Source organism: Pseudophryne corroboree, chromosome 1 (genome assembly GCF_028390025.1).
Source record: "Pseudophryne corroboree isolate aPseCor3 chromosome 1, aPseCor3.hap2, whole genome shotgun sequence".
Taxonomy (NCBI): domain Eukaryota; kingdom Metazoa; phylum Chordata; class Amphibia; order Anura; family Myobatrachidae; genus Pseudophryne; species Pseudophryne corroboree.
The window spans coordinates 895,770,900-896,347,615 of NC_086444.1; the positions used below are offsets into that span (position 1 = coordinate 895,770,900).

The 576,716-nt window shown below is 43.0% G+C and overlaps 1 protein-coding gene and 4 pseudogenes across 6 annotated transcripts; 3 read left to right on the forward strand and 2 right to left on the reverse strand.

Moving 5' to 3' along the window:
- The first annotated feature begins 4,791 nt into the window (after positions 1 to 4,791).
- LOC134916465 (bifunctional heparan sulfate N-deacetylase/N-sulfotransferase 3-like) lies at positions 4,792 to 479,684 on the forward strand. Of its 6 annotated transcripts, XM_063920215.1 has the most exons (15): positions 80,707 to 80,824; positions 123,064 to 123,141; positions 144,835 to 145,949; positions 279,165 to 279,252; positions 281,099 to 281,253; positions 315,390 to 315,575; positions 358,871 to 358,999; positions 411,221 to 411,403; positions 417,335 to 417,431; positions 437,477 to 437,600; positions 442,977 to 443,151; positions 461,615 to 461,785; positions 468,698 to 468,831; positions 470,200 to 470,302; positions 479,235 to 479,684. In XM_063920215.1, exons 3-15 carry the CDS (start codon positions 144,918 to 144,920, stop codon positions 479,403 to 479,405), a joined length of 2,748 nt encoding a protein of 915 aa, XP_063776285.1. In that variant the 5' UTR covers positions 80,707 to 80,824; positions 123,064 to 123,141; positions 144,835 to 144,917; the 3' UTR covers positions 479,406 to 479,684. The 6 variants fall into 6 exon arrangements, with proteins under 6 accessions (XP_063776286.1, XP_063776288.1, XP_063776284.1 ...); XM_063920216.1 differs by lacking the exons at positions 80,707 to 80,824; positions 123,064 to 123,141 and adding an exon at positions 4,792 to 4,862; XM_063920218.1 differs by lacking the exons at positions 80,707 to 80,824; positions 123,064 to 123,141 and adding an exon at positions 4,869 to 5,318 and having other exon boundaries at positions 479,230 to 479,684.
- A 58,091-nt stretch (positions 479,685 to 537,775) lies between these two features.
- On the reverse strand, positions 537,776 to 537,895 carry LOC134934261 (5S ribosomal RNA; annotated as a pseudogene).
- Positions 537,896 to 538,055: 160 nt separating this feature from the next.
- On the reverse strand, positions 538,056 to 538,175 carry LOC134945407 (5S ribosomal RNA; annotated as a pseudogene).
- Positions 538,176 to 540,113: 1,938 nt separating this feature from the next.
- LOC134945411 (5S ribosomal RNA) lies at positions 540,114 to 540,233 on the forward strand (annotated as a pseudogene).
- Positions 540,234 to 540,393: 160 nt separating this feature from the next.
- Positions 540,394 to 540,513, forward strand: LOC134934984 (5S ribosomal RNA; annotated as a pseudogene).
- The last annotated feature ends 36,203 nt before the right edge of the window (positions 540,514 to 576,716 follow it).

The window sequence follows — 576,716 nt, forward strand, 5'->3', positions numbered from 1 at the left end:
ACCTTAAAATAAAACTTATCTTATGGAAAATAAATTTTGGCCCAGGACAGGTTCAGGATTATGATGATGTCATATTTAATGAGAGGTTCAGGAACTCAGTTCCTGCTGGTTCCTGCTGAAAAATAGAACTGTATCGTATATATATCTAAAAAATGGGTGTGGTTCATAGGCTCGACCACACTTAGGTCGGGTCGACCACGATTGGTCGACAGTAACTAGATCGACACGCAAAACAGGTCGCTGCAAGCATTATGTCGACCTGAGCAAGGTCGACATGACAAATGGTTGACATGAGGTTTTATTATATTTTTAGTGACATTTTCTTTGTAGAGTGATCGGGAACCACAATTAGTGCATCATGTTCCCTTACATGGCTTGATTCTGTCGCCATGCTTCAGGCAAGGTACCTTGCTCCACTACTATTGTTCTTGGCACAGGTTACCATTCCCAATTGTAGTCCACGTGGATCGTAAAGTATGAAAAAGTTCAAGAAATGAAAAAAATTGTGAAAAACTCATGACAACCTTTTGTCATGTTGACCTAGAACATGTCGACCTAGAAACCCTGTCGACCTTATGCATGTTGACCAATAGTGATCAACCTAATGACTGTTGACCCAAGTGAGGTCGACCAAGAGACCGGATACCATAAAAAATGTGGGAAGAGGCATCATAGCATGGGCTTTCTCTGGGATCAATCTTGTCATGCCCCTTCCCTGCAAGGCATGCGCCTTATGTCTCTATTGTAAAAATGGGGAGGGGGGTGCCAATTCTCTCTCTGGCACAGGGTACCAAAAGGTCTAGATACGGCTCTGCTATCAGGCTTTCAATTGCTCAGGATCCCGGCATCGTTTTATTGACCGCCGGTTACATAACTACATCCCATTATTTTTTGTTTTGTTTTTAAAGTAGTGCTCTGTGCATGGGGACTGTTTCATTACATGTAGTATTTTTTTGGGGGGGTGAAGTGTGTACAGTAGCAATTGGATATGCTCTTCTCTACCAAACATGTTCCATTAAAAGTATAGGATGAAGTACATTGCTAGGTTCACTCCATGTTTTTAATCAAAAGATACAGACACAATACAGACAAAAGTGGCATATATGATGTCATTAAATTAAGTATACCATCACTTTACTGTACCCAGGCACAGTTGTAACATAGAAGTTAATTATCAATGTTACAGTGTGATCTATAAGTACCAGAGGTGGATTTAGACCTCATGGGGCCCTAAGCAAGACACCGACTTGGGGCCCCCCTTCCTCAAACAATCCTCAGTGTGCCCCCCCACCCCACCAATTGTAGCAGACAGGTTCTGCTGGCCCCCAGTGTGTATGCTCCCCAATCTGCCCATAGCTGATTATAGCAGACGGATGGTAGTTTTACTAGTGTATTGATTACTATTCATTACCAGTTATTTATATAGGGGGTCATTCCGAGTTGTTCGCTCGTTATTTTTTTCTCGCAACGGAGCGATTAGTCGCTAATGCGCATGCGCAATGTCCGCAGTGCGACTGCGCCAAGTAAATTTGCTATGCAGTTAGGAATTTTACTCACGGCATTACGAGGTTTTTTCTTCGTTCTGGTGATCGTAATGTGATTGACAGGAAATGGGTGTTTCTGGGCGGAAACTGGCCGTTTTATGGGTGTGTGTGAAAAAACGCTACCGTTTCTGGGAAAAACGCGGGAGTGGCTGGAGAAACGGGGGAGTGCCTGGGCGAACGCTGGGTGTGTTTGTGACGTCAAACCAGGAACGAAACTGACTGAACTGATCGCAGATGCCGAGTAAGTCTGGAGCTACTCAGAAACTGCTAAGAAGTGTCTATTCGCAATTCTGCTAATCTTTCGTTCACAATTTTGATAAGCTAAGATTCACTCCCAGTAGGCGGCGGCTTAGCGTGTGCAAAGCTGCTAAAAGCAGCTTGCGAGCGAACAACTCGGAATGACCCCCATAGTGCGCACATATTCTGTAGCACTTTACAGAGAATATTTGGCCATTCACATCAGTCTCTTCCTCAGTGGAGCTTACAATCTATGGGGGTAATTCTGAGTTGATCGCAGCAGGAACTTTGTTAGCAGTTGGGCAAAACCATGGCCCTCATTCCGAGTTGATCGGTTGCAAGGCGATTTTAGCAGAGTTACACACGCTAAGCCGCCGCCTACTGGGAGTGAATCTTAGCTTCTTAAAATTGCGAACGATGTATTCGCAATATTGCGATTACAAACTTCTTAGCAGTTTCAGAGTAGCTCCACACTTACTCGGCATCTGCGATCAGTTCAGTGCTTGTCGTTCCTGGTTTGACGTCACAAACACACCCAGCGTTCGCCCAGACACTCCTCCGTTTCTCCAGCCACTCCCGCGTTTTTTCCGGAAACGGTAGCGTTTTTATCCACACGCCCATAAAACGCCGTGTTTCCGCCCAGTAACACCCATTTCCTGTCAATCACACTACGATCGCCGGAGCGATGAAAAAGCCGTGAGTAAAAATACTATCTTCATTGTAAAATTACTTGGCGCAGTCGCAGTGCGAATATTGCGCATGCGTACTAAGCGGATTTTCACTGCGATGCGATGAAAAATACAGAACGAACGACTCGGAATGAGGGCCCATGTGCACTGCAGGGGAGGCAGATATAACATTTGCAGAGAGAGTTAGATTTGGGTGGGTTAATTTGTTTCTGTGCAGGGTAAATACTGGCTGCTTTATTTTTACACTGCAATTTAGATTGCAGATTGAACACACCCCACCCAAATCTAACTCTCTCTGCACATGTTATATCTGCCTCCCCTGCAGTGCACATGGTTTTGCCCAGTTGCTATCAAAAATCCTGCTGCGATCAACTTGGAATTACCCCCTATATTCGCTATCACATGTACACATTCACGCAAGGATTAATTTTTTGGGGAGCCAATTAACCTATCAGTATATTTTTGGATTGTGGGAGGAAACCGGAGTACCCGGAGGAAACCCACGCAAGTACAGGGAGAATATACAATTTCCACACAGTTAGGGCCATGGTGGGAATTGAACCCATGACCTGAGCACTGTGAGGCAGTAATGCTAACCATTACACCATCCGTGCTGCCCTTAAAATCACACCTGGCAGCTATCTAGTCACTGACAGCCTGCTGGGAGTATTCAGCCAGACCAGCACTCGGACATTTTCGGCGAAAATCAGAAATGCCCTCCCGACTCCATGATCTGTCGGCGAGCACCTTGGGACCTGTCTACTGGTAAATCTGCTACTGCACGGTGGCCAGTTTTGACTTAATTGTCAGACCTTGTAAGGGATGAGAGACCTGCTACTAGGGGATGGGTGATGTGCTACAATCAGTATATGTGTGTGTGTGTGTGTGGGGGGGGGGGAGGCACTGATGTATAATGCAGCCACCCATACCTTATAATACTTATTATTACACCTGATAACATTAGTGTTGACTGCATTATAGTGCCTCCCCCCTTACTGATCGTAGCAGCCTGATAGGTCCCCATCCCTTATACTACACATTATTACACCCCTTAGCCAGTATGACTGTATTGATTATATATCTGTGCCCCATTGATTGTAGCAGGCATCTCCCATACACAGTAGTACTTAAAACAGAGTATAATAGCAAATTGATACTGCATATCACCAGTCAGTATGTGCTCCTGCCCAGCCATGACTGTCGCAGGCAGATGTTAAACACTGTACTTAAAATAACACTGTCTACCCCACCCACCCCGATCATCCCCCACTCACACATGATTGGAATTTGAAGTAGGTGGTGGATGTTAAATAAAATGCAAAATACTGTTATAAAGTACACTGGAAGAAATTATGTGTTTATTTTCTGTGCACATCCTGGCTCTTCTCTCTAAGCATCTTACATCATACACACGTGTCATGACTCATGGCTGGTCACATGCACAGTACTGCAGGACTGGAGACACCAGCATGCGCTGGAACCATCACACATCAACTGTCTAATTACTGACAGCCTGCTGGTAGTATTCAGCCAGCTCAGATTTTGGACAATTTCGGTGAACCTCATGGTCTACCAGAAAAGCCCTATATACAGCCTTGTTGGCAGGCCACCTGGGACCAGCAGGGCACCCTGAGATCAACAGGGCCCTAAGCAGCTGCTTTGGTTGCCTTGTGGGAAATCCTCCTCTGATAAGTACATTAAAAATAATACCAAGTAAAACATTAAAAATAATAGCAATTTGCATCCGTTTTTATTTGGCAGTGGTTTAGTTAGCCTCCAATTACCAGAGTTCATCAGTTTTCTAGTAACCAAGCTTTACCTACCGTATAGTTAACATTCACTACAATACTCAAGCTTGAAAAAGTTAAATTCACACCTCATTGGTTTTAAATATTATTATTATTATTATTATTATTATTATTATTATTAGATGATGAATGTAATAATATCTGCTAATTTATTACAGAAAGCCCATTTGGATACTTTATTTCTCATACTTTGGTGAAATTTATTTGAAACAAAGGAAATAGTAAAGTTATTGCACATCCACGAACCCTTTTTTCACAATCATATTCCCATAGACTCTGACACAATAAATGGAGTGAAATGAATGACCTCAAGTTGCTCCTCTAACTCGGAGTTGCTCATTTTCACTGACTCATTGCAGAAACATAGAGTGTAAACAGTACGCTAGACCCTAACAAAAGCACAACTCTTTCTCTTCAGGCCCCCTGCCTTCTGGCAAGAATAGACTAGACACAAAAAAAGTGTCTGTCATTACTAGTCAGCCAAACAGAGCTGCAGTGTTGGATCCAGCAACTCCCTTCCCCCTCTGCACGGACTCCTGACAGAAGGAGGAGAGAAAGCAGCAGAGGAGGAGAGGATACTGAAGGTACAATGAACAGACTGAAATCAGCAGTAGCAGACAGTCCCCCGTTTTACAGCTCAGTCTTCCACGTCCAGTAGCTGTGAGGTGTCTTGTTGGTATGGAGCTTCTAAATGTTTTTTTCAGTCATTCCATGACTGTAAATCACATTATTTTTTTATCTCCATGAATGATTTATTTGATGCTGCACGGTTATCTTGCTCATTGCGACTGTGTACATTAAAGTGAGAGTGGAAGGCTGTGACTGTGGCTAGGCAGCATGGGTCAGGCAAGCAGCGTTGTAGCTGCCCCTCCCCACTCTTACTAGCAGGCGCTGTCCCTGGTGCTGACTGGAGGACTCTATGCAGGTCTGACTGTCCCAGGAAGACTGGAATAGACCCACATCACTTAGCACATCTCTGCAGACGTACATCATCACCGACACCAGTGCAAGTTTGACATGTTGACACAGAGAATTTCCAGGTATTAACTTCCCACAGCTTATCTCACCTACTTCAATATGCTAGCAGCTTAATGCCAAGAAAGTTTGATGTCAGCTTGCCACCTGTTTAGTTTTTATTTTAAGGCATGTGTTATATTGTTCAGTGGATGTGTATATATATATATATATATATTATATATATACATGGATGACTGCAGATTGATTTTTTGTGATCCATTTAGGTATCAACGATATTTTTGCAATTGTGTAAATAACAATTTTAAATATAAAAAAATGCATTATAGTTTTTTTATCATTCATTATAATTTTGTTTCATATTTTTAAATGAATGCATCAATGATTCATGCATGTAGCTTTGCAATGAGTGTTAAGATTCTCTATTGTTTTTAATAAATTCCTCTAGTTTTTTTTTTAATTAGCTTCTGCGGTCAATAAATTAATTGCAAGAAATCATTTGCTCACATGTGTTTGATGATGCTGCTGCTTTTATTATTATTATTATTATTATTATTATTATTATTATTTCTATTCTTCATCTGTAAGTGTACTTTCTTTTCTACTGCCATGATTCAAATATCTTAAGTGAAGCATGGATGCCCTCTTGTGTTTTATGATCCATATTATTGTGATTGATTGTTCTGATAATTAATATACAGCTCAAAGCATTATACATGCATCTCTATTTAATAACATAGGGTTTCATATAGACCTTTGAGTTTAAATATTGAGACATCAGACTTCATAAAAAATATGTGTGTGTGTGTGTGTGTGTGTGTGTGTGTGTGTGTGTGTGTGTGTGTGTGTGTGTTTGCCCTGTATGTGTGTTCCTTAAAGATCACAAATAAATCAGGCAATTGATTTTCTAGGTTCCTCTTCTCAGAAGTAGATGTATTGCTCCAAGGGAGACAAAATTTACAGTTGCCAAAAATATGTCGCTTGTCTTAAGAATGCTTTCTTCACTTGATAATTATAACAATGATTTATTGCAGACTGAGCTCTTATTGCTGTATTTCGGAGGCAATTGCACAGGAGACAAAATCATTCACTGGTTTTAAGGATGATATTTCTGCCAGTGTACCACATATCTGTGGAAATGAATGCTAGAAGATCAATATAAGCTAGTGAAGTGTTGTGATCATCAGACACATTGCAATTGCTAGTAAAAAAAAAATCAATCAATTTAGCAAATGTCAAAACAAGCTTCCTATTTTTAGTGGGAATATATTTCCTCATATAATGAGTTCTATAATAACAATGGAGTAAAGGAGTAAGTTATCACAGAATATTGCTTTAAAGTTTGCATTATGAGCAAAGTTTAATAGGTTTATAGCTAGACATGTGTAGTTTAGTATAATCTAGTTGCCAGATATGTTGGACACTTGGTTTATGTTTGTCATTTGTCAGATGTAGTGTAATAAATCCAGAAAACGTTGTTAGAAACCAATTGGTGATTCAGAATGCAGCTGTAAATACTACTTGGGCTACCTTGAGATTTATCACCTTTCCTCAATAAGCAGATTCTTGTCATAGACTTTGATATATAGACACGGTAAATTCATTAATTAACAAAAGTGACACTCAGTCAAGTTCCTCATACTGTAGCTATAGATAAATAATAATGTATGCGGGGCAACTAAAGCATAATCAGACCCACAAGTTGTTAAGAAGTAGATGTTAAAATAGATATGCAGCATGACATGGATATCTATGTTTCTATGGATATCAATAAAGTTGTGTCAAAAGTTTGTGCTACTGTAATAACCATTTACAATAACAATGCATTGAATATACATATATTTTATTTGTTGTGTTTTATATATTTTTAAATCTGGCATATTTTAATAAAATGCATGATTGTGTACCATTATGACTACGGTTACAGTATCCTTTCTTGAATTAATAAAATAATGATTTTTTTTCTTTGGGTGGGGAGGGGGGGGGGGGGTTGCATCAATTAATCTATTTACTATAAAATACCACACCAAGACCAACAGTATCACACCATAGAGTAGTAATTGTTCTCTATGACTGTGATGGTGTGAATCATATATGGCATGGTCTAGCAAAGATGCTCCATGATTGTTGATTGACTTGCAGTGATGTTTAGGTACTTATCTGGAATGTTAGGCATCCATTTGACTTCATATGTGCTATGTGTGACTATACTGAGTTAGTGATTAACAGGTGTGCATTCATTATGAATTCATAATATTTCTGTATCACTTTTATTTTTCCAGTTTTACTCTTCATACATTTGTTAATATGAATCCATGTGTATATGTTTCTGGTTTCTACTTTTATTGTTATTTCTCGTATGTCACCTATATAATGATATATTAGTTATGTATTGTCTTTTGCATTCAAAGATAGTTGCCAATCAGCCCCTAACTGTCATCTTTCAAACACAGCCTGGAACGTAGCAGTTAGGAACTGACTGGATGGTACTTTATCTCTCTCCACTTTATGACTCGCCAAGGCTTAGTACATCTCCCCCTTAGCCAGTGCCGTTTCTTGCGGCGGGCGAGCCGTGCAACCGCACGGGGTGCCCGCCGTGGCACTTCTTGAACACTTTAAAGTCCATTCCCACCTCCTCCGTGCTCCCGAGTACCCAGCTCGGGGGCGGAGTTTCGTGGAATGATGCGGTGCGTCGTGACGTCACAACGCAATCGCGTCATTCCACGAAACTCCGCCCCCCGAGCTGGGTACTCGGGAGGACGGAGGAGGGGGAGCCAAGCCGGCGGCGCCGCGAAGAGGAGGGAGAGGCAGCGAAGAGCGAGAAGAACCACTTCAACTGTAAGTCAGCCTCTCCCTCTCTCTCTCTCTACCCCCCCTCTGCCACCTGCCATCATGTATACAAAGGGGACACTTACCTGCCATAATATGTTAAATGGGGACACTTGCCTGCCATAATGTGTTAAATGGGGACACCTGCCTGCGTACTGTGTAAAATGGGGACACCTGCCTGCGTACTGTGTAAAATGGGGACACCTGTCTGCGTACTGTGTAAAATGGGGACACCGGTCTGCGTACTGTGTAAAATGGGGACACCTGTCTGCGTACTGTGTAAAATGGGGACACCTGTCTGCGTACTGTGTAAAATGGGGACACCTGTCTGCGTACTGTGTAAAATGGGGACACCTGCCTGCGTACTGTGTAAAATGGGGACGCGTGCCTGCCATACTGTGTAAAATGGGGGCACGTGCCTGCCGTACTGTGTAAAATGGGGGCACGTGCCTGCCGTACTGTGTAAAATCGGGGCACGTGCCTGCCACAATGTGTAAAATGGGGACACTTTCCTGCCGCAATGTGTAAAATGGGGGCACGTGCCTGCCGCAATGTGTAAAATGGGGACACTTTCCTGCCGCATAATGTGTAAAATGGGGACACTTTCCTGCCGCAATGTGTAAAATGGGGACACTTTCCTGCCGCAATGTGTAAAATGGGGGCACGTGCCTGCCGCAATGTGTAAAATGGGCACACTTTCCTGCCGCAATGTGTAAAATGGGGACACTTGCCTACCGTGCTGTGTAAAATGGGGACACTTGCCTGCCGTGCTGTGTAAAATGGGGTCGCATGCCTGCTGTAATGTGTAAAATGAGGACTTTTTTTTTTTTATCCTGTGGTGGCCGTGATGAGATCAGATGAGGCCACGCCCATCTTAACAAAACCACGCCCATTTTAACGAGGCCACGCCCCTTTGCCGGGAGCGCGCATGCTTTTACTCTTTATATCTATGGGGGCGCATTTTTTTATGTGAATGGGGGGGGCGCATTTTTAAATCTCGCACTGGGAGCCAAATTGGCTAGAAACGGCCCTGCCCTTAGCGAATTCAGACCAACATCCCATAGGTCTCTTAACAAAGGTTTGGAAAACATGCCAGGGAATAGATTTTTATATTGCCATTTGTAATTTAAGTCTATATAAAATGTATTATATGTTGTTTATATAAAGAGTAGGTAGGCATTTCTTTACCCAATCTATTATGATAGGCATCAGATAAGGCAGTGATTTGAACTTTGTCAAAACATGGAGGGTAATTCAGAGTTGATCGCAGCAGCAAATTTGTTAGCAGTTGGGCAAAACCATGTGCACTGCAGGTGGGGCAGATGTCACAAGTGCAGAGAGAGTTAGATTTGGGTTGGGTGTGTTCAAACTGAAATCTGAATTGCAGTGTAAAAATTAAGCATCCAGTATTTACCCTGCACAGAAACAAAATAACCAACCAAAATCTGACTCTCTCTGCACATTTTATATCTGCCCCCTCCCCCCTGCAGTGCACATGGTTTTGCCCAACTGGTAACAAATTTGCTGCTGCAATCAACTCTGAATTACCCCCATGGTACAGTATATGCTGACTTTGTAATATGTTTAGAAGAACCTGAAGTGTAATACTTGCTAGCTTTTGCCATCAAAATTATTCTGTCAAGTTACATTTAAATAAAATGAAGCTCATTTTATAGGTACTTTCTGAAATAACTTAAAGCATGCACATTTAAAAGGCTCTACTAAAACTTGTTTTCTGTCAACTGTGATTAGAAAAGTGTTTTTTCCTAGAAAACTACTTTGGGCCTGATGGAGATTTTGAAGCCAACAAAAAAATAACAGCAAATCTGCACATTTGAAAAACCATGTTTCACTGCAGGTGTGGCAAATTCAACATGTGCAGAGAGATACATATAGTAGGTGCGTGGAGAGTTTTTCAAATGACATTGTAAAAATAAAGTTGTCAAGTATTTGTGAGTTACATGCAATAACCGACAGTATTTACCATGTCTACAAAAAATGAAGTGTGTTTACACTTCTAGTAATGCAGTATGGTTTATCTAGGGGCCTAACTGCTCCTTGTTTTTTTTAAAGTTTGCTTCCAACTGTAAAATAGCCTTTTTATGTAGTCATCTATAAAATACATAAAACTTTCATCTTGATAAAGCCTGTATGGCTATATGTACATCACTAGTCTATGTAACACAAATAACAGACAGACATGCAGAATAAAAGGTTATTAATATACTATTGTAACAATACAACATAGCAGTGAAGAGTTTACAATCAAAATTATAACATTTAGAAAAACAGACACATTAGGGAATATTTTAAGTTAAATTCTGAAAATAAGTGCACATAGATGATTATTCAGTGCGGGAGTTTTAGTGTAAAGTCTCTCAGGAGTCTATAACAGAGATTTGATCAAGGTGATGGAACTTGCTTGGCAAATCTTCAGTACGAAAGTATTCCAGAAGAATGGAGCAGTGAGAGAAAAGTCCTCAGGCACGTAGAGCAGTAGTACTGATAGGTGTGAACAAGAAGCTGTTAGGGTTGTTGCAGAGTGAAATCCTAGTTTATATTTAGAAATACATGAAGAAATGTGTGCTATTAACAAGGTGTCATTGGAAAGAGCAGTAATAGATGCAGAATACAGTAAAACAAGTCTTCTGGAGAATTGAGGGTGGATTGTAGTGGATAAAATGCATGCTGTACCCATTCCTTATTTGTAAACCAGAAGAGATATTGTGCCACCTGGTCCAACCCTACAGTATCGATTTCCCATGTGGTCATGATCTATTTCTACAGGCATCCCTATTTATAACATCCGAAAATGTACCAATTGGAGTAAGAAAAAAAGAAGCCAGGAGACAAGATAAAAGAAGATTATAATAGTCTGCACAGGAAAAATGTGCTGTACACATTTGTAGTTTATGTAAAAGAAATGGCTCATACCAACATTCTAGAAGTCGCAAAATTATTTTGAAATTCTTTTATTTGAGATTCTTTTGATATGAGGTTTGAAAATTAAACTAAACAACATGACTCCTAGACATCAAGTTTGTGACAGTGACTCACTTGTGGGGGTGTCGACTGTAAGAGATTCTGGAACTTCAAGTCCACGTTTAGGAGAAACCAATTTTATTTGTATACTAAAGATAAGAAGGTGTTCTTATATATAATTTACTAAGGTGTCCACTGTTAGTTCTGACATTGGGATCTATGTAAGGAACCTATAAGTCCCCACATATAGTCCATTCTTCTGGCACCAAATATTTAGACTACATCTTGTTATATCTTGTAAAACTGCAAACAATCCAGTGCCCTCTGAAGTTTCATGATTAGTAGCAATCAAATCTATATAGCCAAAGAATACTGTACCTTGCATTGAAAGGCTGGCCATCCTGGATAAGTGCTTACTGTAAACTGGTTCACAAGGTCAAGGTTTTTCTTTTGAAATCAAACTCCATATATGGGATTCAGTCAAGATCCCGGGGGTCAGGATCTTGGCAGTCGAGATACCGATGCTGAAATTATGACACAGAGCAAAATGCCAGCACCGAAATCCTGACTGATGAGATCCCAATGAGCATGGACCGGGCATCCAGGGTGGAGTTAGGTTTAGGCTGCAGGGGGAGGACTAGGATTAGGCTGCGGGGAAGGGAGGGTTAGGGTGAGGCTGCAGGGAGGGGTGGTTAGAGTTAGACACTCCCAGGAAAGGTTATGGTTAGGCTGGGGGGGGGGGGGGGGGGGGCAGGGAGGGTTAGGTTTAAGCGAAGGGAAGGAGGGTGTTAGGTTTAGGCACCACTGGGGAAGGTTAGGGTTAGGCTGTGGGGGGGGGGGGCAGGTTTAGACTGCAGGGAGGGCAGGTTAGGAGGGCATTGGGGTAAGGTAAATGTCAGGATTCTAAGCATTGGGTCGGTCTTCTGACTGGCGGCATCCCAAATGCCACCATTTCCTGTATGTATATATATAAATCTGGGATACATAAAAGTTGTGACACAATTATCATATATTACTTTCTGCAGCGGGGTACACTGGGGTTGCACAGGGAATAACATTGGGGTGTAGAGTAGGATCTTGATCTGAGACACTAACAGGCTAAAAGCTTTGACTGTTCCCAAGATGCTCAGTGCCGCCTCCTCTATAACACCGCCTCCATGCACAGGAGCTCAGTTTGTAAGTTGGTGCCCTGCAGGCAGGACACTAACAGGCCGGGCTGCTCCAGCAGCCCTGAAAAGAGATTTTTTAAAAGAAGAAAGAAGACTTCAAGGGCTGCAGCAGAGGCACTCTTAGTGCTAGATGTCATTCTGACATCTCCTGCTGCAGCTCCATCACCTCCCCCGGCGGCGTTGTATACTCCCATGTCCCTGGTTGCTGGGTACTTACAGCAGAGGCTCCGGTTCTTCATGTAGGGCACACACACCGCAGCTCTCCCCAGATCGCAATGCCGCATTAAGGTAAATGGGTCCCCCAGGTGGGAACCGCCGAAAATCGCGATCCGGCATGGCCATTAGGAGGTGGGCGCGCGCGCTAGTGTGGACACTGTGTTGGTACAGGGAACCCACTAGACCACCAGGGCAGGGGCACAGGTCGGTTTTGTATATAAACCATTTTATTATGGCCCACAGTACCCGGTGGTGAAGTCCAGCAAGAGGATAAGGCTCTGACCTGTAGCCCCTCCCCCAGCCCTTGGGCGAAATTTAGAGTAAATGTTCCCGCCCTGGAGCTGCATTTGTCTGTCTCCTTCACTCCCTGTCAGTGTTTGGGTGCCATTACACACATGGTACACTGACTTTGGGACTAGCGGGCAATACCTTCTCTGTAATGCCGCCTGCTTCATCAGTGCTCTGCATTTACAGGACACTTAAGTATTCTACATGTCGTCTAGACAGTGTTAGTTAAGATCAAGTACATACATTCATGGTTATTTAGTACAAATACCTTGTGATATACATGCAGTCTTTACTGTGCATTGTTATATCTCTATATCTACATAGCTTTACTCAGTGGTATAGTTACTTAGTATTGCTGGTCCAGTGCAGTTTTATAGTTGGTAATAATTTCTGCATTGTATATGTAACCGAGTGTGTGCCAATGGCTGCTGTGTGGTCTCTATTTCGTGTATCTCACACATATGGCTATCCCTATATTCTGTACCCTGAGGGGGGGCTAAGTGCATCAGGGTTATCATATAATATAGTGTTTCGCAGGATATACTACTTTGGTATTTTTCTCTGTGTTTTTCAGTCACCACATACCTCTTAAATCCTCAGTTTGTGCTCTGCCTTGCAGTCACGCCATACAGGGGATTTTTGTCAGGTAGTTTGTCTGCTTATCTTGTACTATTACACCCTAGGGTTACGCTTACATATCATGTCTGCTACACAGGGTGATAAATCCATGACTGATCCTGCACCATGCAGTGTTGATGCCACGGATTTCTCGGTTAAAAACGTAGCAGCTGAGGTTTCAGGTACTGAGGGTTCTATACCCCATGGTCAGTCTGCAGCAACGGGGGCAAATCAAGACCCACTTTAGGCTGTTTTCTCTAATTTACTGACTACACTAGTAATTAGACTTGCGCCGCCTGTGGTACCTCCTATGCCATTACAGTCACATAATGTCCCTGCAGTTAACCCGCCATGGGCAGGTACTCTGTTCTCTCGGTTACAGACATTACATCAGTCACTAGCTAAGCAAAATCCTGACTCTCGCCCGCCTAAGACCAGGGGGTCATCTAAATGGGCCATTACTTCCTCACAATCCACACATGTTTTGGATAACTCATCCGATGTAGGTGGCGCTTTCACTGACCCTTCAGAATCTGATGCAGATGCATCTGATGGGGAATTTCAGCCTGCTTTCAAAACAGACAAGTCTGTGGCATGACGGGGCGGGCCTCCCTCTGGGGGATCCCAGGGTAGGAGGCCGACTTCTACAGTTTACCCAGGTATGGTTAAAGACAACTTCAGATGCCTGAGTACGGGAAGTCGTCACTCACGGATACACCATATCCTTCAAGAAACGTCCCCCTCATCACTTTTGCCTGACAGACATCCCTTCGGATCAGGTAAAGGCAAAGACTCTTTGTTCGGTGGTTCAGTCCCTCCTGGACACGGGAGTGGTAGTGCCGGTGCCTCTGGCTCGGAGAGGCAGGAGGTACTATTCAACGCTGTTCCTAGTCCCGATACCGAATGGTTCCTCTCATGATGATACCTCAAGTATTTGAATACGTTTGTGAGGGTCTCCAAGTTTTGTGTGGAAACCCTTCGCTCTATTGTCCTGGCTTTGGAGCCAGGGGATTATATGGTATCCCTGGAAATACAGGATGCTTACCAGCATATACCTATTGCCGTGTCGCATCAGCTGTTTCCTGCAGTTTGCTATTGGCAACCTCCATTATCAATTCCAGGTCTTACCCTTTGGACTGACTACGGCTCTGCAAATCTTCATCAAGGTCATGGCGGTGATGACGGCCCTGCTCCGCCGTCAGGGCATCAGGATCCTACCGTATATTGACGTCTAGCTGATCCTGGAAAATTCCCCAGACGTTCTCCTCCATCATCTAGATCTGACGGTCCAGTTTCTGCAAGCCCCCAGGTGGCTCATCAACTGGAAGAAATCATCCCTGGTCCCTGCTCAGAGCATGGTGCACCTGGGGACATTGTTGGACACACACAACCAGTGGTTGTTCTTGTCTCAGGACAGGATACGGATACAATCCTTCCTCTCTCGTCCGCAAGTGTCGATACACTCGGCGATGCAAGTACTAGGCCTCATGGTGTCAGCTTTCAACATGGTAGAGTACGCTCAATTTCATTCCCACTCTCTGCAAAAGCTGATTCTTGCCAAGTGGGAGGCCCTGCCTAACTGGATCAGGTCTCACATGATCTCCTTGTCTCCGGAGGTTCGTCTGTCACTGAGCTGGTAGCTACAGGACCAACAATTGTGCAGGGGTCGTCCCTTCTGGATCTCCAAATGGATCCTCCTGACGACGGATGCCAGTCTGAGGGGTTGGGGCGTGGTTTTGAGTAGCACTCTCTTCAGGGTCGGTGGGCCAGGGAGGAGTCTCTCCTCCTGATAAACATTCTGGAATTGCGGCCAGTGTTCCATGCTCTGAAACTGGTCCAGAATCTGGTACAGAACAGGCCTGTTTATGTACAGTCGGATAACGCCACCATGGTAGCGTACATAAATAATCAATGCGGCACTCGAAGCTGCATGGCAATGATGGAAGTGTCAAAGATTCTTCAATGGGTGGAATGCCGTCTGCCAGCCATATTGGTCGTATACATTCCGGGGGTCCTCAACTGGGAAGCGGACTTCCTCAGTCATCAGGATGTACATGCCAGAGAGTGGAGCCTTCATCCTGATGTATTTCAACTCCTAGTGTACAAGTGGGGTCTAGGTTCCGGTCTACAGAGCAAGAACAAGGGATACTCCAGCGGCATTCGTGGACACACTGGCAATTCCATGGAACTTTCGGCTGCTGTACGTGTTCCCTCCGGTGTCACTCCTGCCCAGAATAGTGAGGAGGTGAAAGCAAGAAGGAGGAATCCTACTTCAGATAGCTCTGACGTGGCCAAGACGGCATTGATACTCAGACCTACAGGATCTCTTGCTAGAGCGTCCTCTTCTGCTTCCACAATGACCAGACCTCTTCGTTCAGGGCCCTTGTGTCTATGAGGATTTGGCCTGGCTGGCTTTGACGGCGTGGCTCTTGAAGCTTCTGTTCTGAGGTCCAAAGGATTTTCTGAGGTGGTCATTCTAATGAAGGCACGTAAGCCAGCTTCTGCTCGGATTTACCATAGGGTCTGGAATTCTTACTTTTCTTGGTGCGCATCTAACAATCATGATGTTTAATAGTTTAGTGTGGCCTATTTTTTGGCCTTCCTACAACAGGGCCTGGACTTGGGCCTTCGGATGGCCTCCCTCAAGGTTCATTTTTCTGCCTTGTCGGTATGGTTTCAGAGAAAAATTGCAACTCTGCCTGATATTCATAGATTCACTCAGGGTGTTTTACGGATTCAATCTCCCTATGTCCCTCCGGTGGCTTCTTGGGATTTGTCAGTGGTTCTGGAAGCCTTGAAAGAGTCTCCGTTTGAACCTCTTGAATCTGCGGACCTTAAGTGGCTTTCTCTTAAGGTCTTCTTTCTGCTGGCTATTGTCTCTGCTAGACAGGTATCAGATTTGGGTGCTTTGTCTTGTAGGTCCCCCTATCTGATTTTTCACCATGACCAGGCGGTTCTAAGACCACGGCCTGGTTATCTACCTAAGGTGGTGTCTTCTTTCTGCCTTAACCAGGAGATTGTGGTTCCGACCTTTGTCTCTCCTGAATTGTCTTCCAAAGAGAGGTCTTTGGATGTGGTCCAGGCTCTCCGTATCTGTGTGAAGAGGACAGCCTTTATTAGAAAGTCTGATTCTCTCTTTGTACTGTTTGGCCATCTGGCTGGCCTGCTAACAAGCAGACCTTGGCCAGATGGATTAGAATGGTGATTGCACATGCTTATGTACAGGCTGGCCTTCCAGCTCCTGCTACAATCAAAGCTCATTCTGCTCGGTCTGTTGGACCTTCTTGGGTGGCACGCCATGGTGCGACCCTTGAGCAATTGTGCAAGATGGCTACGTGGTCCTCAGTGAACACATTCATAAGGTTCTATGCCTTCGATACTTCCGCCTCCCAAGATGCTTCCTTTGGACGCCGGGTTCTTGTGCCTGCTACAGTGCGTCCCCTCCCTTGAGGAACTGCTTTAGGACATCCCAATGTTATTCCATGTGGAACCGCAGTGTACCCCGCTGCAGAAAAGGATATTTATGGTAAGAACTTTCCTTTGTTAATTCTCTTTCTGCGAGGTACACTGGGTTCCAAAGGGCACCCACCCTGACGCACTTAGCTTCTTTGTGTTTGTATGGCATTAGCCGCTGATACCTTCTCCTGTTGTGAGAATGTGGGGTATGTGGCTACTAACGGTTGTTGTCTCTTTTACCTGCTACTGCATTGGACTGGTTAACAAAACTGAGCTCCTGTGCACGGAGACCGGGTTATAGAGGAGGCGGCGCTGAGCATCTTGGGAACAGTCAAAGCTTTTAGCCTGTTGGTGCCTCGGATCAAGATCCTACTCTACAGCCCAATGTTATTTCCTGTGGAACCCAGTGTACCTCGCAGAAAGAGATTTAACAAAGGTAAGTTCTTACCATAAATCTACTTTTTATACCAAATCACACAGACATAAAACTCAATCCACTTAAAGCAACAAAGACCTGATCAACTTCTTTAATATTTTAGATATGAAGTAAGACAGAATTACCCTGCATTATTCTACAGTAACCTTACCAATCATTGTTAGTTGTTTGCAGTAAAATATGACACTATTATTTCCATAAAACCTGGAAATTTTCATTTAAAGAGGGGTATGCAATTAGTGGCGATTTTTTCGACAAGTCGATAAAAACTGCACTTTTGCTATTTTTAGGGCGAATTTGTATTTGCTCTATTCAATTACAGTGCCATTTTTTCGACTTGTCAAAAAATGCCGGCACTGGCGAAAAACACGTGGATCGGTGTAATCACCGCAGATCCACATGTTTTGTCGAATTTACAGGGGTTTTACTCCGGATTTTGGGTCTGTTTTCACCCATGCCAATTCAACTAAAAAAAAGATGAAAAGGTATGGCAAAAATGTATTAAAAAACTGGCAAAAATGCCTGCAATTAACTACAGTGGGTTGAATTAGTTCCTTTTTTCTGGCTAACCGAAAAACTTGGCACTAATTACATACCACCCAAAGACTTTAAAAATATCTATTTCTATTTGTGTAAATAGTGCTCAAAGTGGGAATTTAGAAGTTGGGGTATGGAAATTTCAAGAATATTGTCAGGGGTCGGAGGCCACCTCAGGCCTCAGTAGCATTCTGGATTTTGATAATATGAGATTAATTTTAGTTTGTTTTTAGTACTATATAGTATGACTTTAAATATATTCCTGCTTCCCTCTCTCTGCCCTGCACCTCTCACTCCCTGCTTCCCTCTCTCATCCCCTGCACTGTTCACACCCAGCTTCCCTCTCTCATCACCTGAGCATACTTTCTGCTAACACCTACTGTCTGATCTTGGGGCTGCAGATGCCACATCCAGCCTCCTTCTGTCTCCAGCCCCCCAGTGACTCTCCAACACAAGACCCTTTCTTTCTCTCCAGCCCTCCAGTGTCTCTCCAGCACCCTTCTGTCTCGTCAGGCACCCAGTGTCTCTCCAGCTCCAGCCCCCTTTTGTTTCTCCAGTCCCCCAGTGTCTCTCAGCTACCCCATGTCTCTCAAGCTACAATCTTCCAGTGTATCTCTGGCTCCAGCTCCCTTCTGTCTCTCCAGCACTCTAGTTTATCTCCAGCCCTCTATATACTCTGGTTCCAATCTGGGAAATTGTTTTATTCAGGGAACTAGTTTTCTGGTAATAGTTATAGTCATATGGATTTATCATTATCATTCATATATATATACTCCCAATGACAAGGTTAGAGCAAATGCCTCTATTTAACATTATCAGCAGAGGTTTCTCTCAAAACAGATGAAGGCTTAACAAAGAAATGTATAGGTTGCCGTCATAAATGGATCTAGATCCTATTCATTAGTCATTGATTACGTAAGTTATTACATATTAAAAACAGAAATTTGGGGGCATGATGGCAATTTGAACAGATGCTGCAATTACACAATATTGCTATTCAGACTTTTTGATATGCTTTTAAAGACATTACATAATTTTTTATATAGAGTTTTATTAGCACAGCAACTCCAGTCTCATGTTTTTTTTTAAACAGTTTTTTTAGTACTGTGGACCCGATTCAAAGATGGACGCAGAACACACAGCAGCTGTGTCTGAGGATGCAGCTGCTCTATGTAATTACAAAAATGCTGCGTAAATAGACGCCTCTTGCATGCTTCTGTGTTCCACTGCTGCCTCTAAAATAAATAGCATCAGATCATTGCATAAATCTTGGCCATCTGAGTAACCCTCAGGTTATGCAGGATTGGTGGTTTTCACTGTGCCTGGACCAAGAAATCTGCATCAGAAGATGCAAAGACATTCGGCTACCTTATGAAGTAGTATGATGGAGTAAATAAAACTTACTCTTTATTTCCTGAAGGCAAAAAGTTACCTGGCAGCAAATCATTATGCTTTACCGACTCCTCCGGCTCCATCAATTCTTGCATTTACAGACTATAGTCAGAACTGAGATAGAAAATGAGGCCTTCTTTTTAGTGTACTGCACAATGGATTGTACTTGTTGCTGTCTACCTATTAACTGCACCTTTCTAGTCTATACTTGATTCCAGAGCCGGCCCTAACCAATTTGATGCCCTAGGCAAAATTTTGGCTGGTGCCCCCTAGCATCGCCGCTAGTTCTGCATCTGACCCAGCAACACTCAGTGGGGCCCACCAGGGGTTTGCCCTGTGCCCCTGTGGGCCAGTTCAACCCTGCATAATGCCCATAATACACATAATTCCAGACAGTAATGCACCTTACACATATGCCCAACATTAGTAATGCCCGTAATACACAAAATTCCACACAATTATGCACCTTACACATATGAACCACATTAGTAATGCACATAATATACATAATTCCACATAGCAATTCACCTTACACATAAGCCCCACATTAGTATATAACGCAATGCAATTTACTGACCACGTTACAAAACTGGATGGCAGGGGAATTTTACGGCATGGACTGACTGAGAAATAAAGTGTGTGGAGAACACTGCCCATGTTATATCCCTGCAGACACCTGGGGTTTGCACAGGGATAAGGGATACAGGATACCAGGGTCCCCCTCCCCCATGTGCACAAGCAGTATAGGTGATGTAAGATTTATGTGGATCAGTCTTCCACAATACACATGTGGTATCATAAGGAGCCATCCAGTAATAACCTTATATAATCAATGAAAGTGTCACAGGTCCAGGAATTGCAGTTACTGGGCTTCTGCTGTCTAAGGTCTCATAAGTCTGGGGCATTCAAGCATGTCGGAGGGAGTTCAAGGGAGTGTGTACTCTATTTGATAAATGTAAACAGCAGTGTATACAAGTACTGATTGAATACATTTGGAAAGTAACAGTTAGTTTGCAGACTGTCCCTCCCAACATGAGATACTGCAGGGACATGCTTGGATGCCCCTAGACATGCTTGGATGCCCTAGGCAAATGCCTAGTCTGCCTATAGCTAAGGCCGGCTCTGCTTGATTCGATGTAGGCAGTTACACCAAAAGTAATAAAGGAATAAATCATATTCATAACTAGCAGAAAAACACTGACACCAATTTATTAGTCGCTAATTTTGATGAACACTTAGTTAATAATCCTAAATACTAGATATATTGATGTTGTGCAGCATCCTGGTCAACTTAAGCTGGCCATACACCTAAAGATTTATTGTCCGATCTGGTTGATTGGAATGAAAATCTGGTAATGGATGACAATCGACCATTTATTCCCAAACACTGGAAAATAGAAAAAATGGTATATCAGACAATACATTTAATTTAACCAATTTGCCCGTTTTACGACGACGCAGTTTTATGACATTAAGCAACAAATGGTCAGTTGTCATTTGCTCCCATACATTACCAGATTTTTATTCCAACCAGCCAGATCTGACAATAAATCTTTACTTGTTGAAATCTCAAAGCTCAAAGTTTGTCAACCTTTTCCTGTATGTGCTGTAAAACTACAAAAAGATTTATTCCTAGCTGAGCAAGACAAGCCATGTTACGGTGAGGAATTTCTGTATATGCCAATGGTGCTCATATTTGAAAACGTTAAAATGCAAGATAATCCTAATAATTAACAATATATTTTTCAGTTGTTACTGAATAACTACATACTGTAAGTACCATGCTATCAGCTTGTTCCAAGATTTTTTTATATTTACAAAAATCGATCTCTCTTTGCTTATGCTAGTGACTTTAATAAATATGATAACTGATCTGAAAAAAAAATAAAGTTCTGATCTGAAAAAAAATAAAGTTTTCCATTTCTGTATGTACAGAGATGGTCAACAATGCGTATGATCAATTCATGTTTTTTTGGAGGGGTTTCACTTTAAGACATACCCACATAGCCACCGTAAATGACAGTAGCCGATTTATCCCTGAGGGTTATTCAATTGCCCGTAATAGCCAGCATTATCTGGGATTTTTTTTCACATGCCCGGGAGCAGGGAAAAAAAAATCCCTGATAACTGACCCATTTTCGCCATCGCTGTAGTGAAAACTATTCAGTTTTGAAATGAGCAAAATGGGCTGCAATTGGATTGTCAAGACCCAAAAAATGGCGGTAAAGCCTTTTTTTCAAATGGAAATTTTTCAGGCACAATTGAATTCCCTCCATGTCATCAAATATGTAATTTGCACTTGTTAACTTCTAAGACTATTTACTGGTTGTTACATTCTGATTATAAGTAAAAAATATTTTAGTGCAAAAATAAATATATTTCTGTAGCAAGATGTAGAAAAAATAATTCTATCAGGTATAAACTGAGGGAAATAAGTAAAATGAGCATACAGTAAGTGTCTTTTAATGCTACAGTAAAATAACAGTGTGCAGTCTGACCCAGCACTCGGCACTCTCCTTGTTAAATATAGTCAGCGGAAAATATTTTTGTAGAGAATCAAACAACACATTTGACTGAGTCCATGAGGACTATTTGTATCCTGTGAATCACACAATCTGATTATGCGTTGTTCCCATTGAGAAAGCTTGTTGCACTTTTGGCTGACAAATTAACAACCTAGGATGTAACAGCTGTTTGCTCATATTTTGCCTCTGTGCATAAACTTACAGTTTTAAAATATAAAGTGTTGTGAATTATGCAAAGCAGTAAAAATACAACACTATAGCAATCTACAGAATATTGTACTCATGGATATCTATATTCAGTACATAGTTGTCTACTGTACTTCCCAAGACTCACAAATTAGGCAATACTTAGTTGCCTGTGATGAGCAGGTCCATGATAGCATGTCCACCCCAAAAATTCCTAGTACTAGGGAATAATGTGATTGCTTTGCATATATAAGGTAATATTTAATTCTATTTTGCAATGCAATTCAATTTACTTTTGATCTTATCTCATAAATAATTTAGTGTACCAATTACAATTACTGTGTAAATGGTTCCACATATGCAGTGGTGTAACAAGGGGGTTGTGAGGGTGGCACATGCCCTGGGCACCATGGCAGGGATGGCAGAGGGGGGCATCACTGACCATGCCCCACTTGCATCCCCAACAGTCCCCCATCCCCCCATCGTTTCCAGCATATTTTTTATACTAAATGGAGAGCAGCGGCACATAGAACTGGTTGTGCAGTAGAAGCAGGTGGTGGGCCAGCTGATGCAGCCCCTCCACTTTCCTCCCCTTCTCTGACACTTCTGCTGCCGGGTGTGGTATGGTATGCCGGCGGCCGGGCTCCCGGCAACCAGCATACCGGCGCCGGATGCGCGACCGCTGGCATACCGACAGCGTGGTAAGCGCAAATGAGCCCCTTGCAGGCTCGCTACACTCGCCACACTATTTATTCTCCCTCCAGGGGGGTCGTGGAGCCCCACGAGGGAGAAAAACTGTCGGTATGCCGGCTGTCGGAATTCCAGCGCCGGTATACTGTGCGCCGGGATCCCGACAGTCGGCAACCTGAAGACCACCCCTGCTGCCATAGCTCGATTTCACGATCGGCCCTTGCACAAACAGGAAAAGACAGGACCTGGTGCCTGGATTGCTGCCGGCGTGAAGGGCACCCGATGATCCTGGCGATGGTAACAGTGGGAGCGATGCAGCTGGCACTAAAAGGGGACATGCCCCTGCTGGAGATACAAAAAGTGCTGCTTCCCTCTCTCCTGCCCCTCTGTCTCTCTCCCGATGTTGTCTCGCTTCTCAGTCTTGCTGTTTCCCCCACTTGCTCTTCTGCCCCACCATCTCTCTCCTGCTACTCTGTCTTTCACTTGCCTCCTATCTCTCCTCCATTTTGCTACTTCCCTCACTCTCCTGCCCCACGTCTCTCTCTCTCTCTCTCTTCTGCTACTGTCTCACCTCTTCCATCTTGCTGCTTCTCACTCTCCTGCCCCTTTGCACAAATGAAACGTCTGGTCTATAATGCTCACCCGCTGTTAGCAAATACTGTAAAACTCTGCTGTGAGCTCAGCTGGGGGGTGTTGTGCTATAACTAAGAATGGCCATCGACCACCAATGATTCCTAATCATCACTGGTTTAAGCCCAATGTTGAATGGTTTTGCCATCGATGGGAGAGAACCAGATAGTTTCCCCCCTTTAATGGCTTAGCATAAACTAATATTTTTTTTCTGTAAGGTCCTGGGACAAGAAGCTTAGCTCCGCCCCAACATCTGCAAAACCCCGCCCCCAGGCTGTGATTGGCCTGTTCGGTCATTCACTGTAATAACAGGGATGACCACCAATGGGTGAATCCATCGATGGTAACCCATAGCATAGTTGGTGATCATCGATGGTCACTCACAGTTTTGCCATTGATGGCCATCCCTAGCTATAACCCTACTTACACTAAGGTGGGGAAGGGATTAGGTGGTGCACAGTGATGCCTGTCTTAACCCTTTCACATTTCCCTCTCTCTCTCACTCTCTTTTTCTCTCTCCCCTGGCCCCTATTAACCCCCTTTGTCACATCTCTCACTCGCTTTCTCTCTGCCACTGGTTGCTCTCTCCATGCCCTCTCCCCTATGTATCTCTCCTCATGCCTTCCCCTCTCTCTCTCTTCCCATGCCTTCCCCCTCTCTCTTCTCTTTCCCACCCCATGCTTCTCCTCCCCATGCCCACATGTGTACATTGCGAAACCCCCAGTGGCCCCACCCCCTCATCTAGGGAACAGTGCACAGACTAGAACCTGATCACAGTGCACAGTCTGGAACCATAGTCCAGTGCAGTCTAATGTTTCATTATACAGGACTATGGTGTAGTATAAGACTCTGTGGAGGCTGGCCACCCCTCTAAGAATGGGCCTCTGTCAGTGCATTCCCTGGTGGGCCCTTCCTAACCTACTCTGACACTGGACTACACCATTTTTGCGGGAGCACGCCAGCCTTCGGTGTGTGCTTGGGTACTGTTTTATTTTTTGTTGGTGGGGCATTGTTCCTTATCATGCCCTAGGTGCCGAAGACCCTTGTTACTCCTGTGCACATACAGATGGAGCCTCCCTCATCATTGTTGTTTCTCTGCCTAAACAGTGGATTAGTCATGCCTAAGTGATAGCTCAGGTTGTTCAGTTGTTGCACAGAGAGGCACAGAGAGGCATGACTTCATATACAGCATGCAATACACATCTTCACCACTGGGTGGCTAATGCTCCACTAATCCAGTACTAAATGCTGAATAGCGGTGGAGTGATCTAAAAGCTCTTGCAAATGGTCAGTGACGACTGTAATGTTACTGTATACTGTACACACAGACCAATGGTCAGACGGAGAGAGTCAATTTAAAAAAAATGAAACCAATAAATCAATCAATAAAATTAGTGTATACAGACGCAAGTAAACATGTTAAAGCAATGGTCCGTTGACGTTAGGGTTATATAAGTGTCCATGTCCTGTAGACTAATCAATAAATAAAAAAGTGTATACAGATGCAAATGAATGTGTTAAAGCAATGGTCCATTGACGTTAGGATTATATAAGTGTCCAAGTCCTGTAGACTAATCAATAAATAAAAAAGTGTATACAGATGCAAATGAATGTGTTCAAGCAATGGTCCATTGATGTTAGGGTTATATGAGTGTCCAAGTCCTGTAGACTAATCAATAAATAAAAAAAGTATACAGATGCAAATTAATTTGTTAAAGCAATGGTCGATTGACGTTTGGCATACAATACTGTATGTGAGCATCCAAGTCTCGTAGCTAATGCAGCAAACCCCATGGGAAGGGACCACTGCTTACATTTACACATGAGTTTGTGTCTCTATCACCAAGCGTCATGGCCAAGCGGTGAAGTGTCCTGCGTCCCATGGTCAGAGTCCTGGGTTAGATTCCCAAAGTGCAAATGTCTTTGTTGTTTTGTTTTTTTTCTTCTTGACACTTTTTATTAATTATTTTTATATAACATTCATATATTTAAGAATCTTACATTCAATAGAATTATGTACACAGGAAAAGACATGTTTCCATAACTAACTGTCAGGCAAATCCGTAGCATAGTACTGTACTGTATAATGTACATTCACTCTGGCCCTCTCTAGTCCTTTCCCCAGCTAAAGCGGCTGTAGTATCTTCATTTACATAGTAGCCCTTCATTTACATACAGTACTGTGTTGGCAATTTATTGACTAAAATAGCCTCTTTGACAAGATCAGTCTCTCAGGGGAGTGGGAATAGTGAAGGGGGAGGTGGGGATTAACCAGCGGAGTTCAGAGACGCTGTCAAAAATATTAATTCTCTGTCGAAACCCAAAAAAAGAAACCAATAAATCAATCAATAAAAATAGTGTATACAGACACAAATGAACGTGTTAAAGCAATGGTCCATTGACATTCGGTTTATATGAGCTATTAAATTAAATTAAAATGGGTTTAAAGCTTAATATCTCCGGTCATGGTGGTCTAGTCTGCTCAGAACTGTGTTGGTATGAAAGGAGAGATGATTAGCATTCAGAGGATATCGACCCCAAGTTTCTGTAAACCCCAAAAGGCTAACGGCAAATGTCAGAACCCATGGTGGCTCTGAATTAACAGGCTCATTATGTTCCGGTTCCGGCTTCATGGAGACCTGAGCTCCGTTTTGAGCTCCGTCCCCCGCTCCTCAATAAACACCTTTTACTAGGCTTTTAAAGCCTCGTTTGGCGCCCGGAGTCCTCCCGCAGTGACCTTGCACCCCTACAGCCGATATGGACCGCTTTTTAACTCCGCCGACGCCGCAACCCCAGATGGACCAGCAGCAGCAGCCGCAGCCTCCACGCCAGGAGAAGCGGCGGGCCGCAGGGACCTTGCAGGCAGACTCTGCAGCAGAGAGTGCACCTCCCCTACACAAGAAAACCGCGGCCGAAGGACCTGGGGGACACGTGAGTGCGGGCTGCGATGCCCCTGTGACTTACTCAGAGGTGGTGGCAGCCATTACAGCTACTATGACCCCACTCCTATCCAAAGCAGTGGCTGATATTACTAGCCAGCTACAACACTTAACCCACAGGGTTTCCAGCGCAGAACAACAGATCAGCGTGGCCTCCCACGATATAGGAAACTTGCAACACACCGTGAAACGTCTCACTAATGACTCTTACCAGCTGTGGAACAAGATAGATGATATTGAAAACAGATCGCGTCGGAATAATATTAGGCTGGTCGGCCTCCCTGAATCTATCAAGGGGCCCGCTATGGCCCATTTTGTCCGCAACACTCTACCCTCGCTTTTAGGCATAGAGGCGGTTTGCCAAGACATGGTAATAGAGAGGGTCCATAGGGTGGGCCCGACTCCGACCCCCAACAGGCCGAGACCCCGTGTTACCCTGTTTCGCTGCTTAAATTACCTACACAAAATGGAGATATGGTCAGCCTCTCGCAAAGCAAAATCCCTATCGTGGGAAGGTCATAAGCTTCATATCTTTCAAGATTACTCCGCTGAACTATCACGGGCCAGGAAATCCTTTTCCCCTGTTTGCTCTCAATTAGTCGCTGAAGGGCGCAAATTTGGCCAGTTACATCCTGCCAGGCTTCGCATTTATGACGGGTCTTCATTTAAGGACTTCTCCACCCCGCCTGACGCTTTGGCTTACCTCCAGGAGCTGTCCCAGGCCAAGGATGCAGACATCTCTGACTCAGCTAAATGAAGAACTGTGCTCCATGTTCTAAAATTGCCTCGTTAAGTTCTCACTGTTTTGCATGATTTCATGTCTGTTTACTGATCTCAGAATTTATACCACTATTTCTTTTTTCTCCATACTTAGTGGCTCATATTCTCATATTCTCTATATTACATGTTATCTCAATGTTCTTAGGTGTAACGCGCTGTCGGGACCTACGGGCCCCAGTTAAACAATTTCACGTTAGTATCTTGTAGCACTTTGAGGATCGGGGGCGGACACGCCCTTCCGTGCTGGATGTGTGTCCTTTTTGACATGTTACTCTATGTGCTATTGCTTGGAAGTCTGGCATCAAATGCTAGCGTTTGTATGCCTCTTTTCATATATGCTCCCTATCTCCCCTCCCGTACACCCCTCCCCTCCCTCACTGCCTGGTACCTCACTCCATTTCATGAGGGCGCTGTCCTACCCTATACAAACTGGCCAGAATGTATGATACCCTTTGACATTGTTATACTAAAAGTTCCCCCTTTTGTCTTTTTATGGTTTAAGATGATGTTTCTTTTTCTCCCTGTTTCCTGCAGGGATGCCTAGTCTACGCTATGCAACCTGGAACGTTGGAGGAATTAACTCTCCAGCGAAACGCAGGAAAATTTTGATTTTCTTACAAAAATCTGGCGTGGACGTGGCATTCCTCCAGGAAACTCACCTGACTCCCTCTGAATCTGCTAAACTAGGAATGCTGGGTTGGTCTGTATTGGCATCTTCTTCCTACGGCTCCAAGGCAAAAGGAGTGGTTATCCTGGTAAAACGCAATCTGACTCATGAGGTACACCGCATTGTTACTGATGATACAGGTAGATATGTGGTGGTCTCGGTGGATATACTGGGCAAGAGGCTCACGCTGGCTAATGTATACATTCCCCCTCCCTATTCTAAGTCATACTTTCAGAGCTTGATTACCCTCCTGACCCCCTTCATGGGGGACAATTTGATTATTGGTGGAGATTTTAATCTGATCTCTTCCTCCATATTAGACAGATCAAACACCCGCGGGACCCCCCCTCCTCTCCCTAAGGTTGGCATCCCCCTTCTTACCTCCACCCTACAGGTTATTGACCTATGGAGAGCCCTGTACCCAACAGAACGAGAATACACCTGTCTCTCAGCGGCGCATGGCTCTCTCTCTCGCATTGACTATTTCTTCATCTCTCATGCTCTTTTCCCTCAGGTCACAGACTGCTCTATTGCCCTCATCTCTCTGTCAGACCATGCTATGATTTCATTGACTATCCATTTCCCAGATGACAGAGACACGACTAGGCTATGGAAATTCCCAACTAGACTCTGCCATTCTGATACTTTCAAATCCTTCTTGGAGGCTGCTTGGGACGACTACTACACTACCAATTCTGAACACCTCCAGACGAATCCCTTTCTGTTCTGGATGGCAGCGAAAGCAGTACTCAGAGGGGCGATTATGTCCTTTACCGCAGCCTCCAACAAGAATTTCTCAAAGCAATATCTGGCACTCCAGAACGCTCTCACTTCAGCCTTTCAGGCATACAAACAAGCACCTTCATCAGCTACTAAGCAAGCATATTTACTTACTAAAACCCACTTTGACGAACACATTTCCGAAATGGGAAATAAATACCTTTTTTCTGTCCACTACAAGTTCCACAAATTCGGGAACAAGTCTGGCCGCTTACTCTCTAACTTACTTCGTGGCACATTCTCACATGCAGTGGTTCACCCTCTCTGCACACAGCAAGGCACACTGACTTCCTCAAACAAGCAGATTGCACACATTATGCAGTCTTACTTCTCCCAACTATACTCATCCTCCCTCCCAAACACCCCGCAACCGCCTTCACCTGCTTCACATCCACTGACATCATGCTCTCAACCACCACACCCTCACCCCATTCCCATAGCTAACTCTCTCAACCCCCCATTCTTTTGGGAAGCACTACCTTACCCTACTCTTACAGATGATATGACTTCTCAACTTCTATCCCCGATCACCATCACTGAAGTCCGATCAGCGATCAAACAATTAAAACCTAATAAGGCCCCAGGTCCTGACGGCTATAGTGGAGAGTTCTATAAACTCCTCTCCCACAAATTTGACTCCAGCCTGGTAGACATTTTCAACTCCTTATTACTAGCTAAGACACCCCCACCACACTTTAATTCGGCACTCCTCAAATTGCTCCCTAAACCAGGCAGAGATCTATCCCACCCAGGCTCCTATCGACCAATATCTTTGCTAAACATAGATGTCAAGTTATTCGCCAAGATATTGGCCGACTGTCTGAAACTCATACTCCCCCACATTGTTCACCCCGATCAGACAGGCTTTATCGCAGGCAGACACTCGGTGGTCAATGTGAGAAGGGTAATAGCGGCCCTACATTCCTGTCATGGTGACATGTCCACTTCAGGATATGCCATTATATCCTTGGACGCGGAAAAGGCCTTCGACCTCGACGAATGGCCACACCTCTACGCAACCTTGTCACGATTTAAATTCCCCGATGCGTTTATTAAAGCTATCCGCGCACTGTATACGTCCCCGGCCACTCAAATTTCCTGCAACGGTTTCCTTTCCAACCCCTTCTATATAGAAAAAGGCACTAGACAGGGATGCCCTCTCTCCCCACTCCTCTTTGCCATCGCTCTAGAACCTCTAGCATTAGCTCTTAGGCTTTCCCCTTCCTTTACTGGCATCTCTGTCGGCAACACTGAGCTTAAAGTCGCCCTGTTCGCCGACGACATGTTATTATTCGTCTCGAACCCTCTCACGTCAGTCCCGGAAATCCTGCGTTTGATTTCAGACTTTGGTGAAACGGCTGGCTATAAGATCAATGTCACAAAATCAGAATTACTTCCTATACACGTTCCCCCCGCCACACTATCCTCTCTCACTCAAGCATCACCCTTCACGATCACTCAGTCTCATTTTAAATACCTAGGGGTAAATATCACACGAGATATTTCACGTACCTACGAAACAAATTTCACCCCGGCCATTAAAGCCGTACTTTCTAAACTAGAAGGTTGGGCTACCCTACCGCTCTCATTGCTAGGGAGGATTGCAGTCCTTAAATCTGTAATATTTCCCAAAATCTTCTATATTATGCAATCTCTCCCATTCAGCCTCAGAGAAGCGGATGGCGCTGTATTGCGCAAAGCTATGACCCGATTTATATGGCATGGGAAGAAACCAAAAGTGGCCTTTGCAAAACTAGTAATGGACAAGTCAATGGGCGGACTGGGTGTCCCAGACTTTCTTTCCTACTCTCTTACAATTTTTCTCAGATATGCAGCGGACTGGCTTTTGGGAAAAAGCACGTATACTGACTTGGCTCTAGATACTGATGCTTTTCGACCTTATTCGCCATGCGCTCTCCTACACACCAAAAAAGCTGACATACCTTCACCAATCCTGCAACACCCTCTATTTCGAGACACGTACTTAAGCTGGGTAAAAATACATAAGAAACTCAAAGCTGACCACACTGTTTCCTCTTATATATCCCTTTGGGGAAACCCTTCTTTTCCTCCTTCCCTTAACAATGCTCTTTTTGTCCGATGGCGGGAGAGGGGGCTGTGCTCCGCTTCACAGGTCTTCGACCCGGGTGGCCATATTGCTCAATTTACAACACTGAGAGACAGGTACTCTATTCCGTCCTCCCATTTCTTTATGTATCTACAAGAGAGACATTACCTCCATTCATTACGCCTCGACTCTATCCTCTCGTCTCCCTCTTCCCCACTAGCAAAGATTCTAAAGCACTGGGAGTCCCATCCCTATAAACTAAAACAAATCTACTCACTCATTGTTAATATCCCATCCATGCCATACATTCCCAGAATGGTTGCCTCCTGGCAAACAGACATTACAAGTGTGACCTCCTATGACCTCCTCTTAGACCACCACCACCGGACCATGTCAATTCTTAGTTCTGCGTACCTACAAGAGGTACATATAAAGTCCATCCACAGAGCATACTTGCCTCCTTATGAACAGATACCCAGTGATCCTGCAATCCCCAATAGATGCCCTAAATGCAAAGGAGCTAGAGCCTCTTTCTACCATTGCCTCTGGAGCTGTACCAAGATCCAACGCTTTTGGAATAAACTATTTGTATTCATAAACACCCATTTCCTCACGGCATTAAGACCCGATCCGTTGGCATGTCTCTGCATAAATTTTTCTATATGGAGATCGAGGAAAGGGATTAGCCTACTTTTCCCTATGCTGACCATGCTATTTACCATAGCCAAAAAAGCAATTCTGAAACACTGGGTTGTCAGATCGACCCCCTCCTTCCCTCCTTAGCCGAAGTTCTGAAAACTATGTTACAATATTTATATTTCGACCGAAGGTCCACTCTCCTTATGGGTCCCTCTGGCCTTGCCGGGTTCAACAAAAAATGGGGCCCTTATATGGCTACTCTAGACCAGACCACTCAATCCACAATAAATGCAGCTTTTGAAAACTCTCAGTGGACACTGTCCAGATAACCTGGCTTCCTTCTTCTCCTTTTCCTATTCCTCTCTTTATCTTCTCGTCAATCTTACAGATTTCTGCTTCTCTCTTGTCTCTCTGTATAATATACATACCTAACCTGTCACCTTATTTAATAATGTAATATTATACCAGTTCAGTTACAATAACTTGATTAAAATCTAGGTATAATGATGTATGATTATTTGTGCATGACTCTACCCTAATATGGTATTTCTGGCTTGGATGGGCGGACAGCCCCCCCCCTTCCCCTGACCTTTCACCCCCCCTCCCCCCACCTAACTATATTTTCATATCTTCCTACTGCATATTGTCGTTTGACTTGATATTCTTGAAATGTTCCATTCTTCAAGCGATCCTTTTCTTCTAGGGATCGTCACATTATGATTAAGATGTTGATGTTTTATTGTCAAACGCATATTTCATATATTTGGAAAACCTCAATAAAAATCAGTTCTTTAAAAAAAAAAACAGGCTCATTATAGTCTATGGGAAAATTGGTCCACTTTGCATCCTGATATATCCGGTTATGGGTGTTCCAGAGACTTGAGACCAGTAAAATACAAAAGAGGAGACTCTTGGCTTTCGGGGCAGACCAATCACTACTTTACGTGACACCGAAAAGGGAAACGGCAAGCAACTGTGTGTCGGGTCCCCTCCAGTTGTCCGCCCAACTTGCACGGGGTGCAGGGTTTCTGGCCAGATAGGAAATACTGTACAGAGATGCTAAGCACTGTTTTGGCATCCAGGAACTTAGAGAAGAGCTTTTATCTCTCTCCATTATACTTAGCAAGATAACACTTGCTGCTGTAGCGTTTACAGCAGAGTATGTTACAAGCTGTTCATGCTATTAGTACTCAAATAGAAAATACCGTACAGAGATGCTAAGCACAGTGATTTGGCATCCAGATACTTAGAGAGGAGCAATAATCTCTCCCTATTATACTTAGAAAGATAACACTTGCCGCTGTAGCCATTAGAGCAGAGTACGTTACAAGCTGTTCATGCTATTTAGTACTCAAATAGAAAATACTCTACAGAGATGCTAAGTGTGGTGATTTGGCATCCAGGAACTTAGGGAGGAGCTTTTATCTCTCCCCATTATACTTAGAAAGATAACACTTGCCGCTTCTAGCCATTACAGCAGAGTACGTTACAAGCTGTTCGTGCTATTTAGTACTCAAAAAGAAAATATTGTACAGAGATGCTAAGGATGGTGTTTTGGCATCCAGGAACTTAGGGAGGAGCTTTCATCTCTCCCTATTATACTTAGAAAAACCACACTTGCCGCCGTAGCCTTTAGAGCAGAGTATGTTACAAGCTGTTCTTGCTATTTAGTACTCAAATAGAAAATACTGTACAGAGATGCTAAGGACAGCAATTTGGAACCCAGGAAATTAGGGAGGAGCTTTTATCTCTCTCCACTATACTTAGAAAGATAACACTTGCCGCTTCTAGCCATTACAGCAGAGTACATTACAAGCTGTTCGTGCTATTTAGTACTCAACTAGAAAATACTGTACAGAGATGCTAAGCACAGTGATTTGGCATCCAGAAACAGAGAGGAGCAATAATCTCTCCCTATTATACTTAGAAAGATAACACTTGCCGCTGTAGCCTTTAGAGCAGAGTACATCACAAGCTGTTCGTGCTATTTAGTACTCAAGTAGAAAATACTGTACAAAGATGATAAGCTCAGTGATTTGGCATCCTGGAACTTAAGGAGGAGCTTTTATCCCTCTCCACTATACTTAGAAAGATAACACTTGCCGCTGTAGACATTACAGCAGAGTACGTTACAAGCTGTTCGTGCTATTTAGTACTGAAATAGAAAATATTGTACAGAGATGCTAAACACAGTGATATTAGCATCCAGGAACTTAGGTTAGGAGCTTTTATCTCTCCCCATTATACTTAGAAAGATAACACTTGCTGCTGTATCCATTACAGCAGAGTTGGTTACAAGCTGCTCAAGCTATTTAGTACTCAAATAGAAAATACTGTACAGAGATGATAAGCATGGTGACTTGGCATTCAGAAACTTAGGGAGGAGCTTTCATCTCTCTCCATTATACTTCGAAAGATAACACTTGCCGCTTTAGCCATTACAGTAGAGTATGCTACAAACTGTTTGTGCTATTTAGTACTCAAATAGAAAATAATGTACAGAGATGCTAAATGTGGTGATTTTGCTTCCAGGAACTTAGGGAGGAGCTTTTATCTCCTCCCATTATACTTATGTTACAAGCTGTTCGAGCTATTTAGTACTCAAATACAATATACTGTACAGATATGCTAAGCACAGTGATTTGGCATCCAGGAACTTAGGGAGGAGCTTTTATCTCTCCCTATTATACTTAAAATTACAGGATTTGGATGCTCACATATCCCTTACATCAATAGACCATACCTGTAACACGTTCGTTTACGTCTGTATGCACTACTATTTTTATTTATTGATTTGTCTGCGGGACTTGGACTCTCACATATTTCTAATGTCAATGGACTATACTGTGGCTTTATCACATTCGTTTGCATCTGTATATACTGTACTATTTGCATCTGTACTGTATATACTTTAATATACTGTATGACATACTGTAGCATATTGTAGCGTAATGAGATGCACCAGTAAAGTAGTTCTTACACTGTAGTTCAGTATTGTATTTTAATGGAGTCCACATGCATGCGCAATGGTGATTTTTAAAAGCGATATCTGGTGGATGATCGCAGGTATTACACTCAAAGATAACTCCAAACGATCTGTGCACCTCCCTATGACTAGGCAAGCCTCCTTGCGCCCAGGCACACTGCGTATGCCTGATCGCGACTAACGCCTCAGCCAGCTAAGATAACAGAGGCTCCATCTATATGAACACAAAATAGCATGTTGACAAATAGGATAATTACCTATTACTTAGAAACAGTCAATTCATTAATGATTATATATTGTTTTCAATTTATTTAAAGTATAGACCTATGTGCTATGCCTCAACATAATCTATAAATTAATTTATGCTAGTTTGGAAGAATTCTATTTCAAACTTCTAACACTATTTCTGTGAAGTAATATAGTCTGATGTGAAGACTAATTTGCTTGGGTACAACTAGTTTATTACACTGTGTAATGGTGGTCATTTCGAGTTGTTCGCTCGCTAGCAGTTTTTAGCAGCCATGCAAACGCTACGCCGCCGCCCTCTGGGAGTGTATTGTAGCTTAGCAGAAGAGCAAACGAAAGGATCACAGAGCGACTACAAAAAAAATTGTGCAGTTTCAGAGTAGCTCCAGACCTACTCCTAGCTTGCGATCACTTCAGACCATTCAGTTCCGGATTTGATGTCACAAACACGCCCTGCGTTCGGCCAGCCACGCCTGCATTTTTCCTGGCACGCCTGCATTTTTTCGAACACTCCCTGAAAACGGTCAGTTCACACCCAGAAATGCACCTTTCCTGTCAATCACTTTGCGGCTGCCATTGCGACTGAAAAGCTTCGCTAGACCTTGTGTAAAAATACTTTGGCAATTGTGAAAGTACATCACGCGTGCGCACTGCACCACATACGCATGCACAGAAGTGCCACTTTTTCACCTAATCACTGTGCAGCGAACATTTTTATCTAGCAATCAACATTGTGCTTTTGCTATTCTTTTTCCTTAAATAATTCCCAATCCACTATTCTACCAAATGAAGCCTTTCTAAAATAAAATAAAAAAAATAAACATGCATAAAAACTGACTGTGCCGTAAAAAAAAAAAGAAAAATACTTATTACAGTTATTTCCAAAATATGAGAATTGGTTGAGTCATGATGTGGTTAATGTTTAAAGATGGCTAGCTACAGTACATAAGATTTGTTAATGACTGGTAGAACATATTGAACACTGCAATAACACATACTGTAAATTAATGTTAGATTCTAAAAATGATAAGATGGTTCAACCTTATGTAAATAATAAAAAAAACCTCCACAAGTTATGGTTAAAATTAGTGATGAGCGGGTTCGGTTCCTCGGAAACCGAACCCCCCCCGAACTTCACCCATTTTACACGGGTCCAAGGCATACTCGGATTCTCCCGTATGGCTCGGTTAATCCGAGCGCGCCCGAACGTCATCGTCTCGCTGTCGGATTCTCGCGAGATTCAGATTCTATATAAGGAGCCGCGTGTCGCCGCCATTTTCACTCGGGCATTGGAAATGTTAAGGAGAGGACGTGGCTGGCGTCCTCTCCGTTTGTGCTTATTGCTTAATTGTGGGGACTGGGGAGCAGCTGTATTATATAGGAGGAGTAAAGTGCAGAATTTTGCTGATCAGTGACCACCAGTTTTATCCGTTCTCCTCCTGAAAAACGCTCCATATCTGTGCTCAGTGTGCTGCATATATCTGTGCTCACACTGCTTTATTGTGGGGACTGGGGACCAGCAGTATTATATAGGAGGAGTACAGTGCAGAGTTTTGCTGACCAGTGACCACCAGTAATCGTTGTCTGCCTAAAAAACGCTCCATATCTGTGCTCAGTGTGCTGCATATATCTGTGCTCACACTGTGGGTACTGGGGACCACCAGTATATTATATAGGAGGAGTACAGTGCAGAGTTTTGCTGACCAGTGACCACCAGTATACGTTGTCTGCCTGAAAAATGCTCCATATCTGTGCTCAGTGTGCTGCATATATCTGTGCTCACACTGCTTTATTGTGGGTACTGGGGACCACCAGTATATTATATAGGAGGAGTACAGTGCAGAGTTTTGCTGACCAGTGACCACCAGTATATATAGCAGTACGGTACGGAAGGCCACTGCTCTACCTACCTCTGTGTCGTCAAGTATACTATCCATCTAGATTCTATACCTGTGGTGCATTTTAGTTTTGCAGTTTGCTGACAGTGACCACCAGGATATAGAGCAGTACGGTACAGAAGGCCCCTGCTCTACCTACCTCTGTGTCGTCAAGTATACTATCCATCTAGATTCTATACCTGTGGTGCATTTTAGTTTTGCAGTTTGCTGACAGTGACCACCAGTATATATAGCAGTACGGTACGGAAGGCCACTGCTCTGCCTACCTCTGTGTCGTCAAGTATACTATCCATCTAGATTCTATACCTGTGGTGCATTTTAGTTTTGCAGTTTGCTGACAGTGACCACCTGTATATATAGCAGTACGGTACGGCAGGCCACTGCTCTACCTACCTCTGTGTCGTCAAGTATACTATCCATCTAGATTCTATACCTGTGGTGCATTTTAGTTTTGCAGTTTGCTGACAGTGACCACCAGTATATATAGCAGTACGGTACGGAAGGCCACTGCTCTACCTACCTCTGTGTCGTCAAGTATACTATCCATCCATTTCTGTGGTGCATTTCAGTTGAGCGCAGTATATATAGTAGTAGGCCATTGCTATTGATACTGGCATATAATTCCACACATTAAAAAATGGAGAACAAAAATGTGGAGGTTAAAATAGGGAAAGATCAAGATCCACTTCCACCTCGTGCTGAAGCTGCTGCCACTAGTCATGGCCGAGACGATGAAATGCCATCAACGTCGTCTGCCAAGGCCGATGCCCAATGTCATAGTAGAGAGCATGTAAAATACAAAAAACAAAAGTTCAGTAAAATGACCCAAAAATCAAAATTGAAAGCGTCTGATGAGAAGCGCAAACTTGCCAATATGTCATTTACGACACGGAGTGGCAAGGAATGGCTGAGGCCCTGGCCTATGTTCATGGCTAGTGGTTCAGCTTCACATGAGGATGGAAGCACTCATCCTCTCACTAGAAAACTGCAGTGCCACTCCTAGATGGGCCAGGTGTTTGTGTCGGCCACTTGGGTCGCTTAGCTTAGTCACACAGCGACCTTGGTGCGCCTCTTTTTTTCTTTGCATCATGTGCTGTTTGGGGACTATTTTTTTTGAAGTGCCATACTGCCTGACACTGCAGTGCCACTCCTAGATGGGCCAGGTGTTTGTGTCGGCCACTTGGGTCGCTTAGCTTAGTCACACAGTGACCTTGGTGCGCCTCTTTTTTTCTTTGCATCATGTGCTGTTTGTGGACTATTTTTTTGAAGTGCCATCCTGCCTGACACTGCAGTGCCACTCCAAAATGGGCCAGGTGTTTGTGTCGGCCACTTGGGTCGCTTAGCTTAGTCACACAGCTACCTCATTGCGCCTCTTTTTTTCTCTGCATCATGTGCTGTTTGGGGACTATTTTTTTGAAGTGCCATCCTGCCTGACACTGCGGTGCCACTCCTAGATGGGCCAGGTGTTTGTGTCGGCCACTTGGGTCGCTTAGCTTAGTCACACAGCTACCTCATTGTGCCTCTTTTTTTTTCTTTGCATCATGTGCTGTTTGGGGACTATTTTTTTGAAGTGCCATCTTGTCTGACACTGCAGTGCCACTCCTAGATGGGCCAGGTGTTTGTGTCGGCCACTTGGGTCGCTTAGCTTAGTCACACAGATACCTCATTGCGCCTCTTTTTTTCTTTGCATCATGTGCTGTTTGGGCACTATTTTTTGAAGTGCCATCCTGTCTGACACTGCAGTGCCACTCCTAGATGGGCCAGGTGTTTGTGTCGGCCACTTGAGTCGATTAGCTTAGTCACACAGCTACCTCATTGCGCCTCTTTTTTTCTCTGCATCATGTGCTGTTTGGGGACTATTTTTTTGAAGTGCCATCCTGTCTGACACTGCAGTGCCACTCCTAGATGGGCCAGGTGTTTGTGTCGGCCACTTGGGTCGCTTAGCTTAGTCACACAGCGACCTTGGTGCGCCTCTTTTTTTCTTTGCATCATGTGCTGTTTGGGGACTATTTTTTTGAAGTGCCATCCTGCCTGACACTGCAGTGCCACTCCTAGATGGGCCAGGTGTTTGTGTCGGCCACTTGGGTCGCTTAGCTTAGTCACACAGCTACCTCATTGCGCCTCTTTTTTTCTTTGCATCATGTGCTGTTTGGGGACTATTTTTTTGAAGTGCTATCTTGTCTGACACTGCAGTGCCACTCCTAGATGGGCCAGGTGTTTGTGTCGGCCACTTGGGTCGCTTAGCTTAGTCACACAGCTACCTCATTGCGCCTCTTTTTTTCTTTGCATCATGTGCTGTTTGGGGACTATTTTTTTGAAGTGCCATCTTGTCTGACACTGCAGTGACACTCCTAGATGGGCCAGGTGTTTGTGTCGGCCACTTGGGTCGCTTAGCTTAGTCACACAGCTACCTCATTGCACCTCTTTTTTTCTCTGCATCATGTGCTGTTTGGGGACTATTTTTTTGAAGTGCCATCCTGCCTGACACTGCAGTGTCACTCCTAGATGGGCCAGGTGTTTGTGTCGGCCACTTGGGTCACTTAGCTTAGTCACACAGCTACCTCATTGCGCCTCTTTTTTTCTTTGCATCATGTGCTGTTTGGGGACTATTTTTTTGAAGTGCCATCCTGTCTGACACTGCAGTGCCACTCCTAGATGGGCCAGGTGTTTGTGTCGGCCACTTCAGTCGCTTAGCTTAGTCACACAGCTACCTCATTGCGCCTCTTTTTTTCTTTGAATCATGTGCTGTTTGGGGACTATTTTTTGAAGTGCCATTCTGTCTGACACTGCAGTGCCACTCCTAGATGGGCCAGGTGTTTGTGTCGGCCACTTGAGTCGCTTAGCTTAGTCACACAGCTACCTCATTGCGCCTCTTTTTTTCTCTGCATCATGTGCTGTTTGGGGACTATTTTTTTGAAGTGCCATCCTGTCTGACACTGCAGTGCCACTCCTAGATGGGCCAGGTGTTTGTGTCGGCCACTTGTGTCGCTTAGCTTAGTCACACAGCGACCTTGGTGCGCCTCTTTTTTTCTTTGCATCATGTGCTGTTTGGGGACTATTTTTTTGAAGTGCCATCCTGCCTGACACTGCAGTGCCACTCCAAGATGGACCAGGTGTTTGTGTCGGCCACTTGGGTTGCTTAGCTTAGTCACACAGCTACCTCATTGCGCCTCTTTTTTTCTTTGCATCATGTGCTGTTTGGGGACTATTTTTTGAAGTGCCATCTTGTCTGACACTGCAGTGCCACTCCTAGATGGGCCAGGTGTTTGTGTCGGCCACTTGGGTCGCTTAGCTTAGTCACACAGCTACCTCATTGCACCTCTTTTTTTCTCTGCATCATGTGCTGTTTGGGGACTATTTTTTTGAAGTGCCATCCTGCCTGACATTGCAGTGCTACTCCTAGATGGGCCAGGTGTTTGTGTCGGCCACTTGGGTCGCTTAGCTTAGTCACACAGCTACCTCATTGCGCCTCTTTTTTTCTTTGCATCATGTGCTGTTTGGGGACTATTTTTTTGAAGTGCCATCCTGTCTGACACTGCAGTGCCTCTCCTAGATGGGCCAGGTGTTTGTGTCGGCCACTTGAGTCGCTTAGCTTAGTCACACAGCTACCTCATTGCGCCTCTTTTTTTCTCTGCATCATGTGCTGTTTGGGGACTATTTTTTTGAAGTGCCATCCTGTCTGACACTGCAGTGCCACTCCTAGATGGGCCAGGTGTTTGTGTTGGCCACTTGTGTCGCTTAGCTTAGTCACACAGCGACCTTGGTGCGCCTCTTTTTTTCTTTGCATCATGTGCTGTTTGGGGACTATTTTTTTGAAGTGCCATCCTGCCTGACACTGCAGTGCCACTCCTAGATGGGCCAGGTGTTTGTGTCGGCCACTTGGGTCGCTTAGCTTAGTCACACAGCTACCTCATTGCGCCTCTTTTTTTCTTTGCATCATGTGCTGTTTGGGGACTATTTTTTGAAGTGCCATCTTGTCTGACACTGCAGTGCCACTCCTAGATGGGCCAGGTGTTTGTGTCGGCCACTTGGGTCGCTTAGCTTAGTCACACAGCTACCTCATTGTGCCTCTTTTTTTTTCTTTGCATCATGTGATGTTTGGGGACTATTTTTTTGAAGTGCCATCTTGTCTGACACTGCAGTGTCACTCCTAGATGGGCCAGGTGTTTGTGTCGGCCACTTGGGTCGCTTAGCTTAGTCACACAGCTACCTCATTGCGCCTCTTTTTTTCTTTGCATCATGTGCTGTTTGGGGACTATTTTTTTGAAGTGCCATCCTGTCTGACACTGCAGTGCCACTCCTAGATGGGCCAGGTGTTTGTGACGGCCACTTGTGTCGCTTAGCTTAGTCACACAGCGACCTTGGTGCGCCTCTTTTTTTCTTTGCATCATGTGCTGTTTGGGGACTATTTTTTTGAAGTGCCATCCTGCCTGACACTGCAGTGCCACTCCTAGATGGGCCAGGTGTTTGTGTCGGCCACTTGGGTCGCTTAGCTTAGTCACACTGCTACCTCATTGCGCCTCTTTTTTTCTTTGCATCATGTGCTGTTTGGGGACTATTTTTTTTAAGTGTTATCTTGTCTGACACTGCAGTGCCACTCCTAGATGGGCCAGGTGTTTGTGTCGGCCACTTGGGTCGCTTAGCTTAGTCACACAGCTACCTCATTGCACCTCTTTTTTTCTCTGCATCATGTGCTGTTTGGGGACTATTTTTTTTGAAGTGCCAACCTGCCTGACACTGCAGTGCCACTCCTAGATTGGCCAGGTGTTTGTGTCGGCCACTTGGGTCGCTTAGCTTAGTCACACAGCTACCTCATTGCGCCTCTTTTTTTCTTTGCATCATGTGCTGTTTGGGGACTATTTTTTTGAAGTGCCATCTTGTCTGACACTGCAGTGCCACTCCTAGATGGGCCAGGTGTTTGTGTCGGCCACTTGGGTCGCTTAGCTTAGTCACACAGCTACCTCATTGCACCTCTTTTTTTCTCTGCATCATGTGCTGTTTGGGGACTATTTTTTTGAAGTGCCATCCTGCCTGACATTGCAGTGCTACTCCTAGATGGGCCAGGTGTTTGTGTCGGCCACTTGGGTCGCTTAGCTTAGTCACACAGCTACCTCATTGCGCCTCTTTTTTTCTTTGCATCATGTGCTGTTTGGGGACTATTTTTTTGAAGTGCCATCCTGTCTGACACTGCAGTGCCTCTCCTAGATGGGCCAGGTGTTTGTGTCGGCCACTTGAGTCGCTTAGCTTAGTCACACAGCTACCTCATTGCGCCTCTTTTTTTCTCTGCATCATGTGCTGTTTGGGGACTATTTTTTTGAAGTGCCATCCTGTCTGACACTGCAGTGCCACTCCTAGATGGGCCAGGTGTTTGTGTTGGCCACTTGTGTCGCTTAGCTTAGTCACACAGCGACCTTGGTGCGCCTCTTTTTTTCTTTGCATCATGTGCTGTTTGGGGACTATTTTTTTGAAGTGCCATCCTGCCTGACACTGCAGTGCCACTCCTAGATGGGCCAGGTGTTTGTGTCGGCCACTTGGGTCGCTTAGCTTAGTCACACAGCTACCTCATTGCGCCTCTTTTTTTCTTTGCATCATGTGCTGTTTGGGGACTATTTTTTTGAAGTGCCATCTTGTCTGACACTGCAGTGCCACTCCTAGATGGGCCAGGTGTTTGTGTCGGCCACTTGGGTCGCTTAGCTTAGTCACACAGCTACCTCATTGCACCTCTTTTTTTCTCTGCATCATGTGCTGTTTGGGGACTATTTTTTTGAAGTGCCATCCTGCCTGACATTGCAGTGCTACTCCTAGATGGGCCAGGTGTTTGTGTCGGCCACTTGGGTCGCTTAGCTTAGTCACACAGCTACCTCATTGCGCCTCTTTTTTTCTTTGCATCATGTGCTGTTTGGGGACTATTTTTTTGAAGTGCCATCCTGTCTGACACTGCAGTGCCTCTCCTAGATGGGCCAGGTGTTTGTGTCGGCCACTTGAGTCGCTTAGCTTAGTCACACAGCTACCTCATTGCGCCTCTTTTTTTCTCTGCATCATGTGCTGTTTGGGGACTATTTTTTTGAAGTGCCATCCTGTCTGACACTGCAGTGCCACTCCTAGATGGGCCAGGTGTTTGTGTTGGCCACTTGTGTCGCTTAGCTTAGTCACACAGCGACCTTGGTGCGCCTCTTTTTTTCTTTGCATCATGTGCTGTTTGGGGACTATTTTTTTGAAGTGCCATCCTGCCTGACACTGCAGTGCCACTCCTAGATGGGCCAGGTGTTTGTGTCGGCCACTTGGGTCGCTTAGCTTAGTCACACAGCTACCTCATTGCGCCTCTTTTTTTCTTTGCATCATGTGCTGTTTGGGGACTATTTTTTGAAGTGCCATCTTGTCTGACACTGCAGTGCCACTCCTAGATGGGCCAGGTGTTTGTGTCGGCCACTTGGGTCGCTTAGCTTAGTCACACAGCTACCTCATTGTGCCTCTTTTTTTTTCTTTGCATCATGTGATGTTTGGGGACTATTTTTTTGAAGTGCCATCTTGTCTGACACTGCAGTGTCACTCCTAGATGGGCCAGGTGTTTGTGTCGGCCACTTGGGTCGCTTAGCTTAGTCACACAGCTACCTCATTGCGCCTCTTTTTTTCTTTGCATCATGTGCTGTTTGGGGACTATTTTTTTGAAGTGCCATCCTGTCTGACACTGCAGTGCCACTCCTAGATGGGCCAGGTGTTTGTGACGGCCACTTGTGTCGCTTAGCTTAGTCACACAGCGACCTTGGTGCGCCTCTTTTTTTCTTTGCATCATGTGCTGTTTGGGGACTATTTTTTTGAAGTGCCATCCTGCCTGACACTGCAGTGCCACTCCTAGATGGGCCAGGTGTTTGTGTCGGCCACTTGGGTCGCTTAGCTTAGTCACACTGCTACCTCATTGCGCCTCTTTTTTTCTTTGCATCATGTGCTGTTTGGGGACTATTTTTTTTAAGTGTTATCTTGTCTGACACTGCAGTGCCACTCCTAGATGGGCCAGGTGTTTGTGTCGGCCACTTGGGTCGCTTAGCTTAGTCACACAGCTACCTCATTGCACCTCTTTTTTTCTCTGCATCATGTGCTGTTTGGGGACTATTTTTTTTGAAGTGCCAACCTGCCTGACACTGCAGTGCCACTCCTAGATTGGCCAGGTGTTTGTGTCGGCCACTTGGGTCGCTTAGCTTAGTCACACAGCTACCTCATTGCGCCTCTTTTTTTCTTTGCATCATGTGCTGTTTGGGGACTATTTTTTTGAAGTGCCATCTTGTCTGACACTGCAGTGCCACTCCTAGATGGGCCAGGTGTTTGTGTCGGCCACTTGGGTCGCTTAGCTTAGTCACACAGCTACCTCATTGCACCTCTTTTTTTCTCTGCATCATGTGCTGTTTGGGGACTATTTTTTTGAAGTGCCATCCTGTCTGACACTGCAGTGCCACTCCTAGATGGGCCAGGTGTTTGTGTCGGCCACTTGTGTCACTTAGCTTAGCCATCCAGCGACCTCAGTGCAAATTTTAGGACTAAAAATAATATTGTGAGGTGTTAGGTGTTCAGAATAGACTGAAAATCAGTGTAAATTATGGTTATTGAGGTTAATAATACTATGGGATCAAAATGACCCCCAAATTCTATGATTTAAGCTGTTTTTGAAGGTTTTTTGTAAAAAACACCCGAATCCAAAACACACCCGAATCCGACAAAAAAACATTTCAGGGAGGTTTTGGCAAAACGCGTCCGAATCCAAAACACGGCCGTGGAACCGAATCCAAAACCAAAACACAAAACCCGAAAGATTTCCGGTGCACATCTCTAGTTAAAATATAAAAACACTGCTGTAATAATGTTCCGCGGAATGTAGAATCAAATATGTCTCTGTTATTTAATTAGTCAGATATATTTGGCTCTGATTCTGCATTATATATGTTATTGAAATCCTGGATACAAATACCAAATATACTGTATTATACTGTATGATACAATATACTGTATTGTTCATTCCATGGTTAATTTTCTGCATGAAGAGAGATAGAATGAAGCTGAAAAGTTTTCTCCAAGGTCTTCATATTTTGTGGCTGGTTGGTTTAATCAAAAGACCTTCAGTTTCCCAGGAGCAAATCTAACTGACAATCTGAAACTGAATGTTTTTTCTATGCTACTGTATATGTGTTTTCATGGTAAGGTTTTATGATTTACTGGCACATCCCATATTGGAGAATCATATATATAGTCAGACAATACAATATATGAGAGCATATAAAAAAAATCTAAATATAATAATCAAAAGAATATTAATTGCCAGAGCTGAATCTAGCACTGTTTATCTCTTAGCTGCAAATAATATTAAAGAATGAAACACTCAAGTGGACAATTATTCCATTGTTGTAAAGTTGCAGCAGAACAGGTTGTATAATATGATGATTAATTCTGCATCATGACAGGCAATTTATTGAGACCTACACACATGCTGCTCGAGGCACAGTATGGTTCGTGATTGAAATTGTTGCTGGCTCAGTGAAAAGTATGGCTCATGTAAATAGGATTTCACATATGACACAGTGGTAGTATTAATGTATGATATATTGTACTGAAGCAATGGAGGTAGTGATTCTAATGACAACAAATTCAGAACTGTATAAATTACCTTTCACTGCAAAGATTTTGTGCTTACTTTCGTAATAGTTAATAACTGAAAGCTGAATGACTAATTACTTATTTCCCTGTTATTTACTAAAATGTAAATGTTATTTCTGAAAGAGTATAATTAGATTTTGTTGAAGTGGATGCTGTCAGTAGTCAATATGTTGACGGGAGATGGTCAGCACTGTTTTAATGTTATTTAAAGCTTTGCAATGGTGTCAGAATTCTAACTTTAAAAATAATGATTTATGATCATTTTTAAACTTATAATGCAATTAACGTTACAATGATTTAAATAAAATTGTGTCAGCAATTTCCAATCGATATAATTCTGATGACATATTGACTGTCGACAGCATTTACCTTAACAAACAAACTACTTCCTGTTATAAGCATTGTGTCATGAAGAAGTATAAATATCACTTTGGTGGGTTTAGTAATATTATTTTCAGTGTAGTCAATTCATGGGCAATTATGATATGGGCCGGAAAGAGATTTTGGCAGATTACAGTTTTGGCCTTTTTTCATGTATCATGTGCCAATGTATCAGCCTGCAATAGAAGCTTTGTCTGCTCCACTAACTGGTTCCACGTTTTATACTGACTTAATGTACAGGCTCAACATGGTCTTGACTTTTCATTGAGGTATAAATACAGCAGGGCTGTTCACATTAGCGTATCCCTTCTCCCAGCACTCAGGGGTGCATTCTAAAGCTCGTAGTGAAAGGAAATTTTGACATGTGCTTCAATGTTTCACAGAGCACAGTGACAACTGTAAGACTATTCTGACGGTATTTATATTGATTTAGTTTTGCATCTTTTGTAACCAATGCTGTTTTACTTTGAATTTTATATAATTTTATATTTTATTATATTTAACTTGAAATGGACTGCCTTATTTCTTTTTACTAAAGCTGATATGTGAATTGCTAACACCTGTGGATTTAAAATATATGTGTCTGCAATAGGGGTAACAATAACTTCAGGACACAGAAATGTACATGTTCTTTTGTATATCCTAATAAAACCATTAATATTTAAGGAAAATCTACACTAAATGGACAGTCTCTCATTCTACAGTATACAGTATATAAAGCTCATTACTGAGTAAGGAAGATTGCATATCTGTGGTTTCAAATAACTTGGGTAATCAAGATCTCATACATCTGTCAGAAGTAATCTGTTTCTCTGTATGTTTGTTGACTGCAGACCTAGAAGCAGCTGCAACTCCTACCTTTTGTGGACAGGGGAGCTGCCACTGTCCATGCTGGAGAGGTAGAAGAGAGGGCCCAGGTCCAGGCGCCTGGGCAGTGATCTGACAGTGGATCTGCCTAGGAGTCTACTGGGTGAAAGATAATGTATATTAGTTCAGTGGTTCCCACACTTGTTTGAACCACAGTGCCCTAGAGAATCAGATTTTTCTCTTACATCCTAGGGGATACTGGGAATCCAATTAGTACCATGGGGTATAGCCGGGTCCACTTGGAACCATGGGCACTATAGAAGTTTGATTACGTGTGTTGGCTCCTCTCTCTATGCCCCTCCTACTAGACTAAGTTTATAAAATGTGCCCGGAGGAGCCGGTCACGTCTCTGGAAGCTCCTGAAGCATTTTCTACATTTATTTTTAAATTTTGTTATTTTCAGGCAGGTCTGGATGGCACCAGCCTGCCTGCACCTTGGGACTTAGGGTGGCGAACAACTCAACCCCACTAAGGTGTAGTGTCCCTTCCCAGGCTAGTGGGGCAGAACCAGCATGGCTGGACTCCATTAGGGGAATGATTTCCACCATTTCTACAAAATTATCTCGTATTTGAAAGGAAAAAAATAAAATGATCCCATATTTACTTCCCCACAAACACAATGCCAGTCCTTATTTCATAGGTACTGCACTGTTCACAGACCTTTATATTTGACTGGATTTCTTCAGTAGAGATATGCACTTGTAGACACACTTATTGCATTTGCATGTAATAAATGGTGTAACAATGAGCTCCCCTATATGGTACTTTGTTTATAAATAAATAATAAAAATAATTTCCCTGTCTTCCCCAAATACTAACCATGCATTAGACAACATGGACTAGAATGCCAATTGGAAAGCTGCCAAAAAAGTAATATTTTCCAGGGTGTCATGAATTATTTGACTAATCAATTTGGGTGGCAAAACATACACAAATTAATTTGGTTACAAACTTCTTATTCTTCAGTATTTACAGTAATACTTTGTAGATTATGGTGATTACAGTATCTTTTGGAGATTAGAGTCTAGCTTTATGTATCTGTAACACAGTCTTGTCCAAGGTTGCAAGGAGGTGGTTCTGTAATTTTATAGCATAACTCCCAAAACTATACTAGGAAAATATCAGCACAGCTAATATCATAATGTAATATTAAAAATGTAAAGAAAACTGCATTCCATCTTTAAAAAAACAATTGTAAAATGTCACAACAAATACATATATAGTAAACACTTTTTTGGAAGTTTCATTTTGCAAATTGTTAGTCATATTTTAAATATATCCCATTTGGCCTTAAATCTTTGTAACTATGACCTTGATATGGCAGCAACAAAAAGTGGAACTTTTTTCACTTGTGCTTTCAATACTGCATCACTCAACAAATAACAGAATGATTTGACCAGTCTATTAACAGCATTGTGTTATGTGTCAGGGTGAAATCTGAGAAAATATTACCCTTATATTACTGTCAGTACAGTACATCTAACAGACCTGTCTTCATCTTTTTCTGTCCATAATCAGATTCATAGCTTCATCCCAGCCATATCAGACTTCATAAGCTTTGTGTGTTGACTACCACATCCTAAAGATTATTATTAAGTGGATTCCCATAGCTCTGGGTTTAACAAGTTTAGTGTGGATAATATTTTGCTCATACGTTGTTCTGACAGATAGTTGATCATTTCTATTCCAAGACACAATTGCTGTGCAGATTATCTTTCAACACAGGGACTTGTCCAGAACTGAATGATGTGTGGTGTAAGATAATTTCCATTAATGGTACATGATATAGTTGTATTTCCATCTATCAGTTTGGACAATATGCAGCTTGGTTTTTTTTTTTGTTTATTAATATTATTATTATCAATGTGTGTGTGCATAAAACTATTTTTTTATTATTATATTCTTTATCTCTGGAACAATGTACATACCATAAGCTGCCACACACCCTGCACTCATATATTTATACTTACCCCTCCAAAGTCCCATGGCGACGGCCGGCATTGCAGACAAAAATCAGTGAGAAAATGGGAGCTGTCAGAGCCGGGATCCGGTCTGAAGATCGACAGTGTCTAGGTCGACAATGTTTAGGTCGACCACTATAGGTCGACAGTCACTAGGTCGACATGGATGGAAGGTCGACAGGGTTTCTAGGTCGACATGTGCTAGGTCGACAGGTCTAAAGGTCAACATGAGTTTTTCACATTTTTTTCTTTTTTTGAATTTTTTCATACTTAACGATCCACGTGGACTACGATTGGAACGGTAAAGTGTGCCCAGCGAAGCGGTAGCGGAGCGAAGGCACCATGCCCGAAGCATGGTGAGCGAAGCGAGCCATGCGAGGGGACGCGGTGCACTAATTTGGGATCCCGGTCACTCTACGAAGAAAACGACACCAAAAAAATAAATCCTCATGTCGACCTTTAGACCTATCGACCTAGCACATGTCGACCTAGAAACCCTGTCGACCTTCCATCCATGTCGACCTAGTGACTGTCGACCTATAGTGGTCAACCTAAACATTGTCGACCTAGACACTGTCGATTTGATGAACCACACCCGTCAGAGCCTACCCACCTGCAGAGAAGAGGAAGCTACATGGAGCCTGCACGCAGGCATTCTTCTCATTTAACTTGCCCCTGGTATTCTCCCACTTACTGTACCTACTAGAGATGAGTGGTCTGAATTACCTGGAATCTCTCACTCTCATCAGGCACTGTCCCTTCTGCCTTCAAGCATGCACTTGTCTCCCCTATTCTTAAAAAACCTACCCTTGATTCAACCAATCTTTCTTCTCCCTTTTGCCTCCAAACTCCTTGAGCATATTGTCTACAACCATCTCACTGTCTTTCTTTTCATCCCACTCACTGCTTGAACCTTTCCAGTCTGGTTTCCGTCCTCAGCACTCCACTGAAACTGCCCTCATGAAAGTCTGCAATGACCTCCTTGCTGCTAAATCCAGGGGCCACTACTCTCTGCTTATTCTCCTTGACCTCTCTGCTGCTTTTGACACTGTAGACCACCCTTTCCTCCTGCAAATCCTTTACTCCGTTGGTTTGCATGATACTGCTCTCTCCTGGCTGTCCTCCTACCTTTCTGACTGTTCCTTCTACCAAGTTTGCTGTGAATGTGGGATCTGACCCTCAATCAGTGCCCTGGACCTGAGAGTAGTTGTCAGGAAAAAGAGACTGGACTCTTACCATGAGGTGGGAGAATGTGTGCTTAGAAAGTGCAGTTCTGTCTCTACCAGTTCTATTATGTTTGTGTATTTATTTATTATGGGATGCTTAATCTTTTCCTGGCCACGCATTTAAATTATATTAAATATGTTTAATATAGCCTATACTATGCACCATCTATAGTGTTAAATACAAATACTGTATTCTATACAGTGTCCACTGTATAAAAAGATTAATGTGTACTAAGTTCTTCTGCCGCTTCTCCAGACTCTCACACTTGCTCCAATGTTCCGCAGAGTGGGAGGTTGTGGACAGCATTTGGAAACCCCCTTCTTGAAATCCTGCATTTGCCCGTGCTGTCCACTAAGGGGTTGTTTCCACTAAGGGGCTGTGTCTATTAAAGGGCTGTGTTTACTAAGGGGCTTTATTCGTCAAGTGGCTGTGTCCATAAAATGTGTCTACTGCTGCAGTGACTCCATACAATTATATATATATATATATTTTGTATGTTATATATGTTTGGTTTGTGCACCATATCCCAGTATGCCGTTCCTCAGAGCATTGCATAAAATCAGTCTGAAGCCAGGCTGTCTGACCCAAGCTCCTACCCAGTTGTGTTAAACAAAAATATTAATAGAAATAGTTACACTATAAGCCCTGTGATCTGCGCAGTTTGAACCAAGTAGCACGTTTAAAAATATAAATACAAAAAATATATCTGTATTGTTTTTGTACTGGATTGTTGGTGCACTTTATTCAAGTGCATTTTGTTCACGTGCCTCTGTAAGCCCTGTATAAGCCTCGAACTGAGCTGCAAGTTTAAAAAAAGAAGAAAAAAAAATATATATATATATATATATGTATATACATATATATATATATATATATATATATATATACACATGTATATTTACACACATGTATATTTACACATATATCATACCTCCCAACATGACCCTCTCCAGGAGGGACACAATGCTCTGCTTCTGGACTTTTCTCTTAACTTGTGATTGCCAGCACCTGTTTTGAACAGGTTAATAGATAAAGAAAGGTCTTACAGCACAGGTGATGGCAATCATAAATTAAGAGGAAAGTCCAGGAGCAGAGCATTTTGTCCCTCCTGGAGAGGGTCATGTTGGGAGGTATGCATATATAGCTATTGTTTGTACTAGTTGGTGCGCTTTACCCTAGTACACTTTGGTCACATGCATCTGTAAGCCCTGTGATCCATGCAGTTTGAACCTAGCTGAAAATTGAAAAATAGAAAAATAATAATAAAAATGATAAATAGCTATTGTTTGTACTTGTTAGTGTGCTTTGTTCACGAGCATCTACAGTATAAACCCTGTGATCCACGCAGTGTGTGGCAATGTTTCATAGATGTGCTGTAAACTGCCATATGTTTGTGCCGCTGCTCTGTCACTTAGTGACTAAACAGCTCACTGCAGCCTTTGGCCAATATTAGTGAAACTACTCTGCTTCTATAGAGTTTGTTGTGTGGGGCACAAAAGCAAATAAAAAAAAGAGAAATATAAATATTTTCAATGCAGTTTTGTTTTATTATTTACTGTATGTCCTAGTTAAGTGAAATAAAAAGTTTGTTTTCATTGCTGTCAAAGAACTTTTTTAATTTTTAAGTCCATTTCTTTTCTTGTTTCAGTTTATATTTTATGACATTGTTTAAATTGGGGTGTAGTTTCTGAACCTAAAACTCCATGCAGCCTTTCCCTTTTTATTTTATATTCCCCGCCCCGTGCCAAGTTTGTAGAGAGACTAACACCACACTTGGTTCCGAGTTGTACACAATGCTGGTGTTCATGAAGATAAGCTAATTACTGTATTCATTACTGCATGTGCGTGAATATCCATAAAGACTCTTATGGTGCATGTGTTACACAGAGTGGTGCTGCTGTAGTTGAATGTTAACAGAAATGCCTCAGAAAAGTACTGGATGTTCTTGAGCTGTTTATAGGTATTTGGTATGATATAGGGGCAGACGGAATGCCGGCTGTCAGTATACCAACAGTGGCAGTCTGTCTACCAGAATTACTCAGCAAGGCAGCGAGTCCCTTTGTGGGCTTGCTGCACTATCCACTCTTCAGGCCGGTGGCTCACTTTGCTTGCCACAAGTTCTATTCCCACTTGGTTGGTGGCGTGGACCCACCAACTGAGTGTGAATACTGGGCGGGTGTCGGGCTTCCATCTGTCGGTAAAATGCTGGCTGTCAGAATTCCTGCATTGGTCTCCTGAATGCCGGTGTCCCGACAGTCAACATTTTAACTGCATCCTGTTAGAGATGAGCGGGTTCCGTTTTATTTGAATCCGAACCCGCACGAACTTCACTTTTTTTTTCACGGGTCCGAGCGACTCGGATCTTCCCGCCTTGCTCGGTTAACCCGAGCGCGCCCGAACGTCATCATGACGCTGTCGGATTCTCGCGAGACTCGGATTCTATATAAGGAGCCGCGCGTCGCCGCCATTTTCACACGTGCATTGAGATTGATAGGGAGAGGACGTGGCTGGCGTCCTCTCCATTAGAATAGATTAGAAGAGAGAGAGAGAGAGATTGTGCAGACAGAGTTTACCACAGTGACCAGTGCAGTTGTTGTTAAGTTAACTTTTATTTAATATATCCGTTCTCTGCTATATCCGTTCTCTGCCTGAAAAAAACGATACACAGCAGTCACACAGTGTGACTCAGTCTGTGTGCACTCAGCTCAGCCCAGTGTGCTGCACATCAATGTATAAAAGCTTATAATAATTGTGGGGGAGACTGGGGAGCACTGCAGGTTGTTATAGCAGGAGCCAGGAGTACATAATATTATATTAATTTAAAATTAAACAGTGCACACTTTTGCTGCAGGAGTGCCACTGCCAGTGTGACTAGTGGTGACCAGTGCCTGACCACCAGTATAGTAGTATATTGTTGTATACTATCTCTTTATCAACCAGTCTATATTAGCAGCAGACACAGTACAGTGCGGTAGTTCACGGCTGTGGCTACCTCTGTGTCGGCAGTCGGCACTCGGCAGGCAGTCCGTCCATCCATAATTGTATAATTATATACCACCTAACCGTGGTATTTTTTTTTCTTTCTTTATACCGTCGTCATAGTCATACTAGTTGTTACGAGTATACTACTATCTCTTTATCAACCAGTGTACAGTGCGGTAGTTCACGGCTGTGGCTACCTCTGTGTCGGCAGTCGGCAGGCAGTCCGTCCATCCATAATTGTATTATTATAATATATACCACCTAACCGTGGTTTTTTTTTCATTCTTTATACCGTCATAGTGTCATACTAGTTGTTACGAGTATACTACTATCTCTTTATCAACCAGTGTACAGTGCGGTAGTTCACGGCTGTGGCTACCTCTGTGTCGGCAGTCGGCAGGCAGTCCGTCCATCCATAATTGTATTATAATATATACCACCTAACCGTGGTTTTTTTTTCATTCTTTATACCGTCATAGTGTCATACTAGTTGTTACGAGTATACTACTATCTCTTTATCAACCAGTGTACAGTGCGGTAGTTCACGGCTGTGGCTACCTCTGTGTCGGCAGTCGGCAGGCAGTCCGTCCATCCATAATTGTATTATAATATATACCACCTAACCGTGGTTTTTTTTTCATTATTTATACCGTCATAGTCAGTCATACTAGTTGTTACGAGTATACTACTATCTCTTTATCAACCAGTGTACAGTGCGGTAGTTCACGGCTGTGGCTACCTCTGTGTCGGCACTCGGCAGGCAGTCCGTCCATCCATAATTGTATTATAATATATACCACCTAACCGTGGTTTTTTTTTCATTCTTTATACCGTCATAGTCAGTCATACTAGTTGTTACGAGTATACTACTATCTCTTTATCAACCAGTGTACAGTGCGGTAGTTCACGGCTGTGGCTACCTCTGTGTCGGAACTCGGCAGGCAGTCCGTCCATCCATAATTGTATTACAATATATACCACCTAACCGTGGTTTTTTTTTCATTCTTTATACCGTCATAGTCAGTCATACTAGTTGTTACGAGTATACTACTATCTCTTTATCAACCAGTGTACAGTGCGGTAGTTCACGGCTGTGGCTACCTCTGTGTCGGCACTCGGCAGGCAGTCCGTCCATCCATAATTGTATTACAATATATACCACCTAACCGTGGTTTTTTTATACCACCTAACCGCGGCAGTCCGTCCATAATTGTATACTAGTTTCCAATCCATCCATCTCCATTGTTTACCTGAGGTGCCTTTTAGTTCTGCCTATAAAATATGGAGAACAAAAAAGTTGAGGTTCCAAAATTAGGGAAAGATCAAGATCCACTTCCACCTCGTGCTGAAGCTGCTGCCACTAGTCATGGCCGAGACGATGAAATGCCAGCAACGTCGTCTGCCAAGGCCGATGCCCAATGTCATAGTACAGAGCATGTCAAATCCAAAACACCAAATATCAGAAAAAAAAGGACTCCAAAACCTAAAATAAAATTGTCGGAGGAGAAGCGTAAACTTGCCAATATGCCATTTACCACACGGAGTGGCAAGGAACGGCTGAGGCCCTGGCCTATGTTCATGGCTAGTGGTTCAGCTTCACATGAGGATGGAAGCACTCAGCCTCTCGCTAGAAAACTGAAAAGACTCAAGCTGGCAAAAGCACCGCAAAGAACTGTGCGTTCTTTGAAATCCCAAATCCACAAGGAGAGTCCAATTGTGTCGGTTGCGATGCCTGACCTTCCCAACACTGGACGTGAAGAGCATGCGCCTTCCACTATTTGCATGCCCCCTGCAAGTGCTGGAAGGAGCACCCGCAGTCCAGTTCCTGATAGTCAGATTGAAGATGTCAGTGTTGAAGTACACCAGGATGAGGAGGATATGGGTGTTGCTGGCGCTGGGGAGGAAATTGACCAGAAGGATTCTGATGGTGAGGTGGTTTGTTTAAGTCAGGCACCCGGGGAGACACCTGTTGTCCGTGGGAGGAATATGGCCGTTGACATGCCAGGTGAAAATACCAAAAAAATCAGCTCTTCGGTGTGGAGGTATTTCACCAGAAATGCGGACAACAGGTGTCAAGCCGTGTGTTCCCTTTGTCAAGCTGTAATAAGTAGGGGTAAGGACGTTAACCACCTCGGAACATCCTCCCTTATACGTCACCTGCAGCGCATTCATAATAAGTCAGTGACAAGTTCAAAAACTTTGGGTGACAGCGGAAGCAGTCCACTGACCAGTAAATCCCTTCCTCTTGTAACCAAGCTCACGCAAACCACCCCACCAACTCCCTCAGTGTCAATTTCCTCCTTCCCCAGGAATGCCAATAGTCCTGCAGGCCATGTCACTGGCAAGTCTGACGAGTCCTCTCCTGCCTGGGATTCCTCCGATGCATCCTTGCGTGTAACGCCTACTGCTGCTGGCGCTGCTGTTGTTGCCGCTGGGAGTCGATGGTCATCCCAGAGGGGAAGTCGTAAGCCCACTTGTACTACTTCCAGTAAGCAATTGACTGTTCAACAGTCCTTTGCGAGGAAGATGAAATATCACAGCAGTCATCCTACTGCAAAGCGGATAACTGAGTCCTTGACAACTATGTTGGTGTTAGACGTGCGTCCGGTATCCGCCGTTAGTTCACAGGGAACTAGACAATTTATTGAGGCAGTGTGCCCCCGTTACCAAATACCATCTAGGTTCCACTTCTCTAGGCAGGCGATACCGAGAATGTACACGGACGTCAGAAAAAGACTCACCAGTGTCCTAAAAAATGCAGTTGTACCCAATGTCCACTTAACCACGGACATGTGGACAAGTGGAGCAGGGCAGGGTCAGGACTATATGACTGTGACAGCCCACTGGGTAGATGTATGGACTCCCGCCGCAAGAACAGCAGCGGCGGCACCAGTAGCAGCATCTCGCAAACGCCAACTCTTTCCTAGGCAGGCTACGCTTTGTATCACCGCTTTCCAGAATACGCACACAGCTGAAAACCTCTTACGGCAACTGAGGAAGATCATCGCGGAATGGCTTACCCCAATTGGACTCTCCTGTGGATTTGTGGCATCGGACAACGCCAGCAATATTGTGTGTGCATTAAATATGGGCAAATTCCAGCACGTCCCATGTTTTGCACATACCTTGAATTTGGTGGTGCAGAATTTTTTAAAAAACGACAGGGGCGTGCAAGAGATGCTGTCGGTGGCCAGAAAAATTGCGGGACACTTTCGGCGTACAGGCACCACGTACAGAAGACTGGAGCACCACCAAAAACTACTGAACCTGCCCTGCCATCATCTGAAGCAAGAAGTGGTAACGAGGTGGAATTCAACCCTCTATATGCTTCAGAGGTTGGAGGAGCAGCAAAAGGCCATTCAAGCCTATACAATTGAGCACGATATAGGAGATGGAATGCACCTGTCTCAAGTGCAGTGGAGAATGATTTCAACGTTGTGCAAGGTTCTGATGCCCTTTGAACTTGCCACACGTGAAGTCAGTTCAGACACTGCCAGCCTGAGTCAGGTCATTCCCCTCATCAGGCTTTTGCAGAAGAAGCTGGAGGCATTGAAGAAGGAGCTAACACGGAGCGATTCCGCTAGGCATGTGGGACTTGTGGATGCAGCCCTTAATTCGCTTAACAAGGATTCACGGGTGGTCAATCTGTTGAAATCAGAGCACTACATTTTGGCCACCGTGCTCGATCCTAGATTTAAAGCCTACCTTGGATCTCTCTTTCCGGCAGACACAGGTCTGCTGGGGTTGAAAGACCTGCTGGTGACAAAATTGTCAAGTCAAGCGGAACGCGACCTGTCAACATCTCCTCCTTCACATTCTCCCGCAACTGGGGGTGCGAGGAAAAGGCTCAGAATTCCGAGCCCACCCGCTGGCGGTGATGCAGGGCAGTCTGGAGCGACTGCTGATGCTGACATCTGGTCCGGACTGAAGGACCTGACAACGATTACGGACATGTCGTCTACTGTCACTGCATATGATTCTCTCAACATTGATAGAATGGTGGAGGATTATATGAGTGACCGCATCCAAGTAGGCACGTCACACAGTCCGTACTTATACTGGCAGGAAAAAGAGGCAATTTGGAGGCCCTTGCACAAACTGGCTTTATTCTACCTAAGTTGCCCTCCCACAAGTGTGTACTCCGAAAGAGTGTTTAGTGCCGCCGCTCACCTTGTCAGCAATCGGCGTACGAGGTTACATCCAGAAAATGTGGAGAAGATGATGTTCATTAAAATGAATTATAATCAATTCCTCCGCGGAGACATTGACCAGCAGCAATTGCCTCCACAAAGTACACAGGGAGCTGAGATGGTGGATTCCAGTGGGGACGAATTGATAATATGTGAGGAGGGGGATGTACACGGTGATATATCGGAGGGTGAAGATGAGGTGGACATCTTGCCTCTGTAGAGCCAGTTTGTGCAAGGAGAGATTAATTGCTTCTTTTTTGGGGGGGGTCCAAACCAACCCGTCATATCAGTCACAGTCGTGTGGCAGACCCTGTCACTGAAATGATGGGTTGGTTAAAGTGTGCATGTCCTGTTTTGTTTATACAACATAAGGGTGGGTGGGAGGGCCCAAGGATAATTCCATCTTGCACCTCTTTTTTCTTTTCTTTTTCTTTGCATCATGTGCTGATTGGGGAGGGTTTTTTGGAAGGGACATCCTGCGTGACACTGCAGTGCCACTCCTAGATGGGCCCGGTGTTTGTGTCGGCCACTAGGGTCGCTAATCTTACTCACACAGCTACCTCATTGCGCCTCTTTTTTTCTTTGCGTCATGTGCTGTTTGGGGAGGGTTTTTTGGAAGGGACATCCTGCGTGACACTGCAGTGCCACTCCTAGATGTGCCCGGTGTTTGTGTCGGCCACTAGGGTCGCTAATCTTACTCACACAGTCAGCTACCTCATTGCGCCTCTTTTTTTCTTTGCGTCATGTGCTGTTTGGGGAGGGTTTTTTGGAAGGGCCATCCTGCGTGACACTGCAGTGCCACTCCTAGATGGGCCCGGTGTTTGTGTCGGCCACTAGGGTCGCTAATCTTACTCACACAGCTACCTCATTGCGCCTCTTTTTTTCTTTGCGTCATGTGCTGTTTGGGGAGGGTTTTTTGGAAGGGACATCCTGCGTGACACTGCAGTGCCACTCCTAGATGGGCCCGGTGTTTGTGTCGGCCACTAGGGTCGCTTATCTTACTCACACAGCGACCTCGGTGCAAATTTTAGGACTAAGAATAATATTGTGAGGTGTGAGGTATTCAGAATAGACTGAAAATGAGTGTAAATTATGGTTTTTGAAGTTAATAATACTTTGGGATCAAAATGACCCCCAAATTCTATGATTTAAGCTGTTTTTTAGTGTTTTTGGAAAAAAACACCCGAATCCAAAACACACCCGAATCCGACAAAAATAATTCGGTGAGGTTTTGCCAAAACGCGTTCGAACCCAAAACACGGCCGTGGAACCGAACCCAAAACCAAAACACAAAACCCGAAAAATTTCAGGCGCTCATCTCTACATCCTGTGTATAGGGGGTGGCAAAACTGATGCATGGGCAACACATGTTATGAGAGTGTCATCTGCATGTTGCAGTAGTTGTGTACACAGACCCTCAGTCTTTCACTCTGAAGGCCATAATCAGATGGAGAAACTGTACCTGCCATAGGAATGGTGCAAGTTTTGATGTTGCTGCTGCTGTTGCCATTTAAAGATGCGCTAGGCATTATTAGAGGGTTTACAGTTGCACAGTGGGCATATCACTCCTTGCACATTCATACACATACAGTAGATGTGTAACAGGGAAGGACTTTGTAGCTGCATTTGCATGAAGTCACAGACAGGTAACTGCCAAAAGACACAGACAGAGGCATGATTAGACATGGTTTCCCTAATGTACATGCAAGGTCACCAGGCTCTGCATGTTTCCAAAGTAAAAAAGTGGGTGCATAATCAAGGGTCTAAAGGGACAGGTTGCAGCTGTCAAAAAGGGAAAAGTACAGTATCACACAATGATGAATCAGAAAATTTTGTCTGCACACATATCTGCCCTGTAAATAAAAAGTGTCTCAAATTATCACAGAATGAACAAGAAACAATTTATTTAGGGAGAAAATCAAAGGGGGTTAAATATATACACAATGATAATTATTTGAAAAATCTAAAGATAAAAAGACATGTTACAAAACTGTAACTGGTAATTTTAATGAATGGATTATACTTGATTGTTGAATGAATGAACTGACTGCAGACTCATGAGATAAATTAGACTACAATAATTCAATTACTAAGTAAATTAATCTGTAACTGGACTAAGGGGGTAATTCAAACTTGATCGCTAGGGTGCGTTTTTTGCAACCCTGCGATCAGGTAGTCGCCGCTTACAGGGGGACTTTATTACCTATGTGCAGGAATGCGTTTCCTTTTGTTGGAGACCTGCACAAACATCAGTTTGTGTGTCTCTGCACTGGCCAGAACTTAGTCAGCCACTGCGTTGATCGGGGCCAGACACCTTCCCTCAAAACGCTGGGTCCCTCCTGCGTTTTCCCAGACACTCCTATAAAATGGTCAGTTGCCACCCACAAATGGCCTCTTCCTGTCAAACCCCTTGTGATCGCCTGTGTGATTGCTTTTTTCGCACCATCGCGTCGCTATGCACCAATGCCCGATGCTGTCGTCCAACTCGCAGGCGCATTGCAGTGCATATGCATGCGCAGTTCTGATCTGATCGCAGGCTGTGAGAAAACGCAGCCTAGTGATCAGGTCTGAGTCAGCCCCTAGGTTGGCAGATGGTAGAACATTCAGTTTGCATGTGTGCAGTTTATCCAAATATTGTTGCTGGGAGAGTGGACCCAATAAACAGTCTGTTCTTGGGAAGAGTAAATAGTAAACCAAGGTATCACTTTATTTTTAGCTTTTTACCAAGCTTGCCTACTACACATACAGGTACATGGCAATTGAGCTGCCGATGTGCAAATATGCATTCCGCAAAAAATCATGAAAATATAGCTTACAGGTTTAGAAGGGTTTGGTAGAGAATGCTGGTGGTCGTATAATCAAAATCCCGACAGTGGAAGGTAAGTATACACGTGGACTACATGGCCCCTTAACCCTAACTCTCCCTCCTGCATCCTAAATTCCCCCTCCCCCTGCAGCCTAACCCCCCTCCCCACAGCCTAACCATAACCCCCCACCAGGCCGCACCCTAACCCTTCCCCCACAGTCTAAACCTAAACCCCCCCAGTGGCTTCCCTCTCCACAGTCCCGTCACTTAATCAGTTGGGATCCTGGCGGACGGAATTCTGGCACCGGTCAGGTGATCCCATTTAGTGTGGCAGTGTCGGCATTCTGAGTAGTGTCCGGATCCCAGCGTTGATATTTCAACTGTCGTGATTGCGACCGCCGGGATCTTGATTGGATCCCATTTAGAGGCATAGCCAGGGGACTGCAAGGGGAGGGGCTGTAAAATCTTAAATGGTGCCTTTGTAGCTGGCCATAAGAGGTATATATAAAGTATGCAATTGTCTTTAACTCTGCTACAGATATGTCTTCATACTGTACATCATTGCTGGAATCATGCAAAACAGCCCATCTCAGTGTGCCAGGTCCCCCTGAAACTCTGCTAACATAGGGCATCTTTAGGCAAAGTGATGCAACTAGGATGCACAAGGAGACTGATAATTATTTTGTTATTTGACAGTTGTTTATGTGTGTGCAACTGAGTCTCTGAATCTGTATACATAGTGCTACAATGCAGTGGTTGTGGCTTTTTTCCATGCCAAGTTCCTTTGAGCTTCGTGTACAGACTCAGTCATACATAGATATAAAAGTGTCACATATCAAATTAATCAGCACAGTCTCTTGGTGTGTCCTAATCATATTGTGTTGCAACTAAGATGCCTTTTAAGCAAAGAAAGGACACCAGATGGTAGAAGAGTTGCACGGGACCTGGCAGCTATCTCATGCTGCATGGCATATTAAGGCTAGATGTACGGTATGTGGAAAAATCTGTTAAGTATATTTTTTACCTGAAAATCAGAGTGACAGCAGAGACATAATAGAAAAAAAAATGGGTCCCACATGATGTTCTTCAGTCACTCATCAGTAGTCACAAGTCTGATGTTCCTAACAAGAGTTGCTGCCCATCAGATTAGCGGAGAAAGAGGAGGAGACTCTGTAGAGTATGTGCTCCAACTTTCCCTTCTGCACCACAGCACAATGGGGTTTATTCAGAGTTGTTAGCAAACCAAGAAAGTTATCAATTGGGCAAAACCATGTTGCACTGCAGGTGTGGTAGATGTAACATGTGTATAGCAATTTAGATTTTGGTGGGTTATATTGTTTCTGTGCAGGATAAATACTGGCTGATTTATTTTTACACTGCAATTTAGATTTCAGTTTGAACACACCCCACCCAAATCTAACTCTCTCTGCACTTGTTACATCTGCCCACATGACATGCAACATGTTTTCGCCCAATTACTAACATTTTTGATTTGCTAACAACTCTGAATAACCTCTAATATCTAGTATCTCACCAAGCCGGATATCAGGGTGTTTACGACTCTTTGGGGGTAATTCCAAGTTGATCGCAGCAGGATTTTTGATAGCAATTGGGCAAAACCATGTGCACTGCAGGGGAGGCAGATTTAACATGTGCAGAGAGAGTTAGATTTGGGTGGGTTATTTTATTTCTGTGCAGGGTAAATACTGGCTGCTTTATTTTTACACTGCAAATTAGATTGCAGATTGAACACACACCACCCAAATCTAACTCTCTCTGCACATGTTATATCTGCCTCCCCTGCAGTGCACATGGTTTTGCCCAATTGCTAACAAAAATCCTGCTGCGATCAACTTGGAATTACCCCCCTTGATGCATAAATGAAATGCAGCAGTGAGTACTTTGGGTACCCACCTTAGATTGACATCTACTGCAGTACCATCCTAATAAATATCATGCATACTTTAATGAGACATAAAAATTCTTTAATAAATAAAGTACTACTTTATATAGTTTGCTGATGTAGCCAGTTGACCCTGGCTGTGTACATTTATAAAACAGTTGGGCAATGAAAGCAAGTTCTAACCTTATAGCATGATTACAAACTGTCTACTCAATGCATCTGGGATATATTATAAACATACTGTAGTATTACAGTGTACATTTTACTGTATCTTGTAGCAAAATGCACATTTTATTACAAGTACATTTATTGAGCTTGTAAAAAGGCTTTATGTTTCATGTTACTGAATAATAAATATGAAGAGTTTGTGCAGTCAATTAGCACTTTTGCCTGTGAAGCAGATTTGATTTTATGCTACGACACACCGGGCAGTTTTTATTTTATTTTTTTACTTTTTTAATGAAAGTAATAGCATAGTGCTAAAAATAAAGCCTGCTGAATTATACATATCTTAAAAGAGTGGCATTTTTCTTAAAAGACTTTCAACATTTAAAATTTTTTTTTGGGTAATTTACATGTTAATTATCAGTCATTTAGCCTGATATAAAATATAATGTTAATTCTATAAATACAGGATCAGCTAATTACAAGGAAATGTATTACATTCTAAATTCTTATTCTATCAGTGCTCCAAAGCGCCAAGACTATTTTGCTACTGCAGTTTGTAAAGTACATAATACATAAATACAATGGGTTTATTATATTTTCTCATATGCAGACCTTTCAAAAAACATAGATTGTGTTGTATCTAGTGAAATACTGTAGGCAGCTGAATGTTTAAACTTTTGGATTAGAGACTATCGGGTACATTTACTAAGCAATGATAAGAGCGGAGAAGTGAGCCAGTGGAGAAGTTGCCCATGGCAACCAATCAGCACTGAAGTAACATTTATAATTTGCATACTATAAAATGATACAGAGCTGCTGATTGGTTGATGGGGAAATTTCTCCACTGGCTCACTTCTCCGCTCTTATCATTGCTTAGCAAATGTTCCCCTATGTGTGCGCTATATAAATAACTGGTAAATAATAATAAAATATTCTGACTGGCATACCTCCCAACTGTACTGTTGTTGTGCCCACTGGCTGCAGTGTCACATGGTGTGGGGCGGGGAGGTTGGGAGGCCCCACTCTCTCGATGCTCAAGTGAACAGTTGGTGTGCACATGCGTATGCCATCTATTCACGGAAGGACTGGGGGCATATTCAGCAGCTCCCGGATCATTTGGGCATGCCCCCACAGTGCTGAAAAATAAGGGGTGGTTGCTCGTGGGCATGACATATCACATGAGGTATTTCTCTCATGGCATAACTACAAGACCACCCCCCCTATTTTGGGAACATGTCTTCAGCATGTGCATATTTCCCTCTCTCTTCGCCGATGAAAAGTTGGAAGGTATGGACTGGCTATAGGTTGATTCAGCCTAGGGAATTCAATCCCAGGATACCGTCCGTGGGATCCCTGCGGCGTAAATACCGGTGGGTTGAGCACAACAAGCCCTTGTGGGCTTGGTGGCGAGTTCCCACCCTATGGGTGTCGTGAACACCCACGAGTGGGAATAGTCCCTGCTAGTTGGCATGCCGGCTGCAGGATTTTGAGGGATCAGGATGTAGCCATCGGTATTGTGACTGGTGGTCTCCTGACCACCAGTCACATAACTACATCCCACTATATTAATACCTGCAGACTGTAATAAACATAGCATGTACAAAAAATGTAAACCACATAAGCTATTTTCTTGTGGAATGCATTTCAAAGTGTGGCAGTACCCTTGTGGAATTTTACATAATAGACGCAAATAGATATTAAAAACTAATACTTAAACTGCCTCTGGATACAGTACTGTTACCGTAACATACATACTTACTGTCTAATTTAAATAAAGGTGTGTTAGTGTATAAAAGAAGCAAACTTTATTGTTGCATTCCAAAGTGCCACTGTGGAATTTTATAAGAGTATTATGGAAACAGTACAAAAAAGTGTCCAACTTTGCAGGTTACTCATAAAAAGATGTGTGACACGTATGTTTGGTTTCATTTTTTGACAACTGTTGACAACACTGCTCCACAGCCATTTTGCATTTGACATTCTACTCCATGTGCTGGTACTGGGGCAGAACCCTCCTCAGTGCAGGATGCCATGTTGCTTTCTGTTTTCTGTGTTTACGGAACAGCAGAAAATCTAAAAATCATTATATATCACAAAGAACTTACCAGAGAGAGAACCCTATGTGGCTGGAAGAGAACTATGTCAACTACACTCCATTGGTTGAGCTGTATGAAATCATTTTACTTCTGTTCCACATTAAGTTGGGCTTAATGAATAATTTTGCATGTATGTTTACCTCTGAAATGGCTTGGGTAGATTAAATATTTAACTCTAAATGACGGAAATTGAGTCTGCTCCTCCTTCAAGGCTGCTGTGCGTGGATTCTTAGGTAATAAAAAAGAGGCCAACTACATGTTCATTGTGAATGAACTATTGGACAACTACAAGAATATGGGTTGTAGAATGTTACTTAAAATTAATTTTTTACAGTCCCATCTAGACTTTTTTCCTGACAACCTGGTAGTGTCAGTAATGAACAGGTGGGAACGTTTTCACCAAGACATCATGACAATGGAGCACCGCTACCAAGGACACTGGGACCCTGAAATGATGAGGGACTTCTGCTGATTCCTTTTTAGAGAGCTCAATGAGACACTCCAGTTTTTAAGCATTTCTGTAGTATTATTAGTATTTTGTAAAAGAATTTGAGAAGAATATTTAAATTCTGTAGAGCTTAATTGAAATTTTTACCTGTCTTTTTTCTGATATTGCTATTATCGCTTTTTTGTATGTACAGTGTCTGATACATGTGATGAGAAAGAGAAAATCTGATTTTTCCACTGTATTCCATAAAATTAGGTGAACGCACATATTTACATTGCCAGTAGCAAAGAATTAAAAAAAACTGGAGTTAGACTCTTGCTTGTTTTTTTCACTGGTGCTGATTGGATGTTTCAGCCCTTATAGGGAAACTCCCTGGACACTTATGGGTTCTAATTAGTAAGGTTTTCAAGACCCACTCACTTAAAAATAGAGGACACAATGACTTCAATAACATGAAAATGAATACATGTGCTCTGATCATAGACAAATGCAGGTACAATTTGTGCAGAAGGCTTATATTCCCACTGATACCAGTGTTGATAGTATCTCATATAAAGCAATAAGACAGTTTCCAAACTTTCTGTTACAATGTATTGTATACAGTACAGTACACATCTATTATGGCAGCTGTTAGCAGCTATCCTGGCAAAACAATGAAAGTCTCAAAGAGGCAAATGGGAAGTTCACCTGGTAGTTAGGAGGGGAGTGAGGCACAAAGATATGTAAATGATGCATAAAAGCAGAGCACAAATTCGGGAGAGATAAGGGCGGTACTCACGGAGCGATATTCTAAGCAATCTGACTAGATTGCTTAGAATTTAAGCATTATCGCTCCGTGTGTACCCCCTACAGTGACAGCGATGCGCAGCCCCACGCATCGCTATCGCTGGTGCTAGATTGGCCTGCATGCAGGCCAATCTAGCGGGTCGCTCACTTCGCCCGCTGGGTGAAATGAGCGCCCCCCCCATCTCCCCCTGCACGCTCAGCACACATCGCGCTGTGCTGAGCGGGGAGAGAGATGTGTGTTGAGCGGTTCGTTCATCTCTCCCACATCGGCCCGTCTATATGGGCCTATACATACAGTAGCAAGGAATAGACTTGGTAAGTCTGTACAGCAGTATTTTTTAAAGGGCAAAACAGATATACTAACAGAATTTTACAGTTATAGCCTACATATTATTTATTTAAAAAAAAATCTGTGATGTTATTTTCATTCGATTTAATAGCTATATACTGAATAATGTCGCTAGCAATATTAATAATGTTTCACATTTCTACTACAGCTTTATATAGTGTGCATTGTGTTATTCTGCTAACAATCCCCTTGATTCTAATGGTAAACATAAGAGTTAGTGTGTGTCTCAGACTAATACTATCTAAAATATATGCGTTTATTCATGGTACCGTCACCACTGACAAACTGCAATTTATGCAGAAGAAAAATGCAGTTTCCAGTGTACGACTCTCTTAATGGTGTTCAGATGGAGAAGGCAAGTAGAAATTACCTGAGGGTAAAAAGTCTCTATGACTGCTGCAATTTTGCTCCAATTTCCTGTGCTTTGTCCAAGCCCTAAAAGCAATGTAATAAAAAACTTTACTATTTAACATCGTAATATATCAGTTTTAATAATAATCCAACCGTTGCTTTACAGGTTGTTTTTTTAACTAGTCTAAATGATCACATTAATGAAGTGGCAGCAAAACGTATCCATGTAGACTTTTATCTGTTTATAATAAAATGCAAAAATAAAGAATGGATCAGCATATCAATACAGAGTTCAGATAGTGAACATTAATGCATTACAGCTTTAATTACATGAAATTAATGTTTTTTGTTTTTTTTTATCTGTTTATTGGTGTTTTTTCATAATATGAGTTCAAAATAGAAACAATGGATTAGCAAACAATGGAGAACATGAAGAGAAGAATAAATTGACATATACATTATGCTATGTTAAAAGGAGAACAGCTCAGATCCGCAGAATATAGACTTGTTCATTACAAACCATATTCTGCTTTTTATCTCAATATTATTGAACCAACTCTGATCTAGAGATATTGTATTTTGGTGGTACCGCCGTATACATCAAACTTGTGGAGTCAAAACAACAGAGATCTCCATCTACGCTATATCAACAGAATAATAGAGAAAGGTATAATTACCTCTATGACCAGATAACCGATTAGCAAATAACAATAATCACGATAATCAAATTCAATTCTTTTGGAATTCGGTATCCTGGCATGTAAATAATATTAAACAGAGGAGAGAGAAAAAGAAGAGAAGTAGCAATTGAGTGCCAAAGAGAGAAGAGAGTGGGGAAGAGGGGGGTAACACATAAGGTTGGCTGGTTGGGGATATGGGGATGTCCTATCTATATATATATATGATGAAAAGAATCGTAATTGATGCAGTAGTATAATTATGAGCAGCAGGGGGATCTCATCCTTCAGGTACCAATATATATTAGTGTGGTGTGTCACGATAAGGTGTCTTCCAGTAATTTCCTATGCAAGAACCATTCTGTGTGTTCGAAAACCTTAAATATTTGAGTCTGAGTGGTCTGATCCCGTGAATCAATATAAAGACCCCATTTTTTATAAAAGGTTTTAATCCCTGATTCAATGTTGATTTGGGCCGATTTTCTGTCGTAGTATAAGATCTGCAGAAGTTTACTGTGTACCTCTGTTAGAGTCGGAGATGTGGACAAGAGCCAGTGGGTCAAGATAATTTTTTTAGATACCGTTACTAGGACGGTTAGGAATGGTTGTATCTTCCGTCTTCCTGGTCCTAAGTCCCATTCTGAGAAATTTGCACACAGGCAAGACAGCGGTGTCGCTTCCGCATGGATATGTAATAGCTGATTAATAAAGGCCATTACTTTATGCCAGAAGCGGCGGATCAGACCACACTCCCAAAACATGTGATAAAATGAAGCTACACTGATATGACATTTAGGGCATTCCCCGGATTCCGTAGGGTTAAATCGAGCATGTTGTATGGGGGATATGTATGCCCTCTGTAGGGTGCGAAGATGGACCTCCTGTAAGTACGGGGAGGCTAAGGCTTTCAGGGAGGAGATATAGTGATCACTGAGTTGTTGATGGGAAGTCAGACTAGGTATGTCCTTACGCCATTGATCAAGTAATCTATTCCATCTATGTTCTGTTGATCTGGAGGTCAGAATGTTATATATCTGTCTGATACGGGTGGGTCCAGCTTTGTGTGCAGCAAGTGAGAGCAATAATGGAGTAGAAAAAGAAGAATTGTCCTGGGGGTGGACATGTTTAAGAGTTGTGTGGTGTAAATAATGCCTGGTTTGGAGGTACATGTAAAAGTGAGTGTGGGGTAGGTTGAACTTTTCTCGAAGGAAGGAGAAAGACAGTATAGAGCCTCCCGGATCAAAGACCTTGGAGGAATTGGAGAGACCCTTCTCTTTCCAGAGTCGGTAATTAGGGTTAATGAGTGATGGAGGAAAGGCAGGGTTGCCCCATAGTGGAATGCATGATGATATCTCTGGATTACTCCTGAATTTTTTGTGTAGAGAGCGCCAGTTATAGTAGATATCATGGAAAAGGGGGTTATTGCGAATCGAGGAGGGGATCAGGGAGGGTCCACAAAGTAGCAAAGCTCCCGGGGAATAGGGAGCAAACAAGGCCTCGTCCAATGCGGAGTCAGTGAAGAGTTCCCTGTCGAACAGCCAGTCAGCAGCGCAGCGAAACAGGGAAGCCATTGAGTAAGACGCGTAGTCAGGGACCCCGAAACCACCTGCCAATTTAGGAGCCATTAATTTGTCTAGAGCAATGAATGATTTCTTCCCTTTCCACAGGAATTTCGACATAATTTTCCGTAGGTATTGAATGTCTCGATTATTAAGTCGTACTGGGAGCATTTGCATAAGGTAAAATAGTTTGGGGAAGACTATACTTTGTAATACAGCTATCCTCCCCAATAATGATAAGGGAAGTAATTTCCAACTGTCCAAAAGTGTTGTCACCCGTGCAAGACCAGAAGAGTAATTTTCTTCATATAATCTAGACAAATTTGCCGGTATTTGGATCCCTAAGTATGTAATTTTTGTGGGAACAATTTTAAAGGAGAGGGATGAAAGAAAGTCTGATATGATGTTTGTAGTGGGGCCTAAGAGTAAAATTTCTGACTTGGCTACATTAATCCTATATCCCGCCCTGTTCCCAAATGCCTGAATCAGACCCAGGATCTCCGGAATGGAGCTCACTGGGTCCGAGACAAACAAGAGCATGTCATCCGCAAAAAGGGCCAGGCGGAGATCAATATCTCCTATTTTGATTCCTTTAAACACTGGGGATTGTCGTTAGGCTATCGCCAGAGGTTCCAGCGCTATGGCAAAAAGTAAGGGAGACAGAGGGCATCCCTGTCTGGTACCTCTGTGTATCTCAAAAGCTGGGGATAGAACTCCATTACATGACACCTGTGTCAGAGGAGTAGTATAAAGAAGTTTCAGGAGATTTACAAAAGAGTCAGGAAAGCCAAAAAGTGAAAGAGAAGAGAAAAGATGGTCCCAGTCGACCAGGTCGAGCGCTTTTTCTGCGTCAAGAGAGAGTATAACTGGGTGTGTGGTGTGAGATAAAGAGGAGGAGGAAGCATAGATAGCTGACAGGACCCGTCTTACGTTGACCTCAGAGTGTCTTCCCCAGATAAATCCCGTTTGGTCCTTGTGTATAATATGAGGGAGTAAATGTTTAATCCGATCTGCTAATATTTTGGTAAGTAACTTATAATCGAGGTTCAGTAAAGAGATTGGGCGATATGATCCCGGCTGAGAGAGGTCCTTCCCAGGTTTAGGAAGAACCTTGAGAATGGCTGTATTAAAATGTCTGGGAAGAGTGTCAGAGGCCAAAACCGCATTCAGGACCGACACTAAAGTTCCACCAATGCGTGGTAGAAGAAACTTATAAAAATCAGCACTGAAGCCATCAGGACCCGGTGCCTTGTCCCTGCCGAATTGTCCAATGACCTTCTTGACTTCTTCAAGTGTGATGGGTTCTAGTAATGATTGGACCATAGTGGGGAGTAGCTGTGGAACAGGGAGAGTATCCCAGAAAGTAGAGGGCCATGGGGAGCCAATAGGAGAAGTCATAGACAAAGGAGGAGGGGTTGGGGAGTATAGGCCTTCATAAAAGGATCTCATCACGTCAGAAATTTCTTGGTTAGTGGTGGTTAGCGCGCCAGTGGATGTTTGGAGCGGGTGTGTGACCATAGGAGGACGAGAACCATTTAGTAAAGTCGTCAATAATTTACCAGTTCTATTGCCAAATTTATAGAATCTATAACTTACTGAGAAGGAGAATCTACTGCCCATAGCAGACATAAATTCATCAAAATGAGTTTTGGCATTAAGATAGGCGAGGCGGTTTTGCGAGGTAGGGGAGGATTTGTATTGCTGGTAGGCTGTCGACAGGGGCCTCTGAAACTCCAAATATTGAGTGGCATATTTTTTATTGTTGGCTGAGACGTAAGATATGATATCACCCTGGAGAACTGATTTCGCAGTCATCCAGAATAATATAGGGTCTTCTTCTAGATGGGATGCATTATTAGTCTCGAAAGATTCCCAGGAGGATTCCAATTTCTGTTGAAATTTTAGGGAGTTTGCGAGATATGACGGGAATCGCCACAGTTTAGGAGATGGGGAGGAGACATTTGGAAAGTGAAGGGTCGCTGTTACCAGGGCATGGTCCGAGAGGGCTATGGTCTCAATTTGGGAATCAGACACATGAGGTAGTAGAGAGTGGGATAGTAGAATGTAGTCTATCCTAGATAGTGTGTGGTGGGCAGCGGAGAGGCATGTGTATTCCTTTTCCGTGGGGTGTAGAGCCCTCTAGATATCTACTGCTTGCAGTCTTTCTGCTAAAAAGGGGACCCCAAGTTTGGGCAGTGAAAGATGTCTCGTGGGGGGATGTGACCTATCTAGGTAGGAGGAAGAAATAAGGTTAAAATCACCACCTAGGAGCAAGGGCTCTGTTAGAAGGGGGGTCAATTTGGCTAGTAGAGTCTGAAAGAACATCTTGTTGTAAGCATTAGGAGCGTAAACATTGCATATAGTGTACATTTTACCATTAATTTTAGCCGATAATATGACATAACGACCATCTGGGTCATCTATAGCTGTTTATTAAGATAAAGGAGTATTTTCCGTCTCTTCGCTGGGGAGTTAAATCCCCCTACATTCCAAGTTCCCACTACTAAATCAGGCATGTTGTCATGATAAAGATAAAACATATGCACCAACTACTATCAGCTTTATACTAATAAAGACAGTCACATCCTAGGAGGGGGGTGGGAGAGAGGGGGGAGGAAGGAGACAATACAAGGGAGGGAGAAGTATTAGAAAAGAAAAAAGTAGGCAACAGGTCATACAATATGAAAAGCATTACCGTACTAATAATCATGCTAGCAATGACCAGCGACCTCCGGCCAACGGTCATGCACAAGGACCAACAACAGTGGTCTCGTGCATGAGCGTTAAAGAACATAAATGCAATAGTAAGGAAGGAATTCCTCCTCGCCGTCGTCTTATAAGTAGTTACGCCCGCCCGAGAAGAAGAGTAGAGAATTATATATTAACTAAATTGTGAGAAGCAGAATGTCATGAGTGACAATCAGGGAGTGGGGGTTACCGAAAAGTAGCTTCCGGAATCATTATAAACTTGAAATATGTCAAACTAAATTATAAAACAACATGAATGAGTAAATCTCGCATCTAAATGAGCTAAGTTATCAATGACATAAGATGTAATCGAATGAAGAAAATATAGAGAAGTGGGTACATATGACTGAGGATATGTATAATCAGTGTTCAGCAGTGACAGTCATTGAACGGCCTGCAGACGGCATTAAGATGACACTGTCAGTGAAGGGGTGCTTGAGAGCGTTCCAGTGGGTTCAATGGATTATAGCGTCGCTGCCGGTGAAGGACGATCTGTGATGTCCACGCTATCCTCTCGTGCAACATTACGTAGGTATGCTGCTGCATCAGCGGGTGACAAAAAGTCCTTGTGGGAGGTACCCTCATAAATACGCAAGCGTGCGGGATAGAGCAGGCCAAACTTGCGGCCCTCTGACACGAGTTGCGTGCAAATTGGGGAAAAAGCCTTACGGGCCCGGGTCAGTTCCACTGAGTAATCCTGGAATATGTAAAGCTTATTACCCTCCCATTGTAAATCTTTCACTTTACGGGAAGCAGACCAAAATGTCATTTTATGAAGATAGTTCAGACATCGGAACAAAGTCACACGTGGGCGCGGTCTGTTGGGGGTAGGGACTGGCCCCACTCGGTGCACTCTCTCGATTACGAGATCATTACAGTCCCGTTCAATGCCCAATAGTGAAGGAAGAGTGGTGCGCACGAAATGTGCCAGTGCTGTGCCTTTTATAGATTCTGGTAGTCCCACTAATCTTATATTGTTTCTTCTCGAACGATTTTCAATATCGTCTAATTTATTCCATATTTGGTAATTTTCTGTAGTGAGAGTTTTTACGGAATGTTGAAGCCCTTCAATGTCATGGGCGGCTGCTTGAAGTTGTGTTTCAGTATGGGTAACCCTCTGTGTCAGGTGCTGCAGTTGTTTGGATATATCACAAACTGCTTGGGACAGGAGGGGTGCCATAGTAGCTGTGATAGCTGCCACTACGTCTCCATATGTGACAGGGGCTGTGGGATCCCGGCATACCTGGGAGCCTTTGTTGTCTGTGCCCTCAGCTGCGGATTTCTTGGACGCTAGGGAGATCACCTCAGGTCCGGTGTCCGGCGCCATGACACTTGTCGCGCGGCGCTTCACCTGCCTGTTCGGCGCTGCTGCGGGAGCCTGTGGAGCCGCTGTCACGGCTGTCACAAAGCGATCCATTGTGATCGCGGATGCTGGCAAGGGTGTTCCAGGCGGTGTGGAGGCTGATATAGCCTTGAAAAGGTGTCTTACAACGGGCGGCGGGGACGGAGCTCCTGCAGTGAGCTTCCTACTCCATGCGTCCCGGAACCGGAAGTCCTGAAATTAATGTTTAATGTAAAGTTTAAAATGTAAGGTTTGCTTTCCTGCTACATTCTTGTAAATAGTCCTATGAGCTGACAATGTGCTGCTTCATTCATCATATAGGGAAATAACTCTCAGGCTTGTATATTCTTATAATAAGAACTTATTTACTGACTATGTTTAATTGAAAGTGATAATCCAGTTGTCTGGAGGAAATGTTCTGTCCATTAAAATGTCCCATATTTTTAAATTTTACTGTAATACTATGTTTATGCTTGTTAATATCTTTCAAATGTGTTTTTACAATCTATGTAATAAGGCTAGAGAGATAAAGCGGAGAGAGATAAAGTACCAGTCAATCAGCTCCTAACTGCCATGTTACAGGCTGTGTTTGAAAAATGACAGGAGATGGCTGGCTGGTCTTTTATCTCCGCCCTCTTTATCTGTCTCTGAGTCTTATTATATAGATGCCTATCTTTGAAAAATGTCAGCTAGGAGTTGATTGGTACTTTATCTCTCTCCCCTTTATCACTCTCCAAGACTTAGTACATCTGCCCGATATGTTTTAACTACTAAGGGGTATATTCAATTGAAGTCGGATCCATTCCGACATTCATTAGTCGGAATGGATCCGACCTGGGCTATTCAATGACATCTCAATTCGACTTTTAAAAAAGTCGAATTGAGAAGCAGGAGGGTAGACGGGGGAGAGCCGTAGGCAGATGGGGGAGAGCAGCGCTACAGCAGTGGCTATAGCGCTGCTCTCCCCCGTCTACCCGCGGCTCTTCTCTGTCTCCCCCCCGTCTCTCTGCCTCTCCCTATCCCTGCTTCACAGCCGCCACTCATGGCAGCATCCACTCACACCTGGCTCCAGCAAACGAGGTCTCGCTTGCTGGAGCCGAGTGGACGCTGCTGTGAGCGGCGTCTGTGACATCCTCCGGCGCTGCTCTCCCCGTCCCCGGTGCGGCTCTCCCCATCTCCGGCGCTGCTCTCCCCGTCTCCGGCGCTGCTCTCCCCATCTCACTTTTACTTTTTTAAAGTCGAACTGAGATGGTTGAAAAGGGGGCCAAAACCTATCGGTTTTGGCCCCGTTTTCGACACAAGCACGTGGATCGGCAACTATTCCGCCGATCCACATGCTTTTCAACAAGTCGAATTCCTTAACTTGTCAAAAAATTTGGGGTTAGATTGAATAGGTCGGAACTCCTTCTGACCTGAAAAAGTCGAAAACAGCAGCTTTCAACTTCAATTGAATATACCCCTATATGTAAAATAACATAAAATCATGTAATAGAAATTCACGTGATCATGTCGTCTTTAGGCAACTATCCACCATTACCAGAGCCAGACTTCTGAAATAGTATTTTAGTTAGAATGAATTTGTCAGTCTCATGTTTCTTGGTTCAGCTTTTCAATGAACTATATCTATTTTTTCATTGACCTCACTATTATCCCCATGGACCATATTAAAGTATTGTTAACAAAATTAAGAATTTGGAGTTATAGTCAAAATACTGTTATACAGATGTGTCCTCTTGCATCTTTGCTCTGAACGTGGCATTCGGGCCACTGAATCCCGTCATGTAGAGTTATAGCATCTTAGTACGGACAAGTCATGGCGTGGCATGAATCCATGCCATGCAGTACACAGTTTAACCGCTGGGTGGCGAATGCTCCACGGATGAAAACTACAGTACTAATAACAATACAGTATTGTGTCACTAATACTGAACAGCTGAAAATACATACTCTCCCCCTCCTACCCAGCAGCATTACACTCTAAACCCCTATTCATGATTTCAGTACTACAGTATCTATGATATTGCATTGTGTACACCCTCCGTGGCGTAAGGCGCACGCTTCACCTCATATTCCAAATAGGTGTCGAGTCTCCTATGGCTGGTTAGTGTGGCCGAGTGGTTAAAGTCAGTGCACTATGTAGCTGGCATCTCAGGTTTGACATCAGGTAACAACATTTTATGGATGGTCCGGTAAAGTGTTGAATACAACATCCAGAGTGGTTTAGCATATTGTTAGTAAACAAAGGACGCACACACCAAATGACTAAATTCTTTATTACACAGTCAACTGCAGCACTGAATTCATGACAAAATGCTGTTAAGTATTAGTGTATAGTGTAATGAATGACAGGTTGCATCAGCCAATCGGCAAGTGGCGCTACAGAGGCTTCATTGGTTATTTGATGAATGTGCTGTGCAATTTAGGAAAAGTGACAACTGGTGGACAGAAAGCTGTATTAAAGTCTCCATCTTTTCCAGAGCCTCAGTATGTTATGTTACAACATTCTGTTACAGGCAGCGGCACTGCAAGGAGTGACTAGCAAGGTCTGCTACAGTTAGAAATTCGTTTGATGAACATATGTCAAAATAAAAGGTTAACCATGGTGACGCACTATAAACTACATGGAGATCTATTTTTTTAGGTTCAAACACCATGTTAATATTCTATAACCTTAAGTCTATTCATGATATGCGAGACAACCAAAATGTTAATGAAATTGCATTTAACTGCTAAGTGTACCCCATCTTGAGACGTACCGTCTTATTAATTTTGATTAGAGAAGAAATATACATATGTAGCTTACTTCTGTGAGACCCCCTTTTGTGAAGCCCTCCTGCCATTACCATTAATCAACCCATCTAGCATGCTAGACAGTATGGCCAGCATGCTAGTCGATTGTGGGCACTCTTTTCGCCCTTCTGCCCATAACAGCAACATGAAATAGAGATGTGCCTATTTCCCTATAGATTGTATGCTTGCGAGCAGGGCCTTCCTACCTCTGTCTGTCTGTTTTTACCCAGTTTTGTTCTATTACTGTTGTTCTAATTGTAAAGCGCAACGGAATATGCTGCGCTATATAAGAAACTGTTAATAAATAAATAAATAAAGATGTGGGTGTAGGTAGGGACATTTTGGCATTCTGTATTTCAGGTTTTTGGGGGAGTTTTTTGCTTCTTGCGTTAAATATCCTGTATCCAGCAGGCCGAGAACTAAGGATAGCACCATATACAGTACAAATAAATACGCATTATCATGCATAAATGAATCTTAAAGTGTCCTTTCCTCCTAGGTATTCAAATAAACCCTGGAAACAGGAAAATATATCTTCCTTTACCCTCTCTAATATAATATTACAAACACTATTTATTTCAGCCACATATTTTATATAGTAATATTAATCTTACATAGAAGCACACATTTTGGAGCTTGCAATACCTTACTTTAAAATTAGACATACAGACCAAGAAAGATTGACATGAAGAAATGGTGATGACATATTCATAACTACTTTTTCTATTAATACTTACCAACAAATCTTCACTACTAATATGGTCTGGCTGTTTATCTTACAGTGCTTTTGTTTCTTCTGAAAACATGAATAAAAAGTAAATGTTGAAAATGTCTAGTCTGATCGGGACATTAATTTAGTCGTTGGCTGACTTGCATGGTCTTTTACCCCCCCCCCTTTACACGCACATGCACAAACACCCCCACACCATGTAAGTCCCAGAGCTATTCAGTTAGAGACCCGTTATCAGCCCACTAGCAGCCCTAAGGCAGCAGTTAATGCTCATCTCTGCTTACACCTCTAGAGGGTGTGAACAGAAATAAACATTAAAACCTGCCTCAGGGCTGCTTGTGGGTTGATCGCAGGTCTCTAATTGAATAGATCCTGGCACTTTACACAAGGAAACAGTCCGGGCAAGTCAACCTGCTGTTAATTGAATCTGCCCATAAATGTTTATTTGTTAAAATACATCATCGTCCACTAAAACAAAAAAGTTAATGAACCTGTTATCAACCGGGATATTTGTTTCTAAACATATTTTTTCAAATATTAAGGCAGAAATACATTGTGGTAATAGACTATATTTATACACACTCATTGATGCAAAACTAGTTTTCTTCTTCATGGAAAAATATACAGATGTAAAAATACACAGACAGTTGATTGTGTTATTAACTGGATTATTCATTAAGCACACACAATTGGCAGATTTTTTACCAAAGTTAGACAACGCTTTTGCGTTACTAAAGAATGCTCAAATTATCTCTTCATTCATTCATTCATTCATTCATTCATTCATTCATTCATATAGGTAGAAAGTAGAAGAAAATATGTTGGAGATAAAAAAGGCATCAGTTTGTTCACAGTCTCCTGTCACTGGTAATGAACATAATAATGGAATTCAGTAAAGTGTCATCAAGATTTCCTCTCAGGGAAAGAGAAAATCTATTAACAATCCTAAAAAAAAAAATCTTTCTTGATGGGAATGAAGCAGCAGTTGTTTTTTTTTATTTTATTTGAAAAAGAGGATGAATAGCCCCCAGTGCTCCATGTATTGATAGAAAGCAAAGGAAGCATACATAAATTATACTATAGTACTTCCACCTGATAGTAATCTGCTGCAATATTGGCAGTAGAAGCTATACTAGTGGCCAGAGTGATCACATTTTGTCATGTAAATGCTTTTCTAACCATGTTCTAATGTATTGCCTGAATGCGTGCTCAGTGCCATTGGTGAAATTGTCAACAAAAAGTGCAGCCAGGTACCCCACAAATGGAGAAATGCTGACATTTATAAAGATGAATAAGCATTAGCAGTGGGTAACCGCTACTGTATATTCACATTTCATACTGGATTTTAAAGAATAATCCATGTGCTGCACAAGATATACTGTACAATGCACACTGATGTGGAAAAAATAAAACTACATTTTATAAGGTACAGTATTTAACTTCAAATACTTATTAAGCTTTCCATATATGGTGCCAACATATTGCAAAGCAGTTTTCAGAGAGTTTTAATCATTCAAGTCACTCCCTGCTCCAGAGGAGTTTACAATCGTATTTATCTACCACAAACATGCACACACAAGGGTCAATGTCATTCAATGCCAGTTAACCTATTAATATTTTATTGGACTGTCAAAGCCATGGGCCCAACATTGTAAGACAGCAATGCTAACCAGTGCCCCACTATGCCACCCTGTATAAGGAAATGTTTCCAGTTTTAGCAAGACCTTTACACATATAGGGTAATTTATGATGCTTGATTCACCCTGATGCATGATACATTGGTTTGCAGGGACAGATGGTGGTGTTGGCAGAGATATAAGTCTCAGTAGACCAATGGCAGGAGTAGGTCTGAGTAAGTACAATACTAGGAGTAAGTATGCACTGAATTTGGAGGCTCATACATTTAAGTGATAAAGGGATTGAAAATATGTATTTTAAGAGCATTTTGCATCAGCTCTGAGCTGGTGTTTTTCATTCTGCAATCAGAGCTGTTGAGACAACCCCGGGTACTGAGGGGGTGTGACCAAATCTGGGAGATTTGGCCCCATCAATCCACCAAAAAAATGTAAAAATTCTATGCATGGCACCAAGAGGAGAGATGTGTGATGCAAAAGGGGTAAGCAACTAACCCGGGCCACTATGGGCGGCAGCTCTGCAAAGGGGCACAATGTACCCCTAAGAAACTGATCCAGGACCCAAAGGGCCTCTCCAACAAGACCAGTCCCAAGAAAAGAGTACCCTCCCCTTTTCTTTCTCTCTGCACCGCTGACTACAATACCCTTTACACTGTTATGTAGATGTATCACAGTAGCTCAATGTTATGAAAGGCTCAAACATTCAATGTCATACTGTAATATATTTAAGTCATAAAAGAGGTTAAATTGAGCTATATTTAAATTTCACTAAATTAACAGAGGGATTCAGAAGTCATGGTTGGACTTTGATGTGAAGGGTACACTTTTGCAAAGTGTTCATCTTCATTTTCCCACCTACTTACAAATATAAGTGCACTCTAATTTGCAAAGTGACCTCCAAAGACCAGAAAATTACCCTTTACCATGATGTGTGAATGCTGGCCCAGTGAGGGGCAATAGTAAAAAACAAAGCATTTTACGGGGTATATTTTTTGTTTGGAAAATGACTTACAGTACTTTTTTCTAAACTTTGCCCATATGTCTCAAATAAAATATGGTTATCCAGACCAGTAAAACCAGTAAAGACCAGACCAGTAAAAGTTAGATACTCCAGTATAAATCTTGATTTTGAGCACAAATTCCATTGAATTAGAGTAAAACTTATTTTACAGTAAAAAAGTTTTCATCTCCTTATGTTGTATCATAGCTCATTGGCATTCTGTTTCTCCATGTTGTGATTATTACCCTACATAACAATAATTTTAATGTTGTAATGCTCAACCAAGGTAATGTTCTAGTGTACGTTTCAGCAAGTGCTCATTTTTTGCAACAAGTAACACATCTCTATTATTATCTATTTGCATTATTTAATTGACATTTCCATTTGGACTACTGTCAGAAAAACTATTTTTTAAATGGGTAAAGTACAGATGAGGAGGTGTGTGTGTTTAAATACATTTTATATTGAACATGTTGCATTTATCAAGACCATGGGTGAATTTAGGGGTCCAGCCTCCCCTAGGCACAATATTATTTGTTACTCCCCTATCACATCACTGCCCTCTTCAAGTCGGGGCCGGTCCCAAAACAGCCCCATCCTCACCAACCCTCCACCACTGACCACTGTCTCCCTCCGCACCAGTTACTAAATAAAAAAATAAGTTGTAATGGCAAAGACAAACAAAATGAATCACCTGGACTCATCTGGACAACATCCTAGCAGGGCTCTCATGCAGGAGAGCATGCTGTGCCACCCCATGTCCGTAACATGCCTAATGGGAAATCTACCACTGATCAAGACACATTTCATTATATTATAATATTGCATTAAAATAGGGCAATGCAGCTTTAACATTTACTACTTACATTAAAAAATTAAATTTTTATGCTATCAGGATTTTTTTCGGACTACTCAATCAGCCCCCATTTTTCTGATCCCAAAAATGTTCACTTTGAATGAAAAAGCACAATGGATTCATGTAAAGTCATGGACCTATGTTTTCTTGGCCGTGATCAGGAAAAAATCCTTGCTTATCATGGATTTGGTTAAGCCCCAATAAATGGTTGCATTAGGGCTAATTGAATAGTACCGGGTGAGTAAATTACTGCAGCTAATTGGGGCAGTATCCTATTAGATGCAATTTCAGTCGATCAAAATGGATGGATATTGCGATGTTTACCCGATGGGCTTTATCATGGTATCCAATTAGAGGCTGTTCTTTATTGCTAAGGCACTCGAAGCATAAACCTCATTAAGTGTCGTCATCGGTTGAAAAGGATGCCAGCATGGGGGCTAATAGGATTGCCCCTGTGATCCTATTATCAGCGGGAAAGTAATGCTGCTAATAGTATAACGCCCTTTGTGTTTAACTGTGATAAGTTGCAGATTAGTCCAGTGGTTATCAAACATTTTTGAATTATTGTGCCCTAGAGTATCAGAATTTTTTTTCACAGCTCCCTAAGCCAAAAGTTTCTTACTGAGAAATATAGAACTAAGGCCCTCATTCCGAGTTGTTCGCTCGTTATTTTTTATCGCATTGGTGCGATTAGTCGCAAACTGCGCATGCGCAATGTTCGCAGTGCGTCTGCGCCAAGTAAATTTGCTAAAAAGTTTGGTATTTTACTCACGGCTTAACGAAGAAATCTCTTCATTCTGGTGATCGGAGTGTGATTGACAGGAAGTGGGTGTTTCTGGGCGGAAACTAGCCGTTTTATGGGTGTGTGCGAAAAACGCAGCCGTTTCTGGGAAAAATGCGGGAGTGTCTGGAGAAACGGGGGAGTGTCTGGGCGAACGCTGGGTGTGTTTGTGACGTCAAACCAGGAACGAAACTGACTGAACTGATCGCAGTGGCAGAGTAAGTCTCGAGCTACTCAGAAACTGCTAAGAAATTTCTATTCGCGATTCTGCGAATCTTTCGTTCGCAATTCTGCTATGCTAAAATACACTCCCAGTAGGTGGCGGCTTAGCATGTGCAAAGCTGCTAAAAGCAGCTAGCGAGCGAACAACTCGGAATGAGGGCCTAAATATTAAATTAAGAAAATTGTGTTTATATGTCATCCTTAGGTCCAGTTATCTGGTGAGGGACAAGATTTGCCTCTGTTTATCCATATATTTATTTGAGTAGCAGCCACCAGCTATGGTTTTGCCTATTACATTGACCATAAATAATTTATATTGGTCCTGGACCACCAATCCGAGGCATCCCTGCAAGTGTACTGAGGCACCCAGGGTGCCACCGCTCACAGTTTGAGAACCTCTGGATTAATCCCGTTATCTAAATTTTAATATTAAAACAATTTGTAGAAAAGTAGATGGTTGCGATGAGACAGCTAGTTACTAACCACACCCACCGTCCGAGTCACCCATTGTATATTCTGATTATGCTTATATTGGAATATGCATTTTGGTGACATACAGTAAGTGAAATAGTAGATACATATTTTTGCACTGCTTATGCTGATTATACAGGGTGTTTCACTCTCTGTAGGCCCCAAAGATTTTCTTATAATCAAAAGTAATCAAAGTAATTGACGTCATTTAGTGAAATTTGACATAGATATACTGTACCTTGGTCTATGAGAAACATGAGGAAGTCATATGAAGTGCTCGCCATTAGCATCCAGGTCATCTGTTCACACATGTGCAAAGTGAAGGCCAGCTGTTCACCACTCTAGTCAGTAGGTGTTCCTGTTTCTGACAGTGGTGTTGTGTACTATGGCGTCCAGTGCCAGCTCCATAGGTGGGGCTGCAGCACAGTTCAAAGTTCAAATAGGGGAGCCACACCTACTGCCACCAACTGTCTTCCCAAACTGACTCACTGGCAGTTAGTGTGACTCCCGTGTTTGAACTTTGGACTGCGCTACAATTAGTTAAAACTCTCCATAACATGGAGCAATGCATTCAAGTTGGCCTGGATGCCAATTGCAAACACTTTCAACACTTGCTACGGCTTCCTCATGTTAATCATAAACCAAGGTACTGTATGTCTATGCCAAATTTCCCTAAATTACAACAATTACTTTGAAAGTTATAAGAAAAACTTTGGGGTTTATGGTGAGTGAAACACCCTGTATATTGAATAATCTGTTCCATTATTAGATTAATGTGATTAGATTTGTTTTTACAACACCCACAGGCATACAATATCCTTATTATGAAATGTATAATATAACATCCACCTTGCTGACTAAAGGTAGTTTTAAACTGATGTTTGCAAATAATATGTAGTAGAATAGATATGTAAAATGACTGTCACTTTCTTGTGTGTCTAGCAGAAAGTGATTGACAGAGACAGAACTGTGCTCAGGGGAATAACAGTGTTATAGATGTGGATTGAGATATGACAATAGACATGTTAAATCTGCCAAAATGAGGATTATAACTTGAATGAGTGTTTGCAGGAGACTGGTAGTGCATGTGGCTAGTAGAGGATCTTGATTGCATAGCAAAGTTACATCATCTGAACATTTTAAAAATACAAATCTGTAAAAAATAAGACCCAACGGCCTATTTGACCAAAACATGTCCCTGATGTCAGTGCACTCCTGTATCAGTGCAAACCCATAGCAATGTTTTGCTATGCCATACCTTATTGGGGTATTATAATTGATACTTTCCAGAATAGGTCCTGTATACAATTACTTTAGGAGCACTAGTGTCAATAATTGTAACTTTTCCATTTTTTTCAATTATGGGGTAAAATTGCTAAGGTGGGTTTTTTTTTTAGAACTGGTGATGTTGCCCATAGCAACCAATCAGATTGTATCTATTATCTTCTAGAAGCAGCTAGATAAATGTTAAGTAGAATTGGTTGCTATGAGCAACATCACCAGTTCTAAAAAAAACCTCCCACCTTAGTAAATGTACCCCTTTGTCTTAAATCATTGTTTTTCAAATTCATCCTCATGGAACCCTAATTGGGTGTTTTCAAGGTCTCCTCAGGAATAATTAGTACCACATGTAGATCTATTGTTTTAGTCAATTAACACAACAGCTAGATAATCTGGAAAACATGCGCTATTAGGCTTTCATGAGGTGTGTGGCATGATTTGCAGACAGTAATAATGTTGACATTTGTCATGTCAACATTCATCATGTAGACACTTGTTAGGGTAATTTAACCTCTTCTGGTCTGGTCTATAAACTCTCTGCAGTCATCAGTCAGAATTCTGTGCATTTAGCAACCGGTTGGGGGTCAGTGAATGAAAAGATGACACAGGATTATGTGTAACCTAAGCAAATCATAATTGACCTGCTAGGGGCAGTCACAGGTTTATTTTTATAGCTTAGAAAAAGAATCATGCTTGCCAATACATTTAGCCAATCAGAATACACCATGTATGTCTCAGACCCTGAAATACATCAATTGTCATACAATGTTCCAATTGGCAACTAGAACATCCTTGAAAATGGTTATTGTTTTGTGATTATCAGTCTTTCGGACATAAACTCAAAACATTCTTCAACATTCTTCCCAATTAGCCTTGGATACATCTGGTGTTGCCTTGTCCTTGAACAATTCATGCTTTAAACAAGATATTCTGAGTATATAGTTTTCTGAATATCTGTGCAATATATTTAAGGATACATGAACACATTTTGTGATTAACAGTAAATATCTTAATAAATGCGAAAAAGCGTGAATCAATATTTTTGCTATACTGCGGAAGCTCCTACACCATCATTTCCCCTCTTTTTGATTCCACTTTTTCTCCCTATTCTACCTACACTAGGCCTGAACTATCCCCTTTCAGTAAACCAGTCCCCTGGACTTATAGCCCAAACCTTGGGGATTACCCCTAACAACAACCAAAGGATAAGCAACTTCATTCTTCTGGCTGGAGAGTCACTGTCAACTTCTTCGAGTGGGAGGCGTGTAATCAGGTATCACGACCTTTCACCTTAATTTGAGGTAGGCATGGTTAGCAGCACTTGATATGGACCATCATATCTTGGTTCAAAGGTCTTTCTCACATGTCTCTTTAAATAGACCCAATCTCCTGGATTTAGCTTATGCGTAGCTGATCCTTCTGGGTCTGGAATGGAAGAAAACACTTGGCAATGGAGGTTAGTCAATGTTTTACAGACCTCCTGTACATAACCTGTTAAATCACCATGATTATGTTGTAACTGTTGTGGATAATAACAACCTGTTCTTGGAGCTGACCCAAACAATATTTTATATGGAGTCAGCTTACTAGGTCTCATAGGTGTGGTCCTAATATTGAACAAGACTATAGGTAGGCATTCTTGCCAAGTTCTTTTGGTTTCTGTCATCATTTTCTGTAGTTTTAGCTTAAGGTCAAAGTTCAGATGTTCCCCCCTCCCACTCGCCTGGGGACGGTAAGGCACGTGGAAGGCCTGCTGTACCCCCAAATCTTTCATTATATGCTGCATGACTTCTCCTGTGAAATGTGTACCTCTATCTGATTCTATAACCTCAGGTACCCCAAATCTACATACTACTTCTGCTATCAGTTTCTTTGCAGTGGTTTTTGCTGTGGCTTTGCTTACTGGCTAGGCTTCGGCCCAGTGACTAAACATGTCCGTTGCTACTAGTACATATTCATATGGACCGCTTCGTGGCAACTGTATATAGTCGATTTGTAGTCTTTGAAATGGATAAGAGGCTTTGGGTATAGTTCCTAGAGGTGTCTTGGTTCTTTGTCCTGGATTGCTGATTCCACAGATCCAGCATCCTGCTACAAAGTTTGTTGCAGCTTTACTGAAGCCTGGAGCTATCCAATGCTCTTGTACTCTATTCACCATGGCTTCCTTTGAATGATGTACTTGTCCATGAGCTACTTGCAACATAGGTGGAAATAGAGCTGCTGGTAGACAGTACTTTAATTCTCTTGACTTCCAAAGTCCATGTTCATCTTCTTCTGCCCCCGATCGTGTCCATTTTTCCTTTTCTCCTTGTGATGCTTGTTGTTGAATTTTGATCAACTCCTCTTCACTGGGCATTTGCTTCACATCTTGAGCTACTAAGACTTGCTCAGGTTCTTTTGATTGTAAAGCAATTCTCTTGGCTTCTGCATCTGCAAATGCATTTCCTTTAGCTTCCATGGTTTGGCTCTTAGTATGTGCTTGTACCTTGATTATGCCAATCCTTTTAGGTAGTTCCAATGCTCTGAAGAGTTCCATAATCAAACTGGCATGTTTGATGGGTTTTCCATTTGCACCTTTGAAGTCCCTACTTTTCCAAATAGCGTAATCCTGGGACACCCCCCAAGCATAGCATGAATCCGTGTAGATGTTAGCGGTCATGTTTTCAGCATGTATGCAGGCTTTGGTCATTGCTATGAGTTCTGCTTCTTGTGCTGACATGCTTGGTGGCAATGGACCAGAATCTATGACTTCAGTTTCAGTTGTTACTGCATATCCTGTCCTTGCGGATCCATTATCATAATATCTTGATCCATCGATGAACAGGTTCATGTCTGGATTGTCCAGTGGTGTATCTTGGACATTAGGAAGAGGTAAAGTCTCTAATTCCATGAGGGCTAGGCAATCATGTAGAGATGATTGTGTTGTATTTTCTGCGTCTGTAGCAGCATTTTCCTCCTCATCTGACGATTCACCATCATTACCATTTCCCACTCTCCTCCCCTCTTTTGAATCGTTGATGGGAAGGAGTGTAGCTGGGTTTAGTACAGTGCATCTTGTGATGGTGACATGGGAGGCGCTTAATAGCGCTACTTTATATTTGGTAAGTCTGGCTGCAGAAAGATGCTTGGTTTTTGCTTGACTTAGTATTTCTGTTACAGCGTGAGGTACTTGTATACATAGTGGATGATCAAGCACAATGTCTGCCACCTTTTCCTTGAGTATCGCTGCTGCTGCTGCCACTGCTCGGACACAGGATGGTGCTCCTCTGATAATCGGATCCAGCTGGGCTGAATAGTATGCCACTGGTCTTTGTTTTGGTCCGTATTTCTGGGTGAGCACCCCTAAAGAATGCCCTCTGTTTTCATGGCAGAATAGGTTAAAAGGCTTTTTGTAATCAGGCAATCCCAATGCTGGGGCTGTTATTATGGCTTGCTTTAGTTTTCTTACTGCTTCTTCAATGGTGTCCCTGTTTTCTGCTGACGCCTCCTTTTTTGTTAATTCATATAGGGGTTGCATCAGTAATGAGACTGAGGGTATCCATTCTCTGCAATAACCAATAAGGCCCAGGAAAGCTCTGATTTCTTTTTATGTTCTTGGAGTTTTTTGCTTGAGTTATTGCTTTTGTTCTTTCATCAGTAAGATGCCTTGTTCCTTGGGATATGCAGTGTCCTAAAAAGATAACTTTTTTTGTACTAGCTGTAGTTTGTCTTTTGACACTCTGCAATCTTCTTCTGCCAAAAAGATGAGTAGTGATGCTGTTTCCTTTTTGCACTTCTCTTCTGTCTGTGCAGCAATAAGTGTTATGAGCCACGGCTGTGGCTCATTTCCATTTTGCATTTTACATAGTAACATAGTAACATAGTATCTGAGGTTGAAAAAAAGACAATTGTCCATCGAGTTCAACCTATTTGTGGTGTCCTATGCATGATGATTTGACTAAAATTTCTGACTGATGCTGCTGTCAGCCATTGCATTTTATCCCTATTTATAGTAACTATAATGCATGACTATGCACCATACCCCTGGATATCCTTTTCCAATAGGAATTTATCTAACCCATTCTTAAAGGTGTTGACAGATTCCGCCATTACAACTCCCTCGGGCAGGGAATTCCAAACACGTATTGTCCTTACCGTGAAAAAGCCTTTACGCCGTATTGTGCGGAATCTCCTCTCCTCTAACCTGAGCGAGTGTCCACGAGTCCTCTGTGTTGATCTAACCAAAAACAGGTCCCGCGCAAGCTCTGTGTATTGTCCCCTTATATATTTGTAGATGTTGATCATATCCCCTCTTAGTCTCCGCTTTTCCAATGTAAACATGCCTAGTCTTTCAAGCCTTTCCTTGTATTCCATCGTCTCCATGCCCTTAATTAGTTTGGTCGCCCTCCTCTGTACCTTTTCAAGCTCCAGGATATCCTTTTTGTAGTACGGTGCCCAGAACTGTACACAGTATCCAAGGTGTGGCCTCACTAGTGATTTATATAACGGGAGTATAATACTCTCGTCCCTAGCATCAATACCCCGTTTTATGCATGCTAATATCTTATTAGCCTTCTTTGCTGCAGTCCTACTTTGGACACTACTTCTTAGCTTGCTATCTATGAGGACACCTAAGTCCTTTTCCAGTACAGAATCCCCTAATTTTACCCCATTTAGTAGGTAGGTGTAATTTTTGTTCTAGTTACCACAGTGCATTACCTTACACTTGTCTGTGTTGAAGCGCATTCTCCATTTGGCTGCCCATGCTTCTAATTTAACTAAGTCGTTCTGAAGAGACTCGGCATCCTCCTCTGTATTTATAGCCTTACACAATTTGGTATCATCTGCAAAAATTGACACCATGCTCTCTAGACCTTCTGTTAGGTCGTTAATGAAAATATTGAACAATAGCGGTCCTAATACTGAGCCTTGCGGCACACCACTTAGCACTTCAGTCCAAGTTGAAAAAGATCCATTAACCACAACGCGCTGCTTCCTATTATCTAACCAGTTTTTGACCCAAGTGCATATTGTGCTTCCTAGCCCTGATTCTTGTAGCTTGTATATAAGTCTCATGTGTGGTACAGTATTGAACGCTTTGGCAAAGTCTAAAAAGATTACATCCACGTCTTTACCCTGATCTAGGTTTGCGCTTACTGTTTCATAAAAGCCAAGTAAGTTGGTTTGACAGGATCTGTCCTTCATAAACCCATGTTGATTCCTTTTAATGACCTTATTGGTTTCAAGGAACTTCTGAATACTATCTCTTAGAATACCTTCCAATACTTTCCCCACTATAGATGTAAGACTAACTGGTCTATAATTACCTGGTTCAGCTTTACTTCCCTTTTTGAATATAGGCACTACTTCCGCTATACGCCAGTCTTTGGGAACCATACCTGATATAACTGAATCCTCAAAGATCAAAGATAGTGGTTTTGCCAGTTCAGAGTGAAGCTCCATTAGAACCCTTGGATGAATACCATCGGGCCCTGGTGATTTATTATTCTTTAAATGTTTTAATCGGTCACAGACTACTTCCTCGCTTAAATAAGTACCTATCAGTGTGATATTGTCATTATTGAGATTGTGTGTCAGTCCCTGAATTGGGTCCTCTCTAGTGAATACTGTTGAAAAAACTCATTTAGTGTGTACGCTATGTCATTATCATTTTTGCTTAAGACTCCCAACTTGTCATTCAAAGGGCCTATACTCTCCTTTTTTAATCTCTTGCTATTAATGTATTTAAATAATTTTTTGGGATTCACTTTGCTTTCCTTTGCTACTAGTTTTTCAGTTTCTACTTTAGCCGCTCTTATTTCCTTTTTGCAATTTTTGTTACATTCCTTATATTGCTGAAATGACTCTGCATCCCCGTCAGATTTGTATTTTTTAAATGCTCGCCTTTTCTTGCCCATAAGTTCCTTAATCTTTTTGTTAAGCCACATCGGTTTATGATTTTTATTCCCTTTTTTGCTACTCATAGGAATATATTTGAGTGTATTTTTAGCTAGTAGGAATTTTAGTACCTCCCATTTCTCCGTAGTATTTTTTCCTAAAAACAAACCTTCCCATTCAATATCTCTGAAAAATACCCTCATCATTTCAAAGTTGGCTTTGCTAAAGTTTAAAGTCCTAGTTGAGCCAGTATAGGGCTGTTTGTAGAAACTGATATTGAATGTGACCATATTGTGGTCGCTGTTTCCTATGGGTTCCCCTACTATAATACCCGATACCAAATCCTGATTGTTTGTTAATACCAGGTCTAAGATTGCATTGTACCTAGTTGGTTCCTCAATTAGTTGGACTAGGTAGTTATCGTTTAGTGTGTTTAAAAACATACTGCCCCTAGCAGTATCACATGAAGTGTTTTTCCAGTTTATCTCTGGATATTTAAAATCTCCCATCACTACTATGTCTCCTACTCCTGCTGCTTTTTCAATTTGCTTTAGTAACAATTCATCATCAGATGCGTTGATACCAGGCGGCCTATAGCATACACCCAATACTAACTTTTTTGTTCCTTTTTCCCCGCATGCAATTTCTACCCATAATGTCTCAACAGTGTCTACAGTCCCCTCCTGACGATCTTCCCATATATTAGGTTTTAAAAACGGCTTTACGTACAGACACACCCCTCCACCCTTTTTATTTAGTCTGTCTCTCCTAAACAGTGTATAGCCCTCTAGATTGACTGTCCAGTCATGAGATTCATCCCACCAAGTTTCAGTAATGCCTATAATATCATACTGTTTGCTTGCTGCAAGTATTTCTAGTTCACCCTTTTTACCAGTAATGCTTCTGGCGTTTACATACATACAACTAAGATAAGTATTTTCCCTTGCGTTAGGGACATCTTTCATCTTATGTGGCAAGGATGACCTGTAATCGTCATTGGTTAGTGCTTTGGTAAAATCCCTTTTAGTACCCATGTTAGTAACCTTACCGCCTGCTCTTACCCTCCCCCCAACTTCTCCCCCATTTCGTTTACTACTGCCGTCCCCACTATTCTCACTGCATGACCCGTAGTTTCTAGCTAAACCCTCCCCCCAGGCTCCTAGTTTAAAATCTCCTCCAACCTTCTAACCATCCTTCCCCCCAGCACCGCTGCCCCCTCCTCAGTCAGGTGCAATCCGTCACGACAAAAGAGATGGCGCCTGACTGAGAAGTCCGCCCAGTGTTCCAAGAACACAAACCCCTCTTTCCTGCACCAATCCCTAAGCCACACATTTACCTCCCTAATCTCCCTCTGCCTCCCTGGACTAGCGCGTGGCACTGGTAATAATTCCGAGAATATTACCTTAGATGTCCTTGCCTTCAGTTTCTTTCCTAAGTCCCTATAGTCTTTCTTAAGGACATCCCACCCTCCGCTAACTTTGTCATTGGTGCCAACGTGCACCAAGACCGCCGGGTCTTTGCCAGCTCCTCCCAACAATCTATCTACCCGGTCCGCGATGTGCCGTACCCGAGCACCCGGGAGACAACAGACTGTACGGCGATCACGGTCCCGGTAGCAGATTGCCCTATCTGCCTTCCTGATGATAGAATCCCCTACCACCACCATTTGACTAGGTACCTCTCTATCTTTTATCCCAACCGCGCCAGAGGGACCGCACCTCTGGATGCTAGAGGGAGCAGTCTCCTCCGGCACCGTCATTTCTTCACTATCATCCTCCGATTCCTCGTCCAATCGGGCAAATTTGTTCGGGTTTGATAGTTCGGAGATGTCGTGCCTCCCCCTCTTTTTCTTCCTTCTAACTGTGACCCAACTGGCTACCTGATCATCATCCTCTTCTACCAGTGAACCCTCCCGCAACTCCTCCACCGTTCTGTCTAAACTACGCTCGAGATTGTGAATCTCCCTCAGTCGCGTAACGGTTTGCTCTAGATCAGTTACCTGGGCTTCCAGGGCAACCGTTCGCACACACCTCGTGCAGATGTATTCACACTGGGCCGGTAGCTCCAGGTGTGCATACATCTTGCACGACATGCACTGAGTGAGGTCCTCAATCACAGCCCCTCCCATATTGTTTGCAAGGTCTAACTCCCTGTTACACTCAAAGAAAAAGCAGCAAAAATAAAAAATAGAAGACAAGCAATATCACTTATACAATAATTAAGCTGGCTTATACTTATCTATCTTTGAGCGGTTCTTGGTCCTTCACTTTTATGCAGCCGTAGTACTCTCTCCTGTGGCACCTATACTCCACTTAGCAGTTGCAGTTGTTCCAGCTCACTGCTCCTCCTTTTCACTCAGCTTCCAGCTCCTGCTAAAAAAAAAAAAAAATGCTCCTCACACCCGCACAATCACAGCCCCTCTGCAACTCCAAGTAAGAGACCCTCTCACTCACTCACAAGGTCAGCCCCTTGCAGCCTCACCAGAAGTTTACTGGCACTGCAAATGTGTGTTCCTGATTGTGTATTATAAAACTCACCTTTTTCTGTATTCTAACTCACCTTTTTACTGTTTCCAACTCTCACTTAGAAATCCCAGCAGCACTTGGAAGAGACCAGCCCCACAGAGCAGGCTCAAAGAGTCTAGTCACTGCTTATAAAGGCTCACCCAGCTGCTTCAATCAGCCCCTCCCCTCCTGATTACTCACACCTGAGTTAACCCCTCTGGCTATCACCTCACACTTTATTTGCTTTTTTTATTTTTTTCCCTCCAAAAGGAAAAAAAAAACAACAAAAAAACCCAGTACAGATATATTAAAACAAAAAGAAACAGTATAGATACAAACAATCAATCAGAATCAGATTACTTTCTCTCACAAAATTACTATCTTTATATGGATAGACAGAGATTAATAAGAGTTCACCTTTTTACTGTTTCCAACTCTCACTTAGAAATCCCAGCAGCACTTGGAAGAGACCAGCCCCACAGAGCAGCAAATTTTGGTTATGTATTTTATGTTATACTTCTGTTTATGTTCCCCGTGGGTGTCATGGGGTGCTCGGATCTCACCCTTAAGGAGAGGATACTGTTATGAACCACAGGTAGTGGTTCATTCCTATTTTATGTTTATAAGTTGTCTTGCAGGCCAGGATTTCCCGTTACTCTGTTTAAGAATACTCTTGTTTGCTGCCGGTGGTGAGCCTGTGTAATTGCAGCTTGTTCCCATGTGTTCAGCCTCACCTGGCTGCTAATTGCATCTTGTCAGTTTGGAGTCATGCAACAGGGCAGCTGCATGACATAATTAATTATGCCTCTCTGTTATATGCTGGCTGAGTGCAATTCACAGACGCTGGTGATATTTCTAGGTATCCAGTCTTCCAGAGTGCTTGAGTTCTGAGCTTGTTCCTGCCAGTTCCTGAGCTCCTGTCTAGCAGTGTCAGTCTAGCTGCTTCCTGTGTCGATTCCTGTGTCAGTCCCTGTGTCGATTCCTGTGTCTGATCCCGTGTCCTGCCGTGAAGCGTTACTGTCCAGAAGTCCTGTGGCTTTACCTATGCCTGGTCGAGTTTCTGGCTTCTTGGTGTCCACCGGCCTGTCGTTTGGGATTCTGCCTGTCCTCCAGTTCTGAGAGTCTGTGTCGGCAGCATTGGGGGTTCCTGTCCATTTGCCAGTATTTGTACCGGTTCCGTGAGTAGCGGCTTTGCCGCGTCCGTCGATCTAGGCCGCTGTATTCCTTGGTTGTATCTGTCACTGGTGTTTTTCAGAGGGTTCTGCTTATGCTGTCACCGCCGGTAAACAAAAGCATTGTGTCGGCGTGTGGTCAGCATTTCCTTAGTTGTTCTTTTCCTTTGGCGGCGGGCCGCACATACATTTCGTTTTAGCCTAGTTAGTAGCCCCTGGCTTTGGTTCTTTCAGTTAGAGGGCCCCTTGTTATTACCCTGTCTCAGTTCACTCTTTGTCTCTCCTTAAGACCTGAGGGGGCATCGGAGTTGGGCAGACCTAATCCGCCCTTCAAACGCGGCTGCCATGGGCCCAAGAAACCATAGTCTCGCAAGAGTGAATTGACAGCACGGGTAAAACAACGGAGGTAGGGTGCCAGGGGCTATTCCCATTCCCTTTCCCTTTCCCAGCATTACGTCCTGGTGCTCTGGACTCACTTCATAACATCTCCCTTGTTCTGAGCACCAGGAACCTAACAATAAGCAGATCATCGACATATTGAACTAACTGGGTGTCTGTGGGTGCGGTCTCCATTTCTGCAGGATTAATGCCATTGCCTCTGAGAAATCTGATGGACTGGTTGCTCCCCCCTGGGGTAATCGTGTCCAACAGTATTGTTTACCTTCGTGAGTGAATGTTAGAAACTTCTCGCTTTCTTCTGTAATAGGGACTGAAAAAAATGCGTTCGCGAGATCGATTGTCGAAAACCATGCAGCTTAAGTCGGAATCTGATTGAGTAAAGTGTGAGGATTGGGTACTATTGGAGTATTGACAACCAGTCTTTTATTGATTTCTCTTAAATCATGAACAAGCCTATATTGAACTTCATTTGTATTAGTTCGTTTTTTCACGGGAAACAAAGTAAAATTAAAAGGGGATCTGCATTCTTTAATAACCCCCACCTTCTTGTATTGTTCCACTTGCTGGGTTATGGCTTTTGATTGTGCTTCTGTAAGAGGATATTGTCTGATTGATACTGGTTGCGTTCCTGGTTTCAGCTGTAGCTGTACTGGCTGAACCCGCATGTGTCCAACATCATTCTTTCCTTTGGATCAGAGTTTTTCTGGTACTGCCTTTAACCAGTCAGGTACATCAGCCAAATCTTGTTTTGGTGCTGGGTTGGAATCTTGTCTTATATGATATATCTGTATGGCTGCTTCCATCTGTTGATGAACCTTCTCTGGTAATTTAATTCCTTTTGGTGTATACTGTATGCAAGCTTGAATCAACTTTAGAACATCTGCTCCTAATAAGTTTACTGGGCAAGTACTAGAGGTGAGGAATTGGACCGGAATGGGAGTTTCAACGTCTTCAATGGTTAATACCATAGGTTTACTTTCCTTTAATTTCACTGTAGTTCCTTCTAAACCAGTTGCTAGAAGTGTTTCAGTGGTCATTAATTCACTTGGTACCTCCTGCTACTGTAAAATTGTTCGGCTTGCTCCCGAGTCTATAATGCATTGATATTGGTGACCTGTTGGCAGTACAAGGGTCACTTGATCATTTTCTTGTTCAGATGGTGTTTTGGCAGGGAGGTACCTCGGGAAGCCACTTCTTCATGCTTTAGGTTTTTCTTGCTGGTTTTCACACCATTCCTTGTATTTTCTGCAATTCTTCTTGAAATGTCCTTCTTGCTTGCAGAAATAACACTTTCTGTCATCTTGCTTGGTTCCTTCTTTTGAGTTCCTTCCTGTGGCCCCTTGTGTTGGGCTTCTGATTTTCCACTTGCTTTGTTCCTGGACAACGTGAACTGTTACCTTCGGTATGGCATTCTTTTCTTTGGCTTTTCTTATTTTTTCTATCTCCCTTTCCTCCATTCCTTCTAGCACCTGAACTATTGCTTCAAGTTCCATATAAGAAGTTTCTGGCCTAACCTGGAACAACTGAGTTCTATAGGCTTCTGACAACCCATTTAGGAATTTAGTTTTTAACAGTCTTTTGTGTTGAGGGTTATCTGTTGCATATCCTTCATCAGTGTGTCGTATAGTGACTTTATCATAGTAAGTTCTGATGGACTCAGTCTTCTCCTGTTTCAAGCCTGGGGCTGCTGGTGCCCTGAGTGTCTGTGCATGACACCATCTCTTAAGTCTTGTCATGTACATCTTTCCACTTTCGAACGTTGTTCTATTTTCCTCTGCCGGGGAGGCCTCTATGGCTGGGTAATCATTTGCTGCAATTGCTACTGCCATGGTGCTCACTGCTGGAGCTGTTCCTGGTCCTAGTATAGCCTCACACAACTAATGATAGTCGACCCATGCTGGTGTCCATATGGCTTGAATTCTTTCCATATAGGCATAAAATGCTGCTGGGTTTTTTCTAGGATCTGGGGACTCTGCAACTATATTTGCGAGGTCATTGCCATACCATGGTTTGTGGTGTTGGCTCTGTACGATGTATGGTTCATCCACCCTGGTTGCATCATTTGTGTTGTGTATTCTCTGCACTTGTACTGGATACAGAGAAATAGGCAATGATGACCGTCTTTCAGCATTTCTAGTTGCATAGTTATCTTGGCATGGCGGTTCATGGGGTGAAATCCAGTTTCCACAATTTGGGCAATGTTCATATCCTTCTGGAATGCAAAACTGACATACCGGACACAATCTTTCTGGAAAATATATCACTTTATTCTGTACATTATGTACCTGGGCATGAAAAGCTGTAGAGGCTGTGTCTTGACCCCTTGCTTCTCCTCTCCGCCTGATTTGCACCCTTTCGCCTATAGTTCCTGATTGTGGACTATTGTTTACTGGACTCATAGCTTGATTCCAGGTGTCCACCACTCGTTTAAACATGAGGGGAGCTTTAGGTTGCCAGTTTCTTTGGTTTGATCTTGTTGGGGTTTCTTGTGATAAAGTATCAGGACACTGGGGCATACTCTGTACACATAGCTCAGGTAAATCATTCGGGTTTTCAACCACAGATCCTTTCAAGATAGGGCTGATTATTCGCCACTCTTTTCCTGGTTCATCTCTTTTCAATTTCACTGTTAGTGAGCTTGCAGATGATTCAATTCTGTTCATACTAGGGGTACCTGGGTGTGCATGCATGTCTGAGTATAGGGGTGGGGTATGGTGTGGAGGTGCTGTTACTGGAATCACAGGCAGTGAATTTAACACTGGTTGTGGTGCTATTGGGTACTCTGGTACAAAGGGGAAATCATTTTCCTCATCTCTTCTTCTATTTTCTGCTTGTAATTCTTTTGCTACAGTGATCCAGATGGATACTTGATCTCTACAATTATGCTTAATTATCCAACTCTTGTTACAGGAGGCAAATTTTTCCCATTTCTCTAAGTCTAGTGTCCCTTCTGACGGAAAACCTGCTCTTTTGAAAATTTTACTTATTCCTTTCAGAGCTTTTCCTCCCCTCCCTGTTACTAACAATATCCACGGGTTTGTCGGGCCCTGACATCTTTACAGACTGCGCTACCATGCCTGGGTGTGTGTGCGCAGAACCCCTCCTGATGTGGTATTAAAGTAACCCCTAATGAGGGACTTAAAATCTCCTTTCAGAGCTTTCCTCCCCTCCCTGTTACTAACAATATCCACGGGTTTGTCGGGCCCTGACATCTTTATAGACTGCGCTCCTATGCCTGGGTGTGTGTGCGCAGAACCCCTCCTGATGTGGCATTTTAGTAACCCCTTATGAGGGAATTAAAATCTCCTTGTGAGACGCTGACTCTGAAGAATCTCTTCTATCCTTGTACCTAAAGAGCTCCTTAAATCCGTCTGTGGACAAATGACTGGGGTTGTAGTGTTGTTCCTTCCTCCCTGTATTGGTGGAAAATCTATTAGTACTGCTCCCCAAGTGAGACCTGCATAATAGATTATTTCTTCTGGATCACTGAGATGCGTCCCTAATATTATTGTTAAGTCACTCCAAGGGTCTATCCCCCTGCCTATATAGACTCCTGCTTGTACCAGTACCCCTGTTGTTCCTTGTGTTCTTGGTAAACTCCCCACTATTCTTGGAATACGTTCACCTTGTGTCTGGAGAATTATGTATCCTGTGCACCTTGGGCAATCATACCTGAGTCTCCTTGCTATTGGGTCCACCATTTAAGTTTATTCCTTGTTTCCTTTCAGACAGTAGCTGTTCTTTGTTACTGACCCAATCCTACCCCTTAACTGTCTTGCATAGGGACATACATTATATACAGTACAATGTGTGCAGGAGAATCTAGTTACTGGCACTGGTTTCACTGTTTAGCAGACACCCGACTCCCCCCACCTTTTCAAAAGCATATTGGCAGAGTACATACAACAGTGCAAGGATCCAAAAACAAGGATGACAATAAGTGCTATCTTCTGACAGACAAACTGAATAACCCCTTGCGCTATTTAATTGGAGGCAACATGACATGAATACACTCAATAGAATAATTATAAGGTAATTTTAATATCTATAAAATCAATCATGTATAGGTTACATAGACATAATCATAAAAAATTGAGTTAATTAGTATGCGCATACAAGTAAAAAAGCTGAATGCTAAACCTACTAATTGAGCATAAGAGGTGGATCATATAGCTACTAGTGACCACATAGGGCTAATTCAATAATCATAAGTTGACAATGTCCTTATTTTTGTTCTCAGAATAGGACAGTCCCATTAGATGTGCTCATAAAAATTTCATGATTAAATATCATGTGGTGTGATAAAAAATAAATATGGAGCCTTTGTTTAGGTATATACCGATAAATGAGTTTAACCAATTGCTCATATATATGAATAGTTCTTTACATGTGTAAAAGCTATCCAGAATACATGGAAGAAATTTGTATATCACCCGGGGCTTGGTGCACAGCAAGCACCTGTAGAAGAAAGCTCCCGTCTTCCACAGTCCGTAAGTGGCGTCCTCCGTCTCCCACTGTGTCTGGCTCTCGTGCACACACCTTTGATCGCTTTGAGAGAGAGAGGTTGGTCCGGCTCCCGGAGCTCTGCGCACCGCAGGCGCTGATCAGTTGATTTTGCTCCCGTCTTCAAGCCGCCGCATATAGCATCCTCCCGTCTCCCGCTTGTCAATCTCGAGCAGCGCTGCACATCAATATGGACCTATAGGAAATGTCCACTGGGTCACATAGGGCACCTTCTCTGATGCGTTTCGCTTCTAATTGAAGCTTCCTCATAGAGTAAGGTTTTACTCAAAGGTGATCAAAGGTGTGTGCACGAGAGCCAGACACAGTGGGAGACGGTGGACGCCACTTACGGACTGTGGAAGACGGGTTCTTTCTTCTACAGGTGCTTGCTGTGCACCAAGCCCCGGGTGATATACAAATTTCCTCCATGTATTCTGGATAGCTTTTCCACATGTAAATCACTATTCATATATATGAGCAATTGGTTAAACTCATTTATCTGTATATACCTAAACAAAGGCTCCATATTTATTTTTTTATCACACCACATGATATTTAATCATGAAATTTTTATGAGCACATCTAATGGGACTGTCCTATTCTGAGAACAAAAATAAGGACATTGTCAACTTATGATTATTGAATTAGCCCTATGTGGTCACTAGTAGCTATATGATCCACCTCTTATGCTCAATTAGTAGGTTTAGCATTCAGCTTTTTTACTTGTATGCGCATACTAATTAACTCAATTTTTTATGATTATGTCTATGTAACCTATACATGATTGATTTTATAGATATTAAAATTACCTTATAATTATTCTATTGAGTGTATTCATGTCATGTTGCCTCCAATTAAATAGCGCAAGGGGTTATTCAGTTTGTTTTTGGTACACCTGGTTTCAATCAGGTGAGATTGTGTTGGCCATATCCACAGGCCATTATACCCTGCTTGCGGCTATCTAGATTGCATGAGTTGCGAGAGCAAGTTTAGATTTTTGTGTGGAGTGGGTGTGATTATAGATATAGACACCCATCCGCAATTGTTCAAATTTAACCAATATTAGTAGCGCCTGACATTAGTATTAGTATCTTCTGACAGACGACCACTTCTTATATCTGGTTTCTCTGTCTTCTGGATACCCTCTCACTGCTATGTCTGTTATCTGTGTACACGGCAGCTGTTTGAGGCTGTACAGGCAAATGGGTCTTAGACTTTGGATTATGTGGTTCCTAGGCCAATAGGTTATGATGTTAGACCAATCATTCTCAATGTAATGTTCCAACAATTCCCTTTTTAAATGACAACCTATTGTACAATAAAATTCATCATCATTTTCCACATAACCAAATGAGACTTCAGTGCTTGTAATTGCCACCAATCTCGGTGCTACAGACCCTTTGTATTTTCTTAACACAACAACACAGGTACAAGATTTACATACACCTCTTTGGTTATTTATCAATTCCAACTGTTTATCAGCATTAGAATACACCTTGGCCATACGCCACCTTTTTTGTAAATGTAAAAGTTTCCTGGATATTTGATTAATTCCCCCTGTACACTTGTGACAAATTAGCTGAAGATATTTACTCACAATTCAACAATATAACATACATGTATGGTACCTTAAAAAAAATTTCTTCTGACTGACACTGGGCTCTTTAAGATATTCTCTGATCTTCCTAACTGGACTTCCCCAGATCCATTCAAGAAGCGCTGAGTCAAGTGAGCAGGTAGAAATCTACACATTAAATCTCACTTACCGTTTTTTTTTTTATCAGCGATTCCTGAAAGATCAGAGGATTTGTTGCCAGTGGAGGAGATGCTGGAATATCCCGGACGAGCACCCAAAATGTTAGGGTAATTTAACCTCTTCTGGTCTGGTCTATAAACTCTCTGCAGTCATCAGTCAGAATTCTGTTCCTTTAGCAACCGGTTGGAGGTCAGTGAATGAAAAGATGACACAGGATTATGTGTAACCTAAGCAAATCATAATTGACCTGCTAGGGGCCGTCACAGGTTTATTTTTATAGCTTAGAAAAAGAATCATGCTTGCCAATACATTTAACCAATCAGAATACACCATGTATGTCTCAGACCCTGAAATACATCAATTGTCATACAATGTTCCAATTGGCAACTAAAACATCCTTGAAAATGGTTATTGTTTTGTGATTATCAGTCTTTCGGACATAAACTCAAAACATTCTTCAACATTCTTCCCAATTAGCCTTGGATACATCTGGTGTTGCCTTGTCCTTGAACAATTCATGCTTTAAACAAGATATTCGGAGTATATAGTTTTCTGAATATCTGTGCAATATATTTAAGGATATATGAACACATTTTGTGATTAACAGTAAATATCTTAATAAATGCGAAAAAGCGTGAATCAATATTTTTGCTATACTGCGGAAGCTCCTACACCATCACACTGATGGAGTGATGACATGTTAAAATGCCGACATATTGTCCCTGGAGATCCAGCGGTGACTTACCTGATCCTTATGGCTGCAGCGGCTCCAGTGCAGCTTCCAGGTCCCATAAGTCATGTGACCATCACGTCCGAGTCATACCTCCGATCCCCAAGCACTGCAGTAATTATTATTCCCCTATCCCTAACCACAATCCCCCCTCCACACAGCTTTACTTAGTCCTCCCCCAGTGCCTAATCCTATCCTCCCCCCTAGTACCTGCAGCCTAACCCCATCCTCCCCCTACTGCCTTCTCCTAACTGCCCCCTAGTGCCAGCAGCCTAACCCTAATACTGACTAGAGATGAGCGGGTTCGGTTTCTCTGAATCCGAACCCGCCAGAACTTCATGTTTTTTTTCACGGGTCCGAGCGACTCGGATCTTCCCGCCTTGCTCGGTTAACCCGAGCGCGCCCGAACGTCATCATGACGCTGTCGGATTCTCGCGAGGCTCGGATTCTATCGCGAGACTCGGATTCAATATAAGGAGCCGCGCGTCGCCGCCATTTTCACACGTGCATTGAGATTGATAGGGAGAGGACGTGGCTGGCGTCCTCTCCGTTTAGAATTAGAATAGATTAGAGAGACACTTGATTTACTAATTTTGGGGAGCATTAGGAGTACTCAGTAGTGTACAGTGCAGAGTTTTGCTGATAGTGACCAGTGACCACCACTTTTATTTATAATCCGTTCTCTGCCTGAAAAAAGCGATACACAGCACACAGTGACTCAGTCACATACCATATCTGTGTGCACTGCTCAGGCTCAGGCCAGTGTGCTGCTTCATCTATTATCTATATATAATATTATATATATCTGTCTGACTGCTCAGCTCACACAGCTTATAATTGTGGGGGAGACTGGGGAGCACTACTGCAGTGCCAGTTATAGGTTATAGCAGGAGCCAGGAGTACATAATATAATCCGTTCTCTGCCTGAAAAAAGCGATACACAGCACACAGTGACTCAGTCACATACCATATCTGTGTGCACTGCTCAGGCTCAGGCCAGTGTGCTGCATCATCTATTATCTATATATAATATTATATATATCTGTCTGACTGCTCAGCTCACACAGCTTATAATTGTGGGGGAGACTGGGGAGCACTACTGCAGTGCCAGTTATAGGTTATAGCAGGAGCCAGGAGTACATAATATATTATATAGTGAGTGACCACCAGACACACAGTGCAGTTAATTTAATATATCCGTTCTCTGCCTGAAAAAAGCGATACACACAGTGACTCAGTCAGTCACATACCATATCTGTGTGCACTGCTCAGGCTCAGGCCAGTGTGCTGCATCATCTATATATATTATATATCTGTCTGACTGCTCAGCTCACACAGCTTATAATTGTGGGGGAGACTGGGGAGCACTACTGCAGTGCCAGTTATAGGTTATAGCAGGAGCCAGGAGTACATAATATTATATTAAAATTAAACAGTGCACACTTTTGCTGCAGGAGTGCCACTGCCAGTGTGACTAGTGACCAGTGACCTGACCACCAGTATATAATATTAGTAGTATACTATCTCTTTATCAACCAGTCTATATATTAGCAGCAGACACAGTACAGTGCGGTAGTTCACGGCTGTGGCTACCTCTGTGTCGGCACTCGGCAGCCCGTCCATAATTGTATATACCACCTAACCGTGGATTTTTTTTCTTTCTTTATACATACATACTAGTTACGAGTATACTATCTCTTTATCAACCAGTCTATATATTAGCAGCAGACACAGTACAGTGCGGTAGTTCACGGCTGTGGCTACCTCTGTGTCGGCACTCGGCAGCCCGTCCATAATTGTATATACCAGTGACCTAACCGTGGTTTTTTTTTCTTTCTTTATACATACATACTAGTTACGAGTATACTATCTCTTTATCAACCAGTCTATATATTAGCAGCAGACACAGTACAGTGCGGTAGTTCACGGCTGTGGCTACCTCTGTGTCGGCACTCGGCAGCCCGTCCATAATTGTATATACCACCTAACCGTGGTTTTTTTTTCATTCTTTATACATACATACTAGTTACGAGTATACTATCTCTTTATCAACCAGTCTATATTAGCAGCAGACACAGTACAGTGCGGTAGTTCACGGCTGTGGCTACCTCTGTGTCGGCACTCGGCAGCCCGTCCATAATTGTATATACCACCTAACCGTGGTTTTTTTTTCTTTCTTTATACATACATACTAGTTACGAGTATACTATCTCTTTATCAACCAGTCTATATATTAGCAGCAGACACAGTACAGTGCGGTAGTTCACGGCTGTGGCTACCTCTGTGTCGGCACTCGGCAGCCCGTCCATAATTGTATATACCACCTAACCGTGTTTTTTTTTTCTTTCTTTATACATACATACTAGTTACGAGTATACTATCTCTTTATCAACCAGTCTATATATTAGCAGCAGACACAGTACAGTGCGGTAGTTCACGGCTGTGGCTACCTCTGTGTCGGCACTCGGCAGCCCGTCCATAATTGTATATACCACCTAACCGTGGTTTTTTTTTCTTTCTTTATACATACATACTAGTTACGAGTATACTATCTCTTTATCAACCAGTCTATTTATTAGCAGCAGACACAGTACAGTGCGGTAGTTCACGGCTGTGGCTACCTCTGTGTCGGCACTCGGCAGCCCGTCCATAATTGTATATACCACCTAACCGTGGTTTTTTTTTCTTTCTTTATACATACATACTAGTTACGAGTATACTATCTCTTTATCAACCAGTCTATATATTAGCAGCAGACACAGTACAGTGCGGTAGTTCACGGCTGTGGCTACCTCTGTGTCGGCACTCGGCAGCCCGTCCATAATTGTATATACCACCTAACCGTGTTTTTTTTTTCTTTCTTTATACATACATACTAGTTACGAGTATACTATCTCTTTATCAACCAGTCTATATATTATCAGCAGACACAGTACAGTGCGGTAGTTCACGGCTGTGGCTACCTCTGTGTCGGCACTCGGCAGCCCGTCCATAATTGTATATACCACCTAACCGTGGTTTTTTTTTCTTTCTTTATACATACATACTAGTTACGAGTATACTATCTCTTTATCAACCAGTCTATATATTAGCAGCAGACACAGTACAGTGCGGTAGTTCACGGCTGTGGCTACCTCTGTGTCGGCACTCGGCAGCCCGTCCATAATTGTATATACCACCTAACCGTGGTTTTTTTTTCTTTCTTTATACATACATACTAGTTACGAGTATACTATCTCTTTATCAACCAGTCTATATATTAGCAGCAGACACAGTACAGTGCGGTAGTTCACGGCTGTGGCTACCTCTGTGTCGGCACTCGGCAGCCCGTCCATAATTGTATATACCACCTAACCGTGGTTTTTTTTTCTTTCTTTATACATACATACTAGTTACGAGTATACTATCTCTTTATCAACCAGTCTATATATTAGCAGCAGACACAGTACAGTGCGGTAGTTCACGGCTGTGGCTACCTCTGTGTCGGCACTCGGCAGCCCGTCCATAATTGTATATACCACCTAACCGTGGTTTTTTTTTCTTTCTTTATACATACATACTAGTTACGAGTATACTATCTCTTTATCAACCAGTCTATATATTAGCAGCAGACACAGTACAGTGCGGTAGTTCACGGCTGTGGCTACCTCTGTGTCGGCACTCGGCAGCCCGTCCATAATTGTATATACCACCTAACCGTGGTTTTTTTTTCTTTCTTTATACATACATACTAGTTACGAGTATACTATCTCTTTATCAACCAGTCTATATATTAGCAGCAGACACAGTACAGTGCGGTAGTTCACGGCTGTGGCTACCTCTGTGTCGGCACTCGGCAGCCCGTCCATAATTGTATATACCACCTAACCGTGGTTTTTTTTCTTTCTTTATACATACATACTAGTTACGAGTATACTATCTCTTTATCAACCAGTCTATATATTAGCAGCAGACACAGTACAGTGCGGTAGTTCACGTCTGTGGCTACCTCTGTGTCGGCACTCGGCAGCCCGTCCATAATTGTATATACCACCTAACCGTGGGTTTTTTTTCTTTCTTTATACATACATACTAGTTACGAGTATACTATCTCTTTATCAACCAGTCTATATATTAGCAGCAGACACAGTACAGTGTGGTAGTTCACGGCTGTGGCTACCTCTGTGTCGGCACTCGGCAGCCCGTCCATAATTGTATATACCACCTAACCGTGGTTTTTTTTTCTTTCTTTATACATACATACTAGTTACGAGTATACTATCTCTTTATCAACCAGTCTATATATTAGCAGCAGACACAGTACAGTGCGGTAGTTCACGGCTGTGGCTACCTCTGTGTCGGCACTCGGCAGCCCGTCCATAATTGTATACTAGTATCCAATCCATCCATCTCCATTGTTTACCTGAGGTGCCTTTTAGTTGTGCCTATTAAAATATGGAGAACAAAAATGTTGAGGTTCCAAAATTAGGGAAAGATCAAGATCCACTTCCACCTCGTGCTGAAGCTGCTGCCACTAGTCATGGCCGAGACGATGAAATGCCAGCAATGTCGTCTGCCAAGGCCGATGCCCAATGGCATAGTACAGAGCATGTCAAAACCAAAACACCAAATATCAGTAAAAAAAGGACTCCAAAACCTAAAATAAAATTGTCGGAGGAGAAGCGTAAACTTGCCAATATGCCATTTACCACACGGAGTGGCAAGGAACGGCTGAGGCCCTGGCCTATGTTCATGGCTAGTGGTTCAGCTTCACATGAGGATGGAAGCACTCAGCCTCTCGCTAGAAAACTGAAAAGACTCAAGCTGGCAAAAGCACAGCAAAGAACTGTGCGTTCTTTGAAATCCCAAATCCACAAGGAGAGTCCAATTGTGTCGGTTGCGATGCCTGACCTTCCCAACACTGGACGTGAAGAGCATGCGCCTTCCACCATTTGCACGCCCCCTGCAAGTGCTGGAAGGAGCACCCGCAGTCCAGTTCCTGATAGTCAGATTGAAGATGTCAGTGTTGAAGTACACCAGGATGAGGAGGATATGGGTGTTGCTGGCGCTGGGGAGGAAATTGACCAGGAGGATTCTGATGGTGAGGTGGTTTGTTTAAGTCAGGCACCCGGGGAGACACCTGTTGTCCGTGGGAGGAATATGGCCGTTGACATGCCAGGTGAAAATACCAAAAAAATCAGCTCTTCGGTGTGGAGGTATTTCACCAGAAATGCGGACAACAGGTGTCAAGCCGTGTGTTCCCTTTGTCAAGCTGTAATAAGTAGGGGTAAGGACGTTAACCACCTCGGAACATCCTCCCTTATACGTCACCTGCAGCGCATTCATAATAAGTCAGTGACAAGTTCAAAAACTTTGGGTGACAGCGGAAGCAGTCCACTGACCAGTAAATCCCTTCCTCTTGTAACCAAGCTCACGCAAACCACCCCACCAACTCCCTCAGTGTCAATTTCCTCCTTCCCCAGGAATGCCAATAGTCCTGCAGGCCATGTCACTGGCAATTCTGACGAGTCCTCTCCTGCCTGGGATTCCTCCGATGCATCCTTGCGTGTAACGCCTACTGCTGCTGGCGCTGCTGTTGTTGCCGCTGGGAGTCGATGGTCATCCCAGAGGGGAAGTCGTAAGCCCACTTGTACTACTTCCAGTAAGCAATTGACTGTTCAACAGTCCTTTGCGAGGAAGATGAAATATCACAGCAGTCATCCTACTGCAAAGCGGATAACTGAGTCCTTGACAACTATGTTGGTGTTAGACGTGCGTCCGGTATCCGCCGTTAGTTCACAGGGAACTAGACAATTTATTGAGGCAGTGTGCCCCCGTTACCAAATACCATCTAGGTTCCACTTCTCTAGGCAGGCGATACCGAGAATGTACACGGACGTCAGAAAAAGACTCACCAGTGTCCTAAAAAATGCAGTTGTACCCAATGTCCACTTAACCACGGACATGTGGACAAGTGGAGCAGGGCAGGGTCAGGACTATATGACTGTGACAGCCCACTGGGTAGATGTATGGACTCCCGCCGCAAGAACAGCAGCGGCGGCACCAGTAGCAGCATCTCGCAAACGCCAACTCTTTCCTAGGCAGGCTACGCTTTGTATCACCGCTTTCCAGAATACGCACACAGCTGAAAACCTCTTACGGCAACTGAGGAAGATCATCGCAGAATGGCTTACCCCAATTGGACTCTCCTGTGGATTTGTGGCATCGGACAACGCCAGCAATATTGTGTGTGCATTAAATATGGGCAAATTCCAGCACGTCCCATGTTTTGCACATACCTTGAATTTGGTGGTGCAGAATTTTTAAAAAAACGACAGGGGCGTGCAAGAGATGCTGTCGGTGGCCAGAAAAATTGCGGGACACTTTCGGCGTACAGGCACCACGTACAGAAGACTGGAGCACCACCAAAAACTACTGAACCTGCCCTGCCATCATCTGAAGCAAGAAGTGGTAACGAGGTGGAATTCAACCCTCTATATGCTTCAGAGGTTGGAGGAGCAGCAAAAGGCCATTCAAGCCTATACAATTGAGCACGATATAGTAGGTGGAATGCACCTGTCTCAAGTGCAGTGGAGAATGATTTCAACGTTGTGCAAGGTTCTGATGCCCTTTGAACTTGCCACACGTGAAGTCAGTTCAGACACTGCCAGCCTGAGTCAGGTCATTCCCCTCATCAGGCTTTTGCAGAAGAAGCTGGAGGCATTGAAGAAGGAGCTAAAAGGGAGCGATTCCGCTAGGCATGTGGGACTTGTGGATGCAGCCCTTAATTCGCTTAACAAGGATTCACGGGTGGTCAATCTGTTGAAATCAGAGCACTACATTTTGGCCACCGTGCTCGATCCTAGATTTAAAGCCTACCTTGGATCTCTCTTTCCGGCAGACACAGGTCTGCTGGGGTTGAAAGACCTGCTGGTGACAAAATTGTCAAGTCAAGCGGAACGCGACCTGTCAACATCTCCTCCTTCACATTCTCCCGCAACTGGGGGTGCGAGGAAAAGGCTCAGAATTCCGAGCCCACCCGCTGGCGGTGATGCAGGGCAGTCTGGAGCGACTGCTGATGCTGACATCTGGTCCGGACTGAAGGACCTGACAACGATTACGGACATGTCGTCTACTGTCACTGCATATGATTCTCTCAACATTGATAGAATGGTGGAGGATTATATGAGTGACCGCATCCAAGTAGGCACGTCACACAGTCCGTACTTATACTGGCAGGAAAAAGAGGCAATTTGGAGGCCCTTGCACAAACTGGCTTTATTCTACCTAAGTTGCCCTCCCACAAGTGTGTACTCCGAAAGAGTGTTTAGTGCCGCCGCTCACCTTGTCAGCAATCGGCGTACGAGGTTACATCCAGAAAATGTGGAGAAGATGATGTTCATTAAAATGAATTATAATCAATTCCTCCGCGGAGACATTGACCAGCAGCAATTGCCTCCACAAAGTACACAGGGAGCTGAGATGGTGGATTCCAGTGGGGACGAATTGATAATCTGTGAGGAGGGGGATGTACACGGTGATATATCGGAGGGTGAAGATGAGGTGGACATCTTGCCTCTGTAGAGCCAGTTTGTGCAAGGAGAGATTAATCGCTTCTTTTTTGGGGGGGGTCCAAACCAACCCGTCATATCAGTCACAGTCGTGTGGCAGACCCTGTCACTGAAATGATGGGTTGGTTAAAGTGTGCATGTCCTGTTTTGTTTATACAACATAAGGGTGGGTGGGAGGGCCCAAGGACAATTCCATCTTGCACCTCTTTTTTCTTTTCTTTTTCTTTGCATCATGTGCTGATTGGGGAGGGTTTTTTGGAAGGGACATCCTGCGTGACACTGCAGTGCCACTCCTAGATGGGCCCGGTGTTTGTGTCGGCCACTAGGGTCGCTAATCTTACTCACACAGTCAGCTACCTCATTGCGCCTCTTTTTTTCTTTGCGTCATGTGCTGTTTGGGGAGGGTTTTTTGGAAGGGACATCCTGCGTGACACTGCAGTGCCACTCCTAGATGGGCCCGGTGTTTGTGTCGGCCACTAGGGTCGCTAATCTTACTCACACAGTCAGCTACCTCATTGCGCCTCTTTTTTTCTTTGCGTCATGTGCTGTTTGGGGAGGGTTTTTTGGAAGGGACATCCTGCGTGACACTGCAGTGCCACTCCTAGATGGGCCCGGTGTTTGTGTCGGCCACTAGGGTCGCTAATCTTACTCACACAGCTACCTCATTGCGCCTCTTTTTTTCTTTGCGTCATGTGCTGTTTGGGGAGGGTTTTTTGGAAGGGACATCCTGCGTGACACTGCAGTGCCACTCCTAGATGGGCCCGGTGTTTGTGTCGGCCACTAGGGTCGCTAATCTTACTCACACAGTCAGCTACCTCATTGCGCCTCTTTTTTTCTTTGCGTCATGTGCTGTTTGGGGAGGGTTTTTTGGAAGGGCCATCCTGCGTGACACTGCAGTGCCACTCCTAGATGGGCCCGGTGTTTGTGTCGGCCACTAGGGTCGCTAATCTTACTCACACAGCTACCTCATTGCGCCTCTTTTTTTCTTTGCGTCATGTGCTGTTTGGGGAGGGTTTTTTGGAAGGGCCATCCTGCGTGACACTGCAGTGCCACTCCTAGATGGGCCCGGTGTTTGTGTCGGCCACTAGGGTCGCTAATCTTACTCACACAGCTACCTCATTGCGCCTCTTTTTTTCTTTGCGTCATGTGCTGTTTGGGGAGGGTTTTTTGGAAGGGACATCCTGCGTAACACTGCAGTGCCACTCCTAGATGGGCCCGGTGTTTGTGTCGGCCACTAGGGTCGCTTATCTTACTCACACAGCGACCTCGGTGCAAATTTTAGGACTAAAAATAATATTGTGAGGTGTGAGGTATTCAGAATAGACTGAAAATGAGTGTAAATTATGGTTTTTGAGGTTAATAATACTTTGGGATCAAAATGACCTCCAAATTCTATGATTTAAGCTGTTTTTTAGTGTTTTTGGAAAAAAACACCCGAATCCAAAACACACCCGAATCCGACAAAAAAAATTCGGTGAGGTTTTGCCAAAACGCGTTCGAACCCAAAACACGGCCGCGGAACCGAACCCAAAACCAAAACACAAAACCCGAAAAATTTCAGGCGCTCATCTCTAATACTGACATTGGTAATTCAGAGTTGATTGCAGCAGCAAATTTGTTAGCAGTTGGGCAAAACCATGTGCACTGCAGAGGGGGGGGGGGGGCAGATAGAGTTAGATTTGGGTGGGTTATTTTGTTTCTGTGCAGGGTAAATGCTGGCTGCTTTATTTTTACACTGCAATTTAGATTTCAGATTGAATACACCCGACCCAAATCTAACTCTCTCTGCCCCCCCTGCTGTGATCAACTCTGAATTAGGCCCACTGTGACATGTCATCATTGTAAATGTCAACCTAATGACTACATCCCTCTATGATGACTGGGTGTGGTCTAGATATTAGTAAGATATCTGGACTGACTTCATTTCTTGCTAAGCTCTCTGAAGGCATCTAATAATTATATTACTGTACAGGGGAAGAGATGTGGTGCAGCAATAAATAAAACTTGAGGACTGACATGGCTTAGGTATAAAACAAGGTGCATCTACCAGTGTCCTTTCATTTAAAGAGGAATCTTTTATCCCCACATTTTTTGCCAAATCAAAATTGACCCTTTAAAACAGAAAAACAACTAAAAGTTATTTTTTGTGTAAGTTTCATCACCAGGCAATTATAGTGATGCCAAGAAGTGGCAATCCTTCACTGTAATAGAAAATGTTGACACATCAGTATCTATGGAAACTGCACAGAATCATTCTTATCTGTGATTATCTGAATAAGCCTATGTTCCTTAGGCATACAGTGTTAGCTATTGAGAAATGCTGCAAAAATACTGCAAGTAAAAATGTATTTGTTTTTTTAACCAAGCTATATTTAGTATCTGTAATACAGAATGCAAACCGTTTTGGCTGGGTATACAGTATGTATTCGCTCTATGGGACTGTCTGTTTAACAGAAGCGTAAGCCACTTCAGTGTTAATTAAGCCTATATTTACCATGTTTCCATTGTGTGACAATTATTTAAAATCAATTAATGTTATATGTTTGTTATATATGACATGGTAGAAGCTTATGTTGCTCTAGTTTAACACTTTGAAACACAATTTTGCAAAACTGTATGCCTATTTTTTTTAAATGCATTTATTAAGCAATTATTGTTATTATGCTATTCTTCATAATTATTTGCATTAAAAAAAATCTACTTGTACTTACCTACAACTTACTGAGGGTAATTTAACCTTAAAATTTAAATCGTCTCCTTAAACCTTCCAAAAATTATGTATTGTCCCATCACTTTTGTAAAAGGGATTAATCATAATTAACTTTCCAAGATCCCATGTCCATTATATCAAAAGTATATAGAGTTTGGCGGTTGGATTTTTTATGGGGAGATTTCAGACCCAAAAAAATATGGTTCCCATGGTTTCTTAATCACTTTCAATGGAATAACTTTAAGAAGTTTCCCAAAACTTATATAGTTAAAAAATTGATCTATGCATAAAACTTTAGCAGTATGATGCCATTCGATGTAGGCTGTTCCCTTTTAAGGTACACACTAAATGATTCACATTAAAACTTTTTTGGGGTTTTAATTTTTGTTTTTAAATACTAAGGACCAGATTTATCAAGCCTTGGAGAGTGATAAATAGTGCGGTGATAAAGTACCAACCAACCAGGTCCTAACTACCATTTTCCAAACACAGCCTGTACCTTGGCAGTTAGGAGCTGATTGGCTGATAATTTATCCCTGTGCAATTTATAAATCTGGGCCAATATAATCTTTTTAACACCTTAGCTGCTAAGTAACTAACTAACTAACCTTAATTAGTGGAAGCCAGAATGAAGGAGACCATCCCCATCCCTGGACTCCAAAAATATTCTGTAGTGTAAAGTTATTGTCTGATGACTACACTGATCACAAGAAATACAATTTTAATAATTAACCTATTTTTAAAGAAGGGACTCCCCTCTTTCAAATCAGGGAGCCCTCAAATTTCTAGATATGATTATGGGGTCTCTAGGGGGATAAAGGGAATTAAGTTCCATCCTCTTCAGCAGTGAAAGGGTTAAATTATTATAAAGCACTTTAACTTTTTTACTTCTAACTTCAAACAGAAAGAGATTCAAAGTTTAACATGTTAAACATATCAATTTAACCACATGAGATTCTACCACGCCAAGCTGGGCTTTCCTTAACATGGTCGCATCTGATGAAACCATGTGATAGGAGCCTGCCGGTGGCTGCTGGAAGTTAAGGTGGGTACACAATTGCCGATAAAGTAAATGATGTTGCTCATTTTGTGCTTCCTGAGTGACATCATTTAACAAATCGACTAGTGTGTACACTGCCCAGTGATGAGCGATACGCAGCCCCTGCAGATTGTAAACAACCCTCACTGTTGGCCTTGTATCCAGCTCAATTTGGACTGTCATCCAAAAACTGCATGCACGGCCTGTCCGCGGCATGACTTCACTGAGCAATATCAATTGCATATCGCTCACTGTTTAAGCACTACCGACAACCACCCCGGCAGTGAAGGGAACACACTAGGCGATGTCACTCATAGAGCTCATCGCCTAGTGTCTACCCACCCTTAATCTTCCAGCATCTGCTGAGCTGGCCCCTCAGTTGCCACAGCATCCTTCCCCTATAGAAGGGAGGGGGGCTGGGGGCATGATTCTAAAAGGATTGCCCATCTGTGTATGCAGCTTCCCTTCTCTCCTCTGGCTCCAGGCACTGCTGGAGGTGGCTGCAACCAGGGATCCTAATAAGATTGCCCACCAACCTGGGCTGGATACACTGTCCTCTCTCGACCTCCTAGCTAGCAGTGAGTCATGGGCGATCTTTAGGATCCCCCACGCCCTGCTGCTGGCTGTTCTGTGGGATTGAATTCTTGCAAGAAGTGTAATTAAATTATGTTTATATAGATTTAGAAAGTTTATTGGTGTCTATCTATCTACAGTATCTTTCCTGTATAACACTTTTCCCCAAGTAACGGGAAAATTGGGTTTTCAAAGTGGCCCTGGAAATATTTTTAGAAGTGGCCTTATGTAGGCAGATCCAAAAACAGTGGGTGTGGCTAACACAGAAGTAGGCAGGATTAGCACATAATTAGTAGTCAAGGCTAAAGAAAAACATTCAATAGTATCTGGCGTTACAGCAACACAAGGGGTAGCATATGACAGTAGGCAGACCCGACACACAAAAAAGTCTACAAAGTATAGCACTATACAGTACCCCAAGTATTTGATGTAATGGTATTGTACAGTATGCTACAGTATGTGCCATTTTGTTGTTACTTTTAAAACACTCCCTGGACCTACTTCTGCCTATATGTACCTTGTTCTGCCACCAGCCCAGTTCTACTCTACCACCTCTGCCCTCATATCCTCCAGCCCAGCTCTGTCATCTCAGCCTAGGGAGGCAAATCCCGGGATCAAGATCGGCAGGATTCCAGGATTTAGGCAAAAAAATCCAGGCTTCAATCCCGGGATTAGAAACAACAATCCTGGGGATTGCGGGATTTACCTGCGTCATCCACAGGAGGCTCACACGCCGCCCGAATCCCACCTCCCAGCTCCGCCTGCCGCTGGCAGTACGTACTGTGCAGCATGATATAATGTCAGAGGTCATGCTGCGCAGTCTGATGCTAGCTGTCCATGCTGCCCCGGACAGCACCTCTCTGCCCGCACCTCACAGCCCGTGAGCCCTCCCACCCATGATGGTGAGTCTAACGCCAGCCACCCACGCTGCCCGGACCATACCTCGCAGCCCACGAGCCCGGCTCCCACCTACAATGGTGAGCATTTGTGTATTCTGGGCTTGGCTGGGGTGGGTGGGCCTTCAACCCAATTTTGGGTATCCCGGGAATCCCGGGATTTACCTTTTTTCAACCCTGATACCCAGGATTGAAAAAAAGGCCCGGGATTGGCCTCCCTACCTCAGCCCTTGTACCCTGCTCTGCCTCCAGACCTGCTGTGCTCTGCTGCCTATTACCCTTATACCCTGCTCTGCCTCCAGCCCAGCTCTGCCACCTCAGCCCTTACACCCTGCCCCAGCTCAGCATTGCCACCTCAGCCCTTATATACCCAGGTCTACCTACAGCCCAGCACTGTCACCTCAGCCCTTATTCCCTGTTCTGCTTCCAGTCAAGCTCTGCCACCTAAGCACTTATACCATACTTATTTGAGCAGTCCCAAAGTCGTCTGGTCTGCCAGGAAAACCTCATGTAAGGTCAATGGGCAATCTGACCCTGAATGATATTCTTCAAATGTAATAGCAGTGTCATTTCATATAGGCCAGGAACTAGGTACTAAGCCTTGAAAAGTAATTAATACCCCTTTCACACTGCCAATGCTGGCTCCCACCCGGGAATTAAAAACGGGTCCTTCCCGGGTGGGATCCAGCATTGGAGCCTAAGCGCTGGCTTCCTGACCCGGCAATTTTCTGGGCCGGTTGCCATAGTGGTGGTGGTGGGGGGTGGGGGTGGAGCCGGCAGCAGGAGCGGAGGCTGCACTGGGAGATTGGCTCATACGTTATTTCTCTCCACTTTATCACTCTCCAATGCTTAGTACATCTCCCCCATAGTACCAGTGGAATGTATTATATTGGCAGCATCAGACATCACCTAGAGAGTGCTTGACTTACTATTGCTGGCAGCTCTCTGATCCCTGTTGTCTCCCAGTGGTGCAGTTCTGTCTGGGAGGAGCTCGGGGATGATGACTGGAGGACCTTTGTCTCGTCTACTCTCCCAAATTTAGAAGCTCAGAGCTCCTCCGGGCTGCATGCCTCTGACAGAGGCTGGCAGCAGCACAATGGTGAGTGACGCGCCGCTGGAGGCAAAGCTACATGTGCTGCTGGGTGTGGAGCTAGACACTGCTAGGGGCGGAGTCACACACTGCATTGGGCCCTCACAGTCGACAGGCCTCCTGGGAAACTTCCTGGTGATTTTAGCCACTAATCTGCCACTGCTCCAAGTAAATAGGAGTTATTTAACCATTGTTCATTATAATTTTATTAACACATTTGCATATTAATAAAATTATACTGAGTTGGTTTTAATAGATCTTATGTACATAATTTCATAATAATAAAATTTAAATTTTGGGGACAATTTTAGAAAAAATATTAGCAACTTAAGTGATTAAAGTTTAAACATGTTTGAAACTGCTTGAATAGAGTTAAACTAGTTTGACTTTATTGAATGAGGTTCAATTTTATTAATACATTTTTAAAAAAATGAGAACGTCAGGAGATTTTCTGAAGTTAAACACCACTTCATTAAAAAAGCCATAGTAGTTTATTCAAGCATCTCTATTCAGGAGAGAAATGTAATGTTCAGAGTGATCCTGGACTATGGCTGTAGATGAAAGCTCTCTGCTTTTTACTGCAGAGGAAGGATTTAAAAAATATATATGAATGATGCAATAGTAATATACAGTTATACTATGATAACTTAAAATCTACATAGTATATGACAAATAAAATACAAATAAAAACATTACTAAGCCTATCAATGGATCAGAATCAGCAGAGTGGGTTAGACTATCTAAACTATCATACTGTGAGCAAAGTTCTACACTTCTGAAGTTCTACAGTTTACACAATCTGTTGTAAAGGGTATACTGTTACTTTCATCTTTCTCTTCATAGATCACAGCTTTTATCAAACTGTGACTATTATGCAAGTGCTTTTTGTAAAGCGTCCCTACTGTCATTATATTTTCCTCCCTGTGCATTAACATTTGCTGACTATGAGAAAAGATGCCATCACTTCACATCAGCTTTCAAACTTCTCATTACCTCTTTCCAAATTAATCTACAGTAATTCTTAGATATAAAATACAATATAATAGAGCAGTATATATCTTATTATGGTACAGTTCCATTGTTTGCACAATTTTTGCATACCATAATGTGTATAAATAAGCTTGTATTATGCATATTCTCGGGATAGGTCATTTACTGATATTTATCAAATGAGAAGCATTCTAAAAGGTCAGTTTCACAGCTTTTTACATAATGAGTTTCTATGGAAACTTATGATATTTCATTTTCTTCTTTTTTTCAATTTAATTCAGACATCTGGAATTATATTTTACCAACTGTTGTCATAATATTGATCTATGTACAGTATGTATATATCTATCTATCTGTGACCAATAACTGAGTAATTAATGTAATAGAAGTGTAGGGTTTATTTAAAGCCATGGATACAATACAGAATACTGCTGTCACTGGTTTATTTTTATATATGTTTGTTTTTTTATCTCTGATATCCCAAAATGCTCCAATAGGTAGATTCAGTGTAACCCTTTGCTAACTGAGCTGTACATATCATTTACTTGAACACTGGGTTTTGAGTAAAATACAAATGGGCACTCACGGCATGTCCGTACACATATTCATCTCATATACACTTGCATCTCTTTACGTTTTGAAAGGCCGACATGGGTACGCACAGGTCGAATATTGTACATGTGTGTTTCTGCCTATGAGAGTGGAGTCAATCTGGATGCAGACACATATATACTTCAGATGGGAGGGATATCTCCTGCTAATACTTCAGGGCTAGATCAAAGATCTGTGCTGCTGCTGATCATCATAATCAGCACTGATCTTTATAAAGTAAAACAAGAAATGAGTAACAATAAATAAATAATAAATATAAAAAAGAACAGTATGGTTTAACCTAGCTCAAAAGTGAACTTAGCACAGACATTTGTAGCTTTGGCTTGTTAACTTTAATGCAGGAAAAAAAGGACATGATGTCCCCATCGCATAAGACACAATCAGTAGCAGGACATGATTGGCTGGCAGGGGCGGATTGGGATGGAAAACCAGCCTGGGAAATTTATGGAAGCAGTCCTAATGGGGGCGGGGTCAATGGGGGGGGGGTCTGTCGAGGTGGTGAGTTTCCTCCTCATAGGGACTGTCTGAGTTGGACGCAGTTATGGCCCACCTTGCATCCTTTGCTGAATTTCCGTATGTGACTTTTTGCAAATGACTTTACAATACAGTTACCTAGTGTACATCCATGCATCCAAATATGCAAGGACTGAGACGCCCACTGTCAGTGTCTACAGATTCTGCAATCATGCTTTGTGAGTCTTTAGACGCCACCATTAGTCGCACTATTGAAACTTTCACCAGCGCTATGCAAGGTGCAGATTATTAGTTTGAGTATGGTCTCCAATTCAACGTCTCTATATGCAACCACTTTCAGCAACATACCCATATCACTCCAATAAAAAGTCCATACTACGTTTCATCTACATGTGATTAGCCAACGCCCTGTAACTATACAGGAATTCCCGACACATTTCTAATACACTTCTTGGTGCATGTGTCTGTCTCTGTACTGCTATACTGTATGAACACTATCGCGATGCATTCATGCGCGGTTCAACTCAGACACAAGTGCAGATGAAAATAAATAAATGTAAAATATAGCTTTTGATATTACAATTTGTTTCACATTTCCACTGCTGTTTGAAAGGCCAAGTCACACCAAGAGGTTTTATAATGCTTGGCTTTAGCATATATATATATATATATATATATATATATATATATATATATTAAAATGTATTAACATTTATGTGGCACTAGAATATTCCATTGCACTTTCTTTCAAAGTTGGGCAGGGGCAGATTGGGAACTGAAAGTGGCACTGGAAAAATTTATAGACGTTGCATTACTTGGGCAGCACCACCCCAGTTACCATGTAACCATAGCAGCAGCACCACCCCTCACATGTCAACAAACAAAACATTCCCCACATGCACATCGGCCCACTGGGTATCTTCCTTGTCAGTCCTATGGCCAATCTACCCCTGTTGGCTGGTATCACTATAACATAGAAACCCACAGCATAGGGTCCTCCTGTCATAGTGGGACATGACCCTAGCCTTTTCAGAATGGGGCTGAATGTTATAAGGAAACAGGAATGCAGAAACAATGCATACCACCCTTTAAAGAAAAACAGCCCTAAGCTGATAGCTAGATATAGATCCATATGGGATATCAGTGGCCTTCATTGTATTCATGAGGTTTACTTGCTCACGTTGCGAATTTTGAATGTTACTTGTGTTGTCAGTGTCTTCAATTTATTTATTATTTTATTTACAGTTTCTTATATAGCGCAGCTACTATTAACTAACTACTCTTGGCTGGCAGGAATATAATTAATTATGTTTTGGAAATGTTGAGTTTGAGGTGGTGAGATGACAGCCAGGATGAAATGGCAGACAGGCATTCAGTGACATGGACCACTATAGATGGTGATAAATCAGGGGAGGATAGGTAGATTTGAGTATCATCAGCGTACAAATGATACTGAAATCCGAAGGAGCTGATTAGTTTACCAAGAGATGAGATATAAATTGAGAAAAGCAGAGTACCTAAGTCTGAGCCTTGCAGTACTCCAACTGATAGAGGTAGGAAAGAGGAGGTGGAATCAGAGAAGTAAACACTGAAAGAGCAATTAGATAGGTAGGATGAGAACCAAGAAGGGGCTGTGTCCAGAAGTCCTAAGGATTGTAGTGTTTGTATGAGAAGAGAGTGGTCAAGTGTCAAAAGCAGCAGAGAGATCTAGAAGAATAAGAAGTGAGTAATGACCTTTCGATCTAGCAGTGACCAGATCATTTACCACTTTGGTCAGTGCTGTCTCTGTGGAGTGTTGGGCATGAAAGCCTGACTGATGTGGGTCCAGTAAGTTGTAACGTAGTAACATAGTTATTGTAACACAGTAATTGAGGTTGAATAGAGGCAAAATGCCCATTGTGTTCAAACTGTATTCTGTATTAAGTTGAGTTGATTATAATGTCCTGCTGAAGTAATGTTTTATGACTAGTTAACAACTATAAACCATGTTTCACCCGGATTATCAACATCGATATTTTAAATGTTATAACCTTGGATATCATTTTCAATCAGAAATTTATCCAATCCAATTTTAAATACAATTACAGAGTCCGCCATTACCACCTTCCCTGGCAGGGAATTCCAAATCCTTATTGCTCTAACAGTGAAGAACGCTTTCCTCCGTTGCGTACGGAATTTTCTCTCCTCCAGCCTCAGCGAGTGCCCACGTGTCCTAGAGTTCTTTTAATAAATAATTTCTCTGATTACTCTTTGTAATGTCCCTTTATATATTTGAAGATATTAATAATGTCTCCTCTTAGACGCCTCTTTTCCAGTGTGTATATATTCATCTTAGTAAGACTTTCCTTGTAATCCAATCCCTCTAGCCCTTTAATCTAATTTGTAGCTCGCCTTTGAACCCTATCGAGTTCACTAATATCTTTTTTATACAGTGTTGCCCAAAACTGAACACAATATTCCAGGTGCGGACGTACCAATGATTTGTACAGTGGCAGGATTACATCCTGGTCCCTTGTCTCAATTCCCTATTTTATGCACGCTAGCACCTTACTTGCCTTCTTTACTGCACTTTGACATTGTATATGGTTTATTAAGCCTATTATCAATGAGTACCCCAAAATCTTTTTCCAATACTGTTACCCCTAGACTTTCCGAATTTAATATGTAGGATGCAAGTTTGTTTTTAGTCCCAAAATTCATAACCTTGCATTTTTCTATATTGAACCTCATTCTCCATTTAGACACCCAGATTTCAAGTTTAGATAGATAATTCTTCAGAGACTCCACATCTATTTCCGAATTAATTACCCTACACAGTTTAGTATCATCTGCAAAGATTGACTCTGTGTTTTCCAGGCCTATTTCTAGGTCATTGATAAATATGTTGAACAGTAGTGGCCCGAGTACGGACCCCTGTGGTATTCCGCTGACTACTGGTGTCCAGCTGGAGAACTTCCCATTGACCACTACTCGCTTTTCCCTGTTATCCAGCCAGTTACTTATCCATGTACAAAGAGTTTTTCCTAGGCCAAACTCCTTTAATTTGATGATCAGTCTCCTGTGAGGCACTGCATTGAAGGTTTTTGCAAAATCTAATTAGACCACATCCACTGCTTTTCCCTGGTCAAGATTATCGCTCACTTCCTTGTATAAGCTAATTAAGTTAGTTTGACATGAACTGTCCCTCACAAACCCATGCTGGTTCTTGCTAATAATCTTAGCAGTCTGTAGATACTCCTGTATGCTATCCCTTAGAATTCCTTCCAATATTTTCCCCACTATAGACGTGAAACTAACTGGTCTGTAGTTACCCAGATGATTTTTGGATCCCTTTTTAAATAATGGCACTATCTCAGCTATACGACAGTCCTTCGGCACCATGCCTGATCTAATTGAACCAATGAAATCAAGTATAGGGGTCTTACTAGTTGTGACCTAAACTCCATAAGAACCCTTGGGTGAAGTCTATTAAGATCAGGTGATTTATTCATCTTAATTTTGCTTGGTCTCTCCTGGACTACTTCTTCACTTAAACAAGATCTAACCACGAATCATTACTGCCACTATCATTATGCACTACTGCCACCATGGTGAAATCAATTCACATTAAGTATTTTGAGAACAGCTAGATTAAGAAAGAAGGGCAAAGGGAAGAAAAAGAAAAAAAGGATGGAGTAGAAGCAGTAGCTGACGCCCATGGGCCTGAGGATGGAGCTAAGAATAAGAGGGGGGGTGGTGATCTACGTTCTGCAACGAGCCAAGGGGCCCAGACCTGCTCAAAAATGTGACCTCGATCATGGATGTAATATGTAATCCTCTCCATTGATGCAATATGCTAGATTTTGGCTTTAAGGGAAGGGAGAGAGGGGGGAGAAGGATTTTTCCAATTAAGAGCAATCAGTGATTTTGCCACAGTTAGAATGTGTGTAGTCAATTTTTTGGAGAATTTATCAGGGATCGGGGGAGCAAAAAGATCCAGGGGTCTTTCAACACGGGAGATTCCAGAAGGGAGTTCAGGAGGGAATGAACTAGGTTCCAGAAGGGAACAATGATTGGGCAGGTCCACCATATATGAAGCATCCACAGTTCCTCCAGCAGTTAGGGGAGGGAGATGGGAAGAGTTTACGGAGTCTATCAGGGGTATAGTGCTAGCGATAGTAAATCTTGTAAGCAGTCTCTTTGAAAGCAGTAGCAATAGAGCTTTTAGCTATCTCCAGTCTCATGTCTTCCCAGTCTTCACTCTCCAGGGGGGACCCAAGGTCACGCTCCCAAGCGAGTTCGTGGGACCAGGAAGAGGGAAGGGAAGAATCTAGTAGGAGCGAGTAAACTTGGGATATTAAGCCTTTGGAGAGGTGGGAGTTTTTACATAGACTTTCAAAGGGGGTAAGGTCATGGAGCAAAGCAGAGGAGGGCAACGAACCTAAAAAGTGGCAAATTTGTAGGAATTGAAAGGGATTAAGCATGTGCGAAGGGGTCTTCTGTTGGAGATCAGATAGGGACAACCATTGGCCTCGATCGGCAAAATCAATCGGGAATTTAAAGCCCAACTGTGTCCATGCACAGAACCTCGTAATCGAGAATCCAGGAGGAAACAGAGGGTACTGCCAGATAGGGGTCAAGGGTGAGGGAGTAGTGGTAAGGCCCATCTTCAGAGAGTGAAAGTCCCAAATTTTAAGAATAAATTTAATGGTGGGGAGTAGAATGGACTTTGGGGGCCGGAAGGTAGAGGACAAACCCCACAGGGGGGTCAGGTCGGGAAAGTTGACATAGGCTGATTCGATATCCAACCAGGAGACGGACCCAGGAGGAGCATAAGAGGTGACAATATGGGAGAAATAGGAGGCTAGGTAATAAAGTTTGATATCGGGAAGACCCCTACCGCCAGCGGAGGTCGGTCTTTTCAGAATGTTGGCAGCGATGCCGGGGGGTCTGTGATTCCAGATAAAACAAACAAGGGCTCGCTGAATATTACGAAGGAAGGAGGCAGGGACAGCCACAGGGAGGGTCTGAAAAAGATAGAGCCATTTGGGGACTATATTCATTTTAACCGCTATGATCCTACTCAGCCACGAAATGAAGAGACTGTTCCAGGACGTTAAGTCAGCATGTGTTTTGGTGAGAAGAGGTGGAAAATTTTCATGAAAGAGAGAGTCGTAGCGGGAGGTCAAATAAATACCCAAATATTTGATATTTGTAGGCTGCCATTTAAAGTTGAAGTTGGTGCGGAGGGATTCAGCTTCCCTGTGGGGGACATGAAGCGGCATAGCCTCTGATTTGGAGTAATTGATCTTGTAGGCTGATATAAGACTATAAGATTGGAGGACCGAGAATAAATTTGGGAGTGAGATAAGCGGCTGAGTCAGGGAAAGTAGAATGTCATCAGCGAAGAGGGAGATTTTGGAATCGGTACGGCCTACTTCTATACCATGTATACCCTGGTGAGCTCTAATTTGGGAGGGTAGCGGTTCAATAATGAGGGCGAATATTAATGGTGATAGGGGGCATCCCTGACGTGTACCATTAGAGATGTGTACCGGGGCAGATGGGACATTATTGATAAAGACTGTGGCGGAGGGGGTGGAGTATAGTGCCAGAACACCAGTGAGAAAGACACCAGACAAGCCATAGGCCTCCAGGGCAGCTCTCATAAAACTCCATAAGATCTGATCGAAAGCTTTTTCAGCATCTAAGGAGAGCATGATAGTAGGGGACCCCCTGGAATTCGAGATATAGATAAGATCGATAGCACGTCTGGTGTTGTCCCTCGCCTGGCGTCCCGGAATAAACCCCACTTAGTCGTAGTGGACAAGGGAAGGGAGAGATGGGTTAAGGCGGTTGGCCAGAATTTTAGCAAATATTTTTAAGTCCAGGTTTAGGAGGGAGATAGGTCGATAACTAGCACAGTTAAGGGTGTCCTTTCCTTCCTTAGGGATCACCACAATCCTAGCCTCTAACATCTCAGGAGGGAGTCACCATGGATAATCCTATTAAACAGGGACTGAAGGTGGGGGGAGAGAAGGTCGGATAATTTTTTTAGTAGAGAGCTGTAAACCCATCTGGGCTAGGGGATTTACCAATCTTTTGCATGAGTATAGTCTGGGCAATTTCTTCCACTGAGATCTCACTGTTAAGATGATCCATGGCGTCCTGAGGAAGTTTAGGCAAGTTGGAAGCAGAGAGAAAATGAGAGACCAGGTCAGAGTGGGACGGAGAGGATGAAGCAGTCGAGGGGGGTAGTAGGTTGTACAAGTCATCATAGTAGGATTGGAAGACGGCCCTAATGGCAGCAGGGTCATGAACTAACTGATTGTGGGGGTCTCTAATAGAGATAATATTAGTTTTGGCCCCCGCGGATCGGAGTCGTGCCGCCAGGATTTTGTCTGTTTTATCCCCCTTCTCATAAAAAGACTGGCATAGCCATTTAAGGCGTTTAGCCACTTGTCTGGAGATAAGGAGATCGAGTTCCACTTTGACTGTATGGAGTTGAGACAAAATAACCTGGTAAGAGGATGCCTTATGCTGGGCCTCAAGGGTATGGAGTTTAATAGAAAGTTTGGTAAACTGGGTGAGAGACTGATGTGCCCACGGAGAACTGCCTTGTGTGCCAACCAGAGAATGTTCTACTTTTTTAACCTTTTACTCTTTGTGTATTTAAAAAAACTTTTTAGGATTGGTTTTACTCTCTATAGCGATTTGCTTTTCATTTTCAATTTTAGCTGCTCTTATTGCTTTTTTGCATTTTTATTGCATTCCTTGTAATACTAGAATAACTCCTCCTTTCCATTAGTTTTAAATGCTTTGAAAGCACACTTCTTTTTATTCATATCTGCCTTGACCTTTTTGTTAAGCTACATTGGTTTGAGTTTAGTACTCCTGCGTTTACTGCCCATGGGAATAAATTTGTGAATATTGCTATCTAGCAACCCTTTTAAAGCATCTCACATTTCCAAAGTGTTCTTGTTATGAAACAAAATTTCACACTCAATGTCGTTAAGTGCACATCTCAGCATACTAAAATTAGCCTTCCTAAATGTAAATGTTTTGGTTGAACCCTTATAGCTATGTTTCCTGAAACTGACGTCGAATGTGATCATATAGTGATCACTGTTACCCAAAGTCTCCCCAACTTTACTGTTTGACATAATGTCCATATTACTAGTAATTACTAGATCCAGAGTAGTTTTACCCCTAGTTGGGTCCTCGACTAATTGAGACAAGTAGTGATCCTTTAACATATTTAAGAACCTGTTGCCCCTAGCTTAAACACATGAATCGTTACTCCAATTTATATCAGGATAATTAAAATCCCCAATCACTAAGATGTCCCCCAATCCCGCAGCCCTTTTGATTTGCTGCAAGAGTTGTTCTTCCTCATGTATACTAATATCTGGCTGTTTGTAGCATGTGCCTATGGCTAGTTTTTTTGCATCAATACCCCCACTTGAGATTTCAACCCATAGTGACTCCACATTATCGCCAGTTCCCTAATAAATAACCTCCTTTAAGTATGGTTTAAGAGATTGTTTAACATAAAGACATACACCTCCTCCTATTTTGCTTGCCCTGCCCCTCCTGAAAAGAGAATACCCCTCCAAGTTTGCAACCCAGTTGTGAGAGTCATCCCACAATGTTTCCGTAATACCTATAATTTCATGCTCAGCCTTTGATGCTAACAATTCCAATTCCCTCATTTTACCTGCTAGGCTTCTTGCATTTGCAAGCATACATTTTAGTTTAGCAGTTGCCTTGTCTGTTTGTTTTTTTTAAAGGTATCCTATCATGGTTTACTAGTGCCTCCCTAGAGTTACTCTTACTGACTGTCCTTCTCACTCCCTCTTCACCCCCACCATAGTTAATACTGCCACCTTACTCTTCTCTTTGATCAACACAATGTTTCCATCTAAACTCTCCGCCCTGACATACTGTAAGTATTTTCCCTCTTGCTCTGTAGATCATTTTCCATATGCTGTAATGATGACACATGATTGTTGTTGGTTAATGTTTTGGCAATACCTTTGTTAACACCCTTTTTAGAACCCATTTAAATACCCTTGCCCTTGCTGGCAGCTCTTTCCCTCCCCCCTTTCTCTACCCCCATTTAGTTCACTACCACCATCCTTACTATTCTCACTGCATGACCCATAGTTTCTAGCTAATCCCTCCCCACAGGCTCCTAGTTTAAAAGCTCCTCCAACCTACTAACCATCCTTCCCCCCAGCACCGCAGCCCCCTTCTCATTCAGGTAGGAGTTACAAAAGTGTGTGAGGCGAGTGTAGGCAAGTCTCTCAAGTAGCTTGGAGAGACATGGGAACTGAGAGATGGGACGGTAATTAGAGAAAGCGTTTGGGTCAAAATTGGGCAGTACAGGTGGTGTAATGGTCAACATTACTGCCTCACAGCATGGAGGCCATGGGTTCGATTCGCACCATGGCTCTATCTGTGCGGAGTTTGCATATTCTCCCCATACTTGCATGGGTTTCCTCCAGGTACTCCGGTTTCCTCACACAATCCAAAAATATACTGGTAGGTTAATTGGATCCCAACAAAATTAACCCTAGCGTGAATGTGTGTGCGTGTACATGTGGTAGGGAATATAGATTATAAATTCCATTGGGGCAGGGACTGATGTGAATGGCCAAATAATCTTTGTAAAACGATACGGAATACGTGTGCGCTATATAAATAACTGGTAATAATAGTAATAATAATAATAATTGTGTTTTTTTCAGAATGGGAGTAATCACTGCATGCCTGAACAGTGACGGGAAAGATACCAGTTGAGAGAGAGATTACAGATTATAGTTGAGGTTGGTATAAGCACAGGAGATACCGTTTTACTGACTTGTGAGGGTACAGGATCAAGAGAAGAGGTAGTGGAGTAGGAGGATGAGTAGAGTGTTGATACTTCATCTTCACTTGTGGGATCAAATGAAGAGAAAGTGCCAGAGGGTTCAGGTAGGAAATTGAACAGGTCACTGGCTGAGTTAAAGCATACCATTTCATCTCAGATTTTATAAATTTTATCCTTGAAGTAGGAAGCAAGTTCTTGTGCACTGATAGTAGCTAGTGGGTGGGGGTAAATAAGTGATTTAAACATATTAAAAAGTAGCTTGGGGTTGGTGGCATGAAAAGAGATGAGAGATTGGAAATATGTTTGTTTGGCAGTGTCCAAGGCCTGACAATAGGAGTGGTAGGTGGTCTTATATGTGAGAAAGTTACTTGGATTATGACATTTACGCCACTGATGTTACACTTTACATTACATTTTTGTTGGTGTCTTATAGATTTAGAGAGCCACTGTTGGCATCTAAGCCTACGTGGAGTGTAATGGGTAGCTGGAGTCACTTCATAAAGGGCTCTCTCTAGAGTCTGGTTCAGGTGGGATACAGCAACTGGTGAGAGCAGTTGTTGCAGAGAGGTGGAACGTTGTTGAAAATGTATATTTTTAGTATTTCTGTGGGATAGAGGAGGCTTGCTTGGTTTTAGTGTCATAGAGTTTGGAGTAATGGAAGAGATTGAGAAGGTGATCAGGTTGTGATCAGAGAGAGGAAAAGGAGTGTTAATGAATTCAGAAACTGAGCAGAGCCTGGTGAATACAAGATCAAGGCAATGGCCCTCCTGATGAGTAAAGGAGTAAGACCATTGGGTGAGGCCAAGAGAAGAGGTTAGGGAGAAGAGTTCGGAGGCATGAATAGATTGTGGGCTGTCAAGAGCGATGTCGAAATCACCCATGATGATGGTGGAGAAGGCAGAGGATAAGAAGTGTGGGAGCCAGGCAGAAAAATCTTCTAGAAATTGTTTTTTGGGTTGCCCAGGTGGGCTATAGATGGCTGCAACACACAGAGAGAAGGGGGTGAAAATCCTGATAGAGTGAACTTCAAACGATGTGAATGTGAGTGATGGAACCTGTGGTAGAACTGTGTATGTAAGAAATTGGGACAGTAATATTCCAACCCCACCTCCTTTACCATTTTATGTTTATGAGTTTGAGCTAACAATAATACTAATTTTATTTCTATGGCACTCTTATTCAATAAGAGTCAAAGCACTTTACAGTTAGCTCATCATAAATCATTTCTCCTGATGAAGTTATGATGACCACAGTATGTACAAATGGCAGCAAATACAGGATAAGAGGTTTATTTACTAAGACTTGGATTGAGATAAATCCAACGGAGACAAAGTACCAGCCAATCGGCTCCTAACTGCTATGTTACAGGCTGGGTTTGAAAAATGACAGGAGGTGATTGGCTGGTACTTTATCTTCTATAATAGGATTTAGTCCTTAAGGTGGTAAACAGTAACTCAATAACCATTGATGTAAAATCACATGTAAATATTTATTATTAAAAACATACAATACGTGAACACTGAAAGTGCAAGGTGACCATGGGTAATTCAAAAAAAGTGACTTGTGCTTTTTTTCTTTAAAACCCACAAAGATGCTCTCACCCTCTTACTGTGGTGCGGTGGGCTAGCTTATGAATAAGCTGGTGTGGTCCTAGGCTGAGCTAGCCAAGCACCACCGCAGAAGGATTATCAGCATGGATTCACTTCCAGTTCACCTGTATTTCTCCTCAGTCCAAAGCAACGCGTTTCGGTTCCACAGAACCTTTCTCAAGAATTGGATGAGGATTTCATATCCTGTAGTGTCTTTTATACCTGGTTAATGAGCTACTCAATTGATTAATCAGTTATGATGTCACTTCCTGTCTCTGAAACCGGAAGTGACGTGTATGCGTTCCAGTGCCGTTTTTTCATAAGTTCTTTCCCTTAAAACACTTTTCTCCACTCTTATGTAGTATGCCACCTCACTGTCTGACATACCCACTTCGTAGTGTTTGGAAAAATGTCCAGATAAGCCAAAGTTTCGTCGCGCCTACGCTTCCGTTTACGCTAGCCGGAAGTCACGTGGGCGCTGTCTCACATCCGCTTCCTGTCGTGGTTATGCCGCGTGTATCTCCTCCCTCCGGAAGTGAATATAATGCGGTCCATACATGCGTTCCACACGGAGCCACAGGGATCCATTACAGGGAAGCCTCTTCAGCCATCTTGTTTCAGGGATAAAGTGCTGGCGTGCATGTACTGGAAGCGGCCGGGAACACCCACTCGTTACCTTTCTTAGTGGTACTTCGTATTCCAAGCCTGTCCATCCCTTTTACCCGAATGGGGTCCCATACCAGCTTCGTTAGTTCCACATTAGGATACATATGGAGATGGTGTTGTGGAATAAAAGATAAACAAGAAAAAAAGAGAAGAATATGAATTAAAACCATGACATAGTGGACCTATAATTGAAAACTAAAAAGGACATATAATGAATCAATACCAGCAAATCATATTAAAATATCAGTGGATAATTTAAAATATCAGTGGATAATTTAAAATAATTTAAAATAACTCCTGGGACATGCACCTCGCCAACGAATATATGTTAATCTAAAAACCACTTTAGTTCGAAGTCCACATTATGCCTCCTGGGTTTCAAAGTATCTAAATTAAAAATCCACTTCATTTCACATTGTGCAAGTCGCTTTTCCAAATTTTTATTCTTCCAATTTGGTTTGATTTGCTGTAGTCCTAAAAATCGTTTAAGATGACCTTCACATTTGTTATGTGTGGTCCTGAAATGGTCAGATAGGGGATGGGTTTCCAACCTCTTGCGAATATTGTATATATGCTCCGCAGCTCGAGTTTTCAGAGGGCGCGAGGTCTTTCCTACATATATCAATCCGCATTTACATTCCAGTAAATATACAATATTTCGGGAATGACAGGTCACGAAGTCATTAATCCTATATTTAGAACCATTCACTTCTAATTCAGTGATTTTGCGCGGTATGTCCTTCTTACTAGTAGTGCGGCACATCAGACACTCTCCACATCTGTGGAAACCCTTGTTACAACTTCTGACCCCTGTATTCTCCGTAAGGCTACTCTGGACCAAATGGTCCTTCAAACATTTGGCTTTTTTGTAGATAAACAACGGTTTGGGTGGTAAATGGTCCCCAAGTACCGGGTCATCTTTCAATATACGCCAATTGTTCCTAAATATATTTTCAATCTTCTTGTGATAGCCCCCATATCTCGTGATGAAGGCCCATTGATACGGATTCTCTCCTTGATGCTCCTTTACTTTCTCTACAAGCAAATCCTTTCTGTCTATTCTCTCGACCTTCTCTTTTGCTTTTTCCAGAAGTACATCGTCATATCCTTTTTCCCGAAAACGATCTGTCATTTCATCCATCTGTATGTCCAAGATTGCCTTATTGGTGCAATTTCTTTTCAATCTTTTGTACTGGCCAACAGGAATATTCTCTAGCCACCTATGGTGGTGTTCACTGTTTATATTCAGGTAGGCATTAGAGTCCGTTGGCTTACGATGGGTTTTAGTACAGATCTCGTTGTTTTCTATGTATATACTCAAATCCAAGAAGGGTAATTCTTCTTTACTCTGAGTGTACGTAAGCACAATGTTAAACTGATTACAGTTGAGAAGGTCCTGAAATTTGCAAAGAGATACCTCACTACCTTTCCAGACCATCAAGATATCATCAATGAACCGCCACCAGCATACCAGGCCCGCCCCCAGCTCTCTCAAAGGGTCCACTGTAGATGCCTCCCAGTAGGCCATATAGAGGTTGGCATAGCTGGGGGCAAACCTGGTGCCCATGGCGGTCCCCCTGATCTGCAGATAGTAGGTGCCCTGGAAATAAAAATAATTATTTCTCAAAATGAGGTCAATCGCCTCTAAGATGAATTCCTTTGTAGTGTTGTTATAGGGGCTTTTTTCAAGGAAAAATTCCACTGCTCTCTTGCCTTTATCCCAATCAATGATCGTGTATAGTGAGCTTACGTCTGCACTCACTAGAGTGCAGTCCGTACCCCAATCAATGCGGTCTAATTTTCTAAGAACATCTCCTGTGTCCTTCAAGAACGCTAGTGTGTTAGTAACCAATGGTTGTAAAAAGGAATCCACCATAGCCGACAAGTTGGATGTAACACTGTTGGTGCCCGTGATAATGGGGCGTCCGGGGGGGTTGGATAAGTCCTTATGGACTTTTGGCAACACGTAAATAGTGGGTGTAGATGGCTCATCAATGAGAATGAAATTTTTCTCCTCCTCCGTGAGGGCCCCATGGTTTACCGCCTTTTGTATTAGATCCTCTATTTTCTTAATGATGTTAGCAAGAGGATCTGATTTTAATTTCTTATACGTGTTCTCATCGCCCAGTTGTCTCTCTATCTCCTTGATGTAATTATCATGATTCATGATAACTACCCCCCCCCCCCTTGTCTGCAGGTTTTACTACAATGGTTTTGTTCTCCTGTAGATTCTGTACTGCAAGGAATTCCTTTCTAGAGAGATTTTTCTTTTTCGTTCTTGGTATTTTTCTTAATTCTTTAGTGACAATGGAATTAAAGCAGTCAATGCTGCCTCCTTTCACATGTTTGGGATAGAAATGTGACTTCTTCCTAAACTTGGATCGTTCTACAGGGTCCTCCTTATTGGCACTTTCTTTCCCCATGAAAAATTTCTTTAGGGAGATTTTGCGGATATACTTCTGCAGGTCCACAAATAATTCAAAAGGGTTGGGATCACTAGATGGTGCAAATTTCAACCCCTTTAATAACACCCTCTGTTCCTCTGAAGTTAGCACATGGGAACTGAGGTTGAATATCTTGCTCTGCATATTCTGACTATCTTCCTTATCGTTTGGAGAGGGTCCCTCCTTGGTAGATCTTCTAGATTTGGATCTGGGTTTTTTTGTGGTTATTTTCCCACCTCTTTTCCCCCGTTTAGTACGTTTGGGGATCGAAAAAGTTATTCTCTTCTTGGGATCCAGTGTCCTCTCTCTAAAAAAGAACGACCGGATTGTGGGGTGGACACATGGCCAGATCTAATATTCACTATATTTCTTTCCCTAGGGATATATTCTGGCTCAAGATGAGGATCATATCCTCTTCTTGTATTGGTTTCAATTCTTCTAGAATAATACCCTGCATTTTTCCAGGATGTAGATGAGAATTCATCTCCATATTTTTTCCTTGGTGTTTTCTCATGGCCTCCTACTCTACCCCGAGTCGATCCCTCTATGCCGTCTCTCTCCTGGGATTTTGGTTTATTTCTATTTCTTCTCTGAAAAGTTGTCTTTTCCTCATCACCATTTCTTCCCCTCCCTGTTTGTCCAAAGTGGGGTTTATTGGGTCTCTTGCGCCAAGTGGGAGTAGATTTGCCCCCCCGCCCATTATTTGGTGCCCTAAATTTTTTAATATTTGGTGCAAAAAGTTGGGGTTCTGGCACCTCCTGGGTTTCTTCTGAATCGCGTAGTAATTTTCTTTTCTTCCTTGCTTTCAGTTCTTTGGTTTCCCTTTCTAGTTTCTGTGTAATGAGTTTCTCCTTCTCCTTTACTTCTTCTACCTCCAGATATGGGTCCACTAGAATTTTTAAGGAATCAATATCTTTATTTATTTCTATGAGGTTTTTCTTCCTCTCTTTTATTATTAATTCCATCAGGGACAGGCTACAGTGGGTTAAAATTTTATCCCATTCCATGATGAATGCCTCATTATCATTGGTGAAAGAGGATTTTTTAATGATCTTAAGACCTTTCGGAACTAGGTGGTGCACTAGGTAATGTTCTAACGTGGTTACCTCCCACCAAATCCTATTCTCTTTCACCATCAATTTCTCTAATTTATTTAATACAGTAGTGAGGTCTTCATCCTCCACATTGGAGTCTATTGCGGATTCATCAAAGAATCCTTTAGATAAATTCCTCCTTGTTTCCCTAAATGTGAACATCCCTGCTGCAGACTAATATGTACAGGTGTTTAAAAGGACTAATCAACAAAAGAAAATTAGTACAATACCAGAGTTGCACAGTGAAACAGAAAAAGCTGCCCAGACACACTGTTCAGTGGGGGAAAAAACACCAATTCCCAATGTTACAGAGAGAAAAGAATGGTGAACAGAGTACCACTGGCGCTGGATCCGTATGGATGTATATGGGCCCCCAATAACGGGATCCTGTACCCCTATAATAGGATTTAGTCCTTAAGGTGGTAAACAGTAACTCAATAACCATTGATGTAAAATCACATGTAAATATTTATTATTAAAAACATACAATACGTGAACACTGAAAGTGCAAGGTGACCATGGGTAATTCAAAAAAAGTGACTTGTGCTTTTTTTCTTTAAAACCGACAAAGATGCTCTCACCCTCTTACTGTGGTGCGGTGGGCTAGCTTATGAATAAGCTGGTGTGGTCCTAGGCTGAGTTAGCCAAGCACCACCGCAGAAGGATTATCAGCATGGATTCACTTCCAGTTCACCTGTATTTCTCCTCAGTCCAAAGCAACGCGTTTCGGTTCCACAGAACCTTTCTCAAGAATTGGATGAGGATTTCATATCCTGTAGTGTCTTTTATACCTGGTTAATGAGCTACTCAATTGATTAATCAGTTATGATGTCACTTCCTGTCTCTGAAACCGGAAGTGACGTGTATGCGTTCCAGTGCCGTTTTTTCATAAGTTCTTTCCCTTAAAACACTTTTCTCCACTCTTATGTAGTATGCCACCTCACTGTCTGACAGTGAAGAAATAGAAATAAACCAAAATCCCAGGAGAGAGACCGCATAGAGTAGGGGTGGGCAAAATGCGGCCCGCGGGCCGGATGCGGCCCGCAAACCGATCCTGCCCGGCCCACTGCCTCCCACCAGCGAGCAATGACAAGCGGCCCGACCGGCTGAGCTGCTTGTCATTGCTCTGCACTGCAGTACCTCCAAGCTGCCAGCGGCGCCTCTCTCCCCTGCTGCTCCTGCTGCTGCGTTGTAGCAGCCTCCTCCAGAGTCCCCAGTGACAACGGCTGTGTTCAGCCGAGAAGGGGGCGGGGCTACGTGCCAATGAGGGGGCGGGGCTACACGGGACCTCAGGGGGCGGGGCTACACGGGACAAGAGCCAGACTGCTACAGATCCATCTTTCCTGCCACTGCCAGCCAGATCAGTAAGTTACTGGGAAAAGTGAAAGAAAGTGTGTGTGTGTGTGTGTGTGTGTGTGTGTGTGTGTGTGTGTGTGTGATAGTGTGTGTATATTTTTGTGTGCGGGCAGTGGCGTCAGACTGTTTTTAGGTTTGGGGGAGAGATCTTTAGCTCTCGCTGTACCAACCCCTCCCGTGTTCTGTCACCATGTCACCCCCGTGTTCTGTCACTGTATCACACCCCCCGTGATCTGTCACTGTGTTTCCCCCCCCCGTGTTCTGTCACTGTTTAACCCCCCCTGTGTTCTGTCACTGTTTAACCCCCCCGTGTTCTGTCACTGTGTCACCCCCCCCGTGTTCTGTCACTGTCAACCCCCCCGTGTTCTGTCACCGTGTCACACCCCCCGTGTTCTGTCACTGTGTCACCTCCCCGTGTTCTGTCACTGTCACCCCCCCGTGTTCTGTCACTATGTCACCCCCCCGTGTTCTGTCACTGTGTCACCTCCTCGTGTTCTGTCACTGTGTCACACCCCCCGTGTTCTGTCATTGTGTCACCTCCCCGTGTTCTGTCACTGTCACCGCCCCCCGTGTTCTGTCACTATGTCACACCCCCCATGTTCTGTCACTGTGTCACCTCCCCGTGTTCTGTCACTGTCACCCCCCCCGTGTTCTGTCACTATGTCACACTCCCCATGTTCTGTCACTGTGTCACCTCCCCGTGTTCTGTCGCTGTCAACCCCACCATGTTCTGTCACCATGTCACACCCCACGTGTTCTGTCACTGTCACCCCCACCGTGTTCTGTCACCCCCCCCCTCCCCGTGTTCTTTTACTGTGTCACACCCCCCGTGTTCTGTCACCGTGTCACACATCCGTGTTCTGTCACTGTCACCCCCCCCTCCCCATGTTCTGTCACTGTGTCACCCCCACCGTTTTCTGTCACTGTGTCACACACCCGTGTTCTGTCACTGTCACCCCCCTCCCCGTGTTCTGTCACCGTGTCACCCCCACCGTGTTCTGTCACCGTGTCACACACCCGTGTTCTGTCACTGTCACCCCCCCTCCCCGTGTTCTGTCACCGTGTCACCCCCCCCATGTTCTGTCACCGTGTCACCCCCACCGTGTTCTGTCACTGTGTCACACCCCCTGTGTTCTGTCGACCCCACCGTGTTCTGTCACCGTGTCACCCCCACCGTGTTCTGTCACTGTGTCACCCCCACCGTGTTCTGTCACCGTGTCACACCTTTCCCCAGGGGCCATAAGACACTGGATAATTTGCTTGCTGCACAATAATTATCCTAAATAAAATGTTAATGTGTAAAAAGGCTCTCTACCTGCCGTAATGTGTGTAAAAGGGGCTCTACCTGGTGTAATGTGTGTAAGTGGCGCTGTGTGGCGCAATTTGAATAATGGAGACTATTGTGCAGCATAATATGAATCTGTATTATTTTTTGACCACACCCATTCCACATGAAGCCACGCCCCTATATTTTTGGCAAGTGGGGCGAGCTGCTATTTTGTATGTGGCCCTCGGATACTGACAGGAAATGTCAAGTGGCCCCTCAGCTGAAATAATTGCCCACCCCTGGCATAGAGGGATCGACTCGGGGTAGAGTAGGAGGCCATGAGAAAACACCAAGGAAAAAATATGGAGATGAATTCTCATCTACATCCTGGAAAAATGCAGGGTATTATTTTAGAAGAATTGAAACCAATACAAGAAGAGGATATGATCCTCGTCTTGAGCCAGAATATATCCCTAGGGAAAGAAATATAGGGAATATTAGATCTGGCCATGTGTCCACCCCACAATCCGGTCGTTCTTTTTTAGAGAGAGGACACTGGATCCCAAGAAGAGAATAACTTTTTCGATCCCCAAACGTACAAAACGGGGGAAAAGAGGTGGGAAAATAACCACAAAAAAACCCAGATCCAAATCTAGAAGATCTACCAAGGAGGGACCCTCTCCAAACGATAAGGAAGATAGTCAGAATATGCAGAGCAAGATATTCAACCTCAGTTCCCATGTGCTAACTTCAGAGGAACAGAGGGTGTTATTAAAGGGGTTGAAATTTGCACCATCTAGTGATCCCAACCCTTTTGAATTATTTGTGGACCTGCAGAAGTATATCCGCAAAATCTCCCTAAAGAAATTTTTCATGGGGAAAGAAAGTGCCAATAAGGAGGACCCTGTAGAACGATCCAAGTTTAGGAAGAAGTCACATTTCTATCCCAAACATGTGAAAGGAGGCAGCATTGACTGCTTTAATTCCATTGTCACTAAAGAATTAAGAAAAATACCAAGAACGAAAAAGAAAAATCTCTCTAGAAAGGAATTCCTTGCAGTACAGAATCTACAGGAGAACCAAACCATTGTAGTAAAACCTGCAGACAAGGGGGTGGTGGGGGGTAGTTATCATGAATCATGATAATTACATCAAGGAGATAGAGAGACAACTGGGCGATGAGAACACGTATAAGAAATTAAAATCAGATCCTCTTGCTAACATCATTAAGAAAATAGAGGATCTAATACAAAAGGCGGTAAACCATGGGGCCATCACGGAGGAGGAGAAAAATTTCATTCTCATTGATGAGCCATCTACACCCACTATTTACGTGTTGCCAAAAGTCCATAAGGACTTATCCAACCCCCCCGGACGCCCCATTATCACGGGCACCAACAATGTTACATCCAACTTGTCGGCTATGGTGGATTCCTTTTTACAACCATTGGTTACTAACACACTAGCGTTCTTGAAGGACACAGGAGATGTTCTTAGAAAATTAGACCGCATTGATTGGGGTACGGACTGCACTCTAGTGAGTGCAGACGTAAGCTCACTATACACGATCATTGATTGGGATAAAGGCAAGAGAGCAGTGGAATTTTTCCTTGAAAAAAGCCCCTATAACAACACTACAAAGGAATTCATCTTAGAGGCGATTGACTTCATTTTGAGAAATAATTATTTTTATTTCCAGGGCACCTACTATCTGCAGATCAGGGGGACCGCCATGGGCACCAGGTTTGCCCCCAGCTATGCCAACCTCTATATGGCCTACTGGGAGGCATCTACAGTGGACCCTTTGAGAGAGCTGGGGGCGGGCCTGGTATGCTGGTGGCGGTTCATTGATGATATCTTGATGGTCTGGAAAGGTAGTGAGGTATCTCTTTGCAAATTCCAGGACCTTCTCAACTGTAATCAGTTTAACATTGTGCTTACGTACACTCAGAGTAAAGAAGAATTACCCTTCTTGGATTTGAGTATATACATAGAAAACAACGAGATCTGTACTAAAACCCATCGTAAGCCAACGGACTCTAATGCCTACCTGAATATAAACAGTGAACACCACCATAGGTGGCTAGAGAATATTCCTGTTGGCCAGTACAAAAGATTGAAAAGAAATTGCACCAATAAGGCGATCTTGGACATACAGATGGATGAAATGACAGATCGTTTTCGGGAAAAAGGATATGACGATGTACTTCTGGAAAAAGCAAAAGAGAAGGTCGAGAGAATAGACAGAAAGGATTTGCTTGTAGAGAAAGTGAAGGAGCACCAAGGAGAGAATCCGTATCAATGGGCCTTCATCACGAGATATGGGGGCTATCACAAGAAGATTGAAAATATATTTAGGAACAATTGGCGTATATTGAAAGATGACCCGGTACTTGGGGACCATTTACCACCCAAACCGTTGTTTATCTACAAAAAAGCCAAATGTTTGAAGGACCATTTGGTCCAGAGTAGCCTTACGGAGAATACAGGGGTCAGAAGTTGTAACAAGGGTTTCCACAGATGTGGAGAGTGTCTGATGTGCCGCACTACTAGTAAGAAGGACATACCGCGCAAAATCACTGAACTAGAATTGAATGGTTCTAAATATAGGATTAATGACTTCGTGACCTGTCATTCCCGAAATATTGTATATTTACTGGAATGTAAATGCGGATTGATATATGTAGGAAAGACCTCGCGCCCTCTGAAAACTCGAGCTGCGGAGCATATATACAATATTCGCAAGGGGTTGGAAACCCATCCCCTATCTGACCATTTCAGGACCACACATAACAAATGTGAAGGACATCTTAAATGATTTTTAGGACTACAGCAAATCAAACCAAATTGGAAGAATAAAAATTTGGAAAAGCGACTTGCACAATGTGAAATGAAGTGGATTTTTAATTTAGATACTTTGAAACCCAGGGGGCATAATGTGGACTTCGAACTAAAGTGGTTTTTAGATTAACATATATTCGTTGGCGAGGTGCATGTCCCAGGAGTTATTTTAAATTATTTTAAATTATCCACTGATATTTTAAATTATCCACTGATATTTTAATATGATTTGCTGGTATTGAATCATTATATGTCCTTTTTAGTTTTCAATTATAGGTCCACTATGTCATGGTTTTAATTAATATTCTTCTCTTTTTTTCTTGTTTATCTTTTATTCCACAACACCATCTCCATATGTATCCTAATGTGGAACTAACGAAGCTGGTATGGGACCCCACTCGGGTAAAAGGGATGGACAGGCTGGGAATACGAAGTACCACTAAGAAAGGTAACGAGTGGGTGTTCCCGGCCGCTTCCAGTACATGCACGCCAGCACTTTATCCCTGAAACAAGATGGCTGAAGAGGCTTCCCTGTAATGGATCCCTGTGGCTCCGTGTGGAACGCATGTATGGACCGCATTATTATCACTTCCGGAGGGAGGAGATATACGCGGCATAACCACGACAGGAAGCGGATGTGAGACAGCGCCCATGTGACTTCCGGTTAGCGTAAACGGAAGCGTAGGCGCGACGAAACTTTGGCTTATCTGGACATTTTTCCAAACACTACGAAGTGGGTATGTCAGACAGTGAGGTGGCATACTACATAAGAGTGGAGAAAAGTGTTTTAAGGGAAAGAACTTATGAAAAAACGGCACTGGAACGCATACACGTCACTTCCGGTTTCAGAGACAGGAAGTGACATCATAACTGATTAATCAATTGAGTAGCTCATTAACCAGGTATAAAAGACACTACAGGATATGAAATCCTCATCCAATTCTTGAGAAAGGTTCTGTGGAACCGAAACGCGTTGCTTTGGACTGAGGAGAAATACAGGTGAACTGGAAGTGAATCCATGCTGATAATCCTTCTGCGGTGGTGCTTGGCTAACTCAGCCTAGGACCACACCAGCTTATTCATAAGCTAGCCCACCGCACCACAGTAAGAGGGTGAGAGCATCTTTGTGGGTTTTAAAGAAAAAAAGCACAAGTCACTTTTTTTGAATTACCCATGGTCACCTTGCACTTTCAGTGTTCACGTATTGTATGTTTTTAATAATAAATATTTACATGTGATTTTACATCAATGGTTATTGAGTTACTGTTTACCACCTTAAGGACTAAATCCTATTATAGGGGTACAGGATCCCGTTATTGGGGGCCCATATACATCCATACGGATCCAGCGCCAGTGGTACTCTGTTCACCATTCTTTTCTCTCTGTAACATTGGGAATTGGTGTTTTTTCCCCCACTGAACAGTGTGTCTGGGCAGCTTTTTCTGTTTCACTGCGCAACTCTGGTATTGTACTAATTTTCTTTTGTTGGTACTTTATCTTCGTTGGCTTTATCTCCATCCAAGGCTTAGTAAATAGACCCTTAAGTCTCTTGTGCGTTCACATTGATATTGGTGAGCATCTCAACTAAAATCTTCTAATATACTACTGTACATGGTCAATTTCCATGTTAAGCCTAATCCTGTATGAATTTTTCTCATGATGTCAGGCATATTGAAAAAAATCTTTAGGCATTAAGAGATGTAGGGGGGAATTTGGTTGTGGGCGAATCCATTTGCCTTGCCGAAAATGAGCAGAGCCACTGTACTTTTACGGTAGTGGGATTTCACCCAAAAGTGTTCGCTACCTCATATGATAGCAAGCACTTTTAAGCAAATTGTGGTACGAATCGGCCGGGGGAAGGGTGCGAGAAGAGATGTGCTTGCCGGCATTTAAACACCATGGCAACATTATTTTGAACCCTTCGTCCACAATTGAATCCCCACATAATATAATATCCATAAGAACAAAACAATTCAATAGATATTAATAACATAATTGATCTGAAACATCAATGAAATATGCCTAATGTAAAATGGAATAATATATATATATATTATTTTTTTATTTTTTATTTTTCTCTGTAACAAGCATGAAAAATATCTTCTGAACAATTAAATATTTATGATCATGACCAAGCAATAATATTGCAGTCATTAATATCATAAGAAGTTACTGATTAGGGCAGCAGAGGGATCTCTCTTGCACAATGTAGTAATGTACCACTTAGAAGCACCCATCAATCCCAATGCTCCCAAATCATCATGCAAATCAATCTACCACTTCCCCTTGGGAGCAATTACAAGTGCTACAGACATTTTTCTGAAGGTAAAGTGGATGTTTGAATGAAAGACTATCTATTGCATACCAGTTACTTACAAGTGTCATGGGCAGAATATGTATGTATGTATTTTAAATATTTAAGATGATCTGTCTAATAGGCGACAAATACATACTATATTATTCTCTTTTACATAATCTTAGCCCTGATTATGTAATCATAACCACAGTAACAATAGATTTTTATATGGTCGCAACATGTAATATAAAGAACAGAATGGAGCTGCTGCGCATGCCCAGTGGCAGCAGCTTTTACTATTAAGTTTGCTTTAGGTAGGGCCGTAACAAGGGTTGTCCGAGCCAGTGGCGGAACTAGCGAGCGGTGGGCCCAGGTGCGACAAAATGCTTTGGGCCCCCCACATCCCCCCCCACACACATCCCATCCAAGTCCACCCCCTCACCCCTGGAGAGGATCTGGTGAGGGGGACCTGCTCAGGGCCAGAGAAATGGATACCTAGCAACAGTGCCGTAACTAGACATTTTAGCACTGTGTGCAAGAAACGGCATCGGAGCCCCACCCCTGCATGCTAAACAGGGGCAGTGCGCGCCGTAGGTGCGCGCAAAAATACATAGTGGCGTGGCTTCGTGGGGAAGGGGTGTGGCCACAAAATAATACCAATTCATAAAACGGTACACAGTAGTCTCCATTATTCAAATTACGCCGCACAGTAGCACCACTACACCAGGTAGAGACCCTTTTACACCTTACAGATTCCTCTTTTTACACATTACAGCAGACAGCGTGCACTTTTTACACATAACGACAGACAGCGTGCCCTTTTTACACATAACGGCAGACAGCGTGCACTTTTTACACATAACGGCAGACAGCGTGCCATTTTTACACAACAGCAGACAGCGTGCCCTTTTTACACATAACGGCAGACCGCGTGCCCTTGTTACACATAGCGGCAGACAGCATCCCCGTTTTACACATAACGGCAGACAGCGTCCCCTTTTTACACATTACGGCAGACAGCGTGCCCTTGTTACACATTACGGCAGACAGCGTCCCCATTTTGACACATTACGGCAGGCAGATTCCCCATTTTTACACATTGCGGCAGGCAGATTACCCCTTTTTACACATAGCGGCAGGCAGATTACCCCTTTTTACACATAGCGGCAGGCAGCCCTACATTTTTACACATTGCGGCAGGCTGATTCCCCCTTTTTACACATTACGTCAGGCAGTCCCCCCTTTTTACACATTGCGGCAGGCTGATTCCCCCTTTTTACACATTACGTCAGGCAGTCCCCCCTTTTTACACATTGCGGCAGGCAGTCCCCCATTTTTACACATAGCGGCAGGCAGGCCCAAGAAAGAAAGAAAAAGAGAAAAAGAAAGAAAGAAGAATTATACTTACCCTCTCCGCCGGCTCAGGCTCCTCGGTGCAGCCGCGTCAGACGATTCCCGGGCAGTAGAGGAGGTGCAGGACGGAGGTAAAGAAGGGAGCCGCAGCAGCGCTTTGTTACTGGTGGAGGCGCTGCTGCTGCTGCCCCTCTGCTTCCCTATAGGCTGTTTTCGGAAGACAGCCTATAGTGAAGCAGAGGGGCAGCAGCGCCTCCACCAGTAACAAAGCGCTGCTGTGGCTCCCTCCTTCACCTCCCTCCTCCTCCTTCCCCCGTCAGTGCCGCTGCTCCTCTCCTCTCCGGGTGGCTGTGCACTGCGGGCAGCGGTTGCCCGCAGCGCACAGCGGCATGTAATGAGTCAGTTTGACTCATTACATGCTTGGGCCCCTGGACAGAGGCGGGCCCCAGTGCAACGCACTGCTTGCACTGCCGGTAGTTCCGCCTCTGGTCCGAGCAATGCCATCACTCCTGCCACAGGGCCCTGCGGACGGCACTATTGTTGTCCCATGGCATTTCACAAAACTTGCATTTGGTTTACAGGGTGCCTGGAATGGCACCCTGCAGAGCCAGTGGCGTAAGTATGCCCCAGTCACCCGTAGGCATGATAAATGTTGGTGCCCCCCTACATACTGTATATACACACACACCATACGTATCTATCCGGCATTCAGGGTAAACAGTAGCAGCATGCTCAGGTGCTTTTCCCAATAGTAATATAGATACACAAGCAAAGTGGATGGCACTCCAAGTCAGTCATCACAATAATATAGACACCAGCATACCTTTATAGCACAACCACAGTACTCCCTCACCCACCAGTGGGTCCCAATGGAGATGCTTTAGCGCAGTGGTGTGCCAGTATATATATATATATATATATATATATATAGATATATATATATATATAGATATATATATATAGATATGTATATATATATAGATATATATATAGATAGATAGATAGATGGTTGGGCAGTACGGATGGTGTAATGGTTAGCATTACTGCCTCACAGCACTGAGGTTATGGGTTCGATTCCTACCATGGCCCTAACTGTGTGGAGTTTGTATATTCTCCCCGTACTTGCGTGGGTTTCCTCCGGGTTCTCCGGTTTCCTCCCACAATCCAAAAATATACTGGTAGGTTAATTGGCTTCCAACAAAAATTAACCCTAGTGTGAATGTGTCTGTGTGTACATGTGATAGGGAATATAGAGTGTAAGCTCCACTGGGGCAGGGACTGATGTGAAAGGCCAAATATTCTCTGTAAAGCGCTGCGGAATATGTGTGCGCTATATAAATAACTGGTAATAATAATAATAATAGATAGATAGATAGATAGATAGATAGATAGATAGATAGATAGATAAATGTAGAAAAGGGCGCCTGCTAGTGTCTAATAAAATTGTATAAGGTGTATACCCAGTGTGAGTGAGAACAGGACACTACTTATCTGGTATGTAAAAGGCTTTTTCCTTTGGTCATAAGACCAATACAGGTACATGAAAAAGATAAGAACAAGGTAACATAGCACGTACAGTTTTCACGCACTTTTCAATCCAAAGATCAAATGAACCAGTTGTATATAAAAAAACATTGTGGGTATAAGCAAAGCCCACAATTTAAAATTCACAGCCAGGGATCTTTTAAAAAGTTTTTCACAAAATTTAATACAACACATAAAACACATAAAATGGAAGAAATGCAAGCGTACAGGATAACAGAGTATGACAAGCTTATCTATCCATATCAGGAATAAGATACATCTGATTTTCCATAAGTGTCCAAATGAATGGTAAAAATTCAAACGTACAAGAAATAAATATTAACAAGCTTATCTGTCCATAAAAGAAGTTCAGGTGCATCAGTTCCAACGCGTTTCGTCAGTAATTAGACTTCATCATATTTACTGACTTTCACTTAAACTTACATATGACTCACACACCTCTCTCACACACACACGCCTCTCACAAGCCTCCTTCACTTAAACACACACACCTCACTTACACACACACACCTCACTTAAAAACATGCACACACAAAACAGTGCTGTCAACATTTATTAAATACCCCCCAGCACCCCCCTTCCCCTCCCACTACTAACACCCCCCAGTGCAGCTTGAGGCAAGTGCTGCCAGTGCCTACCTGCTGCTATCAGCCCAACGGAGGAACAGAGATGAACAGAGAGCTTCACTGAGGGAGGAGATGCACTCTGTCTGGAGCTCCCCTTAGCTGCAGCCAGAGTCAGCTCTGTATATATGACGAGGAGGCAGCTTCCATGTCACTGGCACAGCTCCTCCGCAGCGAACGATTTAGGCTGCAGAAGGTAATGGGGAAGATGTGCCCCCTTGAGGTCAGGAGCCCGGCGGCAGCCGACTCCACTGCCTCCCACAGTTCCGCCACTGTGCAGAGCCACCTCTAGTTTCTTAGGGATTCTGTGGCAGTGATCTTCTTCCTGGTGTGGGCACAGAATTTGGGAGAGGGACTGGCACTGGGTGGCACAGAACACTGCTCCAGCACTGGGTGTGTTCGTGGTCTGAGTGCCCAATCAGTGCACCAGACCAGGTAGCAGTTAATCAGCAAGAAGAGACTAGCATCTTAAAACGAGGTGGAGTAATGTATGATTAGAAAGCTCAGTTCTGTCTCTTACTGCTTATATTATGTATGTATGTATTTATATTATGTGACATTTAACCTGTTCCTGTCAACTTAAGCTAGTTACACACTGGCTGATCTATCGTCCATTCTATTGAACGACCGATATATTGCGGGTCCGATGGCCAGTGTGTACGGGTGATATGTCTGTAAACTCTGTCATTCACAGACCTATCACGTCTGCCCTGCTGCACAGCCAATAAGCCAATGGACAATATATCGTTAAATATATTGGCACGTGGGTGTGTGTGTACGGGTGGTTGGCCGACTGCCCGTACATAAGCTGCAAGAGCTGGTGGTGACTGACAGCTGAACTGGGCGGGTGTGTGTAAATGCCCACCCAGTTTGTGACATCAGTCCCCGATGGATCGGGCGGTGTGTATGCACAGCACCCTGCCCGATCCGGATTTAGCTATACCTGCAGATAAATTGATCTGCAGATATATCATTAGGTGTGTAGCACAGAGCCGGCCATAGGCATAGGCAAACTAGGCAATTGCCTAGGGCATTTGATATGCCTAGGGGCATCAGCAGCTTCTGCTGATTAAAATGATATGCAGCATGCCTATATTCTGTTTGTAGAATTTTATATGCAGATACAGCCACAGTCTCACACAGTATATAGGCACGCTACATATCATTTTAACCAGAAGAAGCTGCTTGTGCATCCTAGCAACATAGCAATGCACATAAGCTGCATTTTCATAAGAAAAAAGGTGCCCGATGTTAGCATTGAGGCAAGATTTATGAGGACACATCTGTATCCAAGCAGAGGCAGAGGTCACAGGGTTAGTGGCAGTGTGAGTGCTGTGTGCATGTGAATGAGTTGGTTGTGCAGTAGTGTTCAGAATATGTGTAAGGAGCATTATGTGTGTCATGTAAAAATGCATTAATAATGTGCAACATATGTGTAAGGGGCACTGTGTGTGTCATTATGTGTATAAGGGCATTAATAATGTGTGGCATATGTGTAACAGGGTACTACTGCATGTGTGTCATGTGTATAGGGGCACTAATTATGTGCAGTCATTATGTGTATAAGGGCATTAATAATGTGCGGCATATGTGTAAGGGACATTATGTGTAAATGGGCATTAATAAAGGTTGTCATAATGTGTAAGGCGCATTATGTTTATAAGGACATTAATAATGTGTCTCAGATGTGTAAGGGGCATTACTCTGTGGCATTATGTGTATAAGGTGCTCTACTATGTGGCGTTGCGTATAGAAAGGGCACTACTGTGTCGTCTAATGTGAATAAAGAGGAATAGGGTGTGGTGTAATGTGAATAATGAGCAATTCAGTGTGATGTAATGTGAATAAGGGGCTCTACTGTGAGGAGTAACGTTTATAAGGTAAAGTGATACTACTGTTGGATGTAATATAAATTATGGACACTATTGCATGATCAAATGTGAATAAAGTTGCAGTACTGTGTGGCGTAATTGGAATTGGGGTTACTATTGTCTGGCCATGCCCCTTGCCAGCAAAAACACACCCCTTTTTGGGCTGAGCACCAAATGTGCAAACTGTTCCAATTTTAAAAATGGGGGGTACAAACACCAAAATAAGGACTGCTGTGGGTGAGGGGTGATGGTGCTGGGAAAGAGGTGCAAGGTCAGAGGCGGAACCAGCGGTGGTGCTAGGGGGCGCCAGCCAAAATCTTGCCTAGGGCATCATATTGGTTGGGGCCGGCTCTGGTGTAGCGTGTACCCAACAAGACTATGCCATAGACCATCTACAGTATAGTGTTAATTAATAATGGTGTATTACATACACTGCCAAGTGTATACGGAGGTAAATATGTACAGTACATAAATGTCCTGGGCTGGTACTAGGTTCTTCTGACTCGATCTAATGCTCCACATAACATGGGTTGTATTGTATAATGCACAGGTTCTCAAACTCGGTCCACAGGACCCCACACGGTTCATGTTTTGCAGGTCACCTGTAGATTTAAAAAATGTGACAGTTGGTGATGCACAGTGCACCTGCTGGGGGACATGGAAAACGTGAACTGTGTGGGGTCCCGAGGACCGAGTTTGAGAACCACTGGTATAATGGGTCTAACCAGGGGCGGCTCCAGAGCTGGGGCTGCAGCACAGTTCAAAATGCAAATGGAGGAGCCATACCTGCTGCCAGTGTGTCCCAGCAGCGGAGTTTGGTGGCATTTGAAATGGCAGTTGGCGGCTAAACCCTATTTACATTTGAAACTGTGCTGCAGCCCCACCTCTGGATCCGCCACTGGATCTAACATCTGAAAAAAAAGGGTCTAGCCCCACTGTCACCAGCCAAGTTAAGGCTGGTGAGGGCCCCGGGTATCAAACATGTTGGGGCGCTACTACTAAAATTGCAAAGACACCCCACTGAATGCGCACGCGCTTACACAGACATGCACACTCTCTCACACACACACTCACAGAGCAGCATCAGCTTGGCCAGCGACAGCAGCGGCTCAGTCAATTTCTCGCGGGCTAGTGAAAGAAAATCTTGCAAGACACTGACTTGCCGACGGCTTGTGTTACTTACTGTACACGAAGCTCCTCGGCGGCATCTGAAGGAGACTGCTCCTATTTAAAAGCAGTCTGTGGGGGCCCCGGGATGTCGCCCCTCCCTTAATCCAGCTTTGCATGGCCTAATTACAGAGGCTTAGCCATGCTCCGTCTAAAAAAATCTTGAAAAAACTCATTGTTTGTGAGCCACGGTGCAACGCTAACCTGTACCGGGGTGCTGTACGCCCCACTGATTGCTAATACCCAATGCAGGCAGAAGAGACTGCTGCACTCAGCAGTTGCCTCCCTAAAACCACTGTAGCCCAATATACAGAAGCTTGTGCTGGGCTGAAAAGAGAGGCTGCAGTTCTGCAGGCTGACAGGTAAAAAGGGGGGAGGGGGTGCATATCCAGGCCCTGCCAGACCCTTTAAACATGACCTTGCTGGATAATTAGTACCTGCTCCCCCTTCCTCTCTCGGTGCCACTGACTGCCACATTGCATACCTCCCAACATGACCCTCTTCAGGAGCGACACAATGCTCTGCTCCTGGACTTCCCTCTTACTTTATTAATGACTTCACCTGTGCTGAAACACCTTTCTTATCCATGAACCTGTTCAACACAGGTGCAGACAATCATATATTAAGAAAAAAGTCCAGTAGCAGAGCATTATGTTCCCTCCTGGAGAGGGTCATGTTGGGAGGTATGCACATTGTACTGTGATTATAGGCCTAGTATATGGCTGAAGTATTTTATACATTACAATTTACTTGAGGCGGACTGTACCTTCAGTGCTAATTATGCTCCCTGAATATTCTCAGTGAAAAATGGGGAGCACCACATTTTTTCTCTCTAGTTATACAGTATATAACAGATGACAGAAAAAAAAATTCTAAATTTCTTTATTGATTTTCATTAAGAGAGTACAATAAAAACACATGTACGAAAAGATGCAGTAAGGTAAACAAAAAACATAACGTCATTTTAAAGTTTACATGGCTCTCCCCACATGCCATCACTGATAATTGAAATGGATAGATGGCATAAAACAGATGCAAACACAATTTGTAGCAGTCATGGCAGAATTGACAAACCAATTAAAATGATCATTTACATTTTTGGGAATGTGATCTATTTAGGTGAGCAACTCTTTTGTTTCGCTACAACCCTCAAATGCAAATAGACAGTATCCTGTTGATACATATAACATCATTAGTTAAATGTTTTAAAAAATGTATCTTCCTGTCTTTGCCACATGCAACCTCTCTCAACTGTTACATGTACCTTTATTTTTCTATTACACATGGCATTTTATTCAAAGCGATAATGATAAATAAATAAAGGAATATATAATTTACTATTTACCTACTACAGTTAACATCCATATGATTTTAACTACCCTTGTTCTCCCCTACTGCAATGGCTTGTTGCAGTGAGGTTCCACAGCTTATATGTTTCATATATTTACAAGCTGGCAGCTGTTTCACACCAGAAACACATAAAATGTAAGTATGGTGTAAATAGAATAATGTGTTTTTCTCTCTCTCTCTCTTCTAGTATTCACATTCTTTGAAGTGTTTTGGAAAAGTGACAGATGTGCTGCAATGGTTACATAAATTATTTGGCTTGCCCGGAATGAGATGCTAATTCCTATTTGTTCCCTGACGCTTCTTTACAACATTCAGCCCAGAATGAATTATATCATGAAATTTCACAGACATTTTCAAAGAACAATCCTCCTGCTTGCCACTTTTTGCATGGTAAGCATTGTAATTTCTGCATACTATTTGTACACTGGTTATAAGCAAGACAATGACATTTCCGAAGCATCGATGGAAGTAGAGTGTGGCGATATTGAATCTCTACCGTATAAACTGCTAGAACAGAAAACTGGAAAACCATCAGTTTCATTGTCAACAGATACCATAATCTTGGTTTTTATAGAGAGTCAATACTCTCAACTTGGTCAAGACATTATTGGTATTCTAGAATCAAGCAGATTTAAATTCCATGCAGAAATTGCTCCCGGAAAAGGTGACCTCCCGCCGCTAACAGAAAATCACATTGGAAAATATGCACTAATTGTATATGAAAACTTTATGAAATATGTAAACATGGACACATGGAATAAGGAACTTCTGGATAAGTACTGTCTCCAGTATGGAGTTAATGTTATTGGATTCCTTAAAGGCATGGAAAACAACATTCAGACTTTTCACTTAAAGGGCTTCCCATTTATGTTACACAATAATATGGCTGTCAAAAACTTTTGTATTAATCCCAAAGCACCCTTACTTCATATAACGAAACCTTCAAAAACAACAAAAGGTGCTTTGCTTGGAAATGAATGGAATGTTTTTGAGGTAAATCACTCATCTTACCAACCCATAGTTTTTACAAAAGTAAAAATGCCTATTGGTGTCCCACCCCAGCTGTCTAAAATGTCCTTATTTGCCACAGTTATTCATGATTTGGGACTTCATGATGGAATTCAAAGGATCTTCTTTGGCAATAACTTGAATTTTTGGCTGCACAAGCTAATTTTTGTGGATGCTCTATCTTTCCTCTCGGAGAAGAAATTTACCCTGTCTCTTGAAAGGTACATCCTTGTGGATATAGATGATATTTTTGTGGGTAAAGAAGGGACCAGAATGAACATCAATGATGTTAAGGTAAGTCTTACAGTCATTATTCTCTTTCTTATTTCCAGTTGATATACTTTGTACAGTATAATGAATTGGCTCTCCAGTTTTTTAATGAGCAATTTATTACAATCTATTATATCACACAATTACTGTAAAATATTTTAGTTTATATAAAAACAGGACAGTGTAGGTACTGTATAACATGTATACATGGAATAAAACATACATTGTGGCAAAGGTTACAATAATAATAATAATAATAATAATAATAATAATAATAAAAGAAATTACTGTATAGAAACTAAATGTGATTATTTAGTAATTGTTAATGTATATCAATAGCAATAAAAAAATGATTTACATTTTATTTAACACAGAGCCATCAGATATTATGTATACATCACTCCACACATCATGCTGTAAAAAATTATTTGCTCTGATTTAATATTGGTTTATTATTTAAACTCTAGTTTTCAGTTTTTTCTGTAAACGAATTAAATGAATGACAGATCACATCATACTGTGCAGTAATTATAGATTTTTATATTAAATCATCATTTACTCCATCATATTTCAGAAAGTTCCCATGTGACTTTTCAGTGTGGATGACTTTTACATAAAATTGTGCCAAACCAAATTTCGCAATTAAAACTTTTTTAGTGCAATTACAAATGAATGATACTATTTGGCTACTTTAAGAATTAACGTGATATACCGCAGGACTAGGTTGTTTTGGAGGCTTCAAAACAACCATAATCACAGGTTGAAACAATTCTAAAATGTGCTACAAACTGCATATATGTATTCAAATTTACCTAAATGCCAATGATCATCACTACAGTCAAATTTAATTATGTAATGATGGTGCTAGAAGTGGGTGAAGAGCGAGAGAGTCCCTGAGCCTAGAAGCAGCCATGGTGAATATTTTAAAATGTAATTTGACAGTGAGAGATAATGGTGTAGAAATAATAGAAGAAGGAATGGAGAATCCACCTAGGAACACATTGAGAAATAACAGTTTAACATTTTCTAAATATAGAGAAATATAGCAAACTAAAAATATAGACTGTAGCAAAGTGTGAGTTTGAGGAGTGATTATTAGAAGCTGAATATAGGACAGATTGTAGAAGGCAAAGCTGACAAACTGATAAAGGAAGATAATGCAGTAGTGAAAGTGACATAAAATGACCCGTGCATGAGCGTTTTAGCTGTGTGAAAACTGCAGATGTTATCACCAGAGCTCTTACAAAGATAAAATTGATTTATTTTAACACCTTCAGGTTCATTTGTTTTCTTAAGACACACCATTATACTTTATGTAGAATTGGCAACATGCATCTCTTTACACCTAGAGAGGCAGATTGAGGGTAGAAGGGTGGACAAGTGAAGGTCAATACAGTAAAGACATGTTCACGCAAGTACAACTCAATTATAGGTGATATGTGAGTGTCATAAGGTGTATTTGTTACTGGTTCTGGTGGGTCTTGGAACATTATGCCATCATGATGATGTCTCTCAGCAGCGCTATCTAGCGGCTTCTGAATGGCATTGACTTATCCAGGTGAGGAGTTTTATTAATTGGCATTGTCACTGTATTATATAAACCTGTGACTATCTATTCTTATTAAGTATGTGTATTTTCCATTTGGAATGCTACAAAAAAATGTTTTTATTTAATTTCACTTGACTGTGTTTGTATTTAATTACAAATAAAATATAAAGCGTAGGTATCATGTATTAATAATACCGCAATGTGAATGTCACTGTATTTCATTTTTAAATTGCTTACAAAAAGGGTAATATATTTTACCACTAATATTATCAAGCCATATCTTTATGGTATCCGTGAGCTTTCTCTATATTATCACTACATTAATGTGAGAAATACAAATGTGTCATCATTCATCTTTGCTGCAGTCATGACAAACAGCCTCCTGGCACGCCAGGTCACATGAGAATCTTCTAGCGTTTGGTGCCTTTTTGCCAAAACCGCATTCTTGGTCACAAAACACAATGCAACTAGTATGCACGAGGAGACTGTACTGATGAATTTGATAGTTGACACTAGAATATCTGTGTGTGACTGAGTTACTAAGGGGTCTATTTACTAAGCCTTGAATGGAGATAAAGAGGACGAAAAAAAATTACCAGCCAATCAGCTCCTTACTGCCATGTCACAGGCTGGGTTTGCAAAATGACAATTAGGAGCTGATTGGTTGGTACTTTATCTCCATCCACTTTATCGCCATCCAAGGCTTAGTAAATAGACCCCTTAATCTGTACACAAAGTGCTACAATGTAGCAGCCACAGTTTTTTTTCCAATACAAATTCTGTTCTGCTCCATATACAGACTTGGTCACACACAATATACAAGTGTCACATATCAAATTAATCAGCACAGTCTCCTCATGTATCCTAAACATGACATGGTGGCTCACTCAGGCCAGGCATCTCTCACTAAATCTTGCATATTTAGGCTAGATGTATGTGGACACATCTGTAAGTATACACAATTGCGACACCTTATATTCGCCTGGGGAAAATAGACTTGAGTTGAACAGAAACACAGCATACAGTATGTGTCTTTTTCTTATGTATGTTCTGGCAGTAGCACTGAGAGAGGGGGTGGTACTAATTACCTGGGCCCAGGTCTGATGGATGGAACTTAAAATACATTTTTTTCTGCATTTATTTCAAAGGGTCATGACCACACCTCCTGTGATTAGGCCACACCCCCTTGAAAGTACCTGGGCCCAGCCAGGCTCAGTATTGCCCTGTGTTCTGAGCCTATATGCATCCAACTATAAATGAGCCCTATCGTATTAAAAAAATGGTTTTAAAAAAATATGCCTTAAACAGTATACACATATAGTATTATTGAAACTGTACTAAAACAGCACTCAGCTTCAGAGGTATGTACTGTATACTGTATATGTAGCCTATAAAACAATTTATTTGTCTGACTTGATGTAGCATCAATGTCTTTCTAATTACATTACACGCCAGGGCAACAAAAATAAAAAGACTTGTAAGAAACCATTTAGCACAGTCACAATATTGTTTATTAGATTCCATTTCTTCACATCTGGTTAATGACCTTTCATGTTAATCTATGTAGAAGTGTTCTTTGCTAGGCTATTCTCAGGCTGCCGTCTGAATCAATTTAAAAGCCAAAGCAAAATTGGCAACTCAGACACAAAACAAAAGATCCATATTTGTCAAAGTGTAAACAACAATATTCTAGCTTTTGTAGTGTTATGTTGTTTTTGGAAGCAAAGTGTTATGAGCTCTGAAGATTACCCTGTCTGTAAGGCTCCCACAGCGAACATCTGACCTTTTGCATGGATGTAGTGTAGACTGTATGGAAACCGATAGCTGGTCTTGGCTCTATGATCAGCGTTTAGTACTACAGTAGATCCAGTGATGAAAAGCTGTTTGCAGAAAGGACACTATAAAAAGCCAGTGCCCCTAGCAATACTCACAAATACAATGGGATATTGCATTATTTCCGTGCACAAATTGAAAGAAAAAAAAACATACTGTATATTGTATATTAAGTAATGTACCTCTAAAAACTACAATATTCTCTTTATTTATAAGAATAAGTAGAAAAGATGTACAGTTAATAAAGAAAGACGTGTTTTGTCATTATTTCTGCTCTATTGTTATATTATTTTTATAGTAAATATAATTTCAGCATAACCATTTCTGAATTATAGAACTTCATTTCCAGTGCTCCCTAATATTCTTAGTGCAAAATGGAGAGTGCCATATTCTTCTCCCTAGTTATACTGTTACAGATGCCAGGAATGTCATTATGGAGTTTGCATGGCTCTCCCCATATTCCACCACTGATTATAGTTACATTTATAGATGACATAAAACAGATGCAAACACAGTTTGTAGCAGTCATGACAGAATTGATAAGCCAATTAAAATAATAATTTACATTTTTGGGAATGTGATCTTTTTAGGTGACCAACTGTTTTGTTTAGCTACAATCCTCAAATGCAAATTAGCCGTGTCCTGTTGATACACATAACATCATTAGTTGAATAAAAAAAATATGGATGCTCCTCTGTCTTTGCCACACGTAGCCTCTATTATGTACCTTTTACTTCTCTACTTACACATGGCATTTTGTACATCCCCCCTCCACTTTCAGCCATTCAGGTGGGAGCCTATAGAAGCTGCTTTATGTGTCACTGTGCAATAATAATGATAAGCATACTGATTATATGAACAAGTCAATCATTGCTATCAGTGTCGCTGCTATGGGTAATGCTTACTCAATGAATAAAACCCTAAAATAAATGACCCTGGGGCGGTATTAATATTGGCGATGACAATGAAGTGCTCCCATTCTGACTATTGCTCTTCCATGTCGTGACCACTAATAACCCAGATTTTTGTTGTTGTACCCCATAGATGTTGCTATACCTTAATTATTGGCAAAGGGGCTGATTCTAATTATTGGTATCCGGCACTGGATAGAGTCAAAAAGTAATTCTGCCTGTGCAGACAGGACCCCAACCAGCATCAGATCATAATCAGCTTGCCCCCCCAGCTTTGGCTGCCAACAGACTTCTAGTGGCTAGATAACCTTCTGCCTGCCATATCTATCACACATAATCTGGGGTCGGGCAGAAGGTTAGGAAACCAATAGATTCTATTGACAGTAGAGTCTGAGGGGCAGGCTCATCATGATCCAACGCTGGTCGTGTCCTGTCTGCTATGCTGCTATTGTTCCCAGCTAGTTCCTGTTGACTTCACACTGACAGTGGGTCCCGGTTGGCAGTGTTGGGCAGTGTTTGGGGGAGCTGTTGCTGTGGCTCCCATAGTTCAAATTTGGTTTGTGTTGCAGCCTCCCTACAGCAACCACCACTAGACGGCAATGCTCTCTCTATGAGGGTACTAATCCCCTTCTTTGCTAGAGGTGCTCAAACCCCTATATATACCCCTGCTGGGGCATGTGCCGATGCTAATAAGATGATTGTGGCAGTTTGTGTAAAATCTATGGGCTTCTCATTTGCAGATGCACAGACCCCCGCTTTAGCTGAATAGATTCTCAAATTAGCATTAGGTAGTAATTAGGCTTTCCCGGCTGCCTGCAACTACAGTCACTATGGGGCATATTCATTATCCTTAAAATGTAAAAATTTCTACCCTCCTAATGTACTAATTGTGACATTCATCAAACTCAGAAAAAGCATTTTTTTTGTGAGTTTGAGAATCTGCCATCCAGAGATTGCGAACAGCCCCCTAATCCCTTCACAAGCTGCCATTTACATGGCAGCTTGTGCAGCAGAGGAGGGAGAGGGGGTCTGCAGCTGCAGTGTGAATTCTGCAGCCTGACTGCCCCCAGTAATAAAGTGCTAGTGGTGGGGGGTAGAGGGGGCCACGGCTGCAATAATCCTGTCTGCAGCCAAGCGACCCTGGCAATTAGGAGCCACCAGTGCTGATAGTAGGGTGGTATAGGGTGGTACAGAGTACCATAAATAAATATGGTGGTGGTACGCAGTACCACCAGCCCACCACTGGGGCATAATTTATAAGGGGGATTTTTGAAAACAGTGTCTGTGTGTGGCATAATATGTAATAGGCATTACAGTGTGTGGTATAATATGTAATAGACATTACAGTGTGTGACATAATGCGTAATGGGCATTATGGTGTGTGGCATGTGTAATGGGCATTACGGTGTCTGGCATAATGTGTAATGGGCATTACGTGTGTGGCATAATGTGTAAGGAGCATTACGGTGCGTGGATCTTGGCCGCCGGCCACCCATACTACACCCATGTGGTATAATATGTAATAGGCATTACTGTGTGTGCCATAATGCGTAATGGGCATTATGGTGTGTGTCATAATGTGTAATGGGCATTACGGTGTGTGGCATAATGTGTAATAGGTGTTACGTGTCTGGCATAATGTGTACGGAGCATTACGGTGTGTGGTATAATATGTAATATGCATTGCTGTGTGTGCCATAATGTGTAATGGGCATTACGGTGTGTGGCATAATGTGTAATGGGCATTACGGTGTGTGGCATAATGTGTAATGGGTGTTATGGTGTCTGACATAATGTGTTATGCGTGTTACGGTGTGTGGCATAAAGTGTAAGGAGCATTACAGCGTGTGGCATAATGTGGCCTTGCCCACTAAGAAAAAAAATTCTACTTGCACCACTGGGAGCCACCCACAGTGATCAGCAACCCGGCAATACTGGGGGGCGGCCACTGCACTCTCACTTTTTATTTTTTCGAAAGTGATAGTTTTCTTATGGGGCATCATCATGAAAAAATTGTGTGAGAATACAATGAGAATTGAAGACTAAATATTGTCATTGCACAATTTTTTCATGATGAATATTCCCCATTGTGTGAGACTGAGAATCTTGCCCAATGTGTGCAAATGCACATCACTAATAAGTGTTAAGCCCCCTTACAATGTAGAGATGTTGATAGCTGAGAATAACTAAAAGCTGAAAATAAAGTGTCAAAATAGATGAGGTTCTTTGCAATATAGCTGGGGTTCTGTGATGTAAGACTGGAGGTGTTAGTTGTGTATGGCTACATACCGGGGGAAAAGAAACAAAGCTGCTACCTTGCCTGTGGCACCTTTTTGGTCTTAGGCTAACCCTTCTCTGGTGATGTGCGTGTATGTATGTGTAGGTATGTAGTGAGTTGGGACGTAAGCTGAGAATTCTAATCACATGTATATATAAAAAATACAGTTAGTGCTGCTCCTCATGACTGCAAATCTGTACATACCACACTGCATCTTGCAAAATGAAGGTATGAGGTATTAGGTCATACTTTCATTTTGTTTTTTTGTTTGTTTACATTTTGCTGGGTCACCTGCAAAATATAAGCATGTATTGAAAGGATGATGGGGTAACACAACAGCAGATGTACAGTATCTGCTGCCATTTCCCTGTTTCCAATCACAATAGCAGCCCCTATAAATTTCTATGAAAGCTGGTATATTGTGAAAATGACCATGCTCTAGAATGTGAAGCATTCTGGAGCTTAGTCCGGGTAGCTAATGTCATATTTACATGGTGTTCTATAGGCTATATTGGCTAATGTCCACCCCGGTAATGGCCACTTGCCCATGCACAGTAACGTATCAGAGTCCTGTGGCTCAAAGTAAAGTGATTACTTTACACATTGTATATCACACACAGAATATAACAGCATAACATTTTAATCAGCAGAAGCTGCTTGTGCATCCTATGGCATTATATTTAGAGATGAGCGGGTTCGGTTTCTCTGAATCCGAACCCGCCCGAACTTCATGTTTTTTTTCACGGGTCCGAGCGACTCGGATCTTCCCGCCTTGCTCGGTTAACCCGAGCGCGCCCGAACGTCATCATGACGCTGTCGGATTCTCGCGAGGCTCGGATTCTATCGCGAGACTCGGATTCTATATAAGGAGCCGCGCGTCGCCGCCATTTTCACACGTGCATTGAGATTGATAGGGAGAGGACGTGGCTGGCGTCCTCTCCATTTAGATTATAAGAGAGAGAGATTTACTGGAGCTTAGGACTAGGAGGAGTACTGTAGAAGTGTAGAGAGTGCAGAGAGTTTACTAGTGAGTGACCACCAGACAGTGCAGTTTATTTAATATATCCGTTCTCTGCCTGAAAAAAGCGATACACACAGTGACTCAGTCACATACCATATCTGTGTGCACTGCTCAGGCTCAGCCCAGTGTGCTGCATCATCTATATATATTATATATCTGTCTGACTGCTCAGCTCACACAGCTTATAATTGTGGGGGAGACTGGGGAGCACTGCAGTGCCAGTTATAGGTTATAGCAGGAGCCAGGAGTACATAATATTATATAGTGAGTGACCACCAGACAGTGCAGTTTATTTAATATATCCGTTCTCCTCCTGAAAAAAGCGATACACACAGTGAATCAGTCACATACCATATCTGTGTGCACTGCTCAGGCTCAGCCCAGTGTGCTGCATCATCTATATATATTATATATCTGTCTGACTGCTCAGCTCACACAGCTTATAATTGTGGGGGAGACTGGGGAGCACTGCAGTGCCAGTTATAGGTTATAGCAGGAGCCAGGAGTACATAATATTATATAGTGAGTGACCACCAGACAGTGCAGTTTATTTAATATATCCGTTCTCTGCCTGAAAAAAGCGATACACACAGTGACTCAGTCACATACCATATCTGTGTGCACTGCTCAGGCTCAGCCCAGTGTGCTGCATCATCTATATATATTATATATCTGTCTGACTGCTCAGCTCACACAGCTTATAATTGTGGGGGAGACTGGGGAGCACTGCAGTGCCAGTTATAGGTTATAGCAGGAGCCAGGAGTACATAATATTATATTAAAATTAAACAGTGCACACTTTTGCTGCAGGAGTGCCACTGCCAGTGTGACTGACCAGTGACCTGACCACACTGACCACCAGTATAGTTAGTAGTATACTTATATTGTGATTGCCTGAAAAAGTTAAACACTCGTCGTGTGACTTCACTTGTGTGTTGTTGTTGTTGTTTTTTATTCTATAAAAATAAAACTCATTCTGCTGACAGACAGTGTCCAGCAGGTCCGTCATTATATAATATATAATATATACCTGTCCGGCTGCAGTAGTGATATATATATATTTTTTATATCATTTATCATCCAGTCGCAGCAGACACAGTACGGTAGTTCACGGCTGTGGCTACCTCTGTGTCTGCACTCGGCAGGCAGTCCGTCCATAATTGTATACCACCTAACCGTGGTTTTTTTTTCTTCTTTATACATACATACTACTACGACATCTCTTTATCAACCAGTCTATATTAGCAGCAGACACAGTACAGTACGGTAGTTCACGGCTGTGGCTACCTCTGTGTCTGCACTCGGCAGGCAGTCCGTCCATAATTGTATACCACCTAACCGTGGTTTTTTTTTCTTTCTTCTTTATACATACATAGTTACATAGACATCTCTTTATCAACCAGTCTATATTAGCAGCAGACACAGTACAGTACGGTAGTTCACGGCTGTGGCTACCTCTGTGTCTGCACTCGGCAGGCAGTCCGTCCATAATTGTATACCACCTAACCGTGGTTTTTTTTTCTTTCTTCTTTATACATACATAGTTACATAGACATCTCTTTATCAACCAGTCTATATTAGCAGCAGACACAGTACAGTACGGTAGTTCACGGCTGTGGCTACCTCTGTGTCTGCACTCGGCAGGCAGTCCGTCCATAATTGTATACCACCTAACCGTGGTTTTTTTTTCTTCTTTATACATACATACTACTACGACATCTCTTTATCAACCAGTCTATATTAGCAGCAGACACAGTACAGTACGGTAGTTCACGGCTGTGGCTACCTCTGTGTCTGCACTCGGCAGGCAGTCCGTCCATAATTGTATACCACCTAACCGTGTTTTTTTTTTCTTTCTTCTTTATACATACATAGTTACATAGACATCTCTTTATCAACCAGTCTATATTAGCAGCAGACACAGTACAGTACGGTAGTTCACGGCTGTGGCTACCTCTGTGTCTGCACTCGGCAGGCAGTCCATAATTGTATACTAGTATCCATCTCCATTGTTTACCTGAGGTGCCTTTTAGTTGTGCCTATTAAAATATGGAGAACAAAAATGTTGAGGTTCCAAAATTAGGGAAAGATCAAGATCCACTTCCACCTCGTGCTGAAGCTGCTGCCACTAGTCATGGCCGAGACGATGAAATGCCAGCAACGTCGTCTGCCAAGGCCGATGCCCAATGTCATAGTACAGAGCATGTCAAATCCAAAACACCAAATATCAGTAAAAAAAGGACTCCAAAACCTAAAATAAAATTGTCGGAGGAGAAGCGTAAACTTGCCAATATGCCATTTACCACACAGAGTGGCAAGGAACGGCTGAGGCCCTGGCTTATGTTCATGGCTAGTGGTTCAGCTTCACATGAGGATGGAAGCACTCAGCCTCTCGCTAGAAAACTGAAAAGACTCAAGCTGGCAAAAGCACCGCAAAGAACTGTGCGTTCTTCGAAATCCCAAATCCACAAGGAGAGTCCAATTGTGTCGGTTGCGATGCCTGACCTTCCCAACACTGGACGTGAAGAGCATGCGCCTTCCACCATTTGCACGCCCCCTGCAAGTGCTGGAAGGAGCACCCGCAGTCCAGTTCCTGATAGTCAGATTGAAGATGAAGATGTTGAAGTACACCAGGATGAGGAGGATATGGGTGTTGCTGGCGCTGGGGAGGAAATTGACCAGGAGGATTCTGATGGTGAGGTGGTTTGTTTAAGTCAGGCACCCGGGGAGACACCTGTTGTCCGTGGGAGGAATATGGCCGTTGACATGCCTGGTGAAAATACCAAAAAAATCAGCTCTTCAGTGTGGAGGTATTTCAACAGAAAAGCGGACAACAGGTGTCAAGCCGTGTGTTGCCTTTGTCAAGCTGTAATAAGTAGGGGTAAGGACGTTAACCACCTCGGAACATCCTCCCTTATACGTCACCTGCAGCGCATTCATAATAAGTCAGTGACAAGTTCAAAAACTTTGGGCGACAGCGGAAGCAGTCCACTGACCAGTAAATCCCTTCCTCTTGTAACCAAGCTCACGCAAACCACCCCACCAACTCCCTCAGTGTCAATTTCCTCCTTCCCCAGGAATGCCAATAGTCCTGCAGGCCATGTCACTGGCAATTCTGACGAGTCCTCTCCTGCCTGGGATTCCTCCAATGCATCCTTGCGTGTAACGCCTACTGCTGCTGGCGCTGCTGTTGTTGCTGCTGGGAGTCGATGGTCATCCCAGAGGGGAAGTCGTAAGCCCACTTGTACTACTTCCAGTAAGCAATTGACTGTCCAACAGTCCTTTGCGAGGAAGATGAAATATCACAGCAGTCATCCTGCTGCAAAGCGGATAACTGAGGCCTTGACAACTATGTTGGTGTTAGACGTGCGTCCGGTATCCGCCGTTAGTTCACAGGGAACTAGACAATTTATTGAGGCAGTGTGCCCCCGTTACCAAATACCATCTAGGTTCCACTTCTGTAGGCAGGCGATACCGAGAATGTACACGGACGTCAGAAAAAGACTCACCAGTGTCCTAAAAAATGCAGTTGTACCCAATGTCCACTTAACCACGGACATGTGGACAAGTGGAGCAGGGCAGGGTCAGGACTATATGACTGTGACAGCCCACTGGGTAGATGTATGGACTCCCGCCGCAAGAACAGCAGCGGCGGCACCAGTAGCAGCATCTCGCAAACGCCAACTCTTTCCTAGGCAGGCTACGCTTTGTATCACCGCTTTCCAGAATACGCACACAGCTGAAAACCTCTTACGGCAACTGAGGAAGATCATCGCGGAATGGCTTACCCCAATTGGACCGTCCTGTGGATTTGTGGCATCGGACAACGCCAGCAATATTGTGTGTGCATTAAATATGGGCAAATTCCAGCACGTCCCATGTTTTGCACATACCTTGAATTTGGTGGTGCAGAATTTTTTAAAAAACGACAGGGGCGTGCAAGAGATGCTGTCGGTGGCCAGAAGAATTGCGGGACACTTTCGGCGTACAGGCACCACGTACAGAAGACTGGAGCACCACCAAAAACTACTGAACCTGCCCTGCCATCATCTGAAGCAAGAAGTGGTAACGAGGTGGAATTCAACCCTCTATATGCTTCAGAGGTTGGAGGAGCAGCAAAAGGCCATTCAAGCCTATACAATTGAGCACGATATAGTAGGTGGAATGCACCTGTCTCAAGCGCAGTGGAGAATGATTTCAACGTTGTGCAAGGTTCTGATGCCCTTTGAACTTGCCACACGTGAAGTCAGTTCAGACACTGCCAGCCTGAGTCAGGTCATTCCCCTCATCAGGCTTTTGCAGAAGAAGCTGGAGACATTGAAGGAGGAGCTAACACGGAGCGATTCCGCTAGGCATGTGGGACTTGTGGATGGAGCCCTTAATTCGCTTAACAAGGATTCACGGGTGGTCAATCTGTTGAAATCAGAGCACTACATTTTGGCCACCGTGCTCGATCCTAGATTTAAAGCCTACCTTGGATCTCTCTTTCCGGCAGACACAAGTCTGCTGGGGTTGAAAGACCTGCTGGTGACAAAATTGTCAAGTCAAGCGGAACGCGACCTGTCAACATCTCCTCCTTCACATTCTCCCGCAACTGGGGGTGCGAGGAAAAGGCTCAGAATTCCGAGCCCACCCGCTGGCGGTGATGCAGGGCAGTCTGGAGCGACTGCTGATGCTGACATCTGGTCCGGACTGAAGGACCTGACAACGATTACGGACATGTCGTCTACTGTCACTGCATATGATTCTCTCAACATTGATAGAATGGTGGAGGATTATATGAGTGACCGCATCCAAGTAGGCACGTCACACAGTCCGTACTTATACTGGCAGGAAAAAGAGGCAATTTGGAGGCCCTTGCACAAACTGGCTTTATTCTACCTAAGTTGCCCTCCCACAAGTGTGTACTCCGAAAGAGTGTTTAGTGCCGCCGCTCACCTTGTCAGCAATCGGCGTACGAGGTTACATCCAGAAAATGTGGAGAAGATGATGTTCATTAAAATGAATTATAATCAATTCCTCCGCGGAGACATTGACCAGCAGCAATTGCCTCCACAAAGTACACAGGGAGCTGAGATGGTGGATTCCAGTGGGGACGAATTGATAATCTGTGAGGAGGGGGATGTACACGGTGATATATCGGAGGGTGATGATGAGGTGGACATCTTGCCTCTGTAGAGCCAGTTTGTGCAAGGAGAGATTAATTGCTTCTTTTTTGGGGGGGGTCCAAACCAACCCGTCATATCAGTCACAGTCGTGTGGCAGACCCTGTCACTGAAATGATGGGTTGGTTAAAGTGTGCATGTCCTGTTTTGTTTATACAACATAAGGGTGGGTGGGAGGGCCCAAGGACAATTCCATCTTGCACCTCTTTTTTCTTTTCTTTTTCTTTGCATCATGTGCTGATTGGGGAGGGTTTTTTGGAAGGGACATCCTGCGTGACACTGCAGTGCCACTCCTAAATGGGCCCGGTGTTTGTGTCGGCCACTAGGGTCGCTAATCTTACTCACACAGTCAGCTACCTCATTGCGCCTCTTTTTTTCTTAGCGTCATGTGCTGTTTGGGGAGGGTTTTTTGGAAGGGACATCCTGCGTGACACTGCAGTGCCACTCCTAGATGGGCCCGGTGTTTGTGTCGGCCACTAGGGTCGCTAATCTTACTCACACAGCTACCTCATTGCGCCTCTTTTTTTCTTTGCGTCATGTGCTGTTTGGGGAGGGTTTTTTGGAAGGGCCATCCTGCGTGACACTGCAGTGCCACTCCTAGATGGGCCCGGTGTTTTTGTCGGCCACTAGGGTCGCTAATCTTACTCACACAGCTACCTCATTGCGCCTCTTTTTTTCTTTGCGTCATGTGCTGTTTGGGGAGGGTTTTTTGGAAGGGACATCCTGCGTGACACTGCAGTGCCACTCCTAGATGGGCCCGGTGTTTGTGTCGGCCACTAGGGTCGCTTATCTTACTCACACAGCGACCTCGGTGCAAATTTTAGGACTAAAAATAATATTGTGAGGTGTGAGGTATTCAGAATAGACTGAAAATGAGTGGAAATTATGGTTATTGAGGTTAATAATACTATGGGATCAAAATGACCCCCAAATTCTATGATTTAAGCTGTTTTTTAGGGTTTTTTGAAAAAAAACACCCGAATCCAAAACACACCCGAATCCGACAAAAAAAATTCGGTGAGGTTTTGCCAAAACGCGTTCGAACCCAAAACACGGCCGCGGAACCGAACCCAAAACCAAAACACAAAACCCGAAAAATTTCAGGCGCTCATCTCTTTATTGCATCTAAAACACAAAACTAGTTGCTCTGCGCTACCAAGTTACGTGGCACTCGCGTTATGTGTAATGCGGCTTTGTAGCGTATGGAGCAAAGTTGTAAGATGACACATCTGTAGATAGTTATATAGGGGGACACAGGGATAAAAAGTACATATTCAACAGGCTTTGTGGACATGGGAAATAAGGCATAACTATAGTAATTGTCACAGACCTCTCATTTCTTCACAACCAATGCAACTTCACTTTACTGGCGCCTGCTTCTCTCTGTATCCTCCGGGGTCCAGAGGAAAGGTAAGGGGCTGCTTTTTCACATTTCCCCAGTGGCTGCTAATGTCTGCAGACGCTTGGTGAGTAGTGCTGCCGGGCTGACTGATCAGCAATGATCAGCAACATGGCATGGAATGGGGATATAGAGGGAAAATATTTATAACCATTGGATATCCAGGTCCACGTTGTAAAGGAAGCCGAAAATTGGTTTATTATAATAATTTTTATTAATTGTTTTATATTGTACATATTATTAACGCCCACTTTATTGTCATTTCTTGTATCCTGCAGTATTCCAGAGTTTGCTCAGCCTTGCTTCACTCTCTGACCTAGGGTTTGTTGTGAATGCTAGTTTCCAATCTGCAGCACCTTCCCAGACTGATTGCACAGGTGCACAGACTTCAGATCCCAGCAGTGTTCTCAGACCAGTCGTTAACTACTTGTGTGCCTGAGGTTTATTCAAGTTCCTGTGTGCAGTCTATGATATTCCCTGACATTGCTGCCTTCCATGATTTCCAGCTGATCTCTTCTCCAACCTAAGTCTCTGTTCAGCCAGCCAGCTTTTTTTGCAGCCAATCACAGTCCGATAGGAGGTTTAAAGGAAGTAATCTGGGCCTGTGCAACTAGTCACATAGTGTTACAAGTGAACCTGTATTTCTTCTTTGTGGCACTATCAGGCCCAGCATATCCTCAGCCAGTAACCAGTCTGGTCCTGCATATCCTCAGCCGGTAACCAGTCCGGTCCTGAATATCGTCAGCCAGTGACCAGTCCTGTCCTGCAAATCCTCAGCAAGTAACCAGTCTGGTCCTGCATATCCTAAGTCGGTAACCAGGCCAGTCCTGCTGTATTCCTCAGCTGGTAGCCAGTCTGGTCCAGCAGCCTCTCTTCAGTGGGTAACCAGTCTGGTCAAGCTGTATTCCTCAGCAGGTAGCCAGTCTGGTCCAGCAGCATCTCTTTAGCCGGAAGCCAGTCCGGTGCATCTGCATTCCTCAGCCGGTAGCCAGTCCAGTCGCATCTCTTCAGCAGGTACCCAGTCTGGTCCAGCTGTATTCCTCAACCGGTAGCCAGTTCGGTCCAGCTTTCTTCAGCCGGTGACCAGTTTGGTACATTACCACTGCGTGGTTCATAACCTTGAACTCCTATCAAAGGCAGTTCTCACTACTACCCAAACCCCATGCGAAAGAGCTATATTCAGCCTCCTCGACTCCAGCTCCAAGCCTCAGACCCTACACATCTCATCACCTGACCCAGATAACCTTGTGCACAAAACCATGACAGGGGCTGCTTGGGACTGCAGCATTAACATCTATAACTGTTGCCCCTGGCTGCTCTGCCAGTTCAAGGAGAGCAGCACTCCTGATGGACAGCAGTACTGCAGTGGATGCGGTTCGTGACACAAGGTGGGGTAAATAGGTCATGTTGTCATGTTTCTAGCTCCCCCTTCTTGCTTTCATTGTGGTCTTTGCAGCCAGTTACTGCTGAGGTTTCCATATTCATCACGTAAGATCTCAGTTTTAATGTTCTTTTTTATTTTAGCGAGTATTTGCTGCACTGTCCACACCATTTCTGATCCATCTGATTTTACAGGTGTTGAGGATGTAGAAAGATTGGTGCTAGCTTGTATTATCAAATATGGAAAGCCAGTGATCCTGCCGTAAAATTCCAGTAATCCTGCCGTAAAATTCCAGTAATCCTGCCGTATAATTCCAGTGGTACTGGTGTAATTACAGTAATCCTGCCATATAATTACAGTAATCCTGCCATATAATTACAGTGGTACTGACGTATAATTCCAGTAATCCTGCCGTATAATTCCAGTAATCCTTCCGTATAATTCCAGTAATCCTGACGTATAATTCCAGTAATCCTGCCGTGCAATTCAAGTGGTACTGTCGTATAATTCCAGTAATCCTGTCATATAATTCCAGTGATCCTGCCATATAAATCCAGTGATCCTGCCGTATAAATCCAGCAGTACTGCCGTATATGTCCAGCGGTACTGCCGTACATGTCCAGCGGTACTGCCGTATATGTCCAGCGGTACTGCCATATAAATCCAGTGATCCTGCCGTATAATTCCAGTGGTACTGGCGTATAAATCCAGTGATCCTGCTGTATAATTACAGTGGTACTGGCGAATAATTCCAGTAATCCTGCCGTATAATTCCAGTAATCCTGCCATATAATTCCAGTGATATTGGCGTATAATTCCAGTAATCTTGCCGTATAATTCCAGTGATCCTGCCGTATAATTCCAGTGATCCTGCCATATAATTCAAGTTATCCTGCCGTATAATTCCATATAAATCCATATAATTCTGTATATGTCCTGTCCAGTGGTGCTGCCATATAAATTCAGTGGTGCTGTCCTGTGCTGTATATCATTTATTCCAAATAAAGGGGTTATTCATATTTAGTCAAAATAGTATTTACAGGGTTTGCCCTGTGAGGTGTAGGGGTATGCTCTCCTGTGCCGCATATTGTGTTATATAACTCCAGAAAAATAATGGAGAACAAAACTTTGGAGGATAAAATAGGGAAAGATCAAGAAACACTCCCTCTTAGTGCTGAAGCTGCTGCCACTAGCCATGACATAGACAATGAAATACCATCAACGTTGTCTGCCAAGGCCGATGCCCAATGTGATAGTAGAGGGCATGTAAAATCCAAAAAGCCAAAGTTCAGTAAAAAGACCCAAAAAAGATTTTTAAATAGTCTGAGGAGAAACCTAAACTTGCCAATATGCCATTTAGGACACGGGGTGGCAAGGAACGGCTAAGGCCTTGGCCTATGTTCATGACTAGTGGTTCAGCTTCACATGACTATGGAAGCCCTCATCCTCCAGCTAGAAAAATTATAAGAGTTAAGATGGCAAAAGCACAGCAAAGAACTGTGCGTTCTAAGATGGTATCACAAATCCCCAAAGAGAGTCCTTGTATGTCGGCGGTTGCGATGCCTGACCTTCCCAACACTGGATGGGAAGAGGTGGCTTCTTCCACCATTTGCACGCCCCCTGCAAGTGCTGAAAGGAGCACCCACAGTCCAGTTTCTGATGTTCAAATTGAAGATGTCACTGATGAAGTTCACCAGGATGAGGATATTGGTGTTGCTGGCACTGAGGAGGAATTTGACAATGAGGATTCTGATGGTGATGTGGTTTGTTTAAATGAGGCACCAGGGGAGACACCTATTGTCCATGGGATGAAGAAGCCCATTGTGATGCCTGGGCAAAATACCAAAAAAGCCACCTCTTTGGTGTGGAATTATTTCTCCACAAATCCGGACAACAGGTGTCAAGCCATGTGTTGCCTCTGTCAATCTGTAATAAGTAGGGGTAAGGATCTTAACCACCTAGGAACATCCTCCCTTATACGTCACCTGCAGGGCATTCATCAGAAGCCAGTTTCAAGTTGTGAAACTTTGGGTAAGAGCGTAAGCAGTCCACTGATACCGAAATCCCTTATTCCTCTTGTACCCAAGCTCCTGCAAGCCACACCACCAACTCCCTCAACGTCAACTTCCTCCTCAGTCAGGAACATCAGTAGTCCTGCAGGCCATGTCACTGTCAAGACTGAGGAGTCCTCTCCTAACCGGGATTACTCCAGAGGATCCTTGAGTAGTATGCCTGCTGTTGTGCCGCTGCTGTTGTTGCTGCTGGGAGTCAATCGTCATCCCAGAGGGGAAGTCAGAAGACCACTTGTACTACCTCAACTAAGCAATTGACTGTCCATCAGTCCTTTGTGAGGAAGATGAAATATGACAGCAGTCATCCTTTTGCAAAGTGGATAACTGAGGCCTTGACAGCTATGTTGATGTTAAACGTGCGTCCGGTATCCGCCATTAGTTCAGTGGGACTTAGAGAATTGTTTGAGGTACTGTGTCCCTGGTAACAAATCCCATCTAGGCTCCACTTCACTAGGCAGGCGATACCGAGAATGTGCAGAGACGTTAGAAAAAGTGTCCTCAGTGTCCTACAAAATGCAGTTGTACCCATTGTCCACCTAACCACGGACATATGGACAAGTGCAACAGGGCAGACTAAGGACTATATGACTGTGACAGGCCACTGGGTAGATGTATTGCCTCCCGCAGAAACAACACAGTAGCGGCACCAGTAGCAGCATCTTGCAAACGTCAACTCATTTCTTGACAGGCTATGCTATGTATCACTGCTTTCCATAAGAGGCACACCACTGACAACCTCTTACGGAAACTCAGGGACATCACTGCACATTGGCTTACCCCAATTAGACTCTCCTGGGGATTTGTGATATCAGACAATGCCACCAATATTGTGCGTGCATTACAACTGGTCAAATTCCAGCACGTCCCATGTTTTGCACATACAATTAATTTGGTCGTGCAGAATTTTTTTTAAATGACAGGGGCATGCAGGAGATGCTATTGGTGTCCCGAAAAATTGTGGGCCACTTTCGGCATTCAGCCACCATGTGCTGAAGTCTGGAGCGCCATTGAGCACGCCTGAACCTGCCCTGCCATCACCTGAAGCAAGAGGTGGTAACGAGGTGGAATTCAACACTCTATATGCTTCAGAGGATGGAGGAGCAGCAAAAGTCTTTCAAGCCTATACATCCACCTACGATATAGGCAAAGGAGGGGGAATGCACCTGACTCAAGTGCAGTGGAAAATGATTTTCATCTTGTGCAAGGCTCTCCAACCCTTTGAACTTGCCACATGTGAAGTCAGTTCAGACACTGCCAGCTTTAGTCAGGTCATTCCCCTCATCAGGCTTTTGCATAAGTAGCTGGAGAAATTGAAGGAGGTGCTAAGACTGAGCGATTCCGCAAAGTATGTGGGACTTGTGGATGGAGCCCTTCATTCACTTTGCCAGGATTCAAGTGTGGTCAATCTGTTGAAATCAGAGCACTACATTTTGGACACCGTGCTCGATCCTAGGTTTAAAGCCTATGATGAATCTCTCTATATGGCAGACACAAGTCTGCAGAGGTTCAAAGAGCTGCCGGTGAGAAAATTGTCAACTCAATTGGAACGTGACCCATCAACAGCTCCTCCTTCACTTTCTCCAGCAACTGGGGCTGCGAGGAAAAGGATAAGATTTCCAAGCCCACCTGCTGGTGGTGATGCAGGGCAGTCAGGAGCGAGTGCTGACATCTGGTCCAGACTGAAGGACCTGCCAACAATTACTGACAGCATCATAGTAGGCATGTCAGACAGTCCGTAAGTATACTGGCAGGAAAAAGAGGCAATTTGGATGCCCTTGCACAAACTGGCTTTATTTTACCTAAGTTTCCACCCCTCCAGTGTGTACTCTGAAAGAGTGTTTAGTGCAGCTGGTAACCTTGTCAGTTATCTGCATAGGAGGTTACTTCCACAAAATGTGGAGAAGATGATGTTTATCAAATGAATTATAAATTCCTCCGGAAAGACCTTTACCAGCAATTGCCTCCAGAAAGTACACAGGAACCTGTGATGGTGGATTCCAGGGGGACAAATTAATACTCTGTGAGGAGGTGGATGTACACAGTGAAAGGGGTGAGGAAACTGAGGATGAGGTCGACATCTTGCCTCTGTAGAGCCAGTTTGTGCAAGGAGAGATTGATTGCTTCTTTTTTGGTGGGGGCCTAAACAAACCAGTTATTTCAGCCACAGTCATGCGCCAGACCCTGTCATTGAAATGATTGGTTTCTTAAAGTGTGCATGTCCTGTTTATAGAATTCCATCTTGCACCTCTTTTTCTTCTTTGCATCATGTGCTGTTTGGGACCTAGTTTTTAAAGTGCCATCCTGTCTGGCACTGCCGTACAACTCCAAGGGTACTGCCGTATAAGTCCAGTCCAGTGGTGCAGTCTTGTGCTGCATCCGTCCAGTGGTGGTGTCTTGTGCTGCCATAAGTCCAGTGGTGGTGTCCTGTGCTGTATATTATTTACTCCAAATAAAAGGGTTATATACATTACTCATATTATTATCCAAATAATTTTTACAGGGTTTGCCCTGTGTGGTTTAGGGGTATGCTCGCCTGTGCTGCATATTATTTTAATAGATCCAAATAAAAGGGTTATTATTATCCAAATACATTTTACAGGCTTTGCTGTGTGTGTGTTTGGTTTAGGGGTACGCTCTCCTGTGCCACCAATATTGTGCGTGTATTACATCTGGGCAAATTCCAGCACATCCCTTGTTGTTTGTGCCGCACACTTGTGTCGCTTAGCTTAGTCATACAGCTACCTCATTGCACCTCTTTTTCTTCTTTGCATGATGTGCTGTTTGGGCCTTGTTTTTGAATAGTGCCATCCTGTCTGCCACTGCAGTGCCACTCCTAGATGGGCCAGGTGTTTATGCTGCCCACTTGTGTCGCTTAGCTTAGTCATTCAGCTACCTCATCGCGCCTCTTTTTCATCTTTGCGTGATGTGCTGTTTGGGGCCTTTTTTATATCTGCCATCCTGTCTGACATTGCAGAGAAATTCCTAGATGGGCCAGGTGTTTGTGCTGCACACTTGTGTCGCTTAGCTTACTCATCCAGCAACCTTGGTGCATCCTTTTGGCCTAAAAACAATATTGTGACGTGTGAGGTGTTCAGAATAGGCTGGAAATGAGTGGAAATAATGTTATTAAGGTTAATAATACCGTAGGATCAAAATTACCCCCAAATTCTGTGATTTTAGCTGTTTTTATGTTTTTTTCAAAAATCATCCAGATCCAAAACCAAAACGTAAAAGGGTGGTTTTGGCAAAACCAATCCAAAACCAAAACACGAGCGGGGAATTAGAACCAAAATCAAAACACGAAAAGTGCCCGCCGCACATCTCTATTCTAAGGTATCTCATTTAAGATGAGGCAAATGTATTATGCCTTGGAGAGTGATAACGTGGAGAGAGATAAAGTACCAACCAACCAGTTCCTGCTTGTCATTTTGTCAAACATGGCAGTTAGGAGCTAATTGGCTGGTGCTTTATCTCTCTCCACTTTATCACTCTACAAGGCTTGGTACATCAGCCCCTGTATGTGAAGTACAGTATTCATTAGTTAATACAGTACATGACTTGTGATTTTAAATTGTTTAGTGACATACCCCTATTTCCTTACCATCCTTTTTCTTTCCGTATACCTCCCATTGAATATTTGCTTGAAAACCTAATAAAAACATGACATCAAAAGATTTAAAAAAAACTATAGTGGAACATAAGGGTGAGATGAAGCTAATTGTATACTGTGGGCCAGATGTAGTGCCGCCCGAGTTCTTAAGTGAGTGTTCCTTTTAAAAAAAGTCAGAGTTCAGCCGTCATCTCACATGGCCGCAGCAGCATTACATCCGGCCTTGTATGTGAAAATTTAGTTTTTAGTCTCTCATTAAAGAAATGGCAAATGTAATTATACCACATTTTACTGAAGAGGGTGTTTTGAAATAAATATATATTTATATACAACAGTTTCTTTTAAATAACAAACCAATTTATAATAGATATGATTTTAATGCAAATGTACAATAGAATTATTTATGGAATGGGGGTGTTTGCATTAGAAAAACATTGGCATAAATGAAGGCTTGTAAGCAGCTTGCATTCACTACAGTAATGGTGACATCTAGTCAGTGAAGCATCAACTAATATTCAATTAAATGTATATTAGCATTCTGCTAACAAGGCTATAATCACTTTATAGCATATCTGATATAGACCTTTGCGAGAACATAAAATAGCAGTGACACTGATAACCAAATAATGGAGACACGCCATAAACCAGTGTAAATGATTAACATTACTATATTTTACAATATGTTATCTAAAGTAAATATGAAATATTATGCCTTGATGATGCAGATAAAAGACACAGATCATGTTTATTGGGAGGAATTCTGTGCCAGGCGACAGATATATTAGGCTATGTGGAAGACCATTGTAATGCCCTCATTATTTTATATCTTAAGAGAGATAACACAACGCTGGTGAAGGAATTGCTAGAGAATGAAAATAATTCCTTCCTTGTCACTTGCCCTCTTTAATAAGCTATAATGCTTCTCTTTTATGATTTTTCGCTATTATGGTTTAATTGTGCAATGTATTAGCTGCCTACAGTTCGGTATTGGAAAGATAAGTAGTAGTGCAGTGTGACAACAGGATGTACTTTATTTGAAGCCAGTTTCTCAACATTTGTGTCATGTAACCCTTAAGGCTCAAAATGTTTTTCAAACCCCACTGATATGTATACATTTCTGCTAAGAAACCAGTTATTTAAGTGTTGAAAACCACCCCTTCCAGTTTATTGTGTATAAATAGTATTCACTACTAATACAAATAAAATTATATTTGTGTTTAATTTAAGTAAAATGGACTCTTGAATATGTACTCTTGAATATGTACCTGCAAAGGGTGCACTTTACATAGGTTGAGAAACTAATGCTGCTGTGTGTGTTCGTTTGCTAAAGTGGATTTTTACACAGATATAAATTAAATGCATTTATTTCTCTGTGGAATGGTATTAAAAAGCAAAATTCGCCCCAGCAAATGGCAATACAAAAGTTCCACTTTGCTTTCCATTCCATTTAATGATATTACACACTGTGAGGCTGATTCTGAGTTGGCTACATGTATGTTATTATTATAATTATAATAAAATAAGCATCTACCCAGTGTGGAAACTTCCATAAATCTTGTAAAAACTTGTAATTGTATAAATCTTGTGTACACTGGTAATTGTAGGTACCAGCCCCTCTATTCACAGAAAAAAGCACTGTAAGAGGTAGACATAAAAGCAAAGCATAAATACAATGCAACTCAGTGAGTACAGAGCATGTATACAAACATTGCAATAAAACCATTAACAAGGAGGGACAAAAACAGAGAAAAGGGTTAAGGAACTTGCTGTAGCTAAAGTACAGTCAGCAGGCAGTGATGTACCAGAGCCGAAACAAGGATTTTCGGCACCTGGGGCAAGGAGGTTATTTGGCACTTCCACTCCAAAAAAAAAAAAAGAAAAAGAAAAAATAATAAAAATACAAATTAACGGTTTAAAAAAAAAAGAAAGACAACTGCGCCACACAGTAGTCTAAACATATTCTAATTACACTGCACAGTAGTACCCCTCATTACACCACTCCATGGGGGAGAAAGGGAGAGAGAGTAATCACACACATAAGTACATACAGTGCCCCTTCCCTGAGTCACACTCACCATTTAGGCAGGCTCAGGCTGATGCTGGATAGTGAGGTCTCCACTCTCCTCCCCTCCTCTTTCCCATGCTGGCTGGGTTTGTTGTTCTGACACTGACAGTGCAGTGCCTTGTAACCCCCACCCTCTTTCTTGATTGCACCTCCGGCAGCACTGTTACTGGACGTGGCTGATGAACGACTTGGGGGACTAAGGTAACATGTGGAGGTGGTGCCCTGCCTACGCAGCCATGCCACATAGCTAAGGGTCAATCTCTATTTCAGGATTTTGTGAGGTAGTTGCAACTAATTTGCAATTGCATCGCTGGGCGTTGCTACACAAGCTAGGTGGCCTTGCCCTGTGCTGGACAACCCCCAGCATGCGATTTTAGTGGTTGCAGATTTTGCTAAATTAGCAAAATCTGCAACCAACTCTGAATAACCCCTTCAGTGCGGATGAGACAGCAGTCATTGGAGGAGTAGATTGAATAAGAGGCACTGTGGACAAAGATATAGGTGGTCATTCCGAGTTGATCGCAGCCAGCAACTTTTAGCTGCTGCTGCGATCAATAGTCCACGCCTATGGGGGAGTGTATATTAGCTTAGCAGGGCTGTGATCGCTTGTGCAGCCCTGCTAAGCTAAAAAAAAATCAAGCAGAAGTAGACTAGGCCTGGACATACTGTACTTACCCTGTGCGATGGATCCAGCGATGATGGGCCCGGCTTTGACGTCACACCTCCGCCCTCCGTTGTCCTGGACACGCCTGCATTTTACTCACCACTCCCCGAAAGCGGTCTCCAACGGTCCACGCCTCCTTCCTGTCAATCTACTTAGCGGTCGCCGCTGCGACCGCTTCCGTCGGTAGCCGCGACGTAACCCGGCGCCCCCTGTCGCCGGGAAATGTTGAGCATGCGCACAGTGGCCGCTGCGCATGCGCATTCCGCACCCATTCGCACCACAGCGAAAAACCGCTGCGTGCGAACAGGGCGGAATGACCCCCATGGTTGGAGATGCAGGTCTCTCACAATTCTGGGTCAAATACAGTGGAGTCACACTATCAGCTGGGATTCGCACTACAAAACATCAGGGAAATAGAGTTTAACAGCTGGTGATTTTCAGAGGGATCCCCTGCATAGGAGGTTTGGACTTCACTGCGCCCATCATGCAGGTCGCAGCCCCCTATGTAATGCTATGATGCAAAGTTACAGTAGTTCTGTTGAGCAAAATTTGGGAGATACAGTCATCAGGTCGACCACACTTAGGTCGACAGTCATTAGATCGACTACTATTGGTCAACGTGCAATAGGTCGACATGGTCACTAGGTCGATGTGAACAAAGTCAACATGGAAAAAGTTTTTCACCTTTTTTTATTTTTTTGAACTTTTTCATACTTTACGATCCACGTGAACTACGATTGGAAATAGTAACCTGTGTCAAGTGCAGCGGTAGCGGAGTGAAGCACATTGCCCGAAGCATGGCGAGCGGACACAGTGCACTAATCGGAGTTCCCCATCACTTTACGAAGAAAACAACACCAAAAAAAAAAAAACTCATGTCGAACTTGTTCCATGTTGACCTTGTTCATGTCGACCTAATGACAATGTCGACCTAGTGACCATGTCGACCTAAAGCATGCTGACCAATAGTGGTCGATCTAATGACCGTCAGCCTAAGTGTGGTCAACCTAATGACCCATACCCAAATTTGGTTCCCAGTTTGATAAAGAGTAGTTAGCAAGAAAGGTTTTGTAATGGCAATAAAACCAAGGAATATCTTGAGGGCCCTATTGGATGCTAATTCACTCCTTACTTAAAACATGAATATTCTACATTCATAAAACTGCCACTACCATACACATTGCAAATGGATAGTAAATATGGGCCTAATTCAGACCTGATCGTAGATGTGCTAAATTTAGCACATCTCTGATCAGTCAGACAGACATGCGGGGGGACGCCTAGCATAGGGCTAGTCCGCCCCGCATGTCAGGCCCGACCCTCTTTCCGCACAAATACAAAAGCATCACACAGTGGCGATGCTTTTGCACTGGAAGAGTAGCTCCCAGCCAGCGCAGCTCCTGCGCGCTGGCAGGGAGCTACTCGTCGCTGCATGTGTATCAGCGGCTGCATGTGACGTCACACAGCCGCAGTGGCCCGCCCCCCCCCCCCAATGGTCCGGGAACGCCTGCGTTGCCCCAACCACGCCCCATAAATGGTGACCAAATGCCGCCGGCCAGCCCCTCCCGCCCAGTGACCGCCTCTGTCTGTCAATCAGACAGGCGAAAATGCACAGCAGCAATCAGGTCTGAATTGGCCCCTCTATCCCTTGGTCTCATCAGTAATGTTTGCTATTTGGTACAGTGGGTATACTCTTGTTTATAAGAGGGGAGTCCTTCTTAATAGAAGATAATAGTCTTACCTGACAATACAATCAGTACACTACAGGAAATATAAAAAGAACAAGGGCAGTATCCATAAAAATTAACAAGCAATAAAATGCAGAAAATAACTATTGAGCTACTGTATACAGCAATGCATAGTTATTAATTGGTAGATATAAAAACAAAAGATACAGTATTTAGCTATTTTACTTTCTTAAACCAACTGTGCATTCAATACATAAAATTGTATTTGATTTAAATATATATACAGTAGTTTGTGGGGGAAAAAGGTATGCATTGCATACTGTACTGGACAGAAAGTACTGGTAGATTGATATTAGAATGTGAAAAGCCCCAAAAGTGCCCAAATCATTTCAATACAAAGGTGAAAAAAGCCTCAGCAGTGAAGTCATTCCATTTAATTCATGTGTATGCTCAAGTTAGGGAGTGGCCCACAATGGGACAGGTGAAAACTAGTGATGAGCGGGTTCGGTATCTCGGAAACCGAACCCCCCCGAACTTCACGCTTTTTACACGGGTCCGAGGCAGACTCGGATCTTCCTGCCTTGCTCGGCTAACCCGAGCGCGCCCGAACGTCATCATCCCGCTGTCGGATTCTCGCGAGGCTCGTATTCTATCGCGAGACTCGGATTCTATATAAGGAGCCGCGCGTCGCCGCCATTTTCACACGTGCATTGAGATTGATAGGGAGAGGACGTGGCTGGCGTCCTCTCCGTTTAGAATAGAAATAGATAGTGAGAGTGAGACACTTGATTTACTGGAGCTTAGGAGTACTCAGAGAGTGCAGAGTTTACTAGTGACTGACCAGTGACCACCAGTGCAGTTTTATTATTATTTAATATAATCCGTTCTCTGCCTGAAAAAAAACGATACACAGTGACACAGTATACCATATCTGTGCTCAGCCTCAGTGTGCTGCATCATCTATGTATATCTGACTGTGCTGAGTGCTCACTGCTCACACAGCTTAATTGTGGGGGAGACTGGGGAGCAGTTATAGCAGGAGTACATATATTTAACAGTGCACACTTTTGCTGCCAGAGTGCTACTGCCAGTGTGACTGACCAGTGACCAGTGACCACCAGTATATTGTGATTGTCTGCCTGAAAAATTTAAACACTCGTCGTGTGGTGTTTTTATTCTATAAACGCATTCTGCTGACAGTGTCCAGCAGGTCCGTCATTATATAATATATACCTGTCCTGCAGTAGTGATATATATATATTTTTTATATCATTATCATCCAGTCTATACTAGCAGCAGACGCAGTACGGTAGTCCACGGCTGTAGCTACCTCTGTGTCGGCAGTCGCTCGTCCATAATTGTATACCTACCTGTGGTGTTTTTTTTTTTTCTATCTTCTTCATACTAGTAGTTAACTTTAGGAGTCTGCAGTGCTGACAGTGTCCAGCAGGTCCGTCATTATATAATATATACCTGTCCGGCTGCAGTAGTGATATATATATATGTTTTATATCATTATCATCCAGTCTATATTAGCAGCAGACGCAGTACGGTAGTCCACGGCTGTAGCTACCTCTGTGTCGGCAGTCGCTCGTCCATCCATAATTGTATACCACCTACCTGTGGTGTTTTTTTTTCTATCTTCTTGATACTAGTAGCTTACTTTAGGAGTCTGCAGTGCTGACAGTGTCCAGCAGGTCCGTCATTATATAATATATACCTGTCCGGCTGCAGTAGTGATATATATATATGTTTTATATCATTATCATCCAGTCTATATTAGCAGCAGACGCAGTACGGTAGTCCACGGCTGTAGCTACCTCTGTGTCGGCAGTCGCTCGTCCATCCATAATTGTATACCACCTACCTGTGGTATTTTTTTTTCTATCTTCTTGATACTAGTAGCTTACTTTAGGAGTCTGCAGTGCTGACAGTGTCCAGCAGGTCCGTCATTATATAATATATACCTGTCCGGCTGCAGTAGTGATATATATATATTTTTTATATCATTATCATCCAGTCTATATTAGCAGCAGACGCAGTATGGTAGTCCACGGCTGTAGCTACCTCTGTGTCGGCAGTCGCTCGTCCATCCATAATTGTATACCACCTACCTGTTGTGTGTTTTTTTTTTCTATCTTCTTGATACTAGTAGCTTACTTTAGGAGTCTGCAGTGCTGACAGTGTCCAGCAGGTCCGTCATTATATAATATATACCTGTCCGGCTGCAGTAGTGATATATATATATTTTTTATATCATTATCATCCAGTCTATATTAGCAGCAGACGCAGTACGGTAGTCCACGGCTGTAGCTACCTCTGTGTCGGCAGTCGCTCGTCCATCCATAAGTATACTAGTATCCATCCATCTCCATTGTTTACCTGAGGTGCCTTTTAGTTGTGCCTATGAAAATATGGAGAACAAAAATGTTGAGGTTCCAAAAATAGGGAAAGATCAAGATCGACTTCCACCTCGTGCTGAAGCTGCTGCCACTAGTCATGGCCGAGATGATGAAATGCCATCAAAGTCGTCTGCCAAGGCCGATGCCCAATGTCATAGTACAGAGCATGTAAAATCCAAAACACCAAATATCAGTAAAAAAAGGACTCAAAAATCTAAAATAAAATTGTCGGAGGAGAAGCGTAAACTTGCCAATATGCCATTTACCACACGGAGTGGCAATGAACGGCTGAGGCCCTGGCCTATGTTCATGGCTAGTGGTTCAGCTTCACATGAGGATGGAAGCACTCAGCCTCTCGCTAGAAAAATGAAAAGACTCAAGCTGGCAAAAGCACAGCAAAGAACTGTGCGTTTTTCGAAATCACAAATCCACAAGGAGAGTCCAATTGTGTCGTTTGCGATGCCTGACCTTCCCAACACTGGACGTGAAGAGCATGCGCCTTCCACCATTTGCACGCCCCCTGCAAGTGCTGGAAGGAGCACCCGCAGTCCAGTTCCTGATAGTCAGATTGAAGATGTCAGTGTTGAAGTACACCAGGATGAGGAGGATATGGGTGTTGCTGGCGCTGGGGAGGAAATTGACCAGGAGGATTCTGATGGTGAGGTGGTTTGTTTAAGTCAGGCACCCGGGGAGACACCTGTTGTCCGTGGGAGGAATAGGGCCATTGACATGCCTGGTGAAAATACCAAAAAAATCAGCTCTTCGGTGTGGAAGTATTTCAACAGAAATGCGGACAACATTTGTCAAGCCGTGTGTTGCCTTTGTCAAGCTGTAATAAGTAGGGGTAAGGACGTTAACCACCTCGGAACATCCTCCCTTATACGTCACCTGCAGCGCATTCATCATAAGTCAGTGACAAGTTCAAAAACTTTGGGCGACAGCGGAAGCAGTCCACTGACCAGTAAATCCCTTCCTCTTGTAACCAAGCTCACGCAAACCACCCCACCAACTCCCTCAGTGTCAATTTCCTCCTTCCCCAGGAATGCCAATAGTCCTGCAGGCCATGTCACTGGCAATTCTGACGAGTCCTCTCCTGCCTGGGATTCCTCCGATGCATCCTTGCGTGTAACGCCTACTGCTGCTGGCGCTGCTGTTGTTGCTGCTGGGAGTCGATGGTCATCCCAGAGGGGAAGTCGTACTCGTAAGACCACTTTTACTACTTCCACCAAGCAATTGACTGTCCAACAGTCCTTTGCGAGGAAGATGAAATATCACAGCAGTCATCCTGCTGCAAAGCGGATAACTGAGGCCTTGGCATCCTGGGCGGTGAGAAACATGGTTCCGGTATCCATCATTACTGCAGAGCCAACTAGAGACTTGTTGGAGGTACTGTGTCCCCGGTACCAAATACCATCTAGGTTCCATTTCTCTAGGCAGGCGATACCGAAAATGTACACAGACCTCAGAAAAAGACTCACCAGTGTCCTAAAAAATGCAGTTGTACCCAATGTCCACTTAACCACGGACATGTGGACAAGTGGAGCAGGGCAGGTTCAGGACTATATGACTGTGACAGCCCACTGGGTAGATGTATGGACTCCCGCCGCAAGAACAGCAGCGGCGGCACCAGTAGCAGCATCTCGCAAACGCCAACTCTTTCCTAGGCAGGCTACGCTTTGTATCACCGCTTTCCAGAATACTCACACAGCTAAAAACCTCTTACGGCAACTGAGGAAGATCATCGCAGAATGGCTTACCCCAATTGGACTCTCCTGTGGATTTGTGGCATCGGACAACGCCAGCAATATTGTGTGTGCATTAAATATGGGCAAATTCCAGCACGTCCCATGTTTTGCACATACCTTGAATTTGGTGGTGCAGAATTATTTAAAAAACGAGAGGGGCGTGCAAAAGATGCTGTCGGTGGCCAGAAGAATTGCGGGACACTTTCGGCGTACAGGCACCACGTACAGAAGACTGGAGCACCACCAAAAACGCCTGAACCTGCCCTGCCATCATCTGAAGCAAGAAGTGGTAACGAGGTGGAATTCAACCCTCTATATGCTTCAGAGGTTGGAGGAGCAGCAAAAGGCCATTCAAGCCTATACAACTGAGCACGATATAGGAGGTGGAATGCACCTGTCTCAAGCGCAGTAGAGAATGATTTTAATGTTGTGCAAGATTCTGCAACCTTTTGAACTTGCCACACGTGAAGTCAGTTCAGACACTGCCAGCCTGAGTCAGGTCATTCCCCTCATCAGGCTTTTGCAGAAGAAGCTGGAGACATTGAAGGAGGAGCTAACACAGAGCGATTCCGCTAGGCATGTGGGACTTGTGGATGGAGCCCTTAATTCGCTTAACAAGGATTCACGGGTGGTCAATCTGTTGAAATCAGAGCACTACATTTTGTCCACCGTGCTCGATCCTAGATTTAAAACCTACCTTGGATCTCTCTTTCCGGCAGACACAAGTCTGCTGGGGTTCAAAGAACTGCTGGTGACAAAATTGTCAAGTCAAGCGGAACGCGACCTGTCAACATCTCCTCCTTCACATTCTCCCGCAACTGGGGGTGCGAGGAAAAGGCTCAGAATTCCGAGCCCACCCGCTGGCGGTGATGCAGGGCAGTCTGGAGCGACTGCTGATGCTGACATCTGGTCCGGACTGAAGGACCTGACAACGATTACGGACATGTCGTCTACTGTCACTGCATATGATTCTCTCCCCATTGAAAGAATGGTGGAGGATTATATGAGTGACCGCATCCAAGTAGGCACGTCAGACAGTCCGTACTTATACTGGCAGGAAAAAGAGGCAATTTGGAGGCCCTTGCACAAACTGGCTTTATTCTACCTAAGTTGCCCTCCCACAAGTGTGTACTCCGAAAGAGTGTTTAGTGCCGCCGCTCACCTTGTCAGCAATCGGCGTACGAGGTTACATCCAGAAAATGTGGAGAAGATGATGTTCATTAAAATGAATTATAATCAATTCCTCCGTGGAGACATTCACCAGCAGCAATTGCCTCCACAAAGTACACAGGGAGCTGAGATGGTGGATTCCAGTGGGGACGAATTGATAATCTGTGAGGAGGGGGATGTACACGGTGATATATCGGAGGATGATGATGAGGTGGACATCTTGCCTCTGTAGATCCAGTTTGTGCAAGGAGAGATTAATTGCTTCTTTTTTGGTGGGGGTCCAAACCAACCCGTCATTTCAGTCACAGTCGTGTGGCAGACCCTGTCACTGAAATGATGGGTTGGTTAAAGTGTGCATGTCCTGTTTATACAACATAAGGGTGGGTGGGAGGGCCCAAGGACAATTCCATCTTGCACCTCTTTTTTCTTTCATTTTTTTTGCGTCATGTGCTGTTTGGGGAGTAGTTTTTGGAAGGGCCATCCTGCGTGACACTGCAGTGCCACTCCTAGATGGGCCAGGTGTTTGTGTCGGCCACTTGGGTCGCTTATCTTAGTCACACAGCTACCTCATTGCGCCTCTTTTTTTCTTTGCGTCATGTGCTGTTTGGGGGGTGTTTTTTGGAAGGGCCATCCTGCGTGACACTGCAGTGCCACTCCTAGATGGGCCAGGTGTTTGTGTCGGCCACTTGGGTCGCTTATCTTAGTCACACAGCTACCTCATTGCGCCTCTTTTTTTCTTTGCGTCATGTGCTGTTTGGGGGGTGTTTTTTGGAAGGGCCATCCTGCGTGACACTGCAGTGCCACTCCTAGATGGGCCAGGTGTTTGTGTCGGCCACTAGGGTCGCTTATCTTAGTCACACAGCTACCTCATTGCGCCTCTTTTTTTTCTTCTTTGCGTCATGTGCTGTTTGGGGAGTAGTTTTTTGAAGGGCCATCCTGCGTGACACTGCAGTGCCACTCCTAGATGGGCCAGGTGTTTGTGTCGGCCACTTGGGTCGCTGAGCTTAGTCATCCAGCGACCTCGGTGCAAATTTTAGGACTAAAAATAATATTGTGAGGTGTGAGGTGTTCAGAATAGACTGAAAATGAGTGGAAATTATGGTTATTGAGGTTAATAATACTTTGGGATCAAAATGACCCCCAAATTCTATGATTTAAGCTGTTTTTTAGGGTTTTTTGAAAATAACACCCGAATCCAAAACACACCCGAATCCGACAAAAAAAATTCGGTGAGGTTTTGCCAAAACGCGTTCGAACCCAAAACACGGCCGCGGAACCGAACCCAAAACCAAAACACAAAACCCGAAAAATTTCCGGTGCTCATCACTAGTGAAAACCCCAGCGGGCCCCACTGCCTGGGGCCCACCTCCTCCTCTAAGGATCAGGTTCCAGGCTGTGCACATAATACATATGTTACTTTATACTGCAGAGGACTATGGTGTATTCTCTACAGTGCATTAATCTGGTAAATGATAATGCATGGAATATACAGTATTAATAAAGGCGCACAGACCATGTACTCTCTAATGTTTATCTAAACCTTTGTGGAGACTGGCCACACCCCTACATATGGGCCCTACCACTGCATTCCCCCGCTGGGCCCTTCGTACCCCAGTCCGACACTGGCTCCAGCTAAAGTATATTTTATTATTAGCCCACCTGCTGAAATTCTCATATGCCCAGATCAGTACTCTTCTGAGTTCTCCACTGCATCTGTTCATATTAAAGCCAGTCAATCTTCATTCGTTACATGTGTTGATTAGATATTAGTAACATCTGTTTAATCAGTTAATGTAAACTAGTCCAAAAATTAAATAAATCAGCTCAGTAAATGAAAGAATCATCTTCAGTTGCAGTTCTGTCCCTCCATATATAACAATCAAAAATTCATATGACAGTTCTTCTAACATCTGGGGTGAGATAGCTGGTACCCAAGGCTGCAATCAGCAGAAAGCATCCTGTGCAAGCTGTAAACATCTAATAGATCAGATGCCAAAATGTATTCAATAGCAAAATGAAACAAAAGCTTAAACAAGAGATGGGGAAATGGCAGAATGTGGCTAATGGGTTTATTTATGAAAGGGAGAATAAGTCTGCTCCCTGGTTATCTGGCCTATCCTCTCTTTAAAAAAAATCATTGCTGATGACAACAAAGGTTAATTGAAAAAAAAAAAGTTTAATTGAATAAATGTATAAAAAGGGAAAAGAGACTAGCACTTCAACCAAAAGTGCAGCAATAATGCAGGAGTGGTCACCAACACACTTTGTAGTATACAAAGTCAAAAGTTTGCAATCATGCGCACCCATGAGATCTTAGATCAAGGGGTCATTCCGACCTTTTGCACTTTTTCACAGCGGTGCGATTGGATCTGAACTGCGCATGCGCGGCGGCCACAATGCGCAAGCCCGTCGCTGCCCGGCGACGGGAAATGCCGGGCAGCGTGGGACCTTACAAAGAATGCAATCGCAAGGTGATTGACAGCAAGAAGGCATTTCTGGGTGGCAACTGACCATTTTCTGAGAGTGCCGTGGAAAACGCAGGCGTGTCCAGGCGTTTGCAGGGCGGGTGTCTGACATCAATTCCGGGACCTGACAGGCTGAGGTGATCGCAAGGGCTAACTAAGTTCTGAGCTACTCAGAAACTGCACAAAAACTTTTTGCACAGCTCCCCTGCACATGCGATCGCACACTTGCTATGCTAAAATACACTCCCCCATAGGCGGCGACTATCTGATCGCACGGCTGCAAAAAACTGCTACCATGCGATCAACTCAAAATGAGGGCCCAAGTCCAACAGCAATTCTTCAAAGGGATGATTTAAAGTGCACACATCGAGGATTACTGTCCTCTCCACTCAAAATTTCTTCTTTAATTAAATTAACTCTATTCCACCGTTGGTGTGACCTTTTTGCAGGCTTTTTGGTCCACACTCGTCCAATTCATATAATAAAAAAAAGGAAAGGGGTATACTGTATATAGTGAAATACTGCTTAATTTTTTAATAGAAAATGCTTATAAAAACATAGAAACATCTCTTCAAAGCAAGAAATCCACCAATAGCATAAACCAGCTTGCGTACCTTATGGTGTGGGGTGTCAAGAGTGCCCACCCTAAATCAGCGCAATGATGTATTCAGTACCCTCCCGGGTTTAGGACACTGAATATGCGCTGCGATGGTACCTCCTTGTTCTCCTTACACTAGGATTGGTAGGTCTGTCTGGTCACCAATGCGTTTCAGCTCTCATGGAGCCTTTTTCAAGGTATATGGTGGACTTGAGAGGTATACCCTCAAAAATGATCTGATTGGTCAGACCAGACGGAAACCAATTTTCACATCTCAAGTGTATAATAGTGGATATAACAATACATTTACAATCATATTCATCATATACAATATTTCTATGCAATAATAAAATTATTTTTGGTCCCAAATATCCAAAAATGCTCTTAAATGATATAAACAAGGCGTGCGTTCCAAATCCTGTGGAATGCACGCTACTTCTGGGTTTTGACTTCCTCTAGTACCAGAAGTTAACCGAACTTCCAGTAATGTAAGCACACCTGTGAATATTCTGAGCTGTATGGTGTGCATCCTCCCACTTCCGCTCCCTGGAATGCACACTTGTGTGTGTTTCACACAAGGTAGTCCGTATTCCCATGTTTGTTCCAGTGAGCTTAAATGGGAGGATGCGCCCCATACAGCGGAGCCTATTTGCACGCCTTGTTTGCTGAAGAATATACTGTACACAGGGGCAGATTTAACAGTGAGTATTATTCTTGTTATCACTCGTAACTAATATTAAATTGTTCTCCAGCCAAAGAGCTCTTGTCATGTTAAATGACAGTTACAATAGGAGCTAATTGGTTGGAGCACCATTTATCAAACATAACTAATGATAACAAGGATATCACTCATTGTTAAATGTGCACCATAATCTTTTTTAAGTTAACAAGCAGAACTGAAAGCCAATGTCAGGTTTGTTAGCAACTGGGCAAAACCATGTTACACTGCAGGTGGGGCAGATGTAACAAGTGCAGAGAGAGTTAGATTATTTTTTTTTGGGGGGGGGTATATTGTTTCTGTGCATGGTAAATACTGGCTGCTTAATTTCTACACTGTAATTTAGATTTTAGTTTAAACACACCCCACGTAAATCTAACGCTCTCTGCACATATTACATCTGTCCCATCTGCGGTGCACGTGGTTTTGCCTAATTGCTAACTTTTTTTGTTTGCTAACATGCCTGAATAAGGCCCAAATTCACTAATTACAGAAGTTCTGGTTGGAATATTTGGTGCAATATGACAACATTTTAAGTTTTATCTTGATTGCAACATTGTATTAAAAAGTAGATAGGGTAAACTTTCACTAATGTTTATTATTATTATTTTTTTTTGCAAACATATTTATAGCTTGCTCATGTGTAACATGATAAAATTGCTTCAGAAATATTGCGAGCACTCCGATTATTCATCCCTATACTGTATCTGCAGGCGTCTGATTTTCACCTTTTTGCAATTGTGACCTGCTGGTTAAAAGAAAGTGTTGAATGCATTGTTTTCCAGTGTTTTAGTCCTGACCTACTGTATGCTTAGATTGTCTCCATGTAAACAGCAGACACCTGCAGGCAGGAAGAGCAATTTTCCTATGTGTTTTCAGCTGTATATTCCTATGGGAGTTGTTCAGTTTGCCGGTTGTCGGGATTCTGGCGGTCAAGATACAGACGGCGGAATCCCGACAGCCGACAATGCCGCCAGCCAGAATCCCTGAAAAACAGGACTATTCCCACTTCCATAGAGTGGGAATAGATCCTGTGGCGAGCACAGCGAGCCACCGAGCCCGCAGCGTGGTGAGGGCACAGAGCCCACAAGGGGACTTCTATCGCTCACCCCGCTGCCAGCATTCTGGTGGATGCAATGCCGCTGTCGGCACTCGGCATCCCGTCGGCCTGTAAATGGTATGTATTCCATTCCTATAGCTCTTGAATTGCATTCCATACAAAATATAAATAGAACATTGTGGGAACATCTTATATGTGCTAGCTGTTATAAGGATTTTTTATGTGAGAAATTAAGCCTTAGTGGTATGGGGCAGTATTTACCAAACAATGGGTTTGACCTTAAAATGTAAAATGGCACAAATTCTAAAGCCCACTGTGTTATGACTTTAGTATTGTATTAGTGATACTTTTGTGGTCATTTTGTGGTCATAACAGCTGAGAAACTGTCACTTTAAGAAGCTTCGGATTCTGAACTGTAACAATTAAGGTGTGTACACACGGTGAGATATTTCTTTGCAATTTTGACTAAGGTGAAAGTCACTTTGCGATACCGATGTGCAGTCAGTATCGCATGCCTAGATAGACTGTGCAGGCAAGTAAGTTTTGACTATCTCGTGTGAAAGATAGTCAAAATTGAAACTTAGCCAAAATCGGACAAAGCCAGTATCGCAAGCACAGTCATTATATGTTTGTGATACCAACCTAGTCCCTGTCGCATAGTGAGAATAAAGTATAGCCCGAATCTCACAATGTGTATGCACGTTTAGAGTCAATTTACAAATCCATATAAAATTTGTCTTAAAATTGGTTATACCTAAGATGAAAAACAGTGATTTTTGGTAATGTTTCATATTTATTTGTTTCAAATAAGACAAAAACGTTTATTTAGTGAATTTAGGGGGTCATTCCAACCCGTTCGCACGCAGCGGTTCTTCACTGCGGTGCAAACAGGTCGGAACTGCACATGTGCGGTGGCCGCAATGCGCATGCGTGCCGTTGCCCAGCTACAGCCGTCGCCGGGCAACGACAGGAAGAGAGAAGAAAGTGATTGCTAGCGCGATCGCAAGAAGATTGACAGCGGGGAGGCGTTCTGGGGCGGATACTCACCGTTTTCCAGGCATGGAGATCTTAACGAAGGTGTGTCCAGGCGTTTGGAGGGCGGATGTCTGACGTCAATCCCGGGACCTTCGTCACTGGATCCATCGCACTGGATAAGTAAGTCTGATACTAGTCTTAGCATAGCAGGGCTGCACAAGCGATCGCAGCCCTGCTGTGCTAAAATACACTCCCCCATAGGCGGCGTCAAGTTGATCGCACGAGCAGCAAAAAGTTGATACGTGCGATCAACTCGGAATGAGGGCCTTAGTCTCCATATAGACTGAATTATTTAATACTATGTGATTTATGATTTCAATCACTCTCTGAGCAAGTTTTATTATTTATGATAAATAAGTCATTAATATGCTTTTACTCATTATTCTATAGTGACATACCTACGTGCAATACTTGACAAAGGTCTACTGACTAAAGGCCCTATTTATCAAGTGTTTTCTAATAAAATGATGTAAAAATAGCAAAATTCACAGACATTTCATTTCATGCAGAAGGCTAATTAGCGCTACAGATCGCAGTCCCCTTATTATCAAAGGGGACTACAATCTGTCCCCTGTGTACCAAACTCCAAAAAGTGAAGCTTTTTGGCGTTTGACCCCATTAGTTTACAACATCTTCAGATGATGTAATCTGCTTTAACCCTATGAAGGTATACCTGCAGGAGGGAGATTCCTCCATGTAGCCTCCATCCAGCGCCGATTCCAGAAACTGACACAGTGCGCATGTACAGTGTCAGATTGCCCTGGAGGAGTCTTTCACAAAACTTCTCCAAAATGCTAGGGAAATATCTCACAATGGGGCAGATGTATTAACCTGGAGAAGGGATAAAGAAGTGATAAATCAGTGATAAGCGCAAGGTGATAATGCACCAGCCAATCATTACGGATTTGAAAAATAACAGGAGCTGACTGGCTGGTGCGTTATCACCTTGCACTTATCACTACTTTATCACTTCTTTATCCCTTCTCCAGGATTAATACATCTGCCCCAAGGACAGCAGTTATCATCAGTGCTGCGATTATTAATGCATAGGCCCCTACATGATTGGAGTATCATTGTCACCCAAAGTAAGAGGACTATACAGATTTCAGGATCAGACCATTTCAAAGAACTTTGTAACATATAAAAACATTGGGTATACAGTATATAATATGTAAAATATCAAAATAACATTGACAGTACTCTCAGATATGAAATCTACTGTTCTCTGCAACTCTGAAAAAATAATTCTATCAGTCTATTATTTGTACAGTAAATCATTTCTATTTGATATAATGTGGAAGATACCGGAACCACCTATCCCTTTGCACATTGCCAGAAAAGGTTATAAACATTTTCTCTAATAAGTCAATTCATTTGCACTACTAACATACCAAAAACTCTGATTAATTGGTTATAAAAATTGCTTGCTCAAACTAAAATTATGTAAATGTTCAAGGTGGGTTTTTTTTCCAGTTAGCTTTTTTTAATTAGTTTACAGGTTTATAACCTACAATTAAAGAATAAAAGGATGTGAACAAGTTTATCTTCACTAACAGCAGAATAATGAAATCACTTGGTGGAAATAATTGGGTTTTAAGCAAAGCAATGTTTTAACAAAAAGCTAATGATGCAGAGCCCCAAGATTTAGCATGTATGGATTAAACAGCTAATTATATTACCTTGTTAGAAAACCAGTAACAAGACATGTATGTAAATCATTTGAACAATTTGAAAACCCACACCAATTAATACTTTTGAAATTGGTTTCAATTTAAATAGATGTTTATTCTCAATATATTTCTCAACGCTGTGAAAATGATCATTAAAAACTAGAGATGTGCACCGGAAATTTTTCGGGTTTTGTGTTTTGATTTTGGATTCGGTTCCGCGGCCGTGTTTTGGATTCGGACGCGTTTTGGCAAAACCTCCCTTAAAAATTTTTGTCGGATTCGGGTGTGTTTTGGATTCAGGTGTTTTTTTTTTTAAAAACCCTCAAAAACAGCTTAAATCATAGAATGTGGGGGTAATTTTGATCCTATAGTATTATTAACCTCAATAACCATAATTTACACTCATTTCCAGTCTATTCTGAACACCTCACATCTCACAATATTATTTTTAGTCCTAAAATTTGCACCGAGGTCGCTGGATGACTAAGCTAAGCGACCCAAGAGGCCGGCACAAAACAATTGGCCCATCTAGGAGTGGCACTGCAGTGTCAGACAGTATGGTACTTAAAAAAATTGGCCCCAAACAGCACATGATGCAAAGAAAAGAGAAACAGAGGTGCACTGTGGTCGCTGGATGGCTAAGCTAAGTGACACAAACACCTCAATATCACAGGAATTATTAATTCTAATCAATGGTATTATTGGTCCAAATCACTGGAAGAAAATGACAAAATCACTGGAATTAAATGGCAGTAATGTCGGGAATTATATCAAATGGCAGTACCACTGGACATATACGGAAGTGTCAGACAGGATGGCACTTTAAAAAATAGTCCCCAAACAGCACATGATGCAAAGAAAAGAGAAAAGAGGTGCACTGTGGTTGCTGGATGGCTAAGCTATGCGACACAAACACCTCAATATCACAGGAATTATTCGCTCTAATCAATGGTATTATTGGTCCAAATCACTGGAAGAAAATGACAAAATCACTGGAATTATTCGTTCTAATCAATGGTATTATTGGTCCAAATCACTGGAAGAAAATGACAAAATCACTGGAATTATTTGGCAAGATACCTGTAATTAATAATTATAAATCACTGATATTAATGGGTAAAATCTCGCTATCACCTGCCTAATGAAGTGGAATCTAGATGGGATTTTGTACCGGGGACAAAATAACTTCATCAATTGTCTAAATTCTAATGCACTAATGGCGTGAAACGGGCACACGTCTAACAGCACACTGATTATACTGAGCACTGATTATACTGAGAACTGATTATACTGATCACTGATGATACTACAGAGTACTGACACTGAGCAGCGAGAACAGCGCTGGACTATTGTACTGTAGTATACTGGTCCCCACAATGCAGCAAAGATATTGAGCACTGATCCGGAGAATAGAACTGAGTCTGACACGGAGCTGCAAGATACAGCAATGGCCTACTGTACTGTACAACTATATACTGGTGGTCACCAAAATGCTGCACTGTACTACTATATACTGGTCACAACAATGCAGCACAAATATGGATACTTGCAGTGACATGGAGCTGCAAGATACAGCAATGGCCTACTGTACTGTACAACTATATACTGTTGGTCACCAAAATGCTGCACTGTACTACTATATATACTGCTCACAACAATGCAGCACATATATGGATACTTGAAGTGACATGGAGCTGCAAGATACAGAAATGGACTACTGTACTGTACTACTATACTGGTGGTCACCAAAATGCTGCACTGTACTACTATATATTATATATATATATATATATATATATATATATATATATATATATAGTATATACTGGTCACACAACAATGCAGCAGATATTGAGCACTGATGATCAGGATACTGTCTAGAACTTAGTCTGACACGGAGCTGCAAGATACAGCAATGGCCTACTGTACTGTACTTCTATAATTATATACTGGTGGTCCCCACAATGCAGCTCACAGAGCACAGATATTTGCAGCACACTGAGCACAGATATGGAGCTCTTCAGGCAGAGAACGTAGATATTTGCAGCACACTGAGCACAGATATTTGCAGCACACTGAGCACAGATATTTGCAGCACACTGAGCACAGATATGGAGCTTTTCAGGGAGAGAACGTAGCCACGTCCTATCCGTTCAATCTCCGATGCACGAGTGAAAATGGCGGTGACACGCGGCTCTTTATATGGAAACGAATCTCGCTAGAATCCGACAGCGGGTTGATAACGTTCAGCCTCGTTGGGGTTAACCGAGCAAGGCGGGAAGATCCGAGGCTGCCTCGGACCCGTGTAAAATAGGTGAAGTTTGAGGGGGTTCGGATCTCAACGAACTGAACCCGCTCATCTCTATTAAAAACAGACTATACATACACCTGACCATAATTCTGGAGAGCCACCATTGATATATGTACAGTACATACCAGTGGCGTGCGGTGAGGTCAGTGGCTGGTGAGGCACTGCAGCCATAATGTTCGCTGAGTCCCGCTGATGACCCCTACCGCTGCCGCGCTGATACCCGCTACCACCCCCAAGCCGATGCCAGTTACCGCCGACGTCCCTGATGCATCAGCTTGTGCAGGTGAGGGATCTTTTCAGATCCCTCCCCGCTGTCAGAGACAGACAGGCAGAGGATGTGAGAGGATGGTGGAAAGAGTCACATAGAGGAAAGAGACAGGCAGACAGACAGGCAGAGGATGTGAGAGGATGGTGGAAAGAGACACATAGAGGAAAGAGACAGGCAGACAGACAGGCAGAGAATGTGAGAGGATGGTGGAAAGAGACACACAGAGGAAAGAGACGGACAGGCAGAGGATGTGAGAGGATGGTGGAAAGAGACACACAGAGGAAAGAGACGGACAGGCAGAGGATGTGAGAGGATGGTGGTAAAACATATTTTACTGTAGCTTGTGACTAAAAGACCAGTGACCACTACCCAATCAGAGCACCGATCGCAGTAGCCATATGGCCCTGCGCACAGTGTGAACCGGCCCAACAGAAGGGGGCATGGGACCAACCTGGGGGGGGGGGACTAGCTTGGCTCCCAGTGTCACAGGCACACAGTGCTACAGATTACCTTGGATCCAACACTGTCCCAGATGTGCTAGGCAATTGCTAGGGGCCGTCTCTGGGGGGGTCACCATGGCTGTAGACATGCCCCCTTCCTCACATAGAACCTTTCTCATGCTGACAGACAGACTCAGCAGCGGTCCCTCCTTGCAAGAAAGCCTTCTCACCCTGCGGGGCTCCCAGCACCTGTAGAGATCCCCCCTGTCACAGAGTCCGACCATGGATCCATGAACCTCCCCTCCATGACACTCCCGGCTGACCTGGACACCTGTCAGTGGTGCAGTTTACAGAGAGGATCTGGATAGGGTGCAAACAACTCTGTAATCAGGCACCCTCCTAACTGTGGCGCCCGCGCCTTACACAGCCTTGTACGCAGAACCAGCCCTAACCAATTTGATGCCCAAGGCAAGCTTTTGGCTGGTGCCCCCCTAGCACTAACTCTTTACGCAGCATTACATCACTACACTACATACCTACCCACTATACACTGCACTACATCAGTACATGATATCCCCACAGTATGAGGCACTAAATCACTACTGTACACCCCCCTATATGTCGCAGTACATTTCTACACTAAATCACTACACTAAATACCACCATATACGCTGAACTACATCACTACACTAAATACCCCCTTATACGCCGCACTACATCACTACACTAAATACCCCCTTATACGTGCACTACATCACTACACTAAACACGCCCTTATATGCGCACTACATCCCTACCCTAAATACGCCCTTATACGCACACTACATCACTACCCTAATTACGCCCTTATATGCGCACAACACTAAATACGCCCTATACGCGCACTACACCTCTACACTTAATACGCCCTTATACGTGCACTACATCACTACAATAAATACGCCCTTATATGCGCACTACATCACTACACTAAATACGCCATTAGGGTTCTTCACTGTTAGGGCAATCAGGATGTAGAATTCCCTGTCAGGGAAGGTGGTAATGGCGGACTCTGTAATTGGATTGAAAAAAGGAATAGATACATTTCTGAATGAAAAAGCTAGCCAAGGTTATAATACTTAAAATATCAGCGTGGTTAATCCGGGGGTAACATGAGTTATAGTAGCTAACTAGTCATAAAACATTATTTAGCAAGTATGTAGAATCATCACAACTTAAAACAGGTTGAACACGATGGTCAATTTGCCTCTATTCAACCTCAAATACTATGTTACTATGTTACTATGTTATATGCGCACTACATCACTACACTAAATACGCCCTTATACGCGTGCTACATCACTACACTAAATACGCCCTTATACGCGCACTACATCACTACACTAAATACGCCCGTATACGCCGCACTACATCACTACACTAAATACGCCGCACTACATCCCTACACTAAATACGCCCTTATATGCCGCACTACATCACTACACTAAATATGCCCTTATACGCCGCACTACATCACTACACTAAGTACACTGCACTAAATGACTGCACTGCACTACATTCCGCACAATAACATTTTACACATCCTTGTGCCACCCTCCACATGAACTTACTATGATGAAGTCCTCTCTCTGTCCACCGGAGCTTTAAAGTCAGTCAAGGGCGATACTGCGACATGGTAGAGTGGTAGGAGGAGACAGCTGGATAAATCAAAAGAGAAGAAGTGGAAGGAGGGGGCGGGATTTGGTCCTTCAGCTGGGACAGTGCTGGGTAGAGGGTAAGTGAGGACTGACTGATGGGAAGTAGAGGGCGGAGCCTGATCCACAGGCCGGGACAGAGCAGGGTAGAGGGATAGTTTCAGGGCTGTCTGTGTGGAAGAAAGGGCAGGGTCTGATCCACAGGCCAGGACAGAGCAGGGTAGAGGGATAGTTGCAGGGCTGTCTGTGTGGAAGAAAGGGACGGGGCCTGATCCTCAGGCCGGGACAGAGCAGGGTAGAGGCATAGTTACATGGCTGTCTGTGAGAAAGAAGGGGGCGGGGCCTGATCCTCAGGCCAGGACAGAGCAGATTAGAGGGATAGTTGCAGGACTGGCTGTGAGGAAGAAGGGGGCAGAGCTTGGTCCTCCAGCAGGGACAGATCAGGGAAAAGGGAACTGGGGACTGCTGGGGGAAGAAGGGACGGTGTCTGATCCTCCATCCAGACCAGAGCAGGTTAGAAGGGAATCGGGGACTGGGCTGGCTGAGCGGAAGAAGGGGGCGGGGCTTGATCTTTCAGCCTGGATAGACTGAGGGGAATCGAGGACAGGAAGAAGTGTTGCGGGGCTTGGTCCTCTGGCTGGGAGAGAGCACACCCCGCACAGGGCTTAAGGGGTCTGGCCTAGTCATATTAACAAGAGATAGTGGGGTAGAGGGGAAGAAGGGGGCTGGCTTGCTCCTGTGGATAGGAGGGAGCACTGGCATAGATTAAAGAAAGGGGGCAATTCTGTCTTGCAGTAGATGTTAACTAAGAGGAGGAGACCCGTTCTCTTCGTCCTCACCACGACCACACTGCATTCCTGGTAATGACCCCGCAGCATCTCAGCAGTGTCTAGGGCCATCTCTGCTTGTACCAGGTCCAGATGTAATGACAGGGTCGACCCTGCCCACTGCCTTATCACAGCTTCCTCAGTGACAGTGGTGTGCTTTCATGTGAGCTGACAGCACGCCCCTGTCAAAGCAGCACTCCTAGTAAGTGCCGCTTCTACTGCTTTTTTTAATGGGCTTTCACTGCCCAGTGCTTGGCTCCGCCCCCAGCTTCCATCCCTTTACACTGATAGCAGGAGGCACCGACAGCGGTGCCTCCGACACACATTTAAATCAGGATTTTGGTACTTACCGATAAATTCCTTTCTCCGATTCCACAGGGGCCACTGGAGCGTAGTTACAATGGGGAAATAGTAGGCAGTAATTGGGAGCTGGCACTTTAAAACTCTCACACTGTGGCTAGCTCCTCCCCTACTATCTTCCCTCCAAGCCAGTCTAAGTAAAACTGTGCCCGAGGAGAGCTGGAATAAACAAAACCTTAAGGTAGAGGAGGTTAATGACGCCCTGTAAACCAGGATAACACAACCCAAACCTGGAACAGAACCTAACAAACAACAGGCTAGCCCCAACTCAATCAGCAGTCATATGGTGATCTGCAAACCGTTAAGCAAAAAACAAGGAGGAACAGCGCTGGGCGGGCGTCCAGTGGCCTCTGTGGAATCGGAGAAAGGGATTTATCGGTAAGTACCAAAATCCTGATTTCTCCTTCATCCACTAGGGGCCACTGGAGCGTAGTTACAATGGGGATGTCCCAGAGCTCCCAAAATGGGTGGGAGAGCGCTGAGAGTCCTGTAAAACCGCTCGGCCAAACTGTGATGCAGAGGCCGCAAAAGTGTCAAACTTATAGAATTTGACAAAACAAATGTCGGTCCGACCAAGTAGCCGCCCGACAAAGTATTCATGGAGACCCCACGGGCAGCCGCCCACGAAGGTTCCACAACGCGCGTAGAGTGCGCTGAAATGGAAAACGGAGGCTCCCGAGCAACCGCCAAGAAGACTGTCTGATGGTTAGATGTATCCAACGGCCCAGGGTATGCTGGGACCCCGGCTATTTAGTACGGGAGCCTCATACAGAAGAACTTCGTCGAATAGCCTAAGATCTCTGTAGAGAGAGTCGGTGAGCCCTGACAACCTTCAAAGAGGGCCGAAAACACTGGGGTCAGATTTATAGGAAAAACGGACATCCCCTCTGGAAGAAACGACCGCTGAGTCTGAAGCTCAGCCGGGGGAGTTGCCAATAAAGTACTCCCTGAAAGAGAGCCCAAACTTACGGCCGGCAGGCTGATCTCTTTTGGAAGAAAAACCGAAAGGGCAGAGACCTAGATTTCAGGTCAATGTATTTTGAAGCGCAGCCGAGCAAAACTTTCCAGAGAAACCAAAGATGACGGCTGAATGGTAACTGAAAGAAGGGGAAAACCCCTGTTATCCTCACTATGCCCTATAAAGTTTTCCAAAAGTGGCAAAAGCGAGAAGAGGTAACAGACTTCTGAAATCGGGGCCCAGTAGGCATAACTGAACTAGGGAACTCCTCCCTTCTGAGGTCTGGTGAACAGTCACACGGTTAAACTGAACCAGTTTAAGATGAACAAAGAAAAGGACCCTGTTGAAGTAGACAGTCTAGTCGAGGTAGGAGCCAAGGCTCCTGTACTGACAACAGGTGTAGCTGTATCTTCAAGTCATGTGCGGCCCAACCGGAGCCACCGAGAGGACTAGCGCGCATATTCCCGTCCTGTGTTACCGAAGTGAGGTAGGAATAAAAAAGGGAGGCAGGATAGAAAAACCCGAAACTCCAAGGAGCCCTGAGGGTATCCTCGGCTACTACCGCTAGAGCTCACGTCCGAGAGCAGTAAAGGGTTAAAGAGTCAGACAGAACGCCCTGAGGTCGATCCGAAATCTCCGCCAACAGCGGACCAGCTGAGAAAACTCCGGGAAATTAACCCTCACCCGGGAGTCTGACCTGGCGGCTTGACCTGGAAAGAAGAATGTTGTCCTTCGCTCAGAGGGGAGTGTAGGCGACCACTCATTGCGTCGCAACCTGACTTAAGAAATAGAGTACCTGGTGCCGAGGAAGGAAAAATCCTCTGACGGACCGTGTTGAGAAAAGTCTACGAGGAGCATAAAGTGGATCCGTGTCGAACCAGAAGCTCCTGGATCCTCTGGAAATTCAGAAGCCACCTAATGTACAGAGTTGGATTGTAGCAGTAGATTGTCCCATTAGGGAACAAACCTCACTTCCTGCCCTTGAAAAAGAGTTATTCTGTGATCTTCCTGAACCCTGTGGGAGCGGAAGAGAGACTGAATGGAAAGGACCGACAGTGAAAATGAGAATCCTGTAATGCAAATCTGAGAAAAGCCCGATGAGGAAACCCAACGGAACTCAGTAAACAGGCATCTCTGAAGACAAGGGACGCGTAAAACCCCCTTTTTGTCTGTTTAAAACTAGCAATCACAGACTGAAAGGATTCTAAGGACAGAATAGGCGTGGCCGAGCCATCTGGCTTCGGAACGTGAAAAGAAAACAAAGGCCTGAGAACTTTCCCGATTCAAATGATATGTGAAAAACAGGGATCAACACCCTTTGCGGTTAGAAGCATATGGAGCGCCGCCTGTATTATGACTCTCTTGTCCTTGTAAATCGGCCGACCCATGCCGAAGGACTCCTGAGACGGCTGTACTCCAAAATCTAATCTGTAACCGCCCAAGCCTTCTCAGTTCTCCCCGTAGGACCACCGACCTGCGCCTACCCTGGGACCCTCCAGGTGGTAGGAAGGTCTAACCTGTAGTGGGTGTATAGGATGACCTAAAATCAGACTGGACCGAGGATGCTGAGCCTCTGCTTCAGCCTGTTACCCTGAGATCCCCTGGCGACGGAGATATCGCCCGTGTGGAGTGGAAGCCTGAAAGGGCACGGAAAGATCTAAAGGAAAGACCGGTAAAGGTCCGTCTTGGAGCTGAGGCTAGTAGTAGGAGAAAGAAAAGTGGACTTACCTCCAATGGTTCAAGAAATCCTGCAGAAGTTTCTTCCCCTGAACCATCTGCCCCGTAGAATTTCATATTCACCTGTCACTGTCGCAGCCCCAGCGGTCTTTGGTTTAAGACAGCCCAGGCGAAAATGCAGGTTCCGAGTCTGCAGACCTCAAAAGAACATAAAAGCAGAATCCTGATTCTGATCTGTCCCAAAGTATCAATTGATCCTGATGCGAAATATCCTGTAACCTAGAGGACAATTGTTCCACAACCTACCTGCTCCGGACAAGGTAGAACCCCGCTGCCGTATATGTCTCTTCGATGGATACCTGAGCAATGTTGCCTCAGGAAAATGGCAGCTTGTTGGACCGGTGATACATTGAGGGGTATACCTGGAAAGGTTCTGATGCCATTTCCTTCCATCTGCGGGGAAAGGATAGGAAAACCAACATTGTTTGATATATGAAACTTTGTATTCGGGTGTCTGCAAGCAGCCTACCGGAGCCTGCCTAGCCCATCCGAAACTGGACCATTTCGTCATTGGCGTCGAACCCTGATGGACTTGACGTGTCCGCCTCCCTTACCTGCAGTATCAAGACGAACTGCTGTATAATGCACCTGGATATTCTGAGACACAGGTTCAGACTGCACCGAAACCGGACATCCTCCGTATCCTGGACATCTCTCGCCTCCTCCCAGAGAGGCCTTTCCACCGCTGAGTCGTGTAACATGGAAGGCTATCAAGGTTCATTTAGAAACCTGGAGAGGGGAAATGACGTACAAGGTCTCTGGTTAACAGTGACATTACCGGCATAATCTGAGCTGTTCAAACAGGAGTGTCCTGCAGGTGCGTGGAGGGCTAAGCAGATGGCTCCACCGCATACTTCACACCTAAGAGGGAATTCTTTTTGACTATCCAAGGTGAGACAAACGAAAGGAGAAAAGGTGGGTTAAATAAACCGAGCCCTATGTAAGGTCTGCACTATAACGTGTAGTGACCGACACAATTTAAATAAACTTTCTGGAGCAGCGGAGACCTGAACCAGTAGCGCTGCGCTGTGGGACAGGATTCCTAGCCACTAGGCTATAAGAGCTCCCTTTAAAGTTGTTTTTTTTTTTTTTGGGATTCAAACCCTGGTCCCCCTGTTCAGATACCCGCTACTAGCGTACTGAGCCGCAGCGCTATTTGTCTGATGCCTTAAAGTATCTGTTGTGGTACTTGAACCCCGGCCTCTGTGGTTGGGTGTTTAGGGGATTAGTGTGCTGAGCCACACTGTTTCATATATACACATTCCCCAAATTACCAATATCATTAGTACCCAGTGACACCAAGGAATAATAAAGGGAAGGCAACACCCCGTCCTGTATGTAGTGTACCGCTAATTTAGGTGCACCAGATGTTTTCGGTACTTTATTATTATAAAACATTGTGGAAGTGGTTTTACCCCCTATATATATGGTATTGTATGCATATACATACATATACACACATATATATACATATACACACACACACACACACACACATATATATATATATATATATATATATATATATGCATCACACACACAGTGAACCCAACAGGGTAGATAAATACTGTCTATGTGAAATACTGTAGGGTAAATAAATATTGCATACCAGATTTTAATCATTAATGAGCTGAGCCCCAGCTCCTGTTTGAACTACAGCCTCTATGAAATGCCTGGCTGAGGACTCCCCTGCAGGGAGGGATGTAGCCAAAGTGAGGTAAAATAAATATGTCCGCATCTCCCTGCACAGAGAAAACTAACATCCCCCTAAGACAGGCTCTGCTGCCTGACCCTGAGCGCTGGGAACCGCCGCCGGGAGCCCGCTGTAAGCTTTACCCCCACCATTACCTCCTTGCAGCGGCCCAGGGAGCCGAGGACCTGTAATCGGTGCTGTAGCGGCCCGGGGTCCGGAGAGCAGAGGTGCTCCGGAGAGTGGAGGCGGAGGTGTTCCAGAGAGCGGAGGCGGAGGTGCTGTAGCGGCCGTGTACACGCTGCTGCAGCGGCCGGGGAGCGGAGGCGCTGTAGCGGCCGGGGGGCGGAGAGCCCTGAGCCCGCCGTACAGAGCGGGAGTTAGCTCCGCCCCCCCCGCTTTGGCGCCAAATTTAAAATGAAAAACCCGCTGCTGTGCAGAGTAAGCGGGAAGCGCCCTGTATCTCCCCGGCCGCCTGTATGCTGCGGCCGGGGAGCGGAGAGCGCCAAGCCCGCAGTACGGAGCGGGAGTTAGCTCCGCCCCTCCCCTTTTCTGTGAGATCTACAAAATACATAAGAACAATGCTATTGTATATGGCACATGCACACATAGCTTTTCCACAGATACTCTCTTACTGTGTAAAATACAAAGTGCGCCTTTGATACCCCCCAGCCTTCTATGACTGGGGAGTATAGGGGAGCCGTCCAACCACCACATAATACCACTAAAACTGACAGTATAAAATATAAATCAGTCTGGAGGAGGGGGGAGATTGTACTCACCGCTGTCCTGTAGTTCCGTCAGGCGTCGTTCACTGCTCGACAGAACGGCCCCGACACGCGTCGCACGCAGCGGTGTCCGGCCCCTTTTTAGATTTACCGCTCTGGTGGAGCGGCCCCGACACGCGCCGCACGCAGCGGTGTCCTCTCTTATACTCACCGCTGCCATGCTGCCGGAATCTTCTGCTGGTGGAGCGGCCCCGACACGCGCCGCACGCAGCGGTGTCCGGCCAACTCAGGAGAGCTCAGTGTCTCCCTCAGCCGGGGCCCATCCCGAGCCGCACGCAGCTGCGATGGGACCCCGCCGGCAGCTCCCGCGGTGCAGACTGGCAGTGGCAGAGCTGTCAGTCTGTGTGTAAGAAAGAAAAATAAAATAATAAAGAAAAAAGAAAAATTTCTTCAGCTAAACCCAAGTGAACCAGCTCCCTTGGGCACTAAACTAAGACTGGCTTGGAGGGAAGATAGTAGGGGAGGAGCTAGCCACAGTGTGAGAGTTTTAAAGTGCCAGCTCCCAATTACTGCCTACTATTTCCCCATTGTAACTACGCTCCAGTGGCCCCTAGTGGATGAAGGAGAAACACAGATATTTAAAGGGTAAAAATTATTAAAATAATGTGAAGGCTAAAGCAGATACTTATGACACAGAATATGTGTCATAAGTATCTTCTTTGTATTATTTTAATCAGTAATGACAGGGAAGGTACTGCCTCCCCTGACTGCACGTCCCTGGTACACGCCCTTTAATAAACTGTGATGTTATTTTGATTAAAACATAGCAATTCACAGCATACTTTAAAAACAGCAATAAAATTACAATATTGATAACATAAAGTACATGGACTGTATCATCAAATTATGCTCAAATTAAGATTGATTTAGTTGAATTTGTATTAAACACACCAAATACTTTTTTTATTTAGTTGCAAAATTTGCATTGGACCATATCAACCAATCAGAATTTAGCACTGGTCTCTCTAGTGTTCCTTAGAACATAAAACATTATTCTTATTGTTATGGTTTAATGCAAAGTTTTCTGCTAATAAGTACTGTACAATGAACAACATTGGTTTTCGGAATGCCTCTATTTTAACAAATCTTGTAAGGGGCAACAGAGTTGATAACCTGGAAATTTAATGAAGGTCATTACTGAAAACTGTCATATACTGTAGTGTCAGAAATACACTACAGTTTTTCTTAATGAAATTCCAAACAGATTTTATTTATTTTTTTATTTTATTTTTTGGGGGGAGAGGCAGGGGCCCATTATTGTTTTTCAATGTGCTTTGAGATTAATATTGCCCAAACTGCCTTGCTTATGTAATTAGTGGACATCTTTCAAGGTCTGCCTATTCAATACTCTCAGTATGATAGCACGTTCAGTGACTGCAAATCTGTAATTGTGTCTCCTTTTTGTTTGTGCATCTGACCTTTTGCCTTGATCCTCTACTCTCTGAAGTCTATAAACTATCAGTTACTGAAACTAAGGCTATGACATGAATATATAAAGTACTTGGGGGCCTATTTATCAAATTCGTTTTTCATAAACTTATTCCAAGACTGGAGTTTCTGCATAATTCTATGTACTCCAGCTATGTAGCAACAGCTTAATGGAGAAAGGCTAACTACCACTGCAGCCCGCTGTCTACATTAATGTCAATTCCTTTGGGTTTCACTATCTTCAGGTGGAAATAACTGCTTTATGCTTATGGAAGCAATTTAGCAGGAGAGGATTTTACAATACCTTTATCGTAGTATCTGCTCAGCATCCATATCTGACAATGGACCTCATTCATCTTGGACTGATAGTGAAACAGAAATTTAGATTTTCTCAGAACAGCTTCTACTAAAAAATGCATGTGAAGAACAAGGTGAAGAGATGCCCACCGATGCATTCGCATAATTGCGATGCATGCCCAGAAATCGAGTACCATCATCAGTTTCATTGACCACAGGATATATGCAGTCACAGTGGCGACATGTTTTTAATCGCAGCTGCCATCAGATGCACTCCAGGAAGACGTCCCTGACACACCTGCGTTATTCTGACAACTCCTTACAAACGCTACATAACCTCCCACAAACTATCACTTCATGGCAATCGTTATCGTGGTTGCAGCGCATGCACAGCTGTCTGATAATTGGACTATTTGCAAATTTGCAATTTTGCAACTGAAGCTGAATAAGGCCGACAGTGCAGATTCACAGTGTCAGATTCTCTGGAGGAATCTTTCACAATTGAGAGACTCCTGACACCCCGGCAATGTAACTCGTTGGTTAGTGCTACTGCTGTCCCTGTCAGTTACACTTAGTACATAGCTGTGATAATCATGTTAAAATATATATATATATATATATATATATATATATATATATATATATTATCCTCGCTGTGTTGTACAATTAAAAAAATCATGGCACTTTCGCCGTTTTTAGTACATGTTCCCTCTGGACGGGAAAATTAGTAATAAATCTACCTCCCTGCTTATGCAGGTGTTTTCTAAAAGGACTACTCAAGTCATTATGTCCTGCATTAATTACAGAGGGCTTTATATCACCATTAAAATTCCCTTCCTTTAATATCAGCTATATTTGATCCTATTCATTTTGCATCAATGTTTACAAAATTCAATTTACATGAAGACAATTACTTAACCTAGATGAAAGAGGGCAAAGAATGTAAAACATTTAAAACATAGGATGGGCAATATGAGTGCATTCTAATGCATTCCAGGTTTAGTGATGCCCTAAAAGTATTTTAAAATTGTGTTTCTATTACATATTTATAGACCTTTTTTAATCAGTGTTTCATTGTCTAGTAAGCAGCATTGTAATATTTCGTTCTAACCCAGACCACGGGCTGGATGTAATGACGCCTGAGTTCAGCGGCTGTGCGGGATGCCGAACGAACTCGGACGTTTTTTCTAAAGGGGCAATCACTTACATGGTATGCTTTTGTCTTGTAAGTGATTGCCCCTTTAAAAAAAACATCCGAGTTCAGCCGGTATCCTACACTGCTGCTGAACTCGGGGCGACATTACACCCGGCCCCATATGTCAGTACTCTTCTACACTAGACACACAACTGATGGTAAATTTTTAGAAATGCCAGGTTTCCTGTTCGGGTACATTGCCTGCTGACAGATAAAGTTGTGCAGGGATCCAGCCAGTGTGGTCAGCTGATCACTGTAAAAAAAAAAAACATGCTTATCAGACCCAGGGGCCGGTGAGGGCTACTGTCATCCAGTCCTCCTGAGATGATGTGTGACCCAGGTGCAGTAAAGTGATGCTGTGAAGCAGCAGGAGGAGGATCTGAAGACCGGCAGCCCTCTATTCACCAGTCCCTAGTCTGGAATGAGCATGGGGGAGGTCGCGGTGTGGAGCGGTGGTCAGTTGCGATGTGGGGGAGACACGATGATGGCAACAGCGGCGATGTCAGCAGCAGCACATGTGCATTACATACTTGGGGTAATTTTCACAAAAAATACCTTGATATGTCTGTAAAGTGGCATCACATGCTCTGTCCCTGCGATTATTGATAGAGATGAGCGGGTTCGGTTTCTCTGAATCCGAACCCGCACGAACTTCATGTTTTTTTCACGGGTCCGAGCAGACTCGGATCCTCCCGCCTTGCTCGGTTAACCCGAGCGCGCCCGAACGTCATCATGACGCTGTCGGATTCTCGCGAGACTCGGATTCTATATAAGGAGCCGCGCGTCGCCGCCATTTTCACACGTGCATTGAGATTGATAGGGAGAGGACGTGGCTGGCGTCCTCTCCATTTAGATTAGGGTTGAGAGAGAGAGAGAGAGATTGACCTGAGGCTGTGATACTGTAGAAGAGAGTGCAGAGTTTAGTGACTGACGACCACAGTGACCACCAGACAGTGCAGTTGTTTGTTTTATTTAATATATCCGTTCTCTGCCTGAAAAAAACGATACACACAGTGACTCAGTCACATACCATATCTGTGTGCACTGCTCAGCCCAGTGTGCTGCATCAATGTATATATATATCTGACTGTGCTCAGCTCACACAGCTTATAATTGTGGGGGAGACTGGGGAGCACTGCAGTGCCAGTTATAGGTTATAGCAGGAGCCAGGAGTACATAATATTATATTAAAATTAAACAGTGCACACTTTTGCTGCAGGAGTGCCACTGCCAGTGTGACTAGTGACCAGTGACCTGACCACCAGTATATATAATATTAGTAGTATACTATCTCTTTATCAACCAGTCTATATTAGCAGCAGACACAGTACAGTGCGGTAGTTCACGGCTGTGGCTACCTCTGTGTCGGCACTCGGCAGCCCGTCCATAATTGTATATACCACCTAACCGTGGTTTTTTTTTCTTTCTTTATACATACATACTAGTTACGAGTATACTATCTCTTTATCAACCAGTCTATATTAGCAGCAGACACAGTACAGTGCGGTAGTTCACGGCTGTGGCTACCTCTGTGTCGGCACTCGGCAGCCCGTCCATAATTGTATATACCACCTAACCGTGGTTTTTTTTTTCTTTCTTTATACATACATACTAGTTACGAGTATACTATCTCTTTATCAACCAGTCTATATATTAGCAGCAGACACAGTACAGTGCGGTAGTTCACGGCTGTGGCTACCTCTGTGTCGGCACTCGGCAGCCCGTCCATAATTGTATATACCACCTAACCGTGGTTTTTTTTTCTTTCTTTATACATACATACTAGTTACGAGTATACTATCTCTTTATCAACCAGTCTATATATTAGCAGCAGACACAGTACAGTGCGGTAGTTCACGGCTGTGGCTACCTCTGTGTCGGCACTCGGCAGCCCGTCCATAATTGTATATACCACCTAACCGTGGTTTTTTTTTCTTTCTTTATACATACATACTAGTTACGAGTATACTATCTCTTTATCAACCAGTCTATATTAGCAGCAGACACAGTACAGTGCGGTAGTTCACGGCTGTGGCTACCTCTGTGTCGGCACTCGGCAGCCCGTCCATAATTGTATATACCACCTAACCGTGGTTTTTTTTTCTTTCTTTATACATACATACTAGTTACGAGTATACTATCTCTTTATCAACCAGTCTATATATTAGCAGCAGACACAGTACAGTGCGGTAGTTCACGGCTGTGGCTACCTCTGTGTCGGCACTCGGCAGCCCGTCCATAATTGTATATACCACCTAACCGTGGTTTTTTTTTCTTTCTTTATACATACATACTAGTTACGAGTATACTATCTCTTTATCAACCAGTCTATATATTAGCAGCAGACACAGTACAGTGCGGTAGTTCACGGCTGTGGCTACCTCTGTGTCGGCACTCGGCAGCCCGTCCATAATTGTATATACCACCTAACCGTGGTTTTTTTTTCTTTCTTTATACATACATACTAGTTACGAGTATACTATCTCTTTATCAACCAGTCTATATTAGCAGCAGACACAGTACAGTGCGGTAGTTCACGGCTGTGGCTACCTCTGTGTCGGCACTCGGCAGCCCGTCCATAATTGTATATACCACCTAACTGTGGTTTTTTTTTCTTTCTTTATACATACATACTAGTTACGAGTATACTATCTATTTATCAACCAGTCTATATATTAGCAGCAGACACAGTACAGTGCGGTAGTTCACGGCTGTGGCTACCTCTGTGTCGGCACTCGGCAGCCCGTCCATAATTGTATATACCACCTAACCGTGGTTTTTTTTTCTTTCTTTATACATACATACTAGTTACGAGTATACTATCTCTTTATCAACCAGTCTATATATTAGCAGCAGACACAGTACAGTGCGGTAGTTCACGGCTGTGGCTACCTCTGTGTCGGCACTCGGCAGCCCGTCCATAATTGTATATACCACCTAACCGTGGTTTTTTTTTCTTTCTTTATACATACATACTAGTTACGAGTATACTATCTCTTTATCAACCAGTCTATATTAGCAGCAGACACAGTACAGTGCGGTAGTTCACGGCTGTGGCTACCTCTGTGTCGGCACTCGGCAGCCCGTCCATAATTGTATATACCACCTAACCGTGGTTTTTTTTTCTTTCTTTATACATACATACTAGTTACGAGTATACTATCTCTTTATCAACCAGTCTATATATTAGCAGCAGACACAGTACAGTGCGGTAGTTCACGGCTGTGGCTACCTCTGTGTCGGCACTCGGCAGCCCGTCCATAATTGTATATACCACCTAACCGTGGTTTTTTTTTCTTTCTTTATACATACATACTAGTTACGAGTATACTATCTCTTTATCAACCAGTCTATATATTAGCAGCAGACACAGTACAGTGCGGTAGTTCACGGCTGTGGCTACCTCTGTGTCGGCACTCGGCAGCCCGTCCATAATTGTATATACCACCTAACCGTGGTTTTTTTTTCTTTCTTTATACATACATACTAGTTACGAGTATACTATCTCTTTATCAACCAGTCTATATATTAGCAGCAGACACAGTACAGTGCGGTAGTTCACGGCTGTGGCTACCTCTGTGTCGGCACTCGGCAGCCCGTCCATAATTGTATATACCACCTAACCGTGGTTTTTTTTTCTTTCTTTATACATACATACTAGTTACGAGTATACTATCTCTTTATCAACCAGTCTATATTAGCAGCAGACACAGTACAGTGCGGTAGTTCACGGCTGTGGCTACCTCTGTGTCGGCACTCGGCAGCCCGTCCATAATTGTATATACCACCTAACCGTGGTTTTTTTTTCTTTCTTTATACATACATACTAGTTACGAGTATACTATCTCTTTATCAACCAGTCTATATATTAGCAGCAGACACAGTACAGTGCGGTAGTTCACGGCTGTGGCTACCTCTGTGTCGGCACTCGGCAGCCCGTCCATAATTGTATATACCACCTAACCGTGGTTTTTTTTTCTTTCTTTATACATACATACTAGTTACGAGTATACTATCTCTTTATCAACCAGTCTATATATTAGCAGCAGACACAGTACAGTGCGGTAGTTCACGGCTGTGGCTACCTCTGTGTCGGCACTCAGCAGCCCGTCCATAATTGTATATACCACCTAACCGTGGTTTTTTTTTCTTTCTTTATACATACATACTAGTTACGAGTATACTATCTATTTATCAACCAGTCTATATATTAGCAGCAGACACAGTACAGTGCGGTAGTTCACGGCTGTGGCTACCTCTGTGTCGGCACTCGGCAGCCCGTCCATAATTGTATATACCACCTAACCGTGGTTTTTTTTTCTTCTTTATACATACATACTACTACGACATCTCTTTATCAACCAGTCTATATTAGCAGCAGACACAGTACAGTACGGTAGTTCACGGCTGTGGCTACCTCTGTGTCTGCACTCGGCAGGCAGTCCGTCCATAATTGTATACCACCTAACCGTGGTTTTTTTTTCTTTCTTCTTTATACATACATAGTTACATAGACATCTCTTTATCAACCAGTCTATATTAGCAGCAGACACAGTACAGTACGGTAGTTCAAGGCTGTGGCTACCTCTGTGTCTGCACTCGGCAGGCAGTCCGTCCATAATTGTATACCACCTAACCGTGGTTTTTTTTTCTTTCTTCTTTATACATACATAGTTACATAGACATCTCTTTATCAACCAGTCTATATTAGCAGCAGACACAGTACAGTACGGTAGTTCACGGCTGTGGCTACCTCTGTGTCTGCACTCGGCAGGCAGTCCGTCCATAATTGTATACCACCTAACCGTGGTTTTTTTTTCTTTCTTCTTTATACATACATAGTTACATAGACATCTCTTTATCAACCAGTCTATATTAGCAGCAGACACAGTACAGTACGGTAGTTCACGGCTGTGGCTACCTCTGTGTCTGCACTCGGCAGGCAGTCCATAATTGTATACTAGTATCCATCTCCATTGTTTACCTGAGGTGCCTTTTAGTTGTGCCTATTAAAATATGGAGAACAAAAATGTTGAGGTTCCAAAATTAGGGAAAGATCAAGATCCACTTCCACCTCGTGCTGAAGCTGCTGCCACTAGTCATGGCCGAGACGATGAAATGCCAGCAACGTCGTCTGCCAAGGCCGATGCCCAATGTCATAGTACAGAGCATGTCAAATCCAAAACACCAAATATCAGAAAAAAAAGGACTCCAAAACCTAAAATAAAATTGTCGGAGGAGAAGCGTAAACTTGCCAATATGCCATTTACGACACGGAGTGGCAAGGAACGGCTGAGGCCCTGGCCTATGTTCATGGCTAGTGGTTCAGCTTCACATGAGGATGGAAGCACTCAGCCTCTCGCTAGAAAAATGAAAAGACTCAAGCTGGCAAAAGCAGCACAGCAAAGAACTGTGCATTCTTCGAAATCCCAAATCCACAAGGAGAGTCCAATTGTGTCGGTTGCGATGCCTGACCTTCCCAACACTGGACGTGAAGAGCATGCGCCTTCCACCATTTGCACGCCCCCTGCAAGTGCTGGAAGGAGCACCCGCAGTCCAGTTCCTGATAGTCAGATTGAAGATGTCAGTGTTGAAGTACACCAGGATGAGGAGGATATGGGTGTTGCTGGCGCTGGGGAGGAAATTGACCAGGAGGATTCTGATGGTGAGGTGGTTTGTTTAAGTCAGGCACCCGGGGAGACACCTGTTGTCCGTGGGAGGAATATGGCCGTTGACATGCCAGGTGAAAATACCAAAAAAATCAGCTCTTCGGTGTGGAGGTATTTCACCAGAAATGCGGACAACAGGTGTCAAGCCGTGTGTTCCCTTTGTCAAGCTGTAATAAGTAGGGGTAAGGACGTTAACCACCTCGGAACATCCTCCCTTATACGTCACCTGCAGCGCATTCATAATAAGTCAGTGACAAGTTCAAAAACTTTGGGTGACAGCGGAAGCAGTCCACTGACCAGTAAATCCCTTCCTCTTGTAACCAAGCTCACGCAAACCACCCCACCAACTCCCTCAGTGTCAATTTCCTCCTTCCCCAGGAATGCCAATAGTCCTGCAGGCCATGTCACTGGCAATTCTGACGATTCCTCTCCTGCCTGGGATTCCTCCGATGCATCCTTGCGTGTAACGCCTACTGCTGCTGGCGCTGCTGTTGTTGCTGCTGGGAGTCGATGGTCATCCCAGAGGGGAAGTCGTAAGCCCACTTGTACTACTTTCAGTAAGCAATTGACTGTTCAACAGTCCTTTGCGAGGAAGATGAAATATCACAGCAGTCATCCTGCTGCAAAGCGGATAACTGAGGCCTTGACAACTATGTTGGTGTTAGACGTGCGTCCGGTATCCGCCGTTAGTTCACAGGGAACTAGACAATTTATTGAGGCAGTGTGCCCCCGTTACCAAATACCATCTAGGTTCCACTTCTCTAGGCAGGCGATACCGAGAATGTACACGGACGTCAGAAAAAGACTCACCAGTGTCCTAAAAAATGCAGTTGTACCCAATGTCCACTTAACCACGGACATGTGGACAAGTGGAGCAGGGCAGGGTCAGGACTATATGACTGTGACAGCCCACTGGGTAGATGTATGGACTCCCGCCGCAAGAACAGCAGCGGCGGCACCAGTAGCAGCATCTCGCAAACGCCAACTCTTTCCTAGGCAGGCTACGCTTTGTATCACCGCTTTCCAGAATACGCACACAGCTGAAAACCTCTTACGGCAACTGAGGAAGATCATCGCGGAATGGCTTACCCCAATTGGACTCTCCTGTGGATTTGTGGCATCGGACAACGCCAGCAATATTGTGTGTGCATTAAATATGGGCAAATTCCAGCACGTCCCATGTTTTGCACATACCTTGAATTTGGTGGTGCAGAATTTTTTAAAAAACGACAGGGGCGTGCAAGAGATGCTGTCGGTGGCCAGAAGAATTGCGGGACACTTTCGGCGTACAGGCACCACGTACAGAAGACTGGAGCACCACCAAAAACTACTGAACCTGCCCTGCCATCATCTGAAGCAAGAAGTGGTAACGAGGTGGAATTCAACCCTCTATATGCTTCAGAGGTTGGAGGAGCAGCAAAAGGCCATTCAAGCCTATACAATTGAGCACGATATAGTAGGTGGAATGCACCTGTCTCAGGCGCAGTGGAGAATGATTTCAACGTTGTGCAAGGTTCTGATGCCCTTTGAACTTGCCACACGTGAAGTCAGTTCAGACACTGCCAGCCTGAGTCAGGTCATTCCCCTCATCAGGCTTTTGCAGAAGAAGCTGGAGACATTGAAGGAGGAGCTAACACGGAGCGATTCCGCTAGGCATGTGGGACTTGTGGATGGAGCCCTTAATTCGCTTAACAAGGATTCACGGGTGGTCAATCTGTTGAAATCAGAGCACTACATTTTGGCCACCGTGCTCGATCCTAGATTTAAAGCCTACCTTGGATCTCTCTTTCCGGCAGACACAAGTCTGCTGGGGTTGAAAGACCTGCTGGTGACAAAATTGTCAAGTCAAGCGGAACGCGACCTGTCAACAACATCTCCTCCTTCACATTCTCCCGCAACTGGGGGTGCGAGGAAAAGGCTCAGAATTCCGAGCCCACCCGCTGGCGGTGATGCAGGGCAGTCTGGAGCGACTGCTGATGCTGACATCTGGTCCGGACTGAAGGACCTGACAACGATTACGGACATGTCGTCTACTGTCACTGCATATGATTCTCTCAACATTGATAGAATGGTGGAGGATTATATGAGTGACCGCATCCAAGTAGGCACGTCACACAGTCCGTACTTATACTGGCAGGAAAAAGAGGCAATTTGGAGGCCCTTGCACAAACTGGCTTTATTCTACCTAAGTTGCCTTCCCACAAGTGTGTACTCCGAAAGAGTGTTTAGTGCCGCCGCTCACCTTGTCAGCAATCGGCGTACGAAGTTACATCCAGAAAATGTGGAGAAGATGATGTTCATTAAAATGAATTATAATCAATTCCTCCGCGGAGACATTGACCAGCAGCAATTGCCTCCACAAAGTACACAGGGAGCTGAGATGGAGGATTCCAGTGGGGACGAATTGATAATCTGTGAGGAGGGGGATGTACACGGTGATATATCGGAGGGTGATGATGAGGTGGACATCTTGCCTCTGTAGAGCCAGTTTGTGCAAGGAGAGATTAATTGCTTCTTTTTTGGGGGGGGTCCAAACCAACCCGTCATATCAGTCACAGTCGTGTGGCAGACCCTGTCACTGAAATGATGGGTTGGTTAAAGTGTGCATGTCCTGTTTTGTTTATACAACATAAGGGTGGGTGGGAGGGCCCAAGGACAATTCCATCTTGCACCTCTTTTTTCTTTTCTTTTTCTTTGCATCATGTGCTGATTGGGGAGGGTTTTTTGGAAGGGACATCCTGCGTGACACTGCAGTGCCACTCCTAAATGGGCCCGGTGTTTGTGTCGGCCACTAGGGTCGCTAATCTTACTCACACAGTCAGCTACCTCATTGCGCCTCTTTTTTTCTTTGCGTCATGTGCTGTTTGGGGAGGGTTTTTTGGAAGGGACATCCTGCGTGACACTGCAGTGCCACTCCTAGATGGGCCCGGTGTTTGTGTCGGCCACTAGGGTCGCTAATCTTACTCACACAGCTACCTCATTGCGCCTCTTTTTTTCTTTGCGTCATGTGCTGTTTGGGGAGGGTTTTTTGGAAGGGACATCCTGCGTGACACTGCAGTGCCACTCCTAGATGGGCCCGGTGTTTGTGTCGGCCACTAGGGTCGCTAATCTTACTCACACAGCTACCTCATTGCGCCTCTTTTTTTCTTTGCGTCATGTGCTGTTTGGGGAGGGTTTTTTGGAAGGGCCATCCTGCGTGACACTGCAGTGCCACTCCTAGATGGGCCCGGTGTTTGTGTCGGCCACTAGGGTCGCTAATCTTACTCACACAGCTACCTCATTGCGCCTCTTTTTTTCTTTGCGTCATGTGCTGTTTGGGGAGGGTTTTTTGGAAGGGACATCCTGTGTGACACTGCAGTGCCACTCCTAGATGGGCCCGGTGTTTGTGTCGGCCACTAGGGTCGCTTATCTTACTCATACAGCGACCTCGGTGCAAATTTTAGGACTAAAAATAATATTGTGAGGTGTGAGGTATTCAGAATAGACTGAAAATGAGTGTAAATTATGGTTTTTGAGGTTAATAATACTTTGGGATCAAAATGACCCCCAAATTCTATGATTTAAGCTGTTTTTTAGTGTTTTTTGAAAAAAACACCCGAATCCAAAACACACCCGAATCCGACAAAAAAAATTCGGTGAGGTTTTGCCAAAACGCGTTCGAACCCAAAACACGGCCGCGGAACCGAACCCAAAACCAAAACACAAAACCCGAAAAATTTCAGGCGCTCATCTCTAATTATTGATACATCCATGCAATGTAGTCAAAATCGCATTGCGAATTGGGTCAGTTTTGTCACAACACATCCACATCCCCAGATGCAGATTGTGATAAATCGCACCCTGTAAAAGAAGCTTTATATTTTGCTCCAGTGCTACAATATATGTATTCTTCTTGCCTATTCTTATGAGAGGTGGTTGGCTTGACTCATATGTTGAATTTGGATCTATGATGTTTCAATTAGAGATGAGCGGGTTCGGTTCCTCGGAATCCGAACCCGCCCGAACTTCATGTTTTTTTTCACGGGTCCGAGCGACTCGGATCTTCCCGCCTTGCTCGGTTAACCCGAGCGCGCCCGAACGTCATCATGACGCTGTCGGATTCTCGCGAGGCTCGGATTCTATCGCGAGACTCGGATTCTATATAAGGAGCCGCGCGTCGCCGCCATTTTCACACGTGCATTGAGATTGATAGGGAGAGGACGTGGCTGGCGTCCTCTCCATTTAGATTAGAAGAGAGAGAGTGAGATTGATTTGAGACAGAGACACTTGATTTACTGGAGCTTAGGAGTACTGTAGAGAGTGCAGAGTTTAGTAGTGACTGACCACAGTGACCACCAGACAGTGCAGTTTTATTTAATATAATCCGTTCTCTGCCTGAAAAAAACGATACACAGTGACTCAGTCACATACCATATCTGTGTGCACTGCTCAGCCCAGTGTGCTGCATCATCTATGTATATATCTGACTGTGCTCACACAGCTTATAATTGTGGGGGAGACTGGGGAGCAGTGCCAGTTATAGGTTATAGCAGGAGCCAGGAGTACATATTATTAAAATTAAACAGTGCACACTTTTGCTGCAGGAGTGCCACTGCCAGTGTGACTGACCAGTGACCTGACCACACTGACCACCAGTATAGTTAGTAGTATACTATATTGTGATTGCCTGAAAAAGTTAAACACTCGTCGTGTGACTTGTGTGGTGTTTTTTTTTTTATTCTATAAAAAACTCATTCTGCTGACAGACAGTGTCCAGCAGGTCCGTCATTATATAATATATACCTGTCAGGCTGCAGTAGTGATATATATATATTTTTTATATCATTATTTATCATCCAGTCGCAGCAGACACAGTACGGTAGTTCACGGCTGTAGCTACCTCTGTGTCGGCACTCGGCAGTCCATCCATAATTGTATACCACCTACCCGTGGTTTTTTTTTCTTTCTTCTTTATACATACATACTACATCTCATTATCAACCAGTCTATATTAGCAGCAGACACAGTACAGTAGTCCACGGCTGTAGCTACCTCTGTGTCGGCACTCGGCAGTCCGTCCATAATTGTATACCACCTACCCGTGGTTTTTTTTTCTTTCTTCTTTATACATACATACTACATCTCTTTATCAACCAGTCTATATTAGCAGCAGACACAGTACAGTAGTCCACGGCTGTAGCTACCTCTGTGTCGGCACTCGGCAGTCCATCCATAATTGTATACCACCTACCCATGGTTTTTTTTTCTTTCTTCTTTATACATACATACTACATCTCATTATCAACCAGTCTATATTAGCAGCAGACACAGTACAGTACGGTAGTCCACGGCTGTAGCTACCTCTGTGTCGGCACTCGGCAGTCCGTCCATAATTGTATACCACCTACCCGTGGTTTTTTTTTTCTTTCTTCTTTATACATACATACTACATCTCTTTATCAACCAGTCTATATTAGCAGCAGACACAGTACAGTAGTCCACGGCTGTAGCTACCTCTGTGTCGGCACTCGGCAGTCCATCCATAATTGTATACCACCTACCCGTGGTTTTTTTTTCTTTCTTCTTTATACATACATACTACATCTCTTTATCAACCAGTCTATATTAGCAGCAGACACAGTACAGTAGTCCACGGCTGTAGCTACCTCTGTGTCGGCACTCGGCAGTCCATCCATAATTGTATACCACCTACCCGTGGTTTTTTCTTTCTTTCTTCTTTATACATACATACTACATCTCTTTATCAACCAGTCTATATTAGCAGCAGACACAGTACAGTAGTCCACGGCTGTAGCTACCTCTGTGTCGGCACTCGGCAGTCCATCCATAATTGTATACCACCTACCCGTGTTTTTTTTTTCTTTCTTCTTTATACATACATACTACATCTCTTTATTAACCAGTCTATATTAGCAGCAGACACAGTACAGTAGTCCACGGCTGTAGCTACCTCTGTGTCGGCACTCGGCAGTCCATCCATAATTGTATACCACCTACCCGTGGTTTTTTTTTCTTTCTTCTTTATACATACATACTACATCTCTTTATCAACCAGTCTATATTAGCAGCAGACACAGTACAGTAGTCCACGGCTGTAGCTACCTCTGTGTCGGCACTCGGCAGTCCGTCCATAATTGTATACCACCTACCCGTGGTTTTTTTTTCTTTCTTCTTTATACATACATACTACATCTCTTTATCAACCAGTCTATATTAGCAGCAGACACAGTACAGTACGGTAATCCACGGCTGTAGCTACCTCTGTGTCGGCACTCGGCAATCCATCCATAATTGTATACCACCTACCCGTGGTTTTTTTTTCTTTCTTCTTTATACATACATACTACGACATCTCTTTATCAACCAGTCTATATTAGCAGCAGACACAGTACAGTAGTCCACGGCTGTAGCTACCTCTGTGTCGGCACTCGGCAGTCCATCCATAATTGTATACTAGTATCCATCCATCTCCATTGTTTACCTGAGGTGCCTTTTAGTTGTGCCTATTAAAATATGGAGAACAAAAATGTTGAGGTTCCAAAATTAGGGAAAGATCAAGATCCACTTCCACCTCGTGCTGAAGCTGCTGCCACTAGTCATGGCCGAGACGATGAAATGCCAGCAACGTCGTCTGCCAAGGCCGATGCCCAATGTCATAGTACAGAGCATGTCAAATCCAAAACACCAAATATCAGTAAAAAAAAGGACTCCAAAACCTAAAATAAAATTGTCGGAGGAGAAGCGTAAACTTGCCAATATGCCATTTACCACACGGAGTGGCAAGGAACGGCTGAGGCCCTGGCCTATGTTCATGGCTAGTGGTTCAGCTTCACATGAGGATGGAAGCACTCAGCCTCTCGCTAGAAAAATGAAAAGACTCAAGCTGGCAAAAGCAGTAGCACCGCAAAGAACTGTGCGTTCTTCGAAATCCCAAATCCACAAGGAGAGTCCGACTCCAATTGTGTCGGTTGCGATGCCTGACCTTCCCAACACTGGACGTGAAGAGCATGCGCCTTCCACCATTTGCACGCCCCCTGCAAGTGATGGAAGGAGCACCCGCAGTCCAGTTCCTGATAGTCAGATTGAAGATGTCAGTGTTGAAGTACACCAGGATGAGGAGGATATGGGTGTTGCTGGCGCTGGGGAGGAAATTGACCAGGAGGATTCTGATGGTGAGGTGGTTTGTTTAAGTCAGGCACCCGGGGAGACACCTGTTGTCCGTGGGAGGAATATGGCCGTTGACATGCCTGGTGAAAATACCAAAAAAATCAGCTCTTCGGTGTGGAAGTATTTCACCAGAAATGCGGACAACAGGTGTCAAGCCGTGTGTTCCCTTTGTCAAGCTGTAATAAGTAGGGGTAAGGACGTTAACCACCTCGGAACATCCTCCCTTATACGTCACCTGCAGCGCATTCATAATAAGTCAGTGACAAGTTCAAAAACTTGGGCCGACAGCGGAAGCAGTCCACTGACCAGTAAATCCCTTCCTCTTGTAACCAAGCTCACGCAAACCACCCCACCAACTCCCTCAGTGTCAATTTCCTCCTTCCCCAGGAATGCCAATAGTCCTGCAGGCCATGTCACTGGCAATTCTGATGATTCCTCTCCTGCCTGGGATTCCTCCGATGCATCCTTGCGTGTAACGCCTACTGCTGCTGGCGCTGCTGTTGTTGCTGCTGGGAGTCGATGGTCATCCCAGAGGGGAAGTCGTAAGACCACTTGTACTACTTCCACCAAGCAATTGACTGTCCAACAGTCCTTTGCGAGGAAGATGAAATATCACAGCAGTCATCCTACTGCAAAGCGGATAACTGAGGCCTTGACATCCTGGGTGGTGAGAAACGTGGTTCCGGTATCCATCATTACTGCAGAGCCAACTAGAGACTTGTTGGAGGTACTGTGTCCCCGGTACCAAATACCATCTAGGTTCCATTTCTCTAGGCAGGCGATACCGAAAATGTACACAGACCTCAGAAAAAGAGTCACCAGTGTCCTAAAAAATGCAGCTGTACCCAATGTCCACTTAACCACGGACATGTGGACAAGTGGAGCAGGGCAGGGTCAGGACTATATGACTGTGACAGCCCACTGGGTAGATGTATGGACTCCCGCCGCAACAACAGCAGCGGCGGCACCAGTAGCAGCATCTCGCAAACGCCAACTCTTTCCTAGGCAGGCTACGCTTTGTATCACCGGTTTCCAGAATACGCACACAGCTGAAAACCTCTTACGGCAACTGAGGAAGATCATCGTGGAATGGCTTACCCCAATTGGACTCTCCTGTGGATTTGTGGCATCGGACAACGCCAGCAATATTGTGTGTGCATTAAATCTGGGCAAATTCCAGCACGTCCCATGTTTTGCACATACCTTGAATTTGGTGGTGCAGAATTTTTTAAAAAACGACAGGGGCGTGCAAGAGATGCTGTCGGTGGCCAGAAGAATTGCGGGACACTTTCGGCGTACAGGCACCACGTACAGAAAACTGGAGCACCACCAAAAACTACTGAACCTGCCCTGCCATCATCTGAAGCAAGAAGTGGTAACGAGGTGGAATTCAACCCTCTATATGCTTCAGAGGTTGGAGGAGCAGCAAAAGGCCATTCAAGCCTATACAATTGAGCACGATATAGGAGGTGGAATGCACCTGTCTCAAGCGCAGTGGAGAATGATTTCAACGTTGTGCAAGGTTCTGATGCCCTTTGAACTTGCCACACGTGAAGTCAGTTCAGACACTGCCAGCCTGAGTCAGGTCATTCCCCTCATCAGGCTTTTGCAGAAGAAGCTGGAGACATTGAAGGAGGAGCTAACACGGAGCGATTCCGCTAGGCATGTGGGACTTGTGGATGGAGCCCTTAATTCGCTTAACAAGGATTCACGGGTGGTCAATCTGTTGAAATCAGAGCACTACATTTTGGCCACCGTGCTCGATCCTAGATTTAAAGCCTACCTTGGATCTCTCTTTCCGGCAGACACAAGTCTGCTGGGGTTGAAAGACCTGCTGGTGAGAAAATTGTCAAGTCAAGCGGAACGCGACCTGTCAACAACATCTCCTCCTTCACATTCTCCCGCAACTGGGGGTGCGAGGAAAAGGCTCAGAATTCCGAGCCCACCCGCTGGCGGTGATGCAGGGCAGTCTGGAGCGACTGCTGATGCTGACATCTGGTCCGGACTGAAGGACCTGACAACGATTACGGACATGTCGTCTACTGTCACTGCATATGATTCTCTCACCATTGAAAGAATGGTGGAGGATTATATGAGTGACCGCATCCAAGTAGGCACGTCACACAGTCCGCACTTATACTGGCAGGAAAAAGAGGCAATTTGGAGGCCCTTGCACAAACTGGCTTTATTCTACCTAAGTTGCCCTCCCACAAGTGTGTACTCCGAAAGAGTGTTTAGTGCCGCCGCTCACCTTGTCAGCAATCGGCGTACGAGGTTACATCCAGAAAATGTGGAGAAGATGATGTTCATTAAAATGAATTATAATCAATTCCTCCGTGGAGACATTCACCAGCAGCAATTGCCTCCACAAAGTACACAGGGTGCTGAGATGGTGGATTCCAGTGGGGACGAATTGATAATCTGTGAGGAGGGGGATGTACACGGTGATATATCGGAGGATGATGATGAGGTGGACATCTTGCCTCTGTAGAGCCAGTTTGTGCAAGGAGAGATTAATTGCTTCTTTTTTGGGGGGGGTCCAAACCAACCCGTCATATCAGTCACAGTCGTGTGGCAGACCCTGTCACTGAAATGATGGGTTGGTTAAAGTGTGCATGTCCTGTTTATACAACATAAGGGTGGGTGGGAGGGCCCAAGGACAATTCCATCTTGCACCTCTTTTTTCTTTTCTTTTTCTTTGCGTCATGTGCTGTTTGGGGAGGGTTTTTTGGAAGGGCCATCCTGCGTGACACTGCAGTGCCACTCCTAAATGGGCCCGGTGTTTGTGTCGGCCACTAGGGTCGCTTATCTTACTCACACAGTCAGCTACCTCATTGCGCCTCTTTTTTTCTTTGCGTCATGTGCTGTTTGGGGAGGGTTTTTTGGAAGGGACATCCTGCGTGACACTGCAGTGCCACTCCTAGATGGGCCCGGTGTTTGTGTCGGCCACTAGGGTCGCTTATCTTACTCACACAGTCAGCTACCTCATTGCGCCTCTTTTTTTCTTTGCGTCATGTGCTGTTTGGGGAGGGTTTTTTGGAAGGGACATCCTGCGTGACACTGCAGTGCCACTCCTAGATGGGCCCGGTGTTTGTGTCGGCCACTAGGGTCGCTTATCTTACTCATACAGTCAGCTACCTCATTGCGCCTCTTTTTTTCTTTGCGTCATGTGCTGTTTGGGGAGGGTTTTTTGGAAGGGACATCCTGCGTGACACTGCAGTGCCACTCCTAGATGGGCCCGGTGTTTGTGTCGGCCACTAGGGTCGCTTATCTTACTCACACAGCGACCTCGGTGCAAATTTTAGGACTAAAAATAATATTGTGAGGTGTGAGGTATTCAGAATAGACTGAAAATGAGTGTAAATTATGGTTTTTGAGGTTAATAATACTTTGGGATCAAAATGACCCCCAAATTCTATGATTTAAGCTGTTTTTTAGGGTTTTTTGAAAAAAAACACCCGAATCCAAAACACACCCGAATCCGACAAAAAAAATTCGGTGAGGTTTTGCCAAAACGCGGTCGAACCCAAAACACGGCCGCGGAACCGAACCCAAAACCAAAACACAAAACCCGAAAAATTTCAGGCGCTCATCTCTAGTTTCAATGCAATAAAACCAGCACCAATCTTATAAATTCTTCACCAAATATCTCTTGCCGCAGAAAATAATTATTGTTGGCAGAGTGTCCAGGGTTACCTGGTGCAGTGATGTCAGTCCACACACTTAGTGACTTAAACAGTAATGCAGGTTTATTTAGTGTACACAGGTGACTCAGATATAACACTGATAGCTGTAATCAGGAGCACATATATCACACAAGTAACAGCATTAGGTAGTGGTACTTATCAGGAGATGTCTGTGGTGGTAAAGCATAGAGGACTGCACAGCCATGCAGTCTGACTCCTGCTGTAGAGAAGATGATGCATGCACTGGAACACTGAGTCTCTGTAGCTGAAACTCTGTCTCTCAGTCTCTCACTGTGTGTCACACTCTCCTCACTCATCACTAGTTGGAGGAACAGTAACTTACATCGTATAACTCTGCCTCCCAGTGACTCCTGGCACTAGAGGTCTATCACTATGGTATGCACCCATAGACTGATACACAGCAGGAGACAGGTACAGAGTGCACCATATCCTAACACCCTCCCTCGCTCAAGACTGTCTCTGGTTAAAGAACATGACATTTTATCAAATAAATCAACAAAGTCACTCCTGCAACTGAAAACATAACGTGAAGCAAAAACAGTAAGAATAAATCAACATTAACCATATTCTAGTCCACATTCCATCAAGAATGCAAGTAGCAAGAGTGATGACAGTCCTTTGGTCAACATGTTGGCAATATATTCTTCACTTGCAACATATTCCACATTGACTGACTTGTTTTCCACCAACTCACAAATTAAATTATGTCTTATAGCAATATGCTTAGACCATTCATGATGCTTTGTGCTACAAGAACATCAGTTGCTCCCTTGTTATCACACTTTAGGTTGACGATCTCACTGTGGTAAAGAAGACCTAATTCTCTTATCCAAAGCACTTCTTTTGAAGTTTCTGTGAGCGCCATGTACTCTGCATCTCTTGTAGAAAGAGCAACTGTGGGTTGTTTCGAACTTGCCAAGCTTACGGCTGAGCCTGCCAGTGCAAACAGGTATCCAGTATAAGAACATCTATCATCCTCATCTGATCCCCAGTCGGCGTCACAGAATACTTTTAGGCTGGTATCTAATGATCTTGTAATTTTCAGCTTTATTGAACTTTGAGGTACTTTAGTATTCTCTTTACTGCAACCCAGTATTGTCTTCCAGGATTATTTGCAAGCTGCCTTGCCCGACTCACTGCATGTGTGATGTCAGGTCGTGTCCCAATACTTGCATACATCAAACTACCAATAGCATTTTGATAAAGGATTTCTTGCATTTCCTCTATCTGCATCTTGCTACTTGGTGACATGGCCTTGAAACGTCTTTTCCATGACAGCATCACTTAACATAGTCCGTGCTCTCTCAACAATTGTGCAGTTTGCCCACTCACTCACGCCATTCTATTCCGGTGTGTAGGCAATTGTTAGCTGATGCTTTATGCCATATTTTCTAAGGAATGCAGCTAAGACTTTGTTATCATACTCTCCACCATTTTCTGATCTCAGTATCTTTAGTTTCAAACCTGTCTAATTCTCCACTATGTTTTTGTATTCCTCAATTTTGTTGACAACTTCACTCTTCTCCTTAAGGAAGTGTAATTTTTGTGGCGTCATCAATGAGAGTCATAAAATACCTGTAGCCACTGATTGATTCTTCCTCCATTGGACCACACATGTTTGTGTGCACTAGAGCTAACTGTGTCTCTGCTCTAATAACTGACTTTGGAAATGGGTTGTGAGTTTGCTTGCCTTTTAAGCAACTCTCACACATGGGTCTTTCAGCGTTGCTCATGGTGATCCCTGTTACCATTCCATCTAGCAGTTTCTGGACATTGTCATAACCCAAATAACCAAGCATTTGTTCCACAGCTCCATTGGCTGTTTTCTTCAATAGCCATCATTGCAGTACACTCATCAGCGTCCAGGACATATAATTGGTTGCACCTGGTTGCTGAAGCAATAACAGTCCCTCTTTTATTATGCACCATACACTTGCCCTTCTGAAATTGGACTTTGGTGCCTTTTTTCTCTAGGACGCTGATAGCAATGAGATTACTTCCTAAAGCTGCACGTACAACACATCTTGGATATCTGTAACAACTGTCTCACCTCCAATTCTTAAATGTACTGTGATTGTCCCAGCTTATACAGTAATGCAGTTAGGGCCTTATTTCCAATTCTTGTAACTGTAGTGGGAACACACGGTGTTAAAGAATTGAACCAATGCTTATTGATTATTGGCCCTCGAGTCCATGTACCAGCAATCCTTCCTATGACTGTCTGCTACATTCAGTGCTGATACATTCTTGGAACTGCAGCAACTTGGCTCTTACAATCTCCATTGTTAGTTTAGTGTAGTTTGATTATAACTAGAGATGAGCGGGTTCGGTTCTCTGAGATCGGAACCCCTGAACTTCACCTATTTTACACGGTTCCGAGGCAGCCTCGGATCTTACCGCCTTTGCTCGGTTAACCCGAACATCATCATCCCGCTGTCGGATTCTCGCGAGATTCGTATTCTATATAAAAAGCCGTGCGTCGCCACCATTTTCACTTGTGCATTGGAGATTGAATGGAGAGAATGTGGCTGCGTTCTCTCCCAGAAAAGCTCAGTAATCTGTGCTCAGTGTGCTGCAAATATCTGGGCTCAGTGTGCTGCAATTATCTGTGCTCAGTGTGCTGAAAATATCTACGTTCTCTGCCTGAAAACACTCCATATCTGTGCTCAGTGTGCTGCAAATATCTGTGCTCAGTGTGCTTTATTGTGGGGACTGGGGACCACCAGTATATAATTATACTTATAGTAGTACAGTACAGTAGGCCATTGCTGTATGTTGCAGCTCTGTGTCACTGCAAGTATCCATTCCATATCTGTGCTGCATTTTTGTGAGCAGTATATATAGTATTACAGTGCAGCATTTTGGTGACCCAACAGTATATAGTTGTGTACAGTAGGCCATTGCTGTATCTTGCAGCTCTGTGTCACTGCAAGTATCCATTCCATATCTGTGCTGCATTATTGTGAGCAGTATATAGTAGGATAGTGCAGCATTTTGGTGACCAGCAGCATATATATATAGTACAGTACAGTAGGCCATTGCTGTATCTTGCAGCTCTGTGTCGCTTCTAGTATCCTGATCAGTGCTCAATATCTGCTGCATTGTTGTGACCAGTATGTATACTGTACTGTGCGACGTGTGTTATACACCTGGAGATTATACATCCTGTAATCTGTACTGAGCGATGTGTGAGATACACCTGGGGATTATACATCCTATATACTGTACTGTGTGATGTGTGAGATACACCTGGGGATTATACACCCTATATTATTATTATTATCCTTAATTTATATGGCATCACAAGGGTTCTGCAGCGCCCAATTACAGAGTACATAAATAATCAAATAGGAAAACAGCAACTTACAGTTGATGACAGTATAGGACAAGTACAGGGTAAATACACATAGTTACATCAGCAGATGACACTGGAATAATGATCAGGTGGCAGAAGACTGCTGGATGTGGTACAGTTGAAGAGGGTGGTCTTCTGTATACCGGCAGTCGGGCTCCCGGCGCTCAGTATACCGGCGCCGGGAGCCCGACCGCCGGCATACCGTCACTTATTTTCCCTCGTGGGGGTCCACGACCCCCATAGAGGGAGAATAAAATAGTGTGGCGCGCGTAGCGCGCCACCGTGCCCGTAGCGTGGCGAGCGCAGCGAGCCCGCAAGGGGCTCATTTGCGCTCGCCACACTGTCGGTCAGCCGGCGGTCGGGCTCCCGGCGCCGGTATGCTGGGCGCCGGGAGCCCGACCGCCGGCCAGCCGTAGTGAACCCGTTGAAGATTATTAAAGTAAGACAAAAGATAAGCACATGAGGGAAGAGGGCCCTGCTCGTGAGAGCTTACAATCTAAAGGGGAGGGGTAGACAGACATGGGAGACACAGATGGGGTACATAGAGAACGTGGAACAGAGGGTTAGGATGAGATTTGGCTGGGTTTGGTGAAGAAGTGGACCCCCAGAAGGCACAAGTCAATACTTAACATAGCAACATTTTACTGGGCTATGCAGGAGAAAATTAAAAATAGGGGAAAATAAAAATTTAAAAAAAGAATTGATAACTTCTACCACTTTCAGAAAGGTCAATGGAAGCTGAAATAATGGACAACTACCTCATGGAAGCCAGATACAGTATACCAAACAGTACTTAGCAGAGTTAGGAATGAGTGCTTATGAAATACAGTAACATTTTGTCATAATATTTCAGAAGCTGCATGGCTGGTCTCTTGCACTCTTTTGCTCTAATACACCACCTGCTTTAGGATTTATATTCAAAAACATTATGTCTCCATAATCCCAAAAAGTCAGTCTTCTTGGAAAGTGGTTTGTTCCTTTGTAAGGGAAAGAGAACAAACGTTCTCAAACAACGGTTTCTCAATTTCTTTTTCCTCTGGGAAGGGATTGTGGATTCGCAGGAATATCTGAGCATTTCTGTAATCAGAAAGCAGCGACTTTCTACAAATGTTTACGAATAATTCCAGTGATTTTGTCATTTTCTTCCAGTGATTTGGACCAATAATACCATTGATTAGAACGAATAATTCCAGTTATTTTGTCATTTTCTTCCAGTGATTTGGACCAATAATACCATTGATTAGAACGAATAATTCCAGTGATTTTGACATTTTCTTCCAGTGATTTGAACTAATAATACCATTGATTAGAATGAATAATTCCTGTGATATTGAGGTGTTTGTGTCGCTTAGCTTAGCCATCCAGCAACCACAGTGCACCTCTTTTTCTCTTTCCTTTGCATCATGTGCTGTTTGGGGCCAATTTTGTTGAAGTGCCATCCTGTCTGACACTGCAGTGCCACTCCTAGATGGGCCAGGTGTTTGTGCCGCCCTCTTGGGTTGCTTTGCTTAGTCGTCCAGCAACCTCTATGCAAATTTTAGGACTAAAAATAGTATTGTGAGGTGTTCAGAATAGACTGGAAATGAGTGGAAATTGTGGTTATTGAGATTAATAATACTATAGGATCAAAATTACCCCCAAATTCTATGATTTAAGCTGTTTTTGAGGGTTTTTTGTAAAAAAACACCCAAATCCGACAAAAAAATTTCAGGGAGGTTTTGCCAAAACGCGTCCGAATCCAAAACATTGCCGCGGAACTGAATCCAAAACCAAAACACAAAAAAATTCCGGTGCACATCTCTAATTATAACGCACAGGGCTGCCATCAGAAACTGTGGGGCCATAGACTGACAAAATAGTCAGGGCCCCCCTCCCCCATAAAAAATGGTGGGTGGAGCTACAATGGGCATAGGGCATCAATTAGTGTGTAAAACTATTTTTTCTTTAATTTTTGTAAAGTTTGGGATGTGGGTGTGGGGAATCCATAAAAAATATATAGTGATGAGGCAGGATGAGGGGCAGGGCAAGAGGAAAAGTGGTTTGTGAAGGGCACAGGGAAAAGGTGGGTGGCGGGGGCAATATATGAGAGATCAGTAATGTATGGATATGGGGGGACTAAAACTGGAAAGTCACAGGACAGGGAAGACAGGACCAAAGGGGGAAGCAGGGATGGGAGGTTTGGACCTATTGGGAGCACAGGGATGGTTGACATGGTGGGGGTGGCACATGGCAGGGAGGGACAGACATTAAGAAGGTGTGCAGGGCAGGGGAGGCTGTACCTTTGGGCACAAGAATGAGAAGGCTTGACCTTAATGGGGGACACAGAACAGGGATATCTGGACCTTAATGGAGGGGCACAGGGTAGGGGAGGCTAGACCTTGGATGAGGGCACAGGGCAGAGAAGGCTGGCTCTTAATGGGGGGAGGGGGCACAGGGCAGGAGAGGCTGGACCTTGGATGAGGGCACAGAAAGCTGGCTCTTAATGGGGAGGCACAGGGCAGGGCAGGCTGGACTTAAGTGAGGAAAGCACAGGGCAAAGAATGCTGGCCTCATGGCATGCCTTAGATATGAAGACGGATTGTTGATGGATGATGGTGGGAGGCGACCACCGCTGCTGTTGCTCCCGCTGCCTCCTAGGGCTCCCTTTCCCCTGCAGACAGATGGTCCCTGTTGCACATTGTGGTCCGGAAGCCTGTCAAGCATGAACACAGCACTGTGGCATTTTAGAGTTCCTGCTGTCCATGAACCAATCACAACTCGTGGACTGGCAGCCAATCAGAAGTGGCCACATCGGCCGCTCCTGATGCAGGCTGCTGGACTACAGTCTGCTAGCGGACATCAGGAAATTCAAAATGGTGCCACAGCAGTACTGTCTTCACGCTGCTGGCCCACAGTCGGCTCTCGGACCCCCCTGTCTATCCGGGTCCGGGACGCCAGTACCCCCTGATGGCAGCCCTGATAACACAGCCACCAAAAAATCAAATTCTGGTGCCAGATTCTGTAACGTAGCCATTGCAACTTCTTCCTCATCCACTTGTGCCCCCACAGATGCCAACTGCTGAGCTATAAAAGATAACTTATTAATATAATCGTTCATGTCCTTGCAGGCACTTAGTTTCGTTCCATATAGCATGCGTCTTAAACTTATCCTTCTCAAAAGACCTTTATCTTCATAAGCATTTTGCAGGGCTGTCTAAATGTCCTTAGCTGACACTTTTCCACTGACTATTGAATAGACATGCTCCTCCACAGCTAAACCTATCATACCGATGGCTCTGTCTATGTCATCTGGGTTTGGACCTGCTCCCGGGTCTATAGTAACCTTCCACAACTTCTCCTGCTTAAGCTGCATTTCCATTGCAAACTTCCATATAGCATAGTTTTATGAACCTTTCAGCTTAGCAAAGCTCAAGCTGTGTCCTGTGTTATACATCCTTTCTGTACTTATAAAAATTGTCACTTTAAACTGTGTCACTGTGATTATTCAACAGCACTCAGGGGGTTAATCATCAAGTACATACGGGTCTAGATGCGGGGCTGAGCCCATAACCTGTTGGCAGAGTGTCCTGGGCTATCTGGTGTAGTGACGTCAGTTCACACACTTAGTGACTTAAACAGTAATGCAGGTTTATTAGTGTACACAGGTGACTCAGATATAACACTGATCGCTGTAATCAGGAGCCAATATATCACACAAGGTAACAGCATTAGGTAGTGATACTTATCAGGAGATGTCTGTGGTGGTAAAGCATGGAGTCTGACTCCTGCTGTAGAGAAGATGATGCATGCAATGGAACACTGAGTCTCTGTAGCTCACGCTCACGGCTCAGCTCTGCACACTTGTACACAGGACTCTCTTTCTCAGTCTCTCACTGTGTGTCACAATCTCCTCACTCTCTCACTAGATGGAGGAACAGTAACTTACATCGTATAACTGCGCCTCCCAGTGACTCCTGGCACTAGAGGTCTAATACTAGGGGATGCAGTGCCGTAACTAGACATTTTAGCGCTGTGTGCAAGAAACGGCATCGGCGCCCCCCCTAACATAAACCGGTGGCAGTGCATGCCGTAGACGCGTGCAAAAAATATAGGGGTGTGGCTTAATTGGAAAGGGGTGTGGCCACAAAATAATACCATTTCATAATGGTGCACAGTAGTCTCCATTATTCAAATGACGCCACACAGTAGCGCCACGACACCAGGTAGAGCCCCTTTTTACACATTACGGCAGACAGCGTCCCCTTTTTACACATTAAGGCAGACAGCTTCCCCTTTTTACACATTACGGCAGACAGCGCCTCCTTTTTTCCACATTACGGCAGACTGCGTCCCCTTTTTTACACATTACGGCAGATAGCGTCCCCTTTTTACACATTACGGCAGACAGCGTCCTCTTTTAACACATTACGGCAGACAGAGTCCCCTTTTTACACATTTCAGCAGACAGCGCCTCCTTTTTACACATTATGGCGGACAGCGTGCCCTTTTAACACATTACGGCAGACAGCGTCCCCTTTTTTACACATTACGGCAATATAGTAATATGTCACAAACAGATATATGGGGGGATGGTCACACACAGATAGTGGGGAAGTATACCATGATTTACTAGTTACTCAGCCAATCAGGAGAGCTGAGCTGAGCCCCTTGATCTGAAGACAGTAACAGGTTAATGATAGCGCCCCAACATGGGAGCCACTTACTCAGTGCCAGGCGCAGTAGGGGAAGCAGCAGGATGCTGATCCAGGGCAGCTCATCTTTCCCAAGCTGACCTCTATCTGCTTCAGACGCCTGTGTGCAGACAATGGATTCCGGAGCCTGACTCTGATGCTGGAAGCTGCACTGGACAGGTGAGGAGGACTGCGGGCGGGTGGAAGAGCCTCTCCGTCTCCTGGGCGGCTGTGTCCCTCACTGCCTGCCGCAGCTACTGCCTGACATCAAAAGGCTCTCCCCGCTGCTGCTGCCTGCTTCCTTCCTCCTCCAAACCTCTCTCATGGACTGCTCTCTCTCCCCTCTTCCTCCTGCTACTCCAGGACAATAATTCCTGCTGCCTGATTTACTGCAAGTCCACGCCGGCACTGTCTGTCTCCCCGCCGCCCTCTTCACTGTAGCGCCTTACTCGCCTCCGTACTCGGCGTAATGGGTGGGCCGGCCCTGCACATTAGTAACGCTGGAGCAGCGGCGGTGCAGCTGGGGTGCAGAGGGCGGGAGGAGAGGAGGATGGATAAGAGAGCACCCACTCAGCAGTGCCGTAACAAGCTATGTGGCGGGTGAATGCAGAGATTTTTTCCGCCTCACAGCGCATTGCGCTGTGTGCAATGCCCCTCTCACACATAGCTAGTTACGGCACTGAGGGGATGCACCCATAGACTAATACACAACAGGAGACAGGTACAGAGCACACAATATCCTAACAATTATAAGATTGTATATCTGGAACTCCTAGCTGTGAACTTGGACCTAAGAATAATAGAGGTATTTGCTAGATGGGACTGTCACAACTCATGTATTTTCTGTGTGCACTTAAAGAGAAAGATGTCACAGATGAAATTGGAGAATAAGTCAAGTTTATTTATGTAAAATCCAAACAAGGTAGAGAGTGCAGTGAAGTTAAGCAAGAGCAGGTCATAGTTGAGTAATCAAGCTAATACACTCATGAAATTGCAATGGCTGATAAATTACTGGAGCATTTCTTGAAATGATTAAGTAGATTAAAGGCCAGAATGCACAGATATTACACAAATATTACAGAAAATGAGATGTAGGCAATTGGCAAGATCATGCATCAACTTGGGTCAGGTTTATTTATTTATTTATTATCCTTTATTTATATGGCGCCACAAGGGTTCCGCAGCGCCCAATTACAGAGTACATATGCACATAGTCAAAACAGGAAAACAGTGACTTACAGTTGATGACAATTTAGGACAAGTACAGGGTAACTAAGCATAACTACACCAGTAAATGACAGAGAAGTTCCAGGTGGCCAAAAAACTGCTTGATTTGGGCAGTTGAGGATTATTAAAGTAAGAAAAGGATAAGGATAAGGATAAGCACATGAGGGAAGAGGGCCCTACTCATGAGAGCTTACAATCTAAGGTTGCAAAGTAAAGTAAAATATGCAGCACAAACTAAACAGGAACAGTCCAGGTTTGCAATGTGGTATTAGGAATAATGGGGGTAATTCTGAGTTGATCGCAGCAGCCAGTGTGTTAGCAATTGGGCAAAACCATATGCACTGCAGGGGGGGCAGATATAATATTTGCAGAGAGAGTTAGATTTGAGTGGGTTATTTTGTTTCTGTGCAGTGTAAATACTGGCTGCTTTATTTTTACACTGCAATTTAGATTTCAGTTTGAATACACCCCACCCAAATCTAATGATCTCTGCACATGTTATATCTGCCCCCCCCCCTGCAGTGCATATGGGGGGTCATTCCGAGTTGTTCGCTCGGTAAAAATCTTCGCATCGCAGCGATTTTCCGCTTAATGCGCATGCGCAATGTCCGCACTGCGACTGCGCCAAGTAAATTTGCTATGCAGTTAGGATTTTTACTCACGGCTTTTTCATCGTTCTGGCGATCGTAATGTGATTGACAGGAAATGGGTGTTACTGGGCGGAAACAGGCCGTTTTATGGGCGTGTGGGAAAAAACGCTACCGTTTCCGGAAAAAACGCAGGAGTGGCCGGAGAAACGGGGGAGTGTCTGGGCGAACGCTGGGTGTGTTTGTGACGTCAAACCAGGATCGACAAGCAGTGAAATGATCGCAGATGCCGAGTAAGTCTGAAGCTACTCAGAAACTGCTACGAGGTGTGTAATCGCAATATTGCGAATACATCGTTCGCAATTTTAAGATGCTAAGATTCACTCCCAGTAGGCGGCGGCTTAGCATGAGCAAATCTGCTAAAATCTGCTTGCGAGCGAACAACTCGGAATGACCCCCCATGGTTTTGCCCAATTGCTAACAAACTTGCTGCTGCGATCAACTCAGAATTACCCCCAATACCTCCAGAATACAGTATAGTGATTGCAAGTAAGTAGAATGTAATAATGTCCAGTCCTACAATAGCAAAGGCACTGTGAACAGAAACCCAATGCGAAAATAACTGAAGAAATGCAAAATTACTGGCTACTGATGGCGCACAGTAGTTTGTACACTGCATGTTGGGAAACTTAACATGTTAAATATCAACTTATTGGCAGTTGCCAAAAAAAAAAAAAAAGATTGCTTTTTTGGAGCATTCTTTTATGTTTTCTATATGTGATGATTAAATTGATATGAATGTTAATTTTAAAACGTAACTTTTAATATTCTTACTTAAGATAATAGGGGTAATTGTTATTTGTGTGACTCTGTAAATAATTAAATGTATGTCACCATCTCCTTATTCTAAATATTTATTAAAGGACAATATTTGTCTCCGTTGTGATTTTTTTGTGTGAATGAAATTTTTACTTAAATCCAATGTATGGATAATCAGTGCCCAAGTCATACAGCTTAGATCAGAGTATAATAAGTAGTTAATTTAGGGCATAGTTATTCACCTATTATTTTAGCAGTGATATGTTGTTATGGCCGCTACAGCATACAAAACATTTCCATATAAGATTATAGGTTAGGAATCGGTTTTCAACCTTATTGCTAATTATTCCATAAAACCTTCACCAGTTAACACCTGTAAATATATCCTGATTGTAAGAAGAATATTACATAGCTGTCATAGACACACTCATATTATTATTATTATTATTATTATTATTATTATTATTATTATTTTTATTGTTACTGTTCTACCACCTTCAATCCTATAGAAAGAAACTATGAATCTTGGTTCAAATATTTGAGATGTTATTACAGTGTATCAAGACATTAAAGTTTTGCTACCTTGAATTGAACGGACTCACAATGTTTAGGGGTATATTCAATTGCAGTCGAAAGAATTCCCGGGATTTACCCACAGGCAAGCTGCTGTCCAGGTAATCAGCGCTGTTGAGCGGTGTCAGAACACCTATACACCAATGCGTTTCCACCCTTCACTAGGGTCTTGTTCAAGGTGCCAGTAACGTGTGCTGATTACCTGGACAGCAGCTTGCCTGTGGGTAAATCCCGGAAATTCTTTCCCACAGACTTTCATGGTGTTATGAACTGTTTGATTGCAGTTCCAACATCTTTGGTATTTATCCTCTGTACCGAGTGATAGAAGGACTGCCACTCAAAGGGCTTCTGCTTTAGTCTGCTGTGTATTAGGAATTGTCATTGTCCTGAATTGTCAATTTATATTGTATGTGATATTAAACTGTACTTCACTATATTTACTTATCCTCATTTACATATTGGCACGAGTTCTTTCTGAAATGAGGATAAGTTGTTGGAAATCATCAAAGAGCTAAGACTACCGAGGAGTGCTAGTTAAGTAATTTCTCCGCTATTTTTATCTGTTTTGCACTTTTGGTGAAGGGTGGAGGAGACCTTCAAGGAGATTTTACTGACAAGCTGCTTTTAGTGTGCATGGAATCACCACCGCTATATTTGTATAGCTAACTAAAAAAGTTAGCAATTGGGCAAAACCATGTTGCACTGCAGGTGAGGCAGATGTAACATGTGCAGAGAGATTTAGATTTGGGTGGGGTGTGTTCAAACTGAAATCTATATTGCAGTGTTGGAAAAAAAACAGCCAGTATTTATCATGCACAGAAACTAAATATCCCATGCAAATCTAAATAATAAGCATAATGCAGGATTGGTGTAAGAATTTTGGGTAATGACTTCTACGGGTTCTGCATTCCACCCTCACAAGGTACAAGGCAAGGCAACTATCTCGGGCGCACTGTGTAAGGTTTCCATGAGTGTAATAGTCTACCCTTAGAAGAGATGACACAAAATGGAGTTATTGCAGCATCCTAATGCTCAGAGTAAACTCCCAACAAAACTGTTAGGTCCAAGTATTCATCCCTTTCACAAACATACCAGATGAGGCAGCCATGTTTGGCACACTGTAAAGGTTACACTGTGGTAGGTTAGCCATACAAGGGCCAATGCATATATGGGAAAACTGAACTTGTGTAGTATCCCTTTACTGAAAGATCCACATAAAGTGCTTTCTGCTGGCTGAGGAACCATCTGAGGCACCCTTCACTGATGCCCTGCATAGGTTGCCGCTGGCAGGGATGTGCAATCAGTGGAGGTACACATTACAGGAATAGCACATGGTGGTGCTGAAGTACTCTGTAAGGATATAAAAAAACACATGGTAAGCACACAATAGCAGGTAAACAATGGAAGGAGGAAAATTGAGATAACATTATTTTGATCAAATTTTAAATGTCTTGTTCTCATGGGAGCAGCACGGATGGGTATGAGAATGTGGGGAGCACACTAATGTCCAATGGATATTTCCCTGCTGAGCTTGTTCCTGGTGTTCTCCCCCCACAGCTCCCTTGAGGGATAGACCCAGGGGCAGTCCTGATGTTCTCAGCCAGAGGGGTAGTAGGTCTAGGGGTCTATTCATGAAGCAATCAAAAGAGTGAAGAAGTGAACCGGTAGAGAAGTTGCCCATGTCAACCAAGTAGTTTTGCGGTAACATTTTTAAAGTGCATTCTGTAAAATTGTATGTAGCAGCTGATTGGTTGTCATGGGCAACTTCTCCACTGGCTCATTTCTCCACACTTTTCACTGCTTTGTGAATAGACCCCTAGTCCTGGTGTTCTCATAGCAGGCGTGAGGAGCCACTACATAATGATCCTGAGCTTTGTTGTTTGTAAAAATTGTTTTATTTTAGATTCTAGAGTAGTCAAAGGTTCAAATCCTGGTAAAACATAGTTTCTAACTGCATCCTCGAAATTGCATCCTTAAAATGCTGTTTTGTAAATAATACTCTTAAATACTACACACTTTATCAGCTGGCACAGGGGTAGGTGTGTTCATCAGTATGTTCAGCAATCTAATTAACAGAGGAGGTGTTGCATTGCAGACAAGATCATAGTTTCAGATAAACTTTCTTGGGGTGTGAAAAGTGTAGCCAGAGATAGATGGAAAACTCAAATACATAAACATTATAAACGTGAAGATGGTTTTTACTTTTTACCTGTGAAGAAAAGAGAGCTGGGAGTCCAATTCCAGTTATAACTTCATCCTTGAAATGACATCCTTAAAATGCTGTCTGTCAATCAGCTCCTGTCATTTATCAAACACAGCCTGTAACATGGCAGATGCGAGCTGATTGGTTGGTACTTTAATGGTCATTTACAATTTTCACTCACTGTTCTCGGTACTACTAACACAACACCTCTCTCATTGGGAGTCTCTAAAGTCTCTGTTCTCAGACCTCCGATTTCCTCTCATTACACCTATTTTCTTAGCGAACTAAAACACTTTTGACCTCCACTACATATCTGTGATCTCAGATGACTCAGAAATGTATTGTTCTTATCCTAACCATTCTCCTGACCACTGCCTCTCTGTCATCTCCAACTGGATGTAAAACACTACCTAAAACTCAATGTCCAAACAGAGCTCATCATCTTCATCTTCTAATGACTTTGCCCTTTTTTTTTATAGTTTTTCTCAGTATTATACCAAAAATAGGGTGAAAAGGGAATCCTGCACCAGAAAAATATTGTAATTGGATAATACTTATAAGATCTTTCCAAATATTGTCCCTGGTTATTTCCTGATTATAAAATAGCAGTGTAATAAGCAGGGCAAGATTAACAATGTGGTGGATGGAGCTCCAGCTCCAGGCCGCTACATAAAAATAGGCCCATCAACAGGAAAGCATGATGATGACCAGCCACATGGTTGGCCATAAATAATAAGGATTAAAATTACATTCGTATTTACCACACAAAATGAGGCAAATTTTGTACTTTTCTATATTTCCGGAGACATTGGGGCTTATAGTGTATGGTGCCTACATGGCAATGGCCTCCCCTCCTCCGCTTCTCATTATAGGCCCTTAAACATTTTCAGCCCCAGGCCCATGCGGCAGTTAATCCGGACCTGGTAATAAGTAGTCGATAGGGCTAGATGGGCAGTGAAACTCTAGATCTATACCTTAGCACTCTAAAATTTAAACTACCAAGAGACAAAGGAGAGCTAATAGAATTGGGCGCCCTTCGATCTTATATTGAAATAAGTAAAATTACATAATTTCATTAGGTATACATTAAAAAGGAGGGGAATAAATCCTCCAGATAGTTTCCCAAAAAAACTGAGAATTGTCCAATAAATACAAAAGATATTAATCTACAGTATTATTTAGTATATTGTTGGTATTTGTAGTAATTTCTATCAGATATACAGTACTGTATATGAATTAAAATATATAAAATAGTAAAGTGTATTAAAAAGTACTGTGTCCTCTTAAATCTCTGTGTATATATGCGTGTGTGTGTATATATATATATATTATTTTTTAAATTTATTAGAGATGAATGTCACGTTCTGGGCCCAGATCCGACTCCGGCCCGGAACTTCCTGCCAGACTCGGAAACAAGAACGAGGCAAAACGTCATAATTCCACTGTCGGATTCTCATGGGTTTTGGATGCCATATAAACAGCCATGCGTCACCACCATTTTCAATCTGGACTTGGAGAGTGAGGGAGACAGACCTCTGTCTCTATGGGTGGTGGCGTCGGTGGGGTCAGTATGTGCTCTGTAGGGGTGCTGCTCCTGTCACTGTGGTGTACCTGTGTGGTTAGGGGTGCTGTCGTGGCTGTCCTCACTGCCACTGGTGTTTCATGTGCTGTTAGGGGTGCTGCAGCTGTACATGTGTGTTGTTGCTGTCCTGGCTGTCACTGTGTTGTACAGGGGGCAGGGGCACTGTCCTCCTGTATGCTGTAAAATTCAAGGGTGCTGTTATTAAAATAAAAGCACACTGGTCCTATATGCTGTGAAAATTCAGCAGTGCAGTTGTTAAAATAAAAGCACACTAGTCCTGTATGCTGTTAAAATAGAGGGGTGCTGGCCCAGTCTTGTATGCTGTAAAAATTCAGGGCTGCAGTTGTTAAATTAAAAGTACACTGGTCCTGTATGCTGTAAAATTACAGACGTGTAGTTATTAAAATAAAAGTACACTTGTCCTGTATGCTGTGAATATTCAGGGGTGCAGTTGTTAAAATAAAAGTACACTGGTCCTGTGCACTGTAGAAATTCAGGAGTGCAGTTGTTAAATAAAAGCACACTGGTCCTGTATGCTGAAAAATACAAGGGTGTTGGCCCAGTCTTATATGCTGTTAAAATAGAGGGGTTCTGCTGTTAAAATAATATTACACTGGCCCTGTATGCTGTAAAACTACAGGGGTGCCATTTTTAAAATAAAAGCACACTGATCCTGTATGCTGTGAAAATACAGGGGTGCTGGCCCAGTCTTGTATGACCTTAAAAATACAGGGGTGCTGCTGTTAAAATAATATTACATTGGCACTGTATGCTAGAAAAATTCAGGGGTGCTGTTAAAATAAAAATACACTGGTTCTGTATGCTGTAACAATACAGGGGTGCTGTGAAAATAAAGGGGCACTGTCCTGTGTACTGTAATAACAAAGGGGTGCTGTCCTGTAAAATGTGAAAAAAACAGTTTGAGGAAAAAATAGTGGAAGATCAGGAACCACTTACAGTTCCTAGTACTAGTGCTGAAGCTGCTGCTGCCACCAGTCATGACATTGATGATGCAATTCCATCAATGTCATCTGCTAAGGCCAATGCCCAATGTCATAGAGGGCATGTAAAATCCAAGAAGCAAAAAATAATAATCAGAAAATAAATTATCTGATGAGAAATGCAAAATTGGCAATATGCCATTCATGGCACGAAGTGGCAAGGAAAGGCTAAGGCCTTGGCCTATGTTCATTACTGGTGGCTCAGCTTTCCATGAGGATAGAAGCTCTCCTCCCTCTCGAAAAATAAAAAAAATAAGCTTGTAAAAGCACAGGAAAAAACAACTGTGCGTTCAGAGACCACAAATCCCCAAGGAGAGTCCAAGTGTGTCTGCAGTTGCGATGTCTAGGCCTGGCCTTCCCAAGGCTGTATGGAAAGAGGAAGCTCCTACCAACATTTGCATCCCCCCTGTAAGTGCTGGGAGGAGCACCGCCAGTCCAGATGCTGATATTGAGATTGAGGATGTCACTGTAGACGTACAACAGGATGAGGAGGATATTGGTGCAGCTGGCGCTGAGGAGGAAGTTGACGATGAGGATTCTGATGGTGATGTGGTATGTTTGAATAAGGCACCAGTGGAGACAGTTGTTGCGCATGGGGTGGAAAAAGCTCATTGTCATACCTGGGCAAAATACCAAAAAAAGCCACGTCTCGGTGAGGAATTATTTCTCCACAAATCCGGACAACAGGTGTCAAGCGATGTGTTGCCTTTGTCAATCCGTAATAAGTAGGGTAAGCACGTTAACCACTTAGGAACATCCTCCCTTATATGTCACCTGCAGTGAATTCATCAGAAGTCATTGTCAAGTTCAGAAACTTTGGGTAAGAGCATAAACAGTCCACTGACAACTAAATCCCTTCTTCCTCTTGTACCCAAGATCCTGCAAGCCACACCCTCAACGTCAAATTTCTTCTCAGTCTGGAACGTCAGTAGTCCTGCAGGCCATGTCACTGGCATGACTGACGAGTCTTCTCCTAACCGGGATTCCTCCAGTGGATCCTTGTGTAGTACACCTACTGCTGCTGCTGCGGCTGCTGTTTTTGCTGCTGGGAGTCGATCGTCATCCCAGAGGGGAAGTTGGAAGACCACTTGTACTACTTCATCTAAGCAATTGGCTGTGCAACAGTCCTTTACGAGGAAGATGAAATACGACAGCAGTCACCCTGTTGCAAAGCGGATTACTGAGGCCATAACAACTATGCTGGCGTTAGACATGCATCCGGTATCTGTCATTAGTGCAGTGGGATTTAGACAGTTGAAGGACGTACTGTGTGCCCGGTACCGAATCCCGTCTAGATGCCACTTTACTAGGCAAGTGATTCTTGGACTGTACAGGGACATTAAGAAAAGTGTCCTCAGTGTCCTGAAAAACACGGTTGTACCCACTGTCCTCTTAACCATGGACATGTGGACAAGTGGAGCAGGGAAAACTAAGGACTACATGACTGTGACAGCCCACTGGATTGATGTATTTCCTCCCGCAGCAACAACAGCAGCGGCACCAGTAGCAGCATCTCACAAATGCCAACTCATTCCTAGGCAGGATACACTGTGTATCACTGGTTTCCATAAGAGGCACACCGCTGACAACATCTTATAGAAACTGATGGACATCATCGCACAATGGCTTACCCCACGTAGACTCTCCTGGGTCTTTGTGATATATGACAACGCCACCAATTTTGTGCGTGTATTACATCTGGGCTAATTCCAGCACGTCCCATGTTTTGCACATACAATTAATTTGGTGGTGCAGAATTTCTTGAAAAAATGACAGGGGGGTGCAGGAGATGCTGTTGGTGGGCCGCAAAATTGCGTGCCACATTCAACAACTGTGTTCCGAAGACTGGAGCACCAGCAAACACTCTAGAATCTGCCCTGCCATTACCCGAAGCAAGAGATGGTAACAAGGTGGAATTCAACACTCTATATGCTTCAGAGGATGGCGGAGCAGCCAAAGGCAATTCAAGCCTATACATCCAACTACAATATAGGCAAAGGAGGGGAAATGCACTTGACTCAAACACAGTGGAGAATGATTTCCGCATTATGCAAGGTTCTCCAACCCTTCAAACTTGCCACATGTGAAGTCAGTTCAGACGCTACCAGCTTGATTCAGGTCATTCCCCTCATAAGGCTTTTGCAGAAGCAGCTGGAGAAATTAAAGGAGGAGCAAAGACAGAGTGATTCCGCTAAGTATGTGGGACTTGTGGATGGAGTCCTTCATTCGCTTTGCCAGGATTCAAGTGTGGTCCGTCTGTTGAAATCAGAGAACTACATTTTGGCCACCGTGCTCAATCCTAGGTTTAAAGCCTACATTGTATCTCTCTTTCTGGCAGACACAAGGTAACTTCGGTGCAACCTTTTGGCCTAAAAACAATGTTTTGAGGTGTTCAGAGTAGACTGAAAATTAATGTTATTGAGGTTAATAATACCATAGAATCAAAATTACCCCCAAATTCTGTGATTTTAGCTGTTTTTATGTTTTTTTTTTTAAATCATCCAGCTCCAAACCAAAACCCGAAAGGGTGGTTTTGGCAAAACCAATCCAGGTCCAAAACATGAACGGAGATCCAGCTCCAAAACCAAAACACGAAAAGTGTCCGTCGCACATCTCTAATATAGATAGATAGATAGATAGATAGATAGATAGATAGATAGATATGAGAGTTTGAACTTGTGTGGACTGTGTTGTACAAATCAAGGGTGCTCCTATAAATTGTTTAATGTAACCTCAAGGGGATTGCTTGGAATGGCTGTAGTAATTGTACAATTCAATAGGGCTGTCTAAGTATTAAAGTGGATACTCATACGGAATAATGATGTACAGTAGATGCACATTCAATGAAAAACAGTAGCTGTTCTGTGTAACTCAGAGAGTGAGATATACATTGCAACAGTTTTGATCCATTCATCAGTTGCTGGAGGGACTGATAAGTTACTGGAGGATAGAATTTCTCCTCCTAGTGATTTGTACATTGATCATAATATGATAGTCAGGTATATAATTTATGTTTTATGTTTTATGGTTCATTCATATGATTTACCACTTATAGGGTATAGATCCAACTTTAAATTGCATGTGAGGTCCCCACACAGGTGATCCTCTATTCACTCCTAGTGAAACGTGCGTATAATAAATTGCAGTACGATATAGCCCTTGATTTTGTTGGTGCTAAGGGCGTGATCCACGCTATTCCAATATTGATGCAAACAGCCAATGCTTTTGCTTCTGCACATGCATCCGGGTCACATTGCACATACTTCCAAATTTTGTTCATACAGAGTCACAGATAAAATGTAGACAGTAGCAGAAATGTAAGGGGCACCCCTGGCTGGTGATTGGAATGTAACAGGGGCTGGCTAAATAGACACAGACATTTTGGTTGTATGGGAGTGTTGCAGGTGTGTCCAGAACGTTCTGCTGAAAGTGGTTGCATAAAAAAAAAAAAATTAGCATCTCACGTAGAGGTCTATGCTCAGATGGACAAACTGCAAAGCGTTCCCCACTTATATTTATAAAGCTCATAGTCACTGTATGTCTTATATTACCACAGAAAAAACAGACAGATTGAGTGACAATAAAGTCATAAAGGCTAATTTTTTATTTACTGTTCAAATACATGTTATATCTGTGTGCCATCTGCATTTGCAATGGTGTTTTAGATAAACAGTACCCAATAATACCCCAGTATGTCTTATAGCACGGATGGAATAGCTCTTATAACATTTGTGTAGACTTTAGTACTTTTGAAAGGACCATTCTGAGCATAATGTTACATGTCAAGATAATTTATAATGAAATATCCACTAATGGTCAGTCCCTTTATTAATGGGCAATTACTATGTCACTTTTATAAATCAATCAAAATGGAGATGACTACATTATATTACAGCAATGAGATATATTAATTAGTCTCAATAGCCCCCCTTCATCAGTGAGTAGTGAATGCATTGTTTTGCTCTCTTATACGTGGGTACAATAATCAGGACCTCATCATCTCCAATATTCAAATTACTGTAGGCTACTTGCCCACCTGTCAAAGCTGTCCCGCTCACCTTTGAGGAGTACCACAATGTACTTTCCCTTTTGCCATCTTTGCACAGCCTCTAATCTAGAGCTTTCCTCCTCTCTGATAACCACCTCTAACTCTCACCTCCAGGATATCCCCCATGCTGCAGCCCACCTGACCAGACTCCCTCCCACCCCAAACTGACTATATTTGCAGTTTGCTGCGGAATCAAGATTTGATACCCTATGCTACAGTAGTGCATGACTGTGCATCTGCATGCATAAAGCTGGCCATCCACTAATTTTATACCAGCCACTGCAACCAACATCATTAGTTTTCTACGCTTGGACCAGCCCAATGCCAGATGCATGAGATCTGTCAGAAACAGGGATCCATTCATGAATCAGAATCCCACCTCATCTATCTCTCATCAGCCGGCACCCCAGCTGTCTTATCAACCAACCCCCCTTCTGTCTCTCATCAGCTAGCCCCCATTTGTCTTATCAGCCAGCCCCCATTGTGTCTCTCTTAACCCAGCCCCCTTCTGCCTCTCATCACCCATCCTCCCTTCTGCCTCTCACCAGCCATCCTCCCTTCTGCCTCTCACCAGCCATCCCCCCTTCTGTCTCTCATCAGCCACCCCTCCCTTCTGTCGCTCATTAGCCAGACCCCTTCTGTGTCTCCATCTCCAGCCCCCGCATCCAGCCCACAGTCACTTAACTTATCTTGGGTCTTCTGGCTGCATTGAAGCTGGCTTCTCTGTCAGCAGTGTGGTGTGTGTGACGTCATTACATCACATGCGCCTGTCTCAATAAATGCTAAATAAAAATCTTGTGCCTGGGAACTGCCAAGTGACAGTAACTGCCCGGAAGCAGCACAGATAGAACTATCTTGCACTGCTGCAGTGATCAGCAGAGTGCAGGCAGCGGAATACTGTAAATAGATTTATCTGTGCATCCTGACAGCTGGCGCCCGGAGGCCAATGCTTACATCGCCTGTGGGAGTTCCACCACTGTTCCCACAAGTCAGGACAGTTTCAAGTGATTGTATTGTCACGGTTCTGTTCCCACCCATAGACACCCATTTTACAAAGAGATTAAAGATCCTTCTGACTCAGAATAGGACAGAAATATGCAAAATGTGCCCCTAAATGTAGCTAAAATCTATCATATATAAAGCATAATTGAAGAACATCTGGCCAGTATATCAATCCAAAACAATAAACTAACAAAGTGTTAATGTTGAAGAAAATAATTATCTGCTTTTAAGAATAGTAACTTATTAGTGAACATTTTACTGTCACCTTAGTTAAAAATAATGCCTAATTTATTTGTGACATTCTCTATTCCATTCTACACCCAGTCGAACTAGAAAAATACTTGCCATCTGCTGTAATATATCTTTAGTGTGCTCAGCATCTTGTTGTGAAATCTTAAATGCTAAGTAAAATGTCAGGTCATGTAGAGAAATAACAGGTATTGCATCCTAAATGTTAGCTCAGTTTGCATGTGAAAGGGAAACAGATCTAAATTACACGGCTTGACTGTAACATAGAACTGTACTATATCATTTTAACTGTTTTGCTTCTTGCATCGGCAAAGAATGCTGAGACTCAGCTATTCCTATGCTCTGTAAATACTTGCTAGGACTTTTAAACAACTCCATTACTTCCATGGGTCAGTGGCGCACAGGTGGTTTCATTACACACTTGTGTAGCAGTTATGTGTTTTCAAACAGAGATTAAAGTATAAACACAGAAAAAAATGTCAGCTTCCCCAATGGCTAAGAATCATAGTGATTGGTCTGTAATATTATAGGGATACATATGATATCCCAGCAGACAGGATGCAGCTGTCACTATACTGACAGCTGCATCCTGTCTGCCGAAATCCCGTCAGGAAGACCCCTCGCAGGCGTGCTGTGCTCACCACGCATCAGACTGGGCGTCTCGCTTCGCTCATCACAGGTTCTATACTAGAGTGACCATATTATCCCTTTTACCTGGGATACTCATGGATTACACAGGTTTTGTGGCTGGCTGACTTCAAGCCTACATTTCAGCTGGTTTTAATCAGCCACAGAACCTGTGTAATCCCGGAGCATCCCAGGTAAAAGGGATAATATGCTCATTCTATTCCTACTCGGTTGGTGGCGTGGACACATCATCTGTTACGTGTGCTGTCTGCAGCTCTGTTATGTTAGTTTAATTGCAGCACTATTCTGTCTGCTTTATTGCTGTAACACATACTTGCTTACCTGACCCTCTCCATGAGGGAGAAAATGCTCTGTTCCTGGACTTTCCTGGTAATGTATGATTGCCATCACCTGTGGTGAGCTAGTTAATTGATAAGAAAGGTGTTTCACCACAGGTGATGGCAATCCTACATTATCAGGAAAGTCCGGGAACAGAGCATTTTCTCCCTCATGGAGAGGGTCAGGGAGGCAAGTATGCTGTAGCAGCACACCTGTTGGGAAATGCCTTGTTACCTTACTCCAGCATGTGGTTTCTTGTTAAAGTCAGGAGCCTGGTGGATGTGCAGCAGCACAGTTGCACTGAGGGGGTCATTCTGACTTGATCATAGCTTTGCTAAATTTAGCACAGCTACGATCATGAACACAGTCATGCGGGAGGATGCCCAGCACAGGGTTAGCCCGCCCCACATGTCAGTCCCTGCCCTGTCACCAAAGTACAGAAGCATTGCACAGCAGCAATGCTTTTGTACTTCAGGAGTAGCTCCTGCCAGCACAGCTTTTGTCTGCTGGCTGGGAGTTAATCGTCGCTGCCCGGCTCATAGCGGCTGCATGTGATGTCACGCAGCCGCTGCAGCCAGCCCCTTCCCCGCACAGTCCGGCCACACCTGCGTTGGCCGTACCACGCCCACAAAATGGCCATGCCGCCCCCTCCCGCCCATCGACCGCCTCTGCCTGTCAATCAGGCAGAGGCGATTGCTAGGCAGCCATGTGCCAGAGCAATATGGCACCGGCGCATGAGCAGTGCTGACCTGACCGCTGTGCTGCAAAGAACTGCAGCGAGCGATCAGGTCAGAATGACCCTCTGAGTTAGTAATTAAAGGGGGCTTGTCTGGACTGAACCTTGTTTTTGTTTAGTGCTCCCTTTATATTCCCAGTCTACCCATTATTCCATGCTGGTAATAGAATTGGGTTGCTGCATGAGACTTTGGGCCTCAGTATCAAGTCCCAGTCCTGTTGGAACTAGAGATGAGCGGGTTCGGTTTCTCTGAATCCGAACCCGCCAGAACTTCATGGTTTTTTTCACGGATCCGAGCGGACTCGGATCCTCCCGCCTTGCTCGGTTAACCCGAGCGCGCCCGAACGTCATCATGACGCTGTCGGATTCTCGCGAGACTCGGATTCTATATAAGGAGCCGCGCGTCGCCGCCATTTTCACACGTGCATTGAGATTGATAGGGAGAGGAAGTGGCTGGCATCCTCTCCATTTAGATTAGGGTTGAGAGAGAGAGAGAGAGATTGACCTGAGGCTGTGATACTGTAGAAGAGAGTGCAGAGTTTAGTGACTGACGACCACAGTGACCACCAGACAGTGCAGTTGTTTGTTTTATTTAATATATCCGTTCTCTGCCTGAAAAAAACGATACACACAGTGACTCAGTCACATACCATATCTGTGTGCACTGCTCAGCCCAGTGTGCTGCATCAATGTATATATATATATCTGACTGTGCTCAGCTCACACAGCTTATAATTGTGGGGGAGACTGGGGAGCACTGCAGTGCCAGTTATAGGTTATAGCAGGAGCCAGGAGTACATAATATTATATTAAAATTAAACAGTGCACACTTTTGCTGCAGGAGTGCCACTGCCAGTGTGACTAGTGACCAGTGACCTGACCACCAGTATATATAATATTAGTAGTATACTATCTCTTTATCAACCAGTCTATATTAGCAGCAGACACAGTACAGTGCGGTAGTTCACGGCTGTGGCTACCTCTGTGTCGGCACTCGGCAGCCCGTCCATAATTGTATATACCACCTAACCGTGGTTTTTTTTTTCTTTCTTTATAGTCATACTAGTTACGAGTATACTATCTCTTTATCAACCAGTCTATATTAGCAGCAGACACAGTACAGTGCGGTAGTTCACGGCTGTGGCTACCTCTGTGTCGGCACTCGGCAGCCCGTCCATAATTGTATATACCACCTAACCGTGGTTTTTTTTTCTTTCTTTATACATACATACTAGTTACGAGTATACTATCTCTTTATCAACCAGTCTATATTAGCAGCAGACACAGTACAGTGCGGTAGTTCACGGCTGTGGCTACCTCTGTGTCGGCACTCGGCAGCCCGTCCATAATTGTATATACCACCTAACCGTGGTTTTTTTTTCTTTCTTTATACATACATACTAGTTACGAGTATACTATCTCTTTATCAACCAGTCTATATATTAGCAGCAGACACAGTACAGTGCGGTAGTTCACGGCTGTGGCTACCTCTGTGTCGGCACTCGGCAGCCCGTCCATAATTGTATATACCACCTAACCGTGGTTTTTTTTTCTTTCTTTATACATACATACTAGTTACGAGTATACTATCTCTTTATCAACCAGTCTATATATTAGCAGCAGACACAGTACAGTGCGGTAGTTCACGGCTGTGGCTACCTCTGTGTCGGCACTCGGCAGCCCGTCCATAATTGTATATACCACCTAACCGTGGTTTTTTTTTCTTTCTTTATACATACATACTAGTTACGAGTATACTATCTCTTAATCAACCAGTCTATATATTAGCAGCAGACACAGTACAGTGCGGTAGTTCACGGCTGTGGCTACCTCTGTGTCAGCACTCGGCAGCCCGTCCATAATTGTATATACCACCTAACCGTGGTTTTTTTTTCTTTCTTTATACATACATACTAGTTACGAGTATACTATCTCTTTATCAACCAGTCTATATATTAGCAGCAGACACAGTACAGTGCGGTAGTTCACGGCTGTGGCTACCTCTGTGTCGGCACTCGGCAGCCCGTCCATAATTGTATATACCACCTAACCGTGGTTTTTTTTTCTTTCTTTATACATACATACTAGTTACGAGTATACTATCTCTTTATCAACCAGTCTATATTAGCAGCAGACACAGTACAGTGCGGTAGTTCACGGCTGTGGCTACCTCTGTGTCGGCACTCGGCAGCCCGTCCATAATTGTATATACCACCTAACCGTGGTTTTTTTTTCTTTCTTTATACATACATACTAGTTACGAGTATACTATCTCTTTATCAACCAGTCTATATATTAGCAGCAGACACAGTACAGTGCAGTAGTTCACGGCTGTGGCTACCTCTGTGTCGGCACTCGGCAGCCCGTCCATAATTGTATATACCACCTAACCGTGGTTTTTTTTCTTTCTTTATACATACATACTAGTTACGAGTATACTATCTCTTTATCAACCAGTCTATATATTAGCAGCAGACACAGTACAGTGCGGTAGTTCACGGCTGTGGCTACCTCTGTGTCGGCACTCGGCAGCCCGTCCATAATTGTATACTAGTATCCAATCCATCCATCTCCATTGTTTACCTGAGGTGCCTTTTAGTTGTGCCTATTAAAATATGGAGAACAAAAATGTTGAGGTTCCAAAATTAGGGAAAGATCAAGATCCACTTCCACCTCGTGCTGAAGCTGCTGCCACTAGTCATGGCCGAGACGATGAAATGCCAGCAACGTCGTCTGCCAAGGCCGATGCCCAATGTCATAGTACAGAGCATGTCAAATCCAAAACACCAAATATCAGTAAAAAAAGGACTCCAAAACCTAAAATAAAATTGTCGGAGGAGAAGCGTAAACTTGCCAATATGCCATTTACCACACGGAGTGGCAAGGAACGGCTGAGGCCCTGGCCTATGTTCATGGCTAGTGGTTCAGCTTCACATGAGGATGGAAGCACTCAGCCTCTCGCTAGAAAAATGAAAAGACTCAAGCTGGCAAAAGCAGTAGCACCGCAAAGAACTGTGCGTTCTTCGAAATCCCAAATCCACAAGGAGAGTCCGACTCCAATTGTGTCGGTTGCGATGCCTGACCTTCCCAACACTGGACGTGAAGAGCATGCGCCTTCCACCATTTGCACGCCCCCTGCAAGTGATGGAAGGAGCACCCGCAGTCCAGTTCCTGATAGTCAGATTGAAGATGTCAGTGTTGAAGTACACCAGGATGAGGAGGATATGGGTGTTGCTGGCGCTGGGGAGGAAATTGACCAGGAGGATTCTGATGGTGAGGTGGTTTGTTTAAGTCAGGCACCCGGGGAGACACCTGTTGTCCGTGGTAGGAATATGGCCGTTGACATGCCTGGTGAAAATACCAAAAAAATCAGCTCTTCGGTGTGGAAGTATTTCACCAGAAATGCGGACAACAGGTGTCAAGCCGTGTGTTCCCTTTGTCAAGCTGTAATAAGTAGGGGTAAGGACGTTAACCACCTCGGAACATCCTCCCTTATACGTCACCTGCAGCGCATTCTTAATAAGTCAGTGACAAGTTCAAAAACTTTGGGTGACAGCGGAAGCAGTCCACTGACCAGTAAATCCCTTCCTCTTGTAACCAAGCTCACGCAAACCACCCCACCAACTCCCTCAGTGTCAATTTCCTCCTTCCCCAGGAATGCCAATAGTCCTGCAGGCAATGTCACTGGCAATTCTGACGAGTCCTCTCCTGCCTGGGATTCCTCCGATGCATCCTTGCGTGTAACGCCTACTGCTGCTGGCGCTGCTGTTGTTGCTGCTGGGAGTCGATGGTCATCCCAGAGGGGAAGTCGTAAGCCCACTTGTACTACTTCCAGTAAGCAATTGACTGTTCAACAGTCCTTTGCGAGGAAGATGAAATATCACAGCAGTCATCCTGCTGCAAAGCGGATAACTGAGGCCTTGACAACTATGTTGGTGTTAGACGTGCGTCCGGTATCCGCCGTTAGTTCACAGGGAACTAGACAATTTATTGAGGCAGTGTGCCCCCGTTACCAAATACCATCTAGGTTCCACTTCTCTAGGCAGGCGATACCGAGAATGTACACGGACGTCAGAAAAAGACTCACCAGTGTCCTAAAAAATGCAGTTGTACCCAATGTCCACTTAACCACGGACATGTGGACAAGTGGAGCAGGGCAGGGTCAGGACTATATGACTGTGACAGCCCACTGGGTAGATGTATGGACTCCCGCCGCAAGAACAGCAGCGGCGGCACCAGTAGCAGCATCTCGCAAACGCCAACTCTTTCCTAGGCAGGCTACGCTTTGTATCACCGCTTTCCAGAATACGCACACAGCTGAAAACCTCTTACGGCAACTGAGGAAGATCATCGCGGAATGGCTTACCCCAATTGGACTCTCCTGTGGATTTGTGGCATCGGACAACGCCAGCAATATTGTGTGTGCATTAAATATGGGCAAATTCCAGCACGTCCCATGTTTTGCACATACCTTGAATTTGGTGGTGCAGAATTTTTAAAAAAACGACAGGGGCGTGCAAGAGATGCTGTCGGTGGCCAGAAGAATTGCGGGACACTTTCGGCGTACAGGCACCACGTACAGAAGACTGGAGCACCACCAAAAACTACTGAACCTGCCCTGCCATCATCTGAAGCAAGAAGTGGTAACAAGGTGGAATTCAACCCTCTATATGCTTCAGAGGTTGGAGGAGCAGCAAAAGGCCATTCAAGCCTATACAATTGAGCACGATATAGTAGGTGGAATGCACCTGTCTCAAGCGCAGTGGAGAATGATTTCAACGTTGTGCAAGGTTCTGATGCCCTTTGAACTTGCCACACGTGAAATCAGTTCAGACACTGCCAGCCTGAGTCAGGTCATTCCCCTCATCAGGCTTTTGCAGAAGAAGCTGGAGACATTGAAGGAGGAGCTAACACGGAGCGATTCCGCTAGGCATGTGGGACTTGTGGATGGAGCCCTTAATTCGCTTAACAAGGATTCACGGGTGGTCAATCTGTTGAAATCAGAGCACTACATTTTGGCCACCGTGCTCGATCCTAGATTTAAAGCCTACCTTGGATCTCTCTTTCCGGCAGACACAAGTCTGCTGGGGTTGAAAGACCTGCTGGTGACAAAATTGTCAAGTCAAGCGGAACGCGACCTGTCAACATCTCCTCCTTCACATTCTCCCGCAACTGGGGGTGCGAGGAAAAGGCTCAGAATTCCGAGCCCACCCGCTGGCGGTGATGCAGGGCAGTCTGGAGCGACTGCTGATGCTGACATCTGGTCCGGACTGAAGGACCTGACAACGATTACGGACATGTCGTCTACTGTCACTGCATATGATTCTCTCAACATTGATAGAATGGTGGAGGATTATATGAGTGACCGCATCCAAGTAGGCACGTCACACAGTCCGTACTTATACTGGCAGGAAAAAGAGGCAATTTGGAGGCCCTTGCACAAACTGGCTTTATTCTACCTAAGTTGCCCTCCCACAAGTGTGTACTCCGAAAGAGTGTTTAGTGCCGCCGCTCACCTTGTCAGCAATCGGCGTACGAGGTTACATCCAGAAAATGTGGAGAAGATGATGTTCATTAAAATGAATTATAATCAATTCCTCCGCGGAGACATTGACCAGCAGCAATTGCCTCCACAAAGTACACAGGGAGCTGAGATGGTGGATTCCAGTGGGGACGAATTGATAATCTGTGAGGAGGGGGATGTACACGGTGATATATCGGAGGGTGATGATGAGGTGGACATCTTGCCTCTGTAGAGCCAGTTTGTGCAAGGAGAGATTAATTGATTCTTTTTTGGGGGGGGTCCAAACCAACCCGTCATATCAGTCACAGTCGTGTGGCAGACCCTGTCACTGAAATGATGGGTTGGTTAAAGTGTGCATGTCCTGTTTTGTTTATACAACATAAGGGTGGGAGGGCCCAAGGACAATTCCATCTTGCACCTCTTTTTTCTTTTCTTTTTCTTTGCGTCATGTGCTGTTTGGGGAGGGTTTTTTGGAAGGGCCATCCTGCGTGACACTGCAGTGCCACTCCTAGATGGGCCCGGTGTTTGTGTCGGCCACTAGGGTCGCTAGTCTTACTCACACAGTCAGCTACCTCATTGTGCCTCTTTTTTTCTTTGCGTCATGTGCTGTTTGGGGAGGGTTTTTTGGAAGGGACATCCTGCGTGACACTGCAGTGACACTCCTAGATGGGCCCGGTGTTTGTGTCGGCCACTAGGGTCGCTTATCTTACTCACACAGCTACCTCATTGCGCCTCTTTTTTTCTTTGCGTCATGTGCTGTTTGGGGAGGTTTTTTTGGAAGGGACATCCTGCGTGACACTGCAGTGCCACTCCTAGATGGGCCAGGTGTTTGTGTCGGCCACTAGGGTCGCTTAGCTTAGTCATCCAGCGACCTCGGTGCAAATTTTAGGACTAAAAATAATATTGTGAGGTGTGAGGTGTTCAGAATAGACAGAAAATGAGTGGAAATGATGGTTTTTGAGGTTAATAATACTTTGGGATCAAAATGACCCCCAAATTCTATGATTTAAGCTGTTTTTTAGGTTTTTTGGAAAAAAACACCCAAATCCAAAACACACCCGAATCCAACAAAAAAAATGCGGTTAGGTTTTGCCAAAACGCGGTCGAACCCAAAACACGGCCGCGGAACCGAACCCAAAACCAAAACACAAAACCCGAAAAATTTCAGGCGCTCATCTCTAGTTGGAACACTGCTTCTTAGCTATAGTTCTGCAGAATACTTCTTTCTTTGTCCCTGCAATCAGTCCATCATTTATGTCCCTCTTTTATGTGTTTATGTGAGTGCATTGTGTGGTTCTTGTGAGAGCCTGTCAGTTCCATTCCACTACAGTCTCTCTCTCTCTCTCTCTCTCTCTCTCTCTCTCTCTCTGGCCCCTCTCACTGTGTACATAGTTTCAGTCCTATCAGTCTGTCCTCGGACCAATACCTTGTCTTAGTCTGTCCTTGTCTATCTTCTACACTGCTCCTTTGTGTTGGTACTGTGGTTGCCAGGAGTAACATCCACTTGCCTGGAGCATTATACTGTATGTGGTTTGTATTTCTCTTGTGCTTTCCCTCTCTGTATTCAATTGTTATACACGTCTGTGGTTGCCAGTAGCAACTACTGTGGGTTTGGAGCATTGCTTGTCATTTATGTACCAGTTGATATGTGTCTTATCCAATCCTGATCCCACTATGTGTTATACTCCTATTACCAGTACCTGCCAGTCCAGCTTTATCTGGTCCTTGTCTAGTGTGTGCCCATTTGTCCAGCTTTAACACACTCTGTGCCAGGTGGGTGTCAACCCCAGCATATTTCCTTGCACTTGCCCAGCCTCCAATTGTTTCCTTGTCCACACTAAGACCGGGGGGGCATCTGAGTACTGGGTGGACTTAATCCACCTGGGAAAGGCAGCTGCTAAAGGTGAAGCTTTAGTACGCAGGAGACTTGAGTATTACCGGGTTTGCACAACACTCAATCCAGATACATTTCCTGGATCATTTCTATCAACACTGAGTCCTGATATATTCCCCAAATCGTAACACCAACTGTGTGGGAATACTGAGCGATTTACGGGATTACGTGTGTCGGCATTTTACTGGCTGTTGGGAATGTGTTGTCAATCTCCTGATCACAGGGATCCCGGCAGCCGGTATGTTGACTGCATCCTGTATTAAGGGGGTCATTCCGAGTTGATCACACGTAGCAACTGTTTGCTGCTCGTGCAATCAACTAGATGCCGCCTATGGGGGAGTATATTTTAGCATAGCAGGGCTGCGATCGCTTGTGCAGCCCTGCAATGCTAAAAAAGTTTCCAGCAAAACAAGACCAGGGTCAGACTTGCTTACCCTGTGCGACGGATGCAGTGACGAAGGTCCTGGGATTGACGTCAGACATCCGCCCTCCAAACGCCTGGACGTGCCTGCGTTTGCCTCACCACACCTGGAAAATGGTCAGTTGACGCCCCGGAATGCCTCCCACCTGTCAGTCTTCTTGTGATCGCCGCTGCGATCACTTTTTTTGCTGGAACCGTTGCCGGGCAATGATGCGTGGGCATAATGTGTCCACCGCGCATGCGCAGTTCTGACCCGCTCGCACCGCTGCGTCAAACTGCAGTGTGAGAACAGGTCGGAATGACCCCATATATGTAGTGTGGTTAGTGTCGAGTCTCTGAATAGATTGAAAACAAAGATGCTTGGGGCACATGATTGTACTACTGTTAGTCAATCATGTGCTGCACTTTCTTGCCCAAATATCATCATTAGTGTTAGTTACCCTCCTCAGCTGTTTCATTCTATTTAGTTTATTCTAGTTGATTGTAATAAATGTATCAATACACTTTTAAGTTCATGGCCAATCTATTTAATAAAGCAGCAAAAAGGGTTAATGTTCATACTTTTTTTTAAAGATGTAACTAAAGCAGCTATTTACTAACCCAGGCAGATGTCTGTCAAACAAGAAACAAGAAATTGACCGAGTTAAAATGATTAGAAGGTGATAGTGTAGGTGGATGTGTATTGTACATGTAGAAATCATTACATTAACTGATATTAATAACTGGGTTTGAAACCTTCCATTGCTTAGATACCAGTGGTATTTAGCAATATTCAGAAAGCAATAAAATGCTGAGAGCTAAAGTGCTAGCCAATCAGCTTCTGCCTTACATTTTACAGGCTGTGTTTGAACAATGAGTCATGAGCTGATTGGTTGGTACTTTGGCCCTCATTCCGAGTTGTTCGCTCGCAAGGCGAATGTAGCAGAGTTACACACGCTAAGCCGCCGCCTACTGGGAGTGAATCTTAGCTTCTTAAAATTGCGACCGACGTACGCGCAATATTGCGATTACAAACGAGTTAGCAGTTTCTGAGTAGCTTCAGACTTACTCTGCCTGTGCGATCAGTTCAGTGCTTTTCGTTCCTGGCTGACGTCATAAACACACCCAGCGTTCGCCCAGGCACTCCCACCGTTTCTCCGGCCACTCCTGCGTTTTTTCCGGAAACGGTAGCGTTTCCAGCCACACGCCCCTAAAACGCCGTGCATCCGCCCAGTAACACCCATTTCCTGTCAATCACAATGCGAACGTCGGAGCGATGAAAATGCCGTGAGTAAACTTACTTTCATCATAGTAAAGTTACTTGGCGCAGTCGCAGTGCGAACATTGCGCATGCGCACTAAGAGAATTCTCACTGCGATGCGATGAAAAACTCCGAGCGAACAACTCGGAATGAGGGCCTTTATCTCTCACAATTTTATCTTTCTCTAAGCATTGATAAATACCCCCCCTAAAAAGTATTTTGTCTAAATCACTTTTTTTTATCACATGCTGCTCTACTTTCTATCAACAAATATTTAGCAATTTTTTGTGAATTTTTGTATATTTTCAGCTTTTTTGGGGGAACTTTGAGAGAATATGCACCTTGCAAAAACTTTCAGATTACAAGTGGTACACTGAACATGAAAATAGTCCTTAACATGTTATGTCACTGTATCCATTGCAAACCATGACACGGAATACAGAACAGAGTGAGACATCTATAGGTACAGCACTAGTCTCCATGCAGTAGGTGATTGTTAGCACAGCACTTGTTGCTGGCTCTAGGAAGTGATTAAAGTCACTATGATACTGTTGATCTTGGCTCTGAGCAGTTAATTACAGTCATGGCACTAGTTTCTGGCTCTAGGCAGTTGCTAATTGCAAGTACAGTGGGGCAACCAAGAAATCAGAGAAGCAGTATGACCAAAAATGGGTTCTTGGCCATATCCCTCTCGGCATAAAGTATTATGCATTTCTAAGAATGTGAGAATTCCTCTGACTGACCTGGGACCCTCTCAGGTATCTTAAGGCCCGTACACACTGGTCGATATATCGGGCGTTCTCTTGAACGGCCGATATATCGCGGGACCGTCGGCCAGTGTGTACGGCCGATACGTCTGTGAACTCCGTCGTTCACAGACGTATCGCGTCGGCCGCGCAACACAGCCGACGGCCAATATATCTACCGATATATTGGCGCATCGCTGTGTGTGTACGGGGCGGTCGGCCGACCGGCCGTACACATGCTGCAGCGGCCCACCGCCCGTACACATGCTGCGGCGGCCGGCAGTAATTGACAGCTGAACTGGGCGGGCGTGTGTACACGCCCGCCCAGTTCATGACGTCAGCCCCGACGGATCGGGCAGTGTGTATGCTGAACACACTGCTCAATCCGTCCATAGATATATCTGCAGATCAATTGATCTGCAGATATATCTATTAGTGTGTACCCACCTTTAGACAGGCCTGGGTCTGGGTAAACTGTAGTTTCTGGTTCCAGGCAGTTGGTGACTGCAGGTGCAGCACTAGTTTCTGGCTCCAGGCAGTTTGTACTTGCAGGTGCTGTGCTAGTTTCTGGCTCCAGGCAGTTGATGACTGCAGGTGCAGCACTAGTTTCTGGCTCCAGGCAGTTTGTACTTTCAGGTGCTGTGCTAGTTTCTGGCTCCAGGCAGTTGATGACTGCAGGTGCAGCACTACTTTCTGGCTCCAGGCAGTTTGTTCTTTCAGGTGCTGTGCTAGTTTCTGGCTCCAGGCAGTTAGTGACTGCAGGTGGAGCACTGGTTTCTGGCTCCAGGCAGTTTGTAATTGCAGGTTCTGTGCTTGTTTCTGGGTCCAGGCAGTTGGTGACTACTGGTGCTGTGCTAGTTTCTGGCTCCAGGCAGTTCATAATTGCAGGTGCTGTGCTAGTTTCTGGCTCCAGGCAGTTAGTGACTGCAGGTGGAGCACTGGTTTCTGGCTCCAGGCAGTTTGTAATTGCAGGTTCTGTGCTTGTTTCTGGGTCCAGGCAGTTGGTGACTACTGGTGCTGTGCTAGTTTCTGGCTCCAGGCAGTTCATAATTGCAGGTGCTGTGCTAGTTTCTGGCTCCAGGCAGTTAGTGACTGCAGGTGGAGCACTGGTTTCTGGCTCCAGGCAGTTTGTAATTGCAGGTTCTGTGCTTGTTTCTGGGTCCAGGCAGTTGGTGACTACTGGTGCTGTGCTAGTTTCTGGCTCCAGGCAGTTCATAATTGCAGGTGCTGTGCTAGTTTCTGGCTCCAGGCAGTTAGTGACTGCAGGTGGAGCACTGGTTTCTGGCTCCAGGCAGTTTGTAATTGCAGGTTCTGTGCTTGTTTCTGGGTCCAGGCAGTTGGTGACTACTGGTGCTGTGCTAGTTTCTGGCTCCATGCAGTTCATAATTGCAGGTGCTGTGCTAGTTTCTGGCTTCAGGCAGTTAGTGACTGCAGGTGGAGCACTGGTTTCTGGCTCCAGGCAGTTTGTAATTGCAGGTTCTGTGCTTGTTTCTGGGTCCAGGCAGTTGGTGACTACTGGTGCTGTGCTAGTTTCTGGCTCCAGGCAGTTCATAATTGCAGGTGCTGTGCTAGTTTCTGGCTCCAGGCAGTTAGTGACTGCAGGTGGAGCACTGGTTTCTGGCTCCAGGCAGTTTGTAATTGCAGGTTCTGTGCTTGTTTCTGGGTCCAGGCAGTTGGTGACTACTGGTGCTGTGCTAGTTTCTGGCTCCAGGCAGTTCATAATTGCAGGTGCTGTGCTAGTTTCTGGCTCCAGGCAGTTAGTGACTGCAGGTGGAGCACTGGTTTCTGGCTCCAGGCAGTTTGTAATTGCAGGTTCTGTGCTTGTTTCTGGGTCCAGGCAGTTGGTGACTACTGGTGCTGTGCTAGTTTCTGGCTCCAGGCAGTTCATAATTGCAGGTGCTGTGCTAGTTTCTGGCTCCAGGCAGTTAGTGACTGCAGGTGGAGCACTGGTTTCTGGCTCCAGGCAGTTTGTAATTGCAGGTTCTGTGCTTGTTTCTGGGTCCAGGCAGTTGGTGACTACTGGTGCTGTGCTAGTTTCTGGCTCCAGGCAGTTCATAATTGCAGGTGCTGTGCTAGTTTTTGGCTCCAGGCAGTTAGTGACTGCAGGTGGAGCACTGGTTTCTGGCTCCAGGCAGTTTGTAATTGCAGGTTCTGTGCTTGTTTCTGGGTCCAGGCAGTTGGTGACTACTGGTGCTGTGCTAGTTTCTGGCTCCAGGCAGTTCATAATTGCAGGTGCTGTGCTAGTTTCTGGCTTCAGGCAGTTAGTGACTGCAGGTGGAGCACTGGTTTCTGGCTCCAGGCAGTTTGTAATTGCAGGTTCTGTGCTTGTTTCTGGGTCCAGGCAGTTGGTGACTACTGGTGCTGTGCTAGTTTCTGGCTCCAGGCAGTTCATAATTGCAGGTGCTGTGCTAGTTTCTGGCTCCAGGCAGTTAGTGACTGCAGGTGGAGCACTGGTTTCTGGCTCCAGGCAGTTTGTAATTGCAGGTTCTGTGCTTGTTTCTGGGTCCAGGCAGTTGGTGACTACTGGTGCTGTGCTAGTTTCTGGCTCCAGGCAGTTCATAATTGCAGGTGCTGTGCTAGTTTCTGGCTTTGGCTTTGAATTCTTGCCTGTACTATAAAGTTCTGCTGACATATAGTGTACAATTTTCAGGAGTCTCAGCACCCTGTTTCATGGCTTCGTGTGTTGAAAGTCTGTCATTCTCTAAAATTAGGTAAACATGGAGATCTAGAGGGTACAGAATGTCATAAAATTGTGATTTCTTAACATGGATATGTAAATATCAATAGTTGTACAGCCATACTTGCCTATAGATGTAACCAGGTTTGCTGTTACTGTATGTATAGGCATACACATAGCGACATGCTGCATGGCACACCAGGCTGTGAATAGTCACACTTGGTGATCGCCCATAGAGTTTAATGATGTGCACATCACAGTCACACACTAGTTGCGCCATACGAGCACACATTAGTCGCAGGTACACTAGTCATGCCAGCGTGGCTACATCAGTACTTTTGAGAAAGCATTTCAGGGAGGTTGCGTAAGCAGCATTTATGAGTGCAGTATTAAAGTGGAAGTGTACTGTTCTGCTTAAGCATTGTTGATCAATAGGACCTAGTCGTTGATGAAAACACACTAGTATCTTTCAGGGTGTGTTCATGTATTGTGTTCTACTCACTATTGGTTCCATATACTATACTTTAAGTGGCTATTAGAAGACTTATTTGAAATGAATGTAGCCATAAGGATCTCTGAGCCTCATAACCAATGTAGGGAAATGGCAGTGGTGGTCCCAGAGGTGGCGTGGCAGTTCAGTCCAAAATTCAAATAGGGGAGCCACACCATCTGCTGCCCCAAACGCTGTATAACATTGCCGTCCAAGACTCACTGACAGTTGGTGTGGCTTCCCTATTTGAATTTCGGACTGCTCTGCAGCCCCATCTCTGGATGATCCCATTTGAATGTATATATCTCTTATTAATTTTTTTTCAGGTATATAACAGCTACATAATGTGGTTAAGGTACAATCTGGGAGATTGATAGGCCCTTCAGTGAGTCAGGGGTATTTTAACTATATCATGGAGTCTCCCTTACATTCAGGGAGAATTGGCAAGTACAGTATTTGTACAGCCGAAACTTTGGGTAAATGGTTAAAACATTGCGCTATGCAGTGCTCAAATAAAATTGAGACTAAGTATCTAAGTATATATATATATATATATATATATATATATTGGCTGTGGATCCATCAGAAAAAAGTCAGCAGACTTCAATTAAAAATAAATAATAATACACATTTCTCTAACGTCCTAAGTGGATGCTGGGGACTCCGTAAGGACCATGGGGATTAGCGGCTCCGCAGGAGACTGGGCACAACTAAAGAAAGCTTTAGGACTACCTGGTGTGCACTGGCTCCTCCCACTAAGACCCTCCTCCAGACCTCAGTTAGATTCTTGTGCCCGGCTGAGCTGGATGCACACTAGGGGCTCTCCTGAGCTCCTAGAAAGAAAGCATATTTAGGTTTTTTATTTTACAGTGAGATCTGCTGGCAACAGACTCACTGCAGCGAGGGACTAAGGGGAGAAGAAGCGAACCTACCTAACAGGTGGTAGTTTGGGCTTCTTAGGCTACTGGACACCATTAGCTCCAGAGGGATCGACCGCAGGACCCGACCTTGGTGTTCGTTCCCGGAGCCGCGCCGCCGTCCCCCTTACAGAGCCAGAAGCAAGAAAAGGTCCGGAAAATCGGCGGCAGAAGACTTCGGTCTTCACCAAGGTAGCGCACAGCACTGCAGCTGTGCGCCATTGCTCCTCATGTACACCTCACACTCCGGTCACTGATGGGTGCAGGGCGCTTGGGGGGGGCGCCCTGAGGGCAATATATGACACCTTGGCTGGCAAATCTACATCATATATAGTCCTAGAGGCTATATAGATGTAAAATTACCCCTGCCAGTATTCCAGAAAAAGCGGGAGAAAGTCCGCCGAAAAAGGGGCGGGGCTATCTCCCTCAGCACACTGGCGCCATTTTTTCTTCACAGTGCAGCTGGAAGACAGCTCCCCAGGCTCTCCCCTGTAGTTTTCAGGCTCAAAGGGTTAAAAAGAGAGGGGGGGGCACTAAATTTAGGCGCAATATATGTATACAAGCAGCTATTGGGGGAAAAATCACTCAGTTATAGTGTTAATCCCTGCATTATATAGCGCTCTGGTGTGTGCTGGCATACTCTCTCTCTGTCCCCCCAAAGGACTTTGTGGGGTCCTGTCCTCAGTCAGAGCATTCCCTGTGTGTGTGCGGTGTGTCGGTACGGCTGTGTCGACATGTTGGATGAGGAAGGTTACGTGGAGGCGGAGCAGAGGCCGATAAATGGGATGTCGCCCCCTGTGGGGCCGACACCAGAGTGGATGGATAGGTGGAAGGTATTAACCGACAATGTCAACTCCTTACATAAAAGGCTGGATGACGTAGCAGCTGTGGGACAGCCGGCTTCTCAGCCCGCGCCTGCCCAGGCGTCTCAAAGGCCATCAGGGGCTCAAAAAACGCCCGTTACCTCAGATGGCAGACACAGATGTCGACACGGAGTCTGACTCCAGTGTCGACGAGGTTGAGACATATACACAATCCACTAGGAACATCCGTTACATGATCTCGGCAATGAAAAATGTGTTACGCATTTCTGACATGAACCCAAGTACCACATAAAAGGGGTTTTATTTTTGGGGAGAAAAAGCAGCCAGTGTTTTGTTCCCCCATCATATGAATGAATGAAGTGTGTAAAGTAGCGTGGGTTCCCCCGATAAGAAACTGGTAATTTCTAATCAGTTACTGATGGCGTACCCTTTCCCGCCAGAGGATAGGTCACGCTGGGAGATATCCCCTAGGGTGGATAAGGTGCTCACACGTTTGTCAAAAAAGGTGGCACTGCCGTCTTAGGATACGGCCACCTTGAAGGAGCCTGCTGATAAAAAGCAGGAGGCTATCCTGAAGTCTGTATATAAATATACACACACTCAGGTATTATACTGAGACCTGCAATTGCCTCAGCAAATTAGTGCTGCTGCAGCGTGGTCTGATACCCTGTCAGATGATATTAATACCCTAGACAGGGATAATATTTTGCTAACATAGAGCATTTTAAAGACATCGTCTTATATAGGAAGGATGCACAGAGGGATATTTACCGGCTGGCATCCAGAATTAATGCAATGTCCATTCTGCCAGGAGGGTATTAGAAACCCGGCAGTGGACAGGTGATGCTGCCTTTAAAAGGCACATGGAGATTCTGCCTTATAAGGGTGAGGAATTGTTTGGGGATGGTCTCTGGGACCTCGTATCCACAGCAACAGCTGGGAAGAAAATTTTTTACCTCAGGTTTCCTCACAAAAGCCTAAGAAAGCACCGTATTTTCAGGTACAGTCCTTTCGGCTTCAGAAAAGCAAGCGGGTCAAAGGCGCTTCCTTTCTGCACAGAGACAAGGGAAGAAGGAAAAAGCTGCTCCAGGCAGCCAGTTCCCAGGATCAAAAATCTTCCCTCGCTTCCTCTGAGTCCACCGCATGACGCTGGGGCTCCACAGGTGGAGACAGGTGTGGTGGGGGCGCATCTCGGGAACTTCAGGGACCAGTGGGCTTGCCCACAGGTAGATCCCTAGGTTCTGCAAGTAGTATCACAGGGATACAGGCTGGAGTTCGAGGCGACTCCCCCTCGCCGTTACCTCACATCAGCCTTGCCTGCTGCCCTCGGAGAAAGGTAGTACTGGCGGCAATTCACAAGCTGTACTTCCAGCAGGTGAAATCAAGGTACCCCTCCTTCAACAAGGCCGGGGTTACTATTCCAAAATGTTGTGGTACCGAAACCAGACGGTTTGGTGAGACCCATTCTAAAATTGAAATCCTTGAACACTTATATACGAAGGTTCAAGTTCAAAATGGAATCGCTCAGGGCGATTATTGCAAGCCTGGAGAATTTCAGGGTGTCACTGGACATCAAGGATGCTTACCTGCATGTCCCTATTTACCCTCTTCACCAGGTGTACCTCATAATTGTGGTACAGGATTGTCATTACCAATTCCAGACGTTGCCGTTGGTCTGTCCCCGGCACCGAGGGTATTTACCAAGGTAATGGCCGAAGTACTTATCCCGTACTTGGACGATCTCCTTATAAAGGCGAGGTCCAGGGAGCAGTTGTTCGTCGGAGTAGCACTATCTCGGGAAGTGCTACAACAGCACGGCTGGATTCTGAATATTCCAAAGTCGCAGCTGGTTCCTACGACGCGTCTACTGTTCCTGGGTATGGTTCTGGACACAGAACAGGATAAAAAGGGTTTCTCCCGGAGGAGAAGTCCAAGGAGTTGGCATCTCTAGACGGAGACCTCCTAATACAAATACAGGTCTCGGTGCATCAATGCACGCGAGCCTTGGGAAAGATGGTAGCTTCTTACGAAGAAATTCCATTCGCCAGGTCCCATGCAAGGATCTTCCAGTGGGATCTGTTGGACAAGTGGTCCGGGTCGCATCTTCAGATGCATCGGCGGATAACCCTGTCTCCAAGGTCTCGCTGTGGTGGTGACTGCAGAGTGCTCATCTTCTAGGGGGCCGCAGATTCGGCATACAGGACTGGGTCCTGGTGACCACGGATGCCAGCCTTCAAGGCTGGGGGGCAGTCACATAGGGAAGAAACTTCCAAGGCCTATGGAAAAGTCAGGAGACTTCCCTACACATAAATGTTCTGGAACTATGGGCCATTTACAATGCCCTAAGTCAGGCTAGACCCTGCTTCAACCTCGGCCGGTGCTGATCCAGTCAGACAACATCACGGCGGTTGCTCAGGGAAACCGACAGGGCGGCACAAGAAGCAGGGCGGCGATGGCAGAAGCCACAAGGATTCTCCGATGGGCGGAAAATCATGTGTTAGCACTGTCAGCAGTGTTCATTCCCGGAGTGGACAACTGAGAAGCAGACTTTCTCAGCAGACACGACCTCCACCCGGGAGAGTGGGGACTTCATCCAGAAGTCTTCCAAATGATTGTACACCGTTGGGAAAGGCCACAGGTGGACATGATGGCGTCCCGCCTCAACAAAAAGCTACAAAGATATTGCGCCAGGTCAAGGGACCCTCAGGCGATAGCTGTGGACGCTCTGGTAACACCGTGGGTGTACCAGTCGGTGTATGTGTTCCCTTCTCTGCCTCTCATACCCAGGGTAATGAGAATAATAAGAAGGAGAGGAGTAAGAACTATACTCATTGTTCCGGGTTGGCCAAGAAGAGCTTGGTACCTAGAACTTCAAGAAATGATCTCAGAGGACCCATGGCCTCTGCCGCTCAGACAGGACCTGCTGCAGCAGGGGGCCTGTCTGTTCCAAGACGTACCGCGGCTGCGTTTGACGGCATGGCGGTTGAACGCCGGATCCTGAAGGAAAAGGGCATTCCGGAGGAAGTTATCCCTACGCTATTTAAAGCTAGGAAAGAAGTGAACGCAAACCATTATCACCGCATATGGCGGAAATATGTTGCGTGCTGTGAGGCCAGTAAGGCCCCAAAAGGAGGAATTTCAGCTAGGTCGATTTCTGCACTTCCTACAAGTCAGAGGTGACTATGGGCCTAAAATTGGGTTCCATTAAGGTCCAGATTTCGGCTCTATCGATTTTCTTCCAAAATAGAACTGGCTTCACTGCCTGAAGTTCAGACTTTTGTTAAGGGAGTGCTGCATAGTCAGCCCCCGTTTGTGCCTCCAGTGGCACCGTGGGATCTCAACGTAGTGTTGGATTTCCTGAAGTCGCATTGAGTTGAGCCACTTAAATCCGTGGAGCTACAATACCTTCACGTGGAAAGTGGTCATGCTGTGGGCCTTGGCGTCGGCCAGGCGTGTATCAGAATTGGCGGCTTTGTCATGCAAAAGCCCTTATCTGTATTTTATATGGATAAGGCGGAATTGAGGACTCGTTCCCAATTCCTTCCGAAGGTGGTATCAGTTTTTCATGTGAACCAACCTATTGTGGTGCCTGCGGCTACTTGGGACTTGGAGGATTCCAAGTTTCTGGACGTAGTCAGGGCCCTGAAAAATATATGTTTCCAGGACGGCTGGAGTCAGAAAGACTGACTCGCTATTTATCCTGTATGCACCCAACAAGCTGGGTGCTCCTGCTTCTAAGCAGACTATTGCTCGCTGGATCTGTAGCACGATTCAACTTGCACATTCTGCGGCTGGACTGCCGCACCCTAAATCTGTAAAAGCCCATTCCACGAGGAAAGTGGGCTCTTCTTGGGCGGCTGCCCGAGGGGTCTCGGCTTTACAAATTTGCCGAGCTGTTACTTGGTCGGGGTCAAACACTCTTGCAAGAGTCTACAAGTTTGATACCCTGGCTGAGGGGGACCTAGAGTTTGCTCATTCGGTGCTGCAGAGTCATCCGCACTCTCCCGCCCATTTGGGAGCTTTGGTATAATCCCCATGGTCCTTACGGAGTCCCCAGCATCCACTTAGGACGTTAGAGAAAATAAGATTTTACTCACCGGTAAATCTATTTCTCGTAGTCCGTAGTGGATGCTGGGCGCCCATCCCAAGTGCGGATTGTCTGCAATACTTGTATATAGTTATTGCCTAACTAAAGGGTTATTGTTGAGCCATCTGTTGAGAGGCTCAGTTGTTATCATACTGTTAACTGGGTATAGTATCACGAGTTATACGGTGTGATTGGTGTGGCTGGTATGAGTCTTACCCGGGATTCAAAATCCTTCCTTATTGTGTCAGCTCTTCCGGGCACAGTATCCTAACTGAGGTCTGGAGGAGGGTCTTAGTGGGAGGAGCCAGTGCACACCAGGTAGTCCTAAAGCTTTCTTTAGTTGTGCCCAGTCTCCTGCGGAGCCGCTAATCCCCATGGTCCTTACGAAGTCCCCAGCATCCACTACGGACTACGAGAAATAGATTTACCGGTGAGTAAAATCTTATTTAATTTTAAATACACACAACACAAAAACCTATATGGAAATGTTTATAAAGGCATATGCTAAATTAACAGGTTATCTCAATTGAGACTATCCCTGAATATCATAAATCATACAGATAAGAAATGTTAGTTTGGTTTCACTAAACTTTCATATATATAATGATACTCAATGTGGAAAGATTGCTACACTGTCCTTTGTAGACAATATGAAACAATTGTTGCAATAGGCTGTTACACTGTGTCCACACATGGGATAGATTAAGAACTGTTCAAAGTCTAGGTTTAGAGCAAGTGCTGGATATTTACCACCAAATGTGTGTCAGTTCTCCCACCGTTATAACGTCTCCGTCCCTTTAAACCCAGTGGTGAAGCTGTCACCGCCCCGAGTGATGTTAGTGCCGATGTGAATGCTGCAGCGGGATAGCGGTGGGTGGTCTTGACAACTTGCTCTCCCCGTGATATTGGACCAATGCAGTGATATTTGTGAGTGTAGCGTCAACATGTTTCGTCCCACAATGCCTTGGGACTTCCTCCCTGTGCACGGCATTGCGCATCGGCGCTAACATCACCCGGGGGAGGGGGGGTGACAGCCTCACCACCGGGTTTAGAGGGACGGAGACATTATAATGGTAGGAGAACTGACACACATTTGGTGGTAAATATCCAGCACTTGCGCTAAGCCTTGACTTTGAACTGTTCTTAATTGCAGCTGGAACTCCGGCATACAAACTAAAAATCTATCCCGTGTGCGGACTCAGTGTAACAGCCTATTGCAACAATTGTTTCATATTGTCTACAAAGGACACTGTAGCAATCTTTCCACATTGAGTATCATTATATATATATGAGAGTTTGGTGAAACCAAACTAACATTTCTTATCTGTATGATTTATGATATTCAGGGATAGTCTCAATTGGGATAACCTGTTAATTTAGCATATGCTTTTATAAACATTTCCATCTAGGTTTTTGTGTTGTGTGTATTTAAAATAAATGTGTATTTTTAATTGAAGTCTCCCGACTTTTTTCTGACGGATCCACAGCCAAAATTTATATACATATACACTTAGTCTCAATTTTATTTGAGCACTGCATAGCACGATGTTTTAACCATTTATCCATCTACATATGCTAGAGACTCTAACCAAGTTTCAAAACATATGCAGCTGTACTTCTATTTATTTACTTAAACCTATTACTAGCGCCAGGAGGGTGGGGTTGGCGTCTCCATTTCTAAGCTGAAACTTTGGGGCCTAATTCAGAACTGATCGCTGTTGTATGAAATCGCACAGCGGGTGATTATCAAATGACTGCGCATGCGTATGGAACATAATGCGCAGGCGTGAGGCCAAACTGCAGAAAAAATCTTGCATCTTTTTTGATTGCTAGGTGAATGCAGGCTTATTGACAGAAAGCAGGCCTTTGGGGGTGGTAACTGGCCATTTTCTGGAAGTGTCAGGAAAAATGCAGCCGTTTCAGGGTGGGAGTGGGACGTCTGCTCCAGCCCAATCACCCTGTTTCTTTCGCACTGTAGGAGTAAGTCCTGGGCTACGCACAGACTGGAAAAATCATTTGGTGGTGAGTGAGTTGGGAATGGATTTGTAACTAGCCGGTGTTTGCAAAACTTTTTGCATGACGTACTCAGACTTGCACGGGGCAGTTTTTCACTCTGTCTGGGCTGTGACTATCCGATCGCAAACCGCTGCAAATTTGCAGAGGTGAAATCAGTTCTGAATTATGCCCTTCATTACTGTATACTGTACCTGTACATTCATCTATACCCCTTGGCATAGTTGCCTACTGTACCTTTTAAGTCTCCTCTCCAATCGTTATCTGAGGAGCAATGCAGGAGGACTAGATAACAAAGGGAATGTCAAAGAGAAGATGAGATCAGTCCACTGTCAGTAGAAGGCTTATAAGGAAGCTCCTTGTAAAATGTAGGAGCAGCAGCAGCATTAAACAGGTGAATCACTGTCAGTAGGAGATTTAAAACAGCTGTCACTAGATCTACAAGTATAGTACAAATGCCTGGCGGATTTTGGTAAACAATCTGAGAGGTACAGTAGGACTCCACACTTTAGGTTCCTGACTAGTTTCTGTGTCAAAGACACTTTTATCAAAGGATCAGCAAAGCCTTGAGATCCAGTGACGGACGTTTTAAATCTCCAACTGACAGTGATTCACCTGTTTAATAACTGCTGCTGCACGGTTATTTTTGTTTGTTTGTAACACTGTCAGAACCTACAGTACCTGCATTTGCATGCATGCCTGATGTTGAAACCTTGATGTGTTTTGAGTTGGGCATATCTTTAAATATATGTGATTCACATACACATGCCTTACCTCAGTGCAAAATGATTATCTATAATGGGCCCCACACACTGGCAGATAACAGTGAACGATATGAACGTTCTCGTTTATTAAGGAACGAGAACTCATTCATATTGGTCAGTGTGTAGGCACCAATGATGAACGATGCACGGCCCCGTGCTCATTCTTCACTGGTGCCGGGTTGCTTATGCATGCAGGCCAATATATACAATCTCGTCCATATCAGCATGCAGTGCCATGGAGCCGAGTGATGGAGGGAGTGAAAAAACTTCACTCCCCCCCCCCCCGTAGCCTCCCCCCCGCCGGCCGTTGGGCAGCTTAGCGGCGGGTCGCCTGATGTTTAGGGCCTTTATATGATGCGCATAGAATACTGGTAGGCTGACTTAAAGTGTCTGTACTCACTTCAGGTCAAGTACTGTAGATTTTTATAATCAATGTTTATTACTTACAGGAAGCATTTTCAAACACAGAGGAATGCTACACATACTAAGAGTAATTGTAAAGAAGATGCAAATAATCTATTACCGATTTTATAGCATTTACAGTAGTTGTGGTGCTCACTACTTGATAGAGCTTTTAGCCTGCATGAGTGCTGTCTATACCTAATTGTTATAGAGGGTATATGTCAACGCACTGTCAAAGTCAAAAATATTACATAAAGAGAACATACAAACTACACACATTTAAGTCGCTATACTTGCAAATACGTGCAGCGAGCACAGCAATATATGGTAACACACTAATTTACACGGGCATGCCACAGAGATGGATTCGACACTTATTTCACACAGTACATAATTATAATAATATCAAGCGCCAGACATCATGATGATTTAGAATTGTATATAATGAATTAATGTCATGAATGTGTATTATTTGAACGGAACCAGATACACCTGTCATGTTTACTATTAAAACAAGCAGATTGGTGTGTAGATTAATTTGATACTTGTTATTAAGTTGTGGGACATTGCAGCGGATAATTATGATTACATGTATAAAAGCTAAAATCACTTTGTTAGAACAATGAATGTTACAGTGGACAGGGAACTCAGGCCAGCCCTTTGGCAGTCTTCAAGGCTGAACCTGATCAGCATATACAAAGAGAATAGTGACTCATCATGAACCCCTCCCCCAGAAACTAGTTAACACATTTTCTGGTCACACAGGAAGGTAGTTCCTGTTTCTTTTGGTCTCAGAGTTACTTGCTTTTTGGTCTCAGAGGAAGATGGAGTCCCAGCATTACTTTGCAGAGAGAGAGAGAGAGTGATATGGAAAGACGAATCTATATAATTTAAGGATAATGGTATTGTATCGCTGGCATGTAACTGTATGTAACTTTATGTATTAACTGCTTACTGTATGAGTTGTAACTATAGGTATACTGTACTTTGTAATATATATTGAATCCATATCCTTTTTAATAACAAATATATACATCAATGAGCTTTGGAACTCAGATAATGTGTGGGTGTATTGTTTTCTCTTATAGGGTTGCAGTGTTTTGCAATGTTTAGTGCACATTCATAGGATATGGTAATAAGAGGTGCAGGCATTTACAATATATATATTAGAGCGGGCATTTTAAATATTTGTGAGAAATCAATTTGGCATTCTTAGATGAGGGCTCTTACGGGATATCAGGGTCTTAATGATGCACTGTACATTACAAATGTGGCTGTAATTGACCGGCTCCAATGGACGCATTGAGAAGCTGATGAAAATAACATTCACGTTAATGTATTTTTGTGTTATCAGTAAGCCAATGATATGAAATTCAAGGGACAATGCGTTTCTCATAATATTTAAGATGCTAAAATGTATTTTTATTGTTGCAAAACAAGGTTCAAAAAAGTCATATGGTGTTTGATTCAGATTGGATTGTTTATCTGTTTAAGTAGGTTTAAAAGTATATTTAAAAGTTGCTGCATAGCCTTGATATAGTGTTTTTTTTTAACTCAGGCCTAAAATAACTTCAGGTGCTTGTATGATGTGTGATTTCTTTGTGACAAAGGAAGCCGCATGGTCTGTCCTCCATTTTGGAATAACCACATGGCCTGTCCACCATTTTGTGTAACCCTCATGGATGTGGAAGGGGGAGGAGCAGCGGCCATTTTGGGAAGGTCATTTTTCTAAATGGCTGATTTTCAGTCTGCTCAGAATAATCCGCTTTCCGTGGTCACATGAAACACGATTTATGAGTTACCAATGCATTTATTTAACCCATGCCATAGTCAATTACAAATAGTTTCAATGGGGCCTAGTGAAAGTTAATAGTGAGATGAATAAGAATTACACACAGATATAAACAAAGTTTTTATTTTCTTTTACCTCTAGGATTTAGTTAACTCTGCTTGCTATAAAATAGCCATTGAAATGCAAATTAACCTGTTTTCTAATGAATCTGCACCTTTAGTCTGCACTATTGAGCCATCTCTCCCAGATATACCTCTCCTCCCCAACCTCTCACCAGCATCTACAAATTGATTTACCATGTTGTGTCCTACATCAAATGCAGGTAATACAGTACATAGAGATCCTGTGGAAACACTAAAGCAAAACATAATATACAGTAAGTGGAATCCTGAAAAAAAAAAATACACATTATAGCAGTATCGTCAGCACATACAAAATTGGGGTTTCTCTTGCAGTAATTGAGTACCAGCCTTCGATTAAAAAAAGTAAAAAGTTAAGAAGATTTAGATTGATTTAAAATTCTTTGCTTGGAATGGAAACAAATTAAATACATGCATATAAAATAGCTAAGAGCCACTAAATATAGACATGTGTTCAGCAGTGATAAAATAAATGATATGCATATTTAGTCTTACCTGAAGCACCAGATCTGGCTTTCACCAGCAAATGGACAGAGCCTTTGAACGGTGAATTATGCTTCCTGGAATTAGTAAATCAGAATTATATCTTGACATTGTGTAGTTTCTCTACTTGCTGTACTTGTTTTTTATTTTCCCATTTGCAATTGATAATCTTCAATTTAATCACAGAAATAGGATGCAGATTATCAGTTTTCTTACTGTGTGCCACATCCTCCTGGCTTTTTAACTCAGGGTTTTTGTATTCTAATCTGTTCTCCTTTAACTCTGAGATAATGTACTTGCATCTAGTTTGCTCTGAATGGTCTCCTTTCTACCTAACAACTCATTCCTAAAATATCCCCAGAAAAATGCATGGTGTTATGTGGTTGAATCACACTCTCAGTTTATTAGTGATTTACTCAATAATCATATCTATATAATTGAAAAAGGGTGCTTTTTTTGCTGGAGACAGGCCCTCTATGAATAGGCTTACCATACTATACTAAACCGGGATGCTAATGAATTACACAGGTTCTGTGGATGGCTGACCTAAGTCTGCATTTCACCTGGTTTTAATCAGCCAGGAAACCTGTGGAATCCATGAGCATCTTGGTTTAAAGGGATGGTATGGTAAACCTACAGTATCTACGGAATGAAGAGATTTGTTGTCTTTCTCTACTGAACGCTTTGCAAGAAGAAGCCTTTTTAACAGGACTGCAATAGCAGTAAATATTGAAATATTTGAAGAACACAGTAGCTAAAGGGGTGTGTGTGTGTGTGTGGGGGGGGGGGCGGGGGGGGGGGGCAAAAATTGCACTGGTATTACACAAAGTGACAATGTGACACATGTAGTGGTTTAGAACCTTTCAGACAAATTGTTAAAAACAATCCTCTGAATAGTGAGTGGTAACTCTGGTCCAGTGTACTGTGAGACACAGTTTAAGCAATTTGTGAAGCAATGAAGAAATCAGAGTGCCTATTAGTGTGTATAACAGGTGTGATAGATGATCAGGCTCACACCCCAGGTGAGACCAAAAAATGTGTTTAAGATAAAAAGGAGAAATGCAACTTATCTCATTTAAAACATCTTCAGTATTATGAAGAATAGCGACATGGTTATGAAAAACAAAGAATATAAAACATAGTGTGTACCATTTAGATAATTAGTATTGCATACATATACTATAATTGTATGTCCGGGAACTAGACAGTCCCAATAAGGATCCTGCACAGATACTCATGTATAATCAAACAGTATTTTAATAAAACGGTCAAACAAACAGTGCAGGTGGCAAATGTACAAGAGTAAAAAAACCAATAGGGCTTATCTGTCCTTTGGGAGAATCAGGGATATACAGTCAGATCCAGCCCCAACACATTTCATCTCAGGTTATGAACTTCATCATTTGGTTACATGAGGGGTACCGGGCATGCTTTTTATAGCAGTGTAGACAGGAAATGTCTGTTACATATTGCATCACTTCCTCTCTCCAATCAAAAGGTGGAAAGTTGGTATTTGACCACATTTTTAATATATATATGGAGTGTACAGTGATACAGATATATAACACTTATCAGTAGTATGATCGTAAATGTAAAAAATGGGGCATAAACTAGCAAAAAATCTGTTTAGATTCCCAGAGTAATGCTGGGAATGCATGTGGAACACACTGCGTAACTTCCGAGAATGGGAAACATGGGAAGTTTGTGCCACTTACGGGAATGGAAGCGGCACTACAGGACTTAACATGTTTAGTTCACACTAAAGATTAGCGGGTTTGGATCTCAGAGATCTGAACCCCCACAACTTCACGATCCGAGCCGGGAACCGAGTCCGGCTTCGGACTTCCTTCCAGACTCTGATCCTAGAATGAGGAAAAACATCATCATCATCATCCCACTGTTGGGTTCTTGTGGGTATTGGATTCCATATAAGGAGCTGCGTGTCACTACCATTTTCACTCCAGACTTGGAGAGTGAGAGAGACAGACCTCTGTCTCTCTGTGGGTGATGGCATCATGTGGGGTCAGTGTGTGCTCTATAGGGGTGCTGTCCTGCGTGCTGTTAGGGGTGCTGTCCTGTGGTGTCCTGTGCTGTTAGGAATGCTGTACATGGGTGTTGCTGTCCTGTGCTGTGCAGTGGCACTGTCCTGTATGCTGTAAAATACAGGGGTGTTGTTAAAATAAAGGTACACTGGCCCTGTCAAGTATGCTGTAAAAATAAAGGGGTGTTGTTAAAGTACAGGGGTGCTGGCCCTGTCCTGTTTGCTGTAAAAGTACAGGGGTGTTGTTAAAAAAAATGGGCACTGTTCTGTGTGCTGTAAAAATAAATGGGCACTGTCCTGTGCAATGGAGAACAAAAATTTGGAGGAAAAAATAGTGAAAGGTCAGGAACCACGTCCAGTTCCTAGTACTAGTGCTGAAGCTACTGCTGCTACTAGTTATGACATTGACAATGTAATTCCGTCAATGTCGTCTGCTAAGGCCAATGCCCAATGTCATAGAGGGCACGTAAAATACAAGAAGCAAAAATTAATAAACAAAAAAATAAGAAATTATCTTCTGAGAAACGTAAAATGGGCAATATGCCATTCATGAAACAAAGTGGCAAGGAAAGGCTAGGGTCTTGGCCTATGTTCATGATTGGTGGCTCAGCTTCTCATGAAGATGGAAGCCTTCCTCTGTCTCAAAAAATGTAAAAAATAAAGCTTGTTAAAGCACAGTAAAAAACACTGTGTGTTCAGACTCAGAGATGTCACAAATCCACAAGGAGATTCCAAGTGTTTCCATGGTTGCCATGTCTAGGCCTGACCTTCCCAAGACTTTATGGTAAGAGAAGGCTCCTACCACCATTTGCACACCCTCTGCAAGTGCTGGGAGGAGCACCAACAGTCCAGATGCTGATATTGAGATTGGGGATGTCACTGTAGAAGTACACAAGGATGAGGAGGATATTGGTGTAGCTGGCGCTGAGGAGGAAGTTGATGATGAGGATTCTGATGGTGATGTGGTTTGTTTAAATAAGGCACCAGTGGAGACAGTTGTCCATGGGATGAAAAAGCCCATTGTTATGCCTGGGCAAAATACCAAAAAAAACACCTCTTGGGTGTGGAATTTTTTCTCCACAAATCCAGACAACAGGTGTCAAGCGATGTGTTGCCTTTGTCAATCCATAATAAGTAGGGGTAAGGACGAAAACCACCTAGGAACATCCTCCCTTTTACGTCACCTGCAGTGCATTTATCATGAGTCATTGTCAAGTTCAGAAACTTTAGGTAAGAGTGTTAGCAGTCCACGGACACCTAAATCCATTTTTCCTACTGTATTCAAGCTCCTGCAATCCCCACCACCAACTCCCTCAAGTTCCTCCTCAGTCAGGAACAGAAGTAGTCCTGCAGGCCATGTCACTGGCATGACTGATGAGTCCTCTCCTATCCGGGATTCCTGCAGTGGATCCTTGGGTGCTACACCTACTGCTTCCACTGCTGTTGTTGCTGCTGGGAGTCGATCGTCATCCCAGAGGGGAAGTCGGAATACCACTTGTACTACTTTAACTAAGCAATTGACTGTCCAACTGTCCTTTGCGAGGAAAATAAAATATGACAGCAGTCACCCTGTTGCTAATCAGATTACTGAGGCCATAACAACTATACTGGTGTTAGATGTGTGTCCGGTATCTGCCATTGATGCAGTGAGATTTAGACAGTTGATGGACGTGCCGTGTTCCCAGTACCAAATCCTGTCTAGATTCCAATTCACTAGGCAAACGATTCCCGGACTGTACAGAGACATTAATAAAAAGTGTCCTCAGTGTCCTTAAAAATGTGGTTGTACTGTACCCACTGTCCACTTAACCATGGACATGTGGACAAGTGGAGCAGGGCAAACTAAGGACTACATGACTGTGACAGCCCACTGTGTAGATGTATTGCTTTCTGCAGCAACAACTGTAGCGGCACCAGCAGCAGCAGCATCTTGCAAATGCCAACTCGTTCCTAATCAGGCTACATTATGTATCACTGGTTTCTGTAAGAGGCACACCGCTGAGAACCTCTTTCATAAACTGAGAGACATCATCGCACAATGGCTTATCCCACTTCTGGGGATTTGTGATATCTGACAATGCCACCAATATTGTGCAGGAATTACATCTGGGCAAATTCCAGCATGTCCCATGTTTTGCACACATAATTAATTTGGTGGTGCTGAATTATTTTTTAAATGACAGGGGCGTGCAGGAGATGCTGTCGGTGGCCCGAGAAATTGCGGGCCACTTTCGACATTCAGCGACTGTGTGCCGAAGACTGGAGCACCAGAAAACACTCTTGTACCTACCCTGCCATCACCTGAAGCAAGAGGTGGTACTGAGGTGGAATTCAACCCTCTATATGCTTCAGAGGATGGAAAAGCAGCAAAAGGCCATTCATGCCTATACATCAACCTAAGACATAGGCAAAGGACGGGGAATGCACCTGACTCAAGCACAATGGAGAATGATTTCCATGTTGTGCTAGGTTCTTCAACCCGTCGAACTTGCCACATGTAAAGTCGGTTCAGACACTGCCAGCTTGAGTCAGGTCATTCCCCTCATCAGGCTTTTCCAGAAGCAGCTGGAGAAATTGAAGGAGGAGCTAAGATGGAGCGATTCTGCTAAGTATGTGGGTCTTGTGGATGGAGCCCTTCATTCGCTTTGCCAGGATGTTGAAATCAGATCAGTAGATTTTGGCCACCGTGCTCGATCCTAGGTTTAAAACTTATGTTGTGTCTCTCCTGCGGACACAAGTCTGCAGAGGTGCAAAGACCTGCTGGTGAGAAAATTGTCAACTCAAGCGGAACGTCAACAGGTTCTCCTTCATTTTCTCCTGCAACTAGGGCTGCAAGGAAATTAATTGCGGTGATGAAGGGCAGTCAGGAGCAAGTGTTGACATCTGGTCCGGACTGAAGGAGCTGCCAATAATTACTGACATGTCTACAGTCACTGCATATGATGCTGTCACCATTGAAATAATGGTGGAGGATTATATTGGTGACAACATCCAAGTAGGCATGTCAGACAGTCGGTATGTATACTGGAAGGAAAAAGAGGCAAATTGGAGGCCCCTGCACAAACTGGCTTTATTTTACCTAGGTTGCCCCGCCCCTCTCCAATGTGTACTCCGAAAGAGTATTTAGTGCAGCCGGTAACCTTGTCAGCGATAGCCATAGGAGGTTACTTCCACAAAATGTGGAGAAGATGAAGTTAATCAAAATTAATTATAAATTCCTCCAGGATGACTTTTACCAGCAATTGCCTCCATAAAGAACACAGTAACCTGTGATGGTGGAGTCCATTGGGGACGACTTAATACTCTGTGAGGATATAAACACTGAAAGGGGTGAGGAATCGGATGATGAGAATGACATCTTGCCTCTGTAGAGTCAGTTTGTGCAAGGAGAGATTAATTGCTTCTTTTTGGTGGGGGCCCAAACAAAGCAATAATTTCAGCCACAGTTGTGTGGCAGACCCTGTCACTGAAATGATTGGTTTGTTAGTGTGCGTGTCCTGTTTATACAACATAAGGGTGGGTGTGGGGGCTCAAGAACTATTCCATCTTGCACCTCTTTTTTTGTTTGCATTATGTACTCTTTGGGGGCCTAGTTATTAATACTGCCATCCTGTCTGCCACTGCATTGCCACTCCTAGATGGGCCACGTGTTTGTGCTGCCCACTTGTGTCACTTAGCTTAGTCTTCCTGCTGCCTCATTGCAACCTTTTGGCATAAAAACAATATTCTGAGGTATGAGGTGTTCAGAATAGACTGGAAATGAGTGGAGATGAATGTTATTGAGATTAATAATACTGAAGGAACAAAAAAATCAAATTCTGTGATTTTAGCTGTCTTTATGTTTTATGTTTTTTTTATTTGTTTTTTTAAACAGATCCAAAAGCAAAACCAAAACCTGAAAGGGTGGTTTTGGCAAAACCAATCCAGCTTCAAAACACGAACGGAGATCCAGATCCAAAACCAAAACCCAAAACCCAAAAAGTGTCCGGTGCACATCTCTATTTCCCACTTGGGGGATATAAGCGAGTCATTCTTACTCCAAGGACGGAGGAAAAATAGTGTTTCAAAACATATTTACACAGCAGTAATGTTTGGAATGAGGCGCCACGGCCATCTTGAGTGGTGGAATGCACGGCCATTCCATGGGTGGAATGCACAGCCATTTTTGGAACAGTCTAGTGATCTTTCCTGACCATGGAACGCACGCCCATTTTCTTTGAGGGATGAATGGAGAACATTTATCTCTCAGATACTAGCGATCACCATCTTGTGGTTTCCACAAGGGTTATTTATAACGTGCATATTTATAGATATCAAATCGACTTCAAGTATTTTAGATGATAAAGCCAGTTGATGGAGATATTCACAGTGTCTATGTGAAAAGAACAGTTGTTGGTGGCAGACAATTGTATCTATAGTTAGAACATCAAAAAGATGTGCATATATTGATATAGGGAATATAATGCAAGTATGCACTTAGGGCACAGAAACAAATATATTTGTAACTAAAGAAAAATGTATGTACACTATATGAAGGATTTTCTGAAAAAGGTTAAAGTTACAAGAATGGTGCAATATAAAATCCTTCATTGAGGCCCGAGGGAGCCAAAGTTCTTAAATCAAAAACCCAGAACATTTCACATTTGGAAAGTTTATTCAAGATGTCTCCGCCTCTTGCCAAGTTTAACAATACTAATAGCTTTAAAGGTCAGGTCATCTGGGTTGGAGTTATATAGGTCTTGGAAATGTCTTGAGATTGCATGATTCATTACTTTGTTTTTAATATTCCTTGAGTGCTATTGCATCTGCAGTTTGAGTACTCTTTTAAATTTTCCAATATATTTTAGACCACAGATGCATCTTAGTAAATAAATGACCATTGTGGAATTGCAGTTGGCAAAGTACTTACTGTATATTCCTTCATGTTATCATGGTTGCAGAATTGTCTTCTATTAGGGTGAATGTATTTACATACAGTATGTTACAGTTGCCACATTTGTAGAATCCTTGGAATTTTCTTGAAGAGTCTTGTGAGTTTTGGTCTGTAGGAGACTGCGTGCTAGAATCTACTTCAAGCTATTTGTTTTCCTATAACAATACATGGATGGATGTCTTTAAGGACTAGGTCCATAAATAACACTTTTTAATGTTTATTGCAGGATCTTTTGATTACTTTTTCCCAACAGTTAAAGGTTGTGATCAACGGAATATTGTTGGTCTTTCCTTTCTTCAGTTGTGTGTGGACAATATCCCTAGTTGATGGATGTTGCACTTTGTTCAATGCCATTTTCAGTACTTCATTTGGATTTTCTTTTTCTCTAAATCTTTCTGAATAGGTTTCCAGCAGTTGGTCACATACCTCTTTTGCAGTACATTTTCTTTTAATACAGTTAAATTGTGAGTATGGGATATTTGTTTTCCCTTTGAGGGCATGGCAACTCTTGAAATGTAGGTAACCGTTGGTGTCAACGGGTTTGATGTAGTTGCAGGTAGTGATGTTTGAGTCATTGCTGGAGAGTACCAGATCGAGAAACTCCACTTTCTCTTTATCACAGTGGTAGATAAATTTCAAGTCATATGTATTGTTTGAGATGAACTGAAAGAAATCTTGAAATGTGGTGTTGTTTCCATCCCAGATTATTAGGATGTCATCTATGTATCTTTATATAGTTTTAGGTGTTTTTGCAATAGGTTACTGGAGTAGATGAATTCCTCCTCCCAACACACATCAGCAAATTCGCTAAATTTGGGGAGAATATCGTCCCCATAGTGGTTCCGCATGTCTGAAGAAGTTGTGGCTGAGAATAAACATTATAACGTAACAGATACCATTTTTATGCAAGGTTGACATGTTTAAAGGGTTAGAAGTTCCAGACTGCGGAGACTCTCAGATCCAGACAGTCAGTCCTGGAGTGACTCCGCTGTCCAAGATGTTACGATTCCTGTACTCCAGACTGGAGAAGATCTTATGGCAGAGATCTGAGTACAGGAATGAAATACAGGTTGTGGGAGCTGGAGAGCCTAGTAACCCCTGGCGCCCTAACTCCGTTGTCTCGCCCGTGTTATCAGAAATCCCCTGCGAGACTATGGTTGCTTGAGCCCATGGCAGCCGCGTTCGAAGGGCGGATTATGTCTGCCCAACCCCGATGCCCCCGCAGGTCTTAATGGGAGACAAGGGGAAGTCCGAGACAGGGAGATAACAAGGGGCCCTCTGACTAAGCAACCAAGCCAGGGGTTACAAGCTAACTTAACTAAATCAAAAGGTATGTGCGGACTAGCCGCCAGGGAAAAGGACAACCAAGGATCCACAGATCCGACACTCCTATCCGGCACCGCTGGACACCAGAGTGGATCTTGTGGAAGCGGAATCCTCCGCAAAGCTCCAGAACTCAAAATAAACACAATAATAAATAGTAGCGGACAAGCCGCAACACACGGCTGCGCCGCGACTCACGAACACCACCAGATGTTAAAGGTGCTCGGTCAGACTCCAGGAACAGATGGTAACTTCCGAGTACTGGATCACTGAGAACAGGAACAAACGAACAGACCGGGACTGGGAACTCTCTCTGCAGCAGAATCAGGCAAACAGGAAGCTATCACCGGCGTCTGTGAGGAGTCCTGGGAGTGCTTTTAACAGAGAGTCTTCCAATCAGCTGTTTGGAGGCTGATTGGATTAAATGCCATGCAGCTGACAAGCTGCATGGCCAGGAAAACAGATGAGTGATAATTACAACATGCCGTGCAGCTGCATGCTACACAGCCAGGAAACCAGTGATGATATAAAGTTAGACCCAGCAACGGGGAACACGATCCGACAGTGGCGTCCCCGTTGCTAGGCGCCGGCCGCACTGACGAGCGTACCCTCGGCGCCTAACAGTACCCCCCCCCTTGAGGAGGGGTCAAGGAACCCCTAAATCCGGGTTTCTGAGGAAATTCTTGAAAAAATGCCCTTTTGAGCCTTGGGGCATGAAGGTCCTCATCTAGGACCCACGACCTTTCCTCAGGACCATAACCTTTCCAATGCACCAAAAAATAAAGCCGACCCCGGGACAGCTTGGAATCGAGAACCTTCTCAACCACGAACTCCTGCTGACCCTGTACATTAACTGGTGATCTCCCCTGAGGTTTTTTACGAGGAAATCTGCTAGATGAAACATATGGTTTGAGCAAAGAGCAATGGAAGGTATTTCCGATTCGTAACGTTTTTGGTAGCTGTAACCGGAAAGCAACTGGATTGACTTTTTTGATAATGAGAAATGGTCCAATAAATCTAGGACCCAATCTGGCTGAGGTTTGTCGAAGTTTGATATTGCGAGTCGACAGCCACACCCTGTCTCCTACTCTAAAAGTGCACGGCCGCCGGAACCTGTCCGAAAAATCTTTTTCCTTGAAAGCTGCTTTTCTGAGAGCTATGTGCACTTTTTTCCAAATAAGTTTAAGATGAGAGGTCAGGGCCAGAGAGGAGACAGAGGAATGTTGGAAAAATGAATTAGCTCTGGGGTGGAAACCAAAAACTGCAAAAAATGGAGACACATTGGTGGAGGAATGACAGGCATTATTATAAGCAAACTCTGCCAATGGAAGAAACTCAGACCAGTCATTTTGGAGTTTGTCCGAGTACAAACGCAAATATTGTTTTAAGGATTGGTTCACTCGCTCAGTCTGTCCATTTGATTGTGGATGATAACCGGAGGTTAATGATAATTTCATTTTTAACGAAGCACAAAAAGACTTCCAAAACTGTGCAATGAATTGTGGACCCCTGTCAGAAACAATATCAGTGGGTAACCCATGGAGTCTGAAAACATGACGGAGGAACAAGACTGCCAATCCCTGGGCAGATGGCAATCGGGGAAGACCAATAAAATGAGCCATCTTACTAAAACGGTCCACTACCACCCATATGACTGTGCATCCAGCTGACAGAGGGAGATCCACCACAAAATCCATGGAGATATGCGACCATGGTCTAAGAGGAACATTCAATGGCATAAGTTGACCAATAGGCAAAGAACGGGGAACTTTATGCTGTGCACAGACCTGACACGAAAAAACAAACTCTTTAATGTCTTTAGAAAGACCAGGCCACCACACTGAGCGGGATACCAATTCAAAAGTTTTAGCGACTCCCAGATGCCCTGCAACTTTGCTATCATGAAATTCCTCCAAAACAGTTGCTCTCAAAAACTCAGGAACAAAAAGACGACCAGCAAGAGTATTTCCCGGAGCTTGATGTTGAAGCAGCTTCAATTGAGAAAAAACATCCTGTGTGAGACCTGCCTGAATGACTGAAGGCGGAAGTATGAGAGTAACAGGACTGTTGTCTTGAGCGGGAAGAAAACTGCGTGAGAGGGCATCTGCCTTGGTATTCTTGGAACCAGGTCTGAAGGTGATAATGAATTTGAAACGAGTGAAAAATAAAGCCCAATGAGCCTGTCGGGCATTCAGTCGCTTAGCTGATTCAATGTATTGAAGATTTTTGTGATCTGTCAAAACAGAAATGGTATGGGTCGCTCCTTCAAGCCAATGTCTCCACTCCTCAAAAGCCCATTTAATAGCCAGCAACTCCCGATTACCAACATCGTAGTTGGATTCAGCAGATGAGAATTTCCTGGACATAAAGGCACAAGGATGTAACTCAAGGGAATCTGGATCCTTCTGAGAAAGGATAGCCCCTACACCAACCTCCGAGGCATCTACCTCAACGATGAAAGGCAATTCTGGGTTGGGATGTCTAAGGACAGGGGCTGAGACAAAGGCTTGTTTCAAGGCCTGAAAAGATACTTTAGCTTCACATGACCAATTGGTAGGATCTGCTCCCTTCTTAGTGAGTGCCACAATGGGAGCAACTATGTCAGAGAAAGAGTGAATAAACCTTCTGTAGTAGTTCGCAAACCCTAAAAAGCGCTGAATTGCTTTTAAGTTGGTGGGTTGCGCCCAACTCAGGATGGCTTGGAGCTTCTTAGGTTCCATTCGGAATCCCCGAGGGGAAATAATGTACCCTAAAAAGGATACCTCCGTGACGTGAAATTCACACTTCTCCGGTTTGGCATACAAGTGATTTTCACGTAATTTCTTAAGTACCTGACGCACCTGGGTAACATGTTGTTCTATAGAGTCAGAATAAATCAAAATGTCGTCTAAATAGACCACAACGAATCTTCCCAGAAACTCACGGAGCACATCATTAATGAGATCCTGAAAGACTGCCGGAGCGTTAGATAGGCCGAAAGGCATGACCAGATACTCATAGTGACCTGATTGAGTACTGAATGCCGTTTTCCACTCATCCCCCGATCTGATTCTAATGAGATTATATGCTCCTCTCAGGTCAATCTTGGAAAAAATGACAGCCGAACGTAGCTGATCAAAGAGGACAGAGATCAGAGGCAGAGGGTAAGTATTCTTTACTGAGATTTTATTCAGGGCTCGAAAGTCAATGCAGGGTCTGAGGGAACCATCCTTCTTCTCTACGAAGAAAAAACCTGCACTTAAAGGGGATTTAGATGGCCTGATAAACCCTTTCTCAAGACTTTCTTTCACATACTCATTCATGGCCACAGTTTCAGGACCAGACAATGCATATAACCTTCCTTTAGGCAACGTGGCACCAGGAATTAACTCAATGGTACAATCATAAGGCCTATGGGGAGGCAAAATATCCGCATTGCCCTTGGAAAACACATCCAAAAAATCTTGGTATTCTCCAGGAATATGTGCGGACCTGGCAGCAGCTACTCGGATAGGAAGTGTAATACATTCTTTATCACAGATGGTACTCCATTGTAGAATCTCCCCAGACTGCCAATCTATGATGGGATTATGAAAGGCCAGCCAAGGGTGACCCAGAACCACAGGAACTGCTGGACAATGGGTAAGAAAAAACTCAATCTTTTCAGAATGTAGAGCTCCCACCGAGAGCAAAACAGGAGGTGTACATAGAGAAATAACCCCATTGGATAAGGGACTCCCATCTAAACCATGCATGGTGATACACCTACTTAAGGTTAACTGAGGAATACCTAAGGCCTTGGCCCATGTTAAGTCCATAAAGTTTCCTGCAGCTCCACAGTCCACAAAAGCAGAGACCGAGGAACAGAGGCTGTCATAAGAAACTTTAGCAGGAACCAATAGTGAATTATTTGAGGAGATGAGCTGTAGACCAAAGTGAACCCCCTCACTATTCACTTGGTCAGGAAGTTTCCCGACTTGTTTGGGCAACTACGGGCAAAATGTCCCTTACCTCCGCAGTACAAACACAGACCAGAATTTTGCCTCCTGGTTCTTTCTTCCGGAGACAATTTGGAGAGACCAATCTGCATAGGCTCCTCCATGTCTATCGGAACGGAAGAAACACAGGGAAAAGAAACTACAGATGCCCCTTTCTCAGTCCTCCGCTCTCTGAGCCGACGATCTATTTTAATAGAGAGCTCCATGAGTTTATCAAGGTTCTCAGGAGCGGGATACTGAAGGAGGCTGTCTTTTATAGATTCAGATAAGCCGAGGCGAAACTGACTGCGCAGGGCAGGATCATTCCAGCCACAGTCGTTCGACCAACGGCGAAACTCCGTACAATAATTCTCTGCAGGATTCCTACCCTGTCTTAGAACACGCAACTGACTTTCTGCGGATGCCTCTCTATCAGGGTCGTCATACAATAGCCCTAAAGATTTCAAAAAAGCGTCTACAGACGATAAGGCCGGATCGTCTGTCTTTAAACCAAAAGCCCAGGTCTGAGGATCCCCCTGAAGCAGAGAAATTATAATTCCAACCCGCTGAGCCTCCGTACCTGAGGAAACTGGTCTTAAACGAAAATACAGTTTACAAGACTCTTTAAAATTAAAAAACTGTTTTCTATCCCCAGAAAAACGGTCAGGCAGATGCATTTTTGGTTCAGGGATGACCCTCGGGGAAGTCCGTAACAGATCTTCCTGTGAGCTCACCCGGAGGGACAGATCCTGAACCATCTGGGTAAGTTCCTGAATCTGACTAACCAAAAACTGGCCAGGATTTGGCCCAACACCGGTGGGATTCATGAGGCCGACAAAATTCTCCCTACTGGATAAGTGAAAAAATTAACTCCTGTTGAAATTTTTTCTTTTGTCTGGCCGGTGATAATGTTACGATTCCTGTACTCCAGACTGGAGAAGATCTTATGGCAGAGATCTGAGTACAGGAATGAAATACAGGTTGTGGGAGCTGGAGAGCCTAGTAACCCCTGGCGCCCTAACTCCGTTGTCTCGCCCGTGTTATCAGAAATCCCCTGCGAGACTATGGTTGCTTGAGCCCATGGCAGCCGCGTTCGAAGGGCGGATTATGTCTGCCCAACCCCGATGCCCCCGCAGGTCTTAATGGGAGACAAGGGGAAGTCCGAGACAGGGAGATAACAAGGGGCCCTCTGACTAAGCAACCAAGCCAGGGGTTACAAGCTAACTTAACTAAATCAAAAGGTATGTGCGGACTAGCCGCCAGGGAAAAGGACAACCAAGGATCCACAGATCCGACACTCCTATCCGGCACCGCTGGACACCAGAGTGGATCTTGTGGAAGCGGAATCCTCCGCAAAGCTCCAGAACTCAAAATAAACACAATAATAAATAGTAGCGGACAAGCCGCAACACACGGCTGCGCCGCGACTCACGAACACCACCAGATGTTAAAGGTGCTCGGTCAGACTCCAGGAACAGATGGTAACTTCCGAGTACTGGATCACTGAGAACAGGAACAAACGAACAGACCGGGACTGGGAACTCTCTCTGCAGCAGAATCAGGCAAACAGGAAGCTATCACCGGCGTCTGTGAGGAGTCCTGGGAGTGCTTTTAACAGAGAGTCTTCCAATCAGCTGTTTGGAGGCTGATTGGATTAAATGCCATGCAGCTGACAAGCTGCATGGCCAGGAAAACAGATGAGTGATAATTACAACATGCCGTGCAGCTGCATGCTACACAGCCAGGAAACCAGTGATGATATAAAGTTAGACCCAGCAACGGGGAACACGATCCGACAGTGGCGTCCCCGTTGCTAGGCGCCGGCCGCACTGACGAGCGGACCCTCGGCGCCTAACACAAGACTGCTCCTCGGTAACTATCCAACTATTCCTCTCATTAACAAGCACTGCTGCTGGGGATATATATTCACCCTATTAAGGTCCAAAATGACCTTTTAACTGTTGGAGAATTCTCTATTCCATGGTACCAGTTTACCAGCTCACATCAGAATTCTTGTACCAAATCAATAGCTGTTATAGTTTCATAGATTTTTTTATACTTTTATACCACAGGGAGGTTCTTGAATTCAATATTATAATAAATTACCTTTTAATATATTGTTGTATGCGTGTATTATTAAGTACCAATTGGGTAAAAAAAATTAATTTCTGAGAGGTTAGCATACCTCTTTCTCAATTGGCTGCTGATATACATCTGGTAATTAGAGCATCATTTAGTACAACACCAAGAACTGCACGTTTTTCTGATACTGTGCTGTGGCTGTTCTAGATTGGCTGCTGGACAGTGTCAGATTCAAAATGACAGAGGCAATGTGCCGCTGTCTCTCCATGGATACCTACCAGTGTGCAAAGTGTAATCAGCTGGCTGTGTGGCATCAAATCCCCCTTGGCCCATCTGGGCATCAGTACTTCTGGATTTTCAGAACTGCCAGATGGCCAGTCTGGCCCTGCTTACCTGTTACCATTAATACCACTTATTTGCAACTTTTGCCACCTTAATGATCCCATCATAATAGCAAGGGCACCCAGAGACTTCTGTCTGTTATATTGGTATAATATATACGTTTTATAATTTATAAATACATTTTTTTTTACTATTAATATAGACATATAATTTTTAGGATAACCTCAGCTCTGCAATAAGAAATTTGTAATGTCCAATTTGTAATGTCATCCAGGTGCACGAAAGGCAGGGGTTATTCTAAACTAGAAGCAAAAAACAGGTATCCCCCAGCACTCGGGATGACATCAGCAGCAGTATTTGAAAACTACATGGTGGTAGATAATTCAGAGTTCTCAGTTGCATATATTTGCAAGATATTGTAAGCCTCCAGCCCAACTTCAAGTTGGCAAGGGCCAGGTACCCCAGGGCAGCACACCAGTGATAAGCTAAAGTATTAGTGAATGTTAATAAGAACCTAGGGGTGTGTCCAGGTAAGCTTGCTCCCAATTTAGATATTTTTGTGTATGTGCCTTTCCCATGTGGCCCATTAAGCAGTTATGTGACCCAAATACGGTGCTTATATAAATTCCTAGAAGATAGCAGGATCAAGAGGGGTGTTCCAGTGCTTCTCGAACCTTTAGTTCAAAAACATACACTCTATATAATATATGCTCACCAATTCTTAAGTGCTATAGAGCCTTAGCCTTATGGTTGCAGATTGTACTGGTGGCTTTCATACCATCTGGTAGGTTTTCCCTAGGATACTCAGAAAGTGTTATGAAAAAAACATTGCTTTTTTCATGACTACATTCACTTACAGTACATGTTAAATGTTTGTGTTAGCTATCAGGAGACAAGCAGCAGATAAGGGTAATCATTAATTAAATAGGAAATTCACAGGAAACTGCACATTTTCCAAAAAATGGGGATAATAAATATTCTCCTTTGTGCAATAAAAAAAAAATATTGAATAGTGGCATCTACTCCATTTAAATATACAGAAGGGTGAGGTGAAAAAAAGTGCTGATATGATCTAAAACAAAATTGAACAATTGTAAATTTAGTATCTTTATCAAGTCAAGGGTAACCACATGAAAACTTAGAAACCTTCAATGACATTCTCAGTGAAGTGTCTGTGATACTTCTGTTCTTGGCAATTTCTTTGTAAATATTGTAGTGTACAGTGTAAGAGGAAATCTGGTAATACACGTGTTTTAATATTAAATTGGGGTTAAAAAAAGCTTCCTACTTTATATGTTACTTACAGTATATTTAAAGACATATAACAGGCAATAAAACATACAGTATGAAGTGTACACTAAAACATACATTATAATTAGGCTTCCTACCATAAATCAAGAGTCCACTATTCATTATTTTCATGAGTCTACTATTTATTATGGTGTTTTGTATTTTAACAGAAAATATGACACATCCCCAACTACTTAAGGCTAAAAACTCTATGTTAAATCTTTAGTAAAATCATTATAGTTTTACATTATATATTAGATGCTACTGTGTAAATCTAAATTATGATGCACTATTGGAGGAAAATTTGACAATTGCTTTTTTTAAATTATCTTAAAGTATACAAATGTGGCTGCATTTTTTTGTATGAAAATCATATAAATTATCAGCATAATAGAACATGTATATGATCTAATTGCTGGCTCATTCTTTGAATATTTATTTGACTATCTTGCAGTGGGCCTTTGTAATGCAATTGTTAATAGAAAAAGTTAAGTAATTACATTTTTATGTAAATATATTCAGTTCTGAAGATGTGTGGTATTCACAAAAGACAAATGATATTATAATATTTAATAGTCTGTATAAATTATACAAATTCTGGAATGGTATCTGATAACCTTTAGTGTTGATGCAATTATTCATTACCCCCCCCCCCCCTGGTGACTTCTTGGTTCTGGCCAACAATTTCCTGTTGGGTTAAATAGCAAGATAAATCTCTGGATGATAGCAATTTTTAACTGAAAATTGGTTTAATAAGCTTTTGCTAATTTATAGTTTTCTGAATATTTACTTTTCTATTTTACAGGCTCTTCTTGACACACAAAAATTACTTAGATCTAAAGTTTCAAATTTTACTTTTAATCTGGGATTTTCTGGAAAATTCTACCACACAGGTGAGTGCATTTAATGAAAATATATATTTTTTAAATAGACTTTTCATAAGAACATTGTTTATACTTGAACTTTCCTGAGGCTACTTCCCAGTTCTTGCTTTAAAAATACAACCTGATTTTTGTCCATGGTATGTAACTTGACTAAATGCAGTGGGCGGAGATAAAGTACCAGCTAATCAGCTCCTTACTGCCATGCTACAAGCTGTGTTTGAAAAATGACAGGTTGGTTGGGACTTTATCTCTGTTTACTTAATCTCCATCCAAGGCTTAGTAAATAGACCCCCTAGATATCTCAGCAGTGCCTCCATGATAACATCAGATAGGAAACTAGTAGTAGGAGTAAAAGCAGTTTAACAGATAGAGATCTATTCCCATCAACCAGTACATGATTAGCAGCACAGCATTACATTTTCCACAGTAATATAGCCAGGTGAGTAGGAACAGTTGTTCCATTTCAACATTATATGTATTTCAGATGTAGTTGGTATAAAAGTACTAAAACACACCAATAGTAAAGGGTCTGATCTTTTTACAAGTTAGCAAATTCATTTTTGCATATACTACATGAGCAGATGTGAATTTATGCATTTTTGTGTATCTAAATCCTATTCTGAATAGAACTCAGAGGGATCTGTCGTTCCATGAACTTGAGCATTTCAGGGTGGCAAGTGGGCAAGAACAATGCAAGTGCAGTTAACCATCCTGACATTTGGGAGTTTTGTGGGCTTATATCAAAAGCTCTGAGTGAATCTGAGCCATGCATACTGTATGTGGAAGGGAAGGCTATTTCTACTGGATCTCTTGCACCCATTATGAGTCTGGTGCAGGTACTAATCAGTGAGCAGCACTGATTCTTACTCGCAGATGCACAAACTCTACAGAATCCTGTATTAGTATAAGGTAATAAATCAGGCTTCCATGGCTTCCAGCAACTACTGCCTCTTTGTGGGCACTGAGAATCGGCCCCAAAGTCTGTAACAATTAACATTCTAGCACTTATTAAGTCAATGATTTATTTCCTTTTAATGCAGAACAAGATGGCAATTTTACTAAACCCAGTTTTAAATTTTTTTATATTGCACTTTCAATGGGTGGAAATCCACAAAATGTGTTTGTAATAAATAAAACAATTACATAATTATGATATATTTAATGTGATTCCTAAAAAAAGTTACAGGCTTTACCAATTTGGTGATTTCTTCATCATATGAACTCTTTCATATGCAACCACCTCATAAACAATAACTTTAAAAACATAGGACAATCAGCATATACATATGCAGACAACTCTTAAAATAGATTTACACTATATCTGGATGGTTGGAATGAAAATCTGGTAATGGATTAAAGCAAATGACAATCGAACATTTGCTCCCAAACAGTGGAAAACGGACAAAAACTGTTGTTCATGCAACTTGGTTAAATAATGGATTTCACCAATTTGTCTCAACGACAGGTTTGCAATATTTAAATATCATTCAAAAGAACATAAACATTTATTAATTATAAGATATTATTTTCCTTTAATTAGAGGACTATTGCAACTACTGTAAAAATAGCAAACATTAAGACTCCTGAGAATACTGAAATTAATTTCTGTGTGGTTACAGTTAATGCAAGAAGTAAGTCACAACTTCTTGCAATTGAGAACTTATTCAAGACCAGGTTTGCTTTTAGACTGCCAAAAATATAATGAAAACTGGAAACTTTAAGTTATTTGTGGAGTTCTGTTTCATATACTATTTCACTTTGACAATATTTGAACAAATGTTTGCTATTAAACAAATGTTATCCATCACTATGCTTTAGGTTAGTATCTTAATGTTTCCTGTCATTCTGATTTCAGGCACTGAAAAGGAGGATAAAGGAGATGACCTCTTGTTGGGATCAGTGGATGAGTTTTGGTGGTTCCCTCACATGTGGAGCCACATGCAGCCTCATCTTTTCCATAACGAGTCTTCACTAGTGGAACAAATGATTCTCAACAAGAAATTTGCTCTGGTAATAATAAAATAATTTAAAAAAAATGCATGTGTGGTGTAGCAAGTCCAGTACATAGCATACATTGCAGTCATTTATGGATTGTTACTTTTTTTATACATTTGGGGCTAGATTTATAAAAGCACTGGTTATGAAAGCCACTTATCATCCGAGCTTCCACTGATTTTAAAACCACAATAGAAATAAATGCAAAACTAGCATGTAATTAGTCCTATTGCTATTTGAGACTATTGATCAAATCGGTCGATGATGGTCTGCTTAGAAAAACTGTGCACTGGGTGAAAATTGGAGTTAAAATGGTTTAAAATACAAAAAATTGGGCCTGATGCAGAGTTGAATGCAATTTGTGCACAGAAAAAATGCACACATTCATCAATATGCAGAGTAGCACATATCTTTGTTGTTGGACCGCTCCCAGACCGCATGCATAATTTGTTAGCCTATTATCACTATCATCAATGTGCACATACTGTGCAACAGTATGTAGAGAAAAACATTCAGGGAGAGATACCACCACACACACAAAAAGTGCACAAATACAGTATATGGATACTTAATACATGGACAATGAGCCCCTCAACAGTTCTTCCTTGATGATTGGTTCTTATCGGTGCTCTTCAATACCTCAAAGGATATATGCATTTTTTTTCAAGAAACAGCATGGATTTTTGTTTTGCATGATGTCCACTGAAGGTGACATATGATTTTACATCAACTGTGAAAAACATCTACCATATTACACCCTAAATGTAACTTTCTTTGATTTTATTTTACCTGCTCATATGAACCCCAGTTTCGATATATAAACCTTGGGTTAATAGAAACTAGGGATGTGCAGCGGGCATTTTTCGGGTTTTGTGTTATGGTTTTGGATTCAGTTCTGCAGTTGTGTTTTGGATTCGGACGCGTTTTGGCAAAAAATCACTTAAGAATTTTTGTTGGATTCGGGTGTGTTTTGGATTCGGTGGTTTTTTTTAAAAACCCCTCAAAAACATCTTAAATCATAGATTTTTAGGGTAATTTTAATCCTATAGTAATATTAACCTCAATAACCATAATTTCCACTACTTTTCAGTCTATTATGAACACCTCACACCTCACAATATTATGTTTAGTCCTAAAATTTGCACCGAGGTCGCTGGATGACTAAGCAAAGCAACCCAAGTGGGCAGCACAAACACCTGGCCCATCTAGTAATGGCACTGCAGTGTCACACAGGATGGCACTTAAAAAAATAGTCCCCAAACAGCACATGATACAAAGATAAATTTTAAAAAAGAGGCGCAAGATGGAAATGTCCTTGGGCCCTCCCACTCACCCTTATGTTGTATATACAGGACATGCACACTTTAACAAACCCATCATTTCAGCAAGAAGGTCGGCCACACGACTGTGGCTGAAATGACTGGTTGGTTTGGGCCCCCACCAAAAAAGAAGCAATCAATCTCTCCTTGCACAAACTGGCTCTACAGAGGCAGGATGTCCACCTCCTCCTCATCGTCCCATTCCTCACCCCTTTCACTGTGTACATCCCCCTCCTCACAGAGTATTAATTCCTTCACACTGAAATCCACCATCACAGGTCCCTGTGTACTTTCTGGAGGCAATTGCTGGTAAATGTCTCCATGGAGGAATTGATTATAATTAATTTTGATGAACATCATCTCCACATTTTCTGGAAGTAACCTCCTACGCCGATCGCTGACAAGATGACCAGCTGCACTAAACACTCTTTCGGAGTACACACTGGAGGGGGGGCAACTTAGATAAAATAAAGCCAGTTTGTGCAAGGGCCTCCAAATTGCCTCTTTTTCCTGCCAGTATACGTACGGACTGTCTGACATGCCTACAGTGATGCTGTCACTCATATAATCCTCCACCATTTTTTCAATGGTGACAGAATCATATGCAGTGACAGTAGACGACATGTCAGAAATCGTTGGCAGGTCCTTCAGTCCGGACCAGATGTCAGCTATTGCTCCTGACTGCCCTGCATCACCGCCAGCGGGTGGTTTTGGAAATGTTATCCTTTTACTGGCAGCTCCAGTGGCGTGAGAAAATGAAGGAGGAGCTGTTGGCGGGTCATGTTCCGCTTGACTTGACAATTGTCTCACCAGCAGGTCTTTGAACATCTGCAGACTTGTGTCTGCTGGAAAGAGAAATACAACGTAGGCTTTAAACCTAGGATCAAGCACGGTAGCCAAAATGTAGTGCTCTGATTTCAACAGATTGACCACCCGTGAATCCTGGTTAAGCGAATAAATGGCTCCATCCACAAGTCCCACATGCCTAGCGGAATTGCTCTATTTTAGCTCCTCCTTCAATCTCTCCAGCTGCTTCTGCAAAAGCCTGATGAGGGAAATGACCTAACTCAGGCTGGCAGTGTCTGAACTGACTTCACGTGTGGCAAGTTCAAAGGGTTGCAGAACCTTGCACAATGTTGAAATTATTCTCCACTGCACCTGAGTCAGGTGCCTTCCCCTCCTTTGCCTTTATCATAGGCAGATGTATAGGCTTGAATGGCCTTTTGCTGCTCCTCCATCCTCTGAAGCATATAGAGAGTCTAATTCCACCTCGTTACCACCTCTTGCTTCAGCTGATGGCAGGGCATGTTCAGGAGTGTTTGCTGGTGCTCCAGTCTTCGGCACGCAGTGGCTGAATGCCAAAAGTGGCACGCAATTATTTGGGCCACCGACAGCATCTCTTGCACACCCCTGTCATTTAAAAAAAAAAATCTGCACCACCAAATTCATTGTATGTGCAAAACATGGGATGTGCTGGATTTTGCCCACATGTAATGCTTGCACAATATTGGTGGCATTGTCCGATGTCACAAATGCCCAGGAGAATCCAATTGGGGTAAGCCAATCTGCGATGATGTTCCTCAGTTTCTGTAGGAGGTTGTCAGCTGTGTGCCTCTTATGGAAAGCGGTGATACAAAGTGTAGCCTGCCTAGGAACGAGTTGGCGTTTGCGAGATGCTGCTACTGGTGCTGCTGCTGCTGTTGTTGCTGCGGGAGGCAATACATCTTCCCAGTGGACTATCACAGTCATATAGTCCTTAGTCTGCCCTGCTCCACTTGTCCACATGTCTGTGGTTAAGTGGACATTGGGTACAACTGCATTTTTAGGACACCGGTGACTCTTTTTCTGACGTTTGTGTACATTCTCAGTATCGCCTACCTAGAGAAGTGGAACCTAGATGGTATTTGGTACCGGGGACACACTACCTCAAGCAATTCTCTAAGTCCCTGTGAACTAACGGCGGATACCGGATGCACGTCTAACACCAACATAGTTGTCAAGGCCTGAGTTATCCGCTTTGCAACAGGATGACAGCTGTGATATTTCATCTTCCTCGCAAAGGACTGTTGGGCAGTCAATTGCTTACTGGAAGTAGTACAAGTGGTCTTCCGACTTCCCCTCTGGGATGACGATCTACTCTCAGCAGCAACAACAACAGCGCCAGCAGCAGCAGGCGTTACACTCAAGGATCCATCGGAGGAATCCCAGTTAGGAGAGGACTCATCAGACTTGACAGTGTCATGGCCTGCAAGACTATTGGCATTCCTGTCTAAGGAGGAAATTAACACTGAGGGAGTTGGTGGTATGGTTTGCAGGCGCTTGGGTACAAGAGGAAGAAGGGATTTAGTTGTCAGTGGACTGCTTCCGCTGTCACCCAAAGTTTTTGAACTTGTCAATGACTTCTGATGAATGCGCGCCAGGTGACGTATAAGGGAGGATGTTCCTTGGTGGTTAACGTCCTTACTCCTACTTATTACAGCTTGACAAAGGCAACACACAGCTTGACACCAGTTGTCCGCATTTCTGTTGAAATAATTCCACACCGAAAAGGTGATTTTTTTGGTATTTTGACCAGGCATGTCAATGGCCTTATTCATCCCATGGACAACAGATGTCTCCCCGGGTGCCTGACTTAAACAAACCACCTCTCCATCAGAATCCTCCTTGTCAATTTCCTCCTCAGCGCCAGCAACACCCATATCCTCATCCTGGTGTTCTTCAATAGTGACATCTTCAATTTGACTATCAGGAACTGGACTGTGGGTGCTCCTTGCAGCACTTGCAGGGGGCGTGCAAATGGTGGAGGGAGCCACCTCTTCCCGTCCAGTGTTGGGAAGGTCAGGCATCGCAACCAACACAATTGGACTCTCCTTGGGGATTTGTGATTTAGAAGAACGCACAGTTCTTTGCTGTGCTTTTGCCAGCTTAACTATTCATTTTTCCTCATGTGAAGCTGACCCACTAGTCATGAGGAACATAGGAGAGGGCCTTAGCCATTCCTTGCCACTCCGTGTCGTAAATGTCATATTGGCAAGTTTACGCTTCTCCTCAGACACTTTTAATTTAGATTTTTGGGTCATTTTACTGATCTTTTTTTTTTTTGGGGGGGGGGGGATTTTACATGCTCTCTACTATGACATTGGGCATCGGCCATGGCAGACGACGTTGATGGCATTTCATAATCTCTGCCATGACTAGTGGCAGCAGCTTCAGCACTAGGTGGAAGTGGATCTTGATCTTTCCCTATTTTACCATCCACATTTTTGTTCTCCATTTATTAATGTGTGGAATTATATGCCAGTAATATATATCTGGAATTAGACGTCAGTAATGTCTAAAATTAGATACCACTAGATGGATACCAAGTACCACTGTGACTGGAATGATGATGACCTATGCACAGTGACAGGACACTACCACAGCACCCTACAGCAGCAAGATGCAGCACAAGACACTGGACTTTTAGTCACCACAATGCAGCACAAGACAATGAGTAGTGATACTGAGCACTGATGAGGATACTAGAACTGACACTTGGCAGCGCGAACAGCACTGGACTACTGTACAGTAGTATTATATACTGGTCACCACAATGAGCACTGATACTGAGCACAGATATTGAGCACTGATGAGGATACTAGAACTGACATGGAGCAGCAAGATACAGCAATGGACTACTGTACTGTACTACTATATACTGGTCACCACAATACAGCACTGATAGTGAGCACAGATATTGTGAACTGTTCAGGATACTAGAACTGACATGGAGCAGCAAGATACAGCAATTGACTACTGTACTACTATATACTGGTCACCACAATGCAGCACTGATACTGAGCACAGAAATTGAGCACTGTTCAGGATACTAGAACTGACACGGAGCAGCAAGATAAAGCAATGGACTACTGTACTATACTACTATATACTGGTCACCACAATGCAGCACTGATACTGAGCACAGATATTGAGCATTGTTCAGGATACTAGTACTGACATGGAGCAGCAAGATACAGCAATGGACTACTGTACTGTACTACTATATACTGGTCACCACAATGCAGCACTGATACTGAGCAAAGATATTGAGCAATGTTCAGGATACTAGAACTGACACAGAGCAGCAAGATACAGCAATGGACTACTGTATTGTACTACTATATACTGGTCACCACAATGCAGCACTGATACTTAGCACAGAAATTGAGCACTCTTCAGGATACTAGAACTGACATGGAGCAGCAAGATACAGCAATGGACTACTGTACTACTATATACTGGTCACCACAATGCAGCACTGATACTGAGCACAGATATTGAGCACTGTTCAGGATACTAGAACTGATATGGAGCAGCAAGATACAGCAATGGACTACTGTACTAAACTACTATATACTGGTCACCACAATGCAGCACTGATACTGAGCACAGAAATTGAGCATTGTTCAGGATACTAGAACTGACATGGAGCAGCAAGATACAGCAATGGACTACTGTACTATACTACTATATACTGGTCACCACAATGCAGCACTGATACTGAGCAAAGATATTGAGCAATGTTCAGGATACTAGAACTGACACAGAGCAGCAAGATACAGCAATGGACTACTGTACTATACTACTATATACTGGCCACCACAATGCAGCACTGATACTGAGCACAGATATTGAGCACTGCTCAGGATACTAGAACTGACATGGAGCAGCAAGATACAGCAATGGACTACTGTACTACTATATACTGGTCACCACAATGCAGCACTGATACTGAGCACAGATATTGAGCACTGTTCAGGATACTAGAACTGATATGGAGCAGCAAGATACAGCAATGGACTACTGTACTAAACTACTATATACTGGTCACCACAATGCAGCACTGATACTGAGCACAGAAATTGAGCATTGTTCAGGATACTAGAACTGACATGGAGCAGCAAGATACAGCAATGGACTACTGTACTATACTACTATATACTGGTCACCACAATGCAGCACTGATACTGAGCACAGATATTGAGCACTGTTCAGGATACTAGAACTGACACGGAGCAGCAAGATACAGCAATGGACTACTATACTGCACTACTATATACTGGTCAACACAAAGCAGCACCTTTGTTGCTGTGGCCCTAGAGAACAATGCTGAGGCAACAGTTTCTGGACTTTGAAGCTAAATTTCTTCCTTGATACTAGCATACATTCCGTCCAACAGTCCCAGAACAGTGGTGGACATTTTCTGATGAAGTTCTGACCAGAAATTAGGAGAATGTGCTGCTGGAGCACACAGAGTCAATTTATCCAGTGCAGAGAAATTGATTAACAGAGGAGAAAGGTATTCTGTAGCACTCCAGAAAGTTCTGAGCAGCCAGAGTAACCTATTTTCAAAGTGTTCTCTGATTTGGACTGGGTCTTTCTCTTATGAACCCCCTGTGTGCTGGTTAATCAACAAGTCACAACATTGTAGCAGTGAATACAGTATGATGTTTATTGTGGGAAATTACAATGGCAGGAGGATGCAGGTAAACTTGATATGCAGACAAACATATAAAACACAAATTACTGGAAGCAGCATAAATACTAGGTATGTGGGTACATAAACAATGCAGATATTTATGATATTTGAAGATCATCTAAAGGCTGATGAATTTGGAAACTTGAATAGTAATGACAGAAGCAATCAGAGTCCAGAAACAAAAAGAAGAGTTACTTTAGCTTGGCAGCCACAGAAGCTCACACGAACATAAACAGGTGATGGTATCCAAGAATCTTGGCAAGGCAAAACATGAAACAAAAGTACAAACAGAAATTCCTTGGGTTGGCAGATCCATAAAACATAAACAAATAACATTAAACATCAGTGAACCTTAATGATCCAGCACTGAGTCCGGGAATCAGACAGATTAGGCAGCTGCTGAGCATAGTCTATGTTGGTCATTAAACAGAATCTAAAGAGCAGCACCTACAGTATGGTAAGGACCAGTACTGCAGCTCACATAACAGGAGCCCTGGCTACCTCAGGTGGTGCAAACTTTTCCCTGCCATTTTTCTTTAATTTTATTCATTTTATAGGAATTAAAAACTGCCATTAGGTGGCATACCTTCTAATTTTGATAGAAGATCTTAGAAGATGACACAATGCACTAGAGATGTCAAAAGATAGCTTCTATAGGAGATAACTTAAAAACAGCTGCCCACTTCAGTGTCCACTGTGCATGCAAGAGTTATGAATTCATATTTCATGTGGCTACTAAACAGGGTAAATTCTGTGCAGTTATTTGTACTTAGGTTAAAAATTACTTGGGAGGTCCTGGCATGGACCATGGATTATTAACCGGCCAGTCAGACATCAGGGACTTTACATCACTATGGGGGTGGAAAAGTTTATAAAAGGTATGGTAAAAGGCATTGTGCTCTTAGTCAGTCTTTGAGGGATAAAGTGCAAGCCTGAACCTTAATTTCCTGCCATTTCCTGAGCCCAGAATAAGCCGAATACAATTCCAAGTATTTATTTTTTATTTTGAAATTGCAACACATTTGTCTGAATTCTGTAACCCTTTTTATTGATATTATTGTTGTAACAAAGCATTGTACTTCGTTTTGAAAATAAGTGTTCTTTATTAGACTATTTTCATATACAGTATGCTCCAGAACCTAGTATTCGAAGACTATATTAGATTGCAAAGGTTACACTACAACTATTAATTACTGGAAGCATGGATAGGCCAACTGAGTGCTAGTTTGTGTCATAGAAAGAGCATAATTGTGATAGAGGGATTGGGAAGCTGTGGCATTTTATATTTCTACAGGTGGTGGCAAGGAAGAGAGGTGTATGGTATAATGGAAAGAGTGTGCTAGAAAATTAATTGTGAATATATTAGGCTTTGCCCTCGTTACATCAGGACTTGGGGATCTGCATGATTACAGTCCTGTTGATAATGTAGTGCCAATTGTGGAGGGGGACTGGAAACCCTAATTACAAATATAATGAGGTGCTATAATGGTGGGTCTTGTAGTTACAGTAAGAAAGAGGAAAATATATATATATATATATATATATATATATCATGTGCATTGGCATTATATTTTCTCTTGCTAGTGTAGTGCCAGTCAGGTTTGTTCAGTTATTGGCTCTGATCAAGTGTGAGTCAAACAGGGATGCCTATGGGGGTAATTCAGAGTTGATCGCAGCAGCAAATTTAATAGCAGTTGGACAAAACCATGTGCACTGCAGGTGGGGCAGATATAACCTGTGTAAAGAGAGTCAGATTTGGGTGGGTTATTTTGTTTCTGTGCAGGATAAATATTGGCTGCTTTATTTTTACACTGCAATTCAGATTTCAGTATAAACACACTGCACCCAAATCTAACTCTCTCTGCACATGCTATATCTGCCCCCCCCCCCCCCCCCCCCCCCTGCAGTGCACGTGGTGTTGCCCAAAATTTGCTGCTGCAATCAACCCCCTATGTTGGGAATGATGTGTGTGCAGGTGTTGTTATTTTAGAGTTATATAGGCAGAAACCAGCAGATGACTTAAGCTAAGAACAGCCCAGTTACTTAGCCAGTGGTGTGGTTTATTGAAATATAACAGATGCTCACTGTAGTATATACACTGGTTCTCATGGACTGAAGCATCAGGGTAGTGGGGTTCAATACAGCTCCTCAGCAGGATTCTGCAACAGCTTCATGCAGGTAATCACTGGGATCTCTCTTATGCTAAGCAGGAGAGTCTGTCTCCTGCCATGTCACTTCTCACATAGTACGTAAGTAAGGATCTACAAGATGGCTGCACTAATAAATCATAATGGAGGATAGACCTCCCTTGCTCCTAGTGCCCACAATGTATGCTACAAGCTTCTTCATGTTACACAAATATTTAATTTCAGCTTTATCGTAGCAACCAGTAAGAAAGGTAGGGATAAATGAGTTGGGGCTGAAATGCCAGTGGTTGGGATGTCGGTGGTCAAAATACTGACTGTGGCATCCCGATTGCTAGAATCTTGACAAGAGTTAGGAAACAATTCTAACTAACATCCCTAGTCCCCTAACCCACCAAGCCCTACCCTCCCTTCTTGCAGCCTAACCCTCCCCAGTGGTGCATAACCCTAACACCCCCATCCATCAGCCTAAACCTAACCTCCCCCCTGTAGCCTAACCCTGACACCCCCCTCCCCTCAGCCTAAACCCAACCCCTCTACCAGCAGCCAAACTCTAACCCTACCCCAAAGACTTAACCTAATCTCCACCCCCAGTGTGGCTTACCTCTCCAGGGGCCCAGCAGTCCATCAATCCCGGCTGTCGCAATACCTGCGCTGACATCATGATCCTTTTTGGGATGACGGCACTGGGATTCTGATCTGTGTCGGGATACTGGCATCTGTATTTTGACAGCCAGGATCACGACCATCAGGACCCTGACCTGATCCCGGATAAACACATAAAACTTCAACATACCATGTGCAATGATCTGGTCATCTTGGGAAACATAATAGTAAGAGTTGCTTCACTGACAGCATGGACAATGGAAACTGTCTCTCGACTCACGGACTTGGGACTGTTGTCACTGTCATGATTATTGGCATCTTTTACACTTGGGACTTTTAAAGCATACAAAGTCCTTTTTCCTTTCTTGGACTGCCGTTCACATGAACTGGACCCTGACTTTGGCTTCTGGATGTCCTGAGGCTCATTGAATGTGATGTTTGTGAGTTCTTCATCATATCCCTTAAATGGCTTGCAAATATTGGATCTGACAGAAGATCTTTTCTGTGACTCAACTTCCACACTGGTAGTCTCTGACTCAACTACATCTCCGGCTGCTTTCATGTCCAGCGACACATATGTTCTAGCATTGGTCATCTTTTTCTGCATCTTTTTTGCAGGAGAGCATCTTAGTCATACGAGGAGACTGTGTTGATTAATTTGACATATGACAGTGTATCTTTGTGCAACTGAGTCTCTGAATCTGTACATGAAGTGTGACAATGTAACAGATGCAGCTCTTTTCCAATACAAATTCTGTTGTGCTCTGTATACAGACTCAGTCACACACAATATACAAGTGTTATATATCAAACTAGCTGTTCTATCTGTTCGTCGCATGGGAGTTTCTGATTTTCATGGTTGTAAATATAAATGAGTGTTAAAAATTTGGTAAATCTATAGAGATGTAAATTTGAGACAGCTTAACATAAGTAAATATTAATCCATCGTTCTTGGCATTACCTGAGGAGCACCCGTAGCAGACATGGTAAAAAGTGACAGGCCCATTTTTGTAGTTTATTAAATTCTACACACTGGAGGTGCAATCCAAATTTTGATTGCCCATCTGGGCATTATAATTGCATCGGTGATGACGTCATTATGTCAACCTCCTTTACATCCCCTTAGGGGAGGTTTATTAAATTTCTAATTACGTAGTTTTTCTATTTCCCACCTTCAGAATACCTATGTTAAATTTAATCTTCCACCCATATTGGGAAATAAGAGAATCAGTGATGAGTCAGTCATACCCCTTTCACACCACACAAATAACCCAGTATTGACCCGGCATATTGCCGGGTCGACATGGGTCGGTGTGTGGTGTGAAAGGGCCATGGTCAGAATCCTGGGTAGCCTGACCCAGTAATTCAACCCAGGAATAAAGCAATGTTATTCCTGGGTTGAATACCAGGTCAGTGACAGCGTGAACGGGTTCCCCAGTCAATGCAACCCGGGACCCATTCACTAGATAGGGAGAGGCAGCGCGGAGATGAGCTCATCTCCCAGCATCGCCCCCACTGCTGACTCCACCCCCCAATGCTATGGCCACTGACCCAGCATATTGCCCGGTCGGGAAGCCAATTGTTAGGGTCCAATGCTGGATCCCACCCGGGAAGGACCCATTTCCAATTCCCGGGTGGGATCCGGCATTGGTGGTGTGAAAGGGGTATCAGTCAGTGACTGAGTGAGGGTTTTAGCTTATTTGTAGTTTATTTAATTTTACACACTGGAGGTGCAATCCAAATGTTGATCCAATTGTCTGTTTCTGCGTTATCGTTCACGCAACACAAGCCACGCATCGGTAATGATGTTATTATGTCAACCCCCTTTTCATGTCTTTAGGGGAGGTTTATTATAATTCTAATTATGTTGTTTTCCTTTTTCCCACCTGAAGAATACTGGTGTTAAATTTCAGCTTCCTAACATGTCGGGAAGTAAGAGAATTAGTGATGAGTGAGTGAGTGAGTGAGTGAGTGAGTGAGTGAGTGAGTGAGTGAGGGCTTTAGCAATTTTGTAGTTTATTAAATTCTACACACTGGGGTGCAATCCAAATTTTGATCCAATTGTCCGTTTCAGTGTTATCATTCACGCAACGCAAGCAATGCTTCGGTAAAGACGTCATTATGTCAACGCCCTTATTATCCCCTTAGGAGAGGTTTATTATAATTCTAATTACCCGAGTATAAGTCGACCCGAATATAAGCCGAGGCACCTAATTTTACCACAAAAACCTGGGAAAACGTATTGACTCGAGTATAAGCCTAGGGTGGGAAATGCAGCTCTAGCCGTACACAGCCCTCATAGTCCCAGATATGCCCTCATACTGCCAGATATGCCTCCACAGTGCCAGATATGCCCTCATGCTGCCAGATATGCCCCACAGTGCCAGATATGCCCTCATGCTGCCAGATATGCCCCACAATGCCAGATGTGTCAGATATGCCCTCATGCTGCCAGATATGCCCCACAGTGCCAGATATGCCCTTATGCTGCCAGATATGCTCCACAATGCCAGATGTGCCAGATATGCCCCACAGTGCCAGATATGCCCTCATGCTTCCAGCTATGCCCCACAGTGCCAGATGTGCCAGATATGCCCCACAGTGCCAGATATGCCCTCATGCTGCCAGATATGCCCCACAGTGCCAGATATGCCCCACAGTGCCAGATATGCCCTCATGCTGCCAGATATGCCCCACAGTGCCAGTTTATTACTTACCCGCGCTGTTCCGTCGCTCCCGCGCTGTCTTCTGAAGGAGGGACACGGAGGGCACAGCGCGCGGCTCTCCTGTGTCCCTCCTGCGCCTCCGGCGGCAGCGGCGTGTGTGTTAAAGGAAGTGCCAGTTCGTGCACTTCCTTTAACACACACACGCCGCTGCCGCCGGAGACGCAGGAGGGACACAGGAGAGCCGCGCGCTGTGCCCTTCATGTCCCTCCTAAATACTCACTCGAGTATAAGGCGAAGTGGCTTTTTCAGCACAAAAAAAGGTGCTGAAAAAGTCGGCTTATACTCGAGTATATACAGTACTTAGTTTTCCTATTTCCCACCTGCAGAATACACATGTTAAATTTCGTCTTCCTAACATATCAGGAAGTAAGAGAATTAGTGATGAGTCAGTCAGTCAGTAAGTGAGTGAGGGCTTTTGCATTTATCTATATAGATTAATCAGCAGTCTCTTTGTGCATCCTAATCACATTGCATTGTGAGTAAGATGCTCCTTTTTTTTTAGCCAAACAAAGATGCACGACATTAGCAGAGTTGCACAGAACCTGCTGGCTCAGTCAAACCAGGCATTTTATTATACTGTACATAATGTATTACGGCTAGATGTATGAGGACACATCTGTACGCAGACAGGCTGTACTTCCAAAAGTTCTGAGATGATTTTCTCTTTGACCACACTTCAAAAGATGTTATGTGCTTTAGGGCAACTGTAGGAGAACGGTTCTTGATATAAACTGCTGTGGACATGACTTCTGTCCAAAACTGCTTGTCCAGGCCTGCATCCTTAACATACATCTTCCTCTCTATTAGACCACAGTGTGCCCATTCACTGACACCATTATGTTCAAGAGTAGAGGCAATTGGTGCTCTATTCCATATTTTGTTAACATTTCTTCCACCTCACTGTTGGATATTGTCCACCATTATCAGATCTCAGAGTCTTGAGTCTGCGAGCGGTTTCGTTTTTCTACAAGTCTCTTGTCTCTGTAGTTTGCAATCTTTTTTGCCACTTCAGATTTTTCTCTGACACATGTCATCCTTGTGAAATCATTTATAATTGTCACAAAGTACACAATCTGTATATACTCACTGACTTACTTCCATTGGACTACACATATCTGAATGTACTATCACAACTGGTGCTGTAACTCTGCTTGCTGATTTGGGAAATGATTGAAGACTTTGTTTCCTGAATATACAGCTCTCACATTTGGGTTTCTCTGTGTCACTTACTGTGTCACTTACTGACATTCCTGTGACCATATCCAAGGTGACCAATTATTCTACTAAAATTCTAGTAACTGTGACTCACTTGTCATCATCCTATCATCACATACCTGTGCTTCATTGCAAGGACATCCAATTGCTGACACCTTGTGCTATAGCTACAGTATGATGGTCGCTCTTCTATCTCTCACAATGCACTTTTCTCAAGTTAGTGAGCTATGTGGCCTCTCTGTTCTAAGACACTTAAGGCGATTAAGATTTGTTCCTATCTCTAGTATATAAAGCAGATCTTGGATCTCTGTTACTTTTGTTCTTCTTACAATTTTAAAGTGAACTTTAATTGTACGAACTTTAGTAGCTGTAAGCACTTGGCTGCTAATCCCTTTAAAAATGATAGGGTCCCACTTTGTTAATGTGGTGAACCACTCTTCATTGCAGCTGAAATGCCTTGTTGTTTTCTGTGGCTATCTGTGTCACTCAGGGCCAACTCATCTCTGGCATTGCAATTCTTTCTTTACATATGATTCACACTCTTTTGCTTGCACTCAGATGCATTGTGACCTGTCTTGTGACAATTGTAACACTTGAATTTACATTTTCTATCTTTCTCACTCTGTCTGTAATGCAGTAGTCTCATCATTTGAATCATGGGGTATACATTCCTGGGACGTTAATAACTTTGATCTGACTGTGTCAAACTCAGGCGTTAAATTCCGCAATATTGCTGCAGCTATTTCTTCATCATCCACTTGCACTCCAACAGACGTTAATTGGTGACAGACATTATTTTGTCTATGTAATCACTCATACTGCTATATTCTCTTAATTTTGTGTTATTCAGTACAATGTACATCTTAAATTTATTTCCTCATGAGACCTCCATCCTGATACACTGCTTGGAATGCTGTCTACATATCTTTCGCTGATGGCTTCCCATGTATTATAGAGTACACGTGTTGCTACACTCTCATGCTTATGCATCCCATGGCTCTCTGTATATCATCTGGGTTTGAATCTGCATCTGTTTCCACAATGGCCTTCCACAGCCTCTTATGTGTCAATTGCATTTCCATAGCAAACTTCCAGGTTATATAATTCTCTTTACCCTTTAGCATGATAAATATAATGCAATACCTGTGAAAAAATGCTGTGGTTAATGCAATTAATGTAAATACTCTTTTCTTTAAAAATGGATGGACAGGGTCCATGCAGTTATAACTGCAGTGGGTTCCGTAGTAGATGCCAGTGACTGGAGCCGCATTAGGGTTAGAGCATTAGAGCACATGCTGACTAATCTGTCCCTGATGCTTACTAACCTTTAGCGGTGAATCTCCGCTGTGTCTGGATGGTCCCCTCTGCGTGCAGCGTGTCTCTGACCATTGGCACAAAATAGTGATGTCAGTGCTAGGTCTGTGTATCGCACCCGTCCTCAATTGTTCAACGTGTTTCAGGCTGTTCCGCCCTTCTTCATTGATTACACCCCTAGTCTGGGGTCTCCTTATTTATAGTGAACTCTTTATTGGTTAATTGATTAAAAATAGGTAATTTCTTTAAAATTTCATTAAAAGCGGGGAGCTAATAGCGTGAAACTAATAGCATAGTCCCGGATTAAATTCAAATTACATAGATAACAGTGTAAATAAAATATTAAATAAAGAAAATTTGAGTTAAAACAGGTATTGCATTATTAATGGGTATTAATTAATAAGGTGATGTGATGGGAAAATGCTTAAAGTAATTGCTATGGTATAGTTATCTTAAAGGAAAGCATTAAGATTGAAATCAATGTTTAACCCATTGGGTTGTATGTAATGTCTGTAAATGAAATATCAATTTTGTTTCTTGTTTGCGAAGTTCTTTGCAGAAATCACCACCCCTCCAGTTTTTCTTTATTTTTTGGATGCTTATGAATTTAATTCCTTTGGATTTCTATTATGGGTTTCACAAAAATGTTTAGAAAGGCTGTGGCTGAGAAGTCCTTTTTTAATATTAAAGATGTGTTCCGCAATCCTGACTTTGAGTTTTCTTTTCGATTGTCCTCCATACTGGAGACAACATGGGCATTCCAGTAGGTAGATAATCCCTTCGGTTTAACGTGTAATTTTTTCTTTTATTTTTTATTCTTTTTTGGTAATGTTTGACTGAAAATCTGTGATTGGTTGTGTGTTTGTTCTTTTTGTTGTCGTGCATGGTAAGCAGTTCAGGCTGTGAAAGTGTCCATTTCTGTCCCGAATTGGTGCTTCCATCATTGGTATATAGCTCTGTACAAGTTCTTCAAATCTGATGCTTTTCAGTAAATCACTCTAGGATGGGTCCTGTGGTCAATTTTTACTGTTAGAAAAAAGTTATATCCAGGAGATTAAACAGTGGTGGGAAGTTACCACCATAAATAAATATTTGTAACTGGGTCTAATTCCTAGGGGTTTAAGAGTACAAAAATAACCCACCTTCGATCCAGTACAACCCGATTTCTTTATGAAATGGAACCAAATTCTAGATCAGTACTCCAACGAATTAATAACACTAATTGTACAAGACAGGAGAAAATCTTTGGAATCCATTAGTGAAAGAATTAAAACAACTGAGAAAAAATTTGAGCCCCTCAAAAATATGAAGGAATACACGGATTTGATGAAAATGACGAACTAAAAAATGGAAAAACTGGAAGAGAAAATTATACTACCAAAACATAAGAAATTCCACAGAGACCTTACAGAAAATACACACATTCAAAAAATTTTAAGAAGGAAAGCAAACCCCTACTTACTGATGAACATCAAAATAACAGGAAGAAATTTGAACAATCAGACAACGCAATACAGAAACACCAGATACACATATGAGAGAAAATATGAGCAGAGAGGACTGAAGGAATTTCAAACAACCGTTAATTAATAAAAAACACCCACACCAATACAGAGAAAGAAATATTTACCATATGGCTCTAAAAACTTTCAATACAAAGATGAAAGCACAAATGGAAACCTAGTTTGAAGTTCATAAAAATTGGGGAGAGAAAAAGCAAAAAATGAAGAAAGACTCCAATATCAAACACTCATGCAAAACACTGAATCAAGGAATCGATTAACAGATGAGAGAAGTAACACTAAACAAAAAAGCGGACATTTACTGAAGATTCTAATGAAGATGAAGAATTTTTAGTATCTCTCATGGAGGAGGAGAAACACCCAGAATGGAACAGAACACCATGAACACAAAATACATTTCTAAAAAAAAGCAGATTCGCCAGGAGAAGGGGTGTCAGGGGTGGAAGAAATAAGAAAAAGATAACATCTAATTACACCACCACAAGTGAAGGTATTTTCAATCTCAGAAGTAAACAACTGACGGAACAACAGATCACCTTGCTCTATAAAGGATTTAAGTTTTCACCCCATTCCAGTGCAAACCAATTTGACTTATATATTGACAAACACAGATTCATTAGAAAACTTTGCGCAAAAAAATTATTTGAAAAAGAGAACAGTAAACTAACCGAAAAAGATGAAAATGATATCTTCACTCACAGTAACTACAAACGAAATTAAAAAAAATTTCCCAGTCACATAAAAGGTCCACATATATAAACTTTCCAGAAATTAGTCGAGAATGATATAAGGATGATCACGGGGAATGAAAAAAAGAAGTTCAACCTAACAAAAATGGAGAAACAAGCACTTGAAGAACTGAAGAAAGACAATACAATGGTACTAAAGCCAGCAGACAAACGGGGTTGTCTGTTTATCCTGGACAAGATCCAATATGAAGCAGAGATTGACAACCTCCTGTCAGACAGCCAAACATACAAGATCTTGGAAGGAGATCCTACCAAGAATTACCAGAAAGAACTAAGAGAAATATTGGATGAAGGTCAGGACCTTGGAATACTCACAATAAAGCAATTTGATTTCATATTTGCGGAACATCCAAAAACACCCACTTTTTACCAATTACCAAAGCTCCATAAGGATCAAAAAAACCTTCCCGGCCACCCGATTGTATCAGGGATAGGATCTCTTTCAGCTAACCTCTCCAAATATGTTGATTTTTTTTCCTACAGGAATTAGTCCAAACACAGAAAAGTTATCTTAAAGATACCCTGAATGTCCTACAAATACTGCCAACAATTGAATGGAAAGACGATTATATTCTTTGTACAAGTGATGTACGTTCCTTATATACATGCATTGACCATGATTTAGGTTGTAATTCAACTAGACACTTTATATCTAAAGACACCACATTGCCAAATGCACAAATTAACTTTATAATGGACTGTATTAATTTCATCCTTCATCGAACTTACTCCTGGAACCAGGGCCAATATTATAATCAAATCAAAGGGACAGCGATGGGCTGTTCATTCGCACCAAGTTACGCGAACCTCTTTGTGGTGAAATGGAAAGAGGAAAATATCTGGCAATATAACCCATACACAAAGCATTTGATTCTATGGAAATGGTGTGTAGATGACCTGCTGTTCATCTGGCAAGGACCCGAAGAACCACTATAGGAGTTTCTACAATAAAGGAATACTAACAGTTATGGATTGGAGTTCACTTCACACACAAGCAGAGACATAATCATATATTTGGACCTGGAAATTTTCATACGGAACAATACAATAAACACAAGGACTCAAACGAAACAAGTTAGTGGTAATAACACATTACCTAGCACCAGCAATCATCACAGTTACTGGCTGAAAAATGTACCAGAGGGACAATTTATGAGGCTAAAACGGAATTGTATGGAGAATGAGACCTACCTACAACAAAGTCAGGAGATGAAAAAGAACGTCACCCAAAGAGGTTATAAAGAGGAAATATTACAGGCAGAGATAGAAAAAGTAGCTTTATTGGACAGAGAAAAGTCGATACAGTACAAAAGCAAAAATGAACATAAAGACTAAACTGTTATTTTCATAACACAATGTATCAGTCAGCACTATATACTTGAATCCATCCTAGCAAAACACTGGCATATTCTGCACTTGGATAAACAATTACAAAATCACATAGGAACCCGTCCTAGAGTGATTTACAGAAAAGCATAGAATTTGAAGCAAGAACTTGTACAGAGCTACATACCAACAATGGAAGCACCAATTCGGGAGAGAAATGGACACTTTCACTGCCTGAACTGCTTACCATGAACGACAACAAAAAGAACAAACATACAGCCAACCACAGATTTTCAGTCAAACATTACCAAAAAAGAATATAAAATAAAAGAAAATATGACATGTGAAACTGAAGGGATTATCTACCTACTGGAATGCCCATGTGGCCTCCAGTTTGTAGGACAATCAAAAAGAAAACTCAAAGTCAAGATTGCGGAACACATCTTTAATATTAAAAAAGGACTTCTCAGCCGCAGCCTTTCTAAACATTTTTGTGAAACCCATAATAGAAATCCAAAGGAATTAAAATTCATAGTCATGTAAAAAATAAAGAAAAACTGGAGGGGTGGTGATTTCTGCAAAGAACTTCGCAAACAAGAAACAAAATGGATATTTAATTTACAGACATTACAACCCAATGGGTTAAACATTGATTTCGATCTTAATGCTATCCTTTAAGATAACTATACCATAGCAATTACTTTAAGCATTTTCCCACCACATCACTTTATTAATTAATACCCATTAATAATGCAATACCTGTTTTAACTCAAATTTTCTATATTTAATATTGTATTTAAACTGTTATCTATGTAATTTGAATTTAATCTGGGACTACGCTATTAGCTTCACTCTATTAGCTCCCCGCTTTTAATGAAATTTTAAAGAAATTACCTATTTTTAATCAATTAACCAATAAAGAGTTCACTATAAAGAAGAGGCCCCAGACTAGGAGCGTCATCAATGAAGAAGGGCGGAACAGCCTGAAATGCGTCGAACAATTAAGGACAGGTGCGATACACAGACCTAGCGCTGACATCACTATTTTGTGCCAATGGTCAGAGACACGCTGCACGCAGAGGGGACCAGCAGGACACAGCGGTTATTCAGTGCTAAAGGTTAGTAAGCATCAGGGACAGATTAGTCAGCCTGTGCTCTAATGCTCTAACCCTAATGCGGCTCCAGTCACTGGCATCTACTACGGAACCCACTGCAGTTATAACTGCATGGACCCTGTCCATCCATTTTTACAGAAAAGAGCATTTACATTAATTGCATTAACCACAGCATTTGTTCACAGGTATTGCATTTTAAATACCAAGTGCTCCTTTATTGGATACTATTATTTGCTTTTATTAAAGGAGCTGCCACACATTTATATATTCATTAGCGCGGATTTTACCTTATTTTACATCAGACTGGATGATAGACCTCCCTGTGTCCCAGGCACGGATACAGAGGGGGGCGGTGGGGGCGGTCGCCCCCCCTAGCACATTCCTGCCTATGGACAAACTGTCTGTGAAGTCCTGCTCCTTAACCCATTCCTATCTCAGCTGGCTGTCAGCTATAGTCAGTGGTGTGAGTTGCAGCAGCTCACAGCAGGTGCCCCTTCCTCCCCACTCACCCTTTTGGCCTGCACAGCAGTTAATCAATCAACATAGTTTGTTGATTGAGACTGCTTTCATCTCCCCAGCGTCTCTGTGCTGATAATAGGAGATCCAGGAAGTGGCTGTGTGTTGGGGGCGTGGCTTCAATTACATGAGAGGCTAGTGGGCTAATAGAAACAGTATAGTGTGTTGACTTTTCTGCACACTGAGAGCATGCTGGATTCCTGCACCCAGAGACCAGCCAGCTGCCAGAGGGACTTTCCTGCCAACCTGTACCATTGACCAGCCTGTGGAAAAGGGACCATCTTACCAGCCTGTTGCAGTGGAACCAGCCAGTAAGAGATCTTCTTGCTATATTCCCTAGGCAGGGTGTTACAGGTTGAGTCTCCCATATGTGCAACACAGTAGAACAGAGGATGTCTGTAGTAGTGTATAGGTTTTAAAACATTCCTTGTATTTCATAATATTAAACATTACATATCATGTCCTGTCAGTGAAATACTAAAATTATAGCGAGATGCGTGTAAAACTACAGAAAGAAAGTGTGCATAAAAATACTATACAAAAAATATGGTGTATGCTAATCTGTCCTCTATTTGGTTAATTTCTCATAAATAACACCATACTCCTTCTATGAGAATCAACTTGGAATTGTCCTCACCGTATAATTCACCTACAAGGTGACCTCACAAATGAGTATTAGTTACAACTGTCTTCAAGTTCCTGTATAGTATTGGTCCTATAATGTGCATCAGTTTATATATCAGTGGGAGAGATCCCTTGATTATAAATGGCACCCTAATAGCTGGTAGGATATATTGCAAGATATGCAGGTAAAGGAGTTGTTAGTGGGTGTTTGGTATAATAATCACTTCTACAACACATCAAATCAAAGTCCCCCAATATGACATCTATCCAAATCCCTAAAAATATTTCAATTGCTTGATATGGTGCGTCCTCGGGAGCCTCACTCTCTTATAACTGATGTCATTACAGACAAGGGGCCTAATTCAGACCTGATCACTGCTGTGCATTTTCACACAGCAGCCGATAAGGTCTGAACTGCGCATGCGCTGGCACATGCCAGACAGCCGACGGCCATCTCAGCCCTGCCAGGCAGAGGCAGTCGCTGGGCAGGAGGGTGCGGTCCGGGCAACGCAGGTGTGCCCGGACCGTGCGGGGGGCAGGCTGCTGTGTGACATCACACGCAGCCGCTGTGACCCGGTCAGTGACTAGTAGCTCCCTGCCTGTGCGCAGGAGCTGCGCTGGTATGGAGCTACTCATCAAGTACAAAAGCATTGCCGCTGTGAGATGCTTTTGAACTTGTACGGTGGGGCAGAGCCAGACATGCGGGGCGGACTAGCCCTGTGCTGGGCGTTCCCCGCATCAAGTTTGAATTGTGCCCAATGTCTTGTCACTGTTGTTGCCACAAATGACATATTTTGATGGCCCTCTATTATACCATCCATATGTTCATCATAATTTATGACACGTCATGTACAGTTGTGTTACCTACAGTATACAAAGTTGTAATTCCCTAATATTGGGGTATAGCAAAAAAATATTAAATTAAAGCAGAATGCCTGGATTCATTATGATTGACTTATTCTATATCAGCACCTCATATTAACATGAGAAACAATAACAATCTAATAATAGATATATAAAATAGACAATCCTAGCAGTGCGCACAAGCAGAAAAAAAGCAGCTCGGTGAGTTCAATATTTTACTTAAAGTTATCCTCACATCTTCACCAAATATGTGCCAAAAAAGGTTGAATAGAAGTTATCCAGCGCTACTGCATACAGTATGTAGGTCATTCATAAATATACCACTTCAGATACAGCAGATGTCATATATCACAGTATACTTCTTATTAGGCTCATTCAGATATACCCAAAATGTAATAGATAAGCAATTATGGTGAAATACTGTTTAATAATTGTAAGATTTAATATGAGAAAAACAAAAACATATAAACTCCACACAGATTACAGGTATTTCCAAGTGGCCACATTCTGACAATTACCAGCTAGACATGATCTGTTTTAAAGCAGTTCAGAATGCACTTGAAACCGTGCAAGTCCTGGGTTCTCCCACTGGTGCAGGCTCAGGTTTGGCTGAAATTTACAATTATTAAACAGTACTTCACTATATTTGCTTATCCCTTTCATTTTGGAGATAGCTGAGTGAGCCTAATAAGAAGTATGACATCTGCTGTATCTGAAGTGGTATATTTATGAACAACATACATATGCAGTAGCACTGGCTAAATTCTATACAACAATGTGATAATACCTATAATTCCTTAAATTAATTGTATAAATCAGATATCTTTGGTATACTAGCAACATTTTTCTGGGAGAAAAAAAAAAGTGTAGTGGGGGGATTTCCCAAACCTATGTGGCACATAGATGCAAAAGGGATTTAAATCCACGGGTGAACTCCTGCGAGTATTACGTACTCTCACTTAATCCTGGTTAGTCTCAAACTCCATTATTGGACAATTACAAATGTGAAATTCATCTGTTAGGGTTGGCAAGTGTTGAGTACTGTGTGGGATTACCAAATAATTGGCCTAACCCCCCAAGACTCTGTGCCTAAAATCCCCTTGGTACTATTCAGCAGTTCCCCTTATTATAGTAATATAACAGGGTATTATAATGTGTCTTCCCTTCCTGGTTCAGCAACACCTAGTATGCCAGTTGTTACCATTTGTATCCATAAAAGTTGCTAGTATCCCAAAGAAAGGAATTATAGGTATTATCACATTGTTAATGTTTCTCATTTTAATATAATGCGCTTATATAGAGTCAGTCAATCATCAAGGTTTATGATAATACTTTATTTCATAACGACGTTGACATATAAACCTTGATGATTGACTGTCTATATCAGTACCTCACATTAAGATGAGTAATTATTTGCATCTATTTCTCCAGACATTTTGTTTTTATTTAATTATTTTATTTAATTTTCTTTTGCTATACCCCAATATTAGGGGATTATAACTTTTTATACTGTAGGTATCACAACTGTACGTGACGTGTCATACATTATGATGAACATAAGGAGGTATTTGGATAGATGTCATATTGGGGAACTTTGTGTTGATGTGTTGTAGAAGTGATTATTATACCTAACATCCACTAACAAATCCTTTACCTGCAATTATACCTATTTGTGTGATGGAGGAATTTGGACTGGAGAGGGGAGGAGTCAAGATGAGAGAGGAGGAGTCAAGATGAGAGAGGCGAGGAACGGGACTGGAGAGGGGAGGGGTCAAGATTAAACCGTAAACCGCCCCCCCTAAAAGAAAAGTCTAGATCCGACCCTGCTGTGTCCTAGTGCCGGCATGTTTGCACAGTAGGGGCTTTATAACAACCTATCAGTGTCTCTGCCATGTATTTATGCTTCTGTTCAACTCTGCGTAGCCAGCAGTTTTGTCACCATGCCCTTGCTGAACATTTTCTACATGAAAATACCCAGTTACATGTATTCAGTGTGATAACACTTAAATATGCATGACTTTGCATTAAACATACCTGCATATGCTTTTTTTAGGAGCATGCACAATATGAAAAATCACAAGATGCTCCACAAACAGTTGTATGTTCAACTATGCATATGGCGCCATTTAGCAATGCACTCACTGGCAGTTTAACATTCTCCTATGATGCATTGCCATGCAATATGATCAGTGGTCAATGACTACAAAAAGTGAATGCCTGTAAATACAGTAATTGCAGCCAATCTATCAATTCATAGAAAACTAGTCAGAAATGAGGCACACTGTCTTATACCCCTTCCACACTGCCAATGCAGGATCCCACCTGGGATTTGGAAACAGGTCCTTGCCGGGTGGGATCCGGCATTGGCCGCTGCTGCAGGCTTCCCCGACCCGGCAATATGCCGGGCGGGTTGCCATAGCAGTGGGGGGTGGGTCAGAGGTGGAGGTGGCGCTGGGAGATGAGATCATCTCTGTGCCGCCTCTCCCTGCTGTAGTAAATGGGTCCCGGGACGCATCGACCCAGGAGCCCATTTACGCAGCTATTGACCCGGTATTCAACCCGGGTATAACACTGCTTTATTCTTGGGTTGAATTGTCGGGTCAGGCGACTTTCATACCGCACTCTGACCCGTGTTGACCCAGCAATATGCCAGGTCGATACCGGGTTATTTGTGCGGTGTGAAAGGGGTATTAATTATGCTTTGCTCCATGTGAAATAATGCCTCAGTGATGTCACTAGTTCTTGATGATTCGGAAGTCTGTATTGCCATGGATGTTGCTTCAACCCTTTAAATGTTTCTCCACTGTGTTTAGGAGATTGGTACGGCAATAGCTTGATATTATTATTATTATTATTATTATTATTATTACTATTATTATTATTACCCATTCCCTTATCATAAAATACTAAATTTGACTGTATATGAAAATAGGTTGAAACAACATAAAAATAATATAGCAAACAACATAGAAAGCAACCCATATGTGGATCATAACTCCTTTTTAAGCATAGCACATCCAAGTAAATGAGTCTGCCTCATTTCCCTTAAACCCATTTAAATGCATTTCTTTTCTTACCATTATTGTTGAGGCGACATACGTTCAGCAGTGTGATCAAAAGAAGAAATTCTCAATGTGATAAAATACAGAATAAATGTTATGCTTTTGTGCATTATACATTAACCGCTCACCAAAGTAAAATATCAGAAAGCCAATGGATAAAACATAAATCAATGACTAAAAAAATAAGAATTAAAAAATAGAAATCTAAAAAGCTTAGAAAGTATCAAACTGGGAACCATATCTCTGAATAACATATATATTTTAAATTACATCCATTCCTATCCTGAAGTTATATAAAATACTGCATGCACAAAATAGATGTTGTATTGCTTCAATTACTGCCCACAGATCATTTTTTTTTCAGTTCATGTATTCCGTTTTCAGTTATTTCTCATCCTTCTGATGTTCCCCTAAGCTTTATAACCACCCACACTTCTATTTAGTTGAATGTTCTTACTATCAGTGAACTCTCTCTAAAAGCAGGTCTTCGTGGTTTAAGGATGGTGGACTATGCTTGCTCTGATATCTCACAGATAATGCTTTTGAACACTACAACATTGATCATTTCAGCAAAAGAAAAACTTTTAGCAAAATATGAAAAGAAAAAGTGAATTTAAACCAGGCTGATATATTACAGTGGCTTTTAATAAAATTGTGATTTTATGTATTTATTTATTTATTTTGCATATTTGACATATTTAGTATATATATATCTAAATCTACTAAGAGTTAGAGATGTGAGCCAGACCATTTTTGTTGGCTTTGGTTTTGGTTCTAATCCATTGTCGGGTTTTGTTTTGATTTTGCCACAACAGTCTTGCTGATTTTGGTTTTGAATTGATTTTGGCCTTTGATCTGTATATATTTTTATTTTATTTTCAATCTATAGAAAAAAAGATAAAATCACAGAATTTGGTCCTTTTTTGTTCATGTAGTATTTTAACCTCAATAATATCAATATCAAGTAATTTCAAGTCAATTTTGAGCACCTCACAATATTGTTTTCATCCAGTTTAGGCCAAAGGCGTCAGCGAGCTGGCTGGTTACTAAGTGACAGAGCAGCAGCACAAACATGGCAGTTTATTGCTGATTTTTGAAACTGCAACACAGCACTGGCATAAATGAAAAATGGTTAAAGATGGAACTTGTCCTTCGGCCCCCCTTGTCACCCACCCTCATGTTGGATATTAAAAAGGACAAGCACTTCAGTGACAGGGACTCCCAATTTTGTGCTGAAGTGCTTTGTTTGTTTGGGCCTCAACAAAACAAGCTAACAATGGGCTTAAGGCAGCTAAGCTAACTGTTCTACAGTGCCAAACTGCCTGCTCATCATACACTGCAGGGATTCACAGTTTTTTTTTAAATATATATACATGAACAAACACACTGGAGTACAGTGCACAGAACAGTACAAACAATAGAACAATATATATTTTTTAAATATATTTTTTCAACTTGCAGATTTGCTTACACTGCAAGGATTCAAAAAACTTTTCTATATATGTGAACAAAGTTGCACTGCGGTGCAATGCACAGAACAATACAAAATAATTATACAACCATTTTTTTAAATTTACAAACACTACTTCGACCAGGAATTGATTCCCTACAAATATAGAGGAGCGCCGTCTGCACCAGTCAAAAGAGACAATGTGTGAATAATTAAAATATATATACTTTTATTGTATCATAAATCTAATATCATATAATGCTGCAGCATAAAAATTTATTCAATCAGTATAAACCATAATTGAATGAACAATCCATCAATCCATATATTGCATATACTTTTCTAATTCATAATACACAATTAGCATACATCATTAAAAAAGTCCAACGGACTTATATGTGCAAAACTTCAGAGGCTGATCCTAATTATGGATTATTCTTAAATGTTCACTAGACTGTATATAAAATGGTATGGGCTGTATCTTCAAACACTCAATGTGTTCATATGTCCCAAAACTGTGTAATGTTCTTTTTAGAAATGTGTGCACACACTAATTAAATAGATGGACTATTACAACACATATTAGCCATTATATCACCTCCAGATGGTATATTATTTGGATGATCCCGTGGTTCCACTCCCTCTGCTGGTGCTTATCCGTTATTGCAGACTATCTGGAGTTAGGATCTCTCACAGAAAACATCCACAGTGTTCCAGCTCCCTCTGCTGGTAGTTGGCCGTAATTGCAAATACACTGATGGTTGTGCAATGAGCACGAGCTGGTTTTAAGTAGCGATGAATGGAGATGATAAGCCTGGCACAGTCACCATGAAAAGCGTTTCTCTGCCTCCTAGTACATTCAGCAGCTTCCTCAGTTTGAATGACTGCATTCAGTGTACTCCATTTATATAGCCACTGCAATTTGTAATTCCTGCGCCGATTTGCGCATGCGCACTTACTCATGTGCTCCAAGCCTCAGTTTCAGTCCAGCCCTTATATATATATTCAATCTCTGTCTCTTGGCAAGTGCTAGCGCTTGGGAGTGTATGCTCTTGCCTGCACACTGGTAGTGTGGGGACAAGTGTGCATATACATATTGCTTCTTGTTCATTTTTTTTAAATTCTTTTTTTTTTTCAACCTGCAGCTCTGCTCACACTGCATGGAGTCAGACCACTTTTATATGTATGTGAAGTAAATATAGTGCACTGGGGTACAGCATACTGGGGTACAGTGCACAAAACAGTACAAACAAATGATACAATAATTTTTTTATTATTTTTCTTGCAGCTCAGCTCCCACTGTGTGGAATCAGACCAATTTTATATTTACATTTATATATTTATATTTACATGAAGTGCACAAAGAGCACTAGGGTACAGCATACTGGGGTACAGTGCACAGAACAGCACAAAACAAATTACACAACATTTTTTACAATTTTCTTAACTCACAGCTTAATTTAATCATATTTTTTACTTTTTAATTTTTTTAAAGTATTTAATGTTTTATTTTTTTGCAACTGAATATAATGTATTCATGCTGCTTATATGTGAATGTAATGGGTGTGGAATGGCCTACGTAACCAATAAAGCACCACTGTGTGACAGAGATAGACTAGAGGGACTGGACACAGTTTGTGGATGGACATAGCACTTGTGGTTGAATACAGCCACTTGTTGATGGACACAGCACAGCCAATCGAATATGGACACAACACAGCCGCTTAATGGACACAGCACAGTCACTTGTAGATGAATACAACACAGCCACTTGTGGATGGACACAGCACAGCCACTTGTAGGTGGACATAGCACAGCCACTTGTTGGTGGACACAGCAGAGCACAGCGCACTACACAGCAGCATTACTCTAGTGAAATGGCGTTGAGTCACCATCACAAAGTCCTTATATAAAATCCAAAACCCACATGAATCCAACACCAGGAGGATGGCATTTAGCCTTGATTTGGAATCCCAGTCTGGTGGGAAAACCGAGCCTAGGGTATGATTGACTTGGAAACCAGAAGTTTGGGGGGGCTCAGATTCAAGATAATCTTAACCGCTCATCTCTACTAAGAACGCACTCATTTTTAACCCTTGAAATGTTATTTTCTCAGTTACTGTAATGGTGTTTAGGTGACAATGAGGGTAATTTACAAACATTGCATTTGAGTGGACATTTGCAAAAATGGCAAGCAAATAAGGCATTCATTTCTTTGTCTACTTTCAAACATATAAATTATTTACCATACTCCTATGTTGAAATCAATGTAAGTTTCCACCCAATGCAATGTAAGTAACTGGAGGAAAAAAGCAGGCATTGCTTTTCTACATATCTTCCAGACACTTGGAGCCCTGGAATAATAAAGTGTCTGGAGGGTAAGAAACACAGTAAATCCACAGAATTGGCAATACAATGTTTTAAGAGCAATTTGTGAGAGGTGTCACTTTTGATCTCTAAGCTCTTAAACTGGGTACACACTTTTGTAATCACTGGCCTTACCAGATAAACACTCCCTATCACCCAAGTGCTATGTCCCCAATTTAAGACCATGTGAGCCTCGTACACACTTTGCTAGAAATAGCTCAGTGTGCACGGGATTGGGAGGTTAGTCTGAAAAATATTAAACACATAAAATGCGATTTCCTAATCCTGACCATTGCGGGAACATTATAAGCTGTTTATCAGCTGACGTTCCTGCAATGAATCTGAATACACACTTGTACAATCATAGGTCCACTCACCTGTTATCGGGTGATTGTGTCACGGATTGTATAGGTGTGAACCCAGCTTTTCTTAGGACCTTCTTAATTGTATTAATGTCTGAGAGCCTATACCTCTACCATTGTCTTAGTTCCCCTGCTCTTTCTTTAGGAGCAGTGGTAGTCCAAATTTTGATAAGTAACAGTATCCCATGGACTCCACTTAATTATAGAACTTGATAGAAACTATATGAAAACGGGGCCTGGACTGCACACCCTAGCTTATTATAATGGGATGTGCTACCTTGCTGGGACTAAGTACTGTAATACTACAACATAGGAACAAAGGGTGCAGGTGCACCATACACCATTAAAATTATTATAACCATAATATAATATTTGAGGTTCTTGGCATATATTGGCCAGTATATGAGCCTGCCCACCTGCTTCACATTGACCTCATCGGACAGGTCCCTAACACTATAGGGGTTCACCTCCGGGACACAGAGCACCCCCAGACCACCCCAGCCAAACCACCCCAGGGCATCACACAGAAAAAGGATAGGAGTGAAAGATCAGTGTTAAGCAAATGAAAGAGGCTGCTGAATGTAAAAGAAAAGAAGAGGACAGCAGTAAAGTGTCAGAGTGTTAGAATGTGAAGTTTAGCTGAGCAGTGTTATAAGTAAAAAATATGTGAAAAAAGTTACATAAAAATAAAACAAACACAATGTGATATAAGTGTTAAAAGTAAATGTAAGGTGGTGATGCCCCAAGGTGGCCCATCCAGAGCAATATAGTGAGCCCTCGCCCCAAAAGCTCACCCCCAAACTCACTTTGTATATAATTAAAAGGATCATACCTATGTCTTTTGTGCAGTTAGAATGTGCTGGTTCCCTGTTTAAAAGCCTAAGAGGCAGTGGGTGGGGTGCTAATCCAGAGATGAGGGCTGTCCCAATCCCTCAGGCGTGTATACACACACATAATATAGACTATATGAAAACGGGCCTGGACTGCACACCCTAGCTTATTATAATGGGATGTGCTACCTTGCTGGGACTAAGTACTGTAATTCTACAACATAGGAACAAAGGGTGCAGGTGCACCATACACCATTAAAATTATTATAACCATAATATAATATTTGAGGTTCTTGGCATATATTGGCCAGTATATGAGCCTGCCCACCTGCTTCACGGTGACCTCAACGGACAGGTCCCTAACACTATAGGGGTTCACCTCCGGGACGCAGAGCACCCCCAGACCACCCCAGTCAAACCACCCCAGGGCATCACACAGAAAAAGGATAGGAGTGAAAGATCAGTGTTAAGCAAATGAAAGAGGCTGCTGAATGTAAAAGAAAAGAAGAGGACAGCAGTAAAGTGTCAGAGTGTTAGAATGTGAAGTTTAGCTGAGCAGTGTTATAAGTGTAAAAAATATGTGAAAAAAGTTACATAAATATTGGGATAGCCCTCATCTCTGGATTAGCACCCCACCCACTGCCTCTCAGGCTTTTAAACAGGGAACCAGCACATTCTGACTGCACAAAAGACATAGGTATGATCCTTTTAATTATATACAAAGTCAGTTTGGGGGTGAGCTTTTGGGGCGTGGAGCTCCCTATATTGCTCTGGCTGGGCCACCTTGGGGCATCACCACCTTACATTTACTTTCAACACTTATATCACATTGTTTTTTTTTATATTTATGTAGCTTTTTTCACATATTTTTTACACTTATTACGCTGCTCAGCTAAACTTCACATTCTAACACTCTGACACTTTACTGCTGTCCTCTTCTTTTCTTTTACATTCAGCAGCCTCTTTCATTTGCTTAACACTGATCTTTCACTCCAATCCTTTTTCTGTGTGATGCCCTGGGGTGGTTTGGCTGGGGTGGTCTGGGGGTGCTCTGCATCCTGGAGGTGAACCCCTATAGTGTTAGGGACCTGTCCGATGAGGTCACCGTGAAGCAGGTGGGCAGGCTCATATACTGGCCAATATATGCCAAGAACCTCAAATATTATATTATGGTTATAATAATTTTAATGGTGTATGGTGCACCTGCACCCTTTGTTCCTATCTTGATAGAAACTAGTCTTGCAGCAGTCCAAATGGTATCTACACTAAAATCTTTAAGGGAGCATGATGTGAGTACAGAAAGAGTCATTTAACTATAATAACAAAATGTGGCTGTTCTGCAGGGAATACATACAATTCCCTGGTGGACAGGATGCCAGCTGCTATGATCCCGACAGCAGGATCCCATCCTCCAGCATGCCAGCAGCATGGCGAGCACTAGAAATACCCTTGTGGGCTCTCCACGCTGCAGGCACGGTGGCTCGCTGCGCTCACCACAGGTTATATTTTCCCTCTATGGGTGTCATGGACAACCACATTGGGAGAATAGCCTGTGTCACCGGTATTCTGGCGGTGGCATTTCACCACCTGTTGGGATTCTGACATCAATATTGTGACCAGCAGGATCTCGACTGGTGGTATTTTAACCACTTCCCGTTCTGCAGAAGGTGCTTCGCTATAATGATATAAATTATTTTCAAGGGACTCTTTCAAAATATCCAAGAAAGAAAAAGCCCTAATTATTAATATTGTGTCTCTCTGCTGAACATTCAGTTAAAAACTGTGTAATACATACATAATGGTATTAATTTAAAACCAAATACGAATACAATTCAACATAAAGGCTTTACATTTTTTAATTGTCTGAAATTTATGTTGACACATACAGTAAAAAGCACAAGCTTAACCTATAAGATAAGATACTAATATAAGGTTGTACAGGTTGAGTATCCCATATCCAAATATTCCGAAATACGGAATATTCCGAAATACGGACTCTTTTGCGTGAGAGTGAGATAGTGAAACCTTTGTTTTTTGATCGCTCAATGTACACAAACTTTGTTTAATACACACAGTTATTAAAAATATTGTATTAAATGACCTTCAGGCTGTGTGTATAAGGTGTATATGAAACATAAATGAATTGTGTGACTATAGATACACTTTGTTCAATGCACAAAGTTACAAAAATTATTGGCTAAAATTACCTTCCAGCTGTGTGTATAAGGTGTATATGTAACATAAATGCATTCTGTGCTTGGACTTAGGTCCCATCACTATGATATCTCATTATGGTATGCAATTATTCCAAAATAAGGAAAAATCCAATATCCAAAATACCTCTGGTCCCAAGCATTTTGGATAAGGGATACTCAACCTGTACTATAAATCAAAATCATATCAGTAGAATTTTTTTTTCTATAAATCAACTTTCAACATTATGAATTGCACAAAAGCACACTACATATTATAAATACATATGAATACTATGATTTTTCCAACTAATATCATATACTTAACAGTAGGTAACTTAATCTCATCTTCACTTAATTGGTCGAATTCCTTTCATTAAAATAATGTGCCTAACATGATCGTTGTGTTGTCAAAAATAATATATGGGTACAGTTTCTGTATATACCAGCTCTGAATAAAGATCTTCATGTTTGGATGGTTTTGCTGTTAGCCCAAAGCAAGACTTCAATACTTGGCATGTTTTAAGCAACAAAATATGATATTATATAAAATATGACTTTGGCAATGTCTTTGCACCACATTGCAGATTCACTGAATATTTAACACATCAATTTGTCTTCAAATGATGACAGATGTATGCTTGGCAAAATGCACAGTCTACAAATAACACAGCTACTGTAAGTTCTATGAATCCACCTGTAATAAAGCTCATTTAGCACTGTATTTGTATTGGAACAAATACCCCTGATTCTCCATCTTGCCCTCATCCTGCAAACCAATTTACATCTACTGTATTATTGTGTGACTGTGTTTCGGAAAATGTGCATAGTGGAAATGTGCAGAGGGAAAGAGTGACAAATTACTTCAAAGTACACCCTACTACTATTTTAGCACCACTTATTCATTAATGTAAAATGTTTGGGTTTCCCGCTATACTTCCTAATCATAACTAATAAAAAAAATGTAACTTTTTTATTTATTAAAGGTACCCAATAATACAATTTTGTAACATTATTGAAAATGCTAAATCTAAGTAGCCCATAGAATAATCTGTTAAAAAAATAAAATAAAATATTAATATATCTGATGATGTGATACAACTGAATAGAGTCAGGCAGGCCTTTTGTCATCCTTCTAAGTTTAGTATTATATTACGTGTATGACGCACCTTTGCGTCTGATGCATCCATAAGCCAATATTCGTAACACAACGTACCGCAAAATTACAGTGCATTATCTACCTGATTGAAGTTGTTATGTTGTAAAATCATTTTGCGCTTTTGTTGAAGAAAGGGTAAAATTTCTCATAATGGGACAGATGTACTGTTACACAGATTCTCAAATTCAGTCATCAGGAACCCACACAGTTCATGTTTTCCAGGTCACATGTGGGTTTTTAAAATGTCACAGTTGGTCATGCATAGTGCATCTACAGGGGACCTGGAAAACGTGAACTGTGTGGGGTCCTGATGACAGAGTTTGAGAACCCCTGTATCAAAGCCTTGGGGAGTGATAAAGTGCAGAGAAGGGGTCTATTTACTAAGCCTTGCATGAAGATAAAGTGGATAGAGATAAAGTACCAGTCAATCAGCTGCTATCTGCTATGTCTTAGGCTGGGTTTGAAAAATGTCATTTAGGAGCTGATTGACTGGTACTTTATCTCCATCCAAGGCTTAGTAAATAGACCCCAAAGTACCAGCCAACCAGCTACTGTAATATAATTTTTTAAACACAGCCTGTTACGTGGCAGTTAGACTCTGATTGGCTGGTACTCTATACCTATACCTTGTTTACAATATTTTATCATGGGATGCATACAAAATGTGAGATTTCCATAACATATTCCAGGTGATATACTGCATAATATTAAAATGGGAAGTAGTAACTGAACCAGGCAGTAGAAGAGTTGGAGAGTTCTTTGCTGCACTCTGGAAAATTGATCCCTGCAACTTCCACTGCATGTAGAAATTGTGCAAGACACAGGGTAAATTTACTAAGATGGGAGTTCTATTTAAGATTGGTTGTTGTCCATAGCAACCAGATTTAAGGTATTATCTTCTAGAAGGTGCTAGATAAATGAGAAGTATAATCTGATTGGTTGCTATGGTCAACATCTCATCTTAAATAGAACTCCCATTTTAGTAAATTTACCCCACAGTTGGGTTCAGTGGTTCTAGCAGTTGGACAGCGATAGCAACAGCTATACCAGTTAAGCTCAATGCATCCAACCAGTGAACAGCATCATGGATAGTTAAACTCTTGAAAATTAGTATTACTTCCATTGATAATAGGTTCCACTGTCATTCATGGCTATCAATATATTTTACAGGAGCATGGTATTCCCACTGACATGGGTTATGCAGTGGCTCCGCATCACTCAGGTGTCTACCCAGTACATATTCAACTTTATGATGCCTGGAAAAAGATCTGGAATATCAAAGTCACAAGTACAGAGGAGTATCCACACCTGAAACCAGCACGTTACAGACAGGGATTTATACACAAAAACATCATGGTAAGTTTGAAGTGGAGCACCTTATTTGTTTTTGCAGGTGATGTGAGAATGAGTGCTGTGTGGAGAAAAAAACGAAATACTCATGACCTGGATTGTATTAGAAAATACTTGGACAAATTACCCTTGTCATGTGACATGTTACTATGAAATCTGCTGCCAATGTATCTCGGAGCATTCAATCCATACTTGACATAACTTCCAGAGTCAAATACAGTGCAGGTATTCTCTGGGAACTCCCCAGTGAAGCACAGACTTAGTTGCTGTCACCATACACGTCATAGCTCCCTAGGTAAGCAATGAACTTGACTGGAGATGAGTTGACTCTGCACCTCTGAACGTTGTGTCAGATTCAAACTGAATACGCTGAAATGCATGGACGCTAATATAATGGTAGTGTGGTGCTTGGTGACAATACAATCACTAAAAAATTAATATATTGATGAACAGAGGGACAGAGCATACCAAAACAGAGACAATAAGCAGGCCAATGATAAGGGTATGAGATTGGCAAGCAAGGTCAGAATATGGTCTGGGTTAAGGGCAAGATGCAGGGAAAAAGTATCATGGAACAAGACAAGATCAAAACACAGGAGAGATAGTGAGGTCAAATGCAAATCAGGATCAGCAACAAAGGATCAGTCAGAAAAGATTCAGCAGATGTAGCTAGTCAGGAAACAAGCAGTATAACCAGCACTGAAGGATGAGTTGAATGGCCATTTTACAGTGAATGGAGCCAATAGGCTGTGAGAATATCTGCTTTATAATAATCAATGGAAACTACTGCAACTGCATGAGGAGAGACATCCAGGACAACATAACGATAAGGCCTGACATCCCCATAGCAACCATCTGAGAACAATCAAGCTAGCCATGTCATCACGGAGGAAACCAGCTGCCGCTGCTCAGCTGGGATTACGTTTTAAAACAGATTTATTAAAGAATCATAGAAACAGCTGTATGAAATATACAGTTAAAGAAAATTTGATTTTGAGTTACATACAGTAATAGCCAACATCTAAGCACAGGGGATTCATTTGAAGACTGGGTATAAAGACATTAATTGACTAAGCAAGCATGACCTTTCAACCGTCTGCACATTATCCTTAATCTCAGTAATAAAATCATCCCTGAAATATCATCCACACTCCCACACCACTCAACATAAAATAACCCAGACCATCCACATGCCACTCTTGTTACAAAATGCCCCATGTGCCACTCAGAACTCCCACCTACCAGTAGGTCATTCAGACTGATTCCCACAAAGCAAGGATGGAGTTTGCATTGCACACCATCCTCCTTCTTCTATTAGATTAACTAGGACTAGATTAGATAGGACAACTGATTCTCGAGATAAAAAGTAATTAAAGAGAATTGTCATGATAATGTTATCACATCAATAAGAGTTTTACGCAGGGCTGTTTTTATGGCTGGGCAAGCCGTGTGATCCAGTGTTTGCATAGTATTTTATGCGGACGCAGTTTCCCATGGGGTTTGGTGGGAGCACTACAGTACCACCACAATGTGCACTGCATCTATTCACAGTGCAGGGAGAACCTTGGGGCAGCCTAGCATCTCTGAGAGTGCTGGACACACCACCACAGTGATGCAAATGGAGGTTGTTGTAAGGCCATGCTCCTCCCATTTCTCTATGCCCCCCCCCCCCCCTTCTTTTTTTTTAGCCATGCAAGCAGGGACCTGATTCTACTTCAGGTAAAACTTGGAGGTATGGAGATGCAGAGAATAGAGGTGTAGGAAATCACATTGCACATGGTTATTTTAACACAGAGATACAGGCTCACCTCTCATATTGGAGCAGTTGTACTTAGCCTTGGAGAGAGATAAAGTACCAGGCAATCAGATCCGATCACTTTTCAAACACAGCCTGTAAGATGACAGTTAGGAGCTGATTTTCTAGTACCTTATCACTCTGCAAGGCTTAGTATATCTCCCCCATTATCTTGAGAAGGCAGGATAAGCAAAAACAGAGATTAGAGGTGTGGGAAAAAGCACACTGCTTTACACAATTAATGCCATGGGACTGGTTACTACAGTAGTTACGTTGCACTGTGGAAAATCTGCAGAATTATTCATAATTAAGAGCAGTATTAAGAAAAAAACAAAGAGAAATTGGTAATATCAAGATTTGATATATATAGATCGGGTTGAGTATGCATGATCGGTGTTCTCACATATCAGATGGCCAGCAGTGGGGGGTATTACCACTCTGTGGGTGTCGTGGACACCCACGAGTGTGAATAGTCACTGTTAGCATGCCGACTGTCGGGACTGTAAGGGGGTGGGATTCCGATGTCAGTATTGTGACCGTAGGTCTCCTGACCGCCGGTCACATAACTGCCTCCCTATAGATCTTATAGCCTGCCAGAGTGGTTCATGGTAACACATCTACATTTTTCATGGGATTGCTGCTTTAAATGTTGATATTATTAGTCATCAACTTTACAATGTGATTTATTTTTTTTAAGTGTGCATTTTTCATTTTTATATTAAACTTTATAGGTGAAATATATAGCCAAACCTCAATTCTACACTTTAAAGGAAAAAAATAGGAGAGAGTAAGGTACTTATAGTATATTATCCCCTGAGCAAGAAAAAATTAGACCAAAGAAGAATGAAACCATCTACCTCTATTTCAAGATGTATCCTGTCAATAGAAATTATAAAAATGTATTTGTCACAAAGGGCCATGAAATTATGACTTCTAAAAAAAAAAGGGGGTCTTGCGGCTCAGCTTGCCCCAAATTAGGGATACATTGATTTGAATAAATAGGTAAATAGACCAATCTGGGGGGCACACTGACCAACTGACTTTTACAAGTTTTAACATGAGCATAATTAAAAAATATATACAGTATTTACTAATTCCTTTACAAATAGTCATTTACTTTCTTAAAGCTAACATTAAACAATATAAAAGCCACCAAATAAAGTTTATCATTCGACAATAAACAATTTTCATATATCATCTGTTTGGCATTTCAACGATTATTCAACATCCCACCCATCAATGTTGCTGGAAAATATGAATTATTGCCCTAACCTTGCCGTTCCTCCTGAATTTTGAGGTTGAGGCACTGTAGCTTTTTCAACAAATCATTTTGGGGGAGATTTATCTAAATTTGGAGAGATGAGATTTAAAGTACCAACCAATCAGCTTCTGTCATTTTACTGGTTGTGTATGAAAAAGGACAGTTGATTGGTTTGTACTTTATTTCTCTCCACTTTGTCTATATCCAAGATTTGATAAATGTCCTCTTTTGTGGAAATAATGCCATATAATGTTCCTTGAATAACAAAGTAGGTTTCTCTTTGACAGAGTTCCCCCAGATTCTTCTGAGAGATCTTGCACTCACTTTGTCTTCCTCATACTACCTAGCCACAGAAGCACTCCTCCTCCTTCACTGCCCCCGGGGCTGCTCCTCTACACTCCGGCGACAGCACACGCACACAGGCGGCTTGTAATGAGTCAGTTTGACTCATTACAATGCCGCTGATGACTTTAGGGAATGTGGGCAGTTTCGCCCCCAGGGTGACTGCGCTGTGTGCCAGGCACACCTGGCACACACATAGTTACGACTCTGAGCGCAACGCTGCACCAGACCACAGAAGCAGGGATAGCGCACGGCTGCACCAGACACAGCCACACAGTGTCAGGCTCTCGCAGGAATTCACTGCTCTATCCCGCAAGACTCTGTACAGACCTCCTTGGCAGCTGCTGTGAAATAATGACTGAGCCGTCGCATGTACTTTTCTACGTTTAGAGCATCAGTGTGTGGGGGGCTCTAATGTGTGGAGGGCCCAGGACTACCGCCCCTGTTGCCTCTCCCTTAAATCTGGCCCTGCTTCCTCAGTTTCAAACTGGCTATTTACCCCACCTACACTATTTTGGGGGAAAAACTGCCTATCTTCATAATTCAAGTTAATCTCTAGCTAAATTATTTAAATGGTTTTATACACTGGCAAATCACCAACTTATATTTTTAGGCCTGGATACATCTGCTTTGAAACAACAGTCAGAATACGTAACATGTATAATTTAATTTCGCAAGCAAAAAACTATTTTTTTGTGAAAAAAAAAGTATACTTTCTACTTTACCAAGTGCTTTTCTCCATCACAGCCAGGTATAAATGATGGGTTCTAGATACAGGGAGTGGGTCAGCTTACCCACCAGCTCATTTTACCCCACTCTCCGCTTTATAAAACCTGGGACAGTCACTAGCGCATGCAGGGGGTTTTCCGAGAAACCTAGAAACCCCCCCCCCCCCCTGCCACCGATACATCGCCGTAGGTGAGAGATTTTCTTGGGGGGAAAGGTGGTGGAGCTATGTCAGTGGAGCTGTCAGTGACGCTGCAGCTATGTCAGTGACACTGCAGCTGCATCTGCAGCTGTAGCACACAGCTCCTCTGAGTCCTAGGTACTGTACTGTAGTTCCCAGGGGCTACTGATGCTGGAGTGCTGGCCGGGTGACAAACTCATTAATATAGTCTGTCCTGAGTCCCGAACGTCCGTCTCTCATCGCCGGCGCTGGGATATTGCTGCTGGCTGGCTGCTACACCACTGTACATGCCTACATGGGGAGAGTGGCTGCTGCTCCAGGGGGCTGGACTGGTGGTATCCATGATTGTTTCACTGCTTGCCCTACTGTGCACGACCTCCAGCCTCAAGGTGAACGTAACTGTGGGACCCTGGGGGATGTAGGGAGCCCAGCAGATGGACTGGTGTGTTCACACACTAGATACTGTAGATATAAATATATATAGATATATATAGATATATATATATAGATATATAATTATATATATTTCTCTTACGTCCTAGAGGATGCTGGGATCCATATTAGTACCATGGGGTATAGAAGGGTCCACCAGGAGCCATGGGCACTTTAAGAGTTTAATAGTGTGGGCTGGCTCCTCCCTCTATGCCCCTCCTACTAGACTCCGTTTAGAAAATGTGCCCGGAGGAGCCAGTCACAGCTAGGGGAGCTCTACAGAGATCTCTTAGAAAAAGTTTTTTTCTTTCATTTCAGTGTTTGTTATTTTACAGGGAGGCTGCTGGCGACAGCCTCCCTGCAGTGAGGGACTGAGGGGGGGATCAGTGTCCACCCTGCGGGGTCTTGAGCCACTGCTCCCACTGACTGGACATTGAGCTCCAGAGGGGTCCGACCGTGCCCCGCCGGCAGCCAGCCACCACCCCCTCAGGGAGCTGAAGTGTGGCGAGTGAGTCACTGCAAGCGGGGGGACAGTGTGAAGAGGGCGGCTAGAGGGTAGGAGCGCGGTCTTAACCGCGCTCCTGGCAGGCTCAGCTGTACTGCGGTGCGCGTTGGGAGGGGTGCCCTGGGCCAGCTCCGGACCCTACACTGTCCACTACAGGCCTGTCGGGGTCTGCGGATCCAGGCCAGCACAAATCCTCCGGCCAGTATAATCTTTGAAAGAGCAGGAAGACAGCGCCATTGAGGGGGCGGAGCTTCTCAGAGCAGACCCAGCAGCGTTCAGCGCCATTTTTCCTGCCTGCACTCACTACCAAGTGGATCCAGGTCCCTCCAGAGCAATCTCCAGCTATCTGTACGGTACCAGGGGGTTGTAGAAAGGGGGGGAGGCTGTATAAAGGCTGTGTCACCTATTAAGGGACACAGTCAGCGCTGGTTAGGGACTCCCTATACCTCTAATAGTGCTGTGTGTGGGTTGGCTCCAATCTTTGTGTCTCTCTGCCATTCTTGGGGGGAAACTCTGTCTACATAATACCCTGTGTGTTTGTGGGGTGTTTGAGGGTGTGTGACAACATGTCTAGGGACACTGTTTCATATGCTGCAGAGGATTTGTCTTCCCAGGAAGATTCCATTCCATGTAATCAGGATTGCACAGATCCCAGCTAGAGAGCCAGAGTGGTTAGTCTCTCTGAGGGGGACTATTTCTCAGATTTCTGATAGAGTTGCTAGGACTGAGTATGCCACTCAGGTCTTCCAGTCCTCTATGGTTGTATGGTCTGATACTGCCTCCTCGGGGTCCCCTGCGGTACATTTTCACAAACATGCACTTGCAATTATGCAGGATGACATGGACACCGACTCTGACGCTGCAGACGGTGACGGGGATGTATTGAAGGGGACAGCATCACTTAACAAGGGGGTGCAGTTGATGATTCAGGCTGTTAGGGATGTTTTACACATTTCAGACACAGCTCCGGAACAGGTGGAGGAGGCCTTCTTTACAGATAATAAGAAGCCCCCCCTCACCTTCCCAGCATCCAAAGAATTAAATGCTATCTTTGAAAAGGCATGGGAAACTCCGGAAAAGAAATTCTAGATTCCCAAGAGAGTCTTGGTGGCTTTTCCCTTCCCAGAGGAAGATAGGAAGAGATGGGAGTCCCCACCGATAGTCGACACCTCTGTCTCCAGGCTGTCCAAACATGTGGTGTTACCGGTACCGGGATTTACCGCATTAAAGGACCTGGCAGATCGCAAGGTGGATACTACACTGAAATCCATTTACACGGCTTCAGGGGCTATATTGCGGCCTACTATAGCCTGTGCTTGGATTGCTAAAGCTATTGCCAGGTGGTCAATCACTCTGCAGGAGGAATCGACTACGCTGGACAAAGGTGACGTTGATTTATTTTTATGTAATATTCAGGATTCTGCAGGGTTCCTGGTGGATTCCATGAAAGACCTGGGATCCATGGTTGCGGGGATCTCCTCCATGTCCGTCTCGGCTTGCAGGGTTCTTTGGCTGTGTGGAAATGTTTGGAGGTCCTACCATACAAAGGTCAGGCTCTCTTTGGGGAGGCGCTGGATGCGTGGATTGCCACGGCTACCGCGGGTAAGTCTCCTTTTCTCCCCTCAGCTGCACCGGCTAGGAAGAAGCCTTTTTCCTCTACCACGTCACAGTCCTTTTGGCCTGCGAGACCTAGAAAGAATAAGCCTTCGAACACCTTCTTCAGAGGTGGTCGTGCCAAAGGAAAGAAACCTGCTCCCACATGTTCCCAGACCAAGAAGCCCGCTTCTGATACCCCTAAGTCCTCCGCATGACAGTGGACAGCTAGGCCTGGAGGAGGGTCAGGTGGAGGCAAGACTCTGGCAGTTCAGCCACGTCTGGGTGTCATCGGGTCTGGACCCCTGGGTCCTGGATATAGTGTCCAGAGGTTACAGACTGGAGTTTCAAGATCCCCCGCCTCACCGTTTCTTCAAGTCAGGCTTGCCAGCCCTGCTGGTAGACAGGACAATGGAACAAGGGTTATTATTCAAACCTTTTTGTGGTACCAAAACCGGAGGGTTCGGTATGGCCTATTCTAAACTTAAAGTCTTTGAACCCTAATCTCAGGGAGTTCAAATTCAAGATGGAATCTCTGAGAGCTGTCATCTCAGGACTGACGGAGGGGGAGTTCCTGGTGTCTCTGGACATTACCTCCACATTCCCATTTGGACGCCGCATCAAGCATATCTCAGGATTGCGCTGATGGACAATCACTATCAGTTCCAGGCGCTGCCGTTTGGCCTCTCCACACCACCAAGGATCTTCACCAAGGTGATGGTGGAGATGATGGTTCTCCTCCGCAAAAAGGAGGTGAACATAATTCCATATCTGGACGATCTCCTGATCGCACTCACGACACAGCTGCTCAGGAAGCATGGTTGGATCCTGAACCTTCTAAAGTCTCATCTGGAGCCGACAAGGTGGCTGTCTTTCCTGGGAATGATCCTCGACACGGGAGTGTAGAGGGTATTTCTCCCGATGGAGAAAGCGTTGGTGATTCAGACAATGGTCCGGGATGTCCTAAAGCCTACCCGGATATTGGTTCATCAATGCATACGCCTTCTGGGGAAGATGGTTGCCACCTACGAGGCTCTGCAGTACAGCAGGTTTCATACTCGACCTTTTCAGCTGGACCACTTGGACCAGTGGTCGGGCTCTCACCTACACATGCACAAAAGGATACACCTGTCTCCGAAAGCCAGGATTTCACTCCTCTGGTGGCTGCAACTTCCGCACCTTCTGGAAAAGCGAAGGTTCCAATTCAAGACTGGATCCTTTTAACTAAGAGGTTGGGGAACAGTCGCTCTGGGGGAAATTTTTCCGGGACATTGGTCGGATCAAGAATCACTCCTCCCAATAAACATCCTGGAACTCAGGGCCGTGTACAATGCCCTTCTGCAAGCAGCACACCTTCTACAGTAGGGGTGGGCAACATGCGGCCCGCGGGCCGGATGCGGCCCACGGACCGATCGTGCCTGGCCCGCTGTGCCCCACCGGAGTGCAATGACAAGCGGCCCGATAGGCCGCTTATCATTGCACAGCTCTCAGACGCGGCGCCGCTGAGGAAATCCCGGTCACGTCACAGGGTCAGCTGACCGGGATTTCCTCTGTTACCATGCGCGCGCTGGGCGGCACGGGGGACGGGGACTGCAGTGAGCAGGAGCGGTGACTGAGTGAGGAAAAGAAGCGGTGGCCAGCGAGCGGAAGCAGGAGAGGCCACATCAGCAGCGACTCCAGGCGGCAGCAGCGCGGATCATCGGACAGTAGGGATCGTCTGTCACTGTGACAAACAGGTAAACCCCCTGTCCAGCCAGCGCTTCAGCTGCCATATAGGTTTAGGGGTGGGGAGGCGCGGAGTTAAAATCTGCAATATGGGTTTAGGGGAGGGAGGGAGGGGGGGGGGAAGAAGGGACTGTCTGCCATAATATGTAAAAAAGTGGGACGCTGTCTGCCGTAATGTGTAAAAAGGGGGACGATGTCTGCCGTAATGTGTAAAAAGGGGGACGATGTCTGCCGTAATGTGTAAAAAGGGGGGACGATGTCTGCCGTAATGTGTAAAAAGGGGGGACGATGTCTGCCGTAATGTGTAAAAACGGGGGCACTGTCTGCTGTAATGTGTAAAAAAGGAGACGATGTCCGCCGTAATGTGTAAAAAGGGGGACGATGTCTGCCGTAATGTGTAAAAGGGGAACGATGTCTGCCGTAATGTGTAAAAAGGGGGACGATGTCTGCCGTAATGTGTAAAAACGGGGGACGATGTCTGCCGTAATGTGTAAAAACAGGGGCACTGTCTGCTGTAATGTGTAAAAAGGGGGACGATGTCCGCCGTAATGTGTAAAAAGGGGGACGATGTCTGCCGTAATGTGTAAAAAGGGGGACGATGTCTGCCGTAATGTGTAAAAAGGGGGACGATGTCTACCATAATATGTAAAAAGGGGGACGATGTCTGCCGTAATGTGTAAAAACGGGGGCACTGTCTGCTGTAATGTGTAAAAAGGGGGACGATGTCTGCCGTAATGTGTAAAAAGGGGGACGATGTCTGCCGTAATGTGTAAAAAGGGGGACGATGTCTGCCGTAATGTGTAAAAACGGGGGCGCTGTCTGCTGTAATGTGTAAAAAGGGGACGCTGTCTTCCGTAATGTGTAAAAAGGGGGACGCTATCTGCCGTAATGTGTAAAAAAAAGGGCACGCTGTCTGCCGTAATGTGTAAAAAGGGGACTCTTTTTGAGTATTTTGTGTGTGGCCCTCGAATATTCGCTGGAAGTGTTAAGCGGCCCCCCAACTGAAATAATTGCCCACCCCTGTTCTACAGGATCGGGCTGTTCAGGTGCTGTCGGACAATGTGACCACAGTGGCCTACATAAACCGACAAGGCGGAACAAAGAGCAGGGCTGCCATGTCAGAGGTGTCAAAAATACTCATCTGGGCAGAAAGGCACATGGTGGTGATATCTGCAGTCTTCATTCTGGGTGTAGACATCTGGGAAGCATACTTCCTCAGCAGACACGATCTCCATCCAGGGAAATGGGGCCTCCAACCGGAGGTGTTCAAGGAGATAACCGGTTGGTGGGGGGTTCCTCACATAGACATGATGGCCTCCCGCCTCAACAAGAAGCTATGGAGGTACTGTTCCAGGTCAAGAGACCCACAGGTAGTGGCGGTGGATGCACTGGCAACACCGTGGGTGTTCAAGTCAGTGTATGTGTTCCCTCCACTTCCTCTGATACCAAGGGTTCTTCAGCTCGTGAGAAGAACAAAGTCTCTGGCAATCCTCATTGGCCAAGAAGGGCTTGGTACGCGGATCTGCTGGATCTTCTGCTGGAAGATCCACAGCCTTTACTTCTTCGGGAGGATCTGCTGCTGCAGGGTCATTCGCTTATCAAGACTTACTGTGGCTACATAGATCTTAGCTCAGAAAGGTATCCCGAGTGAGGTAATTCCTACCCTGATACAGGCCAGGAAGGGGGTAACGTCTAAACATTACCATCGCATTTGGAAGAAATATGTTTCTTGGTGTGAGGCCAAGAAGTTTCCGGCGGTGGAGTTTCAACTTGGACGTTTTCTCCTTTTCCTGCAAGCAGGGGTGGATACGGGACTGAGATTGGGCTCCATCAAGGTCCAGATCTCTGCTTTGTCCATCTTCTTCCAAAAACAATTGGCTTTTTTTCCTGAGGTTCAGACCTTTTTGAAAGGGGTTCTGCACATCCAGCCTCCCTTTGTGGTGCCTACGGCACCATGGGTTCTTGATGTGGTGTTGCAGTTCCTGCAATCTGCTTGGTTTGAGCCTCTACAGGAGGCTGATCTCAAGTTTCTCACAAGGAAGGCGGTCACCTTGTTGGCCTTGGCTTCTGCACGACGCGTGTCGGAATTGGGGGCTTTATCTTGTAAAAGCTCCTATCTGATCTTCCATGAGGACAGGGTGGAACTTAGGACTCGTCCACAGTTCCTGCCTAAGGTTGTGTCGGCTTTCCATATCAACCAACCTATTGTGGTGCCAGTGGCTACTGACTCCTCAAAGGCCTTGGAGGCCTTGGATGTAGTGGGGACTTTGAAGATTTACGTGAAGAGGACGGCTCATCATAGGAAAAGTGACTCTCTGTTTGTCCTCTATGATCCCAAGAAAATTGGATGTCCTGCTTTTAAGCAGTCTATTTCGTGCTGAATAAGGTTCACTATCCAGCATGCCCATTCCACAGCAGGATTGCCATATCCAAAATCTGTAAAGGCCCACTCTACTCATAAAGTGGGCTCATCCTGGGTGGCTACCCGGGGTGTCTCCGCGGTACAACTCTGCTGAGCAGCTACTTGGTCTGGGTCAAACACATTTGCCAAGTTTTACAAGTCCGATACTTTGGCCTCTGATGACCTCAAGTTTGGTCAAGCAGTGTTGCAGGAGCCTCCGTGCTCTCCCTCCCGTACTGGGAGCTTTGGTACATCCCCATGGTACTAATATGGACCCCAGCATCCTCTAGGACGTAAGAGAAAATAGGATTTTGGTTACCTACCGGTAAATCCTTTTCTCGTAGTCCATAAAGGACGCTGGGCGCCCGCCCAGCGCTGCGTTTTCCTGCTTTGGTTTTATAGTTCAGTTCTGCCTGGTTACTAGGTAAGTTCTGTGTTATTTGCGGTTTTCAGCTGTTGCTGAGTTTTTCCGGCATGTTGGCTGGATTTGCATGTTGTGTGAGGTGGTATGACTCTCGCCACTATCTGTGTAATTCCTTCTCTCGAAGTTTGTCATCTCCTCGGGCACAGTTTCTAGACTGAGTCTGGTAGGAGGGGCATAAAGGGAGGAGCCAGCTCACACTATTAAACTCTTAAAGTGCCAATGGCTCCTGGTGGACCCATCTATACCCATGGTACTAATATGGACCCCAGCATCCTCTACGGACTACGAGAAAAGGATTTACCGGTAGGTAACCAATATCCTATTTTATATATATATATATATATATATATACACATTTATATAAAAAAATATATATACTTTGGTCCTGCACTCCATGCTTACACCATATCTGCGCCTGTGCCTTCACAGTGAGAAACAGATACCTGTAATGAGTGACACACCAATGCATGTGCATATATATATATATATATACACAGAGCAAAAGTGTCCGGCACTCCATTAGACTGTGATACATGCCCTGGTGCCCTACTACAATAGTAGATCCAACTCGAAAAGCCTTGACGGGGGCGATGAGCCCCGAAATGTTGGTAGATTGATGTGATCTTAAATACACTTTGGTTCCACTACAAGTCCAGGGTGTGCCGCCTATCTTTTCGAGTTGTGTGTGTGTGTGTGTGTGTGTGTGTGTGTGTGTATGTATGTATGTATGTATGTATGTGTATATATATATGTATGTATACAGTATAGAAATGGTGGCACTCACGGACTCTTCATCACCCAGAAATGTAGACTCACAGGCGTCCGCAGGCTACCCCAACATTTTACTGTATAATAGCATTTGTCAGGTATATCCTGACAAAGTTTATAATAAAACTAAATGTTGGATTAGCCTGCAGGTGCCTGTGAGTCTTAATTTCTTTGCGACAAAAAGTCCGTGAGTGCCACCATTTCTATACTGTGTATTACATTACTGTTGGAAGCCACCGCCACAGATTACTGAGTGCATACTATCTCAGTCTCCGCCCCCTTGTGATTGGCTCCACCTTCTCTTTGGAAACCCCTTTTCACAAATCCTGCGTTTTCCCCTGACAGTGTAACATCAGGGAAAGTTATAATTATGCATGAAACTCAAACTAATGCAGGAAAATATTAGAGCAGATAAACTGGTTAAATGCTAAATTACCATACACCAAAAGGAAAAACACGAAGCCCGGAAACAATGATGCCCTTACATTATACCTACAGACACATAAAGAACCCACCAAATAATATCGCTATCACACACACATATAGCCTCAACTTATAATAATAGCATTCCACACACGCATGTACACACACACACACACACACACAGTACCGGCCCTAACCAATATGATGCCCTAGGCAAGATTTTGGCTGGTGCCCCCTAGCACCACCACTGGTTCCACCTCTGACCTTGCACCTCTTTCCCAGCATCATCACCCCTCACCTATAGCAGTCCTTATTTTGGTGTTTGTACCCCCTATATTTTAAATAGGAACAGTGTGCACATTTGGCGCACAGCCCAAAAAGGGGTGTGTTTTTGCTGGCAAGGGGCATGGCCACACAATTGTAACCCCAATTCCAATTACGCCACAGAGTACTGCAACTTTATTCACATTTGATCATGCGATAGTGTCCATAATTCATATTACATCCCACAGTAGTATCACTTTACCTTATAAACGTTACTCCTCACAGTAGAGCCCCTTATTCACAATACATCACACTGAATTGCTCCTTATTTACATTACACCACACCCTATTGCTCTTTATTCACATTAGATGACACAGTAGTGCCTTTTCTATATGCAATGCCACATAGTAGAGCACCTTATACACATAATGCCACACATTAGTAATGCATTTATACACATATTTCCACACAGTAATGCCCCTTACACATATGAGACACATTATTAATGTCCTTATAAACATAATGCACCTTACACATTATGACAACCTTTATTAATGCCCTTTTACACATAATGTCCCTTACATATATGCCGCACATTAGTAATGCCCTTATACACATAATGACACACATAGTGTCCCCTACACATTTGCAGCACATTATTAGTGCCCCTATACACATAGGGGGTCATTCTGACCTGTTCGCTCGCTGCTTTTTGTCGCAGCCGAGCGAACGGGTCCCTACTACGCATGTGCCGGCACTGTAGTGCGCCGACGCATGACTGACGGCCGTAGTAGGGCTGCGATCGCCTCTGCCTGATTGACAGGCAGAGGGGATCGCTGGATTGGAGGGGGCGGAAGGGTGGCGTTTGGCCGCCGTTTCTTGGGAGCGGTCCGGCCAACGCAGGCGTGGCCGGACTGAATGGAGGGCGGGCCACAGCGGCTGCATGACGTCACACGCAGCTGCTGCGGGCCGGGGAGCGACGAGTAGCTCCCGGCCAGCACGCTAAAGCTGTGCTGGTCGGGAGGTACTCTTGAAGTGCAAAGGCATCTCCCCTGTGCAATGCCTTTGCACTTCTGCAGGGGGGGGGGTGGCGGCACTGACATGCGGGGAGGACTAGCCCTGTGCTGGGTGTCCCCCTGCATGTCAGTGTGAATGATCGTAGCTGTGCTAAATATAGCAAAGCTACGATCAACTCAGAATGACCCCCATAATGACACACATATGCCGCACATTATTAATGCCCTTATACACATAATGACATACATAGTGCCCCTAACACATATTCCGAACACTACTGCACAACCAACCCACTCACATGCACACAGCAATCACACTGCCACTAACACTGTAACCTCTGCCTCTGCTTGGATACAGATGTGTCCTCATAAATTTTGCCTCAATGCTAACGTCTGGCACCTTTTTTTAATCAAAATGCATCTTATTTGCATTACTATGTGGCTAGGATGCAAAAGCAGCTTCTACTGATTAAAATTATATGCAGCATGCTTATATACTGTGTGAGACTGTGGCTTTATCTGCATATGAAATGCTACACACAGAATATAGGCATGCCGCATATCATTTTAATCAGCAGAAGCTGCTGATGCCCCTAGGCATATCAAATGTCCTAGGCAATTGCCTAGTTTGCCTATACCTATGGCCGGCTCTGCGCGCGCACGCGCACACACACACACACACACACACACACACACATTATAACCAAAGAGAGCAGGGCACTTTAAAAGTGGTTTATTTATCCATACAGTGTCAGTAAAGCAAATAGAGCTGATGTTTCAGTTATTCTGTGAACCTAAAGCTAAATACACACTCTAAGATTATTTGTCCAATGTTTCTGGTTGGATTGACAATCTGGTAATTTATGGGAGCAAATTACATTTGACCTTTTGCTCCCAAACACTGAAAAATAAACAAAAATGGATGTTCAGACAAATTAATTAAATCCATTTGATTTAATCAATTTATCCGAATGACCATTTTAGACTATTTTCCAGCTTTTGGGAATAAATGGTTGATTGTCATTTGCTCCCATACTGTACATAACCAGATTTTCGCTCCAACCAGAAAGATTGGACAGATAAATTTATAGTGTGTATCCAGCTTTACTCATGGCACATTGCAATTCATCAAGGTACAATAGCAAATGACCTCCTCCCCCCCCCATCACCCTACGCTCCCCTCCCCACACATCTACCTTAAACAGCTCCCAAACATATCTCTAATGCTGGATACATAGTAGACAGCAAGCAAATGATATAATGTCGCTAACGATATCCCTTAAACTCCCAGACAAACAACATTGGCCCTCATTCCGATTTGTTCGCCCGCTAGCTGCTTTTAGCAGCATTGCACACGCTAAGTCGCCGCCCTCTGGGAGTGTATCTTAGCTTAGCAGAATTGCGAACGAAAGATTAGCAGAATTGCGATTAGAAATTTCTTAGCAGTTTCTGAGTAGCTCCAGACTTACTCCTACACTGCGATCAGTTCAGTCAGTTTCGTTCCTGGTTTGACGTCACAAACACGCCCTGCGTTCGCCCAGACACTCCCCCCGTTTCTTCAGACACTCCCGCGTTTTTCCCAGAAACGCCAGCGTTTTTCCGCACACTCCCATAAAACGGCAAGTATCCGCCCAGAAACACCCACTTCCTGTCAATCACACTCCGATCACCAGAATGATGAAAAATCCTCGTTAGGCCGTGAGTAAAATACCAAACTTTTGTGCTAATTTACTTGGCGCAGGCGCACAGTGAACATTGCGCATGCGCAGTTTGCGACGAATCGCTCCGTAGCGAAAACAATAACGAGCGAACAACTCGGAATGACCCCCATTGTGCGTACACACTGAGCAATTTTACAAACGGCTAAACTATATATGTAAACACTAACCCAAAATTACATACAACGGGGTATATTTACTAAGGTCCCGATTTTGACCGAGATGCCGTTTTTTCATCAAAGTGTCATCTCGGTAATTTACTAAGCAAAAATCACGGCAGTGATGAGGGCATTCGTAATATTTTGGAAGTCCTAGGAAAAAGTCACGAATCAATACACCATCGGTCAAATACGCCTGCAATTTGCTAGAAATCGGGAATTTACTAAAAAGTGCAAAACACAAACACTGCCGACAATAGCCAAACACTGCCGTGATAAAATACAAATCGTGAAAAAGTGCTAAAAAAAAACAGACCTGCTTTTTATCCCGTGTTTGTATAGGCATGCACGGATCCATGAGATCCGTGCATGTTTTTCAGTGGGAAGGGGGGGGGAATGTTATAAATTTTCAGAAAAAAAATTGCGTGGGGTCCCCCCTCCTAAGGCAAACCAGCCTCGGGCTCTTTGAGCCGATCCTGGTTGCAGAAATATGGGAAAAAAATGGACAGGGGTTCCCCCATATTTAAGCAACCAGCATCGGGCTCTGCGCCTGGTCCTGGTTCCAAAAATATGGGGGACAAAAAGAGTAGGGGTCCCCCGTATTTTTTAAACCAGCACCGGGCTCCACTAGCTGGACAGATAATGCCACAGCCAGGGGTCACTTTTATACAGTGCCTTGCGGCCGTGGCATCAAATATCCAACTAGTCACCCCTGGCCGGGGTACCCTGGGGGAGTGGGGACCCCTTCAATCAAGGGGTCCCCCCCCAGCCACCCAAGGGCCAGGGGTGAAGCCCGAGGCTGTCCCCCCCATCCAATGGGCTGCGGATGGGGGGCTGATAGCCTTTGTGAAAAGTGTTTGATATTGTTTTTAGTAGCAGTACTACAAGGCCCAGCAATCCTCCCCCGCAAGCTGGTACTTGGAGAACCACAAGTACCAGCATGCGGCGGAAAAACGGGCCCGCTGGTACCTGTAGTACTACTACTAAAAAAATACCCCAATAAAGACAACACACACACACCTTGAAAGTATAACTTTAATACATCCATCCACACCTCCATATACACATTCTTACCTTATGTTCCCACGCAGGTCGGTCCTCTTCTCCAGTAGAATCCATGGTGTACCTGTAGAAAAAATTATACTCACATAATCCAGTGTTTTCGGCTCCTCGGTAAATCCTTTTGTAATCCACGTACTTGAAAAAATAAAAAAACGAATACCCGACCTCGCACTGAAAGGGGACCCATGTTTTCACATGGGCCCCCTTTCCCCGAATGCCAGAAACCCACTCTGACTGATGTCTAAGTGGGTTTCCTCAGCCAATCAGGGAGCGCCACGTTGTAGCACCCTCCTGATCGGCTGTGTGCTCCTGTACTGTATGACAGGCGGCACACGGCAGTGTTACAATGTAGCGCCTATGCACTCCATTGTAACCAATGGTGGGAACTTTCAGGTCAGCGGTGAGGTCACTTTCGGTCACTTTGTGACCAAGCATGTGCCGCCCCCATCACCTTCCCCTGACGTACCTTGGATCACCACTTGCTAGGGGCGGCACAGCAGTACCCCTTCCTCTTACTGCATCTGTGCAGCTGGCCACTGTGGCAGTGATTCACAGGTGCACACAGTAACTGCATTTCTTGCCTGACCAACCCTGTGGCTACTTCTCAGGTACAGGAGCAGTCCTGAGTGTTGTGATCGCCACTGACCTACCAGCCTTGTCAGCACTGGCTGTGTAGAATCAGTAGGGGTGCAGGTTCCCATATAGATTGAGAGAATGAGAGTGTTCCATATGTGGAAAGGTCCTACAGACGGATGAGGATCATTAGATTGACAGTGTCTAGGTAGACAATGTTTAGGTCGACCACTACAAGTCGACAGTCACTAGGTCAGCAGGGTTGGAAGGTTGACAGGGTTGGAAGGTCGACATTTACTAGGTCAAAAGGTCGACATGAGGTTTTTTTTGTTTTTTTGTACCTTTTTCCTTGTAGAGTGACCGGGAACCCCAATTAATGCACCGTGTCCCCTCGCATGGCTCACTTCGCTTGCTATGCTTCAGGCAAGGTGCCTCGCTCCGCTCGGCACAGATTAACGTTCCAATCGTAGTCCACGTGGATCGTTGAGTATGAAAAAGTTAAAACATTTTTTTGAAAAACTCATATTAACTTTTTGACCTGTCGACCTAGCACATGTCGACCTAGAAACCCTGTTGACCTTCCAACCCTGTCAACATATTGTGGTCGACCTAAACATTGTTGACCTAGACAGTGTCAATCTTCAGACCGGATCCCCCTCCAGACTACTGCAGAGATTGATGTGGTGGGAAGCAGTTAAAATACCACAGTCATGACCCCGGCGATCACAATACAGACTCCAGAATCCTGACAAGCGGTGAAATGTCAGCAACACAAGCTATTCTCCCTCTGTGAGTGTCCATGACACCAATAGAGGGAGAATATAACATGTGCCCGCAGCGTGGCGAGTGCAGCAAGCCCGCAAGGGGCTTTCTAGCACTCTACTCTCTGCCAGCATACTGGTGGTTGTGATGCCGATGTCGGTATATTGAAGGCCGGCCGCCAGTAAATCATACTGAACCTGTTGTGGTGACAGTGGTCCGGAACATCAAGACTCCACACTTGGTTAGAAGATATGACATTTGGTACGTACCGTGGACCTTTACACTAAAGGATTCACCTTTTTATTTTTGTTTTTTTAATTTTTTTAAGATAATCTGGGTTACCTGGTAACTTTTTACATCTGAATTTACTTTCAAATGGCTAATATAGCCTGTTATTAGTGGTTCAATTTAGACCCCAAAGCAACCTTTATTAAGCAACAATGATGGTTAGCAAATATCCTACATAACACCACAGAATCACATTGTTACAATTATTGACATACAGTAGTGCTGTTAGAGGTTTGTTACATTGTAACATACAGTAAGATACTATACTTACAGGTTCAGAGACTCTGCAGTCTCATAATTGAATTTACTTTTTTTTTACTGTGGTTATTACAAGAGGAGAAAAATATTTTATTTATGAACATGTTTTGATATTTACATTTAATAATTTTATACTATTGTATTATAAGATAATTCTTATATTAAAAACATTTCTTATTGAGATATTTTCATCTGTGGTCAAGCATCATAGAGGGCAGTGAGGTGTAATGCAGTAGTGAGCTGGGGGAGGCGGGGGACCAGTAAGGTACGAGCGGGAACAAGTTAGCTGTAGGGGGTAGTCTGGTGTTGGAGAGCAGTGTGAGCTGTGAAGGGTGGGAGGACAGTGACATATTGAGGGAACTAGAGAGACCTAAGAATAGGGTAATGAGGAGGACATGGGGATATATGGAGGAAAGTAATAGTAAGGGACATATTTGTTTTTGTTGGAGGGGCAGCCAATAATGTTGTGCCTAGGGGGCAGCCTGAACCCTAAATCTGCCTCTGTGTATAAATGAATGTATGTACTGTATATAAAGCTGCAGGAATGGGGGACATCCTAGTGTTAGGGGATTTTAACTATCCAGATATAAATTGGAGTAACGATTCATGTGTAAAAACTAGGGGTAGCAGGTTCTTAAATACATTAAAGGATCAATACTTGACTCAACTAGTCTAGGACCCAGCTAGATTAACCCTGTAATATACAAACAAATCTAGAAAACCACAGCACTCGCCACCCCAGAAGTGGGGTGCAATATCAGCACTCACCACTCATAGGGTGGGGTGCATGCAGCCCATGGCCACCAACCCAAATAGGTGGGGTATCATGAAGGTGGGGTACCTTGGCGAGCGATATGCAGGCTTCCGTGCATTGGCCAATTCACTAACTAAACCCCCATCATTTATTTATTGATGTTGTGAGGATAAGTGAGCTTGCTATGGTGAGTGCTGAACTTTCTGTTTGTATATATTTGGGTTGGTGCATGCACCCCACCCTATGAGTGGTGAGTGCTGATATTGCACCCCGCTTCTGCGGTGGCGAGTGCTGTGGTTTTCTAAATTTGTTTGTATATATATATATAGGTATATATATACCTATATATATATATACCTATATATATATATATAGGTATATATACAGTTGTCCTCATAAGACCGCTGATTGGCGCATGGTTACTACTGCAGAAACTACCCAAATGACCCTGATCAAAAGTTTACATACCCTGGAGATTTTGGCCTGATAACATGCACACAAGTTGACACAAATGGGTTTGAATGGCTACTAAAGGTAACCATCCTCACCTGTGATCTGTTTGCTTTTAATCATTGTGTGTGTATAAAAGGTCAGTGAGTTTCTGGACTCCTGAAAGACCCTTGCATCTTTCATCCAGTGCTGCACTGACGTGTCTGGATTCTGAGTCATGGGGAAAGCAAAAGAATTGTCAAAGGATCTGCAGGAAAAGGTAATTGAACTGTATAAAACAGGAAAGGGATATAAAAAGATATCCAAGCAATTGAGAATGCCAATCAGCAGTGTTCAAACTCTAATTAAGAAGTGGAAAATTAGGGATTCTGTGGAAATCAAATCACGGTCAGGTAGACCAACAAAAATTTCATCCACAACTGCCAGGAAAATTGTTCGGGATGCAAAAAAAAATCCACAAATAACTTCAGCTGAAATACAGGACTCTCTGAAAAAAAGTGGTGTGGTTGTTTCAAGATGCACAATAAGGAGGCATTTGAAGAAAAATGGGCTGCATGGTCGAGTCACCAGAAGAAAGCCATTACTACGCAAATGCCACAAAGCAGCCCGCTTACAATACTCCAAACAGACATATATATCTGGTTACTGTTATCATTTTGGGTGCTGGGGGAAACCAAATGCCTTTTTAATACTCCAAACAGCACAGAGACAAGCCTCAAAACTTCTGGAACAAAGTCATTTGGAGCGATGAGACCAAAATTGAACTTTTTGGCCACAACCATAAACGTTACATTTGGAGAGGAGTCAACAAGGCCTATGATGAAAGGTACACCATTCCTACTGTGAAACACGGAGGTGAATCGCTGATGTTTTGGGGATGTGTGAGCTACAAAGGCAGTGGAAACTTGGTCAAAATTGATGGCAAGATGAATGCAGCATGTTATCAGACAATACAGGAAGAAAATTTGCACTCATCAGCCTGGAAGCTGTGCATGGGACGTACTTGGACGTTCCAACATGACAATGATCCAAAACACAAGGCCAAATTGACCTGTCATTGGCTACAGCAGAATAAAGTGAAGGTTCTGGAGTGGCCATCTCAGTCTCCTGACCTGAATATCATTGAGCCACTCTGGGGAGATCTCAAACGTGCAGTTCATGCAAGACACTACAGCCCAAGAATTTACAGGAACTGGAGGCTTTTTGCCAAGAAGAATGGGCAGATTTACCATCTGAGAAAATAAAGAGCCTCATCCACAACTACCACAAAAGACTTCAAGCTGTCATTGATGTTAAAGGGGGCAATACACGGTATTAAGAACTGGGGTATGTAAACTTTTGATCAGGGTCATCTGGGTAGTTTCTGTTGTCATTATGATTTAAAAAGAGTAAACACAGTTGTTTGACAATAAATGGCTCCACCTAACCACTAACCATGAGTGAAAGAAAAGTTTGTGAGTTATCATTCATATCCTCTGACAAATGGCCAGAAAATAACAAATTCTGCTAGGGTATGTAAACTTATGAGCACAACTGTGTATATATATATATATATATATATATATATACACACACACACACACACACACACACACACACACACACACAAACACACATACTGTACATAAATTACTACAAATACATACATACACACAGTTATATGCACACCATTCCACCAGGCTGGGAGCAGATGATCGGCAGCAGTGTGAGGACGGAGGGAGCTACTATGGCTGAGCAAGCATGTGCAGCCATCAGCTTCCCTCTCTACCCCATCTGACATTCTATAAGTAGAGAGCTATGGTAGCTCCCTGTTGCTGCAGCAGTGCAGTGGCTCAGCGGTTGCGATCGCAATAGCGGCTTTTTACTGAGATGAAGACCGCTGTGTCTCCGCCTCAAAAATAGAAGACTCAGCTCATTAGGTGTGGTTTCCAGGTACTTGGAAAACCCCCCTGCATGCGCCACTATATGATCACATTCTAAATCAGTTTCAAGAAGCATAGGTATAATAGAACAACTAGAACATTTAACTTTAGAAAAGCTAACTTCAATATGCTGAGACAGGAACTAAACCACATTGACTGGGAAGTTTTGTTTCATGGTACGGACATAACGGAAATGTGGGATGCTTTAAAAGGGTTGCTTGATAGCAATATGCACAAATTCATTCCCATGAGCAGTAAACGCAGGAGTTCTAAACATAAGCCAAGGGGGTCAAAGAAGCAATGGCTAAAAATAGGTGTGCTTTCAAAGCATTTAAATCTAATGAAGGGGAGGAGTCATTCCAGCATTATAAGGAATGCAATAAAAAATGCAAAAAAGTAATAAGGGCAGCTAAAATTGTAAACAAAAAGCAAATCGCCATAGAGAGTAAAACCAATCCTAAAAAGTTTTAGAAATACATAAACAGTAAAAGGTTAAAAATAGAAGAATGTAGGCCCATTAAAAGATGAATTGGGAGCTTTGATAAACGATGACAAAATAAAAGCTGAAATACTAAAAAATTTTTTCCCCTCAGTATTCACCAGGGAAGAGCAGACCGTGAGAGTAGTGCATGACGATAGTGAAGGTAATGACTCTTGGCTTGATGCTTTTTTAAGTGACGAAGTAGTCCTGGATAGACTAAGCAACATGAAGATTAATAAATCACCAGGCATAGATGGTTTTCATCCGAGGGTTATTATGGAGCTTAGGTCGCAGCTAGCAAAACCACTATACTTGATTTTCCACAGTTCAATTACATCAGGCATGGTACCAAAGGATTGGCGCATAGCTGAGGTAGTGCCTTTATTTAAAAAGGAAACTAAAAATAATCCTGGTAACTATAGACCAGTCAGTTTAACCTCTATAGTGGGTAAAATATTGGAAGTTACTTTCAGGGTTAGCATAGAGGATTATCTCCAAATTACTAAGATTATTAGCAAAAGTCAGAATGGGTTTGTTAGGGGCAGATCATGTCAAACTAACTTAATTAGCTTCCACGAGGAAGTGAGTGAGAATCTTGACCAGGGAAAAGCAGTGGATGTGGTGTATTTGGATTTTGCAAAAGCCTTCGATACAGTGCCTCACAGGAGACTGATCATCAAATTAAGGGAACTTGGCCTAGGATATACTATTTGTACATGGATAGGTAATTGGCTGGATAACAGAGTAAAATGAGTAGTGGTCAATGGGATATTCTCCAGCTGGGCACCAATAGTCAGCGGAATACCAGAAGGGTCCGTTCTTGGCCCACTACTGTTCAATATATTTATCAGTGATCTAGGAATAGGCCTGGAAAGCACAGTGTCAATCTTTGCAGATGATACTAAACTGTGTAAGGTAATTAAGTCAGAAAGCAATGTAGAGTCTCTACAGAATGACTTCTTTAAACTTGAAACCTGGGCGTCTAAATGGGGAATAAGGTTCAATATAGAAAAATGCAAAGTTATGCATTTTGGGACAAAAAACACACATGCATCCTATACTTTAAATGGGGAAAATATAGGGGTAACTGTGGTGGAAAAAGATTTGGGGGTGCTCATAGATAATAGGCTTAATAACAGTACACAATGTTAAAATGCAGCAGAAAAGGCAAGTAAAGGGCTTGCGTGCATAAAACGAGGCATTGAGACAAGGGACGAGGATGTAATCCTGCCACTGTACAAATCATTGGTATGTCCACATCTTGAATATTGTGCACTATATTATAAAAAAGATATCGGGGAACTATAAAGTTCAAAGGCGAGCTACTAGATTGATTAAAGGGTTAGAGACACTGGAGTATGAGGAAAGGCTTACTAGGTTAAATATGTATACACTAGAAAAGAGGCGTCTAAGAGGAGACATTATTAATATCTTCAAATATGTAAAGGATCATTACAAAGAGTTAGCAGGTGATTTGTTTATTAAAAGAACTCTGTATAGGACACGTGGGAACTCGCTGAGGCTAGAGAGAAAATTCCGTACACAATGTAAGAAAGGGTTCTTCACGGTAAGGGCAATAAAGATTTGGAACTCCCAGCCGGAGAAGGTAATAACGGCAGACTCTGTAAATGCATTTAAAAATGGATTGGACAAATTTTTAACTGGAAAAAGTATGCAGGGTTATAGCATTTAACATAGTGACATTAATATCTGGGAGTGGAAAGAATCATAGTTGTCAATTGGTACTAAACCATTACTTCAGCAGGTGCATTATAATTGAACAGCTTAACACAAAATTCAGGTTGAACCCGATGGGCATTTTGCCTCTTTTCAACTCTTCTAAAAGGGCATGTGTTCAAAATATGTCAAATAGAGAGCACTAGCTGACCACACCTAATAATTATCTATCTATCTATCTATCTATCTATCTATCTATCTATCTATCTATCTAGCTAGCTAGCTATCTAACTATCTATCTATGGTTTTTTATGATATATACATTTCTATACTTGAATTACATATAGTAATCAATGAAAACTTTAAAACATTTTAAGTATTGCGCTCTTTACTTGCTTGAATTATTAATTATGTCAGTAGGTCTACCCACTCATCAGTTCACATCCTCACTGAAGAGTGAGTACAGGTATGTAATTGGATAAGAGAGTTTATAAAGGTTACGTGGGTAGTTCCAGAATTTGATAAACTCACATGAAAAGGTCAGGTTTCAGGAAACGCCTGAAGGTTTAGAGACTAGAGGAGAGACTTATTTTGCATAGGAAGGCATTCCACAGAGTGGGTGCAGTCCGAAGAAAGTCCTGCAGTCATTAATGGGAGCGAATAATGGGGGTCATTCCAACCTGATCGCTCACTGCAGTTGTTCGCAGTGCAGCGATCGGGTCAGAACTGCGCATGCACCGGTACCACAGTGTGCCGGCACATGCCGGATGGCCAAAGGCAGTCGTTCCCTAGTGATCACCTCTGCCTGATTGACAGGCAGAGGCAGTTACTGTGCGGGAGAGGGCGACACGGCGGCGTTTGGCCGCTGTTTTGGGGGTGTGGTCTGGCCAATGCAGGTGTGGCCGGACTGTGCGGGGGGCGGGCTGCAGTGGCTGCGTGACGTCACATGCAGCCGCTGTGACCAGGGGCAGCGACGAACAACTCCTGGTCAGCCGCAGAAGCTGCACTGGCCGGGAGTTACTCAACAAGTACAAAAGCATTGCCGCTGTGCGATGCTTTTGTACTTGTGTGGGGGGGCCAGACAGACATGCGGGGGTGAGCTAGCCCTGTACTGGACGTCCCCCCGCATGTCTGGGAACATGATCGTAGCTGTGCTAAATTTAGCACAGCTACGATCAACTCGGAATGACCCCCAATGAGTGTAGATGAGAGATGTAGGTCTTGTGAAGAGCAAAAAGGTTGGGTTTGGAGATATTTTGAGATAAGCAAAGACATGTAAATTGGTGTCATTTGGTTAATGGTTTTCTGTGTGAGTAAAAGTTTTTTATATTGAATACGTAAGAATACAGGTAACCAATGAAGGGACTGAAAGAGTGGATCCACAGACGATGAACATTTAGCGAGGTAGATTAGTCTCGCAGCTGCATTTAGAATACATTGTAGTGGTGGGAGTCTCTTTTTGGTAAGACCAGTAAGAAAAACTATTACAATAACCAATGCAAAAGATAATGAGAGTGTGGATTAGAGTTTTTGCAGTGTTTCGTGTAAGGTATGGTCATATTTTGTATATTTGCTTTTTGAGGCATGTCACAAGATTTAGAGACAGATTTAATGTGGGGAACAAAGGATAGTTCTGAATTGAGGATGACACCTAGGCAGCAAGCTTGTGGGGTAGGACTGATTGTCGAGTTCTCAACAGTGATAGAGATATCAGGTTGGTAACTGCTGTTGGTCATTGGAAATATATAATTCATTCTGTTTTGTAAATATCAGTTTCATGTGACATCTAAAGAGCGGGAAAATAGAAGAAAGGCATTCCGTGAAACAGACCAATACAGATGGTGTAAAATCTGGGGAGGATTGGTAGATTTGAGTATCATTCACGTACAGCTGATACTAAAATCAAAAGATCTGATTAGCTTGCCAAGAGATGTGTTATAGACTGAGAAAAGCAGAGGACCTAATACTGAGCTCTGCAGTACTCATAGTAACATAGTAACATAGCAACTAAGGTTGAAAAAAGACAATTGTCCATCAAGTTCAACCTATTTGTGGTCTCCTATGCAGTCTTATTATAGGACTAGTTATTTTTATGTTAGGACTAGTTAAATTAACTATAATCCGTGCCTACACACCATAACCCTGAATATCTTTATCCAATAGGAATTTATCTAACCCATTCTTAAAGGTGTTGACTGAGTCCGCAGTTACTACTCTTTCAGGCAGGGAATTCCAAACACGTATTGTCCTTACTGTGAAAAAACCTTTTCGCCTCAATGTGCAGAAACTCCTCTTCTCTAACCTAAGCGAGTGACCTCGTGTTCTCTGTGCTGATCTTATAGAAAACAGGTCCCTCCCAAGCTCTGTGTATTGCCTCTTATATATTTGTAGATGTTGATCATGTCCCCTCTTAGTATCCTCTTTTCCAATGTAAACATGCCTAGCCTTGCAAGCCTTTCCTCGTATTCCAGCATCTCCATGCCCTTGATTAGTTTGGTCGCCCGCCTCTGAACCTTTTCTAGCTCCAGGATATCCATTTTGTAATATGGTGCCCAAAATTGCACACAGTATTCAAGATGTGGCCTCACTAGTGATTTATATAATGGGAGTATAATACTCTCGTCCCTTGCATCAATTCCCCATTTTATGCATGCTAATATCTTATTATCCTTCTTTGCTGCACTCCTACTTTGGGTACTGCTGCTTAATTTGTTATCTAAGTGAACCCCTAAGTCTTTTTCCAGTACAGAATCCCCTAATATTACGCCATTTAGTATGTAGGTGTAATTTTTGGTCTTGCCCCCACAGTGCATTACCTTACACTTGTCTGTGTTGAATCTCATTCTCCGTTTTGCTGCCCATGCTTCCAGTTTAGTTAAGTAATTCTAAGGAGACTCAGCATCCCCCTCCATATTTATAACCTTACACAATTTGGTATCGTCTGCGAAAATTGACACCATGCTCTCTAGACCTATGGTTAGGTCGTTGATGAAAATGTTGAACAAAAGTGGTCCAAGTACAGACCCTTGTGGCACACCACTTGGTACTTTGGTCCAATTTGAAAATGATCCATTGACCACAACGCGCTGCTCCCTATTATCTAACCAATTACTGACCAAAGTGCATATTGTGCTCCCTAGCCCTATTTCTTGTAGCTTATAGATAAGAAGCATGTGTGGTACAGTGTCGAAAGCTTTGGCAAACTCTAAAAAGATTATATCCACCTCCTTACCCTGATCCAGGTTCGCACTTACTGTTTCATAAAAGCCAAGTAAGTTGGTCTGACATGATCTGTCCTTCACAAATCCATGTTGGTTCCTTTTTAATGACCTTATTTGCTTCAAGGAACTTTTGAATACTGTCCCTTAGAATACCTTCCAATACTTTCCCCACTATAGATGTAAGACTAACTGGTCTATAATTACCTGGTTCAGCTTTGCTCCCCTTTTTAAATATTGGCACTACCTCCGCTATACGCCAGTCTTGGGAACGATATCCGATTTAACCGAATCCACAAAGATCAAAAATAGAGGTCTTGTTAGTTCAGCGTGCAGCTCCATAAGAACCTTCGGGTGAAATCCATCGGGACCAGGTGACTTATTAATCTTTAACTTTTTTAATCGGTCACAGACTACCTCCTCACTCAAATAAGCATTTAGCAGTGGGACATTATCTTTGTTGAGATTTTGTGTTAGACCCAGCATTTGGTCCTCTCTGGTAAATACCATTGAAAAAAACTTACTCCAACTGATAGAGGTAGCAAAAAGGCGGTGGATTCAGAGAAGCAAACACTGAAAGAGTGAGTAGATAGGATGAGAACCAAGAAAGGGATGTGTCCTGAAGACCTAGGGATTGTAGTGTTTGTATGAGAAGAGAGTGGTCAACAGTGCAAAAAGCAGCAGAAAGATCTAGAAGAATAAGAAGTGAGTAACGTCCTTTGGACTATGCAGTGACTAGATTATTCACTACTTTAGTTAGTTCTGTCTCTGTAGAGTGTTGAGAATGAAATCCTTGTTTAAGTGGGTCCAATAAATTGTGTGAGTTAAGACTGTGTGTGATGATAGTGTAGGCAAGTCTCTCAGGTAGCTTTGAGGGGCATGGGAGCTGAGAGATGTCATGGTAGTTTGAGAGAGAGAGTTTGGGATAGAAATGTGTTTTTGCAGAATGGGAGTAATCAATGCATGCTTGAACAGTAAAGGAAATATATCTGTAGAGAGAAAGAGAGATTACAGATTTTAGTTAAGGTTAGGATGAGCACAGGAGAAAGAGCTCCAGTTAGAAAGTAGTCGATGCACCGATAACTTCATAAACCAGACTTCAGTTTGCGACATAAAGTTTGGGCAAGCAGCATATTTTGCTCAGCAACAATAATTGTTTATTTCTGTACAAAAACAGTTGAACCACACTATTTTTTGATTTACAAAGTTATTTTTTATTTCTGTTTAATGATTGGTTCGATAAATTGACTATATAAGGAGTGGAGGATATTCCTCCAATACATGTGTAGAGAAGGTTTAGGTTAAGCATCAGCCAAGAGGATTTGCATACTTAATCCATTGCCCTTTCTAGATCAAAGTAACTCAACACTTTGTGGTATTGTTTGCAATTACTAAAGCAATGGATTTCCAGACATTCTCAAAGAATGGGTTGAATTCTAAGAAAGTTCACTGTAAAATATTCCTTTTATAATTTCAGTAAAATACATCTTTTCAAGCCATGCATTTTGCAAGGTTTATCATAAGCTCTAAGATATAGGACAGAAGTGCCGGAAACCAATTTATGGAAAAGCATTTTTAAGACCTGCTATCTTTGAAATCCTAAGTTACCAAATCTTCATTGGAAAAGGCTTTCATTTTCTGCAACTGCCGAGTTGTGCAGACAAGCTTATAATAAATTCATTATGTAAGCTTTACTGGAAAAATTTCCTTCCTATACCACTGCCCTCTGTGTCTTTGAAATATAAATGCCCTAGTATTTAATCAGCTATCCGAGTCAGAACAATGACTTGAAGAGAAGACTATCGGATGGATAATAATATCTATGCATCTCACATCGAAAGAGAAAATCTGTTGTGTGAAACTTTTAAAGTTTTAATCACAGCATAACAGTACAAAGAAGATTTTTTGGGGCATGTCCTCCAAACTTTTGGATTATTAATTGAGAGAACCATGATTTTATATGCATTAGTGATAGAGCAATTTTAGAAATATTATTTTTCCATGTAGGTGTTAACCGTGAATAAAACGGATGCAGGGGCATAGCCAGAACTTTGTGGGCCCCATAGCAACATTTTGAAGCCGCCCCCCCCCCCCATCCCAATGCTTCTAGAGAGAAACTTCTCTGCATCAGTTGTTCATTTTATGCCCTATAATAGTGCCCTAGTACATTTTCTGAATAAGAGCCTTATTTAATGTTATGCCCTATAGTAGTGCCATAGTTTCTTTTATGAATCGTAGTAGTGCTTAAGTTCACCCTATGTCACATTTCAGAGCTGTCAGTACACATTATGCCGCACAGTACCCCCCATTAACATTATGATATATATATAGTGCTCCCCGTTCATATTGTGCCTTATTACAGTGCCCCGGTTCATATTATATATTGCAGGCACCAAGGAAAAAGTTTGAAAGGACCCCTACATACCACCCAATGGTGAAAAATGTATATAACACATATAACTTTGACAGAGAAGGTGGGCCCCTCTCAGCTCTGGGCCTCATAGCAGCTGCACTGCCTGCACCTATGGGGCCTACGCCCTTGAATGGAGTACAAAGCTTTGGAGAGAGATAAACTACCAACCAATTAGCTGGTAACTGCCATGTTGCAGTCTGTGTTTGAAAAATGATGGTTAGGAGCTGATTGGTTGGCAGTTTATCTCTTTCTACTTTATTACTCTTTAGAATTTAGTACATCTCGCCCAATTAATTTCCTTTAGTATTTAATTTGTTTTGTTTGGTTGGAAAGAGAAACAAAATGTAAATGATTTGTCAATATAGCAGAACTTTTACGCATTGGTGAATTGATTAGCCAATCTCTATTATGAACTAATAGGAGAAAAAAATAGGTAGACATAAACAAGAAATACATTCTAAATTATGCATGCCTGTAATAATCATATAAATGTGACTGTATTGTTATGTTTGTTCTAGAACAGAGATAGCCAAGCAGTAACAAACCAGATTTTGCAGAAGTACAGTACAAGCGCCAGCATTTTCTGACAGGAGCTTGAAAAGTTCCAATAATCTATAGTTCGTTCAGGAAAACCTGACATGCTTGGATTTGTAGTTCCAGCTGGAGGGTCACACAATGCTGCAGCCTTACCCAGATACTTAGAAGGTGGAACAAATCATAGGAATGAAGGCTAAAGGTTATAATAATCTATAACACAGGAGGCAGGCTATTCATTTTCTCAGACAGAGCATGACGAGAGATTTCTTTGATGCAGCTTGCTCAGTGAACTTCATTATTCCACAGACAGCATCTCCATGCTGCCTCCTTTAAATGCAATGTTCAGTGGAACTGCCTATTGACCCACTTCACTCACAGTGGCAGGAATGAAGTAATGCCTGTATTAAAGATGTGTTCATGCTCCGGAATATATCTGCCTTTCATTAATGTGAATAGCACATAAACCATACAAATACATAGCAAAGCCTTATTGTCTACAGAATGCAGAGAATAAAGGCCATTTCCAACTTTGATAGTGCAAAGGAATGAACATCTTCCAAGGTTACTGTACAGTATACACATTATCTACTTTATAGGAAAGTGAAGGGGTTACTGCGATTAACTCTTAGTCTGCCAGACACTTTTTTGCAGGGCACCGAAAGATTGTGACAAATAAAGTATTAAATACAATACATACAGTATATGAGAACAATATAAATATTAACTACATTAATGAGCTAAATAAATTTGAAATAAATGGCGGAAATACTCTGACAGTTATAATGCCGTTACATTAAGCCAATATTAAACCAATTATTTTTATTTATACAATACTTTTTCCCTCGATAACCACAAGCCAGGTGTACTGGGAAGGGCCTGTTGTTACTATAGGGGACAGGAACCAATGTTAAGTAATATGGGGGGTCATTCCGAGTTGATCGTAGCTGTTCTAAATTTAGCACAGCTACGATCAGGCACTCAGGCATGCGCGGGGGACACCCATCACAGGGCTTGTCCGCCCCGTCAGTGCCGCCCTCTTCCCTGCAGAAATGCAAGCTTTTGCATTTCAGGAGTAACTCCCGGCCAGCACAGCTCCTTCGGCTGGCCAGGAGAACCTCTTCGCTGCCTGGGTCACATCAGCTGTGTGTGACGTCACACATCCGCCGTGGCCCGGCCCTCAATGGTCCGGCCACGCCTGCATTGGCCGAATCATGCCCCCTAAACGGCGGCTTAACGCCGCCGCCCATCCCCCTCCCACCCAGCGACCGCCTCTGCCTGTCAATCAGGCAGAGGCGATCGCTATGGTACATCGGCCTTCGGCCGTCCAGCATGCGATAAACTGCAGCGAGCGATCGGGTCGGAATGACCCCCAAGGTTCATTAGTGAATGGGAGCTAAGTGGACTTTTTTCACTGTAATAATGGTGGTTACCACTAAACCACATTTATTTTTACCCTCCAAATCACTTTGTAATAAAGCACAAAATCACCAGCGCGTTGAAACCTTGACAGAAAACACAGCTTGATAAATGTATCTCTTGATGTTTATTATTACAATAATTCAATTAAAATTTGTAATAAATGTTAAATATTATATCTTTAATTTGTGTTTCTATTTTTTCTGCAGCAATCCACTCTGGTAAATGACAGCATGAGTACAGTGTAACAGATTAAAAATATCAGCCTTTGATAGCTTTGTGCAATTAAATCTGCAGTTTTTGTTAGACAATGAGAGGTTAACATCTTCTGCTCCTGCTGCCTTATCTTCTGTTTTTGTTTGAATTTGAAGTTAACAGCCATGTGCTGTTTCTTATGTCAGGTTGTTTGTAATCCTGCCCTTAATAAATTGCTGTATCTTCCTGCCTGCTCTGGTATAATCCTGCGAGGATGAAAAGAAGCCTAAACTCCCGCTTTTGTTATTCGTTTATCCTTCTGAGATTATGGAATCCACGAATTATAAAAAAGGACTGTTTTGAGAAAACAAATATATGTGTGTATGGGCTTGCTGTGTGTGTGTGTGTGTGTGTGTGTGTGTGTGTGTGTGTGTGTGTGTGTGTATATATATATATATATATAGTGTATATGTATATATATTTATATATATAATTAGAAGAGGAAGTCAGCGGCACTCAGCAGTCGAAATTATGAAATAAAGTGGCTTTATTAGAGTCCTACGCCGTTTCGGGGACTACACCCCGTCTTCAGGGACAAATTATACATATTTATATATATATATATATATATATAGAGAGAGAGAGAGAGAGAGAGCACAACAGTAATAAGGGCTGTCATGTCTTTTAGTGGTATAATACAGCATATTATTGTTAAATGGAGACTTCGGTGTTTAGATGTATTTTCCAATTAATATTAGGATAATTTGAAATTATTATTACATTGTTACATCAGTTTTGTGATAACAGTTCACCCTGGATGCTGAAGAAAAGTTGATAAATCATTTTACAGTATTTGAGTATATACATTTAGTGCAATCCTCTACAAATAAGAGGAAACGCTACAATTTATAAGTAAGAATCGGTTGAAATTAAATTTTAGGCATTGGCAAATCAATTCACAAATTGATCTTGGGAAAAAATGCTTAAAAAATAATGGCTATAAATTGAAAGTTTTGCCCATGATCATAGGTGTATCTATGATGGGTGCAGTGTGTGTAGTGTACACTGGCCCCGGGTTCCAGAGGGGGCTGACACCGCACACACTACACCCATGTTTAATTACCTCTCCGGAGTCCTGCGTTGGCACTGCAGAAAAAAATCAAATGGAAATGCCTCCTCAGCTGCCTTTTTCCCATTGTCTATTCCCATCTTGCCTATCTATTCAACTTTTATCTCCCTTCAGGCACCATCTCTTCTGTACATGGTCTTCTCTCTTAAAATCCTCACCATTGACCCATGTACACTTTTTAATTAGCAACTTGAGATGTGCGGTTGACACTTTTCATGTTTTGTGTTTTGGTTTTGTATATGGATCCCCGCTTTTATTTTGCATCTGCAATTGTTTTGCCAAAACCACCCTTTCGGATTTTGGATTTGGATCTGGATGATTTTTGAAAAAAAACATAAAAACAGCTAAAAATCACAGAATTTGGGGGTGATTTTGATCCTTTGATATTATTAACCTCAATAACATGCTATGCTAAGCGACACAAGCAGGCAGCACAAACACCTGCCCTTCTAGGAGTGGCACTGTACTGGCAGACAGGATGTCAGTTTTAAAAACTAGGCCCCACAGAGCACACAAAGAAAAAAAAGAGGTGCAACGTGGTCGCCATATGACTAAGTTAAGTGACACAAGTAGGCGGCACAAACACCTGGCCCATCTAGGTATGGCAATGCAATGGCAGACAGGATGGCAGTTTTAAAAACTAGGCCCCAAAGTGCACATCATACAAAGAAACAAAAGAGGTGCACCAAGGTTGCTGGATGATTAAGCTAAGCGACACAAGTAGGCGACACAAACACCTGGCCCATCTAGGAGTGGCACTGCAGTGGCAGACACGATGGTTTAAAAAACTTGGCCCCAAACAGCACATCATGCAAAGAAAAAAAAAGAGGTGCAAGTTGGAATTGTCCTTGGGCCCTCCCACCCACTCTTATGTTGTATAAACAGGACATGCACACTTTAACAAACCAATCATTTCAGCGACAGGGTCTGCCACACAACTGTGGCTGAAGTGATTGCTTTGTTTGGGCCCCCACCAAAAAAGAAGCAATTATTCTCCACACCAAAAAAGAAGCAATTAATCTCTCCTTGCACAAACTGGCTCTACAGAGGCAAGATGTCGTCCTCATACTCCAATTCCTTACCCCTTTCAGTGTGTACATCCTCTTCCTCACAGAGTATTAATTCATCCCCACTGGAATCCACCATCACAGGTCCCTGTGTACTTTCTGGAGGCAATTGCTGGTAAATGTCTTCCTAAGAGAATTTATAATTCATTTTGATGAGCATCATCTTCTACACATTTTCTGGAAGTAACCTCCTACGCCGATCGCTGACAAGATTACCGGTTGCACTAAACGCTCTTTCCGAGTACACACTGGAGGGGGAAAGGGCAACTTAGGTAAAATAAAGTTAGTTTGTGCAAGGGCCTCTTGTTTGCCTCTTTTTCCTGCCAGTATACATACGGACTGTCTGACATGCCTGCTTGGATGCTGTCACCCATATAATCCCCAACCATTCCTTCAATGGTCATATGCATCATATGCAGTGAAAGTAGACATGTCAGTAATCGTTGGCAGCTCCTTCAGTCCGGACCAGATGTCAACACTTGCTCCGGACTGCCCTGCATCACCGCCAGCAGATGGGCTCGGAAATTTGATCCTTTTCCTCACAGCCCCAGTTGCTGAAGAAAATAAAGGAGGAGCTGTTGACGGGTCACTTTCCGCTTGAGTTGACAATTTTCTCACCAGCAAGTCTTTGAACCTCTGCAGACTTGTGTCTGCCACAAAGAGAGATACAACATAGGCTTTAAACCAATGATCGAGCACGGTTGCCAAAATGTAGTGCTCTGATTTCAACAGATTGACCACCCGTGAATCCTGGCAAAGCGAATGAAGAGCTCCATCCACAAGTCCCATATACTTTGCAGAATCACTCCGTCTTAGTTCCGCCTTCAATTTTTCAGCTGCTTCTGCAAAAGCCTGATGAGGGGAATGACCTGACTCCAGCTGGCAGTGTCTGAACTGACTTCATATGCGGCAAGGTGGAAGGGTTGGAGAACCCTGCACAAGACGGAAATCATTCTCCACTGCGCTTGAGTCAGGTGCGTTCCCCCTCCTTTGCCTATATCATAGGTAGATGTATAGGTTTGAATGGCCTTTTGCTGCTCCTCCATCCTCTGAAGCATACGGAGTGTTGAATTCCACCTCGTTACCACCTCTTGCTTTAGGTGATCGCAGGGCAGGTTCAGTTGTGTTTGCTGGTGCTCCAGTCTTCAGCACACAGTGGCTCAATGCCGTAAGTGGCCCACAATTTTTCGGGCCACCAACAGCATCTCCTGCACGCCCCTGTCATTTTCCAAAAAATTCTGCACCACCAAATTAATTGTATGTGCAAAACATGGGACGTGCTGGAATTTGCCCAGATGTAACGCACAAACCATTTTGGTGGCGTTGTCTAATATCACAAATCCCCAGGAGAGTATAAGTGGGGTTAGCCATTGTGCGATGATGTCCCTCAGTTTCCATAAAAGGTTGTCAGTGGTGTGCCTCTTATGGAAACCAGTGATACACAGCGTAGTCTGCCTAGGAACGAGTTGGCATTAGTGAGATGCTGGAACTGGTGCCACTCCTGTTGTTGCTGCGGGAGGCAATACATCTACCCAGTGAGCTATCACAGTCATGTAGTCCTTAGTTTGCCCTTCTCCACTTGTCCACATGTCTGTGGTTAAGTGTACACAGGGTTCAACCACATTTTTCAGGACACTGACGACACTTTTCTTAATGTCACTGTACAGTCCGGGAATCACTTTCCTTGTATAGTGGAATCTAGGCGGGATTTCGTAGTGGGGGCACAGTACGTCCATCAACTGTCTAAATCTCACTGCACTAATGGCGAATACCAGATGCACGTCTAACACCAGCATAGTTGTTATGGCTACAGTAATCCACTTTGCAACAGGATGACTGCTGTCATATTTCATCTTCCTGGCAAAGGACTGTTGAACAGTCAGTTGCTTAGTTGAAGTAATACAAGTGGTCTTCTGACTTCCCCTCTGGGATGATGATCGACTCCCAGCAGCAACAACAGCAGTACCAGCAGTAGGTGTATCACTCAAGGATCCTCCAGAGTAATCCTGGTTAGGAGAGGACTCATCAGTCATGCCAGTGACATGGCCTTCAACACTACTTAAGTCCCTGACTGAGGAGGAAATTGACATTGAGGTAGTTGGTGGTGTGGCTTGCAGGAGCTTGTGTACAAGAGGAAGAAGGGATTTAGGTGTCAGTGGACTGCTTACGCTCTTACCCAAAGCTATTGAACTTGATAATGACTGATGAATGCCCTGCAGGTGACGTATAAGGGAGGATGTTCCTATGTGGTTAACGTACTTACCCCTACTTATTACAGATTGACAAAGGCAACACATGGCTTGACACCTGTTGTCCAGATTTGTGGAGAAATAATTCCACACTGAAGAGGTGGCTTTTTTGGTATTTTTCCTAGGCATGACAATGGGCTTTCTCATCCCATGGACAACAACTGTCTCCACTGGTGCTTTATTCAAGCAATCCACATCACCATCAGAATCCTCATCATCAACTTCATCATCAGAGCCAGCTACACCAATATCCTCCTCATCCTGGTGTACAATTACAGTGACATCCTCAATCTCAATATCAGCAACTGGACTGGCGGTGCTCCTCCCAGCACTTGCAGGGGGCATGCAAATGGTGGTAGGAGCCTCCTCTTTACATACATTGTTGGGAAGGTCAGACCTAGACATCGCAACCATGGACACACTTGTGCTCTCCTTGTGGATTTGTTATATCTCTGAATGCACAGTTGTTTTTTTCCTGTGCTTTAACAAGCTTTTTTATTTTTTGAGAGGAAGGAGGGCTTCCATCCTCATGAGTAGCTGAGCCACCAGTCATGAACATAGGCCAAGGGCTTAGCCTTTCCTTGCCACTTCGTGTCTTGAATGGCATATTGCCAATTTTAAATTTCTCGCGAGATCGTTTCTTTTTTTCTGATTATTAATTTCTGATTCTCGGATTTTACATGCCCACTATGACATTGGGCATTGGCCTTAGCAGATAATATTGATAGAATTGTATCGTCAATTTCATGACTGGTGGCAGCAGCAGCTTCAGCACTAGAACTAGGAACTGGAAGTGGCTCCAGATCTTCCATTATTTTTTCCTCCAAATTTTTGTTCTCCATTTCACAGGACAGCACCCCTTTATTATTACAGCACACAGAACAGTGCCCTTTTATTTTCTCAGCAGCCCTGTATTCTTACAGCATACAGGGTCGGTGTAATGTTATTTTAACATCAGCAGCACCCCTGTATTTTTACAGCATACAGGGCCAGTGTAATTTTATTTGAACAGCAGCACAACAAAGAGAGCCAGTGTAATGTTATTTGAACAGCAGCATCTCTATATTTTACAGCATACAGGAGCAGTGTGCTTTTAATTTTTAATAACTGCACCCCTGAATCTTTACAACATGTAGGGCCAGCAGCACCCCTATATTTCACAGCATACAGAAGCAGGGTGCTTTTAATTTTTAACAACTGCACCCGTGAATTTTTCTAACATACGCGGCTGTTTCTAACATACACAGCATACAGGAGAACAGTGCCCCAGCACCTTGTACAACACAGTGACAGCCAGGACAGCAACACCCATGTACAGCTGCAGCACCCGGCCGTAACAGCACATGAAACACCAGTGACAGTCAGGAAAGCACCCCTAACACAGCACAGGTACACCACAGTGACTGCAGCAGCACCCCTACGGAGCACACACTAACCCCACCCGACGCCACCACCCACAGAGAGAGACAGAGGTCTGTCTCCCTCACTCTCCAAGCTCATAGTGAAAATGGCAGGGATGCATGGCTGTTTATGTGTGATCCAAAATGCGCGAGAATCTGACAGCAGAATGTTGAAGTTTTGCCTCGTTCTGGTTTTCAAGTCTGGCGGGAAGTCCCAATTCAGACTCTGATCCGGGCTCGGAACGGGATGTTTGGGAGGGCTCAGTTCTCAGGGAACTGAACCCGCTTATCTCTATTAGCAATCCATGTCTTTTCTCTTGCCTCCAAAATACTCATATTGTCTACAACCACTTTTGTTTCCTGCTTGAACCACTTCAGCCTGTCTTTTGGCCTCCACCTACAGAAATTGACCTTCTCAAAACTAGTAATGACTATCTTTCTGCAAATCCATGGTGCCAATACTCACTGTTCATTCCTCTTGACATCTCAACTGCTTTAGGCAACATGGACCATATTCTCCTCCAGCAAATGGTCGTCTTGACACCACCCTCCCCTAGCTGCCCACATATCTCTCAGGCCTCTCTCTCTCGCTCGCTCTCTCTCTCTCGGGAAAATTTACTAAGGTGTGAGGGTTTTTTAGAACTGGTGATGTTGCTCATTGCAACCACTCAGAATCTACTCAAAATTTATCTGGCTGCTTCTAGAAGATAATAGATATAATCTGCTATTATCTTCTGGAAGCAGCTAGATAAATGTTGAGTAGATTCTGAGTGGTTACTATGAGCAACATCACCAGTTCTAAAAAATTCCCACCTTAGTAAATTTACCCCTCTGTCTCTTATGACTCAACTTCTCCTCTTCCACTACCAATGGCTCCCAAGGTTCTGATTATTAGTTATTTTGGCATTAATATAATTTTATGATCTACCTCTCTTCCCCTGGTCTCTACACCTCTCACCTCACTCATATCTCCAGCTGTCTCTCTGCTATTTACTCCTACTGTACTTCCCACCCTTCTGAGTCCCCTTTCTTTTTTGTGATTTAACTGATTACACTGTAGCAACAACCTCACCAAGTTTGCTGTATTAGAGTTATCCTTGACTCCATCCTCTCTTTCAAACCCCACATTCAATACATTTCCCAGTATTGCCACTTCCACCTACAAAATATATGCAGGCTCAGACCCTTTCAGACAAGATGCAACAAAGACTCTCAGCCACTCACTGGTCATCCTTAGATTAGACTACTCGTATAACCTACTTTTATTTGACCTCCCTGTCTCCCACTTCTCTCCATTCTGTTATGGTGCTTCAAGAGGAAATTGTGCAGATATTTCGCTACATCTTAAGCCAGGTACACACTGGGCAATAATGAAATGTCAGCGATGAATGACTGCATCAGTGAACGATATAGCACTTAACGATATAGCACGTATAGACTGAACTTTCTAATTCAACAATAATGATCAGTGATGTCACTGCCCGCATTCCCGGACATGCAGCTCAGTTCAACATTGACGGGTTGAGCTGCATGTCAGCTCAATATTGGTGATCGCTGAATGACCCAATATTAGCCCATACACACTGGACAATATGAGCGTAAAAAATAAACTATAGAGACATGTCATTATCATTTCTTTTTTAGGCTGAAATTTCCCAGTGTGTACCCGGCTTTAAAGTCAATGATTTTGTGATACTCCACTTAAGTCGATGATACGGATGGTGTGGAGTGGGTGCAAGTTTTAGTTACCTCTCTAATAAATTAACCTTCTGGCTTTTATTGCTTGGGGCAACATCAAACTCAGATTGGCAAGTAAATGTGCAACCAGGCTAGTATGCAAAAGAATGGAATATTTCATTTAAATGACCCTGGGTCAGACGTGAAATGGGGCAGCAAGATGTATGTAATAAATAAAATAATTTTTATATGCATGTTAGCAGGGCCAAATTAATGTGTGTGGGTAACAAATGTGAGGAGGCCCCTATCAATATAATTAACAAAGTGTATACCTAGTTTTATATATATACTAGCTGTAGTACCCGGCGTTGCTCGGGATTGTAAGAATGTCTGTTTACAAAAGTAAATGTAAATATTAAATACACAGTATAAATAACATTGTAGATAGCTGAATGCCCATGCTTCGCTATAGGATGAGGATGGTAAATTAGAATGTTAGTTGTTTGTTAATTTATGTTGGTTGGAGATCTAGTATATAGGCGTATCTTGCTTCCATGATGCGCTTTGTGTAGTGGCCGGACCCCTTTTTGTTCCCCCAAGGGACCCTGCTCTTCCCACTATACAACTTTCAGTCTGTGGCTTTCTGCTGCCTTCATCTCCCCCCCCCCCACATTATGTCTGTGCCCCTGTGAAATTATTGATTTATTTACAGTTTCTTATATAGCGTACCTCATTATGTGTCTCCTGATATACTCTGTGCTGCTGGGGGACAGTGCTACTTCCACTATATAACTGTCAGTGTGTGGGTTTGTGCTACCTGGCCCTTAAGTCTCCTATGTGTACCAAGTTTGTTGTAAATTGCTGCAGGCATTCCAAAGTAATACTGTCTCCTGAAATACTCAGTGCTGCTGTCTCACCCCTAGGGGCGCTAGGGGTGTCTAACTCCCACAGAGCTTGTTCCCAGATTGTAAATCAGATGTGTACCAAGTATGGTGTAAATTGCTCCAACCCTTTCACAGTTATGCTGGCTCCTGATATACTCTGTGCTGCTGTCTCCCCCCACAGGGGAGCTAGGGCTATATATAATATTTGGAACCCATTATAATTATTTTTTTATTACATTGGTGGCACAGTGTAAATATAATTGGTGGGGCAGTGGGTACATTGGTGGGGTAGTGGGTACATTGGTGGGGCAGTGGATGGAGACGTTGAGTGGTCAGCGGCTCCCGTCAGCGGCTCAGCTACAATGAAGCCGCTGGCAGGTAGGGAGATGCTGGAGGGGAGATGCGCTGAGCGGTCAGCAGCTCCCGTCAGCGTCCTCAGATATGAAGCTGCTGGAGGGGAGGGAGCCGCTGGAGGGGAGGGAGCCACTGCGGGGACGGAGCCGCTGGAGGCGATGTGAGCCATGTCACATTGTGCACATCGCTCATCGCGGCTCCGTACACACATGCTGTGATGAGCGATGTCACAAGTGACATTGCTCACATTGAGCATGCAGCAGGGGCGACCGCCAACCTGCAAACAACGAGTGCGGGTGTGCGCATCATTGATTGCAGGACCGTACACACTAGACCAGTGGTTCTCAAACTCGGTCCTCAGGACCCCACACAGTGCATGTTTTGCATGTAACCCAGCAAGTGCACAGGTGTATTAATTAATCACTGACACATTTTAAAAGGTCCACAGGTAGAGCTAATTATTTCACTTGCGATTCTGTGAGGAGACCTGCAAAACATGCACCGTGTGGGGTCCTGAGGACCGAGTTTGAGAACCTGTGCACTAGACCAGTGGTTCTCAAACTCGGTCCTCAGGACCCCACACAGTGCATGTTTTGCAGGTAACCCAGCAGGTGCACAGGGGTACTCATTACTCACTGACACATTTGAAAAGGTCCACAAGTGGAGATAATTATCTCTCTTGTGATTCTGTGAGGAGAACTGGAAAACATGCACTGTGTGGGGTCCTGAGGACCGAGTTTGAGAACCTGTGCACTAGACTATCATTCACAATCGTCTGTATTGGCCATATTGGTCAAAAAAATCATCTAGTGTGTATGGCCCTTAAGTCCTATGTGTACCAAGTTTGTTGTAAATTGCTGCAGGCATTCCAGAGTAATACTGTCTCCTGAAATACTCAGTGCTGCTGCCTCACCCCTAGGGGTGCTAGGGGTGTCTCCCAGCCCCCATCCCCCCACACACACAGTGTTTGTTCCCAGATTGTAAGTCATATGTGTACCAATTTTTGAGTACATTGCTCCAGCAATTCCGGAGTTATGCTGTCTCCTGATATACTCTGTGCTGCTGTCTCCCCGCCAGGTTTTAATACTCTTGTATGTCAGATTTCACGATCTTCGCTTGTAAACTGTTGATTTGTATAGAAATACAGACGGAAGGACAAATTTTCACTTTTATATATATATATACAGTATATATAATTGTGACTGTATCTAATTATGTTACAGTGTTTAGCTTGAATATACGGTACTGTAGCATAACATTTTATATGCTGATACAGTTGCTATTACACACATAAAATAAGCATGCTGCTTGTGCGTCCTATTTGCATAATTTTGCTTCTAAAATGAAGTGCTGTGAATAGGACGCACAGGCAGCTCCTACTGTTTAAACTGATATGCAGCATGCCAATATTCTCTGTGTAATAGCAACTGTATTTATACTAAACCAGGGGTGGGCAATTATTTCAGCTGGGGGGCCGCTTAACACTTCCAGTGAATATTCGAGGGCCACACACAAAATATCTATTATATACAATACCTATAACAAAAAGGGTGAAAAAACATACTGAGAGGTGTTGCGGAATTCATACTGTAAGCACCAAAAGAGCACGGAGTAATATGAATGACAAATATTTGTAGGAGTAAGTCCTGGGCTGCGCAGAGAGTGCACAAAGTGGATTTTTGCAGCTCTGCATACACAGGCGATCGCACACTTGCACGGCGAATTTACACTCCCCCTTGGGGCGGTGACTATCCGTACACAGGACAGCAAAATTAGCAGCCCAGCAATCAGATCTGGATCAACCCCTTAGTGAGCAGTTGTAGCAAGATGCAAATGCAGTCAACTCAAAATAAGACCCATTATAGCTATAAACTAATATATACCTATAAAAACACACACCACAATATACTTTACATTGCATATGTAATTTTTACATGCAAAATACAAACTTCGAAAAACCACATTAATCCAGTAATAAAAAAAAAAAACAGTGCTTGAAACAAACAAACAAACAAACAAACAAACAGCATCCTGTATAATTCTGTTATCAATCCTATTCACAGCTCCACTCTCTCCCTGGGCACGAGTAATAGCTCCTCTCTCCTCCCCCCCCCTCCCCAGGACCCATATAGCAGCTTTTTACTCCCCCTCTCCCCACTCCCCATCCCCCTCCCCCCTCCCCTGGACCTGTATAGCAGTCCTTCCCCCCCTCCCCCTGGATCTATATAGCAGGCTCTATCCTCCCCTCTCCCCTGAACCCATATAGCAGATTGCTGCTTCCTCCCCATACTCAGCACCTCAGCGCCCCTCAACAGGCAGCGTTATCCCTTTACCAACCTTAGATGTTTTATTTTTTTTAACAATGGCAGATTCGCTGCCGCTGCCCAGATGATCTGCTGCCTAGATGATCCGCTGCCTGCTGCACAGATCAGCTGCTGCCCACTGCACAAATACACTCTTGCTGTGGGTACGCCCCCCGCGCCGCCCAGCGCCTGACGGGCTGCATGTTGCCCACCCCTATACTAAACTATACTACAAGACCAATTTCGGTTGGTCCGAAATTATTGGACGTTTGCTAGTCTAAATACGGCAACACCATGGATCCGATACACTGGAGCTGAGAAAGAGATGCACCTCATTATTTCCAGAGTTCCGGGAAATATACGCACATTTGTAATGTCGATGTGGTGCAATAATTTCCCGGGTGGCATTATAGCCTCCCATTACATCCCGGCCCAGATCTGTGTGTGCAGTTATTATTAACATATCTGCATTGAAATAATTTATTATATTTGTTATTAGGTTCTTCCTCGGCAAACATGTGGACTCTTCACTCATACTATTTTCTATAAGGAGTATCCTGGAGGTCCAACTGAACTTGACAGAAGCATTCAAGGAGGGGAACTTTTTTTTACACTCATCCTCAATCCAGTAAGTACCTGTATTTGTTTCATGACTAATAACGTTTACTGAAATAAAATAAAAAACTAATATACAGTAGATTCTTTTGTATTGTTATACTGTATATTATATATTTAAGTGCCACTTTTGTTTTTATATTAATAGCATTATTATTAGTATTAGGGGTGTATCTACTAAGCCTTGGAGAGAGATAAAGTGGACAGAGATAAAGTGCCAACCAGCCAGCTGCTGTCAATTTTCAAACACAGCCTGCAAAATGGCAGTTAGCTGAAGCAGATTGGCTGGTACTTTAACTCTCTTCACTTTATCTCTCTCCAAGTCATAGTACATAGACCCCATAGTTTTATATTTCATCAGTGCATTCTGGGGTAGATGTATGAAGCAGTGTAAAGAGGGGAGAAGTGAGCCAAAAGAAAAGTTGCCCATGTAAACCAATCAACTGCTACATGTAATTACTTCAAAGTTGATTGGTTGCCATGGGCAACTTCTCCACTCTCTCACTTCTCCACTCTTTCACTGTTTCATACATCTCCTCCTATATGCAAAACAATATAGCCCATAGGCATGCTAGCCAACATTCCCTGTTTTGACAGGACTGATCCAATTCTCAAACTGAAAAGGGTAAGTTAAAATTCCCTACAAGAGGGTAAAGATTAGAAGTCAAATATGGAAAAAAGCAGAGGAAAATCAGGACAATAAATATTCCACGGGGCTATAAAATTATTGTTCTCTGTAGCCATTTCATACTGAGACTTCCTGCAATGTCCTTTTGTAATGTAAACACATTGCTCTGCAAGGCAAATGGACACCAGTGGCAGGTAGCAATGCACAGGACAAAAGTATGAGGTGTGGTAGCGTACCAAAACAGAACGGTCTCCATAACTGATGAAATGGTAGCTGTAAGTTTGAATTAAAGTTACAGTTAGGAAATCGGCATCACAAATTGTAATAATGTCTCACAGAAAAATGTATGGTAAAGTGCTCAAAGTGGAACAAAGAATTAATGCCTGCCATCAGACCGGAATTGTGCTTATGCCAAGGGTCTAGTAAACGACAGTATGTAGTTAGTAAAGATACAGAAAGTGTGGAATTAGTACTGGAAATAAAATCTATTCAGCATACACAGGGTTAATGACGCAAGTGCAGGAAGATAGACACTAGGGAGAACTCTAACTAGTCTTGTACATAGGACAACATCTAGAGCAAGAGTGGGCAAACTAAATTCACCCCCATTCCGGACTCCACCAGACAGCCTGGACCAGAATTCAGCAGCACTGTGTGTGGAGAAAGAGATGTTACTGGGAATATGTTGCAGCCCTCTGCTGCTCTACCGCTAGTCCAACCTGTAGCTGTAAGGATATCTTAGAGGAGGTGGCTGTGGGGCACACTGGAGGCAGAGGGCCTGCATCACTGGAGTGATGCATGCGGCAGATAAACAGCAGAGAGGAGTGCACCTTTGGTGAAGGTACAGACTCAGCCAGTCTCATCTTTCCTGCAATGCGTACACATGTGCATATGCATCGCATCAACAACTAGCTGCGCCAGTTCGCACCCGTGACTAGGCAATGCGTATGCTTTGTGGGTGGAAATATACATATTCGCATACTGACATGTATGCATTGCGGCAAACTAGTCGCAACCATGACAAGTGCAGTCACATTGAGTGTGGATACATCTGTTAGTAAGGCAAGGCAAGGGCACAGGGGGGTGGGGGATTTGCACTAGCAAAATAATGGCATGAGCAAATAACATGACTGAAGGGCTCTGAAGGGGATCCAGTCTGAAGATCAACACTGTCTAGGTCGACCACTATAGGTCGACAGTCACTAGGTCGACAGGGTTGGAAGGTCAGGAAAAAAAGGGGGGTATTTGGAAACAGCACTGGAAAATGTGTTATATTATATATTTGTAAACCAACATAGGGCTATATCAATGCTCAATTTTGCAAAGCACTTGGTTGGCGGTGCTCCCAGATAATTAGTCAAGAAGACTATACAAAAAAAAGGATTTTTTTTTTACCAAGAGCGTAAAAAAAGAAAAGAAGACTACTGTATATCTTTTCTGGGTGTCCCAGAAAAGATATAGGGCCAGATGTACAAAGCCTGAAAAGTGATAAATATCACAGTGATAAAGTACCAGCCAATCAGCTCATAACTGTCATTTTTCAAACACAGCCTGTAACATGGCAGTTAGGAGCCGATTGGCTGGTGCTTTATCACAGTGATATTTATCACTTTTCAGGCTTAGTACATTTCCCCCATAGTCTTCTTTTCTTTTTTACGCTCTTGGTAAAAAAAAAAATCCCTTTTTTTGTAGGGTTGGAAGGTCGACAGGGTTTCTAGGTCGACATGTGCTAGGTCGACAGGTCAAAATGTCGACATGAGTTTTTCACATTTTTCTTCTTTTTTTGAACTTTTTCATACTTAACGATCCACGTGGACTACGATTGAACAGTAATCTGGAGCGAGGCACCTTGCCCGAAGCATGGCGAGCGAAGTGAGCCATGCAAGGGGACAGGGTGCACTAATTGGGGTCACTCTACGAAGAGAACAACACCAAAAAAAACCACAAAAACTCATGTCGACCTTTTCACCTGTCGACCTAGCACGTGTCGACCTAGAAACCTTCCAACCCTGTCGACCTACTGACTGTCGACCTATAGTGGTCGACCTAAATATTGTCGACCTAGACACTGTCGATCTAATGATCCACACCCCTCTGAAGATGGAATACATTATGACGGGGCATCACTGAGGGAGCTCTGATACTGGCATATAAAGGTGCATGACTGGAGGGTTCTTGTGTGGTATATTACCAGTTGCATTACTGTGTGGCTGGCATAATATCAATGCAGGCATTAAGGTGTGGCATGTTACCATTTGTGGGCATTATCGTGGCAAGATATTTTTAGCAGTTTTACCTTTTCTTAGAATAACATTTACTCAGCAGAGAACCCTTACCTAATTGCTCGGAGGCTAACCATAAGAATATATTTTATGACCCTTTGCCCAAAGTTGTTTTCTTAATATGGCACTATAGATAAAAAGTTTAGATGCCCCTGATAATGCTAGACACTGATGACAGCCACACATTAATCTGGCACTATATGGTCTGAGGGGTCTGTCAGCATACCGACGCCAGCAACTTGGCAGCATAATGCCGGCATGGGTGGGGGGGGTTGAATGCAGCAAGCCCCTTGTGGGCTCGCTGTGCTCGCCATGATGCAGGCTCAGTTTTACTTCCACTCCATGGGTGTCATGGCAATAGTCCCTGTTGGTCGGCATGCCAACCGTCGGGATTGTGAGGGGGTGGGATGTAGGGGGAGGTAATGTGATCAGCAGTCTCCTGACCTCCAGTCAAATAACTGCATCCCAGTCTGAGTACGACCAAAGTGCAAAGAGTCTTTCCCTCATCTAAGCACTGTCTGCATGTAGAAGTCGGACAAAGAAATGTCCCCAAGCACTCCAGTACATAAGATAAATGGCAAATATAGGTGACATATATGTAGCAATAAGATATTTGTAGTGATTGGCCTTGACAGCAAACCTCACATACAGATGTGTTTACTTACATCTTTGCAATTTTGCTAAATGTTGCACAACATGCAAAACATGGCTAAGCTGTTTTTCACGAGTAGCGAGTGGATGGATTTTAAAAGTTGTGATTGCCATAATAGAATATGTATAAAGAAGCAAATTAGGAAAAATCACAAGACATAGCTAAATCTCTAAGTCTATTGCATGCAAAACTGTAATATACATGTTGGGATATAGCAAAGATGTATGTGGACACATCTGTAGCTACATTTGCCTCACTTAGCTACATTTGCCAGGTTTGCTATAGTAAGTATGAGGCACATTCTCAATATTTATTTCAGCAGTAACCACTGTCAAACCATTTGTGTAACAAGGGCTTCTGGGAGAAAATCTGAATCCCAGCGCAGCAACTTTTTGAGCATGCAGCCTAAGTTAGTGTGGCCACACACCACCACCAATTGGCTGGCGTTCTGGACACATCATAATTAGAGATGTGCGGCGGGCACTTTTCGGGTTTTGTTTTTTTGGTTTTTGATCTGGATCCCTGCTCATGTTTTGGATCTGGATTGGTTTTGCTAAAACCACCTTTTCGTATTTTGGTTTTGGATCTGGGTGATTTTTGAAAAAAACATAAAAACAGCTAAAATCACAGAATTTGGGGATAATTTTGATCCTACGGTATTATTAACCCAATAGCATTAATTTACACTCATTTCCAGTCTATTCTGAACACCTCACACCTCACAATATTATTTTTAGGCCAAAAGGTTGCACCAAGGTCGCTGGATGACTAAGCTCAAACACCTGACCCATCTAGAAGTGGCACTGCAGTGTCAGACAGGATGGCAGATTTAAAAACTAGGCCCCAAACAGCACATCATGCAAAGAAGAAAAAGAGGTGCAATGAGGTCGCTGGATGACTAAGCTAAGCGACACAAGTGTGCGGCACAAACACCTGGCCCATCTAGGAGTGGCACTGCAGTGGCAGACAGGATGGCAGTTTTAAAAAGTAGGCCCCAAACTGCACATCATGCAAAGAAGAAAAAGAGGTGCAATGAGGTAGCTGGATGACTAACCTAAGTGACCCAAGTGGGCGGCACAAACATCTGTCCCATCTAGGAGTGGCACTGCAGTGTCAGACAGGATGGCAGTTTTAAAAAGTTAGCCCCAAACAGCACATCATGCAAAGAAGAAAAAGAGGTGCAATGAGTGGCACGCAGTGGCTGAATGTCGAAAGTGGCCCGCAATTTTTCCAGCCACCGACAGCATCTCCTGCACGCCCCTGTCTTTTAAAAAAAAAAAAACTCTGCACCTCCAAACTAATTGTATGTGTAAAACATGGGACGTGCTGGAATTTGCCCAGGTGTAATGCACGCACAATATTGGTGGACTTATACGCAGCACCACTGGACTTATATGGCAGCACCACTGGACTTATATGGCAGCACCACTGGACTGGACTTATATGGCAGTACCCCTGGACTTATACGGCAGTACCCATGGACTTATACAGCAGCACCACTGGACTGGACTTATATGGCAGTACCCCTGGACTTATGCGGCAGCACCACTGGACTGGACTAAAATGGCAGTACCCCTGGACTTATACAGCAGTACCCCTGGACTTAAATGGCAGCACTACTGGACTGGACTTATACAGCAGAACCCCTGGACTTATATGACAGTACCCCTGGACTTATACGACAGCACGACTGGACTGGACTTATACGGCAGTACCCCTGGACTTATACGGCACCAACACTGGACTTATATGTCAGCACCACTGGACTGGACTTATACGGCAGTACCCCTGGACTTATACAGCAGCACCACTTGACTGGAATTATAAGGCATTACCCCTGGACTTATACGGCACCACCACTGGACTTATACTGCAGCACCACTGGACTGGACTTATGCAGCAGTACCCCTGGACTTATACGGAAGTACCCCTGGACTTAAATGGCATCAACACTGGCCTGGACTTATATGGCAGTACCCCTGGACTTATACTGCAGCACCACTGGACTGCACTTATATGGCAGAAGTGCATCTCCTCTTCTGAATGCGAATGGCAGGTGTGTACCGGATCAGCACTAGCAGAAGTGCATTGTCCTTACAGTATATTATAGTTATCACCAGTACCTAAGGAAATTCATAAGAGACCAATATGGTCGAGCATAGTGCTTGGACATTGTCATCAGTGCTCTCCCCTGAATAACATTAAATAAAGGTCTCAACGGAGAATTGTTGAAAATTGTTGTAGCAGCAACAACACAATATTCATTTCGGAGTGAACTCCTGAGAACATTTGGTTCTGAACCATTTTAGGTTATATTGAAAGTATATGGTATATTGTATTTGTTATCAATATTTTTACCTACATTTATTGTATGATTTGTTTATTGTTTTTGCAATAAATTTTATTGTGATAATAATTCTTTTGCACATCTTATTGGTAGTAAAACACCATAGCTTTTTTGTTAATATTTTAAATTGTGCAAAGCAGATTGCATACTAAGGTGTGGAATAATAAGTTTACATTAAATTGCATTCACAATTTCACATATTCTTTATAATATCACTGTGCCTGGTTGTCATTTTTTATTGTTTGGTGCAATGGAATCCACTGGTGGCCCCAACCTCCTCCTCTAGGGCTCAGTTTCCAAACTGTGCACTTGAATTATACAGTATACATATGTTACCTTGGCCGTAACTAGTGTGGTGCAGCTGGTGATAGGCAAAAAGCACATATGCCCTAGGGGTGGAACTGATATTTTTTTTCTTGTGCAACTTATTTTGTGTTCTTTTCCATAGACTTTACCTCACAGCTCCATGAGCTGTGAGCTTCACTCTGACTGTGTGGGCTCACACGTGGGGTAATTTCCCTAATTGAATACCTGTGGTGTGGCTAATTGAATACCTCCCATAGAAAGGGGTTGAGGGAAGAATAATAACAGACCCTACTATGTAGTGTAATGTGAGTAACGAATACTACTGTGCAGTGTAATGTGAATCGGTACTATTCTGTGGTCACGCCCCTTTCCAATAAAGCCATGCTCCTATATTTATGGCATGCATTGCTGTTATTAGGGGGTCTTTCAGACCCAATCACTGCTGTGCATTTTTGCTCAGCAGCGATTGGGTATGAACTGCGCATGCATATGCACTGCAATGCGCAGACGCGAGGTCCCCCCAGCGACGGAGAGTGCAGGATAGCGATGGTTCGAATGAAGTGATGGCCGAAGAAAATGATCGCACCGGCGATCGCAAGAAGATTGACAGAGAGAGGCCATTCGTGGGTGTCAACTGCTCGTTTCCTAGGAGTGTCCGGAAAAACGCACGCGCATCCAGCCGTTTGAAGGGAGGGTTCCTGACGTTAGCTCCGGTCCGGATCATCACACTGGAAGAGTAAATCCTGATCTGTGCAGAGACTGCACAAACTTTTGTTTGTGCAGCTCTCTGCACATGCATTCGCACCCCTGCACAGTGATTACCCCTTCCCCCTGTAGGCGGCGACTACCTGGTCACAGCAGAGCTAAAAAATGCCTGCTTGCAACCAGGTCTGAATTAGGCCCTTAGTACATTAATACATTAATAATGCACTAGCATTATTTGCTGTATATATTTATCAAGGGGGCCAGACCATGTACTCTCTAATGGTAAGACAAACCAATGTGGTGGCTGGCCACGTCCATGTTAGAGACTGTCCACACCCATAAACATGGGCCTATACCACTGCATTCCCCCCAGTGGGCCTTTCGTGTATCAGTCCGACAGTGAATGAGGCACATAATATTTTCAACCTATTCTAATAATGGGTGATGGGCATTCAATAGAAATAATTTACCTGATGATGTCTGCTGATTAAAACAGGCAAATATAAAATCTTCAAATGCTTTGGAGCAGTATTTTCAAAGTTTTTAAAGCATTGCATTCTTGCTGTGGTATGCAGTCAGCAAGTCACCGACCATGCTGCTTATTTGGTAAAACAAGTCAGTGATTTGTTTTCAAGGTAATTTACTTTTAAAATCCAGCTGCGAAATAACAGAACATCTACAATTGAAACAAACATTGATTAGTGAATTTCTCCCCAATGGTGGTCTGGGTAGCAAATCTCCAAGATCTCACTAAAGGTAGGGAGAATGCACAGCTGTGGGTCTCATGCAATACTCAGTCAAGTGACCATTCATGATTGGCTGTGAGTGCTGGCTTCCCTGCAGCAGATTTACAACAGCAACCAACCAATGATGGAGGATGAGTTTCCAGTTCTGTCACTGCATCACTGTAGTTTCTCATACGTCCTAGAGGATGCTGGGGTCCACATTAGTACCATGGGGTATAGACGGGTCCACCAGGAGCCATGGGCACTTTAAGAGTTTAATAGTGTGGGCTAGCTCCTCCCTCTATGCCCCTCCTACCAGACTCAGTTTAGAAAATGTGCCTGGAGGAGCTGGTCACAGCTAGGGGAGCTCCATAGGAGTTTTTCTAGTTTTCTTATTTTTATTAGAGTAAGGCATGGGGAGGCTGCTGGCAACAGCCTCCCTGCTTCATGGGACTTAGGGGGGGTAGCGTCCAACCCTCTGAGGTTAATGGCCACTAGCTCCGCTGACAGGACACTGAGCTCCTGAGGGTGTCGATCGCAAGCCTCCGAGGTGACCACTCGCTCCCACAGCACTGCTGCCACTCCCTAACACATGCCAGAAGACGTCGGTGGTGAGTTGGACACCGGTGACCCGACAAGCGGGGATCTGGTGAGAATGGCGGCATCGGGGTGGGAACGCAGCACTGAGGCTGCGCTCCAGAGGGCTCAGAGGTACAGAGTGCGGCACCCCGGGCCAGCGCAAACACCCTTAAACCAGGGACGTGCAGTCAGGGGTGGCAGTCTCTCCCCTGTCATTAATGATTAAAATAATATACTGTGTCTTAAGTATCTGCTTTATATTAATCTAATCACAATCCCTGTCTAAGTAAGTTTGGGAGGCACCGATCGTGGTGCCTCTCGTTGTGAATGGGGAAAGGTGTGGGAGCGGGGGGCGGGCGCGGGCGGGGCCTAGCAATAGGCATTAAAAGCCCATTGAAAATACATGGGAAAGCGGCACCATTAGAGGTGCCGATTTCATACAGGGACGTGCTTTCAACCCATGAAAGCACGCCCCTGTCAGTGAGGCCACAGTGATTGGCCAGCGGATCCGTCACTGGATCCGCTGTCAATCACTGTGTGGGCGCGGCGGAGGTGCGGTCGGAGGTGCGGCTGGCGGATGTGCGGGCAGCAGTGATAGTATTAGGGGCAGGCCATTCTGCAGAGTTTGGCAGCGGAGCAGTACCAATTTCAAAAATGGCGCCCCAGCGTAATTTTTTAAATTCAAGATGGATGGCGCGAGCCATCGCCCCACCCCCTCCAGCTGACTTATATAAGTCAGCACGAGGCAGCGGCGCGTCAGTCCGACGGCGGAGGAGGAGCAGAGAAGTGCTCCTGAAGACAGAAGACGTTGGAAGTCCTGGATGGGCGGCGGCTATGCAAAAGAGCCAACCAGGTGAAGCCAACCAGGTGAAGACGCTGGAAGCCCTGGAAGATGCCGGAAGCCCTGGGAAGGCGGCGGCCATGCAAAAGAGCTTAAAGGCCGCCACATCCCAGGTTAAGACACCGGAGGAAGACGCTGGAAGCCCTGGGGAGGCGGCGCCCCCCCAGGTGAAGACGCAGGAAGCCCTGGGGAGGCGGCGGCCATGCAAAAGAGCTTAAAGGCCGCCGCCCCCAGGTGAAGACCCTGATTAATAAACTTTTTTTTAAAAGATAGTGTGGTGTTTTTATTTTAATATTTTCTTTACAGGTAGACTACAGGTGCCAGCGGTCCCTTTATGTCCGGGCATACTGGCACTTGTGGTTCTCCAAGTGCCAGCATGCTGGGGCAGGCTTGCTGGGACCTGTATGCCACCTGTAAAGAACAATATTAACAATGAACCTCGCACCCACCGCCACCAGGGGTGCGGGGCATAGCACTGGGCTATCAGCCCGGTGCTTGTTATTGCTCGGGAGGGGAATCCCATTTTTATTTTTTGGGTTCCCCACTTCCGAGGAATTCCAGCCCTGGGCTGACTAGTTTGGGGGGGCAGAATAATGTTGTGGCATGGGGACCCCATACCGAGTGTCTCCCCTGCTATGGCATTATCCCCCCTGGCTGGTTCTGCCTGGTGCTGGTTTTAGCAATGTATGGGGGGGCTACATTTTTTATTCCACTCTATGGGGGGGGGAATGGTTAGCTGCTTGTGCCTCCCCAGCCACTGATCTCACCGCACGCCACTGCCTTAAACTGGTCACAGCAGCTATCAGGGACACTGTACTACTGCTAGCAACATTTACCTCAGGCCAGTATAATCTGTGCGGGAAGATGCACCATTTTAGGGGGCGGAGCTTCTACTCAGAGAGGATCCAGCACTCACCAGCACCATTTTCTCCTTGCAGATCACACTACTGAGACGCTGACACGGAGCGCTGACCCTCCACATAACTCCAGCTATCCTGTGCGGTACCAGTGGGTTATAGAAGGGGGGGGGGGGGGGGGGGAGAGTGTTATTCACATTACTGTGTAGTCTATTAAGGTTGCACAGTCAGCTCCAGGGATTTATTATATATCTGTCTGCTGGGGCGCTGTGTGGGCTCGCTACATAATTGTGTGTGTGTGTGTGTGTGTGTGTGTGTGTGTGTGTGTGTGTGTGTGTGTGTGTGTGTGTGTATGCTACATATCCCACATTACCATGTCTAGGGACTTTGTATCTTGTGATGCCGAGTATGTATCTTCTCCAGAAAAATCTATTCCATGTACTCAGGAATACAATACACTGTCTCAGCCCTCTGAACCCGAGCCCAAGTGGGTGGCTTCTATTACGGGTATGATATCCCAGATTTCATTTAGGATAGCTCATTAAGAGACTGAAACACAGGTTTTAAAACAATCTGTGGAGGTTTTGTCGTATTCAGCTCCCACTACCTCATCTAAGTCCCCTGGTTTATGCCCCTAAAAGCGTGCTCATGCCCAAGTAATGCACGTCGACATGGATACCAACTCTGATACGTGTGACGGTGATGGGGACATACTGTGGGGGGTGGCATCCCTTGTTAAAGGGGTACAGCTAATGATTGAGGCCATTAGTGATGTTTTACACATTACTGACAAAAAATTCCTGAACAAATCGAGGAGGCTTATTTTACTGACAATAAGAAAGTCTCCCTTACCTTTCCTGCGTCTAGGGAATTAAACGCTATATTTGAAAAATCCTGGGAAAACCCAGAGTATAAATTCCAGATTCCAAAGAGAGTTCTGGTTGCTTTTCCTTTCCCTGAAGAGGATAGGAAAAAGTGGGATAACCCTCCATAGTAGACGCTTCTGTTTCTAGATTGTCTAAAAAGGTGGTTTTACCTGTCCCTGGGTCTACCGTTTTGAAAGAGCCGGCGGACCGCAAGATTGAGACTACACTCAAATCCATATACACTGCTTCAGGCGTGGCGCTTAGGCCCACTATTGCTTGTGCATGGATTTCTAAAGCCATAGTAAAGTGGTCAGGCACGTTACTAGAGGATTTAGATACTATGGATAGAAGTGACATTGAATTGTTTTTACGTCACATACAAGATTCTGTGGGTTTCATGGTGGAGGCAATGAAGGACCTTGGTAATCTGACTCCACCGATGTCTTCCATGGCTGTCTCGGCACGCAGGGGACTCTGGCTGCACCAATGGTCTGCGGATGCGGAATCCAAGAAGAGTGTGGAGAACCTACCCTACACAGGTAAGGCTCTATTTGGAGAGGCTTTGGATGCGTGGATCTCCACGGCAACCGCGGGTAAGTCAACCTTTCTTCCCTCAGCCACTCCGACGCCAAAGAAATCCTTCTCTGCATCTACAATGCAGTCCTTTCAGACTGCAAAGGTAAAGAAGTCCAAATCCCCTTCCACCTTCTTCAGAGATGGTCGAGGAAAATCCAGAAAACCTGCACAGACAGGTTCCCAGGAACAGAAGCCGGACTCTGTTTCCTCAAAATCCTCAGCATGACGGTGGACCTCCCAGCCTGGAGGTCGGGCAGGTGGGAGCACGTCTATGAAATTTCAGTCAGGTTTGGGCGTCCTCAGGCCTGGACCCCTGGGTTCAAGATATTGTATCTCAGGGATACAGACTGGAGTTTCAAGAGCTCCCACCTCACAGATTTTTCAAGTCAGGCTTACCAGCTTTGCTGACAGAAAGGGCTATCTTACAAGAAGCCATTCAAAAATTGGAAAGGGCAAATGTCATTGTTCCAGTTCCGTCTCACCTGGAAAACAAAAGGTTACTACTCAGACCTTTTTGTGGTGCCGAAGCCGGACGGTTCGGTCAGACCAATATTGAACCTCAACTCATTAAATCCATATTTGAGGGAATTCAAGTTCAAAATGGAATCTCTGAGAGTGGTGATCTCAGGTCTGGAGGAAGGGGAATTCCTGGTGTCCTTGGATATCAAGGATGCTTACCTTCACATTCCTAATTGGCCACCACACCAGGCTTATCTCAGGTTTGCGCTGTTGGACTGTCACTATCAGTTTCAGGCACTGCCAATCGGCCTATTCACAGCACCGAGAGTGTTCACCAAGGTAATGGCGGAGATGATGCTTCTACTCCGCAAATAGGGTGTGAACATAATCCCATATCTGGATGATCTGCTGATAAAAGCATCATCCAGGGAGAAGTTGCTACAGTCCATTGCTCTCACAACTCAACTGCTCCAGGATTATGGTTGGATCCTGAATCTTCCTAAGTCACATTTGGAGCCGACGAGAAAACTGTCCTTCCTGGGGATGATTCAGTGGCCTACATAAACTGACAAGGCAGGATGAAGAGCAGAGCTGCAATGTCAGAGGTAACAAGAATCATCCTCTGGGTGGAAAGACACGGGGTGGCGCTGTCAGCAATCTTCATTCCGGGAGTAGACAACTGGGAAGCGGACTTCCTCAGCAGACACGCCATTTGGGAGAGTGGGGCCTCCACCCAGAGGTGTTTGCAGAGGTGACAAGTCTTTGGGGCGTACCTCAAATAGACATGATGGCCTCACACCTCAACAAGACGCTTTAGAGGTAGTGTTCCAGGGCTGTGGACGCCCTGGTAACTCCATGGGTGTTCCAGTCAGTGTATGTGTTCCCTCCACTTCCGCTCATTCCAAGGATTCTCAAAATAATCAAAAGAACAAGAGTTTAGACGATCCTCATTGCTCCAGACTGGCCAAGAAGGGCTTGGTACGCGGATCTTCTGGAGTTACTACTGGAAGATCCAAGGCATCTTCCTCTTCAAGACAACAGGGTCTGTTCGCCTATCAAGACTTACCACGGCTACGTTTGACGGCATGGAGGTTGAACGCCAGATCTTAGCTCGGAAAGGCATTCCTAAAAAAGTTATTCCTTCCCTGATCCAGGCTAGGAAAGGAGTAACGTCTAAACATTACCATCGCATTTGGAAAAAGTATGTGTCTTGGTGTGAATCCAAGAAGTTTTGTACGGTGGAGTTTCAACTTGGGAGGTTTCTCCTCTTCCTGCAAGCAGGTGTGGATGTGGGCCTATGTTTGGGCTCCTTAAAAGTCCAGATTTTAGCCTTGTCCATTTTCTTCCAGAAACAGTTGGCTTCCCTCCCTGAGGTTGAGACTTTTTTGAAAGCGGTGCTGCAGATCCAGCCTCCCTTTGTGCCTCCTACGGCACCTTGGGATCTTAACATTGTGTTGCAGTTCCTGCAATCGGATTGGCTTGAACCTCTACAGGAGGTTGAGGTCAAGTTTCTCACTTGGAAGGTAGTCACACTATTGGCATTAGCTTCAGCTAGGCATGTGTCTGAATTGGGGGCATTGTCCTGCAAGAGCCCCTATTTGATTTTCCGTGAAGATAAAGCTGAGCTCAGGACGCATCAGCAGTTTCTTCCAAAGGTTGTGTCGGCTTTTCATATAAACCAACCTATTGTGGTGCCAGTGGCTACTGACTCCTCAATTACCTCAAAATCCTTGTATGTTGTGAGGGCTTTGAGGATTTATGTGAAGAGGACTTCACGTTACAGAAAGTCGGACTTGTCCTTTATGATCCCAACAAGATTTGGTGTCCTGCTTCTCAGCAGACGATTTCTCGCTGGATCAGGTTCACTATCCAGCATGCTTATTCTACGGCCGGCTTGCCGTGTCCAAAGTCTGTTAAGGCCCACTCTACTCATAAGGTGGGTTCTTCCTGAGCAGCTGCCCAGGGGGTCTCAGGTTTGCAGCTTTGCCGAGCAGCTACTTGGTCGGGGTCGAACACGTTTGCTATGTTCTTCAAGTTCGATACTTTGGCCTCTGAGGACCTACAGTTTGTTCAGTCAGTTCTGCAGGAGCCTCCACGCTCTCCCTCCCATACTTGGAGCTTTGGTACATCCCCATGGTACTAATGTGGACCCCAGCATCCTCTAGGATGTAAGAGAAATAGGATTTTAATCACCTACCGGTAAATCCTTTTCTCGTAATCCGTAGAGAATGCTGGGCGCCCACCCAGCGCTTCGTTTTCCTGCAGTTGTTCCTTGTTACTTGGTTTAGTACTGTGTTGTTACTTGTTTAAGTACTGTGTTCAGCTGTTGCTGAGATTGTTCAGGCTTTTGAGCCTGGTTTGCCTTGTTATGTGTGAGCTGGTATGAATCTCACAACTATCTGTGTATTTTCTTCTCTCGAAGTATGTCTGTCTCATTCGGCACAGTTTCTAGACCTAGTCTGGTAGGAGGGGCATAGAGGGAGGAGCCAGCCTACACTATTAAACTCTTAAAGTGCCCATGGCTCCTGGTGGACCCATCTATACCCCATGGTACTAATGTGGACCCCAGCATCCTCTTCGGACTACGAGAAAAGGATTTTCTGGTAGGTAATTAAAATCCTATTTTTTCCCCATTACTGTGAAAATGGTCTTAAAGATGATTAATAAAAGGCTTGTCACAGTATTTTCTTCCTCTGAATAGCTGAGTGTTAAAAAAAATAAGTACTTTACTATTAGATATACAGATTATTTATTACCTCATATTCTGAGGTAAAACTTCCTTCTAATCAGTATGGCTCCTCCTCTAATCAAATGTAAAATGATCATTTAGTAGAAATAAAAAAGACATTAAGACAAACTCTCACATTAGTAGAACTACTTTCATTACTGGACAGATTTTCAATTACAAATTCTCGCAGCTCTAGGTAGTTGCCTGGAGTGAGTCCAGCAGGCTGAGCAGAAAAAGCTTTGTACTTCCCATAATCTGTTTAAGACAGACAGACCAATTATCTGACTTTGCCATACACTGTCAGATATGGTGTCTGATCTTCAGTATATCTACTGTAAGATCTGAACACCAATTATCGCATTAGTCGGACATGCTGAAAGATTTCTCATAGCCAACTAAGCAATAATTGGTGCTCGGTGGCAGCCAAACACTGCAATTATTGGAATGATCAGCTGATTGGCATGATCATTCCAGTAATGATCGGCAGATTGGGGTGATAATTGCACTGTGCATGGCCGCCTTTAGCCTATCAGTTGCTCTCCTACTTAATAAATACTTTTTGTTTTGTCTTTCATCTTATACATGTAATCACAAGTATCAGGAAAAGTTTCAAACAGTTGACCATAATAATTAATAGTTTTGTCTTCTTAAATCAAGCAAGTTTCCAAAGCTTATTTTAGAATACCTTCCAATGCTTCATGTCAAGCTCACAGTTCTCTTTCATGTCTCCACACCACGTTAATATTGTTAGTAGGTTAAAAAGCAGTAATTTTTTTTTTTAAAGAAATTCAAAACATGTTAATCATTTTAACAAAACCCTGGATTTGCTACTTCTTAATGCAATGTCTCATATTGTGTATTTATTGCTTTCTCAGCAAAGCGTTACATTTTATGAACTTTTGTATCAGTCTCCTGTACATAGGGGCTGACGCAGCCGCGCGTCTGCGTGCAGCGGTCGCGTCCATCTGGTGCGCAACCCTTCTCCCTGTGACCACATCCAGGAAGGATGCGACCGCAAGATGATTGACAGCGGCAGGCATTCGCGGGGTGGCGATGCAGCATGGGGGAGTGGGGCGGGCCGAATGGGGGTGTGCCGGGACCATTTTAAGGGTGGCTGCATGGCATCACACGCAGCCGCTCCGGATAAAAATCTAACTCTCTCTGCACATGTTATATCTGCCCCACCTGCACTGCACATTGTTTTACCCATTAGAGGAAATTGTTGTTTTGCAATCAACCTTGAATTAGGCCCTATAAACATTAGGTTTTGGTTAATTTTCCTGCAATTTAAATAAAAATACGTCTTTGTCCATATTAGGCAGATTTGTTTGTCATGTTAATAGAGGCAAAATTAACAATGGTATTTACAGAAAATGCATGGTATAATTTTTGAGGGTTGCCATAAAAAAGTGACTGTAGTTTTTGGTTGAAACAGGAATAGCACAAAAAGGAGCAAAAGATGATCCACACATGGGTGAGAAGACCATCAGCAAAGAAGGGGTTAAAATAATGGGGATTATTTTTCTCTGTATTTCAGTAAGAACTGTATGTAGACAAGGACATTTCCTGCAAATGCTGAAACTCTATGTATGTGCAATCTATATACCCTTCCAGTCTGATAATTGATCACGTTGTTTCATGTGAGTGCCTAATATAAAATACTGTAGAGGGCATCCCTCTCTTGTTACTCTGCCTAAAAAAAAATATTGTACTCAGAGTGTTGGTTTTTAACAGTGTTATAGTTTTTGTGTGTGGCACAATTGTGGTACAATCTAACAATACCAATTATATTTCCAATCTAATGAACGGCTTTATCTGAGTCAGACGCTGCTCCTTGGCCATAGGTGTGCGCAGGGGGGGTGCCTGGTGCGCACAGGCACCCCCTAATGTCTGGCACCCCGATTTCACATGCCTGATGCAGCGATCACCGAGCAGGCTGATTACTGTCCCCTCTGCGCTGCACCCTGTCAGGACTGCATTACTGACCGGACGCATGGGTTAATCAAGGGTGCCACTGCCACCAGCTTTCAAACTCCCGGCTCCACCTCCATGTACAAAAACAGCGTGATGTGACATGATTACGTCATGCTGCTTGCACGACCACCCGCCACATGCCCACCTCTCTCCTTCTATGCTATGCCACTGCCAGCCACTGATGAGGATCAGCATGCAGCCAGCGTTCCTCTTAGGAAGACAAATTCAATACTGGCAGGCGGTCGGCAGCAACATTGACACGTCACTCATTTTCCAGCAGCAGCAGTACTAGTTTGCAACTGTCAGTGTCAGTGAGTGGCTGACTTGTAAGTAAGCTGCTGCAGCTTGCAGGGGAAAGAGAGGGGGAGCCAGACCAGGCTGAGGAGGAGCACTGTAACTGCAGTGAGTGCCATCAGGGGTTTAATGTATCTGCTTTGTTTGGATTGGTACAAGGGTGGATATTTTATATTGCGTTGACCGACAATAGATGGTGCTAGACACGCCCAAAAGGCGGTGCTAGACACACCCCTCCGATGGTGCACCCCCTAATAAAATGTGCTGCGCACGCCTATGTCCTTGGCTCACAATTGAGATTTCCATACAGTTACACTGTTTTGTTTGTATGCATGTGAACTTTAATTGCTGTTCTATTTGTTGTATTGTGTATTGGTTGCTTATTACTAATCCATTTGGGCTGAATGTACTGTTTAAATATAGAGAGGCTGTTTTTGGAGCTTACTTTATTTATTAACATTTATTTATATAGAGAGAGAGTCCACATCTTCTATTCTATTTGCTTACTACTTAAATTGTTTTTTCAAAGTTCATTTCTCTTGATCAGCCTCCAGTTGTCAGAAATCAGCTCTTACTTGAGGATGTGAAATATGGGCATAATAAAGGGTTTAATAAAAACCGTTCAGTCTGCGCAAAACTTCTTAAACTCCTGTTATTGCATGTACTCCCAATTAATTCCCAATTTAAGTCACTATTAGTATTATTTCAAGAGCTGAGCTCTAACAGGGAGTGTTACTTAGCTTTATACTGGAGTTACAGTGATATTATCTTTCCAGATTTTTTTGTATCAAAAAGCAATAGCATGTGGACTCATACGGGAATTTAATAATTTCCAAAATAGGTTCATAAGTTGTTTTAAATGAAAAATATTGTTGACAATGTAAGAAAATTAGTTCCATATACAGTGTTATTTTATATACAGTAATTAAAAGTATCTATAAAGATATAATGGGGAACACCACTTTTAGAAAAGGAACAACATAGATTACTGTCGGATTGTACATTTTTTGTGTAATCCAGAAGGGAGTATGATCAGTGGGTATTAGTGATTAGCCGGCAATCACTTCTAGGGGTAAGATATTATGAGGATGTGAGCAAAAAGTGTATTTTTTCTAATAAAGGATGTATTCATATCTCCATGGATCTATATGTAATAACAAGTTTATGAAAAAAAATCAATAGTTAATGTTGTGCTGCGTCCCTTAATAACTTCAAAGGAAGGTATATCAAGAAAATTGTTCCTTGTTTTGTTTATGTAATTTAAGCTGTTATATTGAAGTGTTAAGTCCCTATACATCCAAACGCACAAATTGTAGTTCTTTGTCATCATTATTGGCAGAGCTGGCCCTAGCCAATTTGATGCCCTAGGCAAAATTTTGTCTGGTGCCCCCTAGCATCGCCGCTAGTTCTGCATCTGACCCAGCAACACTTAGGCAGTGGGTCCCACCAGGGGGGTTACCCTGTGGTCCAGTTCAACCCTGAATAATGGCACACAGTAATGCCCATAATACACATCATTCCACACAGTAATGCACCTTACACATATGCCCCACATTACTAATGCCCATAATATACATAATTCCACACAGTGATGCAGTGCCGTAACTAGACATTTTAGCGCTGTGTGCAAGAAACGGCATCAGCGCCCCCCATGTAAAACAGGGGTAGTGCGCGCCTAGGCGTGCGCAAAAAATAAAGAGGCGTGGCTTCATGGGGAAGGGGTGTGGCCACAAAATAATACGGCAGACAGCGTCCCCTTTTTACACATTACGGCATACAGTGTCCCCCTTTTTACACATTACGGCAGACAGCATCCCCTTTTTGACACATTGCAGCAGACAGCGTCCCCTTTTTTACACATAACGGCAGACCGCATCCCCTTTTTACACATTACGGCAGACAGCGTCCCCTTTTTACACATTACGGCAGACAGAGTCCCCCTTTTTACACATTATGGCATACAGCGCCCCCCTTTTTATTTTCAACCACATCTGTGCCCTCTTAATTCATTTGTGATAATATGTAAATACAGGTAGAGATACCATTCATTTAATAGGGCCCTTTATCTGTATGCTCTGGATTAGAAAGAAATGTGTCCTGAGAGCATATTTTGTTGTAAGCTAGAGTAGGACATAACTCAGTGGCTGAGCTCTCTCACCCGGTGGAAGTGACTCTCCCCCCGCAGCAGCAGCTATGTAAGTAGCAGCGACTCCCTCCTGGCGGCAGCAGCTCTTCCCCAGCAGCAGCGCTTCTCTCCTGGTGGCAGTGGCTCACCTGGAGGCAGCGGCTCTCCCCCCCCCCCGGCGGAAGCGGCTCTTCCCAGGCAGCAGCACTTCTCTCCTGGTGGCAGTGGCTCACCTGGAGGCAGCGGCTCTCCCCCCCGGCGGAAGCGGCTCTTCCCCGGCAGCAGCAGATCAACCGGAGGCAGTGGCTCTTCCCCCCCCCCCCCTGGCGGAAGCGGCTCTTCCCCGGCAGCAGCGGCTTTTTTCCGGCGGTGGCTTCAGGAGCGGGTCACTTCCCCATGGTCTCTCCGTTGCCTGCACAGTACACAGGGACAAGAGAGGGCGAGGGAGCGCAGGGGGAATATGTGATCCAACTTGGTGTGCGCTGTGGGCAATGCCCCTTCTGCACACACCTAGTTACGGCGCTGCAGTGATGCACCTGACACATATGCCCCACATTAGTAATGCTATTAGCTTTTTTTTATAAAGCTTGCAGTCAGTGTGTGCACCCATGCAGCTCCCTGGATCCATGACTGCGTTTTGTGAGATAGGGGGTAGCAGGATGGGTGGGTGGGTGGGTGGGTGGTGCGTGTTGCACTTGCACCCATTAAAGGGCCACCCATACAAGGGATGTGACCTTACAGGGTATGCCATCCTGGCAGGGGAATTTTACGGCATGGACTGACTAGGAAATAAAGTGTGAGGAAAACACTGCCCATGTTATGTCCCAGCAGACACTTGGGGTTTGCACAGGGATAAGGGACACACACACACACACACACAGGATGGAAGGGTCCCCCTCCCCCATGTGAACAAGCAGTATAGGTGATGTCAGATTTATGTGAAGCAATCTTCCAAATACACATGTGGTGTCATAAGGAGCCATCCAGTAATAACCTTATATAGTCAGTGAAAATGTCACAGGTCCAGGAATTGCAGTTACTGGGCTTCTGCTGTCTGTCTGAGGTTTCACAAGTCAGGGGCATTGAAGCATGTCGGAGGCAGTTTAAAGAACTTTAAGGGAGAGTGTGCATTTTATTTGACAAATGTAAACAGCAGTGTATACCAGTACTGATTGAATACATTTGGAAAGTTACAGTTAGTTTGCAGACTGTCCCTCCCAGCATGAGATACTGCTGGGACATGCTTGGATGCCCTAGGCAAATGCCTAGCCTGCCTATAGCTAAGGCCGGCTCTGATTATTGGTATTTTTAATACATGTTGGCTGTTTTGTGATATGGTTATACCTTGTAAATTATTGCTGCTTTAAAATTATGGGCATGCTCGCAGGCTATTACATATTGCGTTGGTCTTTGTTGGAAAAGTATGTGCACCTTTAAATTTAGCCAAAGATTGTAACTTTATCTCAGACTCACCACTACAACATATTTCGTACATATATAATTTGCCTAATAAATATGCACCTTGCCATTTATTTGGCTTCATGTCTTCTGTTTGCCATCAGTGTTGCTGCAGAAGTTTATGTACAGTATGTGAGTTCTTTTTGTAAATCCTCAAGTTACTAAATGTTTTCACCTCAACAGTGTAGCATTCCTCCAGTGCAACTGGAAGTAAAGATGGTCACCCTTTACAGCGTTCTTACAGCATTTCAAATGATTGCCCCAGGCATCCTAAATAAACACATGAATTATTCACTAAGGTGTTGGAAGCAAGGTTATCATACATTAAATATCTTTCTTTGGTGGAATCTTCTTTCTTTCTTTTCCTTTGTGCCAACTTATTTTATTTTTAATGCCACATACTGTACAAATAGAGTTTAGATAATTTTATTTATATAGCACTTTTTCTCCAGCAGGACTCAAGACTCATGAAAGTAATAAAGTGACGCTGGTTGTAAAAGTATTTGCAAAAACAAGTGTTGACCTCAAAATTTGAAAGCATAGAAAATGTAATAGTATCATTTTATTTTCTATTTAACAGTCCAAAGGTCAGGAGCTGATACTTTGCAGTATATCATATGAAAGCTAGATAGATGAAGGTCAGCTAGACTGATGTTACTAAGAAAACTATATTACAAATGTATGGAGATACAATGTGTACACATTTCAATTTTAGAAATGAATAGAATGGCAGATAAGAACATAGGGTCAGTTACACCATTCTAGAGCACTCATTAGTTAAAATAACTGTTTAAATATGTTTAGGGGAAGAGATGAGGGGGGATTCAATCCACAACAGGCAATGTCTCTTGGGAAATCAGTTTGTGCTCAGGTAATTCAGAATAGAGGAGGGAGTGATAAAAAAAAACAAATTAGAATGATATAATCATAATTAAATTATGGGGACTCACACTTCAGATTGTCACATATAAAAATGTAATGGTGTAAAATGTTATACATTTTATGCAAGAATGCAAAAAGGTGGACATTTTTATCTTCTGACTTAAATTGCTATGTGAAAAATACTATTATTCTTCCATCCCAATTTTAGAAAAAAAAGATCAGTGGCACAGAGAGCTTCTACATCTCTTAACATGGATGTGTGTTTTTATTAAATATTAAGCAAAGGCTAATAAACACTCCAACAGGTCTACATGAACGTGTTCCCCACACATAGGCTTCATGCAGTGGTGCATGCAGGTGGGGTTCTGAGTTCCCAGTACCCTCCTTGACAGATGTAAAAGCGGGCACTGTATTATGCTTCGCCCCTCATGTCAAAATGGCATGATTTTGCATGCCAGTTGGGAGGGGACTGAGCCAATATGAAATGATTCCATTAGAATTGTGTCATTTTGGCCCTACCCCCTCCTGGTTCACATGAGCCCCCCTCCTCTGTAAAAACCCTGCATTTGCACCTCACATTATGAATGGACTGTTAAAGGTATACAATAAATGCTATGGGTAACTAGTCATTATTTAGTATTTTGGAAAAATATCTGGTGTGACAACATAGGGTGCGGATCATTGGATCGACCCTATGTAGGTCGACAGTCATTAGGTCGACCACTATTGGTTGACAGTGACTAGATTGACACAGGAAAAAGGTGAACCTTGTCATTAGGTCAACATGGAAATGGCCGACATGAGTTTTTGGAGGGTTTTTTGTGGTGTTTTCTTCATAAAGTGACCAGGAACCCCAATTAGTGCACCGCATGTCACCCTAATGACCATGTCGACCTAATGCATGTCAACCAATACTGGTCGACCTAACGACTGTCGACCTATGTGTCAAAGGCGAGCTACTAAATTGATTAAAGGCCTAGAAGGACAGGACTATAAGGAAAGACTTACTAGGCTGAATATGTATACACTAGAAAAGAGGCGCCTAAGAGGAGATATTATTAATATCTTCAAATATATAAAGGGACATCACAAAGAGTTATCAGAGGAATTATTTATTAAAAGAACACAGTTTAGGACATGTGGGCACTCGCTGCGACTGGAGGAGAGAAAGTTCCGAACGCAACGGAGGAAAGGGTTCTTCACTGTTAGGGCAATCAGGATGTGGAATTCCCTGCCAGGGAAGGTGGTAATGGCGGACTCTGTAACTGGATTTAAAAAAGGAATGGATAAATTTCTGAATGAAAAAGCTATCCAAGGTTATAATACTTAAAATATCAACGTGGTTAATCCGGGGGTAACATGAGTTATAGTAGCTAACTAGTCATAAAACATTACTTAGCAAGTATGTAGAATCATCACAACTTAAAACAGGTTGAACACAATGTGCAATTTGCCTCTATTCAACCTCAAATACAATGTTACTATGTTACTATGTTACCTAAGACTAGATACTGACAAAAAGAAATCTTTACATATCCAAGAAGTGATCCAGGATTCATTAAATTCTTCTTTATAAAGACTTAGAGTAACTGGCAGAAAAAGTCAAATTAGAAATAATCATCTATATGTGATATAGTAAAGGAACATACATTTAAGGAACAATAATTAGAATTAACATAATATTAAATGCAGTAAATTATATGACTAGCCCAAAAAGATCTTGGTGCACAGGAGTTAATTGAAGCAATACTGATTTATGAATGAGCTTAAATTCCACGAGTATAAGTTAGAATTTGTAATGATTTATCAAGCAAAGGATTTTGCATTCCCAATATTTAATTTAGTTTTCCCAACAGAGACATTTCTGATAATAACAAACACTTAGATTAGTAAACAGAGTAAAACATTAATGCCTGTTAGATCTCTAATAACCTCTAACAATCCATTAAATAATATTTATGCCTTCCACAACACAAACATAAATTGTACATATATGGATATTGCAACAATGCAAAAGTTTAAAGGTTAATATAGCCTAAAAAAAATTACAAATGTGTACTGATTATCATATGTAAGCTAATCAGTCAGCATATAAATCTAATAGAGCATGAACAGCTGCTATATGTTTCTGAGTATTGAAAAATATAAATCCTCCAGGACATTATAAAAAAAAAAGAGCACATAAAATTTGCACATACATATATTGTGCACAATAGAAAATTAATTGGACATTTGTTGGTCTGGGAGTTCTGTTTACGCTAGTGACCTATAAACATTTGTGCAAGCTAGGGTAAAGTTATGAAGCAATGCAATTAGTAAGCCATATATAAGCTTCTTTATCCTCCAACAGGAGTTGCAACATGTCACTAATTATCATTATTCATATGGAAGAAAATAATTGTTAATAAGATGGAGTTTTTTTTCTATTTTGTGTAAATAAGTTTGAAATAGAGATACTGTACGTATTTAACAGCCTCATAGCTAAATCCTGCAGGCAAGGCACAAACACAAGAGGAGCCAATAGCAATAAGGATGTCAAAGCTCATGAAATCTGAATTACTGAGGAATGTGGAGGCTAGAGCTATAATTTGTCTCATTCAGCAGATCTGATAGCTCAGCATAGCGATATTAAAAGTAAGTAGCAGACTCTATTTGCATCCTTTCATATCTAATTTGGTCCCAGTTCCAAAATGTTAAAGGGCGCTGAAATTTCCTGTTCATGACAGATGTGTCCTAGGAGGCAATTGAAATGTGTGCAGTACAGACAGATAGGAAAAGGGAACAAAGTGTACCCTCAGGCATAAACCCTCATCATAAGCACTCCAAAGACATAACATTAATCATTTCTATTCACTGGTTGGGTGACTGCAAAGGCTGATCCGTTATGTTGGGGGAAAAAGTTGTTTTTGTAAAATAATGAATATTAACTATCCATTCTTAGTGTTGCAAATGCTTCAGGAAAAACATTAATTTTACTGAATGCAGACACAATAGACAGAGCGACATTTATCATGACCCTACGTCTGCTTTAAAAAGCTTAAATAATGGATGTGATGTTAAAACACCATTAACATCTAGTAACAGAAATTATATTTCTTATGACAAATACGGATATAGGTGTTTTACAGATGTATAACAAGTTAAATTCAAAGCGTCTTGCTGTAATGCAATGAAAATCTGGGTGGAGAATTCCTTGTTGTACAGAGCTCTAGAGTATTAAACATATATATATATATATATATATATATATATATATATATATATATATATGTATACCAAATTGTATAAGACCAATAGTCTTAACAGAGGGCACTCACCAATCCACAAATTTTTCAAAAGTTTATTAACACATCCAAGTCATCAGGTTTGTCGACGTTTCGGCACGGAAGGCCTTTTTCAAGACAACCATAAGAGACACCAGTCCAGCATGTCAGATGTGAACATACTGACACAGCCTACCGGGCCCCCTTATATATCAGAACACATTCACTTAATTGCCTTAATTGGCTAATTACCGGAAGTGACTTTAAACACAAGATTCAGAAGTACAGCACATCACATCACATAATGTTTATATATTAACCACATTTAGGGATCACAACATCTTACCGATCAATGCTCTAAATCATTATATAAGCCGCCGTGTTCCTAATAGAGTGTAACAGCCACCGCACTCCCGGCACTTACGGAAGCACGTCATTTGCGTTCCACCGGCTGTCTAATATGCGTTCCACCACCGCAGTCGCTCTAAACAAAGCTATACTAATAGCAATGCCGGAAACTCATCATTTGCGTTCCACCGGCCAAGCGGGCTTGCGTGTCCTCATTCAAGTTACTACAGAGCAGTCTAAATAAAATACTATTTAAGTACATTCCATCATTACTCATACACAATAGATTATATTTTCCCAGCCATGGCAAATGAAAGAACTAGTATTTACATATCGTAATAACATACTATTAGGAGATCACGCATAAATATACTTCACATTCTGAAAATTGTGTTCACTATCAACTGCCCGGCAAGAACTTTTTTAGCCAAATATATGCCATGGATAGAATTATATAATATAGGGTGTCGAATCCCACTCAATATACACAGGCATACAACAATAGGTACATCTCAATTTTGTAACAAGCTATATAAAGGAGCCCGATAGAGACCAATCATAGACCATTATGGTATCAAAACGTACATCAAAAAAAGAGTGTCCAATAGGGCACACTATATTAGTATACAAATTTTCTATAGTTAATAAAGAATAAAGTAAAGATAAGATATATATAAAATGTAAAAATAGAGAATAGCAGCTAAATATCTAGTTTGTATTGTACTTCTCACTTCAATCAACAGGAATCAAATAATGATTCCCCACCTAGGAATGAATAAAAGTATTGAGAGGATTATGTTCATTCAACCCATGTGGTACAATGGTATCCAGTTTGTGAACCCATCGAGATTCAAGCTTATTTAGTAAAAGAACACGGTCTCCACCCCCTGGTAGTTCCTGAACTTGGTCAATAACCATACACCGCAAGGATGAAACTTGGTGACTGTGTTGCAAAAAATGTTTAGCCACAGGTTTATCAGTCTTATTGGTATGGATAGCCAATCTGATGGAATATCTATGGTTGGCCATTCTGTCTCTGAATGGTCTCTTCATCATACCAATGTAATAAAGGCCACAAGGGCAGGTCACAAAATAGATCACAAAGGTGCTTGTGCATGTTAGATTATACTGAATAGGAATTTTGGCACCAAAATTGGACCTGAACTTCCGGTCACGTGGTGCGCTGGCGTGCGTTCCACCGCCGGAGGACTGTTGGATGGGTCAGACCTTCCTGGGGCGGCTTCAGTAATGACAGGTGTTGTTTGTGAGCATTGTTAGATGAGCATAAATAGTGCTCACAAGTGAGACAACTTCTGCACTTCAAACAGGCACTTTCTACATAAGGCACTTTGGCACTTTAACTGGCTGTTCCCCTGAAGACGGATAAGCACCGAAAATGGCTGTTTGGGAGGTCATGTGTGTTTACTGTGCATTTCAATTATGAGTATAAGCTGAGCCTTGCTTTTTGTATTTATACATGTTTCTGCATATGGAGTAAAAAAGCTCTTGAAAGACTTTGAGCAGTGTGCTAGTTCTATCTATACTGCTGACCATGGAGTTTCAGGATTGATATAGGATTTTATATATATATATATATATATATATACAGTATATATATGTGTGTATATATATATATATATATATATATATATATATATTGTACTAGCTGTTCTACCCGATCTTCGCACCGGAGTTTCTTGTTTTCACGGTTGTAAATATAAGTAAGTGTTAAAAATTTGGTAAATCTATAGAGATATAAATTTGAGACATCTTAATGTAAGTAACTATTAATCCATGGTTCTCGGCATTACCCGTGGAGCACCCATAGCAGATACAGTAAAAAGTCCATTTTTTTTTGTTTATTAAATTCTACACACTGAAGGTGCAATCCAAATTTTGATCTGATTGTCCGTTATCATTCACGCAACGCAAGCCACGCATTGGTAATGATATCATTATGTCAACCCCCTTTTCATCCCCTTAGGAGAGGTTTATTCAAATTCTAATTATGTCGTTTTCCTATTTCCAACCCGAAGAATACCTATGTAAAATATCAGCTTTCTAACTAGAGATGAGCGGGTTCGGTTCCTCGAGATCCGAATCCCCCCAAACTTCACCCATTTTACACGGTTCCAATGCAGACTCGGATCCTCCCGCCTTGCTCGGTTAACCCGAGCGCGCCCGAACGTCATCATCCCGCTGTCGTATTCTCGCGAGATTCGTATTCTATATAAGGAGCCGTGCGTCGCCGCCATTTTCACTTGTGCATTAGGGATGATAGGGAGAGGACGTGCAGCATTCTCTCAGTTGTGTTCAGTGTGCTGCAAATATCTGTGCTCAGTGTGCTGCAAATATCTGTGCTCAGTGCGCTTGCAAATATCTGTGCTCAGTGTACTTGCAAATATCTGTGCTGTGTGCTGAAAATATCTATGTTCTCTGCTGAAAAACGCTCCATATCTGTGCTCAGTGTGCTGCAAATATCTGTGCTCAGTGTGCTTTATTGTGGGGACTGGGGACCACCAGTATTATATAGTAGGAGGACAGTGCAGAGTTTTGCTGACCAGTGACCACCAGTATTATACATTCTCTGCCTGAAAAATGCTCCATATCTGTGGGGTTCACTACGGCTGGCCGGCGGTCGGGCTCCCGGCGACCAGCATCCCGGCGCCGGGAGCCCGACCGCCGGCTTACCGACAGCTTGGCGAGCGCAAATGAGCCCCTTGCGGGCTCGCTGCGCTCGCCACGCTACGGGCACGGTGGCGCGCTACGCGCGCCACACTATTTTATTCTCCCTCTATGGGGGTCGTGGACCCCCACGAGGGAAAATAAGTGTCGGTATGCCGGCTGTCGGGCTCCCGGCGCCGGTATACTGAGCGCCGGGAGCCCGACCGCCGGCAAACAGAAGACCACCCATATCTGTGCTGCATTGTAGTATATAGCAAGAGGACAGTGCAGAATTTTGCTGACCAGTGACCACCAGTATTATATCAGTACGGTACAGTAGTCCACTGCTCTACCTACCTCTGTGTCATCAAGTTTACTATCCATCCATACCTGTGGTGCATTGTAGTTGTTGTGCGCAGTATATATAGTAGGAGGACAGTGCATAATTTTGCTGACCACCAGTATATAATATATAGCAGTACGGTACAGTAGGCCATTGCTATTGATATATTACTGGCATATAATTCCACACATTAAAAAATGGAGAACAAAAATGTGGAGGGTAAAATAGGGAAAGATCAAGATCCACTTCCACCTCGTGCTGAAGCTGCTGCCACTAGTCATGGCCGAGATGATGAAATGCCATCAACGTCGTCTGCCAAGGCCGATGCCCAATGTCATAGTAGAGAGCATTTAAAATCCAAAAAACAAAAGTTCAGTAAAATGACACAAAAATCTAAATTAAAAGCGTCTGAGGAGAAGCGTAAACTTGCCAATATGCCATTTACGACACGGAGTGGCAAGGAATGGCTAAGGCCCTGGCCTATGTTCATGGCTAGTGGTTCAGATTCACATGAGGATGGAAGCACTCATCCTCCCACTAGAAAAATGAAAAGACTTAAGCTGGCAAAAGCACAGCAAAGAACTGTGCGTTCTTCTAAATCACAAATCCCCAAGGAGAGTCCAATTGTGTCGGTTGCGATGCCTGAACTTCCCAACACTGGACGGGAAGAGGTGGCGCCTTTCACCATTTGCACGCCCCCTGCAAGTGCTGGAAGGAGCACCTTATAGTCAAATTGAAGATGTCACTGTTGAAGTACACCAGGATGAGGATATGGGTGTTGCTAGCGCTGAGGAGGAAATTGACAAGGAGGATTCTGATGGTGAGGTGGTTTAAGTCAGGCACCCGGGGAGACACCTGTTGTCCGTGGGACGAATATGGCCATTGACATGCCTGATCAAATTACAAAAAAAATCACCTCGTCGGTGTGGAATTATTGTAACAGAAATGCGGACAACATTTGTCAAGCCATGTGTTGCCTTTGTCAAGCTGTAATAAGTAGGGGTAAGGACGGTAACCACCTAGGAACATCCTCCCTTATACGTCACCTGGAGCGCATTCATCAGAAGTCATTGACAAGTTCAAAAACTTTGGGTGACAGCTGAAGCAGTCCACTGACAACTAAATCCCTTCCTCTTGTAACCAAACTCCTGCAAACCACACCACCAACTCCCTTAGTGTCAAGTTCCTCCTTAGGCAGGAACGCCAATAGTCCTGCAGGCCATGTCACTGTCAAGTCTGATGAGTCCTCTCCTGCCTGGGATTCCTCTGATGCATCCTTGAGTGTAACGCCTACTGCTGCTGGCGCTGCTGTTGTTGCAGCTGGGAGTCGATCGTCATCCCAGAGGGGAAGTCGGAAGACCACTTGTACTACTTCCAGTAAGCAATTGACTGTCCAACAGTCCTTTGTGAGGAAGATGAAATATCACAGCAGTCATTCTGCTGCAAAGTGGATAACTCAGGCCTTGGCAGCCTGGGCGGTGTTAAACGTGTATCCACCGTTAATTCACAGGGAACAAGAGTATTGCTTGAGGTACTGTGTCCCTGGTACCAAATACCATCTAGGTTCCACTTCTCTAGGCAGGTGATACCGAGAATGTACACAGACGTCAGATGGGCCAGGTGTTTGTGTCGGCCACTTGGGTCGCTTAGCTTAGCCATCCAGCGACCTTGGTGCACCTCTTTTTTTCTTTGCATCATGTGCTGTTTGGGGACTATTTTTTGAAGTGCCATCCTGTCTGACACTGCAGTGCCACTCCTAGATGGGCCAGGTGTTTTTTTGTCACCCACTTTGGTCGCTTAGCTTAGCCATCCAGCGACCTCGGTGCAAATTTTAGGACTAAAAATAATATTGTGAGGTGTGAGGTGTTCAGAATAGACTGGAAATTAGTGGAAAGTATGGTTATTGAGGTTAATAATGCTATGGGATCAAAATGACCCCCAAATTCTATGATTTAAGCTGTGTTTGAGGGGTTTTTGTAAAAAAAAACACCCAAATCCAAAACACACCCGAATCCGACAAAAAATTTTCACAGAGTTTTTGCCAAAACGTGTCCGAATCCAAAGCAAGGCCGCGGAACCGAATCCAAAACCAAAACACAAAACCCGAAAAATGTCCGGTGCACATCACTATTTCTAACATATTGGGAAGTAAGAAACTTAGTGAAGTCAGTCAGTGAGTGAGTGAGTGAAGGATTTCGCATGTCTATCTATCTATCTATCTATCTATCTATCTATCTATCTATCTATCTATCTATCTATATATATATCTATATATATATATTTGATTTGTCTGCTTAAAACAGAAGCTATAGACATGCTCTACAAGACATTTAAGCCTCATTTAAATAATGAGGTGAGCTACAAGATGGGTATTGTGCCTTACATTTCCTTTTTATTTATGTAAGGCGTATGTATATTCAGCTATCAACTGTTTTTAATACTTTTAAATTAAGACACATAAGAAACCATGTATACAGTGTATGGTTTCTTTCCACTGGAGTACAGGGTATTTGTAATTTTTATAGAAAAAAGAAATTCTCACTATAGTACAAATTTAAAAAAAATGCAAATAATCTGTTTCTTGAAAAACAACAACCCAAAGCATAGCTAAAGTGACCTGATAATTTTTAATTTATTCTCTAAGTATGGTTCCTTATCTGCATTTAGGGGGTCATTCCAAGTTGATCGCTCACTGCCGTTTTTCACAGCGCAGCGAACAGGTTACTACTGCGCATATGTATGCACCACAATGTGCAGGCGCGTCGTACGGGTACAAAGCGGATCGTTGCTGGGTGATGGATATAACAAAAAATCCATTCGCACAGCCTATCGCAAGGAGATTGACAGGAAGAGGGCGTTTGTGGGTGGCAACTGACCGTTTTCTGGGAGTGTTTGGAAAAACGCAGGCATGTCCAAGCGTTTGCAAGGTGGGTATCTGACGTCAATTCCAGGACCAAAAAGACTGAAGTGATCGCAAGGGCTGAGTAAGTCCAGAGCTACTCAGAAACTGCAAAAAAACTTTTTCGTACTGCTCGGCTGCACACGTATTCGCACACTTGCAAAGCAAAAATATACTCCCCCGTGGGCGGCGACTATGCGTTTGCACGGCGGCTAAAAGTAGTTAGCGAGCGATCAACTCAGAATGACCCCCTTAGTGCAATGGATTGTTGGGCCAAGTTTTTTTGCTGGAAAAAAATATGACTCCCTGTTATCTCCTAAAAAAAATGGGCTACACTACCTGATTCATTAAATGGTTCAGTTTTTATATCTGGTGGCTTAGAGAAAAAATCTTAGAGGCATCCAGCAGTCATAAGCATACTCTAACATTGGAGATCAGTTGACTCTTGAGTTAGGATTGTGCTTAAATCTGAAAATGGATGGCTCTTCCCTAAAATTCCCTAGAATTCCCATATAACTCCTGTTAACCTATTCCTCCAACAACTGCCATGGATCGCCAAAAAGATAGAAAGACCATGCTGAGTGATCAAGCAAGGTGATCATGCTTGCTAGGAACCTCCTCATTACTGCTCTGCACATTATAGAGTAATATGTTCCATGTTGCTGTATCCATTATAGGTGCAGTCATGAAACACCTGCTGTACTTTGTCTTTTTCTGATTTTGACCCTACTTTGGACTCTAACTACTGTCTGGATCACTGTCTGTGTTGACCCCTATTTTGGGCTAAAACTACATTCTCAGAACATACAGTATGTTGGGCCACGTTCAGTATATTAAAAGACACAAGACCTCATTTAAGATATATAAATCTGCATCAAAATTGCAATACACCCCACCCTCTTTTGCCTGCATACTGGCATTTGTGATCACCTGTAAGCAGATAAATCCTGCAGTACGATCACTTATTTGTTTGGATGGCCTCAATCTAAATTGACTACACAATGTCAGATCATTTCAACTTCAGCCTTTGCCCAGTCAAAACCTGAAACAATGTTACCCCAAAGGTCAACAATCCTTCTGTAGGCTTACCTGCAAGGATATTTGCATGCCCAGTCATCAGGGGATAGAGAGGGATCCTTAGAATCCCTCTCTGGGGGCTTCTTGCGAAAAGAAGCCCATAGTCTGCTATAGGCAATACCTATAGTGTAGAAGCTCTGGAAAGTTTTGCTATGGGACTGCACTCTGACTACTGTCAGGATCACGGTCTGCCCTGACCCCTGTTTTGGGTTAAAACTAGTCCCTGGATTGCCACCTGTCCTCACTTTTGCATTCTAGTTAGAGCACTCTTTGGACTGATGACACCCCAGACCGCTGTTATAGACATTAACTATTCCCAGAAGGCTTTCTGACTGTAACCAAGGCATAGCAACAATTCTGGCTGGTGTTTCATGTCCACTGCCATTATCATTGGATTGGAATAAATGTGCTAATACATTTATACTCAAATCATACAAACTACCCCCATTTGGTGCATCATGCCCTTTGTAACTTTTTACTAAAATATGCATCTTTGTTGACAAAAGTCAACAAGGGTACACTGACCATTGGTGCTGACTAGTTATGTAATTTTGTGTACAACTTAGTTGCTCATCTGGATTGTTGACCTTTGGAGTAATACTGTTTCCCATTTCACATTGGCCAAAGACCGAATTTGAATGATCTGACATTATAGAGCATATTTTATTGACTAATTTTGTACCATTGTGAAACTCGACATTAATATTGTATATGCATCATACATTGTAGCAGAAGCAGCCCTTTATTCCATTGTATTATTCAAAGATAATAAAATCTGCACTATATTTAATCCGCTAAAAGGTTGCTTTATTGGCAAGCACAATGGGCACAGATTTTATGTGCAAAACCTCTTATCTTCTGTTTGTCAAATAGTCTTGTATAAGGCTCATGAGAGTAAAGTGTTGGGTAATTTCAAGACTATTCATTTATTGTCACAAGAGGTACTGTATGTGGCTTTCTTTTAAAAAGGGTTTATGGGAATTTGTTCTTGCTTATGAAGTTTATGCCATAAAATCCATTGGATTGTTCCTTTAAGGAACTTGATGCCGATACCAATTAGAGATGAGCGGGTTCGGTTCCTCGGAATCCGAACCCGCCCGAACTTCATGTTTTTTTTCACGGGTCCGAGCGACTCGGATCTTCCCGCCTTGCTCGGTTAACCCGAGCGCGCCCGAACGTCATCATGACGCTGTCGGATTCTCGCGAGACTCGGATTCTATATAAGGAGCCGCGCGTCGCCGCCATTTTCACACGTGCATTGAGATTGATAGGGAGAGCACGTGGCTGGCGTCCTCTCCATTTAGATTAGAAGAGAGAGAGTGAGATTGATTTGAGACAGAGACACTTGATTTACTGGAGCTTAGGAGTACTGTAGAGAGTGCAGAGTTTAGTAGTGACTGACCACAGTGACCACCAGACAGTGCAGTTTTATTTAATATAATCCGTTCTCTGCCTGAAAAAAACGATACACAGTGACTCAGTCACATACCATATCTGTGTGCACTGCTCAGCCCAGTGTGCTGCATCATCTATGTATATATCTGACTGTGCTCACACAGCTTATAATTGTGGGGGAGACTGGGGAGCAGTGCCAGTTATAGGTTATAGCAGGAGCCAGGAGTACATATTATTAAAATTAAACAGTGCACACTTTTGCTGCAGGAGTGCCACTGCCAGTGTGACTGACGAGTGACCTGACCACACTGACCACCAGTATAGTTAGTAGTATACTATATTGTGATTTCCTGAAAAAGTTAAACACTCGTCGTGTGACTTGTGTGGTGTTTTTTTTTTTATTCTATAAAAAACTCATTCTGCTGACAGACAGTGTCCAGCAGGTCCGTCATTATATAATATATACCTGTCCGGCTGCAGTAGTGATATATATATATTTTTTATATCATTATTTATCATCCAGTCGCAGCAGACACAGTACGGTAGTTCACGGCTGTAGCTACCTCTGTGTCGGCACTCGGCAGTCCATCCATAATTGTATACCACCTACCCGTGGTTTTTTTTTCTTTCTTCTTTATACATACATACTACATCTCTTTATCAACCAGTCTATATTAGCAGCAGACACAGTACAGTAGTCCACGGCTGTAGCTACCTCTGTGTCGGCACTCGGCAGTCCATCCATAATTGTATACCACCTACCCGTGGTTTTTTTTTCTTTCTTCTTTATACATACATACTACATCTCTTTATCAACCAGTCTATATTAGCAGCAGACACAGTACAGTACGGTAGTCCACGGCTGTAGCTACCTCTGTGTCGGCACTCGGCAGTCCGTCCATAATTGTATACCACCTACCCGTGGTTTTTTTTTCTTTCTTCTTTATACATACATACTACATCTCTTTATCAACCAGTCTATATTAGCAGCAGACACAGTACAGTAGTCCATGGCTGTAGCTACCTCTGTGTCGGCACTCGGCAGTCCATCCATAATTGTATACCACCTACCCGTGGTTTTTTTTTCTTTCTTCTTTATACATACATACTACATCTCTTTATCAACCAGTCTATATTAGCAGCAGACACAGTACAGTACGGTAGTCCACGGCTGTAGCTACCTCTGTGTCGGCACTCGGCAGTCCGTCCATAATTGTATACCACCTACCCGTGGTTTTTTTTTCTTTCTTCTTTATACATACATACTACATCTCTTTATCAACCAGTCTATATTAGCAGCAGACACAGTACAGTAGTCCACGGCTGTAGCTACCTCTGTGTCGGCACTCGGCAGTCCATCCATAATTGTATACCACCTACCCGTGGTTTTTTTTCTTTCTTCTTTATACATACATACTACATCTCTTTATCAACCAGTCTATATTAGCAGCAGACACAGTACAGTACGGTAGTCCACGGCTGTAGCTACCTCTGTGTCGGCACTCGGCAGTCCGTCCATAATTGTATACCACCTACCCGTGGTTTTTTTTTTCTTTCTTTTTTATACATACATACTACATCTCTTTATCAACCAGTCTATATTAGCAGCAGACACAGTACAGTAGTCCACGGCTGTAGCTACCTCTGTGTCGGCACTCGGCAGTCCATCCATAATTGTATACCACCTACCCGTGGTTTTTTTTTCTTTCTTCTTTATACATACTACATCTCATTATCAACCAGTCTATATTAGCAGCAGACACAGTACGGTAGTCCACGGCTGTAGCTACCTCTGTGTCGGCACTCGGCAGTCCATCCATAATTGTATACCACCTACCCGTGTTTTTTTTTTCTTTCTTCTTTATACATACATACTACATCTCTTTATCAACCAGTCTATATTAGCAGCAGACACAGTACAGTAGTCCACGGCTGTAGCTACCTCTGTGTCGGCACTCGGCAGTCCATCCATAATTGTATACCACCTACCCGTGTTTTTTTTTTCTTTCTTCTTTATACATACATACTACATCTCTTTATCAACCAGTCTATATTAGCAGCAGACACAGTACAGTAGTCCACGGCTGTAGCTACCTCTGTGTCGGCACTCGGCAGTCCATCCATAATTGTATACTAGTATCCATCCATCTCCATTGTTTACCTGAGGTGCCTTTTAGTTGTGCCTATTAAAATATGGAGAACAAAAATGTTGAGGTTCCAAAATTAGGGAAAGATCAAGATCCACTTCCACCTCGTGCTGAAGCTGCTGCCACTAGTCATGGCCGAGACGATGAAATGCCAGCAACGTCGTCTGCCAAGGCCGATGCCCAATGTCATAGTACAGAGCATGTCAAATCCAAAACACCAAATATCAGTAAAAAAAGGACTCCAAAACCTAAAATAAAATTGTCGGAGGAGAAGCGTAAACTTGCCAATATGCCATTTACCACACGGAGTGGCAAGGAACGGCTGAGGCCCTGGCCTATGTTCATGGCTAGTGGTTCAGCTTCACATGAGGATGGAAGCACTCAGCCTCTCGCTAGAAAACTGAAAAGACTCAAGCTGGCAAAAGCACCGCAAAGAACTGTGCGTTCTTCGAAATCCCAAATCCACAAGGAGAGTCCAATTGTGTCGGTTGCGATGCCTGACCTTCCCAACACTGGACGTGAAGAGCATGCGCCTTCCACCATTTGCACGCACCCTGCAAGTGCTGGAAGGAGCACCCGCAGTCCAGTTCCTGATAGTCAGATTGAAGATGTCAGTGTTGAAGTACACCAGGATGAGGAGGATATGGGTGTTGCTGGCGCTGGGGAGGAAATTGACCAGGAGGATTCTGATGGTGAGGTGGTTTGTTTAAGTCAGGCACCCGGGGAGACACCTGTTGTCCGTGGGAGGAATATGGCCGTTGACATGCCTGGTGAAAATACCAAAAAAATCAGCTCTTCGGTGTGGAAGTATTTCACCAGAAATGCGGACAACATTTGTCAAGCCGTGTGTTCCCTTTGTCAAGCTGTAATAAGTAGGGGTAAGGACGTTAACCACCTCGGAACATCCTCCCTTATACGTCACCTGCAGCGCATTCATAATAAGTCAGTGACAAGTTCAAAAACTTTGGGCGACAGCGGAAGCAGTCCACTGACCAGTAAATCCCTTCCTCTTGTAACCAAGCTCACGCAAACCACCCCACCAACTCCCTCAGTGTCAATTTCCTCCTTCCCCAGGAATGCCAATAGTCCTGCAGGCCATGTCACTGGCAATTCTGACGAGTCCTCTCCTGCCTGGGATTCCTCCGATGCATCCTTGCGTGTAACGCCTACTGCTGCTGGCGCTGCTGTTGTTGCTGCAGGGAGTCGATGGTCATCCCAGAGGGGAAGTCGTAAGCCCACTTGTACTACTTCCAGTAAGCAATTGACTGTCCAACAGTCCTTTGCGAGGAAGATGAAATATCACAGCAGTCATCCTGCTGCAAAGCGGATAACTGAGGCCTTGACAACTATGTTGGTGTTAGACGTGCGTCCGGTATCCGCCGTTAGTTCACAGGGAACTAGACAATTTATTGAGGCAGTGTGCCCCCGTTACCAAATACCATCTAGGTTCCACTTCTGTAGGCAGGCGATACCGAGAATGTACACGGACGTCAGAAAAAGACTCACCAATGTCCTAAAAAATGCAGTTGTACCCAATGTCCACTTAACCACGGACATGTGGACAAGTGGAGCAGGGCAGGGTCAGGACTATATGACTGTGACAGCCCACTGGGTAGATGTATGGACTCCCGCCGCAAGAACAGCAGCGGCGGCACCAGTAGCAGCATCTCGCAAACGCCAACTCTTTCCTAGGCAGGCTACGCTTTGTATCACCGCTTTCCAGAATACGCACACAGCTAAAAACCTCTTACGGCAACTGAGGAAGATCATCGCAGAATGGCTTACCCCAATTGGACTCTCCTGTGGATTTGTGGCATCGGACAACGCCAGCAATATTGTGTGTGCATTAAATATGGGCAAATTCCAGCACGTCCCATGTTTTGCACATACCTTGAATTTGGTGGTGCAGAATTTTTTTAAAAACGACAGGGGCGTGCAAGAGATGCTGTCGATGGCCAGAAGAATTGCGGGACACTTTCGGCGTACAGGCACCACGTACAGAAGACTGGAGCACCACCAAAAACTACTGAACCTGCCCTGCCATCATCTGAAGCAAGAAGTGGTAACGAGGTGGAATTCAACCCTCTATATGCTTCAGAGGTTGGAGGAGCAGCAAAAGGCCATTCAAGCCTATACAATTGAGCACGATATAGGAGGTGGAATGCACCTGTCTCAAGCGCAGTGGAGAATGATTTCAACATTGTGCAAGGTTCTGATGCCCTTTGAACTTGCCACACGTGAAGTCAGTTCAGACACTGCCAGCCTGAGTCAGGTCATTCCCCTCATCAGGCTTTTGCAGAAGAAGCTGGAGACATTGAAGGAGGAGCTAACACGGAGCGATTCCGCTAGGCATGTGGGACTTGTGGATGGAGCCCTTAATTCGCTTAACAAGGATTCACGGGTGGTCAATCTGTTGAAATCAGAGCACTACATTTTGGCCACCGTGCTCGATCCTAGATTTAAAACCTACCTTGGATCTCTCTTTCCGGCAGACACAAGTCTGCTGGGGTTGAAAGACCTGCTGGTGAGAAAATTGTCAAGTCAAGCGGAACGCGACCTGTCAACATCTCCTCCTTCACATTCTCCCGCAACTGGGGGTGCGAGGAAAAGGCTCAGAATTCCGAGCCCACCCGCTGGCGGTGATGCAGGGCAGTCTGGAGCGACTGCTGATGCTGACATCTGGTCCGGACTGAAGGACCTGACAACGATTACGGACATGTCGTCTACTGTCACTGCATATGATTCTCTCAACATTGAAAGAATGGTGGAGGATTATATGAGTGACCGCATCCAAGTAGGCACGTCACACAGTCCGTACTTATACTGGCAGGAAAAAGAGGCAATTTGGAGGCCCTTGCACAAACTGGCTTTATTCTACCTAAGTTGCCCTCCCACAAGTGTGTACTCCGAAAGAGTGTTTAGTGCCGCCGCTCACCTTTTCAGCAATCGGCGTACGAGGTTACATCCAGAAAATGTGGAGAAGATGATGTTCATTAAAATGAATTATAATCAATTCCTCCGCGGAGACATTGACCAGCAGCAATTGCCTCCACAAAGTACACAGGGAGCTGAGATGGTGGATTCCAGTGGGGACGAATTGATAATCTGTGAGGAGGGGGATGTACACGGTGATATATCGGAGGATGATGATGAGGTGGACATCTTGCCTCTGTAGAGCCAGTTTGTGCAAGGAGAGATTAATTGCTTCTTTTTTGGGGGGGGCCCAAACCAACCCGTCATATCAGTCACAGTCGTGTGGCAGACCCTGTCACTGAAATGATGGGTTGGTTAAAGTGTGCATGTCCTGTTTATACAACATAAGGGTGGGTGGGAGGGCCCAAGGACAATTCCATCTTGCACCTCTTTTTTCTTTTATTTTTCTTTGCGTCATGTGCTGTTTGGGGAGGGTTTTTTGGAAGGGCCATCCTGCGTGACACTGCAGTGCCACTCCTAGATGGGCCCGGTGTTTGTGTCGGCCACTAGGGTCGCTTATCTTACTCACACAGTCAGCTACCTCATTGCGCCTCTTTTTTTCTTTGCGTCATGTGCTGTTTGGGGAGGTTTTTTTGGAAGGGCCATCCTGCGTGACACTGCAGTGCCACTCCTAGATGGGCCCGGTGTTTGTGTCGGCCACTAGGGTCGCTTATCTTACTCACACAGTCAGCTACCTCATTGCGCCTCTTTTTTTCTTTGCGTCATGTGCTGTTTGGGGAGGGTTTTTTGGAAGGGCCATCCTGCGTGACACTGCAGTGCCACTCCTAGATAGGCCCGGTGTTTGTGTCGGCCACTAGGGTCGCTTATCTTACTCACACAGTCAGCTACCTCATTGCGCCTCTTTTTTTCTTTGCGTCATGTGCTGTTTGGGGAGGGTTTTTTGGAAGGGCCATCCTGCGTGACACTGCAGTGCCACTCCTAGATGGGCCCGGTGTTTGTGTCGGCCACTAGGGTCGCTTATCTTACTCACACAGTCAGCTACCTCATTGTGCCTCTTTTTTTCTTTGCGTCATGTGCTGTTTGGGGAGGGTTTTTTGGAAGGGACATCCTGCGTGACACTGCAGTGCCACTCCTAGATGGGCCCGGTGTTTGTGTCGGCCACTAGGGTCGCTTATCTTACTCACACAGCGACCTCGGTGCAAATTTTAGGACTAAAAATAATATTGTGAGGTGTGAGGTATTCAGAATAGACTGAAAATGAGTGTAAATTATGGTTTTTGAGGTTAATAATACTTTGGGATCAAAATGACCCCCAAATTCTATGATTTAAGCTGTTTTTTAGGGTTTTTTGAAAAAAACACCCTAATCCAAAACACACCCGAATCCGACAAAAAAAATTCGGTGAGGTTTTGCCAAAACGCGGTCGAAGCCAAAACACGGCCGCGGAACCGAACCCAAAACCAAAACACAAAACCCGAAAAATTTCCGGCGCTCATCTCTAATACCAATACCCGATAGACCATGGACACATTAGTTTTGTAGCAGAATTATTATTTTGTTGATCATTTTAGCAAAACATGTATCTGAAAAGTATAGTTAATCAGGTTTTCTCAGGAACAGTACAAAGCAACAAATATAACTGCCTGAGATGGCAAATATTTGACATAAAATGGGTAGTTTCTGAAGTGAGGTACATTTTTTTTTAATGAACTTTTTTTGTTGTTCGAAATTTCATCCATTATACTGTCCTTGTTATTATAATCATATGTGTGCGCAGTGGGGGTGCCTGGTGCGCACAGGCACCCCCTAATATCTGGCACCCTGATCTCACATGCCTGATGCAGCGATCGATGAGCAGGCTGATTACTGTCCCCTCTGCGCTGCAGCCTGTCAGGACTGCATTACTGACCGGACGCCTGGGTTAATCAGGGATGCCATTGCCACCGGCTTTAAAACTCCCGGCTCCACCTCCATGTACAAAAACAGCGTAATGTGATTACATCATGCTGCTCACACGCCCACCTGCCACACCCGCCACATGCCCACCTCTCTCCTTCTATGCTATGCCAATGCCAGCCACTGATGAGGATCACAAAAAGAAAACCAATAATAGCAGCGCTGAATTCAATTAATACTAAAAATTAAAAAATGAGATGGATTGAATGAAAACAGATTAAAAAATGTATTAATAACTCTGATTAATAACCAATTAAAAGTCAATGTGACCACCGGCAGAATAAGTGAACCAGAAATGTCCGTTCCTTTTAAATAACTGGACACCAGTTTAGGCAGAATATACAGGCTTAGGAGCTGATTGTACAGTCCCGAAAAGGGTTAAAACCGCTTCTTAGGCCGCTGGAGGGAGAAATATCCCATAGATGATCTTTCAATTGGGAGTTGGTAGCATATTCTCAATCCTCACCAGTATGCGGAGCTTGACTTGCGGGATGGTCCTAAGTACGCCTGTTAAAATCCACCAAATAGCAAACTCTGGGCATCCAGTATGGTCCGGGCACTGGTTCAGCAACAAAGCAACGGTGATCAGGGTGGCAACTGACGCGTTTCGCTGCAGGTCCTGAGCACCGTTCTTGGTATTTTCCAACTGATGAGGATCAGCATGCAGCCAGCGTTCCTCTTAGGAAGACAAAATCAATACTGGCAGGCGGTCGGCAGTAGCATTGACACGTCACTTGTTTTTCCAGCAGTAGCAGTACTAGTCTGCGACTGTCAGTGACAGTGAGTGGCTGACTTGTAAGTAAGCTGCTGCAGCTTGCAGGGGAAAGAGAGGGGGAGCCAGACCAGGCTGAGGAGGAGCAGTGTAATTACAGTGAGTGCCATCAGGGGTGTTTGTTTGGTGCACACCACAACATCTAACAATGTACCTACTTTATTAGGATTGGTACGAGTATGGATATTTTATATTGTGTTGACCGTCAATAGATGTTGTTAGACACGCCCAAATGGCGGTGCTAGACACACCATTCCGTCTGTGCACCCCCTAATAAAATGTGCTGCGCACGCCAATGATTATAATTTATACAATACTGTGAAGAAGGAATATTATCATTGTATGTTATCAGACTCCAACACTTCCTGACAATCACCGTAATAAATTATTTTAATTTGGAGACTTTACTCCAGAATATTCTGAATATTCATCTCTCTATTATGGGATTGAATATATTGTAACACCAAGTATACTGGATATATACATTTGTATATACTGTAACTACTTTTTAAATTGAGTAAGAAGAGTTCCATCTTGCAATTCAGGTTGTCACTACTGCATATATTGTCACACTTATGAAAAAGATAAACTCAGTATTTTGAAAGGGTTTTTTCTTCACTTTTCTACCTATACACCAAGTCAGCATTAGAGAACCACATTCTCTAAATATAACAAAATTAGAGATGTGCGGCAGGCACTTTTCGTGTTTTGGTTTTGGATCTGGATTCCCGCTCGTGTTTTGGATCTGGATTGGTTTTGCCAAAACCACTCTTTCGGGTTTTGGTTTTGGGTCTGGATGATTTTTGAAAAACACACAAAAACAGATAAAATCACAGAATTTGGGGATAATTTTTATCCTATGGTATTATTAACCTCAACAACATTCATTGCCACTCATTTCCAATCTATTCTGAACACCTTGTTTTTAGGCCAAAAAGTTACACCGAGGTCGCTGGATGACTAAGATAAGTGACCCAAGTGGGCGGAACAAACACCTGGCCCATCTAGGAATGACACTGCAGTGGCAGACAGGATGGCACTTTTAAAATCTAGGCCCCAAACAGCACATAATGCAAAGAAAAAAAGAGGTGCAAGATGGAATTGTCCTTGAGCCCTCCCACCCACCCTTATGTTGTATAAACAGGACATGCACACTTTAACAAACCAATCATTTCAGTGACAGGGTCTGCCACACGACTGTGGCTGAAATGATTGGTTTGTTTCGGCCCCCACAAAAAAGAGCAATTAATCCCCCCACCAAAAAAGAAGTAATTCATCTCTCCTTGCACAAACTGACTTTACAGAGGCAAGATGTCGTCCTCATCCTCATACTCCAATTCCTCACCCCTTTCAGTGTGTACATCCTCCTCCTCACAGAGTACTAATTTGTCCCCACTGGAATCCACCATCACAGGTCCCTGTATATTTTCTGGAGGCAATTGCTGGTAAAGGTCTTCCTGTAGTAATTTATAATTCATTTTGATGAACTTCATCTTCTACACATTTTGTGGAAGTAACCTCCTACGCCGATCACTGACAAGGTGATTGGCTGCACTAAACACTCTTTTGGAGTACACACTGGAGGGGGGGAAACTAAGGAAAAATAAAGCCAGTTTGTGCAAGGGCCTCCAAATTGCCTCTTTTTCCTGCCAGTATACATACGGACTATCTGACATGCCTACTTGGATGTTGTCACCCATATAATCCTCAACCCTTCTTTCAATGGTGACAGCATCATATGCAGTGACAGTAGACATGTCAGTGATCGTTGGAAGGTCCTTCAGTCTGGACCAGATGTCAACACTTGCTCCTGACTGCCCTGCATCACTGCCAGTGGAAATTTTATCCTTTTCCTCGCAGCCCCAGTTGTGGGAGAAAATGAAGGAGGAGCTATTGATGGGTCACAATCCGCTTGAGTTGACAATTGTCTCACCAGCAGGTCTTTGAACCTCTGCAGACTTGTGTCTGCCGGTAAGAGAGCTACAACATAGGCTTTAAACCTAGGATCGAGCACGGTGGCCAAAATGTAGTGATCTGATTTCAACAGAATGACCACCCTTCAATCCTGGCAAAGCGAATGAAGGGCTCCATCCACAAGTCCCACATACTTAGCAGAATCGCTCCATCTTAGCTCCTCCTTCAATTTCTCCAGCTGCTTCTGCAAAAGCCTGATGAGGGGAATGACCTGACTCAAGCTGGCAGTGTTTGAACTGACTTCACGTGTGGCAAGTTTGAAGGATTGGAGAACCTTGCACAAGACGGAATCATTCTCCACTGCGCTTAAATCAGGTGCATTCCCCCTCCTTTGCCTATATCGTAGGTGGATGTATAACCTTGAATGGCCTTTTGCTGCGCCTCCATCTTCTGAAGCATATAGAGTGTTGAATTCCACCTAGTTACCACCTCTTACTTCAGGAGATGGCAGGGCAGGTTCTGGAGTGTTTGCTGGTGCCCCAGTCTTCGGCACGCGGTGGCTGAATGCAGAAATTGGCCCGCAATTTTTCGAGCCACCAACTGCATCCCCTGCATGCCCCTGTCATTTTTCAAAATATTCTGCACCACCAAATTAATTGTATGTGCAAAACATGGGACGTGCTGGAATTTGCCCAGATGTAATGCACGCACAATATTGGTGGCGTTGTCATATATCACAAATCCCCAGGAGAGTCTAAGTGGGGTAAGCCATTGTGTGATGATGTCCCTCAGTTTCTGTAAGAGGTTGTCAGCGGTGTGCCTCTTACGGAAACTGGTGATATACACAGCGTAGCCTGCCTAGGAACGAGTTGGCATTTGTGAGATGCTGCTACTGGTGCCGCTGCTGTTGTTGCTACGGAAGGCAATACATCTACCCGGTGGCCTGTCACAGTCATGTAGTAATATGTTTACCCTGCTCTACTTGCCCACATGTCCGTGGTTAAGTGGACACTGGGTACAACCACATTTTTCAGGACACTGAGGACACTTTTCTTAATGTCCCTGTACAATCCGGGAATCGCTTTCCTAGTGAAGTGGAATCTAGGCGGGATTTGGAACTGGGAACACACTACCTTCATCAATTGTCTAACTCCCACTGCACCAATGGTCGATACCGGATGCACGTCTAACATCAACATAGCTGTCAAGGCCTCAGTTATCCACTTTGCAACAGGATGACTGTTGTCATATTTCATCTTCCTCGCAAAGGACTGTTGGACAGTCAATCGCTTAGTTGAAGTAGTACAAGCGGTCTTCCAACTTCCCCTCTGGGATGACAATCAACTCCCTGCAGCAACAACAACAGCTGCAGCAGCAGTAGGCGTACCACTCAAGGATCCTCCGGAGGAATCCCAGGCAGGAGAGGACTCGTCAGTCATGCCAGTGACATGGCCTGCAAGACTACTGACATTCCTGACTGAGGAGGAAATTGACGTTGAGGTAGTTGGTGATGTGGCTTGTGGGAGAATGGGTACAAGAGGAAGAAGGGATTTAGGTGTCAGTGGACTGCTTACACTCTTACCCAAAGTTTCTGAACTTGACAATTACTTCTGATGAATGCGCTGCAGGTGACGTATAAGGGAGAATGGGGGTCATTCCGAGTTGTTCGCTCGGTAAAAATCTTCGCATCGCAGCGATTTTCTGCTTAGTACGCATGCGCAATGTTCGCACTGCGACTGCGCCAAGTAATTTTGCTATAAAGATAGTTTTTTTACTCACGGCTTTTTCTTCGCTCCGGCGATCGTAATGTGATTGACAGGAAATTGGTGTTACTGGGCGGAAACACGGCGTTTTATGGGCGTGTGGGAAAAAACGCTACCGTTTCCGGAAAAAACGCAGGAGTGGCCGGAGAAACGGAGGAGTGTCTGGGCAAACGCTGGGAGTGTTTGTGACGTCAAACCAGGAACGACAAGCACTGAACTGATCGCAGATGCCGAGTAAGTCTGAAGCTACTCTGAAACTGCTAAGTAGTTTGTAATCGCAATATTGTGAATACATCGTTCGCAATTTTAAGAAGCTAAGATTCACTCCCAGTAGGCGGCGGCTTAGCGTGTGTAACTCTGCTAAAATCGCTTTGCGAGCGAACAACTCGGAATGAGGGCCAATGTTCCTAGGTGGTTAACGTCCTTACCCCTACTTATTACGGATTGACAAAGGCAACACATCGCTTGACACCTGTTGTCCGGATTTGTGGAGAAATAATTCCACACTGAAGAGGTGGCTTTTTGGTATTTTGCCCAGGCATGGCAATGGGCTTATTCATCCCATGGACAACAACTGTCTCCTTCGGTGCCTGATTTAAACAAACCACATCACCATCAGAATCCTCCTCGTCAACTTCCTCCTCAGCGCCAGTAACACACATATTCTCATCCTGGTGTACTTCTACAGTGACATCTTAAATTTAAATATCAGAAACTAGACTGTGTGTGCTCCTTCCAGCACTTGCAGAGGGTGTGCAAACGGTGGAAGGAGCCACCTCTTCCCATCCAGTGTTGGGAAGGTCAGGCATCGCAACTTCCAACACACTTGGACTCTCCTTGGGGATTTGTGATACCATCTTAGAAAGCACAGTTCTTTGCTGTGCTTTTGCCAGCTTAACTCTTATAATTTTTCTAGTGAGAGGATGAGGGCTTCCATCGTCATGTGAAGCTGAACCACTAGTCAGGAACATAGGCCATTGCCTTAGCCGTTCCTTGCCACTCCGTGATGGCATATAGGCAAGTTTACATTTCTCCTCAGACCATTTAAATTCATTTTTTTGGGTCATTTTACTGAACTTTGGCTTTTTGGATTTTACATGCCCTCTACTAGGACATTGGGCATCGGCCGTGGTAGATGACGTTGATGGCATTTCATCGTCTATGTCATGACTAGTGGCAGCAGCTTCAACACTAGGAGGAAGTGGTTCTTGATCTTTCCCTATTTTATCCTCCAAATTTTTGTTCGCAAATATTTTTCTGGAGTTATATAACACAATATGCAGCACAGGAGAGCATACCACTACACCACACAGGGCAAACCCTGTAAAAATAATTTGGATTAAATATTAATAACCCCTTTATTTGGAGTAAATAATATACAGCACAGGACTTATATGGCAGTACCACTGGAATTGACTTATACGGCAGTACCACTGGACTTATACATCAGTACCACTGGACTTATACAGCAGTATCACTGGACTTATATGGCAGTATCACTGTACTTGACTTTTATAGGGCAGTACCACTGGATTTATAGGGCAGTACCAATAGACTTATATGGCAGTACCACTGGACTGGACTTATATGGCAGTACCACTGGACTTATACAGCAGTATCACTGGACCTATACGGCAGTATCACTGGACTTATACGGCAGTACCACTGGACTTATACAGCAGTATCACTGGACTTATGCGGCAGTATCACTGGACTTAAATGGCAGTACCACTGGATTTGACTTATACGACAGTACCACTGGACTTGACTTATATGGCAGTACCACTGGTCTGGGCTCATATGGCAGTACCACTGGACTTATATGGCTGCACCAGTGCACTGGGTTTATACGGCAGTACCACTGGATTTATACGGCAGCACCACTAGACTAATGGCAGGACAGGGACACCACCACTGGACTGATGCAGGACAACACAGCATCACTGCAATGGACTGGACTTATACAGCAGTACTGGACATATGGCAGCAGAGGACACCACCATTGTGACTGGACTGATGCAGCACAAGACAGCAGTGGAATGACACATAAGACAGAGCAAGTCGCCACACCACTTTCCTGAACAGACAGACGCTGAGGAGATAGACACGTCCTCTCGCTACACTCTCCAGGACTGGAGTGAAAATGGCGGTAACGTGCGGCTCCTTATATGGAATCAAATACCTGCGAGAATACGACAGTGGGATGATGACGTTTTGCCTCGTTATGGTTTCTGAGTCTGGCGGGAAGTCCCGAGCCGGGCTCGGGACGTGATGTTCGGGTTGGTTCGGTACTCAGAGAACCGACTGAGAACCGAACCCGCTCATCTCTAAACAAAATATACCTAATGTCCAACATATAAATATTGTAGAATGCACATTGTATTAACAGGTTTACCATGCAAAGTCATGATGGCAGAGCCGGCCCAAGGCATAGGCAGTATGCAAATGCCTAGGGGCATTTGGGCAGGCACTGGGCATCTAAATTCTAATTGCAATTTCTGGCTGTAGCCACTCTGTAGCTTTATTGCATCAGTGGTGGCCAGTGCAATAAAGTTGTATTTGTTCATTGCGGTGCAGCGTGCATGCCATCATGATGTCATACAGCATCACTAAGACAGGCAATGCAGAGGAGCTGCGGTGGTCACAGCCAGAAGACAGATAAGTATAGTGGCTGGAGCAGGGGCATTTTAAAAGAGGACCCACAGGCAGGCTCCTTACAGGCCCCTCCTCTCTGTCAGGGAGTAGACCCTGGCTTTATACAGAACTCCATGGTACCTGTGATGTTTCATGGTACCTGTGCCTTGCTCCTGGTGACATCCCTATTGCCCATGTGCAAATAATCTGAAAAATGTCCACGGCAGCAGGGACGCTTTAAGAGTGGAGGAGGCCCGTGTGCAGCCTCCTCCATTTGGGCCCCCCTCTCTCTGCTGGCAGCACTGACAGTCTGAGTAATAGAGGGCTCAGACTCTACTAGATCCCTAGGGAAATGGCACGGCAGCCATTTTCCCTGTGATTTCTCTACTGCGCATGTGCAGAAGAGTTTTAACAGCACTGCTGGTGTTGGTGTGGTACTGCGGAGGGATAAGAATTTTAAAAATGGCAGCATGTGCAGTGTGGGCCCCTCCTGGACTGCACCACACACACTGCACCCATTTAAATACGCCAGTGTGTGGCAGCCTTTTTCTCAGTGATTTATGTATGCAACACCAGCTATTTTCACAGGACTCCAGAGAGGTAAATATAATAATATGGGTGCCAGGTGTATGGTGTGGGCTTCCATGGACCCAGGGGCCAGTGTGCACTGCACATCTTGCACCTATTATAGATTTGTCTATGGGCTGAAAAAATACTGGGGTGGGGATGGGGGGTAGAACCAGACAAAATATTGCCTAGGGCACCAAATTTGTCAGGGCCAGCTCTGCATGATGGCGCTGATTCTGAGTAAAAAACAAAGTGGCTGTAGTTGCAGGTAGACGTGGAAGCCAGCTATACTACTTTATGGTAATGTGAGTATCCATTCATCTAATGCATGGGGTTGTGCGAGTACAAAAATTGATACCACCATTGACTTTATGCCAGACAGTTTTACTGTTACCATTAGTATCGGCACTTGCTCCGGCCTCATGCTCGGTGTAAGAGATCTGTCAGAAACAGGCTTTCCTTCCCTGCACGCATGTCTCAGAATCACACAGAGTTTTTTTATACATTCCCATGAAATTCCCGCACAAGTCAGGGTGGTTACATGCGTTTTCTTTGCCACCACCCGGTTCCCATAGTGAAATTACCTATTTTACGGAAAGATACATCTGCCCAAATTCAGTCTGATTGAAAAGATGATGGATATGTGCCAGTTACATCAAGGAAGACAGATCTGTGCAAGTCAACTGCCCCAATGTGAGTAGTTCTTACTAATTTTTGGCTACATTATTGGAACATACAGTATGTTGGGCCACATACGGTATATTAAAAGATGCAAGATCTCATTTAGGATATATAAATCTACATGAAAATTGCAATACACCCCGCATTCTTTGCCTGCATACTGGCATTTGTGATCTCCTGTAAGCAGATAAATCCTACAGTACAATCACTTATTTGTTTGGATAGCCTCAATCTAAATTGACTACACAATGGGGGTCATTCCGAGTTGTTCGCTCGTTAATTTTTTCTCGCAACGGGGCGATTAGTCGCTAATGCGCATGCGCAATGTCCGCAGTGCGACTGCGCCAAGTAAATTTGCTATGCAGTTAGGTATTTTACTCACGGCATTACGAGGTTTTTTCTTCGTTCTGGTGATCGTAATGTGATTGACAGGAAGTGGGTGTTTCTGGGCGGAAACTGGCCGTTTTATGGGTATGTGCGAAAAAACGCTACCGTTTCTGGGAAAAACGCGGGAGTGGCTGGAGAAACGGTGGAGTGTCTGGGCGAACGCTGGGTGTGTTTGTGATGTCAAACCAGGAACGAAACTGACTGAACTGATCGCAGATGCCGAGTAAGTCTGGAGCTACTCAGAAACTGCTAAGAAGTGTCTATTCGCAATTCTGCTAATCTTTCGTTCGCAATTTTGATAAGCTAAGATTCACTCCCAGTAGGCGGCGGCTTAGCGTGTGCAAAGCTGCTAAAAGCAGCTTGCGAGCGAACAACTCGGAATGACCCCCAATGTCAGATCATTTCAACTTCAGCCTTTGTGCAATACAGAACTTGAAACAATATTACCCCAAAGGTCAACAATCCTGCTGTAGGCCTACCTGCGAGGATAGTTGCATGCCCAATTGTCAGGGGATGGAAGGGATCCTTAGCATCCCTCTCTGGGGGCTTCTTGTGAAAAGAACCCCATAGTCTGCTATAGGCAATATCATCTAATGTCATTGCCTATAGTATAGAAGCTCTGGAAAGTTTTGCTATGGGACTGCTATGCTATGCGTTCGCAGCAGATATCTCCATATGTTTTGTAGTAAAACCGACAAAAACTGCCCTTAGTGGTAATAACTAATCCAGGAAAGGAGTTCAGATTTGCATTTGGACAGAAAATTATGCAATGAAATTGGCGCCAGTGCAATTACTTTGATGCAACCCACAAACACTTATCACTTAATACTACACTTTAATTTAGAGCTGAGTCACAGTGCACCTCCCTCACAACTCTAAATCTGGCATTTTACATTTGCCCCTCCAGCACAATGGTTTTTCCAAAGTGCTAAGGCCTGTTGTGTGATGTGAGAAGCTTACTGTGTGTCCTAAATAATGAGAAGTGATACTTGGGGGGAATTCAATTGTGGGTGACTGGATTCCTCCGGACGAATTACTGTAGCGTGACTTTTTTCTGTGTGATCTCGCTCAAAGTGTTATGTGGGAATATTAAAGAATAATAATGTTTTAGTGAGTCAGTAGATGTGAGAAAAGTATATCACATGGGTGTCCCAGTGTTTGAGCACTACTCAATATACTGAACATACAACAAATAGTAAAATACAGTTAGAAATGTAAGCACATTTCAGTTAAATATGGGCACCTATAGTAAATTAGAACATTCACAGAACAAGAACAACCTACAGTTAGAGAATATCTACAGTATATTTATAGTGTGTAGCCAATCTAAGAATTAAAATTTACAGAACACAGATAGTGGATCTAACCTGAGAATTTCAATAGAAACAGTAACACAGTGTGTGTATGTGTAACATGGGTGGTCATTCCGAGTTGTTCACTCGCTAGCAGTTTTTAGCAGCCATGCAAACTCTATGCCACCTCCCACTGAGAGTGTATTTTAGCTTAGCAGAAGTGCGAACTAAAGGATCGCAGAGCGGCTACAAAATAATTTTGTGCTGTTTCAGAGTAGCTTCAGACCTACTTAGTGCTTGCGATCACTTCAGACTGTTCAGTTCCTGTTTTGACTTCACGACCAGGTCCCATCCTGCACATATGCGACCAGGCAGTGTGATCTGATCACACAACACCGCCGACCTGCCCCCATTTTATCCAAGCCGCACACGCAGCGCTCTGTCACCGTCCCCCCGCCTGCCCCACGAACGCCTCTGCTAATCAATCAGGCAGAGGCGTTCGCGGAGCGGGCGGGGGACGGTGACAGAGCATTGTGCAGAGTGTGTAAAATGGGGACGGGTCGGCAGTGTTGTTGGGGCAGCTGTGTGACATCACACGCAGCCGCTCCAGTGAGAAAAATGGCGTCTGACTGCCTGCATACGCAGCCTGGCTGCGGCTGCAGGGGTTAGTCCACAGTTGCTGCAACCACAATTAAATTGCGGCTGCAGGGCATGCCATTCTGCATACTGAATAACCCCCAAAATGTATTCAGTCTGCTCATCACATAAAAATTTTAAAGCCAGAACACTTGTCCGTAGGCTGTTTAATACCAATTTGTGTCTTTACTGCATTACTTATTTACCTAACAATGAAACACAACGTGTCCATTTTTCTTAGCTGTTTCTCTACGGTTTGTAAACAATGACAGATCAATAATATCTAATGTACAAGGTTACAGTTCAGGTGATAAAGATCTGTTCCTAAATCTTATTTTCTTCCCTGTAGGGAGCTTTTATAAGTCTATCAAGTCGAAAAAGGACGGAATATTTTTTTCTTTCTGTCTTGCGCTTTTAAAGTACTGCTCTGCTGACCTCTCCAAAGTTATAGAGTCTTTATAAGCACAGGAAGTCTCTTGTGCGGTTCACTTGGAAAAGAGTTTTAAATCCTCACAGAAAACCACACTCTGTGCATGTACAATGTAGACGCACTTCACTGGGATTCAGCAGTTAATAGAACATGCAGAATATACTGTAGCGTTAAAAAGATATAGTACCATATTGTATTTACTGGAGACTAGGTTTAATGATATATTTGTGCTGGTGTAATACATTTGCTGTATTGAACTATAAATTCTGAAATATCTGCTTAAATGGAATGTCATTCTAATTGGCCTTTTTATGCATTGTTGTACATATAGGTGTAATATAGTCAGTTTTAATTGAGCATTTAATTATTTACATACTCACAGTTAAGTCATTATCATGTATTTAGTTTAAATGTCAGCATAATGAGAATATCAAATAAAATACTGGTGTATGTCTCTTACTCTTATCTAAAATGATTTATTATTATTATTATTATTATTATTATTATTTGTTTTGTTATCTTTTTTATTTTTATTATACTAGAGCTTTCTAGGCAACAGGTAAAACATAAGTGCCTTCATACCTTATTTTAGCTGTGGGTAAAAAGATAAAGAGAAGATATTAAATGAAACTGTAATAAACATTAAAATGTTTGTAATAGCCTAATATGTTTCACAGCCATTACACTTATATGTAATTTAAACTGACCTGAAGATATGTAGTTCAATAAAATGGTTTTAAAATAGAATCAAATGAAGATTTACACACAAAAAAGTGTAACAGTAGTGTCCCCTAGTGGCACAAAATATAACTGCAAGCTAACATTTTTTATTTTATTTTGTATTACAGATCAGCATCTTCATGACCCACTTATCCAACTATGGCAATGACAGACTTGGTTTATATACATTTGTTAATCTGGCTAAATTTGTACAGACCTGGACTAATTTAAAGTTGCAAACTCTTCCTCCAGTTCAACTAGCTGACAAATACTTTGAGTTATTCCCCAAACAGAGAGATCCTCTATGGCAGGTGAGTGTATAAATTCTACCCATATTGTGTACAATCTGAATGGAAATTCATATAAGCCACTTCTTCTATGCAGTTTTGCCACTACAAATATGTATTTTATACAGAATTCATCCCAATTACTCTTGCTACAGGATACATAACAAAAAGCTGAATCCTGCTCTTTTAGGAAATATATGGGGAATACTGAAATGCTTCAATGTGAATTTATTCAGTAAGTTTCTGAAACCATGGAACAGAACCAAAACCTCAGTAGATGAAGTAACATGATTTTAGTTTTAAATTCTGTCAAAAGAGCCTCAGGGTTTGAGCTGAGCTGGGAAAGCTTCCTACTGTATATAAATCACTAACAACAGAAAGTACTATATTGGCCATTGCTTTAAATCTGTTTTTCAATATTTGCTTTGAAAGCATTATGCCTTGTTAGAGCAGTCTGTTTATATTTCTTTTTATAATTGACTAGAAACTGTCTAAATGTCTCACTATGGGGCAAAGTCATCATGAAAACAATGTGAAATGAGAATTTGTAGTTTTCAATCATCACCCTTAGATTTCACAATTTTTTCACTATTCATCATAATTTCCATAAAACTGCTAATTTTGAGAAGCAGGTTTTCGGAAAAGTGATATTTTTCCCCTTGCAGCTGAGGTGTCTGTAAGGACTTCCTCACACTGTGCATGCGCATGCCACTGCCAAAGTACCAATCCCCTGTGTCGGTACTGTACTGGGCTGTCCGGCTTGTATTAATGTAGCGCTGCCGGGCTGACGAAGGCAGCGCTGCAGCCATGGCCTCCCCCCTCTCCTCCCACCCCCTTCTCCCGCCGGTACTTTACATGTGGGTCCCGGTCGCCAAGTTCCACTGTAGCATCGGTTCCCCGGACATTGCCTCTCACTGCTTCCTCCATGGCTGCTGCTCCACGCTCTTCTCTCCTACCCTACTGCACAAGCTGCCATGTAAACAGCAGCTTGTGAATAATTTTGGGGGCTATTTGCCATCTCAGGATGGGGAACAGTTTCACGATCAAACTCTGAAAAAAATGCTTTTACGGAGTTTGATGAATGTCACAATTTCTACATCCCCTGGGGAGTGTAAAAATTGTGACATTTAAGTGATGATGAATAGCCCACTGTTTCATTTATGCAGTAGTTTATATATGGAATAATTATATCATATTTTTCATTTTATGTTATAAGATTTGAGCAATAACTACACACTTTTAACTGATGCTTTACTAACATATTTTTTATAGATTTTCGAGAAAAATATATTACAACAACCTGACCATATAAAAGGAAGCTATCATCTCAGCCTTTCAATACAGGTCACAGTTCTATTTTACAATGTTCAATTTTGTAACCTGTACAATTCTCTTCTAGAATCAAAGTTGAACTGTAAAGATAAACATTATAAAGCAATAAATCAAAGAAAAATTCTTAATATTTGTAACATTATAATACTTTGCAACTTTTTCATTGTATGATACTGTACTTTTCAGCATGCATATGTTTGCAGAATGTAGATAATGTTTTCTGTTTTGTCTTGAACTGCTTCAGGCCATAAGATGCATTTAACTTTAATGCCTATGGTTCACTCAGTTTTCAAACAACCAGTTTAAAACATAAAAGGACTGTAAGGACTGTAAGTAGGCAGATCTGTGATCTGAATGACGTCAATTTACATTCATCGTCATCAGTGCACACTTGCACCTGTCCTATACTTGGTGTATAAGATACATGGATTTATACTTACGTCCATCTGGATAGTCCACAGTTGCATTAGCACATCCCCAAAGAATTTTGCCTATGTGAGAAAGCCCTGTTCCAGATGAGTTATGGCACATCAACAGTAAGTGAGATGTGCCCGATATGTCCAGTCATTTCTGGAGCATGCAGACACAAGAAAATACACTCCACTCCCAATCATGCAGTACGTTCAACTCAGATCAGGCCCGGTCATCAGAGAACCAAAGGTAAGAGGCAGAATAGTGCAAAATGCAATTGCAGAATCGACCTAGCATGTACCATATTGTTTCATATTTGGATGTCCTTAATTACTGTTATTATTTTCATTGCATTGCATATCAAATCAAACTTCAACTTAATATAAGATGCTCTGCCTGTATAATATACAGTAGTTCAAGTATGTTTCTGTGTACAGCACCACTGCATTCCTTGCATCTATAGCATATAATCTGAGTATTTAATAACATACAGTACTATTAATACAGAATAAGTTTAACATGTATTGAGATTGAAGACAAATTTCTGCATCTTAGACTGTTATTTAGGGGATCATTTATGGTTGGATTTTGTCACATAATATATGCATTTCAATACTATGATGCTCACCAAAAGTGCATACAGGTATGTACAGTTAGGTCCATATATATTTGGACACTGACACAGTTTTCTTAATTTTGGCTCTGTACTGTACGTCACCACAATGGATTTGAAATGAAATAATGGATGGAAGTGCAGTATGAAGCGTTTAGAATTGCAACCATTTTTATGAACAGTCCTATACTCTCAGGGGCTCAAATTTACAGTATTTGGACAAATTAATGTAATCATGTTAACTTTTAATAATTTGTTGAGAATCTTGTGCAGGCAATGACTGCCTGATGTTTGGAACACATGGACATTGCCAGATGTGGAGTTTACACCTTTATTATGCTTTGCCACGCTTTTACTGCAGATGTCTTAAGTTATTGTTCGGTTATGGGTTTTTTTATCTTTAGTTTTGTCATCAGTTTTGAAATTCATGATCGATCCAGTTGAGATCAGGTGACTGACTCGCCCATTGCAGAATATTCCACTTCTTTGCATTAAAAATCTCTTGGGTTGATTGCGGAAGTACGTTTTTTGTCACTGTCTAGCTGTGTTGTGAAGCGCTGTTCCAACCAACTTTGATAAATTTGGTTGTATTTGAGCAGACAGGCTTTCCCTGTACACTTCAGAATTCATCCAGCTGCTTCTGTCACATCTTCAATAAACTCTAGTGACCCCGCACCATTGGTAGCCATGTATGCCCATGTCATCACGCTGCCTCCACCGTGTTTTATAGATGATGTGGTATGCTTCGGATCAAGAGCCATACCAAGCCTTCTACTTTTTTCTTCCCACCATTCTGGTACAGGCTATTCTTAGTTTTATTTGTCCAGGACCTGGCTGTCATTTTTAGATGAAGTGAAGGATTCTCTTTATGGTAGACTTGAATAGTGATATATATTCCTACCTCATGGAGAATGTTCTTCTCTTGTCTTGATGTTGTGAAGAAGTTTTTCTTTACCATGGAAAGGATCCTGTGATCATCAACCACTGTTACCTTCATTGGACGGTCAAGGCCTTTTTGTGTTGCCGAGCTGACAAGTGTGGTGTTTTTTTTCCAGAATATACCAAACTTTTGATTTGGCCACTCTTAAGGTTCCCACTATCTCTCTGATAGATTTATTTTGTTTTTGCAGCCAAAGGATGGTCTGTTTCACTTGCATCGAGAGCTCATTTGACTGTGGTTCACAGCAGTAGCTTTCTAATGCAAATACCACACTTGGAATCAACTACAGAACTTTTGCCTGTTTTAATAATAGTTCCTCTCCCTACATCTTGAATGTGACAAGGGCATTCCAAATGGTAGATGAGCTCTTTGTTGCAACATTTGTCTTTTTTTTAAGTTCATAGTCATTTTTGGTTGATGTTACTATATGTGTGTATGGCGCATTTGCTCTTGGTGCAGGTTTGGCAACAGTATAAACTTCCTGATTGCCTATTTGGTCCTATAATGGTTTGAATCACAGTGCATCCAGAAAGTATTCACAGCGCTTCACTTTTTCCACATTTTGTTATGTTACAGCCTTATTCCAAAATGGAATAAATTAATTTTTTACCTCCAAATTCTACACACAATACCCCATAATGACAACATGAAAAATGTTTTTTTTTAGATTTTTGCAAATTTATTAAAAATAAAAAACTAAGAACTCACATGTACATAAGTATTCACAGCCTTTGCCATGAAGCTCAAAATTGAGCTCAGGTGCATCCTGTTTTCACTGATCATCCTTGATGTTCCTACAGCTTAATTGGAGAACATCTGTGGTAAATTCAGTTGATTGGACATGATTTGGAAAGGCACACACTTGTCTATATAAGGTCCCACACTTGACAGTGCATGTTGGAGCCCAAACCAACCATGACGTCAAAGGAATTGTCTGTAGACCTCCGAGACAGGATTGTCTTGAGGCACAAATGTGGGGAAGGGTACAGAAAAATATCTGCTGCTTTGAAGGTCCCAATGAGCACAGTGGTCTCCATCATCCATAAATGGAAGAAGTTCGGAACCACCAGGACCCTTCCTAGAGCTGGCTGGCCATCTAAACTGAGCGATTGGGGAAGAAGGGCCCTAGTCAGGGAGGTGACCAAGAACCCAATGGTCACTCTGTCAGAGCTACAGCATTCCTCTGTGGAGAGAGGAGAACCTTCTAGAAGGACAACCATCTCTGCAGCAATCCACCAATCAGGCCTGTATTCGAGTAGTGATACTCTGAGTTCCTTGCTAGTGTGCAAGTGTATTGTACTATTTGGTGTCATAATGTTGCAGTGTCTCTCCATGTTGTTCAAAGTTGCTTATTTTCGAACAGTTGTATTTTAGCTGCTTGATTTTTACATATCACTGACATGCACTGGATTTTTAAAGTGGAAAATAACAGATATTTTTAACTTAATGTAATTTAATTCCATTTGTGTTTGTTTCTAATTACATTTTATATCCAATATGGGACTTTTGCATTTGTTAATTACTATCAAAACATTACTCTTCTGTATATAAAACATTTCATTACATAATTACATTCAGGGTCGGACTGGCCCACAGGGGAACAGGGGAAACCACCGGTGGGCCCCACTGCCTGTGGGCCCTCCTCCTCCTCTAGGGTTCAGGTTCCAGACTCTATCCTATGGCACTTGCATTATACTTATGTTACATTATATTTCACAGGAATATGGTTTATTATATATTTATTTACCAAGGGGAACAGAACATATACTCTGCAATGGTTAGCCAAACCTCTGTGGTGGCTGGCCACGCCCCAGTGGAGCCTGGCCACACCCTTAAGATGGGCCCGTACAGCAGCATTCCCTGGTGGGCCCTTCATGCCCCAGTCCGACACTGATTACATTGTGTACAGATAGGATAATGTGAATTTAGCATTTACTGATAATTACTGCCGGGCTCAGTGTGAAATACTGTACCAGCGATCGGGATCCCAGCCGTCAGTATGCCGACAGCACTAGAATGCTCCTTGCAGGCAAGGTGACTAGCTGAGCTCACCACAGGTTATGTTCTCCCTCTATCGGTGTCGTGGACACCCACAGAACTGGAAAAGCCTGTGGTGCCGGTATTCCGGCTGCGGCATTTCAACGGTACTTGGGATTCCGGCATTGGTATTGGTACCTCCGGGATACCAACTAGCGGTATTGTAACCGCCCCTTACTGTCAAGTCACATAGAACATCATTTTTGCTGTAAATGTAAAATCACACAAATAAAAAAACTGAAAGCGACAAAACTACTTTGCTATGTTACACTGAGCAGTACCATGTCTGATTTCTCAGGTCAAGTTCCTTTGTGCATCATCTGCAACTTTAAAACTAATTCCTATGCAGTTAAAATTGCAGCCCAACATCTGTAGTACACTTTGGGTGGTGCTTTGCTAAATGTGTGATGCAAATAAGAAGCTACATTTTATGAAAAAGACAGTACACTACACCTCTTTCAGTGGTCACTCCGGGCATCTTGCACCATATGTTTATAATACATTTAAAATATACTGAGAACACTTCATCATTTTATGGCAGCTTTGCCTTATGATGAAAGTGCAATTGATTTTGTATACAAGGGTATGAAAATACTACCTTTGCCTCTTACATATCTTTTAGAATCCCTGTGATGACAAGCGCCATCGTGATATATGGTCGAAAGAAAAAACCTGTGATCGCCTGCCAAAATTTCTGGTTGTGGGACCACAGAAAACTGGTGAGCACTAATATTTACTGTTAGCGTACTTAATTGCAAAGCACATCACATGCTCTTTTAGTAAGGTTAGACACCTGATCTACACCAAATAATTCAAAATGTCTAATACCAATAACCAGATAATCACAAGAGTTTCCTACATGGTAGTTGGCTGCCAGTGAAATGGAGTCCCAGGGAATCCATCCTTTGCTATGTTTTTGACAGTCATTCATAGCGAACAGGTGGGTACTTTCTTATAAACCAACAATCACTGAATTGACAGCGCACACCCAAATCTTGATTAAGATGCCAAGGGCCCCCTCTTAAAATACAGGTTTTGGCAACCTTTTCACTCTTTTCCCCTTCCGTTTATCAAAAAACAAGCAAACAAAATTGGGTGAATGTAAGCCAGGCTCCTCAGTATTCACTGGGGGGTTCACTACGATATGCCGGTGGTCGGGCTCCCGACGACCAGCATACCGGCGCCGGGAGCCCGACCGTCGGTTTACCGACAGTGTGGCGAGCGCAAATGAGCCCCTTGCGGGCTCGCTGCGCTCACCACGGTACGGGCACGGTGGCGCGCTATGCGTGCCACACTATTTTATTCTCCCTCTAGGGGGGTCGTGGACCACCACGAGGGAGAATAAGTGTCGGTATGCCGGCTGTCAGGCTCCCGGCGCCGGTATGCTGGTCGCCGGGAGCCCGACCGCCGGCATACTGAAGACCACCCTTCACTGGGCCATAGATACCAGTTTAGGCTGCTTAATAAACAATTGAGCCCTGATCACATATCTTTTACTGAAAATGTGTTATGAGGAACCGTTTCCGAACATAATTCCTTTAAAACCTCAGCTCTTTATATGTATTTGGGATGGTTTGAGGCTTAACCATTTGTCAAATCACTATGACAAACACAAAAAGAGTAATTTAAAGACTATGGGAGAGGGGGGGACTCAATTGAAGACGGTTAATGTAAAAAAATCCTGCAGCTGCGGGGTTTTGCTATTCAGTTGCAGGAGAAAAAATGGGTGTTGGCAAGTACAGTATGTGACAATGGAAATACTGTAGGTTGTACCAGGAGGTTAAAGCTAAGTTTTACTTTCAATGAAATTAAGTCAACAGTACATAAAACAGATGCAATGCAGAAACATACTGTATGACTCCCGTTGCACCTGCATATATACATTGCCCATATATACAATTATTCCTGGAAGTTTCCTGGTGATTTTCTGGCAACTGAGGTGAAATTGTGACCTTTTAGTAAATCTTATTTGTGTAAAATCCATCAGCTTTACATTCATAGTCACGTTGAAGCACTGGATACTTCTACTCTTGCCAGCTGGTCTTCGCTATGGGGCATAGCCTTAATCACAGTTGAATGGCCATGCCCTCCAACTAAAACACATAGTCCTTGAATCCTTAATGGGTATTCTGCTTATACAAGATGAGACAGTAAGTGGATAATAAGGCTTTGTCTGTGTCATCGAATATTCCTGTTTGTACAGTATTGAAAGAGTTCTGAATTCCATTTTATCTGCGATTTTTGCAAAGGATTCTTCATGAGATAGAAGAGGTTAGCTTGTATGTGTATAGAACAGAACAAAGGAATCGGATAAAATACAAGTTTAGGGAATGGTTAGATAAGGATTGAACAACTGGAATCATTTTAAAAACATGCAACAGCAGACTTCCGACTCCGGCGCATCCCGACTTCAGCACAGCTTTCTCGGCTGATACACAGCCTCCAGACTGCCATGATCTTCCCTCTCTCTCCCGCTATTTGCATGGAGAAATTTCTGGCGCCCAGCACCCCGTGAAAACGGCTCCATCAATGCTCCCGGTGAAACAGGAGAAGCGAAGGGCAAATTCTAACATGGCGCCCGGCATCACCAAGCCGCCCTCATCCCTGGCACCTGAGAAGGATGTCACTGCTTGTCAGCCTGCACCCGCACACCAGGTCAGTTGTTCCCCCGACTCTCCTCTCACATATGTTGATCTGACGGACGCCATTACTCAGGCCATGTCTCCACTGCTATCTAAAGCTGTGGCAGACATTACTCAACAACTACAGCACTTATCTCACAGGGTCACTACAACTGAACACAGAAATGTGGGCTTTATGCCACAACATGGCAGATGTTCAGAGCAATATAAAATGACTCGAGAAAGAAAATTACCAGCTCTGGAATAAATTAGAGGACGCTGAGAACAGGTCCAGAAGAAATAACATTAGGCTGGTAGGCCTGCCGGAAACCGTTGAAAGAGCTGAACTCTCCCACTTTGTGCAGGTTACCTTACCTTCTTTGCTAGGCATCACTGAATCTTGTAAAGACCTGGTGATTGAGCGGGTGCACAGCGTGGGGCCAGTACCACACTCTCCTAATGGTCGCCCACAAGTTACCCTCTTTAGATGCCTCAACTGCCTCCATAAAGTTGCTTTCTGGACGGCATCCAGAAAACAACATTTGTTGCAATGGCAAAATAACCACCTGTTTATCTGTCAAGATTTTTCAGTGGAACTCACCAGGGCATGTAAAGCCTTTAATCCAATATGTTCCAAACTAATTACAGCCAAGAGACGATTTCCAGTGCTCTACCTGGCCAAAACCCTGCATATATGATAGGGATAAGTTTGTTGATTTCACCTCGCCTGATGATGCTGCAGCATTCATATGTGAGGCATCTGATGACGACCGTTGTGATATCTCTGATGACTCTCCTTCTGCAGAATCCTGATTTAATTATACTCCGGTTTTCTTTTTATTACATTTTTGCTCACCATACTTTTATAGCTCCTTGGACTATGGTTTTCTTACAATTGTCTCACTGATTACATGACATTGTATGATATGTTATTATACAGTTTTTCAGATGTTGTATTGACTGTTATAATATCTGGGGTCTGATATCTAATACATACAAATATTATGATAAGCCCTTTTGGCATCATTCATATGTAATCCAGCATCTTTTTGTGGCTACATATTATTTTTCTGTTTAGGGAAATATTTTCTTTCCTAGAAGCTACAAATGCTTCACGATACGGCTCAGTCGCCTATTTATATATTGTAATTTTTTTCTGTGCTTTAGTCGGTATGTTTGCCTGGAGTGTTGCTCCGGACATATTTTTGGCTATACTTTGTTGTAGCTCTTTAAAGCATTCTAATATGTGCTGTTTTTCCACTGGAAGTTTGTTTGTCTATCAAACCTTTTACATATATGTGGTTTCTCCATGTTTAGATTTTCCCTATGTCCCCCCCATCCCTCCCCCATCTCTACTATGTTTTTACAGATTGTGAATCACTCCGCCTTTATGTCTCTCCCATCTTTCCCCCATCTCTACTATGTTTTTACAGATTGTGAATCACTCCGCCTTCAATGTCTTGCTCATGTTGTACCAATTATTGAATTAAAGGTTGGTTCTATAAATGTTAGAGGTATCAATACTCTGGTGAAACGCCCAAAAATCTTATTATACCTTACCAAACTTGATTTACACATAGCATTCTTACAGGAAACCGACCTAGCCCAATACGAATTTTTGAATTTACAAATATTACAATGGCCCCTGATTTCAACAGCCCCATACAACTCCAAATCTAGAGGTGTTGCCATATTAGTCAAAAGACACCTTAATCTTGCCATACTCCATCAAGATATTGATCCTAATGGTCTTTATTTACTTGTTAAAGTGACTATTCATAATACTCCTTTTATACTTTGTAATGTTTATGCCCCGAATTGTTATAGTAAATAATTTTTCCAATCCTTATTAACAAAATTGGCCCCTTATAGTAGAGCTAATTTTATTATTATATGTGATTTCGATTTGATAACTTCTCCCTATTTAGATCGATCTCATCCTCCTAAATTGCCATACCACTTGCCTAAACTTGTCATTTCTCATTTTTCTTAGACCATTCAAATAATTGATGTTTGGCATGTGCTACACCATGTAGAAAGAGAATTTACATGTCACACGGCTGCTCTTGACACATTTTCAAGAATTGATTTCATGTTTCTTTCACAATAGCTATTCCCTACGGTTATAGAGTCTATTTTTCTATAAAATTATGTTGAACAAAATTGATATTCATTTACTAACATTATACAATTTGATTATTGAGTCTCATACCCTTCCCCTTTGTTTCAATTCAGCAATCATAAAAGTACTTTTAAAACTGGGATGTGATTCTTTCCTCCAAGGTTCATACTGCCCCATTTCTTTATTGAATTTGGATTACAAAATTTTAACAAAAATCCTAGCTGACTGTCTCAAATTTTCACTCCCTCATATTGTCCAACCGACTAAACAGGATTAATTTGGGGTTGTCATTCAGTAACAAATGTGTGTAAAATAATTTCTGTCATTCGTCATTTATCTACACATTCTTCTTCCGAACACAATATTCTTTTAGCCTTAGATGCCGAAAAAGCATTTGATCTCCTGACTTGGTCTCATTTATTTCAATCCATGACTCACTTTGGCTACCCCAAATCTTTCATTAATGTTATACGAATGCTATATTCCTTCCCTACTTCCCAACTTTACTGCAATGGTCATTTATCTTCTTCTTTTTCCATTTATAGAGGTACTCATCCGGGCTGCCATCTCTCACCCCTTCTCTTTGCGCTAGCAATTGAACCCCTTGCCATTACAATTAGAAATTCCTCTGAAATATCCAGTATTTCTATTGGTGATGTTAGCCTTAAGCTAAGCTGGTATGCTGATGGCATGCTCCTCTTTTTGTCCGATCCACATACTGTACCTCTCTCCCTCAGCTATTTACTGTGATACACAACTTTGGTGAATACGCTGGCTTCAGGATTAATACCACCAAATCAGAAACTCTTAATATATCACATTCAAATGTTATACCCCATTTTTCTGCCCCTACCAACACTCTTCTTCTTTTTAAAGATGATCTTAAATACTTGGGATTACATATCCCTTCTGAACTTTCTTCGCTATACAAATTGAATTATACTCCAATTCTTACAATTTTTTTTTACCTTATATGACTCTTGGATGGATTTACCACTATCCCTTCTAGGTCGAATAGCTGTTGTGAAATCAATTGTTTTTCCTAAATTATTTTATTTATTACAGATATTACCCATTGGTCTCACCAAAAATGACGTAAATCATTTTGATTGCCTTACAGCTGAATTTGTATTGCAAAATAAACACCCCATAAATGCCCTCCATAAGCTCCAAACCCATCGATCTAAAGGTGGTATGTCTACCAAATATTCATCTATACACATTAGCGATACACTTTTGTTACATTTCAGACTGGTTACTCTCTAGGTCTTCATATACAACTCAGGCTTTAGATGAGACCCTTTTCGCCCCATATTCTGCTAGTGTTTTGATTCATTCTAAAAAATGTGACATCCCTCCACACATGCTACATAGCATAATGTCTTATAATTCTTATATAGCATGGCAAGTGATCAATAAAAAGATGTCAAGAAACCCTTTAACTTCTCCATATGTCCCTCTATGGGGTAATCCCTCTTTTTCGCCTTCACTACATAACTCTCATTTCCACACTTGGAAAGACAAAGTCTTATCCCTTACCTCACAAGGTGGATGGTTGCTAACTTTCCAAGATCTTAAGCCAACCTTCCTGCTACAGAACAAAGATTTCTATAAGTATTTGCAAGTCAGACATTACGCCTTAGCATTAGATCCCAAAACACAGTTTATCCACTACCAAGATCCTATGAATTATTTGTTTCATCTTATACAAACTGTTCCTTATTGCCTTAAATACCTTAATTCTATTATTTTTCCTTATTCTGACACCAAACCATGGCATTCTCTAACTGGCTCATGGAAATCTGATATTCCAGATATTGATTCCATATCACTTTTAACTAAACATTGTGACAGAGTTTTGAAATACCTACAATCCAATTATTTACAAGACGTTTACTTAAAAATATCACATAGAGGTACATTTCCCCGATACAAAGAAGCCGCATGTTTCCAAACACCTCAAGCTCTTGCTTAAAATGCCATCACTCACATGCCTCCTTTTTCCATTGTTTTTGGTAATGCGGCAAGATTAAAAGATTATGGAATAAAATATTAAATTATATCAATTTACTATTTAACCACTTGCCTGGAATGGTGGCATCAGATGCGACCATGTCTGCAAGTGCTTCATCTGACCTGGTCGCACAGGATGCGGCCAGTCAGATAAACAGTGTTAGCAGTGGCAGGGAAGGGAAACTTCCCTCCGCTGCTGCTGTCAGAAGGACCGGAAGGTCCCTCTGCCTCCCTGCACTCTCCCCTACTGATTGCCGTGCTGCCGATCACTGCTGATCACTCAGCACAGCAGGAATCTCCCCCCCTCCAGCAGCTGCAGACAATAGCAGCCGCAGAGGAACTGTAAATAAAATGCCCCCCCCCCCAGCCCCCCCACCCCCCCCAGTGTACCTGGAGGCTGTCCCAGCTTTCAAAATGAAAGCCATGATGGTCACAATGTTTCCAATGTTCAGATGATCACGATGTTCTCGATCATTGTTTCGATGTTTGAAGAAAAAAATGGGGGGGGAAATCTAAAAAATATTTTTTTTCTAACTAAAATCATTTTGGATAGGGTTAAATTCATGTTCTTCCCCTAATTCACTCATGAAAAAAACGACAATTTTGGAGCAGTTTTTTGGGGAAAAATGTCAGTTGAGTGGTTAAAACTCATCTCCCCCTAGATCCCATGGCATGCTTATGTGCTAATTTTAAAAAATTACTGATACAAGATATGTCCTCAGATTATATTCCACTATTGACAACCACTGTGACAGTAGCCAAAAAGATTATCCTTATACATTGTGTTCACAGCTCCTCCCCCTCTCTCAGAGAATTACAGCTTAGGGGTATATTCAATTGGTGTCGAAAGCTGCCATCTGTCGAAAAGTCAGCAGTTTTCGACTTTTTAAGGTCGAATCGTGATTCAACCTATTCAATCCCAGCTGTTTTTATTCGACAAGTCGGGGAATTCGACTTGTCGATTAGTATGTGAATCGGTGGTATAGCTGCTGATTCACGTACTTTTGAGGGAAACGGGGCCAAATTCAACAGGATTTGGCCCCGTTTCCGACCATCTCAGTCCGACATAAAAAAATGTCGGACTGAGATTAGGGACCTTAGTGGAGGAGAGAGGGGGGAGAGTCGCGGGGAGATGGGGGAGCACGGGCAGCCAGACACCCCCCCTTCCCCGTCGGGAAGTGCTGGAGATGGGCAGCACAGGAGACGGGGATCCGCAGGCAGCCAGACCCCCGGCGGGCAGTGCTGTAGATGGGCAGCGCCGGAGACAGGGAGCCATGAACAGCCAGACCCCCAGAGGGCAGTGCTGGAAATGGGCAGCGCTGAAGACGGAGAGCCGCGGGCAGACGGGGTGAGCAGCACTGGAGGATGTCACAGCTGCCACTCAAAGCAGCGTCCACCCGGCTGTGAGCGGCGGCTGTGATGCTGGGATGACAGTGAGGCAAAGAGACGGGGGGAGACGGGGGAGAGCCACGGGCAGACTGGGGAGAGCAGCACTACAGCAGCGGCTATATAGCCACTGCTGTAGTGCTGCTCTCCCCAGTCTCCCCGCGGCTCTCCCCGTCTAGCTCCTGCATCTCAATTCGACTTATTTAAAAGTCGAATTGAGATGAAATTGAATAGCCCAAGTCGGATCCATTCCGACAAATGAATGTCGTAATGGATCCAACTTCAATTGAATATACCCCTATAACTACTTAAAATCCTCTACTTTGATAGGAGGGCTACCTTTCTTGATGTTAATAAATATGTTGAAAATTTTTATTAAAAATGGAATCCCTTCATCGCCTCTCTTGATGAAGATACTCAGACTCACATCATGAAGGTTTTTGAAAATACAGAATGGCAACTTCTCCGTAATATTGCAAATTCATAGGCTCACCTCCTTCTATGATACATGATACTGTACCTTTATTCTGCAATTACACTTACTAGGTGCTTATATACTCAAACACATCTGACTTTATATTACACACTATCCCGTTTCCCCTGCCACTTCCTCCCCTGTGTCTTAAGGGGGGTACTGACGGAGCGATATTCTAAGCAATCTGACTAGATTGCTTAGAATATGAGCATTATCGCTCCATGTGTACCCCATACAGCGATAGCGATGCGCAGCCCCGCTGCTGCTAGATTTGCCTGCATGCAGGCCAATCTAGCGGGTCGCTCACTTCACCCGCAGGGTGAAGTGAGCGCCCCCCCCCCCCCATCTCCCCCCGCACACTCAGCACAGATCGCGCTGTGCTGAGCGGCGGGAGAGATGTGTGCTGAGCGGTTCGCTCAGCACACATCTCTCCTGCATCGGCCTGTATATATGGGCCTTTAGGCTTTTGTATTTGTTTATTTAGTTTCTTTTTTTCATTTTAGTTTAGTTTATTAACTTTCTTTTGTGATGTTATATGCACTCATATGCTCTTTGGACTTTATCACAAGCATCCTGTCTGACTTATTATATTTTTGATTATTCTCATACTCCCATACTATATCTCTTGAATTATCGCATTAACATGGTTATATTGATGTGCCCATTGATATTCAATAATTTTATTCAATGTTCCTACATAATTATAGACTTTACTAGTTTTGATATCATGACTATGTTGTGTATATTTTATCAGACTCTTGCATTTTCTTATACTATTACCGCTACATTGATAAATGTTACTGATATTTTTTTTGTCTATGACTGTTATATTGCTTGCACAATTTCTTGTGCTTCATTTGTATTTGCTTTTACAAAACCTTAATAAAAATTGTATTTAAAAAAAAACGTGCAACAGCAGAATGGAAGTATTAGTCTCTCTATTGGACACTCAAAACAGTTGATGAAGGGAGAAAAAAGAGAAACACACTTAATATACAAGATATTTTTTCCTCTCTATTTCCTCATACTAGATTTCACTCAGTCTTTCCTAACATTTTTACAGCTGTTTTACATACCCAAATACCCTTACGACTGCTCATTTAAGTTAATTGCAAATGACATTCCTATTACAAGTTGATTTAAAACCAGATGTACCCAATGTAAAGCTTCACTAGACTTGTAATACAACTTGATCCAATATAAAAAAGGCATCTGGTAATAATCACTGAAACTAGTATTTAACACCAATCAAATGTAGACATAAATGATTTATATATATATATATATATATATATATATATATACATGCATATACATATAAGTCAAAGAAAAATAAATGTTGACATCACAATATTCACAATTATGATATTGACATTGCTGAAATATCAACATTGGACGTGTTGGCACATGCAGAATGTGGTCATATTCACAAGTCAACACGTGAAATGCTTCAGGAGGTTAGAGTTATAAATAGAGATGAGCGGGATCAGTTCTCTGGGAATCAAACTTCCCTTGAACTTTATGATTCAATCCAGGATCCGAGCCCTGCTTGGGCTTTCCCACCCGCCTCGACTACGTCATTGAGGCAAAACGTCAACATCCCGCTATTGGACTCTCGTGGGTTTTGTATTCTATGTAAGTCCACGTGCAAAGGCGCCATCTTCACTCCAGCATTGAAGAGTGTACTGGTTGTATGTGTCCATCTCAGTACTGGGTGGCATGGTGTGGCATGTGGTGTGTGGGGGTGCCCTGTCTGCTATATCTGGAGTGATCTCTCTCCATCCACTGTATCTGAAAAAGAGGTGCTCTCTCTGTCAGCAGTTTCTGAAAAAGGGGTGCTCTCTCTGTCATCAATTTCTGAAAAAGGGGTGCTCTCTGCTGTATCTGAAAAAGGGGTGCTCTGAAAAAGGGTGCTCTTTATGTCTGCTGTATCTGAAAAAGGGGTGCTCTGTCAGTCCATCCAGGGACTCTGCCCCAGTGTAAAATTAAAAAAATATAAGCTAAAAAAAGCCTAAAATTATAAAAAGAATATTTTTTTTGTTTGTGCTTAGAGATGAGCGGGTTTAAATCTCAGAGATCCGAACCCCACCCCTCCAAACTTCATGATCCAAGTGGGACTTCCCACCAGACTTGGATCCCAGAATGAGGCAAAATGTCATCATCCTGCTATCGGATTCTTGTGGGATTTGTATTCCATATAAGGAGCCACGCATCGCCGCCATTTTTACTCTGAACTTGGAGAGTGTGGGAGACAGACCTCTGTATCTCTATGGGTGGTGGGATCGGGTGGGGTCAGTGTGTGCACTTTAGGGGTACTGTCCTGTGTGCTGTTAGGGATGCTGTCCTGTCACTGTGGTGTGGTGTTCTGTGCTGTTAGGGGTGCTCTACATGGGTTTTGCTGTCCTGTCACTGTGCTGTATAGTAGCACTGTCCTGTATGCTGTAAAAATACAGGGGTGTTGTTTAAATAAAGGTCCATTGGCCCTGTCTTGTATGCTGTCAAATTACAGGGGTGTTTTTAAAATACAGGGGTGCTGGCCCTGTACTGTATGCAGTAAAAATACAGGGGTGTTGAATAAATAAAAATACACTGGCTCTGTCTTGTATGCTGTAAAATTACAGGGTTGCTGTAATAATACAGGGGTGCTGGCCCTGTCTTGTATGCTGTTAAAATACAGGCATGCTGTGAAAATAAAGGTACATTGGCCCTGTCTTGTATGCTGTAAAAATACAGGGGTGTTGTATAAATAAAGGTACTCTGGCCCTTCTTGTATGCTGTAAAAATACAGGGGTGTTGTGAAAATACAGGGGTGCTGGCATTGTTCTGTATGCTGTAAAAATACAGGGGTGCTGTTGTTAAAATAAAGGTGCACTGGTCCTGTCTTGTATGCTGTAAATATACAGGGGTGCTGTGAAAATACAGGAGTGCTAGCCCTGCCCTGTATGCTGTATAAATACAGGGGTGTTGTTGTTAAAATACAAGGGTGCTAGTCCTGTCCTGTATGTTGTAGAAATACAGGGGTGCTGTGAAAATAAAGGTACACTGGCCCTGTCCTGTATGCTGTAAAAATAAAGGGGTGCTGTGAAAATACAGGGGTGCTGGTTCTGTCCTGTATGCTGTAAAAATACAGGTGTGCTGTGAAAATAAAGGTACACTGGTCCTGTCCTGTATGCTGTAAAAATACATGAGTGTAGTTAAAATAAAGGTACACTGGCCTTGTCCTGTATGCTGTAAAAATACACGGGTGCTGTGAAAATAAAGGTACACTGGCCCTGTCTTGTATGCTGTAAAAATACAGGGGTGCTGTGAAAATACAGGAGTGCTAGCCCTGTCCTGTATTCTGTATAAATACAGGGGTATTGTTGTTGTTGTTGTTGTTGTTGTTGTTTTTGTTAAAATACAGGGGTGCTAGTCCTGTCCTGTATGTTGTAGAAATACAGGGGTGCTGTTAAAATAAAGGTACACTGGCCCTGTCCTGTATGCTGTAAAAATACAGAAGTGATGTGAAAATAAAGGTACACTGGCCCTGTCCTGTATGCTGTAAAATTCCAGGGGTGTTGTTAAAATACAGGGGTGCTGTGAAAATAAAGGTACACTGGCCCTGTCTTGTATGTTGTAAATAAACAGGGGTGCTGTGAAAATACAGGCGTGCTAGCCCTGTCCTGTATGCTGTATAAATACAGGGGTGTTGTTGTTGTTAAAATACAGGGGTGCTAGTCCTGTCCTGTATGTTGTAGAAATACAGGGGTGCTGTTAAAATAAAGGTACACTGGCCCTGTCATGTAAGCTGTAAAAATAAAGGGGTGCTGTGAAAATACAGGGGTGCTGGATCTGTCCTGTATGCTGTAAAAATACAGGTGTGCTGTGAAAATAAATGTACACTGGCCCTGTCCTGTATGCTGTAAAAATACAGGGGTACTGTGAAAATAAAGGTATACTGGCCCTGTCCTGTATGCTGTAAAATTCTAGGGGTGTTGTTAAAATACAGGGGTGCTGTAAATATAAAGGGGCACTGTTCTGTTTGCTGTGAACTGTTACAAAAAATGGCGCTGTCCTGTGAAATTGAGAACAAATATTTGGAGGAAAAAATAGTGGAAGATCAGGAACCACTTCCAGTTCCTAATACTAGTGCTGAAGCTGCTGCTGCCACCAGTCATGACATGGACAATGCAATTCCATCAACGTCATCTGCTAAGGCGAATGCACAATATCATAGAGGACATGTAAAATCCAAGAGGCAAAAATTAATAACAAAAAAAGAATCTGATGAGAAACATAAAATTGGCAGTATGCCATTCAAGACTCGAAGTGGCAAGGAAAGGCTAAGGCCTTGGCCTATGTTCATGATTGGTGGTTCACCTTCTCATGAAGATGGAAGACCTCCTCCCTCTTGAAAAATAAAAATAAATAAAGCTTGTTAAAGCACAAGTAAAAACAACTGTGCATTCAGACTCAGCAATATCACAAATCCCCAAGGAGAGTCCAAGTGTGTCCATGGTTGTGATGTCTATGCTTGACTTTCCCAAGACTGTACGGAAAGAGGAGGCTCCTACCACAATTTGCATGCCCCTCTGCAAGTGCTTGGAGGAACACCACCAGACCAGTTTCTGATATTGAGATTGTCACTGTAGAAGTACACCAGGATGAGGAGGATATTGGTGTAGCTGGCGCTGAGGAGGAAGTTGACGATGAGGATTCTGATGGTGATGTGGTTTGTTTGAATAAGCCACCAGTGGAGACAGTTGTTTTCCATGGGATGAAAAAGCCCATTGTCATGCGTGGGCAAAATACCAAAAAAGCCACCTCTTCAGTGTGGAATTATTTCTCCACAAATCCGGACAACAGGTGTCATGCCTCATGCCATGTGTTGCCTTTGTCAATCCATAATAAGTAGGGGTAAGGATGTTAACCACCTAGAAACATCCTCCCTTATACATCACCTGCAGTGCATTCATTATAAGTCATTGTCAAGTTCAGAAACTTTGGGTAATAGTGTTAGCAGTCCACTAATACCTAAATCGCTTTTACCTGTTGTACCCAAGCTCCTGCAATCCACACCACCAACTCCCTCAACATCAATTTCCTCCTCAGTCAGGAACGGTGGGTGAAGTGGCCTTTACTTCATGGAAGAGTTCTCCTCCATATAAAGCTTGGAAAAAAGAATGATAGTGATAGTGCAACACCGTCTTTAAATGACGGTGTTGCACTATCACTATCATTCTTTTTTCCAAGCTTTATATGGAGGAGAACTCTTCTATGAAGTTAAGGCCACTTCACCCACTTTGTGATTATCTACATGCAAATAATACACATCCTTATGTGAGTGGGACCAAGCAAATAAAATTATCATTTGTTTCAACAGAGTTGCACTATGTTTTGCATGTTTTTTGTATTGTAGTAATACTCCTAACCAATTCTCTGTGAGACTGGAAATCCTTGTGATCAAAACTGTGTAAGCCTTTTTCTGTTGGTATCTAAATAGCGCCACGTGGAGTCACATTGTATTTTATGTGGACAAGTAGAGCAGGGCAAACTAAGGACTACATGACTATGACAGCCCACTGGGTAGATGTATTGCCTTATGCAGCATCAGCAGCAGTGGCACCAGCAGCAGCATCTCACAAACGCCAACATGTTGACAACCTCCTACAGAAACTGATGGACATCATCGCACAGTGGCTTACCCCACTTAGACTCTCCTGGGGATTTGTGATATCTGATAATGCCACCAATATTGTGCATGCATTACATCTGGGCAAATTCCAGCACGTCCCATGTTTTGCATACACAATTAATTTGGTGGTGCAGAATTTTTTTTAAAATGACAGGGGCGTGAAAGAAGATGCTGTTGGTGGCCCAAAAAATTGCGGGCCACTTTCAACATTCAGCGACTGCGTGCCGAAGACTGGATCGCCAGCAAACACTCTTGAACCTGTCCTGCAATCACCTGAAGCAAGAGGTAGTAACAATGTGGAATTCAACCCTCTGTATGCTTCAGAGGATGGAGGAACAGCAAAAGTCCATTCAAGCCTATTCATCCACCTATGATATAGGCAAAGGAGGGGTAATGCACCTGACTCAAGTGCAGTGGAGAATGATTTCCATTTTGTGCAAGGTTCTCCAACCCTTCGAACTTGACACATGTGAAATCAGTTCAGACACTGCCAGCTTGAGTCAGGTCATTCCCCTCATAAGGCTTTTGCAGAAGCAGCTGGAGAAATTGAAGGAGGAGCTAAGACGGAGCGATTCCGCTAAGTATGTGGGACTTGTGGTCGGATCCCTTCATTTGCTTTGCCAGGATTCGAGGGTGGTCAATCTGTTGAAATCAGATCATCCCATTTTGGCCACCATTCTCGATCCTAGGTTTAAAGCCTTTGTTGTATATCTCTTTCTGGTGGACACAAGTCTGCAGAGGTGCAAAGACCTGCTAGTGAAAAAATTGTCAGGTCAAGTGGAACGTGTCCCGTCCACAGCTCCTCCATTATTTTCTCCTGCAACTGGAGCTGCAAGAGAAAAAAATAAAATTTCCTAGCCAACCTGCTGGTGGTGATGCAGGGCAGTCAGGAGCAAGAGTTGATATCTGGTCCGGACTGAATGAGCTACCAACAATTACTGACATGTCTACTGTCACTGCATATGATGCTGTCACCTTTGATAGAATGGTGGAGTATTATAACGGTGACTGCATCCAAGTAGGCATGTCAGACAGTGCGCATACTTTCAAGAAAAAGGCAATTAGGAGGCCCTTGCACAAACTGGCTTTATTTTACCTAAGTTGCCCCCCCCCCCCCTCTAGTGTGTACTCCGAAAGAGTGTTTAGTGAAGCCAGTAACCTTGTCAACGATCAGCGTAGGAGGTTATTCCACAAAATGTGGAGAAGATGATATTCATCTAAATGAATTATAAATTCCTCCAGGAAGACATTTACCAGCAATTGCCTCCAGAAAGTACACATGGACCTGTGATGGTGGATTGCAGTGGGGACAAATTAATACTCCGTGGGGATGAGGATGTAAACACTGAAAGGGGTGAGGAATCGGAGGATGAGGACAACATTTTGCCTCTGTAGAGCCAGTTTGTGCAAGAGAGATAAATTGCTTCTTTTTTTGTGGGGGACCAAACAAACCAATCATTTTAGCCACAGTCGTGTGGCAGACCCTGTCGCTGATGTGATTGGTTTGTTAAAGTGTACATGTCCTGTTTATACAACTTAAGGGTTTGTGCACTTCTTCTTTTTTCTTTGCATTATGTGCTCTTTGGGGCCTAGTTTTTAAAACTGCTGTCCTGTCTGCTACTGCACTGCCACTCCTAGATGTGCCAGGTGTTTGTGCCACCCACTTCTGTTGCTTAGCTTAGTCATCCAGCTTCCTCGGAGCAACCTTTTGGTCTAAAAACAATATTGTGAGGTGTTCATAGTAGACTGGAAATGAGTGGAAATGAATGTTATTAAAATTAATAATACTGTAGGAATAAAAGAAAACCAACATTCTGTGATTTTAGCTGTTTTTATGCTTTTTTCAAAAAAATCCAGATCCAAAACCAAAACCCAAAAGGGTGGTTTGGCAAAACCAACCCAGATCCTAAACAGGAACGGAGATGCAGATACAAAAATAAAACACAAAACCCGAAAAGTGTCCAGTGCATATCTCTATTTGTGCTGTACCCTAGTGTACTATACAATTTTTATTTTATTTTCATAAGTACTGTGATACTTCCAGTCAGACCACAGTATATTATTTCCTACTTATACACGTATTGTGCAATGCTGTTGGTTAAGTTAACCACAGTGTGTAATTATTATATAAATTTCTGACTCATTTGTGCGACGCTGTCATTGAAGTCAACTGTCTCATTTGTGTGGCTCTGTCAGTGAAGTTAACCGCAGTGTGTAATTATTATATACATTTATGACTCATTTGTGTGACGCTGTTATTGAAGTCAGCCGCAGTGTGTAATTATTATACACATTTCTGACTCATTTGTGCGATGCTGTCAGTGAAGGTCAACCCCACTTTGTGTTGATAGAAATGGAGGCTATTACTAGTGCTGAAACTGCTGCCACTAGTCATGACATTCACAATGCAAGTCCGTTAACATCATCTGCTAAGGCTAAGTCATATGCCATGGGGCATAGAGGGCTTAAGTCAGGGTATGTAAAATTATTTAATTTTAGAATGATAAATAAATCAAAATCAAAATGAAAGTTAGCTGCAGAGGCAGTAAAACAAACTGCACATTCAGAATCAGAACCATCAGACATTCTTGAAGAATGTTTAGGAGTGTCCACATCAGCTGACGTGTCTCAAACTGTCCTCATAGAAACCTCTTTCACCTACTTCCACCATTTCTGAACCATCTGCACATGTGGGGAGCCAGTACAAGTAAAGATGGTGATGAATCTGATTGAGGATATGTGTGTTCTATCTGACAGTGAGGATGTTGATGATGATGATGATGATGATGATGATGTTTGTGTAAGTCAGCCACCGGTGGCTGTAGTTGTTGACCGTGATAAAAAGAAAGCCATTGCGATGCCTGGGCATAAAACCAAAAAAGCCACCTCTTGGGTGTGGGATTATTTTAAACCCAATTCTGACAATGTTTATGAAAGCATCTGCTCCATTTGTGAGGCCAAATTTAGTAGAGGTAGAAACGTTAGCCATCTAGGCACCTCCTCCATGGTACATAATTTGCAGCGAAGACATGAAATAAGACACTGATAAGAACTGATGAAGCTCAATTTAATGAATAATAATATTTTGTTAGAATGGATCATCTGGGTAGCAGACAGGCCCTATAGGAGTTTGCAGGCTGAGCCATGTAGTGTTCTCCTTATGACCAGCAACCCTGGCGAGTGCCATCCTTGCCAACCCCTAGCTATGGTACTGATTGCGCTTTCTATGTTTTGCTTTTTTAATGTTTTGAATCACTTTAAAAGCAGTAATTATTTTGTGAGGAAGTGGAATTAAATAAACATAGCACATTAGCTTTAAAAATAGCTTCAGAGTAGATTTTAAAAGAGTGGCAGTGAAAATGCAGAATAAGCTGCTATATTGCTCAAACTGCAAATTCCCTGTAATTATACAATTCTTCACCTAATGGTCTAACAGGCGTACAAGTTTAAAAATGATTTAGAAAAATGTCTGTTTTAGTATATAGTTGACCCCAAAATGTATTTTTGGCAGTGAAATTTGTTGCCTTAAGTGTTAAATTATACTACCTCAATTTACCACATAGCAACTAAATTAACTTTCATAATTCCCGCATTATTCATTGACTATAAATATGGCAAAATGTGAATTTCCAATTGCTAAAAAAGTGAAGCAAAAGTGGTGCTCGTTTTTCTGCCATAAAACCTGATTAGCTAAAAGTTTCACCATGTTTTCATTCATCCCTGCTAAGCCGGTCACATAACTACATCCCCAATCAAAACCTTGTATTCACCAAACTTGTAATACATACTTCCCAACAAAAGTACCTTAGGAATAGCAACTTTGATTGTGCCGAAAGCACAGAAAAAGGGAGCGTGGCATCTGGGAGTGGGCATGGCCTCACAGTACATCCCCTGTTTTTGTCACTCCAGGACATGCCCAGTGCTCCCTGCACTGCTTAGATGCCACACTATTTATCCTGGGATTGGTTCCCATAGTTGTGGACTCCTCACTTCTAAATCTTCGGTGCTGATGTCACATCCGTTATCATTGTCAGAGCTCAAACTTCCTGCAATGTCCTGTTCGACTACAGTCTGGAAATAAACATGGGATTCTTCATTTCATTTCTGCCCTCTGATTATCAAGATTCTGGACACTACTGAACAGAGCAACTGAAGCTCGATGTCATGAATACAATGTAATAAAAAAAGTTTTAGAATGGTCCATCTGGGCAGCAGAATAGCCCCTAGGTGTTGGCAGGCTGAACCAGCTGGTGCCCCCCGTCCCCCTCCTCCCATCAGTGTCATCCAACTTCTAGTTATAGCCCTGTTATGTAAACATTAAGTATCAGCAACAAAAAGTACTTACAATAATTTTCAGACAATTTTAGTCAAATGAAAAAAATAATTTTATGTTTTACTCACATTTCCGTGCCAATCAAGCAAAAGCAGGTATCATTGTAAAACTTGTTAAGTGTCATCAGCTGTCACTGTCACTTGACAATTAGATTAATACAAAAAAATCTTGGTACTGTGAAGTCAGCTGGCATTAAAAAAAGGTGACACATTATCAGGTCTAGAAAAGTTCTAAAAAGAGAACTTGCAAAAATGTGACTGCAAAGAAAATAGTCGTATGTTGTCTGAATGATAAGGTAAGAAAAGGGTTATAGGGGAGATGTACTAAGCCTTGGTGAGTGATAAAGTGCAATTTTTCAAACACAGCCTGTGACATGGCTGTTAGCTCGTTGGCTGGTACTTTATCTCTCTCCTCTATCACTCCCAACGCTTAGTGCATCTCCCCTTATGTGTGCACATGTAATAATTTACCACTACAGGTTGAGTATCCCTTATCCAAAATGCTTGGGACCAGAGGAATTTTGGATATCAGATTTTTCCGTATTTTGGAATAATTGTATACCATAATGAGATATCATGGCGATGGGACCTAAGTCTAAGCACAGAATGCATTTATGTTTCATATACACCTTATACACACAGCCTGAAGGTCATTTAATACAATATTTTTAATAACTTTGTGAATTAAACAAAGTTTGTGTACATTGAGCCATCAGAAAACAAAGGTTTCACTATATCACTCTCACTCAAAAAATTCCGTATTTCGGAATATTCCGTATTTCTGAATATTTGGATATGGGATACTCAACCTGTATTACATTTTGTCAAGAAATAAAACAGAATAATTATATATAATAGTGAGATTTTCTCCAAAATGGCAATTAGGCAATGTGTTGACAATTGGGTCTCAGATGAAAAAAAAATCTTTGGGAAATGTATTAGTTTTTTTGCCAACCCAAAGAAATATGACTATGAATGCCACACTACATTTCATATACTGTATGTACCTTGTTGAATTGTAATTAAAATAAAGTAGAAGTAAATGGTTATACAAGCCTATACCTGTTTTGCAGTATTGTTACAAAGACAATAGCTGTCTTCAAACAGGTCAGTCTCCAAGTGTTCAGTGTTGAAAAAAGCCACGCTGACAGCAGGATTTAGGGGGACATTTACTAAGCAGTGATAAGAGCGGAATAGTGAGCCAGTGTAGAATTTGCCCCATCAACCAATCAGCAGCTCTGTATCATTTTGTAGTATGCAAATTATAGATGTTATTTCAATGCTGATTGTTTGCCATGGGCAATTTCTCCACTGGCTCACTTCTAGGCTCTTATCACTGCTTAGTAAATGTCCCCCATAGGGAGAATCCCGGCAGCACCATTCCAAATGTCACAGCACCAGCTGCGGAATCCCGATGGTCTACATACTAGAGATGAGCGGGTTTGGATTTACTCGGTTCTTAACGCCATAATTAATGCAAGTTCAGATTTTCTGGATTTTTCTTTTTGGCTAACCAAAACACATGACATCCGAGAGCCAATAAGAAGATCCTGGATAATCAGAGTAAAACCAAACCCACTCATCTCTACTACATACTGATGAATCCAGATTCTGCTGCTGGTATTATGACCGTTGGGTTGGTCACGGTTGGGATATTGTATCCAGCCCATTGTCAACAACATCACTTGTATTTTGCAGGTAGAGATGCTGAAAATGTCAAAACTATTCTGATGGCATCAAACACGTGATTAAATTAACTTCAAAATATTACTGTTTAAGATGTATGGTGTGTATTCTCAGCTGTTTGAGGTTCACATTTGAAGTTTGCATTCACTGTTCCAGTCCGCTTATTATATTACAGTTAGTGTTTTTAAAAAAAAATGTAACTTCACACTAATGTTTGCAGTTCACATAAGAAAAAAATTAAAATACGTAAATTTAATCTCAGACTTGTTACTTGATCATGTTGGAACCAGCTCGACCTTGGTTGACCATAGTAAAAGCTGTACAAGTTTCTCAATTTTTTCAATCAAACAAGTTGCAGTAGCATGGTCAGAATTTTGATTAAACAATGTAATTCTCTATTCCCTCTGACTCTGATAATGGTTTGTGTTGTGTAACCTTGTATATGATGATTGCAGGGACTACAGCCTTATACTTATTCTTGATTATGCATCCTGCTATCATCAGCAATTCACCAACCCCCAAAACATTTGAAGAGATGCAATTCTTCAATGGAAATAACTACCACAAAGGCTTGGATTGGTAAGTGTCAAACTATTTATTATTATTATTATTATTATTATTATTATTATTTGTTTTTATGGCTATGTACTAAGGTACGATATTTGTCATTCCAAAGCAATTATTATTCAGTGATAATCAATTTTAGAACACTTGACCTATTTGAATGTTATCCTGTCTAAAATATTATTAGCTCAGATCAGCGATAGCTGTCACAGTAACCTGGCCCAGAGCAGTTGCAAATGGGTGCCAGCTTTTAAAATTTTCAGACATATTCAATTATCCCTGCGGCTAATTCCTAGCTAAAATCTCCACAGTGTGTAGAAAGGCTGTTTGATTAAATAGCCTAAAATAATGGATTACTAATTAACGTGTTTTCCGATGCATGAAACCCTGATTTTGCTGTTTATTCACTGACTTTTCCTTGCAACTCATAAAGCTGCGAGGTTCAGTCTGCTGCCCTATGGGATCCACGTGCAGGGTAATCCATGCTAATTGAATAGGTCCGGCCGCAGTTAACTGAATATGACCGTTAGCCTTTCAGCTTGATTAATGCAGAAAGTAAAAAGTATTTAAAAAATATATATATATTACATAAAGTATTTTAAAACCTTTGTACATTTAAAACCTGCATTTTGAAATGATTTTAATCTATTGCCATTATCCTGACTCAGAGATCCTGACATCATCCTAGCACTCAGAGGCCTTTATTGTCAAAAGTGGGCATACCTTATAGCTGTATTATCAAAGGTGGTAACTCTCTGATGTATAGGTCAAAAGAAAAAGAGCTGTTGGTGCATGAATATTAACCAATAGGAGCATCCCACTGTAGTTAATGATTGTAATCTCTAAATATCAGAGGTTAAAACACATGACAAATTATTACTTGGTAATGTATGCTGATTTACATTAAGTATACAATCTTTAAATTGCCATATTGCTTTCTGAGATTATGTGTATAGCACTGTATGATTAAACCAAGTGTTACAGGGGTTAGGCATATCACATTTGCTTCCAGACAGGTCTACTGGAAGCTGAGTTCTGGTCCTAGAGAGTGTGCATATGCTTTTACTAAAAGGAGTTTTTGTCAGTGAGAGCTCCCTGTATTGGCTCTAGACCAATAGGAAATGGAAACACCCAGGAGTATATTTACTAGAATTCGATTTTGATATAATGTTTGTGAATCTACAAAATCAACTGAAATCGCTGTTTTAATGTTATCCCAATTTTCCTTCTGCCACTGGTTACCTGCTATTGTTTATTCTGCCCCCCCTGTTGTTTTTTTTTTTTTTTTTTTTTTCTTCTCTTCCACCCCACTGTGTGCTTTTCCTGTAATGTTTACCTCCACTGATTGCACACCCTGCCATTGTGCACTACATACAGGGTACACCATCCTACTGCATAAGTGTCAGTTTTCCTATATATATACTGGGCCCTTGTATGGCTCACCTCCCACAGCGTAACCTTCGAAGTGTGTCCAACATGGCTATCTAATCTGGTACACTTGTGGATGGGATGAAAAATACATGGACCTGGTGGTTCTGTTGGAACCCTACTCTGAACTGTAGGACTCTGAAATCATCCCCATTTTGTGTCATCTCTTCTAGGGGTAGACTATTCCACCCTGGCTAATCCTACGCTGTACGCCCAAGATGGCTGGCGCACCTGGTGCCTTGTGAGGGTGGAATACACAGCCCTTGAAAGTCATTACCCAAAATTCCTACACCAATCATGCATTATGCTTTCTGTGTGCTTAAGGTTTTCTTTTATGTCTGTGTGGCTGATCTATTGCTGTATTACTCAAATCCTCTGTAATATGTGCATTGTTTTTTATGTCTGTAAAGCACCTTGAGTCCTGTTGAGCGCTATATAAATAAAATCATTATTATTATTATTATTATTATTATTTTCTAATTCCCTGAAAATATCATTGCATTCGATTTTCAAATCAAATTCGATTTTGATTCTAGTTTAGAAGGGAATTTGGGTTGAGATTTTGAAATCCCTTCCAAAATTGAACCTCAAACCCCAATTAAAATCAATCAATCAATCAATCAGCAAAATCGAATGCAAAATTGAACAGAACTTCCTCATTGCTTCCTATCAGGGACGCTTCTAGAGAGGAGGCCCATGTGCAGACTCCATCTGGGTCCCCTCCTCTCTAGCCAGCAGCGCTATAGATTCTGTGCACTAGAGTCACTAGGGAACCCTAGCGCTGTTCCAGAGTCAAGTGTGCATTTGCAAATCTCTGGACAAATGGCCACCGCGCCATTTACCAGAGATTAGCTTAGAGATGCTGCCACCATTGGGGGACTCCGGAGAGGTGAGTATTTCAAAATGGATGCAGGGTTTATGGTGTGGTAACCCCCTGTGCAGTATTCAACTCATGAAACTGCTGATGTTGCTCTGTTATTGCTCCTGGGGTCTCTCACTCAGGTGGTAATTTGCATACTGCAGGTAGGTGTAGAACATACCATAACCTTGGACGGCTATTATTCCTACATTTACACTGCTTCACATGCATTTAGGTTCATAAAAAGTCATCACAATCAATTTCCTAGCAATAGAATGGTGTTTAGAAGCTCAAATCGAATGTCTAACTTCTCTCCATTCATTCATTTGGGGGTTTCACATTCGATTTTGAGTTCGATTTAGAGTTTGATTTCAAATCGAACTTTAATAAATGAGGGGATTTTGTATTGGACTATGGGAAAACATTGATGTTTTTAAAAATTTGATTTCTAATGGGATGTGAGTTGAATTTGGCTTTAGAATCGATTTGAGATTTGATTTTGCCTTTGGTAAATCTCTTCAATTACAATCGAAGGGAAATTGAAGGGAAATAGAATGCCAAATTCCTTCTAAATCAAAATCGAATGATAGTAAATTTTCCCCTGGAGTTAATCAATGCAAACATAGAGAGTACATGCAAACTGTGCAGCAATAGTCAGAATATAGCACATGGTCACAGCAATGTGAGACAGCAGTGCTAACTGAACCACTGTGCCATGAAATATGCAGTGTAAAGAATAATGTATACAAATAATGTATAAAATAAAGGATAGAAAATAATTAAAATACAATGATATATATTTACCCTCCTGAGATCAACTCCCACGATGAGGGAAAGAGTGAAGGGAGTTTCTGCGGTAAGTGTAGGGTAGGGGAAAAGGAAAAGATAAACCACTTCATCATTCAATATACAATACTAGTAAAGAATAATATATAAAAGGAGTACTTTACTGTAACATAAAACAATGCAAAAAAAAGTCCCCTTATGGACCTTGTTGAAGTACAGTACCTGTGTCATTGCTAAAATGTTAATATATTTTACAGTTGGGGTATACAGTATGTACAGTATGAATACAGTATATTGTGTGTGTACATATACTGTATCTGTAAACAGCAAGGAATGCTGGAGGGAAATTGAACTACAGTACAGTATACTTCAGCCACAACTGTAACACAGAAGCTGTGCTGGACAAAACAATTTGATGCATTATTATAAGAACAACAAAATATAACTGTTTTCTTTTTCCTTTGCATTCTCTTGTGGCTGCAAGATAATAAACTAACCAAATATATGACAGGCTCCCCTATGGTTCAAAAAACTAATGTAGAGATGTTATCTTAAATATGAATAGAAAGGAAGTGACTGGTGTATACATGTTTTCAAATGTTCTATATTCACAAATCAGCCATATTTATTATACATTTCTTTTATAGGTCATTTTCAGCAACTTTCACAAGTCTGAACTTTATTCCATTAAGTCATTTTTTTTTTACTTCTGTAGATCATTGATTACTTTGTTCCTCTATAAAACCTAACTTTCACTAACCATAGGAAGTAAAATGAGTGCAAGAAGCTGCTGGCTTGTGCTGAATTACAAGCAGGACTTTAATCATTACCTCAGCTATTCTTAGTTGACATCTAATAACTTGTTTTTCTCCGGTCAGCTTTTTGGATGTGGTGTTAAATTACAACACTGGAGAGCCAAACAGTATTCAAAATTTATTTTATACAAATTTCAAATATGGATATTTTTAAAGGTGTTGTTTTTATTTTGTAGTCTTGTATGAGTAATTGTTTTTGTACTGTACAGTAGAAGAAAAAAAATATCTGGCATAGATTAGGTGGGAAATTGCAAGTGCTTTATTATAGTAGACAAATAGGCAAATGTTTAGTGCAAAATTATTGGGGGGCATCTCAACATTGCGACATGAAAATAGCACACACAACACAAAAACTACAAAGAGAGAAGGCTCTAGGTCACTTGATAAAAAACTAGACAAGAGACTAACATTAGGATGCAGCCAGTTTAAATTCATGGATGCAAAGCAGGATGGACACGGAGACAGGTGGCACAGTGGTTGGGGCTAGAACCATACATTCTTTTTTAATGAGGGAACTATATGTGACAAAGCTGTATGTTCCTCTACAATGGGAGATGTATCAAGCTTTGTACAGAAATAAAGTGGAATAGTTGCCCAAGTTAGCTTCAAATGGTAATTTCAAAGACTGTGCTAGATAAATGACGGAAACTGATTATTTGCTTTAGGCATCTTTGCCAATACTTCTCTCCAAGGCTTGATACATGTTCCCCTATTAAAACATGTTGGCAGTTTATAGCCTGGATGCAATGAAGTCCGAGTTCAGTGGCCGTGCGGGATGCCGCGGGATCTCAGACATTTTTTTAAAGGGGCAATCATGTACAAGGCTAAACCATGCCTTATACATGATTGCCCCTTTTAGAAAAATGTCTGCGTTCAGCCGGCTTCTCGTATGGCCGCCGAACCCGTACTTCATTACATCCTGCCAAATGTGTTTGCTTGTTAAATATTTTGGACTGCTAACTCCGCCCACTCCAATAACCTACACATTTATTATAGCAAAGCTAAATACATATGAACAAGTTCACATTTCACATGGTACTCTGTAAATACCTGAAGCCAACAACTCACTATAAATCACTGCATACATTCAGAAACTCATCCCTGAGCATTATGAATTTAGTTAAAGTCTATAGTCTACACAATCAGAAACGTGTATGTACATGCATTCTATTTGATGTTAATGGGATGCCAACATTGAAGTATGTAGCAGGAAGTGTACCCTGCCTTTACTACTATTAACACACTTTTGAAGGCCGTTACTGTACATTGCAACCCACAGTAACTTATCCAGGTACACATTTCCAGACTTTTTTTTAGTACTGTACAGTATATTGCTAATGCTAAATGATGCCTTTCTTACTATAGATAATTGTTATTACTAGAAAAACAGATAATCTGCTAAAATAAGTTGCTATGTGACAGTCTTCACTACTTCTAAAACTGTTTTAATTTAATGTGTAAATATTGCAATAAAGAGTTTACATTATTATACTGTGTTTTCAGGTACATGGATTTCTTCCCAATTCCATCAAACCTTACAAGTGATTTCCTGTTTGAAAAAAGTGCCAATTATTTTCATTCTGAAGAAGCTCCAAAACGAGCAGCTGCTTTACTTCCAAAAGCAAAAATTATCGCCATTCTCATTGACCCCTCAGATCGAGCATATTCCTGGTATCAGGTGAGAATTTGCACTACAAAGCAAACCACGATCTATAGTTACTAAAATGGTGGGAAATCACACAATGAGAACGGTCAGAAGCACATTTTCGGCTGAGCTGCTAATGTAGAGACCAAGTCCTCTATCTATTCATCAGAATGGCAAATCAGATAGAAAATTTGTTCAGCATCAAACAGCAAGAGACCCTTTCTCTTACTAGACATACAGTAGACAAGCTAGCTATACACTCGCCACTGACTGGCATCAGTCACACCCATGGCCACAATGCAACACACTTACAGTATTTACCTGCACCCAAGCACTAACCAATTACTTAAAACACATCTGATTCACCCACCTGTGCCTCTGCCTTTGTGTTTCTAAAGATGGGTACACACCACTAAATTTTGGTCAAACTTTTGGCCAAGTAGATAATAACTCATTGGCCCATTTGATGGCCAAGCACTCTTTTTCAACCATGACATACTTTTATTCCTTTGCAACCGTTTCAACTGAGATAGAGAACAGGTTTTGCATCACCTTCTATCCTTTGGGACAGTTCAGTCCCTAAACCCACACTGCAGGCATTCATTTATAGAATGAATGTGTTGTAGATTTCAGGTGCTTGTAGCACCGGAAATCAGCATAGTGCTGATTGGACATCAAGCTAGGCTACTTCAGTCACCTCAGTATATGCCAGTTGGTCAGGACAATTCTCCCATAACATTTCTGTTAATGGAGCCGCCTATTGGTGGCAAATCTTTTAATTGTCTTTGGCCTGTTCTGTGCTGTCTTTATGTTGTCCAGCTGTGATTTTACCTGACATACTATACACCCCAAATATTTGGCTTCCTACATACTCACCATCCATTTTTTTTTATAACTGTTAAGCTGCTAGCATGTAAGATTGCTAATACTGCTTCAACTATAGGGAGATAGGAAAGCATCAACCAAGTAAGCAGAGGCATAGGTGCTTTGGAGTTGCATTAACTTGTTTATGTGCTGCTGGAATGTAGGTTGAAAACTATGTAAACCAAATCAGAGGACCTTTTCTGGGGTAGAGAAGGTAGTATTGGCTTTAGGTGAGTGAGTGAGTGAGTGAGTGAGTGAGTGAGTGAGTGAGTGAGTGAGTGAGTGAGTGAGTGGGATCTACCAATAACCTTTTGTTAGGTGAATGGTTAAGTAATGACTGCTAACCAGATTCTTGACTAACTAATGGACCCAAGGAAAGTGATAGCTATCAAAACCAGGAAACCTCATTTCATTTGTGGAAGTCACTACAGAAACTTATGTTTCAATTGGGTTTGGACACCAATATAATAGGGCTGTTCCATTTGCTGGTGGGTTTCTCCACCACAAACAACTCTAGAATTTCAGCACTTCCTTTTAGTGCTATCCATCTTGACACAATATAGGAGGGATTTACTTTAATGACTACCACTGGAGGGGTGATGATGTCCTGTTCTATTTTGGTGGTACACCCAGGAAGGGCTAAGAATACATATTGTACCATTTCAACAGCTTGTTGACTCCTATCTGGTGAAAAAGTTGTCCCTATTGCACCTTGCATGCATAACTATGACCAGCCCAAACCATCTGGCTCATGCCAGTATTTCAGGAGGTTGACATAGTAATTTTCTTCCTCCTTACTCCTACTGACGTGTAATTCATTGGCTCCACTGCTTGATTATCTTGTACTTGAATGTGAGCAAACAACTTACTCTCTTGAGTGAGCACCAGGACCATAACTTATTCCCAGGTTGGAACAATTGAACTACTGCAATTATATCTTAGTTCCTTTTTTTTGTGTAACTGTGTCTTTTGCACATGTTTTGCACTATTGTTGAATATTTTCCCAACCTCTCATATAGATGCGACACATATTGGACCACATTAGCTTCTTTAGGACACTGCTATTCCCAACCCTCTTTAAGGATATCATGCTATACTGTAACTTAAAGGGTCTAAAGCCTGTGGAAGCCTGATGGATGTAGTTTCCATAATGCAGACATTAAATACAGCAAGAGGGGGTCACAGTCTCTTTTTTCCCTTGGGCCACAGCCTGCTTATGTCTTATGTCATGTCTAAAGTCTTAATGAAAAACCCAATGGTAGTACTGACCACTCCATACCAGGGGCTGGAGAATCCTCATCCATGACTTCACCTGCCAAAGATGCTGGGAGTTGGGGTCATTCCCTGATGCTGTTTACCCTGATATTTAGCACTCTAAAGCTTCCAGGAAGACAATGTGGTGATCCCATGGACCACATTCAAGAATGTTAACTCTGTCAGCTTGGAGTACACTACCCAATGGCCTTCAAGCAGGTTCTTCAAAATTTGACTTTTGAGGTATTTCAGTTGTTGACCTTTCTGATCAGACATGCTCTTACAGGATTTCTTTAAATAGGGGATATCTTTGTTGAGAATTAGCTGAGAGGGAAGTTTGGGAGTGATGGCCATGACCATGGTGTCCATCTGCCCCTTGGCGATGACTGGCTGGAAATTTCTTTCATACTCCTCAATTGCTCCATGAATACAAAAAAAACTTTACTTTGGGCAACTTGTTGGCTATAGCTTTTGGCACAACTATAAGCTGGAGTTCAATATTAGCTTGCTTCCAGAGTCTATAAGAGTCAACTGGTTTTCCACAAGGACAGACAGGCTTGACTTCCCAGTACATTGCAACAGCTCAGGAAGCTAGGGTGTGCCCAAGTCAGTGAACAGTCCATGGGCTCCTGTAGTGCTCCACAAATGATCAGGTTCTCCATCTTCCTAGCAGTCCTGAGCTGACAAAGCTTTTACTACCTCTTTGTCCCCAGTGTATTTTCCACATGTCCCAGTCCGATGTGCTGTAGTCCAGGATTTTTTCAAATCGCAGTTTTCAGAACAAACAGTGTCTGGTTAGACATGTGTTGCAAAGCATCATATCTCTCCATCACAGTGGCCAGGTCTAAAAGCAAATGTAGGTTGGACTGCATAATTCACCTTTGCAAGTCCTTATCCAAACTCCATATGTAATGGTCTATTGCCAGGATCTCTGTCATCTGAGCATGAAAGAAGTTCACTTCTTGAGGACTTTTTGCAAATCAAACAGCTGAGCTTGGACTGGCAGGTCTCTGTACAGTCACCAGTCATCCAACCTTTGGGCCCTGCCCATATCTATGACCCCAATAAATGCTACTATTGCCACCTTTAGCTGTTGATAGCAGTCTGGTTCTCTCCAGTTCATGTACATATGCTGTGTCTTCCTTGACAAATAGTGTGCCAGTCATTCTGCCCAAATCTCTGTTGGTCAGTTGGCCCAAGTAGTGTTATGCATCCATGCAGGGCCAGGTTAAGCATGGTGGGGGTCCCAGGCAATGAAGTTGTGGGGGCCCCCACTACAGTAGATGACAAACCCCTGAGCCCCCCCTTACACACAAACACCCATGCAGCACACAACACACACACAGACTCACCTATGTTGCACACAACACACACATACATACACCCATGCTGCACACAACACACACAACACAAACACAGACGTACACACACACACACATGAGCGCACGCTACCTGTCCTTCCAGTGTTGCAGCGGATTCTGGAGTCAGGGCCCCCACACCCAGGGGCGTAGTAGTTTCCCCCTCCTGGTGGCTCAGCTGTTCATTAACAGCGCCACCGAGGAGGTGTTCCTTGCACAGCATTTAATAGTCTCATGGGATGCTGCATTGAAATCCCGCAAAACTATGAAATGTTGTGCAAGGAACACCTCCTTGGCGGTGCTGTTGATGAACAGCTGAGCTGAGCCGTCGGAAGCGGGGAGACTACTACGCTCCTAGATGTGGGGGCCCCAAAAGTGTGGGCGCCCCGGGACGACCGCCCCTTTTGCCCCTCCCTTAATCCAGCCCTGCATCCGCGGAAATTAGGTTTTGCAGCGTTGTAGCAGGGTATTTTCTTCCTGCACTGCTGCCAAATTCACTATAGCTCTAAAGACTGTACAGTATCTACTCCATGTCTGCAGTTTGCTGGGCTGGGAAGGGTTACCTACTATAGCTTCCCTTATCACACAATGACACTACTAACATGAAGGTAGTCAACACTTAACACTGATATACTGAACCAATTTTTTTGTTTATTTGTCAGAGTGGAAAATCAGACAGCACACTTATTTAGCACCAAACAGCAAAACATCAAAAATTCCTGTACCTATGTCTCTTACTAGACATACTGTAGACCAGCTAGCTATACACCGGCCACTAACTGGCATCGGTCACACCCCCCGCCACAATGCAAGACACCTACAATATGTACCTCCACCGAAGTACTAATTACTTAAAACACATCTGTTTCTCCCATCGATTATATATATATATATATATATGTACAGTATATACAATGTACTATTAGGTATTATTGTATTGGGAAGTCCTATTAATGCATTTATTCTATTATATATTGCTATACAGAGATTGTAAAGTATGTTAGACACAAATTAAGTGACAGATATTCCCACATGGTGTTCAATTTAAAACAAAAAAATGCCTTATTACATATACTGTATATATACATAGTATACTGTACATATTATAAACACAAAAATAAAAATTCTAAACAAAGTGTAATTGTACATAATATACTTCTACGTGAGTATTGCTTACATTATTATAATAATGCCTATCGATCTATAGCTTCCTGAAATCATATTTATGTGGCATAATTTTCAAGCTTCAGAATGAGAGCTGTATTTCATGTTTCAGAAACTCCTAAATATGAATCTTTATTCCTCATAGAAAAGTCATTATACTTTCAGGAGATAGGAACACATTCAGTGCCACAGTAATTCATTTTTGAGGGCGCTTAAGACAAACTATTGTGTTGTGGTCTAATTTCATAAAGCGTCTACAATGTCCGGAACACAGAGATAGCCCAGAACAGTAGGGGATATGTAATCAACTGAAGAGTTACAGACAGCAAGGAAGGAAAATTCTTATTGCAAAAGTAATTTCTAGGAAAAGAACAAGTTGTAGCAGTGTGGATAAGCAGCAGAACACAGATCACACCTGTGTTATTATACTGTACATTGTACATAGTGGAAATGGTAAAGATTGGAAAAGAAATCATAGCCCAGGGTCTTAATTGTGTTTTAAGTTACCCAGCGTCTTATTTTTACCTATTTCGGGCAGCACAGAAAATCTGTTGTGCAGCATATACACTACAGTAAGGTATATACAAAATTGAATATAATGCATTTCAAGAATTTAGATCCATTTATTTGGATTTGGATTAAAAATGTATGTTTTGGTTGAACCAACTGATAATGATCCCGGCGGGAACCAACTAATAATCCCACCGGGCTCGTTACTACATCCCATTTAATCAGTAGAGGTAGCAGTGGAACAAGCCAGAGGTGCAGAGTTTGGGTGGTGCAATCTTCTATTTCCCCTTTGCTTTGCCATTCTAAGGAATTCATTGTATTTAATTTTACTGAATTGATTGTTTACAACTAGAACTAATTTAGAACAGGGATAATGGTGGACAATTCCTTCTACTGTGTGGTGTGCTTGGAATAATACTAAAGCACTTAAATATAATTCCCATCTGATATCACTGGACCTTTACTGCTGGATATCTTATTCTAATTGCAAATGCCCTGTTGCCATCCAGTAACATCCATTTAGTCACAAGTGGAGATCTGTCTGACTTCTGTGAGACTCTAAATAACCCACAGATACGCAAATATGCTATGCTAACCTCAAACTTATGCACAGAGCAGAAAATTGTAGATGCTACTGTTTTACACGTGGCTTTGAACAAACCTTACTATTAATTTGCCAACTTTAACAGAATGGGAAATACAAAAAAAAAATGGGTATGTGGCATGTGTAAAAGTTTGGGCACATTTTAGCATTTAATTCAACATTAATACTTTTATTAGGCCTTAAAACTTGATTGATTTGTTAGGCCTTTCAGTAATCTAGCGATAGGTAAATCTAGAGTTGATTAAATACTTTGACACTTTGTGCCTTCCAGGATGATGTGTCTATGTTCAACAATAATAGCCGGCTGATTAAGTGCCTGATTCATGTTTGTAAGTAAAGCAAAAAACAACAACCAAGAAACTGTGTGTCAGGAACCAAGGGCATAACTACAATAGGTGCGGGGAGTGCAGCTGCTATGGGGCCCAGAGCTGAGAGGGGCCCACCTTCACTGTCAAACTTACATGTATTACTCTATATATATGTTTTCACCATTGGTTGGTACATAGGGGCCCTTACAAACTTTAGCATTGAGGCCTACAATATATCTAGTTACACCCTTGTGTCTGTTCATTGTAATGTGGTAGAAAATATAAACTGGGGGCACTTTAATGTGACATAATGGGGGGAATTCAAATGTTTGAAAAGTCGGTTGGGTGTCTGTTTTTTCCTGTCTATGAGATAGGAAAAAACAGACACCCAACTGATTTTTCAAACAATTGAATCTCCCCCATTATGAACTGGGGACACTGTATGTCATAATGTTAATTAGGGGTACTGTGTTACATAATTTGTTCTGGCAGCCTTACAATGTGGCATAATGTGAATTAGGGCACTGCTATGGTTTATAAAATAAACTAGGACAATATTATGGGCCCAAAAATTAACAACTGCTGCGGCGAGGTGTGTCTCTAGAAGCATTGGGTGAGGTGCATCTTCAGCATGTTACTATGGGGCCCACATACAGTAGTTTTGGCAGGGCCCCTATCTGGAACAAACCCTTTTGTCATGCAAGGAGAACAAATAAATGTATATTTATTCTGTTCAGGGTATTTACAGTCTGCTTTTGCATGTAGCCCACATTTTTAGACAGCTTTATTTGCACACTGCAATTTACATTTCAGTTTGAACACATCCCACCCAACTCTAAATCTCTGCACATGTTACAACTGCCCCAACTGCAGTGCAACATGGTTTTGCCCAGTTGTTTGCTTTTTTGCATCACTTACAAACCTAAATCATGCCCCAAGGGAGTAGAAGGTGAAGGCTATAAAACAAAATAAACAGATCAAAATTTTAGATTACATTTTAAACTCTGAAGTTAAGGAGAGATCTGGAAGACCCAGAAATATTTGTGAGAACTGATGGTAAGCCTCTAGGAAGGCACAGCAAAATTGTATTATCATTGGAAAGAATCTACAGAAATGTTAGGGCAGTCACAAAACACATTACATTTTATTTGAAGACCTTTGTTTGTATATCTAAATGCTACAATACAGATGTGTCCTCATACATCTTGCCTCAATACGCCATGTAGCAGGAGATACCTGGCATGAGTCAGCTAACAGGTCCCGTGCAACTCCTTTGGCCATCTTATTTGCATTTCTATGCAAATAGGACACACACGCAGACTTTGCCGTCTGCAGCTGTAACTGAATACGAAATGGTACTTTTACAGTGTTTTCTAGGAAAACACAGTAACGTACCATTTTGTATGCAGATAGAGCCACGGTCGTGCACAGAATATAGGCATGCTGCATATAATTTAATCAGCATAGGCTGCTTGTGCATCCTATTCACATCATTTTGCGAATAAGATGCATTTTAATGGAAAAAGTCACAAATAAAGACACTGCACTACCGAGTCACGCCACGCATGGTGTGACTAGAAGAGCTGTTTAACTTGCAGGGAGGCAGTAAGTGGACACATCTGTAAGTACGTCAGTTTTAACTACCTGCAGAGAGCGACTGGGGGCCTAATTCAGACTGCAATGCTATGCCGATACGGTTGCAGCTGTCTGATGGTTTCTTTATTGCACAGGCTCTGTATATGCAGATTTGCTGGCCTCGGCAGCATAGTTGCAATGGGGTTGCTTATAGATCCAATGTTTGCTGCGATGGTCATGATGGTGATCTGATACGCCATCTTCTGATACGCATCTAAGAAGCTGACAGTGTGTGCCTTTTTACAAAAGACACTTCCTGCGCCATTAACATACCTCCTTTAGCTGATACCCAAAATGCAGCACCGACACCACTTGCCCTTACGTCTTTACTGTCAGTTTACATGATTGCTAAAACTTATTTAAAAAGCTTACTGTAGATCAATGTTATTCCTACAAGCAAGCTTAAATAAAGCAAACATTGAAAGGTCTACATTGAATTCAAGTGCTGGTACTATTACTTAAATGCATTGCTGCATTGTACATTGTTACATTGAGGTACTATATATTAAATTAAATACGACATAGGGCAGCGCAATACAAATTGATTGTCTCATTTACATATGTTATGACAACAATATCAATGAAATAAAAGCATTAATAACCATCTTCTTTTGGCTACTTACTACTGATTATATGTTTTGTGACAGATTGATAATAAAATAGTAATACAACGAAGGCTGCACTTATTTTCTAATTATTGAACTTGACTATACAGTATCTAAAATAAACCAAAAGTGACACTTAGCGGTGCAATTGTAAGAGGTGCTACATGAAGAAATGGCTATTTTCTGAAGAAGAACCTTTTAATGTGTAATTTTCAAGAATGAATTGCTGAAGATTGCTTAGCAAGTAGATCTAAATCACTGTGCTGTCCTACAATGCTTGGCTTAGCACAAAATTGAAAATGTATATTACTTTTTCACAACACAACAGTACATAATGAGGTTTTATATGTCTCTAGCATTCCATAGACAGATTTACACCTTCTCATTAAACTCAATTTGAGAGCTTGACCTGCAATTCTGACATTAATGTTCATAAATCTTGCAATGTAATGCAGGACATCCTTCCTGGTAAACAAGACATTGGGATTCAGAGCATGAGCAAGATATTAAATCAAGACTCGCTTCCATTTTTGTTTTCTTTTTATAGCAACAACCACCAGGGATGTTGCAGAGCTTTTAATATTTACATGTCACTCTTATACTAACCATGTAATTAATGACCTTGCAATTAATGCCAGCTGGTCAGTAAATCAGGGTGATCTGCTAAAGATTACAATAAGAGCTGATACAGTGCTATTGTCCTTCATCTAGAGTTGCAGTAGGATCACAGCCAGCTAAATGGTTCTCATTTGCACCTGGACAATCCATGATGCAATGCAAGGAGTGTAAATGCAATTTTTTATCTTTCATGTGGGCAACATACTATCTGCATTTGTACGAAGCACAAAAAATACTGGGAAGCTTAAACATCCTAGTGATATTTGGTGGACCCCCTTTATTAAAGTAAACCTTAGTTACCTTCTAAAACCAGTAAATAAAGACACGGAGACATGATTTTGGCAGAAAAATTGCTAGCTATTTATTTGACCCTAACCATAGCAAACCTGTAAATGGAAAATTTGTTAAGCTGCCGAATCCCCGGCAAAATGGTGGCAGAAAAAAGAACGGCTCTATAAAACTATTGGTGAACTTAAATTGGTAAACTGACCGAAACCGTCCAACACCTTATCAAAAACCGGTAATAGGTGTCAACACAACCCCCACAGTGACTTCCCACCGCTCCTGGGTGCCCTGCCGCTGCCTCCCGGATGGGTGGTCGAGCGGCCATTAAGTCGATGGAGGTGAGTGCACCTAAACCAAATAAACTGAAACTTACTACCTAAATAAGCGATACAACTACAAACTGCCGTTCTTTTCCGCCTATAAATAGCCAACGAATGAAAACCAGCCAGCAATCAAAACGCCAATGCACTCCGCGTCAACAAAACAACCACATCCCATAGGGCGGGAGGGCGGGAAGGAAATTGAAACAGCAAAGAGGCCCAAAATGGCCACTGCAGTGTATATATACCCTAACCCTCCCCCTTTTCCTAAGGCTGTACTACCTCACAGCTAGGTCCACCCCTCACATGATGTTTAACCCATTCCTCTCCTATGCAGTCAATTCTTTCTCCTAAACATCCTAGTGATATTTGGTGGACCCCCTTTATTAAAGTAAACCTTAGTTACCTTCTAAAACCAGTAAATAAAGACACGGAGACATGATTTTGGCAGAAAAATTGCTAGCTATTTATTTGACCCTAACCATAGCAAACCTGTAAATGGAAAATTTGTTAAGCTGCCGAATCCCCGGCAAAATGGTGGCAGAAAAAAGAACGGCTCTATAAAACTATTGGTGAACTTAAATTGGTAAACTGACCGAAACCGTCCAACACCTTATCAAAAACCGGTAATAGGTGTCAACACAACCCCCACAGTGACTTCCCACCGCTCCTGGGTGCCCTGCCGCTGCCTCCCGGATGGGTGGTCGAGCGGCCATTAAGTCGATGGAGGTGAGTGCACCTAAACCAAATAAACTGAAACTTACTACCTAAATAAGCGATACAACTACAAACTGCCGTTCTTTTCCGCCAAAAGCGAAGGACTCCCTCCCAGAGTCCTCGCACCGCCACCATAACCTACCCTAACTCCTGCAACACTAGGAACAGATCCTCCAGGAAAAACATCATCCCCTCATCGGATAGATGCACACCATCAGGCCGAAAAAGGTGTTTGTCTCGAAACCGAATCTTAGGGTGGCGAACCACTTTGCCTCCGTGGGCCAAGACCCACTTCGCCACCGCCCCATTCACCTTTATCCTGGCCTCATCTATTACGCGTCCGTCCTCCACACCGCGCCAACTCAACCTTGGCACCATCAGGGAAAAAACCAATACACAATTGGTCCATGCTGCGGCCACCTTTGCCAGATCCTGTATCATGGCCCACCTTAGCTCCAAGGAAGTCCTCTTCCCAAGGTCGTTTCCACCTAAGTGGACAACCAACACCTTGGGAACACCATGCTTCCTAGCTTGACTGACTAATCTACTCAATAGATCTGTCCACATCATTCCTCGCCAACCAAGCCATCTGATTCCCTGACCTCCAGGGAACCTCTGAGCCGTATCAGAGGCCAAGAACCTAGCTGCCCAAAAGACATAAAAGTGGCCGACCACCCAAACGGACAAGCCATCAGCGAAACAACCTGAATGGAAGGAAAAGGGGTAAAATGTGTTACTAAAATCTATACCAGAAATAGAAATTGCGTTAACCTGAAGGATCTGCCAAAAAAGAAAAACATTTTTGATTATAGCTTCCTAAGTCGCAGCAGTCACGGCCTAGCCGATCTCCCGTTCTAATGAATTTGAAGCCAAGCGTTAAGACTTTAAGGAAAAGGTAAAAAATCAAAACGAAATAAAACAGGGGGGGGGGGGGGGGATGGAAGGGGAGGGGGGGGGGGGGGTATGAAAAAGTAGGGTAGAACATGAAATAACTCAGCTGGAGGTGAAAGCATAAAAACCTGCTGAGGGACTTTGATAGCACAGATTAGCCGAATTAATGATTAGAATTCAGTCCGTCAAGTCAGGCAAAAATAGCAAAATAACTCCAGACCCCCGCTGTCGGCTCACGCCCGCAGCGGCAAGTGGCTAATCCCTGAGTAGGATCACAAACGGGTAATCGAAACAACATACAGGGAACATAACATATGCATAAACCAAGCCAACCTTACTTACTCTAACTTATCGCCGCCAGCTACGCTTATGCAAAGAATCTCAGGCGACGGGGCGAATGTATCGCTTATAACAGGACGACTTCCATCGTCCCACCGCCTGGATCTGGGCTCCCGAAAAACCCGCTGCCGCTGCCGCCGTAGCAGCCCCAATGCGGAAGGAGTGTGTACCGAAGTGGGAGGGGGAAAGGCCCAAGCTCGTCAGACAGCGACCCATCATCCACCGAAATTGGAACTTTGTCACTGGCAGCCCATCATAGTGCAGCAACCACGACCCCCGACAGTCGGGCCTTACTGCCTCATACTGTACCGCCAACCGTACTGGGCATATGCTCTCCTCCAGTGACGGAACCAGGGTGACCCATCGGCCCTTCCCCGCCTGGTCCGTCTTAGAGCGTCGCAATCTGCACAGCAGGGACCCCCCACTCACCACTACGTCACCCACCAGCATGCGCGAATCCGTCTGCTTAGAAGGCGCTACCAACTCCGAAATCCTAAAGGCACCGTGGTAGGCCATGGAAAAAGCCAATCTAAAAAGCAGCGATTCAAACATAGACGATGCTATGTCCCCCACCGACCCAATGATGTCAGGCAGCAAAGCTGCATCAATGGGCCGCCTCCTGTCAGGTGGCGTAGGTGCAACGCGCGCCCATCCTTTCATAGCCTTAAGCAGAATCCCGCTTTTCGTCAGGTCGGGAACGCCCTTAATTCTGCAGAAGAACGCAATGCCAGCTAAGTACCGGGACACCACCGCTCTAGACCTGCCCGAAACATAAAGCTGCCAAATAAAAGAAAGCATCATCCGATGCCCGCTCTTACCTCGTTGCTTCCGTCCTCTAGCAAATTCTTCCCATTCGCCCCAGGCCTGTTCGTAAGCCTTAAGCGTGGATGGCGCGACCGATCGCAGTGCTAGACCTTCCAGTCCGGCTCGATGACCTGCCAGACATAACCGGGACAATGAAAACCCCGTTGGTCGGCCTCTGGAGCCAACAAGTGAAACCTATCCCAATGCCCTCGCGATAGCGCATCAGCGACCCCGTTCTCCAGACCCGGCACGTGCTGAGCGCGGAACCACACGTTCCTGCGCAGACAAGTAAGCAGCAACTGCCCTAGGACCCGCCGCACCACCAGCGATTTAGCCCTCTGGTTGTTAATCGCGTGCACCACGCCCAGATTGTCGCATCTGAACAGGATGCTGCGATGCGCTAACCGCTCGCCCCAAATTTCCAGCGCAACCATGATGGGAAAAAGCTCCAGGAGCAGAAGGTCCCTAGTGAGACCAGCCTGATGCCATTCCGCTGGCCACTCTGCCGCGCACCAAGATCCCTCAAGATAGCACCCAAAACCGGATGCTCCCGCCGCGTCGGTGAAAAGCTGCAATCTGGCGCTATCTACCGTTGGTGCTTGCCATATTCGAACCCCGTTAAAATCTTCCAGGAACGATGCCCACACTGCCAGGTCTCTTTTTATCTCGGCTGACAACCTTACAAAGTGGTGCGGCCTGGCACATCCCGCGGTTGCTCTTTCCAGCTTCCGGCAGAAAACCCTGCCCATCGGGATGACCCGACAAGCAAAGTTAAACATGCCCAGCAAGGATTGTGCCTGTCGCAGCTTAACCTTACGCGAGCCCAGGAACTGGCCAATGACCTCGCGAAGCTTAGCCACTTTGTCCAAAGGCAGGCGACACTCGCCTGCCACTGTGTCGATCTCGATACCCAGAAATGACAGGCAAGAGATCGGCCCCTCCGTTTTGTCTTCGGCAACTGGCACCCCGAAGTGACAAAACAATGCTCGTATACTGAAAAGCAGGTTGCCGCACCGCGGCGAACCTGCCGGACCCGTACAAAGGAAATCATCGAGGTAATGGGCAACTCCGTGCCCACCCGACGAAGACTCCACGCACCAATGTAGGAAGGTGCTAAAGCGTTCAAAATACGAGCATGAAACGGAACATCCCATCGGCAAACATTTGTCGATGAAATATTCCGAACCAATCCGGAAACCCATAAAACGAAATGAGTCCGGATGGAGGGGTAGCAACCTGAACGCGGATTCGACGTCAATCTTAGCCATAAGGGCCCCGGTTCCGTAGCTGCGGACCAGATTGAGCGCCTCGTCGAACGACTGATATACCACCGAGCAATGTCCCGGAGGTATAGCGTCGGTGGGTAGGAAAGGTGCTGGATCAGACGGAAGGCCCCAGGTGTCTTCTTGGGCACCACCCCCACCGGGGAGATGACGAGGTCAGCCACGGGGGGTGAAGCAAAAGGCCCCCCCATCCTGCCCAACCTGATCTCCTTATCTACTTTTTCCCGCAACACTAAAGGCAAGGACCTAGCCGATTGAAGGTTCCTCTGCGCCCTAACTGTAACCTCGCTTGCAACAGGCAAGCGGAAACCAAAACTAAAACCTTCGAACAAAAACCCTGCATCCTCCTTATTCGGATACCATTTTAACCATTTTCGCATAGCCTCTATCCTAATTGGCGTTGGCGCCCTGCGGAGCACTCCCGCCGGGTGCTCCTCTAGCGTATGGTTGTTTAGCGCGGGGACCCTGCCGAGTATTCTTGAAACAGGAGGAGGCCGGGTGGGAACCCCCGCAATGTAGGCAAGCGTGACGGAATCGACACTGCTTTCCGTAGGTACATGCCGCGTTGTTAAACGCGAAGCATAACCCTTTGGTTCCTGTCTGTTTACCAGTCCGGACGGCCGACCTAACTGGCTTGGACGACCCGCCGTCCCCGCCGAGCGCGTGGGCGGACGGCCCGACCCGGTGTCCGTCCGCCCCTGCGCTCCGGGGCTCCTTGGCCTGTTGTGAGGCCCTTGTGACCCTAAGCCATACCTCCACGTCTTTGAACCCGAAGTCCATAACGTACAACCCATCCTGTTTCTCTCTGAACTCCTCATCATATCTACGCCATTCGTCACCCGCCGACGTGCGTTGCATATCATGCACGAGGTGCAGGTACCGGATGATGTTCATATGTTCGTCCGGCCTGTCCTCAAGGTAACAGGCCGCGAAAACCCAGAATCCTGCAAGCCAGTTATCGAACGTGCGAAATGCCTCGGCCCCTATGCCCTTCTTAGCGGTAGCTGCCTTGAGCTCCTTCTTCGCGCCCTTCGTCAAGACGAAGATATCTACGAAGTCTCCTTTGCGAATGCTTTTTCTGCAACTATCCCTGAGCCCTCGCATGACAGCTGTATATTCGCAGCGGACCACACCTGGCAAGTCGCGTCGCTTCCTAGCCTTGCGAGACTCTTTGCTAACCCGCCTTCGCCTCTTATGCCTCTCCTGCCTCCCGGCTGCCTTTTTGGCGTATTTAATCGCCCGTTTCCTCGCCTTGGCCGCGCTACTTATGTCGGACACCGCCGAGGAAAGGGAGGAGGAGGAAGAAGAGGAAGAAGAGGACGAGCTGCGAGAACTTGAGGAAGTACTCGCGACCGACACAGACTGCTCCGCCTCACCTGACGCCGTAGAATGATCGGATCCAGATTCGTCCGGGGCGATGTATGAAACGTCCTCAACTTCCGATTCCGCTTCTTCCGTATCGTTCTGATCAACTGCAGGCAAAAAGGGGGAAAAAGACCCAGAGACAGACAGTGGCGAGGGTCTAGCCCTACCATGCGATGGCGTGCTACATGAACGCACATTCTCACCCCGCCGTGGCTGCTGCTGCAGCTGAGCCGCGGCCGCGCCAAGCTCACGGCACGCGCGCGCGACCCTCTGCGCGGCTGAGCCCGCGCCCGATCTGCTAGGAAACCCCCCTGACCCGACCTCGCGGTCGGGGGCCGCTGAGAGCGGGCCCAAAGCTGCCACCACCGTGGCGAGGGCCGTAGTGAACGCGTCCTGAGTTACATCTGCACCCCCTGGCGACGGAGCGTCCCCTGCTGGTTGTCGAGCGGGAGGAACGCGCCGTGTGGACCCGCTGATGGGCACGGGAAGCCATGACCCATCAGGACCACAAATCGGTCGGCCCTGGGGGGAAAGGTCCGTATTGACCGGGTGCCCCACCCCGGACCTAACCCCCCCCCCACTTGCCGTGCCCGCCCGCCCAGGAACCCCAGTAGTAATGGATGAGCCATTACGCCCCGCCCAGGAGGCCCTGCTCCGTGCCTCATGTGAAGGCCGCGGTGCCGTGCTGCCCATCCCTTCCGCACTGCTGGCGGACAGATCCCGCAAACCTGGTTGATCACCACCAGGCATATTTGCCCTCCTAGCCCCGCCGGAATTAATCCGCTGCGAGGAGGGCTGAGGGGACAATGAACAATGCAGCGGCGCTGCGCGCACACGTGTGCGTGCGACGCCGCCGGAGCCGCGCGTTGGTGCGCGCGCCAGTCGTGCGCGCGCCCCAGCGCCTCCCGTCCTGGCGTCTCCCGCAGCCGAAGCGGCCTGCTGTTGTGCACTTCCACCCGACGATCCCGCGCTGGGCACCCCAACGGGCCCAGGCCGGATCGCCGTCACCTCTGCTGCTCGCACAGTTCTCCCCCGCCGTGTGGACCTTGAAAGCGGCCCTGGCAGGGGAGACTGGTTGATTGACACCGCTACGGGCGCCGGGCGGCGTCCAGCGAGGCGCGCCAGCGCGCGCCCGCGGGCTACCACTGCCCCGAAGCCCCCAGCTAACCCCGGAGGTGAGGACCGTTGGTCCCCTCTCTCCAGGATGCCAGACCTCCGGGCCGCCACTTGCCGCCCACCGCGGCCGCCAGCAGCCACACTCGCGACCGCAGGGCCGCCTGATGAGCGCGTCCGGCGCCCTGCACCCGACGGTCCTGTAGCAGCCCCAGTCACAGACACGGCCTCCCCCGCGCCGGACGTCCCGGCCCCGGGTTCAGCCTCACTGGCCTGGTAACGGGCCGGGGCGCCCGCTGATCGACGTGGGCGGCTGGCGGACATAACAAACAGTTCCCAATAGTGCACAAAATTCAAAAGGGTGAAACAATCTGCTAGGCAGAACTCACCCTAAGGAAATTGAAACAGCAAAGAGGCCCAAAATGGCCACTGCAGTGTATATATACCCTAACCCTCCCCCTTTTCCTAAGGCTGTACTACCTCACAGCTAGGTCCACCCCTCACAGGATGTTTAACCCATTCCTCTCCTATGCAGTCAATTCTTTCTCCTTAGATTTCTATTTTGTGACTTTAGAGGTGAGCTGGGAAGTGCACCTTCCAATTCTAAATCTGTCCACACATTCTATAATCTGTCCCCTGCAGCGTAACCTTGTTTTTCCAAGAAGCAACAGTGCACCGTACACATGGATTTACTCTTAACTCTAAGGGGCCATTTTTCATGAGAAATTTGTGGCTTATTCCTTGAAAACACCATTGTTACATCCCACCATAATAATTGCTAATATCGCACCCAGATCGCATTGCAAATGTGATTCTTTATAAATGGGCCCCTAAATGAGGGTGTATTGTAGTATGTTACAGTTCCAGGGTGGTTTACTACTAATTGTTTCAGGTGCCATTGTCAGCATAATAATTGATGTAAAATGTGAAACAGCAGCAATTCATAAGTATTCAAATGCAATGATCCATATGAGAGTTGCATTTTTTAGGCTTAGGGTCAAGCTGTTAGCCCTCAGTGAATTCAGACAGCAAAGCTCTAATGTAAACAGGAATTTAGAGAAATTAACAGATCAATACTGTATAATATCATTTACACAGTGGTAGCAACATCCATTTTCAGTAATCTCCAGTACCATACCTCAGTTATGGGGATAGTAATTGGAATTGGAATACAGTCCATGATGGCTTCTTAAAGACATCCATCATATACATTAACGAATTGGTGTCAGAGTAAGCCAGTTGCTCATGAGGCAAAGGCTACACAAACAAAATTAAATGCACAATTTAAATGGATAGAGGTTTGTGTAAACATAGCCTAAAAATCAATTGCTGTGCTTTGGTAAGGAGATACTGGAAAATATCAAAGTGAAAAAGTATTCACTGATAGAGCTGCCATTCACAGACAATCACTTTCCACCCTCTTGATCTAGCATACCACAATTCTTTTGGTAATCCTATTCCTGATTCTCTTGCACAGTCATCAATTTAGAGTTAAGAGTTATCATGTAGCCCAGTGGTTCTCAACCTCGGTCCTCAAGTACCCCCAACAGTTCATGTTTTCCAGGTCACCTAGCTGGTGCACATGTGTATTCATTACTCACTGACATATTTTAAAAGACCCACAGGTGGAGCAAATTATTTCACTTGCAATCCTGTGAGGAGACCTGGAAAACATGAACTGTTGGGGGTACTTGAGGACCGCGGTTGAGAACCACTGATGTAGCCCATGATGAAATCTGGCAGGTTCTCATACAACATGCACCTGACTTGAGGAATTTTCATAACACCTTATCAGTATTTTTTTTTTGAGAACATGGTTAAATACATTACATGGATCAACAGTCATTTATTACCAATCATATTACAGTGATTTTGTGGTAACTTTGTGGTACTGATTGCGAATATGACATTGGTTTTGCTAAATTGGCTATAATTTTTGAGATACACAGACGATAAACAAGTAAAACACAATAGACAACAAAAACTGCTGGCCTGCCCACTGTCACCTGACAGTTGGCGATCACTTACAGTATATATGGAGGAGCAATATTCTATAATGATCGCAGAGTGAAGACCTAGAATATTCACATGTCTCATTCTCAAGAATGTTCCGGTACATGCCCATACTGTATGCACGCGTTATGGCTAAGTTCCCTGTTAATTGAGGTTATACATTATCGAAAGGTCTACAGTAGAGCCAATTTGAAAAGTCTACTTTCGTTTTTTAATTCCGCAACCCTAAAATACCCTAAATTGTTAAAATATCCTTGACAACTAAACAATTTCTTTTTTTGTTGGGCTATGTTATTTATTCAGTTAGTATTTTTTCATACTTTTGGGGGGGAGGGGGGAATCAGACCACAAAAAGACTTACCACAATTGTTTAAATGCTCTTATTTGTTTATTAAATAAATTATTGTCAATTCAGTTGTATAATGTGACACTGCTTTTGTCTTTAGCATCAACGTGCTCATCATGATCCAGCCGCTCTAAAGTTCAGCTTTTATGAGGTCATTACAGCTGGCAGCCAGGCAACCTCAGATCAACGGTCACTCCAAAAGAAGTGCCTAATGCCAGGGTGGTATGCTACACATATACAGAAGTGGCTGGATCACTTCTCCTCTGCCCAGGTAATATTCATCAGAGGAGACATTTTTACATAAACTAAACACAGTTTTATAATTTCATTAACATACCACTGACGGCATCAATCTGCACTAAAGGGCTGATTCTGAGTTGCACACTGCTACAACCGCTTTTGCTGTAGTTGTATCTGCAACTATATACTAATTATTGTAAAAGTCCTCCCTGGTATTCAAGCATGACTATTAATTTGCAAGGACTGAGGTGTCCACTTTGAGCACCTTTAGATGCTATAATACTGCTTGGTGCAGCATTGACACTTACTCCAGCCCTATAGTAGGAGTATGGCCAAGACATTTCTGAGACCAAGTGTCTCAATCACAACTGTGACTAAGACTCAGACTGTGCGTATAGGCTCTGGACACATACACAGTATGACTTAGACGCATGCAAAGTACTAAAATAATTTCTCAACTGCATTCCGACATCAACATAGCATCACACTCTTAAGGAACCCTTATTATGCACCTTCTTGTAGTAATGCAACATAATGGAAGTTATCTACTAACAATCTCATCTCAAAAAAACTTCTATTACAAATTATCCTGGATGTGCAACTCAAAATGCCTTGATTTTGCACTGGTTTGTAGAGATACCTAGATACTCTCCTCTAGTATGTAAATCACTCATAGTATCCTGTGAGTAGAAAAAAAAATTACCTGTGCAGACCAGCTGCTCAAGTTAGAAGATATTGTTAAACATAAGGCCTATTACCCATGCATATGGATTACTGGAGGTTTCTTAACTAGCATTGAAATAGCAGGGGCAAGCAAGCAGGTGTATTGTATCTGTTTTTAATTAATAATTGATATTTTTACCAGTTAGGAGTTTTCAAAATCATAGTCTTGAAGTCTACACACTGGGTTGGTGTGATTTGGGAGTCTGGAATGAGCAGTTTAGAGTAATTATGTGACAAACCTATCACACATCCCATGGCAGTCTTGTTAGTAAACTATGTAATTTATGTGGAAATAAAATTTATGTGTGAATGCTACTCATGGAGAATGATGTCCATTTAATGAATTTATGTTTAAAGATATACTGGTTGTACTTGCATAGAACAGGTGAGTATACCAGCGCTGGCTGAATTACATAAATAATGAATGGACGGTTGGTTTAAAATAAAAAAATAATAAACAGTACATGGATTATTGGGGGTCATTCTGACCTGATCGCATGCTGCAATTTATCGCAGTGGTGCGATCGGGTCAGAACTGCGAATGCTCCTCAGTGTGCCGGTGCATGCCAGACGGCCAAAGGCCGTCTCTGTAGTACGATCGCCTCTGCCTGATTGACAGGCAGAGGCGGTCACTGGGCGGGGGGGATAAAACAGCGGTGTTTGGCAGCCGTTTCGTGGGCACGGTCCGGCCAATGCACGCTAAAGCTGCGCTGGCTGGGAGCTACTCCTAAAGTGAAAAAGCATCGCCACTGTGCGATGCTTTTGCACTTCTGCGGAGGAGGACCGGCACTGACATGCGTGGCAGGATAGCCCTGTGCTGGGCATCCACCCGCATGTCTATGGACATGATCGTAGCCCTGCAAAATTTTGCAGGGCTACGATCAACTCGGAATAACCCCCCTTGCCACCAATAGAGCTTGAGCCTTTCCACTCTGCTGTGATTTTAACTCCTGCTATATCTTGGCACACTTTTGGACACCTGCTCCATTTTGGGACTTTGCACTACAGCACTTTAAATTCCGGTTCATCCCTCCAGCCATAATTGGACTGCACCCAAGGCTGATGCTACATCATGGGATCTATGCTTCAACATATCCGGTAAAACCATTGCATACCTAGTAACTGTTTACACGGGAAAGTGTCCTAGCCAAGTTTCCTGAACTATACAGGAGTACAGAAGTGGAACTTCTCTTGTATTGCAATATACATATACATCTCTGTTGGGGGCAATAATCCATGTACTGTTTATTATTTTTGCATCTGCATAATTTAGAAAAGGGATTTTATTCTCTTAGTTATTTTAGATAATAAAATCAGATTATTTTAATTTTAAACCAACCGTCCATTCAGTATTTATGTAATTCAGCCAGCGCTGGTATACCCACTTGTTTCCTTGTATTTGCTATGTATTAAGGGATTTTAGACCATCCCTATACCAGCTGCTGTTGGCAGCGCACTTGTGAATTTTTACTTTGGTACTTGCATAGAACCTGGGTTATTATTAACCAACCAGTCAGTCATCAGGGAGCTGGTCATGACATCACTATGGAGGTGTGGTATAGATGATAAACAGTGTTGAGGCAGCATTTTGCTCTGAAACAGACTTTTGGTATCAATCTAAGTGAGAGATATTAACTTTATTTTCCACCTGTGCCCCCAACCAGAATAGGCTGCAGGTTATATTCTGTAAGGTTTTCGTTTTTATTTAATTCACAACATACTGTATGTATTTTTTGTATTGTAACACTCTTTTCATAAATAAAGTATTTATTAGTCTATTGCATATATGCTCCACAACCTAGTTTTTTTTAAGTGCGCTCATTGATTTGCTTTAGAACTATTATTGATATTGCTAGAAGTATTGGGAGACTAACTCAGTGCAAGTTTGTATAGTAGAGATTTTGCAGTTGTACCAAAGGGATTTGGAACCAGTGGCCCCTCAGCAGGTTGTGGTAGACTACTGGGTTATAAATACATACATAAAGGGGTGTATTGTATAGCAGGCAGAGTGATAAAATATTAGTTGTGAGTATAGTTTTAACCTGTCTTTGTTACGTTAGTCCTTGGGAATCTGTGTGACCACAGTCCAGATGCTATTATAGTACTAGTCAGGGTGATGCCGTTTGTTGTCCCTTATATTTGATGCCAAACAGGCACACCCTGAGTGGGCCCTGACAGTAGGCCTTACCCAGAGAAACCCCCAAGGTTGCAGTGTTTCTTTAAGAATAGTTATTAAAAATCCAGGCACCCATGCATCTCTGCTATTTTCCTCTTTCTCCATTGGTGATAAATGCCTGAATAGTTGCAGAGGGTTGCAGCATTTTTGTATTTTTGTATTTTACTTGACTACAGTCATAAAAATAATATCAATGATTGGGCACTCACACATTAGTGGATATACCGTACATGTACTCTATATAAGTTAGCGGTTGATTCCACTAACCTTAGATTTGAAACTAACATCAATCTAGAGTTCATAGTAGTAGAAATCTTTTGCCAAGAACTTTTGCCTTCATCAATATTAATCCTGGTTCACACTGCATACCTCCAACGGGGCATGAACCCAGCGCCTAAAATCTTAAAAAAGATTCTGCCAAAGGGTGTTTGGGAGAAAAAGACCCTAATAAGGACCAGGACCAAAGCCTCAGTAGGGTATACAGAGGACATAGTCCCCCTGATGCTGAGCCTTTCTGTAGAATAGAAAACACAACTCTCAGTTCTCCTGATTTGTTATACTGTTTAATTATGCAATGCTAGCTATAGTCAGCAAAACACAATTTTGCTTTAACTTGTGCAAAATGATGAAAAGTTATTTTTGTAGAACTTGAATTTAATGACAAAATTCAGACATCCAAATATGTTGGTGTCTTCTTCTAACATGTCACAGGTCAAGAGCTTATCAGTCAGTTTAAAAATACCATTAAAATGTACTTGCTTATTTACAGTAATAGCAAGTACATACAATTTTACAACTGCTTTCACAAGGTCCATGTAGGTGTGTACTCTGGAAGATCCTTGGGGCTGTGTACTCTGCAAGGTCTGTGTGGGTGTGTACTCTGCTCAGGGGTTTCAGTTGGAAACAATTGCACTTCACTACTGCTACTGGAATCCTGCTAATGAGTGATGTAATGCTGCAGTAAAATTCATACTTAATGGAAGATGTTTCAAACCTTTGAGAGAGATAATGCTGAGAATTCACCCATAGTAACCAATCAGTGACTAGCTATTATTTATCATCATCATCATCATCATCATCATCATCATCTATAAAATGATAGATTCTGATTGGTTGCTATAAGCAACTTTTTCACTTCTCCCTTTCTACATGTCTCCAAAGTTTGATACATCTCCCCTTTTGGCATTTCCATCTTAAGTCCTAATCAGAGTACCCATACCCATATGGACAATGCTTGCAATAGCAGCTATATCATTAAATTGAAGAATAAGGGCAATTTTTCACTGAGTTGACAACTTTTTTTGTCCCAACACAAACCTCATAAACTTTTACAAGTTTAGGTGACTTTATGCAGGTCTATCAAGAGCTGGGACAGGTCTGAGTAAATAAAATAAAATATTTTTATTAAAAAGATTTCCTAACAATGTATATCTGATCTTACAGCACATAAATATTAGATGTGTTGACCTTTGTGGGCCTGATGGTATATAGAAGGATTAGCTGTCTACCCCAGCTGGGCATGAGCTTTCTTACAGCTTGGTCACACCACTTAGGTCAAGATAAATATCGCCCAATGCGTTTAGTCAATTATGACTTCATCAAGGGTGTCTTAAAATAAATATAAAAAACATATGTCTCAGATAATGGCCAACAGGAAAGATCATAACCATATTAACATTTTCTTAACATTCGATGTATAGACATCTAGATACACAAAAGTACAATTAGCCAGGTATTGGTTTAGTATTCTGGTAATATAAGGATTGTTTGAACAATAATTCCACTTGAATTATAAGCAATTGCAGTAATATTTTAAAAACACCATATATCAATTTATATATTGTATTGGTCAACTGTACATGCATAGGATTACTTACAAATTTATTGTATTTCCTCTAGAAATATGGTTTAGACCTCTAATTTGATTGATTTTTTTCTCTGCAAGTATATAGACCTAAGTTATAAAACTTTATTGGCTGTGAGTATTTGAAAGTGAAAAAATATTTAAAGGTGAAAAAAAGTTAAAATAGGCAATCTAATATAGATACTGAAACATTTCTATTTTCCATATTGAATCATGTTACCTATACCTGTCATTCTTTATTACTTTTTTTAAAATGAAATCACCATTACTGTTTTCTTTGTAAATCACATTTAATTTGCGTGTGCTAATTATACCACAGAAATACCTATATTTTTACATTGTGAGAGAATTCTATTATTATAGTGTGATTATTACTGCTGATGCATATTGTGATAAAATACATGCTGTGTGTCATAATAATTAATGCGGTCTATAGCAAATGACAAAGATGGAATTATAACTTGTGGAGAATTCTATCTTTTCTGCAGATGTTGTCATTCTGGTCTTCTCTTCTTGCTCTGAAATCTGTAAATATGAAATGCTCAAATAGGCACAGTGTCTTCCATTACTAAGAAATTTATAGATATTTCACAATAATAAGGTAAAAGGCATAAAAATATCTAGCACTTGTCAGAGGAATGTCAGAGACAGCACTGGGAGGCAATACATCATCCTCATTGTTAGACACTTTGGAGGACAGATGGTAAAGTCAACAAGACAGTTCTATCCTGTGCTGGCATATCTGTCTAATCACTTAGGTGACACTTTCATGCAAGTCACACAATGCTGTTGTCACTACCAAAAATTTAAATATATTCAGCAAACATTGCTAAACATTGTTGTTTATATATGTAAACTGCAGACCTGGCGACTGTTTGATGTGCTCAAATCCTAGTTTTGTATGCTCAATTTACGTGTAACAGTGAGTTCCATACATTTCTTATTCAAAGGGTATTGAATATGTTTACTTGACAGACAGATTGCACTTCTTGGGGCAATCTGTCATACCAGCCTAAGAGAAGAGATCACTATTGAGTATGAATAAGGCACTAGGAGAATGTTAAAGTATACAGTATCTAGAACACCTTATAAACTACAGTAGTAACAAAATCTATTGCAAAATGAAAAGACGATGACATGTGTTGTACACTGTGGGTCTGATTCATGTTTGTAAGTAAAGCAAAAAAGCAAGCAACTGGGCCAAACCATGTTGCCCTGCAGGTGAGGCAAATGTAACATGTGCAGAGAGATTTAGATTTTGGGTGGGATGTGTTCAAACTGAAATATAAATTGAAGTGTATAAATAAGGCTATCTCACATTTGTAGGCTACATGCGGAAGCATCCAGTATTTACGCTGCACAGAAAACATCTAAATATATTTGCCCCCCCTTGCATGGCAACATGATTTGTTCCAGACACAAAGTTAATTGCTCTTTTTGCCTTACTTACAAGCATGAATCAGGCCCTATGTCAATATTTTGTATCTGTCGACATATTGATTTTCAACATATTGTACCATGTCAACATTTTGGTTGTCTACTTTTTGTATCTGTTGACATTTGGTATCGGTCAACACCTGTTGACTTTTTGATTGTTGACATTGAGACTATAGGGTACATTCAATTCGTGTCTGATCCTCTCCGACGGAGAGGATCCAACACTTCACTATTCAATTTGCAGGCATTTCCGACATGTTTTTGCCTATTTTCGAAAATGCCAATCTGACTTTTTTTTAAAGTTGAATCGGCATTGTCAAAAATAGGCCAAAAACCTGTTGGAAATCCCCGCAAATTTGTCAAAAAATGTGGATCTGTGGCTAATCCGCCGATCCACGTGTTTTCCCACAAGTTGGAAAAACGGCACTGGACTTGAAAAGGTTGAATCCAGATTCGACCTAAAAAAGTCGGAAAGTGTCATTTTTCCTAGTTGTCGGGAATTCCGATAATAATTGAATCATGTTGACATTTTCACAATGGTGTCGACATTTTCACTATTGACATTGCGACCACATACCTCTAAAATTATTACAGAATTTGATTGATTGCAATGAACAACACTAGTTTTCATAAGAGCAATTTAATATAACAGAAAGACATGCTTCAATATCACTGTATAAGTGTACATTAAAATAAAAGTACCAACATATAACATAAATTACTGCAGATTACTTTCATTGCAGGTCATTTCCATGTTTGTTTTGCAGCTGCTTATTGTTGATGGACAACAATTACGAACAGACCCTGCTAATGTGATGGATGAAGTGCAGAAGTTTCTAGGAGTTTCTCCTCATTACAATTATTCTGAAGCACTAACGTAAGTGTATTTCAAGGGGACACTCAGGCAGGACAAGATCTAGAGATGGAAATAATAATTATTATGTGACATGAAGGTTGTTCTGTTATTATGGATGGGTGTGTGGAGAGATGGATACATTAACAGATATTCTGTGTGTCCAAGCAAAGTTCTGCCAAAAGAACAATCCCTGATTATGGCAAAGCAGCACTGGAGCCTATCAAATGTCCCAGTGACTAGTGTTAAATGGTAACAATGAGTAATCTTCCTACAGTATCTCATATGAAGTCACTCAATGTTTTGTATCTACTGTAGGTACCAGGAAAAGTGAGCAGGGCAAGAAATAAAAGAATAAATGATGGTGGTTTGGTAGCGTGCTCAAAAACAATTTTTTCACAAAACTTCCAGTTGGGCCACGGAACTAGTTATGTAACACAAAATTAGTTTTATCAATAAAACAAACATGCAGTGATTTTTTTTGTACCTATAAGTTGAGTGTTTTATATAAAGGTTTATTTTAGGCTATTTTTAAGCACAAATTAATTTCATTAAAAAAATTAGTGTGATATACAGTAAGTGAGAAGATTATGCCAACTGAAACTAAAATTAATAAGAGGTTACTTAGAAAATAAATTAAAAAAATGCTTTGACCCTAATCTCAAGTTATATGGGGAAATGTAATAGGGTGTGAGAATTAGAAAGGGAGAGATTTTTGTGAGAGTTCTCCTGTTTTTTTAAAGTACCCCCCCCCCCCCCCACACACACACACACACACACACACACACACCCCTCTCCATTATTCCAGTCTGGTTCATGTCTATTCCACAGTGAAGCTCAGGGTCAGTCTCAATCCCTTATCTTATATTCTCCAACCCACCACTTTTGCCCTCCTAGCCTCCAAGGTACTTATACCCTGATATTCACCTTTTGTCACTTAGGCAGGGACATCAAGAACTCTGCCAGAACTATGCAATAGCAGTGGCAGACTTTAATTTTTTTGAGCCCTGAAGCTTGAACTAGGGTCACCTTCGCAACCAGCAACAATAGTACAACATCCAACTAGGTCAAAAAGGCTTGAGCCCTTGCAAGGACCTCGAGGCCCAAATGGCGGAGAACAGGGTGGTGGGGTGGAGTTCTTGAAAATCGCCATAAAGTGATCCCCTTCTAATCAGCCTGTCTGCAGGGTCAGGTATTTGGTACAGTGAGAGTCTGATGAGTGACGGGGCAGATGTGATGGGTGACATAGTGAGAGGCTGTGGGGTAAGTCTAGTTACCGCACCTTAGATTCACCACATAACATTGGCCTCCCAATCTTCGAGCAAGGTTACTGTTCCCAGTCGAAATAATGATGCTCTGTGGATTAGAGATTAAATAATCTTTCCATTTTAGGTTTGATTCACACAAAGGATTTTGGTGTCAGTTATTGGAAGAGGGGAAAACAAAATGTCTGGGGAAAAGCAAAGGTAGAAAATATCCCCCTATGGATTCAGAGGTAAGTTCTTGATGTTGTAGCCTACATTTTATTTTTCAATAGTAATCTGGTACAGTGCTTTATTAACCAAGATCCTTCTTATCAGTAATATATTTCTGAATACTCATAGACACAGTAATGAAGATGTGTAACAGGCACATATTGTATGTGACGTGCATCAAATTGGAGCCTTACTGCCTTGCTGTTATCTGTGATTTTGGAATAAATGTTTATTCACCATGTTTTCATGCATAAATTGCTTAGAAATAGAGAGGGAGCTACAGCAACCTCAAAGCATGGTCAATTCAACACAAGAAACCAATGCCCAACAATGTATTTCAATGGTAAAGGTTTGCGAAACATGGTTGTTGTTGTTGTTGTTGTTGTTGTTGTTGTTGTTGGGTTTTTTTTAATCAAAAGCATGGAGCAATGACCAATAACCAATCAGGCAATAAAGCAATAACCAATCAGGTCCTGTCAGGGCCTGATTCATAGATGTAATTAAACCTGATTATTTAGCAGTAGTACATCTGAGTACATCTGAGTCTCATTACACATGTGCCGACATGGTTTTGCAGTGGCAGTCACAGTAAGGATTTATTGGCAAAGTGATTGACAGCCAGGCAACATTTGGGGGAGGTAATGGGACGTGGAGGCAAAACTTCCAGTGTGTTGTGACCATTTTTGGGTTGTACCTCAGCCTGCAACTGCGATCAACTTTCCTGCAGCCATGTTAGGGGTCTTCAGAACTCTGGTAACTGAATGGTCTGCAACATTTGCTGCGTCTTTGTATACAGACACTAAGACTTGTGAGCCCGTTGGGGCATCTCAATACATTTCCAGGCGGTGGCAGCATTAGCATTTGTTCACTCATTAGCTGCACACAGATTTACAGCTGTGAATACATTAACATCCATCTGTGAATCAGGCCCTTAGTCAGGCAACCCAGTATCAGATCTATGAGGTTAAAATGTATTAATGATAGTGTCTGTTGTAAACGGTAGGGGAAATGTAATAGCCTGCCACTTGCAGGCACCTGCGAGATTCCAATAAGTCTCTCCAATGTATTAAGTGTCAATCATTCAAAAGGTAAGACCAGCAATGATTTTGCCTTTTAAATAATTGCCACCTTATAACATTAGGAAGAATTGACGGAATTCAGCTTATACCTGCAAGTCGCTATTACCTTTCCCCTATGTCTTTTTTACTTCAACATGGCGGAAGTGTTACAAATAGCCCAAACAGTACAATCCCAGATAGCAGAACATTTTGCAGAATATAGAATATCAGTTCAGATTATTTATGTTCAAATAGTAAAAATGTGCCAATTTTGTAGAACAGGATGCAGTTAATATCCCGGCTGTCGGGATCCCGGCATTCAGGAGACAGACACTGGTATACAGACAGCCGGTGAAATGCCACCAGTCAGAATCCTGACAAACGCGGACTCACTGTCTTGCTGCCGGTAATTGACAGATGGGATGCCGCTGTCAGTATAGTGGCAGCTGGCATCCCGTCTGCTGGGATATCATATGTATTCCTGGTATCCGGTCTCTAGGTCGACAGTGTCTAGGTCGACCACTATTGGTCGACAGTAACTAGGTCAACAGGGTTTCTAGGTCAACAGGGTCTCTAGGTCGACATGTTCTAAGTCGACAGGTTAAAAGGTTGACCTGAGTTTTCACATTTTGTTTCTTTTTTTTTACTTTTTCATACTTAACGATCCATGCAGACTAATATTGGGAATAGTAACCTGTGCTGAGCACAGCGCACCAGTGCACTAATTGGGGTTCCCGGTCACTGTACGGAGAAAATAACGCCAAAAAAACATAGAAAACTCATGTCGACCATTTGACCTGTCGACCTGGCATCCCTGTCGACCTAGTCACTGTCGACCTAGACACTGTCGACCAATAGTGACCGACCTAAACACTGTCGACCTAGTTACTGTCGACCCTCCATACCACTCCCTGTATTCCTGTAGAACAATAAAAAAAGTTTTACAGATTTAAAATCACAGTAAATAATACAGTAATAATACCGTAAATAATACAAACTTGAAGCCAGCAACTTAAATCACAGATCCTAAATAAACTTAATTCCATATACAATCTGCAAGTATTATTATCCTATACTCATGTTAAATGGAAACAAATTGTGAACTGTTCACTGAAATAAAATATAAACTTTTTAAAGAACTACAGTACCTCTAGTGATACATCAACAAAGACAAATATTGCTTTTGTAACATGTTACACTGGCTGAGACACACTGTAAATTTGTCGATACGACCCAGCAGCTGTATAGTTATCACTTGAAATGAAAAGTCTCTGTTGTATTTTCACCTTACCTATAGTTTTAAAAGTGGTGATAGCATCCATTAACACCACAGACACCACTGGGGACTGCACTCAGAGTTACACACTAGAAGCACTGCAATAGACACATTCTGTACTGTAAGTTAGGAAAAAGAAGCCGAGCAATCAATATGCATCAGGGGAACTGGGCAATGTAGGAAGTTACTGTATGTGAGATGCACTGATGCAGAGTGAAGGTTTGGTGTACATGCAGTGTGCTTTCATAAGTCAACAAAGGTTATGGGGGAGCTGTATCAAGTCTTGGAGAGTGATAAAGGGGAGAAGTTGTCCAAAGCGGGTGGTCTTCTGTTTGCCGGCGGTCGGGCTCCCGGCGCTCAGTATACCGGCGCCGGGAGCCCGACCGCCGGCTTACCGACACTTATTTTCCCTCGTGGGGGTCCACGACCCCCATAGAGGGAGAATAAAATAGTGTGGCGCGCGTAGCGCGCCACCGTGCCCGTAGCGTGGCGAGCGCAGCGAGCCCGCAAGGGGCTCATTTGCGCTCGCCAAGCTGTCGGTAAGCCGGCGGTCGGGCTCCCGGCGCCGGGATGCTGGTCGCCGGGAGCCCGACCGCCGGCCACCCGTAGTGAACCCGTCCAAAGCAACAAATCAACTTCTGTCATTTCAAAGACTGTGTTAGATAAATGACAGCTAGAGGCTGATTACTTTTGTGCAACTACCCTACTTTATTTCTCTTCAAGGCTTGATGCATCTCCCCCTATGTGAGAATGCAACAAGTAGAAGAATGTAGCAACAGATTGGGATGTTTTTCAAATCATGCTTAGTGCCCACTAAATGGCACATACTGTACTGTAAAAATGTATCTTTATTATATCTTAACATTGTACGTAAACCCACTGAAAATAAATCCTGAATTACTAACCTACCCAATAAATAACATTACTGTTATGGTAATTATTTGTCACTTTGATACTACCTACTTGATTTGGTTATAAAGAAGCTATAAATAAGACATTGGTTGGTATTGAGCATTATCCAAATCTACAGGTTCCATTTAGTCTTTACTGCCAATTCTAGGCTGTCCATTACTATAGATGTGCCTATCTATGAGACTGCTTATAAATCATGTTACATCACATTCTGAGATAACATCGGCTGAGATAGGGCTACCAGAACTCTTGTCATTCTCATTTTAATCATCACCCAATATGAGCCATGCTCATTGGAAGGGGTTGTACAAGCAGGCAACTACAGACCAATAGAAGTGACAGCTTTCTGCCTACAGGTGCATAATACCATTTTTGTTCAGCCATACAACACAAATGGTATGATAGGCACAAATATGTGCCATGGTATGGCTGCCAATAAACAATTAACTGTGATGGATCCAGTGCACATGAAACAAATAAAGTGCATTTCGTATTGGTTGTTGTCCCTCATTTTGTTTAGTAAATAAGCCTGATTTCTGCAGTTCTCACATGTATTCTAAGTAACTTCATACACATATGTAACTGGTAACACTAGGGCGGGCCATTTTAAAGGGTTACTTTCTGATATCAATGAGTGTGGAGAGGTTCTTTGGGGCAGATATATTAAGCCTGGAGAAGTGATAAAGCAGTGATAAGTGCAAGGTGATAACGCACCAGCCAATCAACTCCAATATGTATATCAACAGTTAGGAGCTGATTGGCTGGTGCGTTATCACCTTGCAAGTATCACTGCTTTATCACTTCTCCAGGCTTAATTCATCTGCCCCATTACAGTACTGTACAATTGTATTGACCTTCAGAGAACTCAGTGTAAGAGGTCAGTAGGTGCTTTCAGCTGATCTGCACACTGCAGGCTCACTTCAACATAGGACAGGTATATCTGTGAGAGTCTGTAGGTGGATCACCACCCAGGGGTGAATTCCGTGCTTATGTCGGTATTCCGACTGCAAGCATTTCGCCGGGTTTGGGAATTCCGGCGTCGGTATCCTGACCGCCGGGATCCCGACAGCCGGAATGTTAACCGCATAACATTTGGCATAAACGTTGTTATTAGGTTATATAGATAACATGGAGAAAAAAACACAACATACTGATTGCAGAACAAATGAATGGGCAGAGAATTAAACATGTGACATCTAGCAATAGTTCACATAATTATCAGGCAACAGGACAACTTTCTAAGCAGCATGGTGTTATAATAATTGTCTTGTTCCATGTTACTTGCTCTGTGGGTGCTGAAAATCTAGACGTTTCTATAATTATAACTGTGTGTTATGTATAATGCTGTCATGACAATTATCTACACTACACCAAGCCTTCAGGTAATTTGAGACAACTACATTTTTTATGAAGCACTCTGCAATAAAATGATATTCTTCCTGCATGATACGGATGTAACTGGTAGTTTTCACTTTCTGAAATGTAAAAGTGATTTTTGCATAAAATGCATGATTAAGCACATCGTTTGTGCTAGGTATTTATAACACTAATCATCTACATTATTAACACATCATAATAAATATGATTATAAAGTTAGCAGAGGACTTCTGTACAATAATAAACAGCAGCATTCTCTACATCAGTAGAATTATTTTAATGGCAGAGTTCCTATTAAGTACAATTATTTCACAGCCAGCTTTCTAGAATTCAGTGCTTTACAAGATGTTGTACAGTATTTCCAGTGGTATCTCCTTGTAAGGGGACAGTAGAAGGACAGTAGAAGCTGTACTTTATTTTCCACTGTCATATTATACACATATATATATATATATATATATATATATATATATATATACTATATCTAAAAATATATAATGCTATAAATATAGAAGTCAGATTCATACTGAAACGGAATTGATCAAATAAAAAAATCTGAACCCAATTTGTAATGTCTTCATGTTTCTTTATATTTCACAGCAAATGCAAGTGAACTGCTGATGATCTGTATCTACTGTATGCTGATGATCTATATATATGCTGATGATTTGTTTCTATGCTGATGATCTGTATCTATGCTGATGATTTGTTTCGATGCTGATGATCTGTATCTATGCTGATGAACAGCTGTATCTATGCTGATGATCTGTATATATGTTAATGATTTGTACCTATGATTTGTATTTATGTAAAAGGATCGATGATACATTGTAATAGAAGTTCCATGGTGGTTTAAGTAAATCAACTTGTAACAGATGTCTTATGATATATCAAGTAGACTGTTGAAACTATATCTGTTTTTAACAAATTAGACTATCTCTGCTTCAGTTATTAAAGCTCACTTGCTGCTGGTTCCATAAGGAATTGTGTTTTCCAATGTCTATATTTTAAAAAGATTTTTTATCTCTCCTGTACATCAAAATGGCAATTTTGAAGGTATAAACCTTAGGCAAAGTCAGTATAACTAAGATATACCTTTGAGAGGAACAATAGACAACACACAATATTAATAGTACTCATGTAAATTTTATTCCTCAATTCATTTACACATAACCTGCAATCAGAGCAGCATAAAGAACAATTACACCAATATAACCATGATCTCTCTAATGTAACCACATATTACCTAATATCTTGCAGCGCCTGTCCATTCAGGACTAATGTATATTCATTAAGGTATAATTGTCCTAAAGAGGTTATGATCTCTAGTTAATATTTTCACCCACATGGTACCAACCAGCAATTTATAAGATAGATTAAGGATCCATTTAAAAACAATCCTTTTACCTAATACTGAGTTATATAAACACTAGTCCATACCTCTCAACCATCCCGATTTTGGCAGGACAGTCCGATTTTTCACAGACTGTCCCACTGTCTCATCCGTGGGCCACCTCCGGCACGTGTAGATGTCCTTCCTCAGGCAAGCAAGAAGTTGGGAGATAAGCTAAGCTAGTGTCACTATAACATCATAGCTATAGTCTGTGGGACAGCAGCCATACAGGAGGAATCTGTTTTCCCTCCCAAATTTAATATTTTGTTACTACTCTCATTATTTTATGTGTCATATTAAAAGCTAAGTTTTAAGTTTGTCCACAGTAGCTATTAAAAATAGAGATAGACCGCAAAGAAATGATAATCAACTATGTATATATATATATATAAATATATATATATATATATATATGTGTGTGTGTATATATATATATATATATGTATGTATGTATGTATGTATATATATAATATATATATATATTATATATATGTGTATATATATATATATGTATGTATGTATATATATATATATATATATATAATATATATATATATATATACATATATAGTAAATGGCGGCACTCACAGACTGAAACAGTAAGTCAATTGAGCTTCTACGTTTTGGTTTTAATCAACCTTCATCAGGAATAACAATATATAAAAACATCTTACCGTAAATTCATGCCAAATGCACCTCGTGCCAATCACAGACATTGTACAATTACCGGATATCCGATGATGTCAGCAGCAGTGGGATTGAACCTCTGACATGACCACCAGCTCCGGACAAACAGTTACATGCACCCATCACCAAGGAAACTATAAACAGTAAAATAACGGCTAGATCACACACTTAATTTAGAATGGTATTGCTAGACACAATAGGACCAATTAAATGAAACTATTGAAGGACAAGTGTTCGTTCAAGCCATAGAGATGCATAGAATTCAGGTTGTATATCCATCTGGCCTCTCTTTGTAATAATGCTTTATCACAAATTCCCCCTCTCTTATCCTTCAGTACTACATCAATAATTTTATATTTTAGAGATGACAGATTAAGTTTCTTATCTCGGAAGTGCTTATCCACTGGCTGTTCTATATCTTTACCCTCTAAGGCCATCCTAATAGCACTGCAATGCTGAGCCATTCCTTCACGGAACGAATTCCCAGTTTCCATGTATCCTTTGCCCATCATCATACTGGAAAAAGGAAACCCATTAAACAAATTCTCACTTGCACTATGACATATGTAATGTACTTTATACGCTGCCCTTGCGGCTTGTATTACATAGGAAAAACGTCCCGGCAATTCTGTGAACAAATGGCTCAGCATCGCAGTGCTATTAGGATGGCCTTAGAGGGTAAAGATATAGACCAGCCAGTGGCTAAGCACTTCCGAGATAAGAAACATTGGGGGACATGTACTAAGCAGTGATAAAAGTGGAGAAGTGAACCAGTGGAGTAGTTGCCAATGGCAACCAATCAGATGCTTTGTATACTTTTATAGTATGCAAATTCTAAATGTTACATTACTGCTGATTGGTTGCTAAGGGCAATTCCTCCACTGGCTCACTTCTCCACTTTTATCACAGCTTAGTACATGCCCCCAAAGTAGACAGAGATAAATTACTAGCCAATCAACTCCTAACTGCCATGTTACAGGCTGTATTTGAATAGTGACAGTTTGGAGCTGCTTGGACGGTACTTTATCTCCGTCCACTTTATCTCTCTCCACGGCTTAGTAAATAGACCCCATAATCTGTCATCTCTGAAATATAAAATGATTGATGTAGTACTGGAGGATAAAAGAGGGGGAAATCGTGATAAAACATTATTATAAAGAAAGGCCAGATGGATATGGAAACTGAATACTATACATCTGTATGGCTTGAACAAATATTTGTCCTTTAATAGTCTCATTTACAGTAATTGGTCCTATTGTGTCTCGCATTACCATTCTATATTAAGTGTGTGATCTAGCCGTTATTTTACTGTTTATAGTTGCCTTGGTGATGGGTGCACGTAGTAAACTATGTGTCCGTAGTTGGTGGTCACATCAGAGGTTCACTCCCACTGCCACTGACATCATTGGATATCCGGTAATTGTACAGTGTTTGTGATTGGCACGAGGTGTATTTGGCATGTATTTAAGGTAAGATGTATTGATATATTGCTATTCCTGATGAAGGTTGATTAAAACCGAAACGTAGAAGCTCAATTGACTTACTGTTTCAGTCTGTGAGTGCCACCATTTACCTACTATATACCTTACCTGATGGATAGCACCCAGCCTGATGACACGCAATCCGTGAGTGCTGAGCCTGTCTCTCTCTCTCTCTCTCTCTCTCCCTATATATATATATATTCTATTTTTAAGAGAAAAATTATATACACACACACACACTCATATATATATATATATATATATATATATGAGTGTGTGTGTGTGTGTGTGTGTGTGTGTGTGTGTGTGTGTGTGTGTGTGTGTGTGTGTGTGTGTGTGTGTGTAATTTTTCTCTTAAAAATAGAATATTCCATATGGATTGAATACAAATTTACATTTAATAAATATTAAGAATCAAAATAATTACATAATATGTGCTCTTAAATGGCCATAAAAATCCCAATTCCTGAAACACTTCAGTGCATATCTCAATATAAGCGGAGAATGTAATATTGGGTGCCTGATCCTGAAATAGTTAATATCCAGAACTGGCTGCTACTGTATCTCAAGCACTGATATAATGCTTCTTTTAGGTAGTTCAGCAATGTTGTAGAGTTACCACAACCATGCAAAGATTAACGAGGTCCTTTTTGCAAAGAATCCCAATGCCCAGAATTGGAATGCAATGAATAAAGTCCAGAAATGCATGATATGTGTTTAGTATGATCCATAACTAATATTTATGCTTTTACTTTCTTATTAGTGCAGAGCCTTCTTGTCAAGTTATTACCAGGAACACAATGTGGAATTATCCAAACTTTTGCACAAACTTGGCCAACCTTTGCCCTCATGGCTGAGACAAGAACTGCAGAAAATCAGGTAGCACAAAGACAACATTTTTCAGTATCTTCCAAGAGAACCTTCAGTCACCTAGGATAAGAACCCCTTCAGTCATGCAGCAGCCAATGTAATATTCACCTATTTGGGAGAATACTCCACAGAACCCTTCCATGTGCTGGCATGTGGATTCTATCCCTGTCTTCTAGAGAACAATGTTCATCCATTGCCTGTCACTTACTGCCTGTTATGGATATGTGATGGATAATGACTGATTAATGCATAATGTTGACTATAAATAGCATTGGTGATGTCAAATCATTTAAAATGTTAAGTAATTTGCTCATCTGATTTTACAATAAATATTTTTTTATGTTCAAAGATTGTCCATTTCTTTTTGTATCTTATACAAGCTCTGATAAACACAACTTTCTGTTGTTCTAGGAAAATGTAGTAATAAATAAATATGCTGCGCTGTTGTACTTGATACCAAATAGATTTTATTTTCTAAAGGGTCTTTGGTTTCAATGTTGTGTAGAACTACAACCTCTTTGCGAATTATTAATGAGACCATTCTTATTTATAGCAATGTCATATATCTGTGCTGCAAGATTAGTACATTGTATCCATTATTTAATAGAGTTTTGCTCAATTTTTTATATCAGGTTGCACAAAAAACTAGAAAGCAGGAAAACTTCCAATTATACACCGTCAGGAAGTAGTTAGACCTTTTCCAATTTGACGCCATCATAAATTGTGAGATGGGTTTCCATAGTAATCGCTAACATGGATAACACATTGCAGTACATGTGTTGATTTAATAATTCTTATCATGGTGCAAAAATATTGAGCAATGGTTTTAGCCTTTACCCAGTATCTATACAGTACATAGTTCCATTACATCACATACACTATACAGGAGCAAATGTAGTAGCAGTGTGGGCAGTGGCAAGATTTCAACAATGATGATGATTTAAAGCAGTAAAAAATTATATTGCCGTCTTAAAACTAATGTCTACATTTCCAATGTCTTGCAACTGCCCGCAATTCACAAGATAATAAGTGTGATTAATATTGTTAATGAAAGACATCAATTATCCATATACATTATACTTGTTTTAGTACAATAAGGTCATGGACATGATAATTATCAGTTGAGCAGATACAGGTGTAACAGGTATAACAGAATGGCATACACTTTTCCATCATTAAACCTGCTAGTAGTAGTAAGTAACGTCTTCCTTCATAATGCCACATTCTGTCTCTATGTAAATTGGGTAATAATAGTTTGGAGATGAAAATGTAAAGTAAAAAAAAGAATCCATCCATATATTGATGAGAGATTTATCAAACCTTTTTAAGAGGGAAAATGAAGGTGTTTCCAATAGCAACCAATTAGATTCTAACTATCAGCATCTAGTATGGTCTATAAAATTATATAAATAATCAGGTTAGTTGCTGTGAGCAATACTTTCACTTTTCCACATTTGATACATGTTTCCCTTAGTTTTGTTTGTTTTGATGTGTATTAAATTAGTTATTGGTTTGTATCTTATATAGTTCTATGCTAATGACAAATTTTCTGTTGGGCATACAGACTGGACATACAGATGTGTCCTCATACATCTAGCCTTAATAAACCATGCAGCATGAGATGCCTGGCGTGATTGTGCCACCAGGTCCCGTACAACTAGCATCAGGCAGTTTTTTTGTTTTATGAAAATGTGTCTTAAGGGCCCCATACACTAGGAAGATAATGCCCGATTTCGGGCATTACGCCTGATATATCGGATAAAATTGGGCATTTTGGAGTTATTTCCGATGCGCGTTCCCGTGAGCATCTAATCGGATCCTCCAGATTGAATGTGATGCACATTCAATCATGTCCAACCCGGCAGGCATGGCTGGGATCGCCCAGGAACACCCAAGATACATTGCATGCAAAAGGACAGCATGCAATGTATTTGGGCGATCCTGCCCCCCGGGAGGCTGCCGGGGTGATTGTCTGCGACATGTCAGACGGACATGTAGTGTAAGTGTATGGTGCCCTTTAGTCACAATGCGATGCAACGAGGACAGACCAGGAGACTGTGCTGATTTACGTAGTTACATAGTTACATAATTAGTGAGGTTGAAAAGAGGCAATATGCCCATCGGGTTCAACCTGTATTCTGTGTTAAGCTGTGCATATTATAATTTATTTGATATATAACAATTGTATATCTGTGTATGGAGCAGAACAGAACGTGTATCAGAAAGAAGTTGCGGCTGCTACATTGTAGCACTTTGTATACAAATTCGGAAACTCAGCGCACACAGAAGTACAAATGTCATATACTGTGTCAAATTAATCAACACAGTTTTCCGGTGCATCCTAGTTGTATTGCCTTGCGACTAAAACACATTTTTTGACAAAAAGCTGAGATGGGCTGTTTGGTGTTGCTGCAGCAATGATGTATGAGGACACGTCTGTAACACTTCATTATGGGAGTGTAGACCTGATTCTACAACTGTTCCATCTAGACCACTGGGCTACAACAGTTCAACTCCAAATCATACCAGTCCATCATACAATATGGGGTCATTTTCCTGTTGTCCATTTAGTGAAACTTGGAGAAGTGTATATATAAGACTGCCAGGACCAGCTGTACAGAACAGGTACAAAAACATGGTGGTAACAATCCTGGTTCACCATCACTTGTAAATTATGTAGCAAAAATACAAATTATAAGATATTGGTTCTAACTAATAAACAAAACACAATTCTCATGCAACTGTAGCTGATATGAGTTAAGTAGGGGTTTCTACAAAAAATAATTATGGCTAATTTCACATTTGCTATAAACTGATGGTTTGGCACCTTATATACATAGCTATAATATTCAACCATTCATTTTGGATCTTTCTACCTATAGGAAACTCAAATATTCCTGGAGACTAAAAATCAACAGTGTTGTTGACATTCTTTTTATTAATAACAAAGCTGAAGGAAGCACATTATTCTTAAATTAATCTATGACATAGTACAATGGGTATAAGACATTACTATGGAGTACTTATAATGATGCTGACATTTTATAAAAAAAAAATAAAAGAAGTGTAGTTATTTTTCTCATTATACTAAAAATAGAACAACAATGAGCCCATTGAGAATACAAAGCATTACGGGATACTAAGGCAAATGCATGCTTGTTAAAAAAATGTGGTATTTCATTTAAAGACTTGTAAAGAGAATGGTTATGTGAGATAACGCTACATAATGACATCTCATTTGCAGCTGAAATCTCGGTGTCTGTGTAGTCGTTATCCCAAGCAAACACCTCTCCAATACCTTGCTAATTATGCCATTCTGAAGTCTGGATTGAGTGAAAGTGACGTACTGTATTTTGCTTTAAAAAAAAAAAATAACTCAGTATCAGTGTCTAGTGATTTATAATACATTGTATTTTCTTTATTTAAGAATCAACCTCAGCTCACACAAATCACGCACTGTAGTAATGGTAACATAAGGCTTCTACCATACCTGGGAGATACTGTGACAAAATAGGGTTTCTCTACCAATATATGGAAACCTGAGTAACCCCCACAGTATCCTAATACATGTGCAATTCAAAATATAGATTTCGACAATGCCATATAATTACAGTGGTACTAGCGTATTAGTCCAGTCCAGTGATACTGCCATATATGTCCAGTGATACTGCCGTATAAGTCCAGCGGTACTGCTGTATAAATCCAGTGATCCTGCCGTATAAATCCAGTTATCCTGCTATATAATTACAATGATACTGCCGTATCATTCCAGTGATCCTGCCGTATAACTCCAGTAATCCTGCCGTATAATTACAGTGGTACTGGCGTATAAATCCAGTCCAGTGATACTGCCGTATATGTCCATTGATACTGCCATATATGTCCAGCGGTACTGCCGTATAAATCCAGTGATCCTGCCGTATAAGTACAGTTATCCTGCTATATAATTACAATGATACTGCCGTATAATTCCAGTGATCCTGCCGTATAACTCCAGTAATCCTGTTGTATAATTACAGTGGTACTGGCGTATAAGACCAGTCCAGTGATACTGCCGTATATGTCCATTGATACTGCCGTATATATGTCCAGCGGTACTGCCGTATATGTCCATTGATACTGCCATATATGTCCAGTGGTACTGCCGTATAAATCCAGTGATCCTGCCGTATAATTCCAGTGGTACTGGCGTATAATTCCAGTGATCCTGCCGTATAATTCCAGTGATCCCGCTGTATAATTCCAGTGATCCTGCTGTATAAGTCCAGTGATCCTGCCGTATAATTACAGTGGTACTGGTGTATAAGTCTAGTCCAGTGATACTGCCGTATATGTCCAGTGATACTGCCATATATGTCCAGTGGTACTGCCGTATATGTCCAGCGGTACTGCCGTATATGTCCAGCGGTACTGTCGTATAAATCCAGTGATCCTGCTATATAATTCCAGTGGTACTGGCGTATAAGATTAGTGATCCTGCCCTATAATTACAGTGATCCTGCCATATAATTGCTGTGATCCTGCTGTATAAATCCAGTGGTACTGGCGTATAAGTCCAGTCCAGTGATACTGCTGTATATGTCAAGTGGCACTGCAGTATAAATCCAGTGATCCTGCCGTATAACTTCAGTGATCCTGCTATATAATTACAGTGGTACTGGCGTATAAGTCCAGTCCAGTGATACTGCAGTATTTGTCCAGTGATACTGCCGTATATGTCCATTGATACTGCCGTATATGTCCAGCGGTACTGCCGTATAAATCCAGTGATCTTGCTGTATAAATCCGGTGATCCTGCCATATAATGACAGCAGTACTGGCGTATAAGTCAGTGATCCTGCCATATAATTCCAGTGGTACTGGCGTATAAGTCCAATCCAGTGATACTGCCGTATAAGTCCAGTGATATTGGCATATAAGTCCAATGATCCTGCCGTATAAGTCCAGTGATCCTTCTGTATAATTCCAGTGATCCTGCCATATAAATCCAGTAATCCTGCCGTATAATTACAGTGGTACTGGCGTATAAGTCTAGTCCAGTGATACTGCCATATATGTCCAGTGATACTGCTATATATGTCAATTGATACTGCCGTATATGTCCAGCGGTACTGCCGTATTTGTCCATTGATACTGCCATATATGTTTTGTTTCCCCCAGCACCCTGAATGATAGCAGTAACCAGATTTAAATCCCATACAATATCTTAGAATTCAGATATCTTGGTTACATATATCTGCGCAAATGTATGTGTAAGCCCCCAAGCTGCGTCTAGGCATCTCTGTATATATATTGAGGGTCCCTAGTGCTATATCTAGGTGCAGGGCATGGCACCCCAAAAAAATCAGCATAAGCCAGACATCCCAGGACAGCATACCAGTGAAAAAACTATAATATTATTAGATTAGTGTTTAAGAAGCTGAAGCTATAGAGAAAGTGATACAAAAATCAGATGTAATTAAAATAAGAAATAGTGCTAAAGAAATTAGTATGTGATAAGTGTTAATATAAGGGTATGCCACACTAAAGCCATCCAGCTCTGCCAATTCAGTGGCACCACATCCCACACCTCCACCTGGTGATCCTGCTGTATAATTCCAGTGGTACTGGTGTATAAGTCTAGTCCAGTGATACTGCCGTATATGTCCAGTGGTACTGCCGTATAAGTCCAGTGGTACTGGCGTATAAGTACAGTGATCCTGCTGTATAATTCCAGTGGTACTGGCGTATAAGTCCAGTGATCCTACCATATAATTCCATATAAATCCATACAATTCCGTATAAGTCCAGTCCAGTGGTGCTGCCATATAAGTTCAGTGGTGCTGTCCTGTGCTGTATATTATTTACTCCAAATAAAGGGGTTATTATTATTTAATCCAAATTATTTTCACAGGGTTTGCCCTGTGTGGTGTTGAGGTTCGCTCTCCTGTACCGCATATTGTTACTTAACTCCAGAAAAATAATGGAGAAGAAAAATTTGGGGATAAAATAGGGAAAGATCAAGAACCATTTCCTCCTAGTGCTGAAGCTGCTGCCACTAGTCATGACATAGACGATGAAATCCCATCAACGTCATCTGCCAAGGCCGATGCCCAATGTGATAGTAGAGGGCATGTAAAATCCAAAAAGCCAAAGTTCAGTAAAAAGACCCAAAAAAATAAATTGAAATGGTCTGAAGATAAACGTAAACTTGCCAAAATGCCATTTACGACTCAGAGTGTCAAGAAACGGCTAAGGCCTTGGCCTATATTCATGAATAGTGCTTAAGCTTTACATGACGATGGAAGCCCTCATCCTCCCGCTAGAAAAATTATAAGAGTTAAGCTGGAAAAAACACAGAAAAGAACTGTGCATTCTAAGATGGTATCACAAATCCACAAGGACAGTCCAAGTGTGTCGGCGGTTGCGATGCCTGACCTTCCCAACACTGGACAGGAAGAGGTGGCTCCTTCCACCATTTGCACTCCCCCTGCAAGTGCTGGAAGGAGCACCCACAGTCCAGTTTCTGATATTCAAATTGAAGATGTTGTTGGCGCTGAGGAGGAAGTTGACGATTAGGATTCTGATGGTGATGTGGTTTGTTTAAATCAGGCACCGGGGGATACATCAGTTGTCTGTGGAATTAAGAAGCCCATTGTGATGCCTGGGTAAAATTCCAAAGTGGAATTATTTCTCCACAAATCCGGACAACAGGTGTCAAGCCGTGTGTTGCCTCTGTCAATCTGTAATAAGTAGAGGTAAGGATGTTAACCACCTAGGAACATCCTCCCTTATACGTCATCTGCTGCGCATTCATCAGAAGTCAGTGTCAAGTTGTAAAACTTTGGGTAAGAGCCAACCAACTCCCTCAACGTCAACTTCCTCCTCAGTCAGGAACGTCAGTAGTCCTGCAGGCCATGTCACTGGCAAGACTGAGCAGTCCTCTCCTAACTGGGATTTCTCCAGAGTATGCCTGCTGCTGCTGTTGTTGCTGCTGGGAGTCGATCATCATCCCAGAGGGGAAGTCGGAAGACCACTTGTACTACTTCAACTAAGCAATTGACTGTCCAACAGTCCTTTGTGAGGAAGATGAAATATGACAGCAGTCATCCTTTTGCAAAGCGGATAACTGAGGCCTTGACATGCATCCGGTATCTGCCATTAGTTCACTGGAACTTAGAGAATTGTTTGAGGTACTGTGTCCCCGGTATCAAATCCCATCTAGGTTCCACTTCACTAGGCAGGCGATACTGAGAATGTACAGAAACATCAGAAAAAGTGTCCTCAGTGTCCTTCAAAATGCAGTTGTACCTACTGTCCACTTAAGCACGGACATGTGGACAAGTGGAACAGGGCAGACTAAGGACTATATGACTGTGACAGCCCACTGGTTAGATGTATGGCCTCCCGCAGCAACAACAACAGCCGCAGTACCAGTAGCAGCATCACGCAAATGCCAACTCGTTCGTAGGCAGACTACGCTATGTATCACCGCTTTCCATAAGAGGCACACTGCTGACAACCTCTTACAGAAACTGAGGGACATCATTGCACAATGGCTTACCCCAATTAGACTCTATTGGGGATTTGTGAAACCGAACAATGCAATCAATATTGTGCGTACATTACATCTGGGCAAATTCCAGCACGTCCCATGTTTTGCACATACAATTAATTTGGTGGTGCAGAATTTTTTGAAAAATGACATGCAGGAGATGCTGTCGGTGGCCTGAAAAATTGTGGGCCACTTTCTGCATTCGGCCACTGCGTGCCGAAGGCTGGAACACCATCAAACACTCCTGAACCTGCCCTGCCATCACCTGAAGCAAGAGGTGGTAACATGGTGGAATTCAACACTCTATATGCTTCAGAGGATGGAGGAGCAGCAAAAGGCCATTCAAGCCTATATATCCACCTACGATATAGGCAAAGGAGGGGGAATATACCTGACTCAAGCAAAGTGTAGAATGATTTCCATCTTGTGCAAGGTTCTCCAACCCTTCGAACTTCCCACACATGAAGTCAGTTTAGACACTGCCAGCTTGAGTCAGGTCATTCCCGTCATCGGGCTTTTGCAGAAGCAGCTGGAGAAATTGAAGGAGAAGATTAGATGGAGCGATGCCGCAAAGTATGTGGGACTTGTGGATGGAGCCCTTCATTCGCTTTGACAGGATTCACGGGTGGTCAATCTGTTGAAATCAGAGCACTACATTTTGGCCACCATGCTCGATCCTAGGTTTAAAGCCTACGTTGTATCTCTCTTTCCAGCAGACACAAGTGTGCTGAGACCTGCTGGTGAGACAATTGTCAACTCCAGTGGAACGTCACCCGTCAACAGCTCCTCCTTCATTTTCTCCCGCAACTGGTGCTGCGAGGAAAAGGATAAGATTTCCTAGCCCACCCACTGGCAGTGATGCAGTGCAATCAGGAGCAATTGCTGACATCTGGTTTGTGCTGAAGGACCTGCCAATGATTACTGACATGTCTACTGTCACTGCATATGATTCTGTCACCATTGAAAGAATGGTGGACGATTATATGAGTGACAGCATCCAAGCTGGCATGTCAGACAGTCCGTACGTATACTGGCAGGAAAAGAGGCAATTTGGATGCCCTTGCACAAACTGGCTTTATTTTACCTAAGTTGCCCCCCCCCTCTTCCAGTGTGTACTCTGAAAGAGTGTTTAGGGCAGCCGGTAACCTTGTCAGCGATCGGCGTAGGAGGTTAAGTCCACAAAATGTGTAGAAGATGATGTTCATCAAAATGAATTATAAATTCCTCCGGGAAGACCTTTACCAGCAATTGCCTCCAGAAAGTACACAGGGACCTGTGATGGTGGATTCCAGTGGGGACGAATTAATACTCTGTGAGGAGGAGGAGGATGTACACACTGAAAGGGGTGAGGAATTGTAGGATGTACCCCACTGAAAGGGGTGAGGAATCGTAGGATGAGGATGAGGTCGACATCTTGCCTCTGTAGAGCCAGTTTGTGCAAGGAGAGATTGATTGCTTCTTTTTTGGTGGGGCCCAAACAAACCAATCATTTCAGCCACAGTCATGTGGCAGACAGTGTATTGGCAGACTGAAATGATTGGTTTGTTAAAGTGTGCATGTCCTGTTTATACAACATAAGGGTGGGTGGGAGGGCCCAAGGTCAATTCCATCTTGCACCTCTTTTTCTTCTTTGCATCATGTGCTGTTTGGGGACTAGTTTTTTTAAGTGTCATCCTGTCTGCCACTGCAATGCCACTTCTAGATGGGCCAGGTGTTTGTGCCGCACACTTGTGTCACTTAGCTTAGTCATACAGCTACCTCGGTGCACCTTTTTAGCCTAAAAACTATATTGTGAGGTGTGAGGGGTACAAAATAGACTGGAAATGAATGGAAATTAATGTTATTGAGGTTAATAATACCGTAGGGTCAAAATTACCCCCAAAATCTGTGATTGTAACTGTTTTTATGTTTTTTTTTCAAAAATCATCCAGATCCAAAACCAAAACACGAAATGGTGGTTTTGGCAAAACCAACCCAAAACCAAAACACGAGCAGGGAATTAGAACCAAAACCAAAACATGAAAAGTGCCCGCCGCACATCTATAGTTGTCACAGCACAGCATCGCACTCCCAGCCTTTCACACAGGGAAGCACTGACTTCTCTGTACAAATAAGTGATTGGGTAGAATATATTGTCATGCAGAATGTCGACATTCAACATGTTGACACTATAATATTGTCATGATCAGAATGTCGACATGTTCAAAATGTTGATAGATGACATGTTGACATGCACAAAGTTGACATTGTCAGAATGTCTACATTGTGAATGTCGACAGACAAAATGCCGATGGTAGTTTTATAGGATAAAAATAACCCTAGTATGTCTAACTCTTACCTTATCCGTAGCCTACCTATAACTCTTCCTTTTCTTAACATATGGCAGAAATTGTAATTAGAATTCTCTGTAATACTGACCTTCACTGAACTTGAATAACCTCAGACCAAACTGAAAAAAAGGTTTTCAATAGCCAAGAAGGTATAGATGACACATAGTCGTGGCATATGGTCCCATGGTGTTCTTGACTAATATCTCATTATTTCCAAACCAGTCACTACAGGGTGAGAACAGGAGACCATGGAGGGATTCAACTCTACACTACTTACATTTATTACATCTTACCTTTAATCAATAGTGGTTACCAATAATTTCCTATTCTCCATTGCCCCTAAACTCATATGAACACAAGGAGAATAATGGTAAATGTAAATATAAAGAAAAAGAAACATAGGGGACACATTCTGTATATATTCCAGGCAATAAGTCTTACTTTTACCTTTCAAAAAATGGTGCAACATTATAAGGGAAATAATCCACACTTATCTGTATTATTTATTGTTCTATAAAAGTCCAGTAAAACATAGTTTCTAGAAAATTATTTTTTCTATTAAATATCTCTTGATTGATTAGTCTCCTGAGTGAAAATGAGAACTGAGACATAGTAGGTAATAAAACAGTGCCCTTAATAGAAAAAGTATCACACAGAACAGCTGCAGTTTCTCAATACCATGGGAGGGTACTATCTTGGCTTTACTTAGCAAGAGTAGATTAGATATTCTTTATGAAAGAAGTATAATATCTTTTTGGACTAAACATATCAAATGCAAATATCATAAAACACATGTCAAATTAGCAGTACAGCTAGCTCTTGCATTAACATCTTCTATAGAAGAAATGTCTTGACAGTATTGTTTACTAGGGGGAAGTTGACATGGGCTGGGTATGCGTGACCAGTTGTCAGGAGACCAGTCAGCATACCTCCGCCGGGATCCCGGCAGCGTAATGGTGGTGGAGGAGGGCAATCGTAACAAGTCCCTTGCGGGCTCGGTTGCGATACAGGTTCTATTCCCACTCAATGGGTGTCGTGGATACCCACGAGTGGGAATAGTCCCTGCTAGTTGGCATGCCGATTGTTGAGATTCTCAGGGGGCAGGATGTAGGGGGAGGTGTTGTGACTGGCGGTCTCCTGACCGCCGGTCACATAACTACATCCTGTTGACATACTGCTTCCTGTATTCAGTATTGAATAATATTTTACAGCAGCAGTTTGCTTTCAGGTTTCCTAAGTTCCTGGTGGCATCAGAAGGAGTTACTGGCCAGTATATAATAAGTAATGCAACGTGTGTCTCTTCTGTACAGCTTTACTTGTAATACACCAAGAATCGACTTGTAATTTTTATATGATAGAGATATATTTGTAAAAATCACTATTTTTTTACTAGAGCAGATCTTCTCAGATCCCGTCTTCAGGACACAATAACAGTGCATGTTTTCCATGTCTCCTCACAGAATATTTAGAACTACCTATGCATCATTTAAAATGTTAGCCAGAAATGAATGCACTTGTGCTCTAGCAAGGAGCTATAGAAAACATGCACTGCTAGTGTGTACTGAGGACTGGATTAGAGAATCACTGGACAAGAGAACATTAGCAATGATATCTGGTGATTTTAAGTGACGATAACAGTTTTCATGTTGCAACAACACAGACACATACTTAGAGTGGGTATAGCAGCACATCATAACAGAGGTGACCATCAAACAACATTACACTATAGACATTTTGAAAGAGTCTGACTTGGGAATGTAACGAATATAAAGCTTGTAATGCCACACTGCTGCAGGGTGGTGCTTTGAGAACAGTTTGCTTCAGTGTGGTCTTCCATATTGTGTAGCTTGGTGATGTACAGTTGTTCCTCTCTCATCAGGGTGTGAGGTAAGTGCCTGACACACTTGCATCTACCTCTTCCTCTGACTTTCTCTCAGTGTTTCTCATATCTCCAAGCTCTGGGGTTTGGATAGTAGAAAAAATGTCCCCTACACATGCAATTGTACAAGCTGCTGCGGCCTAATAAACTGAGGCTTTCCTGGATGAGTAGAAGATTAAGAATGAATACAATGAAAGGCTCTAACCTATGTCAAGTACTGTGCACAAAAAAGATTACTCAGCTAATCAAAATAGTACCCTTGGTCTTGTGTAAAAGCCTCGGAGACTCCTGGCCTGCCTAGGATAGCAGTATTACAACACTAGGATGCTGTCCATAATTTCTTCATCTCAGCAATTTTTTGTTCTGTTGTCTTAATTTCCCACTGGTACTGTTTGAGGAACAAATACCTGCAACATGATGAAGGCTAGGACTGTAAATGTCAACAGTGTTGTATGTAAGCAGCAGTGTGGAGGGTTGCAAAATGTATGGAACTAATATATTGACATTTTTAATCTATATGATGAAAGTTGTGTTGCTTGAACATTTGCCTGGAGTTAGATGCCTTTTATATAGGGTTTTTTTTTTAATTATTTAACAGTTTGTAACCAAGAGATACAATGTGTGGACCTATCACACATTGGGATTTCAACATGTTGTTTCTTTATGGAGAACTCACCCTCTAAACCCTGCTCACCTGATGGCTGGATGCTATTTTATTTGATTTGATATACCTAATCCCTTATCATGGTTTCATAAACTTCATACTGCTTAATATATGGTTTAATCTACGATATGAAAAAATACATGCAATGGTGCATACACAAAATTTTATTCAGCTTCTTTCTTTACTAACTTTTGACATTAAATAATATAAAAGTCATTGTAAAGTACTATGATGTTCTTCATAAGTTTATTTGCGAAGTATAATATTCTCTTTACAAGTGAAATGAGTGGTTTATTTATTATTCATCATTTGTACTCTTGTGATATTACAAAAACAAAATCTGCAAATGAAAATTAGCTTGCATAAATAATGATGTGTACTTAGAAGGGTTCCTTCTGTACAAGCATAGTAAGTTCAATTGAATAGATTTTTTTCTAGCTTCATTATAAGTTAATTGCATCTTCTAGGATACAACAAATGTGCTTCACGTGCAGAAAATCTTCAAACAATATGGCCCAAAACACCTTAGTTCAGCATAAATGTAACTAGCAAGCGTTTAATCCATTAAGGCTCTTTAGCTATTACCATGAGCCATTGACAATTTCATTTTGTGCAGTAGAAGCTATTGGAATTTTAGTGATTTTACAATATTAGCCATAATAGGTTAATTTTCTAGGAACACGTTATTCTCTCCTGTCTGATTAGTGCTTGTATTATTTCCACTGTAATAGGTAAAGACAGAGGATCAGACTCTAGGTGTCAATAATGGTGTCTGACTATCAGTTATAAAACAACTGATTTATTCTATTTTATAGAAGCTGATTTAATTCTGCTTACATAACAAACTACAGTATGGTCCTGATTTGGAATAGGTTGAACGTAAGCAACGTAACAATGTCTTACCTATCTATACTGAGCTACACATACTGTATCTTTGGATAGGTGCAGATCAAAATATAATTTGCTTATGCAGCTGAATGTTGAATACATAAACCGCAGTTACCATCATCACATTGAAAAACAGAATAGTTAATTCCACCCTGTGTTTACCACATACAGACATCATGGGCTGATTCTGTCAGATGCAGAAGTGCATGCAGCAGCGTCTATTGGTGGTTGTCTACCTGCCAGTTTATGCATATGACCTACAAACCATTTCTCTTGTGTACATTCATGTGGCCGAGTGTGCAAGAACTTTTAGCACCCGTGCTTGTGTAATACCAATTGGTGCGTCTTTATACACGACCATCGGGTGCACCATCAAAAATTGCAGCAATCCTATGGCAGGTGTAGTTTCTCCATCTGATCACAGCCTCCTACGCTTGTAGCTGTGCGGCTGTGAGTGCAGCTTCTTGCCTTGACAAACCGGTGACACTCCCATAATACACCCACTGAACGGCCCATTTTTTCCTGCACTAGTAGCCAAGTCCCAGCCAAAGCCCAGGAACACCCGTCACTTTTCCGCCACCTTTCTTATACCTTTTGAACGGATTGTAACATCACCTTTGTGTGTACACAAAGCATCTTATGCATCATAGGGGTTTTCAGAGGTTATTGCCCATGTACCTTTGCAAAAGATCGCTCGACTACATGTACATTGGCATTTTTACGTATCTCTGAATTAGCCCGCCTTTGTCTGATGTCATAGTATGGGGAGGGGCAGTATTAAGAGGGCCTGCCTGTAATAGTGGGACCAGTCCATCTTCTTACTGGTTTTCGCTTTAGCGGGATTCAGTGCACTTGTTGGGGCTGACTTAGATGGATCTCTCTGCATGGACGATAACAGTAAATATTGGCATACAGCGAAAGCGCAGATGCGAATTCTCCCATTTTTGTTTATGGCCATTCTATTCTGAGTCGGCTGGATCTTTGCCAGTTATTTGTTTCCGTGACATGGGCATTTCGGGGGGGGACCTAGGTGGCAGCAGTGCTTTGTGAGCTATTAATTTAATGTGGCACGAAGTTTGGGTAGAAGGGTTGTTATTTACTCAGTGTGAACACTAATCATTAAATGTATGGGCTTTTTGATAGTCTTACCTATTACAGATGTGAATACTATTAATTAAATATCTGACTGGTTGCAGGGAGGGAGGCCTAATTGTTAAATATTGGTGCTTTTGCTTAAATTGAAAGGTAATTGGGAAAATTGATAGGCTTTCCATGTTTCATATGTCTATCCTTTTTCCCAGCATAGCTTTGACAGTCCAGGACCTGCTGAATTTAAGACATGAGCAGGAACAGGTAGATGACCGTATTTTGGACAACTGTCCCACTCAGTCAGAACTGGTCTATAGCAATTATGGGGTAAGGCCGTAGGGGTGTAGATGTACATTTTATATTTTTTATTTGAAATATGAAATCAGTCATACTAAACTGAGCACACGCTTTCCACACCAGGAGTCAGCATATTCACACTTCCCTGGAGACCATTGGAAAAGTAATAGAGGCAGCTCAATATTTTTAATGTTTGTATCCAATTGTACTTCGGTGTATGGTTTATGACATGTTTTTATGCTAATGTGTTTTTTTCTCTCTCGAGCATAAAGCATTTATTTATATGATGCAATTACTGAGAGATTGCTTTATCAATACTTCATTAAAATGTCTGCTAACATGCATACAGTACTGATTAAATTAACTACTTAATTACTACTAGATAGCACATTTACTATCGCTTTTAAAGCCGATGTCCTCTTAAAGAGCTGTAAGTATAATTGCTCCATTTTTCTATTTTAGGTGTATTACTACATTAAGATTTAAGATCATAAAATCACAGAAGCGTTTCATTTTCTGCCCACAGTACTTTGTGAAGCATATGGCTTACTAAAGTAAGAGAATGTTTAATTTTAGCCATTTATTTATTGTTAGGGTTTTGTTAGTTTTTTGTTTTCTCATTCTGTTATTGGTGGATGTTTATATTAGAAAGAAAATAAAAGCAATGTTCTTAGTGAGCAGGATTTAAATGTACTTTATCTAATATTTAATTTGCTATTACAATATGAAAATGGCTTATTCTGCTCCTAGAATAACAGTAGTGGGAACTGTCACACTTAGTAGTTGGTATTGTTATTGAGGATTATTATTGAGCCCTTATTAAATATGCATATGCCTCCACAGTACTGTATCACCAAGTGGCTAAATTATTGTTGGATGGCATTATTAAACAGAGACTGTGAAGTTCAGCATTGTTTAACATATTGTTGCATAAGAAATCTTCATTGCAAAAACTAAATTATCTATATTAATTAGAGTCTGACTTGTCATCCTTCTCTTCATGATGGGCTGGCAAATAAATGAGCTGTCTGTAAACCGTGATATTATAATCTGTGCTAATGTTCAGACTGATAACCTCACTACATTACAAATATTACAAGCTGAGGGAATTTATTGAAGGGAAACTGCTTATAAAGGGGTATTTTGAGGCACATAGGGGCTTGTGGAAAGGTCTGATGGCACAAAACAGATATAAGTAGAGGTCTGATGGCACATAAGGGAAATGTGGATGGGTTTTATGCATCCCTTATATTGTTAGTCTAGGCTCCTCCCCCATCTTGTCCTTTATTGCTAGCCCATTTTGCCTCCTTACGCCCTCATAGTGCCAGCCCAGAACCCCCTCATGCCATAAAATAAAAAAAATAAAAAACAGATTGTCCCAACCAATGTACTACTAATAAATAAATATACGTTATGGTAAGAACTTACCGTTGATAACGGTATTTCTCCTATGTCCACAGGTTTCCACAGGATAACATTGGGATACGCTGGAGCATCAGCGGATTGGCACCAAATCAATCATGAGCTTTGTGGCCTCCCAGGATGCACCGGGCTCGTCCATATAATCCCGCCCACCGACTCAGTCAAATCAGTTGTTTCCAAAGCATTTAGGCAGGAGCATTATGTAGAACCCTATTCAAGCGAGAAGAACACACATGCACACCCTTCCACGCAAGAGGGAAGAGGTTAGTGAGTATAAAGATCCTCAAATCAGGTGCGTCAGGGTGGGATCCCTGTGGAAACCTGTGGACATAGGAGAAATACCGTTATCAACGGTAAGTTCTTACCATAACGTATATTTATTTATTTATTAGTAGTACATTGGTTGGTATATTTCTCCGGCTGGGTCCACAGGTTATCCACATGATAACATTGGAATTTCCCAAAGCAAATTTTTAGTAGTGGGGATGCTGCTGATTGGACAGGAGAACCTTTTGCCCGAATTCAGCGTCATGAGAGGCAAAGGTATCCAAGGCATAATGTCTAATAAATGTGTTAATGGAAGACCATGTGGCTGCCTTACATATCTGTTCTGCTGAAGCACCATTTTGTGCTGCCCATGAAGGACCTACCTTACGTGTAGAGTGAGCAGAGACATTAGCCGGAACAGGGAGATCAGCTCGAGAGTATGCTCCTGAAATCGTCATTCGAAGCCATCTTGCTAGCATCTGTTTAGTAGCAGGCCATCCCCTCTTAAGAAATCCGTAGAGAATGAAGAGGGAATCTGTCTTTCTGATGGCACTGGTACGATCTACGTAGATTCTTAATGCACGGACTACGTCCAGCGATGCTTCTCCCGCAGAAAGTTCCGATACCTGAAAAGCCGGGACTACAATTTCTTCATTAAGGTGAAACTTTGATACCACCTTTGGAAGATAACCAGACTAAGTTCTGAGAACTGCTTTATCTGGATAAAAACTCAGAAAAGGAGACTTACACGATAGTGCCCCTAAATCTGATACTCTTCTAGCTGATGCCATAGTCAGTAGGAAGAGTACTTTAGCTGTTAACCATTTAAGATCCACTTTTTTAAGTGGTTCAAATGGAGCCCCTTGAAGGGCTTTGAGAACCAGACTTAGATCCCATGGCACTGCAGGAGGAACAAAAGGTGGTTGAATGTGCAGCATTCCCTGGAAAAAAGTACACACATCCTATAAAGTAGCAATTTTCTTTTGAAACCATACAGTCAATGCCGAAGCTTAAACTCTCAAGGAAGCCACCTTCAAACCCTTATCCATTCCTGCTGAAGGAAATCTAAGACTCTGGATACTCTGAAAGATTTTGGATCCATACTTCTTTCACTGCACCAATGAATATAGGTTCGCCATATTCGGTGATAAACGCGAGCAGAGGAGGGTTTCCTTGCTCTAAGCATTGTTTGAATTACCTGTTGTGAAATACCTCTTGATTTTAGGATAGAGGTTTCAACAGCCACGCCGTCAAAGACAGCCGATCCAGATGCCTGTGACAACAGGGACGCTGCATTAGTAGATCTGGAATTGAGGGAGCAGAATTGGCGCATCCATCGACATCCTCTGCAGATCTATGTACCAATGCCTTCTGGGCCATGCCGGAGCTATTAGAATCACGGCACCCTTTGCTTGCCTTATTTTCCTCACCACCCTGGGTAGCAGGGAGATTGGAGGAAATAGATATGCCAGATGAAAGTCCCATTTCACTGACAATGCGTCCACCAGGATCGCTCTGTGGTCTTTTGTTCTTGGCCCGTATGCCGGAACTTTGTGGTTCAGACGGGACGCCATCAGGTCTATCTTTGGCAACCCCCACTTGTCTACTAGCGTCTGAAATACTTCTGGGTGTAGAGCCCAATCGGTTTCTTGAATGGTGTGCCGACTGAGAAAGTCCGCTTCCCAGTTTAGGACTCCTGGAACGAACACTGCGGACAATGCTGGAAGATGGAGTTCTGCCCATTTTAGTATATGACTTACCTCCTTCATTGCGCTTTGGCTGCGAGTTCCTCCCTGATGGTTGAGGTACACTACTGTCGTTGCATTGTCTGAGTGAATCTGGACTGGTTTTCCTTGCAGAATGTCCTTTGCCTGAATCAGTGTCATGTATATGGCTCATAGTTCCAACAAATTTATTGGCAGGCAACTTTTCTCTTTGGTCCATTGTCCCTGGAACCATAATTTTCCGGACACTGCTCCCCAGCCCAGAAGACTGGCATCCGTTGTCAGAATTTCCCAATCTGATATCCAAAAGGGTCTACCTTGTCTAGATGGGATGTCTGTAGCCACCAGGCTATCAACCTCTTTACCTTTACTAGAAGTACCATTATTTGTTTCTTTATTGTCTGGTGTACTCCATTCCATCTGGTTAGAATCAGATGTTGCAAAGGTGAGTAGAATTGTGCATATTCCACCATGTCGAATGTTGACACCATAAATCCCATCACTCACATTGCCGTGTGAACTGATATTGTTTGACTGTGCAAAAATTCCTGAGTTATTAACTGCACCTTGGATATTTTTTCCAATACAGCCCCTAAGTGAATCATCTGTTGTGATGGAATCAGAGAAGACTTTGCCCAATTTATGAGCCATCCATGCTTCTGTAGACAAGTTATTGTATGTTGGAGATGGCTCAATAGCAATTCCTGGGATTGTGCCAGGATTAAAAGATCATCAAGGTATGGAAAAATCTTTATCCCCTGCTTGTGGAGATAAACTGCCATAACCACCATGATCTTGGTAAATATTCTGGGGACTGTGGCCAACCCAAAGGTAAGGCATGGAACTGAAAATGTTGCTGGAGGATAGCGAACCTGAGGTAACCCTGATGAGACAAGGCTATCGGCACATGCAGGTAAGCATCTTGAATATCCAGAGATACCATGTAATCCCCTGGTTCCATGGCCAAAATTATGGAACGTAATGTTTCCATATGGAACCTTGGGACTCAAATGTATTTGTTTAACATTTTGAGATTGAGGATGGGTCGAAACGACCCATTTGGCTTCTGGACCAAAAATAGGTTGGAGTAAAACCCCTTCCCCTGTTGTTCCGGAGGTACTGGGACAATTACTCATGACTGAAGCAATTTGTGAACTGCTTCTTGCAGTGCCCTGGCCCTCGTCTCTATGTGAGACGGGCTGGTACAAAAAAACCTTCGAGGAGGCTGCTTTTTGAATGGGAAAACATAACCCCGAGATACCACTTCTTGCACCCAAGCATCTGTTGTCGACCGCTGCCATATGTGTGCAAACTGAAGAAGACGACCCCCTACCTTGGAGTCCCCCAAGTGGAGGCCCGCACCCTCAGGCTGATGGTTTCTGTTCTGGTTTGGAAGTTGGACCTCTAGTTGCCGATTGCTTCCTTGTTTTACCAGACTTATTGCGCTGGGTTTGCTTAAACTCATTTTTACCTTTTGTTTTACATTGCCACCGAAATGGCCTAAATCCTGAACCCTTAGGCTTAGGAGTATAACTGGCAGGAAATTTAACCTTCTTGGATTCAGCTTCTGACTCCAGAATCTCTGTCAATTCCTTACCAAAGAGAATGTTCCAAACAAAAGGCAAAGCTTCCAGAACCTTTTTGGATTCTGAATCAGCTTTCCATGTACGTAGCCAAATTGCTCTTCGAGCAGCTACCGTTAAGGCTGATGCTTTGGAAGCAATTGTACCCATATCCATTGCTGCTTCTTCTAGAAATAGTGCAGCCTGTTTCATATGAGCTATATGAGACTCCTTCTCCCTAGTAGGTGCTAAAAGCCCATTCTCTAATTCTTCAGCCCATTCAACTACCGCTTTTGCCATCAAGGCTGAGGCCATAGTAGGCCTTATGACTGCCCCTGACAGAGAAAATATGTTTTTCAATAAACCATCCACTCTTCTGTCTGTGGCATCATTTAATGATATTGATGGCAAGGGTAAAATAGATTTTTGCACAAATCGAATGACGTGCGCATCTACTTTAGGAGGCACTTCTCTTTTTAAACAGTCCCCAGTTGGAAAAGGATAGTACGAATCCCATTTTCTTGGAATTCTATATTTCTTATTGGGCGTAGCCCAAGGTTCCTCCATAATTTCCATTAGTTCTTCTGACCCTGGAAACTCAACCCTCACTGTTTTGGGATGTTTAAACACAGGTGCTTTAGTGTTAACTACTGGCTCAACTGAATCTTCTAGAGACAGAATAGCCTTCGTTACTCCAATTAACTCAGCTATATCTTCTGAGCTGAAACCCTCTATTTGTTCTTCATAAGGTGAAGTAGAGTATATGGCTACTACTGTAATGCCCTCTACCTTGGTCTACAAGCAAAAGAATTGCAACGCTTACAGCTGGTGCAAAACACAGCTGCCAGGCTATTAACCAACCAGCCCCGTTCTAGCCACATAACACCCATCCTCTACTCCCTTCACTGGCTGCCTGTAAGATGGTGAATCATCTTCAAGATTGGCTTACTGAGTTTCAAAGCATTACATGACCAAGGCCCAAGGTACCTGAAACAGCTTCTGACCCCATACTGCCCCACTCGATTACTGCGATCTGTAGATGAAGGACTTTTAGCAGTACCTAGAATCTACCGTAATTCATCTGGGGGTCGAGCTTTTAGTCATGCGGCTCCGACTCTATGGAACTCACTTTCCCGCACAGTGCGAGAGGCCCCAACTATAGAATCCTTCAAAAGTAGACTCAAGACTTTTCTGTTTACTCAAGCATTTCCATAATGTCCTTTTTAGTATCTTCATGCTTCTGTATTTTATGAAAATGTACTTCATTATTCTCTGTACTATATTATGCTATGTATCTGTTAAGCGCTTTGAGTCCTATTGGAGAAAGAGTGCTATAAAAATAAAATTATTATTATTATATATATGGAGACATCATCTGTTGTATCATCCTGTGTAGCCTGTACATTAGATGATATATTTACCCTTGGTTTATCAGCTTGTTGACTTGTAGAAGCTGTAGGGACTATACCATAGGATGGGAGCTGCATGTATGGGTTAATCGTGTACCCTATTCCTGCGGTTGGAACTGCAGGGGCCAACCTGTCAGCTATACTGGATAGAGTCTGTGCAAATATGGCCCAAGGTGGATCTGTTTGTTGTTGAACAGGGATCTGCCTTGCAGTCTGCTGAAATGAAAACAATTTGCACACAACCCATTATTTCCCAAAGATTGAGTTATTAACCCCACCCCACCAGGATAAACAATGTTTTGAGTGTTGGTGTTACTGTTGTAACCTCGTCACCTTTGCTGCTCTTAGACATGATAAATAATCAACTCTTCCACAGTATACTACACAGTCTGTGATTGAAAACACTTTATATTGCATAAAAAGTGATATCAATCCAACCCCAACCCAAGCACCAGCATTGAGGTTCAGAAAAAACACTGACAAACATATATAAAGTCAGCAATCACACTAGCAGTCAGCCACATGATATTATTAGTCATATGAGCATATTATCAACTACAAACACATTTCAAGTATGTAGGCGTACATTTATTGTTCTCTGTACCATACAGTTATTTCATTATATTCAGACGCAATTGCGGAGAAAAACCATAGCATTGTACAAAACTCATATGCAAAAGGCACTAAACTTAACTATTCGTACTAACACAGTAGATAGAAATTTAGTGCTGTATAACCCTTACTCTGTAGAGTGGGATACAGGGAGACTCACCCCACTTCCAGGATCGATCAATACGTTAGCAAACCGCTGAGTGGATCCAGACGCTACTAGTGTACACTGCCGCTCCGGTATTTTTAATGGACACAGACGGTCAGTGAATGTTTAGTGTATGCAGACGCTCATGTCTGCGACCCAGTCTCTTAGCGGTAAGCCTTACTGCATACAGACGCAGCGGCCCATGCTGCGACTGAGTCCCCTCGTGGTAGTGTATGAGACGGAAGTGAGGTAAACAGTTCATGGCGGGAGACGCACAGTAACTAGTCATGAACTGGGGGGAGGGGCAACCAGGAGAGCGTCTGACTCCCCACTGCTGACATCAACCCTAGGGATCGCGGCCTCCTGGCGTCTTATGATCCCTAAAGACTAGCGCTAGAGCACCCATGGTGATGGCGCGCCAGCTACTGTTTGGTAGTCTCCTCCCAAATCAGTGTGGCTGTGTCCGTATTCCCCCTTTAAGCAGAACCGATGCCTTACCTTCTCCCCGTGCTCCGGCCACAGCCTGGTAACGTCAGCTGGACCTGCTAGTAACATCCGACACAGACGCCCGTCGAGACAGCACTTGTACCGTGGGTAAGCGTTGTTGCGACCTGGCGGAGAGTTGTTGGAGCGACTCTTTGCAATATGCGTGTAAGACACTATTAGGAAAGATCACTCAAAAAATGGTAAGACTATAAAAATAAATCAAATTTAAAGCTTAGGGCTGCCAAACACAGCATCCCTGTGACCATGGTCCGACTCCTGCCGCACCAAACAAAAAACTGATTTGACTGAGTCAGTGGGCAGGATTGTATGGATGAGCCTGGTGCATCCTGGGAGGCCACAAAGCTCATGATTGATTTGGTGCCAATCCGCTGACGCTCCAGCATATCCCAATGTTATCCTGTGGATAACCTGTGGACTCAGCCGGAGAAATAAAACATTTTACAACTACTGCTAAAGTAAAACAAATATTAAGAGGCAGTGGCAGCTACAGAAGTGGGGTTGCAGAGCAGTCCAAAATTCAAATATGGGAGCCACACCAACTGCCAGTGAGTCCCAGCCAGTGGCAGCATTTAAAGTAGTGGTGAAAAGATTTACAGAGACAGCTGATTTTCAGATGATGAATTGCTCCAGCAACCCCCGTGAATAGAAAGATAATTATCAGGGGCTGTCTGGCCTTCGACAAATAGCATCATGATTAGACCCCTTAGTCCCAGTTACATATATTTGCAAAAGTATGTTAAAATATCCCCAACTCTCAAGGAACTGCAACTGTGCAAAGAATAGTGATGCTCACCTTGAATGTTACTTTCTATCTTAGTACACCTGTGGCTTCTGAACCAAACTATATCCCACAAACTGAGAATTCAATCACCAATGCAAACATCGTAGTTGCATAAGAACTGTTCCAGCAAACAGTCCTGAATGTCAAGCTACTGTATATCTCTTTAAATAATGAATAATGATTTGTACATCACAACAATGCTGGGCAGAAGTTTTCCAATACATTTGAGTGACACCCAGGTAAGTTTGAGATATAACCTGAATTTCACTTCAGAACTTGGTGTATGGATGATGTGCCCAATGTAGGTTCCACTGTTGTCTCACAAAGAGGTGAACACTATTGTTGCAGCTTGGCTGAAGTAATATAGATTTATTGTCTCAGTATCACTTCTGAGTGAAGCAAAGAAAAGTTCCTAAATATTACAACAAACATGTATATATATATTTGCAACAGTTACAATGTCCAATAAAACCAATACAATCTGTATTAAAAATATGCACTTTAGACAACCAGAATTATATTTATTTCACTGGCAGCTCGACTGGGTAGTCTCCTTTGGCTGGAGAACCTCTGGTTAGTTGGCACAAACAATTATACTTTACAATGGGTTGTCAGGAGACTGCCAGTCACCATACCGACGCCAGGATCCCAGTTTCGAGATAGCCGGTGTGGGGGGGGGGAGGGGAGCGCAATGAAACCCTTGCTGCGCGTGCCACGCTGCGGGCTCGGTGGCAAGCTGTGCTCGCCACAGGTTGTATTACCGTTCTATGAGTGCCATGGACACCCACAAGTGGGAATAGTCCCTGTTAGTCGGCATGCCAACTATCAGGATTGTTAGAGGGCGGGATCCTGGCATCGGTATTGTGACTGCTGGTCACACAACTACATCACGTTACAATCAAATCTTGATAATATTACACTATTCTTATAAAATATAACAATAATGATCCTAAAACAGAACTAATTACTTATACATATGACCAATTTGACGCAGTACCCAAAAACAAGAAATACGACAGTTTACAGTGTCAGCAATTTTTTCAAGAAAAAGTACAGTCCCTTATAATTACTTTCACCTTCGGTCCCTGTCATGTGGAATCACAGTTTGGTGGAAATACTCTCGATGGTGCACTTCCCGAAATTAACGTTCATTCTGATTTTATTTCCAGAATATGTTTCAGAAGGAAATGCCGGTGCTGGGGATCCTTGTGGTTAGAAGACCGATGCCGGGATTACAAAGTTTGGGAAGTCGACAAGGGTGACTTGGGGCTGTTCTCACCTCTTCCCTACCCCATAACACTCCCTTCCCACAGCCTAACCCTCACCTCCCCCTATAGTGGCTAACCCTACCTGCGGCGGTGCCTAATCCTAAACCACTCTCCCCGTAGCCATACTGTGCCCTGTGAAGTTTCACAAATGCTGGTAAAAATGAATATTAAATGCAAATATGTTTAGTGTTTTATGTGCATTATCATATGAGTTTAAAGGCATTTTAATGCATTTATACTGCAGCTGTGCGCTGACCTTCGTGTTTTGGTTTTGCCAAACCACGCTCATTAGTTTTGTGTCAGTTTTGGTTTAGTTTTGGGTTTATATTTCCTATTAAAATTGATAAAAGCAGCTAAAGTCATATAATTTTGGATCTATTTTTATTCCTACAGTATTTTTATCACAAATAGCATTAATCCCCAGTAATTTCCAGTATGAAATGGCACCTTAAATCACAAGGGAGGACTTACATGCCATCAAAAACACACACGATTTGTTTTTTTATTGAGATCTGACCCCAAAGTGACCCGGGATTTGGTTTGACTCAAAACCCCAACGTTCAGATGTTTTCAGTTTTCAACAAAACCAAACTGCTCATCTCTAATTTACACATGAAATGCACATAATTGAAAAGAGTAACATTCCAATAAACACCTGCACAATGCAATGAAATGCAGTGTAATAAAAGGGCAGTGAGTATGGGAATAATAAATAAGGTTTCTAGCATTATGCTTTAAAAAAAATCCTGAAAACATGACCTGTAGGGGCTACTCAAGGATTAGACTGCTATAGTTGATTGCAATGATATTATTGTCATAACAATATTATTAAGCCAAAAAAACAACCAATTTTTAAACTTTATATAATTCTACTGTTATTAAGATATTTCTCTTTATTACTCCTGTCAATATTGTAGTATCTCTTTAATGTACTATACCTAATATAGTGTATATTGATTTTCTTTACTTCTCCATCTGACTTTCTCTATCTTGATCTTTCTTATTGTAAAATAAGTTTAATATGTAACATTGTGTTATCCTATTACAAATGTATTTTCCATTATTGATTTTAAATAGCTTATAGTGATGACTGAAGTGTTTCTTTGGCAAATTTCTAGCCCTAACAACCCTCCCTAAAGTAGAAAAATATTACATGAACAGTAGCAGTATTAACAGGAGAAACAGGGTAACACAAATTAATATTTCTAGAGGTCAGAGGTGGAACTCCCGGAGACAATGGAGGCGGCTGCTGCCAGACTCCTGGTCTACAGGGGGCACCTCTCCTCCGCTCTCTCTCCCTCTATGTATTTCATGAAGGTGAAAATAAGATTTTACTCACCGGTAAATCTATTTCTCGTAGTCCGTAGTGGATGCTGGGAACTCCGAAAGGACCATGGGGAATAGCGGCTCCGCAGTAGACTGGGCACAACTAAAGAAAGCTTTTAGGTCACATGGTGTGCACTGGCTCCTCCCACTATGACCCTCCTCCAAGCCTCAGTTAGGATACTGTGCCCGGACGAGCTGACATAATAAGGAAGGATTTTGAATCCTGGGTAAGACTCATACCAGCCACACCAATCACACTGTACAACTCGTGATATGATACCCAGTTTAACAGTATGAAAACAACTGAGTCTCTCAACAGATGGCTCAACAATAACCCTTTAGTTAACAATAACTATGTACAAGTATTGCAGACAATCCGCACTTGGGATGGGCGCCCAGCATCCACTACGGACTACGAGAAATAGATTTACCGGTGAGTAAAATCTTATTTTCTCTGACGTCCTAGTGGATGCTGGGAACTCCGAAAGGACCATGGGGATTATACCAAAGCTCCCAAATGGGCGGGAGAGTGCGGATGACTCTGCAGCACCGAATGAGAGAACTCAAGGTCCTCCTCAGCCAGGGTATCAAATTTGTAGAATTTTGTAAACGTGTTTGCCCCTGACCAAGTAGCAGCTCGGCAAAGTTGTAAAGCCGAGACCCCTCGGGCAGCCGCCCAAGATGAGCCCACCTTCCTTGTGGAATGGGCTTTTACTGATTTAGGATGCGGCAGTCCAGCCTCAGAATGCGCCAGCTGAATTGTGCTACAAATCCAGCGAGCAATAGTCTGCTTAGAAGCAGGAGCACCCAGTTTGTTGGGTGCATACAGGATAAATAGCGAGTCAGTTTTCCTGACTCTAGCCGTCCTGGAAACATAAATTTTCAAGGCCCTGACTACGTCCAGTAACTTGGAATCCTCCAAGTCCCTAGTAGCCGCAGGCACCACAATAGGTTGGTTCAAGTGAAAAGCTGATACCACCTTAGGGAGAAACTGGGGACGAGTCCTCAATTCCGCCCTATCCATATGGAAAATCAGATAAGGGCTTTTACATGACAAAGCTGCCAATTCTGACACACACCTGGCTGAAGCCAAGGCCAATAACATGACCACTTTCCACGTGAGATATTTTAGATCCACGGTTTTAAGTGGCTCAAACCAATGTGATTTTAAGAAACTCAACACCACGTTGAGATCCCAAGGTGCCACTGGAGGCACAAACGGGGGCTGAATATGCAGCACTCCTTTCACAAACGTCTGAACTTCAGGTAGTGAAGCTAGTTCTTTCTGGAAGAAAATCGACAGAGCCGAGATCTGTACCTTAATGGAGCCTAATTTAAGGCCCATAGTCACTCCTGCTTGTCGGAAATGCAGAAATCGACCTAGTTGAAATTCCTCTGTTGGGGCCTTTTTGGCCTCACACCAAGCAACATATTTCCGCCATATGCGGTGATAATGCTTTGCAGTTACATCTTTCCTGGCTTTAATCAGCGTAGGAATGACTTCCTCCGGAATGCCCTTTTCCTTCAGGATCCGGCGTTCAACCGCCATGCCGTCAAACGCAGCCGCGGTAAGTCTTGGAACAGACAGGGCCCCTGCTGCAGCAGGTCCTGTCTGAGCGGCAGAGGCCATGGGTCCTCTGAGATCATCTCTTGAAGTTCCGGGTACCACGCTCGTCTTGGCCAATCCGGAACCACGAGTATTGTTCTTACTCCTCGTTTTCTTATTATTCTCAGTACCCTTGGTATGAGAGTCAGAGGAGGGAACACATAAACTGACTGGTACACCCACGGTGTCACTAGAGCGTCCACAGCTATCGCCTGAGGGTCCCTTGACCTGGCGCAATATCTCTCTAGTTTTTTGTTTAGGCGATACGCCATCATGTCCACCTGTGGCCGTTTCCATCGATTTACAATCAGCGTGAAGACTTCTGGATGAAGTCCCCACTCTCCCGGGTGGAGGTCGTGCCAGCTGAGAAAGTCTGCTTCCCAGTTGTCCTCTCCCGGAATGAACACTGCTGACAGTGCTAGTACGTGATTTTCCGCCCATCGGAGAATCCTTGTGGCTTCTGCCATTGCCATCCTGCTTCTTGTGCCGCCCTGTCGATTTACATGGGCGACTGCCGTGATGTTGTCTGACTGGATCAGTACCGGCTGGTGTAGAAGCAGGGATTTTGCCTGACTCAGGGCATTGTAAATGGCCCTTAGTTCCAGAATATTTATGTGTAGGGAAGTCTCCTGACTCGACCATAGTCCTTGGAAGTTTCTTCCCTGTGTGACTGCCCCCCAGCCTCGAAGGCTGGCATCCGTGGTCACCAGGACCCAGTCCTGTATGCCGAATCTGCGGCCCTCTAGAAGATGAGCACTCTGCAGCCACCACAGCAGAGACACCCTGGTTCTTGGAGACAGGGTTATTAGGCGATGCATCTGAAGATGCGATCCGGACCATTGGTCCAACAGGTCCCACTGAAAGATTCTGGCATGGAACCTGCCGAAAGGAATTGCTTCGTAAGAAGCCACCATCTTTCCCAGGACCCGCGTGCAGTGATGCACCGATACCTGTTTTGGTTTCAGGAGGTCTCTGACTAGAGATGACAGCTCCTTGGCTTTCTCCTCCGGGAGAAACACTTTTTTCTGGACTGTATCCAGAATCATACCCAGGAACAGTAGACGTGTCGTCGGAACCAGTTGTGATTTTGGAATATTCAGAATCCAACCGTGCTGGTGTAGCACCTCCTGAGATAGTGCTACTCCCACCAACAACTGCTCCTTGGACCTCGCCTTTATTAGGAGATCGTCCAAGTACGGGATAATTAAAACTCCCTTTCTTCGAAGGAGTATCATCATTTCCGCCATTACCTTGGTAAACACCCTCGGTGCCGTGGAGAGTCCAAACGGCAGCGTCTGGAATTGGTAATGGCAATCCTGTACCACAAATCTGAGGTACTCCTGGTGAGGATAGTAAATGGGGACATGCAGGTAAGCATCCTTGATGTCCAGGGATACCATGTAATCCCCCTCGTCCAGGCTTGCAATAACCGCCCTGAGCGATTCCATCTTGAACTTGAATTTTTTTATGTATGTGTTCAAGGATTTCAAATTTAAAATGGGTCTCACCGAACCGTCCGGTTTCGGTACCACAAACAGTGTGGAATAGTAACCCCGTCCTTGTTGAAGTAGGGGCACCTTGATTATCACCTGCTGGGAATACAGCTTGTGAATTGCCGCTAGCACAGCCTCCCTGTCTGAAGGAGTAATCGGCAAGGCAGATTTTAGGAACCGGTGGGGTGGAGACGCCTCGAATTCCAGTTTGTACCCTTGAGATACTATTTGCAGGATCCAGGGATCCACCTGTGAGCGAGCCCACTGATCGCTGAAATTTTTGAGGCGGCCCCCCACCGTACCTGGCTCCGCCTGTGGAGCCCCACCGTCATGCGGCGGACTTGGAATAAGCGGGGGAGGACTTTTGCTCCTGGGAACCTGCTGTTTGTTGCAGCCTTTTTCCCCTACCTCTGCCTCTGGACAGAAAGGACCCGTCTTTTCCACGCCTGTTTTTCTGAGTCCGAAAGGACTGTACCTGATAAAACGGCGCCTTTTTAGGCTGTGAGGGAACATGGGGTAAAAATGCTGACTTCCCAGCAGTTGCTGTGGAAACTAGGTCCGAGAGACCATCCCCAAATAACTCCTCACCCTTATAAGGCAAAACTTCCATGTGCCTTTTTGAATCTGCATCCCCTGTCCACTGGCGAGACCATAAGCCTCTCCTAGCAGAAATGGACAATGCACTTATTTTAGATGCCAGCCGGCAGATCTCCCTCTGTGCATCTCTCATGTATAAGACTGAGTCTTTTATATGCTCTATGGTTAGCAGAATAGTGTCCCTGTCTAGGGTGTCAATATTTTCTGACAGGGAATCTGACCACGCAGCGGCAGCACTGCACATCCATGCTGACGCAATAGCTGGTCTAAGTATAATGCCTGAGTGTGTATATACAGACTTCAGGATAGCCTCCTGCTTTCTATCAGCAGGTTCCTTGAGGGCGGCCGTATCCGGAGACGGTAGTGCCACCTTTTTAGACAAACGTGTGAGCGCTTTATCCACCCTAGGGGGTGTCTCCCAACGTGACCTATCCTCTGGCGGGAAAGGGAACGCCATTAGTAACTTCTTAGAGATTACCAATCTTTTATCAGGGAAAGCCCACGCTTCTTCACACACTTCATTTAATTCTTCTGATGGGGGAAAAACTACGGGTAGTTTTTTCTCCCCAAACATAATACCCTTTTTAGTGGTACCTGGGTTTATATCAGAAATTTGTAACACCTCTTTCATTGCTTCAATCATGCAACGAATGGCCTTAGTGGACATTAGACTAGACTCATCGTCGTCGACACTGGTGTCAGTATCCGTGTCGACATCCGCGTCTGCCATCTGAGGTAGCAGGCGTTTTAGAGCCCCCGATGGCCTTTGAGACGCCTGGACAGGCACGAGCTGAGAAGCCGGCTGTCCCGCATTTGGCATGTCGTCAAATTTTTTGTGTAAGGAGTCGACACATGCACGCAATTCCTTCCATAAGTCCATCCACTCAGGTGTCTGCCCCGCAGGGGGTGACATCCCTTCTATAGGCATCTGCTCCGCCTCCACATCATTATCCTCATCAAACATGTCGACACAGCCGTACCGACACACCACACACACACAGGGAATGCTCTAACAGAGGACAGGACCCACAAAAGCCCTTTGGGGAGACATAGTGAGAGTATGCCAGCACACACCAGAGCACTATATAATGCAGGGACTAACTGAATTATGTCCCCTATAGCTGCTGTTATATATACTGCGCCTAAATTTAGTGCCCCCCCTCTCTTTTTTACCCTTTTCTGTAGTGAAGACTGCAGGGGAGAGCCAGGGAGCTTCCTTCCAGCTGAGCTGTGAGGGAGAAATGGCGCCAGTGTGCTGAAGGAGATAGCTCCGCCCCTTTTTCGCGGACTTTTCTCCCGCTTTTTTATGGATTCTGGCAGGGGTAATTATCACATATATAGCCTCTGGGGCTATATATTGTGGTATTTTTGCCAGCCAAGGTGTTTTTATTGCAGCTCAGGGCGCCCCCCCCTAGCGCCCTGCACCCTCAGTGACCGGAGTGTGAAGTGTGTATGAGGAGCAATGGCGCACAGCTGCAGTGCTGTGCGCTACCTTGGTGAAGACTGATGTCTTCTGTCGCCGATTTTCCGGACCTCTTCTTGCTTCTGGCTCTGTAAGGGGGACGGCGGCGCGGCTCCGGGACCGAACACCAAGGCCAGTTCCTTGCGGTCGATCCCTCTGGAGCTAATGGTGTCCAGTAGCCTAAGAAGCCCAAGCTAGCTGCAAGCAGGTAGGTTCACTTCTTCTCCCCTTAGTCCCTCGCTGCAGTGAGCCTGTTGCCAGCAGGTCTCACTGTAAAATAAAAAACCTAATTATATACTTTCTTTTTAGAAGCTCAGGAGAGCCCCTAGTGTGCATCTAACCTCGGCCGGGCACAAAATCTAACTGAGGCTTGGAGGAGGGTCATAGTGGGAGGAGCCAGTGCACACCAGGTGACCTAAAAGCTTTCTTTAGTTGTGCCCAGTCTCCTGCGGAGCCGCTATTCCCCATGGTCCTTTCGGAGTTCCCAGCATCCACTAGGACGTCAGAGAAACACTGTTTAAAAATGTGACAGCTGCTAGTGTGGTTATTGTAGGGTAGGGTTAAGGTTGCCTGTGGCCTTACAGCTGTACAGGGGGCTATATAAACTGTATGAAAACATATAATATATATAGTATAATGATGGATAATTATATTAATTTCATTATAATGTATAATATCGCGTTTAAAACACTAAACATATAAAATTAGTCATTTAAAAATGCTACAAAGGGAACATGATATGGAAAATTGCAATGTTCAAACCCCATCATTAAAGGGATCATATATCCTGCAGTTGGTCAATCATAGTTAATGGCTATTTTTTGGTTATTGATTAAAGTACATCTGTACTATTGTAAATATAAATAAACTCCAATATACTATGGCCCAGATGTAATGAAATACAAGTTGACCGGAAGTGAGAATTTCCAGCTGGACTCGAACATTGGTGGTCATTCCGAGTTGTTCGCTCGCTAGCTGCTTTTAGCAGCATTGCAAACGCTAGGCCGCCACCCTCTGGGAGTGTATCTTAGCTTAGCAGAATAGCGAACGAAAGATTAGCAAAACTGCTACTAAATAATTTTTCCTGGTTTGACGTCATAAACACGCCCTGCGTTCGGCCAGCCACTCCTGCGTTTTTACCTGGCACGCATGCGTTTTTTAGCACACTTCCTGAAAGTGCCATGTTGCCGCCCAGAAACACCCACTTCCTGTCAATCACACTACGATCACTCGAGCAAGGAAAAAACGTCGCTCAAGCTTGTGTAAATCTACTAAGTTTTGTGTTAAATAACTAAGCGCATGCGCGCTGCGTACCATGCACATGCGCATTTTCTACCTAATCGCTCCATTGCGAAAAACGGCAATGAGCGAACAACTCAGAATGACCACCATTATTTTTTACAGTGGCAATCATTTACAAAGCAAAAACATGCCTTATTTATGATTGCTGCTTTAAAAAAAACTCCAAGTTTGGCTGGGAACCTGCACCTCTGGCCAGCAAGGACCTTATTACATCCGGTCCCATATCTTGAGTGTAGTCAGTGTTATGAGATGTATTGGTACAACATACGACACTATAGCAAATTTCTTGTTTTGCTCTTCACTTTATAACACATGATGTCCCGAGGCATGTCATTATTTTTGGACAGAAATGAGATAATTGAAATTATATTCTTTTCCAGCATGTTATAGCTCATAATGAAATAAGATTACCATCTATAAACAGGGATTATAAAATGCTTGAAAATAATGGGAAAGCCTTTAACAGGTGCTTCATTATGCGATTTAGGAATTGAATTATAGTATTTAGTCATTGTTTGCATATTGCATATGAATTCTTAAAAATCGATCAATATGTATAATTGCGGCTTGTCACAGCTACCAGGTTCATACATTTATTTAAAAGCTTAGGACCTGATTCAGGATTGAAAATTCTGCTAAGTAATCTTTTGTATAGCATGCTATACGGTCTTCTTCGTCCGTCTGTCAATTTTTATTTTTACGCTTTACAATACCTCTTCTTCCTCTGTGGGCCTGGCTTCATCCAGTTGTCATGCCGAGCAGATACTGGCGGTGGCAGGTGTGAGCTGTGCATGTTAAGCCAACCTGATAACACTCAGAAATATTTTATAGAAGTAGTTAAGACTTGTATGGCCCTAGGCCTATCTGTTCCCCACTGGCCCTCATATTTTATCATACAGTATGTAGCAATTAAAAAAAGGATGGGATGGAGGATATATATAGTATATTTGAGCTATCCCTTGTCACAGTAAGTCCCCACTCTTTTCCTATACCCACATGCACCCCAAGTTTCCACTTCCCCAACAGGTTACTATCTGGTGCAGTGTCTGGTGGAAAAGGGTTTTTGATTATTCACAACAGTTCCAACCACTGTAGAAGTGAACTCTGCACACTGTGTGGGTGACTGCCACTGAACGTCCACATCATGGAGCGGCAGCAGAAGAGAAACACTATTAGAAATGAGATGACAGATAACTGCATAATAGGTTATGCGTCATGATTGTCCCAAACTGTCAGTCTCCCACCAGAATGACAATATTTTCTAAACTGGTGTAGGCTATTATTGCTGCTGTTGTTTGGAGTTGCTGTATGTTTCTGCTTAGCTGGATCCTCTTTGACCTCTTTTCTGACCTTCTGCCTCATTTCTCCCCAGTTCCCCTCCCAGTTATACCCTGATCCACTAAGTCTGTAAACTCTCATGAGCAGGGCCCCCACCCTCATGTTCTCTGTATTTTTTTATAGACCATCTCAACTCAATACAGTTAATTTCAGATTATTTAATGCACAGTTCATTTTATCCACAGCTCACCTGAGATCATCCCATCTGAAGATTATCGCAGCTCATTGCAGTTCATATCACTGGCAACTCAGCTCAAACTTAACTCATCTGCAGCTATATCTTACAGTTTATGGATAGCACATAGTGGTTAGCATTAATGTCTTACACAGGTGAATCAGGGTCTGATGGAGCAGAGTGAGGCTTAAAGAACAAGTGCACACCAATTCATCAAACCATGCCCCAACTGCATAGCCACACAGACCCCTTTCAACAAGATAAATTGTGACTCTTCTCAACTAAATCGAGATCGTCAGAAGATATAAAAACTCACACCACATATGGCAGTTAATATTTTATTTCCTGTACAGCCATATGCCTCCCTTTAGTCCTGATTTCAATAGAACAGCCATAATGATATCAGTTAAACCTCTCAGACCATGGTGAGCACATACTTGAACTGCAGTAGTGATTGTAGGGTTTGAGAATAGTGGCAGATGCCTACAAGTTGGTGGGTTCATAGCGGATGTGAGCAAGAAGGTAAGTCAATACATTGATTCCAAACCAGAGGTTTTAAAACAGGATACACATAATAGAAGACAAACAGCAGATAATGATAAGGTACCAATCTCTCTTGGACTAAGCTATAGCTGTACAGCACTGTGGTTCTCCAATAACACAGTGACAGACTTGTACACATGCAAATACTTTTACAGAGGCATATAAACAAATCCTGCACCTGGAGTGTAGCCAGTCTGATCTTTAAGTATGGGGAATAATAGTTACTCAGACATGTGATGTTATTTAGACATGAGCCATGTACTATAATACAATTAACAAACAACACCTAGCGATTACCTGTTTACTACATGTCAACACCCCACACCCTTGCTTAGAAATGGCCAATTTCACTTTCTTAATATCTTAAACGTTATTTAAATCTTACTGTAACAAAACATAATAACAAACATTATAGAATAATAAACATTATTAATCATCACATTTCAGCCAGCATTTTTCATGAAATGCACTCAGCGCTTGTAAATTAAGTAATTAACTTAGGGGTATATTCAATAAGAGTCGGATCCATTCCGACATGCAGTTGTTGGAATGGATCCGACAACCCCTATTCAATGGACGGCCAAATACGACTGTCGGATTTGGCCGTACACAGGGTCCTGTCCTGCCGCTGATATCAGCGGCTGCGGATGCGCTGACAGCAGCGGCCAGGAGTGCAGATGGTGGCAGCCGTGAGCTTGATGGCTGCGGGGGTAAGCTGGGCAGCGGGGGGAGCAGAGATCGGCAGCTGGCTGTGGGGGACATGTCTGGGGCGGCGGGGGGAGGTGCTGCAGGGAAAGAGGTGCCTGCGGGCTGCGGGGGGAGCAGAGATCGGTGGCCGACGGGGGGAGCTGGCTGTGGGGGGACATGTGTGCGGCGGCGGGGGGAGGCACTGCAGGGAGAGCAGTGCCTGGCCGGACGGATAAGATGTTAAGAGCTTTTTTAGGGTTTAAAATTTTAGCTCAAATTTTAGCTCAAGAGTTTTAGGAAGAACCTTCTGGGAGGATACCAAGAATTTGCTTATAGCCCCATTTGAGTCTTATTCCAACTATGGACCTTATTCAGAGGTGGGAACTGTTGTATTCGCATACATAGCAGATCTGGTAATGAAAATATTGTAAGGAAACTGCCACAGGGATTTGTACAGACACCCACTGACTGTGTATCTGATATGCTGCTTGCATACAAAGACTCAACATCACTCAGACATTGGATGCACCACTGGACCGTTTAGCAACCCTAAGGTTGCTCAGAATGTCTGTTGCAAGTAAGACACTGGAGCTTTTACAACTGCATTTTAATTAGCAGTTGCAGGATCAGTCATGTCCCAATTATCTTTGATGCCATGTGTCTAACTTACTCTATTCCATCTACACTTTGATGTCTCAATATTACTGAAAGCTCATCATTCCCTTCTCCTGTTGTCACTAATCACTACTAACATAAAGTTTCCCTGCCCATCATGATTTACCCATGCCCATCATGATTTACCCATGCCCATTGCCTTAGTGTCATCCTTTATACCACATATCCAAACCCTCATGCTCTCATGTAACATCCTCCTTTAAAACTTTGAAAAATAAACCCTTTTCTTACTAAGAACATTACCAAAACCTATTATATCAATATCTTCCAATTTGTCTTTTGTTACTTTATCTTAGTTTGAACTTCCATTTATGAATCTATCTCCAACTCAATCTGTCCTAAGTGTCACAGGGATACTGATCTTCCTTTATTGTCAATCCATAGTCCCTGCACCACTCAGTCAATCTCTATACTGGTTTCCCAGAATCTAATCAAACCTCATAATTAATGCTGTCCATTATGTGTGTATATACTCATCATCTTGGACCTTCATCATCCTCACAGACATCTCCGGGTGTATTTATCATTGTGGTGACTCTCCTGCCTCCTGTCACAATAAGTGCAACCTACACTGTATCCAACCCACACTGTATCTAACCTGCACTTTATCTGACCCACAATGTAACCAGCACTGTATCCAACCCGCACTGTAACCTGCACTGTATCTGACCTGCACTGTATAATACCTGCACTGTAACCTGCACTGTATCCGACCCACACTGCAACCTACACTGTATCCAACCGGCACTGTATCCAACCCACACCGTATGCGACCTGCACTGTAACCCACACTGTATCCAGCCAACACTGTATCCAACCTGCACTATGTGTCCCGCACTATAACCAAATCACTATTTAACTGTGTGTCTCAAAGTATTCCGTACTGTACCCAACACTGTATCCCACAGGTACTGAAGTATGTTTTTATGGTTGGGAAATTTTGGGGAGCTGCTCAACAAAAAGGCTGATTGATTGGGGCTTTACATGGGAACAGAGTGCCAATCATCAGTGCTGCCTGGGGGGATTAAGCACTGAGAATAGGCATGTGCTGGGAGCATGTGCACTAATGTAGGGGGCATCCACGTCTGCTGTTGCTATTTTATACATGGTTTAGGGTTTTTTTCTTTGCTGTTTGTTAACTACTACTGCTTTTGAACAATGATAGTTCATACACTATTTTTAATACATTTTTGTGTTGGATTGTTTTCTATTGAAAGTACTTGAGTTGGTTAGATTGGTTATTGCTAATATATTACTAATTTGCAAAACATTTTTAAATGGAAAAAGCTGCTATGTGCTTGTGCAGCTGCTCCGTTGCTTAGTTTAGCTAGCCAGCCTTTTGCCTATGTTGGTGAACAATATTGTGTGATGTGCGGTGGTCAAAATTGACTAGAAATTAAAGGAAATGAACACTATTGAAGTTAATAATAATGTAGGAACAAAAAAATCCTGTTTTTATCAATTTTTTTTACAACAAAAATACAGTTCCACAACCGACCAAACGTGAGGGTGTTTTTGGCAAAATCAAAATATGAAGTTAATACAGATCAAAAACTAAAACACGGGGGTCGATGCATCTCTATTTATTGCATTTTTGAATGCCATAGTCTTCCTTTGGAGTCAAATACTTCTCCATAACTTTCATTTCTTCTTATACAAGTGTGCTCAATGCTCTGTCTCTTATTTCAACACTTTCCCAGCCTTTTCAATTGTATTTCAAGTAATTGAGTATTCAATTTTAAGTATTGTATTCAGTTTGCATACCATGACATTACCCAACTTATATACATGGTTAATTATTACCACATTATAATTTTGATTCATCTATTCACATCTATTCACATTACTTAAATATTTTTGTATGCTGTTTCCTAACTGTTTATCTGATTTACATACCTATTTCTCCAGTATATCTATTTGTAATTGTATACCCATTTTGCCCAAGTTTTTTTATTCATTATATATACCATGTTCTCCAATCCATTATTTTGTAAGTCAGCACAAAAGGTTTCCATTTATTGAGGGTCACAGCTACAGTATACTGTACAGTGATTTTCAGGCACCCCTGGCTAGTGCAAGCACCAGGAGCACTACTGTACATCTGGGGCATTCCAGTGGCTGACCCTTGGCTAGAGGATCAAATTACTACATCCACTCATTATTAGTTGTAGATTCCACCCAATAAGAACATACTGTAGTGTATACTATATATGATCTTAGTCAAAAGGCAAAAATGTTGTGTCCTTTTGTTTCACTTGGTAACCTCTGCCTGTATATTCTCCTGTTTTACCATGCTAAAACATTAATGTTAGATTTTTCAAAACTGCATGGCAAGTGTACTCTAATAAAGGGTACTTATGGATCAATCTGAATTTACAACTCTGACAGTTTGATTGAAAAATCCTAATGCGATTTAAATTGATACTATAAATAAATAATGTGTTTTGCAATAAAACATTAAAAGTTAATTCATCAGGTGTTTCAGTATGTCATCTGAATATGTCTCACCATGAAGAGTAGTGTTGTGGTAATTGAAAGCACAGATTTTAATATACATTAGTCATATACTCTTGTACAGTATAATATTGTTATTTTTTTGTTCTTTTACTACACTACTCTACTTTTATATATGTATTACTATTATTTGCATGTATTCTTAATGCCTATCCATCAACCTTATTTATTGGATGCTTTTAGACAATACACCTTCATTTTCAAAGGGTTTATGTAATTCATTTTAATCATGTAATTAATTTATATATATATATATATATGTAATGACATCATCAGGAATGGCATTCCATAAATGCTCACCACCAGAGTCAGCCACACAAGGCATCCGCAGCCCTCTGCCCACCAAACCAGCCACACTCAGCTGCCGGCAATGGGTGTCCAGCCAAGCTGAAGGCCTCCAGGTTACAAGGCTGCGGTGCTGACCATCAGCAAATAGGAGCTTGCAGACCAACAGCGGCAGCTCCTGACGGATGCTGGACCACAAGCTTTGATTGGCCATATTTCAAATGGACTTCAGTGAGGGGCAGGAGAGGTGTTTGCTGCATTCAACTCCCCTTGCCTTTCTTCCCCATATACACGAGCAGCAGCGGTAGACCAGCAGTAGCAGTGGCGGCAGAAGCCCAGTAGCAGTGAGCACTACTGGGGGCATTAAGTGTAACTGGCACTACTGGCGCATTACGTGTATCTGGCATTATACTGGGGGCATTACATACTGTATATCTGGCACTACTGGGGGTATTGTGTATGTATCTATATCATACATACAAGACAAATGTCAAAGTCGAAAAATATTGCAGTACACACTAGAGATGAGCGGGTTCGGTTTCTCTGAATCCGAACCCGCCAGAACTTCATGTTTTTTTTCACGGGTCCGAGCGACTCGGATCTTCCCGCCTTGCTCGGTTAACCCGAGCGCGCCCGAACGTCATCATGACGCTGTCGGATTCTCGCGAGGCTCGGATTCTATCGCGAGACTCGGATTCTATATAAGGAGCCGCGCGTCGCCGCCATTTTCACACGTGCATTGAGATTGATAGGGAGAGGACGTGGCTGGCGTCCTCTCCGTTTAGAATAGATTAGAGAGACACTTGATTTACTAATTTTGGGGAGCATTAGGAGTACTCAGTGCAGTGCAGAGTTTTGCTGATAGTGACCACCAGTTTTATTTATAATCCGTTCTCTGCCTGAAAAAAGCGATACACAGCACACAGTGACTCAGTCACATACCATATCTGTGTGCACTGCTCAGGCTCAGGCCAGTGTGCTGCATCATCTATTATCTATATATAATATTATATATATCTGTCTGACTGCTCAGCTCACACAGCTTATAATTGTGGGGGAGACTGGGGAGCACTACTGCAGTGCCAGTTATAGGTTATAGCAGGAGCCAGGAGTACATAATATATTATATAGTGAGTGACCACCAGACACACAGTGCAGTTTATTTAATATATCCGTTCTCTGCCTGAAAAAAGCGATACACACAGTGACTCAGTCAGTCACATACCATATCTGTGTGCACTGCTCAGGCTCAGGCCAGTGTGCTGCATCATCTATATATATATTATATATCTGTCTGACTGCTCAGCTTATAATTGTGGGGGAGACTGGGGAGCACTACTGCAGTGCCAGTTATAGGTTATAGCAGGAGCCAGGAGTACATAATATTATATTAAAATTAAACAGTGCACACTTTTGCTGCAGGAGTGCCACTGCCAGTGTGACTAGTGACCAGTGACCTGACCACCAGTATATATAATATTAGTAGTATACTATCTCTTTATCAACCAGTCTATATTAGCAGCAGACACAGTACAGTGCGGTAGTTCACGGCTGTGGCTACCTCTGTGTCGGCACTCGGCAGCCCGTCCATAATTGTATATACCACCTAACCGTGGTTTTTTTTTCTTTCTTTATACATACATACTAGTTACGAGTATACTATCTCTTTATCAACCAGTCTATATTAGCAGCAGACACAGTACAGTGCGGTAGTTCACGGCTGTGGCTACCTCTGTGTCGGCACTCGGCAGCCCGTCCATAATTGTATATACCACCTAACCGTGGTTTTTTTTTTCTTTCTTTATACATACATACTAGTTACGAGTATACTATCTCTTTATCAACCAGTCTATATATTAGCAGCAGACACAGTACAGTGCGGTAGTTCACGGCTGTGGCTACCTCTGTGTCGGCACTCGGCAGCCCGTCCATAATTGTATATACCACCTAACCGTGGTTTTTTTTTCTTTCTTTATACATACATACTAGTTACGAGTATACTATCTCTTTATCAACCAGTCTATATATTAGCAGCAGACACAGTACAGTGCGGTAGTTCACGGCTGTGGCTACCTCTGTGTCGGCACTCGGCAGCCCGTCCATAATTGTATATACCACCTAACCGTGGTTTTTTTTTCTTTCTTTATACATACATACTAGTTACGAGTATACTATCTCTTTATCAACCAGTCTATATATTAGCAGCAGACACAGTACAGTGCGGTAGTTCACGGCTGTGGCTACCTCTGTGTCGGCACTCGGCAGCCCGTCCATAATTGTATATACCACCTAACCGTGGTTTTTTTTTCTTTCTTTATACATACATACTAGTTACGAGTATACTATCTCTTTATCAACCAGTCTATATTAGCAGCAGACACAGTACAGTGCGGTAGTTCACGGCTGTGGCTACCTCTGTGTCGGCACTCGGCAGCCCGTCCATAATTGTATATACCACCTAACCGTGTTTTTTTTTTCTTTCTTTATACATACATACTAGTTACGAGTATACTATCTCTTTATCAACCAGTCTATATATTAGCAGCAGACACAGTACAGTGCGGTAGTTCACGGCTGTGGCTACCTCTGTGTCGGCACTCGGCAGCCCGTCCATAATTGTATATACCACCTAACCGTGGTTTTTTTTTCTTTCTTTATACATACATACTAGTTACGAGTATACTATCTCTTTATCAACCAGTCTATATATTAGCAGCAGACACAGTACAGTGCGGTAGTTCACGGCTGTGGCTACCTCTGTGTCGGCACTCGGCAGCCCGTCCATAATTGTATATACCACCTAACCGTGGGTTTTTTTTCTTTCTTTATACATACATACTAGTTACGAGTATACTATCTCTTTATCAACCAGTCTATATTAGCAGCAGACACAGTACAGTGCGGTAGTTCACGGCTGTGGCTACCTCTGTGTCGGCACTCGGCAGCCCGTCCATAATTGTATATACCACCTAACCGTGGTTTTTTTTTCTTTCTTTATACATACATACTAGTTACGAGAATACTATCTCTTTATCAACCAGTCTATATATTAGCAGCAGACACAGTACAGTGCGGTAGTTCACGGCTGTGGCTACCTCTGTGTCGGCACTCGGCAGCCCGTCCATAATTGTATATACCACCTAACCGTGGTTTTTTTTTCTTTCTTTATACATACATACTAGTTACGAGTATACTATCTCTTTATCAACCAGTCTATATATTAGCAGCAGACACAGTACAGTGCGGTAGTTCACGGCTGTGGCTACCTCTGTGTCGGCACTTGGCAGCCCGTCCATAATTGTATATACCACCTAACCGTGGTTTTTTTTTCTTTCTTTATACATACATACTAGTTACGAGTATACTATTTCTTTATCAACCAGTCTATATATTAGCAGCAGACACAGTACAGTGCGGTAGTTCACGGCTGTGGCTACCTCTGTGTCGGCACTCGGCAGCCCGTCCATAATTGTATATACCACCTAACCGTGGTTTTTTTTTCTTTCTTTATACATACATACTAGTTACGAGTATACTATCTCTTTATCAACCAGTCTATATATTAGCAGCAGACACAGTACAGTGCGGTAGTTCACGGCTGTGGCTACCTCTGTGTCGGCACTCGGCAGCCCGTCCATAATTGTATATACCACCTAACCGTGGTTTTTTTTTCTTTCTTTATACATACATACTAGTTACGAGTATACTATCTCTTTATCAACCAGTCTATATTAGCAGCAGACACAGTACAGTGCGGTAGTTCACGGCTGTGGCTACCTCTGTGTCGGCACTCGGCAGCCCGTCCATAATTGTATATACCACCTAACCGTGGTTTTTTTTTCTTTCTTTATACATACATACTAGTTACGAGTATACTATCTCTTTATCAACCAGTCTATATATTAGCAGCAGACACAGTACAGTGCGGTAGTTCACGGCTGTGGCTACCTCTGTGTCGGCACTCGGCAGCCCGTCCATAATTGTATATACCACCTAACCGTGGTTTTTTTTCTTTCTTTATACATACATACTAGTTACGAGTATACTATCTCTTTATCAACCAGTCTATATATTAGCAGCAGACACAGTACAGTGCAGTAGTTCACGGCTGTGGCTACCTCTGTGTCGGCACTCGGCAGCCCGTCCATAATTGTATACTAGTATCCAATCCATCCATCTCCATTGTTTACCTGAGGTGCCTTTTAGTTGTGCCTATTAAAATATGGAGAACAAAAATGTTGAGGTTCCAAAATTAGGGAAAGATCAAGATCCACTTCCACCTCGTGCTGAAGCTGCTGCCACTAGTCATGGCCGAGACGATGAAATGCCAGCAACGTCGTCTGCCAAGGCCGATGCCCAATGTCATAGTACAGAGCATGTCAAATCCAAAACACCAAATATCAGTAAAAAAAGGACTCCAAAACCTAAAATAAAATTGTCGGAGGAGAAGCGTAAACTTGCCAATATGCCATTTACCACACGGAGTGGCAAGGAACGGCTGAGGCCCTGGCCTATGTTCATGGCTAGTGGTTCAGCTTCACATGAGGATGGAAGCACTCAGCCTCTCGCTAGAAAAATGAAAAGACTCAAGCTGGCAAAAGCAGCACAGCAAAGAACTGTGCATTCTTCGAAATCCCAAATCCACAAGGAGAGTCCAATTGTGTCGGTTGCGATGCCTGACCTTCCCAACACTGGACGTGAAGAGCATGCGCCTTCCACCATTTGCACGCCCCCTGCAAGTGCTGGAAGGAGCACCCGCAGTCCAGTTCCTGATAGTCAGATTGAAGATGTCAGTGTTGAAGTACACCAGGATGAGGAGGATATGGGTGTTGCTGGCGCTGGGGAGGAAATTGACCAGGAGGATTCTGATGGTGAGGTGGTTTGTTTAAGTCAGGCACCCGGGGAGACACCTGTTGTCCGTGGGAGGAATATGGCCGTTGACATGCCAGGTGAAAATACCAAAAAAATCAGCTCTTCGGTGTGGAGGTATTTCACCAGAAATGCGGACAACAGGTGTCAAGCCGTGTGTTCCCTTTGTCAAGCTGTAATAAGTAGGGGTAAGGACGTTAACCACCTCGGAACATCCTCCCTTATACGTCACCTGCAGCGCATTCATAATAAGTCAGTGACAAGTTCAAAAACTTTGGGTGACAGCGGAAGCAGTCCACTGACCAGTAAATCCCTTCCTCTTGTAACCAAGCTCACGCAAACCACCCCACCAACTCCCTCAGTGTCAATTTCCTCCTTCCCCAGGAATGCCAATAGTCCTGCAGGCCATGTCACTGGCAATTCTGACGAGTCCTCTCCTGCCTGGGATTCCTCCGATGCATCCTTGCGTGTAACGCCTACTGCTGCTGGCGCTGCTGTTGTTGCCGCTGGGAGTCGATGGTCATCCCAGAGGGGAAGTCGTAAGCCCACTTGTACTACTTCCAGTAAGCAATTGACTGTTCAACAGTCCTTTGCGAGGAAGATGAAATATCACAGCAGTCATCCTACTGCAAAGCGGATAACTGAGGCCTTGGCATCCTGGGTGGTGAGAAACGTGGTTCCGGTATCCATCATTACTGCAGAGCCAACTAGAGACTTGTTGGAGGTACTGTGTCCCCGGTACCAAATACCATCTAGGTTCCATTTCTCTAGGCAGGCGATACCGAAAATGTACACAGACCTCAGAAAAAGAGTCACCAGTGTCCTAAAAAATGCAGCTGTACCCAATGTCCACTTAACCACGGACATGTGGACAAGTGGAGCAGGGCAGGGTCAGGACTATATGACTGTGACAGCCCACTGGGTAGATGTATGGACTCCCGCCGCAAGAACAGCAGCGGCGGCACCAGTAGCAGCATCTCGCAAACGCCAACTCTTTCCTAGGCAGGCTACGCTTTGTATCACCGCTTTCCAGAATACGCACACAGCTGAAAACCTCTTACGGCAACTGAGGAAGATCATCGCGGAATGGCTTACCCCAATTGGACTCTCCTGTGGATTTGTGGCATCGGACAACGCCAACAATATTGTGTGTGCATTAAATATGGGCAAATTCCAGCACGTCCCATGTTTTGCACATACCTTGAATTTGGTGGTGCAGAATTTTTTAAAAAACGACAGGGGCGTGCAAGAGATGCTGTCGGTGGCCAGAAAAATTGCGGGACACTTTCGGCGTACAGGCACCACGTACAGAAGACTGGAGCACCACCAAAAACTACTGAACCTGCCCTGCCATCATCTGAAGCAAGAAGTGGTAACGAGGTGGAATTCAACCCTCTATATGCTTCAGAGGTTGGAGGAGCAGCAAAAGGCCATTCAAGCCTATACAATTGAGCACGATATAGTAGGTGGAATGCACCTGTCTCAAGTGCAGTGGAGAATGATTTCAACGTTGTGCAAGGTTCTGATGCCCTTTGAACTTGCCACACGTGAAGTCAGTTCAGACACTGCCAGCCTGAGTCAGGTCATTCCCCTCATCAGGCTTTTGCAGAAGAAGCTGGAGGCATTGAAGAAGGAGCTAAAAGGGAGCGATTCCGCTAGGCATGTGGGACTTGTGGATGCAGCCCTTAATTCGCTTAACAAGGATTCACGGGTGGTCAATCTGTTGAAATCAGAGCACTACATTTTGGCCACCGTGCTCGATCCTAGATTTAAAGCCTACCTTGGATCTCTCTTTCCGGCAGACACAGGTCTGCTGGGGTTGAAAGACCTGCTGGTGACAAAATTGTCAAGTCAAGCGGAACGCGACCTGTCAACATCTCCTCCTTCACATTCTCCCGCAACTGGGGGTGCGAGGAAAAGGCTCAGAATTCCGAGCCCACCCGCTGGCGGTGATGCAGGGCAGTCTGGAGCGACTGCTGATGCTGACATCTGGTCCGGACTGAAGGACCTGACAACGATTACGGACATGTCGTCTACTGTCACTGCATATGATTCTCTCAACATTGATAGAATGGTGGAGGATTATATGAGTGACCGCATCCAAGTAGGCACGTCACACAGTCCGTACTTATACTGGCAGGAAAAAGAGGCAATTTGGAGGCCCTTGCACAAACTGGCTTTATTCTACCTAAGTTGCCCTCCCACAAGTGTGTACTCCGAAAGAGTGTTTAGTGCCGCCGCTCACCTTGTCAGCAATCGGCGTACGAGGTTACATCCAGAAAATGTGGAGAAGATGATGTTCATTAAAATGAATTATAATCAATTCCTCCGCGGAGACATTGACCAGCAGCAATTGCCTCTTCAAAGTACACAGGGAGCTGAGATGGTGGATTCCAGTGGGGACGAATTGATAATCTGTGAGGAGGGGGATGTACACGGTGATATATCGGAGGGTGAAGATGAGGTGGACATCTTGCCTCTGTAGAGCCAGTTTGTGCAAGGAGAGATTAATTGCTTCTTTTTTGGGGGGGGTCCAAACCAACCCGTCATATCAGTCACAGTCGTGTGGCAGACCCTGTCACTGAAATGATGGGTTGGTTAAAGTGTGCATGTCCTGTTTTGTTTATACAACATAAGGGTGGGTGGGAGGGCCCAAGGACAATTCCATCTTGCACCTCTTTTTTCTTTTCTTTTTCTTTGCATCATGTGCTGATTGGGGAGGGTTTTTTGGAAGGGACATCCTGCGTGACACTGCAGTGCCACTCCTAGATGGGCCCGGTGTTTGTGTCGGCCACTAGGGTCGCTAATCTTACTCACACAGTCAGCTACCTCATTGCGCCTCTTTTTTTCTTTGCGTCATGTGCTGTTTGGGGAGGGTTTTTTGGAAGGGACATCCTGCGTGACACTGCAGTGCCACTCCTAGATGGGCCCGGTGTTTGTGTCGGCCACTAGGGTCGCTAATCTTACTCACACAGCTACCTCATTGCGCCTCTTTTTTTCTTTGCGTCATGTGCTGTTTGGGGAGGGTTTTTTGGAAGGGACATCCTGCGTGACACTGCAGTGCCACTCCTAGATGGGCCCGGTGTTTGTGTCGGCCACTAGGGTCGCTTATCTTACTCACACAGCGACCTCGGTGCAAATTTTAGGACTAAAAATAATATTGTGAGGTGTGAGGTATTCAGAATAGACTGAAAATGAGTGGAAATTATGGTTTTTGAGGTTAATAATACTTTGGGATCAAAATGACCCCCAAATTCTATGATTTAAGCTGTTTTTTAGTGTTTTTTGAAAAAAACACCCGAATCCAAAACACACCCGAATCCGACAAAAAAAATTCGGTGAGGTTTTGCCAAAACGCGTTCGAACCCAAAACACGGCCGCGGAACCGAACCCAAAACCAAAACACAAAACCCGAAAAATTTCAGGCGCTCATCTCTAGTACACACATCACGTACAAACCACACACACATGTCCGCCATGCATGCACATATCCGCAAATTGCGTATGGTCGCACCCGTGGTCCTGCGCAGTTTGAGCGTGGTATGAGTAATTACAGTGGAGTTTGTACTCTCATGGAAAAGCCACAAAGACATATCATAAATCTAATATATATTTATTGTATAAATCCCACACTGTCTGCTTTAACCTTTAAATAGCATGAAAATTAGTCACACATAAATTAAAACTCCCAGAGACTAAAATACAATGGCCTTATTTACACTAAGCTTTGAAATTCTATAAAGAAGGCAAACACCTTTGTTTACTAAAATAGCCAAGTTTCTATTTAAAACAATGAGTACTGAATTGTCATTGTCTCACCTGAAAGCAAAAACAAACAAAGTGACAATACCCAGGAACCGAAGCTGTTTAGAAAATCAGAAACAATAGCTAACCACAACACAAGACCAGACAGATAGAAATTTAAGATATTAACATTCCTAGTCTAAAACCCATGGAGATGTAGGTGTTCATATATATATATATATATATATATGAATGAATAAATATATAATTCCCAACAAATTGTAATAGCAGGAGTATGTGTGTACGTGTGTGTGTGTGTGTGTGTGTGTGTGTGTGTATATATATATATATATATATATGAATATGTGGATATATGTATATCTTGAAGATTGAAATAGATAATCATATCATGTGTGGGATCATATTGTTCAGAGACACGTAAACATTAATCTGGTGGGAATAAGAACATTATTAAATATTACCTCATTAAGTTATTAATAATATCAGATTTATGATTAATGTGATGGGTTTAACTGATCATGGGGCGGGAACTCAGATGTAAACAACAGAAACCACATCTCAAGTCCTAGCCATCGCCCACTTCTTGAACTGACCAATGGTCACTGGTGCACAGGATATGTCCCACCCCCGAACCAATGGAAGAAGAGCACACAGTGTCTATTGTATTATGTTTTGATCTACTGAATAAAGAGCGAGCTGCAGGCCTGGTCACTATCACAGACTCTTAACGCTTTCAACCTGATTAGCGGAGGACCGGGACCGGGAAGCGCTTGCGAACATTCTCACATATGTACATGGACTGTAGCCATTATTCTGTTGTAGATTTATCTTGTTAGCCTGTAGTGTATAATTTGTACTGTTTTACCTTTTGAAATAATCCACTGTGGCCTTAGAACCCTGTGGTTCAACTACATATCGGTGTTGTGTCCTCATTTCCCTGCTAGGGTTTAAAGCATATTTAACTGTATAAGGTTTATAAGTATTGATAAGGTGTACGCACTGCGGGTACTTTATACCATCAGCGCTACTTAAGGTTTAAGGTATAACATCATTGCAGTGCTTTGCTGCATAAAGGTTTAAAGTGTAACCATATTATTACATTGTATTACTAATAAGGTTTAAAGGTTATCAATTGTGTGTGCGCGCGCTGTGCGTACTCTGTACACTCAGCGCGGCGTGTGTACACCAAGTACGTACCACATACGGGACTCTGTACACAAATAGCGTACAAAGTGCGTAGCACGTGTATTCAGTCTAGTGGCCATAGCGGCTCAATGGTAAAAGTGTATCTAGAGGTATAGCTTTATGGTTTAAGATAATATCGACATTATCAATTGGGAGCATCGTCCGGTTTTTCCTCATAACCACAGCCTAGCAGGTTACAGCAGACTTTATCTATCAGCAAAGGGCGGACAGGTATCCACGTAATCCTTCTCCTGGTTGGTGGATACTCTGTTAAACCCTACCTCAATTGCTGATATGATGGCGTCTGCTCTGCATGGTTTGTAGGGATGCTGGTGGGATCCGTAAGGTAAATATACAAAGCTATTTTTAAAGTCTGAATTTCTGTTTGGCGCCAAATGCGCACACATCACACGCATACACCTGTATTTTGTACTTTGCATATCTGCTCGCATTTTTGCCATAAATATTGATTATTAGATTCATTTTGACCTGTACTGAAAAATTTGTTGCTATTTAGTTTAAATATAGAGTAAATATTTAAGAAATAAGTGTAAGATGCACATGCAGCCTGGCCTAGTTGTAAAGGTTTATACAGAAGGAACTGTGTGCTGTGTTAAGTGAGCGATTATAGTTAACATTGCTCACATTGATAGAAGTGTGGGATTTGTACTATTGCGGACGTACGGTCTTTTGTACACGTGTCTTGGACAAAGGACGGGACTGCGTACGCAACGTAAAGACGTACGCACGATCGCGTGTTAACGCAATGTGCGTAAGGATATGGCCGCTAAGTACAAATTACACAATAGCATTGTTTAGTTTAGGCGCGAAACAGTAGCCACGCGATAATAGCACAAATTGCTCAGTGTCCAAGATTTAGTTTAAATAAAACCTTTTTTTACTGTATTACCTCTGGGGAAGCTATCAGTCAACAGGAAAGGATATTTTTCTGACCAGAAAACTATAGAATGTTAGTGTGGGCTGAAAAAGGTGTGAATGTATTGAACCCCGCTTGGTGAACTTGGTGATCTTGGTGAAACTTGGTGTAGCACGGTCTAGGTGAAAACATGGTGAGCACGGTCTAGGTGAATACGTGCAACGGAGTGTGATAAAGTTTTCGTGGTATTACACTCCGGCTGTTTTGGAGCACAGTGTGAAGACTCCAGTGATCCTACCACTTATAGATAGCAAGTGTCTATGAGTGGTACGATTGGACCGCACGGTTGTGTGGGCAATACGTGGCGCAACGTGATACAAAATTTTGCATATTTGTGTGTAAATCTCATCATCATACGCGTTGTGTGAAGCACATGCAAGTGTGATTTGTGTAAAATAAAGGTTTAGGGAGTTTTCGCTGGTCCCTCCAGAGGCAGATATTCACTGGGTACCTAAAGGCCCAGGGGATATAGGCCGAAGTAGGGCCTGCAACGGCTACACGTGTCTGCTAAAAAAAAGCGGATCCGTGATATTCGGAGCAGAAGAAGTTAGTGGAAGAACTTTGAGACTTCCACCGGTAGACTACTGTGTTTGGTGCATTTTAGGAAGTGTTCCCGTGTTAAAAAGGTCCACAATGGGAGCCAAGTGCACAACATAGGGACGTTCCTCAGTCAGGGTTCAGACAGCAGAGAAGAGACCCAGGGGGTCAGCTCGGTTAGTAATGTGTGGGAAGTATGGTCCCCACACTGAGACCTTTTGTGATGAATGGGCACAAATGACTGTGGGGGATAAAGCATCATTTCCCGGGATAGCTAGTTTTGAACCAGAGGTATTGCAGAATTTAAGGAGTAGGATATGTCTAATAAAATCCAGAAAACAAAGGATTAGACATACAGATTGTTTAAATTTATGGCAGCAAGAGGGCGATATGCAAGGGAAATTAACATATGCAGCCGGTTCCAAACCTAGCGGGAATGAGAACACACCATTGTCGACACAGGTCGAAGGGGAACAGAAGGCTACAGTCAATGATACATCCGTAAATGATAGTAGTATGAAAGAGCAATGTATTAACCCTAACTTTTGCAAAATGTATCCTGTTTTGAAGTCTCTCCAAGGTTTTAGGTCACAGGAAGATGAATGATTCAGCCAAATCGCAGCTCTCCTCCAAGCAGTCATGTTGCAGGAAACTCAGGTGGGACCTGTCCAACCAGGTAGTGCAGTAACAATATACCCTAATGAAAGAACTGGTGAGGTCACAGCTACCGGTAAGTATGAGACAGTTCATTGCACAGAAACAACAACACCACACAGTAAACAGTTTAGGAACGGAATGGTAAGATTACACCCTGTCTTGGGAATAGTAACTCCCAATGGGGGAACCGATAGACAGGAAGTAGTCCTCACCAGGAATAATGCAATGTATTGCCCGTGGCCCAGAGATGAGCTGCGATCAATCATTTCAGAATTCCCCGGCCCTCGGAAGCATTTAGCCAGATGTCAGAAATTTATCAGAGATCTGGGTAATGTTTATGAACCGACAAACCAACATTGGCGGACATTTTTGAAAGCATGCCTACCCCCTAACATTAACACAAAAAAATTCATCACTGATTGTAGATTAGAGTCAGATATTCTTATGACTGACAGAAACAATCAGGAAAATATAGAACGAATTAATAGGAAAATAGAGTTTTGTTTCCCCACTGAGTGGAGAAGAATTTTCTCCATAAAACAGAGGGAAAATGAAATAACATCTGAATATTTCCACCGAGCACTGCAGGAAATGGACGGATACATGGGGGTATTAGATGCAGGGAACAATGAAAATTGCAGAGAAGTGGCTGTGTCTGTGCTAATGGACGGACTCGATCAGACAGTGAGGGACAAAGTACAAACATCTTTGCCTAATTGGAGAGGGGTCACAGTAGCTTGCCTTAGAGAGTGCGCAATTGAACACCATAGGAATATTGCTAGGTGTAGAAAACTGCGAGAGGAGAGGCTGAGGATTGAAAGTATGCAGGCTCTTACACCAAAGTCTCATCAGCCCAAACCCCAAAACCCTAGTAGTAACAAAAGACCGAAGATATGTTACATTTGTAAAAATTAAGGACATTTTGCTAGAAATTGTAGGAGTAGTAGAGCACATAGCCAATATAGACCCCTAGACAGAGTAAACAAGCCACGTTATTAAACACATAGATGGGATCAAGGGACATATAGTAAGGAATCACAATACAGAATAGAAAAACACAGATTCGGTTAAATGGGAAGAACAGAATAAATGCAACTTTACCCTTTTGACAGAACTTACGAAAATTAGGAGGAGGCTTCTAAACTTCTGCGTCTCTCTCTCTAACAGAAGTGACCTCTAAGTAATTTAACAGGAGTTTTGTTAGAGATGGTATACATATAGAGTGCTCCCACCCAGGAAGCACAAAATATGTTAAAATACCCACGAAGACTAATATTGCATTTCACTGTTTTAGAAGCATGTCCATCACAGGTAGAGAAAATTATCTCAAAGATACCGGGTTCCCTATGAACTTAGAATAGACAAGACACTGGATTGATGGCTGGGATAGTCCCAGTAGAGATATAACACACATAGAATTTTTTTTTAGGGGAACAGACCGATTAGGGAATCATTCCCCGTAGTGCCCAATCCAGATGTCAAACTTTGTAAAATCTTCTTTGTTACTAAACTCTGTGAGTTGCCTTTAAAGTTTCATCTTCATCTCTGACGTTCACCGACAGAATTACAGCTCAAACGTCACATGTCTACTCAGTCTTTTCAGAGGTCTGCTCAAACCCAGTATATCTCACCAGCATCACTGTGCCTGGCCATGCACAAAGGGTGGAGAGTGGAAATACTGATGAAGGGAGACTGTGCATAGATACCGATAGACATGATGGTGTGACAGCCTGATGGTGAAGGCAAATCTGACAAATTTTCGTTTTATTATTTTTCTCTCTATCTCTCTTTTTCATTTTCCACGGATGGTTTACTTCACACAACAGTTAAACACATTGTAATGCAAGATTTATGTTCCCTACAGTAAAGTCGTTGACTCGGAGAGAATATAGTATCACTGGAGTGTCTGTTCCGGGAAGGTTGAGAGGCAGGACTGTTGTCACGGCACCTGAGCAGGGAGAACAAAAACACCAGAGGCGGTTGTCACACCAGTTTTCTTTTTCCTTTTTATTATTTTCTCCACCTCCCACTACCCTCCTTTCCTCCCCCTTCTTGTTCCCTTTCTCTCCCCTTAAACAAGATGGACTTACCCCAAGAGACTGCGTTCCGGGTTTTCCTGTTAATCCTGTTGTTGATGAGAACAGTCTGTTTCGGTGAGAGTACCAGAGAGGTCGAGAAAGGATCTGGAATGGGTTCTGATGGCAAGGACGGATTTGTAGAATTCCAAGAGCAACACATCCATCGAGCAAAGGCGAGTATCAGAAAACGATCTGGTAGTCAGGAAACTAGGAGGCACTGTGAAGGGTTATTGGCTGAAGAAAATTGCATTTGTAGAAATTGTGAAAACATAGTTGAGGACGGGTGCATCCAGAGATGTCAGTCCAGCCTTAATATCAACATGGACCGTCATCCATTGAGTGATTATCACTCACTAGTGGGTAAGGTTTTAAGCCAAACAGAATGTTGGGTGTGCTCACAAGTACCTCAAGGTCAGAGCAAGTCAGGACTAGTACCGTACCCTTTAGCAATAGATGAGGTACTCGAATTACGGGGTGGGAGACCGGTGGACAAGAAATTAAAAATTTCTAGGCCCCCTAGTTTGAAGCTCCACCAGTACCATGTAGATAGATCCTTAGTGTGTTTCAACATTTCCAATTCCCGAAAGCCGGAAAATTGGGAGGTGACATGGAATAACCAGACCATGGCATTTTCACACAGAGCTGACAGGGTACCCGTAGACTCTGAACTTATACGCCAAATAGCCAACGGTGGAAGGTATTTTCAGTACAGGTAAACTCAAGGAAGTAAGACCATGCGGGTTGGAGAAGTATCACCAGGGTACTGTGCGCATATCATACAGCCTGATACGTGTACTGAACAGATGAGAGAGATAGGGATAGGATTTTTCACTTGGAAAGTTTGCAATATGGTAATGTCATATTCTGTCCCATATGTTCTCCCTGATGATGCTTATTTCATATGTGGGAGGAAGGCGTATAAGTGGCTTGCCCCAAACTCAGAGGGATTGTGTTACATTGGAAGAGTGTTGCCAGAGGTTATGACCATAACCCATGATAAGATGAAAGACGTTCACCGCAGTGCTCAAGCTCCTTATACTCATACTCATTATGAACACATCGTTAAGAGACACCTTATAGATAGGACAGAGCACATAGTCTCTGATTTGATCCACGAATCCACCGGGATTCAATTCCTTCTCGCATTAGATATCACCCGTACTGCCAGAGGAATTATAAATTATAGGTACATCCATGCGCTAGCGAACCTGATAGATAATATCACTGAGATGTATGACGACACCTTCAGGTATACAGGAAGGGAGTTGCAAGCTTACAAAACGGAACTGATCCAGCACAGGATGGTCCTCAATTATATCACAGCTGTGACTGGAGGGTACTGTGTCACACTGGCAACTCAATATGGTGTGAAGTGCTGCACGTATATTACAAACAGCACTGATGACCCAACTGAGATCATTGATCAAAAGATGGACGATATCTTGCAGTTGAAGTGGGAGTTCCGAAGGAGACACAACCTTACCCTGACTGCTGTGAGTAATGAACTGACCGGCTGGGTCTCATGGTTGAACCCACGCAATTGGTTCTCAGGCTTATGAGAATGGGCTCAAAATGTTGTTATGAGTGTAGGAAAGTTTCTCCTTTGTATCCTGGGAGTCGTCATAATTATTGGCTTGATATTTAGATGTGTTCGAATTTTAACGCGGCGCAAGCGCAGTACAAAAGTGATGAGTTTAAGGAGCGGGGGCATTGCTACAGCAGCAGATTTCATTTATGATCCATCTATAGAAACGATGTTGTGATAAAGATTGCAAAAGAATTCCAAGGCCCGTTTCTTTCACCCGTTTTTCCTGTGTTTCAGCAAAAATACACCCATCCGGAAGAGACTTCGATCAACACCCAAGAATGATTCAATGTTATGTGAATGTATTGTACATATGTGTCTTATCTTCATCTCTACAACCTTCAGTTAGTGACACACATAGTCGACAGGTGATATCCACATATATTAGCACTCACATATGTTCCCCCTCCATGTATCATCATCTAAATGTGCACCCCATTTGTTGGAACAAGAAGCCGAAAAGAGCTTGGTAGTGTTTGTTGGCCCACTTACAGACCCTTAATACGGGATGAGAAGGATTTAATGTATACTTCGCAATACCTCGAAGCTTATCTAGAACATATACGGCACGATGATACATGCCCCTCAGACATGGATTCATACATCAAGGAAGCTCCGTGAGCGATGGGGGGAACATACTCGCAACATCAAAAAAGGATTGGACAAACACAATTTGTCAAATCACTTCAGGGAAGAACATCAATGCTCGTTAGATTCTATTACTGCGGTTATAGGGATAAAGAAAATAGAAGGTAATTGGCGGAAAAAAGATACAAACTCATTACTAGCAAGAACCGAGATGAAATATATATATGATATGAAAACATTGTCCCCTTCGGGTCTGAATGTGGACTTCGAATTGAAATGGTTCTTGTAACTCACCTTTTCCACCTATCCCCACAATTACTGACTTCTCCCATCAGGTCTATATAATATTTAGGTTGACAATTGTAACAAAGGACATCAGTATATTTATTTCCTCCATAGGTACCCTGAAATATTACATGCTTCTATTTACATCTGTAATGCTTTATATCAAGGATCTGTTTTTTTCTTATTTAGGTTTATAATTAGGCACCAGTAGCACAATGTACAGTAAACACACCATATTTTTCAGTGTTTAAATATATCCACCTATAGTTTATATTCTATAGATATTCTCATCAGGGTATGTCTTATGGTTATTTTCATTCTTCATAAATAACTCTCATAACCACTACCTAAAATGTGACAAGAAAGTGGTTTTTAAACTAAACGCTATATTATTAGTTGAATATATAGTTTTATTTAACCAAATTGATGTGTAATCCACACATCACGGCCGTTTTTAATCTGTGGAACGCACACATCCGGAAATGCGGGACGTGTGGAACGCATAAGGTCGGAAACACGTCATCACCACTTCCTGTATCCGCCGCACACGTTTGGTGTATGCGTTCCATACACCAGGAAGCTCTACAACTTCCTTTGTGGAACCAGGAAGAACATGGGATTGGTTGCCCTTGCGGTTACCACGACAACCCGCATTAACTTATTTATATACTTTTAGAAGCTTTTTATGGTTTAATTCATTTCTTTTATTTCAATTTGCATCCTGTTTCTGATTTTAGATATTGGGATATATAATTATATCCCTTATTAAGACAAGTTTGATAGTTTCTCCACTATGTACCTAAAAGGGGTGGGACCCAACAGAGGATAAATAGATTGCTCTGGGATCCCACCACCACCCTGAGGAAGACCAGAGTAGTCGAAACGCGTTGGTGGCATATTTTTTGTTTGGTGAGAACTTGGTGACCTGTTGTCTTTGAGGCTCCCTGTAGATCTGGTAGGAACATTTTGGGCCCGCATATGTTTCTTTCCTCCTATTGGGAAGTTCACAACTGCCTAGACTAAGTGATCCTTGTTTTCATGTTTTATGTTACATTTTTTGAATAAAATTCGATTTGTTTATTATAAACAAATTTTTGGTGGAGATTTACTACGGAAGTTTACCTAAAGAAATTGCTATGGGAATATACCTCGCATCCCTCAAGTAAGCCCACGTGTAAGCGTGTCATTTCAAAAGCTTGAAAAATCTTTGTGTCTAATTGTTTGAAAGATACCTTTATGTGTATTTGTTCACCTAATCTTATGTAAGCCTAAAAGTGAGCATCATATGTTTGTGATCCGTCACTCTTCTTCGGTGGTCCCCTAAACGCAATATATGACACAGAGGAAAAGGGACCCATATATATATATTTTGTCTTTACACCCATTATTTCACCAATATAGAGAATCACTACACATTGATTTCTTCTCTTTTTGTGGTCTTATTCATGTCCCACAACTTGGAGAAATAGTTTGATCAACCGATTACCATTTGGAGTGAAGCTTTCTATGAAAACCCTAAAGATACCTTTATAGGAGTACGCACATGTATATTGAAGTAAGCAAGAAAGCGAGCATCCCTCGTTTATGATCGACACATCTTTTCGGGTGACCCTTGAATATTTCCAAAAAGACACCAAGGAGGGGAGACTTTATATCCTATAGTCCCTCTATATGACTTTTATTATCTCATAAAGAACTTATTACATATTGGACAATTTTCCTTTTTATTTTTCTCCATTTATGTACTATCTTGTTGGAGAAAACTCCGGAAGAAATCTATCAGAGACATCACGACCTCTTGGGAACAAATCAGTCTGAAATATTTCATTTTTATTTATCCAGTGTTGAAGCGCATTTTGTATATATTTCTTGTATTGTGTTATGGATTCATACATACATGCTTTTTACTATCCCACTAGGTCATACATTTCCTACCTATCCCTCTCTCCCGATTATCCAAACTTCTGTAGATATTGTATTGATATTTTTCTGTTTAGTGATTAGATAGTGGCAGTTATTGTTGACTGCCAAAGGGTAGACTGTCAAAGTCGAAAAATATTGCAGTACACACATCACGTACAAACCACACACACATGTCCGCCATGTGTGCACATATCCGCAAATTGCGTATGGTCGCACCCGCGGTCCTACCCGGTTTAACTGTGGTATGAGTAATTACAGTGGAGTTTGTACTCTCATGGAAAAGCCACAAAGACATATCATAAATCTAATATATATAAATTGTATAAATCCCACGCTGTCTGCTTTAACCTTTAAATAGCATGAAAATCAGACACACATAAATTAAAACTCCCAGAGACTAAAATACAATGGCCTTATTTACACTAAGCTTTGAAATTCTATGAAGAAGGCAAACACCTTTGTTTACTAAAATAGCCAAGTTTCTATTTAAAACAATGAGTACTGAATTGTCATTGTCTCACCTGAAAGCAAAAACAAACGAAGTGACAATACCCAGGAACCTAAGCTGTTTAGAAAATCAGAAACAATAGCTAACCACAACACAAGACCAGACAGATAGAAATTTAAGATATTAAAATTCCTAGTCTAAAACCCATGGAGATGTAGGTGTTCATATATATATATATATATATATATATATATAATATATATTATATATATATATATATATTTGAATGAATAAATATATAATTCCTAACAAATTGTAATAGCAGGAGTATGTGTGTACGTGTGTGTGTATATATATATATATATATATAAAATATAACAAAAATGACAGCACTCTATGTCAGTAACGATAAGTTCAGGTGCAGGGTCCTGGTAAATGATACAAACACTCACTTCCTCCAAAATAGAAAAAAGAATTTAGACCAGCACTCACGTTTGATGGATGAAAAAAAAGGGTTTTTTTTATTCCTGACAAGCCATCTGGAAATACCCACTGCTACAATCCGCCCAACAGCTGTTTCAACGCTTTCTGGTTTTCATCAGGGGCAATTGTCACTCTGTCCGGAGTCCTTTTAAAAGGCAGAGAGAGCGCCGAGGGTTTTGAAACCGGAAGTCCGTCACCGGGAGGCAGCGCGTCATAGCCGCTGTCCGATTGGCCAATTCCGCACACGTGGGTTGCGTTGCCATAATACACAAACCCGGCTTTCTCCTTAGTAACCCGCTCCGGCAGCGTGACGTAGGTGTAGTTCAGGCAGATCGATATTCAGCGTACAGTGGCAGACAGGTGTAGTTGCTGCTGTCTATGTCTCCAGCCATAGGTTAGTCTGTGGAGTAATTAGCCCCACAGTGCGCCAACAGTATGGAGATATGACAGTCCAGAATAGAGAACAATAGTCAATGTCAATAAATTAAGGTGAACAAACTGTGTTAGCTTGCACAGCAAGGGTGTACCCAGGGGATATAATGTCTCAATCACTATATGCAGTACAATGCCAAGGACTAATGAAACACAACAGTAAATGGTCACAATTATTGAGATAATGTGGATGCGGCCAGCCAACGTGAGAGACAATAATAATTATAATTGCCGTGCAGTATCAAGAGCATAAACAGAGCATCACCTGTGGGTCAAGAATTGTCCCTTAGTACAATACCCAATATTCCCATGTTGTCTCCATACATGGTACTAATTGGGCCCAACACTGCTTAATTACCAAGTTCGGATGGGATCGGATGGTTTCCAGTGTGGTATGATTGTATCAGACAGATGTGTCCCTATGCAATAATACACAGTGTGACAGTGCCATCCCTCGCCTCTCAATCATAACATATCCCGTGTGGTGATATGTAAGGATGGACACCACCAATAATGCCAGTGTCTGGGAGACAGTGGGGAGGGGTGGGGAAGGTACACCAAGTTCCTTGATACAACACCCAGTATTCCCACCTTGTCTCCAAGTGTGGTACTGACTAGGCCCATCACTGCTTAATTGCCAAGATCAGACGGGATCGGATGGGATCCAGTGTGGTATGGTAGTATCAATCTCCATGGTATGTAGGATAGGAGTGCAAGGAAGTGCAGGACAATCAGGGATTAGCAGGTGACAATTGATGAGGACATGTCATTGATGATATAACATGACACACGGCGGTGTCTCAGAAAAATAAACCAAAAAGATTAGACTCTATACAGTGATGTACAGAGTCAGAGGAAGCATCCTAGGCGGAATTCTTCATTGAGCCCATTAGGGGCCAATGTTTGTAATCTATCAATCCATTGATGTTCTCTCTGTAGTAGAATTTTGTTGTGATCACCACCCCTTTGGAGCGGTGGGATTTGGTCCAAAATGCAACACTTGAGTTGGTTGATAGTATGTTTTGCCTCCCTAAAGTGTCTGGCCACAGGTAAATTTGCAAAGTCACCTGAGCCCCCCCCTAGGATGATGCTCTTTTTGATTGTGGAACGATGTTGGCTTAAGCGCTCTTTTAGCATTCTGCTAGTCTTTCCAACATAAAGCAGGTTGCACGGACATTTCAACACATAGACCACAAATTTACTGTTGCAGTCAAGCCTTTGTTTAATGGTGTAAGTCTTGTTATCCTGAGGGTTAATAAACCAATTGCCAAGTAGCAAGAAAGGACAGTTTGGACAGCCTGTACATTTGTAAACCCCTGTTTTGGTAGTCAACCAGTGAGAAGGTGTATTCTTTTTTCTCTTAGAGAAATCTGTTACAACAAGCATGTCTTTCAAATTCGGTCCTCGTTTATATGCAAATCTAGGTGGTTGCGTGATGGCTTTTGCCAGACTTGGATCTGTGCTAATGAGATGCCAATGTTCATGGATCTTGTTGCGAATGAATTTAGAAGCAGTGGTATACATGCTGACAAAATTAAATCTGTCATTGTCTCTGTTGGAAGAAATGTCTTTACTAGATAGGAGTTCCTCTCTCCTTATCTGGCCAATCCTTGTAAGTGCCGAATCAATCTCCTCCTTTGAGTATCCACGATCGAGGAAGCGTTGATACTCAAAGGAGGAGATTGATTCGGCACTTACAAGGATTGGCCAGATAAGGAGAGAGGAACTCCTATCTAGTAAAGACATTTCTTCCAACAGAGACAATGACAGATTTAATTTTGTCAGCATGTATACCACTGCTTCTAAATTCATTCGCAACAAGATCCATGAACATTGGCATCTCATTAGCACAGATCCAAGTCTGGCAAAAGCCATCACGCAACCACCTAGATTTGCATATAAACGAGGACCGAATTTGAAAGACATGCTTGTTGTAACAGATTTCTCTAAGAGAAAAAAGAATACACCTTCTCACTGGTTGACTACCAAAACAGGGGTTTACAAATGTACAGGCTGTCCAAACTGTCCTTTCTTGCTACTTGGCAATCGGTTTATTAACCCTCAGGATAACAAGACTTACACCATTAAACAAAGGCTTGACTGCAACAGTAAATTTGTGGTCTATGTGTTGAAATGTCCGTGCAACCTGCTTTATGTTGGAAAGACTAGCAGAATGCTAAAAGAGCGCTTAAGCCAACATCGTTCCACAATCAAAAAGAGCATCATCCTAGGGGGGGCCTCAGGTGACTTTGCAAATGTACCTGTGGCCAGACACTTTAGGGAAGCAAAACATACTATCAACCAACTCAAGTGTTGCATTTTGGAACAAATCCCACTGCTCCAAAGGGGTGGTGATCACAACAAAATTCTACTACAGAGAGAACATCAATGGATTGATAGATTACAAACATTGGCCCCTAATGGGCTCAATGAAGAATTCCGCCTAGGATGCTTCCTCTGACTCTGTACATCACTGTATAGAGTCTAATCTTTTTGGTTTATTTTTCAGAGACACCGCCGTGTGTCATGTTATATCATCAATGACATGTCCTCATCAATTGTCACCTGCTAATCCCTGATTGTCCTGCACTTCCTTGCACTCCTATCCTACATACCATGGAGATTGATACTACCATACCACACTGGATCCCATCCGATCCCGTCTGATCTTGGCAATTAAGCAGTGATGGGCCTAGTCAGTACCACACTTGGAGACAAGGTGGGAATACTGGGTGTTGTATCAAGGAACTTGGTGTACCTTCCCCACCCCTCCCCACTGTCTCCCAGACACTGGCATTATTGGTGGTGTCCATCCTTACATATCACCACACGGGATATGTTATGATTGAGAGGCGAGGGATGGCACTGTCACACTGTGTATTATTGCATAGGGACACATCTGTCTGATACAATCATACCACACTGGAAACCATCCGATCCCATCTGAACTTGGTAATTAAGCAGTGTTGGGCCCAATTAGTACCATGTATGGAGACAACATGGGAATATTGGGTATTGTACTAAGGGACAATTCTTGACCCACAGGTGACGCTCTGTTTATGCTCTTGATACTGCACGGCAATTATAATTATTATTGTCTCTCACGTTGGCTGCCCGCATCCACATTATCTCAATAATTGTGACCATTTACTGTTGTGTTTCATTAGTCCTTGGCATTGTACTGCATATAGTGATTGAGACATTATATCCCCTGGGTACACCCTTGCTGTGCAAGCTAACACAGTTTGTTCACCTTAATTTATTGCCATTGACTATTGTTCTCTATTCTGGACTGTCATATCTCCATACTGTTGGCGCACTGTGGGGTTAATTACTCCACGGACTAACCTATGGCTGGAGACATAGACAGCAGCAACTGCACCTGTCTGCCACTGTACGCTGAATATCGATCTGCCTGAACTACACCTACGTCACGCTGCCAGAGCGGGTTACTAAGGAGAAAGCCGGGTTTGTGTATTATGGCAACGCAACCCACGTGTGCGGAATTGGCCAATCGGACAGCGGCTATGACGCGCTGCCTCCCGGTGACGGACTTCCGGTTTCAAAACCCTCGGCGCTCTCTCTGCCTTTTAAAAGGACTCCGGACAGAGTGACAATTGCCCCTGATGAAAACCAGAAAGCGTTGAAACAGCTGTTGGGCGGATTGTAGCAGTGGGTATTTCCAGATGGCTTGTCAGGAATAAAAAAAACCCTTTTTTTTCATCCATCAAACGTGAGTGCTGGTCTAAATTCTTTTTTCTATTTTGGAGGAAGTGAGTGTTTATATATATATATATATATATATATATATATATGAATATGTGGATATATGTATATCTTGAAGATTGAAATAGATAATCATATCATGTGTGGGATCATATTGTTCAGAGACACGTAAACATTAATCTGGTGGGAATAAGAACATTATTAAATATTACCTCATTAAGTTATTAATAATACCAGATTTATGATTAATGTGATGGGTTTAACTGATCATGGGGCGGGAACTCAGATGTAAACAACAGAAACCACATCTCAAGTCCTAGCCATCGCCCACTTCTTGAACTGACCAATGGTCCCCGGTGCACAGGATATGTCCCACCCCCGAACCAATGGAAGAAGAGCACACAGTGTCTATTGTATTATGTTTTGATCTACTGAATAAAGAGCGAGCTGCAGGCCAGGTCACTATCACAGACTCTTAACGCTTTCAACCTGATTAGCGGAGGACCGGGACCGGGAAGCGCTTGCGAACATTCTCACGTATGTACATTGACTGTAGCCATTATTCTGTTGTAGATTTATCTTGTTAGCCTGTAGTGTATAATTTGTACTGTTTTACCTTTTGAAATAATCCACTGTGGCCTTAGAACCCTGTGGTTCAACTACATATTGGTGTTGTGTCCTCATTTCCCTGCTAGGGTTTAAAGCGTATTTAACTGTATAAGGTTTATAAGTATTGATAAGGTGAACGCACTGCGGGTACTTTATACCATCAGCGCTACTTAAGGTTTAAGGTATAACATCATTGCAGTGCTTTGCTGCATAAAGGTTTAAAGTGTAACCATATTATTACATTGTATTACTAATAAGGTTTAAAGGTTATCAATTGTGTGTGCGCGCGCTGTGCGTACTCTGTACACTCAGCGCGGCGTGTGTACGCCAAGTACGTACCACGTATGGGACTCTGTACGCAAATACCGTACAAAGTGCGTAGCGCGTGTATTCAGTCTAGTGGCCATAGCGGCTCCACGGTAAAAGTGTATCTAGAGGTATAGCTTTACGGTTTAAGATAATATCGGCATTATCACAAAATACTGAGCAGGGACTAATAGCGTACAATCTTATCTAACAGTATTAAGCATACATTTTAAATACTTGTGTAGGTTATATGCTTATCTGAATACTCATTGTCTTGTATTCTCTTCTTTGTAACCATTTTTTAAAACCTTTTCACCCTCCATCTCATCCAGCTTTTGACTCTAGGCCACAAATCACCAATGTTTCCACACTTAGGGGTCTATTTACTAAGCCTTGGATGGAGATAAAGTGCATGGAGATAAAGTACCAGCCAATCAGCTCCTAACTACCATGTTACAGGCTGTGTTTGAAAAATGACAGTTAGGAGCTCATTGGCTTGTACTTTATCTCCATGCACTTTATCTCCATCGAAGGCTTAGTAAATATACCCCTTAACTGGATAAAGATCCTAGAAGGAAATTGTGCCACTAATAGCAGCCAAAAAAAAGGGCCCACATCCAATAATTTTGCTGTATAGTGATTTCTCCTAAATATGTGTATACTCTTATTTAACGCAAGTTATTTTACATTGTTGAATAGTCCACAAGATCCTCCTTGGGGACAGAGCCGGCCCTAACTAATATGATGCAAGATTTTGGCTAGTACCCCTAGCACCGCCGCTAGTTCCTCCTCTGACCCTGCACCCCTTTCCCAGCACTAACACCCCTCACCAATAGCAGTCCTCATTTTGGTGTTCCTACCCCCTATATTTTAAAAAGAAACAGTGCTCACATTTGGCACACAGCTCCAAAAGGGGTGTGTTCTTGCATGGCCACACAATAGTACCCCCAATTCAAATTACGCCACACATTAGTGCAACTTTATTCACATTTTATCATGCGATAGTGTCTCTTATTCACGTTACATCACACAGTAGTACCATTTTTCCTTATGTACGTTACTCCTCATAGTAGTGCCCTTTATTCACATTATATCACAATGAATTGCTCTTTATTCACATTACACCACACCATATTCACATTAGACCACAGAGTAGTGCCCTTTCTACACATAATACCACACAGTAATGCCCCTTACACATGACACACATTATTATTAATGTCCTTATAAACATAATGCGCCTTACACATTATGCCAACCTTTATTAATGCTCTTATACACATAATGCCCCTTACACATATGCTGAACACTACTGCACAACCAACCCACTCACACAGCACTCACATGGCTGCTAACACTGTGACTTCTGCCTCTGCTTGGATATAGATGTGTCCTCATACATCTTGCCTCAATGCACCATGCAGCAGGAGATGCCTGGCATGAGTCAGCTGGCAGCTCTGCTAGCGTTGGGCGCCTTTTTTGATGAAAATTCATCTTATTTGCATTACTATGTGGCTAGAATGCATGAGCAGCTTCTTCTGATTAAAATGATATGCAGTATGCATATATTATGTGTGTGATTGTGGCTGTATCTGCATACAAATGCTACGTTACAGTGATTTCAAGAATACACTGTAACGTAGCATTTCATATGCAGATACAGACACAGTCACACACAGAATATAGGCATGCTGCATATAATTTTAATCAGCAGAAACTGCTTGTGCCCCAAGGCATACCAAATGCTCTAGGCAATTGCCTAGTTTGCCTATGCCTAGGGCCGGCTCTTCTTGGGAGTATGCACTCTCTGTGAACTTGCTGTTGGTAAAGCTACCCTTTAGACCCAATGCATTTCACTTCTGAAACTTCATCAGTAGTATTACTAAAATTAGGAGGATGTACTTGTTAATAGAATCCACAATTGTATACATTTCCAAACATTAGCTAACTTACTAAAAACAATTTAACAACTCTACTTACACGCATACTGTACATTGTACAAAAAATACATATTACAATCTTTGGACATGGATATTTTAAAACCAATGGTTCTTTGAAAAGGTGAAAATATTTTAATTTTAATGTTCAAAAGATTTTCTATGGCCTAGTATGTTTGCATGGGCTTCCCATTCTATATTAAGATAATAGTATATTTACACATGTTTAATAAGCAGTGGCAATTATATTGGTTCTATCAATGTCTGTTAAGCATCCAAATACGAATTACTGTTCAGGCTATTATAAAAACTGAATTTCAGCTTTTAATAATGGAAAATTAACTAACCAGTTTGATTATCTATAGTACAGGTTCCTACATTGCTGACTACACATTAGAATGTGCTCTATTTAAAGGTAAGACCTGGATAAATGAATATAATGTGTTAGTGTTAAAGATGGTATGGACCCATCTATTGAAATTCACCTTTACGTTGGTGGATGGGCCCACATATTTGGTCAAATGTGTTCTAAGAACTTCACTTATACTCCAAGTAAAAGTTTATCAAATGTGTTTTCGAATATCAGCATTCTTAGTGCTTAGAGCATGCATCAGCATTTTTCTTTCTCCTGTATGATTATCTAAGACATCTTATACATTTGTTATATCCTAATACCTAATTATTTATTGTATAATAACAAATATGTGAATATCTAGCACTGTTTGTATTCTTTCAAAATTGTGCAAGATAGGCCATCCTACAATGAAATTAAAAGTTCAATAACTTTATATCTACACTAAAAAAGAAAACATTGTTCACTACTATATGGGGTAATAAAAGGACTAGCTGTAAACTCTGATCCAAAATATAACATGGGTCATTCCCCCACTTGGGGTTTCCTGTTGACATTGAACACCTTACTGCTTTTGGTGCCATTTTAAGAGCAACTTGACACCTGTGTTTTTAATTAATTATAATGATGGTGAGGAATCCCGCCTTTTTTTACTAGATGTTTACAAACAAAAAAATAAGCCTATTAAAGTGACATACATTTTAAGATCAAATAATCATTGTATTTAACCTATATAAATCATTAGATATTTTTAAATAATATAAAATTAAATAAAATTAAAAATCAATTCTGAAAATAAAAATCCAAATTCAAATAAAAAGAAAAAGTATTATTAAAAATTATAATTGCTGTATAAAAAAAGTATGTGATCAAAATCTTATTCATTAACTTATTTTAAATGTAATGCTTAAAATATTTAATTACCTAAAAACTAAACTGTATAAAATCATTCATTAAAGTGTAGATAGGAAATTACTCCCTATTTTATAAATTTTACTCAATTTCACCTCCTCTTTCATTTTCTCTAAAATGCTCAAGTATGGTGAAGTAAGATCCTTCAGGTCTGAGTTGTGGACATCTATGTGTTTAGATTTTGTTTATAATATTTCTTAAATGGTTCTTTTATTCTAATCTTGATCGGCCTCTTTATATAATCCTTTATTGTTTGGCAAAGGCACTTCATAAGTATGTAAACAAGCACAGGAACAAAATATAACTGGATGGGTGTCAGTGGTCCAAAGTAAAGGAGGAGAGGTAAGAAACAAAGTTTTCACAGTTTTCAATAGGAGGACAACCCAGACAGTCTGCTTGTTCAGTTCCACACAGCAAAACATCCATACATTCAGGTCACCCTTTCCCTTGCTAGACATAGACCACCTAGCTATACATCAACCACTGATTGACATTGGTCACACCCAGCCTCCAAGGCAACATACTCCATCCAAGCACTAACTAATTACTTAACACAAAGAGGCTTCCTGCCTGTGTGTTTCTAATCCACAGCTCAAAGCCTGACAATTACCCCTAGAAATCCATGGAGCAGAGCGCCAAGTAGGGAGTGCAGATTTTGCGAAGAGTGCATACTCTGTAGAGTGGGTACCTGCATATTTATTTAGGACCCCTGGTCTATGCTCCATGGAGAATTTAAATTGCTATAATGTTAAAACCATTAGACCACTTTAGCACCAACTTCCCTGTTTGTGTACATGCAACGAAGGGGTGCATTACTTGCTAGTTTCTACCAGTGTAAGCTCTCACACAAGTAGATAATATAATGCAGGGCATCATTGGCCCATTTGATGGCCAAGCACTCTTTTCCACTGTGGCATAATTTTCATCTCTGGGCAACAAAGAGACAGGTTTCTCTTCACCTTCTTTCAATTAGTATAGTACAGCCCTAAACCCACACTAGAGGAATCCTTTTGTAGAATGAACCTCTGGTGAAAGTTAGGTGTTTGTAGCACCAGAGAGTGGCATAGTGCCAATCATAACTCAAGACAGGCTGCTTTAGCTGCCTTGTTCCCTGGCAGGTTATTAGGACAATTCTTCCATAGCATTTCTGGCAAGGTGGAAAAATGACTTACAAATCACCTGTAATAGAAAATGAGTCTGAAGAAGGAGTGTACTGTAGCTGACTCTTTTTGAGTGGCTTTGGCCGATTCTGCACTGACTTTACCTTGTACAGCTCTGGACTTGATGCCCTATATAACCCAAGTATTTTGCTTCATGTAAATTAACCACATATTTTTCTGGGTTTACAGCACATCCTTCACTTTTGGGAGATGGGATTCCCAATTCTGGGTTTAGACATGGCCATAACTGCGGGGGGGAGGGGCGGGGGTTCACTGCATCTCACACACTTCCGTGCATGTGAAGCGATGTCTGCCCCCAGGCCTGTTCCCCAGCACCTTCCTGCATGCAGCTCCACTAGAGGTTGACAGGGCCCTAAGGGGCTACCTACTGCTGGGTCCCAGACAGAATCCACACTACATGTCCCCGCTCCTCAGTACCACCAATGTGGACTCCTGGGAAACTACCCCCGGCAACTAGAACACTTATGAATATGGCGGGGGTGGCCATTCACCTACTCCTGTGCCTGTGTAAACTATGTCTGCCCCCAATACCCTGCTCCTCAGTGCCCCCCCATTCCTGCATGGCAGCTCCACCAGAGGAGGAAAGGGCAAGAGGAAGCAGCAGTGCTGTTAATCGGTCTCCGCACTGAGGTGAGGTCTCTGTATGCCAGGACAGCTGCTGCCTCCCAAAGAGTGGTCCTAGGTTGCAACTGGCATGCAGGGTTTTATAGTCCTACTGCAGTTGGCCAGTCGGAGTTATCGACCCAACCCTTCCCCCCTCACCTCCACCCCACCCCCGGTGTGTGTGATACAGTGACTGTATGGCTTATATCAGGAATATAAAACCAGCCAGCGCTAGGGACTCCTCTCTGGAACCAGGATAACCCACATTGTGTGTCACCCCTCCCCAGAAAGTTGGTACTCCTCCTTTTTAATTGGCCCTAGGTCCTGACTAGCATTCTGGACTTTGTAGTCCTACAGCAGTTGGACAGTCAAAGTCCCCCACAATACTGTATCTGAGGTGCATGTTAGTTTTCTTGTGTTCCTATCCATTTTCCCAGGGAATGTGTGCTGGATGCACCCTGATGGTGCTGGTTGTCACTTTGCCAATTGTTTATTACTGTGCTTTTGACATGGTTTCAAAGTGTGTGTGTGTGTGTGTGTGTGCGTGCGTGCGTGCGTGCGTGCGTGCGTGTGTGTGTGTGTGTGTGTGTGTGTGTGAATGTAGGGCACCAAATTACTTACTCTCAGGTGGCAAAAATCGGCCCTGTGATAATATCATCCTTTTTAAAGGTCAACAATGCTTAAATAATGATTGCTGCAAGATTCTCAGCTAACTCATGGATCCAAGGCAGAATACATTTTGATCATCCCAGTTATTATTGATTACAGACAGGGGAGTATTTATCTATAAATATGCAGCATCAAGTCATTGTTTAGTTATTTCAAGTTAGAGAGTGCTGCGACTTTGAAAAACTAAAATAACCACATTATGTATATAAATATATACTGACATCCAGAAACATTGTTTCAAAGTGTGTGTGTGTGTGTGTGTGTGTGCGTGCGTGCGTGCGTGCGTGTGTGTGTGTGTGTGTGTGTGTGTGTGTGTGTGTGTGTGAATGTAGGGCACCAAATTACTTACTCTCAGGTGGCAAAAATCGGCCCTGTGATAATATCATCCTTTTTAAAGGTCAACAATGCTTAAATAATGATTGCTGCAAGATTCTCAGCTAACTCATGGATCCAAGGCAGAATACATTTTGATCATCCCAGTTATTATTGATTACAGACAGGGGAGTATTTATCTATAAATATGCAGCATCAAGTCATTGTTTAGTTATTTCAAGTTAGAGAGTGCTGCGACTTTGAAAAACTAAAATAACCACATTATGTATATAAATATATACTGACATCCAGAAACATTGAAAATATGTTGTACTGTAGATAATGTCTTTGAACAAATTTGTTTACATTACTTTTTTCTTAAATAATGTTTCTACAATTAGAATCCCACATATTTCTAATTATATGGGCAGACTGTTTCCTAGGTAGGATAAATACATATCAACATGATAACATTATAGTTATATGAAGATGTATACTCAAGACAAATTTAAGGAGGTGGTGTGCAGCGCCAACAATTGAACTTTTATTAGTTCTCTTAAAATGCTAAATTTCTATAATTATAAGCAAAATTTTTGTGGATAGGAATAAAATGCCTTGCAAGATGGTGCAGTCACCGAAGCTTTACAAGCACCTTCCTTATGCCTGGTGCTGGGTAATAAAAATAAAATAGATTTAAAAACATTTTGTGAACTACAAGTCCCAGCATGGCCTGGTTGCCAAACATGGATGCTGGCACAAGCTGGAACTTGGGGAAATACAACTGGCACTTGGTGAACACAAGTGGCAGCTTACCCTTGCACTAGGGCCACCTGTAATTCGCCAAGAAAAAAAAGTAGACACACACAATATTAGAAATAAAAACACTTTAATAAATAAATACACAGGTTTGGTATGATTAATCAACAATTATGCAGTCAGCAGTCAACAGCATAAATTATTTACACCCACAGTTTTCCGATGAGTGTACCTGATGTAGCAATCACTTAAAAGATAGAACCAACCTGAGTCAAGCAGATATAGGGAGATGATCAGATCATGGAACAGATAATGGTTTATGGGAAGATCAAAAAGTTGTGTGATGATTCTTGTTACTAATGCATCAATGTTAATCTACTCTCCAAATTCCTTAAAAATCTGTGTCAAAAAACCCACCTACCCCACCAAAAGAATATTGTGTTGACATGCAGGATCTTGACTAATTTGCATTGATATAGAAAACCAAGGAACAAATGTAGGATATGTGATAGCCCAGGCAGGCATAAAATGCTATGACAAACTGAAATGGAGTACAATTCTTGGGAAGCCAATCTGGCATCGGGAATTGCTCCATTTCTTGTTTCTCTCCACAAAATGGATTTATGTGTTTTATGTGATTTATGTACTCATTTTTAACCTTTTTGTTTTTAAGATAATAATCTGCCTATAATTATCCTTGTATGTTATTCAGTTTCATATATCATTCAATCATTGTGGGTATCTTTCTCATAGCAAACCTCTTTTAATTAGATAGGTCTCTGTAATTCTTATCGGATCCATTTTGTTTGTAGATCCAGCTAATCCATTCTACAGTGCAGGCGGTTATTTGGGCAGTAATAACTGGGAATTAACTAGTCATAGGGATAACATAAGGTTTCTTATTTAGAATAAATGTCTCCTGAAAAACTGTTAAGTGGTGACTGACAAATTAATAGCGAGTGAGATAGAGTATAATCATTTTTGTAAGCAGACCAAGGCCAGTATTTACTAAAAATCCGAGTTTGGCCGATTTGTGTTTTTTTTTCTAAGTCCCAATCCGGGAATTCACTAAGCACCAATCTCGGCAGTGTTTGGACTATTCGTAATGGTTTGAATGACAACGTTCAGAAATACGAATGAATAGACCATCGGTCAAACGCGGCTGTTATTTCATAGAATACGGGCATTCACTATTCATTCGTATTTGGGTGTTAGTTTCTGAGTGCTCAAGTGCGGGTCTGTTTTTTTCCGATTCGTTAAAAAAAGCAGCAAAAAAATAGACCTGCTTTTTCCAGTCGAGTTTGGATTACCATGCACGGATCAGTGAGATCTGTGCATGGTTATCTATGGGAAAGGGTCTGTTTAGTGTAAAATCGGGGGGGGGGGGGGAATTGCGTGGGGTCCCCCCTCCTAAGCATAACCAGCCTCGGGCTCTTTGAGCCGGTCCTGGTTAAAAAAATATGGTGAAAAAAATGACAGGGGTTCCCCCATATTTATTCAACCAGCACCGGGCTCTGCGCCTGGTCCTGGTTCCAAAAATACGGGGGACAAAAAGCGTAGGGGTCCCCCGTATTTTTTAATCCAGCACCAGGCTCCACTAGCTGGGGAGATAATGCCACAGCCGGGGGACACTTTCATATCAGTACCAGCTTGTGGAGGAGGCTTGCTGGGACTTGTAGTACTGCTACTAAAAAACAATATTCACATTTTGTTAACAAGGCTATCAGCCCCCCATCCGCCGCCCTTGGATGGGGGACAGCCTCGGGCTTCACCCCTGGCCCTTGGGTGGCTGGAGGGGGGGGACCCCTTGATTGAAGGGGTCCCCACTCCTCCAGGGTACCCCGGCCAGGGGTGATTAGTTGGGGTTTTAATGTCACGGCCGCGGGGTCTGATATCAAAGTGACTCCCGGCTGTGGCATTATCTCCCCAGCTAGTGGAGCCCGGTGCTGGTTTCAAAAATACAGGGGACCCCTACGCTTTTTGTCCCCCGTATTTTTGGAACCAGGACCTGGCGCAGAGCCCGGTGCTGGTTGATTAAATATGGGGGAACCCCTGTCATTTTTCCCCCCATATTTTGTCAACCAGGACCGGCTCAAAGAGCCCGAGGCTGGTTAGGCTTAGGAGGGGGGACCTCACGCAATTTTTTCTAACTTTTTTAAGACTTTAATGAACTTTTTAAGGTACACAATGAAGCCCTGCATGGATCTCACAGATCCGGCTGGGATTCCTTGTGTTTTGTCAGGCAGTGTTTTACTCATCACTCCCGTAAAACACTGCCTGATATTACGAATCACATCGACATTGGAAAAAACGAATGTGCAAAACTCGGCAGCTTAGTGAATGACCGTATCAGGATTCAAAAAGTTGCAGTAAAATGCACCCGATACCATTCGAGATCAAACACCCTTTAAAACGGCAAAAACACGAATATTAGTAAATAAACCCCCAGGTGTTTGTTTTTTATTAACTTTATGTCAGACCCATGTTACAGAGGCTCAAGTGAGTGCTGAACTTGACAAAGTTATGGACAGTGGTTTGAGATTGGAGTATCTTGGAACTGGGTCCATGACAGTGCCTTCTCAATTCCTTTAAGTATACATGCAATGATATGCATTTTAAAGTAGCTCCGGCAATTCCTGGACAGACTGTTTACTTATTTTGGCAATGCATGCAGTCACTCCAGTTAAGTTTTCTGTTTTCTTGGTTTGTGGGATGTTTACAGCTTATTTAGACTTCTTTAGGATCTTTGGACTAGTTAATATTTAAATAAAATATACTTTAAAGTATACTGAATGTGTTTATTTATTAAAGTGTTTCCTAAAACTGTGTGTCATTATTTACATATTTATTGGCGAACTACAGGTCTCAGCTGGTGATGGTGCCAGGGAAATCTGGCTGTCACTTCTCCATGTGCAAAAATACACAGACAGATATGTTTGCCAACTACCCAATGTTAGGACTTTAGGACAAAATGTTTTACATTTATTTTTATTACATTTATTATTTTTATTACTATTACCCACATACTTACCACGTGCCTGGTAATGGGAGGATCCCTGTTGCTATTGACATTAGGGCTGGTTATACCCAGGAGCAGGAGCTGCACACATTTTTGTGGGCATGATCCAGCTGGGGAAATGAGTCATGCTGCCACCTGGACTCAGGCTGCCTGGAATCATGGTGGAGGGAACTCTACACTGTGAGTACCCTCTCTATGGTTTCACCAGCTCAAGATGTCAAAGCCCAGTGGTGGTTACCTTAATACCAGGAGGGAACAACCCATCGTTTTTCCCTTCTTTTGAGGTAACCATAATTGGTCTAAAAGTTGCAGTGAGTATTAGGTTTAGTTTAGTGGATTGAGTTAGTTGATAGGGTATTAGAGATAGGTTATTGGGGTTGGTTTAGTGGTTTTGGTTAGGGATTAGGGTTAGTTTGCGGGATTTGTGGTTTGGGTAGTAGATACAGTTGCGCTCATACGTTTACATACCCTAGCAGAATTTGTGATTTTCTGGCCATTTGTCAGAGAATATGAATGATAACTCACAAACTTTTCTTTCACTCATGGTTAGTGGTTGGGTGAAGCCATTTATTGTCAAACTACTGTGTTTACTCTTTTTAAATCATAATGTCAACAGAAACTGTCCTGATCAAAAGTTTACATACCCTGGAGATTTTGGCCTGATAACATGCACACAAGTTGACACAAACGGGTTTGAATGGCTAGTAAAGGTAACCATCCACACCCATACCTCCCAACTTTGCTTCCTTTCAAAGAGGGACACACGCGCGGCGAAGCCGGACGCGCTCCCGAAAAGGAGGCGTGGCCTATGAAAAGGGGGCGTGGCTTCGCGGGAGGACCCGCGATCGCGAGCCACGCCTCCGTCTTCGTCATTGAGGGGGCATGCCCAGCGCTCTGTGAGCCTGGCATGCCCCTTCTCCCCCTGTCTGCACAGAATAGACGCTGTGCGCATGCGCACAGCGTCTATTCACCGCTGCTCTGCTAAGCAGGGCAGCGACAGATAGAGCCTCCCAACTGTCCCCCCCACCGCGGGACACTGCGGCCCGCGGGTGGGACAGCAGGACAGTCCCCAAAAAATGGGACTGTCCCGCGAAAATCGGGACAGTTGGGAGGTATGATCCACACCTGTGATCTGTTTGCTTGTAATCAGTGTGTGTGTATAAAAGGTCAGTGAGTTTTTGGACTCCTGAAAGACCCTTGCATCTTTCATCCAGTGCTTCACTGACGTGTCTGGATTCTGAGTCATGGGGAAAGCAAAAGAATTGTCAAAGGATCTGCAGGAAAAGGTAATTGAACGGTATAAAAAAGGAAAGGGATAAAAAAGATATCCAAGCAATTGAGAATGCCAATCAGCAGTGTTCAAACTCTAATTAAGAAGTATATGGTATTAGTGCTGGATTAGCATTTTGGGTTAGGTGTTAAATAATTAGTGTTTGTTTGGGGGATTAGGTTAGGAGATAGGGTTTAAGGATAGGATATTATGGTTGGTTTATTGGTTTGGATTAAGGTATAAGGTTTAGGGGTAATGGTTAGGGAAAGTTTTGTGTTTGAGAGGATGAGTGGGATAGTTTTTGCCAATACTAAGGTAATTGGAAAGTTAAACTCTAAAAATCTTACAATGTTTAATATAGAACATACATTTTTTATAAAAAAGAATATATTTATAACAAAAATGTATTTCATAAAGCTGTATTTATATAGGTGGTTTGATCTCATAACGCAAACTGAACCTGCAAACAAAATCAAATACACCATTGCCCAAACTCAAAAGTACTGTACTTTCTATAGGAAATAAACACGTGAATTTTCCTAAAATCATATTTGCATACACAGGTCTAACAAGGGGATAAATTACTTAAAGTCAGCAAAGAATAGAAGTTTCAAATACACCAACTTTACACTAGCTTATTTGACATGTGTGTCTACTTAAACATCATTTTTGGCTTATTAAAAAAATGAACTGTAGCCTAGACATCCAATAATTTACAAGGGAACAATATGTAATCTTAAATATGGCTCTTGTTGTGTATTTTGTGTATTTACAAACCATTGCTGTTTTGGACAAGCAATTTTAAATATTGTAGATCATCTTCAAAATCACAATAACATTAAATGCATGAGCTATTATCAAACTAAACAAACAAATCTCATATTATTATTATTATTATTATTATTATTATTATTATTATTATTATAATAATTATTATTACTATCCTTTATTTATATTGCGCCACAATGGAACTGCAGTGCCCAATTACAGGGTACATAAATGAAAAATCAAAATGGGACAATAGTGACTTACGGTTGAAGACAATATAGGACAAGTACAGGGCAAATAAATATAGTTGCATCAGCAGATGACACTGACATAAGTATCAGGGTGGCAGAAGCAATGGGATTAGGTGCCGTTGAGGATGTTTAAGTAAGAGAAGGATAAGCACATGAGGGTTGAAGGCCCTGCTCATGAGAGCTTACATTCTAAAGGGAAGGGACAGACAGACAGAGGTGACACAGATGGGTTGAAAGTAAGCATGGGCCACAGAAGGCTTAGGATGAGAGGCGGCTGAGTTTGGTGAAGAAGTGGGTCTTGAGAACCCGTTCAATGTTTTGTAGAGAGGTGGAGAGTCTGATGGGGAGAGGTAGAGAATTCCAAAGAAATGGGGCAGCACGTGAGAAATCTTGAAGGAAGGAGTGAGAGGAAGTAATTAGTCAGCAGGAGTGACTGCGTGCATTAGCAGAGCGAAGAGGATGGGTGGGAGTTTAAAGGGAGATAAGATCAGAGATATAGATGGGAGAGGAGTGTGTGAGGGATTTGCAAGTGAGTGTGAGAAGTTTAAATTGGATTCTGAAAGGGAAGGGAAGCCAGTGAAGGGCTTGTAGGAGAGGGGAGGTGGATGTAGTGTGTTTGGTGATGAAGATGAGCCAGGCTGCAGCGTTGGGGACAGATTGGAGTGGAGAGAGGTATTTGTCAGGGGTGACAGATAGGAGGAGATTACAATAGTCCAGTCTGGATATGACCAGTGAGTGGATAATGATCTTGGTGGCATCCTGGGTGAGAAAGGGTCTAATCCTGGAAATATTTTTGAGATGAAAGTGGCAGGTTTGTGAGAGGTGCTTAATGTGTGGTTTGAAGGAGAGCGAGGAGTCAAGGATTACTCCAAGACAGCGCACGAGGAGTAGTAGTAGTGCCATCAATAGTTAGTGAGATTTTGGGAGGTGAGGCTATGCGGGAGGGAAGATGATTATCTCAGTCTTTGACATGTTAAGCTTAAGAAAGTGCTGGGACATCCACGAAGAGATAGCAGACAGACAGTTGGACACACGAGTGAGGAGAGCAGGGGGAAGGTCAGGGGAGTAAATGTAGATTTGAATGTCATCAGCATAGAGATACTATATACTATGTTGAACAATGTGCAGAGTGAGTAAGTATGGTGAACAAAACATATATATTATAGGACAATAGAGGGTGTTTGTGAAACACAAGCAAAGGCGCAAGGGAAATGCTGCCTGTTGAGCAGACTGATCCAATATGGATTTCACCTTTTATCCAAAAATAAACTAAATGTGACAAGAAGAAGGTAGGATCAGTTCGCTCTTTGGGCGCATAGGGAAAAGGAGGGGAAACATAGTTAAATAAGACTTTCTTTTTGTCTAAATTAATTTCCCATATGTTCATACAAAGGGTAATTGTTGAAGGGTTATCTGCGTACCCCCACTCACACTGACGGGGGGTAAATCATGCACATAAAGGTATCTTTATCCTTATTCAATGGAACAGTAATGTCAATTCAGATGGATCAAAAAGCCTGGGTATCGTACCCCAACTCACACAAGGATGGAAATAATGACTCCTATCAGGGTATCTTTTGGTGCATGTTCGGTTTTGGCTCTTGATGTGTCACTGCGTCGTATGGCGGTCTCGTGTAGTTGGAAGACAAAAAAGGAAAACAACCAATGTGTAGAACCGTGGATGCTACAACCTTATGTAAATGAAGTACTTAGTGTGGTGAATAAGTGTCTCACTTACACCTTGGGATAGTGCGGGTATGTGTGTAGCAATTTGTTAATTAGCAATAATGCAAACACACCCTTCACCGTACTAAATCAATGCGTACCCCTGACTCACACAGTGATCAATTGGGTGACTCCTATCAAGGTATCTTTTGGTGACTGTTCACGTTTAGATATCGTACCACAACTCACAGCTCGATATGTAGAGGAAACTCCCATCAAGGTATCTTTACTGAATTTGTGCTTTATCGACACAATGGGGCAGAAAACTCTTGGACTTTTGGAGTACGGTGAAGGGTGTGTTTGCATTATTGCTAATTAACAAATTGCTACACACATACCAGCACTATCCCAAGGTGTAAGTGAGACACTTATTCACCACACTAAGTACTTCATTTACATAAGGTTGTAGCATCCACGATACCCAGGCTTTTTGATCCATCTGAATTGACATTACTGTTCCATTGAATAAGGATAAAGATACCTTTATGTGCATGATTTACCCCCCGTCAGTGTGAGTGGGGGTACGCAGATAACCCTTCAACAATTACCCTTTGTATGAACATATGGGAAATTAATTTAGACAAAAAGAAAGTCTTATATATATTATAGGGTTGGGTATGGAATCCGGGCGGCCAGGATCCCGGTGGTCTGACTACTGATGCCGGGATCCTGGCCTCCAGAATGCCGGCAGCAGGGCAAGCTCAAGAAAGCCCCTTGCTGGCTCAGTGGCTCACTGCACTCGCCACAGGTTCTATTCCGACTCTATGGGTGTCATGGACACCCACGAGTGGGAATAGCCCTGGCGCAGCTGTCGGCATTCTCGGCACTCGGGTTCCTAGTTTCAGTATCTTCAGTGGCTCATTGTATTAAAGTAGTTTACTTCATAAAGGGAGCTTTTGCCAGTCTGGCATGCCACCTTCACCTGTTTAGCCATTTTTGACTTGAACCGGCAGAGCTGCATCTTAAAGGTGTCTTCACTCCTGCGCAGAGGTCCCTCTGCATTCACCGCAGCCACCAACTACACCCATATGGCTTTTTTCTTGCATGCTGAGACACGGGCCACCTCATGCCCAAACAGCTGCCGGTAATACTTCATTACTTCATGGACCAGGGCTGTATTTTCTTTATAAGAAAACTTCACATTGTGGCTCATCCAGGTCCTGGTATGCACCACTGGCTGCTCACCACTATCCCCATCAGATGACTGGAGATCCTGGTGTCGAAGTTGGAAAATATTACAGTACACACATCACGCACAAACACCACATAGATGCCCTCCGTGCGTGTACTTATTCGGCCGTGCGTGCACATATTCGCATTTTGCGTATGGTTGCTACCGCGGTCCTGCATATTAGCGTGTGGTATGAGTAATTACGGTAGAATTTGTACTTGCATGGAAAAGCCACAAAGACATATCATATATTTAATCTATATATTGCATAAATCACCCACTGTCTGCTCACTCTTCTTATAAGCATAAAGATGGGTCGCACATAAATTATCCTCCCAGAGACACAAATACAATGTACCAGATGGCCTTATTTACACAAAGCTTTGAAATCCTATGAAGAAGGCAAATACCTTTGTTTACCCCTATTGTTCTAGAGTAGCCCAGTTTCTGTCGAAGACAATAAATACTGGATTGTCATTGTCTTATCTGAAGACAGGACAAACAAGAAAGACAATATCTAGTAACCTAGGTTGACTGAAGAGAAACTCAATTAGCAATAGCTAGCAAATTACAAACCAGTCATTTAGAAATCTGAGGTAATAACAGTCATAGTCTAAACTCTTGGGGATATGTGTGTGTATATATATATATATATATATATATGTACACAAGGCATTCGGCACTAACTGCTATTCCAAAGATACAACCTGCCAGGTGCCCTCCGCAGCAAACAGCGTGACTTATACACAAAGATATCGGCGGCACTCACAGGCTTTTCAAAGCCAAAAGACCAGACCAGTCAGTTAGCGCTTAACGTTTCGGTATATTGCAATCATCTTCAGAAGCATATTATTACAAATAAATGAACATACATTTATACATGAATAACTCACCACACGTGCATGTTCCATGGAGCCCCGGGAACGAACTTCCGGTGACGTCATCCCACACTGACAAGCCTGCCCAGCAGATGACGACTTCCGGCTTTCGAGTGCACCATCAATTATACTTACAGCTGCTTAAGTTGAAAAATCGTGAGACCGATTTTTATTTACATGGAGTGTCTCTCTCTGACTATTATCAAGAGAAAATGTTGCCGAGGGGTTTCCGGATACGTAATAATCCCACGATTGGGAGACATAACCCCGAATTCTGTAAGAAATGGGCTGCGGTCCTGAATAAGGCATCCTTTGATCTAATTCTGCTTTTGGTGGAGGAGGCCACAAGAGAATTAGAAAAAACCCGAGCTAAAATTAAAGCATTTGAGGACATTCATATAACCACAATTATAGCTGATACGTCCTGTGATTGGCTTGCCAAACTTACGCAACAAATTGAGAAATATAGATCTGATCTCATTAAGTTTAAAACTAAAAAGCACCTAACGGTTGAGAAGGACTATGAACAAAACCGGGTGTACTTTTGGGCCAATAATCAGTCCGGCCCTCAGAGGTCTTTTCGACAAAAAGCTTTTAGAAGGACACGTCGGTTCCCGCTGGAAGGAGAAACATCTTGTGGGGCTTCAAATAGTGAATCTGATCAATCTACCACCAACAAAGGAACTTCTGCCTCCCATATCCCTTTAGGGGTTCAGACCAGAGCCCAACGAGAAGGCCCTGTAGAGCGAGGATGAGGCGAGGCAAGCAGTGCCAAAGGGAAAGGAGGAAAGAGCTCAAAAACCAAGAAATAATATATAATCTCTCATCTAGAGATCTAACAGAGACAGAAATTCAAGTTTTGTCGAAGGGATTAAACTTTGTGCCAACAAATACCCATAATGTGTTTGAGAGTAAAGTAGATCTGTACAGATTTAATCGGCAGTTACGTTTAAAAGAATTTTTCAATGATAAGGCTCATGTGGAGATTGGTAATGCTAAAGGTTGTCCAGTCGTAGCTAAATCTACTTTTGATCCCCATTCGAATAATGCAGCCGTAAAATCTTTCACTAAAACTATGTTGTGTTGTATTGATGAAAGTGTTTTGTCTGATAGTCATTATTCATCTAACATCTCTGCAGCAGAGCGTCAAGCTTTGAAGGATTTGTTGGCATATACAGATATCACTGTGCACCCTGCGGATAAGGGTGGGGGCATAGTGATACAGAATATTGACGACTATACAGCTGAAATATATTGTCAGTTGGATGACAGTGAAGTAAATGTCAAATTGTTGGGTGATCCTACTCAGGAATATCTAAGTGAGCTACGTTTGTTATTGGAACAGGCAGTTGAACGAGGAGTAATTACCAATAAGACAATGGCAGCACTTCTTGTTATGTTTCCTCGTATACCTGTGTTATACATGATTCCTAAGCTGCATAAAGATATGGTTCGCCCACCTGGGCGTCCCATTATCTCAGCGAGGGACTCGTTGTATTCACAGGTTGCCAAATATATAGATCACTTTTAGCAACCTGTAATTCAAAACCAATCAACATATCTTAAGGATACTACAGGTTGAGTATCCCTTATCCAAAATGCTTGGGACTAGAGGAATTTTGGATATCGGATTTTTCCGTATTTTGGAATAATTGCATACCATAATGATATATCATGGTGATAGGACCCAAGTCTAAGCACAGAATGCATTTATGTTACATATACACCTTATACACACAGCCTGAAGGTCATTTTAGCCAATATTTTTTATAACTTTGTGCATTAAACAAAGTGTGTGTACAGTCACACACTTCATTAATGTTTCATATACACCTTATGCACACAGCCTGAAGGTCATTTAATACAATATTTTTAATAACGTTGAGTATTAAACAAAGTTTGTGTACATTGAGCCATCAAAAAACAAAGGTTTCACTATCTCAGTCTCACTCAAAAAAGTCCGTATTTCGGAATATTCCGTATTTCGGAATATTTGGATATGGGATACTCAACCTGTACCACATTTTTGAAAAAATTAAATGAAGTTACTGTCTCTGCTGATCAATGCTGGCTAGTTACAGCCGACGTTGTTAGCCTATATACTAGCATACCACACGAGCGAGGTCTGTAAGCGGTAGAGTCTTTAATTCGTGACTATATACATTATGAAGGTCCAGAATATAGTTTTTTCATGTCTCTTTTATGGTTAACATTGCATAGGAATTATTTCTTATTCAATAATGAGTTCTTTAGACAACAGCAGGGCTGTGCAATGGGTTCCTGCGCAGCTCCGGCATACGCTAATGCCTTTATGTTTGGTGTTGAACATGAAATGTTCTTTACTGATCATCTGTGTAGCTCTTATATTGCTATGTATACTCGCTACATAGATGACGTATTCATGTTGTGGACAGGTCCCAAAGAAGCATTTATCTTGATGATTCAGCAAGCCAATGAGATGGATGACTGCATTAAGTTTACCTTTGACATACAGTTTTACAGTATACATTTTTTAGATGTTAACATTACCCAAAAAAATGGTAAATTTATTACTTCAATCTATAATAAACCTACTGATGTCAACGGTTTACTTCAGCCTTCCAGTCACCATCCAAGTTCTTTGAAAAATGGGTTACCAATTTCCCAATATCTCCGCATTCACCGCATATGCAGTGATGCAGAGGATAAAAAAATACAAATGCAAAAATTAACAATTTTTTTTTTACAGAGGGGATATTCAAATAGCTTGTGACAGCAGGCAATGCAACATGCATTGGCTCAGCCATTGGTGTCTGTACCTAAGGTTAAAAAGAAAGTAGATCAATCGATGGTCTGTGTTACTAAATTCACTACCTCTAGTCATAAAATAGTGGGCATGGCTAAGCGAGTCTGGCCAGTGATTCAAGCAGACCCTGATCTTTCGAGTTTGGCTACACATAAATTACTACCATGTTATAAACGTGGTCGTAATATTCGAGATATGGTAGTCCATGCAGACATCTCTCAATTTGCATCTGGTCCCAAGCCTACATTTCTTACAAAAAAAACCCGGCAATTACAAATGCACTGGACCACCTGTCTATATCTTGAAACGGGTGACTACATCTTACATCCACATTCCGGGAAACAGATCAAGATTTCTCATGTACTTACCGTATATACTCGAGTATAAGTCGACCCGAATATAAGCCGAGGCACCTAATTTTACCACAAAAAACTGGGAAAACTTATTGACTCGAGTATAAGCCTAGGGTGGGAAATGCAGCTCTAGCCGTACACATCCATTCGCACAGCGAGCATGTTGATGCGCAAGAAAAGATTTATATATACACACGTACACACACAAACATATAATATGCACACACACACATGTAACTGCATGTATACAGTATTTGGCGGCTCCAGCATCTGATACAACACTACATACACATGTATAATTGCAGCCCTGTATGAGGAGTAACTTGCCGCCCACTCCCCAGGCATGGAGGGGTCTAACATACATGCCAGCAGCCCCCGGCCAGGGCACATCAGCTCTTTGCTGCTTGTACATTATTCAGGACACTACCAAATTGCATAGATAAACTGGTGGTACCTGAAACACAGCACAGGATCCCAAACGACACTCAGCATGGTCCTAACATCCGGGAGTCGGGAGGACGTTCTTTTTACTTCTAGTGGTTGTTCAGCCTCAGCGGTGCCAGCCACTGATTGGATGGTTCCGCCATCAGCCATCAAAAAGTGAGAGGGGCTGTATTTGGGGCGGCTGTTTGGCTGCAGCTGCTGTCATTCAGGCCAGCTGGGAGGGAGGAACGACTATTGGTGCTGCTGTCCTGCAGAGCTATCAGCCGTCACTAGGAAGTTAAGCAGCTGGGCCATGAGATACTGCACTGTTGATGCTCTCCGCAGCCGCACTTTACATGCACAGATCGGGAAAGGCTGAGCTGTGTAACTTTGAAGCTGTGTGTGTTAGCGGCAACGGTGGTGAGGTCCGGCCGGGTGACTGTTCAGCAAGAGCAGCAGCGGCGGCAGTGCAGCGCGTATCTCACTTGCTGAACAGTCACCCGGCCGGACCTCACCGCCGTTACCGCTAACACACACAGCTTCAAAGTTACACAGCTCAGCCTTTCCCGATCTGTGCATGTAAAGTGCGGCTGCGGTGATGTCACTGAGAACGGGCCGTGGCTACTAATAAGAAAGGGGTCCTGTCCAGCAAGACTCCAGCCCAATACACCGCTGGCGGGTGGCATGCGACCCGGGCCCTCCACTCGCTGTCAGAGAGGCCGGGCCCGGGACAGTTGTGGCCCCAGCACCCCCTTGATGCCGGCACTGGCCGCTCAACCGGAAGCAGGAACTTTTGATTGTGGTCCTGGAGCATCACTCGAGTATAAGCCGAGGGGGGGCTTTTTCAGCACAAAAAATGTGCTGAAAAACTCGGCTTATACTCGAGTATATACGGTACTTGTACTAGTAGATTCGTTATCTACTGCATACGGTGTCCATGTGGACTATACTATATTGGCAAGACCACTTGTCAATTTAAAGAGAGAATGTCTCAGCATCGCAGTGCTATAAAACAGATTTTGGAGGGGAAACAAATTGATCAGCCCGTTGCGAAACATTTTAAGGAGTACCAACATAATTTATCATCTTTACGCTACAAAATGCTTGATCAGGTGCCCCTATCTAAACGAGGTGGCAATAGGGGCAAATTATTGCTTCAGATGGACCTTTTAAATACAGTGTCCCTGCATGGCCTCAATGAAACTCTTTCCCTCACATGCTTCTTATAATGAGTTTAGAAGATCTTTAGGTATAACAAGATCTTTTTGCACTGAGACATTCGTTACATCATGATTCTTGTAGAATCAATGTAGGTAGCTTTGTGTATAACTGGTTTCTAATTGTTTAAAGATCTGTAATTTACTTGATACTTTACCCTTGTTATTATATTTTAATGCTATGCAGTGTTAAAACGCTCTTATTGTATTTTTGCACAGTGAATCGTTGTAACAGCATTGCTTTATACTGTATACACTGGTTGTCATGGTGATGGTGCACTCGAAAGCCGGAAGTCGTCATCTGCTGGGCAGGCTTGTCAGTGTGGGATGACGTCACCGGAAGTTCATTCCCGGGGCTTTGTGGAACATGCACATGTGGTGAGTTATTCATGTATAAATGTATGTTCATTTATTTGTAATAATATGCTTCTGAAGACGGTTGCAATATACCGAAACGTTAAGCGCTAACTGACTGGTCTGGTCTTTTGGCTTTGAAAAGCCTGTGAGTGCCGCAAATATCTTTGTGTATATATATCTATATATATAATTTCTAACAAATTGTAATAGCAGGAGTGTGTGTGTATGTGTGTGTATATATATATATATATATATATATGTGTGTATATAGATATATATGGATATATGGATATCTTGAGGATGGAAATAGATAATCATATCATGTGTGGGATCATATTGTTCAGAGTCACGTAAACATTAATCTGGTGGGTATAAGAATATTATCATATATTACTACATTAAGTTATTAATAATACCAGATTTATGTATGATTAATGTGATGGGTTTAACTGGTCATGGGGCGGGAACTCAGATGCAAACAACAGAAATCACATCTCAAGTCTTAGCCATCGCCCACCTCTTGAGCTGACCAATCATCCCCGGTGCACAGGATATGTCCCACCCCCGAACCAATGGAAGAAAAGCACACAGTGTCTATTGTATTATGTTTTGATCCACTGTATAAAAAGCCAGCTGCAGGCCAGGTCACTCTCACAGACTCTGAAGGTCATCTACCTTGATGACTGAGGACCAGACTGGGAAGCGCAGGTGAAACTAAAACATATGTACCATTGACTGTAGCCATTTTACTATTGTATTGTATTGTATTGTTATTGTAACCCCCTTTCAGTAATTATATGTTGGTGTGTCGGAACCCGGCATTTTAAATACAATCTGGTGTCATGTCTCCTTTCTCTGCTAAGGTTATAAGTGTATTTCAGTCACACGTGTAGCTGCAGAGTGCTCACGGTATGTCTTTGGGTGTGTACGCACTGCGTGTACTTTGTACGGCCAGCGTGGCATTTGTACGCAAACTGCGTACATGGTACGGGGCTTTGTATGCTAACAGTGTAAAAAGTACGTAGGCTAAGGTTTGAATACAGCGGCCGCAGCGGCTCCATTTTAAAGTGTATTTAATGTGTTTCTAAAGTGTTGCTTTTAGTCCTGTATGTAAATCAATGTTTACAATTGGGGGATCCTCTGGTTTTTCACATGCTCACAGCCTAGCAGGTCATAGCAGACTTAATCTATCAGCAAAGGGTGGAAAGTTATCTTACGTAACCTTTTCCTGGTTGGTGGATGTTCTAAAAAAAACCCTATTTGTGTGCTGTTAGATTGCATCTGCTCTGTCTGATCTGCAGAGATGCTGATAGAACCCGTAAACAGGAAAAAAGCTATTTAAAAAATCTGTGAATTTTATTTGGCGCCAAAAGCGTACACAAAGGGCACCGATACTTTGCATACCCTCTCATATTGTTCTGCCACAAGGTTTAGATTGTTAGATTCGTTTAGACCTGTGTGAAATCGGATACATTTGTTGCTATATAGTTAAATTTGAAATAAAAGTATTTAAGGAAGTAAGTGTAAAGACACAAATGCAGGTCTGGCCCAGTCATAAAGGGTTACACAGAACAAGTTGTGTCTAGTGGGCAATAGTAGTTAGTATTGCTCACATTTATAGAGTTGTGTGATTTGTTTTATTGCGTACGCACATTGGTACACGTGGTATGGAACGTGAGGACAGCGTACAAAAATGTGCACATGGCGCAAGGCCGCACACGTGGCATAGGGGTACGCACGGTTGCGTAATTATGTAAGCTTGCGTAGGGTTGTGTGCACATAATAAAACCACACGATAGTTGTTCAATTAACGTGGGATAGTAGCCATGCTACAATAGCACATAACTATCCGGTTTCAAAGCAGATTAGTAGAAGACTTTTGTTTAAACTGTATTGCCTCTAGGGGAAAAGCTGCCGATCAGAATGAGTGGAAATTTTCTGTACAGAAAAACGCTGTGTATTTGAGTGAGTGAAAGCGGAGTGAGTGGAGCTGAACCCGGGAACTAGGTGGTCTAGGTGATATTCTGGAGTGGTAACACTGGGTAAGTAGAGGCCCGGTGGCATAGGGTTCGCTACCTTGCGTGATTAGAACTAGGTGGTCTAGGTGATCTGAAGTGGTATAGGTGTCCCATACAACTAGGTGATCTCTAGGTGTTTCTAGGTGGTCTACAGCAATCGTAGGGCATATAGATAACTAGTATCTATAGGCTGTGCGATTGCATCGCATGTACATGTGTTCTACACAGCACAACGTGATACCATTGTGTCATATGCGCTGTGGAAAAGCATACACAGACGTGATTGTATAGGCAAAGGGGTTTTTCTTTGATAACATCGGGAAATCTCCCTGGTGGGTTTCCACTGGAAAGGGTGAATAATAGTTATCTAATTTCTCTGTTTTTCACCCTACAAAAAATTCCAGTAGAAAGATACCGAAAAGGAATTTTTCGCTGCCTCTCTCAGGAAAATATTCCAACAGAACCTCCACCGAAAGAAATTACGGTGCTGTAAGGTCTGATAGGAGCCCTAAGTTGGGTACATTGCGATCTGCTGTCGACAGTGTATCGTTGTACTGGCCAGCGTGGGCGAGAGCGAGTGGAAGGCGCTCGGAGATACTTCCACCATCTACTTGCATTGAGTATTTTGGTATTTGAGGGAATTTTTAGTTATTAAAAAGACCCACAAATATGGGAGCCAGTTGCTCAAGTGAGAGACGTTTGTGCAGGGTTCAGACTGAAGAAGAAAGACCAAAAGGGTCAGCAAGGTTTATCATGTGTGAAAAATATGGTTCACACACGGAAGTTTTTTTGCAATGAGTGGGCACGTATGACTGACAAAAATAGGGTATCATTCCCTAGGGTGGGCAGCTTTGAACCAGCGGTACTGCAGAATGTAGGTAGTAAAATATGACTGATTAAATCCAGAAAACAAAGTATTAGACATAATGAGTGTTTAAACCTGTGGCAACAAGAGGGGGAGGTGCAAAGGGAACAAACTCGCAAAGCAAGTTCCAAACCTAGCAGGAATGAGAGCACGGACACACCATTGTCGAAGGCGAAGAGATGGCTACAGTCAATGGTTTATCTGTAAATGATAGTAGAATGCAAGAGAAATGTATTAACCCTAATTTTTGCAAGTTGTATCCTGTTTTGAAGTCTCTCCAAAGTTATAGGTCACAGGAAGATGAAGGACCCAGCCAAATCGCAGCTCTCATTCAGGCAGTCACCTTGCAGGAAACTCAAGTGGGGCCTGTCCATCCAGTTAGAGCAGTAACAATATTCCACACTGAAAGAACTAGTGAGGTCACAGCTACTGGAAAGTGTGAGACGGGTCATTGCACAGAGACAACAACACCTTACAGCAAACAGATTAGGAATGGAATGGTAGGATTACATCCTGTCTTGGAAATAGTAACTCCCAATGGGGGAACCGATAGTCAGGGAGAAATCCTCACCATGAATAATGCAATGTATTGCCTGTGGTCCAGAGCTGTGCTGCGGTCAATCATTTCAGAATTCCCCGATCCCTGGAAGCATTTAGCCAGATGTCAAAAGTTTATCAGAGATCTGGGTAATGCTCATGGGTAATGCTCATGAACCAGCTAAAAAATATTGGCGGATATTTTTGAAAGCGTGCCTACCCCCTAATATTGACACCACAAAATTCATAACAGATTGTAAATTAGACGCAGAGGTACCTCTCACTGATGAATACAATCAGGAGAATGTACGGCAAATCAATCTGCAATTAGGAGTATATTTCCCTACTGTTGTCAAATGGAATAAAATCTTCTCCATAAGACAAAAGGAAGGTGAAACAGCATCCGAATATTTCCATCGGGCTCTGCAAATAATGGATAGCTACATTGGGGTATCGGATATAGGGAACGATGCGAATTACAGGGAGGTGGCTGTCTCTGTGCTAATGGACGGGCTCAATAAGACAGTAAGGGACAGGGTACAAACATATTTGCCTAATTGGAGAGGGGTCACAGTAGCTTGTCTTAAAGAGTGCGCAATTAAACACCACAAGAATATTGCTAGGCGCAGAGAACAACAGGAGGAGAAGCTGATGACAGTAAGTCTACAGGCTCTTGCAGCAAAGCCTTATCAGCCTAAACCCCTAACACCCTGGTAGTAGGAAAAGACCAAGAATATGTTACACTTTTAGGAAGGAAGGGTATTTTGCCAGAGATTGTAGGTATAGTAGAACACATAGTCAATATAGACCCCTAGACAGAGAAAACAAGCCACATTATTAAACACATAGACGGGATCAAGGGACATATAGTAAGGAATCACGAGCCATATAGAAAACACAGATTCGGTTAATGGGAAGAATGGAATAAATGCAACTTTACCCTTGCTGGGGTTAAGATGAGGCATCTAAACTTTTGCTTCTTGTTCTAGCAGAAATGGCCCCTGATTAACTTAACAGGAGTTTTGTTAGAGATGGTATACATATAGCGTGCTCCCGCCCGGGAAGTACAAAGTATGTTGGATACCCACAAAGACTAATGTTGCATTTCACGGTTCTAGATGCATGTCCATCACAGGTAGAGGAAATTATCTCACAGATACCGGGTTCCCTATGAACTTAGGATGGACAGGACACTGAATTGATGGCTGGGATAGTCCCAGTAGAGATACGATACACATAGAAATTTCTTTAAGGGGAGCAGACCTAGTAGAAAAGTCATTCCCCGTAGTGCCCAATCCAGTTGTCAAATTTTATTAAATCCTCTTAGCCTCTACAAACTTATCTGTTACTAACCTCTATGTGATTTTTCTTCAAAGTTTCCCCTCATCCCTTACGTTCACCAACAGGAGGGTACAATACATGGGTCCTTCAGAGTTCTGCCCAAATACAGTTTATCTCACCAGCATAAGGACACCAGTATTAATACTGCATAGTGCCTGGTCATGCACAAAGGGTGGAGAATGAGAATACTGGTGAAGGGAGACTGTGTACAGATACCGATATGCATGATGGTGTGACAGCCTGTTGGTGAATGCCAAACCTGACATTTTCTTTTTTATTTACTATTTTTCCCCTCTCTTCTCTCATCCAGAGATGGTTTACTTCACAACTGATAACACATGATAGTAAATTAAAATGCAAAATTTGTGTTCCCTACAGGAAAAGGCAGTCTGGAGGTCAAAGGGGTATGGCCAGAAGTCCTCAGGACTTTGGACAGGTGGACATGGTAAGCCGGTGGCCCCCAGAGCATATCTTCCAAGTCTAGCTGAGGCGGCACACGGTCTGACTCATCTGGGCAAAGAGGGTATGTGCAAGCTGGTAAGAGCCTACTGGTGTGCGCCAGGATTCTCTATTAAGAACAAACTGAGCAAAGTGATGGCTGAAACTGGATTGTTGTGGCCAGAAGCTTTATCACTAGTGTTGTACAGCATCAGAACCACTCCCAGGTCTCCACTTAACTTATCACCCTTTGAAATTCTTTTTGGTCGACAACCTCATGTAATGATAGACCCCCAGGATGATTTGAAATGCAATAATGAAGTGACTGTGAAATATTTGGTTGGGATGAGCCAGCAGCTGAGAAATCAACAAAGAAATCTAAAGCTGGTGATTCCTGACCTACCGAACAGTAATTGTCATGACATTGAGCCTGGGGATTATGTGATGATTCGAAATTTCTTACGCTCAGGTTGCCTCATAGACAGGTGGGAAGGACCATACCAAGTCTTGTTAACCAGCATAACAGCATTAAAGGTCGCCAAAAGAGAGACTTGGGTCCACTCGTCCCACTGCTAGAAGGTTGCTGACCCGGAGAGGACTCGTGACAAAGAGCAAGGTGAAGAGAACCTTGTATCACTAGAGTGTTTGTTCCGGGAAAGTTGAGAGGCAGGACTGTTGAAAAGCACCTGAGCACGGAGAGCAACAAGATCTAGGACGGTTGTCGCACTATTTTCTTTTTTCACCACCCCCCTGGATTTTCCTTCCTTTTCTCCTCCTTATTTTCCTTCTTTCCCCTAACGAAATGGATCTATCACAAGAAACTGCATTTCGGGTTCTGCTAGTAATTCTGTTTGTGATCAGGACAATTTGTTTTGGTGAGGGTCCCAGAGAGGTCGAACAGGGATCTGGAATGGGTTCTGATGGCGAGTATGAATTTGTAGGATCTCAGGAGCAGCACATCACTCGAGTAAAGGCTGGTATCAGTAGGCGCTCTGGTAGTCATGGAGCTCGGATGCACTGCGAAGGGTTATTGTCTGATGAATATTGTATTTGTAGGAATTGTGAGAATATAGTCGAGGATGGGTGCATCCAGAGATTTCAGTCCAACCTTAATATCGACATGGACCGCCATGCATTGAGTGATTACCACTCATTAGTGGGTAAGGTCTTAAACCAGACAGAATGCTGGGTGTGCTCACAGGTACCTCAAGGTCAGAGTAAGTCAGGATTAGTACCATACCCTTTAGAAATAGATGAGGTACTCAAATTACGGGGTGGGAGACCGATGGACAAGAAATTCAATATCTCCAGGCCCCCTAGCTTGAATCTCTACCAGTATCATGTAGACAGGTCCTTATTGTGTTTTAATATTTCCAATTACCGAAAACCAGGAAATTGGGAAGTGACGTGGAATAACCAGACAATGACCTTTTCACACAGAGCTGATAAGATACCCATAGACTCGGAACTTGTACGCCAGATAGCCAACAGTGGGAGGTATTTTCGGTATAGGTATACCCGTGGAAGCAAGACCATGTGGGTTGGAAAAGTATCATCAGGGTATTGTGCCCATATCAGCCAGCCCGATACTTGTACTAAGCAAATGGGAGAACTAGGGATTGGTTTCTTTACTTGGAAAGTTTGCAATATGGTGATGTTACATTTTGTCCCCTATGTTCTCCCAGATGATGCCTATTTCATATGTGGGAGGAAACCGTACAAGTGGCTTGCCCCGAGCTCTGAGGGATTGTGTTATATTGGGAGAGTACTACTGGAGGTCATGACCATAACCCACGACAAAATGAAAGACGTTCACCGCAGTGCTCAGACTCCTTATACTCATACTCACTATGAACACAACATCAAGAGACACCTCATAGATAGGGCAGAGCATGCAGCCTCTGATTTGATCCACGAATCCACCGGGATTCAGTTCCTTCTCGCATTAGACATCACCTGTACTGCCAGAGGAACTATAAATTATAGGTATATCAATGCGCTAGCGAATTTGATAGATAATATCACTGAGATGTATGATGACACCTTCAGGTATATGGGAAGGGAGTTACAAGCCTACAAGAAGAAACTGATCCAGCACAGGATGGTCCTTAATTACGTCACAGCCATGACAGGTGGGTACTGTGTTACTCTGGCAACTCAATATGGTGTGAAGTGCTGTACATATATTACGAACAGCACTGACAACCCCACAGAGATCATCGATCAGAAGATGGACGAGATCTTGCAGTTGAAGTGGGAGTTCAGGAGGAAGCACAACCTTACCTTAGCGACTGTGGGTAATGAACTGACCGGCTGGGTCTCATGGTTAAACCCACGCAAATGGTTCTCAGGTTTAGGAGAGTGGGATCAAAATGTCATTATGAGTGTGGAGAATTTTCTCCTTTGTATCCTGGGAATCATCATAATTATTGGTTTGATTTGGTGTGTTCAAATTCTAACGCGGCGCAAGAGCAGCACAAATTTGATGAGTCTAAGGAGTGAGGGCGCTGTTATAGCAGCAGATTTAATTTATGATCCATCCATAGAGACAGTGTTATGATAAGGATTGCAAATTAATTTCTTGGCCTGTTTCTTTCACCCGTTTTTCTCTGTTTCCCCCTCTGCCCAGAACCATCCAACCGGAAAAGACGTCAGCCCTACCCAAAATGTTTATGTGAATGTATTTTTATATATGTGTCTTATCTTCATCTCCGCAACCTCCCGTTAATGGCACACATAGTCGACAGGTGATATCCACATATACTAGCACTCACGTATGTTCCACCTCCATGTATCATCAACTAAATGTGCACCCCATTTGTTGGAACAAGAAGCCGAAAAGAGCTTGGTAGTGTTTGTTGGCCCATTTACAGACCCTTAATACGGGATGAGAAGGATTTAATGTATACTTTGCAATACCTCAAAGCTTATTTAGAACATATACGGCACGATGATACATGCCCCTCAGACATTGATTCATACATACATGCTTTTTACTATCCCACTAGGTCATACATTTCCCACCTACAACTCTCCCCGATCATCCAAGCTTTTGTATATATTGTATAGGTAATATTTTTTTTCTGTTTATTGATTAATTAGTGGCAGTTATTGATGACTGCCAAAGAGTGGACTGTCGAAGTCGTAAAATATTACAGTACACACATCACATACAAACACCACATAGATGGCCTCCGTGCGCGTACTTATTCGGCCATGCGTGCACATATTCGCAATTTGTGTATGGTCGCTCCCGCCATGCAGCGTATTAGCGCGTGGTATGAGTAATTACGGTAGAATTTGTACTTGCATGGAAAAGCCACAAAGACATATCATATATTTAATCTATATATTGCATAAATCACCCACTGTCTGCTCACTCTTCTAATAAGCATAAAGATGGGTCGCACATAAATTATCCTCCCAGAGACTCAAATACAATGTACCAGATGGCCTTATTTACACAAAGCTTTGAAATCCTATGAAGAAGGCAAATACCTTTGTTTACCCCTATTGTTCTAGAGTAGCCCAGTATCTGTCGAAGACAATAAATACTGGATTGTCATTGTCTTATCTGAAGACAGGACACACAAGAAAGACAATATCCAGGAACCTAGGTTGACTGAAGAGAAACTCAATTAACAATAGCTAACTGTCAGGAATCGACTCACCACAGCCACATCTGTCCGTCGGTGCGGACTCCGTCCGGGGTCCCTACGTTCTGCTGTCGTCCGCTCCTCTGCCGCCAGACGTCATCCTGGGCCTAGGAACGCTCCTGTAACAGCGGGCGTGTGAGCACGCCGCGTTCCCTCCGGGCCGCGGCATGGGCGCCGCCATGACAGTCTCCATCGGTCAGAGTACGGCGGCCAATCCGGAGCTTGGCCGCACCTCCTTTTCCCACTCCAACCAATGTCTGCACACCAGGGGGTATATCAGGAGCTGCAGGGTGAGCCTGTGGTTGTCCTGAACTTTGTGTCACTCCTGCGACCCATGTGCCTGGATTCTTCCGTGTTCCTGGTTACCTTCCTGGATCCTCCGTGTTCCTGGTTACCTACCTGTTCCTCCGTGTTCCTGGTTACCTTCCTACATCTCCGTGGAACTACAAGCATCAGCAACCCATGCATCTGTATTCGGCTCCACACCTAACTACAACCGCAGTGTGCTTCAGCCTCTGCAGTAGAGACTCTCTCCAGGTGCATTCCATCACCTCACCTGTGAAGCAGCTTGCTAGCTGCCTGAGCTTAACGAACTGCTCTGTGAACTTCCACCTGAGTCTCCTGCATCTGCTACCAGGTTTGCTACATATTTATCACCATCTCTGCTGGCTCCACGTTTTAAACCATTCTGGGTCTCACACCAGTGAACTTATCCATCATTACCATTTCCTCCATAGACTCTCAGCTTCCAAGATGCACCATTTCCATTGCATACTTTTTATTGTTTATTCCTGCACGTTATTCTGCTGCCTTATTGTGTGAACTTTTATGTTAATAAAACACCATTGCGCTGATGCGCAGAAACCCAATCCAGCCTCCTCACTTCTTCCATCCTACCTCCACTGACCCACTAGCACCCCCTCCGGGGACACAAGCAAAACCGAACCTGACAGTAAGTTCAGAACCGATGGACTCGGACGGTGGTCAGAGTGTGGGGTCAGGGGCCTTACAAAATCTGGTCTCCCGCTTGGATGGTCAAGAGGCTGTACAGCAGCAGATGTTCCAGTTTTTGCAAGGGATGTCCTCCCGGATTGATACACTACAGCAAACCCTGCCTAGTGTACTTGCTACTCCAGTTCCAGTTACCCCAGCACCTGCAAGTGCTGTGAGTTCTTCTACGCCGGCTGCATCAGCTTCAGTGTCACGCTTGCACCTGCCCGTGCCTAGCAAATATGATGGCAGTCCGAAGTTATGTCGCGGGTTCCTTAACCAATGTGAAATCCAGTTTGAATTATTATCACACAATTTCCCCACGTCAAGATCCAAGGTTGCCTACATTATCTCACTACTCTCTGGTTCTGCCTTGAGTTGGGTGTCTCCTCTGTGGGAACGTGCTGACCCTCTGATGAACAACTACGCTGAATTCGTGTCAACCTTCAGACGTATCTTTGACGAGCCAGGTCGTGCAACATCAGCCTCTGCAGACCTTATTCAGCTTCGTCAAGGTACCCGGAGTATGGGACAATATGTCATCCAGTTCCAGACGTTAGCCGCAGAGATTCAGTGGAATAATCAAGCCCTGGTAGCAGCCTTCTGGCATGGACTTTCAGATCGGATCAAGGATGAACTGGCAACCCGCGATGTCCCTGAGCAATTGCCTGAACTGATTTCTCTATGCATCAAGTTGGACTCTCGCATCCGCGAACGCAACAGTGAGCGTGCTCGTAGTGAGCCGCGCAAGTCAAGAATGGTACCTTCAGTACAATTTCAGCCTCCACCTTCTGATGAGCCTATGCAAGTTAATAGGTCCCGCTTAACTCCTGAGGAGCAGTCAAGAAGACTCCGTGAGAGACTGTGTCTTTATTGTGCGGCTGCAGGTCACCAGATCAATTCTTGTACAGTGCGTTCGGGAAATGCCAGATCCTGACTTGTAAAGGAGGAGTCAAGTTGGGATCTTCTAGACAAGCTCCTTCAAACCAAGACCTCATTCTTCCTGTGACTTTAGAGACTACAGATGGTCTTCAGTCTGCATCTGCGTTAGTGGACTGTGGAGCAGCAGGAAACTTCATCACTCAAGCTGCGGTGGATAAGTTTTGTTTGCCTATCTGCGAACTCTCATATCCAGTCTACATCACTGCAGTAGATGGTAGCCGAATCTCCAAGGGGAATATCTCTCACCAAACCAGACCAGTGGTTCTGGGAGTCGGGTTCCTGCATTCTGAATTAATAAAGTTTTTAGTTATTCCTCAGGCAACCCAGGAGATCGTGTTGGGAATGCCCTGGCTCCAACTACATAATCCGCAGATTGATTGGTCTACGTTACAACTCACTTCCTGGGGTTCACATTGTCGCCAGTCCTGCTTAGCCCAAGTTTGTCCTATCAAGTCTTCTGAAGTCAAAACCCAGTCAAATCTTCCTGCGGCTTACCAAGATTTCTCTGACGTCTTCAGTGAAAAGGCCGCTGATGTTCTGCCGCCCCATAGAGAGTGGGATTGCCCCATTGACCTCATTCCCGGCAAGAAACCACCAAGGGGGCGTACCTATCCGTTATCCGTTCCTGAAACTGAGGCGATGAGCGACTACATCAGGGAGAACTTACAGAAAGGATTTATCCGTCCCTCATCTTCACCCACTGGTGCGGGCTTCTTCTTTGTTAAAAAAAAAGATGGAGGATTACGTCCATGCATTGACTACCGGGGTCTCAATGACATTACCATCAAAAACAGTTATCCATTACCACTCATCACTGAATTGTTTGATAGAGTTAAGGGAGCCCGCATCTTCACCAAGTTAGATCTCCGCGGTGCCTACAACCTCATCAGAATCCGTAGTGGTGACGAATGGAAGACAGCTTTTAATACTCGAGATGGTCATTACGAGTACCTGGTAATGCCATTCGGGTTGAGCAATGCCCCAGCAGTGTTCCAGCACTTTGTTAACGAAATCTTCCGTGACGTTCTGTACAAATACCTCGTAGTTTACCTGGATGATATCCTCATCTTCTCCCAAGATCTCTCTTCTCATCGTCTGCAAGTCCGGGAGGTCCTCCGACGTCTTCGTGAGAACCGTCTTTACGGCAAATTATCCAAGTGTACCTTCGAAGTCCCCTCCATACCCTTCCTGGGGTATATAATTTCCGGATCGGATCTCCAGATGGACCCGACAAAGTTGGAAGCCATTGCCAATTGGTCCATTCCAAGTAGTCTCAAGTCTATTCAGCGATACCTGGGATTCGCCAATTATTATAGGAAGTTTATCCGAGGATTTTCAACTCTCATCGCTCCTAATACCAACTTAACTCGGAAAGGGGCAGATCATTCCAACTGGTCAGAAGAAGCTTTAGCGGCATTTCAAAAGATCAAGCTGGCCTTTATGTCTGCTCCAGTTCTGTCTCAACCGGATGTAAACAAGCCATTCGAGTTGGAGGTGGATGCCTCCACAGTAGGAGTTGGAGCTGTTCTCTCCCAGAAGGGAACTGATGGGAAGATTCACCCTTGTGGATTTTATTCTCGTAAATTCCTCCCTGCAGAAGCTAACTATTCCATTGGAGATCAAGAACTACTAGCGATCAAGCTGGCCCTTGAGGAATGGAGGTATCTCCTGGAAGGGGCCAAATTTCCGTTCAACATCTATACGGATCATAAAAATCTGCTTTATTTGAAGGCAGCCCAGTGCCTCAATCCTCGCCAGTCCCGGTGGGCTATGTTATTCTCTCGTTTTAACTTTAAGCTTCATTTCCGCCCAGGTTCTCAGAATATCAAGGCAGACGCTTTATCCCGATCTATGGAGTCCGAAGAGGAGACGTCCGACTCGGTTCCGCATTCCATCCTGAGTCCAGTGGTATTTGCTTCGTCTCAAGTTTCTCCTGCTCCACCTCCTGGTAAGACTTTTGTTTCCCCAGAACTCCGTTCCAAGTTGCTGTCTTGGGCTCATCAGTCCAAATTCACTGGGCATCCTGGTGTCCTGAAAACTTTCATGTTCCTCTCTGAGACATACTGGTGGCCGAAGATGAAAGTTGATATCAAAGATTTCGTGGCATCCTGCCCGAAGTGTGCGCAGCACAAGACTCCTCGACAATCTCCAGCTGGTCAGTTACAACCATTATCTGTTCCCAGCCGTCCCTGGTCACACTTGTCCATGGATTTCATCTCTGACCTTCCCTCTTCTCAAGGATTCAATACCATCTGGGTTGTGGTTGACAGGTTTACCAAAATGGCCCATTTTGTACCACTCCAGGGTCTTCCTTCCGCACCAAAGCTTGCCCAAATCTTCCTACTGGAGATTTTCCGCTTACATGGACTACCCACTGAAATTATATCTGACCATGGAGTTCAGTTTGTGGCAAGATTTTGGAGAGCCCTTTGTTCTTCCATGCAAGTCAACCTCAAGTTTTCGTCAGCCTACCACCCTCAGACGAATGGGCAGATGGAGAGGGTAAACCAAGAGTTAGAAACCTTTTTAAGACTTTATGTTTCGTCTTCTCAAGATGACTGGTTGGACCTGCTCCCATGGGCTGAATTTGCCCACAATTTCCGCTACCATACTGCTACAGAAACAACTCCGTTCTTTGCTGTATATGGACAACATCCCCGTGTTCCAGATTTTCAAGAACTTCCTCACATTGATGTTCCTGCTGCCACTGCTGTCTTGAGTCAGTTCTCTTCAACCTGGAGGAAGATTCATGCTTCTCTCAAGAAGGCTTCTAGCCGGTATAAGTTCTTTGCTGACCGCAAAAGACGTGCAGTTCCTAGCCTGAAACCTGGTGACAAGGTTTGGCTTTCCACCCGGAACC

What these genes read in the sequence shown, in the direction of transcription:
- LOC134916465 (XM_063920216.1), top strand. Translation starts at nt 144,918, where the DNA reads ATGCTAATTCCTATTTGTTCCCTGACGCTTCTTTACAACATTCAGCCC. An exon ending in TCAACAAGAAATTTGCTCTG is followed by an intron (nt 281,254 to 315,389) that starts GTAATAATAAAA and finishes TATATTTTACAG; the next exon opens with GAGCATGGTATTCCCACTGA. An exon ending in ATCACTTCTCCTCTGCCCAG is followed by an intron (nt 461,786 to 468,697) that starts GTAATATTCATC and finishes CTTTCATTGCAG; the next exon opens with GTCATTTCCATGTTTGTTTT.